The sequence below is a fragment of the Prionailurus viverrinus genome, chromosome C2, assembly GCF_022837055.1.
Source record: "Prionailurus viverrinus isolate Anna chromosome C2, UM_Priviv_1.0, whole genome shotgun sequence".
NCBI classification, from domain to species: Eukaryota; Metazoa; Chordata; class Mammalia; order Carnivora; family Felidae; genus Prionailurus; species Prionailurus viverrinus.
The window spans coordinates 111,687,563-112,152,661 of NC_062569.1; the positions used below are offsets into that span (position 1 = coordinate 111,687,563).

At 38.3% G+C, this 465,099-nt stretch overlaps 3 protein-coding genes and 1 non-coding gene across 11 annotated transcripts; 1 reads left to right on the forward strand and 3 right to left on the reverse strand.

Annotated features, from left to right (window-relative positions):
• Positions 1-34,940: 34,940 nt before the first annotated feature.
• LOC125174385 (cell cycle control protein 50C-like) lies at positions 34,941-61,623 on the reverse strand. Of its 4 annotated transcripts, none has more exons than XM_047873939.1 (8): positions 61,525-61,623; positions 59,718-59,916; positions 55,773-55,883; positions 47,192-47,293; positions 46,120-46,207; positions 45,586-45,726; positions 38,253-38,462; positions 34,941-35,492 (listed from the first exon to the last, which is right to left on the reverse strand). In XM_047873939.1, exons 2-8 carry the CDS (start codon positions 59,907-59,909, stop codon positions 35,302-35,304), a joined length of 1,035 nt encoding a protein of 344 aa, XP_047729895.1. In that variant the 5' UTR covers positions 59,910-59,916; positions 61,525-61,623; the 3' UTR covers positions 34,941-35,301. The 4 variants fall into 4 exon arrangements, with proteins under 4 accessions (XP_047729895.1, XP_047729894.1, XP_047729896.1 ...); XM_047873938.1 differs by having other exon boundaries at positions 61,501-61,623; XM_047873940.1 differs by lacking the exon at positions 61,525-61,623 and adding an exon at positions 60,013-60,145.
• Positions 61,624-62,928: 1,305 nt separating this feature from the next.
• Positions 62,929-446,057, reverse strand: CMSS1 (cms1 ribosomal small subunit homolog). Of its 4 annotated transcripts, none has more exons than XM_047874542.1 (12): positions 445,869-446,057; positions 292,731-292,832; positions 241,055-241,104; positions 96,187-96,273; positions 80,650-80,721; positions 78,488-78,614; positions 74,990-75,049; positions 73,810-73,912; positions 70,400-70,460; positions 69,878-69,965; positions 64,617-64,705; positions 62,929-63,224 (listed from the first exon to the last, which is right to left on the reverse strand). In XM_047874542.1, exons 1-12 carry the CDS (start codon positions 445,930-445,932, stop codon positions 63,141-63,143), a joined length of 987 nt encoding a protein of 328 aa, XP_047730498.1. In that variant the 5' UTR covers positions 445,933-446,057; the 3' UTR covers positions 62,929-63,140. The 4 variants fall into 4 exon arrangements, with proteins under 4 accessions (XP_047730498.1, XP_047730497.1, XP_047730499.1 ...); XM_047874541.1 differs by having other exon boundaries at positions 78,488-78,617; XM_047874543.1 differs by lacking the exon at positions 241,055-241,104 and having other exon boundaries at positions 78,488-78,617; positions 96,187-96,275.
• Positions 224,431-224,503, reverse strand: TRNAK-CUU (transfer RNA lysine (anticodon CUU)). Its single transcript has one exon. It is a non-coding gene; the product is annotated as a tRNA-Lys (tRNA).
• On the forward strand, positions 386,308-439,231 carry FILIP1L (filamin A interacting protein 1 like). Of its 2 annotated transcripts, none has more exons than XM_047874535.1 (2): positions 386,308-386,432; positions 415,075-421,920. In XM_047874535.1, the coding sequence occupies exon 2, from the start codon at positions 415,190-415,192 to the stop codon at positions 417,869-417,871; it is 2,682 nt and encodes an 893-aa protein (XP_047730491.1). In that variant the 5' UTR covers positions 386,308-386,432; positions 415,075-415,189; the 3' UTR covers positions 417,872-421,920. The 2 variants fall into 2 exon arrangements, with proteins under 2 accessions (XP_047730491.1, XP_047730492.1); XM_047874536.1 differs by lacking the exon at positions 386,308-386,432 and adding an exon at positions 435,491-439,231 and having other exon boundaries at positions 415,075-417,850.
• Positions 446,058-465,099: the final 19,042 nt, after the last annotated feature.

Genomic DNA, 465,099 nt, shown 5'->3' on the forward strand with positions numbered 1-465,099 from the left:
GAAGAGGAAGAAATGGCTTCAATTATATTTTTAATATTTTGTTTCTTAAGAGCTGAGAAGTTGTAGTCAAGTAGGTGTTCAATATTCCTTATAGAGTCTATACTTTGGTATACAGAATTTTTCATACTTCGAAACTATTTGATTAAAGAAGCACAAAACATAGTCCAATCATTTCATTAACAGCCAAAAACATGTTCACTCTCTTTCCAAAAGGGGAATAATCCAGAGCCATACATTATTGCACCACTTCCAAGCCAGAATCTTTTCGTGCTGCTCTATCTTTCTGGGGGAAAATTTCTTTTAATGTGAAATGAGTGTTTTGATGGCAACCATTAAAAGAAAATAAAAGGCATGGATCTAGGTCAATTTACCATCCTAACTTCCAAGACCTCCCCTGTGGCCCATCAATTGTCAGTGGGTTTTCAGAAGCTTTTCTAAAATAGTTTTAAAAACTATTAAGTCTGTGACTTGACAAGCAGCTGTTCATTGCTTAAGGTGTTTCTAATCCTCAACAGTAATTCATGTTTAGTACAATTTTTTTTATTTTTTTTAACGTTTATTTATTTTTGAGACAGAGCATGAATGGGGGGAGGGTCAGAGAGAGAGGGAGACACAGAATCAGAACCAGGCTCCAGGTTCTGAGCTGTCAGCACAGAGCCTGACGTGGGGCTCAAACTCATGGACCGCGAGATCACGACCTGGGCCGAAGTCGGACACTTAACCGACTGAGCCACCCAGGTGCCCCAGTACAATTTTTTTAAAACTTATTTTTTGAGAGAGCGAGTACAAGCAGGGGAGAGCAGATAGAGAGGGAGGGAGAGAATCCCAAGCAGGCTCCATTCTGTCAGCACAGAGCCCAACGTGAGGCTCAAACTCCCAAACCGTGAGTTCATGACCTGAGCCGAAATCAAGGTCAGATGCTTAACTGAGCCACCAGGTGCCCCCATGTTTAGTATAATTAAATCAATAATTGCTTTATACTCTATGTGGTAAAAATATTATTCCATTAAAAATATATCTCTTGACTTTCAAGCAGTTCTTCACTTCGTAGAAGACAAAACTGTCTTCCACTCTTTTTAATAGGGCCAGAGTCAGCTTCATGGGCATGCAACTTGTGCCACCACACAAGACCCCATGCTTAGAAGGGCCCTACACTTGGTTTAGTGCTCTGCTATTACATCTTGAAATTCTTAATGATTTTAGAATAGGAGGTCTCTTGTTTTAATTTTGTGCTGGGCCCCCCACAAATTATGTAGCCAGTCCCAGATAGGGTCACTATGATATTAATGTATAACCCAACTGGGGACAGGATTTCACTTGAAATTATTTAATAATATTTTCTGGAATATCTATATCATTTGTCCTTTACTCATCAACCTGTTCTGTGTTCTGCTGAGTTCACTCTCAGTTCGTGGTATTCACCAAGACGACATCCTCTTCCGCTGGTGGTAATTCTAGGAATCTGGTTATTAGGTGAAGTCCTTGAAATTTGGTATGCCTTTGGTTCCTCTGAATAGGTTCTACTGGCTTACTCTCCATGGTATTTTGTGTTTGCTCCTGTTTGGCTTGTTAACATCCAAGCTGCAGTTACTGCAGATCTCAGTGGTAGGTGAGTCCTCTGCCCATAAGCCCTGGGCTTCTCTTTCTCTTTCTCTGGACCAGGATCATTCACACTTTCCCCTCACTTTGCCTGGTCTTCTGGAAGGACAAACACCACACTCAGTTGTTAATCTCCAAGCTGCAGAGTTAGTACTGACCTTCTGGTTGATGGGTTGTTTTTTGTTTATCTTTTATCATAAGCTCTTCTTGCTTTGAATCTGGTTTGTCCACATTTTCCCCAACACACCTCACTTCCTGAGATGACAAGGACCATGCTGTGGCTACAGAACATTTTCTAGCTGGCTGCAAAATTTTTTGGGTGTAACTTCTGAGTATTTTGTGCTTTAAAACAAATCTCATGGCCCTGCCATTTGCCTCAACTGTTATGTGCTTTAAGAAAATAGTATGGGGGTAGCCTGGGTGGCTCAGTTGGTTAAGAATATGATTCTGGATGTTTGGCTCAGGTCATGATCTCACAGTTCATAGGATCAAGCCCCATGTTGGGCTCTGCACTGACAGTGCAGAGCCTGCTTAGGACTCTCTCTCTCTCTCTCTCTCTCTGTCTCTGTCTCTCTCTCTCTCTCTCTCTCTTCCCTTCCCCTGTTCATCCCCCCAACCTCAGGATTACAAGTAGAATTTGTTAAATTCTAGTAGTGGATCTCTGCCGAAAGCAAGCAAGCCAGCCAGCCAGCCAGCCAGACATCTCTGGGGCACCTGAGTGGCTCAGTCAGTTGAGCATCCAAGTTTGACTTAAGTCGTGATCTCACAGTTCACGAGCCCCATGTCAGATTTGCTGCTGTCAGCGCAGAGCCCACTTCAGATCCTCTGTCCCCTTCTCTCTCTGCCCTCTGGCCCTCCCCTATTCATGCTCTCTCTCTCTCAAAAATAAATTTTTTAAAGCCCTTTTCAAGAGCTAGAGAAGACTTTATTATGAAATCATTAGTCTGTATTTTCTTACATTTCTCTTTTCTCCTAATTTTAAGATTTCATCAGTGATACTAGGAACTCTTTCTGTTCTTGTACTTCTTTATGTCTCTCTGGAGCAGACAGACTTGGAATCTCTTTTTTTATAGACCTGATGCTGGGCTAAGGTGATGCTAATAGTGGTGACCATCTGGATCTGTGTACAGTAGTATAGCCATTCCAAGATGTGTTTCCAAAAAAGGCACACCCAGTCATCCACATAGGGTGTGTTACCTGCCTGCATTTCTGCAGCTAATGGTATCCCCACACCCAAATAGGAAGGTGTAGAATTATGCCATATTATCCTTGGACAAAATCAAGTTGCAATTTTTACAAAAAGGAAACTTTAATTCTCTTGGTTTAAAAAAAATTTTTTTTCAACGTTTATTTATTTTTGGGACAGAGAGAGACAGAGCATGAACGGGGGAGGGGCAGAGAGAGAGGGAGACACAGAATCGGAAACAGGCTCCAGGCTCTGAGCCATCAGCCCAGAGCCCGACACGGGGCTCGAACCTACGGACTGCGAGATCGTGACCTGGCTGAAGTCGGACGCTTAACCGACTGCGCCACCCAGGTGCCCCAATTCTCTTGGTTTTAAATGAAACTATAAAAAACAAAAATATTTTTCATCTATTATGTGCTGTTCTATGCCATATAATTATGTAATTTATATTTTATTATGTGTACTTAATTCATATTTTGACACATAGTTTATCCTCAATAAATATTTGTTAAGTGAACTCAGGGTTTTGTGGGGCTTTTTTGAAGTGTTTTTGAATGGATGAAGTCATTCACCTATACAGCTGGTTGGGATCAGGGCAGGTAGGGATTGTGAACTGATCTGTATGGTCAATTATTATATTAGTGTAGAAGAGTTTATTTCACTTTTTTGTTATAATATTATAGCATTTTTTTAAATTTTTTTTCAACGTTTTTTATTTATTTTTGGGACAGAGAGAGACAGAGCATGAACGGGGGAGGGGCAGAGGCAGAGGGAGACACAGAATCGGAAACAGGCTCCAGGCTCCGAGCCATCAGCCCAGAGCCTGACGCGGGGCTCGAACTCCCGGACCGCGAGATCGTGACCTGGCTGAAGTCGGACGCTTAACTGACTGCGCCACCCAGGCGCCCCTATAGCATTTTTAAAAGAGAGAAATGATTATAGCTCATCCTTTTATTCATATTCGAGCAATTTCTTCTTGATTTTTTTTTTGCATTTTTAGGTGAGACCAAATAAATTGTATTAATCTACTGCTACTTTAAAAATTGCCCCAAAATTCAGTGTCCCAAAACATTTATTATCTCACAATTCCAATGGGTCAGGAATTTAGAAACAGGTAAGTGGATGTTATGAGTCAGGGTGTCTTGAGGTTATTTGAAGGCTTCTGAAGTCATCTGAAGGCTTCACTGGGGCTAGAGGATCCACTTCCAGGTTGGCTCACTCACATGCCCAACAAGTTGGTGTTGGCTATTGGCAGGAGGCCCACAGTCCTCTCCAAATAAGTCTTTCCATGGGTTGCTTGAATGTCCTCTTAACATGGAGTCTGGCTTCCCCTAGAGTGAGAATTTAAGAGAGACAAAGATTGAAGCCACAATATTTTCTATGACCTAACCTCAAAAGTCACATACCCATCATTTCTGCAATATCCTATCAGTTACACAGGTCAGGTCTGTTCAACATGGAAGTGAACTACAAAAAGGCTTGAATAACCAAAGGCAAGAATCACTGAGAGCCTTCTTAGAACCTCATTGCTACTTGAAGTAATATTAAATCCTGTACATTCACCATTGTCCAACCAACTTGTTCCTCAGGTCCCTGTCCATATCATTTCAGCTCTCTTCCAGCTAGTTTTCCTCTGAACTTGTGAAGGCCCCCTCATGTGGGTACTGAGTCACACAGCATCTTGCATTCTGTCACTCTGAGAATGACAACAATTTTTAAGTTCTTTTGTAGCCTCTGTTACACCAAATAAAGGACTGAAAGTATAGATGGTGTCCAGAAGTTCTTGTTGAATATCAAAATATTGATTTCTGTTTCAAAATAATGACTTTTGAGTTTCAGAATTCTAAACTTTCTCAGGAATTTTTCTTTTTATCTTACAAGGACAGATGTCTTCACAATTATCAGAATTACTTCAGTTATTTGTAACTTTAAAATCCCATTAGGACCTGCATTCCAAGATTCTTTAAACTACTGAAGCCTAACACTTAATTTAATGATGAACAAAACCAAGTTAATTCCCATTCACAGATGACAAGTCAACAGTTGGCAACAATTTCAACATCTGCTATTAATTCACTTAAAAGTGTTAAGTAAACAGTGCTTAAAAAAAAAAGATCTGGAAACTATACTATTTCTCCATTATCCTTCTAGTTGTTGTCTTTGCTGATCGAAGCTGACTCTTAATAGGTTATGTAGATGGACCCAAAGTAAACATTTTGATGGGGATTGGCCTATTCCTGAGTCTGGGATGGTTATGCTTTAATGTGGGAGCCTGTTTCACCCCTTCCTCATTCCAAATTTGTTTTCAAATATTCCAGACAAAAGGCTCTTATTAGGGTTGAGTCAGTGCTGATTAGAAATAGGGATAGTAAACAATATGTTAGCTGGCATTAGCCGAAATTTTAAAAACTTACTGCTTTCTATGAGCTCACACACACAATCTGTAAACAGTATCCTTAGACAATGGCTATGCTAATCATTATGTATGATCTGTCTCCATTCATCTCATACTCTTGGACTCACCCTTCCTTTTAGGTATCTGTCTTGCCAAATAAAATAGTAAGGAACCATCTAAGGTCATTGAATTTAATTACATGATATATGCTTTTAACAATATGTGTAAAAAATGTAGGTATGTTACAATTTCTATGAGTATGTTATTTCCAGGCTGGTTTACCGAGTACACATGCTAAATTGTACATTTTATCATTGTCATTTCTACGTGCCAAATTCACTTAAGAAGAATAAAGAGTAGAAGAAAAAGAATTCTTAGGATATAATGAATGTGAAAATTACCACAGATACAAAAGCATTTTTTAATTTAGATTACAAAATTTTTTCTCTATAATTTTCCCATACCTTCATTCTGTACAATATCAGCTACATCTCTGTTGTTAATTCCAACCTATAACCTGATAACTCCTATATCTGTATTTTTGTATTTTCTTTTGTACTTTCCATCTATAAATCTAGCCATGTACTGGGAGCTTACACTTGGATGACCCACAAACACTCCAAAGTCAGCATTTCTAAAACTGACTCATCATGTCTGCCTGGCTCCCCAGTCCCTACCATTTCTGTAGAGGTGATGGGTTTTATCATTATTTTCAGTCATCTAAGCCAGAAATTTGGGAATTATTCTAGCCTCTTTCCTTCTTCCTTTCCATAGGTCGGCAGGGTCTATGGATTTTTTCCTCCCTAAATATAGGTCAGGTAGGGTCCTTCACCTCTGCAGCTCTTCTCTTGTTTTTATTCCTTGTTATGTTTTACATGAAGGGATTCCTTAATTAGTCCCTACCTTCTTCCACTCTCCCCTAAGCAGTCAATAGCCTCTACACCAGGAGTTCAAACTGGCAGCGCTCAGACTGGATTTACTTAGCAGCTTTTATTTTGTTGTTATTTTTTTTTTTTTTTTAAGATTTTAGTTTTAAGTGATCTCCACACCCCATGTGGGGCTCGAATTCACAACTCTTGAGATCAAGAGTCACATGCTGTACTGACTGAGCCAGCCAAATTATTTTTAAATCACTTTTATGTCTTTACACACTTTTCAGTTTGTCTCCCCAACCATTTCCCATCACTAAACCATACCGCAGTTTACACATTTGTTAACTGCATGGTCCTCAGAGGTATTTGAATTTGTGCCTCTTGCTGCATATTTTATAAAAAGGAAATCTACCTCAAATCCTTCAGTTGCTCACCATCCTCTATAAAGAATGTTCAAATTCTTTATCAATGATACAAGACTCTCACAAACACAAGTACTCTCCCTTCTTCCTTTATAACATATGCATCAGTCACTCTACAAGGCCTCAGATATACCCTGCTGCTCCATGAGTTTATGCCTTTGTGAAAGCTTATTCCCTCTACTTTGTTACATTCTACTAACCTCTCTCAACTGGTTATGCCTAGCCATAAGACTTGAGCATCATTTTCTCTGTAACCCTTTCTCTCAAGCATAATTATTCATTTCTGCCTTTTGTTACCACTTCCCCTTAAATACACCTCAATCATCACATTTATCACATTTTAATCATGTGTTTATAAATTTGTTTTCTCCACTAGGGATGAGATCTTTGGAAACAGTTTAATATGTTTACATTTCCAGTGCCTGGCATAGTACTGGATACATAACTGTAATTTGCTGTATGAATAAATGAATGAATGGAGAGTATATATACACATAACATTATTACAGCAAACTTATAGAGCATTTACTGTGTGTCAGGTAGTGTTCTAAGCACTTCTATTAGTTCATTTAGTCTTCCCAACAACCCTATGAATTAGCAATGAATGAATATGAAGTTTGAATTCAAGTTAAATAGGCAAGTGGTTTTCTGTCTTCATGATTTAAGAAGCACTTTAGAAGTCGAAATGATTGTCCTGTTTGTATTAAATGAGAAAATAATATGAATAAGAAGGACAACATTACTTCAGGGTCCTTATTTATCACAGGTAGGTGTGATTGCTCAGCTGGATGTTTCTGCCTCAGCTTAATGAAATCCTTCCAAAGTGAGGCAAAAGCTTGTACCATCATTTTAGCCTAAAGCAAAGAATTTCTTCCTGCCATAAAAATATTATTTTAAAAATTATTGACTTTACAAAAAGCATTTGATGATAATTTGTCATTAGAGACAAAGCCTATACTCCTACATAATGGTAATGCTCAAATTTTGCCTAGTCATAGTCTTTACAGTGTCTGATGAGGCTCTACATAATCTGAAACTCCAACATTCCCTTTATGTGGAAAGCTCTCTCCCCAGGTATCTTTATGGTTCATCTGGATAGATAGGGTTCAGGTAGGCCAAGATATGGGAAACACCTTCAGGGAGGGAATGACCTGATCAAATGCAGGAAAGCAACAGGCATGTTGGTGGTTGGAACAGCAAACCAGTGATGGGACAGACTGGATTCTGGACTCAGCCAGGATTTGGCAGGGAATAGAGACACTGAAGGTCCTCAAATAGGAGAGAACCTTGGAGAGGACTCTGAGGAAAGAGTTTCACAAAGATGAATGTAGACATGAGTTCATTGAAGGTGGAAGAAATTGGAGCTAGGCAGGAAGTAGTAAGACCTTAAACGGGGATATTAGCCACAGAGCTGGAAGAAAAGTAATGCAAGTGGAAAGATTGTGGGAAGAGAAAGATTATGAGAGACAATGTGGGGGGGGGGGGGAGGGTGGTCCAGATGATAGATGATGGTCACAGCAGGACCAGAGCTCTTAGGAGGAGGCTGTGTTGGTGATAGAGGTTTGATTGAGATGGGGTATATTAGGCAGTTGTAAACAAAGCCATGGCCCAGAAAACTGGATTGAATTTGGTAAAATTCTGATTCTTGTTCTTTTTGTAAGATGAGAGGCAGCAATCAGGAGACAGAGAATGGCAATGGGCACTCTCTTATGCCACTATCAGAGGTGAATTGGTGCAACGTTTTTGGATAGGAATTTGGAAATATTCATTATCTAAAATATGCATACTCATTGAAACATTCCCTTTGGAATTTATCTTAATAAGATACTTGCACAATTGAGCAAGAGTATATACAAGGATGCTGACTGATGCATTGTTTTGTTTGTAATGGCAAAAAAACCCAAAAAACAAAAAACAAAAAACAATGGAGTCAACCTAACTGTCCATCATTGAATGGCACATCTATATGATGAAATAACATGCCACTGGAATCCTTTTAAATGTATATACACATACCAAATTATCACCAGGTATACTTTAAATATCTTCCAAATTTATTTGTGAATTATACCTAAATAAAGGTGAAAAAAATAATAAAAAATAAAGCTCTTAAATATTTCCTCCCAACCACTAACGATAGTCCATTGATGTATGTTCTGGTTCTACATAGCCTTAAAAAGCTGGGTCAAACAGCAAGTCACTTCTCCTTGGGAATTGTGTTAAATATTTCATTATTTGGGTTTTTAAAATTTTTTTAATGTTTATTTATTTTTGAGAGACAGAGAGAGACAAAGCATGAGTGGGGGAGGAGCAGATAGAGAGAGAGGGAGACACAGAATCTGAAGCAGGCTCCAGGCTCTGAGCTGTCAGCACAGAGCCTGATGAGGGGCTTGAAATCACTGACTGTGAGATCACGACCTGAGCTGAAGTCGGAGGCCCAACTGACTGAGCCACGCAGGCACCCCCTCATTATTTGTTTTTAAATAAAACAAGAGTTGGGGAAAAAGCAAGTTGCAGAATGGTGTGTCTGGTATTTTGCTTTTTCCAAAAAATGGAGATATCCATTTGGATGTGCACGTGGAAAAGTCTAAACGAATATGTAAAATTGTTAACCATGATAGTTTTGGTGGATAGGACTTGAGGGAACTTTCACTTTATACATCTATAAATTGTGAGAATTTTTTCCACGGAGTATGTACTGTGTTTATAAGAATACAAGTTTGGAATTTTAGAAAAACAGATTTTCTTGAGGAGATCAGCAGTTCTTAAGGAGTATCAGTCACCGACACTAAAGGTGACATCATAAAAGTAGATCAAAGCAAGGAGAACATACGATGTACTTAATGCGTGAGAGAAAGTGGTACGTGGCTTACAGGTATATGAAAACAAATGGACAAGGTCCTGCCTGGTTTGGCACCTCCTGAACATTCTAGTCCCTTCTCACACCACATTCTCCGCCCCCTCACACTGTCTTCCTCTGTGTTCCTTGAATAAGACTTCAACATATGGACTTTGCTCATGCTACCTTTGCCTTGAAAAATCCCCTCACACCCGCAAACGCACAGACCCCAACATATGTACAACCTAGTCTTCACACCTCACCTCAATTGTCATTGCTCAGAGAAGCAAATGGGCAGCCTTTTGGAACATGGCCGGCCCCTTTAATTATATGTGTCTTTAGATACACTATAGGTGACTTGAATGGGAGAAGCAAGAAATGAAAAATAGGACAGGGGAAACAAAGCAGAGGGTGATGTATGTGTTAATAACATTTGTGTTTGAAGCATTTCCTTCTGCTCTATATTGTCTTGTCTACCTGCTTCTCCTACTTTTAGGTTTACCTGTGGTTCTTCACAGATGTTTCCTATGCAGGGTGCTAAGAGAATCCTGAAATTAGTAGACTGTGAACTCCATCAATATTATTATACCATTTCCTTTGAACAAGTTCCTTTCTGCAGCCATCTATTGAGACTTTTATACCCAGTTCTGTTTGAGACCCAGCGTGGAAGGAAGAGCTTATCTAGTTCCCACCTGTCCTACTTTTAGTTCTTCTATTCTCTTATTCAGTGCAAGCTTGGCCCATTACTGTGATTTTCAATCTTCTGAACATTGGAATAACCCAGGGCTAGCTTAACAAAAACCACACACAACAATGTGAGAACTTCGCCCCCAGGGATTCTGACTGTGCTGGTCTAGGGTCATACCCAAGCATAGAGGTGTCCTAAAAGTTCCTTTGGGTGATGCTAATGTGTATGCATCATTAAGAACCACTGGCCTAGATTAATCTTGAAACTGCTCTACTTGGAGAACTGGAAAACACCTGACTTCTGGAAATCAAAGCCTGAATGGTTCTAATGGCACTGGTCTCTCAGATGGTGTCAGACCTGCTTCATTTGAAAAGCTAGAAGCTGAAGGCAGAAAGTCTGAAAGACGATGGTGGAGGCATTATCCCTGAATTAAGGCTGATGACTTCAGAGCACTTGCTTGCAGGAAATAATTTGATTACTTGTACAGCTGGATTATGGTCAGTCGGTCATGGAGGAGAGGAGCTGACTAAATGCCTGTGGAGGCCCAAACTAACTTTCAGATTCTGCTCTCTGTCACTCATTTGTCTCAAGACTTTAAGAACAAGGAAATTTAAATTTAGGAGTTTAATGCATGGGGCACCTGGGGCCGTGTGGAAGGTTGTGCTTTATTCTTTGGCACAGTCCAATTACCAGGACTCCTGACTCCCAAACTCCAAAGGTTACCACCAGTTGAAATTGTAAAGCAGGGTAACCAATTGCTAGGCCTGGCTCAGACACTAATCGAATAGATATAGCCTGCTTCAATCACCTCTGTGCTCAGGGCTTTGGTTTCCTCGGATCAGGGAAATTGAAGGTCTATCTAAGAGGTCTATCTAAGCCCCTTTCAGCTTTAACAAGTGACACTAGGTGGCACTCATGTAACTCCAATGGGAAGTAGCTGGTGCAAGTTGGCTGCCGGGCTCCTGTCCCTTAAAAGACCCAGGCGCATGCTGGGTGCAACTTGGGAAATCATGCCATTTTAGGAAGATTGCTTGGGACTCCTTTTATTTTTTTTTTTTTTATTTTATTTTTTTTTTAAACGTTTATTTATTTTTGGGACAGAGAGAGACAGAGCATGAACGGGGGAGGGGCAGAGAGAGAGGGAGACACAGAATCGGAAACAGGCTCCAGGCTCTGAGCCATCAGCCCAGAGCCTGACGCGGGGCTCGAACTCACGGACCGCGAGATCGTGACCTGGCTGAAGTCGGACGCTTAACCGACTGCGCCACCCAGGCGCCCCTGGACTCCTTTTATTAAGAAGAGCTTTTGAGGGGCGCCTGGGTGGCGCAGTCGGTTGAGCGTCCGACTTCAGCCAGGTCACGATCTCGCACTCCGTGAGTTCGAGCCCCGTATCAGGCTCTGGGCTGATGGCTCAGAGTCTGGAGCCTGTTTCCGATTCTGTGTCTCCCTCTCTCTCTGCCCCTCCCCTGTTCATGCTCTGTCTCTCTCTGTCTCCCCAAAAAAATAAATAAACGTTGAAAAAAAAAATTTAAAAAAAAAAAAAGAAGAGCTTTTGGTTCTGTGGGTGCCTGTTATATTTTACCAACTGCTTACACTAATTATGTACTTCTTATTTCATATTCCTTTTTTATCATCTCAAGTTTAGATATATTGTATAGAAAACTATTTCTGTGGTTTAGTTACATTTGTAACATTGTCCAGACACACGTGCTGTGTGACATAAAAGCAAGTGTTATTATCTAAGCAAATACTTAGTTCTCTCAGTCAAATGCCTCTGCACAAGTGAACTTCAAGCAGATGGGATTCTTACCTGTGATGAGTCACCACTGGACAGAGTCACCTAGACATGGTTCTTGTTCAAAACCTTGCCCCCCTCCCCCCCCCCCCCCCCCCCCCAGTTCGTTTGTCTTAGTGTTTCCAGGAGGTTCATTCTGTCCAGGTCATTTCAAGAATCCAGTCTGTTTCAACCTGGCTTCAGAACTGGACCTCGGAGGTGGGGGAGTTGGGGCCTTCATGATCAGATTATCGAAAGGTGATACTTTCTTCATTGGCAAAGGACATCCAAGTCATCTTTCAGATGCTTCCCTTCGATCAAGGACCACAGTGGTAGTATCTAAGGATTTAGCAAAAAAGTAAACATAAAGGAACTGAGTTTGAGGTCTAACTCTGTCAGATATAAAATGTAAGAAGTTACATATTTTTAATTCATTTTGGGAATAAGAGGTAGATGTCAATGACTTCATTACCTGTCAGTATAAGGGACCTTGGAATTGGATGAACTTCCTGGGTTAAAGCTATTTATAGTCACAACTTCTAGGATGTGGTGTAGTATTAAGTTTATGGTAAGGGAATGAATGTACATATGTGTGCACACTGGTAGAAGACTAAAAGGTCTAAAGCCAAAATGCACCAGTGGCATTATGGATGACCTTTATTGTCCTCTGTATACTTTTCTATATTTCTCAAATTGTATTTAATGCTCATGAATTTGTTTTATGTTTTGTCATTTCAAAATTCAAAAGAAAGAAGGAAAGAAAAATAAATGATCAGATTTCAGCAAAGGAAGTTATTTGTAAATTATGGCAATAATTTTATGCTTTATGGTAAAATAGCTAGTGTGATTTCAAAAGGGCATTGGACTACCTTCCTTAGAGATGCAAATTACTGGACTGGTCCAATCCACTGATGGCAAAGGAACACCTGAAAGACTCTTAATAATATTGTCATAAATACACACAAAAGGAACCCTTAAAATGAGACTGGGATAGAAATAAAATATTTTTATAATTTGCAATTCCCCTTTTTTTCTTTTTTCCTTTTCCTTTTCTTTTCCTTTTTCTTGTCTTGATTTCTTTCTTTGAGAGAGAGAGAGAGAGAGAGAGAGAGAGAGAGAACATGTGTGAAGAGGGGAGGGGCAGAAGGAGAGGGAGAGAGAGAATCTTGAGCAGGCTCCATGCCCAACGCTGGGCCCAACTTAGGGCTTGATCTTACAACCCTGGGATCATGACCTGAGCTGAAATCAAGAGTTGGATACTTAACCAACTGAGCCATCCAGGTCCCCCAATTCTCCTCCTCTTTAGTCAAAATGTAGTACTTTAAGTATGGGATTGGTTTTCTCTACAATGATGTTTTACATTTCAACCTCATGCTAATTCTACAAAGTTTGGCAGATACTCAACTATGGCTTCCTTTAGCGCTTTTTACTGCCATTCATTATTCTTAACATCTCCAAGGTAAAGAGCACTGGGATTGGATAAGATTTGGAGGAAATTTTGGCACAACTTTGGCACAACCTAGCAGTGTAAACACAGGTTATTTAAGTGTTCTGGGTTTCAGTTTTTCAATTTGTAAGGCAGAGAATGAGTACTGAGGTACCCCTACCACCTTGGTTATTATGAGGATAAAATAAGAATATATGCGGCAAGACTTTAAAGTTTATAGATCGGTTACTTTGGCAACACACATTAAGGTGGACTTAGGAGTACAAAAGAGATCCTGAGTTCCCTTTCTCTGACCACAAACTTCTGTCTTTTGATACTGTCCACTCTCTCTGAGCACTGAACATGCTCCTCCTATCCTCCATCACCCCTATTCTTCTATCCCTCTCTGTCTTGACAGTCATCTCCTTCTGATTTCTCTTGCCTCTGCAGCAAGATTCATCAGCTTAGACAAGAGATGGACATTTTCATGTTTCCTTCTCTTGTTCCTCTTGGTCCTTTGTCTCTCATGCTTGTGAGACTGATTTCTAAATTTGAGTCACCCCAAAGTCTGCTTTCCTCCAAAACCTGAGTGACGAATCTTATTGGAGAAATGCATGTAAATCTATTGAATGGCAAACGACACTTCCATGACAGCCAATTTAATAAAGGCATTTACTGCAGCAATACTTTCATCCAATTCTTTTTGTCTCTCTATTGCACTTATCTAACTTCTAGGAGATCACTTACATTTATCCAATACTTCCTTGTGCCAGAGATATCTATGTATCTGAAACACTGGCTTACACTCTTCTCCCTCCAACTGCTATATGGTAACCCTTGAGGGCTGGGTGATACTACCCTGGCTTTTGTTCAATGCCCAGAATAGTGCCATAAACTTATTTGGCACTGAAAAAAAATGAATGTGTAAATAATTGAATGAAGAAAAACTAAGCTTTTTATAGGCTGATTGCATATGCTGACTGCATGCTAGGGCCAATATCAAATATCAAATATGCAAAAACCTGAATACAATTCACATGCCTTGTTTTTCATGACTTACATAATAATCCTTGCTCATCAATGTAACTCAGATTTGGAGGGAAGTTAGCAATCTACATGAATTCATCCACTCTTTTTTATTAACTCATCATTTCATCTACACGTTTAATAAAATGGTCATAATGTAACAAGAACTTCCAGTTAAAGGAAGAGGCATTTTCAGAAATGTTTTTTCCTTATGTTTTTTGCAAAAGTGGTGACAGAATTTCAAAACCCAGTTTTATATTCCACAGTTATAATTTTGTGCCATATTTATATGACTTACTTGGCACTAAAATAAAGCTGCTATTGTAACACCTCTCCATATCATAATGTCTTACATTCATACCATGCTTTAGAGTTTAACAAACTTACTTTTTCAGTTTTTAAATTTCCTGTCACATTTACCTTATTGGCTCCTCAAAATCTTCTCATCACTTCTTGAGTGCCTTGTCTCCTTGTCCCCTCATTCTCCATCTTTGATTCCCTCAGTGGCCCTAGGAGAGAGCTTGGCAGATATTCTCATTCAGAGATGAGCAAAGCAAAACTCGGGGAAATGAGGTAAACAGCTGGTGGGTGATAATGCCTCTGATTACAATTTATATTATGTCTGTAAATTTCATTTGAATTAAGTGTTTGAATGAAAAGGAATCATTTGAGTAATTGAAAATGGAAATATGGCCAGGCACATAGCTACACAAGTATTTGTTGAGCGAAAAAATGAACTTTAAAATTTTAATAGGACCTCATTTTTATAAGCTAGTTCTTTGGTACAATTCTTTTGCAAAACAATAAGGCAACATACAGCAAGAGCCATAGGAATGTCTGTTGGATACTCTTAGGTTTAGGAATTACACTTTAGTTTTTCATAAAGAAAAAATCCTATAGGAGTAACATCCTTGAAGATGTTCTCAAGGTTATCAATACCAACCAAGATACTGAAACAACCTCAAAGTTCAGGGTTTAGTATCTGCAATAGTATCAGGGTTTAGTATCTGCGGTCTCTTCCCTAATCACTTCCTCCATACCTCCTAAACATAGTGGTAGACACATAACCCAAGGCGACCAGATTACCCATCTCCACAGCCCACAGTGATTGGTTTAGGAATGAACTGTAAAATCCTTTCCTATGACTTTTCCTTTAGAATTGAGAAGATCTCCTCTTTAGTCTGTGGTCAAGGACTAGACAAATGAAACCCTAGCATTGTCAGCCACATAGAGAAAGCCCAGCTAAGACCAACTAAGGCCAACACACAAGCAGAGGCAAGAGATGAAGAGAGACAGAGCTGGCACATTCTTGAAAACTGTGTTTGAGCCCTGGGTCCAGTCGTACCTAACATCTCTTCCAGCCATGCCCACTACAGTTATATGAACCATTAAGTCTCTATTTTTTTTTTAACTGGTATAAGTTGGGTTCCTGATATAGTTAAGAGTCCTGATTACTACATGCACAGAAAAGAATGCTACGTAACCTTTAAAATAGCAATTATGCAAGGCACCAGCGGGGGGGCTCCATGGGTTGAGCTTCTGACTCTTGATTTTGGTTCAGGTCATGATCTCATAGTTTGTGGGATCAAGCCCCTACCTGAGCCTCCTCGTTGATAGCATGGACCCTCTTGGGATTCTCTCTCCCTCTCCTTCTCTGCCCCTACCCCATTTCTTAAAATAAATAAATAAACATTTCTTTAAAAATAGCAATTATGCAGAAACATGGGAAAATGTTTACAACAAAATGTTAAGTGGTAGCAACAAAAGACAAACTAGTAGGTGTGTACGTATACAAGGAAAAAGGTGGATGTGTTAACAGTACCTACTCCCAAATGGGAGTGAAAAGGTACACTTTTCCTTTTCCTTTATATACTTCTATTACTCGCAAATATTTCAGGAAGCATGTATAATACTGGTATTGTCATTTAAAAAGAAATGTCCCTGGGTGCCTGGGTGGCTCAGTGAGTTAAGCTTCTGACTCTTGATTTTGGCTCAAGTCATGATCTCACAGTTTATGAGTTCAAGCCCTGAGTTGGGCTCTGCACTGAGTGTGAGACCTGCTTGGAATTCTTTCTCTCTCCCTCTTTCTCTGCCCCTTGCCCACTCTTGCTTTCTCTCAAAATAAATAAATAAACTTAAAAAATAAATAAATAGAAACGTCACCCAAAAAGTACATACCTTAGGATTACCATAATATAAATACACTTAATCACCTGGAAGATAATATGAAAATAGTTATGGGGCACCTGGGGAGCTCAGTAGGTAGAGCCTCCAACTCTTGATTTCTGCTCAGGTCATCATATCATGGTTCGTGAGATGGAGCCCCACCTCGGGCTCCATGCAGAGCATGAAGCCTGCTTGGGAATCTCTCTCTCTCTCTCTGACTCTCCCCTGCTCACACCCACTCTCTCACTCAAAACTAAATAAACTTGTTTTTTAAAAAAGAAAATAGTTATTATGCTAAAAATTGTGATTTTAGGAATGCCTGGGTGGCTCAGTCGGGTAAGCATCTGACTTCAGCTCAGGCCATGACCTCACCACTCCTGAGTTTGAGCCGCGTCTGGCTCTGTGCTGACAGCTCAGAACCTGGAGCCTGCTTCATATTCTGTATCTCCCTCTCTCTCTCTGCCCCCCCCCACTTTCTCTCTTTCTCTCTCAAAAATAAACATCAACAATTTTTTTTGAGTAAAAAAGTTGTGATTTTAGTTTTTAAAAATTTTTCAAAAACCTCTTGAGATGATTTTAATTATTTATTGGCTTTTCAGCAAGAAAAAAAAAGACATTTTAAAGAATATAATGCATGAACTCTGTCATAACTTCATTTTCTTTTAAGGTTTATTTATTTATTTTGAGAGGGAGAGAGAGACAGAGAGAGGGAGACAGACAGGGAGGGAGAGAGAGAGAGAGAGAGAGAGAGCAAGCAGGGGAGGGGCAGAGATAGATGGAGAGAGAGAATCCCAAGCAGTCTCTGCACTATTCAGTTCAGAGCCCAGCTCAGAGCTCTCTCCCATGAAACATGAAATCATGACCTGAGGAGAAATCAAGAGTCAGCCGCTTAACTGACTGAGCCACCCAAGCACCCCAACTCTGTCATAACTTTAAAGATTAAGACTAACAAAGGATAAGAGTAATCTCATTTACTGCGAGTTTGTTTATAAATTAGAATTCCATTGTCAAGTTAATATTTTACTTTTACTTTAACTTTACATTGCTTGTGAGGTCATTCAGTGGTAGATTCTTTGGCTTTCCTGGTCATTTCCTAACTCCTAGGAATTTTTCCTAACTCCTTTCAATGATTGTATGATTGGAAAATTTGTTCAAGTTGATTCATACTAAGACTAGGTGTGGAGGAAATCATCTTTTCTTTTGCCTTATGTTAGTATTAGCCCTGTTAGTTAATTCCATATAAGATATTTCAGCTCTCTCCTAGTCAGATTTCCTCACCTAGAAGATGAGTTTAGGTATACAATTTTATATATAAAATACAGATTTTACCCAGAGATGTGGCTGCTTTTTTTGGTTGGTTTATTTAGTTTTGCTTATAATAAAAATTTACCAGTGAATATTTTTAAATGGTCATCTCTTTTGGTAAATTTAGAGTAATAAATTTCTACATAGTTACATCTACTAAGAGAGGTGATATATACCTATATTCCATTCTTTCTACCTCATATTGGGGTATATGAAATGATCGGATAATTCATAACATTCAATTGTAAAGTGCTGTTTCCTACAAAGAGGGAATAAAAACACAATTAATACAAGGCACAACATTTCTTCACCTTCAATGTAATAAAGCACAGTTTTAGTCCTGGCCAAGAAAGTGAGAAGTAACTTAAACAGTTTGAAAATGTCATTTATCTTCTTTTTGTCTCATTTTTTTTAATTTATAAAATTGAAACATAATAATAACTTCCTTGACAATTTCCTAGGATATGTGTGTCAATTGATACGAACACTCTTATTGGAGCATGTAATAGAGAAAAGTGCACACATGAGAATTCTACAGCTTGATGAATCTTCACAAACTGAAACATGCTCATGTAGGACTAGAGACAGAATGCCACCATACCCTAGAAATACCCCTCATACCCCTTCAAGTCACTGTTCCTCTGACAAAAGAGCATTTGCTATCCTGATCTCTCATATTACAGATTTTGCCTGTGCTCGAACTCTGTATAAAAGGACTCATACAGTATGAACTCTTTTATGCCTGACTTGTTTCACTCAACAGTGAATTCATCCATACTGTGAGATTCATCCAACAGTGAGATTCATCCATATTGTGTGCAGTTATGGATCATTCCCTTTCCTAGCTGTATGGTATTCAGTTTTATTAAAATACTGCAACTTATTTATACATTTTCTGTTGATGGACATTTGGATAGTTTTCCCATCTGGTTTTCTGCATTGGAAAATAAATATAATCCTTTTTGTTGGGTATGTACCTAGAACTGGGATTGCTTGGTCATAGCTTGTATGTATGTTTGGTTTTAGTAGATAAGCCAAACAATTATTCAAAAATAATTGATCCAGTTAACACTCCCACAAGTAATTTATGAGACATCTGGTTGCTACACACCTTTGCCAACACTTGGTATTTTCTCTTTTGAGGTTTAATATAAATCAAATAATTTCATAAACCATAAATCTCCTTTAAGTGCAAGACGTTTCCCAATTTTATTTTACTCACTTGTCTTGTTCCAAAGTAATTTAAGGTGACTTGAAGGTAACACTGTGAATGCCCCTTCATTACAGCTTCTCTTTAGACTGTTACTGCTCTCTGGGGCGGCCTTAATTAAGCTATGCCTTTGTTAGGGCAAATGAAAGCAAGCTCAATAACCAATCTAGATTAAACTCTTCTAATTTTACTTGGGCATTTCTCAGAAATGCTAATTACAACCCCTTAATTCTACTGACAACAGAAACTAATTTCTCCCAGTTTCTAAAACCTGGAAGAGCTCAATTGTATACCACAGGTCAGGAAAATTTAGCACACAGCAAATAACTTGAAATGCAAATCTAATTTCCTACACAAAGTTAGTAACTCAAACACTAGGAACAGAATTCATCTGATTTCTTTTATGTCTACTTCTCTACTTTTCTACATCTGATTTGTGGGCTCTTTTGAGTAGTTCCACTAGAGATGTTTTTGGTTTTTTTTTGTTTGTTTGTTTTGTTTTTTTTTTTTTTTGTTTTTTTTTTTTGTGAGAATAAGAGCAATGGTTAGAGGAGAGGAAGAAAAAAAGCCTAATCTTAGCAACGGCTACAGTTATTAGCAGAGCAAGCACCACTATGGGTCTATTCTGTGATCTGACAAAACACTCAAGCTCTGGGAACACCATTGACAAATTGCCATCTTCCTCCTCAGTTTTTGCAGGCTCTGGCCTTAACCTTCCTCAGTTTTCCCCTCCACTTGCTTTAAATAAATGAGGTTTTGCTCTGTTAACTCTCATTTATACAACCCCACTTCCAAAGAAGTATTTACAAAATACCTTCTGTTTCCCTGACACTAAGAACCCAGAGATAAATAAGAGTCTTTAAATAGTGGACAGCCTAGTGAAGGAGACAGGTACACAGCTGGCTGTAACTGCTGAAATAGCAATAATAGAGCATGTGTAAACATACAAGGACCTTACTTTGTTACACAAGCCGTGGGGGGTCAAATGAGGAAGATCATTTGTTCTTCCTCCTTCTCACTTCCATTTACATTGTTACCTCAGTCTTAGGTTGCAATTACAGTAATTTATTCCAGTGGAAAGAAAATAACAATCTGGCCAATACAGTTGACCCTTGAACAACATAGGTTTGAACTGCACATGTCTATTTGTAGTGCAGATTTGTTTACAGTATAGTACTGTAAATGTAATTTCCTTCTTTTGTTAATATTTTCTTCTCTCTAACTGATTTTATTAAAAGAATCCAGGATATAATACATATACAAAATGTGTTAATTGATTGTTTATTAGCAATAATAAACAGTAGGGTATTAGTATTTAAGTTTTGAGATTGTCAAAAGTTATACACGGATTTTTGACCATGTAGGATGAGGGGAAATTGTTGTTCCTAACTTCCACATTGTTCAAGGGTCAGATATATATGAATGTAACATCTGTAACGGAAAATGTTCATCTTCCATCTTCTTGTTTATTTTGGGTTTTTGTTTTGGTTTAGGTTTTTTTTTTTTAAGGAGGGCGGTTGGTGCCTTCATAGGTATTCCTGGAAATCACTTGACTCAAAGCTCATGAGTTGTCTTCCACTGGGTCATTTCTGATTAACGCAGGCTGAGAAGCTTCTCCAAACAGACTGTTCATCAGCCTCATCTTGTGTCCATCTCACTCTTTCCCTCTCCAGCCCCGTTATTCATAAGCTTGTTACATATATTTGATAAGAATTTAGTAGATATCTTCTCTTTATTACTCCATATGTACAAAAATAAAAAAATAGAAGATTGTTACAGCGTACGCTAATGGGACCCAAGCCTTAAAGTGCATAACAATCCTGGAGTGTTCTAAATGCAGACTTCCAGGTCTGACTCCAAGAGACTTTGACTCAGTAGTCTGACGCGGGGCCCAGGAACCTGCATTTAACAATCAGCCTGGTTGATTTGGATGGAGGTGGTTCTTGGACCTTATTTGAGAAATGTCACTTTGGCTCCCATTTAACAATGATGCAAATGCTCTATGTGACTGAGAGAATGCAAATCTCTCTCTGGCCCCTGTCTTCATGCAAACAGCTATTGGCACCTCTTTCATCAACAGCTCTCTCTCTCTCTCTCTCTGTTTTTAATAGACTTTACTTTTTAGAGAAATTTCAGATTTACAGAAAAATGAAGCAGAAAGTACAGAGAGTCCCAAAGACCTCCTGAAAATCCCCTGGGTGCTCTACCTATTTATCCCATCTTCCCTTTCTCAAACTCTTGGCAACCATTAACTTTTTACTGTCTATATTTGATATTGTCTGTGTTTGTATTTTAGCCATTCAAAGAAGTATGTAGTGGCATTTCATTGTTGTTTTAATTTGCAATTCCCTAATGGCATATCGATATTGAACATCCTTTCATATGCATAAACTTGCCATCTGTATATGTAATTGCTAATATCATCTACTCTCACTCTGTTTAAATATCTCCATGGGGCTGATGTCTCTTAATTCTTTCCAATCCCAGGTTGCTGTTGGCTTCAGACCATCCCCAATAGTCATCTTCTTCCTTACATCCTCTTTATTCCTATACTTCATTAGAACTGAGGGCCCTGGATTTTTCAAACAGTATACCAGTTCCTCTGGAGGCTTTGATTTGGGCTGCTGACAAAAAAATCTTTATTAAATCCTTGAAAATGATATTATTCAAGAGACACACAAGGGAAGTAAGTGATGAGAAGAGGAGGTACTAATATGAAAGTGGCCCCAGGACATTAGGTTTATCACAAAATCCTTTCTATGAGTCAGTTCATCTTTTCCATTCTAGTTTCAGGAAGGATATTTGACCCTATGGAATTAGAAGTCCTTTCCTATTTCTGCCAAACTGCTAAAGCCAATGAATATTCAAGTGAAACTTTACCCAAATTTGGGGCTCTGCTGACCACAGAGGACCCTCTGCCTGAGTTATGGCTCCTGAAACTTTCACACAGCTGTCTCTGGAGACAACAGAATGGAGGCCAAGTTTCTTGGATGAGCTGCAGTTTTCCAAGGATGTGGTTGATTCCAGAAAATGCACAGCTAATTTATAAGGGACTAGGAAGAAGGCAGCTGCCTTGAGAATAACATATTGAGGATTCCAGAGGTCAAGGATTGACCTCGTCCATATGGGAAACTCTCACTGGTGTGAACCGAAGAAGCTTGCATGAAGCTATAGGCCATCTAAAACCTCTGACAATGCTATTTTATGTTTTATGTTTAGAAAGAGGTCAAAGATGCAAATCTTGAAATACAGACTTTGTCTTTGCATTGGCTGGAGATTGATGGTATCTGAGCTGGCTGGAAGGAAGCTGGAGAGTCAGAAACTCCTCCTTTATCCCGGTGCTAGTCTTAATCCTTGGATTTAACTATTATTTTCAGTTTAACAGAGTCCAACAGGTCTATATATTTTAATCCTATAGGAGAATTTTTCCAGTCTTTCGAGTCTCTAGAAGGCAACAAATCACATTAAAAGAGTCCCAGAATATCTGTCTTCCTTCTTCTTAATGCCTCTGCAAGATCATGCATTGTCTCACAGGATTGGTATGTGACAGATTCTATTTTGGGTCTTCCGATGATTCTTTCAGTCTTTCTTGAGAACCAAAGTTCAAAAGAATCTGTGCAACTGGAAGCCGCCCTCAGTCCCCTGGATCTTGCAGTCCTATTTTCAAAGAGGTCAGTGTCTTCTTAAGGGCCATGTGGAGGCTCCAGTGTATTCCCAGGAGAATGCATTCCTTGTGTTAAGTTTATCTACAGAGCATCTTAGACAGAGTTCTGTTTGGTGATGTAGTGACATAAGATGTCTGTGGCCGAAGAATTTTCTGGGAGTTGTCAAATAATGGGACTATTTCAGTGAACCCAGTAAACCCTAGTTAATAAAATTCCCCATTGATGTGGAGACTGCTCCTTTCCAATGAAACTAGCAAGACAGGAACCTCACACAACAAGCACGTTGTCCTGACTCTTTGGAAGACACTGCGGCTAAAAGCTACAGCCATCATCACTCCATCTCTTTTTGATATTTGGCTCGTTCAAATGCTTAGCACACATGTAAAAGTCACTCAAAAAGGGTTTTTAGGATCTACCATTCTAAATTCCAAGCATGGCACGCTGACCTTGAGATTTTTTGGTTGTGATGGTAAAATATACATACAATTTACCATTTTAGCCATTTTTAAGTGTACAGTTCGGTGCCATCAAGTACATGAACGTTGTTGTGCTACCATCACCACTGTCCATCTCCAGAACTTCCTCCCTCCCCCAGCCCTGGTTACCTTTCCACTCTCCGTCTCCATGAGTTTGATGACTCTAGAGATCTCAAGAAGTGGAATCATACAAATTTCTTTTTGTGACTGGCTTATTTGATGTAGCATAATGTCTTCTAGAACTATCTGTATCATAGCATGTGTTAGAATTACATTGCTTTTTTATAAATTTTGTTTATTAAAAAAAATTTTTTTAACATTTATTTTGAGACAGAGAGAGACAGAGCGTGAATAGGGGAGGGTCAGAGAGAGAGGGAGACACAGAATATGAAACAGGCTCCAGGCTCTGAGCTGTCAGCACAGAGCCCGACACGGGGCTCGAACTCATGGACCATGAGATCATGACCTGAGCCGAAGTCAGACGCTTAACCGACTGAGCCACCCAGGCGCCCCGAATTACATTGCTTTTAAGGCTATTATAGTATTTACAGTTATGTACTATAGCGTATTATTATACGCTATAATATGTGTGTATATATATATATATTATATATAATATAGTAATATATATTATTGTTCTTTTAGGTATATACCCAGAAGCAGAATTGCTGGATCATATTGTAATTCTTCTTCTATTTTCTTGAAAAATTACCATACCATTTTCCACATTTGTTGCACCATTTTGCATTTCCACCAGCAACGAGTTCCACTTTTCATCCTTGCCAAAGAACTATTGAAATTCTTTGCCTATCTTATTTTTTAAATTATTTTTAATGTTTATTTATTTATTTTGAGAGAGAGAGAGAGAGAGAGAGAGCGCGAGCGAGAGAGCATATTAGCACTTGTGCAAGCAGGGGAGGGGCAGAGGGCGTGAGAGAGAATCCTAAGCAGTCTCGGTGATATTAGCACACAGCCCAACATGGAGATAATCTCAGGAACGGTGAGATTGTGACCTAAGCTGAAATCAAGAGTCAGAGGCTTAATTGACTCATCCCCCCAAGAGCCCAATCTTTGCCCATTTTAATTTGGATTTTTTGTTGCTGACTTGTAATTAAAAAATATATATATTCTGGATATTAATCACTTATCATATACATGATTTGTGAATATTTTCTCCCATTCTGGGGGTTACCTTTTCACTCTGTTAATAGTCTTTCTGTGCAAAAAAGTTCTTAATTTTGATGAAGTCCTATTTATCTATTTTTCTTTTCTTGCCTGTGTTTTTGGTGTCATATCCAAGAAATCATTGCCAAATCCAAAGTCATGAAGCTTTTCTCCTATGTTTTCTTCTAAGGGTTATATAGTTTTTGCTAGAACGTCTAGGTCTTTGAACCATTTTTTGTATAATTTTTATAAGTGGTGGAAAGTAAGCATCCAACTTTATTTTTTTGCATGTGGAGATCCAGTTTTCCTAACACCATTTGTTGAAAAGACTGTCGTTTCCCCATTGGAAGGTCTTGGTACCCTTACTGAAAATCATTTGACCATACACAGGGTCCCCAACTTACAGCTTTTCATTTTTATAATGGTGTGAAAATAATATGCATTCAGTAGAAATTCTACTTTGAATTTTGATATTTTTCTGGGCTATCAATATGTGGTACAATACTGTCACGATGCTAGGCAGTGGCAATGAACCACAGCTCCTACTCAGCCACATGATCACAAGGGTAAACAACTGATACACTTATAACCATTCTGTGTCCATACAACCATTGCTTTCTCACTTTCAGTACAGTATTCAATAAATTAGATGAGATATTCAACACTTCATTATAAAATAAGTTTTGTATTAGATGACTTTGCCCAACTGAAAGCTAATATAAGTGTTCTAAGCATAGTTAAGGTAGGTTATGCTAGGCTATGATATTTGGTGGGCTAGGTGTATTAAATGCATTTTTTAACTTACTGTATTTTCAACTTAAGATGGGTTTATTGGGGCATAACCCCATGAGAAGTCAAGGAAGCTCTGAATATATGAGGGCTTAATCCTGGGTTCTCTATTCTGTTTGACTTTATGACAGTATCATGCTGTTTTGACTGCGCTAGCATTGTAGTAGGTTTTGAAATCAGGAGTGTAAGACCTCCAACTTTGTCCTTCTTCAAGATTGTTTTGACTCTTTGGGGTCCCTTGAGATTCCATATGAATTTTAGGATGGATTTTCTATTTCTGCAAAAAAAAAAAAAAAACTGTTGAGATTTTCATAGGGATTGCATTAAACCTGTAGACAACTTTGGATAATATCAACATTTTAAAAATGTTAAGCCTTCAAGTGAAGATGGGATGTCTTTCAATTTATTGATGTCTTTAATTTCTTCAAACAACATTTTGCAGTTTTTAGTGTATGAATCCTTCACCTTTTTGGTTAGGTTTATTCCAAAGTACTTTATTTTTTTTGATGCTATTGTAAATTGTTTCCTTAATCTCCTTTTGTATTGTTCATTGTTAGTGTATAGAAACACAACTGATTTTTGTTCGTTGATTTTGTATCCTGTGCATGTGTGTGCGTGTGTGTGAAATTTTTACGATTTCCCACAAATAAGATCTTGTCACTCGTGAACAGAGATAATTTTATCTCTTCCTTTCCAATTTGTATGCCATTTATTTCTTTTCTTGCCTAATTGCTCTGGCTAGAAATTCTAGTACTATGTTGAATAGAAGTGGTAATTTCACAGTGGACATCCTTATCTTGTCCCTGATCTTAGAGGAAAAGGTTTCATTTTTCACTACTGAGTATGATGTTAGTTGTGGGTTTTCTTTCTTTCTTTTTTTTTCCATTTTTAAGTTTATTTATTTATTTATTTATTTAGAGAGAAGAGGGGAGGGGCACAGAGAGAGGGAGAGAGAGAGAATTCTAAGTAGGTTCTGTGATGTCAGTGTGGAGCTTGATGTGGAGCCCAAAATTCACTAACTGTGAGATCATGACCTGAGCTGAAATCAAGAGTCAGATGCTTAACTTACTGAGCCATCCAGGCACCCCAGCTGTGGGTTTTTCATATACAGATTTTTTTTAACGTTGAGGTAATTTCTAGTTTGTTTAGTGTTTCATTATGAAAGGTGTTGAATTTTGTCAAATGCTTTTTCTACATCAGTTGAGATCATGGACCCTGAGATTTGATAACCAAGGAAATGGTTCTGATTCTTATCCCAAAAGATATTGGGAGAGGCCTCAGCAATTAAAAAATAACAGTTTGGGGGCCCCTGGGTGGCTTAATTGGTTAAGTGTCCAATTCTTCATTTCGGTTCAGGTCATGATGTCACAATTCATGAGACTGAGACCGGCACTGACAGCGTGGATCCTACATTGGATTCTCTCTCTCCCTCTTTCTCTGCCCCTTTCCCACTCATGTGTGAGTGTATGCACACATTCTCTCTCTCTCTCTCCTAAAATAAATAAACTTTAAAAAATTACAATTTTATTTCATAGAATGTTTTTTCAACCACTGTTTTTAGTGGTAGAGATTTCCATTTCCTTGACCTGGCTACTGTTTTCTTAAGCCCAGATATAGCTAACTATATCACCCCCTCTTTCTTGGTAGCAATTAGAAGAAAAAGTAAATCAGTTTAGACTTATCATAGAATGACTGGTTATAAACCATTTTTATCGGATAAATTTAATTTTTAAATTACCATACAGTAAAATTGAACTTTTTGGTAGTATAGAGTTCCATGAGTAAACATATGTACAGATTCATGTGACTACCATAAAATCAGGATATAGAAGTGTTCCACTACCTCTTTCATTCTATCCCTTTACTGTCACATCCTCCCCCTATCTCGAATTCCTGGCAACCCCTAACCTTCTTCATTAGTATAATTTTGTCTTTTTGGGACTGCTGTACAGTATGTAACATGTTATATCTGTGAGTAGAAGCTTAAATGTGACTGATAACTTTGCTAGCAATCATTTTGAACAGACGTATCTTAAACCATGAGCCTGGTATCATCATTATGGTAGGAGACCATTATTATAGATTCAGTATGTTGTATCAGCCTCAGAGTATCAGCCTCTGAGCTTCTATCAGTCTGTGGGGGAAAATGTTAGCCAAATAATAAGCGTAATGGTTGAGGACTGGGACCAATCTTTCAGCAAGTAGGTCACAAGAAATAATAGGAAGCAAAGTTACCATCTGTGGTACATGTTCACTTTAAGGACTGCTACATGTCATCATCCACCCATGAAGGGCAGTGAGGAGAAAATGTATTAAGCTGAAAACTACAGGACTGCACAAAAGATAATTTCTAACAGATTATAAAGCAATTATGTTTTGTTTCCACTGCAATGGCCAGTGAATTAATTTTTTGGTCTGTTGGATGAAACACATCTAGTACAGTAAAATGGAAATAGTCATATTTTATTCATTAACATGGTTTTGGCTGAAAGTAACAGAATACCCAGCTAAAAGTGGCTGAAATAATAAAGGACTTTCTTATCTCACATAAAAAGTTCTCTAGAAGTAGGTGGTTCCAGGCCACTGAATCAGTGGTCTCAACAATATCATGAAGAATCCAGTTCTTTCCATCCTTCATTCCACTATCCTCAGTATGAAAAACTTTCGGTGCTCAACATTCTTGCCTCTTGGTTGCAAGATGGTATCATGTCCTCATATAACTGCATTCATATGTAGGAAGCAGGGGGCAGGTAAGGTGAAAAGAGATCTTTTCATGATCATGTATGCTTCTTTTTTTGTTTTGGAGGAAAATCTTTTCCTAAATCCCCCATGAGATTTTCTCTTAAGTCCTATAGTTAGAACTGGGTCTCATTACCGAAGGCAAAGTATGTGTCTACCATTTTAATATTTATCATGTAAAGTGGGCTTTGACAAGAGGCAAGAACGGTAAGGGGAAAACCTTGTGGGAATTTTTGTGAAGATTGAATGCACTAATGTATCTAATGAGGCTGGACACTTAAAGGGCTCCATTGTCATTTCTTTGTTTCATTTCTCCCTTTCTCCTTTCAGATTTCCTTCCTCATTTGCCAGCTTCAGAAGAAAGGTAGAAATCCAGAAGCTTTGCTCACGTTTCCCAAACAAAGGCACTGCTTCTCTCTTCCACCCCAACCTACTTTTTGGAGTTCTGCAGTTCTAATTTTCACAAAGTTTTTGGAATCTCCCTGACCTCTCAAGGAAGTTTCTGACCTCAGACTGAGGAATACATTTTTATGGCCAGCTCATGGATGTTGATTATAAAAAAGAAACTGAGATGTCAACTATATTTCAATAAAAAAAAAAGAAACTGAGAAATCTTTATACAATAAAAAAGAAAAACCCAAAAGAGTATGAGTTATTTCTACAATGTTAGTCTGTACTAAAAATCATCTGTTTCAGTGGAGTGAAGCTCTTTCCATCAACAAAAAAGGAGCAAAAGGCACCCCTGTGCCTATCTGTACCGAATACTGGGTCTGCGAGCACCATGAGATGTTTATGGCCATCAGAGCAACGACTTCAGTTTTTCCATTCCAACTGTGGTGAAAATGAATAAGAAAACTGGATTCTGCCTCTGGAAGCAGGATACAGGCTCTACACTAATCAAAAAAGGAAGATTCATTATAAAACAATATTTCACCATCCACGTTCTGAATCATTTCATGGACTGCCACAGGATTAGAATGGGAATATTGTACAAGCCTGACCCTCAGAGGAAAGTTGTTTTTTCCGAAATGAGCTCCTCTTGCTGCTTTTTGAGTCACTGCAATCCAAATCTTACAATTTCCCCTCCTTTTCTTCTAATCATACTACCAGATAGCTATTTTAGGGGGGCATGGTGGTTAAAAAAGGAGCCATGGCTCATCCGAAAATGCATTAACTAAGAAGTTTCAGTGAAATACTGGCCCTGTAAACAAGTAAAAGGAGAGTGAAGTTTTTAGAAACCTGGTCAGTAGGGATAAAGGCTTCAAAGGACTGGGCCCTATTTGCCAAACCAAGGTTGATTTAACAATGGACTCGTGAACCAGTCCTGATGAGAGGCATTCTGAGCTGGGTACCTGAGCTATTGCTCTGGCTCCAAGAAGGAAGAGTGGGATTCTTTGTTTTGTACCCATTGGCAAAGCCAGGTGAAAGCTGGTCTGCAGTTCTATCATTCATGAACATTCATAGACAAAAAATGTTGACAGCCACAGACCAGGCTGCTGTGGGATTCTATTGGATACACAGCAAAGGAAAACCACCAGCAGCTGGTGGCTGGGTTTCTGTTAGTAACATATGGTTTAATAGAGCCTCTACCATGAAACAAACCAGATGAAAAACCAGCCTTCATTAGGAAAGACTTAGTGAGGGCTGGGACAGATTATGTTGTGACCAAGTCAGGAGGTTTTCATCAACTTGAACACTGCTCTGTGCCCAGCATGGACTTAGGTGCTCTGGGATCGTACATAGGGAGTTGGAAGCCAGGTATTGCCCTGTGGGAGCATACTCTGTCTTCGCTCAGGGTGTGTGGGGAACAGATTGACATTCAGGAAACTTGAAAGTTATGTGAGTGTGGGATTCATGCCCAGTTGTGTGAATGGATTCAAAAGGACACAAAAATCCATGTGAGATGAGTCCCTTGAGAGCAAGAGCCCCAACTGGCTCATTTTGGTATCTTTAGCATTGTTAATTTGTCACACAAGGTAGAGGTTTAATTGGTAAATTTTAAATAAAGGTCAACTCTCTACTTTTCCCATAATTTCAATCCTACGCAATTTTATTCTCTGCATATTCACTTAGAATATGCACCTAAATAAAAGCACCTCAAAACCCCAATATGTTTTCTAAACAGTTCACACTCTCACACATGTACAAACACACACACTCACAAGCTCTCATGATTCTCACTGTTGTTCTTGTCTCTTTTGATCTTTGCTCACTTTTTCTCACTCCAGTACTGTTTCCAGGAGTTGAAGAAAGAGTAGAGTAGCACCTAGTTTTTCCAAGCCTTCACCAACCAGTTCACAAAAGCACAAGGATGAAAAATTAGAAAAGTAGAGAAAGAAGACAAAAGCTTGATGACGGGGAGAGAAGAGAAAGAATAGGAGAGAAAGAAAACCAGGGAGGTCAATCTTCCTGTTGTTAGTAGGGAGTTAATTGTAAATGATGATGCTTTTACCCTAATAAGGAGAAGGAGGATGGCCCCTAGATTTTTTTTCTTTAGAAGTTTTTTTTTAAATGTTTATTTATGTTGAGAGAGAGAGAGAGAGAGAGACCACACATGTGCATGCATGCATGAGTGGTAGACGGGCAGAGAGAAGGAAAGAGAAAATCCCAAGCAGGCTCCATTCTGTCAGCACGGAGCCCAACATGGAGCTTGATCTCACAAGCCCATGAGATCATGATCTGAACCGAAATCAAGAGTTGGACACTTAACCAACTGAGCCTCCCAGGTGCCCCTGGTCCCCCATATTTTATAGAAGGGTGAGAGTGTTGCAAAGACTAGCTGTTTTGGGCTTGTTGACTTGTGGAGAAGCAGAAATAAGGAAGTACACATATCCATTCTGTCAAAAAGTGCAGTGACTTATATTTCTCGAATAGTTTAGTTTCTCATGGACAGACTTAGGTTTGCCTAGGTCTTTTCCATTGAGTCAACTCTAGTGCAAAGTGAAATAAAGAGTGCTTTTTAAAACAAAAAAAAACCCTCTTGATTACTCGGTGAATGCAGATGCCTTCTGTGGTGATTAATTTTATGTCAAGTTGATTGAGCCATAGTGCCAGATATTTGGTCAAACATTATTTTGGATGTTTCTGGAAGGGTGTTTTGGGATGAAACTTAACATTTAAATTGGTAGATCAACAGGTAATCTATGACAAAGGAGGCAGGAATATACAGCAAATAAAAAAGAGTCTCTTGAATAAATGGTGTTGAGAAACCAGAGAGCTACATGAAAAGAATGAAACTGGACCACTTTCTAACACACACACACACACACACACACACACACCTTAAAATGGATTAAAGACCTAAAAGTGAGACCTAAAACCATAAAACCCCTAGAAGAGAATATAGGCAATAATTTCTTTGACACTGGCAATAGCAACATTTTTCTAGATATGATTCCTAAAGAGCAAAAGCAAAAATAAGCTATTGGGATGATATCAAAATAAAAAGCTTTTGCACAGTGAAGGAAACCATCAACAAGACATAAAGGCAACCTACTGAATGGGATAAGAGATTTGCAAATGATAGATCCAAAAAGGAGTTAATATCCAAAAATATATAAAGAACTTCTATAACTCCAGCATAGATGGACTTGGAGGGTATTATACTAAGTGAAATAAGTCATTCTAAGAAAGACAAATACTATATGATTTAATTCATATGTGGAATCTAAAAAACAAAACAAGTGAATAAACAAACAAATGAAGAACAGAATCAGACCTATGAATACAGAGAGCAAACTGATGTTTGCCAGAGGGAAGGGTGGTGGGTGGATGGGAGAAATGGAGGAAAGGGAGTAGGAGATACAGGCTTCCAGTTATGGAATGAATAAATTACGGAAATAAAAGGCACAGCAAAGGGAATATAGTCAATGACATTGTAACAGTGTTGTATGGTGACAGATGGTAGGTACACTTGTGGTGAACATTGCATATCATATAGAGACATTGAGTCACTATGTTGTACACAATGTTAATGTACCATTGTGTGTCAACTATACTCAAAATTTTTTTAATGACACTAAAAGACAATAAAATTTAAATAGAACACATAATATTTTTTGTTTGTTTATTTTTGAATGTTCATCTAATATCTGGTTTAACATAAAACAGTGATATTTCCAGAAACAATTTTTTTTACGTTTTTTTTCTTAAGTAGTCTCGACACCCAACATGGGGCTCACACTCACAACCCCACGATCTACTGTCCCACACTCCACTGAGTTGAGCCAACCAGGTGCTCCCCCCCACAAAAAAAATGTAACTAAAAAAATTGATGGATGGAGTAAAGCAGACTGCCCTCTATAATGTGAGTAGTCTCATCCAAACAGTTGAAAGCCTGAAGAGAAAAAAAGACTAACCTCTCCTGAACACACAGACTTTAGGATTCATCTGCAATATTCACTCTTCTTGATTTCTCCAGCGGGTTGTCTTTTGGCTTGAACTCTTAACTCTTTCCTGAACATTCAGGCTGCCAGCCTCCTGAATTAGATATTGCATTTTCCGAGCCTCCTTAAAATAACACACACACACACACACACACACACACACACGGTTCTGTTTCTCTGGAGAATCCTGACAAATACAGCATTCTATACGCTGACAAACGAAGTTGAGAAGCAACAAATGTGTTCATGCCTTTTTTGAGCCAGCACCGTAACCGTGGACTAGAGGGCAAGAACCCAGGATCTGAAGTCTCTGGCCTGGTTCAGGTGTAAGCTCCATTCTTTCTTAGCCGTCTGCCCTGGATCATTCACCTAAGCTTGAGACACAATTGTTCTGGGGACTAGAGCATGGCCAAACCCTAGTATGTTCCTTTTCTATGACTGCTGTAACAAATTACCACACACTCGGTGCTTAGAACAACATAAATTTATTCTCTTACAGTTCTGGGGGTCAGAAGTCTCAAGATGTCAAGAGGACTTCAGGCGAGGATGTTTCTCTCTTTCTTCAGCGCCTTGAGGCTGCCTGCATTCTTTGGATCACAGTGCTTTCCTTGCATCCCTCCCATCTCCAATCTCTTGCTTCCATTGCCACATTCCTGCTATTCTTCTGATCTCCTGCATCTCCTATAAGGACTGGGCACACCCAGGTAATCCAGGATAATCTCCCCATACCATAACACCCTTAATTTAATCACATCTGAAAAGTCTCTTGACATCTAAGGTAATGTTCACTAGTTCTGGGATGAGGCCATGGGTATCTTTGGGGTGAGAGGTAAGGTATTATCTGGCCTACTACACCTGGACACCAGAGGCTACTGGTTACAGTTCAAACGTGACATAGGGGAGGGATTCTGAGATTTCAGAGTTGGAACTTGAAATTTTGTGGTTTTTTTTTTTTTTTTTTTTTTTTGGAAAAGTACTCAACTATTTGCTGAATGCAGAAAGTTGCAACAAAAAATGCTTTCTTATCTGCCAAAGAGACAAACATGTGTTGGTACTGTATTTTTCTTTAAAATTCTCCTAGAGTCATCACAGAATAAAGCTTCCCCTGCCTTAAAAAATAAATATAGGGGTGCCTGGGTGGTTCAGTGGGTTAAGCATCTGAGTTCAGCTTATGTTATGATCTTGTGGTTCGTGAGTTCGAGCCCTACATCTGGCTCTGAGGTCACAGCTTGCAGCCTGGAGCCTGCTTAGGATTCTGTGTCTCCCTCTCTCTCTGCCCCTCCCCCGCTCCTCTCTCACTCTCTCTCTCTCAAAATTAAACATTAAAAGGTTTTTTTAGGGGCGCCTGGGTGGCTCAGTTGGTTGAGCGTCCAACTTCGGCTCAGGTCATGATCTCGCAGTCTGTGAGTTCGAGCCCCGCGTCGGGCTCTGTGCTGACAGCTCAGAGCCTGGAGCCTCTTTCGGATTCTGTGTCTCCCTCTCTCTCTGACCCTCCCCCATTCATGCTCTGTCTCTCTCTGTCTCAAAACTAAATAAACTTTAAAAAAAATTAAAAAATAAAGGTTTTTTAAATAAAAATAATAATAAAATAAACATAAACATGTTTTTACAAGTTAATATTAGATCTAGGTATACAAGTCTATTGGGATTCTTACTCTGCAGCTTTACTAAGTACTTCATTCAGTCTTCTCTAAGTTACCTTCAGCAAGGGGGTGCCTGGGTGGCTTAGTCGGTTAAGTGATGACTCTTAATTTCATTTAAGGTCATGATCTCATGGTTCTTGAGTTGGAGCCCCACATCAAGCTCAGCACTGACAGTGTGGAGCCTGCTTAGAATTCTCTCTCTCTCCCTCTCTCTCTGCCCTTCCTCTGCTTGCTCTCTCAAAATAAATAAATATACATTATATATATGTATATATAATACACACACATACATATATATATACACACATACATATATATTTATATATATTTAATATATATTATTTATATATTTAATATGTATATTTAATAATTATATATTTAAGATAATATATTATATATATTTAATATATATTAATATAATATTATATATATACATATTTAAGTTACATTTAGTAGGTATTTAAACCTTTTAAGATGGACCCTGAGAAGCTCCCTCAACACATATAATTCAAGTATTATGAATAAATACACATCATTTGCTTTCCAGGATATATCATCTAATATAAGTTCTAGAATTGTTTTGTGTCCTTAAATGCTGAATACAACTTTTGAGAGAATCTACAACGTTCAGTGCTTCCTTCTTAACTACATGGATAGCTTTAGGAAACCCTCTGGCCTTTGTTTTTGGTGTATTGCTATATATTGGGTGGTCAGAGCACTGCCATAATCTTTGCTAGGTATATACTTAGCAGAGAAAACTGAGTTTTGAATCCTTAGAAAGAAGAGAATATTGAATAAATAAGTTTTTAAAAATCATCCTGATTGCTAAATTCACTGCTCAGCAATTGTTAGAAAGTCTGTAATTTCTACCAGGCAATGAAGACTCATGGTCTGAGACTGAGGTTAAAAGTCTTTGGGAACCCAGACTTACTTATGTCTGCTGATGGCATTCTTCCCTAGGCATTCGCCAGCCTTTGGCACAGGGCTTCAAATAAACACCTGAGACTTGGTTTAGAACTCAAGGATGGGGGCACCTGGTGGCTCAGTCGGTTAAGTGTCCAACTCTTGATTTCGGTTCAGGTCATGACCTCACGGTTTGAGTTTGAGCCCAGCATTGGGCTCTGTGCAGACAGTATGGACCCTGCTTGGGATTCTCTCTCTTTCCCTCTCTCTCTGTTCCTGCCCTACTTGTGTGCTCTCTCTCTCTGCCTTTCAAAATAAATAGATAAATTTAAAAAATTAAAAGAAAAGAACTCAAGGATGACTTATCTTTCCCATTCCAAGGACATTTTACTAAATACATAATTATGCTGTTCCATCCTTCCTCCTCCACCGCTTTCTCCCCCTCTTCTTCCTCTTCTTCACCCTGAAACTCTCAGTATTTATCTTTCTGGGATTGCACTTGGTCAGTCAATCCAGTTCCCCTTGATGAAACATCCCAGTCATTTCAAGCCTTGTCAGAAATCATTGGCTCTGTTAGTTGCTTCATTGTCCATTTCTGTGTTTTCTTGTTTTCTTTTTAAAACTTGACTTTACCGCTCGATGAAGAGCGTTCTCTTTTCTTTCAGCATCAAGTGGATTGCCATCATGGAAAAGGCAGCCAACCATGTCACAGCTCCTGTCACTGTGTAGGCGAGACCTAAGAAAAGGCTACTGCCTCCACTCCATGTCAGGGTGGAAAGAACAACTGATTTTTCTCCTTTGAACCTGGTTACTGGAAAATCTAAAACAAGAAGACCTGTTAAGGACCTATCTCGACACTGTCAGCTCTACCACTGTATATCCTCAATATAGTACCAATATAGTATCCTCAATATCTGAACCACATAAATTTGTTGTTTTGTAGGTTAAAAGAATGGTTGAATATTCAATGTCATATTGTCTAATGTTTACCAAGCAATGTGGTGTATCTTGCTGGAATGAAATTAAGTAAAAAGAAGCCTTCTCTCACCATAGCTCTAGTCTATAAAAGAAATTCTGACACAAATACATCAGAATGGCTTACGGACAACTAAATTATGAACAAATATATTTAATTTCCTTTGGCAGACCCAAGGAAATGAAAAGAATACAGATGGGTTTTACAGCAAGCCTAAATTTATGTTTATGAATCAGGAAACCCAGCGTAGGCTAAAGTCCTTCATAGACTGTTTGAATTTCTACCTGAGGGAAAATTCTTCAAGACTAGTGAAGAAGAAAAAATAATGAGATAGATGGCAAAACATTTTTGGTGGGAAAGCTAAAGGTAGTGCATTCATTTGGGTTTTGAAAAAGCAAACATCCCTCACTGCCGGAGAGAAAATATTTGAAGTGGGTTTGCTATCGTTAGCATTTTAATGATGTCATTTTGATTATGCATGTGGCCTGAGGTTTTTAAACATCTGGTGCCTTTTGTAAACCAAACTAATAAACAAATAAAGGCTTCTCATAGCAACGGCACAGGACAGAAGCATTTCCCAGCAAAGCTCTTAAACGGCCTCGAATCACTTGGCAACATGCGATTTAAAGGCACAAGGAAATTAACCAGTTTCCTAACAAGGAAACAAGTTCTCTCTCTTTCTTTTCCATCAGAATTCTTCACTGTCACTAGGTCCTTGAGTGCCACTTTGACCCACCTGCCTGTTTTCTTTCCTCAGTTCCATTAAGATCATTTCCTTGCACAAAGAACATCTTTTCCCCCTTAGGAGTGGTAGGTGTTTGCTGCAGCTCAGACATAGCTGTTCTCCTTGCATAGCAGCCAGGCTGTGAGGCAGGCTGGGTACCGCTCACATCAGGGCTCAGCATGGTGAGCACAAGTATAGGACTGAAACTCAGGATCTAGGTTCTGCTTGCTAGATTTACACTTGAGAGTCATCAGCATTAAAATATGACTGTGAGCGAAGTCACCTGAGGAGAGCTTGTCTCCAGAGGAGAAACAGAGTGTCTCCTTTGTTTGGAACCCATGCTTCTCCTCAACTTGAAACTCCTTATCATGCATTGTGAGGACATAATTGGTTTTTTTCTTCCTGTTTTGTGATTGCTACTGTAACTGGTAAGGCAGTCATAGACAAAGTTGGTGGCACCGGAAGATCTAATTTGAGAGACCGCTGTCAAGCAACTTTCAATCTCAAATTTGGGGGGGGGGGTTGCTAAAATCCTATTAAAAAGGTAATAGTCTTTGGCTTACTCTTTGATGTGTATGGATAATGCTGCATAAGAGAAATCAGTTTGTGGCTTTCATTTTCATTTTGGGAGACATGAAAATGAACAAACTGAAGGCAAACTGTACTCCTCATCAGTGAACAAAAAGAAGGCAACAGGCTGAGAAGTAGAGACTATGTCACGTCGTTAGGGGCGTCTTTGACTGAGGAAGGTCCCCCTCCCCTGTTAGGATGGAGATATCCACGCTCCAGGATAGAAGAGAAGATGGAGCTGGGAACTGGAGCACATGCAGTCAATTCACTTATTCTCAAGTATTTCTCATTCAAGCTCCCTGAGAGGTATAGAAACTAAGGAGGGAGACAGCTTTGTGTTAAGATCCTCTGGCCTGCCACGGGCCCCAAGAACAACCCCCAGTCAGTAGCCCTGAGATGCTACTGGAAGTGCTGATGCTTATTTGGGCTGATGTCCCAAAGTTTTTACAAGCCCTGGAAAGTTTCAGCTTCAAGGAGAATTAGGAAGAGACTTTAAAGTCTGATAATGACAGTGAGTATAAATTGCTTATAAATATATATAAATATATATATATTTTAAAAAACAGTGTTTGGTGTCATTTTGAAATTAAGTCTTTTTGTTTTTAGATCAAGAGTTACATTTGTATTTTTGAACTAAGTAAAAAATTCAGAATCTCATATGAAAGCATGTATCTCCTAACTTGGACCTTATGTCTGTAACCAAGGCACTGACCCCTACTAGCTGGCTTTGTGCCAAAGGAGGGAAGAATAGCGTCTTCAGAGCACAGCTTACAGCACACATCACATGGGTTGGATGAACCCGACCTGCTTCTTGAGTCCGGGGCTCCCTTGGTCTATAGTTTTGCCTAGAATAAAAGGCTCTACAGTCTGTTTTCATTATTTTTAGCCCATTTTCTACATTTACTTCTTATCAAATTGCTCTCTCTTCATTACTATGGTCCTCCAAACTCATCCCATCTTACATAGCAGTCTTCTCCTCTCTGTTAAAGATCTCAAGGCTCCGTGGTACTTAATCTTTATTGGAGGATAGAAATATCCCTCCTTACTTACCCATACCTACTTACCTGATACTGCTTTACTGTTATTCCTAAAAAACCCATTGTACACATTTGATTACATAAGGTGTAGAAAAACAGCTATATGGTGGCAAGTGACAGTATTACCTATGAGAGAACTATATATTTCTTCTTCATATAGATAGATTAGATTGTAGAATAGAAAAGTAAAAAATGAAATAATTCAACAACTAGTGCCCAGATGGACACTGATTTTCCTTCATCCCCAGGAGCAAACGTGGTATAAAAGGATACTGTAGGTAATGTTGAAACTGTAGTTACCAGCAGGCAAGCCTTCAATAAAATACTGTACTCGATTGAGTCGACGGTATAGTTTTTTGAAAGTGGGAAAGGCAGCTGTCCGCATCCACACAATGAAGTCATCATTGAGGAAGCCATTGTTTTCCGTATCCTCTAAATCCAGTTCATAGACAGGTTTAGACCAGTATGGGGGCTTTGCGGTTCCTGTGGGAAGAAAATAATGGACATGGTTGAAAGAAATCATCTATACCCATTCAGTTTTCCTTAGAATGTAGAGAATGAAAAAACTTTTGCATTCTTAAGAGAAATAAAAATTAAGACTTAAAAAAAAGTGTGTGTGTGTGTGTGTGTGTGTGTGTGAGCATGTGTGTGAGCTCTCTGAATACATAACCACTAAAAATAATGGATTAAAAAGACTCTAGAGAAATGTAGGGGAAATGATGATTTGTCATAGGGTTAAAAAAGAACAGAGCATCAAATTATATGTATATTATGTGTTCAACTACATTAAATGCATATAAAGCACTGAGAAAAAACAGGTAGAGAAAATTATAATAGTGGTTGTATTCAGTGATATCATCATAGGTTCTGTATTTTCTTTAACTTCATTAGTAACTTAAAGAGAGAAAATTAAAACAAGATATGATCATTTCACCTAACTTGGTTAATTGGTAAGGAGAAAAAGAGTGACAACCCTTGATGATGCAATGGAAATGGGAACTCTTGAACAGAGCAGAGAAATGTGTGGATTAATAACACCTCTGGCAATCTAGGAACATGCATCAAAAAGTTTGATAAGGGTGCCTGGGTGGCTCAGTCGGTTAAGTGTCTGACTCTTGATTTTGGTTCAGATCATGATCTCACAGTCTGTGGGTTCGAGCCCTGCATCGGGCTCTGCGCTGACAGTGCAGAGCCTACTTGGGATTCTCTCTCTCCCTCTCTCTTTGCCCCTACCCCTGTCTCTCTCTTGCTCTCTCTCTCTCAAAATAAATAAACTTTTTTAAAAAAAAGGTTTAATTATATTTTGGTCTAGAAATTCTACTTCTAGAAATGTAATCTAAGGAAATTATCATGTCTGTGCATGAAGATCGTGTTAAACAGAGATTCTCTGCAATAGTGTGCCTAAGAGCTGAAGGCTGGAAGTGAGGAGGAACTGGTAGATGGGAGGAGGTGAAGAGCAAAGGTACTGCAAGCCTCTTCTGAATCCAGGAGGCCTAGTCGGTTTGGGTGCTGTGGGAATGTTGGAAGCACAGGAGGGAGGGCCAGTGCCAGGAAATGAGTCTGTTGAGTTTAGTCTCATTCTCATACTTCCCACTTTAGGGCCCATGGTGGGCATGTCTGCCTCTCCCACTCTACAGCAGATTCTTGAGTACAATGTCTTCCTCATCTTTTTTCTGCTGGCATTTAGTCTAGTGCCTGGCACATAGTAGGTATTCAATATATGCTCAATAAAGGAATGAGTGGTTCTAATTAAAGCTGACAGAAGTTGATCCTAAAAACTATATTGAATTTTAAAGAATGAGTTAATAATGGAAAATTGTTTAATGAACTTTTTAGTTCCAGACAATTGGTCCTAGTATTTGTAGAATACAAAATGAAAAAGGGAAAACCACTCTTTCTCAACTCTGACAATTAACTAAACTATTTTCTCTTAAAAGAAACCCAGTCATGTTTTCTAAGCATGGGGTGTGGTGCTGGTAAAAGTGAGTACTGTGTTTGGTTGGATTAATCTGTTGAAGTATGTTTGTATTCTTAAACACTTCCTCGGGAAATAATCCTTTGCTGGAGAAACTTCCTCTGCAAATTCTGTGGAGCTCACCTATTTTGACCCTTCCCAAAACTTCAATCACTGTTGCCAGAAGAATTTTGATAAAAATTGAAATTGCCTTTGGTACCCATACTGTGGACCTCACCCTCTGTCTACTTTAGCCAGAGACATGCCCTAAGACAATGTGTCCTATGGGCACATTGACACCCAAGTCACCCAAGGAGCTTGTTAAAAATGTAGGTTCAAGCATGCCTTCTCCTACCAACCCCCGCTCCCACTCCATCCCACTACTGAAGAGTATAAGAAGTGTGGTTTAAGAGGCACCACTTTTCTTCATTTTCCAAGTTGGGTCATTTACTTTTATCCATTCATTCAACAATAAGCTTTTCTTGATTGCTCACTATGTATGAAGGAACAGGGATATAAAACTTCCTAATTTCCTCAGGGAATTCACAGACTTGAAGTGGGGATGACAAGTATTCAAATAGATAATTACAAGATAATGTGGTAACTCTTACAGTGAAGGTAAGAACAAAGTATAGCAGGAGATGAAAGCCAAGGCCCCTTTGTGTTATAGGCCTGTGGTTATGTGCGAAGACAAAACTATAGAATGCTGCCAAGTTCCTTTCAAACAGTAGGAAGTCAATCAGAGATAAAGTGACCATACATGCCCGTTTGTCTAAAGTAGTTCCAGCTGATGTCTGTTGTCTGTTATCCCAACTGACTTAGCATTTACCCCAAACAAATAATAAGTTTATAACTCCATCCCTCCACCTTCCAGGTCTTTACGGGTAGTGTGTGAAATACCAATGTGCAGTGAATGGAGTACTTACTTTAATGTGTAATTAGTGAAAGATAACCAGAGACCCTTTCAATCAAAACACAACATATTCCTGTGACCTCTGCCAGCTGTTTGACACTCCAACTGATTAGGTCATAACCTCACTCTTGGCCTGTGAGATGCATGAAGATGCCAGTCTATAAGCCAGTGGGATCAATGGGAAACATGGGAAATTATAGGTTACATTATACATACATGATATATGTGGGAAATAGATGCTGATCGATCTTGCTGAGAGTCATCTGAACTCCCTTGCAACTGTGGTTTTATTATTTATTATATGGTGCAAATATGTAACTATTTTATTGTTTGGTATCAGTTTTTATTTGCTAGTAAGTCCCTGTAGCTGTGAAGAGTTAAAAAGGGAACACATATGTTTAATATAAAATTAAGTACAGTTTCTTGAGAAAGTTGATGAATGTGAAACTTGCAGTGTTAGTTGACATTTACCCCACAACAGGGGAATCATTGTGATGTCAGTGACTGAGTGAAAATTAAAAGACATAAATCTGCTGAAGAACATCAGAATCTACTTTAGAAGTTTGTGGCTATTTTTAAAAAAGTGTATCCAAAGACAATGCTTTACCTCAGATAGCTATAGAAGGTCTATTTATATCTAATAATGTGAGCACGACCTTGACTTGTCATTTAGATCAAGTGAGCTTCCTTCTCCTTTTATTTAGAGGATTTGTTGTTGTTGTTGTTGTTACCAAAAAAGAAAAAAAAAAGCTTTCATGTTTTGCCTCTATTAGCACAAAAAACCACTTTGTAAACAGTTAAATGAGGCAAGTTTCACATTAGTGTCTTCAGATGTTTCAAATAGAAACACCAGACAAGTTAATTATAATGCTGGTCTGATTTTTTGGGTTTGATTTTTCATGAAATCAAAGCAAGGCTTTTAGATATTCAATCTTGAAAGATAAAGCCTCTAATATTATAATAAATTGATTCTAAATTCAGTTAAAAACTTCAAACAGCAAGTGTAAATTTTTGGCTTTGTAGTGATAACATAAATACAAATGTGGTGGAGCACAATATCAGAATAAAGATAATGTTCTTAATAAATTGAGAAATTTACACAACAATGTTCTTAAATTGGTTGTAGTACATACATAATTTATAATTATATCCAAACAAGCTACACTATTTTACCATTCAAAAGAAGAGCTGTAGTTGTGCAAATTTAAATATTTTTGAAACTGAACTTCAAAATTTTTACAGTAATAGGGATGCTAAATTAAGGAAATACATCAGCATGGTATGTGGCCTGTCTTTGTTATATATCATCAACCAGAAATTTAGAAATGCTTGAGCCTTTGAAGAACTATTTTATATACCAAAAGATGTGTCCTACAATGATCTCAAACTTTTTTGGTAAATAAGCCCTCTAACTTTTGGTTGAATTTAATTCAAAAGAGTTGAAAAATTTTAAACAAAGTATCCAAAATATGGAATATCAAAAAACTTCAGTTTTTGATTTAATGAATTATAGTTATTGAAAGCCAAGCTTGCAAACAAGAAGATATTAAAATTTACCCCCCAAAAAGCAGGAAATTATTGAACATATTACATAATAAGAGTTCAAAATGTGTACAAATTTAAATTTTAAATTCTACGATTGTGGGGCACCTGGGTGGCTCAGTTGGTTAAGTGTCTAACTTGGGTTCAGGTCATGATCTCACAGCCCGTGGGTTTGAGCCATTGTCAGGCTCTGTCCTGACAGCTCAGAAACCTGGAGCCTGCTTCAGATTCTGTGTGTCCATCTTTCTGTGCCCCTCCCTGACTCATGTTCTGTCTCTCTCTTTCTCAAAAATAAACATTTAAAAACAAATTCTATAATTCTGCTCTGGATATTTCAATTTATGTAAAAACTCTTTTGATGGAGCTCCTATTTTATTTATTTATTAATTATTTTGTTTATTTCATTTCATTGTCTTTTCTTTTTTTTTAAAAGTAGGCTTCGTGCCCAGTGCAAAACCCAACACAGAACATGAACTCATGACCCTGAGATCAAGAGTCAGACGCTTAACTGACTGAGCCACCCAGGCACCCTGGAACTCTTATTTTTAACTGAATAAAAAATGTTTTTCTCTTCCAGAATTAAATGATATCAAGAAAGTTTAATATTGTATAGCATCTGGAGGAGGGGCCAAAAATGGCAGAACAGCGTGGAAATTTTTGTTTGCATCTCTTATCCCTGAAATGCAGACTGATCAACACTAAATCATCTCACACACCTAGAAAACTGATTTCAGGATTAACACAACAATCTGCACAACCTGAACCACAGAACTCAGCAGGTACATGGTGCAGAGAGGTGAAATGGGGGAGAGAGAAGCTGTGGAGGGCAGGGAACTGTATTTGCTTGCGGAGAGAGGACAGAGATGGGGGAAGAGTACTGGAAAATCAGCCCCCCACCCAAAAAAAAAAGCAGCTGGAGAGAAAGTGGAAAAGTGGAATCAGTCACAGGGACGGAACAAAAAAAAAGGGAGAAGGGAGAAGGGAGAATGGAGAGGGTTTAAGTTCCATTAAGACTCTATAAACAGGGGAAGTGCAGAGTCTGAAACTCTGCAGCTTGATACCTGGAAGTGCTCTGGTGGGAAGGGCAAATCCCCAGGAGCAGAAAGCGAGGTCACACGGGAGAGGTGGTTCCCCTGCTGGGAGGACATTTGGTAGAGGCTGTGTGGCCTCCCCACAGGCAAAGGCCCCAGTGGACCCTGGAGAACAGCCACATTGGCTGGTGCTGGAACAAGGACATTAAGGGGAAGCCTGGTGCCAGATGTGTGTTGTGATTTTCCATAAACCCTGAAACACTGCTGCTACAAGATCACATGAACTGTTTTTGGAGTAGACTGGCACCCAGCTGCAGTCTCTGGGCATCAGCAGCAGCAGTCTCCCAAACAATCCTGGGGGTGGGTTGGCATCCAGCCATTGCTCAACAAGACCCTCCTCCAGAAGGTCTGAGCAGGTCAGAGCTGCAGTCCCTCAGAAGTCAGGGGTTGGGAAACACAGCCGCATCTGAGTCAGGTGCCGCCTGGCAACCTGACTGCTTGGTCACAGACAGTGTAAAAGCGGGTAGTGGACAGAAGCCCAAGACAAAGGAAGGGTGCTTGATTGCCAGTCACAGAGAGCACAGAGTTCTGATACTGGAGACTGGGTAGCTGGGTGACACCATTTTCAGCCCTTCTGCACATGGGCATACACACCTACATACGCCACAACAATCCACCCCAGTAAGCTAAGCAGCACCATCTAGTGGAGAACAGACCTTTACACTAAACCCTGCCTAACTGGGCCAACAGTGCTCTTGACAAACACGTCTCTCCCCCTGCTTAGTTTATGGACTACAAAGTGCTTCATAGCTTCACTTCTATGGGAAACCAGATGTAATTTCAATGGTACTTCATTCTATTCGCTGGTCCTTTTATTCAATTTTTTTTCTTTTCTTATTCTTGAATACAGAAAAAGAAAAAAATCTCTTTTTATTTTCTATTTTTATTAAAAAGATTTTTCTTTAACTTTTTCTACTATATTTTTTACATTTTAAAAATTTTTAAAATTCTATTTGACTTTCATCGTTTTATTTTATTCTATTCAAAGCATTTTCCTTTTTTACCTCTTTTTTCCTTTTCTAATTTTTTCCTTTTATTCTCTAATCTGTCAAGCCTTTTGGGGTAGTATTGACATTTTAACAATATTTATTCTTCCAATCCATGAGTATGGACTTTTTTTCCATTTCTTCATGTCTTCTTCAATTTCTTCCATCAACTTTCTATAGTTTTCAGTGCACTGATCATTTACCTTTCTGATTAGGTTTATTCCTAGGTACCTTATGGTTTTTGGTGCAAAAATATTTCAATAAAATGTTTTTAAAATAATAGAACAGATTCATTAGAAAAATAGGCATGTGGGTTCCCTGGGTGGCTCAGTTGGTTAAGCATCTGACTTCAGCTTAGGTCATGATCTCACAGTTCATGAGTTTGAGCCCCACATCAGGCTCTGCGCTCATAGCTCAGAGCCTGGAGCCTGCTTTAGATTCTGTTTCCCTCTCTCTCTGCCCCTCCCCTGCTTGTGCTCCCTCTTTCTCTCTCAAAAATAAATAAATGTTAAAAAAACTATAAGAAAAAATAAAAATACAGAGGCATGTAATGAAGACAGATATGGCCAAGAAACTGATTAAAGTATGTGACTATCCAGAATAATTATTCTGCTTATGTTATTTTTAATGTTCTAATAATAAAGTAGTTTTTTAAGGTTGTTTTAATATACACAGATATGTCATTTTAAGTTTTGAAAGAATTGCATTTTAAAATAGTTTGTATAGAATTATTTTACAGGCCCACCAATAGGGTAATGTCAATTTATTGATAAATAAATACAAATTTCAAACAAACATATGACTTGACTTATTCTCGTGCCCCTTTTTACTCTCAAAAGTGCACCAGGTTGGACAATAAATTACATGGTAACCCTAATTACAGATGAAGCAACACGTTTTTTAAAACATTGCCTTTTTCCAAATGATAAACTGAAAGAACCAGGGCACCAATCATTTCATGTTTCTGATAGGTATATGATGGAGGTGCCTGCAGGTAGGGAAAGTTAGAGCAAAACGGAGGTCAACAAAAAGTAAAGAAGGAGGTATCATAAACATTTCCCCATATATAAAAATCAATGTTTCTGTAAAGAGGTAAAAATATTTAACATATGTATCTTACCTGTAAATGCACTAGAAAGATTAATGGCACTTGGATTCCGAAACTTGACATACTTATCTGTCCACCATGTAATTCCGCTCCTTAGCATTGGGACTTCCATATGTTTAGATGAATTAAGGTTGTAGGAAAGAATGATGGTATCTGTAAGGAAATTAAAAATTGTCAGAGATATAAGCAAGCATTTTTGCCCCACTTCAAAGTACAAAACCAGACACAGATGAAAAATAAACTAGGGTTTCAGTAGACTCTCAACATGCCTACATGCAATAGGTGTTGGAATTATAAGACTATTCTTTTTCTTGCCAAAGCCTCAAATATTGGAAAATACTGTCAAGCTCCATTTAGCTCATGTTCCCTAACTACTTCAAATCTCTGGTAAGGGAGAACTTATTTGCAAATGAAATACCATAAGTCAATGGATAATGCATACAAAAATTTTTCTTGAACTGCCAGTTGCAGAGTTGATCTTCTGGACATTTAGGTTATTACACGCTTATGAAAAGGCACACCAAGGAGACAGGAAAAGTCACCTACCATTGAATATGCTGTTGGCAATAGCACCACAAGGAGCGATGGGGGTCCCATTGTGGGACTTGCTAAATGGAGCACAGTTTCCAACATCCTGGATGCAAGATGATACAGTAAAGAGAAATGCTTTGGTAAATTCTCTTAGAATGTTAAAAGTGACAACACTGGCAATGTAAATCAACCCACAGTAATTTATTCACACATAACAAGATTATGGACTGCTACCAACTTTTCCCAGACTTCTGGCTCACTTAGACTCAGAAATTTTTGTGTTTTGGAGACGTGTGTGTGTGTGTGTGTGTATGTGTGTAGTTTTTTCCCCCTTATTAACAATATGTAACATACCAATATATCTGCAGAAAGGAACTTAACTTGCTGGCTGTGCTAAATATCACACTAAGCTACACTGAAATACATTTTTAAACCCCTTTTTTGTCAAAGTGTAACTCATATTCTGAAACTATACAAATGGTGAGTTTATATAGCTAGATGACTTATCACAGGGAATCCATACAGCTAACTACCAGAATGTATCTAAAAAGAGTGGTTGCTAAAAAATCATTTGATTATCACTTGCATATAATAATCTCAGTATGGAAAAGGTTTCCTTCTAGCTTTTTTTGCTAGCGTGGTGAGTATCATTTATCAAGAATAAAATTTTGTGTTCTAGGTGAGAAAGGATATTTAATTAAACCAAAGTCTTTTAATCAATCAAGTAGGGCTGAATTTCCTTAATCTGGACTGGAATGAACGTCCCAGTTATTGGAAGAACAATGGTAGGTATACAGGGAAATGGATTGAGACCAACCACTCAGAGTTACTACCAAAATGGTTGGTGCAGGAAAGGATAACCATTTAATTGGACAAGATACACATTACTGTTTTGAAGAGAGAAACCATGCCTCTCAATAGCAATTATACTGAAAACCCAGCTCCTTCAATTTATGCAAGAATGAAATGAGCATTCCTGCCTTGTAAAACTTTACGTTTTTAGTTTATTCCAAACTCTCTTTTAGACTGAAAGATCCACCTGGTTTTTAAAAAAAGGAGTATTATACCAAATTAAATAAAGTCTTACCTTTAAATCTGTACCCACCAGTTGGCTATTACTTCTGGATAGAATATATCGATAAAGATTCTGATAGAAGCCATATAACTTGTAGTACAAATAAACATTGCCCTGTAAAGGAGAAAAGCAAGAAGAGCAGAGTAAGAAGAATTAACTAGAATATTAATAAACACAGACAGGATTTCTGTAATAAAAAGTACCACAGAAAAAATTGACAGGAACTGAAAATTCCTTTCTTAAAATTTTTTTTCAAATTTTATTTTAGAGAAAGAGAGCAAGTGAGCACAAGTGGAGCAGGTACAGAGGGAGAGAGAATCTTAAGTAGGCCCCATTTTCAGCCCTGAGCCCCACACAGGGCTTGATCCCACAACCCTGGGATCATGACCTGAGCTGAATTCATGAGTGTGATGCTTAATGGACTGAGCTACCCAGGTGCCCTGGGAACTGTAAGTTTCTTTATATCAAACAGAAACCCAAGAAATCATTTTAAAAAATCAGTGATGGAAAATCCTCATTTACACAGAATTATTAAAATAACCAATCAATTTATTTGAGATGATTTTGTAAGGGCTACTGTGTTCCTGCCATGAAAAGATTTTAAAACCATGAAAAGATTTTGTATTCTCAATATATAAAATTGATGTAACAAATATTGTTGTTTCCTAGCAATAGTAGGAAAAATGCTTTGCCTAGGAGTTGTGGTAGGCATCAAAGCCAATGATTTCAAAGCAAATCCTTGAACATATTTGAAGCTGGAACCACCAAGCATATTTGGGTGCATGTGAAAGGCATGAAATTAGCCCTGTGTGGTCTGTCTGGCTCTAGGGGTTTTGTCTTTGTATCCCTAGGATCTAACACAGTACCTGGCACACAGCACTTGCTCAAGAAACGGTGAACCATTCATTATGGACAAAAAAGGGGAATAGAATAACACATGGTTCTGAAAGAAAGGTGATTTTCACCTTAGTGATAAGTCACCTTGTTGCCATGAGAGATGGTCCTTTTCATGTATGCTGTCCTATGAGGCAGCCTCATCACAGGCTACCAGCATGCTTATCTTTATAGTGACATACCCAAATTCTCCAGCAGACTTGATACAGATTTTACTAACAGCATATATGATGCAAATGGAAATGACCAATGTGGCTGTTTATAATTAATATACTACCTACCTCCAAAATAATGAAGGCCTGCATCCAAAAATATGAAGGTCTTTATTAAGTGCTCTCCATATGTTAGATGCTATATTCAGTGCTAGAAATACAAATGTATTCCTTTACAATCTCCTGAGTCAATTGATTCTCTTTTACTATGGAAAAATGGCATTTTGGAAAGGCTTCTGGTCTCACCCCAAGGACACTTAAGTGGGTGAGTATGGAAAATGTGAGCTGGTACTCGGGGCAGGCTGGAAATAAGGGTCATGGTAACTGTGGCCAGTTACAGAAAACAACAAAGGCTGAAGAGCTCAGTCATTTGTAAGAGAAAAGTGTCTGGAACACCAAGAAAGGGGAGATTCTGGGTCACGACAGAGAGGTAGGCTGAAATACCATAAACAGAGAGTGTGTAAGGTGAGCGAGCCAGGCATAGCAAGAATGACTGATCACCTTTCCTCACCCAACAAGCGAACCTCTATTGTTGACCCATAACTATAGAAAATATGAAACCCACAGAGTGGAATTTACCATACATTTTCTTGGAAGCTAAAAAGAGAATTCCACTTACCCAAAGTTATATGTTCATATAAAGGACAAAATAAACAGGCAAAGAACACTCACCACACCAGGGACAGAAGTGTTTCACTAACCTTTTTTCAATGATTCTTTGTCCAAGATTTAACTTAACAGAGCCTCCCAGACCATCATTTTTTATTGGTCCTAGAGGCATAAGGTACTTTATGGTGTTGCTTCTCTTTAAATTCAGTGGCACTTTGTGTAGGATTCCTAGTTTAAGGCAGTCTTCTGTGAATTTACTGACTAGCATGTGTAATGTGTGCTAACTGGTGAACCGAAGGCCCTGTTGTTGCCCTAACTGGTTTGGTTGGATTTTTATGAGAACATCTTTGCCTGAAAGGAATGGTTAGCAGCTGGTAACATTTATTTGACTTAAAGGTTTCAAAGGACACAGACAGATGGAAACTAAAGCCCTTTAAGAATTTATCTTTTTGAATTTTTTCTTCAAAAATTTAAGTAGTCTGAGACTCCAGGAAGGAATCAACCCTGCTGACACCCTGATTTCAGACTTTTGACTTCCAGAACTGTGAGAGAATGGTTTTCCGTTGTTTTAAGCAACCCTTCTGCCCTGCCAGTTAAGCAACACTAACTTTTTTTTTTTTTCAATTGAAGTATAGTTGATACCCAATGTGACATGAGCTTCAGGTGTACAACATAGTGATTTGACAAGTCTACACATTATGCTATACTTACTACAATTGTAGCTATCATCTGTTACCATACAATGCTGTAACAACACCATTGACTATATTCCCTATGATACACCTTTTTCCCTGTGACTTATTCATTATATAAATGGAAGCCTGTATCTCTCATTCCCCTTCACCTATTTTGTCCATGCCCCTACTCCCTCCCTCTGTCCACCACCAGCTGGCTCTGTGTTTATGAGTCTGTTTCTGCTTTTTAAGCAACACTTAAAAAAAAAAAAGTTTAGGGGCGCCTGGGTGGCGCAGTCGGTTGGGCGTCCGACTTCAGCCAGGTCACGATCTGGCAGTCCGTGGGTTCGAGCCCCGCGTCGGGCTCTGGGCTGATGGCTCGGAGCCTGGAGCCTGTTTCTGATTCTGTGTCTCCCTCTCTCTCTGCCCCTCCCCCATTCATGCTCTGTCTCTCTCTGTCCCAAAAATAAACGTTGAAAAAAAAGTTTATTTATTTTGGGAGAGAGAGACAGAGAGACAGAGACAGAGAGAGAGGGAATGAGTGGGGAGGGGCAGAAAGAGAGGGAAAGAGAGAATCCCAAGCAGGATCTGTGCTGTCAGCATGGAGCCTGACATGGGGCTCCATCCCATGAACCATGAGATCATGACCTGAGCCAAAAACCAAGAGTCAGACACTCAGCAAACTGAGCCACTCAGGTGCCCCATAAACAATACTTTTACTTTGGGGGAGCAGCATGGTGAGTTGAGGAAGCCAAGAGAGGGCATAGCTGTAGAGAACTAGGATTCTGATCTATAAAAACACATATGTAAAACTTCCCTCACTGACTGCAAATATCACTTAACCCAAGTAAAACTCAGTAATTTCCTTACAGTTTATATCTGACTTACCTAAAAAATTGATTAGGGGTGCCTGGGTGGCTCAGTTGGTTAAGTGTTCAACTCTTGATTTTGGCTCAGCTCATGATCTCAGGTTTGTGGGATCGAGCCCCCAGTCAGGCTCTATGCTGGCAGCACACAGCCTGCTTGGGATTCTCTCTCTCCCTCTCTGTCTGCCCCTTCCTTGCTTGCATATGCACTTTCTCTCAAATAATAAATATATAAACTTTAAAAAATTGATTAACACTAGCCATAATCAATATAGATGTATTCAGAATATTACTAATGCCAACATGCTTTCATTTGGGATCATAGGGGAAATAAGAAAGGGTCACATAAAACCAAAGCTTCCTAGGACATAAAGCCATACAACTTAGGACTTTATATTTCCTGCATTCATTTAGTCTTTCAACAAACATTTTCCGAGCATCTACCATATAAAATAGACTGTGCTGGGTACTGTGGAGGAAGCAAAGATTCATATGTTCATTCAATAAACATTAATTGAGCACCTATAGTGTGCCAGGTAACTTATAGGTGCTTGGGACACAACAGTGAGAAATGGACAATAAACAATACTATATCATAAACTATTAATTTATATGGCAAGTTAGAAGGTGATAAGTACTAATGGAAAAAATTAAAATTACAGCAAGTTAACAAAGATCAGGAGTATTACAGGGGTGAGTTGAGTAGATATGTTGCAGTGTGAAATAGGATGGCCAGTGTAGACCTTACTGGGGAGAGGGCTGAGTCAAGACCTGAAGGAGGTAGGGCAAAAAGCCAAGTGTATATCAGGTACAGGGGACAAGGCAAGAGAATGCCTGACTTATTTGAGGAGTAAGGGGTCCACTGTGGTGAGAGTGGGGTTGGGGGAAGAGAATGGAGGGATTGATTAGGTCAGAGAGGAAATAAGATGACAAATCATGTAAGGCCTTGTAAGAACTTAAGATTTCACTGAGTAGAAAGAGGAGCCATATGGGGATTTTTTTTTAAGTTTGTTTATTTATCATTTTTATACCCAACATGAGGCTCCAACTCATGACCCTAAGATTAAGACTCATGTGCCCTTCCAACTGAGCCAGTGGGGTGCCTCCACTGCAGGGATTTTTTGAACGAAGGAATAACATATGTCTTAGGATTTAAATTCTCACTCTGGCTGCTATATTGAAACATGAATATAAGCAAGGAGACCTATTAGGAGGCTATTTCAGAAATCCAAGTAAGAGGTGGAATGGCATGGAGCTAGGTGGTAGCACAAGAGGTGGGAGAAGTGGACAGATCCTGAATATATTTTGAAGGTAGAGCCAACAGGATGGATTGGGTGTGAAATATCAGAGAACAAAGGGAGTCACAAATCACTCCTTGGCTTTTGGCCTGAGCACCAGGAGAATGGAGCTATTTTCAACTGAGATTGAGAAGTCTTTGGATGGGTTAGGGGTTTTTGTTTTTGCTTTTTTTTGGGGGGGGAAGAGGGGTGTAGTGGATAAGGGGAGAAGTGGAAACCAGGAATTCAGTTTTAGAAATGTTGACTTCAGATATCGATTAGACATCCACATGGTGACATTAGGAAGGCAGCTGGAAATATAATTGTGGATTTGGAAGAGATATTTGGGATAGAGATATAAAATGGTGTTGGCAATAGATGGCATCTAAAGTCTGGAGATAGATGACATTTCCAAAAAAGTGAATGCAGTTAGAGAGGAGAAGACTGAAGACTGGGACTAAAGCCCTGTGGATCTCAACATAAAGAGTTTGGGGAAAAGGAAGAACAGCAAAGGAACCAAAGAAGGGCAACCAGAGGGCTAGGAGGAAAACCAAGACAGTATGGTATCCTGAATGCCAAGAGAATAAAGTATGTCAAGGATGAGGGGATGGTAACCTGTGTCCAATGAGTGACAAGGTACTAAGGACTGACTGCTGGATTTATCAACATAGAAAGTCATCGGTTTCCTCACAATTTCACTGAGTGTTAGGGGTAAAAACCTAATTGGACTGGGTTTAAGAGAGAATGAGTAGAGAGGAATAAGAAGTAGCCAAGATAGACAACTCTTTTGAGGAGTTTTTCTGCTAATGGGAAGAAAGAAATGGGACAATAGCTGGTAGGGAAATTGGGAGAACAGAAGAGTAGTTTGTTTATCTGAAGAGAAGTGAAATAATATGTTTTGTATGCTGGGGATGATTGAGGACAAAGAAAAGCTGGCGATATATCAGAGGACAGAACTGCTGAATTAAGTCCTTATAGAGGCAAGAAAAATGGCCTCTATGCACAAGTGGAGGTAAGACTTCAAGACTGGAACAGGGATAGCTTATCTACGGTAACAGGAGGGAAGGTTGAGCGTGTGGTGCAGATACTTGCAAGTGGGTAGTTGTGGTGTGACATGCAGAGCACGATCCTTTAAGTGGAGGAAATGTGTCCACAGGATATCACACAAGTGATTATAGGTTCATCAGAAGAATGAAAGCAGTGCTCCCAAGAAACAAATGTGGGCAAACTCTTTCTGGAGACATGAGTGAAAAGGAGGCTCAAGGAATGCTTACGAATGTTAGGCATCTAAAACAAGTGGCAGTGAGTGGGGAGATTTTCCAGGCAAATTAACAGCAGAAACGTAGAGTTCTATCAGGCAAAAGCAAGTTGGCCAGTTGGCAGAAGTACAAGGTCTCCTTCCTCCTTTACCTTTTTATGAAAAGGTAGCTGGGCCTCAGGTGGTCAAAGAGCAACCTGAAACAGTGTTTTTTTGGGGGGGCAGGGAAGACAGTGAACTGATTTTACGTGGTTTAAAGTAGGGAAAACCAAAGGCTGGGAGTGCAATTAGGTATCTCTGATAAGGGACCAGGAGGTCTGAGCTGAGGCAACGCCTAAATAATGGAGGGGACAGAGTGGTTGGAGAGATGGATTGAAGAAAAGTGCCCACACATCAGAGGCTTAGATGAAAAAGGAGCAGGCAGGGTAAAGTCACAGAGGAAAGTTTAGAGCCTTGGTGATGAGATCTTTACCAGAAAGGGAAGTGATGAGTGTTTTTCAGGAGAGGATGGTGAGTCTGGTTTGGGACCAGCTGAGTTTGAAGTGGAAGCAGGGCCTTGAGGTGGGTAGCTAAAGGGGAATGCTCAGTGGGAAGCTCAAGAGAAGACCTGCCTATACTTAGATCCTTCCATGCAGAATCATCTATGAAGAGGAGGGAGAAGGATCAACCAGGTCAGGGAGGAGGACGCCATTGGTGGAGGGGTGTGGAGTCCAGAGCACAGGAGAGGACCTTTGAGGAGTTCAAGGGAATATAGTTTTTTCATTTCTTGAGTACCAGGTAAGATAAAAGATGCCTCTGGGATCTGCTAATACAGGGACAGTAATTGAGGGATGACCCCAGCTTTCATGCTCTGAAATCATCCTGTGTTTGCACCAAGGCCATGATGTCCCTGGCTGCTCCCAATGGCTGAGCACAGTGGAGATACTGAGGCAGACTTCTTTAGGGACTCTCTTTTGGCCTTGCTGAAACTTTCTAAAGAGTACACTGCAGTCTAACACATTTCTCCCTCACTTCCTTCCTCCTTTCCCTCCTCTTTCTCCTGTGCCTTTTCCCCTCCTTCCTTCTCCCCTTCCCTTTTCTTCACAGGGTTCAGAGTTGTGTTGTGGTCTGACAGCTGTCTCAGTCTCTTCTGGCTTTCTCCCCATTTTCCCTCACAGGCAGTCCCTCCAATAAATCTCTTGCATGTCTAATCCTGTCTTGGCATCTGCTTCTTGGAGGACCCAGACTAACACAGGACTTTAATCAGACCAAGAGCAGGAACTTCTCTTAATATTTCTTTGGCACTTCTCAGTGCCTGACAGTGAGCGAGGCCAAGAGTTGCCTTAGGGATTAGAAAATTGTATATGTAGACGGGAATGCAAGCTGGTGCAGCCACTCTGGAAAACAGTATGGAGGTTCCTCAAAAAACTAAAAATAGAACTACCCTACAACCCAGCAATGTCACTACTAGTCATTTATCCAAGGGATACAGGTGTGCTGTTTTGAAGGGACACATGCACCCCCATGTTTATAGCAGCACTATCAACAATAGCCAAAGTATGGAAAGAGCCCAAATATCCATCGATGGATGAATGTATAAAGAAGACGTGGTATATATATATACAATGGAGTATTATTTGGCAATCAAAAAAAAAAGTGAAATCTTGCCATTTGCAACTACGTGGATGTAACTGGAGGGTATTATGCTAAGTGAAATTAGTCAGTCAGAGAAAGACAATAATCATATGACTTACATCATAAGACAACTTTAAGAGACCAAACTCATGAACATAAGGGAAGGGAAACAAAAATAATATAAAAACACGGAGGGGGACAAAACTGAAGAGACTCATAAATATGGAGCACAAAATGAGGGTTAATGGAGGGGTTGTGGGAGGGGGGATGGGCTAAATGGGTAAGGGGCACTAAGGAATCTACTCCTGAAATCATTGTTGCACTATATGCTAACTAATTTGGATTTAAATTAAAAAAAGAAAAAAAAAAAGATCAGTGGAGGGGTAAACTTTAAAAGATAGTAATTTTTATGGGAAAAATTTTGAAATCGTTTTGAATTCCTCAACTTCCTGTAATTAAAGACTAGTAAAAATTGGATCCAAATCTTAGGAGCTTAATCTTCCTAAGGAGAGTCTCTCTCCTTCTTGAACTTGTCTTTGGCACCATCGTAGTAGTTATAAAACATATTTCTGGGAAAACATTATTCCTTGTATACATGTAACTGTTTGCATCTTTGTACCTACCTTTCAGATAGGGCAGTAAAGTGATATGCCTTTGTGCAAAAAAAAAAAAAAAAAAAAAAAAAAAGAAAAGAAAAGAAAAGAAAATTGTATATGTAGAATGACTTAGGGGTGGGGTGGGGGCAGGGGGGAAGGAAGGACAGTCCCAGCAGGTGTGTGACCCCTCACACTAACTCACTGTGTGACCTTGGCCAAGTCATTTAGCCTCTCAGCCCTAATTTTCTCACTATAAAATGAGTGGTTAGACTCAAAGATCTCTATAGTCCCCTCTTCTGTTGACATTTGGAATAAAGTCTGTCTCATTGATGTTAAGAATTATGTTAGAAAGTTGGACAGGTAAAGAGTCTAGAAACTTAGACAAAGGAGAAGAATAGCATTCCAAAGGAAAAAAGTAGGGAAAGAGTTGTGCATGAACTCAACACTTTATAAGATCCCTCACCCCCACCCTGTTTTATTTTTTGTGTTTTCAGATTTGGAAAGCACTTGGTGGAAATCATGAACTTACTGCCAAGTGTGAAATAGGAGTAGATCTGTGTACAGCCAGTTGAAGGCTCTTGAATTTCACGTACCTGCATTGTCTCTGAAAGGTAAAAGGGAATAGAGCAGGTGCATTCTTTGTCAAAATTAATAGCATCTTCTCGAAGTTCTGCACAATTTGCACATATTTTTGTGTATTTAATCTATCAGACAGGGAAAAGAACAATTAGTAATTGAAAAGTTACATGAGTACATTTCTTAAAAATCAAGTCCTGAGTCCACCACCTAAGCCTTCAAGCTCTCTGGGTCAAGGGCATGGATGCTGGGACATGACTGAAAAACAACCTACAGTAGGGGACAAAAGTGTTTCTGCAGATGCTTGGGAAGAGTGGGCCCTTTTACAGTCTTTCACTTTGGGACCTGGCAGCGTTTTGCCACTGACCTGGAATTCAGTGTTTCTACTGCATATTTACGTAACCAGTTGTGATAAAGGCTCAGGTCTTGATCATAAAGAGGTGTCATTAGGAAAATATTCGTCAATGACTCACAAGAACTGGGCCTACAGCTTGAGACTAATCAGCTTTATGGGGAAGTCACTTCACTGTGTTTCCATTCTATTGTATGGAAAATATTTATACTAATGAATTTTTCTACATGACATCAAGAGGAAGTTATTAAAAAGGACCAAAAACAGAAAAAGAAATGCTTCCAAAATGTAGGGTTATTTATATACGTGGAATAATTCTGCTTTAAGTGTTATCACATTCTGTTTTTTAAAAATCAAATTCTGTGAAAAATGGTATAGTGGACTCTTTAAAAAAGGGCGGTGTGTTTCAAATGAACAAATCCTATGAGCTTTGGCTGAGAGCCTCAGTTATGTAAAGATACAGCTGGAAGAAGCCTAAGGAAGGGAGGCTCACAGAGAGGCCACTGAGGCTGTGCATTTCCCTTCTGTTTCTTCCTCATTGTGTTGAAGAATAATTGGAAGATTATGGGAATGGGGAAGAGCAAGCAAGCAAGCAAGGGAGTGGCCTTCTCCTTGGTAAACTGCCAATGGGATTTACGATTCTTTGGGAGGGAAGACCAACAAGAAAGACTGGATTTTTTAATCCTTGCAAACCACTGGAGTTTTGAAGCCAAAACTAAATTAAAAATTAGCCAAAAGGCTACTTAATTGTACCTAGATGCTTATATTTACTTAAATCTTTAATTAATTATTAAATCATTCTTTAAATACACAGGAAGGCTTGAACTATTATTTTGGAAAATATTGATGCCCTTTCTGTTTGTGAAACTGCATTCTGATTTTTAAAAAGCTTTAAAGAACAGGGCTCTCTCAGAACTGACAGCACACTAAACTGTGACTGAGGAAACTGGGGTTCAGTTCAGCCAATCTCTGACCTTGAGTTAAATACTTAACCTCCAGGGCCCACACTTTGTTCATTAGCATTATTTTATCTATCAATTAATCTGTGACCCTGTTGTAGTAGTATACATTTTGCTCCCTGCATTCTTGAGCCCTATTAATGCAGAATTAGAAAAAAATGGTGATCTTTGAGTAGATGATATCTAAGGTGCTTTCTAGCTCTAAAAACTTTATGAGGTAGCCAAACCAAGGAAGCAGCCTAAATGTCCATCACAACTGATGAATGGATAAAGAAGATGTGGTATATATACAATATAGCCATAAAAGAGAATGAAACCTTGCCATTTGCTACAATGTGGATGGAGCTAGGGAGCATAATGCTAATAAGAGAGATAAGTCAGTCAGAGAAAGACAAAAACTATATGATTTCACTTATATGTGGAATTTAAGAAACAAATGAGCAGAGGAATAAGAGAGAGAGAAACAAACCAAGAAACAGACTTTTAACGATAGAGAACAATCTGATGGTTACCGGAGGGTAAGTCGGGGGCGGAGGGAGAGTGAAATAGGTGATTAAAGAATACACTTATCATGATGAAAAAAATAATAAGATAAATAAAAAAAAATATGAGGAAAACATATCTCTGACCTACTGTCTCAAATGGCCTTATAAATCTGTAACTCTAAAATGACAGCAAAGACCACAGTCTGCTCCTTATATAATTTTGGAGAGGCAGGAATGATCATTCTTGCTTAAAGTGAATTGGAAAAAGGTCACTTCCTTGTTGTCGCACAGGGCTAAGTGAGAAGAGGAAAGCCACTCAGAACTCTTCCACTGGGTCTGTCCTTGATCACATTGGCCTGGGATATGTACTCCATCTTCTCACCCAATATAATGAAATACATCCATGTGCAAAAGAGGATCTCACTGTCACAGCAGTTTCTGGTTTTCTTGTATAAAGAAAAAAAATGTTAGAAATAGTCCTATCTGAAGTGACTTTTAAAAAAAGTCAATTGGAAAATCTCCTTAACATGATAAAAATCATTCTGTTGAAAGTTGTTTGCGGAATGGCTTTAGTGAACCATGGGGTGAGGTTCCCTTCACATGCATAGGGTGACAGCATTTAGCAATGGTGGCCTCTTAATGGAGGCTGCACTTCATAGTGGGTTGGGGTGGATAACCAGGAAAGAAGCAAGGAGGACATGGGAAAAGCAGAAGAACCAGAAAGGGGCTGGTGAAGAAGAAAATAGAAAATTAAGTAGGATGAGCTGTTTGTGGAAATAAGTATCATTAACCTTGTAAGCCAGTTACTTTGCCTTCCACAAGGCAAGTATAATTTTCTCTTGCCATTTTGCATCTGCCCCTGGTGAGGCCTGGTGGTTTACATCTTACACCAGAGAACTCAAAAGGACTTAATGGTATTTAGTTCCTGGGGAGATAAATTGATGGGAGCAGAAAATAGAAGTGGAAAGGCATTAGAACAGTGTGGTTTGGAAGGAAGACTGGGGCCTGAAACGGTGTTTTCCTCTTTGAAGTCCTCACCATTTGCCCTAATCCATTCCTTCAAGAGTTTGTGCCTATTATGTACTGACAGTGTGCAAGGAAGGGGCTGTGGATGTGCTGAACAAGGCAATCATGGCTGAGCTCTCTGTTCTTCACACATACTACCTTACCTGCTCTACCATTAGCTCATTGAGGGCAGGTATCAACTTACTTATCTTTACTCATTTGCAAACCCAGCAGAACTCTTAGCACCTTCAGACACTCATAAATGTTAAGCCAATGTTGACAGACTTGGCCTTCATACTTTTGTTGTTAGCCATTATCAGGAGACGGAATAGATCAGCTTTCCAAGGCTGCCTTCAGAGTGGAGGTCATAGCCTGGAGATGTCTGGTAATCTGCTCAAAGCGGATTTGAATGAAACATTTGCTTACTTTGTTAGACTGAACTGAATGTGGGCATGGCTGATCTAACCGACCAACTCTTATGTCCCCTCCTCAGACCAGCTTCTCAGATTCTCATCCTCCAACAGTTTGTTAATCACATTGACAAAGGCTTGCCATGGGGCGGGGGGTGGTGTGCCCTTAGTTTCAATTTTTCTCAATCTTGAGTAGAATTTGGTTAATTTTTCTAGGTATCCTTAAGAGGCCAGAAAGATTTGGGTTCTTGCCTTTCCTAAATTAATGATCTCAGAGGGAGTTCACTTGCAAAGGGAAAGACAATGCTTGAAAGCGGGACAAAATTGAAGACTTCTATCTCTGTCTCTTCATTTCTTTTTCAGCGTGACTCATGGGCATCCGGCAGTCATGTGGCCCTGCCTCTCCTTCTCCTACCGCTATGAATCCTTGGTCAGCACTTTGCCAGCTGAAAAAGCTTCTGCTTTGCCAGGTGCCTGTAAAGAAATGGCTGAGATGACCAATGTGAGAGTAACTGTCCTCAAGAGGGAGTAGGAATGAATAAAGCCAACATACAGAGGCTGCCATCATCTGCACCAGCTGAGAAAGGGATGTTCCAGTGTCCTCTATTTCCAGTCTCATCTATTGAGGGGCTCTGTTCTCATACTGATCGCTCACTCATTTATAGTTCTAAAGCTGAAAATTCTTAGAACCTGCCTTAAAAATGTAATGCTTTAAAAATGTAATGCCTTAAAATTGTAAGACGGGACAAACCTCTATTTCCTTGATACTCTTTGCAGACAATATAAGGATGATGCCCACACCAAGGCAGAATGCTCCTGTGGCAAAAAAGCCAGAGAGGACTCCAGTGGCCGAGAGCTGTAACCGGTAGGCGGGCAATTGCTGCTGCTTCAAGGCAGTGTTGTCTGGCAGTTTGGATTGGCAGATCTGGGATGTCTTCTTCATTTTGGTCCTGCAGGTGATGGGGTTGTACTTTTGAGACATTTATAACATTGCTACTCATAGTAATACTGCATAATGATAATACTAAGTTAAGAATTATATGAACCTTCCTCTGTAGTTGCTGTCTTTCTTCTTCCCAGAATTATTCAACTGAACCTGATATTCAGCAGGAACACAGCTCTCTTCAATCAGCCATTGCTAGGTATATTTTACTTTAGGCTCAAAACAAAACAAAAACAAAAACAAAAACAAAACAATCCGCCCCCTCCCCCCCCAACAACTTGTGCTAAATGCCATGGCTAAAAGGAATAGTCCCCAGTAGGGGACTAAACCAACATCTGGTGACCTTGGGAAGCAGTTATAACAGGCTATTTCTGGTATGTGGTGACTAATTCAGGGCAAGCCCTTCCTGAAAGGGGGAAAATGGATTTATCTTTAAGAACTTGTCTAAAGTCTTGGAGATTAATACAAAAAACAATAGGGCTATCAGGTTTTTTACAAACATGGCTGCCTCTCACATAAATATAAACTAAGTTGGAAAAATGCTCTCAAATTACAGCTAGCTTTGCTATTTGTGATAATGATGAAGAGGAAAGGAAACAGGGATTGTGGAACACAGATGTCTAATCTCAGTAACTCCCAATTTTTTCATCCATAAGAAAGACTCAGGTAGAAAACGTACATAAAAGCATCTAAACTTCTCCCAAGCATGTGCTTTGGAGTAGCTCAAATGAGGCAAGAGAAAGGAAGAGGAACATAGATAATCGGTTAAATGTTCAATATTGCCATACAGTAGAATTGGTTTGGTTTGGGGTTTTTCTCATTTATCAGAAATCTCCTTAATATCATTTTTATTAGGCTGTTAATAATTACTTCCTCTTCTTTAAGATGTATTTAAGATACAGAATTAGAATTAAAAAAAATGAGTTTCTAATCTTCCTTTTTAAATTAGCATTAGGCAGAGAAGCCATGCTGGAGTATTTTTATATTAAAGAAAGCAACAACTTTGGCAGGTGTAGCTAGTTGAAAAGAATACAAAATAAATGCAAATGCTTACACTAGGCGTGTAAAAGTCAGAGTCAAAGCTTCCCACTTGCAAACTGGGAAAAGCATAATACCAGTGGGAACTTCTCAGCAAGTCACTTGAATCTGACTTGGAGATGGTGAAGAATATGGCTGCCAGTATCAGCCTTGTGTGAGAAGATGGCAGCAAACACTTAACTAATTCATATCTACCATTTATTTCACTAAGTAAACATGGTCAAGAACTTGGGTTTAAAAGGCAGTAACAGCCTACAAGATTAGATTATATGTGCATGGTTGGCGTAGAAAATAATCAGGTCTGTCTGCCATCTACGTACTTGGTCCAACATTGGGTGGGATTATACTACACAGATAACACCTAGCAAACGGGTCATCACAGTATCAAATCTGTAAGAACAGAATTTTTTAGACTTTTTATAAAATAACAAAACCAAACTAACCAAAACCCCAAACCAAAAAACCTTTACATTAGTATATAGTCAGGGCTCTCCAGAGAAACAGAATTAATCAGAGGTATATAAAGAGATTTTGTTATAAGAAATTGGCTCACATGTTATGGAGGAGGCTGGCAAACCTGAACTCTGTAGAACTGATGTCTCAGGTTGAGTCTGAAGGCCAAAAGGTGGTGTAGAACCAGGTGCTGAGGTCCCAGTTTGAAGGCTATCTAGCAGGAATAGCTGATGTTTCAGTTGGAATCAGAATTCTCTCTTCTTGGAGGTGGGGGTGGTTTGTGGGGGTGTGTGGGAGGTGGACAGGTCTATTTAGGCTTTCAACTGACAGGATGAGGCCCACCTACAGTAAGGAGGGCAATCTGCTTTACTCAAGCCCACTCATTTAAATGTTAATCTCTTCCAAAAACACCCTCACAGAAACACTCAGAATAATATTTGATCAACTGTTTGGGCATCCTATGGCCCAGTCAAGTTGACACATAACATTAACCATCACAGTAGTAAGTGAACACATATCTGGGACAATGTTCTTGAAATAGCCAGATCTTACCTTATGGGAACTTTTTTAAAAAAATTAATTTATTTAAATTCAAGGTAAGTAACATACAATGTAGTATTGGTTTCAGGAGTAGAACCCAGTGATTCATCTACAGGCACTTTTATATTTACATATTTTTCTTCTAAATAAACCTACTCCAAGCATACAAATATACTTCATATACTCTGCTTTTCAAATTTCTAGAACTGGGTTCCTTAACGTCAGTAACTTCCTTAACTGATTAGTATTTTGGGCCAGATATTTCTTTATTGTGGGGCTGTCCTGTAGGATGGTAGAATGTTGAGCAGTATCCTTGGCTTGTACCTGCTTAATGCCAGTCATAACTCCCCCACTATATGCTAGAAGTTTCCCCCCAGTTGTGACATCCAAACATGTCTCCAGACAGTGCAAATGACCCTCGGGGGGGGGGGGGGGGGGGAATGCCCTGGCTGAGACACACATTTCTAGATTGATATGGATATGACAATTTGTTAGCACCTGTTATACTGTGGTATCATCAGACATTTCAGACAGTGATTTTTTTTTAAGCCCTTGCTTTCAGTTCTCTTTAACTGCTACGCAGATAGCTTCCCCAGGCATTACAGACATTTTCTGTAAATCTGAAATTATTTTAAAATAAAAAGTTAAAAAATAATTAAGACAATTGTAGTTACACTGTTGTCTCTCATACGTTTGCAAAGTGCCACAAAAACACTTCCAGCTCTTTCAACCACTACTGCGGCCACACTTCACATTGAGACCAGGCTTTAGTTTAGAAATCTGTTCCATGAGTACCATCACATGGAATCCTCAACAGTCCTCAGAGACATCATTCCCATTTTGAGGCTGATGAAACTGAGGCTCAGAGAGGGAAGGGGCTTGTCTAAGGTTTGCCCAACTGCTCTTTCCCTGCTCCTGCACAGTAACATCAGAGCCCAGTGGGTGGAAAAAAAACTCAGTATGCTCAAAAAAAAAAAAAAATCACACACAAGCTGGTGATACTTTATTATACAGAGAGGTTGGCAAAGGACAGCTTCAGTTTTGTCAAAGAATCTCCATCAAAAATTTCTAGTGATTCATCTGGTGATGCAGTTAACATAATAAAACAATAGCTGATATTTACTGAGTGCTTGCAATATTCCAGAGCTATTAAACGAGATGCAAATCCCATAAAAACTGGAATTTTCATAGGACCCAGACTTAGAAAAGGCCCAGCTTCAAAGATTCTGACTTGCACAGACTGAGGACTCCCATTTCCAGAAGTTCAAAAACCTCCTTTCTTATCTAAAAGAGAAAGAAGAGGGGGAAAAAGAGGTTAAGATCAAGAAAAGATAGTCTTGGTGAATAAATTCAACCATCTGGACATCCTGGTATTTAGATAGCTGTTATGGAGGGCAAAAATCCTAACCTGTGTTTTATTCAGAGTTGAAATATTTACTTAAGTAAAGGAAGAGATACTATATAAAACATCAGTTTCATTAAAGTGCCCTTTTGTTACCATTCAAAATAAAATCTCATTTAAAAAATCTTATACAAAGATGTTTCAAGGTACCCAAAGTATGCCTAGATTACACACATATTTCAATATAGGATAACTGACAAGAATGACATCAACATAATAAAAATAACTATGGATAAAAAGGTGGTTTTTTGACACAATTTCTTATAATCAGAAAACTCATGGTGGATTACTCAGATTTAATATTATAACTGAAATAATTAAATATGGCCTCATGTGCCTAACATCAAATTTGTTAAACTGGTTTTAAAAAAACCCAGTCAGTTCAGGGGACAGGATGTGTGTGTGTATAGGAAACTGAGAAAGTTGTCTTCTAACCTGTACTGATATCTGATATAACTCACTGATTAATCATAATCAGGTTTGGTCATTCTGGGGATATATATAGTTTTATGTGGTAAATTAATTCATTCAGCACATTTGGAGAATTAATTTCAAATTCTTTGATAGTTACTGCCATGATGGTTGGTGACTGGCAGTCATGTTAATTATTGCACAAACCCTTTTCTCTCCAACAGATACTTCTAAACATCAGGCTAGCTTGAAAAATTAGCTCCATGGTACACAGTAGGTGGAAAATCAATTTTTCATATTTTGATGATACTAGATTACTTTCATAAATATATAATAATGTAATGCTTATGTGGCCACAAAGGCATTCAACCAGTTTTAATTCACTGAGACAGCAAAATAATTTCCCTACCCTAAACCAAAATAGCCCTCTATATTAAGTGAGTGAGGTTTTGGGTATGGGAGATGCAGGCCATGAGGCAAGTTTGTGCCCCCGCTCCCTAGCGCATCTGTAAAGATGAAAGACAAAGATGACTATGTCTTTAAAGCAAGGCACACAAAAATATGCCAAGTCCTCCAGAGCTTCCTGTTTCTCAAAGGTACAGTACAGATGTGGTCCCCAGTGGGGCAGAAGCCATTGGTCATTTAATGAAGAAACAAAGCTGATTCCTACAAAAGATATGGAAAGGATACAGTTAGGTCTAAGGGGTGAGATGGACTTTATAACTGCAGTTACTTCAGAGTTAAAAGACAGAAAGAATTTCAATGGCCAGAATATTTGGCTCCCGATGTCAATGACTTTATTACTGTATTTGAACTTAAGCTCAAGCTGAAGAAAAAAAGATTACAGGCTGGTTACACGGTACCTCGGGAATGTCCATCATCCTCCTCAACTTCTGATCTCTCCAGTTCCAGTCAAAAACCAGAAATTTTAAGGGGTTCAAATTAAGGCCACCTGAAAGAGACACAGAGAGAGAGTTGCTACAGCAAAACCTTATGATAGAAGCTTATCCAAATGACTTTTGCCTTATCCAGGTTGCTTTTTGCCTCATTTGCTGTCCTCTCCCCCAGCAACTAATCTCTACACACTAAGTGCAGCCCTTGCCTGATGGAAAACAAATGCAGAACTCAGAGATTTCTTTCCTTATAATCTTATCACTGATTCTGAGAGAAGCAGAGAAGCTGCTAAGCTCGTCAACTGCTCAAATCCTGGCAGAGAATCAATCCCAAGACTCTGTTTCATGAAGCCCCAGAGGGTGAAGTCTCATTCCTGACAAGAATTTGATAAGATGGATCCTGCAATCTAGGTGTGGCCTTTCAGAGGAATTGAATCCAATGGAGTCTGAATGACTCTGAGAAGGTGAATGGACAGAAGGATGAGGCTGGTGTTTGAGGTTTAATTTTAGGCAGAAAAGGAAGTAAATATGAATGGGTTCTATTCAAAGTGTGCTACCCTTTGAGAAGACTAGCAAACCACTTAAGGACTCCATTTCTGTCTTCCTATCTATCTAGAGACAATTATGGAATGTGGGGCTGGAGGGGACTTCAGCTATTGCCTGTTCCTCAGAGGTCTCAGAGTTGGTCACAGTTAGTTTTTCCCACTACCCCAAGCTGTTTCATGTGACATGCGGAAACATAACTGAAGCCTTCCTCTGCAGTGCTTCCCCTCAACTCTTCTCTGTGATTATTTCAGTATTTCCCCTTCTGTCCAAAAGACTTTTTCATTCTTCTTATAATTATAATGACTCCTATTTAAATTTCCCTCTGCAAAATTAAAAATGATAAATTGAGAAGGACAATGGGTTGGTAGTCTACCCTTAAAAATAACTTACTGTTGGTGGGAGAGCAAACAGTCTCTCAGGAAGGCACTAGAGCATTATATAATAGAAGCTTAAAATGCTTACTATTTGATAAAATAATTTTCTTTCTATGACATATCACTAAAAAAAATCAGAAACTTAAATATAGTTAATGGGGCACCAGCATAGCTCTGTTGGTAGAGTATGTGACTCTTGATCTTGGGGTTTTAAGTATGAGCCCCACATTAGGTATAGAGATTACTTAAAAACAAAATCTTTTTTTTTTTAAAAAGAAATAAATATAGTTACTTGCAAAGAGGATCACTGCAGTATTATTTATAATAGCAAAAATTTAGAAATAATCCAGGTATCCTATCTAATTACTAAAAAACAATATAACTTGGGGTTAATATCCAAAATATATAAAGAACTTATGCAAATCAGCAGCAAAAAACACCAATTAATCTGATTTAAAAATGGACAGAGGAAATGAATAGATACTTTTCCGATAAAGACATTCAAATGGCCAATAGGTACATGAAAAAGTGCTCAACATCACTAATCATCAATCATATTATCAAAAACCCCCACAAGACATAATAAGTCTGGTGAGGATGTGGAGAAAAGGGACCTATTGTGCACTGTTGGTGGGAATGTAAATTGATACAGTCACTATGGAAAACAGTATGGAAGGACACTCAAGAAATTGAAAATAAAACTACCATATGATCCAGCAATTCTACTTTTGGGTATATATCCAAAAGAGACGAACTCACTATCTCAAAAAGGTATCTGAACCACTATGTTTATTGCAGCGTTATTTACAATAGCCAAGACATGGAAACAACCCGTAGTATTCATCAACGAATGAATAAAGAAAATTCACACACACACACACACACACACACACACACACACACACAGGGGAATATTATTCATCCATAAAAAGGAAGGAAATCCTGTCATTTATGACAACAGGAATGGACCTTGGGGGTATTATGTTAAGTGAAATAAGTCAGACAGAGGAAGACAAATACTGTATGATCTCACTTATATGTCAAATCTAAAAAACCTAACTCATACAGAACACATTGGTGGATGCCAAAGGGAGAGGGTGGGGAAAATGGATGAAGATGGTCAAAAGGTAAAAACTTCCAGTTGTAAAGTAAATAAGGTCTGGGGATGTAACGTACAGCGCAGTGACTGTAGTTAATACTGTACTGTATATTTGAAAGGTGCTAAGACAGTAGATCTTAAGAGTTCTCATCACAAGAAAAAAATTTATAATTATTTGAGGTGATTGATGTTAACTAAATTTATTGTAGTAATCATTTCGCTATATAAGTATAAAGTCATTCCATTGTACACACTGGACTAATACAATGTTATAGGTTAATCATATCTCGATAAAACTGTAAAAACAAGTAGAATATTATGTACATATTATACAGCCATTAAAAATGAAAAATTAAAGGGGCACCTGGGGGGCTCAGTTTGTTGAGCGTCCAACTTCAGCTCAGGTCATGATCTCACAGCTCGTGAGTTTGAGCCCTGTGTCGGGCTCTGTGCTGACAGCTCAGAGCCTGGAGCCTGCTTCAGATTCTGTGTCTCCCTCTCTCTCTCTGCCCCTCTCCTACTCTCTGTGTTTCTATCTCAAAAACAAATAAAAACATTAAAAAAATTAAAAATTAAGACTATTTCATAATGAGGAAAGTCCTCATAAGATATGCTAAGTGGAAAAGGCAAGTTATAAAATTATGATATATAGCATGATCTCCACTTACAAAAATAAGTATATAAATGCATAGAAAAAAGACTAAAGGAAATATATTCAGTATTATCTAACAAGTGATTTTCTCTAAAGTGATATATTTTCTCTTCTGTGCTTTTTTGCATTTTTGAAAGGCTCTTATAGTCAGAAAATCTGCTTCATTATTAGATTAAAACAATATACTTCTGTCTATAATTGTACAGATTCCATGCCATCGGATATCTTTCAAAGTCTGGAAACTTTCCTTAATATATTCTACATATAAACATCTTAAGTCATAAACAGCTACATAAAACGAGTTATGTGCCATTGCTTTGTTACATTTCCAGTTTCTAGAGGGCTGGGATTGGTCTCTTTAAATGCTTTGTATGTAGCCTAACACCTGTGGTTAATGAATATTAAATCATGCATCCAATCAGAATCAGAAGTAAAAGTTATTTTCATTAGTATTATAAAAAATCAATAGATCCTTAAATGATTTTTTCACCCCTTAAATGAAATAAGCTTTCACACTGGGTCCTCACTACTCTCCAGAAATCAAATCTCAACAATCTGTATGTAGAGTTTCGTTTTCTCTTTCTCCCTCTCTCTCTCTCTCTCTTTTAAATATGGAGAAGAGTGGCCCTATTGCATGGGGTTCCTGGTGACATACAGACAACCATCTGGATTTGAGGTGGGGGAGTGAGGTGAATCTTTGGCTAAGAGCTGTGCGAGAGGCAGGGTCCATCCCTGGACCCTCCTGCTGCCCAACCAATCTCTCCCAACTGTCTCACAGGTAGGCTATGAGTGCCTCTCATCTGTTCCTTCACTACAATGCCCTCCTATGTCCACAAGACAAAAATCCAAACTCTTCAACCTAGTGTTCAAAGTCCTCCCTCCACAATCTGACTTCCTTTCGAGTTCAATCACCAGCTACTAAAGCCCACAAAGTTTCCAACCAAGAAAGTTATTCTCTTTAATGAAAATAATAACTAGCATTTATTGAGTCCTTAGGGTGTGAAATTCTTTATTGGCACTTTGTTATCATATCAATCCCAGGAGGAAGATACTATCCCTATCCCTCATCTGAATACAGAAAAAGACTTAGAGAGGTTAAGTAACTTGCCAAGGTCACAGAGCTGGTCAGTTGCTGGATCTGGGATTTGACTCTGAAGGTCTGAATCCATGAGAGCTTAACACTGTATCTCAGTCATGTGTATCTGCCTGCCCTCTTCTGATTCAGTGATTCTCCTATTCCTGTTTTTCTCACATTTCCATACGTCAAAGATCCTATTTTAATCCTCCTTATACTTCAAAGATCAGTTAAAGACCCTTTTCTCTGTAAAGCCTTCCATACAGATTCAGCCTCCATAATAATCTATTTCCACTCTTATAGGACTTGGAGGTGCTCATTTGGCCCTTGGCATTTAGTGCCTCATTTTGTCAATCTCATTCTATGTATATTTATCTTTTCAAGGATCAGGAGCTCTTTGAGGGGGAAAGCCTCTAGAGCTAGGAACGCCTAGACTAAGAGACTGTGGGACAGCCACTTAATCCTTCAGAGCTTCAGAGTTTTCTCTTCTATGAAAAAAAAAAAAAGCTAGCGTGCAAGGGTGCCATGAATATTTACTGAGATACATAGGAGTGTGTGGCATAGCACCAGTGCAAGTAGGAACTCAAAAATTGTGCTTCCCTTCCTTGTCTGGGGTTGCCAAGTCTGTCACTTCTTTGTAATTGCACAGACCTTTGTACATAGTGGGTTCATTTAACCCTGGATGATTTTCATCTGGAAAGAAACACTAGTATTTTAAGCTTTTGTTTGCTTCTTGGCAAATGACCATCTCTATATTAGTTATTACATTGATGAACATATTACTTTTAGATATATTAAAAAATCTAGGAATAGTTCCAATTGTAACAGAGTTCTATTAGTATAAATAAGTAATTTGGAAGTGAGTATTGAAAAGAAATCTTTAATCAGTCTGGCAGGTAAAACAGGTAATAAGATCATCAGCAGATTAACAAGTTTTAGGCTACTGACTTTGAGAGAGCCAACAAATTATAAAAACCCAGCGGTGGATGTTGTCTGGAATACTTTCTGGGTAAAATATTAAAAGAGAAATGAATTTGGGAGAAACACTCTAGAATACCCGTATTTCATCCATAGAAACCTCATTTTAGTTTCAACATGTTTTATATATAAGCCCTCAACTGAAATGGAAGTCTTGGGGAACCAAGATTCAATTAATTAAGAGAGAAATAATCAACTCACCTAGCTCTACAAATTCTAGAGGTTGCAAACTGGTGGAAATGAATTGTGGATCCACTAACCTGCTTAAAGCAAGTGGAATCTGAATGTGTGTAGGTGGGCACATGTACTGAAGTTTGCCACAATCCTTACCATTCCCTACTGCTTCACACCTGCTGCTAGCTCTACCGACACAAGGCTAAGTTTCCAACTCCCCAATCAACACAGAAGTCTGGTTTCATTATATCACAAATGTGGTTTCCTAAACTCACATGGGGGGTAAGGCAAACTCCCAGTACTAAGTAGGCATATCAGCGCCTCTTTTCATACCTTGTTTAATGAGTTCTTTAATTCTTCCTGGAGTTCCTACACCCAGGTGCACAACACGCTTCTCCAGCAACTTTACCTGCTCCTGGACCTATTTATTGCAAGACAGAAGAGAGGAAAGAAGAGTCTTTAGAAAGTGCAAATCATAGGCCAATTTAGAGCACTTTATCCAAAAGTTAAGGAAGCAAAAAAGCAAATGGGCTACCCTTGTTTAGGCTCAACATTCAGGGCAATGAAAGTTAAAGTCAAGATAGAAAAGCATTGCCCTATAAAACCGGGGAATCTTCAGAGAATGCAGGGGTCAGATCTCAGCTTCTGTAGAAAAATCTTGGCGCACAGAGGAGTTGTGACTGTTGTGGGGGCAGGTGGGCATGCAGAAGCAGGGAATGCAAAGAACACCAGAATAGTTGTTAAATATGTTATATAAGAACAAAGAAAATATCAGCTAAGGAGATAAGAAAAAGCTGGGAGTGGCCTTTAAGGATAACTTACATCACCCATCAGGAACCACAGGCCCTTGCTTACCTTTATGTGTTTTGCAAATAATTTCATAACTTTGCTGTCTCCTCTGAATGCTGTCATTGACCTAATGAAAAAAAAACCACATTATTGCCTAAGAAAACTTACCCATTGCAGGCCACTTTGACTACTAAAGTATTATGTTTTGCTTTATTCAAAAGAATATGGCATTTCTGTGTTTAACTATGAGGACATGCATGTGTGTCTGTGTGTGTGTGTACACAAAAAAATTCCGAGATTTTCAAGTCAGCCCCACTCTGGAAGGAAAGTGAGAAAGTTTTTTATTCAGGATGTATCTGGGTTGCTTCTAACTCTCATACACAAGGTTAGCTTTACTTAGGTTTCCTTGATAATTGAAAAATATGGATCTGCCCTTCACTTGTTAATACAGAATGTTTATATTTCAGGTCCCTGGCAGAGAATTTATCTTTAAACTCTGCAGTATAGTTCTCATTCAAAATTTAGTTGCAACAAATATCATAGAACAGTGATCTCAGACTGTGCTCTGTGGAGCCCAAGGGCATCTAACAAAAGGCTGTATGTGGCTGCCTGGGAATGAGCTGGCAGGGAGGAGAAGGCTTATCTTTCAATCAGAGCAGCCCCCCCACCTTCTACTTTGCAGAGAGAAACTTTCGGCAAAATTTTACATGTGGAAATGCTTCTGGTATCAACGGGTATAAAAGTACAAAAGAACGATCTTTTAATTGATGTTTGGTAATAGACCTAACAAGGGAATACTGCTCAGCAATATTATTTTCCTTTATATATCATGATTATGTTTTGAAAAATATTATTGACCAGTAGGAATAAATGAGTTTGCAAGATAGTGAATTATGCTATACACATTCTGTTGTGCTTGATTTTTACTCACACATAAGCTTTCTCCATGGCAAGGTTAACTAGGAAGACAGTTTAGGGGACATATTTAATGTTAATTCATGGTCCTCAAGAGAACAGATATTCTTAGAAAAGCTAGAATTACTCACCATTAGTCTTTATGAATAGGGCTTGTTGTGCTAGCTCAGAAATCACTTTTTGCAAATCACCTAACCTTGAAGTATATCATAGTATTACGAACGACACAGAAGAACACAGGATTGGCAAATGAAGTGTGACAACATAGTGCTTTTATGCCCTTCAGAAAAGTATTTATGTGCAGTAAAAGCTCAAATCAATTTGACGGTTTGTTTTTAGGAGGTCATCTCCAGGCCAACCTCTTTTGCCATCAATGTCTGAATCTGAAATGAATTCTGTGGTGGTAGTTTTTAGAACACTGAAAAGTCAGTATGAACTAATATGATTTCAGAACCAGCAAGTACTGCCCCAGAAGCAGGTGGAGTCTTGAAGATCCATTGTGTTTAGAGCAGATATGTCACAAGAAACACTTGTTTTATTGAGAGGGTGTGTGATGCAAGTTAATGTGTGTGTCTTGTGGGGAAAGGAGAATTGGAACAACTTAAAAACTACTTTTCTAAATTCATAATCAGATTAGTTCATTTAGAAAAATAGATGCTAAATAGCTACTGAGCGTCTACATTTGCACCTCACTTTATTTTTCTCCAGGACTTGGATTTTCCTTTGTTTTATCTCCTGTCAAAGTCTGGTACAGAGCCTGGCCCTGGAAGAGGGCTAGTTCCAGTAAACCCCTTTTAACTCTGATGGCTCTTTTCCGAAAGCTCAATGTTACCACCGATCCAGTGGAAGGAAGCCTTTTTGTTTTTTCTACGAGAATGCAGTAAATGAAAAGGTATGTGAAAGCATTTAGTAAAGCACTGACAAATTATCTTTAAAACATAATTTTTATATATAAATTTTCAGTCCATTTGGAATTTATCTTGGTATGTGAGGCGAGATATGGATCCAAAGTTACTTTTCCAGATGGCCACGTAGTTGTTCCAACACCATTTATTAAATAATCCATCTTTCCTTACTGATTTGTCACCTTTGCCACACGCTACATTTTCAAATGCATATGGGCCTGTTTCTAAACTTCCAATTATGTTCCACTGGTCTGATTTATCACACATATGCCAGTTCCATACTGTTTTGATTAGTGAGACTCTGTAATATATATCCATTGGTAATCTGATAGATACTATAGGCATAGTATCCTCTCACTAATATTCTTTTCAACATTTATTTATTTTTTGGGACAGAGAGAGACAGAGCATGAACGGGGGAGGGGCAGAGAGAGAGGGAGACACAGAATCGGAAGCAGGTTCCAGGCTCTGAGCCATCAGCCCAGAGCCCGACGCGGGGCTCGAACTCACAGACCGTGAGATCGTGACCTGGCTGAAGTCGGACGCTTAACCGACTGCGCCACCCAGGCGCCCCTCACTAATATTCTTTATCAGAATTTCCCCAGATCTTTTTTATTCTGTATTTTCTCTTATGAACTTAGAACTATAGCTTATCTTTAAACTTTGAACTTTAGCTTATCTAGTTAAAAAACCAATTCTATTGCAGTTTCACTGGGAATCTGTGAAATCTGTAGATTAGTCTATGTAACACAGACATCTTTATAACATCAACTCTTCCTATTCAACAATATAGTATACCCTTTTGTCTGTTCCAGATCTTCTGAGTGGCTTGTGTAATATTTTCTTGATATAGATTTTGGTAAGCTTATTCTCTGGTGTTCCATTCTTGTTATTATTTTTTTATTTTATTAAAAAAATTTTTTTGATGTTTACATATTTTTGAGACAGAGAGAGAGAGACAGACAGAATATGAGCAGGGGAGGAGGAAAGAGAGAGGGAGACACAGAACCCGAAGCAGGCTCCGGTCTCTGAGCTGTCAACACAGAGCCCCACACAGCTTGAACTTGTGAATCATGAGATGATGACCTGAACTGAAGTCAGACGCTTAACCAACTGAGCCACCCAGGCGCCCCTCTTGTTATTATTTTAAATTAGGTCTTTTTTTCCATTATTTCTTCCAACTGGTTATTGCTCGTATTATTTCCTTGCTTTGACTCTTGCCCTCTACAATGCGTGTTCTCCACAAAGCAGCCAAAGTGATCCTTTAGAATGATTATTCAGATCATGTGACTCCCCCTGCTCAAAATCTTTCAGTAACATTGCGTCCCAGCGCCTTTTGTAGTTCCTGTTCACTCTGTCTGTAATGCTCTTCTTCCAGACATCTGCTTGGCTTTCTCCTTCACTTTGTTCATGTCTCTGCTCAAATGTCACTCTCCTTGGAAAAGCCTCCTGTGACAACACTTTTAAAAGTAGCCCCCCACTCCCTTCTATCCCTTCGCTATGCTTTATTTTGTCTTATATAACTTGACACTACCTGACATTATGATGTATATTTATTTGTTCATTGTTACGTCTCTAGCATACAGAGCATATCAGCTTGACACGTATCAGTTATTCAAAAAAACATTTATGAAATGAATGGGTGAAGCATCCAACCTAATAAGCTCCAGGGCCCGGAGGGCAGAGCTGCAGATGATCAGCATCAGGACCGATTTCTTCTCATTATGATTTTTCCGAAGTTTTACCCACTTAGGGCAGACTGAAAAAAGACCATTAGAAAAATATTACTCTAAATACAACAGAATAGGGCCCCCAAAGTTGCGTATTCTCCAATTATTCTTTGTTAGTATTTAATTAAAGTAAAATATAATGAGTACCATGTAGATTCTGTTGTCTGGTTATTCTAGATATTAGATTAAAATGAAAAATCATTAACTTATAACACAAAGCACACAATATGCCAAGTTAGCTAAATATGATTAGCGAAATGTTAAATCTTTGTATCTAAACTATTTCATTGTCAGCCACAAATAGATGACTACCTAATATGAATAATCTAGCTTATTACTGGCTATCCACAATACATGTTGAAAAGATGAAATTAGATTGTGCAATAGCCATGATCTGAGTTCTGAGCATGTGAACAGAATTTCACAATTTCACAGCTAGAATAGACATCACATGTCCAACTTCCTTATCTTTCAGATAACAAAATCAAGTCCCAGAGGAATACACAGTGACTTGTCCCAGGTCAAACAGCAGGGGCCTGGTACTAGAATACCAAGTACTAGAATACCAAGTATTCTCTGGATTCCTAGACCAATATTAATATTAATTTATTATAAACCAAAAATGAGACCAAAACCCAAATTCTCAAAGCCAGAGAAAAACAAAAATAAACATAAATAAACAGAAATTGGTACCAAGATGGACCTTAAGAGAAACCTCTATTTCAAATCCATTTTAGGTAGAAAGTTTTGCTTTTAAAGGTAGTTTTAGAAGTTTTTAAAGAGATGGATCTTGAGCACCTAGGTGGTTCAGTCATTAAGCATCTGACTTTGGCTCAGATCATGATCTCATGGCTAATGAGTTCGAGTCCCACATTGGGTGAGCTCAAGCCCCACTTCAGATAAAACATGAGCCCCACTTCAGGCGGGCCCTGCTTCTCTTTCTCTCTCTGCCCCTCATAGGATTCTCTCTCTCTCTCTCTCTCTCTGCCTCCCAGTCATGCCCTCTCCCTCTCTCTCTCTTTCTCTCAAAAAGAGAAGTAATGAAGTATTTAATGAAGTAATAAAAACTTGGTGAATAACTTAAAAGAAAATCATAGTTTACTTACTTTCTTTTAGGTATGATGAAAGACTATGAGTCAAATCATTGGCCTTGAGGAAACAGGAGTCTAGAATATGGCAGACATGCTTTGTAGAGGATTTTGCCAACACACACATGATCAAAACAGATTAAATGAATAAGGATGTACAACATTAGTGAATGGGGGCTCATTATATATTTTAAAGTGTTGTCCAGTATTTAAAACAACAGCAGCAACAAGAACAAGTAAACTTTAACCTTTAAACTTTAACCTTTAAGCCATAATTTCTTAGAGTAGTGAAACAGACTAATGAAGTATGTTTATTTTTCAAGTCTATGGAATAAGCAATACACAAAGGTAAAGGGGAAATAGCTAACACATCTATGTAGAGATGCGCAAACCCACTAGTCATCATAGAAGTGCCTATTAGTGCAATGATGAAATAATACTTTACACACACATTAGAATGGGAATTCTTAGACGGATAATAACAAGTATTGTCAAGGATGTAGGGTGATAAAACTCTTGTGAAATGTAGGTGGAGGTATAAACTGGTAATAGCTATTCTGGAAAGTACTAAAATTAAGTTGTATACACCCTATGACTCCATGATCACATTCCTGAGTAAATGATGGAAAGAAATTCTTATGCGGTCTATAAAGGGACATACACAAGTATATTTCTCCTAGCATTGTGATAGCATTTGTGATAGTGGGGAGCACAAGGCAACCCAGGTGTCTGTATCTAAGAAAATGGATGACCAATATGTGGTAGATAAAATCACTGGAATACTATGTAGCATTTAGAAGCAATGAACTTGATGTACATAAAGCCAGATAGGCATATCTCAAAAAAGGTCTCAGTGAGAAAAAAAACAAAATGAGAAGTTCAGCACATCATTTAGATAAATTGTAAAATGAACACACATACAATGACATGACATTTTACAAGCATATATACACATTTAAAAACATGTATTAACACATTAGACTGAATGCTATGGGGAATGTAAAAAGGAGTGTGGATTGGGGAAGAGTGGGAATAATGCATCAAAATACAACACAGCACCACAGTAAAAGACAATATAACACTTAAATAAAATATAGGGGTCTTGCTCAACCAAGGACTATCATGGTCTAGCAATTATGTAGTATTATTAACTCTGTACCTGAGATGTATAAATAAAAAAGGAAAATCATGTTTATCATTTTAATTCTTTCTACAGGAAAAAGGCTTTCGGTAAACACTGAAGAGTGCCAAGGAGTAAACTATGACTTAATTAAATGACATTTACATTGTGACCCAGCATATATAACTCATATTATGTAATTAACTTCAAAGATATTGCTTCCTATACCACCGTATAGCCTTTCATGGTCTTTAAAACTGTAATTTCCCAAGCCTGGATATGATCAGACTCACCCTAAGAGCTTTATAAAAGATATAGATTCCTGGGACGGACTCCTTTTGTTAGTAAGTCAGAATTCCTTGGGAGTGGGCTTGGGGATTTGCTTTTTAAGTTCTTGGGTGATTCAGTTGCTGCTAGCCTACAGGCATTTAGCACTGATCTAAACCACACTGCAGCCCTCAGGAAGTCAGCTGAGTTAACTCCAAGAGATTCCTGCCTCGAAACTAATTAAGTGCCCATGTGTATGACATTTGCAATGTACAGTGAACAATATTAATTGAAAAGACATGTTCCTGCCCTACAGACACAAATAACCTCAAATCAAAACCCTTAGACACTCGGCAAACAAATAGGAACAATCCTTTATGATCTATATCCACTTATATTTATGCCCCTGACTGGAGCCTGTTCCAACTAACCCACAGTGTGTCCCTCCTTTTACCTATCGTGGACTTCCTCTCTGTCCTTGGTCGCATAAGTGTAACTACTGGGATCTTTTCCCCTGAACGTTCTTACAATGCCTTATTCACTGTGTCTCAGAATGGCCTAATTTCTTAACTGAAAATAAAAACCTGCTCTTTTTATCTATAAAAGTAATTTTAACATTTTCCTTCCTTCCTAAACCGAGCCATGGCCACACATTCTTGCTTAACTACACAACTGAACTGTAATATAGCAATAATATAATGTAAACTCACTATGCAACTCAAATGACTCTTAAAGGTTTCTTCTGACCTCTGATTCTCTACAATACTAGAAAACTAAGATTTATGATGTTCCATAAGTATACAGAGTAGCAGTGACCCCACTATCTCACAAATTCTTCTGAAGTTGAAGGTATACTCTAACAAAGAACTATAAGGAAAAAGACCATTGAGGCAAACTTAGTTAAGCTTGGAAAGGAGGCTTTGTTATAACACTTGGTACCTGCGAAACAGCAGTCAGGACGTAGCTCTCCTCAAAAGAACTATACCCAGAGAGAAGTGGTTTCTAACTGCTGTTGGAGCCGTTGGGGTTTTGTGGGTCTAAAACTCCAGATCTCCCTCATGTGGAAATGCACTCCTTAAATTCCCTAAAGCATATTCCTTTTGGAAAAGAGACAGGGGGCACTCCTGTCTCTAAATTCAATGTGCATTTTGTTTTCAAAAGCACATCACAAAGGAATTATAAAAATTCAGGGCACAGGAAATTTTTCAGCTTCTTAAGTCTCTAGAAAGCATAAAGTTGTAATGGAAAAGGGAAATCAAGCTACCCTTGACCTTTTCCAATAGCAGTAATTAGATGTCCCTAGTAATCTAAAAATAGCTCATCTGAAACAGTGGCACCCAAACCTTGTGTGATTTTTATAACATCTCTTTTCTTTAATCTCCACCCAAAAGAGTTCCAGGATGTATCAGAAATTTCTAAATTAATTAAAATTAGTTGTTTCAAGAATTCTGCAATATCTTTAATTTAATTATAAATATTCTAAGGCAGTAGATCTCAAACAACAGTAGAGAATCAACTTGGGTGAGGGGTCAGCTTTGCTAAAAATGCAGAATTTTATCCCTATCTTTAGATAGTTTGCTTGAAAGTCTGGCCTGGAACCCAAAACACTACCATAAACACAAAACTGTAACTAGAAATCTGTGATAAGAACAACAACAACAAAACTAAAAGCTTACTGAAGCTAAAGTTCTTGTCTATAAAAGATGAGTAAATTAATGTTTCATATCTGTACTTTTAAATATGTGCTTTATCTTTATTTTAATTTAACTTCTATACCCAGTAGGGATTCTTACTCCTTGAAGAATGCTAAAAAAATGCACACTCAACAGTAGCCTTTTGAAAAAAATGCAATTACAAATCTTTCTATTAGATTGAACAAATGCCATTTAGCATCTTAATAAAGGAACCATTCAACAGTTAAAACTATTAGGTTGAGGAAAGGAGTATTAGCATGTGGAAAATACATCAAATTCAATGGCTGAGATGTAGCCATGAACCTTTATGCTCCTCCTCATCAGGAAAATTGATATCAATAACACTGAGTCTTGCTACATGACTAACCTCAGAACAGTACAGGAAAAAAAAAAAAAAAAGAAGAAGGGAAAAAAACCAAACAAGTCTGGCTGTACCTGGTAGGTTTAGTTCCTCTAACTCAATCACTGAGCGATTGCTGCTATAATAGTCCTTCATCAGCTTCTGTAGGTCTTCAGGAGTCCCTGGTTTTGGCTCTGATTTTGCAAGAACATCAGTAATCTTCTTCTAAGACATGAGAAGGAAGAAAGAAAAAAAACCCCAGGAAGAGAGATTTTAAAATGGCATTAGCTTAGAATAGGTTGATTCCTCTGGTATTTAAACTGCACATAAATTTTGGTGAAAGCTGAGTATGAATGTGAGTTCTAATAAATACGCTTGAAAAAACTTAATACTTTTTGTATGTAACTACTGCTTTCAAAATGAATGGGCGATCTAAAAGGCTCCTTGTAGTTCTTGGTCTATGGCTTCCAGGAGAACTGAAATTTCTGTGGGAGTCTCCATAATAGGGCTCTATTATTTTCTATCACAAGTCAAGAAATCTTGTTGCTGTGGAAATTTCTCTTTATAAATTTTTTTTTGATTTTTTTTTCAACGTTTATTTATTTTTGGGACAGAGAGAGACAGAGCATGAACGGGGGAGGGGCAGAGAGAGAGGGAGACACAGAATCGGAAACAGGCTCCAGGCTCTGAGCCATCAGCCCAGAGCCCGACGCGGGGCTCGAACTCACGGACCGCAAGATCGTGACCTGGCTGAAGTCGGACGCTTAACCGACTGCGCCACCCAGGCGCCCCAGGAAATTTCTCTTTAATCTTTAGGTGATTTTTATTCCTGGGAGAGAAGAGTTTTGAGAATTTTTTGCTAACCTGATTTTTAAGGCCCCGAGTCTCCATTTGGATTTCTGGGATTAAAGTAAAACCTACAGGGGTAATCTGAGCATTGGAGCCCACTGCAAAGGGGGACTTTAGACTCGGAATTCTCAAGTCTTGGGAGAGAATCTTGAAGTGGCCCCACGAAAAGCAGAGCAGGAAAGACTTTACAGCATCTATTTTGATTTGGACTCATTTGTGTAGCATTTACTGAGTGCCTGCAATGTACTAGGAACACACAGTTGTTCAGTTAATTTTCATCATAAACTTCCCTTCTCATTTCCTTCTAATATTTCACCAAAGATCCACAAAGAGCCATTCCCCACCCCTACTCCAGCCCTTTCTCCTCTTTCCACAACATCCTCATCTCTATACCACTGCCAAGAATGGTCAGTTCTGTCAAATGAGTTAACTTTTAAAAATATGTCATCAGTAGGCACATTTTAGCATGACTTCAGCCAAAGCTAAACTATCTAGCTACAGTTTTGACCTTGAGCCACCAAGAACTTAACACTCCTGAAGGCCATTAGTGTATAAGCTATCAAAGAGAAGTTAAAGTCACTTCTTTAAGGACTTGCCAAATCTCAGCCAATTTGGCATCACCCATCTTTCTGTTTGGTCATTTGTGAGCAAAGAAAACATATGCACACCCCCCCCTCAGTTTTCTAAAAGCTTGCTGTTAAGGAATTGGTTTGAATCCATCTTCTTTCCTCTAATCCCCGTCATATTTCCTCTCCTGAATTCTGCAGGAGACCTTCTTGGCAGGGAGAGAATTACACTGCTGTTTTCACAACTGTGGTGGAAGGTCAAAGCTAACCATGCTTTCTCCAAGGCTGAGCCATGAGAAAGTCTGTACAGAAGCAGTACAGTCTTCCATGTACTCAGAGGCAAGCATTAAAATGAAAGGACAGCTTTTTGCTTTATGCTTCCAAATTAAGAGTCAGAAATGCCTTATACTACCTTCATCTAGTTATTATTTTCTTTTTATTAGTATTTCAGGATGTAAGGTTTTAAAAAACTGAAATAGATATGAAAAGGAAGTTGGTAAATTTCTAAATTTCTTTTCTCGGGCAGAGCCAGCGAGCAGGACAGCTTTGGGATCCTTCTAGATTTAGAAATCCATGTCTGTCTTCTAAAAACAATGAAAACAAAGGTGGGGAACAAAGATGTATGGTGCCTCCACAAGATTGAAACAGGAATCTGAAGAATTTATTTTAACCTCCACAGAAAGACTTAATACTAACCACCTTAGGAAAGTCACCAAACCTCACTAAATCTTACAATCGCTAAAGTGGGAATTACAATAATTGCCTCATCAAAGTACACTATATAGAAATGTGAGGTAAATCACCTGGGGTTGTAAGATATTGTAAGAAAATATTAATAATACCTTTCTTCTCTTCCTTGTCTTGGTGGCATCTTCTTTTGCTTCCTTTGGTTGTACTAAGAAACATTCTTTAGGCTGTAAAGAGATACAGATGAGGAAATTGTCATCTTAGCAGCATGAGGTGTCAACTAATGGTAGGTGCCCCAAAGTACCCAGGCCATGAGTGTATTCTTCAGAGTATCTTGGTGATACTGGACTGAGAGAATTTGAGAAAATCAGAAAGTGCAGAGGACTTGAGATTGGAAAAAGCTTTGAACAAAGGTCAAAATGTGTGAGTGAGTGTATATGTATGTTTGAAGTGGTGGTTCAGGGTATTAAAGATTGAAGACAGTGGCCAGGTTTGTAAAACACTGGCAGAAACAGATGTGATTAAAATTAAGATGTGGTAAGAAAGTCTTTGACTAGTGTGACTGGCATTTTCCATGAACTAGCAAAGTGTGAGCCTGTATTTCCAAGTCATTGGTTTATTATTTTGTTACCCATTCCTTTCCTCTTTCAATAAGCATTGAAAAACTGAAATAGGACACATTTACTTATACTTTTATAAAGACAGCTGCACCAAATGCCTTATCTATAGTGACTACAAAATGAATGTTTCTGCTGATGGTCTGACAAAAGTCTCAGCACAATGGCATTCTGAGTAATCAATTTTGCCTGTTGCCTTGACCCCTGAGTACCCTACACAGTTTAGTGCTATTTTTACCCTGAGGTTTTGTGTGTGTGTGTGTGTGTGTGTGTGTGTGTGTGTGTGTGTGTCTGTGTGTGTGTGTTCAATGTAGAAAAGCAGGAGATTTGGATCAAGACTTTGATTTATAAAATAGAATGCCTCAGATTCCATATTTATTAATCATAAGCAGGAATATAAAATGTTTCCTGTGCTGGTTCTTTTATGCAACATTTTCAAACAAGTTGCCAAGTAAGATATAAAATATAAGTGAAAACTTATTCTGAGTTTTTCCTGGATTAAGTTTCCATTCTAACTAGAAAGTACTCAGTTTAAGCTGGTAAGCTACTAACTCAAACAATCTTGTCTCTACTGGCTCTGTTTAAAATGATTACAGATGAAGCTTTCTATTAAAGTTTGCAGACAGCCTGCAGATTAAGAATGCCTATGGCCTGAATCCAGATGTATATATGTATATATGCATGTATGTGTGTGTGTGTGTGTGTATGTGTGTGTATATATATATATATATATATATATATATATATATATATATAAAATTTCTTCAAGACGTTGGGCCTGGACAAGCAAGCAGTTTCTAGACTGTTGCAGTTAGTAGAAAAGTAGACTCAAAAGGTTCAGGAATAAAGTAAGAAGGGAATTTTAGCTTCTTGAAATTTTAGCTTCTTCTTAGTTAAAACAAAAAGACCTGCCAAAAGCAATTGCATCATAGCTGAAGAAAAGAAAGATACTATGACCTCTCTTATTTAGAAAGTTAAGCTGTCTTGTGGATACAGATACATGCCAGTTTGATGCTGGTACATGCCAATTAGAAACTGGGCCAAGGCCACTAATATGTCACAGAAGCTGCCAGATGGTCATAAGAGTCCAATTACAGACTAGCCAACATTCAGCTCATGCTCCTAAGGCAAAGGCCTGGATATGATTAGCAGATCCCTCAAGGCTTACTGTAGTATCTTGTCACCAGTATCAAGGCTTTTGGGAAGCAGATGTAGAAACCTGTTTCATTTTGTTATCTAGCAAATGATAGCACTAAGAGCGTGTTCAATGTGATGGGTTGTATTTATGCTAGGTTTACAAAGCTAATTAACTCTAGCATGACATAAATTAAGTCTGGAAATAAGCTCGGTTATAAGGATATGGACTGTCCAATTCTGGAAGAAAAAATAAAAACTTAATTCTGAATTATGCACAGGAAAAAAGAAACATGACTGATGAACTGCTTTAGTTAACATACTGTGTCAGGTTTAAATGTTAGGTTCAAATTCTTAGATCATCCTAAAGGAAATGCACTATACTACTTGTTTTCTGGGAGCAGTCATCTTATGTAGTTGATGTTGGGCACTAATGAAGAAGCCAAATTGATGGTCAATTTCCACAGAGATGAGGTGGCTTTATGAAGAAGTACAAGCCCATTGTATTAAAAAATCCTAAATTTAACCAGCTGCCTTAGAAATACTGATGTTTACCCTCAGAGGGACTAGGTAAAAAGATACACAAGACTCAGACCAGACTAACTAACCATTTCTGGAAACCAGTTTCAACAGTATATGTCTTTGACAGTTGATAAGTAATGCCATTTCTTCATATGAAATCTAGTGATTTTTTAAAAATGTAGCTTAAATATATAGTTTAAATATTTAGAAATACATATGAAAAAATTAATCTTTAAGTGAAGCATGTGAGGCATATTTTCAGTTCCTTCAAGTGTCAAAAATTATATCCTGTAAGAATGACACTTCTGGTTAAACATGACAAATCAACCTCAAAAATGCCACTAAACCAGAAGTAAGGAAACTGAAAAGTGTATAAATTTATGAAGACCATGAAATTGGGAGAGCACAACAGTAGTACAGAGATTTCAACAACATTTTGGAAAATGGAAAATCGTTGAAAGTGGATAGAAGTGATTAGCAGAAAGACAGAGCTAGCCCTTAGGTTTTTGCAGAGGTGAAAGCTAACAACAGGGGAGGTTGTTTGGCTTATTGGACTCTGAGAAAGTTCAGTAGTTGGAAGCACAAGGTAGTATAGAGAGTGAGGGTTTAAAAGAAGGACATTGGTTTAAAGTTTATATTTAGAATGATTAGTCTCATTCCTGCCTCCCACTGGGCTATATCTCCTGCCCAGACAGCCAAGCAACTATCCGATTACTGCTTCCTCTCATCTTGCTCTTTCTGGCAGCAGACTGAAGGTTTATTCTCTGGAGAGAAGAAGAGGACAAAGAAATCTGGCACAGGGAAGATAGGACAGAAGTTGAGACTCACTTCCTTTTCCTGTCCCATTTTTGGAATGTCTTGAGCCAGACTTACATATTGTATGCAAAAGACTACTGAACTTTTCTCTGGAAAAATAAAATGGCCTATGAGAAATGCCAAAAGAGAGTGACATTTGGGGGAGAGCATAGTAAATACAGCTTGCTATCCTGTTAACTTACTCTGAAGTCCACTAATCAACAGGCCTCACTTATGCACAAAAATATTCTGTCAATTTTTTAGTGTATCTCTTTTCAATATGAATACACAGTTAAGTGTCCACATTAAGAGAAAATAAACAACAAAAAGATAAAAAGTTCAAAATAATTATAATTAATATTCTCAGACACCTAAGGGAAGAATTTGCTGCCATGAAACAAAAAAGAAAACAAATAAGAAATACGGAATAAAAATGCAGGAGGAAGGCTTGAAGATAAAGGAAATCTTCCAGAAAGATGAAAAATGGTAAGAAAATTAGATGGAGAATCAGTCCAAGAGATTCAACATCCCAGTAAAAGGTATTACAGAAAAAGGGACCACATAAAACAGTGAAGAAGGAGTGCTCAAAGAAATAATGCAGGAAGAACTTTCCAGAACTGAAGGAAACTTTCTAGAACATGAAACTAAATTGAAAACCCATTACATATATATATATTATGTATATGAAACATACCCACACTAAGGAGCATCAATGTGAAATTTCAGATCATTATGGACAAACAAAAGACTAAAATTTTCTAAAAAGAGAAACAATAACATACAAAATACAAAGAATCCAGAAAAAGAATTGTGTCAGATTCTGCAACAGCAATAATGGATGCTAGGGCTTAATGGAAGAATGCCTTCAAAATTAGGAGGAAAATTTATCTGCAAATTAGACTTTTATACCCACCCAAACTATCAGACAAGTTACGAGTAAAATAAAGGTATTTTCAGGTATTTAAGGTCTCAAAAAATGGACTTCCTACCCATAGATACTAAAAGCTGTATTCTAGCTAGATAAAGGGCTAAATCAAAAAAGAGAAAGATATGGGATTCAGCAAATAAAGAAATTAATCCAGGACAGTGTTGAAGGGGCAGTAAAGACAAATCTCAATTGCTCACCAGACCAAGAGAATAACCTATTCAGAGTGGAATAGGAGTATAGAGGTCTGCAGGAAAGAACAATGAGTGATCTATTTGAGCATATGGAAAATATTCATGGACATGTGGAAAACATACTGGAATATATGGAAACAATTAACTGTAGGAACACAATAAGCTGGGCAAATGAAGAAATGAGGTAAATATTAATGCCATGAAAACAAAGAGTTGTATATATAAAAAAGGAGGAATGATTATAGTCTTTTCCCCCTCCGCACTGAAACGGTAGTTCCATGGTCATAACTGTGAGATAATGACAATGGTTTTAACCACAATTTGATATTGTGTTAGCAGGGGAATTAACAATTAGAGAGGGAGTATGGGGTAGATGGCAGAGATGTGTCCTCATATGCTACCTCAGGAAATTAAAAGATCATGTCAGGAGCTGATAAATGAAAAAACCAGCAGTATAAACTATATGTTAGCAAATAAGGAAAACAGCTAAAAGCTGAGGGTAGTTGCCTCCGAAGAAAGACCTAGGATAAGAGTAGGCAAGGTGATCCTGCTTTTTTATGAAAGACTTTTAATAGTGTTTGCTTATCACTTTGGTAAAAAAAAAAAAAAAATTACCATTTTACAACAAAAACAAGCACGTTCACTGTAAAAATTAAAACCAAATTTAGAACTGCTGTTTTAGTTTCTTTTGGGTTTGGTCAAAGTTATTTGGTACACACCCATCAAAATGTCCAGAATTAAAAGAGTGATAATTCCAAATATATAGGATGGTGGGAATACAAAAATGATACATTGGTTTTGGAAAAAAAGTCGGTCGGTTTTTAGAAAACTAAACATGATTTCAGCAATTCTACTCCTATGTATTTACTTAAGAGAAATAAAAATATACATTCAGAAAAAGACTTGTATATGAATGTTTGTGGCAGATTTATTCATAATAGTCCCAAATAGGAAGTAGCCCCAGGTATCCATCAATAGAAAAATAGAGGTGCCTAGGGGGCTCAGTCGGTTAAGCATCTGACTTCAGCTCAGGTCATGATCTCACAGTTTGTGGGTTTGAGCCCTGTGTCTGGCTCTGTGCTGACAGCTCAGAGCCTGCTTTAGATTCTGTGTCTCTCTCTGTCTTTCCGCCCCTCCCCTCCTTGTGCTCTCTCTCTCTCAAAAATCAATAAACATTAAAAAAAAAAAGGAAAAATAAACTGTGGGGTATTCATATAATTTAATATTATAAAATGTTATGAAATAAATTTTACCCACCTCCCTCCCATTCAAATTTTGAAGCCCTAATACCCAATGTGACTGTATTTGGAGACATTCACTTTAAAGAGGTAATAAAGTTAAAGGAGGTCCTAAGAGTAGGATCTTAATCCAGTAGGACTGGTGTCTTTATATGAGGAGGAAGAGACACTCACAGAGGAAAGAGCATGTGAGGACACAGTGAGAAGGTGATCATCTGCAAGCCAAGGAGAGGGGCCTCAGGAGAATCCAAACCTGTTGACACTTTGATCTTGGGTTTCCAGGCTTCAGAGCTGTGAGAAATAAATTTCTGTTGTTTAAGTCACCCAGTCTGTGGTATTTTGCTATGGCAGCCCTAGCAGACTAACGTACTCAGCAATAAGAAAAATGAAACACCATGCATCAGCATGGATGAATCTAAAAAACACTGTACCAAATAAAAGAAGCTTTGACCAAAAGAGCATATGCTATATGATTTCTCTTATATGACATCAGAACAGTGGTTGGTCCTGGGGCATGGACTGTGGAATAGTGATAGGGAGGTGGTGTGGGAGGATTCTGAGGTGATGATAATCTGTAGGGGGTTTTGTTACAAAATTGTATGAATTTGTCAAAACTCTGTGAATGATACCTTTGACATTTGCATTTTACTGTATGTTAACTTTACCTTGAAAGGAAAAAAAGAAGATCTTTCAATACTGAACTTCAGTTAATGATATGCATGCTGAAGTGTCTGGGAGGAGTGTACTGATTTTGTTAATTACTTTGAAATGTGTCAGAACTCAGGTGACTGAATGGATGAATAGTGTTTCCGAACACATTGCCTGTCAAATTTGGACTTTGAGGACACTGACGGTGTAGGCCTGCAGAAAGTGAGGAAAATCTGGGCCACTTAGGTGGCTCAGTCAGTTAAGGGTGCATCTCTTGATCTCAGCTCGGGTCTTGAACTCAGAGTTGTGAGTTTGAGCCCTGTGTTGGGCTCCATGCTCAGTGTGGAGCCTACTTATAAATAGATAGATAGATAGATAGATAGATAGATAGGGAGGAAAATCTTATTGGAAACTGGAGGGAAGGGTATTTTTGTTATGTAGTCGTACAAAGTTTAGTGGTACAAAGTAGTGTTGTCTGCAGCTATGTGGAAAATAGAAAATGTGTCCAATACTATGGGTAATCCAGCAAAGGAGATCCAAATAGCATTGAATGTGTCACCTAATTTCTTCTTGTGGCTTATAGTAAAATTCGAAGGAAGAAATTAAATTGAAAGGACTATCAAAGAAGTCAAGGTATAGGAGTGCAAATCCATTTGTTAAGACCTCAGAAAGAACAAAGGTGGTACCAAACCAATTTGACAATAAATTTCATATATTAAAAAAAAAAAAAAAAGAACAAAGGTGGTACCTCAGAGTACTATTCAGTCTCGTAAGATCTCTTTAAAGAAATCAAAGATGTATCTCACAGATCATCTCAAACATGCCTCTAGGAAGCTTAAGAGTTACTGTCCCTCAATTCTCTCAACAGGGGCCCAAGATTGAGAAAAGTTTATCTTGAAAAGATTTGTGGGTGTGACTTCTGCCCAATCAAGTAAACCCAAGAAGAACCACAGAAGACCCACAAAATTCTTAAAGGAGTTATATATTCAGAAATAAGTGTAGTTTGAGTTGAGAAGCTGAGAGACGGAATAAAATGAGGCGAGGTCTTTGAACCCTCAGAATTCCACTGTCAAGAAGGCCAAAAGAGCTTTTCCATTGCAAATCTATGCTAGCTTTCATTTCAAAAGAAAAGGTGGAAGGATGACTCAGAGGGCAACACAAAGATACCCAAAAGCAGAGCTGAGAACCATGGAAGAACCTAAGGAACCTGGGCCTTAAAACTTAATAAAGAAACTCCCAACATTTTCAAGTGCTCTGGACCAATGACCCCTTGTATCAATTACTTGAATAGAAATGCCTATAAAGGTTATTCTATGCCTGTATTTCCTTAGTTTAATAGGTTGAGAAGAAATATTCTTAAGAAGCCTTATTTAGGGAACTAAACCCAAGGACCCTTAAATGCCCCTGCACCTGATTTAGACAATGAAATTCTAGGCACTGAGCTTAAGCTGTAAAGGGAGAGGACTTTTGCTTTCTTTGTGAGGAGTGAATACATTCTGCATATGGGAGGGATATAAATCACTGAGGCCAGAGGGTAGATTCCAGGAGAGCTACTGGTAATCACTATCTCCAAGTCTTCATTCCCACTTTTTGAATTACTGACTTGATTCTAACAGAATAAGGTAGAAAGGATTAGAGGTCAGCTCTGAGATCAAATATAACACAAAAAAAGACTGGTTTCTGTGTTGAGTGCTCTTGCTTGCTTCTGCTTGGGTCACTTAGCCTGAGGGAAGCCAGTGGCAAGGTTCTGTGGTAGCCCTGTGCAGAGGCTCACATGGTCAGGAATTGAGGCTTACCAATAAGGAGGTCAAGCCCTTCAACTCCAGCCCGCAATTTGACTGGCACCTCATAAGAGATGGATAGCCAGAGAGACTGAGCTAAGCCATGCCTGTGGGATATCAGAAACTCTGATATAATTTATTTTTCTGTTTTAAGCTATTAACTTCTGTGGTAATTTGTTAGGCAACAGTAGATTAATACAAAGAGGAAAAGAATTGAGACAGTTGCAAGGAAGAAGGTAAATCATTGGGTGGATAGGACATAGTCCTCTTTTAAAATAGTCAAGAATAATCTTGAAGATGAAGAGTGGGAGAGATATGAAATTATCAATGCTCAAATAAGTAAATATTAAGAAAATACAACAGTGAGAAAGATGAATAGAGAGGGAAAGGGATAAGTACTCTTACTGAGGAGTCCTTTATGATCTGAGGAGATAAACAGATTAGGCTACTGTTAAAAAAAATGTGGTCTTTGAGGGAGAGAGGATGGGTTATGGAACCATGGCGGCTGACATCATGGAGGCATCTATGAAAAGTCACAAAACCCCTCATAAGGAATTATATTCTGGGAACCATAATTACAAAGTCACTAGGGTTGGCTCTGAAGTGACTGATGTTGAGGAGGGAAGAGGATGATGCAATCTCTAGAAGTAAGGAAATTCATCATTTTTTTGGAAGCAATATCTGGAAAAAAAGAAGTGTTGGCAAATCTTTATACTAACATTATTAAGGAGGCCAAGGATGATTATTTAGATGTGAAATGGTTGCTAGAGATGATGTAGTTGCATGGGTAAAAAACTTTTATAAAGTTATAAATCTACTGCTGGAAATACTGGACAGATGGGAGGCATGGACTCAGTAAGAGGAATGTGAGGCCCAGGGATGGCAAAGGAGGGAACATGATCTAACTCAACAGACACTCTTACCTGGTGATATTTAAGCCTAAATGTATATTACAGCTGGCAGCATAATGCCAGGAAGTTCCTATATAAGTATAAAAAAAGCCTAAAGAACAGTAAAGCAACTAAGCAAATTTGAAAAAAAATTCAAAACTTAAACATAGCACAAAATAATTTATTTTTTCTTTTGTTTTGACACAGGGGAGGAATGTAATAATTACTATTAAAAAACAAATACTCTGTTACAGCTGCCAAATGAGTCCAGTGCCTAGCACTGTGATAGGTACTACAGTGAACACAAAAGAAACCTTGGCCCCCAAGGTGCTTATGAACTGATTGGAGACTTAAGCCCTATGTACAGAAGCAACTATAGAAGGATTCAAGAAAGGACAGCCTATCCATAAGAAGGTCATCCTTGTGATAGTGTGATGATTTCCAGAGGGAGAAGAGTAGCTGGACAGAGAGAATGGGGAACCCAGAGAGGAGCCAGAGGGACTGTTTGGGCAGTCAGGGGTGGCAGAGGAGGGATCCCACCTCTGAATGTCAAAGTGGGAGAGTCTTTCAAGGAAGGGGCTGGAAGAGGGACATTGGGTCACCTACTTCTGCAGACAGCAGATGGCTCACAAGTAGAGACACAATGAGCTGAGATTGGAAGAGTGGTGAGAAAACTAGGATCTTGGTATAGGCATCTTTTCTTTCATTTCACAAATAATGAGTGTCAATTTTGGGTGAGGTTCTGTGCTAGGTGCTGTGGAGATGCACAGTTAAACTCTGTCCTGGAGGTATACAGCTTGGTGGGGGAACCAGGAGCTAGATGAAGAGCACTCATATGAGGTAGAGGGCACAAGAAGATTTCCCTGTGAGTTCTCTGGCCAGAGAAATGAGGATAGACATAGAGAAAGGGGATAGGGCATTCTGTCAGTCTAAGACTTGGATTCTTTAAAGTAATTTGGTAGTGAAAGAAATTAGAGCAAGAGAAAGGTGGTTAAAATGGGCAGTACATTATCTTAAACTTTCATAATTCTTTTTTCTTGGCAGAAAATAGCAATGGCATGTGGCCAAGAAAGCATATGAGGACATGGTAAATCTGATTTTCCTAAATTGAAAGAGAAAGGACAGGTGAAAAGGGAGATGGTAGCAGCAGCATCCTCAGCAACTGGCTCACAGCCAGACAAGTGGGGCATGACTCCCAGAACCCATCTCTGTGAGTCCCAGGTAATTTGTAAAATGGGGTACCCCCTATCTCATAGGGCACAGGGTACCCCTTACTTTACAGTATCATCTGAGTCATGGTATCTTGCACAGTGCCTATAGTGAGTGCTCAATAAGTGATCTTTATTATTGTTAAAACCTAGGTTGACAAAAGATAGATGAATGCTCACAGAAATGGAGAATGTATTTCACTTCCTCCTCTCCCATTTTTCCTTGTTCTTCCTATGATTCTCTGCCATTTACCTAACTTAATAGTTGTGGGAAAAGAAGAGTCAAGGAAGAAGAAGCTAAAATAAAAGGTGGAAATTTAGTAAAGTGGATAAAAAGACAATAAAAAGAAGTAAAGGTAGAGGCTTGGGAAAATTTAGTCTTTCTGCACTGAGTCCTGAAAAAGTGAGAAACAAGCAAGAAGAAAATCAAGAAAGAAAGGAAAAAGAAAGTCAATGGAGTCTAAAGAAAGATATTTGGAAACAAGTTCTGTAGGTAGGCACTACAGAGGCAAAGGTCAAAGAAGCATGAATATGGTGTGGTCAATGGGATAAGCCAAGGTAAAATTAAACTTCACCTTGGTGAAATAAATGAAAAGGCTAAGGATGTTAGCCCGTAGACCTCTGAAGGAATAGTTAAAACTAAACCTGAGGGGAGAGTCTGGGAAGATGGCAGAGTAGGAGGATCCTAAGCTCACTTTGTCCCATGGCTACACCCAGATAGCAGCCACATCAGCGCAATGAATGCAGAAAATGCCAAAGAAAGATTAAAATCATATTATGCATCTTTTCTGATTAAAATGGTATGAAACTAGAAATTAATCGCAAGAAAAAATGTGGAAAAAACCCACAAATACATGAAGGTTATATAACATGCTACTAAACAATGAATGAGTCAACCAAGAAATCAAAGAGGAAGTAAAAAAAAAAATACAGGGAGACAAATGAAAGTGAAAACACAACCATCCAAAATCTTTGGGATGGAGCAAAGCACTGAGGAGGGAAGTTTATAGCAATACAAGCCTACATCAAGAAGCAAGAAAAATCTCAAATAAACAACCTAACCTTAGACCTAAAGAAGTTAGAAAAAGAACAAACAAAGCCATAAGCCAATAGAAGAAAATACATTATAAAGACTAGGTCAGAAATAAATGAAATAAAGACTAAAAAAACAGCAGAATGGATCAATGAACCCGAGGCTAGTTATTTGAAAAGATCAACAAAACTGATAAACCATTACTCAGACTCAACAAAAATGAGAAGACACAAATCAAGTCATAAATAAGAGGTGAAATAACAACAGACACCAGAGAAATACAAAGGATCATAAGAGAATATTACCAAAAATTCTATGCCAACAACTGGGACAATGTAGAAGAAATGGATAAATTCCTAGAAACATATAATTTCCCAAAAGTAAATCAGGAAGAAATGGAAAATTTGAACAGACTGAGCAGCAATGAAATTAAATCGGTAATAGAAAAATTCCCAACAAACAAAAGTCTAGGACCAGACAACTTCACAGGTGAATTCTATCAAACATTTAAAGAAGAGTTAATACCTTTTCTTCTCAAACGATTCCAAAAACTAGAAGAGGAAGGAATGCTTCCAAATTCATTCCATGAGTCCAGCATTACCCACATACCAAAACCAGATAAAGATACTACACGTAGGCCAATATCTCTGATGAACATCAATACAAGAATCCTCAACAAAATATTAGCAAACCAAATCCAACAGTACATCAAAAAAAATCACCACAATCAAGTGGGATTTATTCCTGGAATGCAAGGGTGGTTGAATATTATCAAGTCAATCAATGTGATATATTACATCAACAAGAGAAAGATAAAAAGCATATGATCATTTCAGTGGATGCATAAAAAGTGTTTGACAAAATACAACATCCATTCATGATAAAAACTCTCAACAAAGTGGGTTTAGAGGGAACATACCTCTCTACATAATAAAGCCCAAATATGAAAAGCCCACATCTAACATTATACTCAATCATGAAAAACTGGGAACTTTTCCTCTAAGACCAGGAACAAGACAAGGATGTTCACTCTCACCAATTCTATTCAACATAGTACTGGAAGTCCTAGCCACAGCAATTGGACAAGGAAAAATAAATAAAAGGCATTCAAATTGGTAAGGAAACTTCCACTATTTGCAGATATCATGATACTATATACAGAAAATCTTGAAGACTCCACCAAAAGTCACAGGATACAAAATTAATATAAATAATATTTTTTTTGCATTTCTATACACTAATAATAAAGAAGCAGAAAGAGAAATTAAGAAAACAATCCCATTTATAATTGCACCAAAAATAATAAAACACCCAGGAATAAACTTAACCAGGAAGGTGAAAGACTTGTCCTCTGAAAACTATGAAACACTGATCAAAGAAATTGAAGATGACGCAAACAAGTGGTAAGATATTCCATATTCATGGAATGGGAGAACTAATATTGTTAAAATTTCCATTAATTTCCCCAAGCAATCCACAGATTTAATGCAATCCCTATGAAAATATCAACAACATTTTCCACAAAACTAGAACAAATAATCCTAAAATTTGTGTGGTACCACAAAAGACCCTGAATACCCATAGCAATCTTGAAAAAGAAGAAAAAAATGGGGAGTATTGCAATCCCAGATCTCAAGATACACTACGCAGTTATGGTAATCAAAAGAGTATGGTACTGCACAAAAACAGACACATAGATCAATGGAACAGAATAGAGAGCCCAGAAAAAACCTATGCTTTTATCCAATTAATCTACAACAAAGGAGGCAAGAATATACAAGGTGAAAATGACAGTCTCCTTAACAAATGGTGTTGGGAAAACTGGACAGCTATGTAATTAGCGATACACATGAAAAAGAATAATATTGGACCACTTCTTTACTCCAATGGACCACTTATTTATACTCCACAAAAATAAACTCAAAGTGGATTAAAGACTTAAATGTAAGACTTGAAAGCACAAAATTCCTAGAGGGAAAGAAAAAAAAGGCAGAATCTCTTTGACATCAGCTATAGAAACATGTTTCTAGATATGTCTTCTTTGGCTAGGGAAACAAAAGCAAAATCAAACTATTGGGACTACACCAAAATAAAAAAGCTTTTGCACAGAGAAGGAAATCATCAACAAAACAAAAAGACAACCTACTGAATGATAGATATTTGCAAATGATACACCAAAAAAAGAGTTAATATTCAAACTATGTAAAGAACCGACACAATCCAACACCAAAACCCCCAAATAATCCAAGTAAAAATGAGCAGAGGACATTTTTCCAAAGTAGACATACAGATGGTCAACAGACACATGAAAAGATGCTCAACGTCACTAATCATCAAGAAAATGTAAATCAATACCATAATGAGATATCACCTCACACCTGTCAGAATGGCTAAACTAAAACACACAAGAAGTAACAAGTGTTGATGAAGATGTAAAGAAAAAGGAACCCACTTCTTGCACTGTTGGTAAGAATGTAAGCTGGTGCACCCACTGTGAAAAATAGTATGGATGTTCCTCCAAAAATTAAAAGCAGAATTACCATAAGATTTAGTAATTCCACTACTGGGTATTTATCCAAAGAAAACAAAAACACTAATTCAAAAAGATACATGAACCACTATGTTCACTGCTGCATTATGTACAATAGCCAACATATGGAAGCAACCCAAGTGTCCACCCATAGATGAATGGAAAAAGGTGTGATACACACACACACACACACACACACACACACACACACACACGAATATTACTCAGCCATAAAAAAGAATTAAATCTTACCATCTGTAACAACATGAATGAACCTATAGGGTATAATGCTAAGTGAAATAAGTCAGTCAAAGAAAAATACCATATGATTTCACTCATATGTAGAATGTAAGAAACAAAACAAAGGAACAAAGGGGAAAAAAGAGACAAACCAGAAAACAGACTCTTAACTACAGAGAACAAACTGGTGATTGCCAAAGGAGAGGTGGGTGGAGGAATGGGTAAAATAGGTGAAGGGGATTACGAGTACACTTATCATGGTGAACAGTGAATAATGCATTGAATTTTTGAATCATTATATTGTACACATGAAACTAATATAACACTCTATGTTAATTATAGTTGAATTAAAAAAGTAAGATAAAATGGGGCTCCTGGGTGGCTCAGTTGGTTAAGCCTCTGACTTCGGCTCAGGTCATGATCTTGTGGTTTATAGGTTCGAGCCCCATGTCGGGCTCTGCACTGACAGCTCAGAGCCTAGAGCCTGCTTTGAATTCTGTGTCTCCCTCTCTCTCACCCCTCCCCCCTCGCGTTCTGTCTCTCTCTCCTTCAAAAATAAATAAACATAAGAAAAAAATTTTTAAAAAAGTAAGATAAAATAACAGCAAAAAGAAAAAAAAACAAAACCTGATATAGGACCTTGGAGCAAAATATTTAATGGCTGGAGAGAAAACCAAGATGATTACATATTAAATATGCATATCTTTCCATATTCTTCCATCCCTCAAAGAAAAAAATAACAAAATAAAAAAGATGAAGTGTTATTCACTATAATAATGATCACTTTGGTGTTTACTCTTTGCCAACCACTGTTTGAAGTACTTAACAAGTATTAGTTATTTAATCTCCACTGCAACTCTGTGAGGAAAATATATTTATTATCATCATTTTACAAATAAGGAGACTGAGGCACAGAGAGTTTAACTTGCTCAATATCTCACAGCTTGGAGGTAGGTCACCAGTATGCTAAACTGCTTCCCACAATTATCTGAGCCTGGTTACAAACTGGGTAGAGTCATCCTCTCATGGAATGAGTTTAGGGCCACTTACAATAAGACCACAAATCATTACTGTGAAGAAGATGATAATTTTAGTTTGATAGTAGATAATCCTTTAAAAAATCCCACATAGTTGGGGCACCTGGGTGGCTCAGTAGGTTATGTGTTGACTTCAGCTCAGGTCATGATCTCATGGTTTGTGGGATTGAGCCCCATGTTGGGCTCTGTGCTGACAGCTCAGAGCCTGGAGCCTGCTTCAGATTCTGTCTTCCTCTCTCTCTCAGCCCCTCTCCTGCTTGCACTCTGTCTCTCTCTCTCAAAAATAAATAAACATTAAAAAATTTAAGAAAAAATCACACATGGTTACCAATCCGGTATGAGAGACACACAATGTGAAAAAGCTGCAAATGGATGTGAGTGGCCAATAGAAAGATTAAAAAGGAAATAAAAGGTCATAAATCCAGGGAGCAAAATATATCAAAAGGCCACTTTTGGTAATATTGAAGGCAGAAATCCCTTGATAAATATTCATACAATGGACCATAATGCTAGGTAGACATGAGACCCTGGGACCTGCTGGCAGCATGGCATGGTACTGTAATCATGCACTGGTGTGCAGGGTAATCTTGCATGTCTTTATGCTATTTGTCTTTTCCTAGGAACTGTACCAAAAAAAGTAATACTGGATTTTTGGTAAACATGTGGTACAAGAATCTAAGATACCATTATTGTAAAATATATTTATATTATAAAAAAAATTTAGGGGGAAAATAGACCTTGCTGGTTTATAATTAATGAAAACATGGGTGTTTACAAAGGCAAAGAAGATCTAGGCTTCCTCAAACCCCACTAACTGATGTTAAAGAACAGGGAATGCTGTAGAGGGGTAGAAGATGATTCTAGAATCCAACAATTGTGACTCTCCCACAGTACGGTCACCTGTTTGGTTTTCTTTGACAGGGCAGGAACTGGAGCTGTCTCCTGCTGCATCATTTCTGTGTCTCCTCTTCCTTCACCATCTGATGCCTCTAGGAAATATAAAGTTTAACAATTAGAAAAGCATCTCTCTCTCTCTCTCTCTCTCTTTCCCATTGCTAGTGCAATCTTGGTACTCCCTTTCTAGAAGTTTCTATCCTTGACTCAATAATTCTAAGAAGCTGAATTCAAGGAAATGATCCAAAATGTAGAGATTTAAACACCAAGATATGAGTCTTTTCTATAAAACTGCAAAAGTGCAGATTATCCAGATGCCTAAGATTTGAAAATATTTACTTATGGAGCACTTATACTGATCTTACAGATATTAAACTTGTCATATTCAGATAAGAAAGTTGCTGTTTAGAGGGGTAAAGCAATTTGCCCCAGGTCACACACCCAGATCTATTTGAGTCCAAAGTCTTCTCTGCAAGCGATATTGCCTGCCCTGAAAACCAGCAGCTCTAGATAGCTCGGCACTGGCCCCGGGGGAATGTTAAGAGACTGTGACAAAAGGATTATAGACCATGAGAAATACTTATTTTGAATATTTTAAATCTTTTGACAATGGAAAAAATTAATTCTTACTCTAAGAGTCATGAAAAATGTAAGTTTTAACAGTTTCCCTGTTTATAAAGCTCTACTGAAGAAACACAGCAACTATAAATTTCTCATTTCCCATAATGCCATACTGCATTCCAGATTTTAGCAGTTGCTCTCTTTAAACACATATTTTGAATCTTTGAAAGGTTTTACTCACTTTCTTTGACTTTCTCTATGTATCTCAAAGTCAAGCCAAAATATGAATTTGTGAGCAACCTTGGTTATAAGTTCAAATTAACCAATCTGGTAGTCCTAAGCTTTTAAATGTTTGCATACTATGGTGGTTAGTTTCATATGACAACTTGATTGGGCCATGGGGTACCCAGATATTTGGTCAAACGTTACTCTGGGTGTTTCTATGAGGGTTTTTGGGATGAGATCAATCTTTGAATGGTAGACTGAATAAAGCAGATTGCCTTCCCTAATGTGGGTGGGCCTCATTAGATGAAGGCCTGAGTAGAACAAAAAGGCTGACCTTCTGCTGAGTAAGAATTTTTTCTGCCTTTGGACTTGAACTGAAGTATCAGTTCCTTCTGCATCTAGAGCCTGTCAGCTTTCAGACTAGAACTACATCATCAGCTCTCTTAGTTCTCAGGCCTTCTGACCAGGATTGGAACCTGGGTTCCAGCTGGCCACTTCACAGTACAGAGGTTGGGACTTGCTGGCCTCAATGACTGCACAGGTCAATTTCTTATTTTACATATGGACAGATATAGATAGAAAAAGATACAGATATAGATCTCCTATTGGTTCTGTTTTTACAGAGAAGTGAAGACACATATTTCTAATTAGCTGTATAGCATGAAAAAAAGGATTCTACCCATAGAGTATTAGCAGGTAGAAGATTAATAGGGGTTCTAAATGAGTGATTACGTTGGCATTAATAGCATTTATAGAACTTCTACTTCATTTATAGAACTTCTGCTTCTGGAAAGATAGTAATAGTAGGAGTAGTAGTATTTTTCCCTCTTCCTCCTGCTAAGTACAGCTAAAACTCCTGGACATTATATATAAAACAAACATAGAAAGCCTAAAAGTAGAGAGAAGAAGGCACTTTGGGACTTTGGGGTATAAATGACATCACAGTAGTTAGTTTTCTGGGTTTTCTTTTTGCCTCATTATCTCAGGCTTGGAGCTAAATAAGCCAGCAACTTGGAAATGCCAATGGGAGCAGACAAAAAAAGCCCTACCAAACATCTGTTCTATTTAACAAAATGACCAGGAAAAAGACAACACAGTAAGATGGAAAATGTTTAGACAATAACTATTTGACTCCAAACACCACCAAAAAAAACCAACCAACCAAACAAAAAAACCAAACTGGCTCCGCCCACATCAGCAAAGGCTGAGTGGGGAGCCTAGACTTCCACTCTTGCCAAGCTGTAATGAGGTACCCCAACACCTCCTCCACTTTCCACCAGGGTGTTATCAGAGATGGTCAAGCAGGGAATGAAACCCCAAGGGGATTTTCATCCCTTAAGGGTAGTAACAAACCCCTGTTCCCTCCTCCCATCACTACCACCACCATTGCAGTATCAATAGAGACCATATGGTGAGCCTTGAATTCCACTTCCTCTGGGCAGTAATGAAGTGCACCTCTCCCTCCCCACTAGGATGGTATTAGAGGAGGCCTGGTAAAGTGTCAGCACTTTCCATATGGCAAAGTGGTAACAAGGTCACACTCACCCTAGTGGTTTTAACAACCACTAAAAAAGCTATACAAAGGGATACACTCAAAAACACATAAATAAATAAAAATAGAATTTTGAAAATGTTCAAGGAACAAAAAGGAAAGAGAAAATAGAGAAACTAAAAACAGCAAACAGATAAAAAAAACAATAAAATGGAAGGTTTAATCCTTACATATCAATAATTACATAAATGTAAATGGCTTAAAAATGCAAATTTAAAGATAGAGATCAACAGAATAGATTAAAAAATATGCCATTTACAAGAAACTTTCCTCAAATGTAGTAAGATATACAAGTTGAAAGCAAAATGATGGGGAAAATGTAACATAGAAATACTGATCAAAAGAAAGCAGAGTGGCTATATTAATATCAGATGAGTGGCTTCAGCGTAAAGAAAATTACCACAGAAAGAGAAAAATTACCATTCTGTAATGATAAAAGTGTGCTGTATCAAGGAGATATAGCAATCCTTAATGTGTATGCACCACATGCAGGAAGGAAACGCAGGAAGGAAAAACTGATAGAAATGAAAGAAGAAATAGACAAAAGTACAGTTCAGTGGCAAACTTCAAGAGTTCTCTTTCAAAAACTGAGTGAATTACTAAACATAAAATCAGCAAGAATATAGAAGAATGAAGTGACAATTAACCAATAGGATCTGATCAACATTTGTACTCAATACTCCACTCAACAGAACATAGTCTTTTCAAGTGTTGTGGAACATAGCCTAAGATACAGCATATTCTAGGCCATAAGACATCAACAAATTTAAAAGGAATTGATAAACACCATGTATAAAAGACTTATAGTAAACATTATCTTAGTAATGAAAGGCAGAATGGTTTCTCCCTGATTGGGAACAAGGCATAGATGTCTGTTCTGACCGGAATTATTCAACATAGTGCTAGAACTTTTCATCAGTGCAATAAGGCAAGAAAGGAAAGGAAAGGCATATACGTCAGAAAGGAAGACATCAAACTGCCCCCCATTTGCAAATGACATGATTGTTTACATAGAAAATCCCAAGAAATCTAAAAAAAGTCTACCCCCCAACTCCCAAACCGTGCTAGAAGTAATAAGTGAGTTTAGCTAAGCTGTAGAATAAAAGATAAATATGTAAAAATTTTATTTCTATATATTAAGCAACAAACATGAACACAAAAATTAAAAATACAATGCCATTTACAATTGCTGAAAAAAACTTAAAATACTTAGGTGTAAATTTAACAGAACATGTACGGGACATGCATGCTTAAGACTACAAAACACCAATGGAAGAAATCAAAGAAGACCTAAATAGAGGTGCCTGGGTGGCTCAGTCAGTTAAGCATCTGACTCTTGATTTTGCCTCAGGCCATGATCTCATGGTTCATGGGATGGAACCCACCATCAGGCTCTGCACTGTCAGCAGAACCTGCTTGGAATTCTCTCTCCCTCTCTCTCTGAAATCAAGAGTTGGATGTTCAACAGACTGAGCCACGCAGGCACCCCTACCCAATTGATTTTTAACAGCAGCAATTCAAGAGAGGAAAAGTAACCTTTTCAACAAATTGGGGAAAAAAACCATAGGCAAAAAAAATGAAGACTTACCTAAGTTTTACACCTTATACAAAATTTACCTCAAAAATGGATCACAAATTTAAAGGTAAAATGTAAAACTATAAAACCTTTAGAAAAAAAGGAGAAATCTTTAGGATCTAGGGTTAGGCAAAGTTCTTAGTTTTGACACTGAAAGTACAATCAATAAAAGGGACAATAAATACGTTAGACTTTACCAAAATCGAAAACGTCTGCTTGGCAAAGACCATGTTAAGGGGGTAGAAAAACAGGGTACCGAGTGGGAGAAATATTTGCAAACCACATGTCTAACAAAGGACAGACCAGTATCTAGATAAAATAAAGAATTCTCAAAATTGGACACTAAAAAACTAGGCAACAGAATTAGGAAATGGCAAAAGACATGAATAGACATTTCACTGAAAAGTAAATAAGTACAGGAAGATATGTTCCATATCATTAACCACTACAGAAATGCTAATTAAAGCCACAAAATATCAGTACAAATCTACCAATGGCTAACATTAAAAACAGCATCAACACCAAATGCTGATGAGGATGCGGAGAAACTGGATTTTCATTCACTGCAAGTGGGAATGGAAAATAGTACAGCCACTTCATTCTGCAAATGGAAAAAAGTTTGGCAGTTCCTTAAACATACAGGGGCCTGGGTTTCTCTGTTGGTTAAGTATCTGACTCTTGATTTTGGTTCAGGTTACAATCTCCCAGTTGTGAAATGGAGCCCCATCTCCCATGTGAAATGGAGCCCATGAATCCCCCTGCTTGGGATTCTTCTCCCCCTGTCTCTCTCTCTGTGCTTCCCCCACTTGAGCTCTATCAACAACAACCAAAAACATGAGACATGCAACTACTATACAACACAGCAATTGCACTCCTGGGCACTTATCCCAGAGAAACAAAAACTTAAGTTTAAACAACAAATTGTCCAGAAATGTTACAGCAACTTTATTTATTATTTATAATAGCCCCAAACTAGAAAAAACCCAGATGTCCTTCAATAGGTGACTGGTTAGACAAACTGTGATATATGCATACTATAGAATACTAATCAATAAAAAGAAATAAACTATTAGTACATAAAACCTAAGATAAATTTCCAGAGAATTATGCTTATTGAAAAAAGCCAAGCCCCAAAGGTTACACACTGTGTGATTCCATGTATACATCATTCTCGAAATGACAAAATTCTAGAAATGGAAAACAGAATAGTGGTCTCAAGGAGTTAAGGAAGGAGTAGGGTTGGGGGGATTAGGTATGGTTACAAGAGAGCAACAAAAGAAGGATTCTTGTGGGGATGGAAATGTTCTGTATCTCAACTGAATCAGTCTCAAAATCTTTGTTGTTACCATTTACATATACATATAGCTTTGCAATTTGTTACTATTGGGGGAATCTGGGTAAAGGGTATATGTGATCTCTCTGTATACTGTTTCCTACAATTACATGTGGATCTATGATGATTTCACAATTAAAAAGTTTAATTTAAAAAGTGTTTAAAGGAAATATACCTTCTTCTTCAGGAAGCCCAAAATTATTATGCTGCAAAGGCAACAGGTGTGTGGTACCAGAGTCCCATCCTGCTGCTGGGCTACCCCTGTCACTGCTGTCCTGATTAGGAGAGCCAGAAAGGCAGCAGAATTCAGAAATAAATTCAACCCAGGGAGGCCATGATGAGTCTTCAGAAATAAAAGCCTCCAGGGTAAGGTTGCCACAATAAATACAAAAATATAAAAATTATTGAATAATTTTTTTAGTATAAGTATGTCCCAAATATTATATGGGAATATCTATATGGTATTAAAAATTATTCATCATTTATCTGAAAGTTGAATTTAAAGAGGAGCCATGTATTTTTATTTGCTAAATCTGGTAACCCTACCTGGGGAATTTCTTTCCCCATCAAAGCCACCTTTAGTGCTGTGAAATTTCTCATACTGGCTTCCCTTCACAGATCCTCCTTTCTCTTAACATCCTCCAACCCATCTTCATCTGGGATCTTTCAGGGAAGCCTTGGCTGACCACACAGCCCTCCTTCTTTCTGTTGTCTCTGTACTTCTAAACTTAACTTATAAATCAGCATATAATTTTATCCTTGTATATAGTGTGCTGCTATTGCATAAATGTTAGGCTTTCTCTCTGCTGACCCATAAATACTGTGAGGGTATCCATTAGTGTCCCAAGTATTTAGCTCAGTGTTGATTAAAAGTAATGTGGCACCTGGGTGGCACAGTCAGTTGAACATCCCACTCTTGATTTCAGTTCATGTCATGATCTCATGGTTCGTGCTGACAGCTTGGAGCCTGCTTGGGATTCTCTCTCTTCCTCTCTCTCTCTCCTCCTCCCCCAACCTGTGTGTATGCAAGCTCTCTCTCCCAAAATAAATAAACTTAAAAAAAGGAAAAAGCACTCCCCCATACCTATTGCTTCATTTGTATTTCTATTATAAAAGTAATATACATTCTACATGTAAAACATCAGACCACTTACACAAATCTTCCTTTATTAACTTTAAAAGCCATTTCAAGATAAAGTGGATAAAATGCAAATAAGTAAATAAATGTCAGAATCAAACACCAAAACTTTTAAAACTCATATAATGCTTTAAAAATTTTTTCTGGGGGCGCCTGGGTGGCATAGTCAGTTAAGCATCCGACTCTTGATTTCGGCTAAGGTCATCATCTCACTGTTCATGAATTCAAGCCCCACTTTGGGCTCTGCACTGATGGCAAGAAGCCTGCTTGGAATTCTTTCTCTCCTTCTCTCTGCTCCTTGCCTGCTTGTTCTCTCTCTCTCAATATAAATAAACTTTAAAAAATTAAAAATCTGAATTCTGTATTCCTCCATTGCCCAGAATCGGATAACTGAAGAGTACAGTCTGTATTTTAAGAAGTCTAGTTGAAAATAACACATTTTTAAAGGTATGTGACTCTTATGCAACAAAAACCCATGAGAAATATTTAAAATACCTTGTTAACCAAATGCTCTAAATCTGAGTTACTTTCTGAGCCAAAAAATTATTTCATCTGAAACCTTTTAACATATAAAATGAGATCATCTCATGTCACTGTAGGTTGAATAAATTAGTTGTTTCTTTAGTCTGCAATGTTTTTTGGTTCCAAAAGAGAAAACTGCTTTTCTGAAATAAAGATGCTAGCTCTGTGATTTCCATTAAGAGAGTATTAAAAGAAAAGTATGGGACCCAACCTAGCCAGCCTGGTTCCAGCTCCCAGCTTCCTCTAGAACTGCTGGCCTTTGAGGAGGTTAGGCCAGGTCTCTGCTAATTAGTCCCAGTGTCTGACTGGGCCTCTCGAGTGGAGTCAACAAGATGGGGCAGCTGCATTTCCTACTCCCTGAGAGTATACTGGAAAGAAAGAAAGAAAGAAAGAAAGAAAGAAAGAAAGAAAGAGAAAGAAAGGAAGAAAGAGAAAGAAAGAAAGGAAGAAAGAAAGAAAGAAAGCAAGAAAGGAAGAAAGAGAGAGAAAGGAAGAAAGAGAAAGAAAGAAAGAAAGAAAGAAAGAAAGAAAGAAAGAAAGAAAGAGGAAGGAAGGAAGGAAGGAAGGAAGGAAGGAAGGAAAAAAGATACCACTAGATGGAACTGGTTGAATTCTTCCAATACAGGAGTCAAGTATACTGTCCCTTTCCAACCCAAGGCAAAAAGGGTATGCAAAATTAAAAAGTTGTATATATTTTCTGTTTCCCTCAGAGATTGTAGACCATGGCACAAACACACCTGTAGCACCCTTCCCTAGAACTATAGGGAAAGTAGAGGAGAAACCAGGTATGGGATGTATGAAACCAAAAACTAGTCAGTGGAAAATCCTTCCAATAATCAAAAATATAAAACTCTAAGAGAATTAGGTTCCCATTTTTGTCTATTCAAAGTGAAAGGCCTTTCCTGTAGGAACACAGTAGATGGTACATTTTATATAGTTTTCAAGAAACCATATATATTTTGTTCTTATTTGATGGGGATGAGTAAAATAAAAACTTTCAGAATTGTTGTGTTTACAGCAGTACTGTTGTTATTTCTTATTTAAAACAACTACTTTCATACCTAATTTTATATCAGTAATTTTATATTCTTTTTCTAAGAGAGGGCCCCTTATATTGAAAAGCTCAGGTCTCACGGGGTGCCTTGGTGGCTCAGTCAGTTAAGTGTCTGACTTTGGCTCAGGTCATGATCTCACAGTTCATGAGTTCGAACCTGGCATCAGGCTCTCTGCTATCAGTATAGAGCCTGCTTTGGATCCTCTCTTCCCCTCTCTCTCTGCCCCACCCCAGCTCGTGCTCTCTCTCCCTCTCTCTCTCAAAAATAAATATTAAAAAAAAAAAAAGCAGCCCAGGTCTCATAAAAACCTTGATGTGCACTGGCTAATAACCTGCTGAACTCCACTAGTTCTCAGTTTCTCAACAAAACAAACTACTAAAACACACAACAGTAATGGATAAATTTCAAAGGCATGATGCTAAGTTAAAGACACACAAGATTCAAGAGGATACATAATGTGTGATTCCATTTATTTAACATTCTGGAAAAGGCAAATTATAGGGACAAAAACCAAATGAGTAGTTACTGGGGACAGATACGGAAGACTTCTCAGGGATGACAGAAATGTATCTTAACTGTGTTGGTGGTTACACAACTGTATCCATCTGTCAAAATTCATTGAACTGCACACAAAAAGGGTAATTATACTAAATGTAAATTAATCCTCAAGCAACCCAACTTTAAAAAATAATAGACCCTAACTTTCATTAAACAATATGTAACACTTATGTGATGTCACACAACTAATATTGTGACAGAGCTGGGATTTAAATCCAAGAGTCCATGATTTTAACAGCCACAGTAATTTTGCCTGAAAAGATGCTGCTTACAGTTTAATGATGTTTCCTTCTACTCCTTGATTACTAAGAGTTTGTTGTGTTTTTTTAAATGTTTATTTGTTTTTGAGAGAGAGAAGGGGAAGGAGCAGAGAGACAGGGACAGAAGGTCTCAAGGGGGCTCTGCACTGACAGCAGCAAGCCTGAGGTGGGACTTGAACTCACCAACCATGAGATCATGATCTGAGCCGAAGTTGGACGCTCAACTGACTGAGCCACCCAGGCGCCTCAAGTTAGTTAGTTACTTATTTTTGAGACTCAGAGAGAGTGTAAGCGGGGCAGAGGGGGAGAGGGAGAGAGAAAGAATCTCAAGTAGGCTCCTCGCTCAGCGCAGAGCCTAATGTGGGGCTCAATCCCATGACTCTGGGATCATGACCTGAACTGAAATCAAAAGTCAGATGCTCAACCAGCTGAGCCACCCAGGTGCCCTTTTTCTATTTAATTCAGCTTTGGTAAGTGACATTTTTCTAGGTAATTGGAGATTTTATCCAACTGATCAAATTTATTGGACTTGATCACTGTATGTAGCTATGTTTCCTTTTTTGTTTCTCCCCCTTTTTTTTTTTATTTGTACCTTATTTTTTCTTGTTCAACTTTGGAGAGGTCTTTAAAAAACAGTAACAACCAGGTTCTGTATTTATAGATGTTTTCTATTATATTTCTGATTTTTACCACACTAATGTTCTTTACTTTCTTTGGATTTACTTTACTAATTTTCTCACTTTTGTACCTGGATAGCTAGCCCACTAAGTTTTTCTTTTTCTGATGTAAGCATTAGACTATATATATTCTCTAAATATAACTGAAGTTGAATACCATAGGTTTTAATGTTATAGCATTTTCATAATCACTTAATTCTAAATAGTTTTAAAGTTCCACAACGATTTTTCGTTGATGAGTTATCTGGAAGTGTATTTTTAAATTTCCAAAACAGATTTTTTTCATTATCTTTTTTCAGTATTGTGGTTAGAAAAGTGGTTTGCATATTAATTATTTGATATTTGTTAAGACTTACTTTATTTTCTAGCACAGGGACCACCGAACTTTTTAGGTAAAGGGCCATATAGCAAATAGGTGGAGTGTATGGAGAGCCATAAGCTCTCTGTGAGTAACTACTCAAATTGCTGTTGGGCAAAAGCAGCCCTAGACACTGTATAAATGAATGGGCATGGCTGTGTTCTGATAAACTGTATTTACAGAAACACATCCTGGCTGAATTGGGTTCATAGGCCACAGTTTGCCAGGCCCTGGCCTAGTCCGTAAACAATTAAAAAATGTGTCAGTGTTTTTGAATAAAATGTATAATTTCTAATTGTTAGGTGCAGAGTTCTACATATGACCATAGATAAACTTGTTAATTATGTTTTTTTTCAAGTTAATTATGTTTTTTAAATCCGTTATATGTGTATAAATTTTTTAAATATATTTTTCTTAAGTTTACTTATTTACTTTGAGAGAGAGAGACAGACAGACTGTATGTGGGGGAGGGGCAGAGAGAGGCGGGGACAGAGGATCTGAAGAAGCGGGCTCAGCAGAGATCCTAATGTTGGGCTTGAACTCACAAACCATGAGATCACGACCTGAGCCGAAGTCGGATTCTTAACCGACTGAGCCACCCAGGTGCCTCTATGTGTAGAAATTTTTATGTCTTATTTATCAATGACTGACATATGCATTAACATCTCCCACTCTTATTTTGAATTAGTCCATGTTTTCTAGCTATTCTACCAATTTTTATTTACACATCTCATAAGTATATTAGGTGCGTGCAAATTTAGAATCGTTACAGCTTCTTATTGGTTGAATTGTTCCTTTTATCACTATGTTGTGACTCAGTTTTTAAAAATCCATCTTGTTTAATTTAGTTTAATTTCACTTGTTTGAGGGGGTGCTCTATATTTCTAGAGGGGTCAGCTGTTCTCTGGGAAATCTAACTATACATGCTGACAACTAATACTGGGGACACAGCTGTACTTCAACAGTCTAAAATGTTTTGCTAAAATTACTCATCCCTAAGAGCCAGAATGTTTTATTTGGCCAGGAGAAGGAGGACTGGGAACTATTCTTCAAGAACCTTGTTCCCAGCTCATTAAGGGACTCCCACCAGCATCACTGAGAAAGAACACAATTCCCACATCCAAAGAACATGACCCTGTGAAGAGAGAACTCAGTGAAGGCCCTAAAGGCCATACTGGCAAAACAGAAGCCAGGGGAGGTGAGGGGGAGAGAAGAGGAGGGGAGGGGAAGGGAAGGACGAACAGTGAAAAGCACATCCAATGAAAGAAGGGGCTCTCAATTCTGACTCCACTTATACCAACAGTCGTCATGCTCCATCCTTTATTGGTTTGTATACTTTTCAAAAAAATTACTCATGCCTGAAAAATAAGTACTTATCATCAAGGAGGCCACACCAGAAAATAATTATACTGTCTGTAAGTGTATCTCTCATTTACTCCAACTGTCCAGAATGCCAGCCCTCCCTTTGTCCTTGTTATCTCTGCTTTTCTATCAAAATCTTACCCCGTCCTCCAAAATTCATCCTCTGAAAGTAAAAACAAGACTATTTTAGGGCTCTAATCTAGCAAGTAGTTGCAATTTTAACTGAGAAAGGAAAATGTGGGGCAAAGGAGAACAGAATTGAAGAATTCAGTGGTAGGCTGCAGAAGGAGCAGGAAACCCAAGTCTGTGGCGCCCAATCCAGGGCCCTTGGTGGCTTTGGGAGGGGCTGCTCAGAGAAGCTCCGGCAGGTTCAGCCTTTAGTGTCCTGGTCTTTTCTGGCCATCCAGTCCCAGGTCCAGGTGCAGGGACACTGGCCCACTCAAAGTCTCCCACAGGTCTGTACTGGCTTTATGTTTTACCTGGCATATGCCTCTCCAGTTTCGTTCTGTTTTTCCTAGCTACCGTCTTTCCCTTTTTGCCTTCTCACTTTCATATACTGCAAGAAGCTGGCCACGATTTACCCTTTTATTCTCTCAGGTTCTTTTCCTTCTCTCCAAAAGATTCCACAAATGTTTAGAAACAAATGTTTCTAGATGTAAGTCCCTGTGAGTGGGCTCTATCAGAAGTTTTCTTGTCATTCTGCACTGGAAGGAGGAATGTGGGAGGGGGGTCCCTTTTCCCCTTTCATTTTGCCATCTCTGGTGGCAACTGCTACAAGCCTCCTCTACATTCCAGTAATGTATTGTTTTCATAGCTGAAGATGTCCCTAGCAACAGATCCAAGCTCTGCTTACAAAATATGTTGCCAGTTCACACAGAAAATTTTAGAGTTAGAAAATTTGGAATGACATGGTTTGCAAAACTCAGAACCGGAGTCGCTTAATGGGTTCTGAAACTCTGAAAGAAAAAGTAGAGAAAAAGTATTTTACCCTGAAAGAAAATTACTAAGACCAATAAGGTCCTCTCAAAAATGTATAAGAAAAAAATGTTTCACTTTCTCTTTGTGGAGATCTTAAATGTTACCAAGTTTCTGTTACCATTTCCATGTCAGCAGAACTAAATTTTAAAGGTTATTTTAAAAAATTTTTACTGGCCCAGGTTAGTAAGCCTTCCCTCGCCTCCCCCCTCCCCTCCTCTTCTTCCCCTTCCCTTCTCCTCCCCTCCCTCCTCTCCCTTCCCTTCCCTTCCCTTCCCTTCCCTTCCCTTCCCTTCCCTTCCCTTCCCTTCCCTCCCCTCCTCTCCCCTCCCCTCCCCTGCTCTCCCTTCTGCACACAGGGTTCCTCAGTAACCACCAGCCCACGTCAGGCGCAAAGCATTCAGAGCCACCAGAACTTGACCTTTTGTGTGAACTCTCAGACTGAAGCCTGGCCACAGTGACAGAGAAAGGGACCTTTAAGGTAAAAAATCAGGATGCCACAGGACCTTTCCTCCCTTTAAATTACAAAAACGCAGTGAAGATTATGCAGATATCAGAGGACAACTCTGCAGGCAGAATAGCTACCTGCCTGTTGTCTGTCCATCAATAAGGCATTTAAAAAAATCTCATTTTCTTTTAACTTAAGGAAAAAACTAGTTAAGTCAGCTTGGGCAAGATGACCTAACGTTAGTCTTGAATGTTAGAGCTCCATCTTTCTTCTAATTTAAATGTTAGTACATTTATATGTTTGGGGGTGGTTTTCAAACTATGAGTAATTTCAATTTAATCTTTTTCTGGTCAACTTTTGTAGCCAGAGTTAGGTAAGTAGAACCATGGGTACTGGCAGTGGCATTCTGGGTCTTAATAGAATTATTACGTTTATTGGATGAGAATGTTTGATACATTGGGAAGCACTGTTATATAAATCCTCAGTTCCTGGAATAGAAGCTAAAAATAAAGTAACTCTTACATGGTCCTTATTTTGTGCAAGACACTGCTGTAAATGCTCTACAAACATTAACTCATTGAATCTGCATATCAACATTATGGGATGGGTGCAGTTATTATCATCTCTTTTACAGAGGTGGAAACTGAGGCACTTGCCCAAGGTTAAAGACAGAGCCAGGATTTGGATCTAGGCAGTCCTAAATTCAGAGTCTGCTCCTTATGCAATACTGCTCCTCTAACTTGAAAGCAAACTTAGAAGCTCTCTGGTGGTACTAGTCTGTAAGTAGGGTATTGGATTCCATGGGGCTTTGTGTGTAAAGCCCAGTTTAACATAATGTTTTATGTTTTTAAAATTTGCACACACTCATCTAACCGGGGCAGAAGCTGAGGCATGTAATGAGCAGCTCCGCTTCTCCAAAATAAAACCAATACCAGAAATACCCAATTAGTACAGATTATCTGTCAGTAACTTTCCCTCACCATCTCTGCTTCTAGCCTACATTTGAGCTGGGGAGAAAATATATCCTGGTTTGCCTAGGCTACTTCTGGTTTATGCTTTTCTTTCCCACTTCCCTTCTGGTTCAGTATCTGTCTTATTGCAGGGATTCTTTAATATATTAGTATGCATTACTATTCTCCAAGTGTGGGAATGGAAATGAGGTCATCCTTAGGCTTATTTCACCCCTGAACTCTGCTCTTTGCAGCACAACTGTTAATAGCTCCCAGAACAGTGCACTGCACATTTTGGGAAGCATCACTGTAAAGGAGTGATGGAAGAGGTCCTAGAAAGCTTACACTCTAGTTCCAACTTTTGTGATCTTGGGAAAATCACTTACTTTATGCCAGTTTTCTCATTTGTAGACTGATGAAGTCATACTGCTGTGATTTATGATTCTCCTCTGGTTCAGGCCAATTTCTATTACGAATGCTATATACCCTGGACATGTCAAAATTTCCAGAGTGAGGTAGAATGTTGAAGCATAGAGGGATAGGGTAACATTTAAAAAAATATAGGTGAACATGGCTTGTTATATGGGTATGTGAGTTACATCATGTCCCCTGAACAGAAATTTCATAAGGAAAAAGCCTATGAGGCTGCCGCTAGACCTGCTACCCACTCACCCTCATTATAAAGTGTGATCCCAAGAAAGAGAAATGTTACAATGTAAAAAGCACACTGTTTCTGTAAAGACTACCCTATAGCCTTTAGAGACTTCAAGTACTTATTAGATTACTTAACGTATGCTCTTAATATACATCTTGTGAATCATTAAAGGTGGGTGTAATGTTCACATGACCTGCTTCAGAACGCTTAACTTTCTTACCCAGCTTTTCAATGGAAAAAGCCAGAAATTATCTGCCTTTTGGGGTAGTTTAGAATAAGGAAATTTATTTGCATCCTCCTTGTAGTTTCCTACTGGTAAAGTAGGCTTAAGGATATTAACTTATATGAGAACTACAACTACATGGGAAATATACAGAAGGATTTGTATCTGGCATGATTCTTAAGAACCATAATTCTGAGGTTTTACATGACAGTCTGGGACAAAACTGAGATGTAACCGTCTTATGGGGCGAATAAATAAAATAGGCTAAAGCACGACTTGATTTTGTCAATTCTATACTACCAATTTGATGAAGTCAATATTAAAAATTTTTTTTTACCCCTTTCCTTGTTATAAAAATAATAGAGACTAACTGTGGAGATTTCAGAAACTTTGGTACCACTATAAAAAGATGGCATCACTAGAACAAAAGATCCACTACTATGATTTTGAAACATTCACTTCTACCTTTTGTTCTGTCTCGGTGTGTATATGAGTATACGTATGTATATACACACACATGCACACAAGTTTACATATCTGGAATTACATATCTTATATAGGTACTGTGTCTTTTTAAAAAATTATTTTAGAGAGAGAAAGAGAGAGAGGGGGAGGGAAGGAGAAGGAGAGGGTTAGAGAATCTTAGGCAGCCTCCATGCTTAGCATGGGGCTCAAAACCACGAGCCTGGGATCACGATCTGAGCCAAAATCAAGAATCAATCAACTGAGCCACCCAGTCACCCCTGTATCTTTTAATATTATATCATGAGCAGTTTCCCATGTCAGTAGTCTTGAAAAACATTTTTTATTGCCTATATAACAAACATTTGTTTGCCTACATTTTATTTGTTATTCTATCATTACTTAGATTATTTCCAATATTTTGCCTTTGCAATATATTTTTTTAGATTTTACCTATTTCTGATTAGATTTTTTGTATTCCTAGTTAGAAAAGATTTCTAGAAGGGAAATTACATTGTAAAAGGTATGCATGTTTTTTAAGGGTCTTAACTGTTTTCCAGAAGGTTTTGGATCAATTTTTAAGTCATCAACATCTATTTAAAAAAATCTTGTTTCATCGCACTCCAGCAAGTACTGAATTTTTTTTTTTAACGTTTATTTATTTTTGAGACAGAGAGAGACAGAGCATGAACGGGGGAGGGGCAGAGAGAGAGGGAGACACAGAATCGGAAACAGGCTCCAGGCTCTGAGACATCAGCCCAGAGCCTGACGCGGGGCTCAAACTCACGGACCGCGAGATCGTGACCTGGCTGAAGTCGGACGCTCAACCGACTGCGCCACCCAGGCGCCCCCTGAATTTTTAAATAGTGCCAATAGGTAAAAATGATATTGCAGTTTAATTTGCATTCATTTGGTTATGACTGAGGGCATATTTTACTCTTTTTATAATCCATGTATATTTCTTATATGAGTTGAATAGTTTTAACCTTTATTTATTTGTCAAGAAGGGTTTTGATGTTTTCCTTATCAATTTGTATAAGTCTTTTAATGCTGGGATTAGTTTTTAAAGGTGTTATATCTTTTTTTTATAATTGAAGTACAGTTGACATACAATATTAAACTAATTTTAGGTGTGCAACATAGTGACTTGGCCTTTATATACATTATGAAATGATCACCATGATTAGGCTAGTTACCATCGATACCATACAAAGTTATCGAAATATTATTGATTATATTCCCTATGCTGTACTTTACATGTCTGTGACTTTTTATTTTATAACTGAAAGTTTTTACCTCTTAAACCCTTTTACCTATCTCACCCATCCCCCAACCCCCTCCCTCTGGCAACCATCAGTTTGTTCTCTGCATCTATGAGCTTGTTTTATTAATTTGTTTTGTTTTATAAATTCCACATACAAGTGAAATCATATGGTATTTGTCTGTCTCTGACTTATTTCACTTAGCACAATACCCTTTACCTCCAACTATGTTGGCAAGATCTTTTTTATGGCTTAATAATATTCCACTTTGTATATGTATACCACACCTTCTTTACTCATTCACTTAATAATAGACACTTAGGTTGCTTCCATACCTTTTGTAAACAATGCTGTGATATACATAAGGGTGCATATGTCTTTTCAAATTGGTATTTTTGTTCTCTTTGACTAAACAGGCAGAAGAGGAATTACTAGATCATATGGCATTTTTTTTTTTTTAATTTTTGAGGAATATCCATACTGTTTTCCATAGTGGCTGCACCAATTTACATTCTCACCAACAGGGCATGGGGGGGTTCTCTTTTCTCCATATCTTTGCCAACACTTGTTATATCTTGTCTTTTTGATACAGGCCATTTTGATGGGTGTGAGATGGTATCTCATTGTAGTTTTGATGTGCATTTTCATGATGATTAGTGATGGCAAGCATCCTTTCAGCTGTCTGTTGGCCATCTGCATATCTTCTTTGAAAAAATGTCAGTTCAGGCCCTCAACTTATTTTCAAATTGAATTATTCATTTTTTGGGGTGTTTCCTGGTATGATTTCTTTATATATTTACTGCTTACGTTTTCTTTAAGAGTTTTATGGTTTCAGGTCTTACATTGAGATCTTTAAACAATTCTGAGTTTATTTTTGTATATTGTGTAAGATAGTGATCCAGTTTCATTCTTTTGCATGTAGCTGTCGAGTTTTCCCAATATCATTTATTAAAGAGACTGCCTTTTCTCTACTATATATTCTTTGTTTAATGGTTTCATTTCTGGGGTCTCTATTCTATTCCATTGATTTATGTGTCTTTTGTGTCATACTGTTTTGATTGTGATAGCTTTAAAGTATGCTTTGAAATCTGGAAGCATGATACCTCCTGCTTCGTTCTTCTTTCTCAGGATTGCTTTGGCTTATTCGAGGTCTCTTGTTCTAGTTAGGTGAGAAATGCTATTGTATTTTGATAAGGGCTGCACTGAATCTATAGAGTGCTCTGTGTAGTAAGGATATTTTAACAACATTAATTTTTCTAATCCATGAGCACAGTATTTCTTTCCACTCATTTGTGTCATCTTCAATTTCTTTCATCAATGTCCTATGGCTTTCAGAGTACACTTGAAAATTTTCACCTCCTTGGTTAAACTTATTCCTAGATATTTTTTCTTTTTATGAATTGTAAATGTGATTGTTTTATTTATTTCTCTTTTTTGGTAGTTCATTGTTAGTGCCTAGTTTTTTTGTGTGTGTGTGTGAGGTGTTTCTATATGTGAGGTGTCATCTACAAAGAGTGACAATTTTATTTTTTTCTTACTAATTTAGATGCCTTTCATTTCTTTTTCTTGTTTGATTGGTGTGGCTAAGACTCCCAGCACTATGTTGAGCAAAAGTGGTGAGAGTAAGCGTCTATATCTTGATCCTGATCTTGGAAGAAAAGCTTTCTACTTCTCACTACTGAGTATGATGTTAGCTGTGGGTTCTTTTCTATATGGCCTTTATTATGTTGAGGTATGCTCTCTCTATACTTTATTGAGTTTGTAAATAAATGTTGAACTTTGTCAAATGTTTTTTCCTGGATCTTTTGAGGTGATGATATGATTTTTATCTTTTACTTTGTGAATCTGGTGTATCCTGTTGATTGATTTATAGATATTGAACCATCCCTGCATCCCTATAATAAATCTTACTTGATCATGGTATATGATCCTTTCGATGCATTGTTGAATTAGATTTGCTAATATTTTGTTGAGGATTTTGCTTCTTTGTTCACCAAGGATATTGGCCTGTAATTTCTTTTTTTTCATAGTGTCTGTCTAGTTTTGTTATCAGGGTAGTGCTGGCCTTGTAGAACGAATTTGGAAGCATTCCTTCTCTTTGATTTTTTGGAATAGGTTGAGAAGAATAGGTATTAACTCTTGTTTCATTTCTGATTTTATTAACTTGGGCCCTCTTTTTTTTCTGGATGAGTCTGATTTTCTTGAGGAGTCAAAAGGTTTATCAATCTTGCATATCCTTTCAAATGACCAGTTTCATGGATTTTTTTGGTTGGTTGGTTGTATTTCATTCATTTCTGTCCTGATTTTTTTCCCTTCCTTCTACTAACTTTCAGTTTTGTTTGTTCTTCTTTTTCTAGTTCATTTAGGTGTAAGGTTAGATTGTTTTTAGATTTTTCTTGTTTCTTGAGGTAGGCTTGTGTTGGTATAAACTTCCATCTTAAAAGTTTATCTTCTAAGTTTATCTTCTGTGTCCTACAGATTTTAGAATATTATATTTCCATTTTAATTTGTCTCAAGTTATTTTTTTTTATTTCCTCTGAGTTTTTATTGACCCATTGGTTGTTTAGTAGCATACTGCTCAGCCTCTATATGTTGTGTTTTATGCGTTTTTTCCCTTGAAATTGATTTCTAGTTTCATATTATTGTGGTCAGAAAAGATACTTGATAGGATTTCAATCTTCTTAATTTATTAAGACTTGTTTTGTGCCCTAACTTGTGACCTATCCTGGAGAATGTTCCATGTGTCCTTAAAAAGAATGTGTGTTCTGCTGTTTTGGGATGAAATGATTTGTAGATATCTATTTTGTCCATCTGGTCTAATGTGTCATTTAAAGCCTCTATATCCTTATTAATTTTCTGTCTGAATGATCTATCCATTGATATAAGGGGGGTGTTAAAGTTCCCTACTATTATTGTAGCACTGTAAATTTCCTTTTTCATGTCTGTTATATTTACCTATGTTAGGGGCATAGAAATTTACAATTGTTATATCCTTTTATCCTGTTATCATTATGTAATGCTCTTCTTTGTCTCTTGTTACAGTCTTTGTTTTAAAGTTTGTTTTGTCCGAAACATGTACTGCTACCCCAGCTTTATTTTTATTTCCATTTGCATGGCATATGTTTTTCCATCCCTTCACTTTCATTCTGTATGTATCTTTAGGTCTGAAGTGAGTCTCCCATGGGCAGCATATCGATGGTTTTTAAAAATCCATTCAGACATACTATGTCTTTTGATTGGAACACTTAGTCCATTCATGCTTCAAGTAATTATTGACAGGTATGTATTTACTGCCATTTTGTTAATTGTTTCCCAGTTGTTTTTATAGTTCTTCTGTTCCTTTCTTCTTCTCTTGCTTTCTTCCCTTGTGATTTCATGACTCTCTTAGTGTTAAGTTTGGATTCCTTTCTGTGTGTTTTGTGTGTGTGTGTGTGTGTGTGTGTGTGTGTATCTATTCCAGATTTTTGGTTTGTGGTCACCATAAGATACATATATAACACTGTATGTATATAGCAGTCTATTTTATTTATTTTAAGTTGACAGTTGGCTAAGATCAAACACCTTCTTAAAGCACTACATCCCTCTACCCCCCGTTTTTTGTTTTTGATGTCATATTTTACATCTTTTTAAGAGATTTTATGTACCATTAAGTAATTATTTTAGATACAGTGGATTTTTTGATTTTTGTCTTTTAAAAAAATATTCATTTATTTATTCTGAGAGAATGAGAGCAGGGGAGGAGCAGAGAGACAATCCTAACCACAGAACCAATGCAGGGCTTGATTTTATGAACTGTGAGTTATGACCTGAGCCAAAATCAAGAGTCAGATGCTTAACCAACTGAGCTGCCCATGTGCCCCTGATTTTGGTCTTTTAACCTTCACACTAGTTTTATAAGTGCTTGATCCACTACCTTTACCATATGTTTGCTTTTACCAGTGAGATTTTTTTCTTTCATAATTTTCCTACTTCTAGTTATGGTCTTTTCTTTTCCACTTAAGGAAGTCCCTTTAGCATTTCTTATAAAGCTGGTTTAGTGGTGATGAACTCCTTTAACTTTTGTTTGTCTGGAAACTCTTTACCTCTCCTTCAATTCTGAATGATAACCTTGCCAGGCACAGTATTCCTCATTGTAGGCTTTTTCTTTTCAGCCCTTTGAGTATATCATGCCACTCCTTTCTGTCCTGCAAAGCTTCTGCTGAAAAATCAGCTGATAGTCTTATGGTATTCCCTTGTAAGTAACTAGTTGTTTCTCTCTTGCTGTTTTCAGGATTCTCTCCTTATCTTTAATTTTTGACATCTTAGTTAGGATTTGCCTTGATGAAACTCTTTCAGTTCATCTTGTCTGAGGCTCTGTACTTCTTGGACCTGAATGTCTGTTTCCGTCCCCAGGTTAGTTACTTTTTCAGCTATTATTTCTTCACATACGTTTTCTGTTCCTTTCTCTCTCTCTTCTCTTTCTGGGACTCCTATGTGAATGTTAGCATGTTTGATGTTGTCCCAAGGGTCTCTTAAAATATCCTCATTTTAAAAAATCCTTTTCTTTCTGTTGTTCAGCTTGGATTATTTCCACTACCCTCTTCCAGGTCACTACTGATCCATTCTTGTGCATCCTTTAATCTGCTGTCATTTCTCTCTGGTGTATTTTTCATTTCAGTTATTGTAGTCTTTGCCTCTGATTGTTAAAATATTTTCTATCTCTGTTGAAGTTCTCACTATGCTCATCTGTTCTTTTCCCGAGTTGAGAGAGAATGTATATGACCATTACTTTGGACTCTTTATCATGTAGATTGCTTATCTCTGTTTCACTTAGTTCTTTATCTGAGGTTTTGTTTTACTCTTTTTTGGAAAAAGTTCCTTTGTTTCCTTATTTTGCCTGACTCTCTCTTTCTACATATTAGGTTGATCAGCGATGTCTCTTGGTCTTGATGGAGTGGCCTTATGCAGAATGTGTCTTGTGGGTCCTGGAAGCACAATCCCTGGCCCCTGGTCACCAAAACTAGGCACTCTAGGGGTGTCTCATGTGGGCTGCATGTGCTCTCCTGTTGTGGCTAGGCCACCAGCCTGGGTACCCACCCCTTTGTGGGGGAAACCAGTGTTGGGTGAGGCCACCCAGAGAGTGTGGTGGGGTAGAAGCTGCTTTGGCAGGGTGCCAGTCTGGCCATGACCACTGCTGGCTGTGGTAGGGCAGGAGCTGTTTTGGAGGGGTATCTGCTAGAGTGGGTGGGTTGAGTGGGGCAGGTCTGCAGGGAAATGCCAGGGCAGGACAAGTGATGCTAGCTAGCAATGTAGATGGAGAGTGTCAGAATGAGCATCTACCAGTGTCAGGCCAGCTAGGCAGAAGAAGGGCAAGAAAAATCGTGCCAGCCAGTGCTTCTCTTCACAGAGAAAGTTTCTACAGATCCCTCCTCCTCTGGCACACACTCTAAAATTAGTCAAAAAATCTCCTTCATTTATGTGCCAGGTGCTTATCAAATTGCTGCCTCTGATATGGGTCTTAGGTTGAGTGAGTTTGTGCACAGACCCCATAAGAAAAAGAGTTTTGGTTTTCTATGGCCCTCTAGTTCTTCCAGAGGTAAGTCCTATTTTTTTTTCAAAACTAGATGTTATGGGGGCTCATCTTGCCAGTGCAGGGGGTGGGTAGCCAGCGTGGGGCTTGAACCCCTTGCTCCCCAGGGAGAACCTCCATCATGCCTGTGATATCCCTCCAGCTTGTGAGTCACTATATCAACGTTATGGGTCTTGACCAGACCATGTTACTGCCACTCCTATTTGTCAATGTGGCTTTTTCTTTATAACTTAAGCTGTGGAAGAGCTATTCTGCTTGTCTTCAGGGTGTTCTCAGAGAGTCACTCTATATGTAGTAGGAACCTTGGTGTGTACATGGAAAGAAGTGAGCTCAGGATTCTCCTCCTCTGCCATCTTAATTGTGATTCCAGATTGTCTCATCTTTTAATTTTTAAAATTATAATTTTTTTATAGAGAGAACACTCATGCATGCAAGTGGGGGAGGGGCAGGGAGAGAGAGGGAGAGAATCTTAAGCAGGCTCCACACGCAGCATGGAGCCCGACATGGGACCTGATCTCACGACCTGAGCTGAAATTGAAAGTCAGACGCTGAACCAACTGAACCACCCAGGTGCCTCTAAAATTATTTTTGATCTACAGATGTCTTAAATGAGATCAAATATGTCATATTTTTTCGTTGAGCTTATGCTTTGAAAAGTTCTCCTCACCCCAAAGTATATACTTTGATCTAATCTTTTTGTATGGCTTAATCTTTTTTTTTCAATGCATTCAATTTATATACCATGGAGTAGATTTTTGTTGTATAATATAAAGTGGAACTCCAAGTGTCTTTTCAAATCTTTAATCAATTGTCCTAACATCATCCTGAATGATTCTTCCCTTCCTCACTGTCTTGTTATAGTATTTTTCTTTAATCATAATATAAATCATACATATGCAAGGGTCTAGTTCTATTGATCTGTTTGTGAATCTTCTTGGGTATGACACCATAATATTATTTAACAAAACAAACTGAGCTTTCTTCTTTTATTCTGTTTTCCTAAATTGCCATCCTATTCGGGTACAGGGAGTACCAAGAGAGGGAGCTCCAGATTCAGGCCAAAGCCTGAGAGCACTGAGAAAGGGCCAAGGATGAATGGGAGGTCAGTAAGGATACAGGGTCAGCTGTTTCTCTCCAGAATGTCACATCACACCTTTGTAACCCAACAGCCTCTTGTCTTTGGGCATGTTAATTCACATTTTTGTACTATTGTTTCCTTATATATAAAATAAAGTTGTTGAGAGGATTAAATGAATTAGTGTAAAACACTTAAAATGATGCACAGCCCATGGTAAACACTGTCCTCTATTTGAAGCTATCTTCCACCTATATCATGCCACTGAAATTATTATTGCTAGGGACACCAATGATTTTCTAACTGTCAAACTGATATGGCACAGGGATTAAAATTACAGGCTCTCTAGAATCTGGCACCCTGGAGTAGAATCCTACCTCTGCCATTTAAAGCTGTGTGGCCTTAGAAAAGTTACTTGTTCATTCTGTGCCTTAGTTTTCTCATCTATAAAGTGGGGATACTAAGGGTGCCTACCTTTTAGGATTGTTACATGGAGTCCTGACATAATGAACGTAAAGTGCTTAGCACACAGTCTGGCATACAAATAAGCTCTCACAAAATGGTCATCATAATCATCATTTTACTTGATTCTGCTGAGGCATTTGACACTGATGTTAGCTTTCAACTTTTTGACACTGTTTTGTTTTCTGGCATACTATGGTTTGGTTCTCAGCCCATCTCTTCATGCACTCTCTTCTTGTACCTAGCCCTTAAAATGCTAGCATCCTCCAAGGTGTTCTCCATGACCTGATTCTTTGCACCCATACACTTTCTTGATGTTCCTTCTTCTAAGCCAGGAGTTGGCAAATTTTTTATTACAGGAAAAGGTAGTTCATACTTTAGGCTTGTGGGTCATATGATCTCTGTCACGACTACACTCTGAATCACGAAAGCATCCATTGAAAATATGTATATGAGTAGGCATGCTTATGTTACAACAAAACTTTATATATAAAAACAGGAAGCCATTCCAGGCCATAGTTTGTCAACTCCTCCTTTAAGTAGTTACAGCTCAGGTATACCTTGATTGGAACAATCATCACATTGCATCTGTCCTCCCTACTAGACTGTGGGCTACCTGACTGTGGGCTACCTGACTGACAGCAGGATGTCCTTTCATCCTTGCTTGCTCTACATGTAGAATAGAATCTGCAGATATATTCAGTCAACATCTGCTGAAACACTGAATGAGATGACCACATAATATCAATCTTAACAGTTCAAAACTTTGTTGTGGTATTAGGAAGAAGGCATTTATTCTATATGAGATCTTCAGTAGCTACCAAAATAAATGACAGAGAAGACCTCATGGCCTGTATAACACAATGAAACAACTAGTAGAATTAATCTTTCTTTCCCAAATGTGAGAGGGAAAATTCAGGTCCAGGAAATTCACAATTTCAAGGACCAAGTAATATTGCAGACATCAAAATAGAGCTGCTCAGCATGATCTATAAAACAGGACATACTTTATAGGAATTGAGAAACAGCTGTTTCCCCATTTCTGTTTTAAAAGAGGTAATAGGCTACGGGGCTCAGGAGTATTTTCTAAGCATATGGAGAACATTTATTTGCTTAAAGAAATGTGACATGAAACTGGCAAAGGGCTCAATTTGTAAGAGATAATGTCCTGATGGGTGAAACTACGAGGATAAGAAGGATATATAGAGAGTCATTTCAGTATTGTGATTAATGAAAAAGGAAACACCAAGAAGCACTGAAGGGAAAAAAAGGAAAAGTTGAAGCTGAAAAGAACTAAATATGCTCTAGGGAAGGCACTAGCTACAAGAACCAAGTATCACTTGCAATATTAATGGCTTTAGTAAAACAAATTTTAGATAAAGATGACACTGGTTTAGGGAAAAATATGGAAACTGAAACCCCAGTCAAAAGTAACAGTGTGAATATTGAGTTTCACTAAATATAGTGTAGGATCCTTATAGAGCTAAGAATACCTGGAAAATATATCAGAAACTCTGGGGGAGAATTTTAGACTTCTGGTATATAGAAATAGGTAATAGACAAAGAAACATGCTTAACTTTTTCCTTTTAATTTCCATGTTCAAACTTACCAGCAGTAATATTTTTAGTACAATTAAACATTTGCTGAACTAATTTTATGGGAGATTACTCATTTTGTGTGACTCAATGTATTCTCTCAAGGGGCAATCACCAGACAGCACTTTTTAGAATTTCTTAAAATCATAAAATCACTATTTCTGTGAAAAAAAAACCCCTAAGATTTGCTTTAAAAGAACGAAGTTAATATTGGTTTTCTTCAGCTTCCTATTTTCCTTTCCTCCTAAGAGTTACGAAAGGATTCATTATGCAGCTACATGGGCATTAAGCCATTCCTCTTTCAAAAATTTAATGAGCACCTGCTATGTACCAGCTACTGTACTAAGCTTAGAGAAGACAAGATGAATAAGATATCGTCTTTATTCTGAGAAGTTGACCATATAGGGAGAACAACAGACATGGATAAGCAATTAAAATGCAATGTGATGCTCTAGTGATGGAGACCATATATGAAGTCATTAGGGATCTGGGGTTGGGGGATATGGGACTATAAAGGAATAGCGCTAGGGAGTTTTCTAAGGTGACAGAATATCTGCATATTGATTGTGGTGGTGGTCACACAAGTCTATATGTGTGTTAAAATTCATAGACTTGTATGCCAAAAGAAAAAAAGGCTAATTTTACTGTATGGTAATTTAAAAATTAAAAGAAAAAACACAACGTGATAGATGCCACCAACAGGAAACATTTAAATAAATTTTTGGTACATTTATATGATGGAATACTACTGAACAATGAAAGCAATGGACTACTGATAAATGCCGACAACATGGATGAGTCTCAAAAGCATTACTGAGTGAAAGAAGCAGGATACAACAAAGTACGTCCTGTATGATTCCATTTATGTGAACTTCCAGAGTAGGCAACATTAACATAGAATGACAGAAATCAGATCAGTGGTTGCTTCTATGTGATAGGATAGGGTGGAGTACTGACTAGAAAGGGCCCTCAGGGAATTTTCACGTGTGACTGAAGTGTACTAGGTCTTGGTCAAAACTGATTGAACAGTACACTTAAGATCTGAGTACTTCAGGGGCACCTGGGTGGCTCAGTCGGTTGGGCGGCCGACTTCGGCTCAGGTCATGATCTCGCGGTCTGTGAGTTCGAGCCCCGCGTCGGGCTCTGTGCTGACAGCTCGGAGCCTGAAGCCTGTTTCAGATTCTGTGTCTCCCTCTCTCTGCCCCTCCCCCATTCATGCTCTGTCTCTCTCTGTCTCAAAAATAAATAAATCTTAAAAAAATTTTTTTAAAAAAAAGATCTGAGTACTTCAGTGAGTGTACATTACACCTCAATAAAAAATACGCGTTTAGCTGTCTTGGCTGGTCTTTCACAACATACAATTTCTAATGGTGTTTACAGTTGTAAAAAACATTAACAGCCTCTCTACCATAGGCTATTGTCTTTTTAAGATAAATCAGAATTTCTTTTGTTCTTTAATTGAAATAAACGTAAAACCCAATAGTAAATCTTATATAAACAATGAAAATGCAATGCAGAGTATGCAGCAGTAGGAGGACAAGGAGGACGGAGCTCTACATCCTGTTCATGTGAGGATTTGCTGGTGCATATTGGGGAAGGTATTCAGAAAGAAGTGAATCTCATCTGAATGTGGAAGAGTAGGAGTTCAATGCACAGACCAGAAAAGGAAGAGCATTCCAGAACAACATGTGCAAAGTCACAGAGAGGAGGGGGCTGGAGGAGGTCCTTCTGGGTGAGGTACACACAGGGGTACTGGGGGAAATGAAGCTCTAAAAGGAGGCTGGGCCCAGATTTACATGTACAGTTTAACCTGACCATCAGAATCTCCATTTTTCAGAGCCAGGGTTTGGCAAGGTGTGGGTTCTTGCCCAGACCCCTCAGCCACCGTGCAAGAGAGCGAGCACTGCTACCCAGATAGCTCAGGCTCTCTCGTCCTCTAGAGTGCACTGCCTGTTCTCTGCCACGCTGGAGAGTCTGGCCTTGATTATGATGCTGACGAGGATCTATGGGAAGCTTTACCTACCCAGAATCTACTTTAATAATCTACTTTATCCTCTGACAAGAATGGATCATTTGGGCTGTGTTTCTTTTTCCTGCCTCAGTTTGCTTGAAAGCAGATCTATGTCTAACAAGCTCATTAATAACAATGGCAAGGCAGTGATCACCGAAAGCGGTCCCTATGCCCTCCATTCCATAAATCTCTCCATGCCATAAGGTTCTCATTTTGGGATTAAGTCAGCAATGAGATGATGGTTCTGTAAGTTTCTAAGTGGGAGATGGGGCACTCTTGGGGTCCCCAAATCTAAAAGAGAACACATATGGAGTGGTGGGACCTGTACTGTGGAGTTTTGTGCAGATGCCCACACAAACCATCCCAGAGGATGCTGAGACACTGCGGTAAACAGGATTTGCTGGCCAGAATTTTCCAGGCCTTGATCTAAGTTTTCTGGTCCCTTGAATGAAGGGCTCAGGTACGGAACTCTGTCAGGCTTAGAGGTTTCAGAGCCATCCTTGAAGAGAAGCTATTTCCTCTCACTGGAGGAGACCCCAAGAAGACTCAGAAGAGCCTGGGCTCTGTTCTCAGAATTGACACTTCCTAGTGAAGGTCCTTTTACTGATTGGAAACGAGGATTAGGTCAACAGCTTGGGACTACATAATTGCCTTAATTAATAACGGCTTTAAAATAATCACAACAAAGCTGTACAGAGCTCTGTCATCTATGAGGCATGTTCACAATCGGTATCTAAAAATAATTTTGAGCCCCACAGAAATTCTGGAGGTCAGTATTTTACAGATAAGGAGGCTGAGATTTAGGGAGGTTAAATTGCTGACATCAGTATAGTTTGCCTGCTTTTTTTTTTTTTTTTTTTTTTCCCTTGGTTCTCTCTTTCCCTCTCTGCCCAATCTCTTTAGTTTTAAAAAATACCTGGTCCACTGTGGTCCATCTTATTCTAGAAAAGATTTAAGCTAGTTTACAAGGTTACAAAAAGTAAGGCAGTATAAATTGGAAGTGGGAGTGAACATGAGAAAAATAAGTATTAGACCTGAAATCAATCAAGAGGTATAATAAAAATGCTACAATGACCTGTATATTTGCTATTGACTGAGCACAGATTTGATTCTAAGTTTCTAGGAGCTAATGTGAAAAAGGAGACCTTTTCACTCACAGTATTCACAATAGCCACAGGCTAAAACAGTAACAATAACAAAACAATTAATTATTCAGGAGAAGTACAACCATTTCTGGTTCTTAATAATAGCAACACAGGTGTGCCTATGCCATGGCCTGTGGGTCAGTCAGTTGAGTGTCCGACTCTTGATTTCTGCTTAGGTCATGATCCCAGGGTCATGGGATTGAGTCCCCCATTGGGCTCCATGCTGAATGTGGGGCCTACTTAAGATTCTCCCTCTTGCTCTCTCTCTCCCTCCACCCCCCCAGCTCTGTCCCTCTCCCCTGCTCACACTCTCTCTAAAAAAAATAAATAAAATTGAGTTAAAAAAAACACAACAACACAAGTTATAATGCGCAGCAATTTTCTTTGATAATTTACCAGCTTTGAACTAGGCCTCAAAATGCAATTTTGGTTTTCGCACTATCTTTTTAGTAGACACGAAAACCTACCATGTCATGTTTTAAAGAACATGAAAAGTACACAATCTCTCTGAACTTAGGTAGCAAACTCCTTTTACAGACATCAAAGCAGGAGACCTCAGTGAACAACTCATTGGTTGCTGAAACAGTTTCAGGACCCGTGGAGATGAGCAGGGTGACTATTTCTACACTTGCTCCAGGGGAAGAGATAAAACCTCACCTTCCACGATACAGAAATAAATGAGTCTTCATAGAGATGTTTTATCTTATTTAATAAATTGTTTCAACTTCATGATGAGGACTTGATGGCAAATATTAACATGACCTTTTACATCTTACATCCCTTACGATGGCTGGTTTTCGTACAGAAAAGCCTTATTTCTGAATGCCATTCTCTATGCTGTACATCTTGTTGCACTCAGCCCCAGGGCCAGCGTTTATTTATATTGGCTATTTCATACTTTCCTTACTCAACTCTCCAGCTTCCCTTGCTTTTATGCCAAGGAATGGACACAGAGCTTTTCCTTTTCATAATTTATATATGCAGAAAATACATACAAGTCAGGACTTCCCCTTTCATCCACAGGAAGAGTCTGGGGCCACCTGACTCATCGACACAACAAGCCCAGAAATAGAAAAAGCAATCTGGCTGAAAGGGAGAGAGGAGTGGAAATTCCTAAGCTAGCACACAGCTAAGGTGCTATGTCATATGAAATTAATTCTCTGAGGTCAGCAATTAGAGTCAGGTTACAGCCCAAACATAATTCTGCCTGCTAATTACTTGACCCATTACAATATTTATTTCATTGAGAGAGATGCCTAGCCATACGTTCCAAGGGTGGGCTTGGGGGCATATGGAAGGAAGCAGACTGCCAGAGAAATAGCAACTCCTTTTGCAAATAGATGTGCTTCCCTGCTCCCTAATTGAAACGATTATTTCCTGCCCCAGTGAGGGATCAGATGTGCCATGCCCCGCCCTTTCCAGCAAAATGAGGCACAAGAGACCACAGAGCTCTTTAGCAAAGTGCAAAAGATGACTGAAGAAATTAACTGAGTTATGTTCTGTTCTGAGAAGGCCTGCGGTGAGATGGTAACAAAACTACTCCTCGTATGGGGAAGAGGAAGAAGGCAGGGCATGAACTATGTGGCTAGAATGACACTTGTAGGTATGTGCCTTTGGACTTCTGAAGATTTATCTACCAGATAAAGACATTTGAAGTGGCAATAAGAAGGTATGCCAATTACCAGATGGAGATGTTGGAAAAACAAGAGTGCCATGAACAGGAATGACTCTAAAATACAGGAATACATTAGGACAACAGCTCTTATGAAAGGGGGTATCAAGCAGTGTCTGAAGGGATGGTGATGGTGAGGAACAGAGTGGAGAGATGAGGCTGAAAGTTGGTATCCGGCAATGTGAGACACCTATACATCTAATCAATTTGTAAATCACTGCCACCAATAATACAAATAGCGGTAGCAGCTGCTGTCACCATATGTTGAGTGATTCTGCTCTGTGCAGGTACTACACCAAGAGTTTGATATCCATGACCTCACTGAGGACTGCTGTCCCCTTCCTTCCCACATGGATTCCAGGTGGCCCTTTGCCATTTGGAGACGTGTTTCCCCCTTCTGGGATGTCCTTGACACTCCAGCAAGCAAATGGCACCTGAATAACAACACTGGGTGGTGAAGACTGTGAGGACCAGGAGAGATCCATCTTATGACTAGTTTGCTGCAGGCCTTTGATCACAAGAGGTTGCTGAGAAGGTCAAGGTCACCAGCTGTGACTGTGGGCAATGGGAAGGCCTGAGCTCCACAACCTCTCGCTTCTCCCATCGTTCTCATTTCTGCTCCCAGATCAACACATAGTTGAAAGAAAAGAAGGGAAAGACTGGTGCCTGTAGCTGAAGTGTGCAGTTTAATGGCCAGAAACCAGACTTGTCACATGTAATCAGATCATCATAGTGTTGGTGACAGAGTTAAGACAGTTGAAAAAACAGTTGCTATTCCAACTTCCAATTTTCAAGTTATTGTTGGGGCTGGAATTTCTCTCACCTCAAGAGTTTTATTTTGGAAAATCTCCAAAGCACATTTTTAGCCAAATCTGAGTAACTGAAACATGAAAGAAATAGTGATTTTTTTCAGCCACATTAAACTCTAACCAGATGCACTTAAAAAAAAGCTTTTTGCATGTACACAGCACCTTTTATTCTAGCAGAGAATCATTTTAGTCCTCCCTGAACTGTATCCACCATAGACTGAAAATACTGTTTAAGAGCCATGGTAACCCGTTGATACATACCATCTTCAGAGGGGAAGTAGAGGACCCCGTTGGCCTTCCTAATTCTCCCTCTCTATTCATACCACTGGGAGTCCAAGTCAAATCAATTTAGCAGACATTTATTGAATCCTTTCTGTGTACCAGGAACAAAGCTCAAAAACAGTGATCAGACGGCATAAATTTCACGAACTTGCAAAGTGAAAATGACATCTAGGATTCCAACGAAACAGCATTAGGACCAGGACTCTACCTGAATGGCTCACCTCACTGTTTTGCTTTTGGCAAAAGACAGTGCTCCTGGCATCTTTTCTTTTACTAATCACTAGGTAAAGAAATGATCTGGGTGTTTAGAGGGAAAGCAGTGAAGAAAAAGTAATGACGAGTTGCCTAGAGTCCATGAATTCCTTGGGATGACCCCGGAGCATCATCTGGCAGACGTTTGTCCCCCTGTAACCATTCTGTCCCCCCTGTAACCCTATCTTCATCAAGCAGTGTTTGTCCCTGTAACCATTCTGTCCCCCTGTAACCATATCTTCCTCAGGCAGTGTTTGTTCCCCTGTAACCACTCTCTCTCCACTTACCACATGAGAGACAGAAAGATCTTTTAAAAATGTAGGTAGGATTATGTAACCCTCCAGATTAAGAATCCATAGCAGCTTGCTTATATACTAATACCCACACTCCTTACCACAAACCACAAGCCTCCCTGCTGCCCCCCACCCCCCGCCTGACTAGGCCTCCACTTAACCCTATAGTCTCCCCCTGTTCTCCCTGGCCCACTATACCCCAGCCACACTGACATCCTGGGGTTCCTAGAACATACCCACTCCTTTCTCCCCTCAGAGCCTTTATGCCTATTGTTCTCATACCTGGATTACTTCTTCTGGTCTAGCTCCTTCCCATTGCTCAGGTCTCAGCTTAAATATCCCCTCATCAAAAGTCTCCTCTGACATACCAAATAGGCCCTCACTCTCTCTTCATTCTCTGTCCCAGTTTTCTCTTACTTTCTATCATAGCACTATCACAAGTTGTCATTATCTGATTTGTTAAGTTCTCTTTATTTGATAAATAGACTTGATCAAATAAATTCAGTATATGATAAAAATTTTAAAAATCAATTTAAAATAAATAAATAAAAATAATACTTTATTTTTATTTTATAAATAGACCCATGGCCTTTAAATTCCAAGATGGCAGAAACCAATAAAATCTGATTTTTATTATTTATTTATTTATTTAACTTTATTGATTTTGAGAGAGAGAGAGAGAATGCAAGCACGAGCTGGTATGTGTGTGGGAGAGAGAGAGAGAGAGAGGTAATATCATAAGCAGGCTCCACATTGTCAGCATGGAGCCCGACGTGGCACTTAATCTTACAAACCATGGACTGAAATCCAGCACCGGTCACTTAACCAACTGAGCCACCCAGGCACCACAATATCTGCTTTTTAAGTATAACTTTTAAAATAGCACTCAGGATACTGTTTGGACATAGACATACAATAAGTAACTGTTGAGGAAATGAATGAATACAATAGCAATTAGTAAATTAAAAAAAATGACATAACAGGGACATCTTTTCATTTTATTTTATGATTTTACTACCATAAATACTATATTACTGTAAATCTTGGGTTTCTGTTGGAAGTTTTTCATTCATTTTAATGAGGACCACCCTGGCCGAACTTGAGAGGCCGAGAGAATGGAGAACTAACTTATGGCTACAATTAGAAAGCTTCAAAATGATTATTTTAAAACACCAGGTTTGGCACACAATGCGTTTTGAATAGGGGGAAAATTAGCCTTTCTCATTTTAAGATATTTGTGGTTGAAAGCAGAGTTGCTATTATATATGTAGCATGGTGTTTCTTAAGCAAAATTACAAAAGAACCTTAAAATCAAGCACCAGAACACTGAGAATGAATAGCACAATGTATTCCTGCGAAACTATTGTTACAGCTGGTCCCAGCGGAACACCTTTGTCTCCCTGTCACTTGGCTGTGGCCTGAAATACCAAACCATGGAATTGTCTGGAAATTCAGAAGTACCTGAGTGCTAGTCCCTACTTCCCCAACTCTGCCCAGGGGTTAAAAGGGAAGATCTTGAGTCTTTAAGCTGTGTCCTGCCTGTCCTCTGAGAACCAAGTCTGATAAGCTAGCAGGAGCCTGGGCACGCTAGAAAAAAGATGCCTAGAGGGCCCAGAGCGGCACTGGGTACTTGCCTACTAGATGAACAGCAGCCTGCCTTCCTTCAGTCACCTCCTGATCTGCTCAGCCCTTAGGAACAGTTCCCTACTCCCCCACCCCCCCCCCCCCACCTGGTTTCCTCATATATTTTGACTTCTCTGCTAGGACTATAGCTCTGCTCAGCACCTAGTTTATTTGGATGGGGTTCAGTTTCCTTGCATAATTCTCATCTTTCCATGTCTTCTGCTCCCCATTCCACAACCCTGCTTGGGATCTGCCCCTCCCCCACCCCCGCCCCGGCCCCCAGCAACTCACTTGTAATATATGCCACTGGTCCCCAGGCTGCAGCAGCCTCCCCTATTCCTCATTCCCTCCTCTAGGCTGGCCTCTGAGGTCCCAGCAGCTTCTTCAGTAAAAATGCATACAGGTGACACTCATGACCCCTTCAGGGCACAGGGATAACCTTGTTTAAACCCAGGGATTACTCTGGGGAAGCTGCTAACGTAGAAGTTTCCCTTAAGCTTTCTGTCAAGTAGAGGGCACCAAGTGGTGTGAAATTTCAAGCTGGGTCACACAATTTTCATGAGTAAAACAAGCAGCTAAAATTAGATGAGCTCTAAGTTCCTTTTCAGGTGAAACAGTCCAGAGTCCCAGAAAAAGACTTCTGGTTCCAAATCCTGTGGATTTCCCACTGTACTTCCCTGTCTATAATTTTCTGCTAAAATGCCACCGGTGGCTCCTCACTGTCTACAGAGTAGTTTTAACATCTAGCATCAAAGGCCCTTAGGATTCTGGACCAAATAAAGATTCCACTTCACACAGTATGAAACTGGACACCACAACCCTGTCCTCCAGGCATGGGAGCGACTCATCACTGCTGAGCTCCTCGTGTGCTTTCCTGCTACTGCGCCTGTGCTCACATCATGTCCTCTCCCTAGAATGCCCTCCTTCTTACCCTTCCCCTGGGAGAAACCAGCTACTCCCCTGCCAATGTGTCCAGTTCAAATAGCCCCAGTACCTGCCTTCACCCTGTGCACCCTCCCTGACCTCCAGTTTAGGAAGACTCAGACAGCATTATCTTTAGCCTCCTGTTATAATGCTTAGCCCACTAAAATTAGGATTTTGACATATGCCTCTCCTACTAGACTATGAGTATCTGAAGGGCAGGGACAGGGCAACGATGTTATCTTTATGGTACCAAGGCCTCGCACAGTGCACAGCATGTTACGGCACTCAGGAAATACCTCTTGAAGTGAACTGGAAATTGTGCTTATGGACATGTACGCCTATCAGAAACACAGTAATGAAGGCAAAATTTGAGCTGAAAAATTAAACAAGTTGTCTTCTGATACAATATGTCTATAAGATGTGCAGTTAGTAAGGAAAACAAGACTAGGATGAAATGACATTTTTAAAGAAAAGAAGGGCTGAGAAGGGAGAAAAACTTCTAACTCATGTGTTTTTCTATTCACAAAGGATCTTTCTAGCCAAGGGGAAAACACTGTTCCAATTTGAGATGTCGCTGGAATTGTTTCTTCTCTCCTTTTCCTCTAGTTTTCAGAGAACCAGTACCCATTTGGAAAAGTAATATGGATGCAAAAGTGAAGAGAGCTATGCAGTGCTATACCTCAACAAGGCCATTGAGTGATGAGAACCGTGCGAAGAGAAAAGCATTATATAATGACATGAAAACAGGACACTTGAGGAATGACTTAGAGCTAAAACAGCTGCCACCTGGTATTTGGCATTTGTAACGTATACGAAGAAAGAGCCCCTGGAAACTGAAGAGTACAAACAACTCTTTGCAACAACAAAATTCAGAACCCAAGAACATGTTTCCTTGTCTTTCTTTTTTGAAAGTTAATCTATTAGTATCATTTCCACTTTACAAAAATGTGAAACCCTGAAACACCGTATAATTCCAAAACACTGTCCACAGGTCGATTTCAAAGGAAGCAAGGAGTACCTTTCATTATACTAGGTTTTCCTAATCAGACTTGTTTACTTGAAGATACTTTACTACTGTTTGATTATCCAGACCTGTGATTTTTACATGTAAATCATTAATTCAATCCTTAGGGAACATGAAGGCGAGGATAATGTGTTGAAATTTACATCCATCAATTTTGCTGCTGGTAAAACGTCTATCAGGAAAAAGGTTTCAAATCCTGGAATTGAAAGTAACTGATGGTTTTAATATGTGTGCTTTTATGATTTCTTTACCATTCAGCTCACTGAGATGCTGTTCTAAAGTTCCTTTATTCTAGAGCTGCTTCTCTCCCTTGTCCACTTGGTCAAGGTGGGTGGTGATGTTTCCTCCATCCAATACATATTTATTGTGTATTGACTGCATCCTAGGGGTGGGGGCTACAACGCTGAAGGGGGCAGTCTGTATTCCAGGAACACCCAGCCTAGAATGTGAGAGACAAATACGTTGGCAATTATAATAACGTGGGTTGAGAGTAAGGTGCAGGTATGCCCTTGGGAGCACCATGGAAGAATATAATCCATTGGGACTTAGAACAGTGGGAAGGATGGGATCTGTTATCTGAGTCAAGAAAAAGTGAAGCATGCCCAGGGAATACTGCCTCTGATATCCTGTGAGCCATCTCTGCTACGGAGAACCCCACATTTCTTTTACAATTCATAGAAACAAACAGAAAAAATGAATGAGCAAATTAGTTTAAACCTCACCATATTTTTGAGAACCAGTACTTTACATCTCTCTCAACACCTGAAGACATCAGTAGTACTAACTGTTAGGAAGAGTCTAGCAAAAAGTATAGGGTTGGGGTTTGCTGGATCATTTTCAAGTCATCAGTTCACAGACTCACAGAATGTTAGTGCCACAACAGTATGAAGATCTCATCTTTGTCAGTGCCAAACCTTCACAGAGGAGTAAACCAAAGCTCAGAGTCCATGAAAAAAAAAATGACCACTGAAAGATTAGAAGTAATTTTTTCCTGCTGTTCCTCTTCTATATTTAGCTGGTAGGTCACCTGAGAAGAGTGGGAATATGACACCTTTCGAAGATACGTTCTGCTTATGTACACATGTACTCATAATTTCTTTACTTATCTGTTTAGACTGAGTCAGCTGAAAACTCTCCTCTGTTTCCTCTCTGTGTAGATACCCATTTTCAGTGGACACTGTGACAGGAAAGCCACAGGAAGGGGACAGAGTGTCCGTCTTTGGGGATCAATTTTTGAAATTTAATTGACAGACTAGTATCAATTCCATGTCAACAGAGATGGAAATTACAGTAATTATATTTCAGGATATGAACAAGCAGAGACAATTGTGTTTGTGCTGGAATAGATGCCCAATGGACAGTGTGCAAATGGAATATTAAGAATTATTAAAACAACAAATAGCTATTATTTCATAAAGTTACTTATATTTCAAAGATCTATGCTGCCAATATAGATTTTAAGTGAGAAGTGTCCTTCTTTAACTCTTTCAAAGCTGATGGAACAGAAGGTGAAAAATCTAATTTAGGCCCATTCTGGTATGTCAGAATCTCCTAAATATGACATATGAAAAAGGAAAGTGTGATAAATAATTATTTTTTCTGTATTCATAATATGATACTATAGCAATGATGTCTAATAGAGATATAATACAAACCATGTATGTAATGTTACATTTTCTAGTAGTCACATTTAAAAAGTAAAAAGAAATGGTAAAAATCATTTTTTAAATGTTTACTTATTTTTGAGAGAGAGAGAGAGACAGAGTGCAAGCTGAGAAGGGGCAGAGAGAGAGGGAGACACAGAATCTGAAGCAGGCTCCAGGCTCCCAGCTGTCAGCACAAAGCCTGATGCGGGGCTTGAACTCGTGAATCGAGAGATCATGATTTGAGCCGAAGTCGGACACTTAACTGACCACGCCACCCAGACGTCCTAGTAAAAATATATTCACAAGCACAAGGACTGTATCTGTCTTTAACAATGTGCCTGACACATAGTGAACACAAAAACACCTAAATGAATTAATAATTGAACTCTTCCCTTAGGCATTATATACTTGTTTCCATGACATCTGCACACAAGAGAACATGATGATCTGCCATGAAAATAGATGCTACAAGGCATAGAAAGAGTATGGGATTCTTACATTCTTCCTTTTCCCTTTCTTTTTTATTAAAAAAATACTATTTCCCTTCCATTTCCTTGAGAGATTAGGGTTGACGAAGTTAAAAACACACAGGGGCAAGGAGCAACTAAGTAAATGGTTTGAGGATAATAGGAACCAGGCTATCCCCACTGTTGGGTAAGGGAGTTATAAACATGGGAACAGCAAAAGCTAGAATAACCCCTATGTTGGAATGGGACTGGAGCTATCATTGTGATCTAGTATTTAATACAGAGTGAGAGACAGAGAGAGAGGGGGGAAGAGGGAGAACCGAGAAACCATGAGCATACCTAGTTCAGTGAGTGCACCCAATGCCCAGATCTCGGTTTCTATATACCATTTTCCATTATGGACCCAGATCTCCTTGAAGATATGGTGAGTTCCAGGGCTGGGTAGAATAAATATAAGATGCATATGCTACATTTTTTTGTGCCTAAAAGCAAGGAAGTACTCAAAAAATGATGCGGACTTGTGAAAAGAACACAAGAGCCAGCTTGAAGGGTCTTCCACTGGCCAAATTGAGATCATCTTGGTATCGAGATAATGATATTAATGGATTATAACCCACTGAATAAAACAGAAATCTGTAAGTGCATATTGATATAAATGAACACAAAAATAGGGGGATACTTTGAGAATGTATAAGTATATTGCTCCTAACTAAACTTTCTACTTTAAGGAAGTTTAGTTAGGAGCAATATACTTACATATTCTCAAAGTATCTTCCCACAAAATATTTATTTTTTACAAACTGAAAAGGTGTAACTTCACAGTGGAGATATCTGGCAGATACCACCTTCACCAAGTGGTGCGGGTCCTGGTATGGACAAACTCTGCTTATGTATCTCCTGATTTGATTATGAGAAGAATAGAGCATTGCTCCTGTGATATTCCTGCCCAAAAATGCACACATTCAGTCTTGTAATGAGAAAACATCACACACTCCTAGATTGAGGAACATTTTACAAAACGTACTCTTCAAAATGTCACATGGCAAAACATAAAAGGAAAGATCAAAGAACTGCTCAAGACTGAAGGAGAAACATGACAACTAAATGCGATATATAATCCTATCCAAAAGAAAAAAAGAATTTTTTTCCCTTATAAAGGATATTAATGAGACATTTGGTGAAAAGATGAAGGGAACTATAGATTAGAAAGTAATATTGTACATTGAAGGGAACTATGGATTAGAAAGTAATATCATTTTAGTGTTAGTTTACTGAATTTGACTGTTATAATGTGGTTATGTATAACAGTGTCCTCAAATCATGCTGCACACCCAAAACTAATATGTTACATGTCAATTACATCTCAATAAAAGAAAAAAAGAAAAGAGCACTTGTCTTTTAGGATAATCACACTAAAGTGTATGAATTGATTCAGAAACAATATACACACATAAGCACATGGAAGGGAGAGGAGGAGGGGGAGGGCCAAGGAAGGGGAAGAGGAAGACAGCAAATGTGGTAAAATGTTAAAAGCTGGGAACACCTGGGTGAAAGTATACGTGAACTCCTTATTATTCTATTATCTTTTCTGTAAGTTTGAAGTTACTTGTATCTTAAAGATAAAGAGCATGGGTTATGGAGTGACTCAAATCCAATTCTGAGAGCCTGGGGAAGTTACTTAATTATTTTCAGCTTTGGTCTTTTCATTTGATCACCAATATAGGACTTGGAGGGATGTTGTGACGATTTAATGATGTGCAGATTGAGTATCTGGCCAGTGGTGGGCTTATCTGGTAGAGGACCTGATACCTAATGCGTGACGCAATACATACTTGGTAAACAAATGAACAAGCTCCTTCTTCCTGCCCCTCCTCCTTCAACAGGAACAAGCGATACCACTTACAGAAAATCAGATTCTGCAAATTTTAGCAATCTAAGGTATGAGATTTCTCTTAACAACCGAATATAAAACAAAGAACTTGATTAATAATAATAAATACCATCCTACACTAAGATGTTGCTCTGGAGCTTCCTCAGCACTTTGTACTCACATCTCATCTCATGTGACACTGAATGGAACAGGCAGGCATTCAAGTTAAAGTTCAACATTGCGTTAATAATAGCGAATCTCTACAGAGCCTTGGGTTACAACTGTCAAAGAAGAGGTCATGCCCTTGTTACTTAAATCCCCAAACAAGGCTTGCATCAGTTCATGGTTGCAGGGTACAGAATGAGGTGCAATTTAATGTCCATTTGGACATTTATTTCTAAGATGCTGGCACCGTTGATTGTCTGTGGTTCACACTGTATTTGGGGCAGTGACAAGGCAGAGAAAGGGACTCAGGTTGTCCTGGGAGGATTCTTCTCTCAGCCAAGATGTGCATGTGAATTTGGAATTACCCAAGAGGGTGTTTCAGAGCTGCCTGCCAAAGAGTGGTGTCTTCTAATCTCGAGAGCAGCTGCCGGGCACAGGCATGCAAACACACACACATACACACAGACACACTCACAGAGCCTCTACCTGCCTCTACTTGTCTGTTCTGGGCAGATGGCTCTCGGTTTTTGGGTCGCCTCATCCTGCAGCCCACTTCAGTTAGACCCTTTCTTCTGTGGAGACTGGCAAGCCGTGGGGTGAAGGATTCGGCAAAGTTGCCTGTCTTCAGAGTATGAAGGACACTTTCCAGAGAGGAAAGAGGGTTATATTCAGTGTTTGGGCCCAGTCAGTATTGGGCTCCCCACTGCCTATCCTTTGCAGAACTGTCAGTGGCCTCTGGTTGCAAACTCTCCGTGGCTTTGAAGCCCACAAAACAAAAACTGAAAGAGTGTCCAAGAAGAAGAGAAGAAAACGTTGTTGGTCCCTGGATTCCACTATTGGATTTTGGTGGGGATGAGAAGAGAGAACTGCTGGGCATAATCAAGCCAAGGTACATGCACATTAAGGTAAGTGTCTCTGTCGCTGCTCAGAAGAAGCTTTAGGGTGATGTTTCTGTATTAGCCAACATCCAGGAGCAGGGTCTTACGGATATTAAACAAGGGGATGTAGTAAATCTCAGGTATGATCAAGAGCTTATAACAGATGAGTAACTTTTAGGCCAATGTGTGTTAAGAGCCACTTGCGAAATAGAGAAACTGTCTTGACAGTAGATAAGTTTTGCTAAATTGGTAGGGATGAGAGAAAACCAAAATGAAATTTTAAATTGCTATCCTCCAAGAGTAAGACATATAGTCAAAAATTAAAAAAAAAAATAGGTTTGGGAAAATGACTTTCCTTGTAACAGCTTGTTCTTGTAAGCTGCTGTGAATGATCAATATATAACTTCAAAATCATCACAATGTTATGAAAATGGAGAAGTACACTGGATTGGAGAGAAGGAATTCTCTTCATGGAAAAACAGAAGAAACCATCAACTTAACATGGCAACTAGATTGCATTCTTTTCTTTACTTTCGTTCACATTTTTTGGATGACTGTAAGAGAATAGAAGGATATTTTTGAGGTAACGTTTTTAGAAGATTTGGGGGAAATACCTATCAATTCAAAGAATATCACTGGATATCTATGGGCACATCTCACTGTCAATGGGAAATGATGCTAGATTGCTGCCAAATGATGCCAGAGAAAGTTCTGCTCACTGTACTTGCTCTATGGGAATATTATTTATTCAATATTTAGGGTGACTACATAGTTTTGAATATAGGAGCTCCATTCAGCATAGATACATATTCATCTAAAATGATTATAATATAGTCAATTATTCCTTTTCTCTTAATGACAACTGATGATCACATGTCTTTTCAGTATCTATGCAACTCTTGGGAAGATTATAAGAAATATAATACAAATACTGTTTGACAACACTTAACCATATTCCATCTGTGTATTAGGATTGTATAAAGTAGGACATAGAGTGGCATGCTACTGGAGAGAATTCTTTCAATTTATGGCAGTGTTCCTCCAGCTATAATTAAAAATGCTTTCCCTATGATGACACCAATATATCAATCTTCTGTCCCTTAAAAACAAATATTCCAAGTAAATATATCTCTACCATTATCAGTTAACATTATTATGAAATTCCCATTAGGCTTAGTTAAAAATAAGGATAAACACTTTAAGAGCTTTTTGCTATTATATTTCTAAAGACAGCAATAATTTTCATGGGCTATTCCCACTTCTTTAAAACAAATATGTAGGGCAATTAAGACATGTCACTCTGATGAGAATTTTCCAAATGATTTCCCAAAAGAATGTAGGGTTTGGGTTCTTATGATAACCAACACAAAATTATGCTATAAAAGTTCTGGGGCAAAGACAACTACTCTTATTAGCAAAGTTATACAATTTTTTAATCGTCTAGCTTCTGTTCATGTGTCATTATCTTTTTTGCTTAAACTGTTATTGAATCAAAGAATTTGTTACCTAAGAATTGGTCTTAGGTGGCATTGTCACTGGAGATGGAAATACTTCACTGTGTTTTCAAACTGATGGTGCATTTGATAGAGCACTATTGTAGGAAACTGATACTGCAACTTGTCAACAGTTGGGAAAGATGAGAAAAAAACAACAGTAAAGGGCCTTGTGTGCTTTTCTTCAGAACAGAGTCCATATTATTGTCTTAACCTAAAGCAAAATTTTCATTATCACTGAAATATATGCCTCACCTCTCCAATATGTTGTATTAAAAAACATCTAAAGAAATGTTAGTTCCTTTTATTTTCCTTAGAACAAAACTAGTGACCATCAGCATTAAATAACCATTCATGATGAGCACAGAACACTATTTGTTTCATTATAATTAGGGGAAACATTTTCATAGTAAAGGGCTTAATTTGCTCATTTGTTCATTCAGCAAATATTTTAGAGTGCCTTATAGGCACTTATAGCAAATATTGTAGAGTCCCTCATAGGTCTTACTACGTGCCTACTATGGGCTGGGTTACTGGGGATACAGCAGTGAATAAGGCAAATACGGCTTTTATAAGTGCTGAGTATAGGGATCTTCACAGAGGGGCTGATTACTAGTGATCTGAACCTGCATACAATGCATGCTTTTTTACCATGGTAAGTATTTTATCCTTCATTTCTGATTAAAAGTTAAGGACCAGAAAACTTCTTCCCTACTTTAAAAAGGGTTATTTAGTGTCTGCAAGGTATGGAGGCAATTCCAGAGACCAACTCAACATCAATCAAATAACCAGGTTCATTTTAGTAGAAGTATTTTAGATACATTTTAGCAGAAATACTTGAGCCTTCTTTGAAGGATGTTGACATTTCTGTTGAAGCTACAGATGTTAAACATAAAAGGCTCACATATTGATAGTGTTTGCTCCTTCAGAATTGGGTCAGACAGGAAGTCTCTAAGGAAGACATCAGAACAAAATCTGCATTATAGCCTCATAGCTATCTGGGGTTCAAATCTGACAGAAGATCAAGATATTTCTGTCTGCTCTGACAAAGACAGTACATCATTGGAAGCTACATATGAAAGAACAGCAGTACCATTTTTCTCACCCTGAGGAGACTTTTTATGATAGCCTTAATCATAACAACGTCATTTTAGCCCTCCAGGTGTTTTACATTGTTAACATAATTCAAGTATCAGTCACTCACTTGATCCTATAGTGGCCCTGTGCGATAGAAAAGGCAGGTATTATCCCCTATTCAGCAGATGGAAAAACCAGGTTTTAGACATCTAAGGGACTAGCTCAGCTAATTTTCTCTCTAATGCACAGTCTCATTAAGTAATTTCTCAAATGAAAGAATAGAAAAAGTCTGAGTTTTCTGGGGAGCCTGAGTGGCTCAGTTGGTTGAGCATATGGCTCTTGATCTCAGCTCAGGTCACGATCTCACCATTCATTGAGTTTGAGCCCTGTGTCGGGATTCTCTCTTTCTCTGCTCCTCCTCCACTTGCACACTTTCTTTCTCTCTCAATAAGTAAACATTTAAAAAAATAAATAAAATAATAAAAGAAAAAGTCTGAGTTTTCAACATGAGAAGTCATAGCTGCAACCAATACTGTTTAAAGGTGATAGCGGCCAACTGTCCTATGCTGACAGAGGAGAGCTTCAGGCCTTCCCCAACCCTATCCTCTTCCTGCCTTCATCTCCCTTCTAGGTACTCACCCCACAGTTTTCTCTTCTGGCTCTTGAAAAATCAGTTTAGTTGCTAAAAGAACTATAAGCCACTGCTTTCTTCTTTTTAGTACAGGAACAGTATAGTATATCAGTATATTCACCCACATGTGAATGCAAATGGAATTTTAAACTGCTGGTTAATGCCACCACCAGCCTGGCAACATAAAACACTGTGTCATCAGATCATACCAATTATCTGCCAATCCAGATCCTGCTTTTGGTAGAAGCATAAGTGGGCCCTTGAGAGAAGCAGTTCATCATGAGGAAGAGAGAACAGCACAGGAAAAAAAATTCTCTATGTGGAAAAACAGTAAACATGGTTAACTGAGAGTTATAGCAAGATAAGTGGAGCTGAAAAGAACAGTCTTAAGTCAATGAAGAATATCTTTCTGATGAATTTTGAGAAAGCTCACAGATCTGCTGATAACTAAGCTACTGAAGGTAGCAGTGTGTAATATACCACACGTAACTATTACTGTTACCAGCTATGACTGATTAAATACACAAGACTTCTTTTCTTTCTTAAAATTTTCCTCAAATTTATTATATACCTATTTAAGGTTTTTGGAAACTTTTAACTATTTTCCTGTCATGTTAGTGGCTTGGAATGAATGTCACTGGTCTTCGTGACGGATCTAGGGACAACCCCTTGACTAGGAAAGTAGAATTCAGGGGATGATAGCAGTGTGGATAAAGCAGAGGCTGATTCTGTGCTTCTCCTTAGAGCTGTTGCTCCTGGGCCTGAAACAGAAAGACACAGGGCAGCTGCCTCTGAGCCATGGTATTAAGCTGCCAGGTTGTAAGTAGGGACACCAACATCTTGGTTTTCAGCTGCTCTGAACATCTTCACATGAAGCTATTTTAAGAACTGTTTGCATTTGATCAGGGAGCATGTGGGGTTAAGCCTTGAGTTTTCCATTTCAGTTTTAGATCCTAAGCAGGTGCAGTTTGTAGTTCAGAATTTAAAATCTTATTATTGTATTTTCCCCCAGCTAATTCAAAAATGGCTTTTTTTGGAGGACAAAAGCCTGTGATTGAGAAGGAGACTGGTTTCTCAAATAAATTAGAAGTGCTTAGTACTTGAATTAAAAAAAAAAAATCACTGAGATTTTTCATCATAATTCTTGTTTGCCACATTTTGGTTAAAATATGAAAGAATAAATAAAATCATTTGGCTAGAGTTAGAACAATATATAACTATTTCTGCTAAGGCCCATTAATGGAGCTCTATATTCTACTCAGTTTGCTTAGAATATTGCTGACAAGGATACTATTGTGTATTAGGGACATGTAGGATTGTCAGACAATATCACACTGTGATTTACCGCTTGAACTCTGACAATTAGAGAAAGGTATCCTCTAAGACTCATTCTATTTCCTGGAGGTTCATAGAATTAAAACAAAAGTAAAAGCAACACAAAACAAAAATCCTTTCTTTTAAAAATGTTTTAAGCTAAGTATCTACAAATTCCTCTACAATTTATATAGATCTTCCCTGGTCTGTTGAAACTTTATTTCTAATGGTCCACCATACATTCATGCATCTGAACCAGAACTGCATTCTTAGTTTAAAAAATACGCTTGGGGGTGCATGGGTGGTTCAGTTAGTTAAGCATCTGACTCTTGATTTTGGCTCAGGTCCTGATCTCACAGTTCCTGAGACCGAACCCTGAGTTGGGCTCTGCCCTGACAGTGTGGAGCCTGCTTGAGGTTCTCTGTCTCCCACTCCCTCTGCCCCTCCCTGCTCACACATGGACACTCTTGCTCAAAATAAATAAATAAACATTAAAAAATACATTGGTATGGTTTAGGAGATTCAACAAGCAGAGGTGTTAGACTCTGCTGTTGGATCCAACTCTGGGAATATAAGGCAGGTAGGATAACCAATTTTCCAGGTACACTTGGGAATGGGTGGGGGGCTTCCAAGAATGCAGGACTGTAAGTGCTAAAACCAGGACTGTGCTGGGAAAACCTGGTGGTGCGTCACTGTAAATGGAGAACACACACCTGGAATGACCAAACTATAGATGTTTACTGGTGTAGAGGAATGGGGTATAAGAAACCAACTGCCATAATCCTCAGTCTGGCACACTGTACACATGGAAGGCTTCTTGTTTAGGGAGAGGGTGGGGCAGTGAGATAGGGGTTTGGTCACAAGAATGATCTATTTATAAACTTTCATCCTTCCTAACACAAGAGAATATTTGAAGCACAATAACAAAGCATCATCTTGAAGCTCGAGGAGTTCAAGTTTCCCAGTAGGTTTGCCTGGCTTCCCACTGAAAACAACCAAAACCAAGACTCCAAGATTATAGAGATATTCCATTGTTAGGGAATGTGGGCTATGAGATGTTTTAGCTCCAGTCTTCAAGTTACCCAAACTATCAGAGGTCTATCCGTGACTTTATTTATCTTGGCACTAACTCCACTTTGGATGACATATCCTCCTATTTCCTCTCCAAACAAGAAGAGTAAAAATGGCTACTGCTGTAGTCTGAATGTGTCCCCACCAAATCCATATGTTGAAATCCTAACCCCCAAAGCTGGTGGAATTAGTAGATAGAAACTTTGGGAGGTATTTAAGTCATGAGCCCTCATGAATGTCCTTATAAAACAGACCCTAGAGAACTTGTTAGCCCCTTCCACCTTGTGAGAAAACAAGACATCTGTGACCTGGAAGAGGGCCCTTACCTGACCACCCTGATCTCACACGTCTAACCTTCATAACTTTGAGCAATAAATTTCTGCTATTTATAAGCTACTCAATCTATGGCTAAGGCAGCTTAGCTACAGCTAAGACAGTTACCAACATTTTGAAGGGTGGGTATGGGTAAAGAAGTTACTAAGGACGCTATCTTGGATTTGGGGGGATGGGATCATAATGACACATATTTGCACATGGAGATTATGGTGTCTATGTCTTCCCTCAATGATTCTTGAACTGATGCTTTCTAAAATGACTTAACAGCTAATTGACACACTGCTAACCTTAAAATGTGTTAAGCAGGTGCCTAGGTGGCTCAGTTGGTTAAGTGTACAGCTCTTGGTTTTGGTTCAGGTCATGATCCCACATTTTGTGAGTTCAAGCCCTGAGTCTGATTCTGTCACTTACAAAGTGGTGCCTGTTTGGGATCCTCTCTTTCCCTCTCTCTCTGCCCTTCCCCCACTCACTCTGTCTCTCTCAAAATAAATAAGTAAACTTAAAAAAAAAAGTTAAACAACAGTATTAACAGTGGCTTCATTTATAATTGCCCCAAACTGGGATAAATCCAAAATCCTTCAACTAGTGTATGAATAATTATACGTTATCCATTATATAATAAATTCATAGAATGAATTACTACTCAGCAACATTAATGATACATACAACAATATGGATGACCTTCAGATGTGTTATGCTATGTAAAAGAACTCAGACTCAGAAAGGTAAATAGTGAATGAGTCCATTTACATGACAGTGTTGAAAATGAAAAACTAAAGAGACATAAAACAGATCAGTGGTTGCCAGCAGCTGGTCCTCAGGGGAGAGGCTGAGTCTTAGAAAGGGGTGAGAGAAAATGTTTAGGGTGATGGAACTGCTCAATATCTTGACTGTACCTGTGGTTACATGATTGGATGAGTTGTTGAAATGTGCAGGATTGTATACTGTAAAGTGAATTTTACTGCGTGTAAATCATACTTTAATAAAATAAATGGGGGAAAAAAAGATGTTAGGGATCACCATCTGTGAGGCTCTACATTCAAGCCTTCTACTCTAAACTTCAACCAGCATGCTCTACTTTGAGATTGATGTATTGGAGTTCTTGTAGGTTTCCAGTGGGGAGGAAGAAAGGAAGAAAGAAAGAAAGAAAGAAAGAAAAAAAGAAAGAAAGAAAGATGGATTAATTAATTAATTACAGGGTACTAAAATAAAGGAAAAGGAAACCCTGAAAAACAACTGATAGAATTGAACCCCCTCATTTTATAGATAAAACACATCAATGTCTGAGGAAGCTTTTCCAAAGTCTCTGAACTAGTCAGAGGCAGAGACATATGCTTGTTTTCAAGAGATTGGTAAACAATGATCAATCGATAGAAGTTCAACTCTCTAACTACTCTTGTACACTGACTGTTAAAATTGTATCATCTAATGAAAAAAGCCATGGGGCAAGAAACTATGCAAAAAATTTCAAGTAGCTGCCTTCCAAGTGTTGTGTTGAGAAACTGGCCAAAGGACTGTTGGCTTCCGACAAATATGCAATTACAAGGGAATATCAGCTGACTTTAGGAGTCAGTAGACATTACTGCATGCCCTGTATCTGTCAAAAGCAACTCTACTGCTGTAGTAGTGTAGTAGTAGTAGTACTACTAAATATAGTACTACTATAGTAGTACTACTACTTTTGACAGCAGCTTTTGACAGATATAGTAGTAGTATATAGTAGTATAGTAGTATATAGTAGTACTACATATAGTAGTATACTACTATATATAGTATAGTATACTATTATAGTAGTAGTAGTATAGTAGTATAACAGTATAGCATACAGTATAGTAGTAGTAGTATACTACTACCAACTATATCCAGTATGGAGGGGAATCACAAAAACCCAAAGACGACCCAGGCCATGTTTGGTAAGGACACTCATGTGTTTGTTTACTTATTTATGTCAAAACAAACGCCAAACACTTTCCTGGGTCCCACAATCTAATGTTGAGCTCAGAATTATAATGTTTATTTTTGCGAGAAAGATTGAGAGTGCAAGCAGAGGAGGGCCAGAGAGAGAGAGAGAGAGGGAGACACAGAATCTGAAGCAGGCTCCAGACTCTGAGCTGTCAGCACAGAGCCCAACAAGGGCCTTGAACCCACGAACCATGAGATCATGACCTGAGCCAAAGTTGGATGCCTAACTGACTGAGCCACCTGGGTGCCCCAATCTCAGAATTATAGTAGTATCTAGATAAGAAGGAATGCCCAATCACTAGAACAGAGTAAGGGGCTGTCTGAACTGAATATATTATTCCTAAACAAAATACCATTTAGAACTAAACCAATAAACAGATGTGTTTCTTATCATAATGCATAATGCCTATGAGTGTGGACTTTCCCAGATGCCATCATAGGTCTTAATTCCAGTTTTGTGCAATCTTCAACAAATAACCTCTCAAAAGCCTCAGGTTTCCTCAATCATAAAATGGAGATAATAGCTGTACTTGCCTTGTTGGGAGCACTAAATTATAAATTTAAAGTATTAAGTACAGTTAGTGGCACATAGTAAGTGTTCAATAATCAGGAGCTATCATCATCATTATAATTAACATAGAAAACTCACACCATGGTGTTACAGATTAGGTTTAACAAAATTCAGTCTTGAAAATGTGGTGTGCCAGGTCCTTCTGAGAAACTGATAAATGCTACAAGACTCGGAAAACATACAGACATGAAACTTTGGATCTCTTGGACTAAATTAAGAAGCCTTGGGCTAGAAACACCTAGAAACCCAGGGAATTGGTATTGAATGATGTGTTTTCTTTAGGACCCTAAGAATCACTGCTTTAGACACTACACACAGGTATGAATGTAAAATACCAAATTTTGTGGTTTTGGCATTAAAAAACCCAGAAAGCTGATTATTATTAAAGGCAAATAATAAATTTCCTTGATCTATGTTAAAGAAGTAGAAATATCCTTTTCCCTTCCCTGAGATTCTCTAGCCATAAGCAAGTAGCTATTTTTTTTTCTTTCAATTCTCTTGCTCTTTTCTCCCATAAAATTTAAATCATGTATGGAAGTTACATACTCAAAATGTGATAATTCATGGGCCTATAGCCCAGAGGATTCTAAGGAGACAATGGAATTCCTAAATGTGTGCAAATTATTCCAGAATGGGAAATGATTCTTCATGTGTAGCAGTAGTTATTATTTTTTTTTTAATTTTTTTTTCAACGTTTATTTATTTTGGGGACAGAGAGAGACAGAGCATGGACAGGGGAGGGGCAGAGAGAGAGGGAGACACAGAATCGGAAACAGGCTCCAGGCTCTGAGCCATCAGCCCAGAGCCCGATGCGGGGCTCAAACTCACTGACCGCGAGATCGTGACCTGGCTGAAGTCGGACGCTTAACCGACTGCGCCACCTAGGCGCCCCTAGCAGTAGTTATTAATGTAATACTACCTTGGGAGAATGTTAACAGTAGAGTACTGAATTACTCCTTTTAAAACGAGGAACTTATCTGTTCTTTCCTAATTTGGAAAGACAGCATTTGTACACAGAAAACAGCAAGTTTTACTATCCTATTGTTAAGTGGCTAGGTCAAGTTTCAGAAAGACTGTACTGATGCTATACCCGCCAAATGGAAGTGGAAGGAAGGCTCCAGTTCAAACCATTACACAGTTGTGGATCCATCACCCTTGAAGTAAGCAAAGTGACTAGGAAATTCCACTACCAACAAAGTGCCAAGAGGCCATAATGCCTACTGACGGGAGAAAAACTTTAGTTTACCTCAAATTCACATGCACTTAGTAATTTTCCCAGATGGTGTTATAAAACTGCAATCATGACCTAAATAATCTAGTTATTTTGGCACATAATTTTATTATTATGTTCCCTTCCACATCTGGATAGTTCATTTGTACAAGGCAATTTTGGTTGAAAAGAGGACTCGAAAGGTCCAGCTAGGTCTAGTGGAACTAATCTGTATATAAACAAGGATTTTTTTTTTTTAAACAGTATGTAAGAACATAAAGATTTTCACCTGTACTTGAAGCACTAAAACAGTAGTTCAGTTTGAACTGGTAGCTACAAATTTATATCTTTTGGCTCCGGCACAAAATCGACAAGGATCTTATGCTTTCAGAGTTAGATCAGATACATGTTAGTGGCAAAATGCCAGTTACCATTTTAATGGGACTTCTGCATTTCTACCCTTTGCCCTAGTGACCAGAAAACATTTTTCTTAGAGTTTCCTTTAGCACATTTGTCCTACCTTATTAATTTTCAGTAGTTTTTATTCTTTTTAAGTAGTAAAATAACCTCTGGTATTTAAAATTTTCCAAACATGCGAAAATATACTACAGGAATCACAGTATTGGCATGAAATTAGTAGAACAACCAGTCAGACACCCCTTGAGTGAATGGGATGGAGTTTAACTCATCTGAAGGATTCCAAAAGAAGCTTTCATTCCCAGTGGGAAGGTGAGCAACATACCCTGGCACAGGCAAGGGTGCAAGCTTTTGGATCCCAAAACTCTTCCCAGGGAAACATAATTACAGAAGATGATGCACATGCATGAAGGCAGATCTCCTTTTTCAACTAAGAATCATCCTCCAGCTCTCAACTATTCTTTGGGTAAAGAGGCAGAGTGGGGTTTCTTGGTACAATCCTTTCACCACATGGCTTTAGATCTTCTGCCACCATTTTGCTCTATCTCTACCAGAGTCCTTCTTGCTTCAGAGGTCATACGCTGTCTTGCATAATCCCGAGATTAATTAATCTGGCCAGATGGGAGGATTGTTGGAACAGATCCAGATTAGCCCACATGCAGAATGGGTGCAGCTTAGGCTGGCCTGGAGGAGGACTGAGCTCCCACAAAGTCTGACATCATCATCTGCAAGTGTACATCCCTGGGGGTGTGCCACAGTCTGGAAGCCTGGACTTCTGCTTATTAATGGTATCCTGATTATACCAACTTGTTTCTGTGTCCTTCAGATGAGTCCACCTCTTCTGACTTGCTGAAGTGTTATCTAGCTCTGACTGTTCCATCAATCCCAGCCTTCCCTTGACAATAATTTCACATTGTCCTCATATCATATGTATAGCACACATAGATATTTATCTCATGAAACCCATAGGAGCTATATTCTTACTGCCTTGGTTTTTTATAGTCTAGACTCCCGAGCACAACTCTATCTAAACCAATAAAATGCATTTGATGGCAAGAAGCTATGTAAAATGAATGACTTCCAAGATGGTTTTAGGTAAGAGTGAGAAGAGGAAGCTCATTGATAAAAAGGGTTTTGTTTGGTGGAAGGAGAGATTACAAGGCATTTTCAAATGCTTAATTGCATCCCAGGAGGTTGAAAACCTGAGTCTGAGGTATGCTATGTGGAGAAGGGAGGGTGAGAACAGTAGTAACCATGGGCTTCTGAAAAGGGAACTAATCTTCTGAAACATCTCCTGGGATTGCATCACCTTGACCTAGCAGTTGTTTTTCATTTCTGCTTTCTAAACTACCTTTGTGTAAGGATTAATGACCCTCCCTCAGCCCATTAACTCAGACTGTCATTAATCTCCAGGAAATACCTTGTCAGTACTACTTAAAGGGTACATGAGAAATGTTGCGTTTTAGGTTAAAAATGGTTAATCTTACAGCCTTTTAACTACCCTCTTCAATGATTAGACTCTTCCTGGAATTCCCTTTGTCCCAGACTTAGTTAACATTTTAATCACAGTATTACGTGTAAGCTATGAAGTTGTTTGATTGACATTGTGATTGATCCAAAAGAAATGCTTTCCTGGAGTGTAAGCGGAGTTTTAAAAAACATGTCCAAAAAAGATATTACTAGTCTAAATTCCTATTAATACGTATGTATTTTGTGTACTTGGAAACTGAATGTTGCTTCCCCAATATCACTATTATAGGTCAGCTTCAATTACAGATTTTAATTTTGATCTTTGGCAGGCAAATATATTATCTACTAAATCAGCTTTGTAAATAGGCTAGAAAAACTGACATAGGCATAAATATTTGTATGCTTTTAGAGGAATGTCTGTGAGACTTAAACACTTCTTGTGAGGTGTTCATGTGAATACTGCCTAGACAAGGCTGAAAGAACAATAGCTAGAACCAACTATAGCAGACAAAACAACTCGTAAATGAAGTTTCTTATAAACGTAAATTGTTTCAGGAGAAGAAAGTTAGTTAAAGGCAGATTTTTTTTTTCTCTTTATTTTATTTATTTTTTTTTTTAATTTTTTTTTTTCAACGTTTTTATTTATTTTTGAGACAGAGAGAGACAGAGCATGAATGGGGGAGGGGCAGAGAGAGAGGGAGACACAGAATCGGAAACAGGCTCCAGGCTCTGAGCCGTCAGCCCAGAGCCTGACTCGGGGCTCGAACTCACGGACCGCGAGATCGTGACCTGGCTGAAGTCGGACGCTTAACCGACTGCGCCACCCAGGCGCCCCAAAGGCAGATGTTTTAATAGAAAAATCAGAATGAAAGCACAGTTGAGGTTTTTGCCTGTTCCAGAGAGAAGTGACTATAAAGGTATAAAATATGAAAGGGAAGAAACATGGATGGCAATGCCTGGGCAATGAACAAGCTATGCTAAAAACGGCAGTGACTTGGCTGACCAGTCTCTGGGGTAAGGAGAAATAACAGAGGTAACTGTTTTCATCCCCACTTTTCCTGAATTTCGCTTCCAGTTGAAGAGAGCTAACAAGCTGAGGGCATTGGTGTAAATCACCAAAACAACAAGGCCAAATTCACTGCTACTCCTGCAAAATGGTAAGGGAACCTCAACCCCTAACCTTTGGATTCCTGGGTTTTACAAAAACTGGCCTTGGTCAGCCAGCTCTGCATTCGATTCTTCTCTGTCTTGGTCACTGTCCTCTGGGTCTTGCTAAGGCAGGCCTGTGCTCCAAACCATTGTTCTTTAAACAAAGTTGTAAACTGCTAACAGTTTTGTTTAAAAGTTTGTAAAATGGTAACTACATTGCTACATCTCTCTGGAGTATCTCAAAACGTGGTTCAAATTTCTTGTTTCAAAAAAAAAAAAAAAAAAAAAAAAAAAGAAGCCAAGTTCTTTAATAAACAAAGACAACCAATGCAGTTAATAGGTTTTGTGTAACCACAGCTATGTCATCTTGGTCTTCTGTTTCTTGCTTTGGGCAGAGGTCAGAGTGAGCCATGCAGTGAAGTGGCATGCAACCAGTCCATCTGGATGCTCTGCCTGAGCAAGTTTCTATGTAGTCTCCACCCTGCAACTTAGGTTCACCATAGGCTGCTCTCTCCAACCCAAACACACATAGATAGCCGTTGTCTTCATCTCAGGGAAATGAGAAGCCACCTCTCCTCAGAGCATGACTAGGAGCCCAAATTTGGTGACCTGGCCTCTGGATCTACAAACAAATAGGGTGAAAATGGACAATTCTCCTAATTGAAAACTTCTGCAGCTGATTAAAGAAGCTACAGGGAATCTTGGCAGGACAGTCCATGCTCCGTAGGGGTTGATCTTTATGTAAAAATAAGCTCTTCCATTTATAATGTCTCCAACATTCAGGGTACAAAGACTCTTTTCTTTAGGGTAGAAGAAAAAGATTCATCTTAATGCAACACTTTATTTGAACAAACACACTTATTGCAAAGCCAGTCAGGTCAAACCAAAATGTTTCCTGTTTATATTTCCCAGGGGGGCAGTCTGTATTAGCCACTGGAAGTGACCATTCTAGGGCTTCCAACATAGTTCATGCCAGCAGCCAACATGCACCTCCCCATCCTTCACTGTCCAAGCCTCCTCTTTGCTCCACACTCACAATAACTAATGTTACCTGCCCAATCAGTGCTTCCAACTTTCCAAGGAAAACCAAACTCAAGATTTGAGTAACACACCCCTAAAGACTCACAAAGAGGGACTCATGCTTAGGTAGATTTTGCAAAATTAAAAACAGCTACTATGTCACTGGTTTTGCTTCATGCCAGTACCTGTGTAGCAGCCCCCAGAGGAGCGACAGCAGCCTTCAGAATGGGGATGTTCTGCTCAGGACTCAGGGTACCACATGTGTCTTTCTGGCCAGCTGCTAATCATTCCCACTGAGCTGCTGCCTTCTTCACCATTGGAGGGGGCCACTCTTAAAGGGCCATTCTGCTTATGTTGTGAGACTTATCACAAATTCCCTTTTAAAGACTCCTGGCATAGGATCTCAGAGTACAGAGGGATATATAAAAGTTGGGGAAGGTATTTTACAAAGTCTAAATCTATGCACCCTTGTTTAGTTGGTTGGCTCCATTTTTATAGGGTGTATCATCTCAAGCATCAACTACCATACATTTTCCTCCTCCAATGGCACCCACACAGACATGAGCAGAAGGCAATACATTGCTTTTTCCTCTGAACTACCCTTGCCAATCTGTTCTGCCCTGGCAGAACTGGGAGGTAGATGGAAAGCCTATTTTTGATGATAGGGCTTAGCAACATTCTCTAAACAGAAAGTACTTCTCTTACACATTCAAAGCATTATAAAACACTTTGAAAATACTTTAGTCCCTGATCCCAAAAAAAGGGATAAAAAAAAAAGGGATCCCAAAAGCTGGCTTTGCAATGGGATGTCTCTGGTAGCTAAGTAAAGAGATAACAAATTCAGAGGAATCATAGTATCCTTAGACTACCCAGAACACTGAATAGCTACTGAAGGCAAAGCATTGTGGGGGATATGGAATGGAATTGGCACTATCCTTGCCCTTGAGGAATTATCAGTTTAGTAGAAGTAGGAAAAACATAAAAATTATTAAACAGTGTGCAATACAAAAAGTGTCATAAGAGCAGTGCAGATAAAGTGCAGGCATGGTGCAAAAGAAAGACAGAATTCCTACCTGCAGAGATGCAAAAATCACATTTACAGTAAGGATCCAATTTCTACAAGCATCTTATGCAAAGTGAAGGTTCTTAAGGCTACTTCCCCTTCTTTTTCTATATTATCCCCTTTCCAAGGACATTTATTTATGCTCTCATTGCTCCAATCACTCCTGTGTTGGACTGGATCAGATGGCACATGTGTTACTTTGAATGGCATATTTACTTTCATGGCAATCAACAATTCCAATGGATGGCCTTTAGTGAAAGCAAAGTTGTGAGAGTCGTAACTTCAGTTGCTCACCCTCAGTTGCGTCTGCCTTGAGGCCACTCTTACCTAGCTACAGAGCTGGACTACTTCACTCCCCAAGGATCAAAGCTTGATTCCAGAAAAGTCTCTAGTCCTTGCCTGTGCCCATAGTCAATGCACTACCTCTCTGCATGGGCCATGGTAGCAGTAAGTGTCCCTTAGTAAAGGAATGTGGGACATTATCTGTGCCTGGATGGCAGAAATATTTCCTTCCCCAGTCTCTCTGTTATAAAGCTGTCTTGGACAGTAACTTGTAAACTGCCACCTGGAAGAGGCTGATACATGTGTTCGCATTTCACCATAGTCTAATGAAAATTCCAGTTTGCACCACACAGCTCCAGATGTCCCCAAGTACAAAGAAGCCAAGGTTCCTCAAAATCTAATTGGCTCCCACCCTACATGCAAGTGAGAGGCCAGCATCAGCCCACATTGCCTTCTCTGCTCTCCATTACCTGTGTTAAAAGACTGACTACTGATACCTCAGGAAACTAAGCTTCTTCAGAAAGCACCCCACCCCCACCCACTTCACTAACTGCCTGGGAGAATTCTCTTCTGAAGACACCCAGACACCTTCAAGGCAGTGTTCCATCTGAACCTGCAGCAAGAAAGTTGTTAAGCTCACCAGGTCTCAGACTCCACTAGGAGGGCTTAGCAACTCCAGTCCTCACAGCTCTGTCATTCTCATCCACCAGTAAAAATACAAGCATCTCTGCTCAGTAGTATTCTCTTCTATTGCATTTCCATTCCCATTTAGTTCTGCTTCCTCCCTTGGGTTCTTGACATCCTCTCTGACTTCCCTCCAAATCCTTCCCGTGGTGCTCTCTCTGAAGGCATGTGGAACAGTGCAAAAGCAGAGCTTTACACTTAGGTAGATCCGGGTTCAGTGATCCTAATGTAGACTTGCTGTGTGACCCTAACTGTTGCATATAATCTCTCTTATGCCTATGCCCTCATCAGTAAAATGCTGATAATAGTAATTAGTTTGTAGAGTCCTGTGAGGAATAAATGCATAAAAACAGCCAAGTACAGTACCTGGCATATCCTAGGTGCTCAATAAATGACATACACTGCTGTTATTGGAACCCCCACATCCTTACCCTTCTCACAGCTCCTTCTCCCTCCTCCTGTTCCACCTTCCTCCAGGACATACAACTTCTCAGACTCTTAAGAGAAGACTGTTCATGCTTTCAAAGCCCAAGCAACAAGCCTGGGATAGTACCATTCACTAGGCCCCACAGCGTTACTTCCAGGCCATTCTTTTCAACTATCATATCAAACCTCTTCCTCTAGAGGCTCGTGTTATTGGTCCATGCCACACCTGTCCAGTTCCTAGTTCTGCCACTTTCTGACCTCTCCTCATCATTCCACCTATTTAATGTTTTTATTTTTTCAACGTTTTTATTTTTTTATTTTTGGGACAGAGAGAGACAGAGCATGAACGGGGGAGGGGCAGAGAGAGAGGGAGACACAGAATCGGAAACAGGCTCCAGGCTCTGAGCCATCAGCCCAGAGCCTGACGTGGGGCTCGAACTCCCGGACCGCGAGATCGTGACCTGGCTGAAGTCGGACGCTTAACCGACTGCGCCATCCAGGCGCCCCACATTCCACCTATTTAATAATGACTGCGGTAATTGGGTCAAACTTTTTTATTCTAACTTTCTCCCCATGCCCTCCTAATGTTGCCTCAACTTGAACATGGATGATCTTTACAACAATGGAGCTTTAGAGTTTCTCGACTCCAAAACCCTGTGCACAGTCCATCTCAGCAATCCAATTCTATGGTAACATCTGGAACATTCTCCATCTGAACACCTATGATAATTTACCATACTTAACTGGCTCACAAGTCTGTATTCCCTTGGTGAGCTGTTATTTCCTCACTGCTAGAGACATACCTTGTTTGACTTTTTATCCTTCTCCGTAGGACAAACTCTGGTATATAGTGAATGTTTAATAAATATTTATGGAGTGGATAACATGGTACATTTGTATAGTTTTTTAGAGCTTAACAACATTCTTCTCTATCATTTTATTTAATGATCACTTTAGGAAGCTAGAAACATTATTACAATCAAAGTTACATGGTTACACCACAACAAACACCTGTAAGTTATATCATCTACCCGCCAGCTAGGGCTTTTCTTATCATCCCAGCTACAATAGCCTTCTTCTTCCCCTAACGTCCTCACCCTTGTATACTTGTGTTTTGTTTTTTGTGTGTGTGTGAAAACTGAAAAGACAATTTGGAAAGATGATAGCTTATTCATCTTATGCACATATGAGTAGTTCTGAGAGGATTATGTATCTCTGTGCTCCCAAGGGTCTTCTGCCATTAGACTATCCATTAAACTCTCAGGATCTTCTTAAAAGAATTATGTAATGTTATATTTCATTGCCCCCAGTGTGAACACTAATATGATAAATGTTCAGTCTATTAGCCACATTAAGTACATTTCAAAAGTGGAAAATGCAGAAACTCAATCTTGCATTCTCTGATTAATTCAATCCTGGACTTAAACTTCCTGATAAAGCCTGCAAAATGACAATTCAAAACTCCTCTGGGTTACCAATAAAAAATAATCATTGGCAGAAATTTGAAAACTCTCTTTTAATATATAAAGAAGAACTCTGCAATTGGCAAAACAAAAATTGCTTTCTGAACCACTCCATGCCACATCCTCTACATGGCAAAATCCAGTACGTTCTTAACTGGAATTTGATTCACAGCCCTAAACTGTGAAGTGTCTAGTTTCAGGCAGTGAATAAAAAGTCTTATCTACGTCATTTGTGATCTTTAAAATGTTTTCCTACTTTAAGTAAGCCATTTTTAAAAAAAGGATTATAGTTAATAGTTTCTTTTCATGGTAAGTTTCCACCCCTGTATATGGCAATGATTTTTGTGAAATTCAACATTCTTTAGGAAAAGTACTGCTGTGCTAGATGCCAAGGGATACAAAGTTTTTAGGGTTCTAGTCACTTATACAATACACATTATATAGCAATGAAGAAAGAGCTGCACAAAAATATCCATAGTACGAGAAAGCTTCCTTTGCATTACTGACATTTATGGGCAGCAAGAGCTAAAGTTCAATTATTATTTTAAAAATAAATAACACTGATAGCTAACACTTATTAAGTACTTGTTACATGTCAGGTATTATGCTGAATACTTTCATGCAGTAACTTATTTAATCCTAAGAACGTTGTTAGGTGGGTATTATGATTACCCTACAAGATGTTACAGATGAGGACTCTTAGCCCTGAGAGATTCAGTAACTTGCCTAAGGTCAAAGAGCTGTTTAAATGGTAGAACTGGGATTCAAATACAGAGTTTTTTGGCTCTAAAACAGTGCTTGTTCCAAGCCATTAAGTCCTTCTACTGAAGGATCTCATCACCAAAATAAAAATCACTTTACTTTTCTTACCTATTGTCAGTGTCCATGCTGAGGGACACACAGGTGGGCTTTCAAAGCTGGCTATGCTGCAGCTAGCACAGAAGAGGCCAATGGCTTCTTTTTACTAGATTTTTCAAATAGCAATGTAGCAAATATCATTATGTATTGCTAACATTAAAAATTATTATTATCTGGCCAGATATGCCATGGTTGATAAAATTTTAAGAATCAACAAATTCACTGAAAAGGCTTCTACTGGGTAAAAATATTACACAAAGCTATTCAGAAAAAAAGTGCAATAAAGCCACTACAACTTAGAAGGTAGCAAGTATATAAACTGGATACTTTGTTGAAATGGAGCCCTCAATGCTGGGTTAGGTAAAAATGTAAAAATCCAGTAATAAATCTTTGTGACATTAGCTAAATAATTAAGAATATTAAAACCCAGAACTAATTATTAGACTCAATTAAAAATTATGTTGAAAATCAGTTAATGATTTGGAAAATGTTTATAATATACATTTTTATGAAAAAGTTGGTTTGAAACAGTGTGATCCCACTTTTACATGTAAGTCTAACAAAACATGTACAGTACTTGTATGCTGATAAGTATAAAATGCTGATGAAATAATTCAAAGGTCTAAATTACTAGAGAGACATACTATGTTCATGGATTTAAACACTTAACATAGGAAATATGTTGATTTACCCCAAATTGATATACAGGTTTAATGCATTCTAATAAAAATTCCAGCAATTTTTTTTTTTTGGAAATATAGACAAGATAATTTTAAAATTTATATGGGAAGGCAAAGGAACTAGAATAGCTAAAACAATGTTGAAAAAGAAGAAAAAAGTGGTGGAGTCAGTATACCTAATTTCAAGATTAAGATAGGTATAATAATTAAGACTGTGTGTATTGGTGGAGGGATAGACACACAGATCAATGGAACAGAACAAAGAATCCAGATTTACAGCCATGCAAATATGCCTGACTGGTTTAGGACAAAAGCTCCAAAGCAACTCATTCAATAAAGGATAAGCCTTTTAAACAAGTGGTGTTAGAGCAGTTAGACATCCAGAGAAGGAAAAAAAAAAAAAAAAAAAAAAAAGAAAAGAAGAACCTCAATCTGAGTCTAACACTTTGAGAAAAAAATTAACTCTAAATGGATCAGAGACTTAAATGTAAATATAAACTATAAAACTCTTAGAAAAGGGATGTCTGGGTGGCTTAGTTGGTTAAGCACCTGACTCTTGATTTTGGCTCAGGTCATGATCTCACGGTTTGTGAGTTCAAGCCCCATGTCTGTGCTGTCAGCACCAAGCCTGCTTGAAATTCTCTCTCTGCCTCTACCCCTCTCCTGTTCATGTTCTCTTTTCCCCAAAATAAATACATAGACATTAAAAAAAAAAAAAAAAAACTTTAGGAAAAAAAACAAGAAAATCTTTGGAATCTAGGTCTAGGCAGAGTTGTCCATACTTGACACCAAAAACAAAATCCATAAAAGGAAAAATGGATAAATTAGATTTAATTAAAATGAAAAACTTTAGCTCTGTGAAAGACACTTTGAAGAGGATGAAAAGACATTCTTGAGATTGGGAAAAAAATGTTTGCAAACCACATACCTGACAAAGGCCAACTACCTAGAATATATAAATTTTATAGTAAAATTTAAGAGTGAAAAAAAACCCAATCCAATTAGAAAATGGGCAAAAGGTATGAACAGACATTGCACCAAAGTCAATATACAGATGGCAAACCAGCACATGAAAAAAAATATTCCATATCGTTAACCATTAGGGAAATGCAAATTAAAACCAAAATGAGATATCACTAAATGCCTATCAGAATGGCTAAAATTAAAACAACAACAACAACAACAACAACTTTTAACAACAACAAATACTGGTCAGGATTTGGAGAATCTAGATCACTCATACATTGCTGGTAGGAAAGTAAACTGATACAGTCACTCTGGAAAGGTTTGGCAGCTTCTTAAAAAACTAAAATATGACCAAGTAATTGTACTTCTGGACATTTATCCTAGAGAAAGAAAAACTTTTCTTCAAATAACAACCCATATACAAATGTTTATGGCAGCTTTATTTGTAATAGCCCTAAACCAGAAACAACCCAGAGGCTGCTTAATGGTGAATAGTATGGTTATACCTATATGTAGAAATTACTCAGCAAATAAAAGGAACAAAATATTGATACAGACATCAACCTAGATGAATCTCCAGAGAATTATGCTGAGTGGAAAAAGTCAATCCCAAAAGACTATGTACTATATGTTTCCATTTATAAAACATTATTGAAATGATAAAATTATAGGAATGGAGAACAGAATAGTGGTTGCTAGGGTTTAAGGAGGTGGTGGAGGTAGGAGGGGAATGGTTGTGGCTCTAAAAAGGCACCGTTCTTGTGGTGATAGAAATGTTTTGTATCGTGACTGCATCAGTGTTAACATCCTGGTTGTGATATTGTACTATACAGTTTTGTGAAATAATGCCATTGGGGGAAACTGGGTAAAGGATACAGGGATCTCTTCATATTATTTCTTATACTTTCATGTGAATCTATAATTATCTCAAAGTGAAAAGTTAAAAAAATCAAAAGTATATATTTTGGTTTTTATATAAAAAAAAGAGTGAGAAAACTGTATCAGAATCTTTACCTGTAGATAGTAGTGAATCAGTGACTTTTGTTTTCTTCTTCTGGATTATCTGACTTTTTGGCAATTAAAAAGTTAAGGGAGACATCAGTTCTAAGCACAGAACTAAGTTCTGATGACATAAACTGTCTAACTCAGCATACCTGGTTACATGCTAGGTGAGGGGTCTCTGTCTTGATTTTGATATTTTAAAGGGTCCGGTGGCTAGTGCAAAAAGTGTTTAAAATGAGCTATCCCTTCCTTTTTAAGCTTTGCATTTTAATTCTTTCCATTCTGTATGCCATTTCTTCAGTTATCCAGTAACTTCTAATCTCTCAGGGTACTTATGAAATCACACAGATACCCAAAATATGGGACAATTTAGCTTAAGGCTGGATCCATACATAAAGTTATGTGTATCCAAGAGAGTGATGTATTTATGGATAGCCAAATTAAATGGAATTTAACCAGAAAGTTCCAGCAGTTATCCTTGGAGTGTGTTTGTCTCATGAGAAGAATAGAACTATGATTCTAATACTAATGTAACAATTTTTTCTGATACTTAGTCACTTAAAGGATGCTGAATGCAGACAGGTAAGTCCTGAGGACAAGGTAGGAAGTCAAAGTATGTATGCATAATTCTTTCTGAAGGGGGGGTGTCTAAAAATAATGACAATAACTTACTTTTGCTCAATGCTTCTTTCATCCCCAAAATTGTTCTAAGAGCTCTACATGTATTGACTCTTTTAATTATCATAATTAGTGGTCCTCAAATGGATATGTGTACTGAGTATGCAAATATTTTGTAAGATATGCACATGCAAGGGTATTTTAAGGAAATTAGTCTCCAGATCTTAGCTTTCATTTGTGCTCTATTTTTTACCTCCTTGAAAACCCACCTGCATTCACATCAGCTCTTTTACCTTACTAAAAGGCAAATTCTTTATCTAAGACAAATTATATTATAGTTCATTGTCCTGTACTCTGTTGTCTTTGGGGTATACAAACTTCCTGGAACTCAAAACATGTGATTCATAAACACTGTGAAACTGGTTTCATAGTGTTGAGATGTTCTGAATTCTTTTTTTTTTTAAGTTTATTTATTTAAGCAATCTCTACACCCAACGTGGGGCTCGAGGTCACGACCCCAAGATTTAGAGTCCCATGCTCCTCAACTGAGCCAGTGAGGCACCCCGAGATGTTGTCAACTTTTAACAAAAGTCAAACTAGAACAGGGTAAAGATGCTCTTTCACATATTATGTGCATGTGTTCCGGGAATGCTAAATTACTCAAAATACATACCTAAAACATAAAACTTTTTCCATGATTTCTTTCCAATTCTCTTTCAGTTATTCAACAAGGTAGGTAAAACTAATTTTTTTCAAATCATGTCAGCTATGTCAGCCACACCAATTCTCATCTTATCTCATGTTATACAATATTTACTCCTTTCTTTTACCAAAATAAACTTTGAAACCAATGATGAAAAGTTCTAGATTTCAACTTAAAATGTGTGAGGAAGTATATAGTTTTTTCTACCTTATTTTGGGAGTATATTTTTGAAGATCACTGCTCATGACAACCCTATGGGGCAGATAATAATAGCTTACCCTTGTCTCACAGATATGGTACAAATGAGGCCCAGAGAGGTTAAGCAACTTGCCCTAGAACACACACTGTTAAAGGTCAGAGTTAAGATTCTACTGACGATCTGGGCCCAAAAGCTGAGCTCTTAACCATCATACTACATTGTCTTCAGAATTTCAGGGTGGAATTAGAGCAACGTACCTGTGATTTATGAAAGGAGATATCAAACAAAGTATTTTGTTTTAAGGAAGTGTTGGAAAATGTCTACAAAAAGCTTAGCTTGTGCCTAATGATACAATTAGGTAGACAATTGTGAGCTTTCCAATATTATTATTATAATTTTTTTTTCTTTTCAACGTTTTTATTTATTTTTGGGACAGATAGAGACAGAGCATGAATGGGGGAGGGGCAGAGAGAGAGGGAGACACAGAATTGGAAACAGGCTCCAGGCTCCGAGCCATCAGCCCAGAGCCCGACGCGGGGCTCGAACTCACGGACCGCGAGATCGTGACCTGGCTGAAGTCGGACGCTTAACCGACTGCGCCACCCAGGCGCCCCTATTATTATTATTTTTAACCTTTATTCATTTTTTTTTTTTTTTTGAGAGACGGAGACAGAGCTTGAGAGGGGGAGGGGCAGAGAGAGGGAGACAGAATCTGAAGCAGGCTCCAGGCTCTGAGCTGTCAGTCCAACGTGGGGCTCAAACTCACAAACTGGGGCCTCATGATCTGAGCGGAAATCAGATGCTTAACTGACTGAGCTACCCAGGCGCCCCCTCCAGTATTATTTTTATTCTCTTTCCAGAGGTGGAAGAAACAGGGATTTAGGATGTTCAAGCAGATTCAAATACAAGAATCATCTGGAAAACTGAGGAGCTAGTATGTTTTTCAAAACATAAGTCAGGCATTTAAGTCATAACATATTTATACTTCTAGTGACAGAATAACTTACGATGCTATTGGGAAATATGGTAGATACTGCTAAGTATCTTTAAAACTGGATGCTTTTTCCTTGTTCCATAATTTCCCACACTGCGCTTCTTCCCTATAAAACATGAGCTCTTTCCAATCAAGTTCCACACAGCTAATTTATTAAAGCATTTTCTTTTGAGGAAAGGACACACATATACACATACACCCCTTAACGATAGGGTTCCGAGAACGACATTTTCCAAATGACTTTAGGTTAAAATTACTTTTAAAAAAAATTTTTTTAATGTTTATCTATTTTTTAAGAGAGAGAGAGAGACAGAATGCGAGGAGGGGAAGTGCAGAGAGAGAGACACACAGAATCCGAAGCACGCTCCAGGCTCTGAGCTGTCAGCACAGAGCCAGACATGGGGCTCCAACCCACAAACCGTGAGATCATGACGTGAGCCAAAGTTGGACACTTAACCGACTGAGCCATCCAGGTGTCCCGGGTTAAAATTACTTGTAAACCCAAGTTGCTTTGAAAGTGTTTAAACCTGTACATCAAGTTTAAGTTTTCTTAAAGTATACTTTAGACTACCTGGGATGGAATAAAGCAGGCCAGCTCTGGGAAGGGCTGGAGAAACCATATTCCAGCGGGGAGCCTGGCCTGGCACACTGGCACACCTGCAGAGAGCTCCCCGGAGAGTGCTAGTGAGACAAACTGTACAGCGCCTTTGGAGAAGTTCTTAGCATTTGAGTGGGCTAAGTTATGTAGCTCTCATTCTTCCCTTTGACAAAACTCATGCTGAGAGTGAGGCAGGGGAGGCAACAGGAAATTCTAGTGAGAACAGGACTGCAACCTCAGGATAGTCTATGTGGCTTTCGAAAGACTGAGTCAGGTAATGCCGAGAAAGAGCCCGGGTAGGGAATCCTGTAACAGCGTCACAACCTACCATCCTGGAGACCCTGGGCAAGTCACACGATCTCTGTTGGTCTGTCTTGCTCTGAAAGTCTATGACTCAGAAAATCTGAGGTGAAACTGCTTTCTCAAAATTTATTATAAAATGGTATAAAGTAGAAAAAAAGAAAATGTTACAGAGAAATAATCTCTTCCCTGAAATACCCCGATGAGCATGACTGAATGTCATGCTTGCATTCCCAGCTGCACTTTTCCAAAAGGTGTTTTCAATTATTTTCAGTGAGCTAATGTTCCCTTGACTATCTTAAAGACTTAAAGAGCAGGACAATTAAACTTGAATCTTGAAGAAAACAATAGCAAACAGCTGCACAGTGGACCCAAGCTGACAAAAATGCCCGGGGCTTTACTAGAAGTGGCTCTCAGGACTTCAAAGTAGCAGGAGCGACTGCCCAGGAGCAAGTCCTCCATGGAAGGGGCTCAACTGGGGCAACCACAAAGATGGAACAGTGGCAAAGAACTTGGAGAAAATGTGAATAAGGTTTTCTGTGGCTACATACCCACTTCTCATGAGAAAAACTGGTTGGCTCTGGGGTGGGGTGGGGAGGATAAGTGTGTGACCTCTACCCTCCTCGAATTTTGTTTTGAACTGAGACTTTAGAGATCATCTAATTCAACCCTTACATTTCACAGTCGAGGAAATGTAAAATGAAAAGCTAGCTGACTTGCTCTAGGTCAGCTGGCTAGCTAGTTAGTAGGTAGCAAAATGGAAACTGGAACTCAGCTGTTTCTACTGCATGTGCTACTTAAAAAGCCTGTCCAAATCTTCCTCAGTTATGCACTGGGTGTCTTCTCTTCCAGATTACTAAGGAACAGTGAATTCTAACCTTATACAAATGCCTAATGAAATTGGTATTTATATTAAAATACTTCTATACCAATGTATTTTTCCCCTGAAAGATATCAATAAAACAATTCAGTCCCTGAAAGACCATATAAAGAACCATAATTAAGAAAGCTTAATTCCACTGTGTTAAACTAAAGCATGATTATTTGGAAATGTTTCCAGCTTCATATGCTTTTTGCCTGACATAAAAGACTTTGACCTATGGGGGAATACAGAAAAATCTTCACAGCTCTATCTCTTCTTCAAGGCTTTCAATTAGTTAAATCCATTATTTGTATAAAGTTAGAAAAACTAAACAAATTTAATTTTCAAGAAAGTAGCCATTATTATGTAGGAAAGAATTATACAGCCATGTAAATTTCCTGGATAGTTTAGCTTGTGGATATGCATGTAGTAGTATTAGGAAAATACAACTGAAGCCCAGTACATAAAATAATTCCTGTAGGGCAAATATAGCCAAAAAATTTGAAGGCACATCAATAAAATTACTAAATTTCTTTAAGCCACTGAAAACAAGAGCTAGATATTAAAATTCATTAACAAAGTAGCCATGTCTGGACACCTAATGTTAACTATACAGAGTTATTTATTTATTTATTTTAAATATAATTTATTGTCAAATTGCCTAACAGTGTGTGTAAAGTGTGCTCTTGGTTTTTGGGGTAGATTCCTGTGGTTCATTGCTTACACACAACACCCAGTGCTCATCCCAACATATACAGATCAATGTTTAACTTGAGACACTTTGCTAGCAGGAAATGGATAAAATGGTCTTAATGGTGCTTTGTAATACTAATACTTTTAATACAGGGCAGAGGCAGGAAACTTCTTTATTTCATCAAGGCTATTTCCTCTCAGCAGAGTGTCAAGATTCACACACATGTGAACAGTGACTTAATTGGTGTTTTAAAAAAACTGAGTTGGGGTGCCTGGGTGGCTCAGTTAAGCATCCAACTCTTGACTTTGGCTCAGGTCATGATCTCATAGTTCCTGATTTTATTTAAGTCCTGCATGGGGCTCTGAGCTAGCAGCAGGGAGTCTGCTTGGGATTCTGTCTCCCTCTCTCTCTGCCCTTCCCCTGCTTGCTCTCTATCTCTCTCTCAAAGTAAATAAAAATAAGATAATAAAAAAAAAACTGAGTTAGAGGCCAAAAAAATTCAAGTTTAAAGTTTAAATGACAAAAGGGAAGAAAAGACCTCATTTAATAACTACTACTTAGAGAAAAGAAACTTTCTCCACATTGTAATGAATTAGGGGGTTTAAAAGATGGAGAATAGAAAGAAAAATAGAAAAAGAAATTTCAGGGCAAAAAGGGCATGAAGATAAGTCAGGATTAGAAAGAGAAACAGAAGATGAGTGGGAGCAATGAAGAGAGAAAAAGAAAGTTCTACAGAGGAGAGAAAGGGAAGAACAAGAACTTGGTACTTATGTAAGACTTTGGGACACTGGTATGGTCCCAAAACTTTGAAAATGTAACCATTTTATCAGCAGTTTATTGTGAACTATCAATGTATAAAATATTTATTTCTCAAAGAAATTAATATTTTGGGTATATGTAATGGAATGACTTAGGTTTTAGAAATTTACCTTGAAACCAGAAAGCTATCTGCCAGTGTATGAGCTATGCCTTGATATATTTCTTTTGATAATTAAGAACATACTCCATTGCATTATTTTTTTAATTTATTTTTTAAATGTTTATTTTTGAGAGAGAGAGAGAGAGAGAGAGAGAGAGAGAGAGAGAGAGTGTGTGTGAGCAAGTGTGGGAGGGGCAGAGAGGGAGGGAGACACAGAATCCGAAGCAGGCTCCAGGCTCCGAGCTGTCAGCACAGAGCCTGAAGCAGGGCTTGAGAACTCATCAACCACAAGATCATGACCTGAGCTGAAGTCAGATGCTTAACTGAGCCACTCAGGTGCCTTTCCATTGCATTGTTTTTAATTTTGAGGGCCCCATTCCATAATGTCTGAAGGCTATAATAGAAACCTATATTAATTTCAGTTATGAGACTGTTTTTTCCATATCAAATGAAGCTTTTGATTTAGTTAGATGTTCTGGAAATTTACATAATGAAGACCTACCCTCTTTTGCTACCTCCTCTATCCCAACAAGCTCTCAAATTTAACTGCAAAAACCTACAGGAGTAATTCTTCAAAATTTCCAGTTGAAAGAGGAGAAAATCTTTGTGATCTTGGGTTCAGTAAACATTTCGTAGGTATAATACCAAAAGCACAATCCATAAAAGAAAACAATGATGAACTGGACTTCATCAAAATTAAAAGCTTCTCCTCTGTGGAAAGATACTGTTCAGAAAAGCAAAAGGCAAGCCACAGACTGGGGAATAAATTTTTGCAAATCATATATCTGAAAAAGATTTCAGGGTATATAAATGTTTCATTTTTTTGTTTCAAGTTTTTATTTAAACTCTAGTTGGTTAACATATAGTGTAATATTAATTTCAGGAGTAGAATTTAGTGATTCATTACTTACATATAACATTCAAAAGTATACAAATAAGTTTTGAAACCCAATAATAAGAAAACAAACAGTGCAATTTAAAAACGGGCAAAAGATTTAAACAGATGTTTCATTAAAGAATATACATGAATAACAAGTATGTGAAAAGATGCTCCACATCATTAGTTATTAGAAAAATGCAAATAAAAAAACCCACACACACAAGGAGATAAGAATAGCTAAAAGATAAGAATGGTTAAAAAAACAAAAGAAAACTAATAAAACCCACCAACCAAACAACAACCCAGACAGTGCCAACTGCTGGTGATGCAGAGCAATGGGCATTCTCATGCACTGCTTGTGGGAACTGAAAATAGTATAGCCACTTTGGAAAACAGTCTGGCACTCCCTTAGAAGATGTTAAACAGACTTCACAATAAAGTGCAGTCATCTCACTCCCAGAGAAGCACCCCAGAGAAATATAGTTAACTTCACTTAAAACCTGTCTGTGAACATTTACATTGGTTTTATTCATAATTCTCCCCAACAGAAAAGAATCCAAACAAACATCCTTTATCTGGTGAGGAGATTAGCAAACTGGCACATCTATATGATCGACTACTGCACAGCAGCAAAAAGAACAACAACAATTGGACAAACAATGTGGTACACACAACAATTTGAACAAATCTCAAATATGTTGTGCCAAGTGAAAAAAAAACAGATTAAAAATTAAACAGATTTTATTCACATCACACTCAGGAAAAGGTGAAAAAAGAGGAGGAGAAATCAAAGTGATTGCCAGGAGCTGAGAATGGGGAGAGGGTCTAATTAAAAAGCCAGCAAGAGGGAACTTTCTGGGGTAATGAAAGTATTCTGTACTGTGATTGTAATGATGGTTACATCATTGTAAATCACAGAATGTTACACAAAAAAGTGAGTTTTACTGTGCGTAAATTTTTAAAAAGTGAAAAAAATGGGTCAACCATTGCTCCCAACTCTCCAGTGATTTTATTAAAAATTTATAGAGGTTTTACACCAAATGGTTGTAGTGATCCATAGAAATAGGCACCATATTTTGGACTTTGGCCTGGTGAATAGTTTTTAAAAACTTAAGAATTGTTTAAGTTTTAAAGAAGTATTGAGTGTTAACTGAAATCAGGTACTGGGATAAGTGATAAAAATACAGGCATGAGTGGAGCTTGTTTGGGGCTCTAGGCGGTGTTAGAACTAAAAGGGCTGTGCAAATGGGGAAGCTGAATCAAAGGTATTTCTCAGTAGCTGCACTTGAAATGATATAATCAATGACGGTGATGTACAAAGCACAGCTTTGCGACTTTTTTGTAACTTTATCTGTGGTGCTGAAAATGACTTCAAATTATTCTGCTTCATCAGCTCAACAGGTTAACTGTTTGAGACTGCATAAAATGAAGCAGCCTGTGGCAGATCAAAGATTTCCTATCACTTCCAGGAAGGAAATGCAACTATGCTATGTGCTTTATGCAGGTTTGCTGCTGAAAGGTACATGTTTATTTTATTAAAAGTTCTTTTATTACCTGGGGGAAACCAAATGTCAAGTTTAGCTCTCTAACAGAAATCATATTTTATCCAAATGCAGATGTACTTTTGAACTACAGCAGCCATTTGATTAACTCATCCAATGACTAAACTCATGACCCCTCTATATTAAAAGTAGTGACCCTTATGCCAAAGAATATAACCTGGAGCTAAATTATCCATTAAAATCCAACCTGGGAGTATGTTACTCTTCATGAAAAAGTAACCACCTCCATTCCTGCTAGTGGAGGCCTCCAGAGAAACAGTGAATGAATAAAAGACATATGTAATTTATTTGGCCACTTAGGAAGGAGGTCATCAACATGCATAGCTCTGACTCTCAGATGACAGACAAAAATGACAGAACACTGAGGTGGCTGAAGAGTACTTCAGAAACATTTCAGCTGGAGGAAACATACTTAGTTTCCTCATGAGATTTGGAAAGCCTATGTTTGAGGATGTTATTTGCCCACATCTTAGGGCTGTGCTGACATCCAGGATGGAAAAGGACCACAGAGGTGTCTTGGTGATAAGAGAAGAAGGAATGAAACATTTTTACTTCTGAGAAAAAAAGAAAAAGAAACTTTCTGGTTTGACGTGCAGTTTTGAGAAATTACAGTGTTTAGAAAAAGCATAGCCCCAAATGGGCAACATATGTACAAAAAGACTCTGCTATACAGTAAGAATTATTCATTTTTTCCTAAATTAGAAAACACAGTAAGGAATGAATTCTTAAAGGAGGGGGAAGACACAAAACACCAGTGGTCTTTATGTGAAATACTCTCATTAATTTATAGTCACACTATGTACTATATTATAAGCTGTCCAAAAGTATTAATGTTCTCTTTAGGTATATGATTATCAACTCTGCCTCCAGAGTAGAATCACCTTAAGCAATTTTAAATCAATTCCAACTCCAGTGACTCTAATTCCATTGATCAGGGTTGTGTCCAGGCATCAACATTTTTAAACAGTTTTAAAAGTTCCTTTTATGATTCTGTTGAGTAGCCTGGGCTGTGAAGTACAGCTTCAGGGGATAGGATTTAGCTGGAAGGATCACCTGAGACCTTAAACCACACATACATATTTAAAAGTGTGCCACAATTCAGCAAACTTGACAGAAAAATCTGAAGCTAAAGAGATGGACAGGGGATTAAGTAGTACACTATAAAATAATTCCTAGATTCATTCTTTAAAAGTAGCTCTTTAAATAGTGGTTGCTTTAATAATTCATTAACTTGACACTAAGCTGGGGTTAACTGGGAATAGGCATTTTAGTAGCCATATTCCACCTTGACTAGTAAAAGGGAACATCTAGAACCTCTGAGAAGATAATATGAGCCAACTGAAAACTATGATTTGATTTATAAATATTCTGTTTTCATTTGACATTTCAGAAACACATGTAAGTGGAAAAAGTGAGGTCCACCTGTATATCATATGCTTGTGCTTATATACATAAGTAATTTTTTTCTAGTTTATGTTTTTATGGTCCAATCCCTTGCATGTATAGAATAAAACCACAGCAGTTCCTGTTTATAAAGCTACCCTGAGTAGACACAGCCATCATAAGGTTCTTACTTTCAGGATATCATATTTTCTTCCAGTTTTTAGTGGATGCTCCTTTTACAGAAATCTTTGGCAGACCTTACTAATTCTTTTTCAGTTTTTCTATGTATCTCAAAGTGTGCCCAAAACATGAACCTACAAGCAGCCTTGATCAGAATTCCTAATTGGTACTAAAATGACCAGTTAGGTTGACCTGAGCTTATAAATATCTGAATAATTTTAAGTGTGTAATTCCCTCCCTCTCCACCAAAATCTCTCCTCAATGGGGTAGTGAAAAAATAACTGGTGGGATACCAAGAGGACATTTTAAATGAGCCATTCAAAAGGATGGCATTAGAACTATTTTTACATGTGCATTAAATAACAATATGGAGTTTTTGGTTAAATGAGGTACACATGAGGAATCTAGAAGCACAGACATATAGTGAATGAGGTGGGTCTCACAGTTCAAGGTTTTCCTTTAAAACTGAGTACCCTTCTGTTGGCATGCACATAGCAAGGTACCTAGAATCTTAATGCAAGCATTGCTATTATTATTATTATTATTATTATTATTATTAAATTACTTTAGTTTTTTTTTTAAAGTTTTTATTTAAGTTCCAGTTAGTTAACATACAGTGTAACATTAGTTTCAGGGGTCCAATTTAGTGATTCAACACTTACATATAACACCTCACGCTCATCACAAGCGCCCTCCTTAATCCCCATCACCTGTTTCAACCATCCTCCCACTACCCTCCCCTCTGGTAACCATAGTTTGTATCCTATTATTATTTTATGAAAGAAAGAAACAGCACACAAATTACCTATAACTTGGTGAAATGTTCTTTCTAAATCAGTTGTAAATTGCAGCATACATAATTTTAATTTTGATAATTATGCTCATAACCTTAATATTTGTGATGTACTGTAGATTATCTATGGCAAGAATCAAAAAATGATGATGTTAAAAAATTTTTACCAAATTAAAAACAGAACTCAGAAATCAGTTAAGACTGATTATTCTAGGGGTGCCTGGGTGGCTCAGTTGGCTGAGCATCTGACTTTGGCTCAGGTCATGATCTCATCGTTTGTGAGTTTGAGCCCCACATTGGGCTTTCTGCGGCTGTCAGCACAGGACCCACTTTAGATTTTCTGTCTCCCCCTCTCTTTGCCCCTCCCCCACAGTCTCATTCTCAGAATAAATAACCTTTTCTAAAAAATGACTGATTATTCTAGGACTTTTTAAAACATGTGACAGTAAATGTACACTTCATATTTCCAAGGAGATAAAGAAGTATGCTTTTAAGCAAGTAGTATTTTTTCTTAGCAAAAATCATCAGAGACAACCATCAGAATCAGGCCGGAAAAAAAGTCACAATGATTATGATAGTCTGTGACAGTGGTTCTCAAATTTTGGTGTGCATCAGAAGTACCTGGAGAGCTTGTTAAAATACAGGTTTAAGGGCTGCACTCCCAAAGTTTCTGGGGCTGGACCCCCAATTTTTCATCTCTAACAAGTTCCCAGGTGATGCTAATGTCACTGTGCCGGGAAATATACTTTGAGAAAACAAACTTTGAGAACTGCCCATCTAAAATAATCATTTGTCAATTAACTACTTGGTAAAGACTTAAGAGAGAGAGAGAGAGAGAGAGAGAGAGAGAGAGTAGCTACAGGTTCAAGCACTCTTGAGATTCTGTAAAAATTCTTTGAATCATTTTCTAGACAACTTTGACCCTCTCAGATACTGACTGCCAACATGTCTGACCCTGAACAATAAAACCCACACATAACTTTTCAGAGGTTTAAATTGCTAAAGAATTATAATTTCATAAATATAGCCAGTCAAAGATATACATTCTAAATTACTAGATTAAACTTGAACTTTTCTAAACATTAAATAAAACCACAAGGGCATGACTTCTCCACTTATTCTTCTTTCAAAACCACAGGCAAGCTAATTCTATAGAATTTGGAATGTACAATATAGGTTATTCTCACAAAATAAACCACAAGGGGTGAATTATATCTCTTCAAACTAGGTGGTGTCTTAAGTCAACAAGGTTAAGTCTTTGACTATCATGCTGACAAGCAGATTTTGTGACATTTATGGACCTCACAGAAACAGAAACATGTAACAATAAATTTAAGCAAGAGTATAAAAAATGGGTATGTTTGTGCGGTGTCTATAAAGTCTCTCTAAAGAAAATTTGTTGGAGCTTGACTATGTAACTACAAAGTAGCTATCCTGGGGGACTCTTTCCTAGGGTTGCATGCTTCTGACCAGAAATCTGGATGCCATGCTGCTGTGAAGGGCCTCCATAGCTGGCTCATGCCTCACACAGATACTATGGGCCATCTTCTCCAAGACATTTCTGGAAATAAATAATACCTTACGATAGGAAAGAATATGAGAATACGTACCATTAACTAATTGCCAGCCTTAAGCTATAGGTTTGATGAATGCATTTTCTCATCTATAATTTTTTTTCTCCCTAATAGCATAGGAGAGCTCCTTTCAGTTTTTGCTGCACTGTATTTATAAATTCTTGCCTATGAGTTATGTAAGTAGTAATATTTATTTTTTACATGTGCAGTTTCAGAACATTAAACAACATAGATACCATTCTATGAATTGTACATAGCATACTTTATTCTGTAGGACTCCTTAGTTTAACAATAACTTCCTTGGCTTGTTATAAACAACACAATGAAGAATCAAGAGGCTCTTGTATTTTGCAACTCCATTCTAAAGATTCAGTATAACTAAAAATGTGTATCCAGAAGCTTGCCAGTCCTGTGTAGTTATACTTTCAGAATGTTATTAGTACTTTTGCAAAGATGGAGAGGGAACATCATAAGATAACGGGACAGTTCTTTTTCAAATAGTCTTAAGTCTAAATATGTCATGCCTCATACTCCAAAATGGTTCACAACCAGGTGATTTTGTCCCTGGGGGGCATTTGGCAATGTATGGAGACATTCTTAATTGTCACAGTGTGAGTATGTTGCTGTCATTTAGTGGGCAGAGGCCAAAGATGATGCTAAACATCCTACATCCGTTGTACAGGACAACCCTGCCATAACTAAGACTTATCCAGCACAAAATGTCATTAGTGCTGCTGCTGTAAAGAGCTGCTCTACAGCAGTGAAAAGAGAATATTAATAATAAAAATAATAAAAAAACATGATATAATATAGTAACACCAGTTTGGCTACCTTGGTAACATTCTATGATTTTCTTGTGTTAACGTATATAAAAATTCATCTTCTAGAGAACTTTCTGTGATGGTCACACTAATAAAATCAAATTACACTGGGATATAGGCTTCAAAGAGGCAACAGTTAGGGTGCAGAGGCCAATATACAAGAGTATCTCAGCCCCAATCAGGACCTTCATGAGTTGTTAATCCCTAAACTACCTACAGATAGACCATTCTACACAAATATACATGGATATGGGGTGCCAAGTACAATCAGACTCTTTTAAGTGGCTGGCATTGAGAGATAACATTAAAGTCCACCCAAGAGCATGGCAATGGGTTTTCAGTGAATGCTGTTAGGTTTCCAAGGACATAAATCAACCATCAGTATACTGGCTGGTTAATAATAAATGGTGGTATACAACCTGTTTTATATGAAAGGTGATTCACTGTTCTCCATCTTTATTGCTAACAACAAAAAAGAAAGTCTTCTTTAATTGCATCATTGTTGATTAAGATTAGGTTGGAGATAAGTAGGGATTATGAAAGATGTCAGATTGTAAACTACTAAAGAATCTTCATTTCTTGAAAATGTTAAGACCAGAAGGACTCTTGGGGAACCTCAATCCTGAAAGATGTGAAGCCCCATCCTGAGAGAGGATTATGGGCCATGGAAGGGGTCTGGAATCCTACAACTCTTCTAAGATTAGGGAGCCTCAACTGAGGGGCTAGAATATCAGCAAGACTAACAGATATAACATTAGCTGTTGACAGTGCCTAGAACAATGCCTTCCTCATACAAGATGCTCCACACACATTTCTTGAGTGAATGAATGACAAAAGATATGTAAATAGACCTAAAACCAATTTATATTCTAAACTCATACTTTAGGATAGCAGTTGAGGCCGGTTTCAAATGGATTGCTTTAGTAACCATAGTAGGAAAACATTCCAAAACTGGACCAAGCAAGGAAATTCAGTCCCTGCCTTATTTGGGTAAAAACTGATGAAAAGTGGGAACATTCCGTATCTATTCTCACAAGCCTTCTAGCTCCAATGCAAATAATTAGCTGATATTGCCCAAGAAATGACATCAATTCTAGTTTATTCCTGAAGCCATATAGTGTCTTCTTGCTACCTCCATTGCTTTTTGCCAATGGGGAACTAGGACAAGGCATTTAGTTTTCAGACCTTACCAATTTCAGCCTATCTACGATTGGCAGAAGGAGATCTAAATTGGGTTTCTCAAAATGTGGGCTACAGATGACCTCTGTCTGTGTCATTCATAGCACTACACTCACACATTTGAGCTCTACCCCTCACTATAGGATTGGAAATGTCTAGTGGTACTTCTAAGAATCTGCATTTTAACATGTTCTCTGGATGATTTTTGATGAAAAAAAATTAAAGAAAAAAAAAAAAGAATACTGGCTAGCTTATTTCAGCAGCAGGATGGAGTAAAAGCTAAAAGAGGCTGTGGAAGACCAAAGTTGAGACAGTGTTAATTTTTTGATGGATTTAATTTCTCACATGGTGAATTTGGAGTTGTGCTATCCGTCTCCACCAGCTTCTACTCCATTTCTCAACATGTCACAGGAAACTTTGATACAGATTACATTACTCCATATGAGAATTCATTATACTTTAGTAAAATAAAAAGAAAGATAAAAACAATCCTATATCTATGTCTATTTTATTGTGTGAATTCTTTTTAAATAATGGAGAGATCAAACCTTGATTTATTTTTTAGGTTACCATAAGAGCAAAAAGCCATAGAATTTGTAAAATGGCAGTAACCCCTCTGATGTGTGCTTTATTGTGGAGTTAACTTTTATTCTGAAATAATGAATAGAGGTAATTAGTATTTTGGGAATTCATACAATATCATATAAAATAATAGAACCCCACAATGAAGAGAAAATCAGAAGGGTTTGGAAGGCTGTTCTCATGTCTCTCATTAGAATTCTAATAACCACATGTGATATTGGCTGTATCTATTCAAAAATAAAAAATCTATGTTTTTGCTGACATAGGAAAATATTTCTTTTGATATCTCATGAACTATAAAATAAACTTGCCTACAAAGTAGCAACATAAGTATCATTTCAACCACAATCAAGGGCATAAAAAAACTTCTGAGGCAATATTCATGTATCAGTCAACAAATATTTACCAATCAACTACGTGGTAAATTAAAGATGGCCACAAATTCTTTGTCATTCTTCCTGTCAAGAGGTGTTGGTTATTTCCTCTCCTCTTGGATCTAAGCTGGCCTTGTAACTGCTTTGACCAACAGAAAGTGTCAAAAATGACCCTCTGTCACTTCTAGGTGTAAGTTAGCTTTAAAATGGACTGGCATCTTTCACATTTGTATTCTTGGAAGGAGTCATGCTGCAGAGAAGTCTGCTCTAGACTGCTGGATGCTGGGAGGATTATGGAGAGAAGCTTAGTAGATGAGGGGCCACATTGTACATCTCTGCCTCAGCTGAACTCCCAGATGAATGCTGACGCATAAGACTTTGGCTACGCCATGTTGAGGAGAAGACCCACCTAACTGCACCCAGTCAATAAATGGTAAATTGCTGTTGTTTTAAACTACTACGTTTTGGAGGGGTTTGTTATGAAGCAATAGAGAACTGAAGCAACCACTATGTATTTTACTAGTTGCTGTTTGAAGTTTTAGGACAGAAAAATGTAGACAAAGTTTCTCTATTTACTCTGGATTAATCTACTGTGGGTTAAAATACAAAGCTCCATTTAGGTTGATACCTTTAGGTTGCTATTAAAAGCTGTATTTCTGGTGGACATTTTGGTTCAATAATTTTATTTATTTAAAACAATCTTTCAATGTTTATTCTTGAGAGAGAGAAAGAGAGAGACAGAGTGCGAGTGGGAAGAGACAGAGGGAGACACAGAATCCCAAGCAGGTTCCAGGCTCCAAGATGACAGCACAGAGCCCAATGCAGAGCTTGAACCTGCAAACTGTGAGATAATGACTTGAGCCAAAGTCAGACACTTAACTGACAGAGCCACCCAGGAGCCCCTCAATAATTTTATTTTCTCTCCAATATGCATTGAGACTTTGAAACTTCATTTATGTTCTTTCTTTAGTTGTGCCAACTGAGAACAAGGACCAAACGGGAACTACCAGTATGATGTCTGTATCCTAAACGACTGAGATGAAATTATTATCAAATTAGTGTGTATCATTATCTTTTTTTCTTAAAATAATTTTTAATACAATTTTTTATGTTTATTTTTGAGAGGAGACAGAGACACAGAGAGAAAGAGAGAGAGAGAGAGATAGAACGTGAGTGGTAGAGGGGCAGAGAGAGAAACAGAGACACAAAATCCAAAACAGGCTCCAAGCTCTGAGCTGTCAGCACAGAGCCTGATATGGGGCTTGAACCCACGAACCGCGAGATCATGACCTGAGCTGAGGTTGGACACTTAACTGATTGAGCGACCCAGGTGCTCCTACTACTATCTTTTTAAAAAGCCCAATTCTAAACTATAAATAGAATAACCTAATACTATTTGTGTAATTAACAATCTTTTACCTGACCATTATACTATCAACATTCTGTTTTAGAATTTGAATAAATGAAACTGGGTTTCCCCAATCTCTAATAATTCCTTATGATTCCTTTAAAAAAATTCTCAATATTAACAAATCAATCAACATGATACAGCACATGAACAAGGGAAAGGATAAAAATCATGTGACCATCTCAGCAGATGAAGAAAAAGCATGTAGCAAAGTACAATGTCCATTCATGATAAAAAACTCTCAACAAAGTAGGTTTATTGTTCTTAATGAAGTTATTTCATTCTGTTATTGACATTCCAAGTTAACTCTCAGGGATGACGGTTAGCTTATATGCAATTCTTTTACCTGGAGTGTTATTCTTCTTCTCCCTCCATTTACCTAAATCCTCTATCTTGAATACACACTGACTTGCATTAACTTTTTATGCTATAAACTCCTTGAAGGCTTAATCCAGCCTACTTGTTGTTTAAGTGTCCTTAGTTTTTGAATCTGGTTGCTGCCCCCAAAACACTTTAAGAGACGTTACAAACATTACTGTTTCTCAGATTGTAAGAAAGAGAAGACTTTGGTCCTTTCCTCAGACTCTACTTAAGAATAACATGCATCACTGGGCACTCACCGGGATAATGGCAGAGTCTGCATAATGGTGTGATGTCATTTGATTGAAACCTATGAACAATGTGTGAATGTCTGTTTTTCCCAAGGTCTTGGCATGTCAAGTAAGAACCATTCCAGCATCCACTCTTCTTTCAAAGGACACAAATTTTAAAACACAGCTGTCTGTGACCTTGGCAGACCTAACCAGAATTTGCAAACAAGCTTATGTAAGCATCCTCTGGCCACCCTTGTAAAGGCCTCTCTAAGTAAATGAGTGTTTTGATTTCTCACATGGAACAGCAAGGGGTCTTCTGGGAAGAGGCATCTCCTGCTTAAACTGTAATTTGAAAAGTGTTCTTTGTCTGTATTGTGTTCTTAATTGTCTAGGATGCAATGCCCTGTAACAAACAATAGCAGAGCTCTAACACACTACATCTGCATAATGCCTGGCAAGAAAAAAGCTTGGAGAAACTTGAGAAGACATTACATTAATAAGTTCCTCCGATGGCACTAAATGTGGAGACGGTAGAAGAGACAGAAGTGAGCCCAAACAATATTAATAGATTTGTGGAGATTAAGAAAATTTGGATAGAAGAGTACACACTGAATTCAGTCTGGCAAAATATAATGAAGCACAAGCATCCAGGAAAAAAAATTACTCAGAAGATGGACATTCACTGGATGGAACCTCAAAAGCATGTCAAAAGCAACAGGATAGATATTTTAACCCATAGAATAGATGGATTTTGCAATGCAACAGAAATAGCAAAACATAAAATGTCTATGTCAAGCTACCTGTCAGAGGGCTTCAGCAAATGCTGACAGTGGTTTAAATAAAGAAGGTGAGTTAAAACAACTCAGTTCTTGGGTCCAAGAGTAGGAGCACCTGGATTCTGCCTTGGGTTTCAACAGTCTTTAGAAACGGAACAGCTCTTGAAAGACCTTTAGGAGGAAAAAAAATTTTAATGGAAGTAGGCAAATGGTGAGAGATTCAAGGAATGAAAGAGATAAAACTCTGCTGAGAAATGACAAAAAGAGGTATTTAGTTCTAATCAAAATTATTGTTGGGGCACCTGGTGGGCTCAGTAGGAACAGAATATGACAGAGCCTTGATCTTGGGGTTATGAGTTGATGCCCTATGTTGGGCATAGAGATTACTGAAAAAATAAATTAATTTTAAAAATGTTTACATTTGTTTTGTTTTGTTTTTAAGTTTATTTACTTTTTTTTGGTAATCTCTATAGCCAATGTGGGGTTTGAACTCATGACCCCAAGATCAAGAGTTGCATGCTTTTCTGACTCAGCCAGCTAGGCACCCCTGATTACATTTTAGGGGCATTCCAGACAACATAATCAACAAATACATCTTTTAGTTATACATATGACAGGTGAAAAGGTGAATTTCTTGGAAGCATCAGCCTTTTGCAAAGCCATGTAGTCGAAAGAAAACTTAATGATCATAATATTTTAGAGAAGGAGGGATCTTTGAGATGATCTACTTTTGTGTCTTCAGAATAAGATCTGAGGGCTAGCTAATTCAGAACTGTTTGGAGAGCTTATTAAAAAAGATTTCTCAGCTTCTACTAGTAAGCCCCTTCTGAATCCTAATACCCAAGGGGAAATGGCCTGAGAAGTTTGCTGAGTTTAAGGATGTCTTTCTATAGATAAAGAAACTGAAGACCAGAGAGATAGGATGCCCAAGGCCAGGCATTGATAAGTCTTGGTTCCTGGTCTACGGCTGTTACCACCAGTTTGGAATGAAACTCTTCCCAAATAATGTTTACTTATTTTTGACAGAGAGAGAAAGAGGGAGAGAGAGAGAGAGTGAGAGAGAGAGAGAGAGAGAGAGAGAGAATGAGAGAGAGAGAGAAAGCATGTGTGCTAGCAGAGGACGGGCAGAGAGAGGGGGACAGAGGATCTGAAGTGGGCTCTGCGCTGACAGCAGAAAGTCCAATGCGGGGCTTGAACCCACAAACTGTGAGATCATGACCTGAGCCCAAGTCAGATGCTTAACTAACTAAGCCACCCAGGCACCCCATACTGTACATTTTTTTGAGAATTCAATTCAAGTAAAAACACTGCTTCATTTAATTTGTGGGTAATAAGGAGTGGAAGGTGAAAACAAAGAACAAAGATTAGGTAGGAAGTAGAAAGGAAAAACTCAGGCAGGACTCAGAAATCACTAGCTTCTGATGTAAGATGACATAATATTTACATCCATTAAGTTAAATCATAGTCTAAACAAAAGGCCTTCAGTCCATTGCACTATCTTCCTCATCCCCACCTGCCAAAAACCACTCAGACACTCAGAAGAAAAAAAAAAAAAAACAGAGAAAGTGGCCCTAACAGGAACCTGAGGCTAATAAATGGGTTTGGCTTAATCCCCCGGGCCTTGTCCAAGTTCATCTTGAAAGAGTGGCCAGGTGGTTTTAGGAATCGTGCCTCCCATGGGACTACTTCTGAATCTGCCATCTTGGAAGAGAGGGACATAAGATGTGTAAATGGAAAGGTTTCCTCTGGGCCACCACAGTGATGGTACCATGAAGATCCACTTTCCAAATCCTAAAGTATTTCCTTTTTTTTTTTTTAATTAAAAAAATTTTTGGTAATGTTTATTTTTGAGAGAGAGAAAGAGACAGATTGTGAGTGGAGGAGGGGCAGAGAGAGAAGACACAGAATCTGAAGCAGGCTCTGGGCACTAAGCTCTCAGCACAGAGCTCTACGTGGGGCTCAAACTCACAAACCTGAGATCATGACCTGAGCCGAAGTCAGACGCTTAACTGAGTGAGCCACCCAGAGGCCCCCTAAATTATTTCTGAATATAAGTGCCATGTAAAGAAGAGAAAGAGAGAACCACAGCATGTTTTGCATTCAAAGGTTTTTCAACTCTCATAGACTTATTGTTTCAATAACTCAAGAACCACTACTCAGGGTTTTAAAGAAATTAAACTGAACATCTCATCCTCATACCGCAAATTGTGTGACGCTTTTAGAATTTTACTACTTTTTAGATTCTCTGGTTTATAATGGATTTAACTTCTTTCTTCTTTTACTTTGACTATCAGATAAAGAAATAATCTAAACAAGTATAATAAAGCTTCCATGGAAAGAGAATTTAGAAAAGGAAAATAGGCTCCAAGGTTAAATTTTGGTCCTTCTTAATATTGAAGCTTCCTTCAAAATGTGAAATCTCTGCCTCATTATCATAAACCTTCTGTTCTTATAAGGTAAAATACAGGGATGAGAACCAGACGAAAGCTAGTCTCAGTAACTATTTTGTGGCAGTGATTGGCATGTTCTGGATAATTCTCTCATCTCTTTAGGAGTTTGTTATTTGAAAAATAGTCATGTTGCATTCATATGGCCTCTGTTAGAAAGAACTGGGTGGTGTGTTTCAGGTCGGTCATTTCTGGTTTGACAGTTTCTAATCCCATAATGGGAATATGGGTTTGCCCTCAAGGCAAACCAAAACAAAAAAGAACTAAATAATTCATGAAAAATATAACAGGTTAAAATAGCCTTACATAAATAAAGCTTTATTTAAAAAACATTATTATAAAAGAGAATCTATATTTGACATGCAAAGAAAACTAGATGATTAAAAAAAAAAGAAATTGGGGATGGAACTTCAAAAGAAAGATGTATTCCCAAAGCACCACTTTTTACTAGTTTTTTTAGAAAAATGAAAGCTCATTTTATTACAATTTGTCAAACCTACTGACTATAGAATGGACTTCAAAAGGATTTCTGGAACATGATAAAAGATCCATAAAGAATAGAAGGAAGATTATGCATTCGAGTTACATTTTAGAGTGCAAAGGCCTCTCTGGAAAACAGATTTCAAAGAACAAGTTAATACAAAGGAAGAAGGCCCCTGATTTCTTACAAAGTCACAGCGTGGACATTGTGTCTGTTCCCAGAGTGCAGAGAGCAGATTCAGTAGCAGAAATCTTTGCCTTGCATTTTGGAGCAGCCTTGGGAGAGCAGCAAAGAGCTCTCTGCAGTCTGCCTGGAGGGCCCAGAGGGGGGCTTTCTGATTTAAGAGCTGTGGTACTCCTCTGCAGGATAAACAGCTCTGGATTCCTCTTTAATGACAACAGCATATCAGCTCCTTTTGAGGTTACAGCATATATAAACAGGATCTGCCTCATATTTTCCAGTTGTGGAGGAGGAAAGGCGAACAAAAAAAAAAAAAAAAGGAGACCCCACAAATCTTTTCCTGCAGTTAACTGTGAAGACAATTTGCTTTTACTCACATGCAAGACTGAAAAAAGGAAAGGAGAACCATAGCACGCAAAATGTCCCCTGAAAGAAAACAGGAAAACCACTACTTCCTCTGTGTGTGAAAACATTGGTGGGCAAAGGGAAGAAAGGGAATGCTGAACTCTAGGATTTTAAAAGAAAAAGGATGCAAAACTAAGAAAAATGAGCAGAAAGCGTTCTTAATAGTCTCCCTGGTGCCCAAATCCAGAGATACCAAAAGAGAGGTCTTGCCCAGCAGGCACTCTGCTCTCCACTTTATTTTTTATTTATTTATTTATTTATTTTTTCCACGTTTATTTATTTTTAGGACAGAGAGAGACAGAGCATGAACGGGGGAGGGGCAGAGAGAGAGGGAGACACAGAATCCGAAAGAGGCTCCAGGCTCTGAGCCATCAGTCCAGAGCCTGACGCGGGGCTCGAACTCGGACTGCGAGATCGTGACCTGGTTGAAGTCGGACGCTTAACCGACTGCGCCACCCAGGCGCCCCTCTGCTCTCCACTTTAAATGTTAAAGTGGACACTGGCTGTCATGTTAGTAGGGAGACCAGAAGGTTATTTCCCAGGATGCCTTGAGGTCAGCACTTGGCAGTGAAAATTTCCTGGCCTTTGAGATGCCCTAACAAAATGCACCAAATGAAGATATTTACTCATAGTATCCACATTCTTATATGATGGATCCAATTTGGACTAAAGGTCTAAAGGAAAACCTCAAAGTATTTTGTCCCTCACCCTCATCTCCCCTATCCCAGTATTTCCCAGGAATCTGCAGATAAAAATTACTTCATTTGTATTAAATATGCACATTAGTGATTTGAAAGCTTGCTTCATGTTGCTATCAGTAGGGGTCAGCAAACTTTTTCTGAGTTGATAAAACACTGAGTTGATAAAATCAGAGTCACAAGAGAAAATCAGAAACCAGTTAGGACCACAGGTAGAGGAGAAGCCTGGAAGCCAGCCAGAGGCAACTCTGTTATTTGAGTCTCAACTTTGATTCCCAGGGAGCTCTCAGAGCCATGCTCTAGTTAGTCTGGATTTGGAAATGCAGGGAACCAACTGCGGCAGGTGGCCATTGAGAAAATTGTCTTCATCAATTCTACGCACGTTCCATCCCTGGCTGAATAATTCATGGGGTGGAGAAATAAGAGCTGAAGGATCCTGGCCCATGAGATTTGAAGTGAAGATCAGTGGACCTTTATTCAGAGCTTAATGCCTAATGCTTTGTCCTAAAATATGTTCCATGTAACTCTCAAGGGAGTGGTAAATACCACTTGTTCATGTGGAAGAATGACAGTCTGTAAGGTCACAGGAGGGGAGTTTTACCCTGACGTGTGCTAATTAGCTTGCCATAGGAAAAAATAGTCCTGTGAACCTCTGCAGCTAGGAGTTCTCTGTATTTCAGTTTTAGTCTGTGGATCAAGATATCAAATTATAAAAATGTAATTAATTAGCTGACATGGTAAAGCCCCTTTGAAGACATTTGATTGACAGATCATTAGTTCACACCTAAATAATAATGCAGTTGGGCACCCAATGAATGTGCACCATGAGAGCTTTAGTCACTGCTCCAGGTTGAAGTTGTCAGAGCAACTTTCTTCTGGAGGAAACCAAGAGCCAGAGGCAGCTAATAATCAAAGAGACTAGGGCAGGAAAAAGAGGATAATAAGAGATGAGGTTAGAAGGGAAAGCTAGACATGGTCCATTTGGGGGGAAACAGTCTTGGCAAGGAAGGGGCAATTTTGAAACATTTTTTTAATGTTTATTTTTGAGGGAGGGAGAGAGAGAGAGAGAGGAGAGAGAGAGAAAGAGAGAAAGAAGAGAGAGAGAGAGAGAGAGAGAGAGAGAGAGAGAGAGAGAGAGAGAGAGAATGCAAAGCAGGCTCCAGGCTCTAAGCTGTCAGCACAGAGCCCAACACGGAGCTTGGACCCACAAACCATGAGATCATGACCTGAGCTGAAGTCAGATGCTTAACCGAGTGAGCTACCCAGGCACCTCAGGAAAAGGCAATTTTGAAGCAGAGTGAGAAAAAGGCCTATGCATGGGCCAAGAAAGATTTGTCTAGGATTGGCCTCCAACTCCAGCTCTAGGACATCAAAGATGGCACAAGGCTGACTGGAATCAGGAGTATGGTAGACTCAAACCCTTGGGCTTTTCTGAACCTCCCCTATTTCTTTTTCCAAGTAAATCTTAGTGAATGCTTTGAAACAGGGTGGGCTTAGGGAGAGGACAGTATCTACTCAAACTGCTTTTCTCAGGGTGGGTACAGGTACAGCAAGGTGGGAGAGGCTGACATGTTAGCAGGGACTGAACATGTACTGAGGCAGTTCCCTCCAGGGAACAGAGATCATAATCCCTGTTCCGATTTTCTTCTTGACATATGTTTCTTCATTATATCCAGGTAGTTGTGTAGCAAATGCAGGTGTTTAATTAAAAGATGGAACGGCTGAGAGAAAAATCAAGATAAAACTGGCTTCTCTTCCCACTTCTCCAACATAAATAAAGTGATATGTCTGAAATAGGGACAATTATAAAGACTTGACATAAAAAAATAAATTTGGAAGTGCTAGTCCAACCAATAAAGAGTAGCTTCTCTTTAAAAACAAATGAAAGTTTTTTTTTCTTTAATTAAAAATAGGGCACCACATAGGAGTTTGATAAAAACAATCAGACAGAAGGAAAACCACAATATTGCTGATATAAAATCTTTACTCACAGTGACTTTTGATAGGTTTGGGGCAATACCTTACTACAACCTCCTAGATTCTAATAGATTCTACTCCTAAATTGGCACAAGGTTAATCTATAAGTTCTGCACCTTGCAATGTACTTAGGCTGAAGCTTAAACTTATTAGGAAAGTAAAGCTATATAATTTAAACCTAAGAAAAAGCAAAGTATTCAAAATCAGCACTCGTGTGAAAATGTATTTTGAATTCACTGGTTAGAAGAGAGCAATCATTTCCAAAATCTCTTATCACTTCTATTTTTATTACATTCTTTGAGTATCATGGTGACCAACTTCTTTCAAAAACTTGCAAGGGAGAAACAGCTGACACCCGCTCACCCCCACCTCTCAGAACTAATTCCAATCAATGTCTTAGAGCAACATTCAATGTTCTCATATTCATGGGATGCATATCAGTGCTCTGGCCATATTAGGAGTAAGCAAAGAGCATCTATTGTTAGCCACTTGGTAATAATTATCCAAAGCCACAGCCTCCTGGGGTGCCTGGTTGGCTTAGTCGGTAGAGCATGAGATTCTTTCTCTAGGGGTTGTGGGTTCAAGCCTTACATTGGATATAGAGATTACTTAAAAAACAAACAAAAACAAAGCCATGGCCTTTTCTGCATATGTACGGCAATGCCACATGTATATCCATAATCAAATGTTAATTTTTAATGCATGAGTTTTATGCTTGAGGATCTAAAGAGCTAAGAATTGTGTTTGAAATGAGAAGAAAAGAAAAATCTTTCAATGTACCATAGACCTGAATTGCTCTATCAAACCATATATATGTATTTAAAGTTTGTCTAAATGAGCTGGAATTCCTTTATGGCTTTAGAACGCTCTATATTTCATGACCAGGGCAGGTATCACCTCCTTCTCTTATGGCAAATCCACGAATTTTCCTTACGCCTTCACAAATGGACTGGCTTGCCACCCCTCTCCCCCCATTATGAAATTTCTGGCAGAAAAGAGATCTGTCAAAACAGGTTACTTGTATTTTTATTGGTTCCTCCAGACCATGACGACATTTCCTGAAAGGCAGTGCCAGGAAACTATTAATGTCTGTGAAAAAGAAGTGAAAGTTCTTATGAGCATAAACTGTCTGGTGCCCCCAGAGACTGCAGCCTGAAGGAATCACTAGTCTTTAGACTATAACACTGGTTCAATTGCCTGCTATGTTAGAACTCTGAAACATGGCTATCAGAGGAGAGAAGAGCAAAGTATCTTCCCAAAAAGAAAGGGGGAGAGAGACACAACTGGCTATTTCTTCCCTTTCTCTTAATTATTTGCTTGCCCAGAGTTAAAGTAGCTGAACAGGCTGCTAATGGCTGGCTCACTTAAGGTGGTCCCACAAACTAGTTAATTCATTCAAGTAGTTAATGGATTCTTTCCCAAACAGGAGGGGCAATAAGGCCAACACCTGGAAGAGGAGAGTGTAACCTTCCTCACAAATGGGAAAAAAAGAATCCATTCTAACATCCAGATGTAGAAAAATAATTTCAATTTTATAAAGGACTATAGTGATTCCGCTAATGCTAGAGTCATTGTGTGAGTACTTGACAATGCTGATCGTAAAGGAAGCTGGAACTTTACAGAAGACTGGAAATTAAATTAAACAAAACTTGTCTGAGGAACTGGACCTGTAGGAGACTTTCAAATATTTCAACTGATATATATTAAGTGCCAAAATCATGTGGGTACTTGCTAAGGTTATACTGGGTCTGTGGAGCAGAAAGGCAGCTCCTGCAATCCTATCCCTCTATTTCACAGCGCCACCTGCTGGGTGAGGGTGGAGAGAGCTGAACTTTGTTTCTTGGACTGATAATCTACGAATTCAAAGAAAAAAGGAAGGTCGTCACTGTTCCCAGTGGACACAGAATATTGAGAAACGGGGCTCTCTATGTTGGCAGTTTCACACAAAAAGGGACAGCCTTGCTCTCCTTTGCTGCTGTCATAGCTATCCAGTGATAAGTGTCCAGTGATAAGTGTTTCTTTTGAAATGTCCCAACAGGAAATATAAGCATTAAAACGAAGAACATAAAATATGGTCCTTGCATGCTGACTACCTATATGTCCATCTTAATAGCCAGGGCATCTGAATCATGACCTCTAAAAGCTGGGTGGTTTTTTCATTGTCTTTAAGAGAACACTGTAAATGACTCTCCTACATGAAGTTGAATCTATTCTCATAATTAACCCTCTTCAGGAGAACATTTAATATCTAGCCCCAACACAGTAAACATCAAACTAGAGGCAGCAAAGAAAAAAGTGTGGCTAAAGAAACATTTACTGTCAACAAAAAGCACTAGGTTCTCTCCCTGGAATGTTAAAAGGAAATTAATCTGTATTCTAAGCACTGTTCATTTTATACTGAAAAGATATGTTGATTTCTCCTCACTGGAGAAGAAGCTATAGGCCCAAAATGCCTCATCAGAAGTTCCTGGGTCAAATGTGTTGCAGAATTTTTCAAATTTTAGAAAGGTGAAATGATACAAACATTAAGCATTATATAAAACCCACTAATTAAACATTAATATTCTTTCAATAGGATATATGCATTTTCACACTAAAGGTTACACTTGTGTCAGTTCAGATCAAGTTTAGTTGTCAAATGAGTTTGTATAAAACTCCACAAACTTGTGCTTTTGGATTTCAGTATTGAACATAAGGGATTATGCACAAGTCATTCTTGATTTTAATGAAATAGAGACAAAGCAGTAACCGGCACAGAATTCTTTAACAGGCTGAAATACTGGTATCTGTCTTGGTTGTTTGACTTTTGGGGAAGTTACTTAAAATTTTTAGCCACAGTTTTCTTACTGGTTGCATTGGGGTGAGGATGGTGGTGGGAGTGGCAGTGGATGGGGGGGTTCTAAGCGTAGGTGGAAGGGAATAAGCAGTGTTTATCCAATGCAGATAAAGTTTCAGCCCTATGCTGCTTCTAGTTCTTCAGTATTATAAACAATAGAGTGATAAACAGCCAAGTGGCTAAATCTTTATACATGTCTCTTACGACGTATTTGGGATAAATACCTTAACATGTAATTGCTGGGTCAAAAGATATGCTATCTATAACTGTTTTTCAATACACCCTCCCATCCATTTAGCTTTATGATACTATTGCAAAATGGTTTTAAAGGAAATTTACACTTCTAGAAACAGTGTGAAGAAGCACCTATTTCCTTGTACCTTTGTCAACATCAGGTATGATCATTAACAAAATCTGCCAATTTAATATGTGAAAAATGGTATTTCTTTGACGAAACGTGTTTCTCTAGTGGCCTTGGATTTTTATATCGGCTCCGTTTAATTGTCCACAATTTTATGAAGTAGTTATTCTTGAATTCCCATCATTAGTGGTACAGCCATGTCTGTTTGACTTTAGAGCTTATCCTCCCTCTAGAACCCCTTGTGACTTTTGAATTCTGTTGTGGAGGGCGCTGAGGGATCCTTGGTGAGGGCTTGGGTCTGTGGAATAGAGAGCGACACAAGGGCACAAATGAGTTGTAGCATGTAGGGACAGCTTTGGTGGTGTTTACTGTATTGTGGTTCTATACAGTGCCTCTCTATTGAACTAAACCCAGAGGCTTCCTAGATGGCTAATGAAGCCTCTTTGAAATAGCAGCTCTTATGGTTTAGGGCTTGCGCAGAGGCTACAAGTATTTTAAATTACTATTCATCTCCTACTCAGTGCATAGTACACAGTTTTTAAACTAGGTAATCACTGCTCAGTTTATTATACAAACTGGTATACTACTGTGTTGGATAGCTTAGATAGTCATGAATTCTACGTGTTCTTCCCTTAGCATCTGAGCTTATATTAGCTTTAAAAACAACAACAACATGTATTTCAATAAGATAGCTGCAAAATTCAGATGATCTTACAGCATTTTAGATGAAGTGACTTTAGGTCAGACTTCACCTGCAAATCAGTTATCTCAGTTACAGATGGCCAGTGGAGGAATGCGATGAAGCAGAGCCCAGAATTCAACAGATATTACAAAAGCCTTGACCTTTCTTACACATTAAAACCCTCACCCAGGGTGCTTAGTTACTAGCTCTCTAAGGTGAAAAGTGTCACATTCTCTCTGTACTCTTACCTGCCCCACAGGAGCCTGCCCCTAAATAACTTGAGAGAATGGGCAAGAAGGGAAAAGGTTAGTAAAATTCACTCTGACTAGGGATCCCCTAATTTAGGTCAACCATGAGCACTAGAAAAGTTCTGATGTGATTTCACAAATGAGATTTGAAAATGTAGGCAGGGCCACAGAGGGGTAAAGCTCCAACACTCCATGTGACTGGTGCTTCCAGAGCGTGCATTTACTGACCCTGTCAGATAACTGAATCACAGTTTGCTCTTGCTCTTCTGTTTAAAAAGCACACGTTGAGCAGGCAATCCATGTGGAATACACATTTTCAGATGTCTCTCTAAAGAAGACGGATTTATCCTGAAACAGAATACTCTGAGAGAAAACAAGGAATAGCTGGCTGTAAGTGCAGTCACACAAAAATCCTTAAACTGACCCAGAATTTCAGGCATTGGTCTGGGCCTGGGTTGTTGAAGAAGCACAGCCTTCTGCATTATCCTTGCTTTAACCACAACTGTCCATGACATCACTATCTAAAGCATTTATTTAGTCTGTTTTCAAGCTCCCCTCATGGCAAATGACTGCCTGTATAAACAAAAGAATTCAGATCTATAAGAATTCTTTGCAATTGAGACCCCTGGAGAGAGAAAAAAATGTAACTGCCATCTGAAACATGCTGAAATTTCTGTTAAGTGGTTTTATGTGAGTGATTGACTTTCATTAAAAGAGGAAGAAAAAAAACCACAAAGAGCTATGGGAGGCATTTCTGAATCTTTCAGACACAGTAAAACAAAATTATGAAACCCCTGATCAGCTCTTAGCTATTAGAAACCCCAGTCTGAATTTAGCCTCTGACAGGTGGGCAAGATACAAATGATGATAATCCTTTAGGTGTAAAGACCATGTCTCTAAATTCTCATGTCCCTCACAGCAGTTGATTCTTAAACTTTAGTATGCATTAGAATAATCTGGATGACTTTTAAAAATAGACTACTAGACTTTATCCCCAGAATTCCTGACTCAGAAAGTCAGGAATGGGTGGGGCCTGATAACATGTGTATCTAACAAGTTGCCACATGATTCTGCTGGTCCAGGAAACACATTCTGAGCACCACAGCCTTGTAGGGCAGAGCACAATGTTAGGCAAATAGTAGTTGGATAGTAAATACTTATTGGTTAAATTGAATTCAACTTCAAAAATTACGTTTTCTTCCCCTCCCCAAATCTGAATACATACTGACATGCTGGTGGACTGATTAAGAACAAGAACATAATCACTGGTGATATCAAGTGACCATACGATGATGACATGGCAAGGAAGACAAACCCAAAGTGCCAACTGCACCTCAGCATCACAATGGTAACGGCTATGGGACAGTATAGCAGTGTTAAAATTATTAAAGTGAGTACCGTTTTAGTTAGGGAGAAAGAGTAACATGAAAAGTTGAAAACTAAGATGGAAACCTTTAGAAACATGGCTTTTATGGTTGATAATTTCTAGGATGAGATAGCCGGGGTAGAAGAAGGAGTATAGAGTTTATGAATTGGTTCAACAGAACTGGGTGAATCTAGACTGCCATAATGTTAGCAGGATGACTTTTAGCAAAGCTAATCTCTCTGACTTTCCACTTCCTCACTTGTCACTTGGATGATAATGTCTACCATGAGGATTGGAATGGTTTGGGAACTGTGGTTTAGAACAGTGGTTCTCGAACTTGAGTGGCAGAAGAATTAGTTGAGAGACTGTTAAAACATAAAAGTCTCTTGAGACACTGAGTGCTGGGTGACAGCCCTGGAGATCTGAATTCAGTAAGTCTGGGGTGGGGCCTGAGAATCCTTAGATCTGATGCAGATGCAGCTAGTTCTCAGACTATATTCTGAGTAGCAGTGGGCCAGTAATCCCCATCCACCTGCCACTAACAGATCACACCAAGTAGACTCCTCAATGTATAGATCAGTTATATCAATGTCAATATTCTACCTTATGTCATTTGGGCTCATGGTGTTCAATCCTATCAGACTTACCCTAAAGCAAGAACTATGTTTTATTTCCCCTTATATCACACATATGCCTAGCATAGCATTCGGCTATGCATATGTTGGTAGACTGATATACCCTACATATATGGGCAGTGATAGGAATACATGTTTGTTTACTTACTTTTTTTCTCAAATCTGCTCTCTACTAAATCTATTTACTGTGTATAAATCTAACTGCTGAATTTCTTTAAAAAATTGCTGTTTGGCAAATAAATTTTATGTAGTAGATGGCAACATGGAACTTATTAAAAATTCCTATGTATGAGTATGATTTCCCAAAATGCCCTCAATGAATATGAGGCTAAAGAAAATCAGCAAGTGGAAATCACAAGTTCCGTTAGGACTGTAAACATTTTCCAAGCCCTCTGCCAGTCTCCCTTCCTTCCCTCCAGGGGCTTCTATCCTCTGGAGAGGCAAGCAGTCTTTAACTTATCCATACTTAATATTGGGCTTCATTTGTTAAAACGTTAAGAAAAGAAAAACGGCTTATACAATAAATTAAGCCAATAAATTACAGCATACTTAATCTAGGGTGGTGTTTGCAAACACATGCACCAGTCTCACATCTGATGAGTGGCTTTAATGTAAAAAAAAAAAAAAAAAAGTGTGTGTGTGTGTGTGTGTGTGTGTGTGTGTGTGTTGGGGGGTGGGTAGTTGGATAAAGAGGGGCAGTGGGGCTGGGGAACTAGTGACAAATTTGTCCTTTAAGACATACAGGAAATACTCAGAGGTTTTGTCTACTTTGTAAATTAAACTGCAAAGCAGTAGCTCATAAAATGTTTACTTTGATACATCCTCTGTCTTTCCAATCCACCATATCCCAATAACATTCTCAAGAAAATCCTGTAGCTCTAGAAAGAAATTTAAGGGCTCGTTAAGGTTTATAGCAGACTCAAACTCACTTCCAAAATGTCCATTCCTCTAAGATTTATGAAATCAGAAGCAACAAAATAAAAACAAAACAAAATAAAACAAGGGTTCAAGAAGGTTCAGGATGTTGAGTTTGAGAGGAGGCCTAGAAAAAGCACCCTTCCAGTCTAAGGTGTGAGCATTCAGCACTGGCAATAGCTATGGTCAACAGCATTTATTTGTGATAGCCTAGGGGGAAAACATGTGGAAAGATGTTAGTATTTGATTAGGTTACTTATCCATACTTCAAATTACAGGAAAATCAGTTTATCTCTTTATTTGGAGCCTTCTTTGCAGAGAGAAGAAATGAGATGCTTTTAAAAATTAGTTTTCCTCTGTGCCTTGAGGTCCAGAGTTTTGATGAGGTTTTATGTAGGCTGACTTCTTTTCTTGTGACCTTATAAAATTGAAAAAACAACAACAAAAACCCAAAACCCAAAACAAAATCAAAACTAAAAAACTAGCTGGTCAACTTGTTTTTTAAAGATGAAAAGTTAAAAAAAGAAAAAAAGTCAAGTCCCCCAATTACAATAAACCTTAAAATATTTTCTAAAAGACTGTGAAACTCTGGACAAGAAAGTATTCATCTCTGCACTTTGGTTGCTAGTTGTTCAGGGTGGGATAGAAGTTCAGGAGTCTTGAAACTTGTTTTATAAACTTCCTTTTAGTATACATATGTAAGAAAATTAAGGTCACCATTCTTTTAATTGTAGTAGTAAGCTATTCAGATAAAACATTAATAATTACACTCACAGAAATAATATAGCTATTCAGATATAAAGTAGTAAGCACATTCACATCTTTAATGGTTTGTTGAAATCATTATTAACAATGGGCCAATTGTTAAATTTTCTGTTCAATTTTCTTAAAACTGGGGAGAAAGGGAAAAAGGAGAAGAAATACTGTGAGCTATTAGGGAGCAACTAGAGCAGAGTATTGGGGTGAAAAGGTTTTAGATGGCCAACAAGTAGCAGGTGAGGGTACTGGTACCTCAGCAGTAAAGAGAACAAGAAGCCAAGTGGTAAAATAATGACAAAGAAATAATGACAAGTCTATCTTAAGTTCTTTTCATTTTAGCAGCAATGACCCCCAAATTCCATCTTGAGGATGTCTGAGAATTCCTAGAATCTGTTTAATGAATCAAAAGGAAACTTATCTATTTCTATGCTCCTCTCCTATTGAACAAAAGGTCTACTGGCTCCGAGAGACTTGACAAGCTGCTCAAGATTATAGGTTTCGTGATGTCCAGTATGGAGAACAGGGAGACCAGTTATGACAGTAATCTAGGCTGGAAGGGATGAGGTGTGGAGTACAATGGTGGTAGGGTGAATACCGTGGAACCAAAAGAAAGCTACTTCACGTGACGTATCAGCCTGGAAGACTGGATTTCCTCAAGCCTAAGTCAGATACATGACTATTAAACTTTTATAGTGTTAAGATTTTTGAGATTTGGATGCATGTTACAATCAACATCAAAAGAGAGCCAGAAGAGGTGATGCAGCTGTCATTGCCCGTGCAGGTGCCAACACACAAATATCTGGGAAGAGACAGTAGCATGTTGAAGCTTCAACAGGCTGGTGTGACTGTGTCAGGGACAGTCGGTGGCACACATGACAAGTGAAGAGTAAGGGATGCCAAGACTGAAAAAAATATTAAATTGTCTGTGTTAAAAGAAGACAGAATCACCACAAACAGTGAACATTTCCAGATCTTTAAGTACCACTGGGGAGGAAATATAGAGTGGTATTTAAAAATGAAGTCTCTTAATTTGAGGAGATGAAAAAGTTTTGGAGACGGGATAGTGGTGTTGGTTGTACAGCAATGTAAATGGACTTAATGCCACTAAATTTCATAGTTAAAAGCAGTTAAAATAATAAATTTATGTTATATATATATACACATATATATATTTCACCCCCCCCCCAAAAAAAAGTGAAGGCTCCAGAGTTAGTCTTCTTGAGTTCAAATACTGCCTCTGATCCTTCTAAATTGTGGGACATTAGGTAAATACAATAATATTTCTGTGGTTTAGTTTTAACAGCTCAAAATCAGAAAGATAATGGCATGTACCTTATACAGTTGGTGAGGACTAAAGGAATTAATATGTGTAAGACCTTTAGGCAGTGCCTGGAATGTAATAAATGTTTAAGAAATGTTAGCTGTTGTTACTTGTATTGTAATTATGATTACTGCTTTTATTATGAGGTTAAAATGATTTTTAAAAAACCAGCTCTGGCTTTTTTCTCTTTCTCTTCTCGTTCCCTGGTAGAGTACTGATTAGAAATAAAATGATGAAAATGTAAGTAGAAAGAGAAGAATAAGTAAAACAAGGGCCTAGAAAATTAATACCCTGCATAATCAGATCTGGAATAACTAACAATTGCCTGTATCAGCCAAATATTGTCTTTAAGCACAATCATGGTAGGGTCCTGAACCACGTGTGAAGATTTTCAAAAGTCCATGTGTTTGGCCCCACCTTAGACTAACCAACTCCCACTGTCCAGAGGTGGGGCCCAGGTAACAAGGTGAGTCCATCATCTCACAAACACACTCAACTGGGTCTTAGGGATGACTCATTTTTGGTACTTTTAGGTGTATCTGGAAGATTGCTATATATTATATAATACCTAATATTTTGTGTCCTTTCTTTCTTTTTTTCTAATAGTGTCCTTCTGCTTTGATTGAAAAGAAAGGCCACTTTCTCTATGCACATCTATTGGCTCCTTAAGAAAACTTTGCTAATAAATGTTAGGGCAAAGTGTGTATGTGGTTTCTGACTCTGGGTACTGCTGAGCTCCTGCTGAATAACTCATGTACCTAATGAGAATGTAGTTCTGCACCTTCGCATCCCCATTTTAGAGCTACATAGATCTGTGGCTTCTCCTAGATAGATCTTGTTTATTATATAGGTCTGTATGGCTCAAAGAGATACTCTATTTCTTTTTTAAACAGTGGTTTTCACTCAATGAGAGGTGGCAGCTAAGGTTTTTTTCCCCCCCTTTGGGTCAGGGGTGGCACTCTAACTTGGTCTGATTTCATCTTACTGTTCTGGTTTAGGGCACTGGCATACTTCAAAGCTACCCTGCAACAGGGAGCTTCTTTCTTAGAAGTGCCTAGGTGGAAAGTTTTGGGATATGCTGTAGAGGGGTGTAAGAGTCAGAGGAAAACACTGTGGGAAGAGTCTCCTGATGGTTTCTCCTTGCATGCTACTTTGCCCCTTTACCCACCAACAGATTTTATTTTACTTTCTAAAATTGCAGATTAGCCAATCCTCAGTGGTTTCCCATGACACAGAAGGTAAAGTCCAGCCTCTGCAGTCTGGCCTTGGAGGCCGTCTACCACCTGACCTCAGTGGGTCAACCAAATTCCTAACACATACCCTCCAGCTTCCTCACTGCCCCTCAACATGTCCAGCACAGCTGGGGCTGGAGCACCTGGTGCCCATCATCCTCCCATCTCCCCAGTCCTCCTTTTCCTTTCTCTGAACTCTAGCAGGAATGGTCTGTGTCACTCATTATGATTCTTAGCCATATGGGCTGCATTTTAAATTAATGATTTCATACATGTGTGATTTACCTCACTAACCAGACCAGAACTCCCTGAATTGGAGGACCATGGGTTGAAATCAGCCCAGATACATGTTTTGTTTGGCCTACACAATGTTTTTGAAGAATTTGAATTAGTTGCCAGCATAAAAAAAAAAAATCTGGAGATGGCACATAATAAAAATCTGGATTTCTGACTTCTCTTGACAAACTGGAAGCTCTGACTTCTGGGTCAGCATTCCAGGATGGTTTCAATAAGCTGGAGCTGCATAATGACTGATCCCTTCAGAAGTGCTGTGTCCCTTCTGCTCTGGCATGGTCCCAATCACCTCTCTGTCCTGGACCTGGCCTCTTCCCACTCCCTTGCACACCTCTCTGTCTCCTCCAACTGTTCAAACATGCAGCCTCAGAACCACACCTTAAGTCATTGGAGGACAAGGCCTTTGTCTTCACCTCCTCACTTCCTGGGTGCCTACACAGTGCAACTTATGTAACAGGTGCTGAAAAATACTTCTTGAATAGAAGGAAGAAAGGCCACAAATGAAAAAGTAGATGATAGTGATGGATCAGGGAGATGAGGATAAAAGGAGGTGAGGGTAAAGACACGTGAGCGAAGGGTTTTTCAATACCTCAAAAAGAATGAAATGGAAGATCTTGTTCTTTAATAGTGTTAAATGGAAGTGCTTTATAAAGCTCTTTTAGAAACTTATATTTTGTTTTTAAAATGATGGCTTCCCAGAAGGTGGACAACAGAAACAACTTAGATTATCTGGAGGCTCGTCAACTCTGAGTATACTGTACTGTGTCAATAGTGAAATGAGTCAGTATGACTTTTTTAAAGGAAAACCATGAATTTTTGAGCCTTAACTTTGTACTGCTGATTAGGGAAAAGAGAAATTACCCTAAAGGCAGTCTTCATTTAATGTCCATCTACAAAGTCTGAAAAGAAATACACAGTAAGAGCTGCATATTATCAAGAGCTTTTTCCTGTACTTGTACCAAATGTCTTCTGCATGCATCCAAGCTTCCCCTTTCCGCTCAAGTGTGGATGAAGTTCACAAGGTCAGGAAGAATAGAGTTCCAGAATACTAAACACATTGCTCAATGATTAAACTTTAGGTTAAACTTCACAGATGAAACTGTGGCTCCAGGGGACAAATCAAGCTTAACTCAGTGTTCTAATGAGGGAGGTTTTATGGTTTCCCCCTTCTACTGAAATGCCTCTGCGGTTTTACTGCTGAGCAGATCAGGAAAAATTGGTCTGACTGATCTGTTGATGCCTCTGGGTTTGAGGATATAAAGTGAACTAAGTTGATGGTGAGTTGCTGGGGGATTCAGAGAAGAAAAGAAGTGGAGAGACTTTCAATTTGTCCACTATGAGAGTTTGTATTTGAACTAGAAGTTTGAGGAACTAAAGCTGAGCAAAGCTTTAGATTTAGGATGTATCTCAAGCTGCTGGGGCAAAAAGGAGGTTACAAATGGGAAACTTGCAGAAGCATCCAAGAATAGACATCTGCCTCACTTGACTGTTTGTTAGGTTTCCTCTGAGAAAAGAGGTGACCTCATTTTTCATTTCAAGAAATTACAACTTAAAACCCATATGCCTTATCAGCATGTGTTGTAGCAAGTTTCATTCCATTGTTAGGAGCTTATCACAGCTTCTAAAATCCCAAACTGTGCAGTTTGGTGAGAGAGGGAGTAGAGGAGAGTGGGTCAGAGCATAGGCTCTGGGGTCAGACACACTTAGACTGGAGCCTTGGCTTTGCCAGTCAGTAGATTTGGGACAGATAACTTCTTCCAGCCATGTTTTCCTCACCAGCAAAAGAAGAATAAAAATAGTACATATTGCATGGGATTACTCTGAGGTGTGAGTGAGAGATTGTGTGAGATACTTAGCACAGCACCTGTCAGAGAGCCTCCAATAACATGCTATTTTCATCGGAGTCTTTCAAAATGTAGAAAGATTTATATGGTCATTTGGGTGAAAGGTCATCAGGATCTTCAAGGAATACATAAATTGGCTTGGCAGTGTGCTCATAGTTGGTAATTCTAAACAAGGTTGACGTCAGTGACCTTTGCCAGAAGAACATGGGCTCTGAGTGATTTTCCAGTAGGAGGAATAGGTTATGCTGAGCCAGCCATACCCACACCTCTGTCCTCTGTGGTCAAATGCACGCATTTCTGAACCAGTTGGGTGAGCGGGGGCTGCTCTGCATGAAGCCAACTGTCCCATATGGAGACTGATCCCACAGCCTTGGATTTTAACCAACTGAGCTAACTGGTAACAGATAACCAAAGACATGTTCCCTGCTTGCAGGAGGCCAGCAGACTTTTACAGGGACACATCACGAAAACTTTAACAAGATGCAGCACATAAAATGCATTTTAGTAATACCCAAGAACATGAGTTTGGAAAAACCGCAGCTACTCTGTCCATTCCAATTTATAAGCAGATTCTACAGCCTGAGAAGTCTAGGCTTTTATTGGCCTTTTTCCCTGATGATGTAATGAGTATCTGAAACTGACATGCCTAAGGCTGGACAAGAAGCTCAGTACTAGAGATCACGTCATCTTTCCTTAAAGTAATATCTCACTGCATTCTTGGTTTCCTGTAGAACAATCAGACACACTTGGAGAATGCAAAATTGCAGAATATTAGAACTTCAGGAGTCTTCAGAGTTTATCTAGTTTAATGGAGAAGTAAAGAAAGCATATGATATGCAAAAATTGTAACAGCTAAATGTTGGCTCTGCCAGCACCAGTCTTCCTGGCTCCAGGTCCAGAGCTTTCCATTACAATCTGCCACCCTGAGAAATCCAATCATCACTTCTTCTTACAGAGCTACTACAAAGTTATGGGCATATCACCTGTTCATTTTTTGTAATGGTCTGGTGCTGTCACCTGATTGTACAGATGTCCAGTGGAATGAGACAAATGAGATTTGTTTACAACTGCCTATACACTCAACATTAACTGTGTTAATTACATTATAACACCATTGTTAATCGCTAGCACATAAGCCAGCAAGTGCTAAAAGCACTTCTCACCTAGATGTTAAAATGTTGGAATGGTATCTTTATTTAGCTCAACTAGAATATGTTATGAACTTTCCTTATTTTTTGCATCATCAGCTAGTAAGCATTCAATAACCGCAATTAATTTATTTTAATATTGATTTACCTTGGTTTAATATAGATATTTCTAGGTTATTAAATAAAAGTTTCTAAAAAGCCTCTCATAAAAATTTTAAAAGGTAAATGTTAGGTCTAGAGTATTTAACAATATTTATGGAATGATGTATCGGAGGTTTGTCAGTTCATCAGCTGAAAATGTTGTGAGGAAATCCCAGAGCTGAGAGTCAGACTTGGTTTCCAGCCAGGGTCTTGCTACATTCTCAGTCAGCAATAATTCTTGGTACCCTAACACTTTTCCATTGTAAAATATACCTAAATAGCTTTCTTCTTTGTTGCCTATCTTTTCCTCCCTTTCAAGCCCTAGCTTAAGATCTTGGTCTGTCATAGTTGACACTCATGACTTTGGGTAGGCATGAACCTTCTTTTATCTGTGTCTTATATTCACAACTGGATCGGTCAGGATCTTCTTCCTTGAATGCTGTCTTAGTTTGGGCTGCTATAATAGACTACCACAGATGGAGAGGCTTACAAAGAACAGAAATTTGTCACAGTTCTGGAGGCTGAAAGTCCAAGATCAGGGTGTCAGCATGGTCAGGTTCTGGTGACGGCCCTCTTCCAAATGCAGACTGCTGACTTCTCTATCCTCACATAGTGGAGAGCCAAGAGAGGAAGCAATCTCTCTTATGATTTTTATAAGGCGCTAATCCCATTCATGAGGACTCCATCTTCATGACTTCATTTAATCCTAATTACCTCCTACCGGCTCTACCTCCTAATACTATCACATTGGGAGGAGACGGAGGGTTTCAACATGTGAATTTGGGGTGACAAGGTACACAATTCAGTCCATAAGAAAAGCCTAAGCCAGGGCTCTGTACACATGGGTTGCCCATGATACAATCTATCATATCAGAAAAATGAGAGGATTATAGAGATAATCTTTGGATTCCTTGGGGGTAATGATAAAAAAAATCCAATGTTTATCATATTGTAGAAGGCTAAATAATTTAACATAAAACAAGCAGGAATGTGTACAATATTGAGAACATTATGAAATGTTAAGACTAGAATTTCCTTGGGTTATAGAACTCTTTTCTAAATTTTTGGGATAGTCACAAAAATTACCCTTCTCTCAAGAGTGTTTGAGAACTGAAGAGTTGGGACAGGGAGAGATTAAAATGTAAATGTGAAAATGAACATAGCAAGATGTTAATAGTAGTTGTCTCTACATGGCATAGTTATAGGTAATTTTTATTTTTATCTTACTATCTGTGTATTTTCTACATTCTCTACAATGAACATGTTACTTTTATAATCATAAATCCCATGAAGCTTTAAAATAAAGGTAAAGATGGGGCTTTTAGGATTTATAAATATTCAAGGAAACACAAATTAGGGTTTTCCTACCATCACATGGGGAATGTTCTAACATGATAATATGTCCTGCGAATTCTGAAAAGGACCATGTAGCCACATCAGTCATACAGTGAATATAATACTCCATGGGATGAATTAATTGGGTGTGCCAATGGCATTGGGGATAATGAAAAAATAAGAGGGTTTTTAGTGATACTAATGATTCCAAGAAAAGCTAGAGGGCACTGTTCAGGATCCCAAAGTCAGTGCTTGAGGTGACAGCTCTCTCAGGAAACACTATGAGTGTAAGAAACACATCACTGATGTGATGAGAACAGGACAGGGAGAATTGGGAGACCCTAAGCCCAGGATAAGGGTTGCCCAGAGATGTTCTATAGGGCAAGACCAGTGTCTACAGGGAAGACACTGGTAAGAGTCTAGACATGAGACTTCCAGAAAAACGATTCTAATCTGAAGTCAAAATAGTGTGGGCCAAGAGGTAAATGGTGGAATGTGGAAGCAGAAAGGATAAGTCAAAGGGCCAAAAGAGGTTCCATAGGCTAGCAAAGCACATTTAAAAGTTTCAGGAAGGGCATGTGCTGTGATTAATGAAATCCAACCTCAACAGAGTAACTTGAGATTGAGTTTGAAATTACCTTCCATGTTTGAAAATTTCAATTCTTGCATTTGAACTCAACTGTAACACCTGAGATAGTGACAGAAAAAGGGAGGAAAGGCTCTCGAGTCCAGATGCACTGTGACTGAAGGTGTGCATCTCATCCCTGAGCTGGGGGGTGTTGGTGGAAATCTGCCAAAAGACAGTATAAACCAGGAGGAAGGGAAACCAATGATGTGCTCTCCTTTGCCCCAGTGTGTTCAATATAGTTTATTTGAGCCACATTAGGAAGAAAATTAAGGTTGAATTCCTAAGTCTTGGGCCAGGGGTGGATAGCTCAAACGCCACCAACAGTCAGACAGGTAACATAAATGAATGAAATGGTTTAATCTAGATTGGCCCACAATGCAGGTGAGAGCCCACAATCTGTCTGAAGGGATAGCTGCCGAAATGTGAACCCCAATTTGCCAGATCTTCTGAGTTTTCAAGAAAAACCAGATACCTGGATTTCTTTGTGATACCTGCTCTCGTTTGCAATGAATTCAATTTCTTTAAAACTCCACCATGCAGGTGAAAGAAAACATATCTGGGAAGGTATGTTGTATCTGAGCTAGTTGGTGACCTTTGCCCTGGGCCCCCTCTTTAGTATAATTGCAACTTTGGTTACAGAGGGGGATTTAAACACTATATGCTATCTTGAAGGCATGCAAATATTTGACCTTTGGCCAGCCTTTAGCATAATAGGGAAACTGAAGTGGTAAAAGAAGCTGGGATAATGCAGCTCTTCACAGTTCACGCCTTGGGGAGAATATTACATAAGTTTAAATAAGTCTAATGTCCAGATGTACAAAGAAGAAAGTATAGAATTTGGGAAGAAGTGTGGGCCAGAGTCCATGCTTGAAAACACTTGCATGCAATTTACTTTGACTTTAGTAGGAAGTTGCATATGAATACTGGAGAACAAAACTGGGCCCTGAGGGGCAATTTTATAAAATGATACAGCACAGCATATGCTATATGGCAGTGACCAAAGAATTGATCAGTTAGGGTTTCTGTGGCTTTGGATGGATTTCCAGGTAAGAGACAATGGATGGAAAGTGGACGGAAAGCTCAAGGATGCTTTGTTTGAGACTAGACAAGTAAAAGTGCTAAAGTGAAGACCGCTAAATGCTCAGGGAGGTGAGAGAATTTAACAAGATTCTTACTACCTATATCAGGTGTGTGTCTCCCACCCCCCTCCCCCCATTAGTGTTTACTGAGAACCCGTGAATGTGACTTTATTTGGAAATACGGCCTTTGTAGATGTAAACAAGTTAAGATGAGGTCCTAGTGGATAAGGGTGGGCCCTAACCAATGATTTGTGTCCTTATAAGAAGAGAGAATTTGGACACTGACACACTGAAAGAAGACAACCATGCGAAGATAGAGGCAGATTTTGGAGTTACTACTACCACCACTACCACCCAAGGGCTGCTGACAACCAACAGACATTACAAGAGGCAAGGAAGGATTCTTCCAGAACCTTTGGAGAGAACAAGGCCCTGCTGGCACCTTGATTTCAGCCTTCTAGCCTCCAGAACTGTGAGAGAATAAATTCTGCTGTTATAAGCCATTCAATTTGTGGTAATTTGTTATAGCAGCCCTAGGAAACTATGTCTTTTCAAGCCACTTCTGTCTGGGATGGAAGTCTTGCTATGGTGAATTACACAATGACTTACAATTATGGCCCAAATTGGAGCAATATGTAGGGTATAAGAGATAAAGGCACAGGAAGCATATGGTCAACGGAGCATGAAAACCCTCATTTCTGAAGAGAATAGAAATGAGGAATAATGACTGGTAACCAAATGGAGAGCAGGAGAACTCCAACTCCAGCGGTGTTACACATAGCATTTATCCCAGAGTTGAACTGAATTTAATTTCACTTACAGGAAATTACCCATTGCAGATTTAAAAAATTCCAGGCATCTTATTCTTGCCCAACCTAGTTTCCTTTCTGTGAAAAAACCAAGCCATAGAAAATAAATACAAGGCATTTTAAGTTCTTTATAAATGTAAAGAACAAGATTAAATATTAATTTATTTATAATTTTGTCCTCTTCCAAATACAGAAAGTTTTCCTTATATAATATAAACTCAAAAACAAGTTTATATTATTGTTGGAAGGGAAAGTCTTAATTTTTGCTTTTGTAAAATTTTTAAATATAATTATTTTTTATTTTGGTTGTAGAAAGAAACACAGCATTAATTTATCCATGGGTCTTCAGTGTTAACACTTTTTCTTTTGGTTTTGTCTTCATGTCTTAGATTACCTTTTTCTATAGTAGCCTGGAATTTCTAATTTAAGCCCAGAGAGAGGGAGAGGCTTTATTAGTCTCACTTAGAGGTTCAGTTAACAAAGTGACAGTAACACAAATGATGCCATAAGGCCCATCTATCAACTGGATGCACTGAGTTTTAGTAGGATACATACACATAGCCACACATCACCACCAGCCACCATTACCACCACCACCTACCTAGACCTTGGACCAAAAGCTCCTCCTGCAATTCTGGGGCACATAAATGAATGTCTTAAATGCGCCATTCATTAGGAAGGGTATTGTTCCGTATCAATCTCTGGTTGATTTCTGGAATGTGGATGCCTGCTCACATAAAACTGCAAAGAAGTACATTACTACAGCACATGTGTGCCACAGTCAATTACACATCAAGAAAGGATTCGACAATATCCGCTCATTGTAAGCGTATATCATTGGGTCCCAGTCAGCTCTGTACGAGTTGGACTCTCAGACCACAAGTTATGGTCATTGGTTGCCTAAATAATGTCACAAAAAAATTATCATAACACATAGGTCATGATAATATTATAATTTAAAGGTATATTGGTAAGTTGTGTTTACCTCTTGTGTGACATTTTATATTTATTATACATTTCTAATATTTATTTATATACAAATATGTAAAGTACTTTATAATATATTTCATGTTACGAATATATGATTTAACATAAAATATAAATTTATAAATCTATGATAATGAAATATATTAAAGTATACATTTGTAATACATAAAATGTACAATGTATGTTTGAGCAATGTGAGCAATTAGTTTTAATTTGTTATTCAATTTTGAAATAAAATCATTTATGACTTTTTTTAAGATTCTGGATTAGTCTAATTGCATAGCATATACAGAAGTATCAAAATGAATTTTATTTTTTTATTTTTATTTGTATTTAAAAATTTTTTTTAATGTTTATTTCTGAGACAGAGAGAGACAGAGCATGAGTGGGGGAGGGGCAGAGAGAGAGAGGGAGACACAGAATCGGAAGCAGGTTCCAGGCTCTGAGCTGTCAGCACAGAGCCTGACACAGGGCTTGAACTCACAAACCGTGAGATCATGACCTGAGCCGAAGTCGGTCGCTCAACCGACTGAGCCACCCAGGTGCCCCTCAAAATGAATTTTAAAAACTGCAACAAAACAGAATGTGAAAAAAAAATAAGATGCTGAGGTCAACAGAAAACAGTTTCATCCATTCAAATTTATGATTTATGGAAAGGGTTTCATTGGTCTCAATGACTATCTTGATAGTAAGTAAATATATGACAATTTAAAAGTAAATTTACACTAACAAAATATCACTTACACGTGTTTTCTATTTTGAAGGTGGGCATAAGATAATTTGCAAGAAGGGATCTGCCTGCCTAAGATATTTGAAAACAATGAGTTTTGTCCAGTGCATTCCAGAACTGCTTCTGGACCAAATTCTGACTCTGAAGACACCATCCACAGGGAGCTACTTTTGTGCTTTAAGAAAAATGTACTCACACAGTCACGTTCCAAGGTCACAGGTGATAATTTAGTGAGACCTGGGGTATTTTACAGAGACTTCTCTAAAAAAGAAAATCATGAAAATGTGTCTGATGTAATTTGGATTTGCTCATAGACAGATAAACATTCCATTTTATCATTAAAACATGGTTAAATGTTAAAAAAAAAATTAAAAAAAAAATTTAGAAAAAAAGGGGCGCCTGGGTGGCGCAGTCGGTTAAGCGTCCGACTTCAGCCAGGTCACGATCTCGCGGTCCGTGAGTTCGAGCCCCGCGTCAGGCTCTGGGCTGATGGCTCAGAGCCTGGAGCCTGTTTCCGATTCTGTGTCTCCCTCTCTCTCTGCCCCTCCCCCGTTCATGCTCTGTCTCTCTCTGTCTCAAAAATAAATAAATGTTAAAAAAAAAATTAAAAAAAAAAAAAAACATGGTTAAAATCAATTTTAAGAGATTCTACATTTTCATACAGAGCACTTCAGATCTAATCCTTTCTCTGGTATTGCCCAAGGTCTCTGTCAATATAAGCTCCCAGATATATTAGAAAGTGCTCAAGAAATAAATGTTGGTAAATGGATAAACAAATAAAAAACCATTTGCCCCTGAACACTGCTCATGATGCCAGTCTGGGTGGTTAAGAGCATGTCCCTTTTAATTTAGGCCACTAGAAAGTTTGGAGCTAAATTTGTGATTTACTTCTATAACTATAAAAGACTAGAGAGTATATATTTCTGTTTCTCGCTCCTATCTCTGGCTTTATATTCCAATTACTCCAATTCTGTCAATTAATTACTTTATTCTTCTGTATTACATGCTATTTGGAAGTGAGGTACATATAGATTAATAAATAAATAGAAGAAACTTTCTTAAAAACATAACACTATAGTACCTTATTAACCTACAATACTGAGTTATTTTTTTAAAAAGTCCTCCCCAAACTGACTCTTCCACATTTGGCAAGTTCTGGAAAACCCTAAGGTTTCATGGGAAAGTTAGAAAAGTGAAGACCTAACCTCTGATCTTTATCAGGTATGTCTGTCCCTCAAAAGAGATGATACTCCTCTGAAGTAGTACTATATGAATCTAGACATTTGTTTGCTGCCATGGCTCACACTTGCCACTTGGCTATAATGTAGAGAAGACACATATTCCCAAAGGCTTAACTTCAAATACTAGGTTGAGGAGGGAAAAGAAATAGAAAGAGGAAAGAGAAAAGAGAACTGCCTGTCAGTGTCAGGCAAATTTCTATAGTTCTTTCCAGTTGAATTTAGACGTTTTGGCCTAAAAAATTCATTTTTTTTTTTTTTTTTTTTTTTTTTTTGCTACGCTCTTTTATCCCCTTTAAGACATAATTCATTTAGGTTTGAAAATAGACTATTGTGTATGTGGTAACTTTCATTCCATGACACAAACAAAAGTACTTTTCAACAATTGTCCAAGTCCATATTTAAGCAATTAGTTTAGACCATCATGTCAAGCCTTATACAATTCTGCACAACAGATTTTCTCTAAAGAGTAAAATACAATTTAAGAAGTTGAAAGTAAATTTAACTAGGAGAAAACCCTGGGGCTCAACAGGAATGCTGGAATCCCAGTCTTTGTCCATGTACAGGAGCTGAGTAACATAAAACCCACCTGGACTTGACTATTTTCTTTAGCTGAGGTGTCAACAGAGTAGAAAAAATTCCTGAACTGGTTTTGTTTTCCCTCTTTAAATGGAGGTCCAAAAAGTAGTGTAAGAATCATCTGGTACCTCCGTTGCCATGAGCAGTTTCTCCCTTCACACCCCATGGTGGGATGTGTCACAATAACTTTGCACCCACAGATATGGCTTCAGGGTGGCCCCTGAAGTGGAGTGAGCTGTCTGTGTAGGCAGCTTGCTTTGGTTAACTACAGCTGCAGGGAAGAGCTGGCTCCACTCTCCCTTCTTCCTCTTCCCCCACCCACCCCAAACAAATGTTTCAGGCAGCTGCCACACTTGAGTGGTGGCAGAGCCCAAGGCTCTGAGGGTGAGGGAAGGGGGCTCTCTAACGAAAACATAACCAATTTCTTGGATGACTAAGTGAGCTAACTTTAACTCTGCTGCTAGTTTTCCTGGTAAAATAGAGACCATGGAAGAAGGTATGTGGTCCAGACTTGTCTGTCTCCTTCCATAATGGCTGTTCAGCAAACCTTGGGATCTTGTCATTTGAGAGGAAGATGGACAAGAATGTTGGAAGACAATGCAAGCCAAAGTTGACCTGGATTGTGGCTAGAAGCTCCATATATCCCAATTTGCCTGAGACAATCCTGTATTATTAACTATGTCTCCTTTTACTCTCAAAAGCTCTAGTCCAGTGTTTCTTAGGAGGGCATATTTATGATGCAGGGGGACAATGTTTCCTTTCATGAGTCTGCTTTGCTCACTGTAGAAAATTTAGCAGACCTACCTTTGCCCACTAAATGCTAGCAATATACCTCCACCCTATCATTTTTTGCCCACCCTGTCATTTTGACAACAAAGAATGCCTTCCCTCTTTTCAAATGCCTTCTGGAGACAGCTGTAAAGCCCTGATGGATAGCCACTGAATGCTTAGTTAAGAAAGCTGAAGAGGCTAAGGGAGGTGAAATGGTTTGATCACGGCCACAGTAGAAAGTAGCTAAGGCATTGTTTCTTGACTTCATATGCAGTGCTCTTTCAAGGACAATTCTATTGTCCCATGACAGACACCTATAGTTGAATCACTGTTTGTAGAGGCACCGACTTCAGGGAAAGAATTTACATGTGGTAATACCAGTGTTTTATTTGTGACCACTTAATCATACGCAGTCGGCAACTTGATAAGCCTTGCTGCCTTCAGAGGCTATTAATAATAATGGTATTTTTCAAGGAAGACCTCATACTTTAGATTTTAAACACACAAAATATGAAGGCAAGTCGCAAAAACTTTCCAGAAATGGAGTGGAGGATTGTCATTATTTTTTTAAATAAATATACCTTTAAAGAGGGATTGACAGCAATTAACAACAATAGCACCAATACATACGCTTTTGAAGGACCTTTTCTTTAAAGAATTAAAAATCCTTTTTCTTCTAAAAACGTTTAAGGATATAGTATTCTCAAAAGAAGCCAATAACAACACCTTACCTCCTATGGTTCTTATTAGTTTCTCTTCCATAATAGGTTTTAGTCCTGAAAATAACCATAGGAGGTAGGCAGAGAAAGTGTTATTATCCACTTTACCAATGAGGAAATTGAGGTTAAGAAATTTTAGTGGCCTGCCAAAGGGTGAGGTTTTAGACCTTCAGTCCAGTACTCTTTATGCTGTATCTTGAAAACTCACGTCAGGAGCACTGTTGAGAGGCAGCTATTAGATTTATTAGCTTTCAGCCTCTTTCTCCAGCATTTAGGAGAAAATATTATTTTTTCCTCCACATAATTACTCATGGTCATTTGTACTTGCTAACAGCAGAAGTCTTCAACCATGGGTAATGGGGCACACTGGCTCACTCACACACTCACCACTTGTGGAGCGCTTTCTGTCAGGCCTGGCTGAGGCACGGAGGACACAAAGGCTAATCAAACATGGCCCTTCCTCTGAAGGGTTCAAAAACATCTTGAAAGCATCTTTAGTATTTCTCCCATTTGATCAGAGTTGACTCATTTCCTTTACCTTGCGCAGATATGGCCAAATGGCTGATTGTGACTGGCTGGGTGTGCTAAGCCAGGGTCTTACCTTGGAATGACAAAGTGACCCCTCTTTGGTAAGCCCTCCCCTCAACAACAACCAACTATAACAACCCCAAACCCTAAGGACATATAGTTTTTATGCATACAAGTATACAAGTTCTAGATAAACCCATGGTGCACCAGTTCGACTACTACTGGTAACGTAAAAAAAAAGGCTGTTTAATTGCTTTTGGTGACAACATTGAGAATTAGATGAAGAATGATCTGATGCCTTTAACTACATTGCCAAAGGAACAATAATTCTGAATTTCTCTTTTTAAGACACATTTGAGGCAGAAGGAGGAGTGGACTGTCTAGAATTGGGCTCTTAAACAACTCTAGAGTAGTTACTGGGATTTAGATTGCTGGAATATCCTTCTCTGAGCAGTTTAAAATTTCTAGAGATTAGAATTCATAGGGTTATCAGTGTCTTGGAGATTTGATTACCCAGTTACTGTGTATACAGATAATTGTACAGCTTTGGGAGGAAACCAAGCTGTCACCATATTACAGTTCCTCACTATCCCCTTGCCTCTCCATTCCCTGTATTTAAAAAATAAATTAAGCAAGCATGTGGCAAATATGCTTCTATTTTTCCACCAAGAATGCAGACATGACAGTTTCTTCCCCTTCTCTTCTCTCATTCTCTTCAGCTCCATTTCTCCCCTCCCCACCAAATGACCTCATCCCTGCACAGAAAGGACACCAGCTGTAGGGAGGGTCTGCCTCTACCAAACGGGATCATTATCATCATTAGTAATGCCAAGGAGCCCAGACAGCCTTGTCAACATGTGCAATGTGTTACAGTTCTGTGGTCTCCTCACATTCACAACCAAGCTGCTGTCTGGAAATGTAAAGGCTTCGCCTTCCTAAAAATAATGTTACCAAAAGAACATTTAGATATTTCTTAACAAATCCATCAGTGACTGTAGCAACAATGATGAAAACCTGCCAAGATGATGAACCTGATGGTAGCTTCACAAGTCATTTGGTCACAAAAGTCTCACTTAAGAAAAATGAAGACCCCTGATTTTTCATGGGGAGAATTATAGGCACTTGTTTGCAAGAGGAGGGCTGCCTAGAAAATAAAAATTGGAAAAAAAATTAAAACACTGGCACAACAGAAGCTAATGTTTTGATCTCAATGTTTATAGACATACCACTATAGATTCATGTTCATTTCTTCATGCTTTTATTTACTCTTCTCCACTCTCCCCTCTGTCAATTAGTCCCAACTCATTCAAGAGAATGAGGATGTGAGAATTTACCAGACATAGTAATAATAGCAATTACCATATACTACTGACTGCTGACTATGAGCTGGACATAGGGCTAATAAACTGTATGCATGTGTCTCAACTTCTTGTACAGAGAGATCATTACTTCCATGTATTAGATGAAACAACTGAGGCTCAGAGAGGCCCTCTGGGCTCTCCTCTGAAAACATGCCTCTTCTTAGGTTATCTTATCCATACTCATGGCTTCAAATATTATTTATAAGGTGTTACTCAATTTATATCTCCAGCCTAGATATCTCTTCTGAGCTCCAAATCTGTTTTTACAAATACCTGTGTGACATCTCCACTTGGGTGACTCATAACCATCCCAGATCAAACTTGGGGTCTATCCCTACTCCTCATCCCACCCCACCCGTAGTCTAGGCACTCCTCCAAAAGTTTTCACATCAGGAAACAGCATCTCATGTTAGAAAACTGGGAATCATCAGTGACACTCTCCTGTAATGCCACCAATCCAAGCAGCCACCAAGTCTTGTAAATTCTACCTTCCAAATCTGTCTCAAAACCATACACTTCTCCACTGACCACTATGATCATTTCTCACTTGGAAAATGGCATTAGTCCCACTGGTTTCCTTCTTGCACTCCTCTAATTGATTCTGTGATGAGATACAACAAAGTGATTCAAGCAGAAACATCATGTTCAAATCATGTCTCCCCCGCCTCCCCCCCTCCCTGCCCAAATGTTTCAGTGGCTACTCACTGCTCTTAGAAAAGGCCAGAATTCTTCTCAGTGCCTACAAGGCCCTGCTTAATCTTGGCTCCTCTACTTCTGAATTTTTCCTCTTTCCTTTCAGTCATTGGGCTCCAGTCTAAGCTCAGCTTTTCTCATCCCCTCTTTGTATCAAGCTCTTTCCTGACTTTGGGTATTAAAACTGGCTGCCCTTCAACCTGTGATGCTCTTACATTTCTCCTTTTTTAGGCTATTCTTTGAACCTCAGCTTATACGTTATTTCACAAAATAGTCTTCCCTGCTCCATTGACTCAGATTCCCCCAGTGTTTCTTCTTATGTTTACTGTGAATGAAATACTTATTTAAATATTTGCTTTTCTTTGACTATCCTAACCAGGGTATAAACTTGATACAGTGAAAGACCTTGTCTGTCTTGTAAACAAGAGTATTCATTCTCTTTTAAAATCCTGCAAAGCAGAAGAGCTCTGTATAAATTCAACATAGCATAATCAGTTTCAGGGATGTAAATTTCCGAAGTCTCAAAGCCCTTGGTGACTCAAATGGTTGGCTGGATGAATAGATAGTTGAAAGGAATGGGGTTTGGGAGTAGAGTGGGATTGGGAAAAACCTGTCTCTCATAGCCTATGTGACATAACAAACACCCACTGGCTTGCACAAGCAGTCATAATAAAGAACTGATGTGGCTGAGAGAGAGAAGACTTCAGAGACTGTGGAGTTGCTACGAGCTTGAATAAAATGAGATTTAAGACCAAGGAAATAGGAGTGAGCGACTCTTGATACCAGGGTTTTAAGTTTGAGCCCCAGGTTGGGTGTAGAGGACACTTAAAAATAATTTAAAAATTAAAAACCAAAAACCAAGGAAACAAATTTTTAATATAGTTGAAAAGAACAAAGGCAGAGAGATTTTGAAAAGATAAAATATGATCTTCTAAGGAGAAAGAAAACTTACTGGATGTGGTTTCCTGTATACATCTCTCTTCTCCTTCCTAAGTGTGTATATTGTGTGTGTTGAGGGTGCAGTACAGATAATGCAGAATGGGGTAAAGAATGGACTACTAGAAATGCCTGGAAAAAAGCCTGTCTGAGGTGTGAAGTCTGGGGATTGAGTGTTTTCCATCTGACACCTAGGATGTTTGCCTCTATCAGCACTACTCGAAAAAATATTCTCTGCTGGGTGGTCTGTCACTGACTCTGGTGGAGGTGAGGAGGTGAGCACAGGTTTGGACTAGCACAGACTACATTAGGACCTTATCTCCATAGTTCTGTTCAGGCAGTCAAGTTTTCTTCTAAAACAGGGCAGAACACCCCATTTTTCAATAACATAAGTGGACTTGTTATATCTGCCCTAGTTGTTAAGGTCTGGGAACTCTGGCTTTGTTCCTCTCCTTCCGTCCATTTCTTTTCTGAAATGTCCCAGCTTCTCACAAGAAACACCCAATTATTAGGAATTTTAAAAAGTTTATTTCTCATGTTTCTGTTCCTTTGTGTGGATGAAATGGTCATCACAACTGGGTTATCAGCTTTTTGACAAAAGAAAAAACAACCTTCTCTCCATTTTCCCTTCATGTTCTCCATAAAAGACAACAAAAATCTTCAGTAAATTCAGTATCCTCCAACATGGCTGGAATTGCTCCGATTAATTACATACTCTGGTTAATAGTGTCTGAACCACAGAATTCAAAGAATTCTCACAGAACTCAAAGAATTAAGGTAAAATACACTTAGTGTATTAGTGATACAGGCCCATAATATCACCTTTCTTTGATTAGTCAGAAGGGGTTGGCTAATAAAGCCGTTAGGTAACAGGGGCATCTGGGTGGCTCGGTTGGTTGGTTGAGTGTCCGACTCAATTTTGGCTCATGATCTCACAGGTCATGATCACACAGTTTGTGAGTTTGATCCCTGCTGAGAGTGCAAAGCCTGGTTGGGATTCTCTCTCTCACCCTCTCTCTCTCTGCCTTTCTTGTGCTCTCTCGTGCACACACACACTCTTTCTCTCAAATAAATAAACTTAAAAAACAAAGCATTAGACAACAGAGTTTACGTATCTATTATTGGCTGGTCATGGAGCCAGTATTGTTACTGTATTTGTTAGTGACTGATTTTCTCATTAGAGTACAAGAAAATGAAGCTTCACTTTGAGTTTGACATTTATGGTACAAAGTTCTGTGATTAGATAATTCTCTTTGTATAGGAGCTTTGGGGGCTCTTTATAATTCAGTGACTAATTTTTTCCTCCAGTGTCATTATTTTTGACCTTTTCGTATCCTTCAATATTTAATAATAACTTTAAAGACAAAGTCTAGTATTTTTATTGATCTGACAATGTTTTAGGGAAGGATCAAGATCTTGAACTTATGGCAAAAGACAAAAGGACGGAGATGGGGACCTCTGTTAGAGGAAGAGGAGGTGACAAAGACTTTGTGACAGAGAGGAAGGAATGGCTAATGGCTGAAACATTTCATGAGTTGCAGGCTGTGTCTTTCTATTGTATCTTTATGTTGCCATTATTTTTTATTTTTTTAATTTTTATTTTATATTTTTAAAATGTTTATTTATTTTTGAGAGAACATAGCAGCGGAGGGATAGAGGGGGACAGAGGATCTGAAGTGGGCTCTGTGGTGACAGATGTGGGGCTCAAACTCACAAACCATGAGATCATTATCTGAGCCAAAGTTGGACGCTCAACTGACTGAGCCACCCAGGCACCCCTGCTGCCATTATTTTTTTAATTAAATTGTAGCTGGGGTCTGCATGATATATTTTCATTCTGAAAAAAAGAAAAAGTTGAGAGAAACCAAGGCACAAAGTGAGTTATTCTTAGCGTTTAAAAGATCCCTAGTTGATCTAAAACCATGCTATGTTGGCATGAAATAACCCATTTCACCCCATGGCTGGGCTGTCTGCACTCAGTCCCTGCTCCCAAAACAAAATACATACAACTTATTCTATTTTTTTGGTAGGGCAATTGTTGATTAATGAATCATCTTTCCTGTAATTTTTATTTTTTGTAGACTTAGTTTGGCTAGGTTCCCTGGCATTCCTGTTGAGGTATGTAATGGAAAATTTGACCTCACACTCTTTGCTTTTTTGTAACATCACAAAACACTGATAAAACAGGGCTACAAAAAGTAGCTTGGAGTTGAAGGGATGCAAAGAAAGAAAAAGCTCAGTGTGGAAAGGAACAAAGATACATTAAATCATCTGAAAAGTAAATATTTAGCTTCAAAGACATGAAGTTACATTTATCTTCAAGAACAGCTCATTTGTTACAGCTTAGGATGTTATAGTGTTTCCATCATAATTCTGCTTTTCTAAAGAGACTGTAAACCAGACAAAGAGAGCCATTCTCAAAATTAACTTGGAACATAGGCAGACCATTTTGGAGATCCTATAACTTTTTCCCAAAATGGTGATTTAGGGTGGGATAGGCAGAATAAAGGTGTCAGTAAGTGATTTCTTGCATTTAGTTATATCTGAGTTGAAATAAAACTTTGGCAATCAGCCTTCTGTGATCACATCCAATTGTCTATGGAAAATGTAACAGCTCACACAAAGTCAACTTTGGTAACAGTGAAACTCGGGATTTGCCAGCAGACATGCTTTAGGATAGGTCTTTCAGCAAAATTCATAGAGGAATGAGTGAAATGGTTATTAAAACTGTCTTCTGACTTTTTAAGATAATGAGACTATACTCTCTTCCCTAAGGCAAATAAATTACTTTTTTAAATGCATAATACAGACTTGAGGGGACACTTATCCAGCCACTGACAATATGACCTGAGAAAATACCAACTTGACTATGATGTCAAGAGACCCATCAACTCCCAGCACCAGCCTCTCAAAATGCCACAGCCCCCTGGTATAGAGGCATCCAATGAGGTGTTTCATGATAACACTGGGTGATGCTGTATATTGTCAACCTTTATAGTCCCCGTGGCTGTCAGAATGCATGTAAAGAATGTACAGTTTATTAATCATCTAGATGTGCTGAAAAAAGGAAGGGGGAAAGGAGCAGATGTGGAGATGGTGGTACAAAACACTACTTAGTCACTACTCAGGCTGCTGGAAAAATGTACAGCTGTTTCTGGATGCTGCCTAAGTTCTTTCTAAAACCACTGTCACATCTGTGTATCTTCCCTATAAAAATGCACCATTATTAACTGGAACCATATAAATAATTCTCAGTGGAGAGAGCTTTAATATACCACCTATGGGCTGGATGAGCAGTTTTAATTTGAATAATAATTATTTTCTTATTTTATAAAGAAGGAGTTAAACAGCAGAACCATAAAATATGCAAATAAGCCACAGGAGAAGCCTTTCTTTGTTGAATTTTATGTTGTAAGTGGTAACAGATGGTTACCTGTACCAGAGACTGTCTTAGGTTCCTACTTCTCACTGAGTTTGGCAGATGCAGGAAGAAAAAGGAGCATTCAGACAGCTTGGAGTGATTCTATTTATCCACTTATAAAATGCAGGTGGATGGAGAAAGAAAGCGTTAACTACAAAAGAGAACCATTAGGGAAAAAATTACTATGTGCCATTTAATATCCTGTTTAAGGGAAGTATGAGATCTTGGTGATATATTAAAATATCGACTCCAGGGAAGATGGTCTTTTAGATTCCATTGGATTTCTAAAAATTTCCTAGGACTTTCTTATTTGGTTTCTGCCTTTCCTGAGATACTCCTGGTATTCCATTATTAAAGGAATGCTAAATCTTAAACTATCTAATTTGAAATAAGTATTATCCTCCCACTTCTCATGGGGTATTAAATAAAACTGGTATTTTGATAGAACTCCACTGAGATCAGCTTCATACTTTTCAGCTCTTTAATATTCTTATAGCAGGTGAGTCTTTTTTTAAGTTGATTTATTTATTTTTGAGAGAGAGCGAGCGAGGATGAGGTGGGGACAGAGAGAGAGAGAGAGAGGGAGGGAGGGAGGGAGGGAGGGAGGGAGGGAGAGAGAGAGAGAGAGAGAGAGAGAGAGAGAATCCCATGCAGGCTCCACACCGTCAGCACAGAGCCCAGTGTGGGCCTTGATCCCACCAACTGTGAGATCATGACCTGAGCTGAAATCAAGAGTTGGACGCTTAACCAGCTGAGCCACCCAGGCACCCATAGTAGGCGAGTCATCTATTCATTCATAGGATGTACTCCTGTAACCAAGGGCACTTAAGAAAAAATGTTGACAGATTCTTTGAGTTCAAATTAATAAGTGAACCAGACTGACTCAATCAGATAAAATGCATAATAGTTTTCATCATTACAGTGAAAGGTCTGGGAGCATCTTTGTGTTTGATGAAATATCATTATAGAACAGTAATTTCTACAGCAATAAAACAGGGATAAAAGTACAATTTTCTATTTTTTTTTATATAAACATTAAATTTAGGAGTTTTTCAATTGTATTAATGTGGAAATTAATGAACATGTTCCCCAACACCAAATTATCATCTCTTCAGGCAAACAATTTTGTGTGCATATATATCTTTTAGAGACATTTTATACATAGGCAGACAAATATGTGTATATTCTTTTTTAAAGAATTTTGTTTACATGTATTTATTTTTGAGAGACAGAGAGACACAGTATGAGCAGGGGAGGAGCAGAGAGAGAGGAAGACACAGAATCCGAAGCAGGCTCCAGGCTCTGAGCTGTTAGCACAGAGCCCAATGAGGGGCTCGAACTCATGACCATGAGATCATGACCTGAGCTGAAGTCAGATGCTTAATTGACTGAGCCACCCAGGTGCCCCAAATATGTGTATATCCTTTAATCCTTTTATTATATGCAAATGGTAGCATTCAATATAGACTGTTTTGTACTGTGTTTTTTGGACTTAACAATATACTTTGGGGATCTTTCCATATCAATACATAGAGACCATCCAGTCTTTGTTTATGGAAACACTGTATTCCACCAATATTAACTAGTACTGTGGAAGTACATTTAAGTTATTTCCAATATTTTGCCATTACAGATAGTATCTGTTGACTTTAAAATTATATGAAACTGGGGCACCTGGTTGGCTGAGTCAGTTGATGGTCCGACTTTGTCTCGGGTAGTCTTCTTGTGGTTCGTGAGTTTGAGCCCCCACATGGGCTCACTCCTGTCAGCCTGTCAGTGCAAAGCCTGCTTTGGATCCTCTGTCCCCTCTCTCTGCCCCTCCCCTGCTTGCGCTATTCCAAAAATAAATAAATATTACAAAAATAATACCAAACTATTTATTAAAAAACCAGATTTGACTGACTAGTTTTGCTTATTTCTCCTTCCTATGCCAATTCTGTGTGAGTAGCAAAATGGTAGAAAAAAGGAAGAAAAAGGAAAGATGCGGTCTCAGCTAATCAGCTTTTAGATAACTGAATATCTTCCTCTTTTGTGTGTGTGTGATTAGTAAAGCAGTAATTTCTGGGTAGGCTCAAAATAATAGACTCATTACATCATTACTATTTTTATTATTCCTATAAAAGTTATATTTTAGTGAGAGGAAAAGAGGAAAAGGAAAAAAGCCCAAGAGGTACAGAGTTAGTTGGTGGAAGGAGCAGATCTAAAATCTGGTTTTCTTGTTTTTAAAAAAAAATTTTTTTTAAGGTTTATTAATTTTTGAGACAGAGAGAGACAGAGCATGAACGGGGGAGGGTCAGAGAGAGGGAGACACAGAATCTGAAACAGGGTCCAGGTTCTGAGCTGTCAGCACAGAGCCCGACGCGGGGCTCGAACTCATGGACCGCGAGGATCATGACTGGAGCCGAAGTTGGCTGCTTAACCGACTGAGCCACCCAGGCGCCCCTAAAATCTGGTTTTATGTGGCCTGAAAAACTACTCACATAATCAGAAGAGAGAAATCTGAAGTCGAGCCCCAGGTCTGCACAGGCCTTAATCTGTATGTTGAAGGAGACCACCATCATTTTCTGTGACAACATTTAAGCATGCATTCATACACAGCTCTATGTGAGAAGATTCCCAAAGCAAGCCAGATGGACACAGCAACTCTTACCAGGACAGAGATAAAGCAAATGCAAATTGAGATATACCTTAATTTACAAACGGGGGTTTGGTAAACTGTGTTTTAATGTTTATTAAATTTTTATAAATTTTATAATTTTACATGAAGATTTGTTGGGAGAAAACAATTTTATATTCCTTAGTTTACTTTTGGGTATGACCTTCAGATTTCTATATTTTCAGCTGGCTTTATTTAAAGTGAGAATAACTGTGGGGGCACCTGGATAACTCAGTGGGTTCAATGTCCGACTCTTGATTTCAGCTCAGATCATGATCTCATGATGGTTTGTGAGTTTCAACCCCACGTCGGGGTCCATGCTGACAGTGTGGAGCCTGCTTGGGATTCTCTCTCTCAACCCCCTTCCCCATCTCTTCCCCTGCCCTGCATGCTCTCTTTCTCTCTCAAAAATAAATAAATTTTTTTAAAAAATCTTAAAAAAATAAAGTCAAGATAATTGTGTGTGTATGCACATGTGTATATTTGCTTTGTCTTATTACTTTAAATTTAATTTTGAAATAACTTCAAACTTGAGAAAATTTGCAAGAACAGCAAAAAAACTTTTCTATGCACTAGTGATTTACCAATTGTCAAAATTTTGCTACTTTATACCTCATTTGTTTTTCTAAACCATCTGATTAAGTTGTAGACATCTTTTGTCTCTAAATATTACCAATGTATAGTTCCTAAGAACAAAGATAATCACTTACCTAATGGCAGTGCAATGATCAAAATCAGGAAACTTACATAGTAACATTATTATTATTTAATCCATACCCTAACTCATATATTTCCAATTGCCCCAATAATGTTCTTTCTGCATTATATTTCCTAGTTCAGGACCCAGGATGACATACACATTTAGTTTTTACATCTCTCTGGTTTTCTTTAATCTGAAACAGCTCCTCAGCTTTCCTTTGTTTTTCTGGACACTGCCATTTTTTAACACTATCTTTTAGTTTGGGTTTGTCTGGTATTTCCTTAATATTAAATTAATTATGCATTTTGAGGGGCAAGAATATTGCAGATGTCTTTCTCAGTGCATAACATCAGAGGCACATGCTGTCATTTTGTTCGATTATTGGTGATGGTAATTTTGATCACTTGGTTCAGGTGTTACTACCAGGCCTCTCCCCTCTAACGTGACTATTTCCCATGGCTATTAATAAGTAATCTATGGAGAAATTCTCTGAGATATATAAATACCCTATTTCTCACTAACTTTCACTTTCTAGTTTTAGCAACCATTGATACTTCTAGCCTGAATCAATGTAACCACAATAGTTGCAAATGATGATTTTCTAATCTAGCATTCATCCTCATTTATTAATTGCCATTCTACTGTAAAAAGAGCTTTTCCTTCTTATACATGTAGAATCTATTTATTTATTGCCACTATGAACTCACTCACAGATTCTTATTTATTTTATTCTTTTAAAGTTTACTTATTTATTTTGAGAGAGTAAGCATGAGTTGGGGAGAGGCAGAGAAATGGAGAGAGAGAGAATTCCAAGCAGGCCCTGCACTGTTAGTACAGAGCCTGAAATGGGGCTTGAACCCACAAACCGTGAGATCACAAACCCATGAACCTGAGCCAAAGCTCACAAGCTTAACCAACTGAGCCACCCAGGAGCCCCAGATTCTTATTTTAATACGAGTTGTATTTCATTATTATTATTAGTTACTTTGTTGCTCAAATTGTACCAGAGTTGGCCAGTGGGAGTCCTTTCAAGCTGGTTCCTGGGTCCTTCTGACATGTCCCTATCATTTTTTGAGCACTTCCTAATATGCTGGCAGGAAAAGATGTTTCAAGGCTCATCTTGTTTTTCCTCCACCAGCCCTGAAGTCAGTCAGCCATTTGTTCAAGGAGTACTGTTTCCTTTTAGTAGGAAAAGAGATTTAGAAGCCAAAATCTTGGTGCCATATGTGCTCATTGCTACTGGGTGCCATTGCTTCAAGGCCCTTGTAATGAATGGAACTAGAAAATCTTTCATGCTTTAAAAAAGTCTTCATAAAAATGGTCCCAGGGACTTATATCATAAAATTGTTCCTTTTATGTCAGGTTTTGCTATGTTGAGAACTGGTTCAGGTGTTTTAGCATTTGGGTCTATGTTACACTTGATTTATATTATAATTATGTTGACTACTAAACATTATTACCCCAGATAGATTTGATAAAATCTCTGAGAAAAAAGGTCATATTTTATTTATTCATTTTAGCCTCAAAGCCCATCAACGCTCAAATCACATAATAGACAATCTTTGACAATTATATGATATCTGGGATTTGCTTCCCATGGGGGAAAGGAATATAGATGTAATAAAGATGGCTATGAGTTGATGACTCTGGTAGCTGTCACAGGGGTTCTTTTTTTCTCTACTTTTCTCTATATTTGAAATTTTGCATAATAATAATTTTTTTTAATATTTATTTTTAAGACAGAGACAGAGCATGAACAGGGGAGGGTCAGAGAGACAGGGAGACACAGAATCCGAAGCAGGCTCCAGGCTCTGAGTTGTCAGCACAGAGCCCAACGTGGGGCTCAAACTCACGGACCGTGAGATCATGACCTGAGCCAAAGTTGGACGCTTAACCAACTGAGCCACCCAGGTGCCCCAATAATGAGATAATTTAAATGGCTATCAGGACAACATGGATCCTTCTCTAGGGCATTATGCTAAGTGAAATCAGTCAGACAGAAAAAGACAAATAGTATATAATCTCTCTTATATGTAGAATTTTTAAAAAACAAAACAAAACAAGCTCATATATACAGAGTGGTGGTTGCTAGAGGCTAAGGTGGGAGAAATGAGAAAAAGGGTGGAAGGGTTAAAAATACATACATACATATGTAAATAAATAAATAAATGCAGAAAGTTCAAATATGTTCCTTAAACATAATAAGCACATGGAAATTTCAGTTGATGTTTATATTTTCATTTATTTTCACATACAAGTGGCTTGAGAATACCGCTCTAGTTCTATGTCAGGTTTTCCTAGATACCCTTGGCCTCAGACATAATGGAAAATTAATGACCATAATGCTACGCTGTTCTAAAATCTGTTTCTAGAAGCTCAGTCTTCTAGTTATTTTTTCTGGAATCCCAACAGATGACCCCAAATATAATAAGAAATTCCAATCTCTGGCTACATTGTTCTAAGTACATGTGACAGGAATAGGGCAGGTTGTCATTCCCAGAAATACATACAATAATTCCTTTCCATCCTGTAGTAGCTAACAGATGGGGGAAATGTCCAACAAATTCACATTTATTCAGCATGATCTTTTGATTAAGAGATTAATAGATGTTTAGCTCCTGAGTGAAAAGAATCCATGCTTTTTATAGGAAGGTTTCAATATATCCCTAGAATATGGGAGCAAGGACTAAAAATTATTCTGAAGAATATGGCCATGATCTTCCCTTGGCATTTCATTTCAATTTGGTTACCCTAAATTAAAAAATTAACTTTAATCCCATAAACATAACTGAGGCTTTAAAAATGTTGTGATCATATAAAAATTCTCCTCTGACTTTATGGCTGTTAGAATAATTTTCCGGTTTACTTAAATCTCTCTAGTTTTATAAACATGTTTTTCTGAAGGAAGTTAATAACACTGTTGGTCCATATCCTTCTAGATATCATGGTCTAGAACTGCACCATCTAATAGGATAGTCATTGGTCATATGTGGTATTGAGCACTTGAAGTAGCACTTGCTGACTCACATTAAGATATTCTCCAAGCATAGGGGCACCTGGGTGGCTTAGTTGGTTGAGCGCCTGACTTTGGCTCAGGTCATGATCTCGCAGTTTGTGAGTTTGAGCTCCGCATCTGGCTCTGTGCTGACAGCTCAGAGCCTGGAGCCTGCTTTGGATTCTGTGTCTCCCTCTCTCTGCCCTTCCCCTGCTTGTACTCTGTGTCTCTCTCTCAGTCTCTCAAGAATAAATAAACATTAAAAAAAAATTTTTTTAAAGATATTCTCCAAGTATAAAATACACAGCAAAATTCAAAGAATAGAAAAAGAATAAAATATGTCATTAACAGTTTTCTAGAACTGACTACATGTTGAAATTATAGTATTTTGATATAATAGATGAAATAAATATAATATTAAAATGGATAGAGGGGCACCTGGGTGGCTCAGTCGGTTAAGCATCCGACTTCAGTTCGGGTCACGATCTCACGGTCCGTGAGTTCGAGCCCCGCGCCGGGCTCTGGGCTGATGGCTCTGAGCCTGGAGCCTGCTTCCGATTCTGTGTCTCCCTCTCTCTCTGCCCCTCCCCCATTCATGCTCTCTCTCTGTCTCAAAAATAAATAAAAACGTTAAAAAAAAGTAAAATGGATAGAAAAGAAGAGATTATAAAATAGTTTTCTTGGAAAGCTATTACATAACAGTGATATGGAAAAAAAAAAAAGAAACCATTTAAAGGCAACCAAGAAATATTCCCTTAACTGAATGAAACAAGTTTCTGCCTCCCCTATGGCAAAATTTCTTCATTGGTTTGGTGACATGGAAAAAACTCATGGTACTTGGATTACCAGGAACCAGAGGGTTGTATAAGGTTCATGTGAATGCCTCTTCATTTAAAATTTAAGAAAAAAAAATGCTTATAGAATGCTCATTTATTTATGAATTTGATTTTTCAATACATTTTGTCTAAGGGACTTGAAAATATCCATGGCTTTAACTGCCACACCACTAATCTAATCATCTTAGAAGCACTAACTTGAGACACACAAAAAAATCCGGATAGTCATTTTGAATATACACTTATGATATCAGAACAACTCCTAAAAAGTTAAATAAGATAAATAGGCCTTAAAGCTTCTTGGACAAAGACAAACCCCAGTATTTTGCTTAAGAAATATATGAAGATGACTTTCCTTAACAGCTGAAGTTGCTTTCTGATACTTAAATAACTGACAGTCACAATAAAAAAATGGCAAAGTACGAAGCTGCAGTCATTGAGATATCCTACTTTGGGGGAAAAAAAACCCTACTTCAGACAGATATATTTACATGCACACACTGCTCACAGATGACAATGGACATTCTTCTAAGGCTGTTTATTTAATAGAAAGTCTTGGCTTATAAAGCATGCCCCTCCTTCTCATTAGGAAAACTGACACTGATATTCTTTATCAACAATATTTTAAGAAAGTCTTTTTTGAATTATGAAGGTTTCCCCACCATACATCTGAGCTCACTATCTTACCTAAGTAGTAGATATTTTCTGTCATATTTAAAAAGCATGTGTCTGCTCAGTTTTACTGATAAGGAAATATGGTAAAGTGACCAAGAGCGGTCAATTTAGATGGGATTTAAGGCCCCAAATAATTGTTTCCATAATTTAGGCACCAGAAAGAATCTTTGGGATTACTGGAAAAAAATGACAACCTTTTAACTAATGTTGATTCCAAAGGTGCATTCCTTACTAATGCTAGTGTGAAAATGCTAGTGAATTCTTTTCTATTACATCTGGGCACAATCAGAATGCTAACATTTTGCAGCCTGTACATTATAAATAAATAACAGACCAAGTAACTTCTTCCTGCTGCCATGTGCATATATTTTCTCCAGACAAGAAGTGGTGCATTCGCACATATTTGTCTTTTGGCTGCAGCCTTTTTTCTGAGTTCCTGGACATACTGGTGGGACAGTCAAAAAAAAAAAAAATCAATGTTGTGATCACCAGGAAATTATCTCTTGATGGAGCCTTGTGTCTGTAATCACGAGCATCCAATCTTGCCAATTTCACTGGATGATGATGCAAATTTACTTTTTTCTTAAAATGTATTAATGAGTCATTAATGTAAGCAAAAGAAAGCATGGTAGGGTGAATAATAGCCACCATATTTCTTCAATCAAACATCCATACTTTGTGCCTGTTTGTGGTTTCAAAGATCTGGATTAAGTAACATGATTCACATCTGAAAAAGCTGCTAAAAACTGGATTTTGGTTATCACTCGGTCACACATAAAACAGCTACTTTTGCACTACATTCCCACATTTAGAAAAAAATGAAATTGCTTCCTCTGAGACAGGTATATTGCATACTTGACTTCTGAATCCTAAAAGCAATTCATGGAAAGAATAAAATTTAGATGGATAAGAACAGGGCTAAGTCACCTCATAATTCTCAATATACCAGGGATTTTCATTTAATTCTGATCTGTCAAAGAGGCACTTTCTGAAATTCATTAAGTTTTCCAGTTTTCCTGTGGACTATTTAGAATGCTCCTATCCTCATATTTGCTTTCTATATTATGGGGTAAGAATTTAGGGTAGGGCAGTTGAGGGGCAGTAAAGGTTTTGGTGTAGGTAAGTTACCATTAGAGCTCAACTTAGGAATTTAGGTCTTGTAGACAGTGTTTGCTATGGAAGTTTTACAAGTATTAGTCATGACCTTCAAGCAGATAACAGCAAGCTCTGTGATTTTCAAAGGGGATGTGGGAATGAGGGTTTTGATGGAAGCTTTCCAGAGCTGCAGCTGCTGGACTTGTGGGTTTTTCATTGGTTGTCACTTGATAGAGGTAGGGCGGGAGGAACAATTCTTTGAGGGCAAGTTCAGACAGCGAATAGTTCAAGGCTGCAGGCTGCCTAGAAACTGCAAGCAATGAATGGACACACAAACCGCAAATATTAAAAGACACAACTGGTGTGAGTTTTCACGGTTTTAGGGTACTGAAATTATTCTGTTACTGTACAATAACCACACAGAGTAAAATGAACATAAAGTATGGATAGTCAGCAACATACTTGAGGATGGGTTTTCCAAATTCGGTTTTGTTTTGTTTTGCTAACATTTCTTACCATGGCAATGGTACAGTGGAGACAGCATAAACTTTCATGTCAGGGAGACATAGATTTGGCCCTGCTACTTTGTGTGTATGTGACTAGGCCTCAATTTCATCTTCAAGGAGAATAATAGCGACCTTACAGGGCTGCTGTGGGAATGAATGGGATTATAGATGTTAGGTGGCAGCAGATAGTGGCTGTTCAAAAAATGTTAATTATATTATCATTATCATAATAATTAAGACTCCTTTGTTATAAGTAACCACACTACCAGTTATGCAATTATTATAGGTGAGTTGACCTACGAAACAACAAAAGCTGTATGCAACTGCACGTAAATCATTCACACTGTTTTAATAAATGGCCCTTTATGATTTTGAGTTTATGGGAGTTTAAAAATTTTACCAAGGGGCGCATGGGTGGGACAGTCGGTTAAGCGTCCGACTTCAGCCAGGTCAAGATCTTGCGGTCCGTGAGTTCGAGCCCCGCGTCGGGCTCTGGGCTGATGGCTCGGAGCCTGGAGCCTGTTTCCGATTCTGTGTCTCCCTCTCTCTCTCTGCCCCTTCCCCGTTCATGCTCTGTCTCTCTCTGTCCCAAAAATAAATAAACGTTGAAAAAAAAAAATTAAAAAAAAAATTTTACCAATATAGCTTTTATGTCTTAAAAACAGATTTTTATGGGTTCTTTCACCACGCAGAAGACATATTCTATGAGAGCTTTACAACGACATGAAATAGTTTGTGCTAAGGAGGGATATGGCTAACTGCCTCCTCCCTGATTCAGACAAGCTTCTCAATGATTCACTGATAACAAAAACCACCAGCTGCCATTACTAATAAAATGTCCTATTGGTTCTGCATACCATATGGCAAACTCCAAGTCACATGTCCTTTTCTAATTTTTGCTTTTCTTCTCAAAGGCCAGCTAAAACCTACCTTTCATAAATTTTAGGACAGTAAATCAAAATAGAGAATGTGGAATTTGACCTAGTACCAACTCAGCTTACCTAAAATAGAATCAAGAGTCAGGGCATCATCCATCTACTCTCCCTGCATACACATACCCATCAGTCATTTCCCCTACCACATTTAAATCATCTGTCCTCAGGTATCATATTCTGTCTCTTCACGTTTTAACACCTATGGTCTTCTCAGATTTATTCCTCTAGGGCAGGGGTTAGCACGCTATGGCCAGTGGGTCAAAATGTAGTCTACTGTCTATTTTTGTATAGCCCATGAGAATTATTTTTACATTTTTAAAGAGTTGGGAAAAAAAATAAAAATTAGAGTAATTTTTCATGATACATGAGAAATAAAATTTAAATTTCAGTGCTCATAGTTTTATGAGAACACAGCCCTGTTCATTTGTTCATGTATTTCCTGTGGCTGCTTTTGTGTTACAATGATAGAGCTGACTAGCTGCTATGGAGACGGCAAGGCTGGCAAAGCCTAAAATATTTACTATCTGACCTTTTACAGAAGTTTGTCAACACTGTCCTAGGGGGTCTTTCTCTTAGGATAAAATAAGGCAAATACACAAAAGATTCACTGCCTAATCTCTCTATTGAGCCAGCTTTGGAAAGGAAAGAGCCCAGTTTGGCTTTTCAGTAGGGGTGGAATGAGACCATAAAAGAAAGTTAATTCACACAGGATATAGGAGAAGTGGGTCTCAGGTTTTGTTTTTATGTTGGTTCTAGTCCTGTGACGTGGCTTCTCTCTTGTTGGGCTTTCAGTTTCTTTCATGTTTGAAAAAAAGGCTCCTTCACTGCCTTAACTGGATCACTATTATAATACATGAAACCCTCCTGCCATCTCCGCCCTTACTCCACGTCCCAAATCAATCCAGGGCCAGTGCAAACGAGGGGAATGAGGATACTGGAAACCTTCCCATAGGACTTCAGGATGAAGTGTGAAACCCAGTTTTAACCTTTGGAGATGGGTCCCCAGTGTGACCATATATCTACTATAATGAATAATTCATCCTAGTCTCCACTGGAGAAAGGGGGTACCTTAAGGCATATGAGACTGAATCACTTGTTTTATGGAAATTCCCTATTATAAATATGACTGTTAAGCACATAGTTTAAAACTGTTTTTTGTCTGGTAAATTACCTTTTAAATTATAGCAGAAAAAAATAAGCTCTAAAATTGGACAATGGGTGGAGATGGGATGGACCAAGAGATAATTTTCTTTCTTTTTTTTTTTTTTTTAAAAAAAATTTTTTTTTCAACGTTTATTTATTTTTGGGACAGAGAGAGACAGAGCATGAACGGGGGAGGGGCAGAGAGAGAGGGAGACACAGAATCGGAAACAGGCTCCAGGCTCTGAGCCATCAGCCCAGAGCCCGACGCGGGGCTCGAACTCACGGACCGCGAGATCGTGACCTGGCTGAAGTCGGACGCTTAACCGACTGTGCCACCCAGGCGCCCCGAGATAATTTTCAAAATACAGTAGTATGCAGAGATTTTCTATGCACACAGATATTACCAGTTGGCAAACACGTTTCTTTCTTTCTTTTTTTTTTTTTTTTAGAGAGAGAGAGAGACAGCCCATGAACATGGGAGAGGGGCAAGGGAAGAGAGAATCTTTTTTTTCTTTTTTAAAATTAATTGATTTATTTTGAGAGAGAGAATGACTGCACGAGTGAGCAAGGGAGAGGCAAAGAGACAGGGAAAGAGAGAGAATACCAAGAAGGCTCCATGCTTTCAGCACGGAGTCTGTCTTGGGGCTCAGTATCACAAACCAAACCGTGAGATCGTGACCTGAGCCAAAATTAAGAGTCAGATGCTTAACTGACTGAGCTACCCAGCTGCCACAAGAGAGAGAATCTTAAGCAGGTTCTATGTTCAGGCAGAGCCTGATGCAGGGTTTGATAGATCCAACAACCCTGGGATCATGACCTGAGCTGAAATTAAGAGTTGGACGCTTAACTGACTGAGCCATACCAGTATTGCAGCAAATACATGTCTAATTAGAGTTACTATCTCATGCATTTAATAATGTAATACTAACCTATAAATTCTCATTTCTCAGCTAACAATAGGCTATATATAATTGCACAGTAAAGAAATTTTATCATGATTTACATTAAAAATAATTTAGCCCTTACTGGGTTGCAGATTAACCAAATACTTTTAACATTCCAAGTCCTTGCTGTATAGTAGGAAAGCTGATTGATTTCGATATCATGGATCTCCCTTTCACTATGTAGCTAATTTGTATTTGTGTGGCCGTGGAAGACTAGTTATTGGGTTTCTGTCTACTGTAGAAGGTTAAATTGCCTATGGGTACAATGATTACTCATCATTCCAAGAGATGAACAGAGCTTGGAGTCTTGGCCTGCTTTTTGGTCATATTGAATTACTAATGCACCTTTGGAACAGGTGTTCTCAGAGGGAAAACAGGCTCTGAGAAAAGACTAGAGTGGATAACACATGCATGAATGAGAGTGAACAGTAATTTTTGTAAGTAGAGAGGACAAATAGCTGATTACAACTATAATGAAAGTTATCCAAACTCATTAAAATTAGAGCTGGTAAAACCCTTAGAGAACTCTTGAGTACAAGTTTCCTTCATGGAAAATCAGCATGCATGTCAGGTAGCCATTGTACAGCTTTTGCCTGGTCACTCACTCATTTCTGGTGGCAGAGAGCTCCCTTCTTCACCCAGGCCAGCTTACTCCATTGTGGTACAACTCCAATGACTACAGTCAAAAAAATGCCCAAGAAAGTATGGAAAAGAATATTTAGCTAGAAAATAGGAGTTCCAAATCCCAACTCAGTCCTACATTAATTCTAGTTGTGTGACGTTGAAAAAGTCTTTGGTATCCTCTGGTTTCAGTTTCCTCATCTGTAAAATAGGGTCTCTACAGTCCTTTCCAGTTCTGACTTTTCTTCTTCTCCTACTCCTCCTCCTTCTTCTTTTTTTTTAAAGATTTTATTTTTAAGTAATTTTCACACCCAACATGGGACTTGAACTCATAGCCCTGAGATCAAGAGTCTCATGCTCTCCCAACTGAGCCAGCCAGGTGTCCCTGAATTTCTCTACTTCTATAATTTCCACTTAATGCTACTGAAAATCAGTTGTGAGAAAGCTGCAAAGAGCTGTGAAGTTTTTCTTCTTACAAATTCTCACTTATGTCACAGTGTACTGCCTCTGAATGTTCCAGGACTTTCTAAACTTGGACCTAACACTTGGTCTTTACCTCAGCTTTCCAGATTACTTATAGCTTGATTATGTTGGGCTATTCATATATCAAATATTATCATGTCCCAGAATCTGCCTTTTTAGTCACCAGATGGCCAAGGTCAAGCTACAAAATCCCTCTAAGTGGCTCAGTTTGGATTGCCCAATTCTGGGCAAATCTCAGTAATGTTTTACTGTTGTCGTATGCTGAACTAAAAAAGACTTGCTCTATCTTCTACAGAATGTTAGTAAACTGCTCAACATTTGATTCCTTTTTATGATTAGAATATATAGGCCAGAATAAACCATGAGCTCAAGGACAAGTTACACCTATCATAAAAACTGCAATTAATGTACCTTTGGTATAGTCTAAGTATATATAATTATTTTTTTAGAAGCAAATGCTATACATTTCAATGTGATAGTAACTTGGCAAAGTTGCAAATGCAACAGTAAAATGAATGACCATTTAGCATTTAATGTATGTAACTAAAGTGGATACAATTAAAAAGACTGCATGTCCCTGGGGAACATTACTTTATTAAACAGTCCTCATAACCAAAATCTGTAGTGTTATGTAACTAAAACAAAACTTATTTCCTGTACAAATAAATACATTTAGTTATTTTATTAAGATGTTTTAAAATAAACTTTTACATTTTCATTTTAAATATGAAAATAAACTAGTTTTTTCCCAGTCATTTAAGCACCTCTAACCCCCCACTTTTTTTTTAACAAAAGGAAGGCAGTCTGGGTGCTGAAATAACTGCTAACAAAAGACTGACTTGCTTGAAGAACATCCCCAGGATGTATATATGTCAGACTTGAGTAAAAAATTATATGAAAAACATTACCACCACAAATAGTTCACAGTAATGATTCCTGAGCCTTCCATTGGATTTTAATAACATCCAAACTCCTTACCTTGGCCTGAAACATTTGCCCCTGTTTACCCCTCCAAAGTCTTTTCCTACCACTTTCTACCCTTTCTCACTACTCTAGTTTCACTTGTTCTTTTCCAAGGTGGACAGGTTTTTTCCACCTGAGTGTCTTTACATATGCTTTTCTCTCTCCTTGTATGCTCTTCCTCTTCCTCATTGCTTATCTAACTCTAAACCCTGTGTTGGGGAGAAAACAAATCATACTGTTTAAATGTTTCCTACTTTTCAGAGGTTTAGAAGTTCGCTCAGGAGGCTGAACTAATTTAAATAACATTTTCCATATTCAAAACATCAATATACTGGAAAAACTGTGTTGTGGCATAAAACAATAAGCATACACTAAAGTTCAGCAGAGTGAAGTAGAAGGAGCCAGTGTGTAGGAGTGGAGTGGAAGAGTTCTTCAATGGTTTCCTGAGCAGGGCAGGTGTAATGATGCAGCCATGTGCTTGTCTCCAAGCTGCTAGGTACAGTTGGGGAGGTGCTTACTCTTCAAAACCCTAGGTCAAAGAGGGTATAGGATGGATTTGGCCCATTGAAGAGTCTGTTCAGCCCAAAGTTGAAAAATTGTTTTTTTTTTATGATTTATTAAGTATTTATTGAGCACCTACTATGTGTGAGGCACATTTCTAGATTCTAAGTATATATAGCAATGAAGAAATATACAAAAACATTTGGAACCTATATTCTAATGTGGAAGATAGGTAGCAAACAAGAAAAATATGTAGCATATAAGATTTTGGTATGTGGTGAACAGAAAACAAAGTCGAGAAGGGCAGAGGAAGGGTAGTGTATGTATGTGTGTATGGCTACCAGTTTAGATAGTGTGGCTAAGGAAGGCCTCATGGAGAAGATGACATTTGGGCAAGGGGTTGAAGGGGGTGATTGGGTCTTAGAGATACCTGAGAAAGATCATTCCTAGCAAGGGAAGAGCAAAGGCAAGGGTCATGATGAAGAAATGAACAGGTGAATCCAAGGAACAGACAGGAGGCCACTGTGGCTGCAGAGATGAGGTCAGAGGGCCTTTATGGGACATTGGGAAGACTTTGGACTTTGCTGAGTGAGATGGGAAGCCTTTGGAGGGTTATGAAAAGAGGAGCAACACGATCTGGCTTATGCTTCAATAATATCCCTCTGACTGCAGGAGAGAAAGCATGGAAGGGAGACCAACTGGGAAGCTACTGCAGCAATCCTGGAGAGAGAGAACGGTGGTTTGGGCTATAGTAGCACAAAAGAGATGTGTAAAAAGTGATCAGATTCTGAATATATATGGAGGGTAGATCCAATAGGATTTCCAGATGGGCTAGATGTAGGTTTTGAAAGGAAGAGATCAGTCAAGGACAACTCCAAGGTTTATAGTTTCATGTGTAAGAAAGAAGTTGCTAACATTTAAAATCGGGAGACTTAATAACCGAGACTTCCAGCTTCTCTTAAAACGCTAGAAGATATGGTCAAATGTATACTTGTATTTTTCACAAGACAAAAATCAGCTGGAGATGGGAAGCAGCTTCCCCCTGGAGATAGGACACTGGCCCTTTGGAGCACTCTCCCTGCTGTCTTATACCTGGCCTTTTAGGTAGTAGACAGCTGTCTATCACTGCTGCCTGATTGCCATAGAGCAGCTTGAGTTTAAGACCCCCGCCCAAAGTTCTCTCATAAATTCACTGTCTTACAATACAACATAAACATGCCCAAAATTCTGACTAAAGAAAGGAGGGTTTTGACAAAGTATTTGTTTCTAAACGAGTATAATAAGGGCACCTATTATTCTAGTTTTCCCCTCCATAGTGATTTGACAACAATCTGAGACAGAAGTCCACCCTCCGTCCTCCTTCTCAGTGAAAAGAGAAACCCTAGAAGAAAATCCTCTTCTGCATATTCTGACTTCATCAGGTCTAAATCCCACTCACTTGACAGTCTGTGTCCCCACTGCCCAATAGTGAGGTATGGTACCTGGACCATATCGAGTCCAGCACCATTTCTCTCTATACCCATGATCTGTAAACAAGGGTGCTCTGAGATCTAAGTCAGTACCAAGGGACACTGGCTCCAGGCTGGTGGTATCACCAGCAAGTTCGGGGACTGGCAAATTACTTCTTTTCTCTGGGCTTCTGTTCCCCATCAACCAAGAATGGAATTGGACTATAGTAAGGTTTCTCCAGATCTAATGTGTGAACAATTACCTTGCTCTAGGTGGTTATTCAGCTTCACTTACATAAGGCTCATTGGCTTAGAATAAAGTGCTTGGTAATATCCCTGTAGAAGATCTGTTTCCCTTCAGCAAATAAAAATAATGTATACCCAAATATCTTTTCTGTTGTCTGTAAGGAGCTCAGTTAAATGCAATGTTCAATAATAACAAAACTTTTTACGTCAGGGATTTAAGTATAGCATTTCCCCCCTTCTTTCATATTCATCCTAATGGTTTTGATTTTATTTTTAACTGCCCAGTTGTAGGTGTATTTTGACTCTAAACAACATCAAATATTTTCTGAAAGGGGGTGAGGCAAGAGGTAAGCACTGGACGGATGGGGCAAGATAAGGAAAGTGATTAAAAAAATCTTTCCAACTTGATACTAGAAAAGTCAGCACATATGGTTTGTGAAAGAGATCATATAAATATAAACCTTACAGTGCTGCCTCAACCCAAAAGCGTCTTTGTCTGAGGTCCACACCCTTTAACAATTTGTTTTTAGAGGGACAAAAGCAGCTATGAACAGTATGGGGCTGTGGATGGATAAGGAGGACAAGCCCTACTGAAAAATTCTTCCATGCAGCATCTCTCTTTCTTATTAATTATGGTCATTTAAAGACCAAAGTGATAGATTTCATAACCTACATTAACTCCTTCTAATAAAGAAGGATCAGTTTTGATATCAAGAGGAATTTAAAGACAGATGTGCATTAATTAGTAACATAAAAACTATGGATAAATTATCTCTATATATTTGCATTCATAAAGGGCCAGGGTATCAGTGTTCCTCTGGTACCATAGGAAAACTCTGGCTTCAGAGTGAGGACACCCAGCTTGGCTACCAACCGGTCTGACAACCTTGGGCAAGTCATGTAACCACCTTGGGTCTCATTTGCAAAATGAAGAAAATGATGAGAGTACAGATTCAGAAGTTCTCATAACTGAGCTCCACCTACCCAATTCTGTCCTTTTGTTTAGCTCAGGACTGAGCCCACACATACTGAATCCTAGAGGCCAGAAGGCTATTCTCTAGTGTGCACCATGCACTTCTTCCAACTGCTTCAATTATGTTTGTTCCCAAACCTGTTTATGCCCGTTGGACTTGTTATTGTAATCATATAATTTAATCAAATACTATATAGAGTGATGAAATATGACAGTGAAAGGCAGGAGTTGTTTGTATGTAAAAACATTGAGCAGTTTGAGAAGAACTGATAAATGCAAAACCCTTAAAACAGCTATCAAGGCAGGTACAAGTTAGATAAAGTCTAAAAAGAATGGAAAATAAATTGTTGAAATCTAGAAAGATTCCTTCTAACGTCTTAGTGCTACTTTAACAACGTTGAAAACCATAGAAAATGCAATCATTAAGGTATAATTAATGCAAGAAAAATGTTAGGAAATTATAATCAGCAGACCTATAATCAAAGAAAAGGCCTTGGCCCCACATCAAGGCTTCTCCTGTAATGGGAGGGAAGTGAGAACCACAGTAAAATGTCACAGAGGCCCCATGCTCTTATTTAAAACCAGATGAAACAGGCAATGATGACACTGAAAGAACTTCCCAGGAAGAAGCTAGGGAAGGAGAGGGTAAGTGGAGGATGGGGTTAGGGTTGTGGGAAGGACAGGCAGACAGACACACAGATATCACTTTTGACAGTCTGGCTTGCCCCTGCCAGTCTATCAGCAGAAGGGAGAATGAATCAATTTCTGCAGAGGATTACAGGCTGGTCTCAAAGTTCCTAAGAGGTAAACGTTTCTTTAACTACTAGAGTTAGTAGTTAAACTCTGCCCCTGCCTCCTCAGTGTGTGTGTGTGTGTGTGTGTGTGTGTGTGTGTGTGTGTGTATATATACACACACACACACACACACATATACACATATATGTATTATATACACAATTGACAAACTGTTTAATGAGTAATAGTATATGTTGAATTTACCTGGGCAAAATTGAAAATGAGAACACAGGATGCTCTGATTTCGTGAGAGTAAGACATACAGAGCATGAATAGTCCCAGGTAGAAATAATAGTTTTCAATGGCAAGACCAGGCCTGTAATTTTCTGCAGCACACCATGACATCATGGTTTATATGAGGCCAACTCCATAAATCAAGCTTTACCTAATTAAAGATTCTTCTGGAGATCTACATTATTAGAGCAAATAATTAAAACTGCCTAGGCAATAATACAAGCCAGATCTGTTTACAAAAGTGTTCTCCCTACCCCCAACTCTTTTAGTCTCACTACCACTTAAAGATCTTTCACATTTAGTAAATTATAGACTTAGAGCATTTCTTTTAGTCTGACTTCACTTTCAAGGAATTCTTCAATTAACTTTACGTTGCTTTAAGCTGTTCATCCAACGAGAAAACAATCTGTGGTTTCTGACTCCTTCGCGTGCCAATGGCTGCCATCCATGTTTGACTTTCAGACACACTGTCTCTTGAGAGCCAGGCTCTGTTTTCATAAAACCAGCCAGTTGTCATAGCATTTTGACAAGCACTATAGAAAACAAGGAACAATACTCCGTGGTGGCTAAACTGAATTACCACTGCAAGGGTGACACCGCACTGGGGCGTACATGACACCCACACCCAGCCGCCTGGCCTGAGCCAGAAGGTAACACATACTCCACTTTCATCTGTGACCTTTCCATTTTCAGGCACCATCTCTTCACCACCAATTCCTTTCTTTCCCCCTGCCCTCTTTTTCCCAAATGGCTAAAACACCCACAACTCGCGGAAAGGTGTGGTGGCTACTCTTAACAACAGGCAAAAATGCCAGTGAAAATCTAGGAAGCCAGAGATTACACTGCCTTTGCAACGGTTACAGTGCATCTAGTATCAGATCTTCAGCCAAATACAGTGTAATGAAAAAGCATGAGCTCAGAGGTGGGACCTCAGTTCAAAACCGAATTTTCTCAGAATCTGGTGTAGCACCTCAGTTCTCTGCTTCTTCAGGCTCATGCACTGATTTCTGAAGAAGTGCAAATAATAACGGGGCAGTGGAAAATAACAATGAGAATTAATGGTGGAAATGAATGATGCGTTTGGAAGAAAAATATTTTTAGATTTTCTATCTATTATCCCTGGGTCAGACAGAATGGAATTTCTCTCCCTTTCCTTTCACCTTTGCTTAGCCAGTTTCTGAGTGTCCCTCACCTAAGTCCATCCTGTGGAAGCACCTGTGAACTCAACAGAACAATAAACTGAGAATGATATTTTGAAGGCCTCTTGGATACTCAAGCCCCAATATAAAATGCATATGCAGGTTTTCAAAATTCATGCTCATTGCTATTCCTGTTATGGGTGTGCAACTGTTGAAAATACAGGCCTTTCCAAAGCAATGGAATGAACACTGGCAAAGCCATGGCATAAGCATGCAGGCAGAGCTAGGGGAACTAGAACAAATGCACAGGCTGGGTGAGCCCAAAGGCTGACAGTGGACTTGGCACTGGTTCAATATGGGCTGGCAATGAAAGGGGGACCAATGGAAGATCTGCTCTTAGAACAGAACTGTGCCTTGACTCCCCTCTTAATGCTGTTACTGCACCTGAATCAAAAGATCTATAGGATTCTTGAGAGATCCAAAGTTACTCTAATATCATTCTTTTCCCTTGATCTTCCTCTCTATTTTATTTAAAATACCTATATGGATTTTATTATATGCTTTGTTCCAAAGCTATTGCACATTTTATGTGGAAAAAGAAAATAGTATTACTATGTTTATCTTGTGTCTCCTCCCTTCTTCTCTCCCTTCCTTTTTCATTCTCTGTCTCAGACAGACAGACAGACAGACAGACAGACAGACAGACACATACACAGGTGTAGCATGCAGGCTATTCTTCCTTCTCCATTAAAAAGATTAGAATTTCATAAAGTATCGTTCTTTCTTTAAACTGCACATCACTGTTTACACCGACCTATCTTTATGTCTATTCTCAGACTTAAAAAAGACTAGCAACCAAGATACGTAATATAAAATTTACTAATTTCTTCAAAACATTGCTTTATGGAGGGCCATAATGGGGTCATAATGCTGATCTTGCTTCCAACTCAGAGCTCAAGAAGGCTCTTCTCCTGCCTCTTTGTTCTCTCTGGGCCTTAGATTCTCTGAATAAAACAAAATGTTATAGAAATTTTCTCTCCAATGTGGCAGTTTTGAAATTCTGGGAGGAGTTCTTTCTCTCCTGAAGCTTTTTGCATAATCCTGTGTACTATTAGTTTATTTCTTGATGTATAGGTAGTAAAGATGCCTAAGTTGGAAGGAAATAAGGAACCAAGAAGAATATAGTTGAGGACACAAAAACTTAAGTTCCACTTCTTAGCAACTCCAAAGAATGAGCTTATTATGTATAATGAGAGTTCTGGAATGTGTCACCAGAAACGCAAGTGCTTTTAACAGTTTGTTTGATGCCCAGAATGGCAGTGACACTGAAATGACTATATTCTCTAATTTTCTGGTGAGAATGGCAAGCTGGGGAATGCTGCATTAGGATTTGAGGTCTAGGCAATGAAGAAAGATCAAAATTATTCATTATTTAAAAAAAAATAGCCCTTTTTTAAAAAAGATTTTTTTAAAGTAATCTCCACATCCAGTGTAGACCTCGAACTCATGACCCTGAGATCAAGAGTCTTATGCTCTACTGACTAAGCCAGCCAGCCTGCCCTAAAATAGTTCTTAGTAATAAGTAAATAGCAACATGCTTACTGGCTTTGTAAACTTTAAATTAAATCATTAGAAATAAATGTTTTAAAAAACTTTAAGACTATTTGAAAACATATTATCAGTCATTATTAACTTTTAACCTGCTGTTCCTTCTGGTGAGAGTAGGATCAGAAAGGCTACCTTCCTGTCAATTTATAGCTCTGTCTTTTAGGCCTTGGCAAAAGATTGTACCCTATCTGTAGCCCTCAGAGAAGAACGGCCCAGAGCAATGCTGGATCTCATGTGATCTATTTCAGACCTTCAAAATACCTAGAACCTAACAAATTGATTCTGTTTCTAAGCCCATAGCATCTATCGTCTTTTGGAAGTTCAGTGATTACAGAGAGAATATTTTGGTTTTCTAGCATAAACCTGTACAGATTTTGAACTTGGGGAACTTACAGCTTCTGTCTGTAAACTTGTCTTCTACTAAGAAACCACAGCACTAGACCATAAGTGAGAGGATCCAGCTTTTAGGAAATCTGCAACTGATTTATTTGCAGAATAACAAAGTGAATTGCAAAGAATGACATGAAATAGAAAATGGTGTGGGAGTAATAAAACATATGAAGATACAAAGGTTTTAAAAGATTGCAAGGAAATGAAGACATTAAATGCCACAAAATTTTAGAAAACAAAATTATAAGGTATATGATATGCCAGAAAAATTGTTGATTATAGTAAGGCTTTCCAGGGAGCAAAAAAACCTGCATGGCTAATTTCCTGAGTGATTACTGAATCAGAGATATTAATTAGAAAATAAAATTGCAGGCGTGCCTGGGTGGCTCAGTTGGTTGGGCATCCGACCCTTGGTTTCAGCTCAGGTCATGATCTCATGGTTCATGGGGTTGGGACCTGCATCGGGCTTTGCACTGACAGTGTGGAGCCTGTTTGGAATGCTCCCTCTCCCTCTCTCTCTCTGCCCCTCCCTTCTGCCCCCCCCCCCACTATCTCAAATAAATAAGTTAAAAAAAAGAAAGAAAATAAAATTGCATATAATATATAGAGGTTTCAAGTCAGTTTTCTCATGCCACACTCCTCCTAACCTCAATCTCATGGTAGCCACTTCCTCTAAAAAACAAAGAACTACTGCAGCTTTCCAGAATTCTCTTCCATAAATTCCAGGTGAATAAAAAAAAATTAAATGAAAATAAGCCATGAAGTTATATGATAATATAAGGAAAATTCTTATTCCTTAATGTTGTGGTAACAGCTTGAAGGAAAGATTATAGAGTGAATCACACTCTTAGGAAAAGATACATCAGCTTACATTTATATACAGTTCAAAGAGAGAAGACTTTTAAATAGAAAAGGGAAAGAGTCTAAAGACTCTTTTAAACGGAAAGAGTAATTAGCTATATTCAAGAATTCTAGAAATAATTTTAGAGAAAAAAAGATCTCATACTGTCTTTATAAGGAGACCAAAATACCACAATTTAACTTTTAATGGTAGATAACCCAAGGATTCTCGTTTCTTCATCAACTAACTCTTCAAAAAAGATGTCAGTGTACATGCTGCTGGTAGTACAAAGTGCATACAGGGGAATTTCGTTCTTTGGTTACTATGGTGCTTCCTCTTACTTTTATTTGTTAAGATGGGTACCAGGTAGATTTAGTACATAAATAGGACACAGGGTTGAAGAGGCTAAAAAGGTGTTGAAAGGTGTGAAAGGATGTGATGAGCTAACTAACAGTTGCTAATGGTGGTACAGGTCATTGGGAGGTGCTAAAAACCTCATCCAGCTTTACTGCTCTAACCGGTATCACAGCCTTGGACATCTTTGCTCATCTAACACATGAGTTCTTACAGCTCTGTACAGCATATACCCTGGGTCACACTTCTCTCCAGCACTGAATTCATTTTCAGCTAAATTGAAAATTAGAGCCATATAATTTAACAAATATTTTATAAATGCTAATTTTTAATGATAGACATTTTTAGGACATATCATTTTGACAAAGAAGAATATCAAAATGAGCCTGCTATAGAAGTTTCTATTAAGAATTCTATGGTATATTTTCACAAACTGAATTTGAAAAATTAATAAAAATCCATTATAGGTCAAAATTAAACCAAATCTCAAGCAAATGTAAAATGGTTCATAAGAAAGCTGTGGACTATAATTAGATGGAAAATTGCTGATTAGTATTTCAAGACAAAACTAACTCTCACTTGGTCATTGGTAACATAGACTGAGGTGTTATAAAATCTGAATCTGTTTCTAGAAGGATTATTAGAAGGACTAAAGAAGGACTATTAAGAAGGATAAAGGAAATGTCTGCTTCATAAGTTTATAGCAACATTTCATGTATCTAAAATGTTAGAAGAATTCAAGAGATTTCAGAAATAAGCAAAAGGATAAAAATGACTCGAGAGCGGCCAAAATCTACAAATTTCACAGACTTCACATAAGAGCTTCCTAGTGTGCTCTTATTTGAATGTGTATCCATAAGGCTATTTTAGTTTCCTGCTCACAGAAGAGGGTGAGGGAGGGTCAGCAGGACATACTCACAGGAGTCTGCCAGTCCTCACAGCTAGGAAATCAGAAAAACTATAAAAAGCTGACCCAAGAGTCCCAAAACACAGCAGTCAGCAGCTGTTTAGCACAGTGGTAAAGAGATGGTGAAGTATCCAAAAGGGCCTGAGAGGATCATCACATACAGGAGGTGCTAAATAAACACTTGCTGAAAGGAAGTGAACTCAATGATGACCTGGGGTCATCAAAAAAGTTTAAATTATGATCAGCATGTTCTTTAAAAGAAAAGAAATGGAAATATTTTAGAACAATGTTCATCTAAAATAATATATATTTTTAAAGTTTTGGAGATTGTGACAGCATTAGGGGAAAAGCCTCCATGTATTGAGAAAATTTTATTGTCTAAAACCAACAGGGAGTCTGGGTGGTACAGTCTGTTAAGCATCTGACTTTGGTTCAGGTCATGATCTCGCAGTTTTTGAGTTTCCGCTGTGTGTCGGGCTCCGCACTGGCAGTGCAAAACCTGCTTGGGATTCTCTCTCTCCCTCTTTCTCTGCCCTTCCCCTGCTCACGTGCTCTCTCTCTCTCTCTCTCAAAATAAATAAATAAACTTAAAAAAATAAAATAATCTTCAAAGATTCTACAGAGTGGAGGTTTTCCTACAGTACAAGTATCATCAGAAATAAGATTATTTTTCTGAGTAGAATATTTAAACTTTTAAACTTCATCACTAAAGTGGAAATATGATAAAACAATAGCTATATATGTATACTATGTATATATGTATACACACACACACACACACACACACACACGTATATACATAATTTAAAGTAAAAGAAATTCTTCCAATACATATTTTAACTCCATTAACTACAGGACATACTTCCTTCTCAAGTAATCATTTAAAAAAATTTTTTTTAATGTTTTAATTTTATTTTTGAGAGAGACAGACAGAGAGACACAGAGTGCAAGTGGGGGAGGGGCAGAGAGAGAGGGAGACACAGAATCTGAGGCAGGCTCCAGGCTCTGAGCTGTCAGCACAGAGCCCGACGCAGGGCTCGAATCCACTAATCGTTAGATCATGACCTGAGCTGAAGTCAGAGGCTTAACCAACTGAGCCCCTCAGGCACCCCTCAAGTAATCATTTTTGCTTGTTATAGAATCAAAATAAAAATATTGTGTATTTAATTATATAATGTAACACAATTTAATAAAATTTGCTATAAGTATTAACACCTTTTATCAAATTGGTATAAAGTTTTAAAGTACATAAGGACTACACAATAGTTCTGTATAGACAAATAAACAAGACAAACAGACACACAGGGACACAGACAGACACAGACACACACACACACACACACACACACACACATTTCCTTCCTTCCTTTTCCCCCCTCCTTTCTTCCATACAGCTTTCTTATCAGGGGTTGGGGATAGCACAGAGGAAGAGCAGAACAGAATGATTAAGAATTCTTAATTTCACAGGGTCAAGAAAGAGAAATGGAAAGAAAATTAAAAATAATAAAATGAGAAAATTATAACCTTCTAAAGATGTCACTACTGTTGTTAGTTTTCCCTAAAGTGTATTCTGAATTAAGTTAGTTCAGCAAAGCTAAACTTGTTTCTTTGTGTAGGATACTTTAGAGCTTTTCCAGATTAATCTTCTTTGCACTGTGGTTCTTCAAAAGATTGCTATTTTTCTTCAATTTACTTGACTTTTGATAGTACATCCCCCAGAATTGGTGTTCCACAAAACACAAGTTGGGAAACACTGATGGGCACCATAGCAGGGTTTTCAAAGGCTGTGACTCTCACTCTCATCCTTGTTCCGAGGATTGCACTCTAGGATACAGGGAGAACCTCTGATTTTGATTTTATAACTTACAAATGGTTATGACTCATGTCTTGTTGGGATCACAACTCAGGATGCCCACACACTAGACATTTAATACATATTTATGGACATGGACAGTACTAAAAAAGTATCACATTTTCCCTCATATGAGTGATTCCTGATCACCAGTGGGTACTGTTTTCCACTAAAAAAAAAAAAGGACACATTGGTAGAAAGTAAAAGTAGACTTCAAGATCAAAATAAATCTAACCAAAAAACAAATCTAAACTGAAGATGGCGGGGAGATGGCAGCGTAATAAAAAGATGAGTGAGTATAGGTGGCCGAAGGTGTTAGGGCTCTCACAGATTAAGAGAAAGCAAACTGGGCTATAAAACCTTGTTAGTTTATCTAGAAATATCAAAGGAAGTTATGATTTGGATAGAAACCTTAGAATGAAGAAAGGGACTTATCAGCCTGTTTTAATTTATTCCTTTATTATCATGTTATGTTCAAATAATTTCTGGGGTGCAATTAGTTGCCTTACATACAACTGATTAATAACAGGGTGGCACTAAAGTATATAAACAGCTCTAGCTCTCAAATCAGGTAGAAGATGTCATCCACTTCAAATTAACAGGGCTGTTCTGGTTTGCAAGATAGTCTTTTTGGGGTAAACTTGGTTAGCATGAATCAGCTTAAAAAACAACTATTTTTCAGTACTTATGTTTGGGATACACACACACACACGCGCGCGCGCACACACACATTTGCACAACATCTCATTATTATGTATAATGCTCACATGTGGTTGAGATTTATACATTTGAGGGTGCCTCCCCTAATTAACCAGATACTAAATGAGTACCTACTATATACCAGGCAATATGGCAAAAGTGACAGCTACAACAATGAGCAAAAACAGACAGTCTCTAAATTCATGGGCCTTTCAGTCAGGTGGAGGCAAACAGAAGAGGACACTGAGGCACGGAGAATTTAAGAGCCATGTTTCTTTTCTGTATGGTCAGTCATAGCTATAATAACTTTTACCTCAATAACCACAGCATTCAGTTTCAAGCACCATGAGAATTCTAGAAGCAATGAACCTGAGATTGAGATTATTAAAAAAAAAAATCATTCAACAGCTTAGAAGGAACTTATTTTAGAAAAGAAACAAAAAAAAATATGGTCATTCCATTTTCTATTAAATTTAATTTCAGAGACTCTCTGCATACTTTATCTAATACAATTTACTGGCCTTGAAATGAAACTGCTGTTAGAATATGCTCAGTGGGTCCAGCAATCAGTCCATCACTGATCTTAGTCTTGATACGTACTCATTTTATAACTGAGGAAACCACATGTGTTTGCCTTTTCTGATGACAGTTTAGCTGAACTGAAGCTAAACTGAGTGTATGCAATACTTAATTTGGCATGGGTGGGAGGGTCTAAATTCTTCTGTAAGCATCAGAACTACCCTGTTTTTATAATATTAGGGAGGATTCTTAGTCCCATATGCTCCTACAATTTACCAAGTGACATGTGTTCAAGAAGTTCTTGATTTTCTCCAAAGTTATAAAATACAATACCAGAATGCTGGACTTATAGCCAATTTCTAGGGAAATACAAAAAAACATTTTGTTTGGTTTTGGTCTTTCAATGACATTAATGAGAGAGCTAGAGAGATTCTCAGGAAAGAAAGAAAAATCAGCATTGAAATTAACTTATTTTTATATAATTCATAAAATTTATAAAATTCATTTTATATAATTCATAGCGGAATTTACATCTACCAATTTCCTTCCTAGGAAGGAAGTAGGAAGGAAGGAAGTAAAGATATAAAAAAGTAGAATTTTTAGATATTTTATCCTTTTGGAATATAAAAACAGACGAAGGTGTCAGAAATCCTATCATGTTTATTTTTAATTGTTTTTTTTTGAATACTTTGAGTTAAAGGATACCATTCATCCCTTGCTTCTCACCAGCCACTGCCTTCACAAAGGTTTTTAAAAGAAATCAAATTTATGTACATGATGATTAATATGGGAATTATCAGAATCTCAGTATGAGAAAGCATCCCTACAATATCATACGTTGCCAAACACAAGGTAATTGTCATTAAAATGGGAGATTCTTCATTTAAAAATATCTCTAATATTAAAATATTCACACTCTCATTTAAAAAGTCATCTATCCATTCATTCACTCAGTCAGAAGCAGAATGCTTTACAGAGCAGAAGTTGTTTCTACCCACATGCTCTTGGACTTATGGGGTGGGGCCTATTGTTGGGTAGATATGGGATAGCTTTCTGATATATAAGGAACTTTGTTTCAGCCATAAACTTTCTGAGTAGAATGCCAATGTCATCCTATCACTATTTCATCCACTATCCAAGGACTGTCAGGCCTCTCAGTCAGCAACAATAAATGCCAATTTTCCAAGGTCTCAACAGGATTGGCAGCTATGAACACCAGGTATTTAGTTTAAACAAATAAGAAGGGGGAGAGGGAAGAGACAACGGAGTAGCAGAATCAAAGGAATATGGCGTACAACTGGTTCTCTGGGTATTTTAAGCTATGTCTTTTTACCAAGTTAATCTCTAGAAGAAAACAAAATTTCCAGTCAAGAAACACTGGGAAAGGCATGATGCTGGGAGTAGAGTTTTCAGGCCCTACTCAATAGATCTACTCAATGGATCAATATGTGCCTGGTTCTATGAAGAAAGAAACATTCCCTGAAGGAAAACAAATTGCTAGGATTCATAATTCACCTACCTTTGCAGAAAGTGTACCAAATATAGACATTCTTCTTATTAGTGAAAAGATCCAGAACAACAGGAAAAAAGCCATCTGATGTTATGATGTGCCCTTTTGTCCCTCTTATTATACTCACTCTTAGAGGCTTCAATCTTCTATTGTTACGGACTACAAACCCTGGTACCATCTCTGCACCACAGAATCTTGGTTTCGTACTTCCAAAATTATGTATTTTGTTCCTATCTAATAACTGTGTTTAAAATGAACAAATACCTGAACACTTAAAACTATGATTCCAAAGAAACGCTCTCTGATGATTTAGTATGCTTTTCCCAAAATGGAGAGCAACTTTTTGAGGAATGTCAGGTTTTCACCAAATATAACTGGAAAGCCAGTACTCTAAACTTATTCTTTGAAATAAGCCCAATCCTTTTTAAAATACAATTACATATACAGCAGTTTCTTCTTATCCACAGGGGATATGTTCCAAGACCCCCAATGGGTGTTTGAAATCGTTGATAGTACCGAACCTATATATACTGTTTTTTCCTAAACATATATACTCATCATAAAGTTTAATTTATAAATTAGGCACCATAAGAGATTAACAATAATAACTAATAATAAAATAGAACAATTATAAAAATATATTATAATGAAAGTTATGTAATGTGGTCTCTTTTTCTCGCTCACAAAGTATCTTATTGTACTATACTCATCCTTCTTCTTGTGATGCTGTCAGATGAAAAAAGGCCTATATGATGAGATGAAGTAAGGTGAATGATATAGGCATGGTGATGTAGTGTTAGGCTACTCTTGACTTTCTGAGGATATGTCAGAAGGAACTTCATCTGCTTTTGGACCTGTGGCTGACCACAGGTAACTGAAACCACAGAAAGGAAAATTGCAGCTAAGGGGGGACCGCTGTAATAACTCTTCTACTTCCTGAAATTCTAAAAGACTAAATTCACAAAAATAGATATGAAAAGGTAGGTTTCTTTTTTTCTTCTTTTAAAAGAGTGTTTATGTATTATTTTAAGAGAGAGAGAGTACAGAGTGCGTGTGTGAGTAGGGGAGGGGCAGAGAGAGACAGAGAGACAGAGAAAGAGAGAGAATCCCAAGTAGGCTCTGTGCTGTCCGTGCAGAGCCTGGAGTGGAGCTTGATTTTACAACCGTGAGATCATGACCTGTGCCGAAATCAAGAGTCAGATGCTCAACTGACTGAGCCACCCAGGTGCTCCAGGTTTCTTCAATAATGTTTTTTGACAGATAGATATATTTAGTTCTATGTCTTTTCTCTTGTTTCCCAGCCCTCTGTCTCTCTCTCTCTCTCTCTCTCTCTCTCTCTCTCTTTTGTGCACGCTCTTTGCCTTTTAGATAGAGTATACTATGGAGGACAGTGTTGTGGGAAAATACAGACAGGGAAATCACAAAGACGAAAGTTTACATCATTTGATAAAAAAAAAAGTAATACTTTACCAAATGGAAAATTCCATCAAATGAAATGTCACCCCAGTGAGACAACTTACCTAAAAACAAGAGGTAGAAGTGAGAACCTGGTATCATGTTCAATTCTTGATATACTAGATTCCAGAAGACGTGACAAGTATCTTAACAACTGATGGGCTATCCAAAACAAACAGAAACTATACCAAGGCAGGAAACACCAATTCCTTCAGAAACGGTAATTAAGGTTAGAAAGGAAATGGCAAACAGGGAGCAAAAGCAATGGGGAAAGGAAGTGGTATTTACTTTCAAATCACTTGATTCTCATATATATTTTAACAGGCCAGTTTTGGAAAATGTAGACACATATGTGTATAAAGGCCGTAGGAAATCTGTGGCAGTATGTGTATATGCATACCACTTTCTCTCCCAAAACCTCTGGCTACTGTCTTAAAGAGACTGTCAAAGCTGCAAACTCTCAAATATCTTCACCTCCTATGACTCAAGAAAAAGGTGCCACTGTATCAAGTACTACTGTAATTTCCTCTGTTGATTTTCTTTCCTCCTTAACACTTAAATGTTTTGGCTGTTTGCTTTTTTTTTCCCCCCCAAAGTGAACAGTGATGTTCATGAAAGGTGCCAGATTAACAACCTGGAGAAAATACGAGCTTGCTCTATCAAGAGAAATGGCTCAGTGTAGTGGAGGTGATGAAAGTTTCTCCTATACTGTACTTGACTATATACCTTAGCTCTGACCCACGGTCACCCCACCTCTCCAGTTTTCATGGTCCATTAATGCCTTTGACTGCTCAGGTTGCTAACATGGGCAAGCAAGCAATCTTGTTCCTGTTTTTAATGCTATCACTATTATTACTACTACTGTGAGCTCTAATTTCCTCAGAGAAATTATTTGGAAATTTTTACTAGCTGTTAGTTTGTTTCAGGACAACAAGAGAATAAACAACAGAAGATTCTTAAGTAATTTTTTTTTTTAAATCTATTAATTTCTTTAAATAGGAGTAAAGTCTTGAGTAGTCAAGTTGAAACAGGCCTTGCTTAATTTAGTCCCTATACGCAATCTGAATTCTCATTCAGGGACACTCAAATATTTAATAGCCATTGGTCTTTCATTTTTCTTTTTGAGTATTCCATAAGCCAGTCAATTTTATTATTCATTAGCAACTATAGTAAAAGTTTGGTGGATGTTGAAGCTAAAACTATCATAAATGAGATCTGAAAATCACTGTCAGTCAAATGGACAAAAATATCTCTTTCTAGGTTTATGAAAGGTCTGAGCACTTTGTAATTATTATTTAAAATTTTTTTTAAACATTTATTTATTTTTGGCAGAGAGAGACAGAGTGCAAGTGGGGGAGAGGCAGAGAGAGAGGGAAACACAGAATCTGAAGCAGGCTCCAGGCTCTGAGCTGTCAGCACAGAGCCCAACGCAGGGCTTGAACTCACGAACCTTGCAATCATGACCTGAGCCGAAGTCAGATGCTTAACTGACTGAGCCACCCAGATGCCCCAGCACTTAGTAATTATTAATCATTAATTAATTGCTCCTATGCTCAGGGAACTATGAAATAATTTTGCTTCAACTAGTCAGATTCTCAACAAATATTTAATGTTGCCACTTCCTTTCTGTGCTATGCTACTTATGCGTGCCCAAGCAAGACAATAATCCTTTTCCCATCTAGAATTTATAACACTAAGGGAAGCAATGCTAGCAAACACATGCTAAATATTAATGGAACAGTTAGGTAGACACTGAATGCTGCTGACTAACAGACTAATAATTACTTCGTAATCATTTGGAAGGATCACAGTATCAATCTCACAATTGTTCCCTGTCTTTGCCATTGTATTTCTTTTTGTCAAAGACGAAAGTCTCAGCAGCTAGAGTAAATTTCCATCTTGAAATGGCTGGCACTTCCTGTAATTTCTAATCTCTAGAAGTGCTGGAGAATGAGAATTGCAGGGTACCAATGACTTCAGCGACACATGGTAACAATTACATGAAGGGTGCCCTGGCTGCATCTCATATGGAAATCTTGGAAAATTTTAGTTTGGGAACTTTGGCTGTTTTTTTCTTTGCCATGCATAGCCTTTATCAAGTGAATCCTTATGGTATTAAAACATTTGGCACTGGCTCAAGTCTATGCTATTGCTGGCAGGGGATCTAATTGGGAAGCAAGGGTGGAGTAGTTACCTTTATCAGGAAAGACCTTAACTTTATGGAAAGGCTCTTTTCTCCCCACTGCTTAAGCAGCTTTACTGAAAGACTTAAACCCAGATGTGAGAAGAGAGATTATCTTGAAGAGCAGCAACAATTTCTTGTAATTATGTTAGTACAAAGATCAAGAAGGTGGAAAATATTATGCTAACTTAGTAGATGAGAAGGGCAACACCCTTTATATAGGTCCCATGGCCAGGCTGTGCTGGGGAAACCAACGCCAACCCCTAATCCCCAGGGAGATCTCAGTTTCCCAAACTGCAAGAAAATTGAGCCTCACTACTTAGAAAACTAATAATCCCATGCTATGCCGTAACCAATGAGTGGGAAGCCATAAGAATCTGCTCACCAACAGATACCAACAGACATTTGCCTCCACTCCCTCAGTGGCCAGCTCTTGCCAATTCCTTTTTATCACCAGATGACTAATATATCTTTTCCAATGATTCCTGTCAGTCCTATATTACAATTCATAACAGTGGCAGTCAAAGCAACAAGACCCATTTTGCCTATACAACACTCTAGCTCCCATCAGTGGAGTATTCATTTGTTTGATTTAAAGCACTTTCAAGGTTGGCCTTGAATTGCAACTACAGCAATATCTGTATATGTTCTGGGCCAATTCTAGGCTTCCCTGTGCCTCAGCCACCCAACTCAAAGTATATTTTCCCCCCTAACTCCCTTCTTTGTTGCATAATGGATTTCTTATTGATTTCTCCTAACTGGACTATTGTATCCTTTGTCATTTGGTTTCTCTCACTGCACTATCTTTTTATGGCAGGAGATGTATACGCATGGATCTATAGAATTTGATATTTCATACAAAATGGGTCAGTGAATGTGGCAAAAATAATTTTTGTGGACATGCCACTGAGGCTCTGTTCTACATGGTATTCTAGTCAAACGAACATTTTAAACAGTAAGATATTTTGATCTCAGTAAATAAAAGATAAAAAGGCTAAATCTGAGAGATTCAACTAATTGGCTCTCATGGTCATGAAGAGAAAATAGGAAAAGTTATACAGGCCTTTAGAGCAGAAAATGACCGGTGATTTCTCCTTTTCTTCGCATTTCAAACATGTGACAATAGGCTAATGAATGCCAAGGATACAAGAAACATGGCAAATAAGGGAAAATTATAGGCCACAAGATGGTGTAAACCTCATATAAAAAACACCAGCTAAGGCACTAAGAAAGCCAGTAAATAAATATTGAAAGAACTACGAAGATGAATATGCTCAGATTTTGGATAAAGAGTACACAAAACAAGACCAAACAAAAATACTTTAAAAACCAGTTTTTTGGGGAGCCTAGGGTGGCTTAGTCGGTTAAGCATCTGGCTCTTGATTTCGGCTCAGGTCATGATCTCGAAGTTCATGGGATTGAGTCCGAGCTCAGGACAGTGTGGAGTCAGCTTGGGATTCTCTCTCCCTGCCCCTCCCCTGCTCATGTGTGCACAGTCTCTCTCTCAAAATAAATAAACATTTTTAAAAAACCAACTTTTTGGTTTTTTTTTTTTTTAACCCTCACATAGATTAGAGAAGCTCAGTTTTAAGAGCTTGCAAGGGTTTAGTAATCCAACAGCTCAAGGCAACACATCATGGTCTACACCTATCAAGAATGCTTGCTTACTTTGGCTGACATGGTACAATTATTAATTTGGTTATCTGATTGAATAGAGTCAGGTACATTTGCTCTTAGCTTTAATTTCTTAACTTAAGCAGCAAACTCAAGGAGTCACTATGCTAAGGGCTGAGTGCATCCCAAGTTGGACTTTTCTTACAGGAAGAGAAGACATAAAATAAACAAGCTGGATTCTCATCATTCCAAAGCTGAGTTTTAATAATATAAAAAGAGTTAAACTAAAACGTCTGGGATTTGAATGATGGATTCCATGACTATGTAGAGAAAATATCTTTTTAAAAGGAGCCCTTAGAGTACAAAATTACAGATGATCACCTCATGAAAAGGGGTGAAAGATGGGACTCAAATTTATCCCTCTGTGGGTACTAGTGATGATTATGGGGAAGGTGGAAAGGAGTGCGTTGATGAAACATACTCAAAAGAAGCACATAAAAGTTCGTACCACGAAGAAATTTTGGGATTATTTAGGAAATGACTTATACAAAGAAAGCAATTCAAAGACAACAAAAATAAAATTTAAATAAGAGCCAGAGGACAGATGAGGGCTGGGGGAGAGATTAGTTTGGGTTAGTTTCTGAAGTTATTTCAACAGGGGCAGTGGAACTGCAGCCAGTCTCTCTTACTGCTCTTACCCCTTAATTTCCCAAATACACCTACATCCCACACAGTTGATAACTGCAACAAATGATTTCACCCAGAGAGCTATGGCTAAAGGCTTTCTGGTCTAAGGCGTTAGGCCTTTTCAGAACCCAGTAAATTTGTCTCCCTCTTTTCTGTAAAACTTCAACTCTATATCATATCAAATTTCTTTTCTCTTTTCTACTATTCTCCAGTCTAGTTCTGGCGTATAAAGGTTGCAAAGCAGTAGTGGAGTGGGAATGCATGAGACACAGCTGGCCTGTGGCAAAGGGACTGTGAGTAGGAAGCAGCTGCATTTTGAGGCAAGTAGAACAAAGGATTAGGATCTTCAAAGCCAAGGAAAGATTCTGTGTTCTTCCCTCCTTTTACCTCTTCCTCTTCTTGGCAAAGGAAAGAAATTTCATAAAACACACAGCCTTTCTGAATTCATAACAATCTCCTTTTTTTCATATTCAAAGGTGTTTATTACCTACTGCTAACAATTTGCATGTACCTTGTGTTTATATTTTTCTCCTAAGAGCTTCAAAGAGGTTCACAAATTTTCATTAAAACAAATATGCCTGGCCATATTTATATCAGTAAATTTAACTTTTCTAGGATTTGGTTTATTACACCATATACACATTTCCTAATCCAATGGCTTTTAAATTTTATTTTATTTTGTTATTATTTTTAATATAATTTATTGTCAAACTGGCTTCCATACAACACCCAGTGCTCATCCCAACAATTTCAGGGGCGCCTGAGTGGCTCAGTCAGTTGAGCATCCTACTTCGCCTCAGGTCATGGTCTCATGCTCATGAGTTCAAGCCCCACATCAGGCTCTGTGCTGACAGCTCAGAGCCAGGAGCCTACTTCCGATTCTGTGTCTCACTCTCTCTGCCCCTCTCCCACTCACACTCTGTCTCCTCTCTCTCAAAAATAAACAGTAAAAAAAATTTAAATTTTAGGCTTCATAAGAATCTTCAAGAGTGTTTACTAATATGCATATTCTTTAGCCACATTCGATCATGGATTTATATTTAGTCTAAGGTGGTGCTGTGAGGCCTACATTTTTCATGAGCACCCAAGGGAATTCTTATACATATACAGTGGGAATAGAGGGACCCTGCTGTGAGATTCTGTCCTAATCTGAGCACCTTAGCCTCCCAGGTTCAACTTCTCCAAGGCAGCCTATTTCTCAGTGACAGTAGTCAGGCAGTCTCCTGTAGTTCACATTGAATAGTAAGTCAAAAACACAAAGTGAGCAATCTGAGAGAAAGAAAATTATCATCAACAGGATTTCACTTTTAACAATGCAAGGTGCTGTTAGCCACACAAATACAGGAAAGAAAGGGAGGTGCCTTGGTTTTCACTCCATTTCCTTGAATATGATGAGGTTTGGTATTATGAATGAGTCAATTTTTCTGTTCATGAGAGTTGAACCTCTACTGGGTCTCCATGTATGAACCCTGACCTCTGGCACCCTCTTCTGCAACCCAATGACAGCCTTGCAGAGCCAGCCTTGATTTCCCAAATTGGGAGAAAATTAGAACATAACTACGTAGAAAAGTAACAATTGCATAAAATCCAACATGCTAAGGGTAGGACGATATGAGAAGCTGTTTGCCACAAGACATCAATAATTCTGCCTCTCCTCCTGCAGAGGCTGGATCTTCTCCACCAGCACCCCTGGGGGAATTGCAGACAAACTCAGAAGCCAGAATTCTTCTTGATAACAACAGGTGCTTCTGCTTTTAACCTCCAAATCCTATCTTTTATGTACTACCTTCACCAACCCCTTGTCCTCAGATCTCAATTCCCAGGCATCTCTTCCCACTGCCCTTTTTTTGGATTCATGATATCCTGCTGACTACTCTGATCTGATTTTAGATGTGCTTGTGTCTTGCTCTCTGTGTCTTGCTTCTGGCTTTATGCTTGATTATGACTATCCTCTCAAAGATCACCTGAGACTATATCCAATGGGGCTTTCTTAATCCTCTACTTCTCCCTATTACCCTGTTGGGTGATCGCATCACTCTTTTCCTCCTGTTGGTTTGCCTCCCTTGGTGTCAGTAACAACACAGTTTTCTTATGGACATAGTGAGTATTTGATCTCCTTGGTATTAGTCCTTCCAACCTGGCATAACAATGGAAAATGGAAGACATGTTTAGCAACCAATATACACAAGGTTGTTGGGCCTAAGGCAGCTTCAGTTCAACCTAAACAAAATTTCCCTGCCTGATTTACACAAGCCAATGTTAACCTACAGCAGCTGCATTTTACTTGAGGTCTTGGCTTTTCAAAAAACATGTAAAGAAAAAAATCAAGTTGTGCCAAAGTTACCTTAAAAATCCCCGAGGAAGGCTCTAAGCTGGAAGCCAGCATACTATATCTCTCAGTAGGTACAACCCAGGTGGGCTTTTCTTCTGGGACTGGTATAATTACCACATCTTTGGTTGAACACAAGAAGAAATAGCTGCCTTGTGTTTAGGTGCATGCTGTACAAAAACAGCGCACTGGGCAAGGTGAGATGTTTACCCTGAGAGTGAATGCAGAACAGACCCGGGTTGAGAAAAATCAATATGCAGCCCCTATCTCAGGTTCACTCCTAGGTATGGATTTATCGAATATAACCAGAATAGACTTGTTTGCACAATGTAAATTATTATTCCTTTTCTTTTTATATTCATTTTCTGAGCAGGTGTAGTTGTTACGCAAATTTAGTGTTTGAATGATACAACTCTACCACAGAACTTGAGGGGTTATTATTCGATAAACATACACATGCTCTTCTCTAGACTTGTAGCGCCCCAAGGATAAACAAAGAGCTGACGCAGGTGCTATACCAAATACGAAGAATGAACATTTTTCTTGCAAAAATTCCTTGAGTATATAAATCAAAGACATTCGTGAGGTAGTGGAAAAAGTACTAGACTTGGTGTCAAGAGACCAGGATTCCAGTCCCAATTCTGACACATATTAGCTAAGGGAACTGGGTCAGTGTCTTTACCTCTAAAATGGGTACAAGTAGTAACTGTTTTGAGGCTTACAAGGAAAAGAGCACGTGAAGGCTTGTGTGCCATAGTCACTGATACAGGTAGGCACTTGCTATAGGTTTTGCTGTCAGCTGTTAAACTAAAGCTGAGAGACAAATTAGCCATATAAGGAAGAAGACTATCAGCAGTGACAGAACAGAGTACATAACAGGTCCTATGTGTTTACTGAAGTTAACAGAGACATCAAGTTGATTTATCAAGTCGGTATGTAATTTTCTTGTTCTAATATTCTTTTATTTTCTCCACATGGTCACTGGTATAAAGTCCGCTTATGGCTTCATAAACATTTGCTTAAAACAAAAGTGCTTCTAATCAGATTTGGCAAGAAAAGGAGAGAAACATCGAGTGAGGTAAGTGTGAGGCTACAGTGCTGAATAACAGGGATGGCGGTGCCTCAGTGCATGAGTCACACAGACACGGAGCAGTACACAGCTAGAGATAATTTGCAGGTAAATGCTGCACTAGCCATTACGTCATCTCTCCTCTGCCCTTTCTTCATCAATCATGTCGCCTGCAATCTGATGCAATCCAGCAAGAATGTCCGATTTGCAGACAGCAGAGAGAGCCTCAGAACACACACATACTCATCAGAGAAAGCAATATGACCCCAAACTGGAATGTCCTTTTGTTTAAATTGCCCTTTAGAGGGGAAGTCTTATGGGTGGGATGTGTAACTATAGATTAAGCCTTTTATCTAAAGGCCTAAAGGACCAGGCTTTATCATTTTGAACAAGTCATTCCAGTTCTATAAGCCCCTTCTATATCTACACAATTAGATGGTCTTCAAGGTCCCTCTCAGTTCTGCTATTTCATCATTAAAAATTCAAGTCAATCACACTGATACAATAGGCAGCTAAACATTTAGTTGTACAAGTCAGACAAAAAATTTTATTTGTTCTCAGTTATATAGATCATTCAAATTTTTGGCTACCTCCATCTCCACTCTGAATGACTAGGACGGTGTATAGCTGTATACGAATCTTATGAAGGCAAGAAAAAAGTGGCAGGTAGGAACTGGCAGTTCTAGAAAATGTGAATGTTCACACCTGAGATTCTAGGGAATTCTAAATCATACAAGCTTAAAAGCAAATACCCATCGGAATATAATATATTAACACTTATTTTCAATAGGGGCAATGGTTTAAACATGGAGTTTCAAGGGATACAAAAAAGAAAGACAGGGAAGAGGGGCACTCCAGTCTCCAAATAATTCATAACTTAAGAGGGATGTTGTAAACCAAATTCAGGGTCAGTCTGTACATGACTTACCCAAGAGATAGCAATATGTGAATTCACCTAACACCAGTTCCACAGGAAGGAGGCACTCACTAGAGACCAATACCGGGCAAAGAGGAGGTTGTTGGCCCCTAGCAAGCCTGACCTGCCATAATGCTTTCCCCCTGCTATGGCACCACACCTTTCCAAAGCTGACTAATGCAAACACTCAGAGAGACCTATCACTGGAAGATTTGCCATGCAATCTCCAGAGAGGGGTGTTTCCAACAAAATTTGGGATTGGGGGAGAATAGATAAGCCAAATGGAGATGAAAACCAAATGTCTTGTGGTGCCTCTCTCATAGCCATCACTATGTGGGGTCCCCACCTTGCATGCTGAATGGTAGGGGGAGCAGATGTCATCCCAATGCACCTGGAGCAACATTCAACAAGGTGCCCAGCCCTTTAATTGTTCAGCCAAATGATATATAAAGCTTGGCAGCCAAGACAGGGCAGACTGGTTTCAATTCAAAGGATCCAACCTATAGGTATTCTGAAAATCTTGGCCACATCTTAATTGAGCACTGTTCTCCTTGGGAGGGAGAATAGAAAGGGAGAAGATGTGACCTGCCTGACAGGAAAACGGGACCCAGCTAGATGGAACATGCCTTCCCACTCCTTCCTCCACCATCACTTACCAAGGCTTTGGCCTACTTCCTTCCTATGAAAAGCAATCAGATAAGTACAGTCCACTCTTTCTTTAACTAGTAATGTAAAATCCCAGAACCACCAACACATTCTCATACACTGGGCTCAGTTGGTTTGTTCTGACTGTTTACTGATGGTTTAATTTCTTTGATCAATTAGGGTAGGAATCAGCCACCTTTTCCCCTTGAGAACTAGATAGTAGACATTTTAGATTTTTGGACTATATGGTTTCTGCTGCAACTACTCAACACTACAGTTATGGTGTAGAGGCAGCTATAGACGTTATAGAAATAAATAAGTATAGCTATGTTGCAATAAAACTATTTATAAAGACAGGTAAAGGGTTGGATTTGGTCTACATAATTTGCTGACTTTGAACTAGTATGTTTCTGAGTAGCTGCACTGTGATAAAGAAGGTACTACCAAATTTATTCACTATTTAAAACAACTTAAATCTAAGCCTCAATTTGGGGAGGAGAGCTAACCTCTAAAATAACTAACCTTCAGGGGCACCTGGGTGGCTCAGTCAGTTAAAATCTGACTTCAGCTCAGGTCATGATATCATGGTTTGTGGGTGTGAGCCCTGTGTCGTGCCTTGTGCTGCCAGCTCAGAGCCTGAAGCTTGCTTTGGATTCTGTGTCTCCCTCTCTCTCTGCCCCTCTTCCACTTGTGTTCTCTCTTTCAAAAACAGAAAAACATTAAAAAATAAAATAAAATAACTAACCTTCATTAATAGGTACAATAAGAATTCATTTTTGGAACGTGAGTCTGTGCGTGTGCGTGTGTGTGTGTGTGTAAAATACTGGGTGATTCAAAAGAAATTGAACACTTAAAAAACCTATCTCAGTAACTAGATTATCTTATGAAAATGTAGTTTGCACTAAATCATCAAGTTACCCTTACAGGTGTCCTGCCACAGGGCAACTCTAGGCTTTGACTACATGTTTATGTGTAACTTAGTTATTGAGAAATACATTTTTTAAAGTGTGTGATTCTGTTTTAACCAACCTATATATTACTTGTGTACACATTATATAATACTTTAAATGATAAACACTAAAGTGTAATTAATAGGTTATTCTTGGAGAATGGGGTGGGGTGTTAGAAGTTTCACTTTCAGCAGTGTTATTTGAATTTTTTACAAGCATATATTACTTAGTGAATAAAAAATGTGTTTTGTTTTTCGGCCGTAAAGAAGTGTTATGGGTAGGTTATCTGTGGCACTGTAATTTAGAATTATGCCTTGACTTGACTCATCTACTGAGGCATTCTGTAATTCTCTCCTAAATACAGAATTCCTTGATTTCAAACTTTCACCTGCTTTTTACTCTTTCTTTCAACTCCCTTTTCCTCTCTGTTGATTCAGTCTACGAGCAGTCATACATATTCTTAGATTTACGGCTCACATTCACTCAACAGCAGATGCCAGTAAATACCTTATGAAGTTCCTAACCTAGTAGGAGGGGCAGATAATAAACCAGAAAAGCCTAAATACCCAGTTGATTTTCAGATTGTGGTAAATTCTCTGAGCCACAGGGTAATGGGTGAAGCCCTACTGAGAAAGTTACATTTAGGTACAGACCTCAAGGATAAGAAGGAAGCGGTCTTGTAAAGTAAATTCCAGGCTAAGTGTAAAGTATTCTGGTCTTGATTCTTCTTAGTCACTGTTTTCAAATCCTGGTTACACATTAAAATCAACCGGGGTACTTTCAAAGAATACTGATGCTCGGGCCCTGCTAGAAGCCAGTAACTCTCTGAGGGTGGAGTCTGGTGTTGCTTTTCCTTTTCCTTTCCTTTTTTTTTTTTTTAAAGCCAAGACTGATAACCACTGTTCTAGAGTCTAGACACTTTTATATCAGCATAAACAGAGTTCTTCAGAGATCAGGGGGATGCAACTGTGGGGAAAACCAAACTGTAAAGTTTTAAAGTGTGTGGGGCTTTTTTTGTTATAATCTAGTAGGACCAACTGAATGCATTGTTTGGTGAAGTGATGAAGCCCGGGGGATTCTCCCCTTAGTGCTGAGCAAGAGACCACAGAAACACATAGATCTTTTAATTGGGACCTTTTGCCTGAGCCTCTGGCAAACTGTAAAGCAAATGAACCATCAAGTGACAGACTTCTTTGATGTATCTAGCAAAGGGCTTACTGAAAAGGCTAGGCCCTGAGCTCCTCCCTGAAGGCTAACAGATTCAAAACTGGCTGAACTGCAAACAGAAGTTCCCATGGCAGATTCAGCCTATACAGTGTTGTAAGGGTATACATGTTCTCATATTCATATAAGTGATAAGTAAGGGTCCCTGGAATTATTGGTAATCTTCTAATAATTTTAGGCAGTTGTTGCAATTTCTTCTCATCCATCCATCCATCCATCCACCCATCCATCCATCCAACATACACCTACCACTGCACACCTCCTCTGTACTAACTGTTGTGGTACATGGGATATACATGCTTCCCATTCCAGTGGGAGAGAAACACAAGTAATAGTCACATTAGAATCTCATATGTGCTATGAGACAATGTTCCTCTTCTTCCTCCCTATTGTCTCTGTACCTTGCACTCTCTTCTACTCTGTAGAGCTTATTACACTTTCTATAGTTTGCTTAAATGCGCTTTTCAACTAGAGGTCCTTAAAACACAAGGACTGTCGAACTTTGTATCTTCAATACCAAATACAATTAATGGCATAAAAAATTCCACAACTATATATTGAATCAAATAACAGATACATATGAGGAATACAGATATATAGTGGAAGAAGGTCTATGGGACCCAGGCAAGGCTTCAAAAAGGAGTGATATATGAGATGAATGCATCTTATAAGATGAACCCGAAATCTGATGGAGGTTTCCTCTGGGTGTGTGTTTGGACTTTGCCCCAAAGGCAGTGGAGAACTACTCTAAGTTTCTAAGCTGAAGGGGAAGGTGTTGTGATAGAATCAGATTTGGGTTTAAGAATCATCTCTTTGGAAGCATTATGGGAAGTGAATGGGAGGGTGGGAAAGTAGTAAGTCTGGGGGCAGAGAGGGTGCATAGGGAGGCTGTGATACTACATTGCTGGCAAAGATGGGTCCAGAGCAATTCAGGATGTTAGGTTAACTGACAGGATGTAGCTGGCTGGACTTCATGGCATGTGTTTTGCACACTCATCTCACTTCTGAGTTCATCTATTTTTCTTTTCTTTCTTCCTTCCTTTCTTTCTTTCTTTCTTTCTTTCTTTCTTTCTTTCTTTTCTTTCTTTCCTTCTTTCTCTCTCTCTCTCTCTCTCTTTCTTTCTTTCCCAGATCCCCTCCTTTACTATCACTGTGAGAGAAATTATTCTGTCCTTTCCTATCATATGTACTTTTGGGATAACTTAAATCTTTTATGAAACAAGGTGGAGATATAAATACATCCCAATCAGATACAATGGTCCAGAGAGAGAAGTTTTGGCATCCTACAAGGATGACAGGAGGGAGAATGGTGGGGTCATTAGCCAAAGCATGGACTAGTGCAGAAGAAGGCTGCTTTGGAAGAAGAAAATGAGTTTCATTTGGGGATTCAAGAGGAACTGGCCAGAAATCATTTGGAAATATTGGCTGGAGCTCAGAAAGTGTGAGATGCAGGTTTGAGAACTGGCAGCATTTACGTCATTACTAAAGCCAGTGGTGTGCTATTAAGCTAACTCATAGGAAAAAAAAACAAATAAAAACAAAACAAAAAACCTAAGCCTCCCTGATTTGCTGATTTCTGTGGCACAAATACTCCCACCTTGGCCAATTTCAAGCTACCATGATGACGGTCAATGAACAGAGACTTGAGAAGAGATGTGCATAACTGGTCCTTAGGAGCTGACTCCAACATAACCACTTGCAGAAGCCAAGAATGAACACAATTATCCAGGGACAACATGAAGAGCAAGAGAGCTGGGAATAAAACTCTGAGAAGCATGGATAGAAGATGAGCCAGGAAAGGGGTTTCAGAAAAAGCAGTCATAGAAGTAGAGAGCAAAAGGGGGTCACTGAAGGCAAAGAAAGAAATAATTCAAGATGGATAGAGTGATCTATAGTGTTAAATGTTGTTGAAAGGTGAAGATAAATGAAGGTAGAAAGTATACTCTGGGTGTGACTATGAGGATGTTAGTAGTGACCTTTGTGGTGGAAGCCCAAATGTGGGTTGAAGAATAAATGGGATGTGGACAGGGAACAGATCCTATTGGAAGAAGGGAAGGGCAAATATAGAGAAGGGGCTAGAGGACACATTGGGTGTGAGGAAGTGGAGGGTTAAGGGAGCTTTTTCCTTATCACTGCTCTTGTTAAGATAGAAAAGTGAACATGTTTTTACAGGAGTGGAAGGAAATGGTAGAGAGAAAAGGGTAGGCTGAAGATACATAGGAGGGAGGATCGACTTGAAGGTGTTTGTCCTAGACTAAATCAGCAGTCATGGAATTAAGAATATAGATTACAGATGAAGTGGACTTACCTTGGGTAGAAGCAGGAACTCTTCTTTCTTTGGAAATGGGATACTAAGCAATTATTAAGAAGATTAATAGCTTTGAATTTTCTCTTTCATTAGCTCAAAGAAACCTCATTAAGTTATGTGATCAAAAGGTATCTAGGAGAGAAGAGGAATAGGAGGATAACCAAAGGTCTATACAAGTTATAAAAGAACTAAGCTCTGGGGTGCCGGGGTGGCTCAGTTGGTTAAGTGCCCAACTCTTGATTTAGGCGCAGGTCATGATCTCACAGTTCATGAGACGGAGCCCCCTATCTTTGATAGTGCAGAGCCTGCTTAGGATTCTCTCTCTCTGCCCCTCCCCTTCTCATGGCGGGCACTCATGTGCTCCCTCTCTCTCTCTCAAAAATAAACTTAAAAGAAAAAAGAACTAAGCTCTACAAAACAGAATAGGCTGCATTTTTCTCTTAGAAAAGTGGCACCACCCACAAATCTTACTTCCCCTGGTAGCTGTGTTTAGTAAATGTCTAATTCCAAAAATGCACATTCTTTGGATTTGTATATATAAATATAGCTCCTACTTTCCATTCATAAAATGTGTTGGTACACATGCATTTAAACACATGCAAAATGGATTAAAACTTATCCTATTTAAAGATGTTTTCAGTAGGCTACCCTGTAATTAGAAAACATCCCAAGAAAATACTTTCAGATCCTAAATCTAGGAAAGATTTACCCTTTACAAGTATGTCTTGTTTTATGGAACTAAGAAGTAATTTTTCAGATGGTAACAGATTCTGCTTACATTAAATACTCTTGGATGGGTCCAAAATGTTATCCCTAAATCTTAAAATATAGCACACATTTCTGCAATAGATAGATATGAAAATACTCTTCCAGTAATGCAGTATGATTCTGAGTTTCCATACAACATTAATTGGCTTCAATTGTATAATCTAGCCAGAAATTGGAAATGCTCTTCTGAAAAATTTTACTCAACTTGATTTTAACTCTGATGTAGAAAGCCCAAGCCCACATTTTCAAAGTAATTTTCTTCAGAATACATTATATTTAATTTACATTTTAATAAGGCTGTGTAATAAGAGTGGCTGATGAGTTAGGTTACCAGATAATGGCATTTATGGGTTATCAAAATTGTTATCTCATACAATTTTATGTTTTCATAAATATTCTCTAGTTTCATAGTTGTGTAGAAAGTTTAACTATTAACAAATTTATTCTTCAGAAGAGGTGACAGTAAGGATTACTGAAAAATTATTTTTGGGGGGAAGCACCTGTATTGTTTCCTTGCTGCCAACCCCCCCCCCCCTTAACCTCCCCCTCTTCCCTCCACCTATTATAAGAACTACTGGTGAACTGGGTCCTGACAATTTTGAAAAGTTCACTAGTTATTCTGGCATGTAGCTAAGATTGAGAAACATTTCGGTATAAAAAAAAGCAATGAACTTAGAAGACTTAAACTCAAAACTTGCATTTGTCACTTCAAAGTGATATGTGATTCATGTTCTCAATAACATACTTGGGAGGATTAAATAAGGTAATATGTAAACCACCTCATATATTTTTAATGGGAATATTTCTTGGAATAATTATTATATTCCTAAAAATGTCACTGGGGACATTCACTGACTGCTCTAAGCCTTTGGAGAGGTGTATGTCCCTGCAAGTAGGTATCACAATTCATGAACAGATGGATCTGTCATTTGAAATAGTCACATTTCTATTTGTTTTTAAATGTTTATATATTTTTGAGAGAGAGAGAGAGAGAGAGAGAGCGAGAGAGAGCGAGCATGTGGGGCAAAAAGAGACAGGGACAGAAGATCCAAAGTGGGCTCTATACTGACAACAGAGAGCCTGATTTGGGGCTCAAACTCATGACTGTGAGATCATGACCTCAGCCAATGCAGACACTCAACCCACCGAGACACCCACCAATCCTGGTCATACTTCTTTCTCATGAGACTATCCTCTCCTTAAATAAGAAATGGTCTGCTTCTTTGTAGAGGAATGCAAATTTTCTGCTGCAAAACCAGTGTCTATATAACTGCTTTATTGAGTGTTAACATGGGGTGAATGATTTTCTTGGTTTTCCCTCAGAAAAGTCCCTGACTTTTAAGTGTCCTTTGTCCTTATGGGAATTTATAGACTAAATTACACATGTCTTTTGCCATTTGGGGATATTTCTTGAGAACTCTTACATTTTCAATTCTCTAGTCTCTCTGCCTTTTATTTCTAACCATAGTTTAAGCTCCTAGAGGGAAGGGGTATGCTTTAAACCTTTTCCAATTCCCCTCTGCTCATAGAAGGAGCTAACACTTATTTGGTAGATAAAAATATGAAGAGAAAAGTGTTTACTCCTCCTCCCCTTCTTTATGGAATTTCAGAAACATAGTATCTTCTATAAACATGGATGCATGATTGAATTTTCTTTTTCTTACTTTTCTGGTATTTTTCTCCCTTTGGGCCTCTGATGGAAATGGGTTTTCAACTCTGGCTGTATATCAGAATCATACCAGAAAGTTTTGGAAAAGTATCAATGCCAGGATATCACTCTCAAAATTCTGATTTAATTGGTCTTAAGTGGACCATAAGTGTTGGTATTTTTAAAAGGTTATCCAGTAATTCTAATTGTAGCCAGGACTAAAAATCTGTTGAGGCACATAACAGGTTTTCAATAAATATTTGTTGATTTGAATTTGAGAAGGTACGATTGGGATTAGGGGGTTGAACACTCCGTTTACTTTATCTATCTATCTTCCATTTTTTTTTTTTAATTTTTTTTTTTTCAACGTTTATTTATTTTTGGGACAGAGAGAGACAGAGCATGAACAGGGGAGGGGCAGAGAGAGAGGGAGACACAGAATCGGAAACAGGCTCCAGGCTCTGAGCCATCAGCCCAGAGCCTGACGCGGGGCTCGAACTCACGGACCGCGAGATCGTGACCTGGCTGAAGTCGGACGCTTAACCGACTGCGCCACCCAGGCGCCCCTCTATCTTCCATTTTTAAAGTTTGTTTATTTATTTGTTTGTTTATGTGCACACATGGGGGAGGGGTAGAGAGAGGAAGAGTGAGAGTTCCAAGCAGGCTCTGTGCTGTCAGTGTGGAATCCAACACCACGACCATGAGATCATGACCTGAGCCGAAATCAAGAGTCAGACACTTAACTGACTGAGCCACCCAGGTGCCCCCATTTACCTATTTTCAAAAAGAAAGTTTTATTTGAGTAACTTAACTGACTGAGCCACCCAGGTGCCCCCCATTTACTTATTTTTAAAAAGAAAATTTTATTTGAGTATGGTTGACATACAATGTTACATCAGTTTCAGGTTTATAACACAGTGATTCAACTTTTCTATACGTTATTCTCACCACAAGTGTAGCTATCATCTGCCGCCATATGATGCTATTATAATATCCTTGATTATATTCACTATTCTTTGCCTTGTTTTTTCCCAGACTAATTCATTACATAACCGGAAGGCTATACCTCCTACTCCTCTTCACCCATTTTGCCCACCCCCTTCCCCTGTTTACTTAGTTATCTCTCCAGTTCTTAACAAGTGCCTGAAGGTTCTCACTGTAAGTCTGGTGGGATGGTGAGTGGGTGGGTGAATGAATCAATGTTAAGTTCTCTGATGTGCCATGGTTCAGTTGTGGTTGCTAGTTCAAATTCTGATATGAAAACATAATGTCTATATCTGGGTTTGCCTTATCTTCTCTCTTGACCACCTTACCCACCTCCCAGTGGAAATGCCAGTAAGGCTGGAACTTTCTGTTTTGTTCATGACTGTACATCTAGTGCTTAAAGCAGCATCTGGTATGTGATAGATGTTCAGAACAATATTAGTTCAATATATTTCTTCTCACATCCAAACATACAAATGCAAATACAGAATTGCAAAAATAATCATTTTATGAGATTTTAAGACTTAGCCTTTTTAAGTTTATTTACTTATTTTGAGAGGGAGGGAGGGAGGGAGAGAGAGAGAGAGAGGGAGAGAGAGAGTATGTATGCCCAAGTGGGGGGAAGGGCAGAGAGAGAGGGAGAGGGGGAGAGAGAGAGAGAGAGTATGTATGCCCAAGTGGGGGGAAGGGCAGAGAGAGAGAGAGAGAGAGAGAGAGAGAGAGAGTATGTATGCCCAAGTGGGGGGAAGGGCAGAAAGAGAGAGAGAGAGAGTATGTATGCCCAAGTGGGGGGAAGGGCAGAGAGACAGGGAGAGAGAAAATCCCAAGCAGGCTCCATGCTGTCAGTGTAGAGCCCCATGCGGAGTTTGATCCCACAGAGCTGGATCCCACGAACCATGAGATCATGACCTGAGATGAAATCAAGAGTCAGATACTTAACCAACTGAGCCATCCAGGTATCCCAAGTCTTAGCCTTCTTAATATTACATCTAGCAATAAAACAGTGACATTATTGCTCTTGATGGGTATGATGCACTCTTCTACTAGTAAGCAGGTACTGAGTGTAATAGAACTAGCTTCTTTATCCAACGGGACTCCTAACATTAACTATATATAGAAATGAGTTTTGGTAAAACCAGTCTGAATAAGTAAAGCCTGTTAGTTCCACTTTCCTTTCTATCACACTGATGCCTAACTTCTAATATTAATATATCAATAACATACTATCATATTAAAACATGATTACCATAATCTTTGTACCTTAAACGTTTTTCTGCAGGAAAAGGAGGCGGCTACATTGATGAAATTTCTTTTTTTTTTTTTTTTTTTTTTTTTTTTTTAAATTTTTTTTTTCAACGTTTATTTATTTTTGGGACAGAGAGAGACAGAGCATGAACGGGGGAGGGGCAGAGAGAGAGGGAGACACAGAATCGGAAACAGGCTCCAGGCTCTGAGCCATCAGCCCAGAGCCTGACGCGGGGCTCGAACTCCCGGACCGCGAGATCGTGACCTGGCTGAAGTCGGACGCTTAACCGACTGCGCCACCCAGGCGCCCCGATGAAATTTCTTAAAAACTGCTTTGACTATAACACTTCCACCACTTAAAAGTGTTTCTTTATGGGGTGCCTGGGTGGCTCAATCAGCTAAGCATCCAACTTTGGCTCAGGTCATGATCTCATGGTTGGTGAGTTCAAGCCCCACATCAGGCTCTCCACTTCAGATCCTTGTCTCCCTCTGTCTCTGCCCCTCGCTCTCACTGTCTCAACAATAAACAAACATTTAAAAAAAGAAAGAAATAAAAATGTTTCTTTATAAAGACAGAGCAGCTTGCAGGAGCAGTAAAATGCAGAATTTAGAGAGGATTAAGAGAACAGGGTCACAGCTTGCACTGAGGAAAGGAGTCAAGAGCTGGAGTCAACTGGGGAAACTGGCCAGAACACAAGTGTGGTACTGGGGCTCCAGAAAAATGGGGGAGGGGAACAGTAAATGGATTATTGGATAGGAAGACAGTCTTCCTATCTGGAGGTTTTTCTGTTTCCTCCCTCAGGTCCCCCTCCCACCCCCATGTATGCCACCCAGAGTCCTAATCACGTGGCCCGGAGTCCCTGAGAATGCAGAGCAGAACTAGGAAATGGAGCACATAAAGCAGGAATCAGAACACCTGGCTGTTAACTTCCAGAGGCTCATTTTGGATTTTGTGGGCTTTGGACTCATAAACATCACTGAAATTTACAGTTCATTTATCTCCAAGATAATAATAATAATACTCCCTTCAAACAGTTATTGTGAGATCCAAACAAGATAATGTATATGAAAGTGTTCTATGAAGTATGAATCACTACCTAAATGTTAAGCTAGTTTACTCTCATTTTTGACTAAAGAATTTGTTGAGAGAGAAAAAAAAAAAACCCAATTTTTCCTTTGTAGTCCATGAGAAAACGTACCTGCTCTAAAGGTATAAACGAAGTTATACTACACTTCTAACAATTCCACATAGATATTTGGAAACACAGGAAGTTCCCATGTGCTCTGAAACATGTTTTAATATAAATCAAGATAAAAGCCAGGAGAATGAAGGCACCTGCCAGATTTAGGATGAAGGCACAAATCACAAAATGGAAGAACTGGTCCCAGGAACAACTGGCCAATGGTGGGAGTTAATGTGTTATTATAACAGGTGTTTCTGTGAAAAGTATAGAAGCAATCCAGACAATTCCACTTTTCCATGTTTAGAGGGAAGCAATAGAAGGATTTTGTTTTGTGTTGTTTATACCATGTAGCTGCCAATCAGAACTGCACTAAAAAAATGTACATTACAACTTTTAAATGGCTTTTAAAACAAAGGTTTTCTTATAAGAAAAAATCAGAAAATTGAAATTTCAGACATTCTAAAAAAAAGTATCATTTGGATTAAAATGAAAGCTCTCATACTAATTCCTTTAAGTTTTATTCATTTATTGTCTAATAAAAAAGTTGTTGAAATAGAACAATAGTAAAAACAAGATTCTTATGAAGCATATACTGACCAACAATGAAATTACAGCTCATCTCTGCATTCTGGTATACCAGCTCTCTTTCATTTGGATTTGGTTAGCAAAAAGAGAGCTATTCCTCAGAAACAGGATAATGGCCTGGAAGAATACCAGCCTCAAAATCTTTTAAGAATCCAACAGGATGAGAGATTGGCAGCTCTGTTTTAAAACTATGTGCATTATTGTTTGCCAGATCAAGTTAATGAAATGTTTACTGCTAGAGTGTTATTTTTAAGTTAACAAAAGCATTTTTGCTGACTTGCTCATTGGACATATGCATGCAATTTAAAATGGAATTTCAAAATACTTTTATTACATGTACCCATGAAGAAAATAACTAAGGTCTTAAGATGTTACTAAAGTAATTCTGACATTTTTAAAAAAAGTAATCTCTACACCCAACACAGGGGTTGAACTTACAACCTGGAGATCAAGAGTTACATGCTCTACTTACTGTCTGAGCCAGGCATGAGCTCTAATTCTGACTTTTGATTCATGTTAATAACAAAGCTGTTGGAATTATCAGACACGTGGCTTTCTATTTTAATAATATTAAGGCCATAGGGTTCAAGTTTCTTCAATTTAAATCTCCTGTACCTACATATTTCTTTGTACAGTCCCCCAATATATTCTTACTCTCTCATCTAGATCAGGATTTCTTAACCGTGGCAGTATACACATTTTGGACTGGCTAATCCTCTATTGTGGGGGCTGTCCTGTGCATTATTAGGATGTTTAGCAGCATCCCCGGCCTCTCTACTCACCCGATGCCAGAGCACCAACCAACCCTGTCGTGACAACGAAATTGTCACCAGGGTTGTCAGATATACTCTAGAGGGCAAAGGTATTCCCCATCGACAACCATTTAACTAGAGGAAGAACCGTTCTCCTCCTCGCTATTTGAGTTCTTGGGCCCATACCCATCACCACTTCATTTTATCTCAATTTCTCTCCCTCTCCATCTGCTATCTATAATTCCTCTATTTGACAAACATACATCTCATTTCTCACCATTAAAAAAAATAATAAACACACCAATCCACCAAACTCAAGTAAGTTCTAACAACTCATACAGCTACTATCCTCTTTGTTTTCTTTCACTAGGAACTTTTAGAAAGACTAACTTTCACAAGCACTGCTCAAATTGTGTTATTAAAAATAATCAGTGTTGGGGTGCCTGGGTGGCTCAGTCGGTTAAGCATCCAACTTCAGCTCAGGTCATGATCTCACGGTTCATGAGTTCAAACCCCGCATCGGGCTGTGTGTTGACAGATTGGAACCTGGAGACTGTTGCGGATTCTGTGCCTCTCCTTCTCTCTCTGCTCCTCCCTGGCTCTCACTGTCTCTCTCTCAAAAATAAATAAACATTGGGGCGCCTGGGTGGCGCAGTCGGTTAAGCGTCCGACTTCAGCCAGGTCACGATCTCGCGGTCCGTGAGTTCGAGCCCCGCGTCAGGCTCTGGGCTGATCGCTCGGAGCCTGGAGCCTGTTTCCGATTCTGTGTCTCCCTCTCTCTCTGCCCCTCCCCTGTTCATGCTCTGTCTCTCTCTGTCCCAAAAATAAATAAACGCTGAAAAAAAAAAATTAAAAAAAAAATGAATAAACATTAAAAAAAATAAACAGTGCTGGTGATAGACTTTTCTTTATAAAGGTACAAAACCCACCAAACACACATATATTATTATTATTCTCTTTATTTTACTATGGCATATCTTTATGGGCATGGAATGGAGGGCCATATATTTAAGATAGTAAGCTTCATGAAAAACCATCTGATGAAGATATATCACAACCAATTTATATACTGAAGGATGGGCATCATTTATCAACCATCCTGTTGATGTAAGTTACATCTTAGAATTTCAATACATTTGGGATATTTGGTTCTTATTAAAATAAAAGTGATTTAAATTTTCTACCCTGTAGACTCTTAAAAACACCTATGAAAAAAATTCTAATGTCTTATAGCAATTAATTCATCTGTGAATACACCGCTTGCTGTGGACTTTGGCCCATGTGCAAACTGTATCTCATGAGGTCATATTAGAACCAAAGTGTTGTGATATAAATGAATTCTGTGGTCACAATGGTTTTGACTTTCAATGTACTTCATGGATATATGCAACAGGACTTTAGAAATGGCCTCTGAAACAGAGCTCTTCCTATGATTATAAGAGAAAATTCAGATTTATTTTAAAAAGTATGGTTTGGCTACATCACTTTCCTGAGACTGATTATGTTACTAGACAATTGATTCCATTTTTAGAGCTCTTCAAATGTTCTAAAACAGTGTTTCTCAACCTTGTTTTGAAACTATGACCTCCCTTAGGATGATTTCTCACTTAATCCTCTCTTTAATTAACCCAAGTCTTACTGAGCTTTTGGTACCCTATGTTTTTAAAGAAAAAGACGTATTGAATTTGCTATTTTTAACTACATTATGTCCTGCATCTCCTCCTCCTCTATACCTTCCTCATGGCAAACCCTTTAAATATTTTTATCTAAAAAGATTTACCTTGTTCCCACCAAACCTTTTCTTCCAAGAGCAATATCCTCAATTTATTGAACTCTGGAATCCCATTTGTCCAAATTCCTTATCACTGTGGTCATTTGTTAATATTCCTTTTAAAATATGGTATCCAGATCTAAATGAATTATTTCACAAATGCAGAGAATTATGGGAAAATTTTAATTTTTATCCTGTACACTGTGCTTTGGGGGCTGGTTTTGGCATCACAGAATGTCCTCAATAAGGATTAGCTCTATATATGATTCTTGATTTTGTCATATACTTAGCTTCTTGATCAGGGCAGCATTCTGAGTAAGAACCAGGTTTTTCTATTCCTACCACACAACTCTTTCTTTTCTACATGAAGGGATCCCTCCCCCATAGTGGTTAAAGTGGTTGGCCTGAGAGGAGGTTTAGTTTATTTGGCAAAGGTGCTCATTCTTTCTAAAAAGCACCCTAAGGGGAAAATTCTTGGCAAAGATCCCCTGAGAATAGAAGCCCCTTGGCAGTGTGCAGAATGACTCGCAATGACCAGGGAAAGAGGACAACTGACCACATCAGAAATTTATCAGAAAGCTAATGCAAGTGATAGAATTTCACAAACCTTTAGAGTTCACAAAAAACTTATACAGGGCTCATGAGCTAATGCAGACTAACTGGTGCCTTCTGTTTCTGCTCTGCCATTATCTATCAGTAATAAATGGTTTAATCCTAAAAATATATTATGTGGTTTTCATTCTTGGCTCTAGATTGCTTGTGGAAAAGACAAAATATAACCTTTAATTTGGTTTGACAAGACATCCTACATAATAAATAAATGAATTGCTGGTAGTAAAGTTGTACTCAAAGAATGCATTTTTGGCTCTCAAACAATCACATTCCAATTTCACTTAAAAAAAAAAAGTCTGTTTAAGCCAATTTGTGATGTACTTCCAGAAAAATGGATCAATTATTTCATACCTGAATATATGTTATAAGTCAGTTTTATTTTACTGTGTGTTTTATATATGATCACACATACACACACACACACGTCCTTTCTTCATGCTGATTAACATGTCACAGAGGTCAAGAGATTAACCAATAGCAAAAGAAAATCTATTAGGTAACTGACTTATATCATGCAGTGCAGGTTTTGTTTTGTTTTCCTCTTCTCACTTTCTCCAGTCTGTTTTTAGGCCAAACCCATATTCTTACTTCTTTTGGCACGTTATTCTACATTCTAAACTCATTTCATCAGATAGTCTATTTTTCTTTGCTCTCATCCTCTGATTTTACTTTTCTCAGGAACTACTGTAGAATTATGTGGAATACTGGTTTGAACAGTTGTAAATGGAGATTCTAGGTAGACAATGTGATGCTTCGATTTCTCTATCTCAATGCCAGAGACATCTTTCTTGGTTACTTCAATAATTCAGAGAAATTACAGAACAATGTCCATGAGAAATTCTTTTCAAAAGGTGCTAAAGACAAGTGAGATAGTGGCTATACAGAAGCTCTGATTCCTCTGAAAGAAAGACATTCTTGATATGTTCATTATTGTGTTTATCATTCCTGAGGGACATAGAACAGTATCTTCCCTCATATTCATAGACTGGGTACCAAAGCACAGCTAATGTGGGGGTACTTCAAAAAAAGTCTGTGCAACACATTCTTAAACAGCACTGTATATAATACTTTGATGTAAAAAACATGCTTAACACAGCTGCCTTTAGCTACAAGCCCACAATACATGGATTTATTTATTTTTTATTGCTGTATAAATTACCATTTCATAGGGTTGGGCTGTTCAATTGTCATCACAAATTTTATAAGCACATTTTTGAAAAATGAGGAAGGATCATTCTGTGAAATACTACATATGGCATTAACAAGAGTCATGCAAATGAACAGTGCTCTGGTTGCTTCCATGATTAAACATTTCAATGATTCAGAATGGTTTTAACAATTACCTGAATGAAATTTTGCATTGACTAATAAACACACAGCCTCAGATTAAATTAGTGGATGCAAAATGTATAAATAAGACTAGCATAAGAAAAGACATCATGGTATAGCAAAGAAATGGGAAAATGTGCACTTGCACATAATATTATTAAAGGGCATAGATTAAAAGTACATATACCAGAATACTTCTATGAAGTTCTACCCCAGTTTCTACATTCTTCATAGGCATAGAATCTTTCCAACTATACATCAAGTATTACCAAGTAGTACTAGAATAAAACATGAAGAATTATTTGATCTGAATTCTGATAAAGTATGAAGTATCCTGGATTCCAGAATGAATAGAATATCCACAGAACAAAAGGTCTACATTAACTATGATGCACTTAGTGCAGGATACTATATGATCAGATATGAAACATATTTCACATATTCTCTAGGTAAACTCTTTAGTTTCCATGTAATAAGTTCCTAACAGTAGCAGATTCAGAAACATTCAGGGCCAATGAGTTGTCTTTTCAACGAAAATGTAAAATATCTGCAGCTCTAAATAATTGTTGAGTTCACGAAACAATAAAAAATTCATTAGCTCATATAAATTTACTAAATAAGGAGATGACAAGGTCTCAATTAACCAGCCAGAAAACTGTATTCAGAACTCTTCTGTAACATTTTCATTCGTTTGACAAATTTCTATTGAATGCGTACATGCTGGGCACTTCTCTAGGTGCTTCGTGTACATCTTCATGTACATGATGAACAACATGTACAAGAAAGAAAAGGGATGTGTCAATGAACAAAAAAAGATAAAGCTCCCACCTCCATGGAGGTGATATTCCAGTAGGAGAACCAGACAATAAATAACATAATAAGCAACTAAATGATATTACAAATTAGAAGGTGGTTAAGTGTTATGGGGATAAAAAGGAAGAGCAGTCTAAGAGAGGACTAGAAATGCAGAAGTGGGATGGTCAGGTAGACTTCACTGAAATTATCAGCCCTGAGCAAAACTACACGGAGTTTAGAATATTAGCTCAGTGGCTCTTGGGGGACAGCATTCTAGGCAGAGTATGAGCAATTGGTCCAGAGGTCTGAAAGTGGAATATACCCAGCATGTGTGAGGTTTTTTTTTTCTTTTTTTTAAGATAAGACAATTACACCAAAATATGTATTGAAGGTACAAATCTCCTATTTAATTTCTGGAAATATCACCATATCCCACTTATGTAAATTGTAAACATAGGTCTATAATGCATGAGAAATACCTAGAATGAAGCTCATTATTTCTGGATAGCGGATTTTGGGTGATTTTTACCAACTTCTTTCCATGTCTCTGTATTATTAGTGTTTTAAGCCAATGATCATTATTAGATTTACATATACAATATATTTAAAGACCAAAAAAAGTCAACTTCTGTTTATACAAATTTACAAATGACTGAAGGAGCACACTGTGTTAGAAAAATACAAAACAAAAATCATTTATGTTTGCAGCTTCACTAGTATTTATTCCCTGTGCATGTGTAAATAAATACCTATGTACATTTTTTCTTCCTTTAGGAGGAAGATGAGAAAATAAAATGGACTTTGGAATTAGGCAGACCTGGTTTAACTCTCAGTTCCAACTAAACTGCAGTGTTGGACAAGCTATCAAAATACCAAATTCTCCACTTGTAAAATGGGGATTCACATATTCATTAAATCTCTATTAAATGACCCCTAAATATCATTGTGGGTGCTAGGAATACTAATGAGAATGAGTAGGGAGACAGAATACATAGATGAGGAGATACAGCAACCTATGAATGCTGTGACAGATACCAGTGCCAAATTAATTTAAGGAAGGATTAATTAATTAATCCTAAGGATTAAGTTGGAGTTTACCAGGAGGCTAGGGTTGGGGCACTGAAGGGAGCACAATTAAATGTAAGGAGATGTGAAAGAACTAGTGTCAGGTATCAAAAAACTACTACAAGCACCACACCTCAGCACAGAGTTCTTGTGAGGCTTACCAATACAACACATGGGGCAATGATTTGACAGTGTGGGGTGTATGTACCCACACAAAATAGAAGTCATTTGTTCTTGAATCCTTGGGATCATCTTTGCCTCCTCCCTAGCCCTATATCTCAGTAGCTCTTCTTTTTCATTAACTTTCTACCAAAGTTCATTATACCTCATTTGGCTGGACAGATCCAAACATAGTACTTAACCAGTATTGAATGAATCCTTTCTATTACATGACTCTTGTCTAGCATGGTGTAAGCATTCGCCTGAGCAGTTCCCATCCTGGTCTACTGCCCTATTGCTAGAGACATTGGACATGTCACTTACTCTCTCATGTCACTTACTCTCTCAAGCCACTTGTACCTAACAATGCAAAAAGAATAACAATGAATACTTTCCAAGTGCCAGGCATGGTACAAACCCCACACATATATTGTCACGTTTGCATCTCATAACAATCTTACAAGAATGGTACTACCATGGGCCCCAATCCCTTACATACAATTTCAAAATCTACTGAAAAAGTACTGAAAGCCAGTAGTTTTAAAAATAAGTTTGTAACAAATTCACCAGATAAAACCTGAACTGAATGCATATAAGAGTATATATCATTTTTATTTCACTTCTAAATTCTCATATCACTTGCTATGGAAATACAAATGCGTTGTTTATGAGGCACTGCCTCAGACCTTGTTGGGGCGGTTGTCTAACATATTTGATTACTATACAACATAATCTTTCTAAAAGCTGAAAAAGTCTGAATTTCAAAAAACCAATGTAAGAGTTTCAGATATCATGGATGAGCAAGCTGAGTTTAAATAACTTGTTCAAAGTCACATAGCTAAAATTTAGTCTAAAATTTAGGTCTCAAACTCAGGCAATTTGGTTCTAGCTCCTAGATTCTTAACTATCTAGCTAAACTTGCTCTGAGTGTCCAATAAATGATCTCCAAAGATCTAGGGCACTGTCTCACTTAACTACCCTTCCTGCTTCAACTGAAGTAGACTTCTCATCATTTCGAAGACATATCCCCAGCTTTCCAACTTCGAAGTGATCTTTGCTCAGAATTCCCTATCTTCCGATGCTGCTTTAACAATTCCTACCTATCTTTTCAAGCTCCGTTTAAATGTCATTATTTTCAAGATAATGTTCCAGATTTTCTCAATCACAAATGAGTTTTCTACCTCACTATTTATAGTACTTTGTATCTCTTTGGGGGGGAGGCACTAGACAAATTCAATTTCTTATTATAGTTATTTGTGAACTTGTCTCCTAACTGAACTGTGCCTTCTTTCAGGGCTGCGAAGGACCACATTCCATTCATCTTTATATCCCCAGAGCAATAGAACAGTGCTATGAATATCGTCATTGTTCCATAAATGTTGGTTGCAAGAATAAAGAGCTAACAGTATTTGAATGACTTTTGTAGTGATGTATATAGGTGATATTTAACTCTCAAACAATGACAAGTTTAATCTTTCCCTTTATAAAACATTACCATTTTCAAGAGGAATTTTCATAAAGAAAGGATTTTCTCTTGTTTCTCATGAGATTAAGCTTAAAAAAAGACTGGGAAAGAAAAACAAACCATTTCTATTTATGAACAACTAGACTCTAATGCTGGCTCATCACCTTGAACTTTAGTTCCCACACAGAAATTATCCTAGTAGAAAAGTGAACATCATAGACTCTTTTAACTCTGATAAATTTAGTTAGCATCTTTATATTTGAGCCATGTATCAAGAGCTTTTTTAGTGTTTCCTCAAAAGATGGCCATAAAGAGAGAACACAGTGGAATTTCAGGTCCTTCTTATTTTTTCTAATCTTAAATAGTTTCTAAGAAATTATTAGACTTGCAAATTTTATTTTGTTCCTACAAGGGTATTGTTGAAGATGACATTTTATACTGATATATTATTCTGAATATACAAATTCTAAATGCTTTACTATAAAGAATTTATTTCTAATATTTTCCAGAGGTAGGTTTAAAAAAAGTGTTTTCTTTTGAAATGTCCATTTCTTATTTTATGTAATGAACGACTTTAGGTGGAATTATGAAGGACTTCAAAATGAAATACTAATCTTAAAGAGGACCAGCTGACATAATAATTTGCACATGGAAAGTTTGGCCTCTATTTTTCTTGCAGTTTTTTTTTTCTTTTAGGTTAATGATGTATATATGCATATTATGCGCTTTGAACTGGCTTTCTAGTGATGGTTTCCTCCTTATTCCACCCACATTTGCAAATGACTGGCTAGGATTAGGCCATCAAACAAAACATGTTAACTGGTCCATAAAGAAACCCATCCAACAGTCCTGATCTCAGCAGTGTCATGCTCCATTCAAAAGCTCTATTATTTTTCTGAGTTAAATAGCTTGGTTAACATGTTTTATTATTTTTGCTACACACTTTAGGGTCTCTATGCTAAAATCACCTATTTTTGTTGTTGTTGTTGAAATGTATTCTGTGGAGACACCAAAGAAGAATTTTATTCCTTTCAAAGGCCCATGAGAACAAATCATTTAGGCATATTTACAACCTTTCTTCATATTTCTCATATTCAATCCATCCAACTCCTCTCTGACTTCCTTTGCATGGCCTATAGGCCCTCCTATTATACTGAACCATTGCAACATATCTTTAATTTGTTTCTCCTGCGTCAGATCTCTCTAATTTACCCTCCTGTCAACTGTTAGAAGGACCTTTCAAAAACACGAAGCCATTAATGTTACTTCCTGGTTCAAATCTCTTCTCTGGCTTCCTGCTGTCTCTGGGATGGTCAGGAGCATTGTGTGACAGACTTTCTTTCCATGCTATGCTGATGCCTGCTCCTCTAGTCCTATGGTCCTAACAATACAACTGGGTACAGTTCATGCCAGGTTGCTTCATCCCTCCATGCCAGTGCCCAAGCTGTTCTATCAAGAACACAAGAAATAGCAGAAAATCTCAACATTTAACTATTTCTCTTGACATTTGTTTGTTGGGGCAAAAGGTGTGGAATGGCTGGTAAACATTTAATCTAAACTCAGGAGACCAGTCTCTGCCTTTCCTGGACTCAGGTCATCATGCTAACTTACACTGGTCTCTTCTTCACCTGCAAGCTCATTAGGATCACTTTCATTAGTGCTCTCAAACCAAGCACTTAATTAGAAAATGACTTTTGGGAGAAGTTCACCAGAAATTCTATGTATACTGCTCTTACCCCAAATGGACACAGGTTTTAGTACTTAGCACTAGTAATGCTGAAGTGCTCTACAGTAACAAGTCACACTATCATAAAAATATTCACATTTTCATTCATTTAACAAGGTTGAACAATGTGGTTAGGCTTCTCTATCATTATTTGGAGAAAAAAATTCAGCAAAACTTGCCTATGGAAAGTGTTAGCCAACAAAGAGGCATAAAAATAGTCAAATTATGAATAAAGGAGTTTCTTTTTAAAAAAAATTTTTTTTAACATTTATTTATTTTTGAGGCAGAGAGAAACAGAGCATGAATGGGGGAGGGTCAGAGAGAGAGGGAGACACCGAATCCAAAACAGGCTCCAGGCTCTGAGCTGTCAGCATAGAGCCCGACGCGGGGCTCGAACTCATGGACCATGAGATCATGACCTGAGCCGAAGTCGGATGCTCAACTGACTGAGCCACCCAGGCACCCCAGGAGTTTCTTAAATCTGTGTAGAGAATGGTTTCAATTTATGCTGTATATACAAATAATACAGGCCAGTCTTTGAAAGAAATATGACTACTCTAAGTTATATATTTATGTTTAATACTACCATCTGGGGGTGCCTGGAAGGTTCAGTTGGTGGAGCAGAAGACTCGATCTCAGTGTTACAGGCTTGAGCCCCATGTTGGGTGTAAAGATTAAAAATAAAATCTTAAAACAAAAATTACCATCTAATCTTTAAGAACTTCAAGTTTACATATCTAGTCTCCTAAGATGGGAAAAAATTTCAAATGTGTTTCCTGCAAAATATGGCTTTCTAGGGAGGTGTCCACTTTTGACTACTTTGTATTGTTTTATATCTGGGTAGACCACCAGGTGACTTTTAGAATGAAGATAACTGTAACTAGAGTGTTCTACATGACAGCATTAGATAAATTTGGCTTTCTTTCCTTTTCATTCTTCCATGTTTAGCCAAAATAAAACCAATAGGCATACCTCAAAAGGGAATAATTTTAAAGTCTTTTCAAGTTCTAGTTACTAAGGGTTTGATTTAATAAGATTCTCAATGACTTGACTTTTCTAAAATGTTGCTTTACCTAACAAATAAGTTGCTTTGTTTACGTTCTTCATCCTAGAAATATTATTTTTTTATTAAAAAAAGTCCAAGCCCCAACCAATAATTATTAAAATTAAATACTATTCTTTAGGGGCTTTTCTTTCAAAGCAAAGATTTTGACTGTCACTTAAGCACATACTACACCTCAACTGTGAGCACCAACACCTGTGACCTGGGCAGAGAATGCCTACAAGTGGGGGGCCATGTTTTAAGCTACTTATTTAATCTTCCAGTCCTTACTGCTCAGTGCCTCTGGCACCTACAGAATGTTCAGTGAGAGTCTGTTCAATGAAAACTGAATGAAATGTCCACAAGTAGCAAGTGGAGGTAGTAGAATGAATAAGATTGTTAATCTATAAAATACCTTAAATTCACTCAAAAAAAAAAAAAAAAAAAAGGAACAGACCAAACCCCAGCTGCTTTCAACAATTATGCTACAGTTGTTTGTGCTTTACTTTCTAACCATAACAGTACTTCTAAAAGTAGTAAACTTATTAAGTTATCACTGTATCCTGAAGGGTAACTGACATATTTATCACTTAATCTACAAGTGGAGAAACTGAAATATAGCTAGAGAAAAGGAGAGAGACTGAGAAACAGAGATGGGGGTGGTGGGGTGAAAAGGGGAGAAAGAGAGAGAGATTTATTGTACAGGAAAAGGAATATTTCACAATGAGTTCAGACTTCCATTTTCACATTCACCTGGTATAGTTCATGATTCATGGTTAGAACCCATACTCTGGAACCAGACTGCCTAGGTTTGACTCCTGGGTCTGTTATTTACTAATAGTGTGATCTCACAAACACCATGTGCCTGTTTCCCTTAACTGACTAGTGGTGATCATAATAATACCTACTTCATTGGGTTGGTCAAAGGATTAAATTAAATAATATATATGTAAAATTCTTAGAACACTATGTAAATCACTGGAAGTTCTGTTTAAGTGTTTGCCATTATTATTATTATTATTAGTAGTAGTAGTAGTAGTAGTAGTATTCTTTCAACTAAGCCAGCGAAAACGAAATTTATTTTGGGGGTTAGAGTGGGGGCATGTGTATTATGTGGAATTCTTTCTTGAAAACCGAACATTATGTAGAACCTATTTATTTAAAACAGATAAAAGCAGTTTTCACTTTTAAAAAAATTAAAGCTTTTAAAAACATTTTTTAAATGTTGGGGCACCTGGATGGCTCAGTCGGTTAAGCATCTGACTTCAGCTCAGGTCATGACCTCATGGATCATGGGTTCAAGTCCCGCACTGGGCTCTGTGCTAACAGCTCAGAGCCCGGAGCCTGCTTCAGATTCTGTGTCTCCCCTGCTCCCACCCACCCCTCCCCTGCTTATGCTCTGTTTTCCTCTGTCTCTCAATAATAAATAAATATTTAAAAAAATAAAAAAAATTCTTTTAATGTTTATTTATTATTGAGAGAGAGAGGAAGAGACAGAGTGCGAGGTGGGGGGAGGAGCAGAGAGAGGAAGACACAGAATCCTAAGCAGGCTCCAGGCTCTGAGCTGTCAGCACAGAGCCTGACACAGGGCTCGGACTCATGAACCATGAGATCATGACCTGAGCCGAAGCCAGACGTTTAACCAACTAAGCCACCCAGGTGCCCCATAAAAAAATTAAAGCTTTCTTTAAAAAGCCAACCTAATTAATCAAAAGGCTTGAAACAGATATAGCAACACTTTTTGTCTCCAAGTAGAATTATTACAAATATGTGAAAACTGCTTATATTTACATAAGTATAAATCCAGAAAAGAACAATATGTGCTAATATTTTGACGTCATGATGCAGCATACTAGCCCTTCACTTGTTACTACACAAGTAACTGGTGTGCTGTGAAGACACTGACATTTAACTGACTGCTGTGTATTTGTGGTTGCAAAGAGTGACCCCTGTTTTTGCAATTTTACATGTGTGGATACACACAGGGCTGCATTTGGGTATGCAGAGATACACCCTTCCTATTCAAGTTTATGCTGGTATTAAAGTTTAAAGATAATGTGACGTAGTGGCAGACTTCATGAGGTCTAAAAAAACCCCAACAAAATAAATGAACAGAACAACATAGTTATTTAAGTTGGTAACTCTCCAATGTGATGACTTTGGTATGTAAGTCATTTTAGTGATTTATTAAAATTCCTAGACAGGTAAAATATTCATAAAATAAAATTTGAATCATATGTTTGTGGAACTCCTAAAGAGCACAGAGTAGAACCATTTAAAAACCATTGGACTGGAATTCTGATTTCACCTAGCATATAGAAAGCAGAAAAGAATGTCACACCCTAAAAAGAGGAAAAAGCTGAACAAAATATAAAACATAACACTCCTTGAGCCCAGAGAGCTGAGGTCACAGGGTAAATAGCTTGAAGTCTAAGAAAGGACAGGATCCTCCAAGGAAATTTAGAACCTGTGGACTGGCTCACCTGTGGCAGAACACAGAGCAAGAGACATCAGGCACTACAAGCAGCCAAGAATTCTGCTATATATTTAAGATATTGCTAAAGGACAATTACAGGTTGGAGCAAGAATCCAGGACTCTTGGGAGCCTCAATTACAAGGGTGTTCAAACCCACTTCCCAGAGTTCCCATCAGGTTCTCACGAGAAAGACTGAAATGGTAGGAAACCAGAGAAAGCTTCTGAGCAGAAGAGAACAAGACAGAAGAAATGTTTGAAAGGACAATGGTCACAATTTTTCCAAAAAACAATTAAAGACTTCAAATCACAGGTCCAAAAAACCCAGAGTATCATAAGTAGGATAAACAACAATAAAATCATGTCATATTCAAACTGTTGAAAACTAAAAATAAAGAGGAAATCTTGAAGACAGCTAGGAAAAAAAAAAGACCCAGTACATAAAGAAGAATAAAGAATTGTAGCAGACTTTTTGCCACAAGCTGTGCAAGCCAGAAGCCGATGAAGTAACATCTTTAAAGTGTTAAAAGAAAACCACTGGGCTTAGACTGTTTGTTAATTTTTAGAGTAAAGCCTAGACCTAGCAATCTAGCAATCTGGCTGCAGTTCCCTTGTGGAGTTACTGTTCCTAAGTTCATGGTGTCAATATGTTTGTTTCGGACATGGCTTAATAATTTACCCACAACACCCAATAAAAAGGCATCACCATATTATTATCCAATTCTATCCTGTATGCATGATTTCTGTATAACTGTTGTTTAGTTATAAGCAGGAATGTGTAGCATATGTAGGTCACCGTATCTTTTTCCTCTCTTCAAATAGACCAATAGTATCACACACTTATAACGCCTTACTATGCTCTACTCTCTAAGTGCTTTATATCCATTAAAAGTAAGACATTGTAGGGGCACCTGGGTGGCTCAGTCGGTTAAGTGTCCAACTTCAGTTCAGGTCATGATCTCGTGGTCCGTGAGTTCGAGCCCCATGTCAGGCTCTGTGCTGACAGCTTAGAGCCTGGAGCCTGCTTTGGATTTTGGATCTCCTTCTCTCTCTGCTCCTCCCCCATATGCACTCTTGTCTCTCTCTCTCTCAAAAGTAAAATAAACATTAAAATTTTTTTTTAAAAAAGTAAGACACTGTATTACTGTTTGCTTGCTACCCAGAGAACATATGCAAAAATGTATATTGTTGATTTTTTAAAAACTTTCTTTCTATAATCCACTGAGTATTTGGCATGAAATGACACAAATATACTCAGGATTGTTGAAATGCTTCTCTTCCCAGACTATTCTACCTAAAATAGAACTCTCTCTTCCTCCAGGTCCCCTAGTACTGGGGTCACTTTCTAACTGCTTGTTCTAGTTTATTTTTTAATAGCACTCATTACTATATGAAATACTGTATTTATTTATTTGCCTGTCCCTTATTAGTCTCCTGACTAGAATGTACAACAGAAGGGACTTTGTTTCTCTTGGTCACTCACTGCTGTATCTCCAGCACAGAATGGTTCCTGGAACTAGATAGAATTCATTATGTATTTGTTGAATAGATGCACAAATGGATAAGTGAATACGTGAACAAATAAGAGAAATCCCTTTCACCTAAGGAATCTGGTAAAGTTGGGATGGGAAAGAGCAGAAGCAGGTGGAAGCTGAAAGCCTGCTAGGTAGAAAGTGCTTCACTGGCTTAACTGAGATCATGTACTAAGACGCTCAGCACAGTCCCTGGAATGTTAGCAAACAGTCAATATTACTGATTGCAACTACTGATTGTTGTTCTTATCTCATGAGCTTGTCTTAAGAAACCAGGTTCTTGCCTTAAGAACCTTTCGTAAAGGTTCAACTACACACTCATGTTTCCAGACGTAGGAAGTGGTAGACCCAGATATGGCAGACACCAGAGTCCATGCCCAGAGGTGGGAAAGAGAACACTGAAATGTTCATTATCTATCTCTTTGAAGCTTGCTTCATGTACTCATTTTTCTTCTTGCCTCCTGAGGGCTAAATTATAATCTTCAGTTTAATATAATGAATGAATTTTAATTACATGTCCTAAAACTATAAGCTCTTTCTTCTTAATTGCGTTTTAATTCTTGCTCTCTCTCTTTTAAAGTTTATTTATATTGAGAGAGAGAGTGCACATACAAGTGAGGGTGGAATCTCAAGCAGGCTCCGCCTTGTCAGCACAGAGCCCGACGTGGGGCTCGATCACACAAACCATGAGATCATGACTTGAGCCAAAATCGAGAGTCAGACTCAACTGACTGAGCCACCCAGGTGCCCCTATTCTTGCTTTCTAACTTGTTTGACTTGACAGACTTAAAGTCAACAAGGTTTAAAAAAAAAAAAAAGCTTTACTAAAATTACAAAGAAATATCAGCTTTATGAAGCCCACTAAAAACTGCAGGTCCACATCATAATAAATCAACCTGTGCTTGAAAGTACAAACTGTATATACTGGCACCCAATTCAGCTAAGATAAAAATGACAAGTCTTTCAATGATAAATTGTCCTTTCCATATTATCCAATGGAAATATTCATATTGTCCAATACCTACAAGCAATTAGAAGGATTGAGTTTAACTTTCAAATTAAAAGACCATTAAAATGGAGCAATCTGTCTCTGAAAATTCAGAGAACCTTCTTGGTCTTAAGCTTGGAAGGAATATGGTACATAGTTTCAGATTTCCTTTTATCACAGAACAATCCAGCCAGCTATTTGGAACTGAAGACTGGAAAAAACTGGGATAAAATACAATTGTAAACTATGTAGGGTCTTTTACAAGTTATTTATGAATTATACATTATCAATCAAGGACAGCTAAACTTTAGACCAAATCTGTCCCACCCCGCCTCACCCAGACCCCAAATACTAGGCCTAAGAAAAGAGGTACTGAACATTTGACAGGATGCCTACATCCAAAATTTCTACCTTGCTCAATGCTATCTAAACCACTGTTTACATGCAAATACATTTCTCTCTCATCAAGTGTGTAGTGTGTCCGTTATCCTCCTAACCATGATGGGGGTGGGGAGGATTTGCTTTCAGTCTATTACTTACCTACAGGATGTGAGGATGAATTCTATAAGACTGGGGACAGAGATATTGGTATGTTCCATATAATTAAGCAGATATTAAATGTCTACCAATAAAATCTGGCAATACAATTAAAAATGTCAAAATAACACCTGAGGAGCACCTGGGTAGCTGAGTCGGTTAAATATCCAACTCTTGATTTCAGCTCAGGTCATGATCTCACAGTCGTAGGATGAAACCCTGTGTCACGTTCTGTGCTGAGCATGGGGTCTGTTTGGGATTCTCCCTCAATCTGTCTCTCTTCCCCTTTGCTCTCCCCCTTTCAAATACCCACTCCCAAACCAAAATAAAAAACCAAATAACAGCTGAAACTAATCTAACATTGTGAGTCAACTATACTCAAATAAATAAAATAAAAAAAAATAAAAAGTCAAAATAGGCAAAAAATAAAAAATTAATTTGCGTATGTATTTAGACCCGTATATTTTAGATTAGTTTTATATGAGTATATAGTTCAATATTTGGAAAGAGAGTCAATTAACACTCGTATTGAGATGGGATTTATAGAATTAAGGTATTAAAACAAACCAGCTTTTGAAATGTGTTACTTTGCATACACACAAAAAAATCAGTGTTTACTTACTGACCTCTTATTAAAAATGAATTTTCAAACCAGTATTTAAGTGTTTTTAACACATCCACTAATTCCTTATAGAGATCACAGGAAAAGAGAGAGACAGAGAAATATTTTCATTTACTTCCTTTATGCCATGAGTACATAATGTTCCTAATTTCTCACCAAATTCACTGAGTTCTAAAACAGATCTTGAAATCTAAATTTCAGCTTTTTTTTTCATCCAGGTAGCCTCATTTTGCCCTTCATCTTTCTTAAAAATTGTCATTCCATCCATTACTCTTATAGTTCTGCACCTAATTTTGTGACTAGATAAAAGGAAAGCTCTTAGTGGTTTCTGCTCCAAATTCTCTGGCCTGTTTCTGGCTCTTGGCTTTTATTGCCATAGCTGTGAAGATCAAAAGATGCTCTTTGCTGAAGTGTTTACTGCCTGTAACATACCCTCTCACAACAAAGGAGTTCATTATTTACATCTAACATGAAAGAAAAAGTTCTAAAGTAAAAGGCCTGCATTAGACAGATGCAAGTGATAGAATTTTCTTGCCCCACACTCATGGAAATTCACATCATTAACACCCAGTCAATCTAAATGTCTTCAAGAGCAAAAAAACATCTTAGGGAGGGGGTTGTAACTCTGGCTTTCTTATGCAGTTCTCTGGCTTTACTGGTACCTTCAATCTTCCCCAAAACGGTGGTGACATGGGCTTATTTCACAAGCATAGAAAGATCTCGCGACAGCCTGTGGAAACATGAACCATTATTTACACTGGAAAGAATGACTGGGAGCAGCTGTGCCCAGAAGTAGACAGCAGTAGAGGTAGAAAATGGACTGTGTCGCCAATCTGTTATTATTGTAATAACTAATGGAAAGGAATAAAATGGATTACCAGTGCTAAATCAAACTGGGAGGTTTCCGATGCTGCTGCTGGACACTGGCTTCTCACGGTTTATGATATCATCAGACTTCTTGATGAATTTACAGTCTGGTAATCCTACCATGGCATTAGTTTTCCACATGCAAATCCCTGGAATCTAAGTAAAGTTCAGCAAATGAAGAGGACTAGAGTACTCCATTGGGTCAAGTTTATTTCAACATAAGGGAAGGCAAAGACTGGTTTTCCTCCTATTCCTTATCAAATTTATTAAGCCCAGGAAAAGATTTGTTTGAATGACATCTTTTTCTATACTTTGTGTATTTGTCTATACCTTTTTGTCTCTGCAATATTATTATCCTTTTCCTATCAGAACCAGATCCTCTCATTAATAATATTTGTACTGATTCACTTACTGTTTAGCCAGACTTCATTATTGATATTTAACCACTTTACCCATTTGTTGAATATACTCCCTGTCAGTGTGCTAATTATGTGCCTAACGCACATTTTTCACCTAGGCTACATATACTAGACGAGGAGCTAGGGCTATGTAATTCTACCTACACAAGACCCACCAGAAGACTGTGCAGGTGGCTTTTTAGGATGATCTAAATGCAGAGGACCCAATGTGATCATTCGTTCATTCATTCATTCATTCACGCTAGAAAGCTACTCTGCTCCCTTTTATGGGAGTGATATTGCAGGCAGAGGGCTGCTCTCAGCAGCTGGAGAGTCAGGGAGTACCTGAGACCTACCCCAGATCTTCCTATTACTCCACAGAGTATGGCCCTGCTCAAGGACCTGGCTCAAAGCTATAGCCCACCGAGATCTCAGTTCTCACACTCTCATAGTAACTTAGATTAGGAGTGGCTATAGGACAGACACTGACAGGGGAAGTGGCAATTTTAGAAGTGAGGTTCAGATACACCAAGCGATGCCAACATATTTTCATCTGTATCTCCTATGAGGCCTGGTTCCTGAATCCAAGACCTATATTTCTACCTAGATTCTACAGACATATTCAACATATAGAAAAAGAAGACTCCTCATCTCTCCTTCCAAATCAACTTTCTTTTCTTGTGTGGTGATCTGAGTTATTGGTTCCAGTAATCCACTCTCTTAGACACCAAAACCTGCCAATGCCTGCTGTTAAATATCTTGTGAATACACCCCCTCCTCCTCAGTCACATGGCTAGGACCACTGCTAAGCATGTATTCCTTCACATGGATGACCACAACAGCTTCCTAACTCATCTCTGTGCCTCTAATCTTTTCCCCTTTTAATTGCATCCTTGCTGACATTTATCTATAATCTGTTCATGCTTAAAATCTTTCAGCATATCTTTCTACGCTTTCAACTATAGCATAGAGGATGATGTTTAAGTTTTTTAAAGTGGTAAAAAGTCCTCCAAGACTCACCCCAGCTTCAGACTTTCCTTCTATCACTCTTTCTTGGAAACTTGACTTCTACCATTCTGATTCATGTCCCACATACAGAATGTTTTGTCGTTTTCTGAATGAACTGTGTTCCTTGCTCTTTTCCAAACTCCTGTTACCCTGTACGTGCAATGTCTAGAATTTCTTCCCCTGCTTGTCCACTAGTAAACTCCTACAAGGAAACCAGGGACATGCTAGGTTTCAGTTAGGCAAGGAGGTGGGGAAAGTGTTCTGCCACAAGGAAATTTGGGAGTAAAGGGAAACACAGAGAGAAAGGGGTGGGGAAGCACAAAGCATGTATGTATGAGACTTCAGAAATAACTAGGGAACCATGTTCATCTCCTTTATGGCATTTACCTCAGTTTATTATATAAGCAAGAGGAGGTCAGTGTCACACACCTTATACACTGCAAGGCGTAAAGGGTTGTGGGGGTAGGGTAGGTATTCCCTACTTAGAGAGATTGCAGCCTCTGAAGTGATACTACCAAGTCTGAAACTGGGCTCCAGTACTTAGGAGATGACGGTGGGCAAGTTACTTATTTCTATGCTTCTGCTTCTTTAGCTGCTAAGTGGCAATTTACTTCAGAAGGTAGCTGTGAGAAAAAATGAGTTAATATGTATAAAGTATGATGCTGAACAACATGAAATTGCTATTTTTATAGGTCAAAATGCTCAAATATCAGCAAATTCTTATAGTCCAACCAAATATTTATTTTATCATCATCATCATCATCATCATCATCATCATCATTATTATTAGAGAGAATGTGAGTGGGGGGGAGGGGGCTAGGGAGAGAGAGACAATCTTAAGCAGGCTGCATGCTTAGCATGGAGCCAAGTGTGGGGCTTGATCCCATGACCCTGGGATCATGACCTGAGCTGAAATCAAGAGTTGGATCCTCAAGCAACTGAGCCACCCAAGCATCCCCCAAACATTTAAAACAAAGCTTAACAAATAGCACACACTCAAGTTGTTCTGTCTTCCCCTAGATGTTTCTGAACATTACTCCCTAATGCCCCTGGTGTAACAGCCCCTTGTTTGTTGAAGTTTATATCACACTGATGTCCTCTTACCAATCTCCTGGTCCCTTTACAATATTTACTCAAGACTAGAGCACCTGGCTATTACCTTTAACGTCTCCCTTGTTCTCTCACCATAATGGGTGACATTACCATCCATCTAAATAATCCATCCAATTCCTTACCTTCCTCACAGCCAGGATAACCCACATCCAAGGTCATGTCCTGGAACTGATTATCAAGTGGAATTGCTTCCCATGTAATATCTGAAGATGGCCACAATCACTGACCTTTCCAGTTCTCTCATTCTTTTGTTCTCACCACCTTTGCTCTTCAATCTCAGGAAAACCATAGTTTCTGGACCTCTTTCTTAGCCTCACTGCTATATCCAGCTGGGACAGTAATGGCTCATCATCAGACCACTTTCTCACTAATATCTTCCTATCTTCATATACGTTGGACCTCTGACCTTTTGTTTCCCTTGTTCCAAAAACCTCATTACAGGATCAACAGGATCCATTCAAAAATACACTTTCTATATTTCTATGACATAGTTGTTGAGCATTGTTGGAGAAAATCAGCTTTCGCATTGGTGCCACTATAAATTTGAACCTTTAAACTCAAGTAGGCCATCAATTCTGCTCAATTTCTTACTCATCCTTGCTTAGCTTCCTCTTATTTCATTCAGTAATGTTTTCAAACTGTCACCAAGCTCAAAACCCCAACTGATACCACATCCTTCTCAGCAGATGACATCATATTCTACTTCACTGAGACAATTTATACATACTTAATTTCCATATCCTGAAATGCCCTACCTGATGAACATGTATCAAATTTCTCTTCTATTTTTTCTTATTTCTCTGACTTTTCCTTTTCAGACTCCCTCATGGGTTTCTCTTCTTTTGTTGGCCCCTTGAATGTTTGTATTCCTCAAGGTTTTACCCTTGGTACTTTGCTTTGTTCATTTTACTTATACAATCTCATTTGTTCTGGATTTTATACACCATTGATATGGGGTGACTTCCTAATCTGTATTTCCAGCCCAGATTCTCTCCCAATGCCTGACATATTTACTTGGACGGCCCACAGGGACTCAAATCCAACATATTCATTCATTGGTTATTCCCCCCCCCCCCCCCAAATAGTATTTATTAATGACCTATATGCAGGACAAGTCCTATCTTAAGACTTACTTCTCACTACTAGCCCAATTAAACTTTAGGCTATAGTAATACCAAACTTTCTATAGTTTGTCATTTCCTATTGGAAAACAAACAAACTAAACACTGAGGGCCTTTGGACATGCTAATTTTCCAGCTTGTAATTACCTTCCCATGTTCATTTCAATTTTTAAGACTTTATGAGAAGTCTTGCTTTCCAAGAAGCCTTTCTAAATTTCCATGCAGGACTAAGTACCTTTGATTACTGCATTGACTAGGATATGCTAAAACTACCTATTTGTACATGTCTTTTCTACCAGATCTCCAGAGCAGGGATTAGGGTCTCTCCAATGAACAGCAGACTGCTTGGCACATGGGTAATAAATGCTTATGATTACTCAGCTAGATGTAATCTTTCCCCTCTTTAAACATTTAAAATCCTGTAGTACTTTTCTAACTTTCCCCAGTAATGTCACATATATCTATTTGTAAATTTCATTTCCCTTGTTTTGTTAATGCCAGTTTAGATTTCTGTGCACGCTATGCCTCTTTCATCACATCCCTCAAAATCATATATATGATAGGCAATCAAGAAATATTGGTTGAATCGAGCTGAAATTAACAGAGAAAACACTCCCATATTTACATTTTCTATCTCTGGAATTCTTCAGTGGGGTTCTGTAGTTCAGCGCTAAGATTTCCCAGGTGTCTTTATGCTATCATCAAGGTCCAAAAGAATGTGATCAGAGATGTTCTGACTATTATTCAAGCTCCCGATGTGTCACGAGAGACCACTCTAATGACATATGTAGGATGTCCCATCCATGTATATGGACTCACTGTATTTCCTCAATTCATAAAACAAGGAGGAAAGTTGGGACTCTTAGAATAAAAATTCATTCGACCCAGTGGATCACTGTGTACCACACGTCCTCCTGCAATGTGTTAAATCTAAGCTCTTATGACCTAAGTTTATTTCCAAAAAAATAAATACTTATATTCATTTCTCATAAGAAGTTTCAATCTCAGTGTATATAGAATGCTTTGAGCTCTCTGTGAAAGGAATGATGTAAACATTAAGACATTATTACTAACATTATCCTCTAGATAACCTCATGAGGTAAGTATTCATGTCAGAGGGAATATTATTTTACAGGCAGAGAAGTGAGCTGATTTGCTCAAAGTCAGAGGTAATGGGAAAAGCCAAGAACATACTCCAAGAGTCCTGAGCTTGTATTCATAGCCAGATCTAAGCCAAGCTTTTCAGTCTTTCTGGGGGTGTGAAGAGAGTCTAAGAACTTTATCCTTCCTTTTTTTGGTCTGTTCTTGTCCCATCCCTCCTTCCTCATCAATTTTTCCTACTCAAAAGGGAACCAAAAGAGAATGCAATGGGCACCTAGCAGCCATCTAAAGCCCTCCCTGTGCAGCATCTGGGGTAGTACCGAAGTTCAGTCAGGCATATTCCATGTAACTTCTATTCAGGGCTCTCATTCAAGGCAGCCCAGAGCTCTTGCAGCCTGAGTTAATTCAGTTCTAGTAAGGTGCTGTGTCATCCAACTATAGCATGCTCCACCGAATTCATTCTCTTTGGTCACATCTAGTACAGGTGGTCCATTTAACTTAACAGAGATCCCACTCTCCAAATAGTTTTTCCCTTTTTTTTTTTTTAAAGTTTATTTATTTTGAGAGAGAGCGAGCATGTACACAGGTGAGGGGCAGAGAGTGAGGGAGAGAGGGAATCCCAAGCAGGCTCTGAGCTGATAGTGTCGTGGGGCCTGATCCCATAAACCATGAGATCATGACCTGAACCAAAATCAAGAGCTGGACACTTAACTGACTGAGCCACCCAGGAGCCCCTCCAAATAGTTTTTCAAATATAACACACTACATTTATTAGGACAATTCTAAGTCTCCAATTTTTTTGATGGGCCCTGCATAACAATCATTCAGGAGAAACAGAAATCTGCTAGACTCAATTATATCTAGTTTCATGCCCTAAAATTTTATATAACAGCAACAACAACAAAATCACAGTTATCTGGAAAGATTCAGGACTTAGACTGAGAAAAGGAAGAGAAAAGAGAGTAAGAAAGTGGAGAAGGTAAAGAAGTAAAGGAAAATGAGGGGGGAGCAAAACTTTGCTTTGCAAAAAAACATGGTAACTTGTTTCCTATATTTAAGGAGAGGTGCAGAAGTTTGTCAAGGTACTACAGCTGATGTTTGATATGTGTAGGGCATACCACACATATGGGAAGGGCATACCACATAATTCATTAATAACTGATAAAGAACTGAATGTACAGTATGCACTGGGGATTTAAAGATGAATAGAAATGTAAACTATCACAATTTGCTGAAATGATAGCTTTAATTGCTAGTAGGCATATATGCAATGGAGACAGAGGGGAGGAAATTTGCAAATTCATTTGGTCTTTGATTTGTCTTAACCTCGGTCCAGGTAGGCAGCAAAGAGTAGGATGAAGATTTATAACATAGAAACGACAGACTGAGTTTTAATAAGATAAAAGCCACATTTGTATGTCCCACTGGTTGGCACATAATCAGAATTTTCAGTGGTGTACTAGTAAATGGTTAACAACTGGCTTTCTGAGAAAAAAAAATCCTGATAGAGCATCTGATTTCCAAGATGCAAAATATTCCCATGATGGCTAATTTCAAGCTACCAAAATGACATAACTCAACATGGAGCTGGGAAGAGAACAGACATAAATAACCTCAAGAGCACAATGTACTAAAATAATTAGGAAGTGATGAGTTCTGAACATTTGTTATCTTTGTTTTCAAGAACTTGTTTATTTAATAGCAATTACAAGAACTTAATTTTTAATAATGACTGCGTGTAATATAAATAGTTCAAAGTTCTTGAAAATTTAACAGTCATGAGACAGTAAGGACCAGCTCAAACACACCACTGGACTCACACCCTAGTCATGACAGGGGAGGGGGTAGTAACCCATACCCATGTTTATTTAAAAAAACTGTTCCTCATTTTACTTCCTGCTGTCCTCTTCCTGTGCTATCCTACACTTAAGATCAGAAACAACTATTTCAGGTTCATTGTATCCCTCTCTTTGCCCTCTTCTCTACCTCCAGTGACCCTCAGTAACTGATCCAGCCCTCTATCAGGAAGAGTAACCATGCAGCCTAGTGCTGAAATCTGACAGACTGGGCTTCCTGATCACTTCTAACTTTATAAACATTTGATAAATGATGCTACTATTATTACTGTTACTCAATGCCCTGCCCTCCATAACTATATTTTAGATGCCACCACATTCAAATGGCATTTTGAAGCTTCAAAAATCTGTATCATCAGATTTTCAGGCTGCGTGGGATGGGAGGCACAGAAAGGAAGAACTGGTGGTAGGGGGAGTCTACTTCACTGTGGGAGATCTCTCCAGAGTCTACCATTTCAGCTCCCCATTCTTCCTTTCAACCTCCCAACCTATGCAGTCTGCTTAGGTGTCTTCCCAACCTATTCCCAAATGAAGAAACAATTTCTCTGAGGACTTATTTTATCTATAAATTGTGATTCTTTAATTTATCTGTTTTAAGAGATACTGTGAGAGTTATCCCTATAAATATCAATTTCTTTGTTAAAATACAAACAAATCCAGACAAATACCTGGGAGAAACTCGGAGTTACAACTTAATTATTTACCTCAACTCTAAACGTCTGGAAAATCAACCATGACCTTGAGAGACCATGGTGCTATTTCCGCAGGAAACACAGTGCTGGCAGGAACACATGCCACAGCACCTGACAGAGCAATACAGTTAAATATGACAGTCCGCACTGACAAAACCTTATTCCAACCTTTCATCCTTGATCAAAAATTACACAATTCCCATATATATTAAGAACACAAGAAAGAAGGTCATGAACTACTTAGTGTCAAAAGAAACACACCTGACTAATGTATTTGTTGTTTCACAATTTATTAAGTTCATATCCTTTATCTCACACTGGGGACTAAGTGACATGTTTGACTAGTAGGATTTAAATCTGCTGAGAAAATATATTCTCTTGGACCAGAGTAATCTTTCAAGGTAATTACTAGAAAATACATTTAGTTACAAAGCAATTTTATAAATTTATAATTTATCATAATTTACAGATCTAGATTTTTATAAATGTCTTAAGTACTCCAATAAATACAATAAAGAAGGTCACGTTTCTTTTTTGTTTGAATAGCAATGTTCATACACAAGGTCTTAAGCCAGGGAAGTTATTGTGTCTGCACACTACGGACTGACGTAATGTTAACTTAGGGAAGTGTTTTCTAGTTGTTGTTGGAAATGCAGTGGATGAATGGTATATGAAGATATAACCCCCTAGGCAGCCTGGCAATGCCTGGGGCCACTATTCTCAGGGACTCTTTGCTTCAACTGCCCTCTAAAATGATCCTCTGTTTACCTGATTGTCCTAAACAAATATCACCATTTTCTCTGAGTCATATCAGGAAGCACAGGTTGGGGAGCATTAGTTTAGGGAACACTTCCTTTTGGGGCCTGACACACATACAGAAGATCACTGCCAAAATCCTGATTCAGTGAGCTGCATTGACAAGATATGGTACAAAGAACAGAGGTAGGAATTTGGGTGTGGCTCAGGTTTCCTCACTAATCTAGCCCCGAATCCTTAGCAGATCACTTTACTGTCAGGTCCTCTGATTGCCTCATCTGTAACATAAGTGGATTGTCCTTGATCTTCTTGAAGTGTTGAGCCAACAAGACACCCCCTAGATCTATGAGCTCCATATACCTCATATAGGGCTATACACTGTAAGGGAAACTTAGAGATAGACACAGACACTGCCTCTATTCTCAAGGAACTTGTAATCCAGCAAAAGATAGGATTATTAATGAAGATACACAGTAATGGGTAAATATAAAATCTAACTGAATTGTAATTAGTTAGAGGACTGAGAATTTTGTATAACTCTTAGATGGTACCTCCTACTGGGCATATAAATCTACGGTGTGAATTTGCATCACAGAACTAGTCTATGATCTCTGCTTTCATTTAATCATGCAACAGAATAATCACCATGTTCAAATATTGAAGATTATTTGAAGATTATCTGAAGATTATAAAATCATGTGTAATGAAGAGATTGGCTTCACCTGCTTGGTTTTACCTAGGTTTAAAGTTTTCGTTATCACACATTTCAATTAAGTCACAAACACACTGATGCATATTCAGAGAACACTGTCCAAGGAAAGGAGTGCTAAGCATATTCCTTTGAAAAAAAATTAAAATTCCCACTTGCTCAACATTCTTTGCTACCTTTCCAATCCTTTCATACAACTGTCCCACCTCATTTCTCCTTGGACCCACAGAGACCCTAAACTCTTTATTCCTCTGTTACATCCTTATGCATCAATGCACTCCTACTTTCACTTCTTTCCCTATTTGGCAGCACAGGGTCATCACTCCATGGATCACTACTTCAGCCTCTCTTAGCTATCTTTACCCCTTCTGTCCCCAGGAAGCACTTGCCTGTACACCCTTACAACGTAATCAATCAACCCTAGAGAAAAATCACACGTGCTTGAAAGCTGGGGCAACCGTACATACATGGCTGCCAGCAATAACTGGCCTGGCTTGGTAACACTGCTAGGCAATTCTGTTTCCCTAGAAGTAAGGATATTTCAAACCTTGCCTTGTTACCCTAGTTTTCCTATCCTCTTTAGGCAGGCTAAACTCTCCATGACAGTGGCAGGAGGCAGGGAGATCAACTGAAGCTGCAGGCAGCCACAACTGCTAGTAAAACCCAGACCAACTCCTGAAAGCCATCAGGAGTGGGATCTCTTCTAAACAGTGATGCCTGTGGGTAAGGCATGAAACGTGGATTGGTGAATATCTGCTTTTTCACTGATCATGACCACACCAGTGAGTATGTGGTTGTGACCATCAACAGTAGGCAGGAGCCATTTTTAAAGATCTCTAATTTTGCAGGCTCAGTAAATTTCTTTTATCTATAACCTAAATCTTTCCTTACATATTCTTAGGGCCTAGAATCAAATACAAGCTCTGCCACTTAGCTTTCTGACCTATGGTAAGTTATTTAAGCTCTCTATCTGGGGACAATACAGGTATTTGCTTCATGTGGGTGTTAAATTTGTTAGTATAGCAGGGCCAGTTCCAGTGTGCTGTAGAAGTGTTTACTATTATTATTATCACTGCTGTTGTTCCATGTATGGAAGTAACCCAAATATTCTCACAGTTATAAAAATGTTAAAACTGTACTATCACTTTCTTCCTCTTGTTTCTCCAAATACATTGTTGGGGAGATGGCCTTGTCACTGAATGAACCATGTCTGTCTAACCCTAATTAAGGACTGAATACATTCTTTCCCTAACAACAAAACATAATATGCAAAGTATTTCCAAACCTGTATGATCTCATACAGAACTTGCTATGTTTCCCATAGTTATTGTGTAATCAAGAGAACAATAAATACCGTTCCTAATCAGGACTATCTATCATTCTCTACTTTCTTGTAATGTCTGACCTCATCTCCCCACCCCACCACCTGTCAGTCCTGCTTTCTGCTCCAGTACTTCTGCTGGTGAGTAGGGATGGATAAAGATCCCCATACAGTATCTCACCCAGGCAGAACCACTCTCACTTCCCTGAACTCCCCATGTACTCTCTCACCTTCAGCCTTTCCAACAGGCTTGTCCTTCTACCTAGAATACCCTCCTTCCTTCATTTATCCTGCTCCCTGGGGTGGCTCACAGTACTCTTCTGGACTTTGATTATATGGTGTGTCCTCCAGAAACCTTCCCTTGACACCCTCAATCCCCAATCACCAAGGCTGATTCGGTGCCTCTCTACAGCCCTTATCATTCTGTTATTAATTACACCAGAAATTCCCCAAATGCAGGGATCACGGCCAACTTTGTTCTCAATGCTTCTCTAGTCTCTAGCTGTGTCTCATATACACAAAGTTTGTACCCTACAAATAGACATATGAATTAGGACATAAAAAAATAGTCTGATAGATCTAAAGATGTTTAATACCTAAATAGGGGACATGGCAAGATCATTGTCATCGTCTTCAAACATCTTCAAATATCATGGAAGAAGAATATTTATTCTATGTAGCTTTAAAAACAGGCACCAGGACCAGTGGTGTAGGCTCTGGGGAACTACATTTCAATACAATGTGATGAAGAACATTCTAAAATGTAGAGCAAAAGATATGCTGGCCAGTATTCAGCTGCATATAATTGGAGGGGTTCACACAGGGCCTGGCAAAAAAGAACTGGGTGATAACCCAGTCTCCTTGCAAAGTTAAGATTCTATGACTAATAAAATTCTACTTCTGGGCACCTGAGTATGCATATGTAGGGTAAGAGTTGCCCCATATGCATAAGAGAGAAGATCAAAGGTCACATATTAATGCTGCCATGGGCCTACCACACCATGGGGTACTGGGGCAAAAGAACAGTAAGAGGTTTTTTAAAAAAAACAAAGTAATCCAACCCCAAACCCAGTATTCCAACATAGGGGACAAGACCAGCAAGAAGCAAATCCAGGTCCCCTGGGGCATTCTCCACACTACCTCCCTCATCCTGAAGGAGGCAATTTAACTTTACAACTTTCAAGCAACTTCCCATTAAAGTGGTTTCAACTTCAGATTTATTGCATTTTCCAAGGTTACCTCATTCGGGCTGTGCATAATCCAGAGGGACTCAAGGGGCCACACTGTAAACTGTTACAATAAATATTAACGAATATCGTGCCTGATAAAACCTGCAATCTGCAGACACACACATGCACCCACACAAAAAGGGACTTTTCACCTTATATGGTTACTTAAAAAAACCAACTCTTTTTACATTCCACTTTGTTGGTCTGCCAAACACGCAGAGTACATCTACTTTAAAAACACCAATTAAAAATATTAACAACACAAAAATATATAAACGTGGTTCAGAGCCAAGGGCACATAAATTGACATGGATTCAGACAGTAAGCAAACATAAAATAAGAAACAGAAACGACTACATCATCCAAAAGGAAGCATGAACAATAGCCCTAAATGTGAAAGTGATCCTCCCCTCCCCCCTTCCAGTTCCTTAACTCCTCCACCTCTGAGGGCAAGCTAGTGATTAGGAAGCAGGCAAAATGATTGAAATAGAGAGGGAGGGATAGAGGAAAGGGCCCAAAAATGATCTGGGAAAGAGCTGCAGGAGATGGGAGGAGTGGGAGGCAGTCTCATTTCACACTGTAACTTGGGGTAGCCACAGGGCTTTTATATTCCTTACCAGAAATGCCATATCCACAGGTGTCCAAATATCTCAAATACCTGGGCTGCATTACTGAGGAGCAGCTGTGGAAAGAGGGCTGGGCTGGGAGTTATAGTCTTTGGATTGACATTATTATCATTATTATTATTATCATCATCATCATCATCATCATCATCATCATCATCATCTAGGTCCTGGCACTTAACTTCTCCGAGCCTTAGTTTCCTCAATCTATAAAATGGGGATCCTAAAACCTTCCTCCATAGCATTACTGAGAGGAATAACTAAAACGAGGTGTGCAAAAGTGACTATCTAGCTAGAAAAACACATAGAAAATCTCAATGATTTTGTTTGGAGAGAAAAGAACTGCTTGCCTTGGTACCTAGCAGGCTGAGTTATCACTATTTTTCCGAAGTTGAATTTAGTCCAGGCTGTGGGGCAGCCCATCAGTAATAACGAGAGGCATGACGCTGTGCACACTGTAAGAAATTAGTGTATAAAAGAAGGAGGGAGGCAGGAAAAAATGAAAGATGAAATAACTAGGGATAATCCCAACATTCTTTCTCCAAGAGGCACAGACTTGTTGTACCCTCCATGCCGTTCCTTTGCACCTCTTACCTTATTCCTACCATAGTAAATGAGCTTGGGGTCTCAGCCAGGGTCCCATGCTCATAATCACATTGCTGGGTAATTCTAAAAAAAATTACATTAGTACAATCCTTTCCATTAATTGTTCTCTACACAATTATCCCATATCCTCTGGAAGCTGCTTTGATAATTCATTGGAGACCCTCTATTGCTCTATCTTTGGAGTCTATTAAAAATAAAGTGTCTTTATTACAACTAATTTTGTTTCTAATTCTTCCAAGACCTCTTTATGGGATGTAGCATTTTGGTCTATGGATTACTAAATTCAACTTGTCAGTCCGCAAAAAAAAAAAAAAAAAAAAAAAAATTATACCTGGAAAACCAAGATTCAGTAAATCCAGAGAACTGATGCAACCCATAGAATGAATTAGAACCAGATAAGAACGAAATAAACTAATTCTTCTTCATTCTTTTTATATTTATACAGAACTTAGAATATTTAAAGTTTGAGGCAAATGCAAACTGCTTGAATATTTATACAATTGTGTGTGTGTGTGTGTGTGTGTGTGTGTGTGTGTGTGTATTTAAAGTAGGCTTCATGCCAAGCATGGAGACCAACGTGGGGCTTGAACTCATGACCCTGAGATCAAGACGTGAGCTGAGATCAATAGTTGAGACACTCCTGACTAAGCCACCCAGATGCCCCTATATGATAATATTTTTTAAAACATTATGACTCATCATAAAAACTCAGTAATCCAAGCTCATTATCCCCACCTTTCAGCTAAAAAAAGACTTGTTTAGAAATATCTGATGGCTTCCCACTACCTTAAGCATAAAGTAAAAACCTCTTAGGAAGCTAGATGAATCCCAGTATAGCTCTCTCTCTAGTTCATACTGATGTCTTCCACATCCCTTCTCTGCCTCCTTTATAACATCACAATCCTCACTACAACCTCAAGCTCTAGACCCACATTCTGTTCTGCAGGTCTCCAAACAGGCTTTGCTGGTTCATGCCTCTATTCCTCACTATACCCACTCTGCCCCCAGCTCTCTTTCTGCCCTGCATGAACACTGAGATTTGAATCAACCTTCACTTCAAGTATTTTCTGAAATGATAAGCTTACTCATTGTTCGCCACTTATCTCCTGGGACTCCTCCTACTGTGTGGTACATACAGCATGGCACAATTCTTCTTGGTTCCCAAACATGTCCTTTCTCTGTAAGTTCTGTGAAAGGTAGGATCAAGTCCTATGTCAGCACTTTTCCTGATGGGCCTCCGTAACATACCACTTCTTCATGGTCACTGACAAGCCCTAGTTCTAATCTTCATGGCTCTGCTCAAGTAGGGGTAAGTAAAATGGACTTTGGGTAGCTGATTACTTTCCCCTTCTCTTACTATTCCTTAAATTCAAATTAAACATTCTTTATTCTATTTTTTTAAAAAAAAGCCAAATTCACAGAGTAGGGGCAAACCAGATCAAGGGGGCAGATGGCTCAGTTTTATAAAGGAAGACTGACTATAGCAGCTTAACTTCCAGACTTAGGGTGGAACCACTCTGCAGATGTTCACAGAAGGTCCCAGAAGGGGGAAAATCCCAATTATATACAGTACTGAAGAAGTGATTAAAAACACTGCTTTGTTCCTTTAAAGACTTCTGATATTACCACACAGAAACATAATTAGAATCCTGTATACATACGTAAATAGTAAATTTTGTGTTAGCATTTCAAAAAAAACTGTCATAACCATTTGTGAAAAACCAGAACATTCTGGCTCCAAGTCTTGATTTGGTTGGTCTTTCTTCAACTAGATACTTTTATTAGTGCTTAGAATGTGCGGAAATCAGACCTTTTAAGAATAGGCTGCTGCATACAACACATGTGGTTCATTCACTACTTTTACTATTTTCCGTATTTTCTCACTGGCTTGGCCTTTTGCTTGTACCAACATCAAACTGCCAAATCAGAATGCCCTGATGAATGTTTTCAAATCACTTTGCTGCTTTATACAGCATCGTTTGTATACCATGTAAAAATAAACTTACAAATATAAACACAAGTATTTTTATTCTTACGTAGGGCAGTATGTTAGGAAGGGAGTGGGGACTGGAAAATGGCACCAAGATTTCTAGCCTGGATAGCTGGGAAAAATATGGAATTCTTAAATCCATGGCCAGGAACATGAAAACCAAGAAGTTCCTAAAATTGGAAATTAGGAAACCAATGGCGAGGGCAGACGCTGAAGTACAAATAGGGGACAGGAAGTTAAAAGACTAACAGTATGGGATCCCTGGGGGGCCCAGTTGGTTAAGCGTTCGATTCTTGGTTTCAACTCAGATTATGATCTCACGGTGTCATGGGTATGAGCCTCACGTCGGGCTCTGTGCTAGCAGCAAGGAGCCTGCCTAGGATTCTGTCTCCTCTCTCTCTCTGCCCCTCCCCCACTCACACTATCTCTCTCAAAATAAATAAACTTAAAAAAAAAAAAGACTAACAGTACGAGTTCAGGCAATGTGAACTAGGGAGAGAAACTGGCAATTAGTGGGGAAAGTCATGAAAGCAAAGATTTTATTAGAAAAATGGGATGTTTGGACATGTTATGAAGTTACAGAAAAAGAATTGGTATGAAAAAGAAACTAAAGACACACAAGGGGAAGGAGGTATCTGATATGGCAAGATTCCACAGAAGATGCCTATGATCTAAAGTTCAGATGAGCACAGATCCTTATAAGACAGGAAGAGAGGAAAATGTTTAAAGAGGGGAGAGGTTTTGAAGGAGGTGGTTTAGGGAGGGGCGGAACAAAGGATGCTAATTTGTGAAGGGCAAGAGGCCTGTGGGAATGGGAACAGCGCAAAAGGTTTAGAATGATGGTTTAGGAGGCAGAGTCAAGGAGGGATGAATGAAACTATTATTGATACTCAGGGCCCATTGGAAACTGGAAGCTTAAAGATATGTTCTTTACATTGGTCAATCATTTGGTCAATAAACATTTACTAAGCAACTCTGAAATTCTAGGCACTGTGCAGCCCTAGTAAAGGATTCTAGAGTCTAGTCAGGAAGTCAGGCAAGTAAACAAAACATAAGGCAATGCAGCAAGTTCTATGTTAAACGTCTACAATAGGATACACAAGAAAAGAGAGAAGATGCATTTAGTTCAGGGGTGAGAAGGGGTGCAGTTTCCTGGCAAGGGCGTTGCTTAAGGTATTAACAGTCCTATCTGTAAACTGAGAATGAAGAACGGGGCAATTGGGAACTCCATGTCGTTCATTACCTTCTAGGCTACACTAATGAGGATCTTGACCATCAGTGCTTGAAGATGTAATTTTTATGATCACCAGTTAGGCAGACACAACTAACAGAGCTCCAGGGGAACATAACAGAAACAAAAAAATTTCAAGGGGTGCCCGGGTGGCTCAGCAGGTTAAGCATCCGACTTCAGCTCAGGTCATGATCTTCCGTTGGTGAGTTTGAGCCCTGACTGGGCTCTCTATGGTCAGTGTGGAGCCCACTTCAGATCCTCTGTCCTGCTTTCTCTGCCCCTCCCCTGCTTGTGCGCACAAACGCTCTCTCTCTAAAATAAACATTAAGAAAAATGTGCAGACTTTCAGCCACTGTTTAAAAAAAAAAAAAAACCTTTCACATACTTTCACAAGCAACACACCTTCTGACTGTGGCATACACCTCGTTAGAGTCTTCAAGTATTTCTGGGAACTATTCTGGCAAACTGGTTTCCTGACTTAAATTGGGCCACTAATTCCAGTTTAATAATGACTGTATTCTATTATCCCCGGCACCAAGCACAAAACAAATATTTTCTTAGATGCCTTTGCTAATAAAATCAATTATCTGGGCTTTGTCTTCCATCATAAGAATGCTGTAGGTGTCTTATCTTTCCATGAGAAATAAATACTCCAAAGGCTTCACTGTTTATACTCCTTGTCATTTACCCTCAGAAAAATCAAAGTCTGCACTCAGCTTTGCTAATGGGCTCTGTTTTGTCCTTGGTATGAGCATACCACTTCATTACTGTAGAGAGGATTTGAGTTCTGAGCTAAGATTTGATAGAAAAAATAGCTCTCCATCACTAGAATGGTACAGTCACAGAATTGCAAGGGGCCTTGAAGCTACTTATGTAATAGTTTAGTGATGAAGGACAAATTACCCAGCACTTGATCTAACTTTTTGTTTTAAGTGAGAGAAGACACCCTTTCATTTACTATTGATATATCACAATCTTTGTAAGAGTCAAATAAAATAGTGGAATTGCAGGATTTTTTGTATTCAAAGTGATTTTGCCTTAGTTATACTGTACTAACCACAGCTAACATTTATTGAGGGCTTATGATGTGCCAGGCACTGTGCTAAGCACTTTATAAGGATTATTTCATTTTGTCCTTGCAATAATCCTAACAGATTGGTGCCATTATTATTCTCATTCTACACTGAGGAAACTGAGGCTTAGAAAAGTTGATAGCCAAGTAGCCTGTGAGTTCCTGTTCTGATTCTGCCATTTACTGATGTATGGCCACCATCAATAGATTACTTAATTTCACATGTCTGTGTGTAAACTGAGAACAACTACAATGCCTACCTCACAGGGTAGATGAAAAGATTACATGAGATACTGGCTCAAAGCACATCTGCCATGAAATCTGTTTTTTGTTCTTGAGGGTGCCATAAGGTACCAGAAAGAATCTGGGCTGTGGAATCAGATGATGTGGGCAAAAAGCCTGGCTCTAATACTTGTCAGTTATGTGATGTTGGGCATGTACATCACCTCTCTGAGCCTCAATTTTTTCACCTATAAAATATGAAGACCAATACCTATACTCCCAGAGTTAGTGAGATGATTCCTCATAAAGAGCTTACTTAGCTTAAGGCTGCTACAAACCAAGACGCCAGCTCCTATTCCATGAGGGTCACATGATAATTCTCTTAAGAGTACAACAAAAAATGGAATGTGAGTTCTAAGAAGACTTCAGGGGAAGACTGTGTGAGAAAGGAGGTAATGGTTAACTAGAGAGCAGGTCAGTGTGGGAGGTGTGCCTTATTGCTTTCTGATTCCAGCATGGGCAGATGATTTGGGCATCAAAAAGACAAGTCCTCATAAAAGGGAGTAACTGAACAAGTTAGCCAATTGTTCATGTAGATGGCTGCTTGAGGCAATTCTTGATCATTATTAACTGAATTCCTAGGAAGGCTATCACTGTAGTTTCATATCTGTGAAAAGTACCCTCCTGTAGAAGTGATGAGTAAGAAGTGTTTCAAAGATATTTATAGCACCCTTCCATGAGCAGGACAAGGGGGAGAGCCCTTACAAAGATACTAATAAAGTCCTCTTCGAAGAGGCAGGTTGGATTTATTCTTTTCAATGTGGAGATTTAGGACCTCACTCAAAGGTAAGATGGTCCATGGTGTCATGAAATAGAGACAGGTCAACCTTTCTGGGACACAATTTTTATACAATTTCAATTCAGACAAAACCGGTAAAAGCACTTATACCTCAAATGGCTCTCTCAAAACCTCCACACTAACAACACTACTTCACACCTTAGAACCTCGTTGTGCCTGATACATGTAGAAGCAAAAACTAGAAATAGGGTAGGAGGTAGAAGCAGGTAAGAGGAGCAAATAAATGATTAGTTATCATTTTTTTTTTAATTTTTTTTCAACGTTTATTTATTTTTGGGACAGAGAGAGACAGAGCATGAACGGGGGAAGGTCAGAGAGAGAGGGAGACACAGAATTGGAAACAGGCTCCAGGGTCTGAGCCATCAGCCCAGAGCCCGACGCGGGGCTCGAACTCACGGACCGCGAGATCGTGACTTGGCTGAAGTCGGACGCTTAACTGACTGCGCCACCCAGGCGCCCCTGATTAGTTATAATTTGACATAGAGGTAGAAAACAAAATACAAAAAGATATTATTCAGTATCTCAAATGTGTCCATATACACAACATTGAACTTCAAATAGGAAGTATGAATTACTTTAAAATATCCATCAAAATGGTTAAAAAAAAAAGTTCTGGCACAAGAAACACAGCCGTTGCTGGAAAATCTGCCTTCACAGACCACCCAATTCAATAACAACATTGAATTAATACAATGTTATTCTGGATTATTCCCAAATCTACTTACAATTCTATTGCCCATTTTGGGGTATACTTTTATAGTATTTTCTTTGTCACTTCCCAGCAGAAAAACAATTCAAAATGTAAAGATTAACATTCTCAACCACCTCAACTTTTTCTAATTCAATACATGAGAAAGTTTCTTATGTTTCCTCTTAGGAATATTAATGCACAATTTAATAAAAAACCTAAGTGTTTCTTTCTTCTTCACTCAAAATTAGTAAACAGAAAACAAACCAGTAAACATAGACATTATAAGGAACCCTGGGGTGGGAAGAGGAAATGGGCACTTCCTGTATAGTTCTATGTGTTTAAAAGCTATGTATCTATTTCTAGAAGAACCATATCACAGCCTTTTCTAGCACTGTAACTCTAATAAACTGAGAATATAAATGATCCATTCCAAGTGGCTTCTGTTCCAGAATGACCAAGCTAGCCAGCATCCACACAGATTCTGAATTGTTTTTTCAGATCCTGAATTCTTTAAACAGGTTCTAAGAGTTGGAAATTTCTGGGTTGGGGTACAATCAGCAAGAGAAGACCTTTTTTCCTGGATTTGAACAGACAAAATGCTGAAGAACAGTTGAGGAAAATATCTGAATTCCTCAGTGTAATACCATAATTTGCTAATTATAAAAATAATTTAGACACCTAGCTAAAGCTAAAAATAATTCCACTGAAACTGCCCTAGTTTGATTTAGGACACAAATTTTGTAATCAGAGACATCAGATGTCAAAGAGGAGTTGCTCCTTATTCCCCTTATTAAATCAATGAAGAAATCACATCTACAGGAGACTGAGGTCTATGTAACACCACAGCTCTCATAGCCCTTAGTGGTGCCTGTGCCACATCTATCTCTTCTATTTAATTTTTATTCAACAGCTTTATAGAGTGGACACTAGGTCTTATGCACAATTATACATACCCCTCTGGAATAAATACTGACTTTGTAAACATCCAGAGGTGTGGGGAATCTCTTTTTCAGATCAATTTATTCCATAGCATCCCTCATGAATGTTTCATAGCAACATCTAAGGCAAGGGTCAGCAAAATATGGTTATTTTGGTAAATAAAGTCTTACTGGAACACAGTCATGCCATTCATTTGTGCATTGTTCTATGGATGCTTTCTGGCAAGACAGAGTAAGTAGTCGTGACAGAAACTAAATGGCCCACAAAGCCTAAAAAAATGTACTATCTGGCTCTTTCCAGAAAAAGTTTGCTGGCTCCTGATCTAAGGGCACCTGCTGGATCAATCAGTCAATGAGCATCTACAAATATTGGATATAAACATTATATCCAACATTACATCCATTATATCCATTGAATGTCTAATATCCAACAGCTTTGCAAACACATGAGTTCTGCTGGGTTAAGGCCACGTGAATTTTGTCAGGGATACTGGACTAAAACAAAATCTGGCCATTTGATGATGAGACAAACTCAATGAGTGATTGATTTCTTTATTCATTCAACAGACCGATTACGCACTATGTACAAAGTACCAGCAACCTAATTGTGAGCAAACAGAGTATGTATTGCACTCATGGAATTAACAGTCCAGTGGGGGAAGCTGAAATTTTTTAGATAATACAGATATATGTAAAATTGCTGCTGTACGTGGTGTAAAAAAGAGGTCATGGGGTCACCAGAGTGTAAAATGGGGTTATGACCTAGTCAAAAAGGTCAGGGAAGATTTCTCAAGTGTGTGTCTCTAGAGCTGAGGGTTGAGGGCTGAGTGGGAGGAGTTAGCCAAGTAAAGAACAGAGGGAAGAGGTCTAAGCACCCAGCACAACATGGACAAAGGCCCAGGGATGGTTGGAGGCGTGGGTGGGGGTGGGGGTGATAGGGAGAAAGGCAGGTATAAGCTACTAAATGCAAGCCAGCACATTTGGAGCAGAAAGAGTGAAGAAGGGAGAGGTATGAGGTGAAATTCTGAGCCAGATCAAGTAGGGCCTTGAAAGTCCTATTAATAAGTTTTTAGTTTTCTATGGGCAGAGTTACACTTAGTAATAATCCCTGGCTGACAGTCTTTCCCCCTCAGGCCACTATTATCTTCATGATCGGCTCTTTTCATTCTTTCCTTTTAAAATTCTGAGCCAAAACACAGCTTTGTTCTGAATATTCACCTAAGTCTTCATCATTCTATTCAATGAGGGGAAAAAAAAAAGGAAAACAAGATAATAAAGAATTTACTTATACATCTTAAACAAATATAGTAAGTCTATTATATCTCAAAACTGGGAAAAATAATAAAATAAGCTAAAAAGCAAAAAACAAAAGGATTTACTAAGCAGCTTTTTGTGATTGTATTAAACATGTATAAAGAGAATTATCTGGGCTGCTTCTATCCCTCTTTCTGTCAGGGGAGGTGGATATCAGGAATCCTGTTAAGGAGGAAGATTCACACAGCTGTGGGCTGTCTCCTGCTGGGAACGGTAAAATTGTAAGCTGTAATTATACTGTTTGATGAATAGCATTTTGTAGCTGAAAGGCAAGGGAAGGAACTGGGGGAGACTACTGAAAACAGGAGGTAATAAAGAGAAGTGAGAAAGTCCCAAGAACAAGACACATAAAGCATGGCTAACCACTTCTTAACTGTGTGACCTTGGGCAAGTTACTTAAGTTTTCTGAGTTCTAGTTTTCCCATTTGTAAAAATGAGAATAATCAGATGTCTACCAAAGAGTTGACAGGAGAACTCAATAAGATGATGTCCAAGTTCCTAAAATCTAGCAGGAATTCTGATCCTGTTTTCTTCCTTTCCAGTAAGACGGTCTATTTTGGATGTATATTATGAAACAGGGAAACGAGGAAAACCAGCAATAGAAGATTTAGATAAGGAAGTAAAGGTGGAGAAAGTCTTATCTGCAATTATAGTAGTGCCTCCTTGTTGGTTTATAGTGCTTTGTAAACTTCACCAACTTTTGTTCTCTAACCTAATGGCCCAATGACTAACACCTTAAAATGACCTTAACCCCAATCTTCCTAAACTGGTAACAAAAATACGTAAGTCAAAGGTAGAATCATACCTTTGATTATGGAATAAAAAAGCTATTCCGGATAATATTTAATGACATATTTAAGAACATTTATAAATTAAAAAACAGCAACAACCAAAGTCAGCCTGACACCTGCCCCTCTTCTCAGCAAGTGGGCATATGGTGCATACCCACTGCTAAGTGTGTCATTAGTAATCACTGTGATTTGTTTGTGGAGGGCGAGATTGCCAATACCAAAGGAAGTAATTATTTCTACAGATGCAATTAAAAAAAAGTAAAAATTATACTTTAGCTACAGAATGGCTTAAAGAACCACTGCAAATGTATTGTATAACTCTAATCAAATTTTGAGTATATCATTATGCCTTTCTGATTAGGAAATACTAACTTCAGCACCATATACTCCTTTGTACCTTTTTAGTAAAACATTAAGTACTTTAAAAATGTAGCCATGTGAGTACTCCCAGAAGGAGCCCAAGGTTGCTATTGGATTGTTTATTTTTCCTTCTTTCAACTGATAAAAGGCACTGAGGGTGAGGTGGCCTATTTAAAGTAGTATTATAGGTAAAAATACAGACAAGTCGTGGATTCCTGGCTTCCCTAAATGAAGAATCAAACCATGCTATATAACTAAGCATTTGGGAAAAATTGAAGGCCAAAAACCTAAAGCACATTTAAATAATCAAGCAAGAAGCTAGTTACCAATTATGAAAAACAGAAATAATACTAATACATCAAAATAGAGTTTGGGGATACAGTCTAAGGTTTCTTCGTAGGCCCAGCCTCAGTACTTCTAGAACCAGGAGCTTAAAATGGGAAAACTCTGTTTAGTTGTACCCTTAATGATAAATCACTCTGATCATTTGTTCAGTTTGGGGAGAGAATTTTTCCTTGCTTTCATATTTAGGAAATCTTCTTCCCAAGTCTTTGAAATTTACTCACCATAATTTATATTATCAGATGGCATTCAATTAATAACAGCATCCTGGGAGATAAAATGGCAAAAGAATTTGGGACACATCTTAAAAGAACTAGCCAAAATTTTAAGGCCATACAGTTATGAAAAATGAGTGTTCATAGAGAAGATGTGTGTTTGTCAGAGAGATTGTACAAAGAAGGTGCTCCTGCCCCAGTGCCTGCTGGGAAGAAGCTAGGCAAACCCATCTCCAGGCTCTTCCAACTCTGATGATGTTTTATGATTCTGAGACCGTTTTCTGAGCCAATTTGGTCCTTCTCTGCACATCCTAAGCTCATGTAACAATTTAGCTTTTGGTACATTGCTTGGTAACTATGTTTTACACACAAAGTACTATCTTTTGGTAACAAAGGAATATTAAAATGATGACACAGTCACTCTAGAGATTGGAAACAGAAAGCTGTTACCTTAAAAGGAAAAAATATTTATCTTAACACCACCAATGTCTATACAGTTTTGCTTTTACTATTGTCTGAAACATACTCTCCAAGTCCGATTCTCATTTTTTGAATTAAAGTCTACACAATGAAGTAATCTGTAAATGTAATAGCAGTCTCTTGCATGAAGAGAAAAACATTTGTGAAAATAAATGTCCTTCTTCCGTTAAAGATGAATTACTTGGGTACGTTTTCCAATTCGAATTTCATTTCCAAATTCTCAACTTTCAGGGCTTCAAGAGGAGGTACAGTGGTCTACTCTAACAGTCTCTTATGATTTCTATATTTATATTTTTTACCTTCTTTTTCCCCCAGTTTTATTGGGGAATAACTGAAATATATGACTGTATAAGTTTAAGGCATACAGCATGATGGTTTGATTTACATATATTGTGAAAATTTTTACTTTTTAAAAAGTGTTCAAAACAATTTCATATTTTTAATTTGGTAGGAGTGAAAGAATTTAGAGAAAGAGATAGAATAGCAATTACGAGTTGTGATTAAATCCTGCTGAGGCTAAAATCATGACTTTAAAACAACAAATAGATATTGTTCTGAACCAAGGACAGTTTTCATGGATTCTAGCCAGTTAAAGTCTAGATAAGTGGTTAAGGTTCCTTGTTAGCTCTGGATCCCTTCTAGATTGATAGGGGAGAGGCCTCTAAAGTAAAAGTGGGGGGAGAAGAGAGGGAAGGATCTTGAAGATGATGATTAAATATTCAGTAATAGGACAATGATTAATAATTGCACCATCATACAATGAAGTACTATGCAGCTATTAAAAATTGTGGCATGGAAGAATAATGATGATGGATAATGTTCCAAAAACAACATGCACATTATAAAGGACACAGAAAAGAAGAAAGCCTACAAGAAACTACAGAAAAAGATGAAAAGTAGAAACGTCAGCATGGCTGGATTAAAGATACATTTTAAAAAATATTTATTTTAGAGAGAGTGAGCACATGTGCACATGGGGGAGAGAGACAGAGGGAGACAGAGAATCTTAAGCAGGCTCCATGCTTAGCACAGAACCCTACACAGGGCTCAATCCCAGAACCTTGGGATCATGACCTGAATCCAAATCAAGAGTTGGATGCTCAACCAACTGAGCTATCCAGGTGCCCCAAGGATACAATTTTAAAATTTTATTCTTTATGATTACTTCGCCATTTTCAGTGCTTCACACATATTACTTTTTATGTAAGAAAAAAAATTTTTCAAAAAACAGTAATAATGCACACATAGCAGAAGGCAGGCAAGTGTGAGCACCTGTGCAATGAATCACCTGTATTCCACCGGTGGAAAAAGTGCCCACACTTGGCAATTTAGTGCTTTACATTATACAGCCAGCAAACTTCTATTGAAAAACTATAGCCAATGGGGCACCAGGGTGGTTCAGTTGGTTAAGCGGCTGACTTCGGCTCAGGTCATGATCTTGCGGTCTGTGAGTTCAAGCCCCGCATGGGGCTCTGTGCTGACAACTCAGAGCCTGGAGCCTGCTTTGGATTCTGTGTCTCCCTCTCTCTACCCTTCCCCTGCTTGTACTCTGTCTCTCTCTCTCTCTCCCTCAAAATTAAATAAACATTAAAAAAGGTAGAAAATCCCAATTTAAAACAAAAAACTATAGCCAATGTGCTAGATCAGCAGTCTCTACTGAAGGTTAAAAAAGAGAATATTCTGGGTGCAGGCCTCATCATGAGGCCCCAACTAAGTCAAACTGCAACAGTTTCTCACCTGAAAGTAATCATGTTGTATGGTAACCTCTACCAAAGAGAATAGGCTGGCTACATGAAGGCTCTTATGGCACTAATTAAAAAACAACAAACAAACAAACAAACAAAAAAAAAACACCCTTAATTTTTAAGATCAACAGTCTATAAGGCCAAATGCCTTCAGCTACTCCTCAGCTGCTACTGCAACTAACAGGGAGTTCTGATCCAGACCCAAAACCATTTGGATCAGGAAAATCAGAGCACTTAAAAGTTCAATAACAAGAAAACAGGTTAGCCTCCCATTTAGCTGCTATAACAAAACAATCTTTATCCATCCTTTCCAGGATGAGAATTCCTTTTCCATAACAAAAATCTTCCTAATTTCCCATTGGCAGTACTTGTAGCCTTTCCTATTCAGACTGAAAAAAAGCTATAACTATGAAAGCCTACAACAAATTCATAAAATATTTAAATGGCTTGTATGCTATCGCACAATATTATCTATAGCTATTCTGGGAACACATTAATATTCAGTTGTTTAGGGGCACCTGAGTGGCTCGGTTAGTTAAATGTCCGACTCTTCATTTTGGTTCATGTCATGATCCCATGGTTCGTGAGTTTGAGCCCCACATTGGGCTCCGTGCTGACAGCATGGAACCTGCTTGGGATCCTCTCTCTCTACCCCTCCCCTGTTTGTGCTCTCTCTCTCTCAAAAAAAAAAAAAAAAAAACAAAAACCAACCCCCCCCCCCCCCAAAAAACAACAACAACAACAACAACAACAACAACCTCAGTTGCTTACAATGCTTTTGGAATACAGACTGGAAGAACTCTTTGACAATTTTGAAAGCTCCAGGGGTTCCAGGTTGACAGGCTGAGAACCATTACTGCAAACCATATATTTTATCATGGACCAAGGCCATAATTTCAAGAACTTTATCTTTCCAAGGTTATCACTTGAAATAAAACCATCAACCATCTGCACACACACACTCACAAAAGAAATACACAATTTCATGGTGAAGTGCTAAGCAGAAGAAATGAAAATAGTTGTGAATGAGTCACAAGCTGTGGGCACTGAAGTGAATATGGCACTTCTGAGCCTAGGGGTTTCTTCTGTTGGCTCTGTTACAGAGGTTTAGCATAGGAGGTAGGGACATGAGAACCCTGATGGGGGAGGAGGGGTTCTTTTCTAAAAAGTATGGGATAAAGTTGCCTTCTCCTTCTTTATAAAGTCTTCCTGTGTCAGCAGGCTGCCCACCCCCAACCCCAACGAAAACAGGGGCAGCCCCTAAATGCCAAAAGAATAATTGTCTGAGCTTTGCATACTGAAATTGAGTTGGCAAGCTCTCCTCCTTGCAAAGAACACAAAGAACTTAGTTTAGTCTGTGTGTAAATGCTCCACAATCATTACCAAAACATCCAAAGCAACATGTTCAAGGGAGGGTAATGAAGCTTTGTTTCTCTCCCTTAGTTGTAAGCTTCTGACATTCATTTACTTACTTACAGTACTTAGCAGCAGCCAACCTTCTTGGTCAACATGTACTCTTGGCTGTCTTGGGCACTTTATTTCTAACAAAGGGCTATATGGAACCACACGTGGTGGGTAAAATCCCCAAGCTCAATATATCTAAGACCCATGGACTCTGGAGCATCTGAAGTCCAGATCTATTCAACTGAGCTGGAAAAGGGGTTCTCCAATAATTAAAGAACACCAAAAAGTACTCCTCCATACAGATGAATGGGACTAGGGGCTTCAGAGAGGGCATGGATGACCCTTGAAAGCAGAGAACACGAGAAGAACCCTGATGTCAGTTTGAAGAATCCTGAAGGCAGTGTGACCCAAACTTACAGGATGCAGCCAAAGACACACTACCCTTGATGCATTCTGATGCTCCTTGGTGGTTTTTGACTTAAGCAGGCCTCCTGCCTTATAACAACTTCTTTCCTACCACCTAGAAAAAGTGGAATAATGGAGAGCAGTGAAGGAGCAGGACCTTAATTCACACTGTGCCCTCATATGAGACCTAGCCCAGACAGTTTTCTTTCTCCCTGGTGCTTTCTATGTTCTTCTGTCCTATCATCATGTCATGATGCAGGTCTTTGGTGAAAGAGCACTAGGCTTTTCGATTTTGCTGACACAGTCAAAACTGTACATGAATGCTGAGAAGATGTGTCTCCCATCTTTAAACAGATCATTATTCCAAATAAGAACGAATTCAGGCAATAGACCATAGGCTTACAAAGACTAGGGGGACTCTGAAGCCAACTGGAATTCCTGCTGTGCCACTTACCAGTTCTGTGGCTTGAAGCAGACTGACTTAACCTCTTTCAATTCTGGTTTTCCCATGAAGCACAGATTAATAGTATCTGCCTGATAGTGCATGCAAAAAAAGAGAATAATGGGTGTAAAGTGCTTTAGCACAGTGCCTGGCCAGAAAGATAGTAAAGCTTTGTGTTGCTGTGTTAGAAGAGGTATGCTAACGAGAACCTGGGTAAGCATACCTTTTTGAATCAGTGCTCTTCATCATCTTGTGTGGGACAGTTATGGCTAGTTGGGACCAAGAAGCCAGTCACTTTATGTTAAGTCCCTCCAAACCGCCAGGATCATAATTCCCTCTCTCTCTCTCTCCTGAATAATAGGCACCGGTTCCTGGCCAAATCCAATTTCTTCAGCTTGCCACTCTCCATCTTGGCAAGGCACAAAATAACTCACTCTCTGAAAATACCAGTTTAACACTGATTAAAAGAATACCCTTGTTCATCGAGGTAAAGCACTGAGTAATATACTCTCCTCATGATGCTAAAATCCAATAGTTATTTCTTATCTCACTCATCACAAGAGGGAAGGCATGTCTGATGAATCAAGAGACAAAATTGTATCATTATATCTCCACCAGGATGAGATATCCATTCCTGTCATGTGCCAGGCACTGGGCACAGTACTTCACACATATGATGCTGAATCTTCCCAACAACACCGCAAGACACTGAGTCCTAAAGAAATGAAGTAAATTGCCCCAAACTGAGCAGCATATGGTGATACAGGAAGAGTTGTAACTCAGTATGGCTGGCCCCAGAGACTGCACTCTTTCTCCTGCCATACACCATGTTGTTTCCTACTTCTTTGCTTATATTGGGATTCTACAAAACAACCAGAAGTTGTAGCACACCAAAGATTTGATATGTAACTAAAGTAGGTGGAATACTAAAAACAAAACAGGGGCACTTGGGTGGGTCAGTAGGTTAAGCATCTGACTCTTGATTTCAGCTCAGGTCATGATTTCATGGTCGTGAGGTTGAGTCCTGAGTCAGGCTCCGTGCTGAGCATGGAGCCTGCTTGGGATTCTCTCTCACTCAAAATAAATAAATAAATGAACATTAAAAAAAAAAAAGAATACAACAAAAACTCTAAGTTGTAAATTCAAACGTCATTTGTCAAAGGTTTTCCTTTATCAAATTTATTCTAAAAGAGTGTCATGGTTGACATACACTGGAAATGTGTTCAAAACCCTTTCAAAGGCCACATACAAAAAAGCTAATCCCATTATTTTAGGGTCACAATTGGTTCTTTGACCAAAAACAATATTAGCTGACCCAACTGTAACTTGATTCACTAGATTTGGTTTCAATAACTTTTCCCCATGGTCAGAATTCACATTCAATGGACCAGAATCTGCCATGGCTGAGGGATATTCCAAAATAGAAAACTACAAAAGTGGAGTTCTAAAACTGTTCTGACCAGTGGCAATACTGTTAAAAATGAGGTCACAGCAACTTTCTGCTCCTTGAAATAATTTTCACTCTTGGTTCCTAGGATACAGCTCACTTTTTGGCTTCTCTGTCTCTGCTTAACACTCAAACCTTAGTGCCTTCTTTCTTTCTCCACCTTACACTCTTTTTTTCCTTTTTATAAAGAACTATTTAAAATGTTTATCCATCTAATACTGTGTGTGTCCCTGGTGCTTTCTTTTAAAATCTTTTCTTACGAACATTTCCAAATACACCAAAAGTAGAAGAATGTAACAAAGTCCATGTACCCATCCTTCATCTTCAATAATCCTCAACACTTTGCCATATTTACTTCATTTTACCCCATACTTTCATTTTTTCTGGAGTATTTAAAAATAAAGCCCAGGGCATCATGACATTTCACACTTGGATACCTCATTATGTTATCTGGAAAAATAAAACAGACATTCTCTCATTTAAACACAATGTCATCAACACATGTAATAAAATTAACAGTAACTCTGTAACATCATCTAATACAATGTCCACATTCAAATTTCCTCAGTCTTTTTTTCTCATACCCCAGGGACAATCACATCAGCTACTAATAAGATAACCTTCTATTGCCTTGTTAATGACTTTCAAGGCTTCAACTTACTTATCCTTGTCTCTCTTCTGAAAAAAGGCCCCAAAATGTGAAAGCATGTGTGACTGGATGTTAGTGTCTTCTTACCAAAAAAACCAAAACCAAACAAACAAACAAAACCAATTTACTTATCACATATTGAAAATAGTTTCTCATATTATTAAATATTCTTTAGGGTACCTGGGTGGCTCAGTCAGTTGGGTGTCTGATTTCGGCTCAGGTAGTGATCTCACTATCCGTGAGTCTCAGCCCCACTTTGGGCTTTGTGCTGACATAGGCTTTTGAGCCCGCTTCGGATTCTGTGTGTGTGTGTGTCTCTCTCTGCCCCTCCCCCACTTGTGCTCTGTCTCTTTCTCTCTTTCAAAAATAAATAAATATTAAAAAAAATATTCTTTGAAAACTTGACTTTTGCTGTTGGCCTAACTGGCCAGTACTACATATTCCATGGATTTATTTAATTATTCCCTATTATTTGTTACATACTTAGGTGTTTCACCTTCATTATTATGAACAGCCCTGTGATGAGCAGCCTTATCCATGCCTATGGTTCACCTTTCTATCTTTTTTTTTTTTTTTAATTTTTTTTTTCAACGTTTATTTATTTTTGGGACAGAGAGAGACAGAGCATGAACGGGGGAGGGGCAGAGAGAGAGAGGGAGACACAGAATCGGAAACAGGCTCCAGGCTCCGAGCCATCAGCCCAGAGCCTGACGCGGGGCTCGAACTCACAGACCGCGAGATCGTGACCTGGCTGAAGTCGGACGCTTAACCGACTGCGCCACCCAGGCGCCCCTCACCTTTCTATCTTAATTTAACCACCGAACACCTCTGTGGCTTCAGCAATAATGATGATTTGGTATTTGCCACATGCTGTGTTTTTCATCTATCTTCAAACTGTACATATGACTTGGACACTCTGATCCTCCAAGGCCCAACTTCTCTCTCAGGTGCTTTTACTTAGCTCCTGTGGCAGGTTAGTCATTTCCTTTCAAATGTTCCCCAAACACTTTCTACATTGGACATGATTTATTTATTGGTATTTTGTACTTAATCTTGAACCTACATTTTTACCACACTGACTTGTGAGCTTCTCAACACCTCACTTTTTTTTTTAATCTGTAAAATAAAGAGAATAATACTAACTCCATGTGTCTGAATTTTAAAAAAGAGACAAGAAAAAGTGTGAATCATATCATCTGGCAGAGAATTCGAGTTTTACAAAAGTCATTTTCCTTCTTTTCCTCTAATAAGAGAAATTGTAAATGTGTCAGACTATACTCATATGCCTGGGAGGCAAGGAGTTAAACTTTCCCCCAGTTATAGGAAGATAAACTGAGCACAGGGAAATGCTGGGAAAGGGGAAGTAAAATGGTTGCAAGGTCCAGTACAGCCCAGGGACTTTACCAGTTGCAACATTTTCTCTGTAACAATGTTGCTATGTCACAGGTCCTTAGATAACAGAAAGAAAAGAAGTCAGTTAAAATCTGCAGATGGGAACCCTTGATCTCTGAACCTCTTTCTCACCTCTGAGCTCTTCATTGTGCTGGGTTGGTCTGGCCAAGAGAAGGCCTAAAGGCATTCTCAGGCCTATAATCACCTAGTGGGTAAGGAAGAAGCCGAGAAAAATTACATTTGTAGGAGACTTTGGGTACTCTCAAAGGTGCATTTGTATCTTTTAGGTTTCATATCTTTCCAGAAACAGGAGTTGGTCTCTGAAAATGCACTGTTGCTGAGGAAACATCAACAGGGCTGTAGGCAAGATCTAGATTCTGGTGCTGGCTGTAGGCATGACCATGGGCACATCAGTTAACCTCCCTGGGCCTCAGATGCAGAATAAAGGGATCTGACAAAACTGGTTCCAAGAGCCAAAGTGACAAAAATTCAAAGAGAACAGAAAGGTTAAATGACTGGCTCAATATCATCATACTTCTAAGAAAAAACAGAGAGCAGAGCTGGAAAAACTATGAAAAGTGATGTAGTTTGAAAACTGTTAAAAGAATCATATGATTTTCAAGAGGTCTGACCTAGTGCTGTGAGAGTGGCATTTAGAAATGCATTTAAAGCTAATTTGGACTATATGAAAATAATTTTCTGTTCTATTCCACAAAGATCTGGAAAATATTCCCAGCCCTGTGTCAACCTTAAATGAGAAAAGAATCTTTAAAGAGCCACTGATTTGTAATGGAAAATTTGGATAAATCAACTATTTATACTCTGGGAGATTTTTATATTTCTTTTTGTCCTTTCTTCAGAACACATAGCTAAGAAAAGCCATGATGTAAGTCAGCTCTATTAGGCCTCATTGGCAGGCTGTTTGTTCTGTATCTACAGTGTGGCAGCTTCTCTGACTACAGCACTTAGTGGACAGGCAACCAAAGAACACATACAAAGCTTAAAAAACAAAACAAAACAAAACAAAAAAACATGTGAGCTTGGATTAATCTAGCATGAGCCTAGAGAGAAAGAATGTCAGAACACCTACGTTTTCATCATTTTTGGTCCAAGGTTTATTAGCCAAAGTTATCCAAGCTTTCTGAATCTCACATTCCTCATCCTGAAAAACAGGGCAAACAATTACCTATCTGCTGATGCATCAAGCGATGTACATATGAAAGTATCATTATAAGCACCAACCTGATAAGCTGAACTGGGAATAAGTCTTCCTTAAATGTCTACTATCAAATTTCTGGATCTATACCTAAAATTCCACCTGAAATCCAGTATCAGAAGAAGTACTGAGACCCTCCCTAAATACATACTTTCACCAATTCACTGTTTTAGTTGTGTTTAATATCTGGGAAATTATGCCCAACTCCATGCATTTCTTTAAGAAACAACCTAGCCTAATGAAGAGTAGTCAGGTCTAAACAGGTATAATCTAAATGTGTGTGAGACTGTGGATTGGGTGAGGAAGACTAGACAACTTGGTGTCAGGAGTCACTGAGGAAGCTGAGAATGTTTCATTTGGAATAAAGAATAGAGCCCTTCCCACTGAAGGACTACAGTGTGGCTCAAAGAGTAGCCTTATTTGATTTAGCTCTGGAAGAAGAAGCAGGATAAATGAACGAAGTTCCTGGGAGCTGAATTCAGCTCACAAGGAAGTACTTTTTCTAACAGCGGAACAGTGAGTAACAGAAAACACTGATTGCTGGTCCTGTGGGGGATGGATGAAATAACTACTACACTGCCTTCTAAACCTTACATTTGATTCTTCTCTTTCTGTACCTTTGACTTTCTCTGAGGACACAGAATCGTTAGGAATATAACCTGAAGCACACCCTCCCTCCCACCCCCTCCAACTCTCATTCCCCTCTCTGAAGCCTTGTCCATGCTCTCCCTACAAGGAAAAATACCATTAAGGAAATGTTTCAATGATTTTTGCTGAAAACAGAAGAAAAAAAATAAAGGTGGCCAATGCTAAATTAGGTTATCTGGTTTTCAATGTGTCTTTTTTTAGTCATCAGATAGCTTTACTGCAGTTGGCTGAGTTTAGTGTCTTCAAGTGTGGGTGGTTAGGGCAATAAAAGGAAAGACATTTTTTGTTTTTTTATTTTAAGAGAAACCAAATAAAATCCTCAACAAGATTTTTTTCCCTAATGTGGCCATGCTAGTACAACCTGGCTGTTTTGCTGGGCACTATTAACATCTATTTATAGCCAGTATTTTCATAGATGAATCACATTTACCATGAGACAGTTAATATTAAGGGCTCAACCAGCTCTGCTGAGAACCTCATAATCTTACTACATCTCTTTCCATTCCCCTTGGAGGGAACTAAGTTATAGCTTAATAGTTCCATGTAGAAAGATGGGTAAACCCAAGTGGAAATGTAAAGGTAGCAGACAGCCTTCTCCCTAAATTCAGCAAAGTATGGGATGTTAAACACATTCAAATTTTAGGCCCTGGCTCACCGCCAGCTTTGTCCCTTAGAGATGAGCATCCTACAGTCAGCACAGACTCCCTATGCATTGTGCAGCCATCTCGCCATCAGAATAATTCACCTCTCCATTTTCCTACCAAACCAAGTTTAAATGACACCACTGTATAAAATGCCACATACATAAAAACAGCTTTAATGATTGTTAAATGTGCTGTCAAATAAAAAGGAGGTGGGCAGAGGATGTTCAGTTCATTTTACGTGTGTATGTGGGGGTAAGGTCAGGGTATACATGGTCAAATATTTTCAAGATCAGTGATACTAACTGGAGGTTTCTGATAATTCCTGGGGATCTAGAGTCACTTCTCCCCACAGCGTGTGCACATACACACACACTCTCTGAACTTTGTAGAGGCACCAGCACTACCCTGATACTGATAGCCATTTGTCTTTGACATTTCCTATGAGAGTCTCCACCCTTAATTTATCTTTACCAACACTTTTCTTAACAGTCTTTACTTCGGGCTAAAACTCTTTAAGATTAAATAAGATAATATAAACACTTAAAACAGCACTTTGCCTATGGTAAGAGGTTTATACATACCAGCTACTTCTATTAGTAGTTTCTCAGTACAGGCATACTTCAGATATATTGCAGGTTCAGTTCCAGACCACCCCAATGAAGTGAATATTGCAATAAAGTGAGTAAAATAAATTTTTTGGTTTCCCAGTATATATAAAGTTAGGATTATACTATACTGTGGTCTATTTTTTTTTTTTCGAGTGTGTGCATGTGCACAACGGGGGGAGGGGTAGAGAGAGAGAGAATCCCAAGCAGGCTTCGGGGTTGTCGGCACAGAGCCTGATTCAGGGCTCAATCCCGTGAACCATGAGATCATGACCCAAGCTGAAATCAAGAGTTGGACACTTAAGTGACTGAGCCACCCAAGTGCCCCTATATTGTATGTAGTCTATTAACTGTGCAATAGCATTATGTCTAAAAAAGTAACATACATACCTTAATTAAAAAATACTTTATTGGTAAAAAAAAAAAAGGCTAACCATATCTGTCAGCTTTAAACAAACTGTCATCTTTTTGCTGGTAGGAGGTCTTGCCTTGATGTTGATGACTGATGACTGATCAGTGTGGTGGTTGCCAAAGTCTAGGATGGTTGTGGCAATTTCTTAAAATAAGACAACAATGTTATCACATTGATGGTCTCTTCCTTTCACAAAGGAATTCTCTGTAGCAAGTGATGCTGTTTGACAGCATTTATAGTAAAATTTCTTTCAAAATTGGAGTCAAGCCTCTCAAACCCAGCCACTGCTTTATCAACTAAGTTTATGAAATATTCTAAATCCTTTGTTGTCATTTCAACAATCTTCACATCATCTTCACTAGGGGTAGGTTTTATCTCTAGAAACCACTTTCTTGGATTATCTATAAGAAGCAACTTGTCTGCAGTTAAAGTTTTATCATGAGGTTGCAGCAATTCAGTCACATCTTCAGGCTCCACTTCTAATTCTACTTCTCTTGCTATTTCTACCACATCTGCAGTTACTTTCACTACTAAAGTCTCAAACCTCTCAAAGTCATCCATGAGGGTTGTAATCAACTTCTTCCAAACTCTTGTTAATGTTGACGACCTCTTCTCATCAATCATGAATGTTCTTTTTTTTAATTTTTTTAATGTTTATTTATTTCTGAAAAGAGAGAGAGAGAGGGAGAGAAAGAGAGGCAGAGACAGAGGGAGACACAAAATCTGAAGCAGGCTCCAGGCTCTGAGCTGTCAGCACAGAGCCCAACACGGGGCTCGAAACCATTAACCATGAGATCATGAGCTGAGCGAAAGTCGACGCTTAACTGACTGAGCCACTCAGGTGCCCCTATGATGAATGTTCTTAATGGTGTCTAGAAACCTTTTCAGAAGGTTTCAATGTACTTTGCCCATATTCATCAGTGGAATCACTAAATATGGCAGCTAAAGCCTTATAAAATCTGTATCTTAATAAGATTTGAAAGTCAAAATTACTCTTTGATCCATGGGCTGCAGAATGGATGCCATGTTAGCAAGCATGAAAACAATGATCATCTCATTACATATCTCCATCAGAGCTCTTGGATGACCAGGTACATTGTCAATGAGAAGTTATATTTTGAAAGGAATCTTTTTTTTATAAGCAGTAGGTCTCAACAGTGGGCTTAAAGTATTCAGTAAACCATGTTGTCAACAGATGTGCTATCATCCAGGCTTTCTTGTTGCATTTGTAGCATAATTCTTAAGGGCCCCAGGAATTTCTGGAATGGTAAATGAGCACTGTCTTCAACTTAAAGTCACCAGCTGCATTAGCCCTAACAGGAGAGTCAGGTTGCCCTTTGAAGCTTTAGAATCAGGCACCGGCTTCTCCTCCCTATCTATGAAAGCCCTAGATGGCATCTTCTGCCAATAGAAGGCTGTTTCATCTCCACTGCAAATCTGTTGTTTAGTGTATTCACCTTCATTAGCGATCTTGGCTAGATCCTCTGGAGAACTTGCTGCAGCTTCTACATCAGCACTTGCTGTTGCACCTTGCACTTTTACGATACAGAGATGCCTTCTTTCCTTAAATCTTATGAACCAACCTCTGCTAGCTTCCAATTTTTCTTCTGCAGCTTCCTCACCTCTCTCAGTCTTTATACAAATGAAGCAAGTTAGGGCCTTTCTCTGGATAATGCTTTGGCATAAGGGAAGGGTGTGGCTGATGTGACCATCTATCTAGACCACTAAAATTTTCTCCATATCAGCAATAAGGCTGTTTTGCTTTCTTACCATTCTTGTGTTCAATATGACACATTAAATTTCCTTCACGAACTTTTCTTGTGCTTTCGCAACTTGGCTGTTTGGTACAGGGGTCTAGCTTTCAGCCTTTCAGCTTTTGACATGCCTTCCTCACTAAGCTTAATCATTTTTACTGAGATATGTGCAACTCTTCCTCTCACTTGAACACTCAGAGGCCACTGTAGGGTTACTGACTGGATTAGTTTTAATATTGTGCCTCTGGGAATAGGGAGGCCTGAGGACAGGGAGAGATACTGACAAATGGTTGGTCAGTGGAGCAGTTAGGGCACACAAAACATTTACTGATTAAGTTTGTTGTCTTAAATGGGTCCAGTTAGTGCTACCCAAAATAATTACAAGAGTAACAGCACTGACTACAGATCACCATAACAATATAATAATAATGAAAAGTCCTGAAATATTGCAAGAATTACCAAAATGTGACCAAGAGACATAAAGTGAGGAACGCTGTTGGAAAAATGGTGCTGACAGACTTTCTTGACAGATCTGCCACAACCTTGAATTTGTAAAGAGCGCAGTATCTGCAAAGCATAATAAATGAAATGCAATAAAATGAGGTATACCTGATACCATTCTTCTAAATTTCTAGCCAGATGAATCATTTTTACAATGAAGTAGTTCCTACTCAGAGCCAACCAGCTCTGCTGAGGATTTCATGATTTGATCAATCAGTGAATCCTTGCTGATGCCCAAATCTGTTGGGCACGGGGATACAGACATAAACAGCGGGCCTTTGCTCACAAAGCATGAACAATAAATCTATTACCAGGTACCATTACTTTCATTTTACATTTGAAGGCTCAGGGAGATTTAGTAACTATGTGTGGTCCACGGCCACAGAGCTAACATACTGGAGCTGTGATTTAAGCCCAGATCTGTCTAACTGCACAATCTCATAATCCTCTTATTATGCTATGCCTATGCCACACCCAAGCCTAAAAATAAGCTAGAACAAATCACCTAGCACAATACCTGGATAGCAGGTACTTCATAAATGTTTGTGAATAACAATGTTGAACTAGGATTTTTCCTTTACTATGTATGCTTTCTTATAAGATCCTAAGTAGATATAGCATAGTAATGTGCTGGACACTTTGGATCCAGGCTGCCCAAGTTGGGATGTACTACTTGCTAGTAGTATGACCTTCAGCAAGTTACTAAACAGCTACAAGCCTCAGTTTCCTTCTCTGCAAAATGTGGATGAATAACAGTTTTGTGAAGATGAAATGAGTTGATCAAAGGAAAGCATTTAGAACAGGCCTATATTTGTTAAGTATGGAATAAATGTAAGCTACAACTATTACTAATATTTTCTTCCCTAAATCGGAGTTTTGCTCAGCTAATTCAATATAGTAAGTGATCAAGACCAAACACAATTTCTTTTACTGAGGCTTTTCCAGGTTCCTTTATACAAGTTAAATATCCTCTTTTCCAACATTCAGACAAGAAAATAAACAGGTACATGGAGACTAAACTATCCAAACAGCACCCAATTATGTATAGTATGCAACTTTTGATATATAAAATTAATAAAGAATGATTAAGAAAATGTAACTTATATAGTATAGTAAGGAGTTGACTAGAAGTTTGTGTATGTTGAAGGGAGGTGGTAGATTGAATAGGTCACTATTTATATTTATCCATTTCTTTAAATTAAGTAAATAGCTGCAAATTCTTTACTTGTCCTTCTCCTGCAAGGACACATCTTTACCAAGACCCACCATGATTTCAACCAGCTTAAACCCAAGAAAAACTGACCGAGGTCACCACACAGGAAAACAAAACAGAATCTGCTTCTCAGGGCCAAATGAACTGTATTTGTATCCATAGATACAAGACAACAGAGAATCACATAATTCTAAAGTGGGAAGCCCCAGGACCTCAGAGATCATCTAGTCTCAGGCCCAAATCCTGCTGTCAGGGGATCTGTTAGGGGGTGAGGAACAGGATAGAAATCAAGGAAAAGAATCCCTGGCCCTTGCTGCATCCTGAATGACCTCTTAGGGCCAACCTAGCCCAATGTCTTCACTTTAGAAGTGACAACCCAGAATCTGGCTATTTAAAATAGAGCTGAGATCGGAAGCCAGGTTTCCTGAATCCCAGTCTATCACTCTCTTACACTCCTGAGGGCTGCCATTCTACAGCTATGATAATCACAGATAACAATGCATTGGGCTGTGTTAAACTGGCAACTAAGCAGGATTTCTCCTTGCAAAACCATCAGGCATTAGGTCACTGCCAGCACTTTATGAAAAGAGTAAGGCATCATTATTTGGTATAAACAAAAGCAACTTTCCATTCGTGTTTTTTTTTTTTTTTTTTAACCTGAAAATCCCAAACCACTGTTGCTATTACAAAATTTTTCTTTTCCTCAGTACACACCCCTGGGCCAAGCACAGATGCATTAAAATTTTGCCAAGAGAAACAATGAAGTCACTGATAATACAAAGCATGAAGTATCATGAAATTCATGTCTTTGTTTTCTTCCTCTTGATACTTAATTACTTCTCATTACTGATCATTTTGTGGTTGTTGGCAGAAGGGCAAGGAAACTCCACCACTGTAAACATGCGGAGACATATAACACCTTAGTAGACCAGAAGTCTGCTCATGATGGGTCTGTTCACAAATGCAATGTGTGTGCCATCAAGAACACTGATGCTACCAGCTCCGGCCCCCAAAGAGGATTAGCAGTTTTTGAAAAACCCTAATCACTTTAAAAAGAATAAACAAAGTGTCAATATATTTCAGGTCATTTCATTTTTATCACTTATAAATGTCATCACTGCCAAAGGATTTGTGGTCTCCTGGCAGATTTCACTTAACTCACCTTAAAAGTGAGGCAAGGGAAGCTGGGATGTGTACAAACTTTTAATCAAGTTTTCTGCAGCAGCTTGGCTTGCCTTAAACTCAAAGGGTACTCATGAGCAATGGTTAGCAAACTACTCTGCTAAGCATTGCTTAAGCTTATGCTAAGCATAAAATGAGATTATAGAAACTTCTATAATCTTGGAATTCTGGAAGGCATACCTTGGATAAAATCTGGAGAAATCCTTATTGATTAGCAGCAGAATACAAGTTGATGCTTATCAATAGGCTATTGTTCCACATACGAATATGTGGGTAAGAGAAAGCACAGGAACGCATCATAAAAATAATTTAAAAAAACAAACAAAAAAACCCAAAACCTCCACAAAACCTTAGCTTCTGAGAAACTAAAAGAAGAACTAAATAGATTTTACTTCTTTAAAACTAGACATTTATTCAATTTTCTCAAAAATCTGGATCTGTAAGTGTTGTAGACCTACAGTTTTTAAAAAATGGCTGTAGTTTACTTTTCCCATTCCTCTGCAATGTAACCTTACAGCTGCAACCATCAAGAGGTGAAATCTACTACTCCACTTCTTAAATTGGGGCTGGCCTTTGTGATGCTGTCTCACCAATAAAAACGAGACCTTAAAGTTTCAGCTCTCATGCTTTTGGAATGCTGCCCTGAGACCACCATGTGGAGAAATCTGGTCTAGCCTACCAGAGCTTGAGAGCCCAGTGGAGCAGGAGTAGAGATAAGATGATCCAGCTGAGGTCTACTAGCCCAACTGGCTGACAGACAGATATGTGAATAAGGTCATCTTAGACCATCCAAGCCCAGTTGAGCTGCAAGATGACTTAAGCCACAGAATGACCCACAGAATTTTGAACTATTGTTGTTTAGCCACTAAGTTTTGGGGTAGGCCACAAAGTGGAAGAAGCAAACCAGTCACCTTGTGGAATACCCATTATGTATGAAGCACCAGGTCAGATACCCCATGGGAGATGCAAATGGAGATTAATAATATTGGACAGAAGACATGGATGGCCCTGTCCTTCATGTGTGAGTAAATCTATAAATAAAGTGGCACTTAATTATCTATTTTATCAATTTTTTAGTTCATGTGCTGTTGAAGCCAGTACAATATTTATTTGTTTTAAATAGATCTAGTCTATGTGAAGAACCTTCCATTATTCCTATAGGCCAGAGCAAGGGTTCTCCTGGGATGTTTAAGACAACTCAGTAGGGTAGGAGAAAATAATTAGATATATAATTTTTAACTGATACTTTTCATTTTTATTTTTGAATGTTTTCAAAAGGTACATTATATACAAGTTTTCATAAGGTACATAGCACATACTATGCTAATGTATATACATTATTTACAAACACATACATATAATGGGGTTTTCCACAGTCATATCTCCCACAGAACCTCAACCTTCCATCCCTACACAAAAATATACTTCTCTATGTTTTGCTTTTCTCAAATAAATGAATTCTTTCTTGGCTATCTAGGGAAGAATCTGTGATAACTACTACCCCCGATGATTGTTCATCTGTACTGGAATTACTTAGCAAGGCTATAAGTATGTTTCAGATAGGGTGTCTATATTCATTCCACAAAGTATCTGTAACTGTTTGCCTTTGGCAGTACAGCATAATAGCATTATGGCATGATTTTTATGAGTACAGGTTCTGCAGCCAGGTTGCCTGGATTCAAATCGCAGTTCTGCCAGGTACTAGCTGTGCAACCTTCAGTAAGTTAGCTGTGCCTCCATTTCTTTACCATAAATGGAGAGAAGAATCTTACCTACTCCATAGAGTTGCTGCAAGAACTGAATGAGTTATGTAAAATGCTTAGAAGAATACCTGGCATGTAGTAAGTGTTCAATAAGTATTAGCTATCATCATTACCACCACCACCATCTTTCAATTTCCAATGTCTAATAGAGTGAATGTGTGATAGAGGGAAGTGAGAATGATAACTTGTAGAGAAAACACATTATGTGACTCGGAAAAATTTGAAAGTGAATGTTTCAAACCGCAACTTCGAAGCAAAGTGTTTCACTAGTTATCAGCTGACGTTGGCCTACTGCTGACAAAGCATATAATAATATGTATATATATGTATAATATGTATACATATTATATATATTACATATATAATATATATAATATATATAACATATAATATATATCATATATATTAACGATATATATTATATTATATATTAACAATATAATATATATATTATACATATATTATATATAACATATATATAATATATATAAACATATAAATATGTATATTTATTATATAAATAATAAACACGTAAGACAATAAACACCTTCAAAGTTCTGCTTTTATAGCTTGATTGTTATAGGGAGGCTTAAAAAACAAATTCTCAGCTGAAAATTCTTACTGGGATTATTTCCTTAAGGACTGTCTTCTAACTGTAATCTCTTTCTTGTGGAAATTATCATCCCCTGTAGCATTTAGATTTCTGTGGATTTCTGTAAGACACAGATCCACAAATCTGTCTCTTCTAAATATACTACTGATAGCTTATGCTAGAAGAAAGGCACCCTGGCAAGAATTGTCATATACTATAGAGAAAAGGGGTCATAGAGATCACCTCCCCATCTCCCTCACTTCACAAATAAGGACACTGGGCTTACAGAGGGTCAATGTTTTAACTAAGTCCCACAGGTGATTTGTGAATAAATTTTCTTTTTAAAAAAATGTTTATTTATTTTGAGAGAGAGAGGGAGAGTGTGAGTGGGGAAAGGGCAGAGAGAAATGGAGAAAAAGAGAATGTCAAGCAGGCTCTGTGCTGCCAGTGCTAGAGCCCAACACGGGGTTCAAACCCACAAGTGGTAAGATCATGACCCGAGCCAACATCAAGTTGGCTTAACCAACTGAGCCATCTGGGTGCCTCATGAAATAATTCTTTTCATTTGACTTCTTGTTCAGTGCACTTCTCATGATCCCGGTTTTAGGAACTATTTCTATAAACTTTTAAGTAAAAGTGTATCATTTGTATTAAGGGAAGCAAGAAAGCCACACCATAAATAATCAACAAAGCGCATGACACACTTTCAGTAAATGCTTGTTGAAGGATGGATGAGGGATGAACAAGGCCTAGCTGGCTGGCTTTGAAGTCCTCAAGGTTTCTAAACTAACTATTCTGACACTCAGGTCTCCCAAGTGGTGCCAGCAAATTGAGGCTGGTGAGAATTATTTTTCTTTTCTTTTAATTTTGAATGTTTATTTTATTTTTGAGACAGAGAAAGAAACAGCGTGCAAGAGGGGAAGGGGCAGAGAGAGAGAGAGACACAGAATCCGAAGCAGGCTCCAGATTCTGAGCTGTCAGCACAGAGCCCGACATGGGGCTCCAACTCACAGACCTCGAGATAATGACTTGAGCTGAAGTCAGGCGCCCAACTGACTAAGCCACCCAGGCTCCCCTAAATTTTTAATTTTTTTCTAATGTTTGTTTATTTTTGAGAGAGAAAGAGAGACAGAGTGCAAGTGGGGGAGGGGCAGAGAGCGAGGGAGACACAGAATCGCAAGCAGGCTCCAGGCTTCCAGCTGTTAGCAGAACCTGATGCAGGGCTCGGACTCACAAACTGAGATCATGAGCTGAGCTGAGCTGCGCTGAAGTAGGACGCTTAACTGACAAAGTCACCCAGGCGCCCGGAGATTTCTTTCTTTTTTTTTTTTTTTAAATGTTTATTTTTTGAGAGACAGACAGAGTGTGAGCAGAGGAGGGGCAGAGAGACAGGGAGACACAGAATCCGAAGCAGGCTCCAGGCTCTGAGCTGTCAGCACAGAGCCTGACGTGGGGCTCGAACCCACAAGCTGTGAGATCATGACCTGAGCCAAAGTCAGACGCTTAACTGACTGAGCCACCCAGGAGCCCCCCACCCCCGAGAAATATTTCTTAAACAGAGTACCCAGCAAAGACACAAAGCTATTCTTGTAATCTTTTCTTCCCCCTTCTGTATTCATACCTCACACCTCATTAGATGACAGAGATAATCAAATATACTTGCTTTTCTTCTTGAAATTTTTTCCTAACTATAAAGGCATATAGACTCACTGTACAATTTGGGGAAATAAAAATAAAGTTAATAATAATATTAATAATAAAAGCTAATGTTTATTTAGAGTGCCAATTTTCTACCAGGCATGTTGCAAACATCTGATGTGTGCGGACATGTAACCCTCACAGCAACTTTAGGTTACAAACATTCTATCATTGTCATTCTACAGATGATAAAAGTGAGGCACAGAGGTATTAAGTAACTTCCCCAAAGTTTTACAGCCAACAAATAATGGAGTAGGGATTTGAATTCAGGCAGTGTGGTCCCAGAGTCCACGGTCTTCACACTCTTTTCTACTGTCACTGATCAAGTTTTGGTGTCTAATGCAAATTATAAGGAAAAAAAAATTAATTTAAAAATTGATAAATTCGACTAAATGTAAAGAGAACATACACTGTGCACCCCCAAAATCCCACTCCTATACCCTAAAGGAGAAATGTACACAGGAAAAAAAAAACGTAATATTCACTGTAGCATTTTTTCTAAAACTGAAAAAAATGCAAACTGTCTTTTCATTAAAAACCTCAAAGCTGGAACAATTTTTCTTGCTATTATAATTTGGATAATAATATAATCAGATATGAGCTAATGTGTCCCTCAAATATGCATTTATTTTATATTTTCCATAGTGGCCAACTACTATAGGCAGCATTGTCTCTTGTTTTGGAGATAAGTGTCCTAACAATAAATCCTTGACGTATCCAAGGATAGATGTGGGATTTTAGCAGAATGTCAGGGATACAGCCAGAGACCAAGGCTTCATTCCTTTAATATTGGACTTCCTTGTCAAAACAATGTAACCCAAAGTATTTTCTAGCAGTAATTCTGATGCTTCTATCTTAAAGCACCAAAGATTAAGAAATTTCAAAAATTTTTAAAGCTTCCAAAGGAAATACTATAATATGAATCTGCAGAAAGTTAGAACAATTAGCAAATTTACTATTTTACAATTGTGTTAAGTACATCTTAACTCCAGTAAACACTTGGGCTGTGGTTAGAGGCATGACCTGGATCCCGGAGATGAAATACTTGGTGGATGAAGTTCAAATATAGTCTGTTTACCCATGGACATAAGTGGCCTTAATCAAAGCAGAACACCTTTTTAAAATGTTGATTTTAAAAACAGAAGTGTAAATAAAACTGTGATTTATGAATCTGCTAATGCCATTCTCTGCTGTAGACTTCAGAAAGATCGAGTCTTTGGCTGAGGTAAATAGAGCAAGAGTGCAGACCTGTTAAAGCAGTAATAGGTGCCCTTATTAAAACTCCACTTCCATTAGGAGTTACAAATTGTTTTCCTTCTTTTCAGGCTTTAAAGAATGCGTTCCAGAAGCAGTGACACAGAGGGCTCAGCCCCAAAGCAGTTTCCAAGACATAGTAAAGGCCATGGTTTCCAAGGGCCTGAGGACATGAAGCAGAGGCAGCAAGACAAAGACCCCAACAGTGAGTCGGAGGCAATTCTTCCCTGTCCTAAGTCACACGGTGGTATCGGTCACCAAGGAGAGGACCTCTCAAGAGATGATCTATTATTTCTTCTGAGCATTCTGGAAGGAGAACTACAGGTCAGCTGGCTTACAATTATCCCTACATTCAAGGAGAAGGCTGCTTGTGAATTTGGTGTGTATGCTGCCACGGAAATAGATGATCTGTGGTTCATACCTGTATGTACATGAAAGAAAGTACACATACACATAATTCTCTTCTGCCAACTGGAAGGGCAATTAATCCTACGTAAAAGGGCTCTCATTATGACATGCAATTGGCAAGCAACACGTGAAAGATCACATCCTTTGCCCGTGCTGCTCATGAGCTTCAGTGCACAGGCATGTATGAATAATACCAGACGACTTCTGGATTGCTTTAAATAACAAAAGGCACTTTTATACCCCATGTGAACTGGCTCCTAGACTTGCCCTAGCATTATTAACCTGCATAAAAAATTAAAAACAGCTACTATACATATAGGAGAATCTTATTTCTTACTCTTGAAAATGTTACATGTCAGCCCATAGAAAGAGTATCACGTTATCTGCTTGTCAAACAGTAAAAAATGTTGAGTCTCCCCCATGTTGCACAGTGATCACTTTTCAAATATTATTAACGTATAATTAGATTATAAGAAGGATGAAGGGACATAGTTTTGCTACCTTTTGTAAAAGGCAATATAAACAAATATGATTTGTTTATATTTGAAATAGAAGAAAAAAGCACTCAATTCTCACAAGAGATCACTTTCAGAGACTGCTGGTAGATAAAGCAAGCTTTCTGAAATGCCTTTTGTTCCTACAGGCTCGAGATGAAGTCATAGGCATTTTAAAGGCTGAAAAAATGGACTTGGCTTTGCTGGAAGCTCAGTATGGGTTTGTCACTCCAAAAAAGGTGTTAGAGGCTCTCCAGCGAGATGCTTTTCAAGCAAAATCTGCCCCTTGGCAGGAGGACATCTATGAAAAACCAATGAATGAGGTATGTATCACATCGGGGTGTGCACCTGGAAGGTGGAAAAGTTCACTAGCCAGCCAAGCACTAGGCCTGGCAGGTGAGCATGACATATAATTCTTTTTGGATTATTTACAGTTTTGTGTTCTAACACATTTAAAATCTTCCCAACTAGATAAATACTACATGTTCTACAGGAAAGAAAAGGAGAATAAATCATACAGGATGTTTCCAGTAGGTTTGTTCCCTGACATGAGACTGAAAGCTGACAAATGCAAGAGAATTTCTCTCTCTCTCACACACACACACTCACATAGAGACACAAACACCCAGACACACACACACACACACACACACACACACACACACACACACACGGGATGGCACTTGTGGGGACTTGAAGGCTATACAGGCTATAATAAAAAACAGATAAAGATCAAGCACAGAGGTTAATTTCTTTGAAAACACTGAGGTATTATGTCATAGAAATTCTGAGCATGAATGGAAATGATCTGAAGAACTGTCCAAGAAATGGAGTTTTAGAAAGCATGTATTTTAGATGAGTGCTATCCTCTTTTTCCTTCAAAAGTTTAATAACAGCAAAGATCTTCCCCTATCAAGAGTGCCCAGCAATGACAATGGCAAAGAGGAAAAGTCCCAACATGGCCACCACTACATGAAGATGTGGTACTGCTTGCTCTTTTCCTTGCTGACATTTCTAAAACTCTTTGGCATCCTTATTTTATTCTTCTATTTTCCTCCGAGACCTCAATGGAAAATTTCATAATTTTTCATTTTTATAAAAGGGAAACAACTAGGAGCATGAGTTAAGGCTGGAGAGAGTGAAAGCAAGTTTTGGACAAATTTCCCCCACATAAGCTCTGGCAACCTACCTCAGGACTGACCTCCAATGTCCTTGCTATTCTTGTCTTGGGTGTCTCATGAGAGAAGACTACTGTCTTGCCAAATTGTGAAGGAGTTTGGTCATGTGGATTTGCTTCTCTGAGGGGTGAAGGTGAGACCACCCAAAGTCTGTTGACTTGCACTTTAATCCAAATTTGAGAAAGAGGAGCTGAAGCTTCATTCAAGTCAAGAGTTTTAAAACCGTATCCTGGCTCCCAACATAGTGACTGTGAAACAGCATTGGGCACAAATTCCCCAACCCATATAATGCAAACTGATGATCGCTGAAAATATCCTTAAAAAAACTCCAAAAATGGGACAACTCCTCAATACTTCAGTGTGAAATGAATGGAATGATTCCAAACTTACACTGAAATGACTAGGAAAAGCTTTAGTTTCAAAATAATTCTATTAAACACATGCAAAGTTGGAAATAACCTGACTCTCTACAAATGCTTGTCCCTGAAAGTTATCTACAATTTAGCCCTTTACAAATCCAACTGTATTTGATTACTCCCACAACACATACACATACATACTCCCCTATGTATACACACTTCTCACATTCTCACTTCCATGATTTGCCCACTTTTCTTCTCTTGCCTTCTACTGCTGCCTTATAGGTTTCTCCCTCCTCAGTTATCAGTCTATCCATCATCCCTTGAAGCCCACATAAGTCTAGTTACCCAACAGTTCAGTTGTCTGCCCTCTTTTTCTATCGAGGACGTAATGAGGCAAGGGGAAGTATCCAGAGAATAAACAATACGGGGGAATTTTAAGTAGGATTCCCTAGGCAGCTTTCTCACCAAGACCATCCATGGCTGTACCTGAATTGCTGCAGAATAAGGATCTGCATGCTGAATAATTATTCTTCTTTCGCTTTTTCCCATCCTGGGGTGTTAACATCCCATGACCTTTTATTTTCTTCACAACGCTCTTTTTGAAAAATGTAACAATCTTAACCAAACTAAAGGGAATTAATCTATACTTAAGGCAAAATTGCTTAGAAGAACTCACTGCTCTCAGTTGCATCACATGGTAGGAACAATGACTTAAGACGAAAGACTGGTAGAGGCATGTGAGCTAGAAGAACAGGAATGGAGTGACAGGGTAGCTGGGCTGTCAAGAGAAAGAGAAGACATAAGAACTCAGAGTCTATAACACTTTTTACCTCCTATTCCTTTCCAAACTAGGGTTCTATATTAGAAGTTCCCTTTAAAAAAAAGATATTGAAGTTAATTGCCCAACATATTCTTAGTTCTTCCAAAAAAGATATCAAGAAAAATATATTTTGGATTTATCGGGGTACTGTAATAAAATAATCTGCATATCTTGTTAGCAACTCCTTAGGACAGTTCTTAAACTACTTGTTTTAAGCAACTGTATAATTTAGCTTTTAAATTTCATTTTATTCTTTTATTTAATATTTACTGAAGAGTTGGGCTCCTGGATGGCTCAGTCAGTTAAGCGTTTGACTCTTCATATTGGCTCAGGTCACGATCTCACAGTTCATGATTTTGAGCCTCATGTTTCAGCTCCATGCGCTGAAAGCATGGAGCCTGCTTGGGATTCTGTCTCTCCCTCTCTTTGCCCCACCTCCACTCATGTGTCCTCTCTCACTCTTTCAAAATAAATAAATAAACTTAAAAAAATTTTACTGAAGAGTTGACGTATAAAAATAGTTGTGCTTCTTTGGCATATTTAATGTCTAAGAGTGACAGAAAGTAAGTATACAACTATATATAATATTGATTTCTATGGTGAAAACCACAAAGCACTATCAGAGAGTATAATGGAAGATCAAATTAAGATAGAAGAATCAGGCAACCCAAGATCCAGAGGAAGAGTATGAATTAGTCATGTAGAACATAAAGAAATTCCATTTCAGTAACATTGTGGACTACACATCCTTTGAAATTATATTACTAAAAAGTACAGAAAAATGTTAAATTAACTCAAATACTCTTCAACACATAGATGGGCTTACATGAAAGTAAAAAGCTTACTTAGAAGCAGAAATTCTGAAGCCAGGAACTGAAAGGGAAATTTTCATTGACTGACTAGCTTTTGGCTCCAGATATTTTGAAACTTTCTTCTTTCAATCCATAAACTTCCAGTGCTGGGAACCAAAGGACATATTCATCTTGGGATATAATCTTTGGCCTTTCATCTTTATTTGACAATGGCTGGGTGAGGCGGCACAGTGGCTAATAAATTTCTGGAAGCCTTTCCTATGCCAAGATGTCTAGCAACAGCTTGACTATACATAAAAATGACTGTGAAAGCAAATGAATTTCCTGTTAGTAAGACCCCCAAAACATCCAGTCCTTCCAAAACTACCTGACATGAAAAAAAGCATGATGGAGGCTTAAGTAAAAATGGTAAAAAGCCAAAGGTCTTTAAAATATGTATTTTTTAATTTAAGTATAGTTGGCATACAATGTTACAATAGTTTCTGTTGCACAACAGAGTGATTCAAAATCTCCTTACGTTATACTATGCTCACAAGTGTAGCTACCATTTGCCACCATACAACACTATTGCCATATCATTGACTGTATTTTCTATGTTGTGCCTTTTATTCCCATCCCTTATCCATTCCATAACTGGAAGCCTGTATCTCCCATCCCTCTTCACCCATTTTGCCTATCCCCCTACCACGCTTTCCTCTGGCAACCATCAGTTTATTCTGTTTTCATAGGTTTGATTCTGCTTTTTGTTATTCACTTGCTTTGTTTTTTAGATTTCACATATGAGTGAAATCATAAAGTATTTGTCTTTCTCAGTCTGACTTATTCTCCTTAGCATAATACCCTCCAGGTCCATCTATATTGTTGTAAAGGATGAAAATCTCAGCACTTTTTATGGCTGCATAATATTCCATTGTATATTATATATACAACACCTTCTTTATCTATTTATCTCTCAATAGACACTTAGGCTGCTTCCATATTTTTGCTACAAAGAATAGTAAACAATACTGCAATAAACATAGGGGTGCATATATTCTCCCGAATTAGTTTTCCCAGTAATGGAAATACTGGATCACATGGTATTTCAATTTATAATTTCTTGAGAAAGATCCATGCTGTATTCCACAGTGTCTATACCAATCAGCAGTGTAAAAGAGTTCCTTTTTCTTTACATCCTCCTCAACAGTTGTTATTCTTGTCTTTTTGATTTTAGCCATTCTGACAGGTGTAAAGTGATCACTCATTGTGGTTTTGATTTGCATTTCCCAGTTGATTAGTGATGTTGAGCATCATTTCATGTGTCTCTGGGCCATTTCAATGGCTTCTTTGGAAAAATGTCTATTCAGGTCCTCTGCTTATTTTTCAATGTGATTGACTTTGGGGGGGGGGTGTTGAGTTGTATATTTTGAATATTCACCCCTTATCAAATATCATTTGTAAATATTTTCTCCCATTCAGTAGGCTGCCTTCCTGTTTTGTTCATGCTTTCCTTCACTGTGCAAAAGCTTTTTATTTTGATGTAATCCCAATAGTTTATTTTGCTTTTGTTTCCCTTGTCTTAAAAGACATATCTAGAAAAATGTTGCTACAGCTGATGTCAAAAAATTACTGCCTGTGTTCTCTTCTAGGGGTTTTATGGTTTCAGGTCTCATACTTAGGTCTTCAATTCATTTTGAGTTGTGTGTGTGTGTGTGTGTGTGTGTGTGTGTGTGTGTGTTGTATACATGTGTATGGTGTTAGAAAGTGATTTAGTTTCATTCTTTTGCATATATCTCTCCAGTTTTCCCAACACTATATGTTGAAGAGACTGTCTTTTCCCCATTGTCTGTTATCGCCTCCTTTGTCATACATTAACTGACCCTATAAGTTTCGGTATATTTCTGGGATCTCTATTCTGTTCACTCATCTATTACATCTATGTTTGTGCCTGTACTACTATACTGTTTTGATTACTACAGCTTTGTAGTATATCTTGAAATCTGAAATTATGATATCTCCAGCTTTGTTCTTCTTTCTCTGAATTGCTGTGGTTATTTGGGGTCTTTTGTGGTTCCATAAATATTTTAGAATTATTTATTATAGTTCTGTGAAAAATGCTATTGAGATTTTGACAAGGATGGCTTTGATAGTATAAACATTTTAACGATATTAATTCTTACAATCCATAAGCATGAAATATTTTTCCATTTGTGTCATCTTCAATTTCTTTCATCAAAGTTTTATAGTTTTCAGAGTACGGGTTTTTCACTTCCTTCGTTAAGTTTATTCCTAAGTATTTTATTTTATTTTTTGGTGCCATAGCAAATTAAGTTGTTTTCTTTTCTTTTTTCTTTTTTTTTCAAATAAAAGTTATTTATTTATTTTGAGAGAGGGGAGGGGCAGACAGAGGGGGAGAAAGAGAGAATCTCAAGCTCTCAATCTCTGTGCACTGTCAGCACAGAGCCTAATATGGAGCTCAAACTCATGAACTGCAAGATCATGACCTGAACCAAAATCAAGAGTTGGATGCTTAACCAACTGAGCCACCCAGGTACTCCCAGACATCCATATTTTTAAAAAATATTTTTTAAATTCAGGAATAGAATTTAGCGATTCATTACTTACATATAACACCCAATGCTCATCCCAACAAGTGCCCTCCTTAATGCTCATCACCCATTTAGCCCATCCCCCCGCACAATGCCCCGCCAACAAACCCTCAGTTTGTTCTCTGTATTTAAGAGTCTCTTATGGTTTGTCTTCCTCTCTGTTTTTATCTTATTTTTGCTTCCCTTTCCCTATGTTCATCTGATTTGTTTTTTTAAATTCCACGAGTGAAATCATATGATATTTGTCTTTCTCCGACTTATTTCACTTAGCATAATACACTCTAGTTCCATCCACGTTGTTGTAAATGGCAAAATTTCATTCTTTTGGATCACTGAGTAATATTCCATTGTATGTATGTATATATGTATATATGTATAGGTATATATATATACACACACACATATACCCCACATCTTTATCCATTCATCAGTGGATGGACATCTGGGCTCTTTCCATACTTTGTCAATAGTGCTGTTATAAACACTGGGGTGCATGTGATCCTTAGAATCAGCATTTTTTGTATCCTTTGGGTACTACCTAGTAATGCAATTGCTGAGTTATAGGGTAGTTCTATTTTTAATATTTTGATGACCCCCCCATACTGTTTTCCAGAGTGTCTGCACCAGTTTGCATTCCCACCAGCAGTGCAAAGGAGTTCCTCTTTCTCCACATCCTTGCCAACATCTGTTGTTGCAGGAGTTGTTAATTTTAGCCATTCTGACAGGTATGAGGTGGCATCTCATTGTGGGCTTGATTTCTATTTCCCTGATGAGTGATGTTGAGCATCTCTTCATGTGTCTGTTAGCCATCTGGATGTCTTCTTTGGAAAAGTGTCTGTTCCTGTCTTTGGCCCATTTATTCATTGGGTTATTTGTTCTTTGGGTGTTGAGTTTGATATGCTCTTTATAGATTTTGGATACTAACCCTCTATCTGATATGTCATTTGCAAACATCTTCTCCAATTCCGTCGGTTGCCTTTTAATTTTGCTGATTGTTTCCTTTGCTGTGAAGAAGCTTTTTATCTTGATCAGATCCCAATAGTTCATTTTTGCTTTTGTTTCCCTTGCCTCTGGAGAGACAGACATCCATATGTTTAATAAACTCTCAGGGTGATTCATCTGATGCAGGTGGTCAGCCTGCCACACTTTGAAAAATACTGCCATTGTTGAACCTCTTTTAGAAGTAAGCTTTAAGTTTTGGGTGCCTTGCTGGGCTAGGGGTAGGACACAATATCAGGGAAGCTAAAATGATAAGCAGAAAGCTTGCCATTGCACAGTAAACATTAAAGAGCCACCTTTTCAATCATTCTGCCCTGGGCATTCCCTGAAATGATGGATAAGTCTTCCTGTTTCTTCTCCAGGCATTATTCAACCTGCAAGTAGGGATAAAGAAAAAAAGGGGCAATGGTTCTCTAGTAGTCCCTTAGTACTTAATGATGTACCACCTTATACTGCTCCTAATTGTTTCACGTGTGCGTCTTATCTTCCAAGTAGGAGTATACCCACTGAGACTTCAAACTTCTCTTGTATTCCCCATAGCAACTACCACAGTACTTTAGTTCATATAGCATAATAGGCACTTAAAAAACACTTCCTGCCTTGAGAAAATCATGGCACTGGAATTGATCTTAGAAGTCCAACCTCTTAATGTATAAATGAAGAATCTGAAGTACAAAAAGGTTAGGTGGCTTGGCTAAACTCACACACACAGGTAATGGGAAATGTAATGAATTCAGGGAGGATGAGGTCCATCATGTGATCTGTCAGGTATGTATTAGAAACTGAATTGAAAACAACTGGTTATTTCCCAAGAGGCATTCTAGGCATGGAGAAATTAAGGCACAGAATAAAACTTCAACTGTAAGCTAAAAGGCCTCTGGAATCAGTGACTCTTTTCTTTGGGAGCTTTTGCTCTGTAAGGTCAGTACTTGATAGCTTTGCAATTACTCCTATTGCAAATATAAGCTCCTTAGTGGCTGCACTGAACAGCATGTAGTAATGCCCATCACCCACTTTCCCCTCCCTCCCACCCCCATCAACCCTTAGTTTATTCTCAGTTTAATGTTTTTCTAAGTCAACTGACAACTTTCCTAAAGTAAGGCTGATCCTATCACTATTTCACTCTCAAATTCGAAAAGCATTTAATTTGAATTTCCTTTACAATCCACTGTAATGTTTGGAGAACTATAAGAAATTTTCAGAGGGCTATTGTGGCTTGAGACCTGGGACAAATGAGCACTACAACCTGCCTCTCAGAAGATGGTCATTAGTTAACAGTGACTCTGCCAGCAGGCAATACAAGTTAGCAATTTCAGCTTCCACAAAACTACTGGTTATATTTATTAAAAACCGTCAACACCTGTTTGGCATAATGAAGTATTCTGTGAGTGTGTGTGTGTTAAAGCACCTCATAAACCTATATCAGAAAACTAGACAACCAGCCTAAGCGTTTATAGGTCCGAGGGAATTAGTTGGGTTCTATATGCTGGTATACCTTTGTTCTATTCTTTTTCTGAAATAACTTGACCATTTTGTGCCTTGGATTCTAGTCATGTATGTGCTTTTTAAAGATATACAATTTAAACTGGCTTCAAATTCAGAGTCACAATTTTTCAATATTTTACAATAAAGGCAGAGGGCAAAACCAAATAATACTACCAACTATAGCACCTACTATTTAATCTAGAAAGTCACATGCTTTCTAAACTATATATATATTTTTTTCTTTTCTTTTCTTTCTTTCTTTCTTTTTTTTTTTTTTTTTTTTTTTTTAGAGACAGCGAGTGAGTAGGGGAAAGGGGCAGAGGGAGAGAGAGAGAATCTTAAGCAAGCTCCATGGTCAACGCAGAGCCTGACATGGGCTTGATCCTACTACCCTAGGATCATGACCTGAGCCAAAATCCAGAGCTGGACGCTTAATTGACTGAGCCACCCAGGCACCCCCCAAACCACATTCTTAATTGGATCTTAATTTATCACTGGCTAAAGATCCTGAGCCTCTTCTGTTTTAATCAGTCTCCTCTCCTCATGTTTTTTGTTTCTTGATTCCTTGCTTGCTTGTTTTGTTTTCAATCTTTAAACATATATCATTTTACACCTATTATAAGCAAGGCATTGTTAGATCCTAAGAATTTTTAAAAAAATTTTAATTCCAGTATAGTTAACATACAGTGCTATATTAGTTTCAAGTGTGTTAATACAGTTACCCAACAGTTCCATATATTACTCAGAGCTCATCAAGACAAGTGTAATCCTAATCCCCTTCACCTATTCCACTCATCCCTCCCCCCAACCACCTTCCCTCTGGTAACCCTATCTTTGTTCTCTTAAAAGTCTGTTCCTTGGTTTGTCTCTTTTTATTTTTTCTTTTTTAAATTTGTTCTTTTTCTTAAATTCCACATGAGTGAAATCATACCATATTTGTCTTTCTCCTACTAACTTATTTTGCTTAGCATTATATTTTCTAGATCTATCCATGTTGTTGCAAATGGAAAGATTTCATTCTTTTTGATGTAGATGCTAAGAATTTTTTAAAAATTCAACGTAGGCCCTGCGTTTAGTGAGTTCACAGTCTAGTAGGGAAGACAAACACATAAATCAGGCATAGGGTGATCATTTTATAACAGAGCTGTAAGTAGGCCACAGAAACCAGAGAGGACTTGGTGTTAACATCTGTTCACATTAACACTACATAACCAACACAGAATTGATTAACAAGAATTCTTAAAATATGTAAACACCTTGAAGCAAAATTCAGTGAATAATGGACCACGGGATCCAACAGGCCTACTAAAGGGAGGGAGGGCTGGGGCAAGAGAGCAGCTAGGCTGCTTCAGAATCAAACATTATCTAAGGATTTCTTTACTTTACATCATTCCTCTGACAAAGTTTTTCCGGAGAGAGGAGGAAGTGTCAGAAAATGGGTTTGGGTAAATTATTCTGATATCTACAGAGGCACCAATTATTCTGTCTGAGAAAAAACAAAAAACTATGACAGTAAAAAGATTACATTTGGTTTGAAATGCATCAAAATGTATCAGTTAACAACAGTAATGATAAAAACCAAACATAAATATCAGAAACCCATTGCCAAATTAATTAGTCAAAACTTAGACATTTCTAAAAGAGTGAATGAAAGATGGCAGTATTATGAAGGATTTACAGTTAACACATTATAAATACATTTTCTTTTTGTAGTTGGACAAAGTCATGGAAAAACATAAAGAATCTCATAGACGAATCCTGGAACAGCTTTTAATGGCAGAAAAATCTCACAGGCAAACCATATTGGAGTTGGAGGAAGAAAAGAGAAAACATAAAGAATACATGGAGAAGAGTGATGAATTCATAAGCTTACTAGAACAGGAATGTGAAAGGTAAGGCCTCTTTGGACAAGACAAAGATCCACTCTACAAACTCTTACAACCTCTCACTATGGAGTTGGCATTTATACCAGGGATACAGGAATACAAGATGCATAGGACACAGCTTCTGCTCTGAAAGGTCTCACAGTCTAGAGTGAGGAAAGGGATATGTTTAAAGATAATTTCAATATAATGCAAGAATAACCAGCTATGATAAAAACTGTGGAAACATAAATGCTGGACACCTAATTCTGCAATGGAGTGCCCTGTGAAAGCTGCACAGAGGAGGTAACAGGGGTCTAGTCCTATGTAAACAAGAATGGAAACTATAGACCAGGGAGGGGCAGAAATAAGTATCACAGCACAGAGGTAAGAAAATCGTATGAAAAGTGAGGGAACTCAAGCTTTCTGGAAACATGGCTATAGCACAAGGTGTAATTTCAGGATGAGAAAAGCAAAGGCTAGCCACAAGCAGTTGGGTTTTATATTGTTGGCAAGAAGGCATAAATAACCAACTGTGAGAAGAATGAGTTGATCAGGTATGCTTTCCTAAAGAGCCATTGAGGCAATATGGAGTAAAGATAAGAACTTTAGACTGGGGGAAGATTTATATTCCCATGGTTATTGGGTTAGAGACATCAGGGTGTGAACAAGAAATATTTATGACGTATAGTCAATACTAATGAATGACTAATGAGACTGGAGAGCAGAGGAAGACATATACAGAGGTTTTTTTTTTTTTAATGTTTACTTATTTATTTAGAGAGAGAGGGAGAGTGTGTGCACGTGCACACAGTGGGGGAGAAGAGGAGAGAGAGGGAGAGAGAGAATCCCAAGCAGGCTCTGTGCTCAGCGTGGAGCCCCCGGTGGGGCTCGATCTCACAACGTTGAGATCACGACCTGAGCTGATATCAAGAGTCTGACTTAATTGACTGAGCCACCCAGGTGCCCTGAAATATAGGGAGTTTTGAGAAACACTCCTGGCTATTCACCAAGGTACAAAATATAGAAATGGTGCACAGGTTTTTGTTGTTGCAGGATTTTGGTGAAGGAGATAGTTCAAAAGTGGGGGAATGAGCAGTCAAATAGCACCAAATAATACAAAAAAGGAGAAGAAAATGTCCCAGGATTGGCAACCAGGAAGACAGGAAAACTTAATGAGCCCTTTTAATAAAGTGAAGGCAGAAGCCAAATCACAATGCTTTGACAGATCAATAAGACATCAGAATGTAGAAGCTTGAAGTGTGAACTATTATTTTGAGAAGTTTGGCTGCAAAAAAGGAGATTGGTTGGTAAAAATTTTATAACCATATGAAGGGCAGATTATTTTGATCCATTTTGCCCGTCTGTTCTGAGCCACCTTAGAAAGTATGAGCCTCCATTTGAAATGGAAAGGACAATTAATTAAGGCTCTATATTAATAATACAAAGATAGGAAATAACCAATCTTTGCAATGTCAAGTTTTTATTGAACTGTCCTTTCACTTTAGTTATTCCATGTGTACTTCATGATGCTGTATTCTAACAATCACAGAAAAATATAATTACTTATGAGCTCTCTATTCTAAAATATTAATAGTCTCAGCTACTTTATCTAACTACTTACAATTCATATTTTAGCTAGGTAAATGAAGTTACACAATAGCTAGGTTAATGGCAAACTTCCATTTCTTTTCAGTGCACATCCTGGTAGACACTTGGTCAGATTCCCAGAGAATCCATGGCCCTCACACCCATTCACTTCTTTCCACATTCATCAGGTTTGTTTCCTACTCACTACCTAGAAGGGGGTCTTGTTACCTTGCCCCTTATGAACTTGAAATATCTTGAGGGAAAGATAAAAGGAGGATGGAGAAGTCTGGCACCAAGGGAAGATTTGACTCAGACATTACAATATGAGATTTGTTATTCAATGAGACAATATTATATTAAATATTATTTCGAACCCCTGTGGTTTGGCACCCGTGGCCTCATTTGGCCTCCACACTTATTTGGCACTAACTTGCTGAACACAGACACTTCCTTTCATCTTTCATTTTTATGAAAATGTACTGACCATGGTTGAAGTGCTGTCTGCCATAGAACATAGAGGCACTGCTTGCTCCTGCCCAGGGGGCTTCCCACATTAACAGAGAAGGCAAGATGATGCAGATTTAGGGTAGGACTGTGGAAGGTTGTCTGAGGTATGGTTTTAAAATTCACTGTTGTATCTCAAGTATCTTCTGGTGGAAGGCTTAGGAGAAGTTTTAACACTGTAATTTTGGAAGGCAGATGATGAAGATTATTTAAACCACAAGAGAGCAAAGAGAACAACACTGAGAAATGGGAACAAAAATTCAGTGGGAATAAAGGCCATGTGCTAGAGGAAAAGGAAAACAGTGAGGTGAATGTAAATTGTACACCATGGAATCAGTATATTAAGAATGCCATTTCTACATATATAGAAGGGGTTTAAGAGGAAGAATTTAAAAGATCATATATTTTAACCTTAGACACAAAGCTTCTCTGTCTTAAAGAATAATGAAAGTGAATATACCATTACCAAAAAATAGGAAAAAGTGACTGGAGTAACTCTTATTCCCTATGTAGCAGCCATTCCAGAAGATATGAGAATATTCACCTATTTCTGTTTGCCAAGGAACAGCTTCCAGATGGAACTCTTTGGATATGAGAATGTTAAACCTATTTTCAACTCACGTGATATGCAGACAATTCTTCCCCTGCTTAGCACACCCAACAACACAACTCCCATATCCTGGCACTCTTGTGGCATTGGTGCTCCTTGCTTCCTTGCCTCCAACAGGGAGACCGTGGGTCTCAGGACTTATACCTGCTTTAAGGCCATGCGCATCAACATATTAAATGAAACCCACCTAACAAAACAGCAAGTGGGAGAACTCTAATAATTTCTGGTAAATATACACAGAGAAGGGGCTTACACAAGAGTGAAATACCACTCCTTTGTTTCATTCCCCAGTGACAAGTGACAAAACACGCGCAACATTACGGAGTCCTTCTAACTTCAGTGAGAGTACTTCCGCTGAGCACACAGCCACTCTTCACAAAAGCAAGACGAACTTGTCCTAAGGGGTCAAAGCGTAATGTTTACTTCCTACCTCAAAGTGATGGAAGCCACTCCCAAATCAGTGACCCTCAGGACACAAAAACAAAGAAAGATATCATAATCCCCATTAAAAGGGAGCTGGGTGAGGATAACCATAAAGGACTATTGGATTGAAACTCCAAAAAAAGCCACTGTGAATGTTTAGCACTTATTAATGTTGGATAATATCTACTTAGAAATAAAATAAAAATTAAGAAATACATGATTGAGATAAGTTAAAGAGACCTTAAAGGGTATAAAAATGGATTTCAAATTTACATTCAATTTCTGTGTTTTCTTTGGAGAATTTGTTTTATGTGGAAAACCCTAAAGGAGACTGATATCACACAGTTTAGGCCAAAATGTTTGCCAAGTGATGTCTTTGTCTTAATCACTAAACAATTGGCTTTCCCACTGAGGGAGGGTGGGGGCAGGGATCAACTCAGGAAACCTTTCCCAAGCATGTTAATGCAAAGTTTCCTTTGCTGTAATCTGTACAACTTGGTCTATCCATAAGGTAATATTATATCCACATTTCATGACTACTTTCTGTTCACTGACCAGCTCCAATGTATGGATATGTGTGTCACCGATGACCTGAATTATGTACTTGGCTGAATTACAAGTGGAGTCTATGTGAAATGTTTCATACAAAAGCAATGCCAGTAATTTTTGACCTTTCTGGATGGCTTCACAGGAAAGCCAAAACAAAAATCACTTTTAGTCAGTACAGTTTTGCAAAATTTTCCCATAAGTGAAATGCCAAATTTGTCTGCACCTTCAAAAAAGCTTGCATAATTTCTTTTTCCTTTTTCAGTTTCAGTGGGGGAAAGGCTGTGAAGAAAAAAAAAAAAGTTTCCCTTTTTTTTGAAACCATGCATACTTTTTCAGAACACAAAACAAACCATGTATATTAACCATATGTATTACTGCATTTTGGGCCTTGAAGTAACCAGTAAAGTGAGACACAAACATTGTTATGACAAGTCTGTATAAAAATGTGGCTTCAACCATGGATTTTTTTTTTAAAGCCTTAAATTACTTTTCATAATATCTTGGCCAAATAGGTTAGCATTGATACTATGACTTTATAAAGTAAGAGTTCAAATGGTAGCTTCTCAAAAGCCACATAGAAAGGAGTTACAGGTAGAATTAACTTCTTGTTCCTGTCCTGCCCAATGTTACTAGATAGAATAGTGGCTCAGTGGGCAGAGAGGCCTTTGAAGGAAAGTCATCAGGGACCCAGCCTCAAGGGTTGCTCCCTCGACCATACTTTAAGCTAAGTCTTTTGATGTTCGGGTTTTAGTAAAGAACAAAGCACTTCTACCTCTCCTTTGGCTGAGGGAACTTTATAAAGAAAAATTTCCATCATCAACCCTTCTCTACTATGACAGACCTATTTTGCAGATTGGCATCAGACAAGTGAATAAAAAGCTGAGCCATATTGACTTTCCTGTTAACTGAGGGTATTTGAGTACTTTTTAAAAGTTTATTTATTTAAGTAATCTCTACACCCAACATGGGACTCGAACTCAGGACCCCAAGATCAAGAATCACATAATCCTCCAAGTGAGCCAGCCAGGTGTCCCTGAATTTGACTACTTTTAAAGGCTGTTGTCAAAAACATCAAATCTTCCTTTCAGAGGCTTTGGATACTTCCTCAAATATATATAAATGCATGAGTATATTAATTTATACATTTTTAAAAAATTAAACTAGTTAGCTAGTTAGGGCTGCATGCCATTCATTCATTTATTCACTCAAAAACAAAAAAATAACCCAAAACAACAATTAATTAAATGTCTGTTACATACAGGCCAGGTCCTGTGGAAGATACTCGGTGAAGGAGGTAGATGTGGTCTCTACCTATATAAAACCCTGACTAATTTGTGTATGTATAAAACCGAGACACTATTGAAGACTTTATGACTTGATACTGATGATTCTAAGGCACTATGAGATCATGATGGGTAGGGGAAAAAAGGCACCATTATGATAAAATGACATAATAACATGAAATGCTCATGAAAACAGAACATTCAGGAGAAACCAACAAACACATTACACTAGAGTACTTTACTGGAAAATTCAATATCTTGCAATCATTGCCGTTAGGTTTTTTAGTTTCTTTGGTTTTAAATCTCGCCCTTTAAAACTATCCCATAAAGTATGACACAATGGGTATGTTTTAAAAAATAAATAAACTAAATCTACTTTTAAAAAATCATATTTAGAAAGCCAGCAGTTTTAAATTTCATGCACACTAAAGTATTGTTGCAGAATACATTGTACTCAAATGCAATCATTTCCTTTCAGTTTTCTGGCAAGGAGTTATATGTATTACATATTCTTGAGACTATGTCTTGCAAGTAGTGAAACAGATGCCAGATCTCCATTTGACCTTTGTCATGGGTATCCAGTTCTTTTGTCAGAACAAAATGGAGACCCGACACAAACATTTATTTCGGTATCATAACTCTATAGAAAATCACAATGTGATCAGCCTACTGTTCATATACACCAGACCTAACATAGGATCTGGGTAGGTAGGGATGCGAGATTAATCACCTCATGAAGGTACCAAAAACAATTTAGGACTGTATACCATAACTTGGCTCTCAATATATGCCACAAAATTATACCTTTTAACTGCACAATTCAGTGTTTTTCATATAACACCATTTCATTACAGAGATCAAAATTCAGATACAGTAATGACACTGTATTTTGATTGCTTTTCTTTCCCAGAAAGCTACACCAAATTTTAACAAATAATGTTGGGTGTGTACTTGGACATATAATGATTAGTGAATTTTTCTCACAAAAGAATATTACAGATGTTAAAAAGCAGTCAAAGTAGAAACTTAACAAACACAGTAAGGGATGAACCAGGAACCTGGAGATAGGGGACTCTGGTCTGCAGACTAGATCTGTAACTACTATGTAAGTCTGGGCAAATTCCATTTCTCCAACTTGTATATAGGACAAACAGGACAGGCCATATGACATGTATGTCTCTTTCAGATCTAAAAATCTGTGGTTATGTGACTGTTGTAAGTATTTTGTACCTTAAGTCTATGACTGTCACACTATCGAAAGAGGTCAGTGAGAATGATAGTACCTCTACCAACTTCAAATCCAAGTCTGTATTTCCATTCTTTTAAAAAAAAATTTTAATGTTTATTTATTTTTGAGACAGAGAGAAAGAGAGACAGAGAGAAAGAGAGACAGAGCATGAGCTGGGAGGAGCAGAGAGAGAGAGGGAGACACAGAATCCAAAGCAAGCTCCAGGCTCTGAGTTGCCAGCACAGAGCCTGAAGTGGGGCTCAAACCCGTGAACTGTAAGATCATGACCTGAGCTGAAGTCGGATGCTCAACCAGCTGAACCAACCAGCCACCCATGTATTTCCATTCTTAAAGGATATCTATATGTAGGTACACCCTATCACTTCTCAAATGTCACATATTCAAAACTGAATTCAGCATCATCTTTGTAAATCCAGGTCAATTTATGACCTTTCTATTCCTGTGAATGCTGCTACAAAGAATTGACAAATCAAATAACTGCAAAAAAACCCTACAAAGGTCTCTGAATCCCGAATTTAAGCTAGAAAAGACTTATCAAGACCAACCTTCTGATTTTTGAATTGAGAAAAGTGAGGCCCATCGAGTCCTAGCTAAGAAAGCACAAAATCTTGTTGCTAAATAGTAGTAGTGCCAGACCAGAAGCTAGCTCTCCTGGTAACATATTTGGTGCTGTTCTCCCTAGAATCATTACTATATACTCGAGTTTTATGGTTGGTGTTGTGGGAGGTCCAGAAGAAATTTAAGACATAATAATAACATAGTTCAAAAGGCAAGACACTCGCAAATAATCTGTAAATGATTCAAAGAAGATTCAAGGGTTCATTCTGTGGTACTGACATTACTGTTGCAACAATATGGAAGGTCAGACAAAAAGAATACTAAGGACTATAATTATCTAACAGCCAGCACAGCCCTAGGAGAATGGAGGACTTACAGTAAGCACTGGATAAACACATCCTCCTGGCTTACAGTTACTAGTTTAAGAGCCCTTTAGAACAGGAAGCCAAAGACTGAATGTGGCAACCTTAAACTTCTGTTCCATCTGATTATAAAATACAAAGAGAAAGAAGAGTCATTACACCATGTCAAAATAGAAGTTTTGCCTCATAAATGGAAAGTAAGGTGGAACATTAGAATGAAACTGTATCTTGAATTTGCAACTTGCAGGTAAATTTTCCAGGCATGTGTATTATTCTCTCATGAGAGGATAAAGCCAAAGAGTTTTGGCCAGCTATGAGGATGCAGATGCCTGGCATAAATGATGAGTAAATTAGAAGTAAACATCACTGCACAAAAAAGGTATTAGGAGTTAAAAAAATATAGACTCTGGAGCTAGGATAACAAATCTGAGCCATGGTCCCATCTTCTCACTAGCTATCTGACCTTGAACAAAGTACTTATTTAATCTCAGTTTCACCATCCATTGAAAAATGATACGGATCTCAGAGGTTCTTGCAATTGCTAAACTATAAAATGCATATAAAGTGTTAAGTATGGTGTCTAACACACAGGAAGCACTCAGTAAGCATTAGCATCTTTCTTCAGATTTGCCTTTCTTTAAAGTATTTTATTTATATACTCAGTGCCACACTGGGCATTTTTTGGATTGCCAGGAAGGCATTTAATTAGACCCTGTACTGGGTGGTAAGGATGTGATGATGAACAGGAGCTTTCAAGGGAGCATACCCTTCAGTATAGGAGAGACAGATATAAAAACAAGTGCAATGTGTTGCAGGTATGATGACAACAGAGAATATAGAGAAGGCACAAAGGAGGATCATTCTCTAGGGCTGGTTATATCTTATTTCCTTCAGAGTAGGGGTATTGCTAAACGTCCTAATGATCTAACAATGTAACACTGAGCTGAGCACTATAGTGCTCAATGATTTTTTTTTTTTCTTTTAAACCATGGAGACCTATTTCCCCCTTTTGGAAATCATTTTACTTAGAAAAAACAGAAACATTAATGCAACAGCATTATAAAGAGCACAGCCTACCACGTATGCAAAATTAAGAATCATACAACATGGCAGTTTTTAAGTGCACTAAAAGATTCCATGGCTCCTCTGGTCTGCCAATGTCATAAGATCTCCACACTAATCACATCTTTTGGCCTAAAATGATTGTGAAAAATCAGATACTTCCACTATCACACTAGGGGGCCTACATTTGTTTTGTTTTGTTCCTCCTGTAGGGTCCAGAGCATGGAGAAGTGAAAGAAATGATCCTAAAAGGGGATTTTAACTTTCTCAATTTGTACTTTGTATAGTTTTTGTATCCTATTTCTATTCACTCAGAAAAACATCATGAACATTCTCCTAAATCACCAACTCCTCCTCTATACCATAATTTTTAAGAGTATGAATTCTAATGTATCATACAGATATAATTTATTTAACAAATTCCCTATTGTGGGCATTTAGATCCCTTCCACTTTTTCACTAATATAAGGAACACTATGATGATGAGCAGCCTCATACTCCAATTAATTCTTACACCTTCGTAATTGTAGCTTTAGAATAATAAATCCTTAGATGTGGGTCAAAAGTTATGAACTGTTTAAGGATTTTAAAAACTGTAGCTAATTTGTGCTCTACAAATAGATTATTTATACTATTACTAGCAATGAAGGAAAGTACTCGTTTCTTACTTTATAATTTTGCCTGGGACTAATCTTGAATCTGATCTCATTTTAAACATGATATGATGTTAAAAAGTATGTAAAGTGGATGTTAGTAACATGATTCAGGCTTTCCCACTGACTTGGGTTGGGCTTTTATTTTAGAGATGTGTTATTTCTGAAGAAAAAAAAAATCTAACATATCATTAAAAACATAATCCTAACATTTTCTTGAAAGAGTATTTTGCTGTTGTCAATGTAATTTCACTATATTTCCTCTTCCCTATCAAATTCAGATTCTGATGGCCTAGCATCATTGATCTTCCAAAGACTGCTTCTGTTTCTTCTCTAAAAGGTCTGAACCCTCCTCTCTCCATACAATCCCATACCAATTAGAGTCCAAATCCAGGATGCTAGCTCACCTTTCTCACCACATGACAGACTCAACAAGAGTTTATTACACTTATAGCACGTGCCTTATATGGTCCTGACAATTTTGATTTAACACCGCAGAATCTAAAATTCACTTTGTCAAATTCTGCCTCTAAAAATTCAGTTGATTTGGAGTGTGTGAGAATTTCAAACCAATTTTTCTAATCTAACTCAATTTCTACTTGTCAATTCTCACTTCCTTACGTTTCCTATTTATCGTGCACATACATTTATGCCCACAGAATTTTCCCATTTATTTCAATGAATTTCCCAGTAGCAGCTTAAAATATCTGAGATGCCTGGAGAACTGGTAATTTGTGTATCTTCAGAAGATGTTTCAGAACAAACACGTTAGCAGAATTTAGGAGGATGAGTATGTGTTTTCTTAAAAATAAGTAATTTCCAATTTACACTTTTGTCACTTTATATCATGCATTTTGTTTTGTTTTGTTTTGAGTAACAATGACATTCAAGGCATGTGATGCCATAATAAACACTGGAATACATATACTAAAGGAAAAATACAGGAAAAAGAGAATCACATGTGGCTGCCACAACACTAGTTAGTGAACATATCCTTCAAAGATATCAGAGATCCCAAAATTATTTACCAGTGGTGTCAACAGTGAGGACTCAATATAAATGGTAATTAAAAAGAAAACAAACATTTCCCTGTGGAGCACATCTGTCATTTGCTTTATGTCAAATTACTCCTTTTCTAAATAGATTTGTTGACTAATCAAAACTCAAGCTAAACATCTCCTCAAGAACATACCAGTTGTTCTATAGCCATACTCTCAAACATGATTGCACTGAGCTGTTAGGACAGATTTAGATAAATGAATGGTCTTTTTATGTGTTTATTTGCGGAGACACAGATGGAGAACTCCCGTGGCTTCTTCATGCAGAAGAATTCAGTGGCTTATTCTCACCACTACTTTGAAGGCTAAAATTTTTATCAATAAACAAAGAGGCACAGAATAACAAAAATGTTAGAAGAAAAAAAAATCACTCCTTAATGTTCATGTGTGTTGAATTCTAAGTGAGTCATGCCTCAGTAATAACAAAGCAGAGCAAATCAGATAAAACTTCATCCCAAAAAACCTCTGGATGGCAGGAACTGAATTCTAAACTGGAAGAGTTTAATCCTGAAACATGCTTCCCTGTCTCCTTTAAATAGGCCTGTATTTTTTCAGACAGATTTTATTGTGTTTGTTAGGGAAACATGCAGCACAGTCACTTAGTTCCCACTTTCAGCTCCAGAAAGAAACCTCAGGAATCCAAGGATATTTGTGGTTTCATAACAAACTTTTCTTGCACCATGGCTTAGTCCTCATAACCCACCAAACCATGCAAAGGATCCAAAAAAAGTTGGTAAGTTTCTTTGTGCTTCAGATATATATCAAAGATGAGGATGTGAGGGAAGTACAAACATACAAACGGATAATTCAGATGAATCCTTACTCCAAAATATTTCAGAAATAATGCTCAAATTCTGCTCTTATTAAATTGATGGTAGCCCATTCAGACTTCCTTATAGATGCTACATTCACTAATAATTATTTTCATCTAAAATATATCTGAAACATAAAAGGGCAAGGCAGGGGCAGCCTTCAACCTCAAATGCCTTCAGGGGCCAGCAGGGTAAGGTAAATGAGAGGAGCAGGCTGGACCTTTGCAATAGGGAATGGTGGAGATTTTGAAAACCTGTGAGGGGCAAGTCCATCTAGTCAGAATAATCATTTCAGTATCACCAGTAAAGAGGAAACAGGTCCTACAACACAGCTGATCCAGAAATGGAGAAGCCAGACTGGTGAAGTCCAGCTCTGAAGAACAGGCTATGTGTGACGAGCAAAGAGGACAGATATTCTTTGGACCCTGTAACAGAATATGTGTACTGAATAAGAGGATAAGCACTGGACACAATACTAGGAAGTGCAGACGAGATGAACAAGCCTGTTTATCATGGCTTCTTGTTTGTCTTCTCTTCCCCACTTCTCTTCCACACTCACACACTTGTATGTAAGCTCCACAAGAGCAGACACACCTTGTTTTGTTTATCTCTGTAGCCCTAGCACCTCACAGAGAATGCCCAGTTGGTATTTACAGGATAAGTAAATGTATAACTCTCTTCAAGCATAGTCACTAACATGAGCACTGTAATTGGTAGTAGCAGCTATAGGGACTTCAAAGGAGCTGTTGGTTTTAGTGGAGACCTCTCCCTAAAAGACCTCTCCCTTACTCTTTGATGGCAGGAATAGAAATGTTATTCTTCTTTGTGCTTCTAAATGTTTTTATATTGATCCAAAGATATGAACTTCCTTCCACCTTTTCTACATTGCTGAATGAATACAGAAACATTAAATTTCTTCAAAATCAAATATATATATACAAATGTATGTAAATATATATATTAAAAAAAAACAACACAATAAAATGGCAACATAGGGGTGTAACCAGCAAAATCAATACTGTGAGAATTCCATGTAAGAAGTGACCTAGTTCCATTAATAAATAATGTGAATAATGTGCAAGGGTAAAATACCAAGGGGAAATTTCTAAGTTAAAAGAAATTTAGGCATTTCCATAAAGTGCAATGCAAGATCTTATTTGAATCTTGATTTGAAGACACTATAGAAAGGGGTGGAGAAAAACAGGAAAATGTGAACACTGTAATATTTCACAATATGAAGGAATTATTTCTAATATGTATTAATGGTGTTGTGATGTATATTTTAAAAGATCCTTATCTTCCAGAAATACAGTCTGAAAATATTTTTAAAAGAAATGATAGAATGTTTGGAATTTACTTCAGAATAGTGTATGTAGTGGGGAGCATAGTGCAGGGGAGGAAAAAGTAATTTCCCCTCTATCCTTCTGCGTTCTTGGCTGAGACCCCTGTAATGAAAGATAGATTAAAAAGAGAAAAACAAAACTGAAGTTTATTAACATGTATACCTCATGTATATACATGGGAAATACCCAGGGAAAATGAGTAACTCTGCAAGAGGACTTAAGCTAGCACCTTAAATACCATCATCAGCTAAAAAAGAAAGACAGGTGGGATGGGGGAGGGGCAGCTAGTTATGGGAAGTTACCAGAAGTTGGAGCCTTCTCCACTGATAAGATTCTCTTGTGATTTACTCATCCTTCTCTTGCTGGTACTGAGAGGGAGATACCCTTACAAATAGAGTTCCTCCATAAATGTAAATTTCTCATACAAAAGGTTAACTCTACTCTTATTTTCAGAACTTCTGATCTGCTGTTTCTCAAAATAATTAACTCAAAATAATCCTTATGCCAAAGAGGCAATATTTTGGAGTGGTATATTCTGCTACCATTCAGCAGGGTGGTACAGAAGAAACAAGACTGGCTAAGAGTTGATAATTATTGAAGCTGCATGAGGAACACATGGGGGTTTATTATCCTATGATCTCTACTTTTATATAAGTGTTTGAAATAACTAAAAAAAAATAAGTGAATAATAACACTTGAAAACAGAAAATTTAAATGAACAGAAAAGTATAAAATGAAAATTAAAACTTTCCTTTCATTTCACTTCCTACTCCCCAAAGTAATCCACAGTTAACAGCTTCCTGTGCATTTTTCTAAAAAAATCATTGTAAGCCTACATCAGCAATTCATGAAAGAGACCATACTATATTCTTTCTACCTTTTTTTTAAGTGGCTGCATATTATTTCATTTTATAGATGCAGTTCATTTAGCCAGGCCCCATTTATAGGCTTTAGATTATATATATATATATATATATATATATATATATATATATATATATATAAATTTTTAGATTATATATATTTTTTTTTAGATTTTATACATATATATATATATAATTTTTTTTTAACTATTAAACATTGTTCAGGGAATTGGCTCTCAATGACTTCAGATGACTCTTAATTCCAATTTTCTTTCAGAAATAAGTTAGCCATTGGTAACTTTATGTTTTTTGCTCTTTGCATAATGAGGAATGAAAACCCGCAAGGAAGGAAGTCTTTATGCAGACCCTGAAGACATCACAGAAGACTGTAGTGACTGTAGTGGTGATGGGAGGAGGCGGACAGCACTGAGACACTTCCAGAGTCAGGTTTATAGATCCCACCCATGTACTTGTTAGCACCTTCCTCAGAGGCCTGCAGATCTCTTAGCAGAACAGGGCTGTAAAAGCAGCAGAAGCAGGGATTTGATCCAAGAGCAGCAGTTCCTGCAGTTCAAATGAAATTTATACTTATCTGCAGCAGTCGCTTGATGAAGTGAACAAAATGACCCCTGAAGAATCAAAGTAGCACAATTCTAAAAGCAAAGAGGACATATGCTTTCTTTATGTTTCCCCAAACAAGGGATGATGCTTATTTTGGACAGGGTACTGCCATTGAGGTGAACAAGACATCATCCATGAACTCCATATTGCCACCAGATATTTTCTAGAGAATCAGAAATAAAGCAAAATAAAAGTTATATTATTATGAACCTGCCAGTTACTGTCCATCTACGGCCACTTTCTTCTTTCAGAGAAAATTATTTAGATAACTTTTTTCTTTTCTAAACTACTCTAAATTTTATAGTAAGACTATAGATCTCAACAGATAGTAATTTTGATATGCTAATGTAGTTAATAGATGATATAAAGTTTGTCTTCAAAATATCAAATTAAGATAGAAGATATAAATATTTAAAGTAGCACATGAAATCATCACAAAACTTTGATCCAGGCACAGATAAAATAGCTAACGTACAATCCTACAAAATAAAATTAATGCTTTGCCTTTTAGGAAAGATAAACAATCTCCACATATCTTTTGCTTTGGAAATTAATACAATGATAATACTAATGATAATAACTGGATCCTAAGAAACTACTAAGACTAATAAATAAGCTCAGTATAGCTGCAGTATACAAGATCAATATACCAAAATCATTGGTATTTCTATACAGTAGCAATGAGCAAACAAAAAATTAAATTAAGAAAACAATTCCACTGGGGTGCCTGGGTGGCTCAGTCGGTTAAGCATCCGACTTCGGCTTAGGTCATGATCTCATGGTTCCTGAGTTCAAGCCCTGCATTGAGCTCTGTGCTGACAGCTCAGAGCCTGGAGCCTGCTTCAGATTCTGTGTCTCCCTCTCTCTCTCTGCCCCTCCCCAGCTTGCACTCTCTCTCTCTCTCCCTCAAAAATAAATAAAAACATTAAAAAAAAAAAAGAAAACAATTCCATTTATAATAGCAGCAAAAAGAAAAAAAACAGTTGGGAATAAATTAAACGAAAGAAGCTTAAGACTTGCACTTTGGAACCTACAAAACAACATTGACAGAAATTAAAGAAGACCTAATAAATGGCAAGACATCCCATGTTTATGGATCAAAACACTTAATATTGTACAAATGGTAATAATATCTGTCAAATTGATCTAGAGATTCAACACAATCTCTGTCAAGTTGTATCCTTTCAGTTTGTTCAGCCATAAGAAAGATAAAACTATTAATGATAATGGATGTTTCTCATGAGATATAGGTTAGCTAATTTCTTAAAACTTTATAAAGGAAGATCCTTTAATGCCAGCTCAAACTCAGGAACCAAAGGATAGGGACTTAGAAATAGGCATCTGGGTATATCCCAAGGGGAAATGATCAAAGGCAAATGATTATCTGTCGGGGGGGGGGGAGGGGAGGAGAAAGAGTATTTTTGTTCTATATGAGAAAAAAGAAAAAAGGGGTTATCTGTCATCCATTCATTCACTCACTAACATCCATTTAACCTAACACTATGCATGACACTTAGAATGGTGGAGGGGGGGGGGCGGGAAGAATAACATGCAGATCATGTCTTTGAGGCCCCAGTAGAAAACAGTAGTAGCACGAGGCAATTAAATGTGGCTGCAACTGAAGCATACACAGAGTGCTCACAGATCCCATAGATGGATTGATTAGTTCTTCATGGAGGGAATGGGAAGGCATCCCAGCCCTAGGGAGGCTTTAGCTTGATGGCTGAGTAACACTCTTAACAGGCAGAGAAGAGGGGAAAGTTTATTTCAGGCAGAAAATTGCACCCATAAGTACAAAGGAATGAAAAGACAAGTTTTTGGAATTAAGTCCTTGTCGAGGATGAGTAGGTTAGGGCTAGACTGTGCAGACTGTGTGCCACTACCCCAGGCTTCCTCTTTATCTTGAGCCCAAAAGAAATGTGTTGTGCAGAAAGATCACAACTTGCCATTGGGAATTTGTCAGAGCACCTATACCATACACAAAGCAGTGTGTTAGGTGTGTGTCTGGAGTCAAATTTGGAAAAAGCATAATAATGATAATAATAATAATAATAATAATAATAATAATAAATAATAGCAATAACAACAATAACCAGAAAACTACTATTATAAGCAAAACACCATAGGGGATAAGACCTACAGAAGTACAATTTCCTGATAAAGACTTACTTCATAGCAAAATGGGATTGTACAATATGTGTTCATTTGGCTAGAGTAAATGGAAAAACTCATTCCATCCTAAATCCCAGAAAAGGAGGTGTGGGTGTGCAATATGCTACCTAATCTCTTTTGCCTGGCCTAAAATTAGTTAATTACAGCAACATGTGAACAAATGGCAATGAGATATAACTAACTGGAAAAGAGAAAGGAACAGGAGTGTCTATTTATTTTGACTGTACTCTCAACTCTGCCAAGACATTCCAATCTCCATCCCTTTGTCCTTGAAAAGAGCTACTCAGCAAACTTTACTTTCAGAGTATCATAGTCTTAGAGAATATCACTCTCTTTGGACATCTTTGGAATTTGCCGTCAAATGTACTGAGCAAATTGATAAAAAAAAAATAGCTTGAGTTCTGTACTGATGTTTTAATCTTCAAAATGGGCAGAAATATTCTTGCTATCTACCTTCCTTGCACAAGGGCTAATTGAAAAGAATGTGAATAACTATTTGGGCAAAGAATTTGAGATCTAAGGATCAAAAGTGAAATGCAAACCCAATAAAATGTTTATTTACATATGGGGATAATATCTAGAATTGTAGAGCATTACCTTTATCAACCCAAGGGCTAATTACCAATATTTCCCAGATTATCTTTAACAATTATTTCCTTTAAGAGTTGCAAGGGGTGCCATTTGTGACGGCATGGATGGACCTTGAGGGTATTATGCTAAGTGAAGTAAGTCAGACAGAGAAAGACCAATACCACTTGAGTCCATTTACACGTGGAATGCAAAACACGAAACAAACAAAACAAAACACAGAGTCATAGATATAGAGAACAGACTGATGGTCAAGGATTGGAGGGTAAATGGATGACGGGGATCAAGAGGTATGAACTCCCAGTTATAAAGTAAGTACATCATGCATATGTAATATACAGCATGAAGGAATATGGCCAATAATATTGTATTAACTTTGTACTGTGATGGGCGGTAACTAGATTTATTAAAGTTACCATTTTGCAATGTATACAAAAGTTAAAACGCTATGTTGTACACCTGAAACTAATATAACAGTGTATGTTAATTATACTTCAATAAAAATGTAAATAGACAAATTAGGGAAGAAGACCAAAGTTCAAAGTAAACTGACTGACAGTGGCACAGGGTATTGGATATAGTAGTAGGCCTATGCCACCTCACAGTACCTAACAACTGTGAAGACATGTGTTTATTTTGAAAGCTCTCAGTGATAGGAAGATTTATTAGAGAAATAAAACACTTCACCTCTAAAAGCTCACAGAACTCTGTTTTTGTTGCATTAGTCTCGCCAGGAGAATTCTGAATGTGTTTGCATTCTATCAGTCCACAGTGTGAGTCAGCCTGTCCCAAACCGGTTTTCTAACCAGAAAACTGAGAAGTTTGATGACACATTTAGGTAAACATGCTCACTGGATGAAGTTATTTAAAATTTTATAGCTTTTTAATCCTCTCTAAGCCTCTGAAATCCATACAGGTTTTTAGAGAAGATTTAGATTCATATGAGTCAAAGAGTAGAAATTATATGTAAACCAACTCTATGTAAGAACTCCATGAGTTCTGAATAACTAAGAATGTCCAACACCTGAAAGAGCAAAGAGGGTAACCTGACCCCAAAATGAAGCCCTTAACTGTTAACTAGTCAACCTTATTTCTAATTGAAATTTCGGCTCTAAATACTCTTCTTGCCCCAAGAACTGAAATTTCTCATCCATTCCGGTCAGATGAGGACAGCTCTTTGTTGCTAAAGATAAATGAACTCTGACTGTGAAGGGCTCACTGAAGTGTTAAACTTGTAGACCATTGATTCTCATCCCCTACTTTCTAAGCAATTTGAGAATAGTCAGTGGAATGCAAATATAATCAAATTGTGGCAAAATACAAGTCAGAGTTATTCAAATTAAGCAGAACTGATAGCAGCTATAAGTTATTATAAGAGCTAACTAAAATTTACAGTATTATGGACTTTTCAATCCATGCAGATGAAAGACATACAACACATGGACGCAAAGGTCTTTTTTTGACACCCTATTCTTAGTGATAGTATTACTTCTTTATGCAAAGAAGACTCTTCAAGTGAATCCACCCATTCTCTAGGCCTGTTAGACAGTTTTTAAAGAGTTTCTGCTTTACCTAAAAGAAATCTTGCCCCTGTCATGAAAGAGTATTTCTGCTCCAAAATTTAACTTTTCATTATTTACTGTTACCTTTTGGAGTAAATTCATAACAAATAACTGAGATACAAGGGAGTGGCTCTAAAACCTTTAGGATACCATGACTCTCCCTATTCCCAGTTCCTCCCTCCTGCCCCAAGGATTCCACATCACTCTTCCTTGAATACATGAAACACAACACACATCAAAACTCAGTTTACTTTGTTGGCAGCACCACCAAATCCTAGCTCAGATTACCTCAGTTCCATTCTCTGACACTGAAGCACACAAAAAAATTTTAATAAGAGACCAGAACTTGAAAGGTGGTTCTCAGCATCTGTCTTACCCACAGCCTCAATTCCAGTACCTAAATTATGACATTTTAACTATCTAATTGTTTGAGAAATGCTGCAATAGAACATTCAGTTCTTAACATTTCAGGTAAGCACCTCTTTGTAATACCCTCCCAGCACTCACAGGTACAAAACACTGAGTAACAGTCCCTCAAATGAAAAAAAAAAAAAAAAAAAAAAGCATATAATGGCTACTCGGTAAATTATTAAGGAAAAGGAAGTGGGGTCAGAGTAATCCCACACAGAATTTTAATTAAACACCTAAAACAAAGAACTCATTAAGAGAACGATCACACACACCCACAACACAACATGAATCCTTTCTTTGTAGAGACAGTAGATTCTATTTTGTACATTCTAAACAAAAACAATACAAAGAAAGATCTCTTATAGAGAATTTGATAATTAGTAATAACAATATTAGCAATGGTAGTTACCTGAATGTTTTACCATTTTACCTGAATGTTTACTATAAAACACTGTACTAAGCATATCAAATGGATGATCTCATTTAATTCTCATGACATTCTTTTAAAGTAGGTACTGTTATGGTCCGCATAATATTCAGATAATCAAACCGAACCTTGAAGATACTATGTAACTTTCCCAAAGTTATTGATAGTAACTATAGAGAAGAATTAGGACTCTTGAATCTGAGCTCTTGATACTTCTCCACTGATTTCCCAAATTAAGTAAGTTATCATTAGAGTTGCCAGGGAACTATTTAAAAATGCAGATTTCTGGCCCCAATCCCAAACATACTGAATCAGAATCTCCAAATGTAGCATTTGAAGGTAGGAACACAACGGCATCTCAAATATGGTTCAAATGTTCTTTTAAGATGCCAAGAGAACCCGAGTGAGGCCAGTTGTCACATAGTTGTCTAAGTCAAATCATTTGCTTCAAATAGAAAACAGCATTGCTTTTTCCATGTGAGCCTCTTCTCACTATATAGCAGTCAAAAGGACCTGTGTGCTGAAAGGTCAAATGAGGTCATGGTCACACTATGTCAGCAATTAGGACCAAGATACCCAGGTGCATGGAGCTGTGTTACAGAAGATGAAAGTGATACAGCACAGCAAATCTGCTGATTCAGAACTGCTTAGTCAGAACCTCACTGCAGAGAAGGCACAGAACCAATGTGGAAATAGAACTTCTCAAGCTACATTCACGCATGACTAGATCAACAGTTCTTAATATTAAAAATGCAGTTTAAGCTTCTGAAAAATTAACTTATCATCTAGTTTATTTATTAATTTATTATTAATTTATTTCAAAATGCTTACCCAGTACCTATCATGTGCAAAGCAGTAGACCAAAAAATGTTCCCTGTCCTCAGGGGCAGAAAACATTCAGGCAGTGGGGGAAAAAAAAGGTGAATACTAATTAGGGGATCAGGAATAGCTTGAAGGAAAAGGTAGCATTTGAGCTACCTTTTTATTGAAATAATTTTAAGTATTATTTAAATAAATGTAAATGAGTTCTGTTCCAAGGGACCATCCAGAATGTGGTCTTCATCTACATGATCAGAGCTGCAACCCTATTATGTGTATGTTACAGTACACTAGGGGACAGGTGGTGGTGAAGAGGGTGGAGGGAAGGGTAAAATACATGAAAGCTATCTTGCTTTCAAGTTGAAGATTACCATCTCTTCTATTTATATTCCATTGATCCAATCCAAACTCAACATAGCCACTTCCCAATACAGGGCAAGCTAGAAATGACTGGCTGAACAGCCATATATGTCCAGGAAGAAAGAGCCAATTGACATTTTTTTTTTTCAACGTTTATTTTTTTGGGGACAGAGAGAGACAGAGCAGGAACGGGGGAGGGGCAGAGAGAGAGGGAGACAGAATCGGAAACAGGCTCCAGGCTCTGAGCCATCAGCCCAGAGCCTGATGTGGGGCTCGAACTCACGGACCGCGAGATCGTGACCTGGCTGAAGTCGGACGCTTAACCGACTGTGCCACCCAGGCGCCCCTGCCAATTGACATTTTAAAGACAACTAACAGTCTGCCACAACCTTAGTGCCAACCACTTAACCTCTTTCGAGCCTTAGTTTATCTTCATAATCTTGAAGAAGGTAAAGATTTCTTGAAAAGGATAGAAAAAGCAACAAGCATAAAAGATTAATAAACTGTACCTTATTAAAATTAATAACTTCTGTTAATCAAAAATACAATGATAATCAGATGAAAAGGCAAGCCACAGATATGGAGAAGATATCTGCATATGTATAACCAACAAAAGACTGACACTCAGGATATATAAAGAAAAATGACTGACAGTCCAATATAAAAAAGGAAAAGAATTAAGAGATATTTCATGAAAGAGGATATCCAAATAAGCATCTGAAAAGAAAGTTCAATATTATTTATTAATCATCAGACAAAAGCAAATTAAAACTATAATGAGATACCACTACAACCCTACCAAAAGGGCTAAAACTAAGAGGGCAATATCAGGTGTTGATGAGTAAGTGGACCAAGTGGAACTTGCCTATATTTCTGATAGCAATATAAAATTCCACTTATCTGAAGTTGAATTTCCATTAATATGAGAATCCATTCACATGAAGTTCAAAACAGACATAACTAATCTATGGTAATAGCGGTCAAAATGGTAGTTGCCTCCTGGGAAGAAAGTAGTTACCAATTGGAAGGTGGCACACAGGAAGTCTGCTGAGAAGTTGGACACATTCTATATTCTGGTCTGGATAGAGTTTACACAGGTATATACCTATGTAAAAACTCATCAATGTGTATACTTAATGTTTGTGCACATTACTAAATATAAATTATATCTCAATAAAAGAGAAAAATGGAAAGATAATGCTTAGAAGCTATAAAATGAGGTATGTTACACAATCTGAAGATGCAAAAGGTATAAATGACTGGACTCAATAAGTCTTAAAATAACTCTTTTTTTTTGTTTTGTTTTTTCAATATATGAAGTTTATTGTCAAATTGGTTTCCATACAACACCCAGTGCTCATCCCAAAAGGTGCCCTCCTCAATACCCATCACCCACCCTCCCCTCCCAAACTCCACACCCGAAAAACAAATAACCCAGTGAAGAAATGGGCAGAAAACATGAATAGATACTTCTCTAAAGAAGACATCCGGATGGCCAACAGGCACATGAAAAGATGCTCAACGTCGCTCCTCATCAGGGAAATACAAATCAAAACCACACTCAGATATCACCTCACGCCAGTCAGAGTGGTTAAAATAATAACTCTTAAAAAATAATAACTCTTAAAAGTCTGGGTGACAAGAAGATTGGTCCTAATAACAGCAATTAAAAGACTGGGAGAGGCAGCTTTGGAATGCTGTGCTTGAGAAAATGGTGAGACATCTAGAAGTAACTGCACAGGCTAGAGAGAAGTCAGGCAAGCAGTGGCTAACGATAAAGATGTGGAATTGTAGTGTAGAGAGGAAAGTTGAAACTGTAGGAATAGATTACAGTGCCAAGGAGGAAGTAGTATAGAAAGCAAAGGGCTGGATTGTCTGGGCAAAGGTTTGCATTTAGAGAATGAGAAAAGGAGAATAAGCTATCAAGGAAATTAGAAAAGAAGCAGAATATGATATAGAAAAAGAATTTGGTTGGGGCGCCTGGGTGGCGCAGTCGGTTAAGCGTCCGACCTCAGCCAGGTCACGATCTCGCGGTCCGGGAGTTCGAGCCCCGCGTCAGGCTCTGGGCTGATGGCTCGGAGCCTGGAGCCTGTTTCCGATGCTGTGTCTCCCTCTCTCTCTGCCCCTCCCCAGTTCATGCTCTGTTTCTCTCTGTCCCAAAAATAAATAAAAAACGTTGAAAAAAAAAAAAGTTAAAAAAAAAAAAAAAGAAAAAAAGAATTTGGGAGAGTTCAGTGTCTTGGAAACCAAAGAGAAAATTTCAAGGAGTGAGTAAGCAGGTAACTGTGTTAAGTGGGATAATGAAGTCACAGAGGAAACTAAAGGATGAAGTATAATAGAATATAGCCTGTTGGATATGATGATGAAGTCACCAATGACCTCTGAAAGTAACAATTCCATCAGAATGGCAGGTGATGAAACCAGATTTCAAGGATCCAAAGAGGGTGGTGAGTACTGAGTGTGATAGTATTCTTTCAAGAAGCTTGTCAGAGACTGAGAGGGAAGAGAGAGGGTGGTCACTTGTAGAAACAATGAAATGGAGCGAAACGAGCCAACTGAGACAGAGGACACTAGAATAACAAGAGGATGAGTACTACCAAGTTCCAAAGAAGACAAGTGGGCATGGGAGGCAAGGAGGAGGTAGTCATTACAGACAGTGATGGGACTTAAAATAAGGCTGAATTTCAGGTTGACTGAGAAGCAATGAGCAGCCATAAAGAAAGAAAAAAAAAATGCAAAAGAAAAGTAAGAAAAACCTTAAGGCTTCCAAGGTTGTAACAGAAAGATGTCAAACTAACAAAAAATAATGTTTGGGAGGCTCTTTGACCACATTTTAAATGGGATATCCTATTTTAAAGGAGCATGTTAAGTATCTTTTTAAAGATTCTATTTTAATTTGTTCATTGAAAAAACAGTGCCAAAAAAACTGCCCTGATATAGAAATGGAATACATTTTTACTAGGCAGGTTCTACTACTTAAAGTAGTTATAAATATTTGATTGCAAAGCAGTTTTTCTCTGTCACTACTGAAAGATCTACTCCAAGATTAGGAACAAAATACTAGCAAATGATGGAAATAACAAAATAACCACAATGCGATGCTGAAACAATCTGGTCTATGGTCCGTACAGACCTTTGTTTATAGTGAGAATAAAAACGACACACTTATCATTAAGAGCAACAATAACAAAAACATTCAGCACACTCACTGCTGCCAGAAATGTAAAGTGGTTGTATGAAAAGTGGGCAATTCAAACAAGGTAAATGAATTAAGGCCCACTCAGATTCTAAAGTAGGAGCATTTGCTTAGAAAAACAAGATGCATATCTCAGTAGTTACTTTTCCTGGCTGAAGATCTTGCTTAACTTAATTAGCTTGGGCTTGTTTCTATTACTTGAAGCCATCCTTTTCTATTACCAAATGAAGAGTTTTTCATTTAGGACAAATTTGTACAAGCAAATGAAGCAGCAGGGGACTATAGTTTTATCATTTCATTGTTTCAGCCTGGGAAATAAGAAAGCAGCATTGCATAGTTTTCTGTGTGAAGCATCTGAGTAAAAACAGAAACAAATACTTTTTTGGGTCGGGTCACTGATCCAATCAAACCAGGGTCCCTGTCCCTGAGAGTGGCAGCCAAGGAAGCCATGCTGGGGCCTATGAAGATGAAACCCTAAAAGATAAGTTACCCTTCATAGCCAATTTTGGATTTCTTCCATAAGTCTATCAAATTCTTCTAAACCTATTTCTTTTATAGCCCACCCAAACAATATTTCAAATGCTTTAAAACATGCACATGTGTAAATACACACACACACACACACACACACACACACACACACACACACAGTGTTTACTATATGCCAGCTACTATTTTAAGTGTTTTTCACCTAATCCTTAATTTTCATAACATCACTACAAAATAGGTCCTACTATTAGCAGCACTTAACAGATGAAGGAGCTGAGGCTGCGGAAGATAAATAACGTGCTTAATGGCAAGAGCTAGATATGGGCAGGAAGATAAACAGAATGCAGCAGTTTGACCATTTTATCCTATATATTATTTTTTTTAGAAAGAATTTTTAGGTTTATTTTTTTATTTTGAGAGAGTGTGTGCATGCAAATAGGGGAGGGGCAGAGAGAGAGAGGGAGAGAGAGAACCCCAAGCAGACTGACGCCAGGCGCAGTCTCATGAACCATGAAATCATGACCTGAGCAGAGATCAAGAATTGGATGCTTAACCAGTTATGTCACCCAGGTACCCCTGAACTATAGTTTTCAAATCCAACTTGAATTACCATTCTTCACACCATTTTCCATCTCAAAACAGGCTGAAAGCTAGATACTTATGTATCAGGATAACTTCATTAGGGATGATATCTATCACCATGTTACAGAATCACTCTGAAGTCATTTAATTCTCATTACCTTTTTCCATGTTCTTTCATGGAACTGCATCTGAAGAAATTGATTCTTATAGAATAAGAGATGAGTATGAGTAGAACATCAATTCAACAAGTATCTACTGAGCACCTATTCTTTCCCAGATGTGATACAAATGGTCTTAAGTGGCCCCATACTTTTGGTTGCCAGGAGACCATGTCCCCAACTGCCTACTCAAAAAGCGTCATATGGTACTATGAATGTTTTGGTTACTGCTACTAAGAGTTCATTATATTGATAAAGGTGTTTCTTAACAATATCCAATCTAAAATATATATATATAGCTTAACATTGTAAATACCCTCATTACTTAGGAAGTTACTGAAAGCAAGCCAGTCATTTAAGTATTTTGTTCCTGAAAAATAAAATGTAGTTGTGCTTTTGAAAATGTTTATTTTTGAGACAGAAAGAGAGAGAGCGTATGCACACGCATTAGCAGGGGAGGAGCAGAGAGAGAGAGGGAAACAGAGGATCTGTAGCAGGTTCTGTACTGTTAGCATAGATGCAGGGCTCGAACCCATGGACCATGAGATCATGACTTGAACCGAAATTGCCCAGGCACCTCAACACTGATTTTTTAAAAATTTTTTTTTCAACGTTTATTTATTTTTGGGACAGAGAGAGACAGAGCATGAACAGGGGAGGGGCAGAGAGAGAGAGGGAGACACAGAATAGGAAACAGGCTCCAGGCTCTGAGCCATCAGCCCAGAGCCCAACGCGGGGCTCGAACCCACGGACCGCGAGATCGTGACCTGGCTGAAGTCGGACGCTCAACTGACTGCGCCACCCAGGCGCCCCTCAACACTGATTTTTAAAAGACTTCATACAGTACTGACAGACCATAGGGAATTATACGCTACTGTTTATGTTTTATTTGTTGGTATCATTATTATCAATAACACACAAAGTTTGTGTATCTGCTACATGCAAAACACTATGGTGAGCTCTACTGGGGACAAGATATATGGTTGTACTTACAAGGAAACAAATGTATAAATCTTAAAATACATTTATATAATAACTATTCTTTAGCTGGTTGGAATCTGTGCTATTTATCAACAAGATAATGCAGACAAAAATATCTTTTCCATTAGCTATATCCTGTCCAGAGTTTAACAAAGAAAAAATCACTTGGCGGAGAGTAGAGTTAACACAAATTGTTTATCAAAAAGACTGAGCTTTGTTTGACTATTTTACTTTAGAATACACACCGCTGGTACTGAAGCAGCATAAACTATGTAGTATCATTGTCAGCACAATTCACAGGTCTTGATGTGTAGTGAGTTTTCCCAAAGAACTTCTGGCTAATAGCCAAGCAAAAGTACATAATTTAAAACACTCAATCAATTTCATTCTGAGGCATTTTGTTTAGTGTTTAATAGCTTCCCCAGAGACAGGCAAATTACAAAAGCGCATTGTTTTGACATGAGCTAAAATGAGTCATCGCTCGTCACTACATTTTTGAGGATTTGGCATTAATCTTCTGAGATGATAAACCATAAACATTTGAAATAAATATCAATTTTCCTAAACAGTTTAGTAAAGTCAGGCTACTCTTCTCATTGGAGCAATAAACCAGTAACCCTAAAGGAAGGCACTACCCTATTCCTGCTTGTAGCCATTTTGCTTCTCCAAATTTTCAATAGCCATGTAGGGCCCCAAGACTATAACAATGCTAAAACTTACTTGATTTAAAAAAAAAAAATGTGCGTTTATTCTGAGAGTGACAGAGAGAGACAGAGAGAGCGCGTGTGCACAGGGCAGAGAGAATCCCAAGCAGGCTTCATGCTGTCAGTGAGGAGCCCGGCACAGGGCTTGATCTCAAGAACTGTGAGATGATGACCTGAGCCAAAATCAAGAGTCGGATGCTAAACCAACCTACTTGATTTTTTAAAAATAACAAATTAAAAGAATAATATATACAATTGAATCCCTGGGTAAATTCTGAATCCACTATCACCTGGTATTTCCAACCAGTATTTCTTGCATGCAAAGGAAACAATTCTCAACAAGAAACAATGCAAACTGGCTTGAATTTCAACTCCTGGATGCTCAAGGATCCAGAGCCTACTACTTTCATGTCTTAACCCCTCAGGAGTGCTCTAGGGCTCACACCAATTTCATTTTCGTTTAGACAAATGGACTAAAACTGTGCTGAGTATATTAGAATCACCAGGAGAGCTTTTAAAAATTCTGATATCCAGTGTGCACCAATTAAGCCAGAATCTCTAAGACCTAAGCATCAAAAGTACTGGGAGTCTCCCCAGGTAATTCAATTGTGCAGCCCAGTTTGAGTACCAGTGCTTTAGACTTGTGCGGGAGAGCAGAAAGAGGGAGGGATAGGCAGTGATTAGCACTTTTGGTACTGTATGGTTGTTTTGATGAACATTAAGTAGGGAAAACAAGGTTGGACTAAAAAACTGTAATGAAATTATAGCTTGTTTATCACAAAGAGTTAAGAGCATAGATTCTGGAGCCAAACTTCCTGGGTTTGAATCCTGGTTATTCATAAACTCTCAGACTTAAGTTCTTCATCTATTCAATGGGGATAACAGTAGTACCTATCTTATAGGTTGCTGTAAAGATTAAATGAATTAATCTATATACATATAAAGTGTTTAGAATAGTATTTCACTCACAGTGAATGCCAAGTATATATTTGCTGTTATTAATATCCTCATCATCACCATCTTTGTTTTTCATACCTCATCAGCACAGATTCGAATTAAATGATCTCTCCTAAATCTAAAAATTGAATGGCTTTGATTTGAGTATTTAGTCAGGAATTTTAAGAATGACATCACCATTATATGGGTATAATATTTTTAATTTTTTAATTTATTAATTCTTTGAATATTTACGGAGTACCTCCTGTGCGCCGCCAACACTGTTCTAGATGGGTGTTACATCCTAAATTTCCAAAAAGTTTTCATGCACATTTACATTTATTTCATCCTAAAATAATGTCAATTTGATTCTGACTATGGAGTTAGAGAGTTTTGAAGATCCAATACAAACAGGACACCATAGATGGCATCTTAGGAATGTATAGTAAGAGCTAAGTAGTTGAATTCTTAGTATGTATAAGTGCTTCTTTAAGTACTTCCAGGCCACAACTCATTTAATACTCACAACAACTAACTGAGCAAGGTACTTACTCCCATTATCCCTATTTTATAGATGAGGAAACAAAGGCACAGAGAGATTACATAACTGGTAAATGGAGAGCTCAAGACCCAAGCAGGGAGTCTGACTCCAGAGCCTTGCTTATCATCCCTGGGATGTTAATGTGCACTGAGGAAACATGCCTTGAAGGTGGGCCATAGTGGAGTCACACTCAGGATGGAAGTAGGAGTAAAAATTGTCCATTGTAGCAATTTCAGGAACAATTTCAGGAATTTCAGGTGCAGGAACAGTGCACCTTTAGTGTTATTCCTCACACTTTATCTTAGAAATATTTTGTTGAGGAATACAATAGGGACTGGGAAATTGCTAGAAAAGAAGCAACAGCAGTAATCACAACAGCTACCACACAGATTCCACAAATACCTGAACACTTTATATATAATAACTTCTAACTATTTTAGCTATACAGTCAACATAATTCACGGACAACTTCTTTGTAGAAAGAATTAGATGGAATATTTCCTGTATGATCTTAAAATATGTGATCTCCATTTTTAACGCTAGGGCATCAGTAATGCTCATTAAAGCTAAAGGGATGTATCACGGTAAAAGCTGTCCAAAACACCTACAAAGTGTAATAATTTGGTACCAGAAGCCAGCAATCTTCTTTTGAAAACTATAATCAAATGTTATGTTCAAAATAAAATTGAACAGACTTTTTATATGCTACAAAATAAAGAACAACGAACACCAGAAACTAGTTTCTCTCTCTTTTTTAATGTTTATTTACTTTTGAAAGAGAAAGAGCACGAGCAAGAGAGGGGCAGAGAGAGAGGAGACACAGCATCTGCAGCAGGTTCCAAGCTCTGAACTGTCAGCACAGAGCCCAACACCGGGCTCAAACCCACAAGCAGTGAGATCATGACCTGAGCCGCAGTCAGACGCTTAAACGACTTGATCCACCCGGGTGTCCCACTACTTTCTCTTAAATTGCTATTTTCAGATGGAAAAAACCAAGTTCCTCTAAATAAATGCACACATAATATCACCATCTAATATAATCAAAGCACATCTACTGTAGCTGTCTCTAAGGCCCTAAATAAAAAGATTTTTATTATATTTTTTTCTTTATGTGTGTTCAGCCTTTTTCAAGTGATTTGAAATACCAACAGAAATCTGATCCATTTTAATATTAACTCATCTTACAACAGAGTAGCTTTAAATGTACCTAACTTCTATGAGAGTTTCAGACTCAAAGCCTCAGACTCACTGTTCATGGAATATATCTCATTTAATTGTACCTTCTTCTGATATTCTTGTGTGATAGACAAAAACACATTAAAATAAAAAAACTACTAGGATGATGTGAAAAATGTACATACATTTTTATGTATGAGTGTATGCATGTCAAAAGTCCATCTGTTATTAATTTATCACTACAAAAGAAAAATTTTGTTAGCTGACCTTTCTAGGTTTTCATTTTTAAAAGGAAAGATTTTGGAAAAAGATAAGATTAGACATAAAGAATCAGAGCAAACATAGCCTCCAGGCATTGTGTAATTCCATGTGAAATAACAGATTTGTAATATTTTTCATTCCATATACCCACAACACACCTCAAAAAATAATGCTATCTAATATGGAAATACAGCTTCTTTTTCTTAATAATCTTTTTAAAATGTTTAAATATGCAACAAAATAATAATAATGTATCACATCTAAACTCTCAAATAAGTAACATTTAAACCAAGACTGTTTTTGAGAGTCTGATAAATTAGACTAAGTCTATTTAGAAATACGTTTTGACGGCTAATTCAAGAAATAAAAAAAAAGAAAACAGAATATTAAATCAAATATTAATATGAGGAATCCATATTGGAGGTAGGATATCTTTTCTTAATACAGTCAGTCCTCAATTATTCAAGGTGATTAGGCTTAAGGAAAACTTCACTTAGTCATGAGCACTGGATATTTTCATGGTGGTATGTTTTGCCATATGCACTTAAGCAAAAAAATTTGACACATAATGGAGGAGGTGGGGGCTCTCTTACAATCCCATAATCCTCAATACTCATCCTGGATATCCTCCTTCTGGGCAAGAGAGAATAAGAGAAGGTGATATGACAAGAAAATAGAAAACTAAATATCACCAGTTTAGAACCTCATCACCTCCCATCAGTCTCAGAAACAAAATTTTGTCTTCCTATCTTCTCTATTTAGATTTTCCCTCAAATATAGCATATCACTTTAGTACTCCATCAAAAGGTATCCACTGTCTTGGCAATAATATTAATCTTCAGATATTATAAATTATTCAAGATTTTTTAAAAAGTACAGAAAATCAAAATTTGGTTCAGACAAATGAACACAAATTAGTGGAGATATATAAAAGTAAACATGTGGTTGCCTTTTGTCCACTTTGTTTTACACTGTAAAAAGGTATAGAATAGTGGTCAGCAAATTTTTTCACAAAGGGCCAGGTGGTAAATATTTTAGGTTTTGCAGGCCAGATAGTCTTGCTGCAACTACTCAATTCTGCTGTTATAGCAGGAATGTAGCCTACATATTACAGATAATATGTAAACAAATGGATGTGGCTGTGTTCCAATTAAACTTTACAGACACTTAAAATTTAAATTTCAGGTAATTTTCACTATTTTGACATTTTTCAACTATTTAAAAATGTAAAAACCATTCTTAGCTTGTGAATAGTATAAAAATTGGTAGTGGGCAGGGTATAAAACTTTATCATGTCTTCATTCTGCCATGTCCTGCTTTATTTTACATGTATATATACTGTTGACCCTTGAACAACTTGTGTTTAAACTGCGGAGGTCCACTTATATGTGGATATTTTTCCCAATAAATACAGTATGGTACTGAAAATATATTTTCTCTTCTTTATGATTTTCTCTCTTTCGTTTTTAAAGATTTTATTCTTAAGTAATTTCTACACCCAATGTGGGGCTCAAACTTACAACCCCGAGATCAGGGGTAGCACATTCCACTGACTAAACCAGCCAGTCGACTCCATGATTTTTTTAGTAACACTTTCTTTTCTAGCTTTACTGTAAGAATGCAGTATATAATACACATAACATAAACAGTATGTGTTAATCAATGTTTATGTTCTCGATAAGGCTTCCCATCAACAGTAGACTATTAGTAGTTAAATTTGGGGGGAGTCAAAAGTTATATGTGGATTTTTGACTGTGCAGGCAGGTGCCCTAACCCTTGCCTTGTTCAAGGGTCAACTGTATAGTATATATAGAAATTTATACTATGTAGTATAGTATATAGACATTTCTGACTACAAATGAAACATTTTGTTTAGCTTAACTTTTTAGGTATCCATTTTTAAAGCATGAGACCAGACATAAAAAAAGCATGCCAATTATGCCAATCATAATAAAGCAGGATATTGTGAGACAAGATACAGAATAGTTGGGTTTTACAGGATTGACACATGTTTAAATCATATTTGCAGATATACACATATTAATAAGTCATCAATTAATAAGTCCATTAATGTTCATGCTACCATTATTCATTGTCAAGTCCCAAATCAATAACACCAATTGATTTTTCCCCACAATCTAAACAACAAAAATCTTATTAGTTAACTAAATCTTAGAAAGACAAATACTAATGATATTGTCATAATCATTTCTCAGCAAACAGAACAAAACAAAAATTTGTTCTGAGAAACAAATTATGTTTCTTTCCAACACTTGTCTCCAATATAACACTAAGCCATGATAAAATTTTAAAGGCTGAAAACACATTTCCTAACTATTAGCCTTGTATGACATACAACTGGAAATGGGCTTCAGGGCCTTTAGCATCCATTGATATTTTCTGTTAAGAAAATTATTTTTTCAAAGTAAATTGCTGTGCTTTCACAATGTGTAACAAAACATCAAACCTGTGCCCTTTAAGGTAACTTATGGAATCTTAACACATTGCAAGGGTTTACTTGCTATGGCAACAAGTGAATCATAAACATTGCCATTGTAGAATTTTTTAAAAGACAAGCATGCTTGAAGACAAAATTTGGGGCCCATTTCTCTGTTCTTTGCCCTTCAAAGTAATTGTTCTTAAGTGCTTCCCCACTTTTTGTTTTTACTACTTTAATAAAGGGTCCTATTTCCTGACTAGATTCTGTCTTCCCCCTTTGAGAACCTTTCTCTCAAGACCTCTGTATGGAGTTTCAATAGCTTAATGTGACAGCCATTCATGAAAAAAACAAAACAAACCTAGAAAATATATACATTCCACACACAGAAATGCTGTACTAATGGGGCATGCAGACTTTTTAAAGTAAAACAGCCCTTCTATAGAAGAGCATACCAATTATGTGGCTAACATTAGGGCAACAAATTTTCCCTTGCCTTCCTATTGCCATATGCCTGTCATTTTCTCCCTATAGTTTCCATTCACTGTTTCAAACATATGTTGCCACTTATTTGCCAGGAAAGAATCTCTGAACTACCCTTTATGTATGATGAAATGGCAGACGGAACGGAGCCAGAGAGAGCACCATTAGCAGTTATTCACACTTCTGTTTTCTCTTAACTTCCTGTTCTCTAAAGTATATTTCTCATATGCTGGGAGGGATGTGTAATCATAAAGACATCTGTGACTCATGGTTTAGAATATGGAACTGCAACAATTTACTATAGAAGCAAATGGTTCTCTCTTCTACTGAGCCGCATGCCTCCTCTACAAAAAGCCTATCTTAAAGCTTAAAGCTTTGTCAAACATAGGTGAGAGGCTCCTTTGTCAAACCTTCAGCAAATATCAGCATTCTTTCCTTTTCCAGCAATCACTGCTAGAGTTTACCCAACATTTAACCACATTCTTTTAACAAGGCACCTGTTCAATGGGCTCAGGTTGCTTGGGGATTGATTGCCCTGTGTCAAGTAAAGACCACGGAGATTAGTTAAGAGGAAGGGGTTTCCCACCAAAGATGAAAGAGATTTACGGAGATAAAATGTGGAAGTCTGGTGTTATACTATATTATATATTTTGTTATATACTAACAAAAAACAAATGCTTACTTCAGTCTGCACTGATTATCCTCTTTTGGCTTACTCAAACCCAACCATAGGTCAAGAAATATTGCCATGAATATTATGTTATTGTTGAACTAAATTCCTTAAACTATTCCTGGCAGACACTACCAGGATCTTGGCCTCTTCTGGAAAAAGAGATGGCTCCAAATATAAGCTCTTGTCCATGAGCAGGAAGGAAATAGAGTATTTTGAAGAACCCACAAATATTACCAATCATGTTGCAGGATACATTAAAAAACAAAACAAAACAAAAAACTCCTGCTGAGCAATAGCTCACTAAATCTATAAAGCCAACTGCAAAGCTACTTGAATTATGATTCATCCTTTATTTAAAGGGGAATGTTTTCAGCTTTTCCAGTCATGAACATGGGTAACTACAAGTTGCCTAAAAGATCATGCTGTCATGCTTGAACCTGGAAGAATTAAGAATAAAATATATTAAGTTTAACCCTTCTGGCCACATAAAATACATATAGGCATTCTCTGGGTTATGAACACCTGACTTGTGAATGTTACCTCTCTATAAAAAGCCAGCCCACATTCTGCTCAAAAAGATGACACCTGGAGGGCAAGAGTATTTGCAGAGCTACTTAATTTTCTTCAGGCTAGTTGGCCAAGGGCTGCCATGGATATGGCAGGGAGGTATTCACCTGGAATCGAAAGTGGGAACCTGGAACACATTTACTAATAAATATCATGTTTTATGTAAAACATAGGCTCCCGGCTAGTTTACAAAAAGTTAGCTACATATTAGAGTTTAAAATACAGTTTAAACTCTACACATTTGCATGAATATTGTTCTCCCCTGCATGCTGTAATAGTCACAGTATGTATAAATCTTGTGAGCTATGATATTACTGTTCTACAATATCACCATACCACTGCAGCTACCTAAATACAGATTTTTGGCTTTATTATGGATTTAGTAAGCTTCCATGTGCTAGGATTCAACTCTCTACTTAGTAACACTGTTTCTCTGGGGAAATATTTTACAAATGAAAGTCTTTTTGCAAAATGGGGGAACCTCCTACATTCTGAAGATTTAAAGTACGGTATTCACTTTTTGCTGGAAGAATGTAAATTGCCCTAAGATCTATCTAAATTCAGCATTATCACCTTTCTTCCATGAGCAAAAGAAACCAATAGCAACAGACTTTAAAAGCATAAAAAACAAATAACAAGAAATGGTTATTCATGGAATGAGAACAGGACACCAACACACAAGAGTAATGTGACCTGTGAAAATCTGCCATACCTCACTGCCCCCACCTCCATGCCCTATTCAGACCTGACACCAGACTAGTTCCTTCTTGACTGTACTTACTTAGCATCCACAACAGAGGAGCAAATGGGGCAGAACTTTACCTCAACTGTTAAGTGCCACCTTCTCTCATACCTTTCCAGATGTAGAATTTCTTCTTCTGCATGGAAAGGGTACTTTATGCACTTTGTATAATTCACTTAGTTTTTAACCAGCTATCTCCTCTCCCATATTAACACCTCTCCAACCAACCTGAGGTATAAATTCCTTGAAGCATGGGATCTGTCTCCTTATGTTCAATCATACAGCACAAAACTTTGAATATAACTACAGAGGGGAAAGGAACTAAGTTTACTTAAGACCATTATATGCTGGTTCTAAGTTAAATGGCTTTCTTCCCATCAAATATGTCTCATTTAATGTAGTAGGTACTTAATAAATGAATGCTGAATGTCTAGTCACCCAGCTTCAATAAAAAGAAAGCTATAAAGAAGTTAATAGAAACGTTTATGGATTGGGCAAAGAGGGAGTCAGAATTTTTACCTTCAAAATGCCTTTGGGGTTGGTGGTGAAATCTAATTTTATTTTAAAGTATCTATGTATTCTATAAAGGGCTGTTGGTAAATAAAAATCGTTTTCAATTACCACAGAACTCTACTTCTATTTAAGTATAAATCAGTTATCTATAAAGAGTAAAGGATTCCACATAGAAATTAAAGCAGTTGGTGGTTACTGTACAAAGACAGCCAACTCTGATAATTTCACTAAAAGAATTGGCTATCTGCTTTCGTCAAACAAAATACATAATTCTTAAATGTCTATTATGATAGAAAAAAAAATCCTAAAACCTCATACCTTAGAAAGCTAAGATCTAGTCTTAGATTGAGAGAAGGCTTGAAATTCTGCAAAATGTACAGTATTTTTGAGTTTACCAAACTCATCTTAGTTTTGAAGATTAATAAATTCAAAAATACCTAGATTCCAAAATATCGTTACTGGAGATGGAGATAAGTGAAAGCAAAAGATGAGTCCTGATAGTCCCCAGATTTCCTCATAGGAACACCCTGAGAGAACAGATACACAGATCCTGCATTCATCTAAGCAAGGCATTGCCAGTTCTAGGCCACAGTCACTACTGCAGCCCTACACTTCTTCTTTGGGAAAAGCCCGCAGGCTTTGTTGTATGAAAGCTGACCCAGTCAAGAGACACAAAGACCTGAGGGCTGTACACCTATTGACCCTATTGTTAAAAATTTTCAAGTCATTCCCTCTTGAAAATCATCTTCAGGACCTCATTCGCCCAACTCCTAGTTGAAGATAAAGCAACTGCAATACAGTTATAAGGCACACACACACACACACACACACACACACACACACACACACACACACGTAATGTAACAAACAGTTGTACACACATACACACACTCACATTTATGTAATTACTGAACAAAGGTGATGAATAAAAATACGTGAACAGAAATAATGGTTTCTGTGATATTTACAACAAATTTAGTCACCAAATCACATCAAAAAAAGCCATGATCTGATGGTAAAATCCCAATAAACAACCTTAGGCAGGTGACTTGTTTCTTCCAACTAGAAAGTTTAGGCTTTAGCAAATTCAGTAAAAAATTGCCAGCAGAACACTTACTAACATTTCTTTCCATTGAATCTCTTCAGATTTGTTACTACTTTGATTCTATTCTAAAACTAATTTCCATTTTCTCAGGCTAAAGGAATGATAGTGAATTAAGAGCAAGAACAGTCTGGGGAGAATGCAAATAAGTAAGCTATTACATGAACTTCTAAGTCAGAACTGTATATATGAAACATGAGCTAGTAGGTCAGCATAATGATTAATTTCATCATTACTTATAGCTAAGATTCTTTTTTTATGTTTATTTGTTTTGACAGAGAGAGAGTGTGTGTGCACATAGGGGAAGGGCAGAGACAGAGAGAGGGGGAGAGAGAGAGAGAGAGAGAGAGAGAGAGAGAGAGAGAGAGAGAGGGAGAGAGAATCCTAAGTAGGCTCCACACTGCCAGTGCAGAGCCCCATGAGGGGCTAAATCCCATGAAGATCCCATGTGAGATCATGACCTGAGCCAAAATCAAGAGTCGGGCACTCAACCAACTGAGCCACCCCAGGTGCTCCATATAACTGAGATTCTTAAGTAGCACTAACACCATATCCTCAAAGTTCATGAACCATTACATTAACCCTAAAATTAGAGATATAATGTTCTTCACATTAGCTAAATAATTTTCCACATGTAGTATTAATGGAATCAATAGAGTTAAAGAGATCTAAATTCACTTTGTCAAACAGATTTAATATTCTATGAGAACAGAACAAATTTAGCCCACAGAAAAATGCTATATTATGTCCAAAGAAAAAGATCAACAAATGACACAATATTAACATTCACTTCTTTTTAAATTTTATTTATTTCTTTTGAGATAGAGATAGAAATAGAGAGAGAGAGGGAGAAGGAGAGTGAGAGGGGGAGAGAGAGGGGGAGAGAGAGGGAGAGAGAGAGGGAAAGAGAGGGAGGGAGAGAGAGAGAGAGGGAGAGGGAGGGAGGGGCAGAGAGAGAGAGAAAGAGAGGGGAGGGGCAGAGAGAGAGGGCAGTGGGAATGGTTATGAGCAGTTTCCTGGCTCCTTAGGAGAACCCAGAAGAGATGGTCCCTATTCTACCTCTAGGTGATGCATGTGGATCTATCTCTGGATGTGATGCCTGGAACTGCTAATGCCATTTTGCTACCAGGGTGATGATGAAGTCCCCTGGGGGAAAAGGCCAGAACTACAAAAGCCAGAGAAGCATAAGCAACATGGCATGTCTGGAGCCTGCCCAAGTTTGGATTTTTTGTTGTAAGATGATATATTTTACCATTGTTTGAGCCAAAGGGAGTCCAGGTTGTCTGTTGACTGCAGCTGGAAGCATCCTAGCTAATATATCGTTTCCTTTGGGTTACTCACATTCTAGACTACGTGGAGGACCTGGGCACTATTTTCAGGACACTTCTCAATGGAGGCAAACAAAATCACCATATCTTAGGAGCTCTTCCAAGATGAAAAGCCATCTTACATTACATGTTATTCTATACCAAATTAGAGACTGTGAAAAGCTCCTGAATGTAAGATGGGCTACCTTCTTGAAAGTGGAATCATTCCCTAAGAATTATTTCCTTCTGAAGCACCTGGAATGAGACTTCAATAATATCCGATTTCTCACAGTTGTTCAGTAAAAGTATAGAGGGAGCTCCCTTTAACTCTCTAAGACTGCCTCTCTTTACACTGGGCTCTGACTAATACGTGTTTGCCTAAACTAAGGAGTAATAACCGTGAAAAATCAAGAAAATAATTACATTTATATAAATGTAACTAATAAGTGCAAGTGGATCATAGCTATCCTAGACAGCAGACCTATGTTCCCATTAACAAACAGACCTAACAAAGACTAAAAGTTAAAAAGTTTTGCTAATAATTGAGCTTATATTTGAGACAATGTTTATATTATTTGACATCTGAAAATTGCTAGTAGCCGATTAGGACACTGAACAATGAATAGAAATGATGAGTTAAGCTAAAACTCCATTTCTTAGCATAAAGGAGCAAACAAGTGGCTCTAACATATTAATCTGAAATATTTCCTACACAGCTTGTTTTCACTATTAGATTATATTGTGCTAATGTCCAATTTCAATGCTGAAACTGATTAGCTACTCTAAGCTCATCTCACTAAAAAAAACCTCTAAAACACCACCACTACCAAAAACAAACAAACAAAAAACACATAAAGTGCTAAATGAAATATATAAAATATTTAAAAATACACATCGTTGAGACAGCAAGTGACTAAGGAATGTTCAATGGTTCAAGACTGAATAAAAGTGAAAACCCAGCAAGTAAGGTGGCTATTGCTTTAGAACATTTTTTGAACTCTGTGAACTTATATTTTAGCATCAGAGGGCACAGAGGACAAAACCCAGCATCCCCCCAACCCTACATAAAGCTGGGATTGCAAAGAGCTAAATCATGAGTGTAAAGATGACTTAGAAACAAAATCAATCTCTAGGAACAGTAAGGAAAACTGTTTTCCTTGAACTATGGCATTTGGAATAAGGGGAGAAATAAACTCCACAAAAAATTTATCATAACAAGACAGCCCAAATGAGAATTGGCAGCCCAAATTTGTACTAACTGGGTGGTCCAAAACCAAAAACTAAAAAAACCTGGGTCTAGAGATTCTGGGCTGAACATCTCCTGGCATCTGGCAAAATCAAACATAAGTCCTCTCTAGAGAAAGCAATCTGCAACCCAGGGTTCAAAGAATTCTCACATATAGAGTTCTAATATACAGGAGTTCATATTAAAAAATCTGAAAACAAACCAAAACATAATGCACAATGACTGATAGAGAGGTGACAATAGAATCAGAGCTGCTGATATTTAAAGATCCCAGATATTTAAATTATCAGACAGCACATAAAACATACTCAATATGATAAAGGTAAAAAAGGAATTGACGGGGTACCTGGGTGGCGCAGTCGGTTAAGCGTGCGACTTCAGCCAGGTCACGATCTCGCGGTCCGTGAGTTCGAGCCCCGCGTTGGGCTCTGGGCTGATGGCTCAGAGCCTGGAGCCTGTTTCCGAGTCTGTGTCTCCCTCTGTCTCTGCCCCTCCCCCGTTCATGCTCTGTCTCTCTCTGTCCCCAAAATAAATAAACGTTGAAAAAAAAAATTAAAAAAAAAAAAAAAAGGAATTGACATTTCTTATTAAATCGGTAACAGACTATAAAAGGCCAAATCAGGAAAAAAGTGTAACTTTTGGAAATGAAAAATATAACTACATATCAGCAATGAGAATTGGTGAACTAGAAAAAAAATCTGAAGAAATTATAAAATGTAGCCTGAAGAACTAAAGAGATAAAAACAACTGAAAGATCAATTAAGGGATATAAAGAACAGAGTAAGATGGTCTAACGTGTCTTCGTTTTAAAAGGTAAAGAAAGAGGGGCGCCTGGGTGGCACAGTCGGTTAAGCGTCCGACTTCAGCCAGGTCACGATCTCGCGGTCTGTGAGTTCGAGCCCCGCGTCGGGCTCTGGGCTGATGGCTCAGAGCCTGGAGCCTGTTTCCGATTCTGTGTCTCCCTCTCTCTCTGCCCCTCCCCCGTTCTTGCTCTGTCTCTCTCTGTCCCAAAAAAAAAAAAAACAAAACGTTGAAAGAAAGAAAAAAATATTCAGAAGCTATATTTGACAAGTTAATATTGGCTGACAATTTTCCAGAACTAAAGAAACACCCCAAGTCCACAGATTCAGATTCTCAATGAAAGCCCAAAGGGACAAAAGAAATCTATACTTAAGTACATCACAATGAAACTGCAGAATATCAAAGATGAAGGGAAAATAAAAAAAAACAGCCAGAAAGAATAGGAATGACTTGTAGATCAATGACTGACTTTTCAACATTAACATGAGAAGCCCGAAGTAAGAGGAATAATATCTTCAATGTCCTGACAAAACAGTATCAACCTAGAAGTCTATACTCAGTAAAAATCCTCCTAAGAACAAGGGTAAAGACATTCAAATAAATAAAAAGAATGTGCAAAGAGCGGACGTCCACTAGAGGAACTTCAGAAGTATGCATTATCTATTGAAGGAAAGTGATCCCAGAAGAAACTCTAGAATAAAAGAAGGAATGATGAGGAAAGAAAGTGGCAAACATGTTGGCACATCTAAACCAACATTGACTACAAGAACAATTATAGATAATTGTAACATCTTGTGGAATTAAAAGAAACTAAAATATAAGAGACAACATAAGACAAATAATATGTAAAGTGGGAGGGTGTACTCAAGAGTTAAAATGTTCTGAAACCACTAAAGTTTTTGGAGGAGGATTAAAATACTGATGAGCTTTAGACTGCTAATTTAACTTGTGAGGTAGAATTTATAGGCCAATTAATTCCTAACACAACAGGAATAGTGTGTAACTTCCAAAATAGAGAGGGAGAAAATGAATAAAAATAAAATTCAAAGGAAACTAAGAAATGAAACATAACAACAATAGCAAAAAAAAAAAAAATAGGTGGTTAAAAAATAGAACCATCAAATAAGATAGCAAAAGTAAATCCAAATACATCAATAATCACTGTAATATAAACTAAATGGTCATGTTAAAAGACAATGACTGTCAGACTGGATTGAAACAATTCTAACAATAATAATCCCCAGGTATGTTGTTTATAAGTGACTCACTAGAATATAAGAATACAGTAAAGCCGAAAAGAGAAGGTTGGAAAAAAAATATCATCAGGCAACTACTAACCAAAAGAAAGGTTACACAGCTATGTTAATATGACACAGAAGGGACTTTAAGGTGGAAAGCATCTATGGAGGCATTATATAAAGGTGAAGAAATTCCATTTCTGAGAAACAGTTTGAACTTACATGCATATAAAAATATGGTCTCAAATATGTGAAGCAAGAATTGACAGAAACACAAGGACAGACTAATCCATCGTCACAGTGGAGGATTCTAACATACCTCTCAAAGCCATTCATAAATCAAGAAGCCAAAAATCAGTAAGATTACAGAAGATTTTAACAAAAAAGTAATAAGCAATCTTTATCTATGTAGAGAACACTGCTCTTAACTCCTACAGAATATGCACTCTCTTCAAGCAGATAGGGAACTTGTATAAAAACTAAGCACATAACCAAAACTAAGCATAAACCAAATCTTAACAAACTTCAAAAGGTAGATAACATACTGACTATATTTTCTGATTATACTGTAATCAATGTTAAAAAGATCTCTCCTTCTACCCAAAAATACATGTTTAAAAATTAAGAAGCAATTCTAGGGGTGCCTCAGTGGTTCAGTCTGTTAAGTGTCCAACTCGTGGTTTTGGCTCAGATCATCTCATGGTTGCAGAGACAGAGCCCTGCATCAGGCTCTGTCCTGATAGCATACAGCCTGCTTGGGATTCTCTCTCTCTTTCTCTCTGCCCACCCCCAATACATGCACGCATGCTCTCTCAAATAAATAAACTTTAAAAAATAAATAAAAAATAAATTAAAAATTTCCAGTAGAGGCTGCTCCATACCCTCAGCTCTCCCAAGATTGTACCTAAAAGAAGCATTAATATATGACAAGGTCGGAGCATTTCTAATTCTATTTATTATATATTTATATTTAATATTACACTTCAATATACAACTGAAAAAGAACAATGCCATGATTCACTTAAAATTGCTTCAATATATTACTCAACTGCTCAAAGCTGCCGATGGCACCTTATTGTCTACAACATTGTTAAAATCCAAACCACACTGCTTGAATGATAAGACCCATGTACAGTCTGGGCCCACCCTATGTGACCACCCTCTCCTCCAGGGCTGCAATGTCTACCACCTGGCACAACTGCCTGTAGAGGGTCAGCACTGCTCAACAAGAGTCAATCAATGACTCCATTCTATCCAGGGTTCCTTTGCCATGCTATTCTTCTTCCTGGAATTCTTTAATTCCCCTTCAAGGTCCAGATGAACTTTAACTTCTGTTATGAAGACCTCCCAGATATTTATAGGCCTGATGCTTTTACAAAAATTTTTCCTTCACCAAACTCAGCATCCCAATTTAAACATTAATTGGTTTTTGGCTTTTGTTCATTTGTTTATCTACTCATCAAAATCTGGGTAGAGTCATACTTTATACTCTCTGCCTCCCTTGCCATGAACTCAGAATCGTAATACATAGACACAGAAGATGCTCAAAAAATAGTTGCTGAGTGTCTCTTCAAAGAACATAGAAGATGCAGTCTAGGCCTAGCTCTTATATAAGTCATCACACACACACAGACACACACACAGACACACACACACACACACACACACACACACACACACACACACACACCACAGTATTCCCTTTGAATATTCCACTTCCCTCAACTAAGGGAAAATATTGTATCTTTTTTACCCACTGAATTCCACTGCAATAAGAAAACATTATAAACATATGTGTTTTTTTCCCAGGGAATTTTAATAATATTTTCTCATTGTCACTACCTAATTGAAGAATACAAACCCTTTTATCCTCTCGAGAGCATGAAAAATTTTAAATGTTGTGCATGTAGAAGCCATGCATCAAAGTCAATCACCCTCCCACCCATCCTACTACTAATATAGTGGTATAAATGACTGCTGATAATCCTCACACACAAAAAGTGCTATTAGTTATTGAAGGTCCCCATGAGTAGATGAAAAGATACTGCTTTTAGCCTTTTGGAAGTCGATTCCCATTTCTAATCTAAACAGTTGAATTCCACTGTTTTTAATTTCCTCTTGTAATTGTTGGTGAGTGTACATATGAAAGCCTGCATATGTACTTGTGTAACGTGTATGTGTTTTAAGCAGAGAGAAGGGAAGACAGAAGAAGAGAGTTAGACATCTGTTCTGTAAGTTTTTAGTAAATGATAGCCATAGATAGAGGACAAATGGATAGATAGATGGATGGATAAATGGATGGATGGATGGATGGATGGATGGATGGATGGAGACTGTTTTTAACCAGAAGTCAGCAACTTTCAGAGGTGAAGTGACACATACACCACTTTCATATTTTGAGACTATGATATATTAAAATAAGAAAGAAATGCCAAATGTAAGTTTATGAACTCATGTAAATTTTAAATCCTCGCATTTAACTAAGAACTCATAATTTCTGCAAAACAAAAAAAAGGTAAGATGATGAAATGTGATTGAGTTACTCATAAGATAAATTTACTTAAAAATTAATTTATAGCACACTGTAAGTGGCATAGTGTAGTAGTGACACAAATTAGCAATCAATCATATAAGCTTGTACTTCCGTCTTATCAGAAAATATCAGCATTTGAATAAAAATCTCAGAGTCTAAATTTGAGGTCACTGAGAGTCATCATCAGTGATTCTTCAGGTTTCCAGTGCTAATAAGTGGGTTGGGCCATAGACATTCTGGCATCACTAGGGTAGTAGCCATTCTGGGTAACTGAAAGTTGATTCTGTGTGTTTCAAAAGCCAACTGGAGCAGTATTCATTGTAATTGATTATGTTTAAAAAAGGGGCGCCTGGGTGGCGCAGTCGGTTGAGTGTCCGACTTCAGCCAGGTCACTATCTCGCGGTCCGTGAGTTCGAGCCCCGCGTCGGGCTCTGGGCTGATGGCTCAGAGCCTGGAGCCTGTTTCCGATTCTGTGTCTCCCTCTCTCTGCCCCTCCCCCATTCATGCTCTGTCTCTCTCTGTCCCAAAAATAAATAAACATTGAAAAAAAAAATTAAAAAAAAAAAAAAGTAATCAGCACTTTTTTAAGTTACGATTTGGCAAGAAGCCACTGTTAGGCCACAGTTGACTGTTTGAGAAGGGATTTTGCTCTCGAAGTTTTTATTCCTCAAGTTCTTGGGCTGTCAAAGCAGTATCATGACAAAGTTTTTCCCATTTGCATGGTTTAATATACTCCAAGGGGAAATTTGCTTAGCAAATTTCAGGAGAATTAAAGAAATTTGAATAAATGAAAGTAAGAAAAGTTTCTGGATCAAGACTTAATCAGTATTCAGTTGATTTAAAAGTACAAGGACAGGGGCGCTTGGGTGGCTTAGTCGGTTAGGCGTCTGACTTCAGCTCAGGTCATGATCTCACAGTTCGTGGGTTCAGGCCCCGCATTGGGCTCTGTGCTGGCAGCTCTGAGCCTGGAGCCTGCTTCGGATTTGTGTCTCCCTCTCTCTCTGCTCCTCCCACACTCATGCTCTGTCTCTCTCTCTCTCTCTCTCTCAAAAATAAACACTAAAAAATAATTAAAAGAAAAAGTACAAGGGCAAAATCACTGTAAATAGCATCCCATAGCATCTTGCACACATATTTGCCTCAATGGAGCTATGCAATAAACGGCACATAAAATGAATCAAAAGCTAAAAGTCAATGAATGGAAGTAGTCAGGCAATGAATGATCATTACCTCTTTTTCCTGCTGGATTCAGAACACTCTCTTCCATTAATCCTCATTCCTTAGGTTGTGTGTGATATTGTGTTAGCCCTCATACCAAATCCCAAAAAGCAAGAAGGAGAGTTGAGATATCAAGGCAGAGGGCAAGGCAGAGTGACTAGCACACAGTAGGCTCTCAATAAATGACAGCAATTCCTTTCCCTTCCCATCCCTTCCTGTTCCCTGGATCTTCTTTATATAAGTGGCATACCTGAGCTGTGAAACTTACATCAGAGGATTAAGAATATATTAAATAAAAGTCTTATATATATATGTCATAATCTAAAAAGATAAAGAACTTACAGATTCAGAAGTTGGCAGTAAATGAAAAAGTTTAAAACATGATGTGATAGGATTTTCAATGTGGTTTCTATGAATGTTATTGTTGTTTTAATACTTATAGTGCCATAAATAGAGAGGAAGGAAGGAAGGAAGGAAGGAAGGAAGGAAGGAAGGGAGGAAGGAAGGGAGGGTAGAAGGGAGGGAGGAAAGAGGAGCAGATAAGAGAGAAAAACTGTACAAAGCAGAAATACTTCAGAGTTCTATAGTAGAAAAGGCACCATATTCTGGCCTGAGCTCTGCCCTATCTGTGTATCCCTGAACAGAATACTGCACAGCTTACCCTGGAGTAATGTAAACTGTAAGATGAGGGAAGCAGATTCTCTCCAAGATCTATTCTCACTCTATCATCACTTAGTGCAAGCCCAATGAACTAGATGGCAGATAAGAGAGATACAAAGTTATATGCCTCTATGTTTATCCCCTATGTCCAAATCCTACTACAAAACACTGAGTATGATTTCTACCAGAGGTTGCTGAAGTCTCTCTGCCACTCAAAACCTGGTGCCACCATTTACTAGCTCTGTGATCTTGTACAGGTTACTTAATCTCTCTGTTCCTCGGTTGTGTTTCCCACAGAGTCATTATGTGGATCGAAGCTGATATTATATGTAAAGCATATATTACATGGCATCCATTAAACATTAAATGTGTCGTCTATTATTGTTGTTATTGTAACAAAGATGTAATATAAACAAAACCAGCATAGGATAGAAAGGATTAACCTGTATTATAGAAGCAGTACATGATGAAAATACATAGGTATGTAGTTGATCAGTAGGAGGCTGGTGATCAGTAAGCACAATGACATAGCAGTCTGATGTGGTTACCTGAAATGCTAGGAAAATTTATGTTTACACACACATACAAAAGACTTTACAAAGTCTGTAAAGGGGAAGATAATCCTGATATACTGAAGTAATTTGTTCATTCTGAGCACAAACGTTTAGAAACAGGGTATGAAAAGGCTCAAATTATAAAAATACAAATAGTTTAAGATTCAGGACAAGCTGTCTTCAAATATTTAAAAAACTGTCATGTCAAAGCAATGGATTTATTCAATATAACTCCCTAGAAAGACCAGGAATAGTCAGTAGAAGTGAGAGGAAGGCAGTTTTCAGTTTGGAATGGAATGGACTTGTTGGGGGAGTAAAAAATCCCTGGAGCTATTCAGCACTAACTAATGACAACAGCATTTCTCATGTACTGAATGACCATTTGGCAAGCATGCAAGACAATGGTGTTAAATGACAGAACAGAATTAATATTAAAAGTTCAGATTGCTCCATTAAATTTTTGGCTGGAGTTGTCAATCCATGGCCTATATTAGTGGCTTGACTCGATTACCAGCAATACAGAGATCTTCAATTTAAAAGAAATGGAACAAAAATATTGCATTTTTTTTCTGTAGTTACTACAGACCTAGATAAATTATTCTAACTTTAATTATAATTTCAGATATATTCTTTCTGACAGTTCTAATGACATTATTTAATTAAGCCATTTTTGATTTTTCATGTTTCCGAAAAAGAGATATGCAGGCCCATAAAACATAGTGGCTGGGTCACCAATTTGCTTTTGACCTCAGGACAAGTCCTTTAACTTCTCTGAGGTCCAATTATCTCATCTATTTAAAAAGGGGGAACAAGGGATGGCAATAAATAGAGTAGATATTTTGTAAGGTCTTTTATACTCTAAAATGTGATTTAATGAAATGATCACTCTTCAAAATAAAACTCAAAGCACATTTCTTAATTTGTTCATCATTTTTCCCAGTGAAGACATCTTTAATTATAATATAGGGAATTGAAGCATTTAGTCTGTAACACCACCACTGACTGCTCTATGAGACAGTTTTATGCTGTCCTTCTGGGGTTTGGAAGAAGTTATTTGACTGAGGGAGGGGATTTTACAACTGAAAGCCATCTTCACATCAAGCAATAATTAACTGTAAATAAAGGACAAAGCAGAATTGGGGACAGTAGGGAGATTACAGGATGTCTCTTTCATAAATCTAATCTTAGAATGAACCATTACTCTAACTTTACTTCCTAAACACTTTATTTCCTCAGGCCTTCTAGACCCATTTCACTGAGTTTATATGATTAAAAGTTTATCCTGTTTTTCTATAATTGAGTTTCCGATGATAAAAGAAAGCACATAAAGTAACTTACCCAGCTGTTTTTTACCCTTAGCCAACTATTCCAATGACATCCTAAACTATACCAATGACTTCCAACTAATAAAACCTGTTCAACTGTACTTTGAACCCAGAGATCTTTCTCTACAAATATTTAGCCTGAAATCAAAGTCCACAACTATATTCTGTTGACTATTTTCTTTAAAAATGCACTACTTAAAAAAGATATGGGGTAAAACTTTTTGACAAGGTCTCTTTAAAGAGGGACTGGACAAAGCACTGAGAACAATCTGTACTGGCAAGGGACAAAAAAGATGACCTAATAGGTCTTTTCTGTCTCTAATTTCTGTGATTCGAGGATTTTTTTACTCTTGCAGTAATACTTGTGAGTTCAACAGTTTCTCAAAACTATTATTAGTTACCAAGGAAACACAAACTGTTTGCAGAAATAAATAAGCAAATGAACTGGACCTAAATAGCAGGCTTTTCCAGCTTCCCATTTAATAATCTTATGGTGGCGTCATCTTATCAATTCTTCTTTCTCCTCAAGTCATTCTGCTCACCTATCAGCACGCTCACTGGAGTCCCAAAACCAACTCATAGTATCCCACGTAAACCAAGAACAGGAGGTCCCTGGATCAACAGGAGATTATCTCTTAAATGTAGACTGTGTTGTGTCACTTGTTGAAGAACAAAAACTACAGCACTGTCAGTGGGACAGCAGGCAGTGGTTGGTTTTACGAGTATCATTTCTAGAGAAAATATGCAAATATATGCTTTTAAAGGACCCACTATCTACAGAAAAGCAATGAACATGATTAAAATATATAAATAATGATAAAAAGACACAATACACACATATGGCCCACAGTGTAAAAACAAAGATGTTTTACAAATGTTTATAAAAAGACTAAAAGGAAACATAGAGTGGTTGACTCTTGAACAATGTGGGGATCAGGGGCACCAAGCCCTGTGCAGTCAAAAATCTGTGTACAAATTTGCCTCCCCCCAAAAAAACTACTAATAATTTGCTGTTGAACAGAGGCCTTACTAATAATATAATTAACACATATTTTGTATATGTATTATATACTGTATTCTTACAATAAAGTATACTAGAGAAAAAATATTAAGAAAATCAATAGAATAATACGTTTATAGGACTACACTGTAAAAAGTCTGCATATAAGTAGACCTATGCAGTTCAAACCTGTGTTTAAGGGTCAACTGTACATCAAATTGTTAATAGTTGGCACTATTCATGTGGTATGACTTGATGTAAAATGTCTTTTCTAGTTTTCTGCATTTTCCAAATTATCATGGGCACTGAACTGTTTTAAAATTAATGTTTAAAGCCACAGAAAATCATGTTACTAACAGGCTTCCCATGCCCTAACATTACTACTGTATTACCACTGACATTGTTACTATAATCAGCCTGAGTTTGCTTTCAAGGGTATAAATCCCTGTTATAAAATCAAAGTCAGCTAAAGTATGAACAGGAATAGTTGAAGAGCCTCTGGAAACTTCAAGGACTATGGAGGACAGGAGATCTGGGTTGTAGATAAGAATGAGAGGGTCTCGCTGTAAATCCAGGTTCACTGTAGCCCATTAACTATTTGTGAAGGGCCATAGGCACACAGTGCAAGTGCTTGCTGCCTGGGGATGTGGTATATTTTTTGTGGGCACTTATGTGTACATAACTAGTCAAAAGACACCTGGGGAATAGGAAGAAGAGGGAAAGGAACAGGTCAGTTACAAAACTAATTGTTCAGGGTGGTTGGTTGGCTCAGTGGATAGAATGTGCAACTCTGATCTCAGGGTTGTGATTTCAAGCCCCACGATGGGCATGGAGCATACTGAAAAAATAAAATGCTATTTAAAGAAGAAGAAGAAGAAGAAGAAGAAGAAGAAGAAGAAGAAGAAGGAGAAGAAGAAGAAAGAAAACTGATTGCTCTTGGCATGGAGAGAAGGTGCTTTTGCCCTCAAACTTCCCTTTTGGCTTTACATTCTACAGCTGCCCACTTGTGGTGCTCAATCCATTCCTCTGAGGTTGTACAGCAGCAGAGGAGAGATCAGCACCAGATACATGGCAGGCTAGCCCAATGCTCAGAGACAAAGCTGCTTTGCAAGAAGCCTGCCAGTGAGGTGTCAGAATGTTCCCTGAGACAGAAATACTTTAGTGCAAAAGGGTCACACTCTGGCCAATCCAACTGCAGCCTAATGCAATGTAAAACCACAGAACTCTGCCTCCATCTCATGCCATCCTGGATCTGTGTCCACTATACTCAGCTTCTCATACAGAACAATGCCTGTGATAAGAATTGTTGTTTTTCTTTGTATGTTACAATGTTTCCATGTATACTATTTTATAGAGGAGGCAAAAGAGCAAACATATCACATTCAAAGTTAATGTTACCATCCCACAGATTCCAAAAGTGCAGTGACCCCTTAACTGATGAAAGAAGCAGTAATGAAAATTATGGGCAGCTGTAAGAAAGGTGCATTATGAATACTGCTTCTCTTGCACTTATTTGGATGACTAGAAGACTTCACCAGTCACAAGTAGAAACAAAGGCAGGGAGATAAGACATGAAAGAAAGTAAGAGTAGTGATTTCACAAAGAGAAACTGGATTTGACATGCTTAGTAACACATTAATGGTATTTTTAAACATTTGTGGACATTGCTAATAACATCGGTTGCCGTGGTCACTGTATTAAACTCCTGGCATTAGCTTGAACCAGGGGAAATTGCTGATACTGAACTGTTTTTGACTATCTAACAAGGTGATTCATACAGTTCAACTGAATTGATACATCCTAGTTTCCACCCTTGCTGCCTACAAACCCCTCTTCCTCATTAGAAAGCAATTAGATCGGTAGAAAAATTCCTTTCTACCCTTTCCAAATCACAACTTAAAGCTACTGCTGATTTAGATCATAAATTTAAATTACTTATTATAGAAATGACTTTAATTTGTAGCTATACTTATTTGTAGGAAATTCTGCCTTATAAAATGAGAAGGGTCACACAGCAACTGGGCAGGAAATTTTTCAGTGAAAAAAGTAAAAGTTTTCTTAGCCAAGACTGAGGCACCGTGCTCACAACACTATTCTTTTGATAATGAATACACGTCAGAAGCCAAGAAAACAAAAACTACATCTCAAAGAGAATGTTCATAGGAAAGGAGAGGGAAATAAAAGTCTACTTGTCGATTCATGTGGCCAGTGGAGTACATTACTAATGGCTGGCTGGAGTTAGCAATACAAGACCCAGGGTTCTCGAATCAGTTTGATAAAGATACCCTCCTACTCAAGACCCTGGACTTTCATCTGTAGCAAAAATGTCATAATATTCTGATTTTATTAGAACAAGACTTGTCAACATCCTCGAAAATGTTGTCTTAATAAATATGCAAATCCATGATATTTCCAATGTGAATGACTTCCCTAGGGTTATTCAGTGCATAATTAGGGTGGTTCTGGTGGGGAGGGGGGGGGGCGGGCTGCAAAGGTCAGTTTTGGTTTTCCTAGTTTAACATTCAGTCTGGAAACACAGAAACTTCTCAGTTAAATCTGAACACTTCTTTACCAACACTTCTGAGAGATTCTGAGCAAACCATTAAGAGGAGACTAAGGCTGTATATATAAACACTGGTTCAAATCTCTGCATTTGTTACTTTAATAGCCGTCTGACTTTGGTCAAGCCATTTTACTCTTCCAAATGTGTTTCTTCATCTGAAAAGTATGAATAATACCACCTTACGATGTGTTATGCAAATTAAATGATGGAGTGCATGTAGAACACTAAGCATGGTGACTAGCATGAACTAAAAGCTCAACAAATGTTATTATTGGTTCCTGAAGAGAATGGGTCTATACCATGATCTCAGCCGGAATGCTGAGTCATAGCTGGGTCAGAGATCACTGCTTCAGAAAGTAACAGGGCACCAGGCAAGGCACACAAAGAGGAGAAGTCCTGATCCTCTCTTCCCTGGCTTCATAACCAGAGGCAAGTCTTATATCCACTTAACTTCTCTGTTCTTCAGCTACTGCAGCTCAAGAAAAGGAGGAAATAATGCTGACAGATTTTATAGGGGAAGTGGGAAGTCAAAAATATGAAAATAAATGCAAAACATGAGTATAAAAAATGTGGGAAAGAAATAAAAGATGGTGTCCAATGTTAGGAAACCTCTGTACCTATGAAGGGAAAGGGGGCAAAATCAGTTACAAAAATGCTGGCTTTGGGTAAAGATCTTTTATGTTAGTAGTCTGCAACTGAGATTCAGGTGTTTATGCGACTTTCACAGCAGTCATTTTATCTCATTTGAAATAAATCAAATCTAGCATAAAAGTCTCAAAAACATGGTTAATAAGTACAAGGCAAGCACAGGAGACTAAAAAGATTCAAAACACTTCACAACTATAAGGTCGAGTAACAAAACTCACAAACCACTATCTAAAATGTTAATATGAAAATACAAATCAAATATTGAATTTTAAGCTCAGCTGAAGGGCATGGTCATTAGCTTCTCAAAACAGTATATATAAAAAGCAGGAGTAGTTTAACAGGCTTCTCTGTAGGCAGAGTGATCTAGAAGAACTATTAAAGTGAGCCCACAGTTTAACAAAGATGACACACATTCTGTGCCCTGTATCTTTTTTCACCGTTTTCACTAACTATACATTCTATGCAACCAGGCATTCTCTACTCCAAACTAAGGAAAAGATACAAGCTATTTTCATTACTCCTGTTTGACAAATAATTCTATAGACATATGTATGCCATAACAGGAAACAATCCTATTTTACTGTTTATTTAAAAAGAGTTAAATAGACTCAAAATTTTACTCAATTCATTTGAAGCTTGCAAATAAGACAGCCACATCCCTAATTTACTTAGCAGATTCATATAATTGGCTAGGGCTTTCAGAGATTACTTCTCTTATTGGTGTGCAAAATAATTGGGAACATAATTCTCATTTCCCAGAAAAAGAATTTATAAAAGTAAAATCTGCCCCACACTAGGTAACGTGCTTAATTCGGTCATATTTGGTCAGTTTCTTTTTTCTTCTCTTGTCTTTATTTTGTTTGCTGGTGGCAGGGAACAAATGGCTGAAAACTTGTTCTAAAGTTCTATTTTTATACTTTGTCTTGAAAGTACAGCACAACACATTTATCTTTACTTTTAATAAATATTTTTCTCTGCCAAATAAACTGATTAGTTTTAACTACTTTCGTTAAACACAGGCATGCAGAAATGAGGCACTAGGAGGTTCTTTCAGGAAAAACACTGAACAAAAAAAAAGATTTCATCTGGCCTTCCCATCATCACTTCAAGAATTGTTTGGTAGTTACATCATCAGGAAATAAAATACTATCCTCTGAGGACCCCTACTCTTTACAAAAAGGAAGGAGAAGGTTTGAAGTCTAAATCACCTCGAGATGTCTCAAAAAAAACCAAAAAAACCAACAAAACTTCTGGCTCCCTCTCCTACCTCCCCCCAGCAACCAAAAAACAAATGTAACAAAAATGTATTTACAAAAGTTTAAATAAGAATAACAGGATGTGCATTTAAGAATCTGAGGCAATAACAGAAGCTTTAAAGCCCCGGAGGGAGCAAAGTTACTAGCGGATCGACCATGACCCCCAATGACTTGGTTAGCCAGGCAGGAGGGCGCCGGCGTCCCGGGCCCGCCGCCCACTCCGCTCCTCCGGGAGCCGGGGACCGACAGTCCGTTCACACGGTCGGAGCGTCAGCGGAGCTGAGGCGCATTGCTGCCGCGCCGCCGCCGCCGCCGCCGCCGCCGCGGATCTGGTTGTCACCGGCGCCCCCGCCGCCCGCGCCGCACATGCGAAGCGCCTTATAAGGCAGCGCAGTGACGTAACGCCCTTAGGCCGGGCGCGCTCGGCGCCCCGCTCGCATTGTTCGGGCGACTCCCGGAGCGCGCACAGCCCGCTCGCAGCGCCGCCAGACAGCGGCCCCCTCCCGGCCCCCCGCCCGGCCCCGGCGCAGGCAGCTCAGGTAAGCCCGGGAGAGCCGCTCCGCTCCAGCAAGGGGCACTGCTGTCAGACAGCCAGGCTGACTGTAGGTGGCTTTTAAAGTTACCAGCATCACGAACTGCAGACAGGTTTCGAAAAGCGCGTCCAATGAACTCTGGGTTCAAAACCTTTTAAAACTCACACAAAACTTAGAAAGTTTACTCACACCGAGAAAACGGATTTCAGATTTGATTTTAAATGAGGAGAGCTGGGGAATGAGTATATATTACATTCTCCAAGCGAGCCGCACACCGAATCCTGCCTGTATGGAGAAATCTTTGGGAATGGGGGCGGGGGCGGGAGGGGGGAGGGAGTACATTGTAATACCACAACTCTATCTCCTGATCTTCTCTCTCCTCGGACTTAAATTCCCTTATGTCTGACAAGAGCAGAGTGCGAAACACTGCCACATGGTAGTGGATTTATTAGTGCCGTTTCTCACCCCCTCCCCTTTGTGAATCTTCATACAAAACACCAGAAAATCCCTGTTAGAAATATAGCTTGTAATTAGGAGGACTCTAACTTACAAAGTTGACCTTTTTAAGCTTCAAAAAAATCTTACGAGCAAAAGCATATGGCAGTCTGTGTCAGACGTAACTCATGATTTTAAGTTCCAACTTTTTACTTCAACTCCAGTAAATGGATAAATGACAAACTGAAAAAGATAACGCTGGCTTCTCTAGAGTAAAATTTCTGTACACAGTTTGTTGTGTTATGTAGAAACACGAATTTAAAAGGTAAAGCCTCTAGAAGAATTTTGTTAATCAGTGGCATTTTGAACTTACATCTGAACCCTGAATAGGTTATTGCTATAAATGAACTTTTACTGTCTGATAATTGAACACCTGGATGAAAATCTACATGTTTTCACATTTCAGAATAAAAATTAGCAGAAGAGTTAAAAATAAAATACACTATGTCACATTTAAAACACTGGAATAGGAAATTAAAAAATCATGTATCACTCAAACTGTATTTGGTCTGAACATACATTTTAAAATAAAACTTAAATGTCTGACAATTATTTTTCTTTTGAAATAGCATCTATATTTTATTTATCATTTGAAACAGCATTTGTTTAATATGCCCCAGATTGGGGATTTATCTTTGTTTCTAGTAATTCCTGTGGTTGAGTATTTTAAAGCATATAATATTGGTGCCTACTACTTTTGCTTCATAGTTCTGTTTAGTTTGCTAATTTTGTTTGCAGCAATGCAAGATTTTGGTTTTAGTATTCTAAAAGAAAAATTATATGTTATTTGGTTTGAAGATAGGCTATATGAACTGCAGGTTAGTACTGAAAAGTAGGATTTCTCCAAAACTATTATTTTAAATCTAGGGAAGCCTACCATAAGAAAGAGGGGCCAACACCCAGGTCATTGTGGAGAAGTACAAAATATGCACAGAAAAGTTGTTTATTTCATATAGGCTGTAATTGGAAACGGAAAAATTCTTCCTTTGGTAAAAAGGTATTCCACTCTTTTGAATCTGATAGAGGAGGAGGGAAACAGAAACCATCAATTACTGTTTCAGCTATACCCAAAGTGCCATCTGTACCATAAACTATAGCTCATCTGTTGAAAATCATAACCTCTATTAAATCTCTAACAGCTGTGTTTCCCAGGGTCTGCATTTTATTTTATTATTATTATTATTATTTTTTTTTTACAAAAGGCAAGCACCACTTTTTACTCTGCAAATGACACACTCCAATATTCCACACTTTTTTTCCATTTACTAACTATAAAGCATGGTTCAAAAACAAATCATCCATTGAGACCCCTTTTAAAACTGAAAGTTAAACAAGATTTGTTGTGGATACATTATCACACAGTGGACTCTCTGAATGAGCATTTATTAGTCCTAGGGACAATCTATATGATGGAAAAAATGTTTTAGATAGATGGAATATAAATTTTTACATTTCTAAATAAAGCACATACAAATTTTATGCTTAATAAATTCATTTGCCTTTTATGGCAATTGACCTTAAATGTGAAGCACTTGTATTTTTGTTATATTTTCCTAATGCTGTGAGGGAATCTATAGAAAGAGGCAATATGAAAACACAAACCAAGCTTTGAACTTTATTTTCAAGTCTACTTGCAATTCCCATAAATTTGCCTTCTCAAAAGGCTGTGAACTTTGTTTTAGGTTTCTCTGTCTCACCTTCCTCCCCCACAAAATGACTTTGGTAATAAATGGATTTTGAGGTAAAAAGTGAAAATGGAGCACCAAGAATAAAATTCCATTTTCTTCTTACGTCATGTTCTGTCCATATCTAATGCTTCAGAGCAAAGTGAATGCTTTTACAAGGTGAACAGAGAAAAAAATACAGCCCCCTATTTGAGGGGAAAAGGAAGGCGGGAGCAGGAAGAGGACTGTTTATAAAAGACTGGATATTGTGGCATAATATGTGATGTAAACCAATATTGGTCTCAACCTGCTTCGTGTACTGAAATCTGTTGTTCACACAGCCAGTCATTATCTCTGAAAAATTTAACACATCCTACCTTATCCTCTTGGGTGTATCATTAATTTTAACTTTTTTTAAAAGTTTATTTAATTTGTTTTTGACTATGGATGTAGCTTCAATTTAATCTGATTGTTTAGTTTCTGTAAATTATGTTTTAAATAAGGATTTAAAGATGAAGGGACACTGCATATGCAGCCAGCATCACACACTTTCAAAGAAATTCTTCTGTGGCTGCTTCTGCCACCACTACAGTATTTATGGGCCCACCAACCCCATCACTTATGTTTAATATGTGCTGGGTCAGTTTCTACTTTGAATGTTAGATGCACTAATTCCTAGCAGATCATCACCAACACTGTTGTAAGCCCTCCTGCATCCTTCTTTTTCTTAAAAAGCAGAGTTAAAATTATCTCTCCCCTGGCTTTCTTCTATTCTGACATTACCTCTGACTGGAAAAGCTGAGAAAAACAAAAGTGGGAAGGCTCTCCAAGGAAAGTCCCTTGGTTCTTTTTCAGATATGGAGAAGCATTCCCTTTTCATGCTTTTTCTCTCAGAAGCTTGAGCACATTAAGATACGACAGCAGCACTTTTAATTCTGAGCCCAAGAACAGAATAACACATTAGCAGTGTTCTTTCTCCATTTAGACCATCCTCACATTCCAATTCCCTATTGGTCCCAAAATAAGATTAACTCTTAAAGACACTATTATTTTTTAATGACAAGCTTGAGGAATTGTGGGGGGGGGGGGTACGGGGGGTGGGGGGGTGGGCGGGGTATGTGGATAAGAAGGTATGTAGAGCCATAGGTATGTAAGTGTACCATTAAGGCAGGTAAAGGTGTAGCCAGACATAAACTCACCTTCTTGTTTTTGTCTGTAACTACTGATTCTAGCCTAAAGGACAGTTTTATCAGTAAAAGAGATCACATCTTACATCAGAATAGCAAACACACAACTCCATAGATGGGAATTTGAGAAGAAACTTGATCATAAGATTTTTCATACGAACAATGGGATGCCCTAGGGCCCAGAGAAGTGCGCGCGCGCTCTCTCTCTCTCTCTCTGGCAAGGAATATCCACAGAGCTTTATAGCTAGAAGAGGCCTTGGAGGCCATCTGATCCAAATGCCTCACCTTACAGAAGAAACTGATGTTCACAGCATGACTTGGCTCAGAGACACAAAATTACTCAGAGGCAGAGCCAGGGCCCCCTGCATTCTTGGGCTATAGCTTTTGGTTTCCCCTTAAATTAGTGCTAGGAAGAGATGAAGGCAGAAGCCCCAGAAGAAGCCCTGGCACTAGAGGTGTTAATTTGGATACAAAATCCATTAAAAAAGAAAGCAGAAAGGTTCAAAGTTCTTGTTAATGAGTATAAGTAGTAAGAAGGCAAGGCAAAGGAGGGAGGTAAAAACCAATAGTTAAACCAGGCTACTACAACGGAGGGGGGTGATAAAAGAAAGACAAAGGAAACAAATAATAACTGTACTTAAAGGTCCTCTGGGTGGCAAAGCTCACTCTGCTTAAAAGTTGAGTGGTTCCCTAGGAAGAATGTATATATGCTCTATGTCAAAGACATTTAGGTCCGAACCACTAATTTGACAACTGACCTCTTCTCAGCATCTTCCAACTAAGTATTCAACACTCTCCAGACCTCCCTAGCTAGCAGGGTCCCATTCAAAACTCACAATGACCCAGTATCTTTAAAACAACTGAGAACTTCCCTGAAAACTGCAGAGGAAGTAACTAATGAAGGCTGTAAGCTCCTGGTGATACTTACCCTGCTTTACTTTCCTTCACACAGTGCACTGCTACATGACACTAAATTACACATTAACTGCTTATTTGTTTATTGTCTTTCTCCTGGACTGTAAACTCCCTGAGGGTCAATTTTGCAACCAACTTTATTCCTAGTGCCTGGCAAAGTACCTCGCTATAGTTAGTAAGCATGTCCCTGGGACAAGAAGGTGCTGAATAAATGTACCAACAAATAAATTACAACCTAGAAGCTCCTTACTTGGTAAGAAAACCATGGGCTAGGAAAGGCCCCTTCTTTGAGATTCTGTTCAGGGGCCCAAAACAAATCTCTGCCACTATCTGAAGTAACCACATTGAACTGACTACAAGCACAAAAACCAGAAAACAAATCAGGCTCAGATGAAATCAAAGCAGTAAAATGTACTTCGTACTATACAGTATGGGGCATGGAATGGGTGGGAAGCAAAATATGGATGAGCAGAATGTAGTGGTTTTTGTCTTTAAGGAAGTGTAGGTACCTTTGTTTTTCCTAATCTCTGTGCCTCATATGAAGACCTAGAAGATCCAGTCATTGGACCCAAACAGTTTGTCCTTGCCATTAAGAGAAACCAGCAGATTGCCTTTTCCCAAGCATACACTTTGACTCTCAAGTTTCTATGGGTCATTCAGTGCATCTGCCAGGTTTTATAGAAAAGGAGTGAATTTTCTATAGTTTCAGTTAGGTAATTCCAATGTCAATCATTGAAGCCAGCCTAGGGCTTGTAACTCAGCAGCAGACATTTACTTAATATCTTCCAGGCACTGTGCTAAGCACCAGGCAGGCCAGCAACTAAGTTCTCTACACACTACACCATGTCATTAACCCAGCTACACCTACTAAAACTGATTGGCACCATATTGGTGACAATGACTAAGATCACCAGCAGCTCTTACACAATGGCCCTGTCTCTGCTCTTTTTTTAATGGACTGATAAAGCAATATAGGTAAAACAGGTCAGCGTACATAAAAATTAAGTGAAGGTAAACAGTGTGGGGCTGTTTAACAAAAAAACCCAACTAACCAGAATATAGTTATAATCTCCAAGTTTCCTTACTTACTTACTAATGACACTAAGTTGGCATTGACAAATAGTGTTTATCTCAACAGTACAACTAATTAGTAGGAATAAAGGTTCATAAATCCAAGTTCCATTCTTCTTGTCTCTACCATCTATTCGCTGGGTAAGCCTCCTAAAGCCTTGGCTTCCACATACCTGACAAAAAAAAAAAAAAAAAAGAAACACTGTCATCCACCATAAGCATCTTTCAATACTGGGGAAGGACAGAATAATGAGCAGTAACTCTTGAGGGCAGGTACACCGATCAAGCAGAACTGAAGACTATATAAAAATAAAAGCTACTGATCATATCATTACAGAAAAATTAGCTTAAGAAAATGAAATGGATGTGAGGAAAAAGTCTACTCTTAAGCACAGAGAAAAGATTAACAACTATAGTACTGGAGCCTGTGAGAGCTCCAGATCACTGTACCAAGTACAGCCTCAAAGATGAGGTCAGCCCTTCAAGATGGGCGGCGCAGACAGAAGCAAATCTGCCAGATTTACTGTATCTCATGGCCCACCAGGGTTGGAACAAAAGTTTAAAGGTGAACTAAGTTCTTCTCCCTCTTTTTAAAATTCTTTTTTAAGTGAACCAAAACAGAAAACAAATCTCTGAGCAGAAATCATAAAAGGAATGTGAAACATTCATCACATTTGGGTTGACAAGACTTAAGTGACTGCTGCTGTTACATTTGAAGAAAAGGAAGGAGCTGCTTAGCCTAGAAGCTTGAGAAGAGCAGGAGAAAGTTCCTTCTTGCTAAAGACAAAGGGCCACGCAGTGAGATGCTAAGCAAGTCCCTTAGCCTTAGTTTGTTAGTCTGTCAATTTGAAATGGCAGAGGAGGTAAATCACTCTGGAGTCTTGTGAAAAGTAATCCTTTGCTGCTAAAGGAAAGATTATCTATTCTTTAAAAATAATATTGATTCACTTATTATCAAGATAGTTAGACTCTGATATTATTACAAGAAATACATTATGTTTGAAGTTGCATATTATCCTTCAGGTTTTCATACAACTGGATACATGGGGCAGGCAGATCTTTCAGATAAAGGTGAGAACAATTTTGTTAAGTGATTTGGCATTCCACTCATCTCCACTAAAATTATGCCTTGCAAGATTCTTCTTAAAATTCCATAAAATTCACTGGGCTGGTAAAGATGCAAAGAATCAGAGGCAAGGTTAAGATTCTATGGCGGAACTTCCCTCATTTGGACTTTATTTAAATTTGTCTTCAGGTGCATTCCTCATTTCACTAAAGGTTTGTCCCTCCTCAGAAATGACAGAAACAAGAGGAGCAAAACTTTACTTCTTCTTCTGCTTTAATAATAAGAGCAAATCCTGAGATCTTTAGGTATTATTCAGCCCAGGAGGGAGTTATGCTCCCCTAAGAAATGGCTCTTCTCACGTCTCAGTCAGTCAAGTACAACTAAGTTCAAACCCATGTGGGGGATACAGAGGTATCGAATTCTTCATGGAACTTCGAGTTTGTTCAAGAGCAAAACTATTATACACAAAGTTAGAAGGGGTATAAAACAACATTATAAAGTATTTGTGTCACAAAACTGTAAGGGCTGTGCGGACTCACAAAGGGAGACCCAGCCAGACAAGGTAGGGAACAAACATTCATAGAAAAGATGGGAACTGAAGTGTAAATGGAAGCTATTGAATGGAGTGTTAAAAAAATGATGGCAGATGCATCCCTTGGAAGTTTACTATGAACAGGGAATCTGAGGTTAAAAGAGAAGGCTTGAAACAGCATCTGAACACCCAAACTATGATTTTTAAACCCATTATTTGGACTTCTGTAGAATAGATTTCAATCCTTAAAGTGAAGATTAAATGTCACAGAAACAGTTGGCACAGTGCTGGACCCATAGCAGGCACTCAGTAAATATATTATTCTTCTTAGTTATGTTAAGGGCTATATATAGGGTTCCACCAGGCTGAGGCACAAGGGGTTGCCTCAGCACCAAAGAGGAGGTGCTTGCTTTGTAAGGATGCAGTCTGGAAGAGCTCATGTTCTTAACACACAGCCCTAAAGTGAAGTAAAGGATTAAGCCTTCTGGAGAAAATCCACGTGTCTAGTGCCTAAATTCAGCTACTCTGAAAAGTGATGTTATCTTTTATCCTGAGTTCCCTGCTAGAAGGGAATCCCTCTTATGAGAACATGGGCTTTCCAATGGGTTTTTTAGTCACCTGAAATAAGAAACAAGTTACTGAGTAGTTAAAGGACCAAAGAGCAAAAGGCTTAAAAGCTGGCCTGGAATCTCCCTGTTTTACCTTGAAAGTCCTACCATGCCTGGGAGGCACATAAAACAAATGGGTAAGACAAATCTTACCACATGGGCTAAAGAGCTTATATCACATCCTACCCACAGACAATAAAGAATTCTTTCCAGAAACTCACAGTCTAAACACTTCTTCCTAGGTGTTAATTTTACAGTTTCAGTGTACTTTCTATTTAGTGTAACATTTTAAGTGTCAGACACTGAAAAGATTTCTTGAAATACAATACTTGATGTATAAAGAACCAAAAATAAAGTTGAATCCCATGAAATACCCATGTATTAAGGTCCCATGTAGTTAAGGTCCTATTAATGCCCCGTGTAGTTATGAACCACTGAGACCTTGACGAGTCACAAAATTTGTTCTGATGGAACAAAATGTACATTTTTTGACGTGTGAATTTGTACAAAATGCTATACAAAAAAGAAGGGAGGGAAGGAGTCTAAAGGCTGGTGGAATTTTTATTCTGTGGAACTGAGATTTGAGGATCATCAAAGGCTTTGTAAACCCTAGAGATGAAATCCTACAGCTTCCCCGTTTTGCAGCTGAGGCGACAGGCAGATGAGGTGCAGTCAGAGAGCTAAGTCAGTAGCACAGTGGTCCAGCATTCCCTGACCATTAGATACACGGCTGTTGTTTGGGAAATGGGGTTTTGCTTTTTTTCTTTGTTTTTAACTGTGAATGAGTGAACTTTAAAAGTGAAGAATAGAGAGGCACCTGGGTGGCTTCGTCAGTTAAGCATCTGACTTCGCCTCAGGTCATGATCTCATGGTTCTTGAGTTCAAGCCCCTTGAGTTCAAGCCCCACATCGGGTTCTGTGCTGACAGCTCGGAGCCTGAAGCCTGCTTCAGATTCTGTGTCTCCCTCTCTCTTTGCCCCTCCCTAGCTTGTACTCTGTCCCTGTCTCTCTCAAAAATAAACAAACATTTAAAAAAAAAAAAAGTGAAGAATAGCAAAGTCAGTGCTTTCTTCAAAAACACTTCTTTCAACTACTGCAAATCTGAAATAGTTTGCCCTCTCTTAAAAAATTCAAATCATGAGGTAAGATATGGTCAGAGCAGAAATGGATGGGTATTCATATAGTATATACACAAGGTGCACTATAGCCTTTTCTTTAACTCTGCCACACAGATTTATCACAGAGATAAACATAACTAAATGGATGAGCCTGAACCTTGCTCAGGGACAAAATCAGCAGCAGACCCAGAGCCAAGGGAAGTAGAGTATAATGTCACTACTTTCACCTCTAGCAGATCCATTGCTAACCACCGTAACATCTTGATTGAACTGCTCCTTACAACATAAGGTTAATATTCTCTAGAACACATTCATCTGAAAAGAACCCAACCTGGGGAAGAGAAAATAGGATCAAACTGTGTGTTCATGTATTCTGTCTTCTCAGTGCTCAGCAGAAAAGGAAAATCTAATCCAAATGCTCTGAACTGTCAGGGAAAAATTAAACAAAATTTAAAATTAAAAAAAAAAATTTTTTTTTAACGTTTATTTATTTTTGAGACAGAGACACAGCATGAACGGGGGAGGGTCAGAGAGAGGGAGACACAGAATCTGAAACAGGGTCCAGGCTCTGAGCTGTCAGCACAGAGCCCAACGCAGGGCTCGAACTCACGGACTGTGAGATCACGACCTGAGCTGAAGTTGGCCGCTTAACCGACTGAGCCACCCAGGCGCCCCAAAATTTTAATTTTTATAATGCACACAAGGGGACACAAATGCAGACTACAAGAAAAATGGTCACTCACATTCTAAGGGATTCTAGATTAAAACATTCCCACCTAATTAAACTTTACATAAGGCCCATACTCCAGCTCTCTAAAACATCCTGGAGGAAGACAGAAACCAGTCATCCTCAGGAACTAGGAAAAGTGGATAAGGGTAGATGGAAGATGTTCACAGTGGTTCATGATCTGATTGTTAATCAGCAGGAAGCCAAGCCAAGCAACAACCTTCATCCTGCAATTGCCCTGACCTGTGTGTGAATCCTATTCAGTGCTATTAAATGTTACTAGTTCCTTTGCCTCTTTTTTACTGATTCACTATAGCTAAAATGGAGGGGGGAGGAGGATTCTCTAGAGATCAAAATGTTTCACATTTTACATTCTGATGGCTCCTATTTAGCCTGTTTCTCGTGGCAAACTGTGTGACTTCAAGAGTCACGATAAAACATAAGCCTCTGTTGTTGTGGTTTCTAAATTTCTGAAGTTTTAATTTCCCACTAACAAGTTAGGAAACGTTTGGTTTCCCAAGCATACCACGGTAGCCACTGCCTCTGTAAAGGCAGCCAGAATACAAGGAGGTGAAAACCAGTGAACTTATCCACTCTGGCGCATGACTGCTCCCTGCTTTGGCCTTTTATGTTAAATCTGACAAACTGAAAACCAGTGAATTAACGTTAAGAAAGCCAAATAAAAGAGGAAAGGCTTTTTTTTTTCTTCTTTCTTTAAGCCTTAACAGGAACTAGGGGCTTAAAAAATTTTTTTGGGGGGGGGAGGGCTCAGAATAAGATTTGGAAGAGGATATACTCTTTGTAACTTTTTAAAGAGGAGAAAATACAAGAAAGAAAAGTGACCTACCAAAGAGTGTTAAGAGAAAGGAATTAAACTAATCCTCCAAAATACCTATTTACAATATCTGAATGAAAATAACCTGTGATCTGGGAAGAGAAAAAAGGGACAATGGAGATTAAAAACAAAGAAAATTCTGCAGCTACCTTAGAATGCTCTTCTAAAGAATCCATGTCTGTTTACCTCAATCCATTAAGACACAAAAGAAGCATCTAAATATAAACGGATTTTGAGCAATAGGAGAAATACATGTAAATATTCTTAACATGATAAAGCACATGCACCCACACTCTTAAGGGCATGTAGTATTATGCCCTTGAAGTCTGCCTGAGAAAAGGCTGCCTGTTAAAAATATTTTCCGAGAACTTTAAGTTCCTTGAAATGTTCAACGGAAATGGTATTTATGACAAACCCACCTCCTCTGGGGAACATGAGATGTTATTACTGGCAAAGTCAGTTTTTTAAACCATCCAAAAATGTTTATGAATTTATGCCAAATGACTAAACTTGCTTTATTATTACAGTGATTAAGAGAAGAGAATATCTGTTAATGTCTCATCATCAAGGCTCAAAGTAATCACAAACCTACAAAAAAATACTATGACAAAACAGAGGATTGTTAAGTGGTAGTGATTTCTGTGCCTTTGACAGGCAGAATATTACAACACATTTATTCACTGGAGAGCCTGGTACATGAGATACATAAGATAGGAGGTGTGGATGTATGTCATAGTGGTGAGAAACAGGATTTGGAGTAAAAACTGTATTGGCATTCTGGTTCTGTCCATTAACCAGTAGAAACTTTGGCAAATAATCTAACTTCTCTGAGCCTCAGTTGCTTTTTTGTGAAATGAGGACACTACTTGCCTCCAATGACTGTTTCCAGGACTATCATGGTACATGGCATATAATAATTGCTTAGTAAATGTTAACTGTTATTCACAGACTATAGAGGGAAGGAACAAACTACTTATCATGTGTCTACTGCTTACAGTTACACCCTTAATCCTTAACACAGTACTTAAGTAGAATAACGTAGTTCAAAAGTAGAATAGGTGTTTGTTCAAATATCTATTGAATACCAATTAAGTACCAAGCTAAAAATACAGCATGGAATAAAACTGGCCAGTAATTGACCATTCAGTAAATAAAATACACACACACACCCCTACCCACTCGCATTAAGTTTATGTTCTAGTAGGAAAGACAATGATCAAATAAGTAAAATACAGTATAACAGATGGTACTATGACATGAGGGGATGAGGGGCTCCCTAGGAAGGGAACCAGTACAAAAGACACAGACCCTGTTGTGGTCAGAGAAAAACAAGGAAGGTGGTATGGCTGGCAGAATGAGCAAAGGTAGAAGGAATCAGGGAGTCAAGGGGGTGGGGGCGGAGAGTATAGAAATGAACAAATGAACACTAAAAACATGGGATGGGAGAAAGAGGAAATTCTTTTGAGGTCAGTACTCTGGGCTTTCTAGCATGTACTCTGGTTAAGTGGGAAGAACACACACTTGGCAGTCAGTGAATTTTTATTCTGGTTCGGTTATTTGTGCTGTTTGGTAATTATTTAACCTGTCTATATTTTAGTTTTTTTGATTCTTACCCTCATCTATAAAATGGAAATAATACCTCATAACATTGTTATAAGGATTAAATTAGATCAAGTGGCAAAGAGTAGACCTTCAATATGCTTGTCTCTTTCTATAAGCTAAATCCTGCACTGGATCATAGCTGGGAACTGGAGTCTGTTCCAAATCCAGGGTTACTGTAACAGTGGCTTTGCATGTTATTTAATCTGCCTGGGCTTCAGTTTCTCAAGTAAGAAATTGCAGATGCTACACGCAGACATTTTAAAGACAGTTATACAATAATCATGGTGCTGTTATAAAAATTATAATCAAATAATATTACTATTACAACTTATCTTAAAATTGTCTTTTATGTAAAATTTATCTTAAAAGTTTTAAAACAGCAAAAGTATATGCTCCCTCTATATTGATTAAAAAAGTCCTACGAATTTTAATTTCTTTAGCATGAAGTTGTAAAGATTTTATTTAGCAGTATGCTGATTTTTATTCCTTTTTCCTACCCCTGCTTGGAAAGATCTCCAAGACAATGTTTAACTGCAAAAATCAAGGTGACAGATGAACAGTTACAGTAAGCTATATTTTACATAAAGAAGGGAGATAATAAGAATCTTTATTTGTATTTGCTTACTTACTCATTAAGACATTCTAGAAGTGTATATATGAAATAATATGTACAGTGGTTACTGGTTCGGAAAGGAGAATGGGTAGATGAAGGATGAGGCGGGAGAAAGACACTCACAGTTTACCTTTTAATATACATATTTTGAAACATGTATTATATATTTAGGAATGCTAATCGCTCTAGCCACAGATGAGGGCTAAGTCAGGAGCCTGACCGGGGACACCCAGGAACCTGGTACCTGAGGGAGCCCCCGTCCATCAAAGCACATCAATGACATTTGATTGCCTTTTCTGCTTTTTCTACTTTGTAACATCTTTTGCTTTTCAAATAAAGATGTCATGAATCCCCCCCCCCAAAAAAAGGAATGCTAATCTACAATCCAAAACTGACTTGAAGAGTTAAAATTGAGCAAAATAATTACAAAATTAATTATACAGCAATATGAAAACCTCAAATGACCGGTTTATCAGACAATGTGGGTATTCTTCAACCTGTTACTTTATATTTTTTTCTGAAGTGCTCAGTGAAAAACATTCTAAAACATCCTCAGTAGTCTTATCCATATTTTCCACTGGGGAAACCACACGTGGCAGTAAGCAGCATATACAGAAAAAGACTGTTCCCTCCAGGTCTACACCAAATCAGTCAGCCCATGCTGCCTCTGAATACCCAAGTAGACAAGTGTAAGAGCATCTGATCCCAGCAAAGAAAATACATGTTCACACTCAAGGAATGAAGAATAGGGGTAAGATGAGCAGATCACTGGAGAGGCTTTGGGAAGGTCACTATTAGCATCCATTGTGATATGCTGGCATTTCACTGAATAATGCACATTCACAACATTATTCTTTTCCAGAAAGGGAGAAGAGCTGTGGTATAGATCTATAAATCAAAGAGAAATGGAAAATAATGGCTAATCCCAAAAACAGTGGAGCAGCAGATAATGAAAAAGAGCTATGAATATTAGAGACAACTAACACAAAGAGGTCTAATAGAAGTTTTCCAAAAAATTACCTATGCCCTAAAATGGTGGTTCTCCCTAAAGATGATTTTTGTCCCCAGGGTTTTTGCAATGTTGGGAGATAGTGTGGTTGTGACACCGGAATTGGGGGTTCCTGGGTTACTTCTGGCATTCACTAGGAAGAGGCCAGGGATGCTGCTAAACATCCTACAATGCACAGGACAGCCCCCAAACAAAGAATTATTCAGCACCAAACGTCAATGGTGTCAAGGCTGAGAATCTCTGGCCTAAAATGACAATCAACATGGCTAACCATGTGCACGGCTGAAAAGATGCATGAATGGCCTGAAACAGTAAACAGATTATGTAATTATATCTTTCCTTCTAGTGTTCACTCTGACTCTGTCTCATAGGTGACCCCTACTTTAGGCCAGCCCATTGTGGCTGAGGTGCTCTTCTGTGTTGCTTCACCTTCAGTTTCCCACTTCTAATAGTAATTGATACGTCCTGTGCCAGGTAATAAATATGTTAGGAGATTTAATGTGGATTGTTTGGCCTAATCCTTAGAACAGCCCTATTATAAGGAAGTCGCCAGTATTATCCCCATTCTACAAATGAAGATAGTGAGACCCATAGAGGTTAAAACTGCTCGCTCAGTCACACTAGGTAGAAGTGGGGAAGCCATGACTCAACTCTGAAAATTGATATCCAGGATCTGAATTTCTCCCCTAGCACTACCCTACCTCCTATAGTGTTTTATTGCCTTTTTTCCATTGGTGCTGCAGTGAGTGTACTTACATCCTGTCCATTTATCCTGCCTGCCCCTTGCCACTCATATGCCTGCAGTGTTTTCTGCCATCTACTGCTGAGTCAGTACGGGATGGGCAGTAGGGAGAACATCAGCCCTTTCCCTAAGAAGCTACCTTGGGGCAAATGGATAAGATACAGAAGAACACAAATCCACAAATTACAGAGTACAAAATCAACTAGAGAAAGGAGGAGGAAGGAATGGAAAGAATGATAAACTATTAAAGTGTTGGGAACCTGGGGACAAGCCCATTACCACCACCATCACCAACTCAAAGACAGCTCCGCATGCTCTGTCCCAAGGCAAGGCGCTCTCAGGAATGAATACAGGAGCACACTCTGACAATCCAAGACATCACATGCTGGGTAGCTTTCTGAATGCTTCTCCCTAGAGAGAGACAAGGCAGTAAGGGAAAAGAAAGGCATCATAACTGTGATTGGCCCAAGTAGACCTTAAAAAATTAGGGAGATGTCCACCTAAAACTCCCAGTCAGCCAAGGACCTGAAGCCTCAATCTGATGAAAGACAGGCTAGGGTTTTTTTGTTTTGTTTTGTTTTTGGCATAGTAGCATTCAAAAAGAAAGTCTGGAAAAGAGAAAATGTTAAAATGTTCATATGAAAGATCTTTTTCAAATAATTAAAAACCTCATTCAGAGTATGTTGAGAGGCTAAAAACACAAAAGAAGAGTAGGCTCTTTAGCATAGCAGTGTATTCACAGTAATTTTTTTTAACTCCTCCTTTGTAGCTATAATATATTCAAAACAAGCCAAAAAAAAAAAAAAAAACCCATCTGAATAAATGGGGAAAAAATCTATTTGAGTAGATATTTTTTAACATGAATAACTAAAATGGGGGATGGAGAGGCATAAGCTTAGTGATAATGAACATCCATCATCCTATGGTTCTTTCTAGAAAGCTCCTTAACTGACTATAGCACTGAAGAGATAACACATAATTCAAGCTTTAAGTAATTATCCTAGATTTACATGTACTATTCTTATTGTCACTTCTGTATCAGTTCCTGTTTCCTTTCCTAGGCCTTAACTGTGCACCTTTTCCAGTTTCCACTTAGCCCTTTGATCAGTAATGGAGAGTTTCTTCTAGCTCAGATTCCATGGCCTTATAATGAAAATATTCTCCTTGTAGCCTTACTCCCCAAACTCTGTGCCTGTGAGCTCTCAAAGTGGTCTTTTTCTGGTTCTAAAACCACACTTTTCAGCAGTTTTTCTTCCCAGGAGACCCTTAGTCTCAGTCAGTTTGTTTTCTTTTTTTCCATTCAGTTGTTTTTTGTTTTGCTTTTAAGAAAGAGATTTGCCCCAACCCCTGTCCCTCTGTTCAATTTGAGGGTTTTTATAGGCTCCTGTAAGGATCCTATTTTTATGCTAAAAGTTTCCAAGCTCCTTAAAATTAATAGGTCATTGACTATTTGCGTATCTTATAATTTCACTTCCCCTAATCCCTGGGGACCCAAACAAAATTGTTCAGATAATGAAAAGTCCTAACTCAAGGTGCCCCATTTTTATAATATATTCCTTCTGACACCAACCAAAACCTCCTCTGTCACTTCATGCCCCAATTCTTGTTTCACAGTGAAGGAAAAGTAGTAACTCAGCTTGCCGGATATGGACCCATTTATGGTGTGTCTAAATGATCTCAGTGATGATGACAGGATCTTCAATAACAAGGACATAAAGCAGACACAGATGTACACTCATATTCATCTAGCAGATGCCAAAAAAAGTGTTACTGTTCTTCTAGATCTTGCTGACCAAGTCAAATGAATTGAGCATTACATTATGACTATGGTATGCTGTAGCTGTAATTTTAAAAAACCTTTGACTTGTGAGAGAAATAAAAGGAAGCAGCACACATTGAATAAAAAAGACTGGTCATAGCTATTTTTATGAGTGCTCCTAAAAATCAGACTAAACAGTGAAAAGTCCCATTGAATAAGGGAGTAGAGCAAAAAAACACTAATTATAGGCCTGATCATCAAGAACTATCTCAAACTAAGGAAACTTTCCAAAAATTGCTTGTAATTACTCTGCAAACTGCTTAGAGTTCTGTGGTTATTTAACTATGAATGTAGCTGCTATCAATGCAGTGCAACAATTAGAATTATATATTAGATAAGAATTGCTAAAAGATATGGTGGAATATAATAACCACACTATCAAAGTCTAGCCATGAGAAGAGATATGAAAATGAATAAAGCAGTGTGATGTATGTAGTTTCTTCTTAGTGATTAACATTTTAAATCAGGAAGAAAAAGTAATGTATTAACTAGCTCTGGAAGAATAAAAGCAAATGTAGAAATTGAGGCCCTTCAAAATGAAGTTTCACACTTAGAATGAGAGATATAATATTTCATGTATCTTAAGAACAAACAATTTGGTATGATCACACTATGTACTTGTTGATGGGAAACTATTATAAGTTATGATCAGAGCTATGCAAGTATATAGGCTGGTTTTGACAGAAAAAGGTAAACTGACAAATAACAAGCACAGTATCTTGTACATGGTAGGTGTTCGCTGTAACTGCTTCAAAAAAATATGAAATGAATCAAATGTCAGCTGATATGCACAGCACTGTGGATGGATGCATTTTAAAAATGAGGAAGCTTTGTGGTTTCCATGACTTTATTTCAAATTATGGTTTCAAATAAAACACAGTGTCTAATGGAGACAGTTTTGTCATTTAGGATTTTTCTGAGAACTGGAAGACAGGTATTAAAGGCAGAGAATCTTCCACCTTTCTGAGATAGGGAACAAAAAACTAGTTTTATTAATGATGGAAACACTGGAGCAGTGACTAGGTCAGTGGATGAAGCTGCTTGGATGAAGCAAAGGGCTCACTCAGTGATAGCGTGCAGAAGGTGATAGCCCAAACTAAAGGCTTTTTCAGAGAAGGACATATTTGTCATTTATGCTTCAGACTGTCTATCCTTGAGAGAAGTGGTTCTCAAAGTGTAGTCCCTTTCAAGAGCTCTGCAAGTTCAAAGTTATTTTCATAGTAACACTATCTTTTTCACTCTCATTCTCTTAAAACTATACATGGAGTTTTCCAGAGGCTACATGAGGTGTTGTGATGTCACTGCTCTGACAAAGCCAGACATTGGAATTTGCAGAAACAGGAAACAATGCAAATCTTCCCAGTTAGTTTTTTGGTTTGAAAAAGTTATTTTTCATACAATGTGTTGATATACAATGGCTTATTATTTTTAATAAATACATAAACATTTAAAAATTTTTGTCTTGAGTTTCTAATATGGTAAATACTGATAGATATAAATATAATAAAAAGCTCTTTAGAATCCTCAATAATTTTTAAGAGTATAAATGAGTCATCAGACCAAAAAGTTTGAGAATCAGTGCTCTAGAATCTTCACTGAATTGCATTGGAACTATCTGCTCATTCTTTCCCGAAAGTCTATGGATGCTTTGAGAACAGGAACGCTCCCCCTTGTTCATCTCAGTATAGCCCCAGTACTAAGTAATTCTTTTGTTGTTTGCAAATTAAATGAACAAGTCTTGCCATATTCATAACAACAAAAACTTAGATTCAGGATCCATATAATAGATACAATGGAGTAGGTGTCTCCTAAAAATGACAGATGAGAAGGTAAGCTGACTCTGAAGTTCCCTACATACAGATTGATTTCTACAGCTAATAGAAACAACACAGTGCCATTAATGGTTTGTGGAATTGGTTTTACTGCTTGATAATCACCCTACATTTATTTATATGGGCTAGGTGTCAAAAAAAGTGGAAAAAAATCTGGAAAAGTAGAAACATAATTGATGTATTAGGGTGGTCAGATTATAGATGAATATTCCTTTTCAATTTCATTTGCTGTTGATTAATGTTACTTATGTAATGAACATATTTGTCCAATAGAGCTCTGGACTGTAAGGAAAAAAATAAAAGAATCACTCCTTTGTTTGCAGAGATGAAATACCCAAAAGAGAGTAAGGGTCTAGGATGTGGACATTTACCGCCAATCTCCCTTCTCAAACAAGCAAGCATATATAATTTAATGCAGGAATCTGAAGAAGGAAAAAGAAATATTGCAACAGTCTTGATTCTTTCAAAAATCCAACAATGTACTTGGAGAACACCAATGGGAAAGCCATTTACACCTCATTTTTTAAAAATACTTAAAACTGTGTACATAGTAAACATAAGAGCATCTTCTTTTAAAGCTGAATAAAATTATTCAGGTCAGTGCTACAGTATTTTCCACAGGAAGGCATATTTGTTCAGTCCTTCAAAAAACATTCATTTTGGTAAACAAATAAAAAAACATTTGATACTCTCCACATGTAAGGGTATGTAGTAGACATATTTGTAGAAGAAACAAATGAGTCAGACATGTGCCCGATTCTTAAGAAGCTTGTATTTTAGTGGGGTTGACTGTAATGCACATAAATAAGACATAATCAAAAGTGGTGAAAATTATGAATTACTATGGGTATGACTGGCATTAGAACATTTAGACAAACCATCTGTTTCATATGTGTTATATGATGAATATTACTAACTGTCTCACAAAGAGGAGATAAAATATAGTCACACATGTGTGCTGACATATGTATGTGTAAATAAAAACTAAAAAGACCCTCTGAATGTATAATTTGTAGTAAAGAACCAGCTTCATGGTTAGTACCAAAGAACGTTCAAGATGACAGATGTGATATTTTTGAAAAAACAAGGAATTAGTATTGCACATAATAGTGATAAACCACAGTAAGTTACAACAATTCTAAGCCATAATAGAAACTCTAAATAAAAAGCTGTAACAAGACACTGCTTTAAGCCAGTTTGGATTTAACTACCTCAGTTTGTGTCCATGAAACCAGCTTCCACAACCTGTTTTTACTGGACAGGATTCAGTGTATAATCCTATAATCCTGTGCTATCAGTACTTGAACATGAATATGAGTACTCTCCAAGATGGCAGTCTTCAGACTGGGGTACACATACCCCTGAGGGTACACAAAAACTTTCCAGAGTTATAAGCATGGAAAACATTAAAGGAATCAATCTCTACATCCGCAATCCACACACAGATGCTTTCTAAAACCGATCTACCAGAAAAAGGGCTTGCACTGAATTCTCCAGCAATCCTTTCAAAACAGTCTTCTAATTTAACAAAATTTTACCAAATGCATCTTCCTGGGCTGGAAAATTCTCTGGGATACAGAACAAAGGTACAACTATAGAAAGACACCCGGGAGAGTCTTATGAGCGCAGAGCAGCAAGAACTTCAGAACCACTGGCGGAAGCAGTGCTGTGTCTTCATCTGGGAACAACTCGGGGCAAGCTGCTATGCCTCATCTCTTTTAGAAGTGAAATGGTTGCCAAAGAGAGGGATATTTACACATTTACCTAAGTTGAAAAATGAAGTCAGACTTTTCTTGAATGTCTGATTTGGGTGACTGGTTTGCCAATGGGGACTTTTAGATTATATGGCAAATGTTAATATATATCGTTTGTGGTTATTTAAACCTTGAGTAAGAATTTTTGGATGGCATCTTTAAAATGTGTGAAGAGGTACTTAGTTTTTAAAAATCCTTTTATTTTTTTATTTTTTTTAAGTTTATTTATTTATTTTGAGAAAGACAGAGACAGTGCGAGTGGGAGAGGGAGAAAGAGAGTCCCAAGCAAGCTCTGCACTGCCAGCACAGAACCCAATGCAAGGCTCGAACCCATGCAGCTGTGAGACCATGACCTGAGCTAAAACCAAGAGTCAGACGCTTAACTGACTGAGCCACCCAGGCGCCCCTGTTTTTGTTTTTGTTTTTTTAAGTTTATTCATTTTGAGAGAATGCAGAAGCACGGGAGGGTCACAGAGTGAGGAGAGAGAGAGAATCCCAAGCAGGCTCCGCACTGCACTGTCAGCACAGAGCCCAGCATGGGGCTTGATCTCACGAACCACAAGATCATGACCTGAGCTGGAATCAAGACTCAGACACTTAACTGACTGAGCCACCCAGGTGCTCCTAAAAATCCTTTTCGAACTATTAGATTATTGGATTAGAAAGATGAACTAGGAAATAATCCCATTTATAATAGCAAGAAAATGAATAAAATACTTAGAAATAAATTTAACCAAGGAAGATCTACACAGTGAAAACTGTGAAACACTAATGAAATAAACTGAGGAAGACACAAATAAATGGAAAGATATTCAATGTTCAGATTGTAACAATTAATATTACTTTTCAAAACAACCTATAAATTCAATGTAATCCCTATCAAAATCCTAATGGCATTTTTCATAGAAATACAAAAAGCAGTCCTAAAATGTATATGTAAGCACAAAAACCCCTGACTATCCAAAACAATCTTGAGAAAGAACAAAGCGGGGGGGCATCATGATCCTTGATTTCACACTATATTACAAAGCTGTAGTAGTCAAAACAGTATGGTATTTGCATAAAAAACAGACACATAGACCAGTGGAACAAAAAAGAGAGCCCAGCGGGGGGGGGGGGGGGGAGGGTGGACATCCTAATATGTCCAATTAATTTTCAACAAAGGAGCCAAGAATATACAGTAGGAAAGGATAGTCTCTTCAGTAAATGGTTCTGGGAAAACTGAATATACACATGAAAAAGAATAAACTGGATCACTATTTTACACACAAAAATCAACTGGGAATGGATTAAAGATTTGAACATAAGACCTGAAACTACAAAATTCCTAGAAGAAAATATAGGGGCTAAGCTCCTCAGTATTTGTCTTAACAATGTCTTTTTGGATTTTATGTCAATAGCAAAGGAGTTGAAAGACCTGTACTCCAAAATTATATAACATTAATGAAAGAAATAGAAGATGATACAAAAAATGGAAATATATTTCATGCTTATGGATTAGAAGAACAAATATTGTTAAAATGTCCATACTACCCAAAGCAATCTACAGATTTAATGCAATACCTATCAAACAACATTTTTCACAGAACTAGAACAAATAATACTAAAATTTGTATGGAACCACAAAAGGCCCTGAAAAGCCAAAGCAGTCTTGAGAAAGAACAACAGAGCTGGAGGTATCACAATCCCAGATTCCAAGATATACTACAAACCTGTAGTAATCAAAACAGTATGATACAGACACAAAAATAGACATGCATATCAGTGGAACAGAATAGACCAGAAATAAACCCAGGCTTATATGGTCAATTAATCTGTGACAAAAGAAGCAACAATATACAATGGGGGAAAGACAGTTTCTTCAATAAATGGTGCTAGGAAAACTGGATAGCTACATGCAAAAGAATGAAACTGGACTGCTTTCTTATACCATACACAAAAATAAACAGAATGGATTAAAGACCTAAATGTAAGCCATGAAACCATAAAACTCCTAGAAGAAAACATAGGCAGTAATTTCTTTAACATCAGCCATGAAACATTTTTCTAGATAGTCTCCACAGGCAAGGGAAACAAAAGCAAAAATAAACAATGAAACTCCATCAAACTGAAAACCTTTTTTCTACATAGCAAGGAAACTATCCACAAAATGAAAAGGTAATCTATGGAATGGGAGAAGAGACTTGCAAATGATATATACATTCAATAAGGGATTAATATCCAAAATATATAAGGAACTCCTAAAACTCAATAGCAAAAAAACAACAAAAAAACAAAAAAACAAATAAATTAAAAAATGGACAAGGAACCTGAATAGACATTTTTCCAAAGAAGACATACATAGGGGCGTCTGGTTGGCTCAGTCATTTAAGCATCTGACTTTGGCTCAGGTCATGATCTCCACAGTTTGTGGGTTTAAGCCCCACATTGGGCGCTGTGCTCACAGCTCAGAGCCTGAAGCCTGCTTTGGATTGCATATGTCCCTCTCTCTCTGTCCCTCCCCTGCTTGTGCTCTGTCTCTCTCTCTCTTAAAAATAAAAAATAAACATTAAAAATATCTTAAAACAAACAAACAAAAACAAAGAAGACACACATATGGCTAACGGGTACATGAAAAAGGTACTTGATATTGCTACTCATCAGGAAAATGAAATGCAAAGGAAAACCACGATGAAATCTCACACCTGTTAGGATGTCTACTATCAAAAAGACAAGCGATAACAAATGCTAGCAAACATGTGAAGAAAAGGGAACTCCTGTACACTGTTAGTGGGAATGTAAACGGGTACAGTCACTATGCAACATAATATAGAGGTTCTTCAGAAAATTTTTAAAAAACTACCACATGATCTAGCAATCCCATTTCTGGGTATATGCCCAAAGGTAATGAAATCACTATCTTGAAGAGATATCTGAACTCTCATGTTCACTGCAGCGTTATTCACAATAGTCAAGGTATGGAAACAACCTAAGTGTCTGACAACAGATGAACGGATAAAGAAAATGTGATGTGATATATATGATGGAATATTATTCAGCCTTAAAAAAGAAGGAAATCCTGGTGTTTGCAAAAACATAGATGAACCTGGAGGGCATTACAGTAAATGAAATAAGCCAGACCATTTATATGTGGAGTCTTAAAAAAATAAAAAGTTGAATTTTATAAACAGAAAGTAGAGTGGAGACTGCTAGGGGTTGGGAGTGGGAGGTGGGAGCAGGAAACAGGAATAAGTAAAAGGGTACAAATTTTTAGTTATAAAGATGAAATAAGGTCTGTGGATCTAATATATACCATGGTGACTACAGTTGATAATACTGTATATTTGCTAAGCAAGTAGAACTTCAGCATTCTCACACACACAAAAGGTGAATATGTGAGGTGATGGACATGTTAACTTGGTGGGAGTCATTTCACAATGTATATATACCAAATCATCAGGTCATATAGTTTATATATCTTACAGTTTTATTTGTTAATTATACCTCAAAACAAGCTGAAAAAAGGTAGATGATATTTGCTAAGGGAAGTGCTATGACTATTCTTTATATGAACAAACTAGTTGTACATAATAAAAAATTATTTTAGGAGACAGAAGAGTAAACATTTAAAAACCACTGCTCTATGAGATATGAACTAAAAAGAATACAAGCACAATGACAAAGAGAATTTTTCCTTGGGTTAATCGTTTCTCCAACACACAGAATTTTTGGGGGAAAGACACTGTATGTGGAGCAGGTTGAGGTAATAAGTCTGTGTTCTTTGTTGGAGAGGCAATGTGATACTGGGCTTTGCACCTTCCTGACCTATCTCAGCTTAAATTTTCATTGCTGTAAAACAGAGATAATAATCCCAAACCCTATAAGCTTACCATGAGAATTAGAACCAACAGATGCATAGACTTATTTCAGTGCTTGGCAGAACCTGATTGGCACTAAATAAAGAATGGTAGCTACTATACAGTCTCCTGTTTTTTAAGTCTTTGGGCTGGGTGAGGAGAATCACAAATTGGAACTGAAATTACTTACTGCCTTCTTTAGGTGAAAACTGAGCTACTGAACCACCACCTATGATATGTATATTGAGTCATTTTTTCTAGTAGTTTGGATGATATTCAGCGATTTTAGTCATGGTCTCCTACCTGGTGTTCTCTGTGAAAAAAATGGATGGCCTTGTAGGTCAGGAATACAGGCAATGTTCACAGATTGGGGTATGATCAATAACAAACAACTGGCTGAGTTAATATTCATCAGAGTACCATTTCTGCAAAACATCTAACGTGTAAATAGTAAAGCCTTCCTACCCATAGTCAATCCTGGCATCACCTGGGAGCTTCATATAATGCAAAATTTGAGGCCTATCCCCATCTACTAAATGGGAAGCTGCAATTTAACAAAATTCTTAGGTGATTCACATGCATCTTAAACTGTGACAAGCACTGGTAAAGAACAGGCCATTTGCAGGGAAGATATAATCACCAGGTATATATATATATCTCAGGTGGGAACTTTCTGTTGCACCTGCTTAATTAAAGCTGAGTAAGGTGGAATGATGGCGAGTCTAACTCTAATGACAGACTGACATATATAAATGTCCATAAGGACACACATTCACTGATAACTGGCTCTCATCTAGGGGTGATTTTGTGCCCTGCACCCCCCACCCTGCCAGGAGACATTGGGCAAATAATGTCTAGAGATATTTTTTGTTGTCACAACTGGGAAGGGCTGCTACTGGCATCTAGCGAGTCAAGACCACAGATGCTGCTAAACATCTTACAATGCACGGCACAGCTCCCCCACAACAAAGAATAATTTGGCTCAAAATGCCAATAGTTCTGAGGTTAGAGAAACCCTAGCATAGATTATACAAACATCCCTGCATACAGGTGTCTTAATTGGAACTATTCATGAAAAAAGGAGCAATAATTTGACTACACAGCTCTGAGGGTGTGAATTTTGGATCTGGGCATTCTGTATCACAAAGTCTGTGCTGCTTTTAACACTGTGAGTACCCTGGTTAAAAGCTCTCAAAATCGGGGCACCTGGGTGGCGCAGTCGGTTAAACGTCCGACTTCAGCCAGGTCACGATCTCGCGGTCCGTGAGTTCGAGCCCCGCGTCAGGCTCTGGGCTGATGGCTCGGAGCCTGGAGCCTGTTTCTGATTCTGTGTCTCCCTCTCTCTCTGCCCCTCCCCCGTTCATGCTCTGTCTCTCTCTGTCCCAAAAATAAATAAAAACGTGGAAAAAAAATATTAAAAAAATAAATAAATAAAAGCTCTCAAAATCATTTATCTGCTTTTGCCAGCAAACCCAGAGTCAGTGATAATCTGTATCAGCATATAACGTCAGTCAGCATCAATGCCTAAAACCCATTATGAAGCAAAGAAAAATAATGGAAATAGAAAATTAAGGTACTATTTCATTTCAAACCCAATCCAACTGAAGAAGAAAGCAGGCTCAACTTTCTTGAGGACCTTCAACTCCACACCTTCCTTAACCCAAAAACACTAACAGTCTATACCTTCATTTTCAAACATCCACAATCCCTTGCCTGCAATTTTAAAAATATAAGAACACTTTTTTTTTTCCTAAATTGTGGCAGAATTTCTTATCTGAACTCCTCTGGCAGCAAAGCCTGAAGAGATGTAAGGCTATTTATTATCTCAGTTATCGCATGGTTCACCGCAGAAGTATTAGGAGGTGGTGCCACAGGCTTGGTGGGAGCTGTTCTATATGACAGATGTTCTTTAGTGCCTTTCTAAAATTTGAAAAACTACAACTTCGAAAACATTTGGCTTCAAAAGTTTTGGATATGTAATTGTAGACCTCAAATGACTAAACTACAGTCAATAGCAAATATTTGCTAAAAGTTTTCATATATATTTTAAAGAAAAAAGATACACACACACACCTGCATTAGTAATTAGCAGTATAAAAATTAGCTTTCTTATTTCGGGCACTGTGTACAACCAGCCGGACTTGCAGCTTCAAATCCTATAAGGACTTGCTAACTTTGCACAGAAACATCTTTCTTCAAGTCCATAAACTAACCTCAATCTCAACCTTCAAATACTTCTGGATATACGACAAGAAACAGTGAATGATTTAGGGTAAGCCCTTTCACTGTACCAAAAGTGCTAATTCCAATTCAATAGTATAATCAACCTCTCTCAATCTCTCAATCTCTCTCTCTTTCACACACTCTCCCCCCCCCTCTCTCTCTCTCTCTCACACACACACACACACACACACACACACACACACACACAATGTGCAATAGCAGTACTGGCACCCAACTGGCTCTGAGAAGGTTCCATCAGGGCCTCTCTTCTATCCTCAATTCTCACTGGTTGCTGGCCCTATGCTCCTGCCTGAGTTGATGGTTGGGGGTACAATTCCTTCTGCATATAAACTCCTATTTCTCTCCCTGACAGGTCTTACCTGACCAGTCTGTTGACTGTCTTATGATGTGCTCATGGGATTGGCCCAGGGAAATAGCAGGTTGTTAGGAAATAAGTATTAAGGAATTACTGAAAGCAAATGTATTCAAATTATCAGTTTTATGTGCCTACCTTGTAAGGTGAGGCTTGGGAACATAAGGGGATGCCAACTGATTTCCAGAAAGCATGAAAAAGATACATGACCTTGCAACCATGATGAAAAAGATGCATCATGCTTACTGTCAAAAACAATGAACACAATGGAAACAATTTAAATTTCTTCAAAATCTTTTTTTTGCCAGTTACAGCTCTGCCAAGATTCACTAATCACCAGTTTTAATGCTTTTTTCACTGCACTGCAAAATAATCTTCCCTCTTTTATACACTAAGAAAATACATGCCCTTCTCATGAAAATTATATCACACATGGTATTATTTAATAAGTTAAAACAAATCCTGAAAAGTTTTTTTTGTGAAACTATTCTTTAATAAAACTCTAAGAACTGTGATGTAAAGAGGGGAAAATACTTCACTGCAATTATGCTCAGAGCATTGTTAAATATGATTCTAATGCTAAGGGTGGGAGGAAGAAGTGCTTTGCCAAAGTTTCTGTAACTATTTCACCACCAAAGCAGTTTGCCCATGGACTTTACTACCGGGTTGTGAAGTACCATGACCATTCAGGAAGGAGACGCCATGTTTCTCAGGCTCCCAGGTGTCTCAAATAGAGAGTGGGAAAGGGCGAGAAGCCATGGGCAAGCCTCCTTGCCAAGACTGTGGATGAAATCATCATCAACTCCACCCCAGCATCCAGCTCAGCTTCTTCAGAATTTCACAGGCTACAGCCCTCGAGCCAGCCTCCTGTTAGGTTCTCAAAACAGAAAAAATAAAAGTGGATCCTCCCCACAAAACAGTTGGGAATCCTTACATTATACAATTACTTTAAACATGTTCGTCTTGTGTAGTTTAATTAAAGAGTAGATTAGGATCTTAAGAAAGACTTTTCCACAAAGACTCTTCCAAATTAATTTCCTTTTAAAATGTCCTTTCAAACCCTTAAACAGCTTAAAAAGAGAAAGTTTTATGGCAAGGATTAAAGACCTGCATTGGATAATTAACTCATTCTTAACAGAAAAGAAATAGTAAATTATGAACTCTTTATGCTTGATTAGAAAACAAATATTTATAACTTTTCATCCACGCACGACAAGTCCTTTAGTTCAATACTTCAGGGATTCCATTCTGTATTAGCTTCTGTATAACAATACTGCAAAGCTGTAATGACATCCTCTATAATCAGCCCATTCCCAATGTAATTAAGAGTGCCACAGATTTAAAACTGTGACCTCACTGCTGAGGAGAAAGGTGTGTGGAAGAGATAATTTATATTGCATGTAAAATGACATCCTGTTATGCCAACAAATTTAAAAAGTAAAAGAAAAAAGTAACATTATAATAGTCATCATTTAAGAGGGAGTTATTATGTTCCTTATCGCAGAGTTTTTCCTCCGTCATTTCTACCATCTGACTCTAATTGATAAACTCTTTCCTATCAAACTGTATGTTCTTCCCACGTTACAAAAATTCTAAACCCCTTCAGATGCCTCTCAATTCCCCTCATTCAACTACAGTCACTATGGGGATAAAGATACATATGAAGTGGGTGATTCCTGGCAAAATGTCATGCTAGTGTAAACCAAGTTTTAATTGGCAGAGAGGTCCATCAGTGAAGCACATAACTTCTAGGCAATGTGAATAAAATTTTATCTCAATTTTATCTCTCTTTATCAAGAAACTGAACACCAAATATAATGTATACATATTATAATGGTTCAAGCAAATCATTTTATCAATATAACAATAACCACATTAATAAAAAAGAACATCAATAACCCTACCAAATGCTTATTATTATGCACCAGCACTATGAGACTCTTAGATCAATTATCTCATTACATTTTCACAAATGGCTGCTGAGATAATACAATTATTGCCTCCATTTTCCAGACGGGGAAACTGATGCTCAAGGATGCTAAATAACAGCTCAGGTTAATTAGCTGGTAGAGGAGGGCCAATATTGAAGCCAGGTCAACTTGAACCTCAAACTTGTATCTATTTTTACAGCTCTCAGGCTAGACGGTCTACTAGTTCTGTTCCACAAGCTAGCTAGCTATGTATGTATGTATGTTTATTTTGAGTGAGAGAGAGAGAGAGAGAGAGAGAGGAGTTCCCAAGCAGTCTCTGCACTGTCAGCACAGAGCCCCATGCAGGCTCATGAACTGTGAGATCATGACGTGAGCCGAAGTCTGATGCTTAAGTGACTGAGCCACCCAGGTGCTCCATACACTAGCAATTTAAACCAACTATTTTTGCCTTTACTCTTCCACTAAGGCTCCTGGTGAGCTACAACTGTTACCAATCAGCAAGGGGGTGGGGGCAAACCACCTTGTAAAAGCAAAACAGAGCTGTTTATCAAGATTCTCCTTGCCAGTCAAGTACAGGAATTCCTTTCCATATTCTGTATAGCTGATAAATCTTTCTACATTACATCAATGTTTAGTCACAGCTGGGAAGTTGTTGAAGTACCAATCACACAACAGAACGCACTCTTGTATTTTGCAGATTAAAGAAGCTAATTGACCAAGAAACTGAGTCCCAGGAGAAGAAGGAGCAAGAAAAGGAAAAGAAGGTCACCGCCCTGAAAGTGGAGCTGACCAAACTGAAGTCTTTTGCTTTGATGGTGGTGGACGAACAACAAAGGCTGACGGCACAGCTTGCCCTTCAAAGACAGAAAATCCAAGACCTAACCACAAGTGCGAAGGAAACACATGCTAAACTAGCCCTCACTGAAACCAGAGTTCAGGAAGAAGAGCAGAAGGCGACCAGACTAGAGAAAGAACTGCAAACACAAACCACAAGGTTTCACCAGAACCAAGAAACAATTATGGCAAAGCTCACCAATGAGGACAGCCAAAATCGCCAGCTTCGACAAAAATTGGCAGCACTCAGCCGGCAAATCGATGAATTAGAGGAGACAAACAGGTCTTTACGAAAAGCAGAAGAGGAGCTACAAGATATAAAAGAAAAAATTAACAAGGGAGAATATGGAAACTGTGGTATCATGGCTGAGGTAGAGGAGCTCAGAAAACGTGTGCTAGAAATGGAAGGGAAGGATGAAGAACTCATAAAAATGGAGGAGCAGTGCAGAGATCTCAATAAGAGGCTCGAAAAGGAAACATCACAGAGTAAAGACTTTAAACTTGAGGTTGAAAAACTCAATAAAAGGATTATGGCTTTGGAAAGATTAGAAGATGCCTTCAACAAAAGCAAACAAGAATGTTATTCCCTGAAATGCAATTTAGAAAAAGAAAGGATGACCACAAAGCAGTTGTCACAAGAACTGGAGAGTTTAAAAGTAAGGATCAAAGAGCTAGAAGTCATTGAAAGTCGGCTGGAAAAGACAGAATTTACCCTAAAAGAGGACTTAACTAAATTGAAAACGTTAACTGTGATGCTGGTAGATGAAAGAAAAACAATGAGTGAAAAATTAAAGCAAACTGAAGATAAGTTGCAAGCTGCTTCTTCTCAGCTTCAAATGGAGCAAAATAAAGTGACGACGGTTACCGAGAAGTTAATTGAGGAAACAAAAAGGGCACTAAAGTCCAAAACTGACGTGGAAGAAAAAATGTACAGTGTCACCAAGGAGAGAGATGATCTAAAAAACAAACTGCAAGCAGAAGAAGAGAAAGGAAATGATCTCCTGTCCAAAGTTAATATGTTGAAAAATAGGCTTCAATCATTGGAAGCAATTGAGAAAGATTTCCTAAAAAACAAATTAAATCAAGATTCTAGTAAGTCCACCACAGCATTACACCAAGAAAACAATAAGATTAAAGAGCTCTCTCAAGAAGTGGAAAGACTGAGACTGAAGTTAAAGGATATGAAAGCCATTGAGGATGACCTTATGAAAACAGAAGATGAGTACGAGACTCTAGAACGTAGGTATGCTATTGAACGAGATAAAGCTCAATTTTTATCTGAAGAGCTGGAACGAGTTAAAATGGAACTTGACAAGTACAAGTTAGCAGAAAAGACAGAGTCCAGCCATGAACAATGGCTTTTCAAAAGGCTTCAAGAAGAAGAAGCTAAGTCGGGACACCTCTCAAGAGAAGTAGATGCATTGAAAGAGAAAATTCATGAATACATGGCAACTGAGGACCTGATATGTCATCTCCAGGGAGATCATTCAGTTCTGCAAAAGAAACTCCATCAACAAGAAAACAGGAACAGAGATTTAGGAAGAGAGATTGAAAACCTCACTAAAGAGTTAGAGAGGTATCGGCATTTCAGTAAGAGCCTCCGGCCTAGCCTCAATGGAAGAATCATCTCTGACCCTCAAGTATTTTCTAAAGAAGTTCAGACAGAAGTAGTAGACAATGAGCCACCTGATTACAAGAGTCTCATTCCTCTGGAACGAGCAGTCATCAATGGTCAGTTATATGAGGAGAGTGAGGACCAAGATGAGGACCCTAATGATGAGGAATCAGTGCTGTCCTTCAAATGCAATTCATCTACCCCCTGTCCTGTTAACAGGAAACTATGGATTCCTTGGATGAAATCTAAGGAGGGCCATCCTCAGAATGGAAAAATACAAACTAAACCCAATGGCAACTTCATGCAACCTGGAGATCTAGTCCTAAGCCACACACCTGGGCAGCCACTTCATATAAAGGTTACTCCAGACCATGTCCAAAACACAGCCACTCTTGAAATCACAAGTCCAACCACAGAGAGTCCTCACTCTTACACAAGCACTGCAGTGATTCCAAACTGTGGCACCCCAAAGCAAAGGATAACCATCCTCCAAAATGCCTCCATAACACCGGTGAAATCCAAAACTTCTGCTGAAGGCCTCATGAACTTAGAGCAAAGCATGTCCCCAATTACCATGGCAACCTTTGCCAGAGCGCAGACCCCAGAGTCTTGTGGTTCTATAACTCCAGAAAGGACAATGTCACCTATTCAGGTTTTGGCTGTGACTGGTTCAGCAGGCTCTCCTGAGCAGGGACGTTCCCCAGAGCCGATAGAAATCAGTGCCAAGCATGCGATTTTCAGAGTCTCTCCTGACCGGCAGTCATCATGGCAGTTTCAACGTTCAAACAGCAACAGTTCAAGTGTGATAACTACTGAGGATAATAAAATCCACATTCACTTAGGAAGTCCTTACATGCAAGCTGTGGCCAGCCCCGTGAGACCTGCCAGCCCTTCAACACCACCACAGGATAACCGAACTCAAGGCTTAACTAATGGGGCACTAAACAAAACAACCAATAAAGTCACCAGCAGTATTACTATCACACCAACAGCCACAACTCTTCCTCGACAATCAAAAATTACAGTAAGTAATATATATAACTGACGACTCTCACCCTCATCCAGTCCATAGTGATATTATTGCAAGGAACTCAGTCCTTTTTAATTATCCCTCCACATCCCCCAAAAGACTGACTGAACTTGTACTTTGGGAAGGTTTGTGCATGAACTATCCAAGAGTATCTGAAACTAACTAAGTGTTGCCTGCATAGTCCTATCAAGTGTGCACTTACTGTATATCTTTTCATTTACATACCTGTATGGAAAATATTTACTCTGCACTTGTATAAATACATCTTTATGTATTTCATTTTCCATAACTCACATTAATTTGACTGCAACTTGTCTTGATGAAATACTTTAACATTTTAAAGCAGTAAATAATTTGTTATTTTTACCATTGCTTGCTGAATTTTTTTTTTTTTTTGGTCATTTTGTGTTATATTTTTGCATGTATAGTATTTTATTTTCTGTTCAAAAGGTTTATTCATTCTTCCTTAAAAACAAACAGCACCTACTTCCCATTTACAGTCAACTTCTGATCACATGTTATTAGAGGAAGAGGAAGTGGTTCAAATAAATAAAGTTTATGTCTCTTTCTTTGAAAAGTGAACTATAAGATCTCTCAGGAGCAAACTTAACTTCCTTCTTGAGATGTATCTCAATATCCATGATGACCAGTAAAGTGCTTAGCACATATTAAGAACTTGATAAATGTTTACTGACAGTAAGTGAATTATATAATATTAATTTGCTTTTATAAGCACATATGAGCTGATAGTGAAAGTAAAAAAGCTTTGAAATGTGACAGAAAACCAGAAAAAGCACATTTGAAAATACAAGTTACCTAGACAATCAAGAGTTGACTGTATTTCTTCTACATATGAAAACCCCCATAAAACATATATATATATATATATTTGCATCCACATCTGAAATCAGCCACTATGATATATACTCTTGAACAATGCTTCAAAGCAAAAGTGTCATTCTTGTCCTTCTTTCCCATCCCATCTTTTCCCATCTTTCTATTCCTAAAATAGTTTGGATTATTTAAGATATGTGCTTCCTACCTTGTTTGTAAGTCAGCTATACTCAGAAGCTTACAATGTAATTGCATTTCTCCCCAACCTCTAAACAAGCAAATAAAAGCCAAAGATAGCTACAAACACAAGTTATAGAAAAGGCATATTTTTAAAAAAATCATACATTATGTTAGTTAAGGAAAGTTTCCTCTATGATTATTGTTATGCCATTCACAAGGTAAGTGAGAAAAACTCAGCCAAAGCATCCTAAGAATTCTGATACCTACCTTATAGAACTCTTTGAGCATGTTCTGTATTTCCATAGTAGAGAACAACAGTTTTCAGAGGAATGTTTTAAATTATAAATCTGGTCTCCATGTCACATTCCAAAAAAAAAAAAAGGTTTCAGACAAGGTAGCTCGTTACCATTTTCCCTTTTCCAACCTCTTAATGGTCTAATTTACTTTGGTCAATTTTATTGCCAGTTACTGATTTTAAACACAATCCATTTAGACACCCAGGCAAACTGTGAAGTTCTTTAGAAGTAAAAGAAATCTTCCATGATTATCATCCATTTCCCTGCAAAATCAATTTCATGATAGCAAAGCGAGGATTTGTTGACAGAAACACTTCCATGGTGATGAACTGCAACACCAATGCTGTGGGCTTGCATCATCATTAAATAAATTTGGATGAAAGCTGAGGCTGGTGATGAATGAGAAAGCTTCTGTTTAAACACATTTATCTTGGGAATCGGCAGTGACCCAACTGTATTACAAAATACATGATGGTCTAAATGGTTTTCAAAACTACTTTTATTTTTAAGTCACCTTCTAGAACTTTAGAAGGAATGGCATACTTAATTTTACATCTTTCAAAGTAGACATTGATAATCCTGCTGCATAAGATGTTTTTCTAGATAATAATCAAGAGAAGGTACACGTAACATTTTGGAGGGTGACAAAAACTAGGAAGAATTAAAGAACAAAGTCTTTGCAATACTTCCCAACCTTTGTCAGATAATGGCACAAAAAGAAAATATGCTTCCGCAGCACTGGATACAATGGAGAGGTAGAAATGAGCAACCGATAGGTTCCTGTTGGCTGCCCCAAGTGCTGAGGGGGAAGATCCATTTCTGGCACACCTATAACTAACAGAGTTTGAAAACTCTGGGCTATTCAATAGTTCATCCATTTGGTAAGGATTCAATTTCTTATGTGAGCCAGAACAATTCTCTACAATAATGTTAACACCACAGGATCTGTGCTTTATGATTATAATGAACAAATTCTCATTTCATCACATGCTCTACATATTAACTATTAATAGGCATCTGAAATGTAACATTACCAGAAGTTTACTGGACCTCAAGGAACCGAACTTCTCTTAGAGGTTCCTCTACTGGGAGGATTATTTTAGTATAATAATTCATATCAGCATCAAAATTTAGAAATACTGTCATACTCATAACATATACAGATTATTAAAAGTGTTACTAATTAAAATTTATGGTAAGGACAGCATCATTTCTGATAGAAAACATCTTCCTTTTTCCATAAAATCTCACATTTTAAAAAAGCATCTTCCCATTCATACGTTCTAGATCTTTTGTCCTTAATTTCAAAATTAAATTTTTCTATCCATGTGTGTGTTTGAAAGGTTACAGAACTTTCTTTTTAACTCATATATACTCACAGAAGAACCTTGAAAAGTAGGATAAAGGAAGTGACATTGGAAAATCTTCATATGAAATATGTGAGAGTGAAGGTTTGTATTCTTAGAATAGGTCCATGGGAATCTCACAGAAGATAGTTTTTATAAACATCTGATCAAATCATAATTTCCTTTCATTTCATTTCATCTAAAGTCCCAGCTTCAGAACCAATTTTCATTTTACTCAGTACCTCAAATTCTTTAACTTTTTAAGCTGCAGCATCCTATCACAGATTTAAAAGACTTCACCATATTCTTCTGTCCTTTTAAGAACAGTGGCAAAACTTTCCTTTAGGATGCCTCTGTTCTCTGGGGGCACTGGCAAAAATAAAATCATCACCCGTACTAGGACAATGTGCATCACTGTAATTGGATCTTTACATATAAAGGAAGATCTCTCTATATACGTTCAAGATGATGAAAGGATTACATAAATCTACTCAGGAGGTCTCTGCAATTACATCTCACATTGCCAAGACATCAGGCATAGGTCTTCATGACACTCAAAGGATAAAATTATGTTGCATTGTAAGATGGTCATAAAGGGGATATTTCATTAAAAATTATTAGGCTTGAAGCCTAAGGATTTGATGATCTTTATTGACTGAGGTAGAACTCCAGACAAAAGCATGGTTTTGGTAGCTTCTTTGATTCTGAATCTTTATAAAGTGAGTTTCTTTTGAAACTTGTTTGACAAAGGCAAGAAAAGATCTTTAACAACATTCTAGTTTACCTCTATACCTGGTTTCTATTATTGTTTTTTCGCCAAAAATCATTTTGCTTTGTAATCCTAAGAGAAAACATAATCAGGCAAAAATGCATGCCCAAAACATTAAGATCTGTGTTTCTCAAAGTAAAATACAAGATACATGTTTGAGACTCCCAATGTCCCACCCAGATTCAAATTGGAATCTGTGAGGGTATGGCCCAGGAAGCTACACTTTTAACAAATTACTCTGCTGATTAGTATGCACCCTAAAGTAGTAATTTCATTATTTTAGAAATTCCTATATTGATAGACATTAGCAAATGTGTTCTGACTATAGTCCTGTTCAGTCAAAATAAATTACCCCTGTCCAAGGAAGTGTGACTGTTCCGCCCTCTGGTGGCTAGCATGACAAACAGCTCATTCCTCAGGTTTTCTTTTTATTCAGAAAAAAGCTTAATAAAAACTACCATTTTATAAGGTGGGAAGGTTCTTAGGTTTATAACTATAGCAAAGCATAGATGCCTGAATCTTCAGTTGAGCAGTAGCAGGCTGTCTGACACCTACAAGCTGTTTCTCCCTGAGATCCCAGGCCCTCAATAACCCTACGGCATTTCTTGGGAATTGTCCAGAACACACATTAAAGAGAGCTGTTTGGATGAACCAAAACAAAGGACTCCATTCACCTTAGAGCACAGTGAGGCAAATGCCAAGAAAGAGCAAGGAAGATAAGTGGTTCAATAAAGTCCCCAACCCTAAACCGCCTTAAATTCATTTTCATTTAGATTACACTCCAAATCCTTTCCTTTCCAACTGATGGAACTTCCACTGTGCAGTGAAATATATCCCCCAAGGGCAACACACTAGGGGTAAGGAATCCTTGGGGAGTCTAGCCAGTTAACTGGCCAACATTTCTAAGTACTTTATCATTTGATAATGAATTAACACCGTTCATATGGCAGCACATTTAAATCTGTCAACATTCTATCAGGATACCAGTTTTTATACTTAAAATGGTGCTATAAAAATGTACTCTGGGCTAACCTTTGGCATAGCAATCAGCTATCCTAGGGATAATCTTCTTTTCTTTACTTGTGGCTTCATTTTAAAATTTCACTTATTTTTTAATGAAATTATTATCAGAGAAATAAAATTTGTCTGATTAATTGAGGAAGTTTTTGAAAGCTTTTTTACTTTTATTTTAGTAAGTTCCTTTCTCCCTTATAGCCAAATGGTCCTATATGATATTTCTGTAACATTACCTAGGATTTTTTTTTTTTTTTTTTTTTGTCTCTGAGTTTTGTTTTGCTTTTGAAAGCCTTGTCATCTTTGCATAACTAACAATGTATACAGGCCCTAGACCTACAAAGGCTGTCTCACTCTGTGCCATCCCTTAGGACTCTGGAAAGGTGGAATGGGTTCACTGACAAACCACTCATATGTCTCAGTGACATGCAGGATATCTTCTCTTCAAAGCACCACATGGATACAACTGGTTAATACACTGATCATGACACACTGAACTGCCTACCTTCTATCCAACATTGGGGCAGATATGGAGACAAAAGATTCACTGTCCCTGAAGAGCTTATTATTCTGAGCAAGGAAAAGAGACAAGAAACAAGAGTATGAGACAACATTTAATCAAGTGGCAAACTAAATTCACACAATAAACTAGAGATTAAGCAGGACTACAGTAGACAAGGCTTCACAGAGCAAATGAGACTTGAAACTGGTCAAGGAAAGATTTAGATAAGGGGAGTAACTGGTTGGGAGGGAGCATTTGAGGCTGGCAAACAGAAGATCAGGTTAGTTCATGCCTTTCTCAGTCAGCAATGCAGCTCTAAAAAAGTCATTTAGTTTTTGTGAAATAAAGACAACTGGACTTGGTGATCTCTATGATCATATCTAGTTCTAACTTCCAATGATTTCTGAATTCTTTCCAAGTCTCAACACCCTCTTTTAATCACTTAAAATTCCTTTGAGAAATAAGTTTGAGCATAAATAAACCAATTATCTACATGAGTTTCCTTTCAGCCATTATATTTCTCCTTCCTCATTTTCCCACTTATAGGTGTCCTAACTACTAGATGGTCTTTAAAGATTTGTTTTCTTCTTTAAGATTCTATGAATTAGCCTTTTAATCCTCAACATATCAGCTCTTTTCTCATTAGAGCAAAGTTTTGCAACCTCAGGACTATTAACCATATGGGTCTGGTGATTCTTTGTTGTGGAAGGATGTCCTGTGCATTGTAGGACATCTAGGAGCATTCCTGGCTTCCACTAGATGCCAAGTAGCATCTCCCAACTGTGACAAACAAAAATGGCTCCTGACATGGCTAAATGTTCTCTGCAGTGTAAAATCACCTCCATTTGAGAACCACTGCATGAGAGAGATGGACTACCTCTATAAGCCAGTTCCTCTTTTACATGACTTGCTGTGGGAAAAATCTGACAGCTCATTTGAAAACTCTTGTGTCTGGTATGTAGAGATGAAAATCTTGAATCTGACTAAATATAAGCCTCAAAGCAACTTTAAAAATCTGCACTGAAGAGTTTAGTTGCATAAGGATTGTTTCCACTAACCTGACAGATTGGCTCAAGGCATATGTGTATTTGAATATTTGTATTTGTGTTAATACTCTGTACCTTTGTTTCAATACCAGATATAAACTAATGTTTTCAGATAAGCTTCCATTTCTCACATGCCTTCAGGAGAAATAAAAGTCTAGACAACCAACCACATTTGCCTTAGTGGGAAAAAATGGGTTTCAGGAGGATTCCTAAGAACTTAAGAGATAACCCTTTACTGTTTAGACCTTTCCAGAGTCCTCTTTCAGAAATTTCAACTCCTTCTGTAGTAGCTTATAACCACCAGAGGCACAAATGTCTATTAGAATACAAGCTTTCTTCATTCTTCAACAAATCACCTATAAGAATGAACCAACAAATATATTTATGAAGCACCTAATTTTACCCAGTGCTATGTGAGGCAGTTATGGAAGTGTAAGATTTAGAATCTAGGGTGGGAGTTGAGGACTACCTTAAAAGGTAATTAAGAGCACAACACAGAGAAGGAATTCTACAGAGAGTAAATACTACAGGAATTTGGAAGAGGAGCAGGTTACTCCGGGGACAAGGTTCAGGGGTTAGGTTTCAGACATAGATGAGATTTGAGCAGGGGCTGGGAGATGAGGAAGACTAAGATAAACAGAGGACAAAAGGTGTTCCAGGGTACTGTCAAGTGACACCAATGAGACAAGAATGAGACAAAAGCAGAGATGTGAGGCCAAGCAAGAGAGGAGAAAACCAGAGTTCAAGGAACAATGAGCAGGGTAGTGTGGCTTCAGCTCAGATGGTTGGGGTAGGGGTAGGCTTGAAGGGCCTGGTCCTGTCAGACTGTGAAGAGCCTTGAATACAATGGCAGGGAGCACTCTGTGTCTTCAGGGAAGACTTCTGGGTAGTGAGGTAATGGAAATAACTAATCCTTTATACACTATCATTTCATTTCACAACAACCCTATATATCACCACAATTTTAAAGATAAAAAATGTTTAATTCTGAGATGCAAGGAAAATTGCTTCAGGTTGTTCTATTAGTATGTGACATGAGAAAGATATAACACAAATTTAATTCTGTTGTCCCATTCTCTTTCCATGGCAACATACTGAGAAGCTACCTCAGTGCAAGTGGGAAGCATAATAAATTGCCTTTGATCCTCTCCATTACTTAAGAGCATAGACGGGATGTCTAACATTACATTCTTGCACTCTGTCTCACAAGTCTGCCACTTTATCCAGAACACTCAGAATTCCCCTAAAGATACACAGGGCTTTCTCCTACTCCCTCCCAGCTGTTCCACATGGATAATTTTCTCTTCTCTCATCACGTGATCCACACTGAAAGATCTGGCTCGCGCCTTACCTTTTCTGAAAACTTCCATGATCACCACAGTCCAGAGTGATCTGGCTCCCCTTCCAACTCCTCCCATCTCCCTGAGGTTATTGTTTGGGGAACAAAGGTTTATGAATGTGAGAGGCTGAGCCTCACATAAATGGGGAGGCATGGGGAAGACTGACAGGATGGTGCTGTGGATAGGACATGGGAGAAAGCAAGACCAAGGAGAAGCACAATTCCTCATCATCAGGAGACTGTTCTCAGGGAGCACTGGGGTGGTGGTTAAAGTCCACTCTATCCTAAAGCAGGGTTCTATAAGCAAAGGCACAAATGCAGGGCATGCAGAATGAGCTTGGAGGAGGTACCTGATGGGCCTCAGAGGTGGTTGGAGGAAAGGCATCAGAAATGAGTAAAAATGATCCACAAAAAGAACATCATGACCATGCACATCAAAACATATACATAGCAGCTGCCTTGACAGTCCTGATAGTGACCCGACACCTCCAGAAAAGGCATTCAAAGGATCAAGGTGTAGCCACCATAAAGACAAAAACCACCAACTTAGCCCATGGGTAGTGGCACTTCGGCCTTTGCAGAAGACTAGAAAATCTTCCTGGATGATATACCCTAATTTAGAGTTTCCATTTCTCAAGCAACACCATAACTTATTAGGAAAGAATGATGGTCCCAAAATCACCTTAAAGAAAAAGAAAAAGAAAGAAAGAAAGAAAAAAAAGCGTTGTGTATTTTCCCAGCTCAGGGGGAAAGTGTTAGCGTTCAGCTTTGTCAGTCTCTAAATTCTGCTTCCAATTCAGAATTAAGCATCACAAATAAAACTGACACTTCAGAGGAAAGTCTTTAAGTTGGTCTCCAATATATCTCTCAGAAACAATTAAATGCATAAAAAAACTTGCTTCATTGCAGCCACTCTTCAAACAATTCACAGCAATTCCTCAAGAGTAAATTGCTATCATTCACTATTAGTAAGTTGGCTGCTTTTCTCCTTCTTCTCTTAAAAAAAAAAAAAAAGAGCTATTCCTTTTCCATTCTTTGCCTTTTAATGGTGTTCTTGACTGAATTCATGGATATTAGTTTTGAGGCTGAAGAAGATTACAGTTTATAGAGAGAAGGGTTAAATAAAAATTTCAACAATCCCCAAAAGGTCCATAAAACATTAGAAAAATTTAAACAACTTCAGGGCAACAAGGAGGGGGTAAATGGGTAGGTATCTCAGTGAAGAAGGATGGCATCTCTCACAGTGACAGGCATAAGCAGCACAGTTTTTTTTATATAAAACTTTTTTCTGATTATAAGAATAATACCTATTTATAACACAAATTTTGGAAGATACAAATGCCAGAGCCACTGACTTTAGCTTCTATGAAGAGTAATGAGAGGACTAGGGAGAACAATGGACAATTATTACTATTTTTTTAGGCCAACTTATCAACTATGGCCCTATTCCAGGTTTTCTCAGACTGCCAATGTGGAAGGAAATGTGCTCTGGGGGGGGTCATCCTGTAATTACCAAATGCCCCTGTGCCAAGGAGTGGCAGACCCCCCCCCCCCCCCCCACACACACACAGAGTACAAGTTTATGTAATCTGTCTGCTCAGCCCAGACACAATGGTAGAGGGGCCAGTGTGGTCACTGGAGGAGAGGGGCAGGATTTCCTTTCCTCCCTGCTAGCCAATCAGTGCTTGGATAATGATTCAATCACTAAGCATTGTTCAAGTACTGGGAAGAAATATCTCCTTGGGGGCTCCTTTCAGAACTAGTTACACTCTTACCAGTAAGATTGGTGGACTTGTGGCAGGGTGGGTGTGGGGGATGGAGAGGTGCATGTGGGCAAAGAATAGGGCCCAACAAAACTCACCTCTCAAACTATGGGAAAGGAATCTAGAAGTATCTATCATAGAAGAAGAGAGTGGAAGATGAAGAGGAACTATATTTTCCCCTTGTGCTCTCAGTCACTTGAATGATATCAACTATTTCTCCATGATGATTCTCAAAGCCAGATCTCCAAGTTTTCAATGCCTACCAAACAGTTCCACATGGAAGGTCCAATTATACTTCATACTTGGCATGTGCCCACACCCCTGTGCACTGCTGCTTTTGGGTTCCTTTTTGTCTCACTTCTGGTGGTGGTCCACCACCTTCCTTGTTGCCAGGGTTCAATATCTGGAAGCCATTCTCCACTTTTCTGTTCATGCCCCAGATTTAGTCAGCCACTCTGCCCTGGTATTTCTTTCTCTGTTATTTGTGCTACTCTCCCCCCCCTCTTTTATTTGTGCTACTACTCCCCACATCCAGACCTCAGTACAGATGGTACTGTAAAATAGTTAATCTATTACATTTAACCCCTCACCTCTCTAATCCAACCTTTGCTCATGTTGCTAGTGATCTTTCTACAATACTGTCCTGATCATGGCAATTCTCCAGTCCTCTCCACCCCCCACCCACCCAAAAGAGCACTTACTTCGCACTTATATCACTGAGTATATCACAAAGTCCAAACCTTCTAGATTAGTCCTCCATCTCTTGCCTCATCTCCTTTTGAAACTGGACGAACCCTGTATCCTCCTCACCAGAACACAGTACTGACCATCCTCCCACATACAACTGAGCTTTCTTACCTCACACCTTGTTCACGCTGTTCCTAAGGATAGAATATTCTTGTCTCTTTGTTCATCCTATTGAAATCTTACTCCTATCTCAAGGCCAATACCTCTGGAAAACCTTCCTATTCTTCACAGTCTTCCTCCAAGTTTCCAAAATGCTTCTGTTTGTACCTCTATTATAGCACTTCGTTTTGCCTCTTTTCATGCTTATTTGTTATCCCTCCTATACCATAATCTCTTGAGAGGAAGAATCTGCGATCATTTATTTTTAAAACTCTTATATCAATGTTTCTCAAATGCAGTCACTGATCGCCCTTATAAGAATCACTCAGGACTCCACAGATTTCCATGTGCCTAGACCTCTGGAAACCAATGCTGGAAATCTGCATTTAAACAACCTGCCTGCTTCATTCTTGGGCTTATAAAGTTTAAAAGCCACTGTACTACATTACCCAGAATGTAAATACTGCTGGTGGTAGGTATTCAACAAAGGCTCATGTGGCTAACAACATACCTGGTGGGCACAGCTGGCTTGCATTTGTTCTTTTCATAGACTCACAGAATGTCAGGGCCAAAGGACTTTATAGGTGCTATAACTGCTTCATTTTTTCAATTAAGAGATAAGAAAAGAAGAAAGAGTAGAAAATAGTATCTTTTCAGGTAAACTCTAAAAAAGAAAGACTCATAACAATCAGACCAAGTAGGATAAAGAAGGAAAAGAATGTGTGAAGGGGCAGATTGTGTGAAGGGACAATTGTGGGTCAGATTGGTTAGAAACATGGCCCAGTAAACATCATTGCTTGTCAGCTGCCTCAACTCCTATGCTTGGTAACATGTCTCCAATAATTAATTAGAGGAGGAAAACAAGGGGTAAAGCAGAAAAATAAGAAAGTTAAAATAACCAAAGAAAATAAGTTACGATTATTATCAAGAAATAGGCATCTTAAGAGATATAAGGAAAAAGACAAACTTCATAACATTAACATTGTTAACAGCAAACACTTATCTGGAACTTTGATGTGCCATGGGTCTCTCCTACTCCCCCACCCACCCCCAAGAATGTAGGTACCAAGAAGTAGGTACTCCAATCTCCAGATAAGGATTACAGATGAGGAACCTGAAGTCTGCAAGTCTGAAGTCTTGCCTGAGGACACACAGCTAGTTGATGCCAGAAACAGAATGCAATCCCAAGTCTATCTGGCACCAGAGCCTCTGCTCTAGCCACTAACCCAAGGCTGTTGTAAACTGTCAGCCTGTGAACAATCAAAAAAACCCTTAAATGGTTGCAAATGAAGATATGGGGAGGAAAGAGTGGGAAGAGTACCAAAAAAGAAAAAAATATCTGAGGTAAAAAATCTGACAATGAATAACAAGAAAGGGGACGTGTGCCTGGCTGGATCAGTTGGTGGAGTGTGCAACTCTTGATCTTGGGGCTCTAAGTTCAGGCCCCAGGTTGGGTATAGAGGTTACTTAAAAATAAAATCTTAAAACAACAACAACAACAACAAAGGGGACAAACAAAGAAGACAAAAGTTCAAGGTTAGTGTATTTATTTTAGCATACTATTTCTACATGAGATGCTATGTGTCTGGGCACCAAATGGAAGCAACTGGGTTAGGAAGGATTTTTGAAAACTATATTTCAATGTTTATTCTCAGACTCCCTCACTGCCCATGGTGTAATTACCACAGAGAGATTGGGATGTGACTAGGTACAACCACAAACCATGTTACATTATAAAATAAAGGCATCAATTTCCTCTAACTTCCTCAGTAATCGGACAACTCTTTAACATAAATCATAGTGCTGCAACTCTATTTAAAACCAAATGTTCTCTTGCAGGAGGTTAACAGGAATGAGCTAATCCAACTGCAGAATTTCCTTTTGAAAGACCTCTTACCATATAAAACTGTAAAATGTTTAGTGATAAAGTTTTATTGCATAATGAGGAAGTTTGGAGAAAGTCAAGAAAAAAAAAAAAAAAAGCCAAAGCAGCATATGAAACTCTGGGCTATCTGCCATATTCATTATCTATTATTTCCACTTTTTTTCTTTATACAAATTAGTAGTGATTTACCAAACAATACAAAACACACACACACACACACACACACACACACACACACACACACACAAAGGCAATAATATTTCAAAGATGTTTTTTCTAGTTTATCATTTCCTCCCTTTCATCACCACATATATCATAAATACTTGTGTCCTTTCCCATTAAAAAGAGATAAAAACCAAAATACTAAATATTGTCATTCTGATAACACAGCTGGGTCCCCGAGGGAGTCAGGTAGCCCTGAATCTGCACCTCACTGCGTCACCCCAAAAACCACAAATGATAGGAAGTCTCTGGGAACCTTCATCCTTTCAACCTCCACAGCTAAAGGTGTAATGAGGGGTCTGCAGTCCTTGTAGTCAGGAACACTCCTGAGACAACACTGCTTTCTTAGACAATATGTTGCCAATGCAACACCAAAAAGTTCAAAGCACTTACAAAAGAATTTCATTTAGAGAAAGGGAAACATCCTGACTCCAGCTGCCTAACAAGGATCTAATAGCTCCCCCATAAATGCTGATTCTGACCTGGTATACTTTCAGATGCTTGCCCTCTATGATAATATGAAAAAGCACAAGGATCAGGTAGAAATTGGGCTATTGAATTATGACTTCAAATAAAAGAAAATATTTTCACCTTTCTGTACTTCCTTTGGTCACAAAGTCTCACTGCCATTTGATGACTTACTGTAACTAGGGTGTCTTGTAGACCACTTGGTTTCTTTTAAGAAATCATGGACCAAATAAGCCAACATTTTAAGAATTTAGTGAATACATTCCACACATATACTCCTTTTCTTTCTACTGCTCCCTAGATAAAACCAATGCTGCTGCCTTACTGAACTTGGCATTCTTCAGACCTGTAATCCATTCCAAATCCCAATCTCCATGTTGAACTGAGTTAAAACATTAAAACATCTTTTCTTCTGTGAATGAGTTTTCCAACTTGCTTAATCTCCTCCAAGACATCTGCTTTCTGATGAAACCCAGGAGCCTACAACTCTGAGTAGAATGTTCACTGTGTGGTCTTAAAACAGACATATGCATGGATTCCTCTTGCAATATGCACTCCAAATTTGGATAAAACTTTCTTGGAACTATTTGACATAATGTTCTATAAAAATTATCCAAGAGATGACACATTTGAAGTCCCATACCTCATTTACTGAAATACATCCAAGAATAAAATTCATATGGAGGGAAAAAAAACCCACAGCATCATTTTTTAAAGGTTTGGTTATTACATCTAGGACTGTTCTAATAAAATAACTATCCTTTGCTGCCATCTAGAGGTAAAAACTATGTAGTGAAAATGAGAGTTATTTAAGTTATTAAGAAAACAAAATTAACTTGCACTATTCATGGCCTAGAAACAATGGGAACCCAGTAACTTTCCAGCAACTAAGCCTACAATGACCATCATCCCAAGCCACATTGTCTTCACCAAAGCATACCAGTATAGCTTAAAAGAAGCTGTACCATATTGTGTTCCATACCAATTGGTTTATCAGGTACATTTAAGTTCTAAGTAATCTGTGGTGCTCATTAAAAATTCACATGCCCATACCCTACTCCTAGACAATCGGAGTCAGGAGGTTCTAAAATGGGATGCAGACATCTGCAGTGTTTTAAAAAACCCCTACAGGTGGTTTTGATGAACACCTAGAAAATGCTGGGGCCATGAAGCCCTGGCCCTTCACAGTGTTGAACTTCCCACACCCAGGCAAGACAGGGTTCCAGTGAAAAAAAAAACTTCTTTTTTTATTTTTAAGTAATCTCTATCAATACCCAATGAGGGGCTCAAACTTACAACCCTGAGATCAAGAGTCACATGCTCCACTGAGCAAGCCAGCAAGGCACCCCAAAACTTAAAGCTTACTTCTAAAGGAGGTTCAACTATGGCAGTGTCTTTCAAAGTGTGGCAGGCTGACCACCTGCATCAGATGAATCACTGAGAGTGTACTAAAAATGTGGATGTCCGGGGGCACCTGAGTGGCTCAGTTGGTTAAGCATCCAACTCTTGATTTTGGCTCAGGTCATGATCTCACAGTTCATCAGATGCAGCCCCGCATGGGGCTCTGAGCTCACAATGCAAAGCCTGCTTGGGATTCTCTCTCTCTCTCTTTGCCCCTCCCCCTATTCATGCGCCTGCATGCACGTGCACAAAAGCACACACTCTCTCATTCTCTCAAAATAAATAAATAATTTTTAAAAATGTGGATGTCTGGGCACATCAGCAGACAAATGAATTACAATTTCTAGGGGTAAGGCCCAGGAATCAACAATTTAAATGGGATTCCAACATAGATTTTTGTACACTAAGTAGGAGAACCAATCTAAATCTTGATAAAGCTAAAGGATATCACAGAAACCTATCTTGGAAAGACTATTAATGCTATGGCAACAAGATCAGCCAACTTGAATTAGTCCATCACTCATTTCAGTTGCAGCTGCCACTGCTTGTTCATGGTTTGGACAATATGGTTGATGTTCACATAGTATTCTGATTTCTTAAGTGTTTCCTTCCTTTTTTATCCTTAATATAACTTGGTGTTGTTTTTTCCTAGTTGTACACTTATTATAGAAAATGTAGAGAATACAGAAAATAGAAGAAAAATAAAAAGCACCTATAACTCCACTAACCAGAATTACCCCCTAACAGCACTGGTATATTTTCTCCTAGTATTTTCTCTTCAAACATACAGAGTTCAAACATGTATATAGTTTTTAATCTGTCGCAAACTATGAGTCTGGAGTTCTTTCTTGTCTAGCAAGACAGTGGATGCAGAATTGAATACGAGAGAGGCTAATGTCTGGGAGGAGATAAGAGCCACGAACAAGGGTTTTTCATGTCCTTATTTATTGAGCTCAAAAGATATTACCTGTGTGGTGAACATAAAGAAAACAAGATCTTACACATGTGAACATGGAGAAAACAATCAGACAGTACTCATTAACTTGCGTAATAAGCAAAGGGTCTAGGGGGCAAGTGGAGGTTGTGATCTAAGTACAAAAGTATAATGGCATCAGATGGAAAGTAATTTCCTGCAGGTGATATAACAAGTTACTTGTGATCCCATTACAATAATTCGCTAGCTAACCCCAAGAGCTTTTGCCCCTTGGTGGCAGCTTTCCGCCCTAAGCTTTTTTCTAAGCCTTTTATCTGGATTAGAAAAGTTCTACTTATGTATGTAAGTAGAACCTATTCCCCCACATTAATCCTGTTTTTAACATTTCTGAATAAACATTTTCCTATATCTTCAAAAGCATCATCATTATTTAAAGATAGTATAATACTTTCACATGATTATAATGTAATAAATAGTGTAAACTTTTGTTATAAATAATGCACAAATGAATAGCCTTGCTATTTATAATGCAACTATAATTCATCTCTGATTATTTCCTAAAAAAGATTCCTGGCAATAAAATGAGTGAGTCACAGGATGTCAGTTTTAGGGATCTTGATACATGCTACCAAACTACTATCCCAGTCATTGCTGAGGCCACCCATCTCATCAAATCCTTACTGGGCACTGAGTTTTATTATTTAAAAAACAAAAAAACAAAAAACAAACAAACAAGATTCTGCCTATTTGAGAGGTAAAAATATTGAGTGAGTATTCTGGCACCGGAGACCATGAGGACAGGATGAAAGGAAGGAATACGAATACCATTTACAAAATGAGGAGAGTGATATCAGAGTATTAGCATATCTTTGCTATGTTTAGGATTAAGTATCAAAAAAATGTCAATAAGATGGGGCACGTGGGTGGCAAAGTTGCTTAAGTGTCTGACTCTTGACTTCAGCTTAAGTCATGATCTCCCGGTTTATGGGATCAAGGCTGGCATCGGCCTCTGCAATGACAGAGCAGAGCCTGCTTGGGATTCTCTCCTTCTCTTTCTGCTCCACCACTTCTTGTGCACTCTCTCGTGTGCTCTCTCTCTCTCTCAAAATAAATATATAAACTTAAAAAAACATAAAAGTAATTTTTTTTAAATGTTAGTAAGAACACTAAGGTGCAAAAACTCTTCTAGCAGCTAGGCATACAGAAGATTGACTAAATGTACCAAAAGAAAGCATATGAAGCATATTCACTATATAGTTATCCTTAATTGAAGGATTCATATTTTTAGCTAAGTCCATGTAATGTTTATTTGAAAATCTAAATATGGTTGCTATAAAAGTTAGACGGCATTTCAAGTAAGTAAATGTTTATACAAAACAAAAAGACTTTACTGTACTTTACCAGTATAATAAAAACATGGAAACAAATTTCTATAGAATGGAAAACAATATAAGAAGGATTCCCATAAAATCAGTATTAGAAATCTATGATGAAACCGCAATGCCTTTTAAAAGATTTATATATTTTTTAACTTTTAAAAATATTTATTTTGAGAGAGACAGAGAGAGAGAGACAGTGTGCATGAGCAAGCAAGGGGCAGAGAGAGACTGGGACAGGGGATCTGAAGTGAGGTTTGTGCTGACAGCAGAAAGCCTGATGCAGTGTTTGAACTCACAAACCATGCGATCATGACCTGAGCGAAGTGGTACGCTTAACCAACTGAGCCACCCAGGCATCCCTAAAAGATTTATATTTTTCAGCTCATAGTAAAGAAAGGATGATGCAACCAAAGAGGGAGAAAATAATCATCATCACCAAATATGGATTACAATGGGAGAACTACAGTTAGCTGAGATATTTTTCCCATCTTTTTTACAAGTATTTTTGTCCAAGAGTATTTTTCCCTAATAGATGAAAATAGGAGTATATCTCTGAGTATGAACTCAATCAAGCCTTTACTCTTTCACACTCCACAACTCACTCTCCCACTCAAGATCATTCAACATATCTGTGACTCTTCCCTCACTCCTTATATATTAACAGAGAACAAATATTAATACAATTCTACCTCCACAATGTGTCTTCCCCCAGACTTTGTCCTTCCTATCCACTCCATACCACCCCCTCCCCCAACACATAGAGTTTGTAGAGTCACATACAATTTTCCCTATCTAGGCCCAGTCTATGGTCCGATTTTGCCTGTCGAATACAACCTAATTTGAAGTCACTCCATTTCTCAACTGGGCCCAATTTCCTACCTCAGTGACACTGCCAAAAATATTCTCTCATCCCGGTGCCAAAAGTATTCCTTTACTCTAGAATACCCTCCCATTCCTGCTATTAAAAATTCCTGCTATTAAAATTACCCTCCCATTCCTGCTTTTAGAGACTCAAGTCAAATGCTACTTTCTTCATGAAGCTCTCTTAGACCCCTCGGTTGAAATTAATATTTCCCTGACAATCTCATGACCCTTTGAGATTAATTTGGGCACTACTCTTGCTTATCTCCCACTATACTACGATTGCCAAAAAGCAAGAAACAATCAATTTATCTCTATATTTAGTACCATCTACTATTGAGGGCCTTGCACACAGCACACTCAAGACATGCTGGCAGAATTGCTTTAGTAAATATTTTTCTTCAACTTGACAGTCTTTAATCTGATGTGCCCCCAGAATCTAGTGTTTCCAAAGAAGTCAAATCCCAGGCTGACTCTATGTCCTGTACAATGTCTGGTTCTCCACCAGCTGTACCATTAACTACCTTTTGTTCTTCTGTTTAATTCAAGATCAAGGAGGTATGCAAGCAGAGAATCCCAACACGGATCCCCAAACCAAAATCTACAGGCAACACTAAGCTTTCCCCTAAAGCTCCCCCAGGGCCTATGGATAAGTCCATTCACCACACTGGCTGTGGGAAGCTACACATCATAAGGACTGTCACCTCTAACACTTTCCTCCACATGGGAGGGAAAAGGTAAGTCATACCAATGCACTGTCTGGATATATCCATCTACAGAAATATCTGGAAAGCTAAAATGGCCAAAGAGGAAAGGCCATCTCTCTAAGAAATGGTGAAGCGGCAAAATGACAAATAATGCATTCACAGGTTGCTGGACCCGGTAAACAGGATCCTAAAAGAGCAGCGCATCTACGATTGTTTTACCTGTAGTGTGTATTTTTATATACACACAAACAGGAGTACATAGCCCAAATTCTTCCAATTCCTCATTCTATTTGTAATCCACTCCAAAGTTGGACCTTTTATCATTACCATGGGGTATGACTGAATTCATTAGAATGGTTCGAAAGTTTTCTGGCGAACTCAGAAGTAACTCTTTCATTTCACAGAACTTTACTGGATATTTTGCTAAGAGGATATGCTAGCAAGAATTCCTAATCTGCTTCAACTAAGTCAGATTATTTCCATCAAAATGGCAGCACAATTAAAATCATACTTTAAGGTCTAGCACTATGATTTCTTTACAACCAGGAGGAGAAAAAAAAGTGGTAATTCTTAGTTACAAAGAAGAAAGGAACAACAAAAATGAGTAACTATTGAATACATCCTTTGTGTCGGACCTGATAATCACTGGTGTAATATACACACTTGACTACTGGCAGTTAGTCTTCTGTCCATTTTTTCTAGTAAGTTGCCCTTTCTATATATGCCTGGCCATGGAATCACTTTGCTAGACTTATAAGGAAAACCATTTTAAATCGGCATTTCTGCTTTCTAAAGCAATCAGGACATTTAAGAGTCAAAGGTCACCAATACTGAGATCTTTTAGGGAGATACAAATCACTGTCCTGGGTGTTTAAAAAAAGGCAACAATTTATCATCCCATCAGACATTCTTCAATCACATCACTTCCCCAAATCAGTGCTATAGAAAAACACAGTCAACTCAGCAAGACTCAAGTTCCAATCCTAATTTTTTACTCATTTGACAATGAGCTTGGCATTCATTGTTGTAGGCCTTGAGTTTCTTGTATGTAAAACAAAAGAGCTGAATAATTCTTTAGGTACCTTGCAGTTCTGATAACCCATGAATATGTCCAACTAAGAATGTTGAATTCCACCAGTCATCTACAAGGCGAGACTCACTCCCCTGGCAGTAGTAAGCTAAAGTAATTCTTTCATCACATTTAAAACTCTCTTACTCAATTAAGAGAAAGGTGTGTATAATTCAGTGTGGACAGAGCAACACAATAATGTTACAAGACAAGGCATTTTAAAAAATATTTATTTTTGAGAGAGACAGAGAGGGAGCTAGAATGAGAGGGGAGGGGCAGAGAGAGAGGGAGACAGAGGATCCGAAGGAGGCTCTGCACTGACAGCAGAGGCTGATGTGGGGCTCGAACTCAGGAACCACAAGATCATGAATTGAGCCGAAGTTGGAAGCTCAACCGACTGAGCCCCCAGGTGCCCAGACAAATAAGGCATTTTTGACATGAGAGACAGGGGTATATTGCACTAAGCAGCAGTCAGGAAAAAAAATTCTATGAAGAGCATGATGCAAGGATCTCTGTGATTCTGCACCAAGAACTGGAGACATGATCCTGGAAGAAATCCTGAAGGACAGTGCTTTAACCTTCTATCCTGGGATGGAGCCAGGAATACCATTCTCCACACTCATCCAGCCAAGCCTGGTTCAATGTGCTCATGTCACTGTACAAACACCCCTGGCCCACTCCAATTTCAATGAGAAGGAACAGGAAATTTGGGTAGCATTGAGCTATGAAAGCTAAAGAGAGAGATGATGTGCAGCAGTCCCAGCAGGCAAGTGGCAGAGGGAGAATGCAGAGGATGTCAGGTGAATTAAAAGCCTAAAGGAGAAAAGCCTAAGTTGAAAAGCAGTAAGAGACTAGTGGAAGGGAGCAGACTACAAAAGAAGGTGATGAAGCTCTAACATAAAAATAAGAGAGAAACAGTTCAAAAGGAAGTGCAGAGTAATAACAGATGGATGTTGCAATGGGAAAATGTGTAGAGTGCTTAGTGCCATGCCTGCATTATGCAGGTAATGTTAAGTGAACAGAGAATGAATGAATGAAGGAGACAAGGGCCATTCAGTGCTAAGAGATGATAATGGTATATGATATGGTCTGGGAAAGCAATTATGCCAGGTGACATTCAATACTGATAATTATGCTAACGGAAATAAAAAAACAGATTGAAACTGAACAGATTGAAAAGAAGCATAAAACAGGAAAAACAAGCACCAGAAATATTCCCAGAAACGCAAAAGACCCTGGGAACGTTTTTACCTTGTAGAGGAGCACAAAATATGTTGCATGTTGGATATTTCTAAATGGTTTTCTCCTAGGTCAGGAGACTCCTTAAAGTGCCATGCCAACCTGCCATAAATTAAAGAGAAGCAAGAAAAGAAAGACAAGATACTGTACAAAGTACTAAAAAAGAGTTGGAAAATAGTGACACTTCTATGGCAAGCACTAAAATCCTGTATTTAAATGGTTAACAGTTCTAATCCAATTAAGACAAAAGTCTTTAAAATAACAAAGTCTATTTCAACAAAAGGATCACAAACCGAAAACCAAGCTAATTTTTAAAAATTTTTTTTAATGTTTATTTATTTTTGAGAGAGCGAGGGACAGAGCGTGAATGATGGAGAGGCAGAGAGGGAGAGAGAGACACAGAATCCGAAGCAGGCTCCAGGCTCCAAGCTGTCAGCACAGAGCCTGATGCAGGGCTCGAACTCATGAAATGCAAGATCATGACCTGAGCTGAAGTCAGACACTAACTGACTGAGCCACCCAGGCACCCCAAACCATGCTTATTTTACAACAATACGTGAACAATACAAAAAACGCATAAGCAGCTTACAACTGGGAATACTATTTGGAGTTCAACAAAATGGTGTTTGATCTGTAACACAACTGAAACATGAAGAATCTTGTCTCCTGAACATAATCCTATTTCTGCAGAAATGCAGACCCTCTGAGAAACAATAAAAATAAAAGAATCTATCCTAATATAAATTTTAAGTTAAATTTTTAAAAGAAAGCAGATAAAAACCCAAGTGAATAAAAACAAATCCAATTTGTAACAAGAATTTTAATAACCTGAAACTTTTGTGCTGGAGTCCTTCCTCAGCCCTTCATTTGTTTAGCTTCAGTGATTTCTGAACTAATTCCCTTTTAACTATTTGTAATATAGTATCTGTTTTAATAAGAATGTGACTAATCTAATATATGACTGATAATAATGGACTAAGTAATGGAGTAACTGATGTAAAATGCAATCCTCTCTGGAATATGTTTCAAATTCCTATTTTAAGGAACATGTGACATACAACTCAGCTTCTGACACTGAATCTGGGGCAGGGGTATGCAAACTGCAGCCCACAAGTCAAATGTGGCCATAAACATCTGTTTATGTATGCCCTGCAAGTTAAGAATAGTTTTTACATTTTCAAATAGTAAAAAAAAAAAAAAAAAAAAAAAGAAGAAGATGAATATTTTACAAGATGGGAAAATTACATGAAATTCAAATTTCATTGTCCATAGATAAAGTTTTACTGGAACACAGCCACACTCATCTGTTTACATATTTATTATGTATGACTGCTTTTATGCTACAATGGCAGAGTTGAGTAGTTGTGACAGTGACTGCACAGCGAAACCTAAAATATTTACAATCTGGCTTTTTACAAAGAGGGTTTCTGACCTCTGGTCTAGTGTGATTTAGACTAGCAAGGAACTCAATAAGAGCTTAAATAATTTAATCAACTAATTTTTAAAAGAAATACTAGTAATTTAAGAATTCAATTAAGAATTCTGTGAAAGCTGATGAAAATAGGGAAACTATATTTCAAACTGTGATATTTAAAATGTATAAAATCTATGAATGCATTAAAGTGTTCAACTAAAGAACATAAGATAAGAACAGGTCAAAGGATTTGTGCCACAAAATACTTTACAGTGTTGTTTTGAATCTGAGAGGGTAAATGGAAGTATTTCTAGGCCTTCCAAATTCCTGGTATTTTTCAAGAGATTCAGAGATAGTTTGTAAAATCATAGAACTACTATGCATGTAATTGGAGAAAGATGTATAAATTTGTATCTTTAAATGCTCACAATTGTTGTCAAGAACCACTTGTTTAATCACTTGTAAGAACCATGGAAATTGTATAGTAAAGTAAAACTAGCCCATGAAGGTTCTCTGTGGGTCCATTTGTTATATAATCTTTAAGTACAGAACATTGATTGTTAATGTAGCACATGCTCTCTTCTCTTTCCTTCCTCTCAGTTTTTAAAATGTATCCTGTCCCTGTTTTTTGCCCTTGAACATTTCTTAAAATAATAACATTTGTATTTTGGTTGAACCATATCAATGTATAAATTCCATAATGTAAGCAGATGTTTTACCCTCTAATTCCACCACAGTGTCTAAAATAGGGCCAAGCATGAGAGCTCAATAAATGATTTTGACATTGATTCTCTGTTGTGTGTTATCAAAATCTACTGCAATTATTCCAAGTCTAAATTCCACATGTGGAAGCAATGTTTTACAACATCTACTCTGCATGGCTGCTTATAGATAAAATTAATACTGTAAAGGTCTAACTTCAGTGTGAGAAGAAGAAAAAAAAATCAAACACTTGAAATATTCAGGTTTAAAAGATCCAAGGTGTTCCCCTACTTCTTCATCTCTTGGAGGAATTCACAGATAAAGCAATGATTTGAAGGCAATGCTATAAAATGGTAATACAACAACAAAAATTATAATGCTCGTTTCAGCATTCTCAAACAAAATGGACAGTCACATTGATTCTAGGTAACAAAAGGAATTATCAGTTTATTATTACTTTTTAATTTTATTTATTTATTTTGAGAGAGACAGAGCATGAGAGGTGGAGTGGCAGAGAGAAAGGGTGAATCTCAAGCAGTCTCCACACTGTCAGTGCACAGAGTTTGACATGGGGCTCAAACTCACAAAACCATGAGATCATGACCTGAGCCAAAATCAAGGGTCAGACTTAATTGACTGAGCCACCCAAGTGCCCTGAAATTATCAGATTATAAAGCAAAATTCTGTTTTCTCCTTTCAAAGCAAAATTTATAAAACTAAATACAAATATGATTAGAATAAAAGGTTAGTAGACACGGTTATACACAAGGATTTTCAATGTATTTTCAGAGAGAACTAGAATCTACCAAATCTGTCAAACGCCTGGGCAAGATTTTGATAATTCTTCCAGTGGATTAAATTTCTTTAGATGTGGAACTCCGTGCTGAGGTCTTCAAGATGTGGCTATGAAATGAGTGCTACTCTAGGCACCAGATACTACTGGTACCAGGACCCAGATACTACTCTAGGACCCAGATACTAATGTAGGCACTGAGGATACAGCAAAGAACAAGGTAAACAAATCCCTGCTCACAGGGAGCTCATATTCTAGTGTGGGATCACACCAGAATGTAATAATTTAACAAGAAAATGTAATATACTAACAAATGTAATAATTTAACAAGGAAAATAATAGTTGGTGGTAAGTGCTCTGCTGAGAATTACCATAACATGATAATGTAATAGAACAACTAGATGGCTACTTCAGACTGGCTGACCAGGAAATGTTTCTCTTTTGGTGATGTCTGAACTGAGGTCTTAATGTTCTAAGAAAAGGCCAGTCATCAGAAATACAGGAAGAAAGAAAAAGGAATAGCTATTCCAAAGAGCCAAGACAGAATGAGCTTGGCCTACTGAGGCACAAAATAAAGGCTGGTGTGGGTAGAAGAGCACAAACTAGAGGGGAGTAAGTAGTAGAATATCTTGGCAGGTACCAGTCATGTAAGTAACCTGGGTTGTATTGTGTGGGTCAGAGGGAAGCCACTGGAAGGTTTAGGCAGGAATGAGATCTGATCACTCTGGTCACTCTGGCTGCTAATTACAGAACAGTCCATAGAAGGACAAGACAGAAACTGGGAGTCCTGTTAGTTTATTGCAGTGGTTAAGGCGCATGATGACGATAGATAACATGTATTCTGAGGGAGTTAGGAGAAAAATGGAAAAAAAAGGATTTATGATGTCTTAGAGGCAAAGACAAGACTTGATAGATCAGACATGAGGAGTGAAAGAAAAAAATAAATGAATAAATCAGGATATTCTAGGCTTTTGTTTGTGAAATTGGGTAATTGGTAATTTAATTTACTGAGAGAGAAGTCTGAAGAAAAAGCAACTAATTCAGTAGATGGCTCTCATTTTCATTTGACATTGCTATTAAATAAGCAAAGACTTGAAGAAGACAGCCAGGTGTGTGAGTCTTGAGCTCTAGGATCAAGTTAGACTTCCTGGCAAAGATTGTTCTCAAAGCCCAATGATACAACCTACTTATCTGTATCTCTGAGTAGTCAATGTTCTTTAAAAGAATAAACTTTGGGAGAGTAGGAGTTAATAGACACAATTTGATAACGATGCATATAAACAAAAGTGTTTGTAAACTATGAGCCTCTTGTAATTGATAAAGGATTGTTATTTTAGAGATGAGATTCTTACCACTGATAATTAGAATAATTATAAGAAATTTAAGTGCACAGACTGGTTTCAGATTGCCTGCCTATGAATCACAGCCTTCCAACTTAACCAACTAAACAACATTGGAGAAACCACTTAACCACCTAGTGCCTCAATTTCCTCACCTATAAAACAGGGATAATAGTAACTATATCATGGTATACATGTGAAGATTAAATGAGCTAGTACACATAAAGCAGTCAACACAGTATCTGGCACATAAAAACCACTCAACAAATGTAAGTTAGTATTATTATCTATAGTCTCCCTATACTGTATATAGAAGTGTGTTTACACTTGAGTTTTCTAGTTAGATGCTTGGTAAGAAGTAGCACTGAAGATTCAGAATGAGCTAGGGAAGCATATGAAAAGCACTCCTCAAAAAAATAGGGGCTGAGAATTTGGAAAATTTCTAACATATCCTCTTTAAAAGTAGCTATACATGTGCCAGTCATTCCTAAATCTCTAACTCTAGACCTGACCCAACCCAGGAGCTCCAGACTCGTATACTGAGATGCCTGCTGGACACTTGACTTGGTAATTTAATAGGCAAGTTTTGGGGATAAAAAGGGAAAACGATCAATGTTCCCTTCAGTAATTGAACGATCACATGACCAATTCCAACTGCAGAAACTCTTGGCTCTGCTCCTTGAGTCCCAGATCCATGCTGGGAATGACATTCTCAGTTTTCAGCTTCATACTGAGAAAGTGCAGTTTGGTCAACTACATGAAACCTCAGGCGTTTTATCTGTTCACTTTAGCATTAATGTTTGGAAATTATGATTCTAATACATGTACTGTATACTATAAATCACTTCAAATAACTTCTTAAGGTGGGCAGGAAGGAAGGAAATAAGTACAATGAAATAAAATGAAATGTCAGATGCCATTAGATGACTCTTAGGTTCTGTTGTGTGAAGCAGGCTGGCTGCACACTCTGCAGCAGAGGCAATTCTCGGTTGTCTTATTCTGGGCCATGACTCCAACCACCAACAATAAAGTCAAAAGGATGACATCCCAGGTGGACTAGGACAGTCCCAACAAAATTCTAATAGCATTGCCTGTTGTTCTCAAAAATGTTTAACTGGGTGAGAAACTATACGTCTATCTATATACATGATCACTAAGAACTCTATAGCATCCAGCAGGCATGTATGCACTTATTCAGCTACCATCTCTCTAACACCAGGTGCTAGGTCCCATGCTGGTCTCCAGTGCAATGCAGGATTCTAGCACAAAAATGGTTAAGTCCCGAATAGGCCTTAAGATGTATGCAAAAAGGGTGATAAACAGATCGAGAGCTTCAGTAAAAGCCTCTCAGTTACTTACCACATCTAAGAAGACATGAGACCAGCAAAAATAGTAGATTTCCTTAGACAATAAGTAGATAACTGGATATGTTAGACAGATGTCATCCACAGTGTGTGTCAGTGTTTGGGAATCTGTATATTTGCATAGTTGGCTCTTGGAAAACATGCGTAAGAATTCATGTCTGCGAATGTTGAGCTTTTGTTCTAGATGTAGATTATTGAGTGAATGACTAAATGCTTCTTGCTACCATAAGTGTGAATGGAAAACACATCATAAGGAAATAGGTTTACTTTCATAAGCAAGTAGCAGAGCACACAATGGAATAAAGGCATCATTGCAACTATCTTTCCTTTCTCCGACTTAAGGCATTATTTCCCCTTTGACCTTCAAAACAAAATATAGTTCACACATTTTAGGATGACCCTATTAATGTAGTAGAATAAGGAAATCTGAGTTGGTTCAGTTGTGATTTCTTCTGATTTAGAAATACAATACAGATTACTTAGGCAAATCACCAATAAAAAATCAAGCAGATCTCAAGGAAGCTTAAATGCTCACTATGCTTAAAAGCAGTTAAGCATATGCCCCTGAAACGCTTCAAGTCAACAATTTTTAAACCTTAATCATACAACTAGAAGGAATCTGAGGTGCAGGGTGATTCTAACTTACTACCTTGATGGGAATTCTGGCAACCTAGATGACGGAAGCTGCAGCACTTTAAAATTCTAACTAGATCCAATGTTTACAACTGTTGGTTGATTAAAACCCTTAAAAACATGATCTCAAAGGACCCCTCAATTTACATATCATGATACTGAGGCTCGGCAAAGCCACATAGTAATAGGGGATAAAGTGTGACTTGGAAACTCAGGCACACTTGCACAACTTCATCCCAGACCTCTTCCTTGCTGTATGTTTCCAAGAACATTACTGAACTTTTCTTAGATTCTTATCCATAAAATTGAAAGTAACACTTATCTTTTAAGCATATTATGAAGATTAAATTAATTTGTATTTATGAAAATATCTGGCACATAATAGACACTCAATACACATTAATTTCTTTCCTTCTAAAGGGTGACTAACTTGAGAGACATACAGCTGGTAAGGGGCAAGAGGCAAGGCTAGAACCAAGAAATAGGATCCCCTTCACCACTCAAAAGGAATTCAATTTCTTAACAGACTTCTATACTTAAATCACACCATAAAATATAGCTTTAAACACCTCAGTTGAGGGGGTGGGGGGAAGGGTTATTAAAGTAAATATGGAACACTACAGCCTGCAAAGAAGAGTGTTTGTACCTTTAAGCACAGAACGATATTTCCTAGAAACAAGTTGCAAAAGAGAAAGTTTAATGAAGTATTACACTGGCTACATTTTTAAGAATGACATCTGCTCAATCTGTACCTGAGGGATGCCCTTCTGGAAACAATGCTGTAGAACTTTGCATTTTTTAATGGATATTTCACAACACATAATTTCAAAATTAATATTTGCAGCATATATGGATCAAGTGTCAATCATGTACACTGCCCAGTGAACTGTACACATGAATCAGATTTTGGTTTTGTCCTAAAAAATCTTAGAATCTAGTAGAGAAGAGAGGCAGACTTTGGAGAATGATTAAAAAAGGTAACTGTATATTAACCCTTATGGAATCTGAAAAGTTCAAAGTCAGTAACCTGACATCTTTAGGTCTCATGTTCCTCTTCTATAAAATGGCTCACAGGATGATCTCTATCTAAACCTCCTTCAGGGTCTAACAGTCCAAATAACATGATGATGATAGCAAGAAAAAACACAGTATATATTTACCTCGCACATATTAGGTGCCAAGTACTGCGCTAAAGTGCACCATTTGTATTATCTTTATTTAATCTTCACAACAATCTTTGCAATTAGCATTATTATCCTTCACGTACAGATGAGGAAAAGGAGACAAAACAGTCTAAGAGAGCTAGAGTTGTGATTTGAACAGAAGCAGTCTGAATCTAGGAGTTACCCTTAACCAATACGCCCAAACTCCCTGTATTCACGAAAAATCTCTTATGTGTTAAATATGTAAAAGGAAGCGCTTGGGAAAAGGGTCCTTCCTGACTGGCGGGCAGAACTGAGTTAATGTCACACGGTTTCACGTTGTAATAAAGCTCTCGCACCACTTCCTCTGCGGTGCTCCTGCACTCCCACAGGTAGGCACCTCACCGCGGGGACAAACGCTTTGACCGCCAGAGGCGGACAGGGGCACAGGCTTATCGAAACACTTGGGGTGGGGCGGAGGGAGCTCAGAGGAGGCCCCGCAGCAGGGTGAGCAGAGCGGGTACCTGGGCTGCTGGCTGCTCCTGCAGGCTGGTTCTCCCACCACTCGTCTCCAAGATCGTCTGCCATCTCCAGGCGGGACTAGGTGTGGGTGGACCACCAAGGGAAAGCGGACAGCGTCTGGTCTTCTAGCAGCTTCCAAGCCGGGAGGCCAGCGTTGGCACCACGCGCCGAGTCTCTTCAGACACCGTCGCCTCCGCCCCGTGGCGATGACGTCACACACCGCCCCGCCTCCCCAGGGCAGGCCTCCCCGCCCATCTTGTCGCAGTTTCCACACAAGTACTGATGGGCAAGATCTGTCTGGTAACTCACCCTCAGAAAAGCATAAAGACAAGAAAGCACATAACTCCAAAAAAAGATTATTATCTTTTTAAATAACTTAAAAAAAAACTTTCTTAGTTTTTTTTTCTTTCTTTTTTTTTTTTTCCCCCCTCTTGAAAAGCTATTGACGAAAGTGTGAAACAGGATGCTAAGACAATTTTTCCCTGTTCCGTTTCAAAGAACTTGTGCCGCGGGAAAAAAATTCAGCACGTGGGTATGTTTTCGTTTGTGTGTCTGTGTTTGGGCGCCTGTGTTTGTATAGTTTGCTCTTAGGAAACGTGCACAAGCATTCATGACCATGAATGTTGGGCCTTTGCTGCAGACTGGTGTACTGCTCTTTTTTTACTATATGAGTTAAGAAAATATTGACTGGTCCGGAAGGGCTCACCCACGAAAAGACACAAATGGTCCGGAGAGTTGAGTCGTCCGTCTCCCTTACGCCCTGTGCCATTAAGTTTGTTACCGCGTTTTGTGAAACAAAAGAAGGGAGTCCGTTACTGTTTAACTACAGGTAAGAGACTAGTACTTCTTAACTCACCTCGGATGTCAACTGGCAGAGATGGGCAGGAAATAGCTGCTGAGTGCTGAGGCCTCCTGTAAAGTAAGTGTGGACAATATTTTTTCAGAATGGTCTGCGTACACAAAAATCATTCGAAATTGTGTGAAATACACGCACAGGGCTTGGAATAAGTGGTTTAAAGATGAGTAGGCTATGAGCCCCCTTCCAGATGTCACCAACAAGAGTACAGGAGATAGAATTTGTAAGAATAAAGATCTAAAGGAATGATTGGATAGATCCTTGGAAATGACAAGGACAGAGGATCTTAATCATGAGGATAGGATTAGCCATACGTGAAAAAATTACCCCAAATCCACCTAATAGGTGGCTTATAAATGCGTTACTGATTAGACTTTACCAGTATGCCTTAAGTATGCCTTAAATGCCCTGAAAGGGAAGATATTAGGTATAAATGTGGGGAATATAAAATAATCTGTAATCATCAAAATTAATGTGCCTTTCATGAGAAAATGTAGATGGCAGAAGATTTCGATGATTGATGGGTTATTGAAAAGGAAAGTTAAATAAGAAATACTAGTGTGGAAGAGGAAGTGTGGTGACCAATAAACTTATGAAATGACACTGGGAAATAAAAAAGAGACCACAATAGGATACTTTTTTTTTAATGCAGAAATTGACAAAATTAAAAAGTCAGACACTGGGGCTCCTGGGTGACTCAGTGGGTTAAGCACCTGACTTCAGCTCAGTTCATGATCTGGGGGTTCCTCGGTTGGAGCTCTGCCTCTGGCTCTGTGCTGACAGCTCAGAGCCTGGAGCCTGCTTCCCATTCTGTGTCTCCCTCTGTCTCTGCCCCTCCCCCATTCATGCTCTGTCCCTCTCTCTCTCTCCAAAATAAACATTAAAATTTCTTTTAAAAATCAGACATTACCAAATTCTAGAGAGTACGTGCATCAGTGGGAATTCTTAGACCTGACTGTTGTGAATGTGAATTGGTAATAACCACTTGGAAAAGCAATTAGGCACAACCCTGTAAAGGTAAACCTACATACCTGATGGTCCAGCAGTTTCCACTCCTAAATAGATATACTTGGGAAACTTTCGAACGCTATAGAATATTCACAGCAGCACTGTTAGTAATAGCAAAAAAGCAGAAACAACCCAAATGTGTTTCTATAGGAAAATGGATAGCTGTATTATAGCATCATCATTCAGTTAAGCATAGGAAATGAATTAACACACATAACTATATGGATATATTTTTGGAAATATAATGCTGAGTTAAATGCCAAGTTTCAGATGCCATTTTGCCATTCAAATACAGGGAAAACCAAAAACTGTTGAGACCAAAAAATACATATGTGATTTTAAGAAACTGGTAAACACAAAATTTAGAATGTGGAGTGGCCAGGAGATAGGATTAAGAAGAACAAAAGTAAATGTAAGTTATTGGCACAGGTAAAAGATAAGGGAAAAATCCACTTATACAAAATAGGTATTTTCAGTAGAGTTAAATTAGGTGCTATTTAAGAACTCACTAAGAATTCCAATTCACGACCCCAAATCTCAAACGACACTCACAGCTTCCAGACAGTTCTGCTGCCTTTCCCATGTGAGTTCACTTTCCCACTGTCCCTGATCTTTTCCCACGATCAGTCTTCCTCTTGTGCCCTGGATTCCAATCCCTTTCACCTAACCTTTTCCACTTCAATAAGTGGCAGCATCGCCCTCTTGGTTGCTTTGTCATCTGATTCATTGGTAAGTTTGTTGGGATCAATCTTCAAAATATATCCCAAATCTAACCCTTTAACTAACCTTCTCATCACTTCCACCACTCAACCTTGGTCTGAGCCACTGTAATAGTCTTGTAATCAATTCCCCTGCCTTTTCTCTTTCCTCAGTCTTGCTTCCACACAAAAGGAGTGGAATCATTATCTCACTCCTCTTAAATGCCTTAGTTACCTCTTACCACACACCCACTCCCCTATCACCTCCCTGGATTAGAATTTCATCTCTCCTATTCACCACTGTGGCCCTAGGACCACTACAGTACCTGGCATTAATAGATACTCAAAATCTACAGACTGCCTCACTGAATTTGAACTTCCTTTACTCTGTTTTATTTGCCAAACAACCTGATAAGTTTGTTTCCCAAGTCAGCTTTCTGATCCATTTGCTTCAGGTTGAGGGTAGCTCATCTCTTCATTCCAGTGTTGAATATAGCCGTTTTCTTTTCTTTTCTTCTTCTTTTTTAAAATATTGCCACTTTCTGTGGGTGCCATGATGTAAAAAGGCTGGGAAAGACTGAGTTAGAAGGGAAGAAAAAAGTTTAAAGACTGGCTTGTGAAGGCCTACCATATGATGAAAAGAGCTTAATTGAAGGCTGAGGTTCTTTGTTCTCGAACCCAGTCTATACATGTACTTTAGAGAGTCCATGAACCCCTCATAATGTATTTAAACTTTTGCATCATATGGATGATAATAACAGCAACAACAGCATGTTTCAGGTACTTTTCTAAGTACTTTATATCTTAATCATCTAATCATCTTAACTTCATGAGATACTATGCTGGACTGGATATTTTCCATTTACCATTCTCTACATTTCCATTTCCTAGAAGGCTGATGTAAATCTCCCCTAAGCTCTGATTTCAGATTTAGGTTCAGCAAGTTGGAGGCATCAGGAAGAAATCAAAGGATGAGAGAAAAATGACACCCTATGTTGTCCTCTTTTCAGGACTGGGACTAGGGTGCCGCAAGCAGAGGCCTAATATGCAAAATGTAAAGGGGCACTCACTCACAGGCTGGCACTTGAATAAATGTGAGAGCAAGTGCCTCCTAAACGTTCTTCTGGAGGTGCCTGCTTGCCTCATATTCGTCCTGGCACTTATCCTTCCACTGGAGGCGAAGGCTCCCTCAGACTTAGGGGTAGTAACAAGTTCCCACTCTTACTAGTTCTTGGGTTCTATGCCATCTGTTGTTTACCTAACCCTACCTCATCTTCATAAATACTTTTACTAAATTTTTTAAAATTGTACAACTTAAAGGGTTTGTTTTTGCTTGTTTCTTTGTTTGTTTCTTTGTTTTTTCCCTGCCTGGACCCTAACTGATAGATTTACTACTTTACTTTAGGGTCTCCTAAAAACAGGCATGGATATAAGTAGTTTATTTGGGATGTGATCGGGTGAGGGGGAGGAAGGGGGCAGGAATAAAGGCAGGGAGAAGGAGATAAGGAAGAAAGGATGAATATTAAACTGGTTATATAACTGGTTTTTTACCCTCTTGAGAATCCTCTGAGAAACAATGTAGACTCTGCCTCAGAATTATCTTCAGGAAGGTGAAGTCTAGGGCATTTATCCACTGACTGCCATCCACCATTGGTTAAGGGTTGTCACCAGGAATTTGAATTTCCAGATACTTCCCAGGCTATGCTGCCACTGGAGAAAGCCCTGAGGCAGAAGAGCAGAATTACGTAACTCATCATGCTTGAGGTGGAATGCTAGCAACTTCCCAGAACTTTCTCCCATTGCTGGGCTGATTTCAAAGTGGGCTGAGGGGCACAAAAAGCATCTGCTCCATGTTTGTATTGTTATTCTCTCTATTTTATAGATGGTGAAACTAAGGCACAAGGAATTAAGTAACTTGCTCTAGTCACCCATCCAGTAGGTGATTTCCCATCTGCCTATGGCTTTCATAACAAAAATGACCCGCGTCCACTGGAATAGGGAAAAAACAGTATAGAAAAAAGGAAGAACTGAATTGAAGATCATCACCATCAGTTTGTTACTATGGTTTGGAAATAAAATGGTGAGGAAAAGAGAACCAAGAAATCATTTCAAGTCCTAAAAAATGAAAGTATGATATCATCTTTGATGAAACTAGCACAACAAAAATGAGGGAACATTTTAGGGGTGAAATGATGAATTTTCTCTTAGAGGACGTGGAAACAGACAACAAACAAATCAATAGAAAATTTCAAATGATAGAAGTACTGTAAGGGAAATAAGCTGCACTTGTGACCTGGGTGGAAAGGTTAGTGGAGGAACATGGCAAGACAGGAGGATGGAAAGGGAGGCAGGGCCAGGCCTGGAAAGGCTTCTTAGCCATGGTAAGGATTTCATTGAGGAGGCCATGGGGGACTTTTAGGCTGGGAGATGTGCTTGAATTTTCAAAGCTGCCTGGTGTGCAGGAACAGTAGAAGCAAGAAGACCAGGTTGGAGACTGTGGCAGTTACCCAAGTAAGAGAGCAGTTGCTTGCAATATGATGGTATATGTAGAATGGAAGAGAAGTGAGACTGGGTGAAATCACTTAGACAATGCAGAGAAGAGGAAAGGGTTCCTGGGTGCAGTGTACTGACTATATCCCACCTCCTACCCCACCCCCAAATTCATGTTGAAATCCTAATGCTAGTGTGATGGTATTTGGAGATGGAGCCTTTAGGAGGTAGTTAGATGATGAGGGTGGAGCCCTCGTGAGTGGATTTAGTGCCCTTATAAGAGGCCAGGGAGCTAGCTAGTTCTTTTCTAGCATGTGTGGACAGCAAGAAAATGGCCCTCTCTAAATCAGGAAGAGGGCCCTCACCAAGAACCTGACCATGCCAGCACCATGAACTTGGGACTTCCAGCCTCCTGAATTGTGAGAAAGCTAGCCAGTCAATGGTAAAGCGTATGGCAGCCTGAAATGACTAAGATACTGAGCGTCCACTATTCTGACATCAGATAGAGGAAACCTAAGAGCCCAGGGGGGATTGGCTAGAGAGGAAAGAGAAGAACCAGGTAGATGTGATGTCATGGAAGCAAGGAAGAAGAGTGGTCCCCAAACAAACGTGTGCTACTAAGAGTCAAGAAAGAGAGGGGATAATTATAGGAATCAGGTTCTTACAGAGAGAAACAGTTGGAGATCCAGAGCCAATGGAGAGATACAATATGATGGGAGCAGGGCCACTTGATTGCAACCAGATTTGATGGCATTCCTGTCTTGTTTTTTATTTTTTGTAATTTTATTTTTTATTTTGAGAGAGAGCGTGCAAGAGCATGAGTGGGGGAGGGTTAGAGAGAAAGGGAGAGAGAATCCTGAGCAGGCTCCGCACTGCCACTCAGAGTCCGACTTGGGACTTAAAGTCACAGACCATGAGATCATGATGACCTGAGCAGAGATCAAGAGTTGGATGCTTAACCAACTGAGCCACCCAGGCGCCCCAATGGCATTCCTGTCTTGTAGCTTCTATTTTCTCAATGAATTCTGAGATCTAATAATGATCTGGGACAGTGGTTCCCAATTCTGGCTCTATGGTGGAATTTCCTGGAAAGATTTATTAAAAATTCAAACTCCTAGGTACTGCCTCCCAGAGGTTCTGATTGAATAAGTCCTAGTTGGGACCTGAGAATTCAGTTTAAGAATGCTCTGGAGATCTGATGTGCTGCCAGTTTGGGGAATGACAGATCTCTGGCATTAAGTGACATTTTAATGGCAAAAATGATAGGGGAGAAATGAATCAGGTAGGTTGCCATGATATCTTTCTGCTAGTGTGTTTTTCTTATCAAGTGACCCTTTACAGTGATTTTGTCCACAATAAATAACCACTGACACACCCTCTCTCTTCCCCACCACACACCATCTTTGACATCTGTGTGAAACCAGGGGTTCCCTTGAAATTTATTCTTTACCATGGTATTTGGATTTGATTTGTGTAGATGGTATTAGGGTTGAATCCAATTTCACTTTTTCTCCTGGAAAAGCAGTAGTCCTAGCACCATTCATTTAAACTGTCTTTCCTTTCTTCCATAACCTGCAGTGTAGCTCTGTCATAGACCCAAGTGACCGTGTGTTTGTGGGATAGTTTTAGGACCTCATGTTCTGCTCTACTGGTCATTTCTATCTCTATTCTGATGCCACAGTGTGTTCATTAGCCTTTTGATATTTTCCATACTGTTATCTCTTTGTTTTTACCTTCCGGGTAAAATTGCTAGTTCACTAACTGTCTCTTCAGTTATAACAATATGCAGTGCTAAACCCAGTAGATTCAGAATAGATTGTATATATTCCAGGAAAAACACTCTTGTATTTTTCCTTTACTCTTACACTAATATCATACTCACTGGGCATCTGATACAAGGTGTGTGGGTTTTCCACATATCAAACAATTCTCTGACACCACACCAGTGAGGTATCCTATAATGCAATTCAGTTCTGATACTAACCAGAGTTAGCACAGACCCCAGAGATTAAGAGCTCAGTCTTGTAAGACAGCCCACCTTCCACCTCGTATTGTCAGGTTGTCATCTGTGCTTCCGACATACTGGCTATAATCAGAGGTTCCCATGACCTCCTTGTTGGGTTTGATCATTTGCTAGAACAGCTCACAGAACTGAGAAATACTCATGGTTATCAGTTTATTCTATAAAGGATACAGATAAACAGGAAGATGAAAATATGCATAAGGTCCAGAATGGTCTCAAGTGCAGGAGTTGGGATATGCCACCCTCCACATGTGTGAATGTGTTCGCCAACCCGGAATCTCTCTGAATGCCATACTTTTGGGATATTTACAGAGACTTTATTACATAGGCATGACTCATTAACTTAATTTCCAGCTCCTTTCCCCTTCCTGGAAGAGTGGGGAGTGGGGCTGAAAGTTACAAGCTTCGAATTATGACTTGATCTTTCTGGTAACCAGCCCCACTCCAGGAGCCCATCAAGTGACATTTTATTAGAAAAAAAGACTCTCCTATCATGCAGGAAATTCTAAGGAATTTAGAAGTTCTGTGTGTCAGGAGCCCAGGTCAAAAACCAAATCTTAGAACAAAAGATGCTCCTCATGCCCTTATCACTTAGGAAATTCCTAGGGTTTTAGAAGTTAGTACCAGGAATGGGGGGCAGAGACATTGTCCTTTTATTCAAACCACACTCTTTTTTCATTATTCACTATTATTTTGAAGCAATACTGTGAATACCCTGCTCCATTTTTCCTTGGCCCATGTCTAAGCTTCCTTGCAATTATGGTAGACCATTTCCATCATGCTGACAGCTTCTCCCCCTGAGCATCCCTACTGTCTGCTTCTCTGGCACCATGGGAGCTTGCTGAGCCCCAGATTTAAAGAAGTTAAGGCTCCCAAGGGCAACTAAAGGGAAACAGGCACTAGTAGATAATTGCTCCAGGTTCTCTGTCCTTCGGTGGGACAATTCTGAGATGCACTTTACACAGCTTCTTAAAGTGTCCCAAGATGGACACTTTATCACCTTTTCTGTATTTCCTGTCTCTTTTCCCAACTCTCTTACTTGTGCTTCCTGAGATCATCTCCCACATAATCTAGCTGCACCCAAGTCTGTCAGAGGGTCTGCTTTGGAAACAACCTAAACTAAGATAGTTAGAATTAGAAATACCCTAGAAAGCAGACCCTCAAGACAAAATTTTGGTATCTGTTTACTACACTGATTAGATGGCAGCAAAGATGTGATTGGTAGTGGTGAAAAAGAGTGGTAAAAACCTCTGGTGTACTGTAGCATCACATCTACTAAGACACAGTCACTTTACCTATGGCAGATTAGGATGAGGTACAGATTGAAGGGAAAACTTGTGTCGTGTGTAATAACTTCAGCACTTAAAAGGTATGGGGCAATTGTAATTATAAAGATTGTGGAGTTGGCTGGGTGTTGTTAACTGCTCTAACAGCTTTGGGGAAAGAGAATGATAGGTTCTTATCAACTCTGAACATGTTAAGAAAGCCAGAAATTCTTCTTCCTGTTATTAGAGGCCATACTGTACTTACCATTCAGCCAAAAATTTGATTCAAAGGTGGCAGAATTATAAAGAGATTGAATGCTCAGGTTGACATGTTTCCTGTGCTAATGTCAAGTCCCAAAAAAGGAAGGAGAGAGACTCTGAGATTAAGATGGGGACATTTGGGCAGATGTGCTTGAGATCTCTGAGCCTCTGAATTTCTGAGCCTTCTGGGAATTCAGAGAAGGGTCTTTTTCCCCTTGCTGGAAGAAAGTGGCCTTCCATTACCTAGAGATCATTTAAGGTCTCATCTTAGTTGCCTCACAAGATCATGTTTGAACCCTCACCTCCCCTCATTGCTTCTTCACCAATAACTACAATTAGATTTTAGCACAGACAGTAAAAAGTGTAGTCTCTATTTATTCACAAGAAAAGCTACAGATTAATATATGTGTCAATAGGAACCAAGAATTTCATAAGCTAATGGATCTTGAGAGTACTAGACTAGCAGTGTGTAAAGCTGGGTAGAAGAGAGGTTATTGATATAGGGACACTCTGCAGTGACTAATGATTTAATGTCTCAGTAAGTCCTAACACCCTTTAAGAATGGCAGCGTGAAGCTTAGACACGCTGGTAATCTATAGTAAAGGAGATGTCAGAATTACTTTGGCAGATTATTAAGGATAGGGTCAGGAGGCTCAGAGTAGTGGGCTTCTTAGAATGGTTTTATTTTGTATGACCAGAGAACCTACCAGCTGACTGTTCCCTGAGAGAGCCTAGAGGACATCCTTTCATTAAAGCAGTAAGATTGCAGTAGTGAGTAGGTATTGACATAGTTGACGGGCTCAATGGTAACTGTCCTGTGCAGGCCAGAGATGACAGTAGGAGATGCCATAATGTCAGTGAGTGAGTGATAGAGTTTCAGAACAGGAAAGGTAGTTGGCAGCACTTAACCATCAAAAGCAAATGTAATTATCAGTCAGGGATCCTTAAAATGTAGGGGATCTATGATATTCTATAGACCATGGATATTCCTAAGGGCAAGATAGATCAGAAGTTAATGAGGGTCTTGATTGACCTATGTAACAACAACAGAAACAACACAATTAAGAACTGGTGTAGGGGCGCCTGGGTGGCGCAGTCGGTTAAGCGTCCGACTTCAGCCAGGTCACGATCTCGGGGTCCGTGAGTTCGAGCCCCGCGTCAGGCTCTGGGCTGATGGCTCAGAGCCTGGAGCCTGTTTCCGATTCTGTGTCTCCCTCTCTCTCTGCCCCTCCCCGTTCATGCTCTGTCTCTCTCTGTCCCAAAAATACATAAACGTTGGGAAAAAAAAAAAAAAAAAAGAACTGGTGAGCACAAGGCAGATGTCAACTGCCAAAATGGAAAAACACGGTCTCTGGACCTGTTTCCAGATATGAGCCAGTTCTCAAATCCAGAGCCCATTGATTAAAGGAAATATGAGTCCTTCTGAAGAAGTTCTCTGCAATGCCACCAGTGTATGCACTGCGTACTCATACGTTTTCCAAGGTAACCTGTGGCCTTTCTTCAGAGTAATGGTACATTGAAAAAATGGAAAATACCCAGCTCTTTATTTTTTTTTATAAATTTTTTTTAACGTTTATTTATTTTTGAGACAGGGAGAGACAGCATGAACGGGGGAGGGTCAGAGAGAGAGGGAGACACAGAATCTGAAACAGGCTCCAGGCTCTGAGCTGTCAGCACAGAGCCTGACATGGGGCTCGAACTCACGGACCGCGAGATCATGACCTGAGCCAAAGTCGGATGCTTAACCGACTGAGCCACCCAGGCGCCCCAATACCCAGCTCTTTAAAGGGCTGTTGAATACAGGGTGAACTGCACTGATGCAGGAAATCCTATAACCTCCCATTAGAGTAGGCATATAGTTGCAAAGTGATAAAATCCTGGCCCAAATCTGTGCCATGGTGACTCCAATTAACTTATGGTCATCTCTCCAGTTGCTGAGTGCGTAAGTGAAATGGATATATTTAGCAACTGGTAGAACCATCACACTGATTCTCAGATCTATGAATTAAGAACCATTAGAGTAGGAAAAACCAAGTGGAAGTCCCTGAAACTGCCTCCCTCCACCCGACTCCTGAGCAAAGATAGTAAATTGGAAACCCTATCTCACACCAGTGGAAATGCAGAGATTAATGTCCGCCTAAAAGACTTAAAGGCTGCAGGGGGTTGGTGATCCTAAGCCAGATGGACCATGAGAAATGATGGGCTATCAAAATTAAACAGTATATGTAATCATAGAGTCGATACCAGGTGTTGTTATCTTTGATTGAATCTATCAACATAGCCTCTAGCACTTGCTATGTGATTTAGCTCAGAGCCTGGAGCCTGCTTTGATTCTGTGTCTCCCTCACTCTCTGCCCCTCCCCCACTCATGCTTGCTCTCTCTCTCTCTCTTTCTCTCTCTCTCAAAAATAAATAAATGTTAAAAAATTTAAAAAAAAATCCTCAGCAGGAAAGAAAATCAAAAGCAATTTGCATTCACTTGGGAAGATTGAGTTCATATTTACTCAAAACTGTGAATGCTTTCCTATATACACTCCCAAGGTTGGTCAGCTCTCTTGCTCTTTGTCATAATATAATTCAAAAGGACTTTATTTTTCCTCAGAGTATCACATTGATCCATTGTATTGATGATATCATATTAGTTGGATCTAGGGAGCAGGAAATGGCAAGTATTCTAAGTGCCCTAGTAAAATACATGTATGCCCAAGGCTGAGATAAGTTACAGATGTTTAAGAGCCTGCAACATTGATCAATCACATTTTTAGAAGTGTGGGTACCTGAGGGATGATATATGGATATCTGGATATCTGGATCCATGCCTGGATATCTCCTTCAAGATAAAGGAAAAGTTCTTGCATCTTTCATCTCCTACCACTAAGAATAGAAATGGTATTTGATGCACTTCTGGATTTTATAGGTAGCCACTTATAAACACTGCTCTAACCCATTTATCAAGTGACCTCAAAAGGCATTTATTGGATGCCAGTTAAGTCAACTGACTCAAAAGACTACCAGTTTTTTTAAACATTTTTTTTAATGTTTATTTATTCTTGAGAGAGAGACAGAGTGTGAGTGGGGGAAGGGTAGAGAGAGAGGGAGACACAAAATCTGAAGCAGGCTCCAAAGCTCCAAGCTGTCAGCACAGAGCCCAACACGGGGCTTGAACTCACCAAACGTGAGATCGTGACCTGATCATGACCTGAGCCGAAGTCGGTTGCTTAACTGACTGAGCCACCCAGGCACCCCTGAAGGCTACTAGTTTTGAGAAGAGAGGGCCCAGCAGCAGTTCCAAGCTGTGATACAAACTGCTTTTCCACTCAGTTCCTAATGATGTGGCTGATCCCAAGGTGCTAGGTGAAAGATAATGATGCTGTGTAGAATCTGGCTAGACCTAAAAGGAGAATCACAGCACAGACTCCTAAGGTTCTAGAGTAGGCCATGCCTTCTATAGCGCGACCATTCAAAAAGCAACTATTGGCATGATACGAAGCTCTAGTAGAAACTGAACATTTGACAATGGAACATAAATAATTTTATGAACAGAGCTGCCCTTCAGGACCTGGGTTTGATAAAGTCAGGTGCACACATCAGTAATTCACTGAACAATAGAAATGGTTTACATGAGATCACATTTAAGCAGGCCAGAAGTCATCAATAAATACATGAACAAATGGCCCAGGTCTCCATGTCAGTTGTATTCCTCAGCTTACACCTATGGCCTCATGGGGTTTTCCCTATGACCAGCTGATGTTAGAGGAAAATATTCAAGACTGGTTCAAGCTTGGCATGTTGGTAGAACTGAAAATGCACTGCTACTGTACTACCATCCTCCTTGGGGAGGGGCCATAAAGAACAGTGGTAAGGACAATGGACAGAGCTTCAAGATGTACATTTAATCATTTCCTTTGAATAGAAAGAGAAGGTGTCTGAGATCAGGATAAACAGTCTTTATTTTTTTTTTTTATATTTTTAGAGAGAGAGAGCATGAGATGGGGAGGGGATAGAGGGAGAGAGAGAGAGAGAGAGAGAGAGAGAGAGAGAGAGAGAGAAAATCTTAAGCAGGCTCCATGCTCAGCGCAGAGCCTAATGCAGGGTTTGATCCCATGACCCTGGAATCATGACCTGAGCTGAGATCAAGAGTTGGATGCTCAACTGACTGAGCCACCTGGGCGCCAAGGATGAACAGTCTTGAGCAATAGTGATTGGTGTGGTTGAGTGGGTCAAGGGCCTGATATACAATATTTGAAGTTCAGCAGCAGAGAGAGCTGGGAAGAGGCAGGTGGAGGGACCTAAGGGAGTGGGCAAAAATGTGTGGGTCTTTGTGTCCCAATCTAAGTCCACCAAAGCATATCTACCACAGTGAAGACACTGGACAACCAGGTAGACATGGCACATTGTATTTTCTAGAGATAGCCACTAATATTTCCCATCCTGTGTACTTTCCTTACAATGTGACCTTTCCTTACAATGTGACACTCCTACCGTGGCTCCTACCTTGGTTCACTTGGAACCCAGATGTCATGCTTTGAGAAAGCCCAAAGTAGCCCACACAGATAAGCAACATGAAAATAACATATGGAGGTTCCTGTCTATAGTGCAGCTGAGGTCTCTGCTGACAACCAGTATCAATAGCCAGACCTGTAAATGAAGGTACCTCTTGGTGATTTTAGGCCCTGGTTGTTGATTCACCCTCTGCTGTAGTCCTAGACATCACAGAGCAGAGAGAAACCATCCCCACTATGTTGTCTACAAATTCCTGACCCACTGAATTCATGGTAGAAAAGTATCTGCGAGTGGAGCTGCGTTTCCTCTTTCAGCCATGAGAGGGAGCTCTTGTTCCTCGGTGACCTGTAAATTGCTCAACCATGCTCACTTCCTTTCTAACTGAGGCGAGATATCTGCCTATGGTGACAGTGAGTTTTCCCTTCTGGTGAAGTCAGGTGGCTGAAGCAAATCTTACTTTTGTTTCTCTCATATCTTGAGTATATATAGTCTCTATAAAGATCCCCTTATTATAGGATGAAAAACCCTACCTTTAATTTCACCTTTGGAATCATAAAATTGGCATGCAGATCTCATGTTTATGCTTGAAGAAGAAAGGAAACTCAATTCTAGTTTGCATTTTGGGGCCACCGGGTGAAGGTGGACTGTCTGGCAGTCAGGTCTGAAGGTCCTGGGAAGGTAACATTCATTGAAGTAGAGAAGGTGCAGTGAGTGGCAGTCCCCATAGCAGTCTGCAGACCTGCCATGGCAGAGGGTGGGACTTGTAGCTTCTGGACCACCACAGTGGTGCTGCTTAGATTCCTTACCCATTTGGTGAACACTGTGGTGAACTGAGTGGTAAGGGAAGCTGCTGGAGTCATTTCCAGTTATCTTCTACATCATGGACTATTCCTATTAACAGGTAGTTTTCCTTCTAGTTTTTTTTTTTTTTAATTTTTAAAATTGTGGTAAAGTGTACATAACATAATGTTTACCATCTTAACCATTTTTAAAGTGTACAGTTTAGTGGCATTAAATACATACACATTGTTAGGCAACCATGACCACCACTGATGACCAGAACTCTGTCTTGCAAAATTGAATCTCTATATCAATTAAGCAATAACTCCCCATTCCCACCTTCCTCCAGCTCCTGGAAACCATCCTTCTATTTTATGTCTATAAATATGACTAGGTACCTTATATAAGTGGAATCATACAGTATTTGTCCTTTTGTGATTGGCTTATTTCTCTTAGCATAATGACCTCTAGTTTCATCCATGTTGTGGCAGATGTCACAGTTCCTATTTTCTTTTTTTTTTTTTACGTTTATTAATTTTGAGAGAGAGAGAGAGAGAGAGAGAGAGAGAGAGAGAGCATGGCTGGGTGGGGGATGGCAGAAAGAGAATCCCAAGCAGGCTCTGCACTGTCAGCACAAAGCCCTGCACAGGGCTCGAACTGATGAACCATGAAGTCATGACCTAGCCTAAAGCAAGAGTCAGATGTTTAGCTGACTGAGCCACCCAGGCGCCCCTCCTTTTTTCTTTTATAATGCTGAATAGTATTCCATTGCACATGTATGCCACATTGTGTTTATCCATTCATCCATTAATGGACATTTGGATAACTTCCACCTTTTAGGTATTATGAATAATGTTGCTATGAACATGAATGGACAAATATCTGTTGAATCCTTTTAATTCTTTCAGGTATATATCCAGAAGTGGAAATGCTCAATTATATGGTGGTTTTACTTATTTTTTGAGGATCCACCATACTGTTTTTCATAGTGGTTGCCTAATTTTACATTCCCATCAGCGGTTTAATTTTTAAAGCTACATATAGGGGCGCCTGGGTGGCTCAGTTGGCTAAGCATCTGACTCTTGATTTCAGCTCAGGTCATGATCTCACAATCATGAGATGGAGCCCCAAGCCCAGTTCTGTGTTGACAACGTGGAGCCTGCTTGGGATTTTCTCTTCTCTCTCTCCGCTGCTCCCCTGCTCGCATGTGTGCTCTCTCTCACTCTCTCTCTCTCAAAATATATAAATAAACATTAAAAATAAATAAATAAAGCCATGCGTATCTGCACTCTTATCTCCTAAGATTCACCAGAATCTGTCAATATAGTCCTCTGGTAGTTGGCTATTTCTACTGTCTCTGGTAATGCCAATAACTAAGAAATAACTTCAGAACTTGGTTATCTCTCTTTCTCTTCTGAGGCAAGCTACTATTCTGAACCTTCAATGGTAGTTACTTAGATAGCTGAGAAGTTTTATCTTCTGCCTTGAGGCAATATGGTGTAATAGCTCAGAATGTGGACTATGAAGCCAGATGCTTGGGTTAAAATCCTGGCATTGTCATTTATTAACTCTTAGACAAGTTACTATGGCACAATTTCTTTAGCTATGAGGAGTAACTAAGTTAATACATAAAAACAAAGTGGTTTTTGGTACATGGTTTGGCACTCAGTCAATGATAACAATTGTTACCTCTCTGTACCATACCCTACTACTTCATCCGTTCTTCCAACTATTGTATAAGATAGTTATTATTATTACTTACTATTTTACAGGTGCAAAAGCTAAAGTTTAGAGAGGTTAAATAATTGACTCAAGATGACCATCCAGTAAATAGAAGAGTTGAGATTTGTTCTCCGAGTCTGACCCCAGAGACCTTTCCTAACATGTTCTATATTGATGACTCTGGTTTGGTAAAGCAAATGACAAGGACAGATTCATCTTTGATGTCAAAAGGCAACTATTATTACTAGTAGACAACTGGAGACTGGTAGAGTAAGCATTCCATCAGCTTTCCCTCTTGTATCTCTCATCCCATGAATAAAGTGCAGATGTGCACATGCTGCCCGTTTGTTAGATGAAAAGTGACTTGGCCATACTCATTATAAAATTAACTTTTAGGTCTTTCAAGGCATGTGAAATGTAAGCCTCCTCAGACTTCATAAACTTTAATTTAGAACTGCTTTTGATTCTAATAAAAATCTATTTTTACTTGCAGTAAGATAGCAAAGAAAAAAAAAATCTCTGGAAAGGTTCTGGACGCCTCAATGGAAGATTTGATTAGATGGTCCTGTGTTTCAGTAACACACATGAGAAACTTCTGAATACCTTGTTAAAATGGAATGATATACCCCACTTTTGATTTAAATTCCATTACATTTATCTCCAGGAATTAGCAAAAAAAATTTTTTTTGATAATAAAAATCATTAAGAGCTATTTGATATCATAAAAAATAACTTGTTTGAAGATAAAATTTACCCTGATATAAATACTGGTTTTGAAAGTGAAAGAAACCATCAGAAATTTTATGTAACTCTTTGCTAAAAGAAGGATAACCCTAAATCTTACTCCATAGATATTTTTCTTCTTCATGATAGGGAATGACATGAACATTTGTATTTTTAGAGTCACAAACCATTAAGAAGAAAACTTTTCTGAAATATAGTAAAATATGATTGATTTGCATTCTTTTTTGGCCCTGTGCACTTATGTAATTCATTGTAATTACATATGGATTGGGATGATATCTATCTTTGCTGTCTCTATTATGAAGGATTTGTTAAATAAATTCCTGCAGTAAGTAAAGAAAGATATTTTAAAGCAATTTAATGTTTTTTTTTTTTTATCTGCAAACGGTGCTACTAATTTCAAGTTGGCCTTTTTCTCCCTTATTACAATAGACCATAGGTCTCTCTCCAGGCTCGTGGATCTACCTTTCATCTTCCTACTAAATGCATTTTCATCCCACTATCAGGGAAATCCCACAAGCCTGTAAATAAACTGAGTTGTCTTCTCATTTCCCTGCCTGGAGTGGGCTTTGCTAGTGGACAACCTGTGTCTGTCTATGATAGGGCACCATCCCTGTCTTCCAGGTCTATCAATGAGAAGAAACCACCTTTGGGACAAGCTTCCTTTTCCTTCATAAGGCCATCCTAGGATTGTCCTCAAGTTCACCTTAGTCTTTCAACTGTTTCTTCAATTTTCAATTCTTCTTTGTTTTATTTCCTCACCCTTGAACTAGCTCCATTGTTTTGTATTCCTTAAATCCTGACACCTGACCTGACATGTGACCTTTACTCATGAGACTTGTTTGGGACTATTCACCACCATCCTACCATCCCATTTCTGGATTGAAGCGGTTCTGATTTCCTCATTAGTTTTACTACTTGTAATTCACCTTCTTCATAGAATCATCAAGGTAACTTTTCTAAAATACTTATTTTCATACCATTTTCCCACTTAAGGACCTACAATGTATTCTTACTGCATATTTGATAAATTATAAATGCCTCTTTCCTATATGTAAAGCCCGATATCATTTGACCCTTCTTTGGTTATTAGTTTCCTTTACTAGTGCTTGGGTAGATCCTCCAATCTAGTGAGGCTATTCCCATTATCCCAAATTGCCCTGTTCACCACCTGCCCCAAAACACACACACACACACACACACACACACACACACACAGAGTCACTCGCTCACTCACAAAAATACCAGTTTCCTCCTCTCTATTAGAGGAATAGAACCTTTTCCTCTTGGGATGTCCCTATGCGATTCAAAGTCCATCACATTAAAAGTGATTTCTTTAAAAATCATCTCCAAAACACTGTCTGTTATTAGGTTTCATCCCACATTAAACTTCTAAATAATCTTGGAATATATAACCTTCTGTAGAATCTTGGAATCCTAGAGCAACTCATACCGACTTTATCACTGCCTCCCACAGCAGCCTTGAGAGATTCATTCTTCATTCTTCCTTCTGACCTGGTACTGGACCAGCACTCTGTGTTGGGCTATGGATGAAAGATGAAATAGTGCCTGCTTTCAAGAAGCTACTCTCTGTCAAATATGGGAGACAGTAACAGGTCAGTTACAAGGTAGGGAAAGTGAAGGGACAGAAGTCTATACAAGGCAGGGTGGTCACAGGGGAGAAGATGACTGACTTTGAGCAGTACAGAAGAGGAGGTGATCCTTGAGCTGTGTTTTGAGGGGTGAGGAGGAATTATGCAGGAGACATGTCAGAGCATTTCTAGAAAGGCAGCAGCATGGAATGGTCTTTCTCTTCCTGAATCTAACTAGTGTGCATCCTCTCAGCACCACACCACATCTGTTTGTATTTGTTTGTATATCACCTGGAAACTAATCTTTTCCTTAACAAACATCTTAATTTCCTCCAAACAGAAGATGATTTTTTTTTTAAGGGGAAGGGTCATGTTTTCTGCTGCTTTTGTATCCTTCACATTGCCTCATAGTACTAGTAGTATCGAGTGCAGAGTAGGCCTGCTTTGTGTTTTGTTTTAAGGCAAGGGGATGCTACAGACCCATTGTGATGATGGATTCGCCTTGTTTGTCCGGCATTCTGAATTCCAACTATTTATTCCTCCCTGCCTGTGTCACCTGTATCCGCCCTTCTGTTTACCTTTGTGACCAACAGTGTGTGCATACAAGATGATTGGTTCATGTTATGGAAGAGCTGTGGAATGAAATAGAACTAATTGGGCTGACTGGGAATGGAAACTGTGGTCTTGAGCTTCCAGACTTATGGTTTAAGCAAGTGAGTTAATCAGCCCATAGACGGGTGATACACACTTGTTTATGGAATGGTTTAAATGATCTCTTCATAATATCATAGATGTAAGTTACAATCATTCTGAGCTTGATAAATCATCACAGCAGAATTCTTTCATCAGTGATACTTAAGATGCTTAGATTCTTGAAACAGGTCTGCTTCTGCTCTGTAGCTCTACTCACCACTATCTCCCCTCAAAATATTTGGCTCTAGTGTGGCCGGCTAAAATAGAATAGAGTATTTGAGGATTGGTTTCTTGCGGGGGAAGAGAGGTTTGTGGCAGTTTTTTTTTCCTTTTATGATGGAGGTGATAGATGCAGCAGCTCATTCATTGTCCCCTAATATCTGTTCTCCCTTCTTCCATGTTAAGAGAATCCCTGATTTTCAGCTGGGCATGTGGTTACCCTGAATAAATATTCAATTTCCCACACTCTCTTGGCAGCTTTGGGCAATGTGACTAAATTCAGAGCAATAGGATGTGGGAGGGAGTAATGTAAGCAATTAGGGAGCATGCTCTCCCATTCTGATGTTTTCACCTTTCCACTGCCTGGAATGTGGCTGTG

What these genes read in the sequence shown, in the direction of transcription:
- FILIP1L (XM_047874536.1), top strand. Translation starts at nt 415,190, where the DNA reads ATGGTGGTGGACGAACAACAAAGGCTGACGGCACAGCTTGCCCTTCAA. An exon ending in CTCGACAATCAAAAATTACA is followed by an intron (nt 417,851 to 435,490) that starts GTAAGTAATATA and finishes GTTTAATTCAAG; the next exon opens with ATCAAGGAGGTATGCAAGCA.
- CMSS1 (XM_047874541.1), bottom strand. Translation starts at nt 445,932, where the DNA reads ATGGCAGACGATCTTGGAGACGAGTGGTGGGAGAACCAGCCTGCAGGA. An exon ending in TATTTGCAAAACACATAAAG is followed by an intron (nt 69,966 to 70,399) that starts GTAAGCAAGGGC and finishes TGCAATAAATAG; the next exon opens with GTCCAGGAGCAGGTAAAGTT. An exon ending in TAAAGAACTCATTAAACAAG is followed by an intron (nt 64,706 to 69,877) that starts GTATGAAAAGAG and finishes TGTCTCTTTCAG; the next exon opens with GTGGCCTTAATTTGAACCCC.
- LOC125174385 (XM_047873938.1), bottom strand. An exon ending in TGCCAACAGCATATTCAATG is followed by an intron (nt 45,727 to 46,119) that starts GTAGGTGACTTT and finishes ATTTCCTTACAG; the next exon opens with ATACCATCATTCTTTCCTAC. An exon ending in CAGTTTCAACATTACCTACA is followed by an intron (nt 35,493 to 38,252) that starts GTATCCTTTTAT and finishes TTCTTGTTTTAG; the next exon opens with ATTTTCCAGTAACCAGGTTC.